We start from the raw sequence: 576,716 nt of genomic DNA on the forward strand, positions 1-576,716 counted from the left end.
CCTCAAGGCTAAAGCCGTCCCTGTAAGGGGCAACACCTGACAGTGCTTGTTCAATGTTATTAATTTTTCCAATACCTTTGTTTCATTGAGTTAATATTTGCCAACCAACATCTCAGAGCTACACACAATGAGACTCTGAAAGTTGTACATTCAAGCAAGTTTGGTAAAACCAATAATTCTTTTCAGCTTGTCTAACTTGCCCTGCTCTTAAATTTTGTTCTGTACCTTTTCCTTTCACCACTATGTAGATATTAGATTAAAATAATTGGATCAGAAGTTTCTGTGCGTATCTTTCTCTAATTGTATATGTAATTTGCAATGTCTAAAAACAAAATATTCCATACAGTTCTGTTTCTTTATAACACTTTAACCATTTTAAATTTCTTTCATTAGCTACTACTAGAACTTTTATTCAGGGGTATAATCTGGACAAAGTTTAACTTAGTGGGTTTTTTTCCTAAATTCAATGGAAGTCACATATTTGAATAGCAATAAAAGTATTATTTTACTTAAAGGAGGAGAGAGATACCTGTTTTTCTACAGTTAAAGGTAATACAACTAAGCCATAAAAGAGAATTTTTTTTTTCTGTTTGTGGCACTAAAACAATAAAACTTAAAAGTATCACGTATTTCTCTTCTCTCCAGGACTATGGAGATTTTCTTCCCCAGTAATACATTGTTTTCCTTCCTTTTATTGATACCTTTAATCTTCTATATACCCTAAACCCTACCTGACACTTTTTCTTCTTTCTAATCTTGCTTTTTTTGCACGTGGTCTTTGGACTTCATTAGCATTCTAAGTGCATGGGTATGTGCAAGATAGTCTGGGTCGGCTACCTGCAATAGATCACAAACTCTAGATATTTAAATACTATTAGTCTTTCTGGACAAAGCTGGTTGAAATATGGTACTGTGTCCAAGGAACTCCTGTGTTTTTGTTATCCCCTTGGTGACAGAGGTCTGGTCTTTATGTCTCTCAATAGCTTTTACTGATAACTATTTTATTGAAAAAATATTTTATTTTATTCTGCAGACAGTAAGTACTCAACAAATACTCAACTTAGTAACCTAAAAGTCTCAGAAATACCTCGTTAGTTTTTGAGGAAAGTGAAACCATATGTCTTGATTTAAATTGCTATGGGAGCAATCAATAGAATCTGGCTCCCCAGCAAGAAATTAGATGTATTAAAATTCAAGCACTTCTGTAACTGACTTCCTTGTCCATTGGAGAAAAAGCTGACAAGGATGTGTCTCTATTAATGCTAACAAATTTTGTTACTTTTATACTACTTACAAAGCACAAAGCAAGTAGGGTTTCTTTATGTTAAGCTTATTATGTATTTTGTCAGTTTCTAGATTTATTTATTTAAGAAAACGTTTTTTTCTGACAAAGTAAGTTTTTTTTTAATTCATTGTGTTCAGAACTATTCTTGATCCAGACTTATTATGAAGTGTAAGAAATGAGGCATTTTGATACGTGGTGTCATTTCTAACATGGTCACTGAGATTTTACAGGAGAGCATGTGCTTTCCCATTGTTATTTTTTTTTAATTTTATTTTAAAGTAAGATATTCTAAGGATTTTTGGTGAAGACTCCTCTCTGTAAAATCAGCACATAGCTGATGACGTTAGTTAACAATGAACAGAAGTCATTTAAGAATCAGTCCATCTAAGAAAGAAGACAAGGGAGATTTTTGATCAGTATTTTTGTTTCTAAGAGAGATGCTATCAGAGAGACTGTGCTTTGTAGAGCAAACTTGAATATTGTGGTGATTGAATTTAGAAATCTCTTCAATATCAATGAATGATTTGCTATTCTGTTTAATACAAGTTCTCTTGTGGGTTTCATTGGAGCTGGTCAATCCCCAAGAGACTGATAAACCCAAAGTATATGGACAACTGCCTACTTCTTATATTGCAAAGCTGGGAATTATAACTTGGTTACTCTACCAAGAAAACACAGCCTGTAAGGACCACCTGTGTAAGGTGACAAGCCTGCTGTTGCAAATGACATCTCTGTTTCATCTCTCCAACTATACAAACACCAGATAACAAGTAAATTAAATCATCCCAAATAATTTCTCCAAACCATATATGAGAAAAAGTAATTACAAATGGAAGAAGAATCAGTCCATCAGTTATTCAGAACTCTCTTTTAATTCCTTTTATTGGTAGCTCTCAGCTGTTTGATGTACTTCTGTTAAGAATTAGAAAAATTCATTAATATGAAACCTATGTCTTGATTATGGTAGCTACTATGTGACATTTTCAGGAGAATGTGGATCCTTGAGAAGAGGTTATGGTTGGAAAAATAAAAGAACCTACAACACTTGTGTTTTTAGAAATGATAAGTATTAAAACCTGTAATAAATTGTCATTCAAACAAGAAAATAATTAAACTTGATAGCAAGATGCAAGTAGGACCCTAATTAACAAATTTGCTCAAATATCATAATAATGATTCTTAAACTTAAGTGTGGATCAGTGTCATCTGAAGAGTTTGTCAAAACAGGTATTGGTGGGCCTCATCCCCAGAACTTCAGAAGGTTAGGATAGGGCCCGAGAATTTGCATTTCTATAGGATCCTGGAACCACACTTTGAGAACAACTATATTGGAACAGTGTGATATTAGTGTGTTTTTATCCTAAGATCATTAATTATGCTATTGAAAGAGGGATATACTTCGGCATCTCTACAATAAATACTTTTGAATAGAATCCAAGTGGAAATCCCTCTTGTGAGTTTCTGTTTTTAGTGAACAGCATTGTATCTTTAAAAATCTTAACCTAAGTTTATTCTTTAGTCATAACATATGTTACATATTATAAATAACGTTGCTAATTTATTGGGAGAAGAGATTTTTGGCAAAATCAGTAAGCTGGAATAAATCAAGAGGTGCACAACAAATGAAGATTCATCAGTCTGTGAGGAATGTGGAAAATAGGCAAACCATAATAATTCCCATTGTCTGATTTATAAGCCTAACCTGAAGGGAAGGAGCAGTGCTGAGTTCCATTCTAGTGAATGGCAAGAAGTGTAAGAGAGTAGAGCAAAAGTTTAGAAACGTTAAGAGAAAATTGGAAAGAGGGAGATTGAAAACAGAGAACCAATGATAGCAAAAAGAAATCTGGTTAGAAGAGGGAGGTAAGGAAAACGTAGCACTGGGCTACAGAATTGAATAAATAGTTCAATACACCTTGCCAGCCCTTGAGAGAAGCACCAAGTCAACACCAAAAGCACAGAGAAAATGAAATGCTGCTATGTCCTGTGGATCATTTAGTGAAAAGGCAAGCTAATATTCCCTAGAATATTTGATTATAGCACACTAATTGTTGACCTTGACAGATAAAGAAAATTTGAAATGTTTGGCATACACTGTTCACAAGATAGTGAAATATGTAGCATACTTTAGATTTTTCTATACATTCTATTTCAATAAAAATTATTTTAAACTCCCAAGTGTCATATTAAATTTCACATGTTTAAGTAGTTAAATGTTGTCTTGTATGCTAGACAAATAACTTCTAACCCACAAACATAGAGTAGGGCTATGAAATTTGCCAAAGTCATGGAGCTAGGAGTAATAAAGATAAAAATAATGAAGATGAAAAAAAAAATAATGAAGATGGAATAATAACTAACATTTGTACACAGCTTGGTACCAGTCATTATTTTAAGTACTTTACATATATTTTATTAATCTTCATTATATATTTTTTCAATTAATAATTATAATTAATCTTCAGAGTAGATAATGTTACTATCCCTATTTTATAGATGAGGACTCTGAGATACAAAGAGTAATAGCCCAATGTCACACAGCTACTAAGTGTCAGAAAGATGATAAAAGTCAACATCATCTGCTCCAGGGATCATGATCTCAAAAACTATGGTTTACTGTCTCTCTCAGCAGTGGAGCTGAGATTTCAGAGTCTGTACTTTGTTCCACTCTCTGGGATATTAAGTTTTGTGGATCACAGAGATCAAACAACTCACACATCATAGAAAAATAACGGTAAATAAATGTCAGTGTGTGTGACAGCTGATTGTTAGGCAAAAACTGCCTGGAGTGCTGTGTTGAGGAAGATCATGAGGCCATGTTTGGACTAGTAGAAAATAGTACTATGGTCAGTTAGTGACATCTGCTAGAGATATGGGAGAGAAAAAGGGTCAGAGGGGTGTCATGCATTGCCATTCCTATAGTAGAATGGAACGAAAGTTGGAAACTGTATAGATCATGGTGAATGAAATGAGGAACTTTTTTTTTTTAATTGAAAAGCTTTCCCAAATGAAAATTGTTTTGAGTTCCATGGTAGCAAGGCAGTGGTGGTGGAGTATTTTATTTTCTTACATAACAGGTAATCTACTTTACTGAATAGAAGAGTATCCTTTGCAAATTTGTTATACTTCAGTGAGTAAAATGTTAATTTCTACATGCTTTTGAGAAGTGGACACATGGAGATAGCTTTCTAATCTTCCAACCTGAAATGAGATTCCAGGTCCTACTGTTAAATTGAGCGGAGCATTTATGGCCTGTGCACAATGGGCTAGTGCTTACTTACCACTAAACCAGAGCATTCTCATTTTACAGATGAATTAAGTGAAGTGAAGAGAGGTTAATTAATTTGCCTATGCTAATTACTTGATTTGCTAATGATTCAGATGTTATTATGGATCCTATATATGTATGTATCAAGCTATTTTTATAGATAAATGCATATATAGCAGTCACTATTCCATAGCAATTCTGAAATACAGATGGACCCTGGTTGTCAGGCCCTTTATTAGCTCCCAGTACTACTTGGTAATGATTCTTTGATGCTCTTACCTATGCTCATTCTTACCTATGCTCTCGAAGCTCCATCCTCTTGAGTCATGCTTCCTTTTCCATAAGAACTGGTACATGTTTGCACTTAACTAGGGTAGCTCTTTCTTACCCTGTACGGTTGGGTTCTCCAAGATGTGTTTTAATTTTGAACTGTCTGTGTCCGTTTTAGCCCATGCCCACAGTGCTTCTAGTGACGTCATTTTTGTAAACATTGTGGGTTTCCTATGAATCTCATTGAGGTTAAATCCATAAGACAAAGGCATTCTTTGAAAGAAGCCTCTCTACCTTAGGCTGAGAATCAAGGTATCATGGGACAGCATCCTTAAGATTTTTAGAAGCTGTTCTGAGTAGTTGAGAAGGTCTATAAGGCACCTTAAGTATTTCTGTTGTCTCAACAGAGAGTCTCACAGTCACACGTTAGATATGAACTTTATCCTGAAGCCAGGTTTTACTGGTAGTGCTCTTGCTTTGATCCTTGCTCTGAGGCCATTTCTTTGAGTCTTTTGCTGTCTGGAGAGGAACAGTTTTTTATTAGCCCAGGAAGTACTGAATACTTCATATTTTCTCTATATTCTTTTTGAAAATTGGACAGTTGTGACTCTGACTTCCCTAAAACTGGATCCAGATTCAAAGGTGAAGTAACTATGGTTAAGGCTGATCAGGTGCTGGCACCATTGGGCTATAGGAAAGTAGAAGAAGGAAGAAACCTGGTGCCTGTTTTATAAAAAAAAAAATAATAATAATAAGTAAATAAAAGAGAAGTTTTACTTACTTCAGCTCTTGAAACATGAAATTTGTGAAAGAGCCTTTGCACTTAGTAGAACATCTAGGGTTTAGAGATATAAAGTTGAAAAGATATCATTAGAATTACAAGGAAAAATATTTTTTACTTCCCTGGAACACTGGGACTAAAAAATAATGATTATGAAGTGCTTTGAAGATGTAACTGCATCGTATAACGTCAGCCAGTGGTGCTAACCTCTAGTAGGATTCACAACAAATCAATTAGTCCTTGATCATCCTGGCAGCACTGCCAAGTATCATTAGTGCTGGAAGCAAAAAACAGCCACCAAGGACCTACCCATGATTACTTCCTGGAAGTCTTAGTTTTCAGTCTGTGGAATGGAGCTGGCCCTGACTGCACATTATAACAAAGTTATTATTCATCAAAACTTGTCTTGCTGCAAGCAATTTATTCCTCTCACCGCAGATGTCCCCCATCCTGACCCAGAGCAGCATGAATGTAGGCTAAAAATAGTAGCTACACAATGCAGCAGGCGGCCATGGTGAGACTTCATTTAAGTGGTTCTTATGACCTTGGTTTCAGAGCACTTTCCTCACATGAATTAACCCTTAAAGAAGTCCTGGAAGGTGAATACTATGTTATCCCCTCTTGTGCTTTAGTCCTCGGAGTTCTAAATCACATTTCTTTTTGTAAATAAATTCTGCTTTGCCTAATTGACAATTCTTCCTTTCTCTATGTTTTATGCATTTACCATTTCTTGTTTTCTCCTTTTTCCATAGCTGAAATTGGAAAATGGGAGTGTCCGTTCTACAACTGTCACTCCACTCTCATCACACCACATACTCAAAAGAGCATATTCATTAACACCTATTATGTGCAAGTATGTGCTAGGCACTGTGGAGGATAAACATAACCCTTATTCTCTTATCACATCAGCCTCAGGAAAATCAAATCATTAAAGTAACAACCAGAGAAGCATTTGATTCCAATCTTTAGTTTTGCTAATGCGATTTTAATGTCCCTGATCTCCTCACCCTGTTTAGTTTAACTGTCTTCTAATGTGGAGGTCTAGTGAAAGAATCCTGATTTAAGGATGCCATCAACATCATCCAAGTAAATCCTGTTAACAACAGTCTTCTACCATCTTTTGGTGACACATCTTTGTCCTGTTGATTCAGGGAGCTGACTCAAAATCCCCTTCACAATTACTCCGAAGTGCCTGGATTCCCTCATGCTAATACAACTGCTGGACATCCCAGAGTTTCTAAGATGCTTAGACTGGTTAAGCTCAACTCTAAACCCTCGAAAAGGAGGATGATGGGCAAATGTGGTCTTTGCTCTCAAGGAATTTGTAATCTTAACATGTATGCTGAACGTGGTTATAAATAAGAGCATCTCATGTAATTCGTTTGATTTTTAGATGTTTAAGACTAGACACTTTATTTATATTGTCATTCAGTCTCCTTGATGAGTGTATATGATAGTAATTGTTCTTTTTTTCCCCTGCTTTATTGAGATATAATTGACATATAACATCATGTAAGTTTAAGGTATACAGTGTGATGATTTGATACACACATATATTGAGAAATGATTGCCACAATAAGAGTACTTAACACATTCTTCACATATTATCCACTTTGTTGTTGTTGTTATGGTGAGAACGTGTGCATCTCATGTAATTCTATTGCCAGATTTTTGGTGGGTTGATGGACAGTAAGATGGCCCCTAAGTTCCAGTCAAGACCAATAATGGAACATGATCTCTACCTTGTGGTTCTTGCTTAGGCAACTTTTCTTAATATTAATAGTTAACACTTTTGAACACTTACTATGTAGCAGGGACTATCTTATGTATGGTTAGTCATTTTATACCCACAACAACCATATTTTTATCATCTCCTTTTGAAAGATACCCTTGGTGAGCGTGGGTAGTTATTGGAATCAGGAGAGGCTTCTGGGCTTCCCGTAATGCTCTGTGTTTTGATCTGGATGTTAATGGTACACATAGATTAATTTTTCTGAAATTAATTTAGCTGACAGAAATGACATGTATACTTCTCAGCATTCATATTCACACAGGAAAAAAAGTAGCAGAGTCAGGATTCAAGCCCAGATATTCTAATTTGACAACACATATTTTAACTCTAATAGTAAACAACCACAGTTGGTATTGCATTTCTAGAACTACTATGTATATTCATTGAAATATTAGTGCTTTAGAATGCTGTTTGAAAAAGGAGGTTCTTTGACTATGTTTGAGAAACATCGCATATGCCCTATATGGGATTCATGGCACATTTTTACATGGTGAAAGCTTACATATAAATACTGCATGGAGGAAAACAGTTTAACTTTGTATAACACAACTTTCCTAATCATTTTTGCCTACAAAACACCTTTCACTACATAGTACTTTAATATACTGCTGAAAAAGAATTTTGAAAAAACCACTTTGATAATTAATGTCTTGTGATAAGGAATATAAAAAAAAGTCTCTGAAAGATTCAGTGATAAAATGAGAAAGATTTTTACAAATCAGGAATTTGAGAGAAGTTTCTGTGTTATGTTTCAGTAAAGCATGATTTAAATATTAGCTGACTGGGCTTTTTATTTCTCTCTACCTGTGTTCCCATCTGTAATTCATCTTCTTTTTGAAAGGTGTGTTTCATGTTGGTCCTGTCTACACGGAGAAGGCAAAACTTTCTTTATATATTTATTTTAATGTAAAATGTTTAAAGAAGAAAAACATACATTTAGAAAAGTATACATTTCATATGTGTCAGCCAAATTAATTTCAGAAAGTGAACACGTGTGCCATCAGCATCCAGATCAAAACTCAAGAGCATTACTAGAAACCCAGAAGCCTCTTCTGCTTCCATTAACACCCACGCTCACCAAGGGTAACCACTACCTGGACTTCTCCTGCACAGGTTTGATATTTTTTGTTTGTTTTTTTGTTTACAGCTTCATTGAGGTATAATTGATATCTACTAAACTGCATATATTTTATGAATTTTAACATATGTGTCACACACAATCAAGATAATGAATATATCCACCATCCTCCCAATTTTCCTCCTGACCTTTGTAATTTTCCATCCTCAAGCAACCACTGGTGTGCTTTCTGTCACTCTAGATTAGTTTGCATCTTCTAGAATTTTATATAAATGGAATCATACATATGTACCCTATTTTTGAGGGGGTTTATTTCACTATGCATAACTATTTTGAGATTCTTTGATTTTGTTTTGTGCATTAGTTTGTTCCTTTTTATTGCTTAGTAGTATTTCATTGTATGGATATATCACAATTTGCTTACCTATGCACCTATTGATGACCATTTAGATCGTTTGGAGGCATTACAGATAAGACTTCTCTGAATGCTTGTATACAAGTTTTTGTGCATAGGTTTTCATATCCTCTTGTGAATACTTAGGAGTAATATGGCTGGGTCATACGGTGGGTGTTTGTCTAAATTTTTCAGAAACTGCCAAACTGTTTTCAACAGTGGGTGGACCAGTATGCATTCCCACCAGTAGTATATAGAATTCCAGATGTTCCATATCCTAACCAACACTTGGTATGGTTAGTGACATTGTATTGAGGTTTTAATTTGCATTTTCTTAACAATCCTTTCATGTGCTTATTTGCCATCTCTACATCTTCTTTGGTGAACTATCTGTTCAAATATTCTTCCTTTTTTAAATTGGGTTGTTCATTTTCTTATTATTGATACATGAAAGTTCATTCTCTATCTTGGATACAAGCTCTTAGTTAGAAATCCATTTTGGAAAAGTTTTCTTCCAATCTATGGCTTGCCCTTTCATTCCTGTAACAGTATCTTTTGAAGAGCAAGTGTTTTTAATTTCTAGTAAAAACTAGATTTAGGGTCTATGATAAAATTTTGATTGTTTTTTGCTTATGGTGAGGTAAAGTCAAGTTTGTTTGTTTGTTTTGTTTTGTTGGTATGAAGTTATCGAGTTGCACTACCAGACTTTTCTCCCATTAAATTGCCTTGGTCTCTTTGTCAAAAGGCAAATGACCATATGTGGTGTTGGTTTATTTCTGGACTTTCTATTCTGTTCCATTATCTATTTGTCTATCTTTACACTAAAAAAAACAGTATCTTAATTACTCTAGCTTTACAATAATTTTTGAAACCAGGTACTGTACTTCCTTGAGAGTGAAGTTCAACATTCAAGGCCACACAGGAAAGCAAGTAGCAGAGGCAGGATTCAAACCCAGGTGGTCTAATTTGTCAGTACACATATTAACTGTATTCTTTTACAAAGCTGTTTTAACTGTTTGAGGTCCTGTGCATTTTCTTTAAAATTTTAGCACCAGCTCGTCAATTTCTTTAAAAAACAAATGCTTTCTAGGATTGTACTGAATCTGTAGATCAATCTGGGGGAGAATATACATCTTAAAAATATTAGTCTTCTGATCCACATACTCAGTATGTTTCTCCATTTGTTGAAATCTTTAATCTATTGCAGCAAATTTTTGTAGTTTTTAGTGTTTAGGTCTTATACATCTTTTATAAAATGTATTCCTAAGTGTTTTATATTTTGATGCTACTGTAAATGGTATTTTTAAATTCGAGTTCTTATTATTCATTGCTAGTATAACATAAATTAGTGTTGCCTGCTTGACAAGGCATATTATTTTCTGAAACATGAGAGAACTCATTACCAGTATTTGGGCTATCATTTGTATTATATTTTAAAAATATATTTTGCAAGGGAAAATTACAAAAAAGCTCATTGTCTTTGAGACAATCTGTGAATCATTGTTATATTCACTCATTCATATTTTACCCATTTATTTATTCCCATTGAACTTTATGATGGAAAAGTTTTAAATATTTTTAAATGTTTTAAGGAAACTTAAGCTCAGAGGTGAAGAGAATTTCTGTGAAAAGAAAGATAGCTTCAAGAAAAAGACCATTTGGCTTTGGACCTAAGCTTGCTATTGACCACACACAGGTGGCTCAAACCGTACTATTTATACCATGAGTTATACCATTACATGAGTCTACTAATTGATCAAAAATCTTTCCAGTTGGCTTTGTAAATATTTTAGTAAAATTTGAACATTTTCACCTATTCTAGAAAGTCCTACTATAAACATTTTGGCAATATTAAATACTTTCTCAGATCTCCTTCCCCCAACACACACACACACACACACACACACACACACACACACACACACACACACACACACACACACACACACACACACACACACACACACACACACACACACACACACACACACACACACACACACACACACACACACACACACACACACACACTGCTACGGACTAAATTGTGTCCATATTCAAATACTGAAGCTTTAAGCCCCAATGTGACTGTATTTGAAGAGGTGGTCTTTTGGAGGTAATTAAGGTTAAATGAGGTCATAAGGGTAGGGCCCTAATCCAATAGGACTGATGGTCTTATAGGAAAAAGAAGAGAGAGATCTCTTACTCTCTCTCTCCAAGTGCATACACTGAGGAAAGGCCCTGTGTACACACAGATAGAAGGTGGATATCTACAAGCCAAGAGGAGAGCTCTCACCAAAATAGATCATGCTGGCATCCTGTTCTTGTACTTCCAGCCTCCAGAACTGTGAAAAAATAAATTTCTGTTTTTTAAGCCACCCAGTCTGTGGTATTTTGTCATGGCAGCTCCAGTAGACAAATATACAAGCCAAATCTAATCACATTTCCTATAGCTTTCCTTGTTATATGATTATTTAATCTGCTGCATGCAGTGAATGTGCTGATTACTCTGGCAGATTTAGGATTCGTTTACAGGTAGCCCATTCTGATGATCCTCGTGTTTTCTCATTGATTTACTGCTGAGTGATTGTTATTATTACCACAGGACCATCAAACTGCAATTCATTCAGCATTTTATTAAATGATATCTCTTCCCAGAGTGTGAAAATATGCAACCCTTCTTAAAACAAGACGTTAAAAAAATAAACTTTTATAATAGTTCTAGATTTGTAGAAAAGTTACCAAGATAATAGTGTTCTCAGGTGCTCAGTACTGTTTCCTCTGTTGTTAAGATCGTACATTAGTATGATAGATTTGTCAACACCTAGAAAACCAACATTGATACATATTATTACCTACACTCCATACGTCATCCTGATTTCTTTAATTTTTGCCTAACGTTCTTTTCCTGTCCCAGGATCCTATCCATAGTAACAGAATGTGACATTCAGTTGTCATGTCTCCTTAGGTTCCTCTTCTTGGCTGTGACAGTTTCTCAGACTTGCCTTGTTTGTGATGAACTTGACTGTTTGGAGGAGTATTAGAAATGTATTTTGTAGAATGTGCCTTAATTGGGATAGTTTGATGTTTTTCTCATGATGAGATTAAGATTATGGGTTTGGGGGAGGAAAGCCTCAGAGGTAAAGTACCATTCTCATTCCATCATATCAAAGGTGAATGTTATCAGCACCTATCACCTGGATGAGGTTGTGTCTGTCAGGTTTCTCCACTGTGAAGTTACTCTTTTTTCCTCTGTTTCAGACTGCACATGGAAGTTACTAAGACAAGCTACACTTATGGTTGTGGAGTTATGTTCCATCTCTTTGAGGGTGCAATATGTACATAAATTATTTGGAATTCTTCTATATGAGAAATTTGCCTATTTCCCTCTTTTACTTATTTAGTCAATCATTTATTTATATCAGTATGGACTCTTGTATATTTACTTTCTACATTGGATTATAATTCAATACCAGTCAACTGTTTCTTTCTTGTTTTACTGAGGTATAGTTGATATACAATATTATATAAGTTTCAGGTGTACATCATAGTAATTCACAATTTTTAAAGGTTGTACTCCTTTTATGGTTATTATAACATATTGGCTATAGTCCCTGTGTTGTAGCTTATTTATTTTATACATAGTAGTTAGTACTTGTTAATCTCATAACCTTATCTTGCCCTCCCCCTTTCCCTCTCCCCACGGGTAACCACTAGTTTGTTTTCTGTATCTGTAATTCTGTTCCTTTTTTGTTATATTCACTAGTTTGTTTTATTTTTTAGGTTCCACATACAAGTGATGTCTTTCTCTGTTTGACTTCTTTCACTTAGCATAATATCCTCCCAGTCCATCCGTGTTGTTGCAAATGGCAAAATTTCATTCTTTTTTATGATTGAGTAGTATTCCATTTTTTTTTTTTTTTCTTTTTGCGGTATGCGGGCCTCTCACTGTTGTGGCCTCTCCCGTTGCGGACCACAGGCTCCGGACGCGCAGGCCCAGCGGCCAGGGCTCACGGGCCCAGCCGCTCCGCGGCATATGGGATCCTCCCAGACCGGGGCACGAACCCGTATCCCCTGCATCGGCAGGCGGACTCTTAACCACTGCGCCACCAGGGAGGCCCGAGTAGTATTCCATTTTATATGTATATACACACACATACCACATCTCCTTTAACCATGCTACATCTTCTTTATCCATTCATCTGTTGATGGACATGTAGGTTACTTCCATATCTTGGCAATTGTAAACAATGCGGCTATGAGCATTGGGGTGCATGTATCTTTTAAAATTAGTATTTTCATTTTTTTAAATAAAAACCCAGGAGTGGAATTGCTGGGTTGTTTTGTAAATAGTTCTATTTCTAGTTTTTTGAGAAACTTTCCACAGTGCCCACATTTGTTATTTGTGTTCTTTTTGGTGATAGCCATTCTGACAGGTATGAGGTGATATCGCATTGTGGTTTTCATTTGCATTTCTCTGATTATAAACGATGTTGAGCATCTTTTCATGTGGCTGCTGGCCATCCGAATACATTTTGGATATTAACTCCTTATTGGATGTATCATTTGCAAATATTTTCTCCCATTTAATAGGTTATCTTTTCATTTTGTTGATGGTTTCCTTTGCTGTGCTTTTAAGTTTAGGTTCCATTTGTTTATTTTTGCTTTTATTTCCTTTGCTTTAGGAGACAGATCCAAAAAAATGATTGCTATGGTTTATGTCAAAAAATGTTCTGCCTATGATTTCTTCTAGGAATTTTATGATTTCTGGTCTTAGAGTGAGAAGTTAGAAGTTTTTAACAAAGTGTTAAAGTCTTTATTGGTAGATTGCTTATCTCCATTTCACTTAGTCCTTCTGGGGTTTTACCTTGTTGTTTCATTTGGAACCCATTTGTCTGTTGCCTCATTTTGATTAATTCACTGTATTTATTTCTATGTATTTGGTAGGTTGGTTACATTTCCTCATCTTGCAGAAGTGACCTTATGTAGGAAATGTCCTATGGGACCCAGCAGCAGACTCCGCTCTGGTCACCAGAGCTATATGTTTTAGGGGTGCCCTCTCTGTGGACTGTGTGGTTCCTTCTGTTGTGTCAGGCTGACTGCTGTGAACGTGCTTCTAGGCTTGCTTGGCTCCCAGCCCAGTTGGTTACCAGGTCTTGCCTTATGTGGAGGCTGCTGGCTGCTCGTGGGTGGGACTGTGTCCTGGCACGGCTGGCTGCAAGGACAGAGGAGTTCCAGTCCTGGTGCTGGCCTGCAGGTGGGTGGGGTTGGGTCATGAGGCAACTGTGTCATGAGATCTCTGGAGGGATCCCAGGGCTAGTGCTAGCCCAGTGGTGGGTGGCACTGAGTTCCAGGGTCTCTGACTACAGGGCCCTGGAGGTCCCAGAGTGTCATGCTCAAGTGGGCAGGGCCAGGGCCCAGGGGATCCCAAGGATAATTCCCATCTCCTGGTGGGTAAGGCCAGGTCCCAGGAGTAGTGCCATTCCAATGTGGGCAGGGCCATGTCTGATAGCTAGCTGATGGGTCCCTAGAAATCCTGGGGCTAGAGCCTTCTCAGTGGTGGGTGAGGCCTAGTCCTAAGCTCTCTGGTAGGTGGAGCCAGGTCAGGGGTGGCTGGGGGCTTAGGGGTCCTAAGGTAGCTGGCCTGCTGGTGGGTGGGGCCATGTCCCTGCCCAGTTAGCTGCCTAGCCTGCACATCCCAGGACTGGTGCTGACCAGCTAGGTGCTGGGGCTGTGTCCTGACAGTAAGAAATGAGAGCGAGGACTCCAAAATGGTGTTTACCAGCACTAGTGTCCTCATGGCAGCATGGCTGCTGCCAGCATCTGTGTCCCCAAGGTGGGTTTCATTTACCTCCTGCCTCTCTGGGATGCTCTCCAGGTTCATCAAGTGGGTCTGACCCAGGCTTCTTTCAAGCTACTGCTTCTGCCCTGGGTCTTGTAGTGTGTGAGATTTTGTGTGTGCCTTTAAGAGTGGAGTCTGTATTTCTCACATCTGTTTCTCCTGGAAGTAAGCCCCACTGGCCTTCAAAGCCAAATGTTCTGGGGGCTTGTCTTCCCAGTATAGAACCCCTAGGCTGGGGAGCCTGATGTGGGGCTCAGACCCCACAGTTTTAGGGGAGAACCTCTGCAGTTGTAATTATCCTCCCATTTGTGGGTCACACACCTGGGAGTATGGGGCTTGACCGTACCAGATATTTGCCCCTCCTACCCATCTTATTTTGGTTCCTTCTTTATATTTTTAGCTGTAGAAGATCTTTTCTGCTAGTCTTCAGGCTGCTGTCATGGATTGTTGCTCTGTAAATAGTTGCAGTTTTGGTGTGCCTGTGGAGGAGGTGGGCTGAGGGTCTTCCTACTCTGCCATCTTGGCCACTCCCCAAAACAAGGCATATTTTGCTAAGAAATTACTTATTATAGCGAATGGCTAATAGCTTTTGGCTTAAGAAGTACTGGATAAAACAAGATAGACAATTCTGTCAATAATGTTTGTAAATTTGATTTGACTGTTTAGGTATCTGATTTCTGGTAGGTCTTTTTCTGTTGTTTCTAATATTTTTGTTTCTTCCCAATACATTTTGAACCACAATTCATTTTTATGAGAGAGGTAGACAGTCAAGACTGGTCTTATGGAAATTCTTTTAAGTACCACAATCTAAGTGATTGTTCCACTGCAGCTACTCATGGCAAGTCTTTAATTTTCTTAAGAGTGTCTTCTAATATAAAATTCCTGAGTAATGAGTCCACGTAGTATTCTGAAAGTCTGGTGCTCCTGAAGATACCTATATCTGTTCATTAGTGAGCAAAACCGTATTGTGCTGTTTACCTGGTAAAATATCAGTCAATGCACTTTATTATTTTACTTATTTATTTTTTAAAAATAAATTTATTTATTTTTTAAAAATAAATTTATTTTTGGCTGTATTGGGTCTTTGCTGCATGTGGGCTTTCTCTCGTTGCGGGGAGCGGGGGCTACTCTTTGTTGTGATGCACGGGCTTCTCATTGCAGTGGCTTCTTTTGTTGAGCACAGGCTCTAGGTGCACAGGCTTCAGTAGTTGTGGCACATAGGCTCAGTAGTTGTGGCTCATGGGCTCTAGAGTGCAGGCTCAGTAGGTGTGGTGCACGGGCTTAATTGTTCCACGGCCTGTGGGATACTCCCGGACCAGGGCTCAAACCCGTGTCCCCTGCATTGGCAGGCGGATTCTTAACCACTGCACCACCAGGGAAGTCCCAGTCAATGCACTTTAAATACTAGCAGGCTCCCACTTGCTCACAATTCCAGAGGGATGGATACTCTTCATAGAAACCATGTTGATCAGGCATCCAAGCTGGAATATTATTTTGAAAAGATGAGGGCTTTTTCTGAAAATAAATAGAAAAGGAGAAAACAATCACAAATGCTAACTACTCTAATGAAACAGTTATGTTTAGTTTATTAACTCCCAGTATTTTTAATGTACATATTCTGCATACACTATTGTAATTAGATTAATGGTTAATTAATGCAAGTTTAACAAGATTAAAAGATTTATTACACAATTATAGATATTCGGTTCTCTTTGAACTATACTTCTCACTATATTAGAAGAAGGCCTTTGAGAAGACCAAAACTCTTCTTAAAATATTAAAAATAATATCGTAAATAGTTATTTGGGAAAAAACAACCTTTTCTTTAGAATCCAACACTCCCCTCACCCTGCCCTTACTTACTGATACTGCACCAAATTAGATTGCAGCTACATGAAAATAAATATCCAGATAAGAAATGAAGTATTTAGGTCATTGTGAAGTTCTCTCCAAACCTCCAGATGTTTGGCTTTCTGTAAAGAAACTGTCACATGACTGACTTTTCCTCTTTACATCTGGATGTTTTACTACCACAACATATTCTCTTATCTGTTTATGTGAAATGTTCATTTCTTGTCATGATTCTTTAAAATAGGGTCGATGTTAAAATGACAGCAGTGAAACAAATTATATATCTTCCATGTATCGTTCGAGCCACAGATAAAATAATGTTTGGCAATAAACATTTAAAGAGATTTATTGTAAGTGTACATTTAGTAGCTTTTGTTCTTTTACAGCTGTGTAAGATATGAATATCATTAAATTAAGAATTAATTTATGCTTTGACAACTAAAAACCATGATACAGCCATTAAAATATTTTTATATTTATTCCATGGGTAGCTCCTTGTGGACAGTATTCTTGGACTTGAAAAGGGATCCGATACCATGAATTCTAGCTTAGATGCCAAAAGATCACATGTTCCCCAAGGACCAGAGTAAAAAATAGTGAAGAGTTTAGTGGGCTGGATGAAGGACAATAGGAACTCTTTGGGACAGTCTGGGAATGAACTAAATTCCCAAATTCTCTACTAAAAAAGATATGAAAAAAAAGGTAAGGACCGAAGAAAATATACCTGAGAACTGAATTTTGTTCAAGTGCTGTTCAGTTTTAATGCTTTAATTTTAGTCTAATTTCCCTCCTTTGTGGAAAAGGAGGTTGAGGTCCAGTTTATAATACTGGGGAGCAGCCTACATAAAACTGGAACCCAGTACTTCTGATCCTTAATCTAGTACTCGCTCCATTCCTACTACCTTTCTTTATGCTGTTGACAGTGCATTCATGCATTCTTCTGCAGATTCTTTAGATTCTTTCACAGAATTATTGGGTTATCAGTACCTCCACTAATATAGACATGAGTTCAGATAGTCTATCTTTAAAAAAGTTACTGTGTTATTTTTGTATAATACAATTATTGCAAGCATGGGCTTTGGAGTACGAATCAATTAAAGACCCAAATCTATCATTTAAAAGTTGTGTGACTATGAGTCCCTTAAACTCTGTGAACTTCAGGGTATGCATTCATAATACAGGAAAACTAAGAGCACTCCTTCAGAGGGTTGTCTTGAGAAATAATGATGATATTCATGAAGTACTTAGCTCAGTGCCTGGAAGGATACTAAATACTCAATAAATATTGCTTGTTATGGTTACATTATAGTAGCTGTCAACATAGAACTGTTGTTTTAGGAATTAATTATCTACACATTTATTTCTCAACATCTCTAATTTTCTCTACTATTTCAGATTTGGAAAATAGATTTATTCATTATTTGATATGTGCTAGGCATTTTTCTAGGCACTGGGTTTATAACGTAAGAATATACACGGAGTCCATGCCGTCATGACATGTGCAGTTTAGTGGAAGAAATACAATATATTACATGTGAGAAGAGAAAAAGGGAGAGAAAGGGTGGAGGAAGAAAGAGAGAGGGAAAGAAGAAAGGAAGGAGGAAAGGAAAAAGGAATGATGAATGCAAATGTCGATGCTTCTTTTAATGAAAAGAAATGATTTGGGATGTTCACGGCAGGTCCAGGGTTCAAGAATCATAAAGTCTCAAGTAGGAACAAGTTAGAATATTCAAGAAATGAAATGAAGCTTAGTGAGGCTGGAGCTAAGGATTATCAGGAGATGAGAGGTCAAAGATGAGTCAAAGAGGAAATCAGGGGCTAAATTCTGTAGCGCTATAAGCCATGACAAAACATTTCTACATTTTTCAAAATGGGAAAAAGAAGGTATTTGAGGGTTTAAACAGGGAAATGTTTGGATCTGACATATTTTTAAAATGTTTACTCTGACAGCTAAGCAGCAGGTTGTAGAGGGACAAGAATGGAAGAAGCAAGTGGACCATTAGGGATCCATTGTAATAGTTGAGGCAAGAGATGATGGCAGCCTGGACTAGTAGCAGATATAGTGAGACACGCTAGAACTCAGGAGGCATTTTGGAGAAAGAGCCAATACAACTTGCTGATGTGTTAGAAGAATACAATCAAAAGCAAAGAATTGGATTCGTGCAGTGAATGGCAGCCACACATTGATTTGGGGAAGATTGGGGAGCTGGAAGGGAAAATGAAGAGTTCTGCCTTGGCCATGTTTTTTTTTTTTTGTTTGTTTGTTTGTTTTTGCGGTATGCGGGCCTCTCACTGTTGTGGCCTCCCCCGTTGCGGAGCACAGGCTCCGGACGCGCAGGCTCCGGACGCGCAGGCTCAGCGGCCATGGCTCACGGGCCCAGCCGCTCCGCGGCACATGGGATCCTCCCAGACCGGGGCACGAACCCGTATCCCCTGCATCGGCAGGCGGACTCTCAACCACTTGCGCCACCAGGGAGGCCCGGCCATGTTTGTTTGAAGTGCTTATGCACCCCCAGGGGAACATGGCATGGGCAGAGTTCAGGAGAGGAATGAGGCTGAGATTTCTTTTGGAAGCGTCAGCATGTAGGCCTGGATGAGGTTATCTAGGGAGTGAGTATAGGCACAGCAGAGTAAAGCTGAGAACTGAGCCCTGGCACGTTCCAAAACTGTTAGGTTCAGAAGAGAAGCTTAAGGAAGGGAGTCTGTATTTTTTTTTTTTTTTTCTTTTTGCGGTATGTGGGCCTCTCACTGTTGTGGCCTCTCCCGTTGCGGAGCACAGGCTCCGGATGCGCAGGCCCAGCGGCCATGGCTCACGGGCCCAGCTGCTCCGCGGCACATGGGATCCTCCCAGACCGGGGCACGAACCCGTATCCCCTGCATCGGCAGGCGGACTCTCAACCACTTGCGCCACCAGGGAGGCCCCAAGGGAGTCTGTATTTTTTAACTCTAGGAAAATGAAACAACATTGTGTGTTGCTTAATTTTTTACCCTCTACCCTCCCTTTACCAGTTAGTTCATACTAATTAGAACTTCTTATTGCATACTTTGCTCTTTTTTATGAGTCATTATTTACTTCTGGCCCTGTAATTGTGAAATAGGATTCAGTGAAATCGACTTTAAGCCATTATGTTCTCCGGTGTACAAGGAATTTACTGGTGAAAGTGGACAGGACAATAGTCATACTCTGGCCAGCCTATTTTATTCCCTGAGGCTGAATAGAAATCAAGGTAATTATTTTACAATTAATGAAAAACAATATAATCAGAATCTAATGGGGATAATTTAAGTAAAGGACCTTAGGTGACATCTTTTAGTGAAATGAAGATTTCCCATGAGAAGGAAAATATCTTCAGTAGCAGAGTGAATATAAATGTTAATATTAATAGCTGGAACAAATGGAAACATTCTCTCTTTAGGAAAATACCCAGATAAGTTACATGGAGTGGAATATGAGACCATGAGAAGGGGGTTAGGAGGAAGCCCAGGAAATAAAAGAGATAGTTAAGCCCCACTGCATTAGAAATGCACAGACACAGGGAGCAGAAAGTTATGAAAAAAGAGCCAATGCCTGGGCAACATTGTGAAGTTGCCCAAGTAGTAGCCATGTCTAATGATTATTGTTAAATTATTTTTGCTGCCACAATTTAAACACCTTTTAATTCAAAGTCTATGCCTTCTGTAAGTACTTTTGTATGTTGCGTCTCAGTGTCTGAATGTGTTTATGATTTTTTAAAATGCGCGAAACAAGGTAAAGTGCTGAGGTTAACTCCAAGACAGATGATAAAAAAATTCAAAACTTAGCATGGAGAATAAGATTCAGTAGGGTTATAAGTGGGAGCCAGAAATGGCTAAAAGGTGTAAATCTCTTCCTCCATCTTCTTGTACTTGGAAACTAGAGGCATGTTGGTGAGGATGTAACTAAGGTATAAATTGTGAATTGAAGGTTTGAACCAATCTTGAATAATCCTAAGAAGCAGGGTATATTATAGTAGTTGTTTTATGTTTTTTAAATTGTGCTGTCTTGACTCAGTTTTGAGGCTCTAGCTAGAGACAGGTCAGTTTCCCTTTCTGGGCAGCAGTTAAACCCACACCTCAACCACTTCCCTTATCTGTCTCTTACACTTGAGGTTACTAAGTGCTCTTCTTAATGCTCCATGGCCAAGTTCCACACAACCAGAGATGGCCCCTATGCTCCAGGGCCTACACAATTATCCAAATTAGCTAATCTACAGGGAGCCCTGGAAACTTAGCCATTCCATCCCATTTGCCATACATAAGCTGCCTCTACAGCTCCAGTTTGCTGTTACCCTTTCCCTACAACCCATTGTATGGCCTTGTCTTTGTTCTGGAACTATAAGTAACAACAAGTTCTGCCTTTCATCTCTTCATGTGTCAGCATGTTGTGTCCTACCATCAAAAGAATCTTTGAATCTTATAAAATTCAAAGAAGCATCAGCTTGACATCTGGAGTTTACTTCAAATTTTTAAAAATATATATTTATTCCCTACTATATGGAAGACATTGATTTGGTGACCCTAAAATTGGCTGTGTAAGAATCATGTCAAGGGATTTGTTAGAAATCTAGATTGATGTTCTATCCTAAACCAGCTGAATCAGAATCTCCAGAGGTCCAAAGTGGGAAACTATGTTTTTAAGTTTTTCAGGTGATTGCAGTACACATACTTATATAGGAACTTCAGATGTGGAAGATACTCAAAAGATACTACTGCCTTACCTTTAATGATTTAAATTCTGGATTAAAATCCCAGATCTGCTATTATTATCATGTTACATGGAGCAAGTTATTTAACCTTTTTTGAGATTCAGAGTTCTTGTCTGTAAAACGAGAATAGTAACTTGCTGAAATAGTGTGATGATTGAATGAGAAATTGTCTAAAGCTACCCAGCAAAATGCCTAGAGCTTGACATATAGTAGCTATTAATAGTATTATTTAGAGGGAGCAAACACTAGAAAAAAATAATAATGTGTAACAAGGGTCAGGAAAAGCAGACATTTACGAATTTTGAAAATAGAAGATAATATTGGTAAAATCCTTCGATACTTAAAGGTTTATAAGGCCCAGCTATATTCAACAGATTCTTCCCTACCAAAATGGTAAGATATTAATTCAGTACATAATCCTAAAAGTTTAGTTCATGAATATGATGCCTCTCTGATGTAAGTATTTATTTATTTATCAGTAAGTGTTCACTGAAGATCCACCAGTATGATTTAGTTCTGTTGCTTCAACAGCAGTTTGGATGGTCTTCTGCCTGCTGGCATACTTTTCTTTGCCTGTGTTATCTAGACAGTTGTGACGTATCTACAGCAACCCTTTTCTCTCACATGCTCTCACAAGTTTCTTCTTCTTTGAAGTCTTTATTTTCATCTTTTAAAAAGCACATCACACAATTAAGGCGTGCCAAATCTCAAAGATGAAGTAATTACTAAGCAAGTTTTCAATAAAACTTCTACCCTTGGGGCCCATCGGAGCAACTGGTAATGAAGATGCTTATAAATATGTACATACTGGGATGATCTAGCATCTGTCTGGAGTGGTATACATGACACTAAGTTTTCTATACTTTCTCATTTGACTATAAATGGTCCAAAGGATGGATTCTATTTTCTATTAGATTTTTTTAATGGTGACAACCAACCTGGCTTGATATTAAGCACAATTTCCTCTTACCCTTGAAAACATATTGAGGCTATATTATTTTGCTTGAAGTTACCCACATTGCTCTAAACCACAATTACTGCCAGTACTCCCTTATTTGCCCTTCCCCTTTGCAAAAAGAAAAGGAAAGATGCAAATTTAAGATCTTTATTAAGTCTGTTGCTCTTACTTTCTTCACTACTCTTGGCTAGACGTTCATGAGCAAGTTTTTAGCTTCTTTGAGTCCATTTATTCATTTATAGGATGAGAAATGGCAATACTTGCCACAAAGGAATGTTTTGACGATTAGATCAACTAATAGATGTACACAAAAACTAATTTGTGAACTTACAAGCATAATACACATTCATTACTTTTTTATTTTAAGTGCATGCAGTTAGTGTAAGACTCAGAGTATTTGGCTAGACTAGCCTTCCTGACATGTTCCATCACTTCCATTCAGACACAAATTCACCCAGTGTTCTCATCTTCTGCCCCTAGCCCCACACTACTAGGATCCTTATAGGTCACTGCCATTTGTTCACTGTATAGAAATAGAAATTATCCAAGGAAAAGTAGAGATTATACTCCAAGTCCTGTTCCTCTCAGGGAAGTACAGTGAAGGGCTGGGTTCTTTGTACACCTAGCAGTCAGAGGTACTGTGAAGTTGGCAAGAGCTATTTTCTGTCACTGCACTTGGATTCCTTCCAGGCCCAGTGGGGTTAGTCCAACCTTAAATTGAGAGACCTACATTCTAATTTTAGCCCCACCATGGGCAAAGCAATTTTAGTCATGTTATTTAAATTCTCTTGTTCTCAGTCCCAGCAGATTGCAAGTAAATCTCATCCTACTCTTGGCCTGCCTCAGAGACTCTGAGAAAATTTTCTCATGGATACAGACTGCTGTGAAATTGAGAGACAGATGTATTTTTGTCTTGTGAGCTCAACTACTGCAGTTTAAGGCTCAGGACTGTGTTTGAACCTCAGAGCATAATGTTGGTAATTAAGAAAGCAATTGTCTGTTTCCCTCAGAAGGACACTTCCCTGTGGTCCTTTTATTATGCTAGTAAAAATAGAAATGAAGTATCCAGCAATTGTGAACATTTTATTTTTCTACCTTTTTCTCAAGAAGAAGGATATATTTTGAAAGAGTCATCTTCTAAAGAAGTTTATCAGTGAATAAAACTTTTTCTTAGGACAGATACACTGGCTCAAACCTAAGTAAAATGCTGACACAACTACATTGCCTTTCAGGCGAGTTATCTCCTGTGTTTGCCTCTATTGCCAAGGTATAAAAACTTGGAGGGGATGAAGTAGAACAGCATCATTACCTCACCCTCAGTTAAAATGGCAAATGCATTTCTATTCAATGCAAGTACCAAAAACAGTCACTTTAAATTTCCATTCAAGCACAAACATTTATGGAGCCCTCCTTTGGTGCCAGAAATCCAAAAATGATTAAAACATGGCTCCTGTCCTCTATCAGTTAACAATCAAAATAATTTCAGGAAATTATTATTTTGTGTTCCCGGAATCTGGACTGATATCCTTAACGAAGAAGTAGCTGTTAATAAATTAATTAGCTTCCTGTCTTTAATGTTATTGTGAATAAAAATCAGAAGGAGAAAAGAAAGACTATGCAAATAGCACATTTTTTTGAATCTATGACAAATCTTTAACTACAGAAACTGTAACAAACAAGGAGACTTCAGTTTATACACCAGACTCATAAACAAAAACTCTAACAATTTTGTTAATGCGGTACAGGTTCCTATTTTATGGGCATTAATTCCCATTCAGTGTATAAATGTCACACATAGACACAGTGAATCAATACAACTCTGAAAAAATTTTCCTGTGAAAACATCAGATATATAGGATCAAATATGCAAAAGGGAAAGTGCATTTATCAAGATGAAGAATAAGGCATGTTTTTCAAGAAGATAGTACCATCTCCTATTTTGCTGTGAAGGATTTCTAAAGTGGATATGATTTCAACTAGGCATTTAAATGATGAACGGAGAGTGTTAAATAAGTACTCTGGGTAAAGTATGGCAGTTTGGTATAATCACTTATTTTGGATTCTTCTCCATTTTCTTTGAGATGGTTGTAAAGAAATCAAGTATTATAAACTCACAAGGACAAAGAGCAAAGGAAATGGATGATAACATTTTGTGAAATGGAAAACTCAAAAACAGAAAACTGGAAGCTGCAGACAGAAAAGCCCAGCAGAGGCAAGAAGATTAATTCTGCACAACTACAGTGAGGCCCTCCGATTAGAGGCTTTAGATAGCTCAGAAATTAGGGATAAAAGATAGGTCTGAGAACAAAGATTGAAGGATATGGTGAACATATAACTGAACATATTAGGATGCTCTTGAGAGTAAAAGAGTACATTATTAAACCATGATAAGTGACGTACATTAGGTCTGTCCTGGGCAATAACACATTAATTCTACATTGAAGTACCTGTTCAAATCTTGCTCTCATTTTTTAAATTGAATTATATTCCTTTTCAAATTGATTTGTAGGTGTTTTTACATGTAGTGTTTTTGATACTAACCCTTGTTTGATATGTGTTGTATATCTTCTCCTATTTTATGACTTACCATCTAATTCTTAGGGTATTTTTTTAAAGGCTAGAAATTCTTTTTCTTTTTTTCTCCTTTTTTTTAGGAATAGACATTCTTAATTTCAATATTGTCAAATGTGTTCATTTTCCCCTTTCATATTAACACTTTCTGTGCCCTCTTTAAGAAATCTTCCTCTAAGATAAGATCATGAAGATATTTGTTAATATTTCTGAAGCTGTAAAGCTTAATTTTCATATTAAAGTCTTTAGTCCGCCTAGAATTGAGGTTGTGCATGATGTGAGTTAGGGGCCAAACTAGATATAATTTTTTTTTAATATTCCTATGTCAATATCGTTTTTCAAAAAGCTTGTGTTTCCCAATTATTCTCATAAGTTGATTGCCCATGTATAAGCAGTGGCTTTGTTTCTAGCCTTTTTAAATTAAACTTTATTTTAATTAATTTTATTTTTTCCTAGGTCTTTCATCTACATGCAAGAATAGCATGATTAATTTATTTTTAAATAGCTTTAAAAAATTACCTACTAAAGCATGTCTTCTCACCCGATTCTTCAAGAGGGTCATGGATACAATTGACTCTTTGCATTTCATTATACTTTGTATACTTGGTTTGTTCCACAAAAATCCCTGTTGGAATTTTCATAAGGGTTGAATCTATAAATCAACCTTAAGAAAACAGCCATTTTTACAAAAATGTGTTCTCCAGTCCATCAATGTATGAATTTTCCATTTATTTAGATTTTCTTTAATTTCTTTAAAAGTTTTATTATTTTTGCCATATAGCTCTTGCCTATTTTCATAGGATATTTTTGATACTACTGCAAATGTAGTTTCTAAGTGTTTGTTCCTGGGGGATATTCGTATATTAATTTGTTTTTGTTTGTTTATTTTTGAATCCAGCAACATTGCTAAATTTTTATTAAGCCTAATCACATAACTATAGATTCCTTTGGATTTTCTTTGTGCACAATAATGTAACCTACAAATAATGGAAGTTTTATTTCATTGCTTGCTTAATTTACTGCTTCCTTTGTGTAGCACCTCCAGAACAGTATTTCACAGGAGATAGTGGGCATTCTTGTCTTGGTCCCTGTCTTGAAGGGCAGGCCTTCAGTGTTTGAAAAAGTATGAGCATTGCTCTAAATTATATTGCAGATATCCTTTATCAGATAAAGGAAACTTTCTTTCTTTTCCTCTAGTTTCTAAGCATAGTGAACATGAAAGTTAATCTTTTCAAAGCTTTTTCAACATCTGTTGAGACAACTCTATGATTTTTTTCTCCTTTAACCTGTTTATGTGGCAAAATACATTCAATTATTTTCTAATACCAATCTAATGTTTTTAATGTTAAATTTATGCTTCTCTGGGATAAACAAAATTTTTTCATGACATCTTATCCTTTCTGCATATTACTGGATTCTTGGTTTATGAGTTTTATCAGCCATAAAAAAAAGAATGAAATATTGCCATTTGCAGCAACATGAATAGACCCAAAGAATATTATATTTAGTGAAGTAAGTCAGACAAAAACAAATATTACATGATATCACTTATATGTGGAATCTAAAAAATAATACAAATGAATCTGTATACAAAGCAGAAACATGGGCTTCCCAGGTGGTGCAGTGGTTGAGAGTCCGCCTGCCGATGCAGGGGACACGGTTTCGTGCCCTGGTCCCGGAAGATCCCACATGCCGCGGAGCGGCTAGGTCCGTGAGCCATGGCCGCTGAGCCTGCGCGTCTGGAGCCTGTGCTCCGCAACGGGAGAGGCCACAACAGTGAGAGGCCCATGTACTGCAAAAAAACAAAAAAACAACAAAAAAACAGAAACAGACTCACAGACATAGAAAACAAACTTATAGTTACCAGAGGGGAAAAGAAGGTGGGGATGGACAAATTAAGAGTATGGGATTAAAGAGATACAAACTACTATACATAAAATAGATAAGCAACAAGGATTTACTATATAGCACAGGGAACTATATTCAATATCTTGTAATAATCTATAGTGGAAAATAATCTGAAATATATATACATATATATATAACTGAATCACTTTGCTGTAACCTGAAACTAACACAATATTGTATATCAACTATACTTAAAACAAACGGTGAAGTTGGCCTCTAATTTTTCTTTTTTCTCCCTGACTTCTGGCTTTCATTGTGCTTATAAGAGATCAGATATGGCATTATTTTGAAGGCAATGTGCCTGTTTCTAATCATCTTTAATATTTTCTCTTTCTCTTGGTGTTTTGAGTTTCATTATAATGTTTCTGTCTGTGGTTATCTTCCATGTCTTTTACCCACTCTTATCCCCTTCCTCCTGTTCTTTTGATTTATCATGTGTCATACTTTGTTGTATCTACCAGTTCATAAGTCTGTTTTCTTTTTGTGTTTAAACTGCTGCTAAATATCTCCACTACTGTCTTTACTTTGGTTATTGTATATTTATTTCTAGAAAATCTGCTTGATAGTTCTTTAAGTCTTCCAAGTCACTTTTTATAATTTTTTGTTCCCTGCAGATATTTTCAAGTCAACTGTGTTCACCACATTTAATGATACACTTTCTTTATGTGGTAAATGTAGTTTTTAAATATATGCTTATAAGTTTAATACATGACATCATTTGGATCTGATGTTTTGATGTCTATTTTTGCTGATGCACATGTTTAAGAAGGTATATTAACAAGGGATGGAATAACTGGTTTTATATCAAAGTTCTACTTAAATAGATGAATTAGGAGAACTTGACTATGCTCTGGTAAGCATCCTTGAAATCTCAGTCAATTAACACAACGAAGTGTATTTCTCATTCACATAGTCTTCTGTTGATTTAAGTGACTTTCCTGGGTAGCTACCCTCCAGCTAATCTGGGAACCAATGAGTATGTTTCTTTAACATGGCAGAAGGAAGTTTTCAGATTTGATTAGTTAAGCATCTTGATAAAAGAAGATTTTCCTGGATTATTTGGATGTGCTCAATATGATCACAGATTCTTATAAGTGAAAGAGGGAAGCAGGAGAATCAGATCAGAAAGAGAGCTGAAGATGCTATGCTGCTGGTTTTGAAGATGGACAGGGCCACCAGGCAAGGAATCCAGGCAGCCTCTAGAAGCTGAAAAAGGCAAGGAAATGAATTATCCCCTAGAGCCCTCAGGAGGAATATAGCCCTGCTGACACCTTGATTTTAGCCTTGGAAAATCATTCTGGACTTGAGAGCTTAAAAGTTATAAATTTGTGTTGTTTTATGCCACTAAATTTGTAATAATTGTTAAAGGAACAAGGGAAAACTAATGGCAGTATTAGTGTATTGACATATTATTAAAGTGTGTCTCTAGTAAATAGAATTAGATTTTATGCTTTTTTTAAATCCAGTCTACTAATTTTTGTCTTTTAATTAGACTATTTAGTCAATTTATATTTAATATTACCATTTATATAGTCAGTTTTAAATAAACCACTTTGCTATTTGTGCTTTAATAATCTAATCTATCATTTGTCCCCTTCTCCTTGCCTGCCTTCTTGTTATTAATCAAGCATGATTTATTATTTTATCTCCTTGCTTACCTTTTTAGTCATAAACACTGTTCTTCTTTTAGTGTTACCCTAGATATTATAATATGCATCTACAATTTACTACCAATGTAACCTTAAGTTAGCACTTTTAGGGCACATTTGAGGACCCTAGAAGTGTAACTCCACGTGCCCCTACTTCACCTTTTTTGCAATTTTTGTCCACATATTTTCTTTCTACATATCTTATAAACTCCACAAGGTACTATTATTACTACTATTGATGTTTTAAGCAGTCAGTATTTATTTATATTTACCTGTATTGTACCCTTTCTGGCTCTCTTCTTTCTTTCTTACAGTTCTCTACTTCTATGTGGGATCATTTTCCTTCAGTATAAAGACTTTATTTCAGTGCTTCTCATAGGTTATATGTGCTGGCAAAGAATTCTAGCCTTTTATTAGTCTGAAAATTTCTCTGTTTTTCCTCTGGTAGGCAAAACAAAAGCAGTAACTTATTAACTTCAAAAAAATAAAAAGCTCTTAAAGAATTAAATGGAATCCTTGTCCAGCATGTGGCTCACCTGTGAACATTATCTACAGAGTTACAATAGTATTAAAACTGAATATTGAGTTTTTACAAGTTGCTTATTTGGTGAATGCTGATGAGGGAAGTGTATTTATTTTCTGTAGTAGAGAGGAGGATAATATATTGCATTGTAGACAGTCAATAATATTTAAAACTGGATAATTAAAGCACAATATATGGGCATAAATTTGAAAATCACAAGATATCCCCCAAAACAGCTAAGACATTTGAATATTGCTGCCTCTGCAGAAAAGGATTTCATCAGAAGTTGGGAGGGGAAACTGCTATTTTTCAATATAAGCCCATTGGACTATTTAAATTTCCAAATTACCTTTATGTGCTATTTGATAATTTACCTTTTACTTTATTTTTTCTTCTGAAGACACATTTTTAGGTAAGATGTAAAACTTCTGACAAAAGATATACTGAACAGATTTGGAGTAGGACAAAAACTACCAGAGTAAAAATGAGGCAGTATGGGGCTTCCCTGGTGGCGCAGTGGTTGAGGGTCCGCCTGCCGATGCAGGGGACATGGGTTCGTGCCCCGGTCCGGGAAGATCCCACATGTCGCGGAGCGGCTGGGCCCGTGAGCCATGGCCGCTGAGCCTGCGCGTCCGGAGCCTGTGCTCCACAACGGGAGAGGCCACAGCAGTGAGAGGCCCGCGTACCACAAAAAAAAAAAAAAAAAAATGAGGCAGTATGATAAAAAAAAAGGGAAATATGGAAGTATCATTTCAGGCCTTCTGTTAACAAGCATTTTAGAAAGTAAGATCTTATTCCCAGTACACGTTTTAATGGGAGATTATTACCTGTACATGGTAAAAGTGTAAGTGTGCAGTCACTGTTTGAAAAGTGTCTCTAAAGTAGGGATGTCATAAAAGTGAGTAATTTGAAGACGAAGGCTGAGGGGGCACTCCCTATGATGTATGAACCAAATGATGGAAGATGACAGATATAAGGATAAAGCATCAGGAAATATTCTAGTGAACAAAAGGTGCTGGTTTGGAGTTTTTAAGAAAAAGTAGTAGTGAATTGATATGGGGCACTAAGCAGAAGGTACACTTCTATAGTGTAATTGCCAGATGTGACAAAAAAGTAGTTTCAATGGATGAGGAAAGAAAAACCAATTTGTCTTTTTCAGGCTTTTGGTATCAGTGCTGTCCCTGATTCAATATTAGATAAAATGTCAAAATAAAACTAAGCCTCATTATGTGGGCACCCTACTGGACACAAATTGTGGCACAGTTCCAACTGACCAAACTTTTGAATCCACTGTTAATTTTCTTTATATTTATCCATAAGCCTGGTTGAAAAAGGAAATGACATCACACATTAAAATTCTTAAGGGATAATTAAGGGCAATACATAAAGAAGATATTACAATAAGTACAAGTGCTGGGTCATATGGTAGTTCTATTTTTAGTTTTCTAAGGAACCTCCATAGTGTTCTCCATAGTATCAATTTACATTTCCACCAACAGTGCAAGAGGGTTCCCTTTTCTCCACACACTCTCCAGCATTTGTTGTTTGTAGATTTTCTGATAATGCCCATCCTGACTGGTGTGAGGTGATACCTCGTAGTTTTGATTTTCATTTCTCTAATAATTAGTTATGTTGTGCATCTTTTCATGTGTTTGGTCATCTGTATGTCTTCTTCGGAGAAATGTCTATTTAGGTCTTCCTCCCATTTTTGGATTGGGTTGTTTGTTTTTTTGATACTGAGCTGCATGAGCTGTTTGTATATTTTGGAGATTAATCCTTTGTCAATTGCTTCATTTGCAAATATTTTCTCCCATTCTGAGGGTTGTCTTTTCATCTTATTTATGGTTTCCTTTGCTGTGCAAAACTTTTATGTTTAATTAGGACCTAGAGACTGTCATATAGAGTAAGTCAGAAAGAAAAAAATAAATATTGTATATTAACACATATGTGGAGTCTAAAAAAATGGTATAGATGATCTTATTTGCAAAGCAGAAGTAGAGACACAGATGTAGAGAACAAATGTATGGATACCAAGGGGGGAAGGGGGTGGGAGGAATTGGGAGATTGGGATTGACATATATACACTACTGATAACTAATGAGAACCTACTGTATAGCATAGGGAACTCTACTTAATGCTCTGTGGTGACCTAAATGAGAAGGAAATCCAAAAAAAAGAGGGGATGTATGTATATGTATAGCTGATCCACTTTGCTGTACAGTAGAAACTAACACAACATTGTAAAACAACTATACTCCAATAAAAATTAATTAAAATTTTTTTAATTTAAAAAACAAAGGAAAAGGAACAACATTACATACCTCACAAACATTGAAAAAATAGTAAAAAAAAAAACAACAAAAGTAAAAGTGCACAGGACAGAGACATTTTGTTAGGTCTTTGACTAGATATGTACTTTAGATATTATTGGAGCATTAAAAGATCTGTTGCAGTGTAGAATTGTGGATAAAATACTTAGCCACATATTTGGGGGAACAATTTCTCTAAGCCTCAGTTTCTCATCTGTAGAAATAATGACACAATTTTAGGGTTTTAAAGAGTTTTGAGAGCATTTTTATCTGTAACAAATGTATCGTACTAATGTAAGAGGTTAATAATAGGGGAAACGGGGTGCAGAGTGTATGGAAGGTCTCTATACTTTTCAGTTTTTCTGAAAACCTTAAACTGTTCTAAAAAATAAAGTCTATTTTTAAAAAGCACATACATAGCATTCAAAAGAAGTGTTTCTCAAAAGAATGATTAAATAAAAACATATGTAAAATAGTTAATAGAATGCCTGGCACATAGAATAAGCTCAATAAATGTATTTCCTTTTCTTTTGTCCTTAAGGCCTCAGGAAATTGATCTGCCATCTGCACATTAATCTCCGTGCTTATTCAGCCTTCTTTCTTATTCTTGTCTATTTTTTACCATTTGATTCACATTAATTCAGCCCAACACACATCTTTTCTGGGTTTTCTCATTTTGGACAACCTTCAAATAGTGACTTCTCTAACAGGGCAGCTAGATCACTTTTCAAGTCTCTATTTGTTAGAATCTTTTAATAAAACACCCTGAGAAAACCCATTTTTCATCAAATCCCTTGAACATTTACTCTCATATTTCACTAAGGTACTAAAAAACAATGAATTATTAAAAATACTTTGAATATCCTGTACAACCCAGATCCTTACTCATTTACCTGAATGCTTGCTATAAGGCTAAAACTTACACAAACAAAAAATTTCTATTCAAAATAGAAAGGCAATGTCAAGAATGATGTCAGTTTTCCAATGTCAAGAATGATGATGATAATTTGCATGTCCTAAATGACAGTTTGTACAGGAACAGTTGTTGTTCCAGAACTTGACAGGAGGGCCCTAAGCAGTTGATAGAGTGGGACTTGCTTCATTTGGGGGCCCCTTATCAGTCTTACTATCCTCTGCTTGTAAGATGCCTTGTAGCAGCTCCACACCCTCCAGTTTGAGTAACTTTTCTTGAGTACTTAAGGATGTCTCTTAATACCTTTTTTATCCAGTCTGTTTGCAATGTTTCTTTCCTTAAATAGAATTTACCAGACTGCTTCCTTTTGAACCACTGCATTCATCTTCTTTCCGTGGATTTCTGTATGATGTTTCAGAATCCTCCCTGGAGTGATGCACTGGGGCTGGGGTTTACTTATCAGAGACTCCACCCCTGGGAGCGCCTAGGCCGTTCACCAGCTCTGCCTCCTCCAACTCCCATGGAAGTCTACGCTCTCCAGGCTTTTTCTTTGTTACTACAAGCTTTTTTTTTTTTTTTTTAAATTTATTCTCATAATTTTTTTCTGTTGTTTACAGCTATTTTTTAAAAAGTTTTATTGGAGTATAGTTTTGATTTATAATGTTGTGTTAGTTTCAGGTGTACAGCAAAGTGAATCAGTTACACATATACATATTTCCACTCCTTATTTTTTTAGATTTCATTCCCATATAGGTGATTACACAGTATTGAGTAGAGTTCCCTGTGCTATACAGCAGGTTCTTATTAGTTATGTATTTTATATATAGCAGTGTGTATATGTCAATCCCAGTCTCCCAATTTATCCCTCCCCCTCCTTATCCCCTGATGACCATAAGTTTGTTTTCTACATTCATGACTCTACTTCTGTTTTGTAAATCATTCATTTGTACCTTTTTTTAGATTCCACATATAAGTAATATCATATGATATTTGTCTTTCTGTTCCTGACTTCACTTGGAGAAAACCATAATTCGAAAAGATACATTCACCCCAATGTTCATTGCAGCACTGTTTACAATAGCCAGGACATGGAAGCAACCTAAATGTCCATCAACAGAGGAATAGATAAAGAAGATGTGGTACATATACATGGTGGAATATTACTCAGCCATAAAAAAGAAAAAAATTTATTCTCATAATTAAGATAATTTCAACAGTTCAGAGTGATATTAGCCTTTTAGAAATTTGGGACCACAAAAAGAATGTATTGAACAGACACTCATTCTTATTTTCTACCCAACTGTAATAATCATCTCTCTCCTGTAATTATTTTTCCCCAAAAATTTCTTTAGGAATCGAACTGCCTAAGCTTAGTTTGAGGTAAGAGGTTTTTTAATCTTAGACAAATGGATATGTGTATTTTTGAGTTATAAAGAGTAAAATAAATCACACGTTCCTAAATATTCTCACTTTATGAGCTATAGGGAAATGTTTTTTAAAAGGTTTAAAAAAAACTTTAAACTTGGCATGCATCTAATGCTCATTAGGGAAGCAGAGTTAAGGCAAGTCTAAGTGGAAACTGTTGACTGCTTTTAAAAAATAAGATTCATAATGATATGTTAGGTCACAAGCTCTTAGCCTGCCTCAGGGGAAAAAAATAAAAAACTATGTGAGGAAATTACATGAAAGTTGTCATATACCATTACCATTGCATCCTTTATTCACCAACACTCCCAATATAGCACTGAAGACACTCCTCTGCAATTGTAAATTTTGGGAACTATTCAGTTATTCACTTACATTTTTCAAAGGCTTTCCTATTTGGGAAAACAGTAAGTTAATTCATATTGATATATATTTTAACATATAACCAAAGTGCCTGACATATTGTATTCTAAAAACTTTGTGTTTAAACAGTATGAGTGTAATATAAGTGTTTATGCATATATAATAATTTAATATACATAATAAATTAACATATATAAATATATGTACATGCATGGAAATTGATATTATAACTCATAAAACATGACTAATTAGCAACCTTAATATTGCCCGTGTAAGAAAACTGTAATTAAGGAAAGATAAGTGAAATTTCCAGTGTAGCCCTTCTAATAAAATATAGAACATAAGTTTAAACACAGCCCTTTGAGGTGGGTACCATCTGAGGATGTTTGCAGGTATTCATTCCACTCATCACCCTCATTCCCCTCACCCCAAGCCTCAAAACTTGAGAAAGAAATGCCAAAATTTTCAGTGCCTTTAAACATGTATATATCTCTATGTTTTTACTCTAGGCAATGAAAAATGTTAAGAACATGTCTTCATTTATACTACTTGCAACTGATTGGAAGTAAAATGTGACAGTGTGAGAAATGCAATAAATGTACAATTCACAAAAGCCGATAGAAAAGAGAGGGAGAAAAAAAATAGGGGTTTTACAGATTTCGGATAAATTATTAAACACTGATATTCTCTCCTCTTACATCTAGATGTATACCTCCTGGTGGTTCTGTTTCTCTGGAGAACCCTGACTCACATGGTTGTTAAGCACCAATAGATATCTGATATAAGTTCACAGTCTAGGGATATGAAATATGAGTGTTTTTCTAGCATATCTGTTTTCCTTCATTATCACAAGTGTAATTCATGGGGAGAATATATAGCTGTACTCTCTTCTACAATTTGGAATTTTGTTTTAGAACACAGCTGATCTGTTCTTCTTTGTCATATGTGTGTGTGTGTATATATATATATATATATATATATATATATATATGATAAATATCTGTAAAATATATATCAGCTTCCAGAGTGTTGGAAAGAGGTCATAGGGAGATATATTGACAGTCCCTCCTGAATAATAATGATAATTTTATGTTTTTTAAAATCTTTCATATACATTATCTTCATTTATCCTCTTAATACTATAGTGAAACAGGTATAATTATCCCCCTTGAGGTACAGAAAGATTATGTGACCTGCTCAAGGTGACCCAGGTAGATAGACAGATCGTGTGCTACAAGAGAACACCAAAAATTTTTATTTCAGTTTAGGAGACTGGAGTTTCTAGTCTTGTCTTTATAATTTAGTGTTCTTAAACAAGTGACTTTATCACATGGATCCTCAGTTTACTTACTTTAGGAGGGAAAAAAGAATCCTCACATAACCTCATAGTGTTATTATGAGTCAAGTGAGAAAACAACTCTCTGTGAAAATACTTGTAAATTCTAAAACATTGCACACAGTGAGCTAGATGGGCTGTCCAGTTTTTAGTACAGTGTTTTAATGGTTAATTTAGAAATGAAAGTTTCTTGAAATCAAACTCACACATTATTTCTCATGATCCTCTCTTTATTTTAAACATTTGGTCAGAACTGTATCAAAATGTCAAAGTAAGAATAATAGTCTAAGCATCCTGTTATTTCCATCTACCAGAGCTGCACAATAGGAAAACTGAGAAGAAAACACAAGAGACAAAAACTATGCAGCACCATTAAAAATGATCAATGTTTTCAGAAATCTCCTGTCCCATAAGGAGCTCTTCTGAATATGAGCCACAATTTCTCAACAAAGGAGGAAGAGATGAGACCTAGTGTTTTTTTTAGTGCTTTATGTTTGTCAGATACCCTGCAAATGCATTGCATGCATTGCCTCATTTCATCTTTGCAGAAACCTCTTGAAGTGATATATTATCCCCATCTTGTCATAAAGACATTAAAGCCCAAAAATGTTAAGCAGAGAACTCCTTCAGTCACATATCAGGCAAGCAGACTTGAAACTCTGGTTTGTGCCCTAATCATGACTCAAAAGACAAAACAACAAAAATATTTACCAGTTCCCTGATATTTTTCAACATATTCCTTGGTTTCCAAAAGAGTTCTTTTTAATAACCATACTTTTGTTGTCCTTTGCCAAATAATTATCCCTGCTATATTTTAAGGGCAATCAGCTCCTGAATGATATAAGAAATGGAAATTTTAGTACAGTTGGGAAGATAACCTCATGTTGATTTGTAGCCTCGGCTCTATGATTCCAAAAATAGAGCTCAGTGAAGCAACACAGTCTTTGGCTGACACAGCAGAGAGTAAAACTCATTCCAGCCCAAGGCTTCTAGCTGGACCTCCCATTTGTTAGAGCTGCTTATGGATCTCCACGTTCCCTTAACAAGAGGGAGCCACCGTTGCCCCCTTTAGCACAGACATTGCCTTTGATTTAAAATGCCTGTAGACTGCTAAGGCCAAGGAAGGTATTTGGGAAAGCATTTTCCTCTCTGGAAAAATAAAATCCCTCCTGAGGGAAATATGCAGTAGAAGTGACATTTTCAACATCTGCAACTCAGTAGGATGATCTCTGTTGACTGCATTTTCTGTCTGAAAGAGCTTGATATAATGCAGGCGATGGATTTGTTTAGCTGTTTTCTCGAGAAGTGCTTATCTTTGAGTTTGGGTTCTAAAGAAATAATTGAATAGGCAAGTGAATGCACCAGACTTCAGCGGCGTCAGATTGATTTACAGAGGAAATAACCTGAAGTCTTTAGCTGTAGAGACAGCACAGCTCAAGAGGGTGGTAAGGGGAGCAGCTTTTGTCTCTCCTTCCCTCCCTTCCATGCTTTCTCCTTGAACATGGGCTCAAGTGCTGAATAGAAATAGCAAAATATATTAATGTTTTATACTCAGTTACTTCACTGGTATTTTACAGCTGAAAATAGCAGTGAATCATGCTTGGTTTCAAGGAAGTAAATATCTGTCCACTGGGAGGAAGATTTGGTTTGAGTTCTAGCTATTGAGTGGGTAGTGTTTTCCTTAACATCTACAGAGGCTCTTCCCTCCTCAATTTATTACACACAAATCAGATTAAAAGACTTCCACAAAATTTCCAACCTTAGCAAATTCCAATCTTTGGTAAAAGACATGAGATAGGGTAATGGGACTTCATTTTACGGGTCTAGTTTTAAGTTTTCAAATGCTTCAAAAGATTATCTATCTCTGGGAAATGGGGATGTGATACAAACTCTGCAACTCTTGGTGCCACTCTCATTACATAGTCTAACCAAATGGCATTTCAAAAGTAACTTTCCAAAGTATCATTATAAGGACATTTATGTCTGACCAGATGGATCAAGATGTCAGATTCTCATGGTCTTTGCATTAATTCAAACAAAAGTAAGCCCTTCTCTGAGATTTTGAAATGTTCAGCTTCTTTTCTACTACAATATTGACTTTCGGAGTGGAAAGTGATTGAAGTAAAGTTATGTCTTATTTACAGTGTTGTGCAAAATGAATAAGTAAAATGGAAAATCTCATTTGAAAGTATTTTGTGGTTTGCTAAATAAAAGCAATATATTGTGATAACAACAGCAAGGAAAAGAATACCATGCTTTAGGAATTATAAATGTTATCTATCAATCTATTCATGCTACAAATACCTTCAGATTGTTTGTTATGTGCTAGGCTCCAGGCAAGCCCAAGAGGTAAATGCCCTTCATGTTGTTAAGTAACTTGTAATCTAAGGGTATTTCCCCTGAGAACTGGAAGACCTAGCATGATAGGACCTCAGCCATTTCTCCTTACCCACAATCAAAACCTATACTTCAGTGATGCCATACACCTGATAAAATCAGGTACACATATTAAGATGACTTTTTGGTGATCTCCTGTGAAAACAGCCTTATCTAAGTTATGATTTAACAAAAGCAATCAAATACATAATCATATAGTAAAATTTTAGCAGAAATGTATAAGAAGTGTCAAGTGATGGGACAAATTGAGTTGGAAAATTCAGTTGGAGAAGAAAGCAAGAAAGGACCACTGTAAACTTGGTAGGCAGCCAGGCTAGATAGGGTTGACTTGTGCTTATCTGTTTAAATTGAGATGATATCCTGAAATCTCTGGAATCTTCAGAGTAGTTTTGAGTTTTGAAGGAGAGGAAACTTGCGTGAATATGAAGAGGATATATATTCAAAGCCTATATATGCCTCTCCCGCCCAAACAAAAAAAAAATTGTAATCTGAGTGAAAACTAGTAAGTACATCTTGGCATGGATAGAACAGTATTGCTATTATAGGTATATTAGGAGTATCTCTTTCCGCCTAACTTTGTTAGTTATGGCATATAAACAATTCTTTTAGTTATATTCACAGAAGACACTGATAATCAGTCATGATATTCTTTCTTCTGAATCTTTCTTAGGGTCCTGGCAGTGTGTACCTTCACACCATCTGGGAGGTCAGGATGGGTTTCACTGTACTAACATTCAGATTTCAATCTGAAAGAAGTTTGTTAGCTGAGAAATGGGTGTGGTAAGAGTATATTTCAGGCATTTCAAATAACTCTATCCTTGTTTCTGTAGTTCTCCAGGTGAAAGGATATATTCCAAATATGAGAGGCTTAGGAGACCCACTTTAAATTCCAGTTTTCCTTAATTAGAGTGTAGAGTTTCTTAACACATATTTGTCTACTGACATTTTGCTAACATGATCTGTAAAAGGAAGGAAAGAGTGAAATTTCCTAAATACGTAGTTGCAATTAAATGTTAGTTGTGACACCTTCCCAAATTAATTGCTTCATAAAAACATTTCTTAAAATGAATATGTTCTAATGACAATTCTCAGGACTCTTTACACAGTTGAGGTTGCTAATAGTATCTATTTTTAGTGGAGTTTTTAAAATTTACAATTTAAATTGTGTGACCACTATTGTATCCCAAATTAAATTTGCCGAGAGAATTTTAAAGACATATTTTCACTTAAAAATCTTAAGTTTAAACCTAGGATGCTAGAGCCAGAAAAAACTTCAAGAAACCATTTATTTTCTACTTGATCATTCCTGTTTTCTTCTTAAAAATTACCACTAAAGCCCACATTTAAGTCATTGGATTGAAAGTCATCATTTTCGTGAACAATGAAAAATAATTGCATAGTATATAAATTTTATGGTATTTTAATTAAACATTGCAACCACATTTACTTAAATGCAAACATTTAAGTATAATGTTTACTATAACTTAATTGATAGACTTGATTAAAAAAACGCAGATCAACAGATAAGCAACAGCAAGAAAGATAGCTGTGAGTTTGAGGAAGTGTTGAAGGGACTCTGTAGGTAATCTGTCCAAGATTTGAATTTTAACTTAACCTCTATCTACCTATGTGACATGTGGCAACTCATTTTCTTCCTGCAAAAAAAAGTGAGATAGTAACATCCATCTCAGTGTGCTGTTGTAAGGGTTCAGTTATTAGCAAAATACCTAGCCTAAAGGTCACAGTAAAAGGTCATGTGATTAAATAGTAAGATAAAGGTAAATTACTCTTGCCTTCTTTTCCATCATTGCCTCCAACCCAGTGAAGCAAATGATCGCCTTAATAAGAGCCTCACACAGAATCCTCTCCTACCCCATTCTGCAGTCATTTTTCATACAGTTCAACTAACCCACTCAACACTGCATCAAGAAATCTCGTATATTAAGAAAAATTTCCCTTCAGCATTTCTATTTTTTCCAAGCCATCTTTGCATCTTTTTCACCTCTTTGACAAAACTATCTCTCCAGTTTTTCTTTCTTTTCTCTTTTGATAACCAATAGAGCTCTTCTAACTCTTCTGACTCACAGGGAAAAGAACAGTGTCGTCTTTGCTGCCTGTGGCAATGTTTAGCTCACCGCTCTCTACCCTCTCTTTACAACAGGCCCTGGTATGAAACTGACAGGATTTGCTGCTCCTCTGACCTTCTTCCTTTATTTTAATACCGTGAAATTCAAAGACCTTGCCTATACTCTTTCATGTTTCTATCTCAGTGTTTCTATTCACTGTCATTCTGCTCTGTGATTTCAATAGCTCTATGACAATCAATTAATACACATGTACCTTATAAATAACGAGATCTTGTTGTATTTTGGTTTTTTGTTTGTTTATGAACATTAGAACATTTTCAGAACCACACAATAGTGGAGATGGGCTGTCTATTCAGCAGCCATTTCCTCTTCTTGGGCATGCAGGTAGACGATATTTTCCAGCCTCCCTTACTGTATGGCCACATGGCTGAGTTTTGCCCAATGCAATGTGTGTAATGTATGCCATGTAGAGGCCTAGATCATCAAAACCTCCTATATATTATTCTGCACGCTTTTACCCATCCACCCATTTAATGCTGATGAACACACTGTAATTAGAAGCCAAGAAGGCAGAAGTATAAAATAGAAGGTGCTTGGAACTCTAAATCACTACTGGAAGGGGGAGTTCTTACTAATCTGGTATTTGGGTTTTATGTAAGTGAACAAGAAACTTGTGCTGTGCTTGTGCTGTTGTACATTTGGGGGGTTGTTGATTACAGCACCTGGCATTACCTTAACTAATACATTCATCAGTTGTTTATATGATGAATATATATTATTCAAAATTTAATAAGAATGGACTGATATTTAGGGGTCATTTTATTCATTTTTAATTGTTTCCTGCTTTATTGACTTCTGGAGCTTGGTTTTGGAAATGAGTCATTAATTCCTTGCGAGGACAAGGTAGAGAAGTTCAAGAGGAAAGAACAGTATGTGCAACAAATAGAGAATTAAAGTGACGAGTGTTCAGAACATCACAAATTGTAAAGTGGAAGAAACTAACAGGACATAAAGTTGCAAGGGTAGTTTGTGGCAAGATCATGAAGAGTCTTTTATATTAGGCAAAAAATTAGTAATGTGACGATCAGAGTCAAGGAAAATGTCTCGTGTCCCCAAGTACTTCCTGCCCACCTCTATAACTACATTACTCACATTATATAATAATTTTATATGTCAAACATTACTTTCTAAGGCTGAGCTCTAATATGTCAGTGGTTCTAAACTGACCACAGAATGAATTCAAAATCTTTGTTTAAGTTGCCCTTGTTCCTGTTTCACCCTGCTTCACAGCTGTTAGCCTAGGACTGGGTTTCTTAACTTCCTTGGCACTCGATGGTTATTTGTTGTAGGTAGCTTCCTTGGCAGCTGGATGGTTATTTGTTGTAGGTAGCTGTCCTGTACACTGTAGAATGTTTAGCAGCATCTCTGGCCTCTATCCACTAGATGACAGTAGCACTCTCCCCACTTGTTATATTACATTGTCTCCAGACATTGTCAAATGTCCCCTGGGAGACAAAATCACTCTCAGTTGAGAAAAACTGTCCTAGATGTCCCATCACCATACTTGGGGGAATTCTTTTCATTTTTGTTTTGTAGAGAACCTTTTTTATGGATCTTTTGTTTTGTGGATCCCCTCCTTTCTTCTTTCTTAGTTAACCTCTTCATCTTAGTTGATTATATTCTCCTGCACCTTTCTGAGATAGAATGCATGGGTGGGTGGTAAGATTACTGCAAATTTGCATGTCTTTAACTTGGGATAGTCTACTTCATTTAATATCTTGACTGGATATACAATTCTTAGTTGAAAATTCTCTGAGAATTTTGAAGGCATTCCTCCACTGTGTTCTAGCTTCCAGCATTTCTATTGATAAACCTGATATTCTGATTCCTGAATGTAGGCTCTTTTTACTCCTCTTGGAAAGGTTCTAGAATCTTCTCTTTGTCCCCATGTGTTCTGAAATTTCACAGTGATATGCTTTTGTGTAGTTCTTATGTAACCTTGTGCTGAGCACTTGATGAGCCCTCTCAATGTGGAAATTCATATGGTTCAACTTGGAAAATTTTTTAAACACTTTCTCTGATAAATTTCCTTGCTTCATCTTGTTTCATTTTTCTTTTTGGAATTCTAAATGTACAATGTTTTAAGTCCTGGAATTATATTCTAGTCTTTTCCTTTTTTTTCGCCTGCTTTCTGAGAGGTTTCTTTAACTTTGTCTCTAACCTTTCTATTGGACTTTCTTATACTGTCATAATTTTACTTTGCAAGATTTTAGTTTTTCTGTGCCTGACATTAAAAAAAATTATCTCATGTTCTCATTTTATGAGTGCAATAACCCTAACCTATCTGAAGCTCTAAAGTGCCAGTTTAAAAAAAAAAGTCTTCTGCTCTTCTTCTTTGCTGAGATCCCTTTGTTTTTGTTTTATTTGTTTGTTTTTAACTTTTTATTTTATATTGGAGTATAGTTGATTAACAATGTTGTGTTAGTTTCAGGTGTGCAACAAAGTGAATCAGTTATACATATACATGTATCTATTCTTTTTCAAGTTATTTTCCCATTTAGGTTGTTACATAATATTGAGCAGAGTTCCCTATGCTATACAGTAGGTTCTTGTTGGTTATCCATTTTAAATATAGCAGTTGTTACTTTTTTTTTTTTTCTTGCATTCATGGACTCCCAAAGGACCTTTTTTTTTGGTTTTGTTTTTATATTTAAAATAGAGTAACAATATCAGTATGAGTTAACCAATAGGAGACTGGAGATTTTGTGTCATTATTATGAGTTTAAAATTGCATGCTCTTTTTCATGAATGTATAATCTGACATCTACACTGATATCTACAATTAAAGAATCTCAGAAATGTAAGGGATCTTATAGATATGTTAATGGAGTGTTTTCTATAAAAGTATATACATTAAAATCATCTGGGAATTTTTTTTTTTTTTTTAAATACACATGTCAGGCTTATCTCCTAGAACAGGAATTGGTAAAAAAAAAAAAAAAAAAAAAACTCTGTAAAGGGACAGATATAAAATATTATAGGTTTTGTAGTTCACTCAGTCTTTTTTTTTTTTATTTTAAAAACTTTATTAGTCCCACCCTTTATCCATACTGCATTTGCTCTCAGAAGGAAATGTACACCCGAAGGGTGAAAAGGAAAGACAGAGTTTTCTTAAGTGAAGGGACAGAAAGAGCAGAGCATGTAGCTGGCTCCCTGCCAGCGAGAGAACCCTGAAAAGCTAGAAGTTTCAAGGTAAGTCTCGACTAATCCACCTTTTATCAAAGTTCTCACTTAAAGTCCACTTTTTTTTTTAAATTTTTTGCTTTATAACAAATTTAATCAGTTATACATATACATATGTTTCCATATCCCCTCCCTTTTGCGTCTCCCTCCCACCCTCCCTATCCCACCCCTCCAGGTGGTCACAAAGCACCGAGCTGATCTCCCTGTGCTATGCGGCTGCTTCCCACTAGCTATCTACCTTACGTTTGGTAGTGTATATATGTCCATGCTGCTCTTTCACTTTGTCACAGCTTACCCTTCCCCCTCCCCATATCCTCAAGTCCATTCTCTAGTAGGTCTGTGTCTTTATTCCTGTCTTACCCCTATGTTCTTCATGACATTTTTTTTTCTTAAATTCCATATATATGTGTTAGCATACAGTATTTGTCTTTCTCTTTCTGACTTACTTCACTCTGTATGACAGACTCTAGGTCTATCCACCTCATTACAAATAGCTCAATTTCATTTCTTTTTATGGCTGAGTAATATTTCATTGTATATATGTGCCACATCTTCTTTATCCATTCATCCGATGATGGACACTTAGGTTGTTTCCATCTCCGGGCTATTGTAAATAGGGCTGCTATGAACATTTTGGTACATGTCTCTTTTTGAATTATGGTTTTCTCAGGGTATATGCTCAGTAGTGGGATTGCTGGGTCATATGGTAGTTCTATTTGTAGTTTTTTAAGGAACCTCCATACCGTTCTCCATAGTGGCTGTACCAATTCACATTCCCACCAGCAGTGCAAGAGTGTTCCCTTTTTTCCACACCCTCTCCAGCATTTATTGTTTCTAGATTTTTTGATGATGGCCATTCTGACTGGTGTGAGATGATATCTCATTGTAGTTTTGATTTGCATTTCTCTAATGAGTAAAGATGTTGAGCATCCTTTCATGTGTTTGTTGGCAGTCTGTATATCTTCTGTGGAGAAATGTCTATTTAGGTCTTCTGCCCATTTTTGGATTGGGTTGTTTTTTTGTTATTGAGCTGCATGAGCTGCTTATAAATTTTGGAGATTAATCCTTTGTCAGTTGCTTCATTTGCAAATATTTTCTCCCATTCTGAGGGTTGTCTTTTGGTCTTGTTTATGGTTTCCTTTGCTGTGCAAAAGCTTTTAAGTTTCATTAGGTCCCATTTGTTTATTTTTGTCTTTATTTCCATTTCTCTAGGAGGTGGGTCAAAAAGGATCTTGCTGTGATTTAGGTCATAGAGTGTTCTGCCTATGTTTTCCTCTAAGAGTTTGATAGTGTCTGGCCTTACATTTAGGTCTTTAATCCATTTTGAGCTTATTTTTGTGCATGGTGTTAGGGAGTGATCTAATCTCATACTTTTACATGTCCCTATCCAGTTTTCCCAGCACCACTTATTGAAGAGACTGTCCTTTCTCCACTGTACATTCCTGCCTCCTTTATCAAAGATAAGGTGACCATATGTCCGTGGGTTTAACTCTGGGCTTTCTATCCTGTTCCATTGATCTATCTTTCTGTTTTTGTGCCAGTACCATACTGTCTTGATTACTGTAGCTTTGTAGTATAGTCTGAAGTCAGGGAGCCTGATTCGTCCAGCTCCATTTTTCGTTCTCAAGATTGCTTTGGCTATTTGGGGTCTTTTGTGTTTCCATACAAATTGTGAAATTTTTTGTTCTAGTTCTGTGAAAAATGCCAGTGGTAGTTTGATAGGGATTGCATTGAATCTGTAGATTGCTTTGGGTAGTAGAGTCATTTTCACAATGTTGATTCTTCCAATCCAAGAACATGGTACATCTCTCCATCTATTTGTAACATCTTTAATTTCTTTCATCAGTGTCTTATAATTTTCTGCATACAGGTCTTTTGTCTCCTTAGGTAGGTTTATTCCTAGATATTTTATTCTTTTTGTTGCAATGGTAAATGGGAGTGTTTCCTTGATTTCACTTTCAGATTTTTCATCATTAGTATATAGGAATGCCAGAGATTTCTGTGCATTAATTTTGTATCCTGCAACTTTACCAAATTCATTGATTAGCTCTAGTAGTTTTCTGGTAGCATCTTTAGGATTCTCTATGTATAGTATCATGTCATCTAGCAGTTGTTACTTTTGTTTACTTCCATCTTTATTCTTTATGTTAGAGGCTTTCTTCAAATGCCTGGTTTTATATGACTTTACATTCAGATTTAAGAAATAGATATTAAAAATTGATTGAAGGTATGTATAAGTATGTGGGTCTTATCTACTGGTAGAATTGACTGTGTAGTACTTAATTTGGTTTTACTGGAAGATCCGCATTTGTCAATATCTGCTGTTCTATTCTTGTATATTTCTTCAGAGAATGTTCATTCATCCTCCTGTCTGGGATGTATCAGCCTATGAATAAGTGCTTTTACAGCCAACTGGGAAAAGTTTTCTGGGTTTCAATGATAATTAATGAATACTCTTTATTTTCCATGTAGTGTCATTTCCTTAGCAATGTTCAGTGTCCCTGAGTCCACCACATTAGAGGGGAGGGGCTGTGCCAATGTTTGGGAAGATGATCTGAGGAATCTCATGATTTCTCCCATGGCTAACCAATTCTCTTGATTTCCACCCCACCAAATAGCCCCACTGTCAACGTACCTGAGAATAAGTGTGTGTTGTTTTAAGCCATCAAGTTTGTTGTAATTGTTCAAAGCAGTCATAGGAAACAAACTAGCCACCCACCTGCTTCCTGGTTTCCAAAACCATGTTGTAGTCACTTCCTTCTCATATTGTCTTTATCCTTGTGCACTATGTCCTCTAAATCTTTTTTATCCTTTTTGTGGGAATTTGGATAAGAGAAATACTTAACACCTTTTTAATCCTGTATGTATTTTTCAGTAAGTTTTCTTTGTTTTTTTTAGAGGTGTCCAAATAATATCTTGTATATATAATACATTGAAAATGATTGTTGGATAATGTACATTTTTTGTTTGCATTTTGTGGGTTTTGAGTTTTTGACGAACTTTGGCTGTTTATGTACCCAGTTTCTTAGCATTCAGCATTTGTAATGGGGGAGGTAGACATAATCAAATAGAAAAACTATCAGAACTAAGACAGGAATGCTACAATTTTCAGTAACATTCAACATTGTTTTAGAACTATTAGTTAATGTAGTTAGGCAAGAAATATGAAAGACTGGTATAAATATTGGAAAAAATAAAAATTATCTCTATACACTAATATTATGACCATATACCTAGAATATTTAAGATTCCACTCTGGTAGATAATAATAACAAAATACTACAACTACAAACAAAAAGAACTGCAAAATCAGATGGACATAGACTGCCAATTTTGAATGATCAGATATACAGAATATAAAATAAATTAAGTACACCCAATAAGGTTGATGGAATCAGAGTGGGTATTATAAAAGTAATAAGAAAAAAACAAAAGTCTATCAAAATCAACTAGCTGATCTGAAAAAAAAGTCAAGTAACTCTACTAGAAACGAGTACGGGATTAAAACTAGAAACTTAGTTGAGGTGGTATTCTTGCTTAGGAGTAAGTGAAGAAGAAATTAGTGAACTGCTTATCTGAAGAGATTACACAGAAACATCACAGAGAGACCAATAAGACTGAAAATCGAAAGAGAGGTTAACTGATAGAAAGGATTGAGTGAAAAGCTCTGTCTCTAATAGCATTTTATTTTTAACATCTTTATTAGAGGATAATTGCTTTACAGTGATGTGTCAGTTGCTACTTTATAACAAAGTGAATCAGTTATACATATACATATGTCCCCATATCTCTTCCCTCTTGCATCCCCCTCCCTCCCACCCTCCCTGTCCCACCCCTCTAGGGCGTCACAGAGCACCGAGCTGATCTCCCTGTGCTATGTGGCTGCTTCCCACTAGCTATCTATTTTATGTTTGGTAGTGTATATATGTCCATGCCACTCTCTCACTTTGTTACAGCTTACCCTTCCCCCTCCCCATATCCTCAAGTCCATTCTCTAGTAGGTCTGTGTCTTTATTACCATCTTGCCCCTAGGTTCTTCATGACCTTTTTTTTTTCCCTTAGATTCCATATATATGTGTTAGCATACAGTATTTGTTTTTCTCTTTCTGACATACTTCACTCTGTATGACAGACTCTAGGTCCATCCACCTCACTACAAATAACTCAATTTCATTTCTTTTTATGGCTGAGTAATATTTCATTGTATATATGTACCACATCTTCTTTATCCATTCATCTGTTGATGGACACTTAGGTTGCTTCCATGTCCTGACTATTGTAAATAGAGCTGCAATGAACATTTTGGTACATGTCTCTTTTTGAATTATGGTTATCTCAGGGTATATGGGTATATGCCCAGTAGTGGGATTGCTGGGTCGTATGGTACTTCTATTTTTACTTTTTTAAGGAACCTCCATACTGTTCTCCATAGTGGCTGTATCAATTCACATTCCCACCAGCAGTGCAAGAGGGTACCCTTCTCTCCACACCTTTTCTCTCCAGCATTTACTGTTTGTAGATTTTTTGATGATGGCCATTCTGACCGGTGTGAGATGGTATCTCGTAGTTTTGATTTGCATTTCTCTAATGATTGATGATGTTGAGCATTCTTTCACGTGTTTGTTGGCAGTCTGACATTTGGAGAAATGTCTATTTAGGTCTTCTGCCCATTTTTGGATTGGGTTGTTTGTTTTTTTGCTATTGAGCTGCATGAGTTGCTTGTATGTTTTGGAGATTAATCCTTTGTCAGTTGCTTCATTTGCAAATATTTTCTCCATTTCTGAGGGTTGTCTTTTGGTCTTGTTTATGGTTTCCTATGCTGTGCAAAAGCTTTGGAGTTTCATTAGATCCCATTTGTTTATTTTTGTTTTTATTTCCATTTCTCTAGGAGGTGGATCAAAAAGGATCTTGCTGTGATTTATGTCATAGAGCGTTCTGCCTATGTTTTCCTCTAAGAGTTTGATGGTATATGGCCTTATATTTAGGTCTTTAATCCATTTAGAGTTTATTTTTGTATGTGGTGTTAGGGAGTGTTCTAATTTCATTCTTTTACATGTAGCTGTCCAGTTTTCCCAGCACCACTTATTGAAGAGGATGTCTTTCCTTCACTGTATATTCTTGCCTCCTTTGTCAAAGATAAGATGAGCATATGTGCGTGGGTTTACCTCTGGGCTTTCTATCCTGTTCCATTGATTTGTATTTCTATTTCTGTGCCAGTATCATACCATCTTGATTACTGTAGCTTTGTAGTATAGTCTGAAGTCAGGGAGCCTGATTCCTCTAGCTCCGTTTTGCTTTCTCAAGATTGCTTTGGCTATTTGGGGTCTTTTGTGTTTCCATACAAATTGTGAAATTTTTTGTTCTAGTTCTGTGAAAAATGCCACTGGTAGTTTGATAGGGATTGCATTGAATCTGTAGATTGCTTTGGGTAGTAGACTCATTTTCACAATGTTGATTCTTCCAATCCAAGAACATGGTATATCACTCCATCTATTTGTATCATCTTTAATTTCTTTCATCAGTGCCTCATAATTTTCTGCATACTGGTCTTTTGTCTCCTTAGGTAGGTTTATTCCTAGATATTTTATTCTTTTTGTTGCAATGGTAAATGGGAGTGTTTTCTTAATTTCACTTTCAGATTTTTCATCATTAGTGTATAGGAATGCAAGAGATTTCTGTATATTAATTTTGTATCCTTCTACTTTACCAAATTCATTGCTTAGCTCTTGTAGTTTTCTGGTAGCATCTTTAGGATTCTGTATGTATAGTATCATGTCATCTGCGAACAGTGACAGCTTTACTTCTTCTTTTCTGATTGGATTCATTTTATTTATTTTTCTTCTCTGATTGCTGTGGCTAAAACTTCCAAAAGTATGTTGAATAATAGTGGTGAGAGTGGGCAACCTTGTCTTGTTCCTGTTCTTAGTGGAAATGGTTTCAGTTTTTCACCATTGAGGACGATGTTGGCTGTGGATTTGTCATGTATGGCCTTTATTATGCTGAGGAAAGTTCCCTCTATGCCTAGTTTCTGGAGGGTTTTTATCATAAATGGGTGTTGAATTTTGTCAAAAGCTTTCTCTGCGTCTGTTGAGATGACCATATGGTTTTTCTCCTTAAATTTGTTAATATGGTGTATCACATTGATTGCTTTGCTTATATTGAAGAATCCTTGCATTCCTGGGATAAACCCTACTTGATCATAGTGTATGATCCTTTTAATGTGCTGTTGGATTCTGTTTGCTAGTATTTCGTTGAGGATTTTTGCATCTATGTTCATCAGTGATATTGGCCTGTAGTTTTCTTTCTTTGTGATATCTTTGTCTGGTTTTGGTATCAGTGATGGTGGCCTCATAGAATGAGTTTGGGAATGTTCCTCCCTCTGCTGTGTTTTGGAAGAGTTTGAGAAGGATAGGTGTTAGGTCTTCTCTAAATGTTTGATAGAATTCGCCTGTGAAGCCATGTGGTCCTGGGCTTTTGTTTGTTGGAAGATTTTTAATCACAGTTTCAATTTCAGTGCTTGTGATTGGTCTGTTCATATATTCTATGTCTTCCTGGTTCAGTCTCGGAAGTTGTGCATTTCTAAGAATTTGTCCATTTCTTCCAGGTTGTCCATTTTATTGGCATAGAGTTGCTTGTAGTAATCTCTCATGATCCTTTGTAGTTCTGCAGTGTCAGTTGTTACTTCTCCTTTTTCATTTCTAATTCTATTGATTCGAGTCTTCTCCCTTTTCTTCTTGATAAGTCTGGCTAATGGTTTATCATTTTTGTTTATCTTCTCAAAGAACAACCTTTTAGTTTTATTGATCTTTGCTATCGTTTTCTTCATTTCTTTTTCATTTATTTCTGATCTCATCTTTATGATTCCTTTCATTCTGCTAATTTTGGGGGTTTTTGTTCTTATTTCTCTCATTGCTTTAGATGTAAGGTTAGGTTGTTTATTTGAGATGTTTCTTGTTTCTTAAGGTAGGCTTGTATAGCTATATTTTTATTTTTTTTTATTTTTTATTTTTTTTGCTGTACGCGGGCCTCTCACTGCTGTGGCCTCTCCCGTTGCGGAGCACAGGCTCCGGACACACAGGCTCCGCGGCCATGGCTCGCGGGCCCAGCCGCTCCGCGGCATGTGGGATCTTCCGGGATCGGGGCACGAACCCGTGTCCCCTGCATCGGCAGGCGGACTCTCAACCACTGCGCCACCATGGAAGCCCTGGCTTGTATAGCTATAAACTTCCCTCTTAGAACTGCTTTTGCTGCATCCCATAGGTTTTGGGTTGTTGTGTTTTAATTGTCATTTGTTTCTAGGTATTTTTTTATTTCCTCTTTGATTTCTTCAGTGATCTCTTGATTATTAAGTGTTGTGTTGTTTAGCCTCCATGTGTTTGTATTTCTTACAGATTTTTTCCTGTAATTGATATCTAGTCTCATAGTGTTGTGGTCGGAAAAGATACTTGATATGATTTCAATTTTCTTAAATTTACCTCTAATAGTATTTTAAACAGAGAGAATAAGGAGAAAAAAGAGAACCAGCATTAGAAGAGAAACATAGTGAAACTTTATACAATTTATGAAAGACTAAAGCACTTATATTTAGAATGTCCAATTAATCCCTAAATATGTAAAGGCAATCCAGAGAAGAACAAATCAGGGAAAGGGAAATTTAAATTAAAATGAGATATTATTATACCTACCAAACTGTTACAAAATGTAAAAGCCTGAACATACCAAATGTTGGTAAGACAGGAGTGATGAGAACCCTTAAACTGCTGCTGGACTCTAAGTTGATATGACTCTTCTGGAAAGCAGTTGGGCAGTATCAGTGAAAATTAAAACTATATGGGCATGTTGGCTTCAAAATCCTACTTTTAGAATGTAACCTACAGAAATGAAAGCACCAGTATGCAATATTCATATGTAATGTTACTTCAACTTTGTTTATAGAGGCAAAAATTGAAGGAAGAAAAGAAGAGAGGGAGGAAGGAAATGTTGTGATGATGAAAACATCATTTATAATATGGTCCCATTAATGTAGATTCATATGAATGCATGAAGAGATTCATGTAAAGACTATCACAAAATATTAATGGTGGTTATCTCAGGGCACTGGATTTCCTTTATGTTTTACTTTATCATTTTATGTATTATTGAAAGCTTCAACAGACATGCATTGTAAAAACATACAATAAAAACAATAAAGCCATTTTTCCTTTTGGAAAAGTAAGGAAAAAAACAAAAGTGAATGTTTTATCAGGCCTATTTTTGCTATGTTGATGTGCAGTAAGTTTAATTCTGTTCAGCCCTTTATATAATTAAAACTGGATCTAATCTTATAAAATGAGTGAGCAACCTTTAACTTGATTAACAAATACAGTCATCAGTCACCTTTCAAGGTCAAAAAGAACAGAAACAAAATTTTTAAAGTAGTTGCATACCTAGTGATGGTTTTACTTATTTGACAAAGAAAAAGCTACTTCAGAAAGAAGGTTACAGTCCCATTCTTTGGCATCCACATAGCCAATGATAAATTCATTCATCAATTCAAATTTAACCTCCTTTACACTGTAAGTGCCGTAAAGACAAAGGCTTTATTTTTCTTATTCTCGGTGTTTTGCCCGGTATCTAGCACAGTGGCTGCTTCATCATAGAAGTTCAATCAGTATTTACTAAAGGAGTGAATATATTCACACATTCATACAAGACATAATTTTTTGCTTTTGTTATTCTTTTGTTATTTAATATTCATTCTGAATTCTTCCCACAAGTATTTGTTTAGTAATTACAATGTTCAGAGGAACTAAAAATAAATATTAGAGTTAGTAATAAGAACAAATGCTAATTTAATATTTCTGTGTGTCATGTTGTTCTAACGGGTTTATGTATATTCACTCATTTAATCCTCCCAGCCAGGCATTATTACTCCCATTTTACAGATGGTAACACTGAAGCACTTAATTTGTCTAAGGTTCCATAGCTACTGAGTTGCAGATGCTGGGTTTAAGTCCAGGTGGTCTAGCTCCAGAGTCCAGCTTTCCCTACAGTCATGTATCTCATCTCTGACAATACAGAAATGTCAACAATTCAAGATCAACTCATTGATAACTGATACACCTAATTTTCTCTGGTAAGATGTGTTTCATTTCCTACTTAGGTAGCACCAGAGCTGTGCAGTGCATGGAGGTGGTTGGTTTGGGCAGGGTACAGAACGGATGTGAACAATATGCCATGGAAACCAGATGTGTAAAGATAATTAACAGGAGGAAAGCCAAATGATGCCATGAATCTATGGAGGCAAAGGGCAAAGGCCAGAGCAGAAGGCCAGAGGACAGGTGTGAGGATAGATTTGTGAGGACGAAGATTGACTGTGGTCAGGAGGAGCAGGCAGACATGTAGGTCCATGTACACATAAATGCAAATCAGAATAACAAGAGAAAGAAAGAGCTCAGCCCAGGGAGATTGCTGGGACTTGAGTATCGGTTCAGGGTGATAGCAAGAACAAGAACAGCAGGAGACTGGTGATAGATGTACGGGTCCAGCAGCAGCAAAGAGACTGATGCAGAACCAAAGGTTTTCTGAGGTACAACATACTGTACCCATTTAGCCCGAAGTAAGAATTGGCTTTGGTGGGCAAGTGGTTTGAGAGAGAAGGTGGCACTGTCAACAACACTTGGATGGAGTACAGAATTGAGGAAACAACAACCAAAGCATGTTTTTCTGTAGATTTAATTTTTGTTCATTTTTATATTTTAAATATTTACTGAGTAATATGTGTTCACTGATAAGCAAAAAAGAGTGAAGAAATGTCACAATACCACCACTCAAAGATACTACCGTTAAAAAGTAGCATGAAATCTTGTGTGTTTGAAACAAAAATGCTCTGAAAATTTTTCCAACGCACAAAAGTAGAAGGGTGAGTGTGGTGCACTGTCGTGAACCCGTCGCTCAGCTTCAGCATGCCACCATTCTTGTTCTTCTGTCCCCTCCACATTTTAATACATTCACACACACAGAAACAGAAGAGACTGTCATGCCACTCAAATGTCATAAATGTCCTTTTTCTTAATACTATAATCATCAATAAATTGCCATGTTAATAAAAATAAATTTAGATGACTATTTTTTTCTAGCATCATAACACCGTAGTCTTTGGATATATCATGCATAACCACATTTATTTATGCTTAGTTTGTTCCCAGTCTTAAAAATAAAGTTCTGCCTTGATATATACACATATATATGTACACCCACACTATATATGTGATATACATATACACACATAATAAAGCACTTACCCTTCTGCATATATATATGCAAGATATATATGCATATGTGTATATATATGTGTGTGTGTGTATATATATATATATATATACACATATATATAAAAAACATTTGTATGCTATTCCAATTATGTCCTTAGAATAAACTATTAGACATGAAAATTTCTGGGTCAAAGAGTCTATTTTTAAGTGTTTTTATATTTATTATCAAATAACACTCCAGAAATTTCCTACTGCTTTATGCTCTTACCAACAGTGTATAGATATGCATATATTTCAATTGCCTCAGAAATACTGAGTAATTGAAATTGTTTGTAATTTTTTCAAGTTGATTATTTTAGGAGGTATCATTGTATAACTGTGTAATTCTTTGAATATTACTAATATTAGATATTTTAGTGTTTATAAGCCAAGACACACTTGAAAAGTAAAAGGCTGATTTCATAAACTACACATTTATTTTTTTCATATATTGATTAACCTTATAGGTGTATTTTTCTAGATATACTTCCCAAAGAAAAAAATCTGCATTCCAAAAATAATATGTGTAATAGCGTATTTAATTTTCTGAGAAGGTATAGATTGCTTTAAAGGAGATTGCTAGTAAATTAGATTAACTATATTTAACATTCAATTCCAAAACCATTGAGGTTTATATCCATTAAATATGAATTTGTACCAGAGTACATTTTGTTGCTCTGTATTGTTTTCACTTCATGATTGGCTGTTTTCCATTTTAGAAGGTTTAGTATTTGAGTAGGTCAGATAATGGTTTGATAGCTTACAAAACTTTAGAAACCAGCCAATGAAGCACCAAGTAAATTACATCTATATATAACCTCATTTCAAAATATAAAACTATGTGATAGTAGAATGAAGTATATAAAATATCATTTGGTCTAATGACTGTTTTTATTTTTCCAAAGATAATTTATCCGTGACTGTTAATGCTTTGAAAAGCTTTGCTGTCAAAGTCAATTGGTGGAGGGGGAGTCAGCATGTTCAAATATTTTTCTGAATAATAAAAATGCCCAAAATAGAATCTAGCGATGAAAGTCAACAGGGAGTGATGGAAAGAGGGGAATCTAGGCAAATTGTTTTATATTTTGCATAACTGAAGAGCCAGATGGTTTAACTGGATTTTTATTTTCAGAACCACCCACTGCAGCATTTTAACTAAGTCTCAAGTCAAATACAGTACAGTACAGTGCTGCCAAATTGAGTTTAACAGTGTCTAGACCAGAGCCCATTACCTTATCCAGGCATTCCCAGGTTCTTTTTCCTTGTGGTGCTGCCAGACCTATCTGCCCTCTTCATACTGGTTTAGAAACAATTTTACACTAACTCACTACGTCTTCCAGGTAGAGATGAGATAAAGCAATAGGTATGGCACATGCTCAGGAAATGTTTACGGTTCTGCTTTTGACTTTTCTTGTCTAATATCAATCTGGCAGTAATATTTAATCAGTCTTATCCAGTTGTCATTTTTATTCCATTTTGAAGAATCTTATAATGACCATCTTGCTCATCAAAGAGAAGCAAGAAAATTGATCTGACATGTCAAACATTCACTAGTGTCATATTTCACTGTTCAATTTCAGGGACTATTTGCTCTCATACTGTTTTTAATCGTCAATTTTAATCAATAACCTAAATTAAAGCATATAAATTTTGTAAAACATATTGCTTACAAAACTTATTTTCTTGCTGTTGTCTTTTTAAGGTCTTCACTTGATACACCAAAAGAATTCAATTGTCCCTTTCCTAGTTTTAAAAATTTCTGCTATTTCTTTTTTTCACTTTTTGCATCCCGTTTATCCCTATCTTTAACATGCTTAAATTCTGGCAAAGAATTGGAAGCTAAATGGCCAAATTCCTCAGGAAAGTCTGTACTTTTGGTATTTCCTGACCAACAAAAAACATGTTGGACCATGAGTCTAGCCAGAAAAAACAAATAGTCATTGAAAATGATCCAGTCCAATTTTGTAGGTCCAGTCTAGAAAGGGATTTTGAGCTTCAGGTTAATATCCAAACTTTGTATGTCAGAATGAAAGCAAATCTCCTAGGGTTTGATCATCATCAGTTAAACCCAAAGAGCTGACTGGTGAAATATATGCATACTTTCATTCCAAATGGCTAACACTAAATGTTTTTATGAGGTTGAGTCACTTTTCTAAAGAATGTTGCAGTAAACCAGTTTCATGTCAGAACGTCATGAAGGAATTGACTTTGGCATCTGCTCGTTTGGGCTTCTATCTCTTCTCATATCTACTTTAAGGAATCTAGATTAGATTTGTCCTACTAGCTTCTCTGCTTCAATCTTTTTATAGTTCATTGGCTGCTTGAGTCCCTGGCTCAACTGGGAGCATCAGACAACACTACCCTGCTCTAGCCTCCCCGTTTGGGTACCTTCCAGTGTAGCCAAATTCCCTCTGGAATATAACTATAGCAGCATTAAAAATGTCAGGCTTGGAATAATTTTACTGACTCAGTTCAGAATTGGATTGAATGAAACATAGCTGCTGTTAACAAAATATTTTATGTTATATTACACTTAAGGATGAGAACAATGCAAAAACCCAGGAGCTTAGACTAACCATGTGTATCATTTTACATACAGGAAGAAGAACCCTTTGAGCCTGAGATACTGGTGTGCCTAAATGATAAAGGAATTAGCTTTTGGCTTCTGAGTATCAGCCCGGGAACTGCACTGCATGATCCTGTTGAACAGAAGGTAAGTGTGACAATTTCATCTCCTGATAATTCAGCCCTGAATTACTTTAAGCACTTTTTTTAGTTCTGTATATTCAGAAAAAAAAAATTTTTTTCAAACTTATATTTGGCTATATCTAACTTTTAAAAGGAGCAATCATGAAAAATCAAGTGGGATAACCCTGGATTACAAACTTCCTGGTTAAGAAATTAGGCTGTGAAGTAAGAGAATTGAAATTAATATGCCATTTCCATCACGTGCTAGCTGTGTGATTTGGGCCAAATTACTTAATCTCTCTTAATTTCAATTTCTCTATTGACAAAATGAGTATAGCAGTAGAACTTAATTGTTGTATTAAAGAAAGTAATCCAACTGAAGACTCACGAGCATGGCATTATGTGCTATGTAAGGGATCACTATCAGTTTTAGTAGAGTTTATAGGGTGGGGGAATTGGAATGAATCACAATTATCTTACTCCACCATCTTGGCCTCCATGTGCCATCCCTGGTTTCATTAGACACACGTGAATTGTCAAGGGTGGGTCCTGAACTGTAGTTTTGTAAGTCTCTTAACTTGGATCTTTCATTCTAATTCAGTTTGTTGAGAATACTTTAAACTTTTATGTAACATCTCAGAATGCTGTCAAATGCTTCAAGTTCTCACTTTCTTTTGGAGCTTGCCAATATTTGGTGAGCATGCTCTTTGTTTCTTTCTTTTTCTTTTTCTTTCCAGAATGTGTCTTCTCCTTCTATGGTATCAATCTCTTATTGTTACATTCTTTTCTTTCTCCTTTTCCTGTCATCATTCTCTATCCTTTATTCTCTTGGTGAAAGTTTAAGTTCCCTTCCTCCTTCTCAGGGTCATATAACTTCACCCTTCCTTTCCAATACAATTCTATGCACTGTATTTAAAAATTTTCATTTTCTGCAATAAATCTTATTAAACATTTCTTAATTCTCTTCATCTTCTCCCTGACTATGGCTATTAGCTAGAAAGAAGTTCTTATTCTCAAAAGGAAAAAGACAGCGTATCTCACAAACTATAGACTAATAACTTTATCTAAGCAAGATTCTAGAGTACATTGTAAATGAATAGATTTTGAGCACCCAGGGAAAAAACAATCATGAAGTATCAGCATGTATTCATTTAGAACAAGTCATAATGGGTATAGTTTATTTCTTTCCTTGATAGGATTACTAAACAGATGGTCAGTAAATATATTAAGCATGACATATTTAGGCTTCAGCAAGTGATTTAGAAAGATTTCTTGAAGTGTTCTTTTTTTAAAAAAAAAACAGTACTTTTTAGAGAAGTTTAGGTTTACAATAAAATTGAGAGAAAGGTACAGGATTTCTCATTCCCTGCTTATAGACGTAAATATCCTCCCCCCTTATCAATATCACTCACCAGAATGGTACATTTTTTACCAAGGATGATCCCACATTGACAAAGCATAATCACTCACATAGTTTACCTTTAAGTTCACTTCCTACATTCTTTGGGCAAATGTACAATGACACATATCCATAATCATATATCATACAAAGCATTTTCACTGCCCCCAAAATTCTCTGTGCTCTGATTGTTTGGGCAAATGCACAATGGGCAAATGTACAATGACATATATCCATAATCATATATCATACAAAGCATTTTCACTGCCCCCAAAATTCTCTGTGTTCTGATTGTTCATCTCCACTGTGTCCCTCCCCCAATTCCCCAGTGGTAAACACTAATCTTTTTATTACTTCCACAATTCTTACTTTTCCAGAATCTTATATAATTGGAAACATACAGTATATAGCTTTTTAAGATTGGCCTCTTTCACTTAGTAATATATATTTAAGTTTCTTTCATGTCATTTCATAGCTTGATAGGTCATTCCTTTTTAGTGCTGAATAATATTCCATTGTTTAGATGTATCACAGTTTATTCATCCATTCAGGTACTGAAGGATTTGATTGCTTCCAAATTTAGACAATTATAAGTGAAACTTCTATAAACATCTGTGTGCAGGTTTTTGTGTGGACAAAACTTTTCAGTTCCTTTGAGTAAATACTAGAGCACAATTGCTGAATCATATGGTGAGAATATATTTACTTTTGTAAGCAACTTCCAAGTGTCTTCTGAAATGGCTGTACCATTTTGCATTCCCACCAGCATTATATGAGAGCTCCTGTTGCTCTACATCCTTGTTAGCATTTGGTGTTGTCAGTGTTCTGGATTTTGCCCATGCTAGTAGTTGTATCTCATTGTTATTTCATTGTTGTTTTAATTTTCATTTCTGTGGTGACTTATGATATGGAGCACCTGTTTATATGCTTATTTGCCATCTGTGTATTTTTTTTTTTTGGTGAAGAGTTTGTTAAGGTCTTTGGCTCATTTTTTTTTTCGTTTAGCATGGCTCATTTTTTAAGTGGGTTGTTTGTTTTCATATTGTTGAATTTTAAGATTTCTTTATATATGTTGGATAACAGTTTTTTAATCAGATGAATCTTTTTCAAGTATTTTCCCCAATCTGTGGCTTGTCTTTTCATTCTCTTGATATTCTCTCACAGAGCAGAAGTTTTACATTTTAATTAAGTCCAAATTATCAATTATTTCTTTCATGGGTTGTATATTTGGTGTTTTATCGAAAAAGGCATCACCATAGCCAAGGTCATCTAGGTTTCTATTATGTTGTCTTCTAGGAGTTTAACATTTTTGTGTTTTACAATTAGGTCTATGATCCACTTCAAGTTAATTTTTGTGAAGGGTTTAAGGTCTGTGTCTAGATTTATTTTTCTGCAGGTGGATTTCCAGTTGTTCCAACACCATTTGTTGAAGAGATTTTCTTTGCTCCATTGTGTTGCCTTTGCTGTTTTGTCAAGGACCAGTTGACTATATTTATGTAGGTCTATTTTGGGGCTCTGTATTCTGTTCCATTGATTTGTCTGTTCTTTCATCAATACCACACTGTCTTGAATACCATAGTTTTTAAGTAAGTCTTGAAATCAGGTCGTATCAGTCCTCCAATTTTGTTCTTCTCCTTCAGTATTGTGTTGGCTATTTTGGCCTCTCCATCTAAACTTTACAATTAGTTTATAGATAATAGAAAGTAATTCAGATTATTTATAGATAATTGGAAAATCCAACCAGAGAATTATGTAAATTTGACATCTTTAAAATAACTGGAAACAGATTCATGAAATCCTTTCTGAACCTTGAATCAATTTTGCAAGGTTGTAAAATATGCAGTCAACACACAACAGTCAGTTGTGTTTCTATGCATAAGAAATGAAAGAAAGGAAATAGAGTTGTAGAGAAAGAAGTAAACGTATACATCTATGCTTAACTGATTTTTGACAAGTGCCAAGATCATCAGCAGTTAAAAAAGTTTCTTTAACATGTGATGCTGGGACAACTGTATATCCACATACAAAACAATAAAGTTAGGTCCTTATCTCACACGGTATAAAAAATTAACTCAAGGGGCTTCCCTGGTGGCGCAGTGGTTGAGAATCTGCCTGCTAATGCAGGGGACACGGGTTCGAGCCCTGGGCTGGGAGGATCCCACGTGCCGCGGAGCAGCTAGGCCCGTGAGCCACAACTACTGAGCCTGCGCGTCTGGAGCCTGTGCTCCGCAACAAGAGAGGCCGCGATAGTGAGAGGCCCGTGCACCGCGATGAAGAGTGGCCCCCACTTGCCACAACTAGAGAAAGCCCTCGCACAGAAACGAAGACCCAACACAGCAAAAATAAATAAAAATAAATTAATAAACTCCTACCCCCAACATCTTAAAAAAAAAAAAAAGTTAGTGTGAGTTTGCAGGCAGTATCCAGAGAATTAATGCAAATATGGTTTGGACCTAGATTAACAGATAATTTAAAAAAAAATTAACTCAAAAAAGTTGAGTAAGTTAAATGTAAGTGATAAAATTATAAAAGTCTTATAAGAAAACATAGGGGTAAACCTCCATGGCCTTGCATCTGGTAATGAATTCTTAGCTATGACAACAAAAGCAAAAATATATTGGATTTTATCAAAATTAAAAACTTTTGTGCATCAAGGGCACTATCAAGAAAATGAGAACACAAGCTAACACAACATTGTGAATAAACTGTACTTGAATAAAATGTTGTTTCTTTTGGGAAAAAAAGAAAGTACAAACACAACCTACAGAATGAGATAAAATATTTGTGAGCCATATATCTGATAATGGTCAGGAATCCAAAATATATAAAGACTTCCTACAGCACAACAAAAAATTAAACCACCCAATTTAAAACTGGGAAAAGAACTTAAATAGACATCTATACAAAGAAGATATAGATGCCCAATAAGCACATGAAAAGATTCTCAGCATCATTAGTCATTAAAGAAATGCAAATCAAAACTATAATGAATACAACTTCACATCCACAAGGATGGCTACAGTAAGTATAAAAGAAAAATAAAAAGCGTTGACAAGGATGTGGAGAAATTGGAACCCTGTACGTTGGTGTTGGGAATGCAAAGTGGTTCATCCATGGAAAACAGTTTTGTGGTTCCTCAGCAAGTTAAATACAGAATAACCATATAATCCAGCATATTCCACTTCTTGATATATGTCCAAAAGAAAGAAAAACATATACGCAAACAGGTTTTTGAACATGAATGTTCGTGTACCATTCACAATAGCCAAAACGTTGGAAACAATCCAAATGTCCATCAATGGATAAATGGAAAAAAATGTGGTATATACCTATATATCAATACACAATGGAATATTATTCAGTTGTAAAAAAAATGAAGTACTGATGCATTGTAAAATGTGGATATACCTAGAAAACATTATGCTAAGTGGAAGAATTGAGACACAAAATGTCACGTATTGTAAGATTCCACTTATATGAAATGTCCAGAATAGATAAATCTGTATAAACAGTGAGCAGATTGGTGGTTGCCAAGGTCTGAAATGGGGGATAAGGGTCAAATGGGGAATAATTGCTTAATGTGTATAGGGTTTTATTTTGGAGTAATGGAAATATTTTGGCACTAGATAAAGGTAGTGGTTGCACAACATTGTGGATGTACTAAATGTCACTGAATTGTTCATTTTAAAACAATTTTATGTTACCTAATTTCACCTCAATAAGAACATAAAATTTAAACTAAATTTAAACAACTTGATGTTTGGCCAGGGTCAGTCAAAAGAAAGAGAATTTCCCAACTATAGCATGCCATGACTTTTTATTGTGATATTTGTTGCAAATGATAATAAAAAATACTTTATACATGTAAGAGTTCAAATAAAATGCAATTCAGTGATGACTATATCAATCACAGCACAGCCTGTAAATGTTAGGAACCTAATCATCTTTGCTTGAAATCTGAAGAAATATGGAGGGCTCTTGGGAGTATCCACAAAATAATAACAGGTATTTTGTTTCTCCTACATTTATTTTTATTTGTTTGAGTGAAGTTTTTGATAATGGCTATGAAGAGAGGAAATTTTCTGAATCAGAAAGGGGTCATATTCTATAGCCACAAGCATAGATTACAACCTCATTAATTTTACCTCTTACTCTTGAGGATAGTACTAATTGATGGAGGATGATGAGTGTCTCTGAAACTTGAAAATTTTAACTGCTAACAACCTTGAAATATCAGGGAAAGCTCTTGGGCTCGTACTAAATTTAAGAACTAAAATGACACTTGAAGAATTTTTGAAATCTTTTTTTTCATTGTTTATTTAATGAGGGATCTTTCACACTGAAAGCAGTCCAGAGGTCAGGACGAAGGGACGATATTGCTTGAGAAACAAGAACGTTTGTTAAACCTCGAACTGTTCTTATTCTATTCTGATCTTCATGTTACATAGCTTAATTTAGTGGACTAGGTAACTAGTCAAAATGGGAGACTTTGAGAGAATATTACACAAATCAGGTAAATTCAGTGAAAGCTGTATCACCAAGTAAGTAGAATATGAAGTATTTGTGGGAAAGGTAGAGACAAGGTTGTCACCACCAGCTACCTCTTGTTATTACCTTTATTTACTTGTGCAACATTGGGCATAGATGACCACTCCCTTCATTTTAAGAAGTTTTCCTCTTGTGGCTTCTGCAATACCACACTCCCCCAGTTTCCTCTAATATCATCAGTTGCCCAATTTCAGTTTTCTTCCCAGGCTCTTTCTCTGTACCCATACCATTTTCTGTTCTGGATTCATACACTGTACCTCATCATGTCCCATACTTTTCAGTTCTGTCTTTGTGCCCTGATATCAAAACCTCTATCTCCATCTCTGACTTTCTAAAAAAACACCAGCCTGTATTTTCTACATGAGTATGTAGTGATTGTAAAAAAAAAAAAAAGTAATTTTTTGTAATTGTTTGTAAGTTTTTTCAAGAACTCTTGATTTCTCAACCCTAAACCTGCTTTTCCCTCAGTATTCCATATCTCAGCCTATGTCATCACTAATGCTAACTTAGGTCCAAAATCTGAGAGTCATCTTTTATTTCTCTCTTTTCTTCATCTAATTCTTCAGTTTATTCTTTTGGCTCTACCTCCATACTATGTGAAAAACTTTTCAGTCCTCTCTGTTTACACTATATACTCCTGATATTGTACAAGTTATCATCCTTTCTATCTGTATTATAGCACTAACTTTTTAATTGGTCTTCCTGCTTCTGTTCTATCTTTGCTGTAATATACTATGCATAGAACAACCAGAGTGATATTTTTAAAACACAAATTGGATCTTGTCAATCTCTTGCTTAAAACTCTCCAATGTCTTACTGTTGTACCTATTTATTACCATACTTCTTCCTCTGGCTTACAAAGCCTTTCATATTTAGGTCTTTAACTACCTCCTTTAAATTTATCTCCTACCACTCTTCACAGAGCCCTTCTCTCTGCTACTTGAGCTCACAGGCTTGTCTCTGTAAGGTGGTGAAATTTATATGAAATATTCTTCTGCATGATGACTCAATGGCAACCTCCCTTTTATCCTTAAAATCTCAGTTTAAATGTTATGTCTTCAGTGAGGCCATCCCTTACCACCCAAACCAAGGTAATCATTCGATCTCATCCTATCATGTCCCCTGTTTTAGTTAGCTGCTTAGCTTTTTCACTATATGATATATAGTCTCATGAGAGCAGAGAATATGTCTATCTTATTCACTGCTGGTTGTTTAGCATACAGAATAGTCTCTAGTTATAGAAGTTGGTCAGTAAATCCTTGCTTGGGAATTCCCTGGTGGTCCAGTGGTTAGACCTCAGTGCTTTCACTGTTATGGCCTGGGTTCAATCCCTGGTGGGGAAATAAGATCCCACAAGCCACATAGTGCTACCAAAAATAAAAAATAAATCCTTGTTTAATAAGGCAGATAGGAGCAATATTAATTCATTGAACAACTTGTAAGGGCTGTCAAGATAAGGGGAGGACATTTGAGAAAGATGGAGAGGTTAGGGTAGAAGGTTGAAAATTTTGCTTACTTCTCAGTTTAGCTTAAACTTAACACTATGTACTGTTAGCATTTCTTTGTTATGTACAACATTCTGTTCTCATTCTAAACTCTTTCCATCCATACCCTCCGTTTTAATTCCCACCTCTATCAAGATAACTCACAGTTTTGTATTTCTAGCCAACATCTTTCATCTGTTCTCCAAGTCTCTATATGCAAATGCTTACTTGGTATTTCTTCTTGAATATCTCAAACTCACTTCAGATCCAGCATGTCCCATGTATACTCATGATCTTTTCTCCTCAAATCTGATTGTCTTTCTGTATTCCTGTGACTGATGCCTCTCTCTATCCCATTATATAAGGCACAATCCAGAAATCTTTCTTGAAAGTTTACTCTTAAGCCTAAAATCCAATCTAGCAAGTAGTCTTGCTTACTCATCCTAAATATACGCTGATTTTCCATTGCATCCCCTCCTCTACCTCCTTAAAAGAAATAGCTCAAATTAACAGAGCACTTACTGTGTGCCAGCACTCTTCTAAGAGCTTTTTATTTATTAACCCACTTAATCATCTCAAACACTCTGTGAAGGAGATTCTGTCATTATTTCCATTTTACAGATAAGGAATCTTGACATAAGGAGTTTATGTAAGCTGCTGGAAAGGAGTAAAGCCATGTGCAAACCTGAGCAGTTTGGAGCTAGAATCCATGTGTTTAAACATGGCACTCTCTGATTCCAAGAACCCAGTTACCTTTAGCCTTAAAATGCAATAATCTTTTATGGGACGTACCATCATTGGCTCCAGCTCCAGTTGGATTTCTAATTGGATTTCTAATATGCAGCCTGATTAATGTTTTCAAGATACATATCTCTTCATTTCACCTATTGTTGAAAACATTTTAACATTTTACATTGTTTTTGGTATAAAAATGAGTGTTCTCATTGTTGCTTTCAACGTTTCTCCCTTGGCAAATCCTTCCTTGGCCTTCCTGACTAGATCAAATTCCCTGTCCAATGTCTTGTTAACTCATGATCCCAGCCTCCTCCGAGTTCACCTGTACCTGCAATGTACAGTCTCTGTGCACACTGATCTTCTCCCATCTCAGGTGTTTGCATCTTTGTTTCTCTGCTCAAGGGCTTGCTTGGATGCCACTGGCAAAACCCTGAAGTAGCCTAGAATTTAATGTTCCTAGAGGCAAACCTCATCCAGTGAGGAACAATTGTTTGTTGATAAATACCCCATCTCTCCCATATATTAGTGGGGTACTTCTGACTTGTGTTCCAGAGTCTTTTAGCCCTTTAATGCATCTCTACCAGAAATGAGTCTCAGTTGTTCACAGAGGTAGCTCATTCATGAAAGCACTCTATTAATTTTTTTCCTTCCCTACGTCATTTTCTCTACTACCTCACTTGTGCTTCTGTGGTTAATTCCCAAATAAACCATGTGCATTGAGTTCTTATTTCAGGGTAAGCTTTTGGAGAAACCTAAAATATGGCATCCCCATAGTTTACCCTTTAACACTACCACGTACCTCTGCTTCATAGCACATGTAGAGTTTGTTCAGATGCATAGAAGGAGGCCTGGAATAGTGTTCACCAAATGGTCATTTTTTTAGAGGATGGAATTTTTTACTTTCAGTATTGCTTTTTTATTTTATAGGCATTATAAGTTTAATCAATGGCATAAAAATTTTCCAGAGCCATAAATATTAATAAAATGATATACTTTGCTTTTAGTAAGACTGTCTATAGAATACGAACTTCCAACTTAAATAAACTGGTTTCACATGACATACATGTTCACTTTATTATTCATATACTGACTGAAGGAAATAGCTTCAGCTTTAGTGGTGAGAATATTTAATTACCACAGCCTAGAGAGGGTCCCCTTATTATGCTTTGTATGAGGTTTTGCTGAAGTAAAAATTGAAAAATGCAGGTGGCTAAAGAGATAATATTTTGCCATACTTGAATTTTTCTTAAAATAGACTTAATATGTCATTTTGTCTCTATTATGTAGTCTAAATTAAAAAGAAACTATCTTAGTGTCTATATTTCATAGTTAAAGCATTAGCTTTGCTGCTATAAACAAACATTTTAAAGAGGAATGAATGCAGCTATATTTAGACAAAGTAGTATTGAAGTGTGGCCCTCAAGCTAATATGAGATTAATGGCTTTTCCTCCTTCTTTTTAACTGAAGGTAAAGTAAAAACAGAAAATGGAAAGAATTTAATCCCCTCAGTATGACCCCAACAGAAACTCAAAATACCATTAAGGCTAAATTATCTACCTGGAAATATGTTTTGTTCACCACCAATAAGGCCATCACACATAAATCCTGCTTTTTAAAATAAAATGTTTGAAGAAAATAGGGTCAATGTGAGCTTCAGAGAATAGGTATTTACAGATCACAGATTTTAAAAATGGCTTTGTAGTCAATAGAAAACACAAGCCTTCTTTGGTTAATAAAAATGTTTCACTGAAGCCATGGAAAACTTCTGTTTTTTGTGACCCTAAAAGATTCATTCATAATAAGTCACTGAAAATATTATATTATGGAAATACAAGGTCCTAGAGGAGCCTCTGGAGTCAGAAGATATGGGTCTAGTAATAAATCAAATGTGTTTTTCTTCTATTCAATTTTTAAAGATTAAAACTATTAATATTTTATGTTGGGAGAGGTTGGGACAGTGAAGACACTCATGAATTTCCAGGGGCCCTTATACAGTTGGAAAATCTTAATGTGCATCTCCTTCTACTTAAAAATATTTTCCTATGGAGGGGAAATGGAAAAATGCTCAAAGACCTAAAGAGAAGAATGTTTTCATAATATGGCTTATTACAACCAGCATTTTTTTTCTTAAAGAAAATCACTCAAATGTACAATCACAAAAGAGTTAAATAAATAATTAGACATCTGTGTAATGAAAGATATGCTAGCCTTTAGAAATAATAAACAAATAGTCATTGACAGGAAAAATGTTCACCATCTATTGTTAAGTGGAAAAAGTCTGTTTCCAAATATGTAAGCTATAAAGTCATGCTTAACAAGGACATATGTCTGCATATTTGAATATGTAGACAAAATCTGAATGAAACACAGTAGTCACCCCTTACCAGTGGGGGATACATTCCAAGATGTATCTGCCTGAAACGGCAGATAGTGCAGAACCCTATATGTACTATGTTATTTCCTATACTAATGAGGGTTAGCATATACAGTGTGGATACATGGGACAAAGGGATGATTCACGTTCCAAGTGGGAAAGAGTAGGATGGCGTGAGATTTCATAACACTATTCAGAATGGCCCACCATCTAGAACTTATGAATTTTTTATTTCTGGAATTTTCCATTTAATATTTCAGACTTGGTTGACCATGTGTAACTAAAACCAAGGAAAGCAAAACAGCAGATGAGGGGGGATGAATATATACAATATTATAAATCATGATCGATTTAGTATAAGATTGCAGCCTTTTTTTTTTTTTGCGGTACGCGGGCCTCTCACTGTTGTGGCCTCTCCCGTTGCAGAGCACAGGCTCCGGATGCGCAGGCTCAGCGGCCATGGCTCACGGGCCCAGCCACTCCGTGGCATGTGGGATCTTCCCACACCAGGGCACGAACCCATGTCCCCCGCATTGACAGGCAGACTCTCAACCACTGCGCCACCAGGGAAGCCCACAGCCTTCTTTTTTACTCTATTTTTAACTATATTTTCTAATTTTTCTGCAATGACTGTTACTTCTATAATAACAGGTAAATAAAAGTTACAAAAATAAGATGTAACTCGACTATTTATATCTGAGACATTGGGCAAGTCACTTAATTCTCTATTTTTGTATTATAGTGAAAATTAACTGAGAAACACGTGTGAAACCTTGGCAGAGACTGAGCACTTAATAAATTTGACTTTCATGGAATCTGAAAGTCATACCTCTGCCACAATTTAGGAATGTGACCTTGAGCAAATTTAACTTCTTCGAGTTTTATTTAACCTAATGAATAGTATTAAGGAGCTACACTGATTTTAAGGCTTCTCTTCCAATCATTTTATTTTATAGAGAATCTAGTATAACAAACTGGATGTAGCAATATTATTTTCAATATATTAAAGGTATATGTGTTTATACAACCAGAGGAGGGGAAAATGAAATATGAGGAGTGGGCTTTTGTCAATCTGTGGAAATGTTTATGCTAGAATCAACAACACATCCCACCTAAAGCTCACATGAATATAATTCAGAACGGAAAGTATGGGCAAGTTGAGAGGAGCAAGGGAGATGAAGTAATGAGTTTGCCAGGCTATCCTAGAAAAGAACTAGGCCAAGACAGCTCAACTATTGCAGCCCCTTAAAAGGTGGCTGCACTGCTGGCCACTTCCATGGGTCCAAAGGAATAACATTAAAGAGAGATATTTCAAAATTTAACCTTTATGATATTCAGAAATAGAAAAAGTCCAACATTCCATGGTAAGATCCCAAGCAAGAGCCACAAGGCAGCCACCCCAATTATTCTTCTCAAGGGATGAGCCAGGCAGGTTGACAATTAAAAATCTCCCAGTCTTGGGCTTCCCTGGTGGCGCAGTGGTTGAGAGTCCACCTGCCGATGCAGGGGACACGGGTTTGTGCCCCGGTCTGGGAGGATCCCACATGCCGCGGAGCGGCTGGGCCCATGAGCCATGGCCGCTGAGCCTGTGCGTCCGGAGCCTGTGCTCCGCAACGGGAGGCCACAACAGTGAGAGGCCTGCGTACCGTAAAAAAAAAAAAAAAAAAAAAATTTCTCCCAGTCTTGAGTAGCTTGGGTATGCCTTCTGTTCCTGGTTCCTAAATTGATTTTAAAAGGAAACAATGGGAAATATATTGGATCATTGGCTTCAAACATCCCCAGCTCTTTGGTAGGACCTAGATGAATACTACATCCTATTCAACATAAAACTATTTAAGTGAGAATAGATTGCTGGTGAAGGAGAATATTAGTTCTAGGAGTTTCAATGGAAAAGGTCATGGCTGCCTCTGTTTGTGCCCAAATGAAATGTGAAAAGGAAGTGATTATATAGTGAATTAAATATTCTTAAATTGCCAGTGCAGAAACTTGGTTTTTAGCCCTAGCTTTTCTACTAACTATGCAATTTTATGTGAGTTATATCACCTTCATGAACTTCGGTTTCCTTCTCTAGATAAACAGACTTCATACTATGTATTTGTTTCCTGTGGCTTCCATAACAAATACCACTGGTTTATAATTACAGAACTTCAGTCTCTCATAGTTCTGAAGGCTGCAAGTCTGTTGGACCCAGTTTTACTGGGTCAAAATTAAAGTAGAAACTAACACACCATTGTAAAGCAATTATACTCCAATAAAGATGTTAAAAAATAAACAAATAAATAAAATATTGGTAATGGCAAAAAAAATTAAGTTAGCAGAGCCACACTCCCTCTGCAGGCTATAGGGGAGAATCTATTCTTGTCTATTCAACTTCTGGTGGCTTTTAGCATTCCTTGGCTTATGACTGCAGGACTCCAATCTCTGCCTCTTTCTTCACATTGACTTCTTGTGTGTGTGTGTGTGTGTGGTAGGGAATCTTACCCTATGTCCTTTTTATAAAGGTATATAGGGAACTTAGGGCCCAACCAGATACCTGGATCCTCCAATCTGAAGATCCTTAACATAATCAGATCTGTGAAGACATTTCATAAAAGGTAACAGAGGTTCTTGGAATTAAGATGTGGATATTTTTTAGGAGGCCATTTTTTGACCTACTATCACCACTTGGTTGACAAGGTCCAGTTTTATAATTCAATAACTCTTTAGGGAGAAGCACTTTGTTCTTTAAAAATTCCGTGGAGTCCTAGCGACAGAATGAGAAGTAAAACAGAGCTTCTTGGCTCCATTCTACTTCTCTTTCCACCCCAAACTATCCATTTCTGAAAAAAGGTACAAATGTGGGGGGGGGGTAAAAATTAAATTACTCCTTTAGCTATATCACAGAATATTTTAAAGTAGCATTCTAAAACCCAGTCTTGCAGAGGAAGCTGTGTAGACAGCCAATCAAGTATCTAAGTCAAAAAAGTATTTAAAAAAAAATCCTAGGGCTTCCCTGGTGGCGCAGTGGTTGAGAGTCCACCTGCCGATGCAGGGAACACGGGTTCGTGCCCCGGTCCGGGAAGATCCCACATACCGCGGAGTGGCTAGGCCCGTGAGCCATGGCCGCTGAGCCTGTGCGTCCAGAGCCTGTGCTCCGCAATGGGAGAGGCCACAACAGTGAGAGGCCTGCATACCGCAAAAAAAAAAAAAAAAAAAAAAAAATCCTAAATGAGATTTTTTTGCCATCTTTTCTAGCAGATCTGAAACTCATGAGGGTACAAAAATTAGGAAAGGACCATAATATGTTTTAACAACAATAGAGAGCTCTCTAATAACTGTTAAAATAAAATACATTAGAATAAACTATGAAATTTAGGTCTTTGCTTCAATTTCAAAAAAAGGCAAATCCAGCAGATCAATGAAAATACTTCCTACTTAAAAATGATATATTTATAGGCAATTTTCACAGTAACTAAGAAAGAATAGTAAATGGAAACTTTGGTTGCAGAATATAACTTCAAGATCAGTTTCTCTCCAAGGTTAAATGGAAGGATCTAGAACTCCTGAAAGTGATTTCCTGTGACTTTTCCAGACAACATGACTGATGGACAAGGTTGGATTCAGTGCAGATTCAGTAAAGCATTCAAAAATATAGTGCAGGGCTTCCCTGGTGGCGCAGTCGTTGAGAATCCGCCTGCCGATGCAGGGGACATGGGTTCATGCCCCGGTCCGGGAAGATCCCACATGCCACGGAGCGGCTGGGCCCGTGAGCCATGGCCGCTGAGCCTGTGCATCCGGAGCCTGTGCTCTGCAACGGGAGAGGCCACAACAGTGAGAGGCCCGCGTACCGCAAAATAAATAAATAAATAAATAAATAAATAAATATATATATATATATAGTGCAAGTGGAGTAAGGATGCCATTAATCATCCAGCTGGGCTCTGAATTCAGGGTAAAGGAACTGAGGTCTAATACTTAGCAGCGTTCAGTCTTAGACTTTGGAATGTTTTAAAGTGACTGCTATGAAATATGAAATATATTAACTAAATAGCATACCATCACCGTCATCACAAATTTGAAATGATGGACCATTATTCTGATGATAATTCTGGAGTGTGGTGAGTGAAGAAAAACATCTAACATTCTATTCCCTTCCACCCCCACTACAGGCTCTTTTCAAAGCCTTAAACAATAAAGATTCATTCATTTATTCGTTCAATATTTATAAAATGACAGCTCTACAATAAGGAAAACACTGGGAATAGTTTGACTTCATCTTTGTCCTTAGAAATTTCCAGCTAATCAAGGTAGACAAACTAAAAAACTGAGATTCTGAGGATTGTAAACGGTTATGAACAGAGAGACAGGGTTGATTAAGTCTGCTGGGGAAATGTAATTTATATGTGTATGGGGAGAATGTCCCAAATAAGCTGTGATAGAATGTGAATAAGCATAGAGTTTAGAGATGTAGGGTAGCAAGGCAACAATATGCTTCTTCCTTGAATATTGGAGTTAAGGAAGAGATGAAGGGGGGGAGGTTTCAATGTTAAGGAGGAATTTTGAAAATTTCACATCAAATGATCATAATAAAATAAAATATGAAGTTGTCTACTGAACACAATGCAAAAGGAAATTGATGTTTATAGAAATGATTTTAAACAGAGCACAGTGGAATCCACAGACAGTGGAAACACGAACAACAAAATCCATGACATGTTTAAAAGAAAGAAAAAGGAATACTAAGTAGTAGTGAGGAGCCAACTTGAGAATTTTAATTATGTAGTGGAAAATTGTAGAATTACTAGAATAGAAAACATAACTGGCCAATAAATTAGAACAGATGAAATAAGTATTGGAGATTTCCTGGTGCTAGTGGTTGGAAAGGTTAGAAACCTAAAGGTCTGCTAAAGGATGAATAAACCAGGGGCAGTAATATGGGCAGTCATTATCAAAATGATTGTAGAACCCATTCTGTGAGAGAAGAGTCTGAATGGGAAAGAAGGGTAAGGAATGGAATAATAGCATGGGAGACCAGGTTGAGGTTAAGTAACCAGGAATCATAATCAAGATAGTGACAAGTGCAGTTGGTCAAAAGGATGGGAGCAAGTGAGAATGCAAGGAGTTGTATTCAGAAAAGGGAATTGCAGAGCTGGGAGGAGTTTTAAGTACAGCTTTTTCATTAAATAGTTGGAGACACTGAAGATAATGGAAACTGTGTGGCTAAGGTAAGCAGATGTATTGCTGTTTAAATCATCATAGGTAACAGAGGCCAGAGTTGAAAGGAAAATGAAGAGCCTGGCACTGAATTCATTGAAGATAGTGAAATGCTTTCATGGAGGTCAATGGCTATTTGTGAACACTGGGCTAGGGCAGGACATTCATTCATTTATTGCACAAATACTTATTGCCTACTCTGTGCCTGGCATGCTTCAGTAGTGAACAAAACTATATCAATACAAAGTCCCTGCTCTTATATAATACACATTCTAGTTGGAAAGACAGAAAATAAATAAATGAGCAAACAAAATAATGTCAGGTGGTGGTAAGGCATAAGAAGAAAAATGAAGCAGGGTTATTATACTGTGATATATAAGCTTAGGGAAGAACTCAAATAGGGGATAACATTTGACAGTAGAGGTGAGACCTGATGAAAGAAAGTCAGATGGATATCTTCAGGAAGGGTGGTTCAGACAAATAAGAAAGCAAATACAGAAACCCGGGGGCAGAAACATGATTGGAACCTATGACTAACAGCAAAGAGGCAAATGTGACTCATGTCCAGGATGCTTAGGTGTGGAGGCAGAGGCAGAAGTAAGGGAGAATCCAGAGGAAGAGTGTTGGGCTTTATAAGCCAAAATAGTGACTTCGAATTTTACTGTGGGTGAAATGGAAAGTTGGCAGTCTAATTAATAAACTGTAGGGAGGGGCAGGGTGAGACTAGGGGAAATTATTAGGAAAGCAATTTAATACCTGTTGGACAGTTTTGGTTGCTTGTGCTCTGGTGGCCTGGTGAAAATGATGAGAAGTGGTTGGAAACTGGATAAATATTACTGAAGAATTGGATGTAGGGGGCAGGGAGTGGTTAATGTTGACTCTAAGGTTTTTAGCCCAAATAAATTGCCACTGGACTGGAGAATACTGGGTGTTGGGCAGGTTAGAGGGTGAAGAAAAATCAGTGATTCACTTTTGGTCAGGTTAAGTATGAGATGTGACCAAGACAACCTTAAAATTCCCCTCAGATTGACTAAGCAGATTTCTTCCTGACTGTAGACCCCTGACATCCCTTTTTAAAGAGCATTTATTTTAGAAATATGCAAGAGAAAACTTCGTCTGCCCCTTTGAGATGCAAATCTTCTACAATCCCGAAGTCTTTCTCAAGGACCTGGGAGAAATCTCTTTGAAATAATCAAGGAAGCACCCTTATCTCACAGTTTCTGTGGGAGGTTTGAAGCCTAACTACAATAAGCATGAATTACCAAAACTGGTGGCCTAGTCACCTTGACCAACCTTACCCCAGTCCTTACCTACTCTTGCTTTTGTTTCAGCAGAATTGAATTCAGTCTCTCTCCCCTATGGCAGTAGTCTTGAATGAAGTCTTCCTTGTCTAACTGGTCTAATATGATTTTTCTTTTATATATGTTTATTAGATATCTAAATCAAGATATCAATATATGAAGGCATATAAGTCTGGAGTTCCAGGGAGCGGTTCAGGACAGAAATATAAATTTAGAAGCTTTCAGGGTAGCAATCATATTTAAATCTGTGAGACAGAGGCAGATCACTTGGGTTAGAGGATGGAGTTCTGCAATATTCCAGTATTTAGAGATATGGGATATGGAAAGGATTAACCAAAGGAAACTGAGAAGGGACAGCTAGTTTGGTACTCCAAAGGTCAAGTACAGAAATTGATCCAAGTAACAATGATCAACTGTATCAAACAATTCTGATTGACCCAATTGGATAACTTATAAATGACCACTTGATTGTATAATACAGAGGTCTTCTGTGCCCTTGGTAAGAGCAGCCTCAGTGGAGGGGCAAGTATACAAGTCTGAATGTAGTGGGAACAAGATGGCGTGGGAGGAGAGGAAGGAGAAACTGCCCTCAAAAACTCTTTTTGAGAAATGTTGCTTAAAAATAGCAGAGAAATGGGGCAGAAACTTTTAAGGGATATAGAATCAAGGAAGATTTCTTTAAGATGATTTGTATTTGTATACTAATAGAAATAAACCATGAAATAAATAAAATAGAAGAGAACAGTGACCTTGGGTATACTGAAGTGGATGGGTTCCACTACTTAAGTGAATGGGTTGGCCTTAGATAGAAAAAAAAAAAAGGGCAATTTGTTCCTTGACTTTCAGGCAGAGTATATGGGTCTTGATGTTGGTAGACATGGTGGTACGGGCATCTGGGAATCTTCTAATTGCTTCCACTTCCTCAGTGAAATCAGAAGCACACTCATTAGTTGAAAGTGTGGTAGGGGGAGAAGGTGGTGGAAGTTTTAGGAGAGAAAATTGTGTTAATGATGAGATTTAGGTATGACCATAGCTGAGGTGGGATAGAGGCAATAGCACTGGATAGTGAGGCCATGTATTGGAGTAAAAAATTTGTGGCTATTGAAATCAATAAGAAATATGAGAGGAATAGTCATGGAGAATAGAAAGCTGGGAACTAAAATCTCCAGGGAATTATGACAAGCAATTCAGAGGCCTGTAGATGGCTGAGTCAAAGAGAATTACTGGGTATTAAACGTGTTGGACAGCATCACATTCATAGAAATGGGGAGTTTTAGGAAGAAGGGAGGGGTCGTCAAATGAAAAAGAAATGAGTAGGAAGGAGGATACCCTATCTTCAGTGACAGTGAAGTAAGACATACAAAAAGATATTGGCAGATATCTCTTCAGATGGGCAATAGATGGCTTTCAGCAGGGGCTTGTTTTACAGTTCATTATGTGTATTTATACAGTGTTCTGTGAAATGTTAAAATTTGATATGTTACTTTGAAAATTAGTGGATATAAGAAACATCCAAGGAACTTGCTTTCAAACGCAGATAGATACTCAGTCAGGTGATCAACTTTAACACCATAAGTGATGTCTTGTTGATCATATGTACCATTGCTACCTATGATGTGATGAGCATGGCACTTCACTTCAGTGGTCTTCCTCCCCCAAACCCATAACCACGTTACAATTATAAGAAAAATGTCACACAAACTCCAACTGAGGAACATACTACAAAATACCTGATCAGCGTTCTTCAAAATTGTCAGGGTCATCACAAATAAGGAAAATCTGAGGAACTGTCACATCCAAGAGGAGCCAGAGGAGACCTGATGATTAAATACAATGTGGTATCCTGGATGGGGTCCTGAAACAGAAAATGACATTGGGTTGAGGGGGGACTAAAGAAATCTCAGTAAATTATGAGGTTCAGTTAATAATAATATGTTAATATTGGTTTACTAGTTATGACAAATGTACCATAGTAGTGTAATATGTTGACAATGGAGGAGATTAGGTACGGAGAATACAGGGACTCTGTATTACTTTAGAACTTTTCTATAAATCTAAAACAATTCTGAAATTAAAAGTTTATTTTGATAAATGCAGATGCTTGGGTGGTAAGACACAAGAACATACCTTTTAAAAAATTGAAGTATAGTTTACATGCAGTGAAATGCTAAGATCTTGTTCCATTTAGTCAGTTTTTATGAATGCATATCAAGATATAGAGCATCTATATCATCCAAGAAATCTTCCCATGCCCCTTCCCAGTCAGTATCTCCCTCCCAGAAGCAACCACTGATCTGGCATCTATAAACACAACTTAGCTTTTCCTAGTCTAGAAAGCCATATAAGTGTATCACATACTGTGTACTTTTTTGCATAAACTTCTTTCTCTCAGTACATTTGTGAAATTTATCTTTGTTGTTAAGTGTATCAGTTGTTTGTTCTTTTTATTGCTAAGTAGATTTCTATTGTGTGAATGTGCTCCAATTTATTTAAAAATCCTTCTGTTGATAAAGAATTATTTTTAATAACCACGGAAGTTATTTTGAGGCAGGTGGTCCACAGATATCATTTGCAGAAACATTACTGTAAAAAGTAGATGCTCACTCCATTGTCTCTTTGTTAATAAACTTTTCCAAGCATGAAAAGATAACTGAATATCTGAGAACCTTAATACACCTGCAAAATAAAGTGTCAAGCCTGTCTTACTAGCCAGATAAAGCTGAAAAATTAACAACAGTAGTCTCATAATGAAAAAGCAAGATATATTAGAATGTCTACATAGGCAACAGAAAGAATTTGCACTCTACGAGGTCTCATTTGTCTTTAATTAGTGGATGGTGTTGATTTGTTTATCAGTCTTCAGAGGCTGATGAGAACAAAGGATGAATTCAGGCAGTGTGCTTCTGATGAGGCAGTAAACATCACTGGCAAGAGTTGGGTGGTTGGGCCAACACCAATGACAAGGTAACCTTCTGAGTCTCTGCAACACCATGTATTAGACATAATATGCACACTGTGCTGAGTGTTTACATGAATGATGTGAGAAAGGAAACAGCTTGATAAACTGCAGGGAAGAAAAAAAGACAAACAGTTGGAAAGAATTTCTTTTTTTTTTTTGCGGTACGCGGGCCTTTCACTGTTACAGCCTTCCCCGTTGCGCAGCGCAGGCTTTGGACACACAAGCTCAGTGGCCATGGTGCACGGGCCCAGCTGCTCCGCGGCATGTGGGATCCTCCCAGACCGGGGCCCGAACCCACGTCCCCTGTATTGGCAGGCGGACTCTCAACCACTGCACCACCATGGAAGCCCTACACATCTTAATTCAAAAGACAGGAAGAAACAAGGAGTTAAGGGTGCAAACTTGTTACTTACAGCTCTCTGGGGTGCAATAATTGAGACTAAGAACACAAATAAATATTCTGAATAGGAAAAGAAAGCTGTTGCTGAAACTCTTGTTTAGAATGTATATTACCATGGCAGTAAGCTTCTTTGGTTCCCATAGACACCCAGATTCTCCAGCCTCAGACTAACTAAGCATTTGGGACTATCTTCATCAGCTTCATGAGAAATGCAAGAATGAATTGAAATCTGTTTGTACTCTTTCCATATCCAGTGGCTGCAATTTTTCCCTCGTGTATTTTCTCTTTTGCTCTTTCTCATTATCTCTTTTTTCCCTTTTGTTTGGATGTTTTATCTTGTGTATATCCTTTTAATTTTAAATTTTTACCTTCTCAATAATATTTCTAAAGCTTATGTTGGTATTTGAATGAAAATTAGTATTTTAAAGTGAATTTGGAGGAATTAGGAAGTCCAAAAACCAAAGCCATCAAAGAAATTATTTCTATGGCTTTAAAAGAACATTTGTTTCCTCCCGTAGTATAGCAGTATGAATCTGAAATGGTGATGCCTTGTAAATGACCTCAATCCCCAGGGAAAAACCTAAGGGCCTTCCCTAAATTTCACAAGGAAGTCAGTTGTTGAGATTCAGCCAGGATTAGCCAACCTTGCTTTCCAGAAGCAAGCATGATCTCATTTGATTGCTGTTTAGATAGGCTGCAAAATGCCCCCAAGATTATGTGATGGTTTAATGCTTGGCCTTGTTACACAGTAATAATTTGGTTTCCTAATGATTTGTGGCTATTTCATATACAGCCTGACTTTGGTACACTAGATTCAAGGGTAATTCTTACACAGCTGGAAGTAAAAATCTCCAAATCCTGGAGTTTGTGTGGACAACGGAGGTAATTTTATCGGCAGAATCAAGAATAATGTGCTGAAGGATTATGAACCATGTCTAGAGTCAAACTTTTCAGTGACTTCTCATTCAGCTTACCAAATTCTTACTTCTTGGATATAATGCTTCTTTACGTCTGCATGAACATCATTACTATGGTGATGGGTGTGTCAGGCTTAGGATTTCTTAAAATCTCTGACCATACCATGACTGCAAAGTAGACCACAAGACTATGCCTTACCTTGGGATTTTCTTGTTTTCTTTAGCCTCTGTGCTGCAGTTAGGGCATATTTCCTCCTTTGCTCCAGCTAGCTGGTCAGGGTTTAGTTAAGAGGCTGTATCTCATGCTTAAAAATGAATAGTCAGGAGCCAAACTTTGGTTGGGTTCAAATCTCTCTCTGCTATTATCTCTTCAAGTGCCCTGGACAAGTTGTTTAAGCTCTCTGTGTCTCATTTGCTCCATCTTTTAACCAGGAGATTAAAATAATATACACAAGTAGTGTACAATGTTCATTTGATGATTTGAATGAGTTATTACAAAGCACTTGGAACAGTCATAGAGTATAGGAGGGACTTACCACATGCTAGCCATTAGTGTTTTTGTTGCTTTAATGTTTTTTTCTTTCTATCACTTCTATCTTAGTTGGCAGGATGCCTTTGATTGGTGATTTTTATCCTACTCAGAATGCATTCCATTAAATAAACATGTGGGGCTTCCCTGGTGGTGCAGTGGTTGAGAGTCCGCCTTCTGATGCAGGGGACATGTGTTCGTGCCCCGGTCCGGGAAGATCCCACATGCCGCGGAACAGCTGGGCCCGTGAGCCATGGGTGCTAAGCCTGTGTGTCCAGAGCCTGTGTGCTCTGCAACAGGAGAGGCCACAACAGTGAGAGGCCCGCATAACGCAAAACAAACAAACAAACAAACAAAAAAAACCTGCAATAAACATGTGTACACATCTCAGGATTTACATAGAGCTTACTGCAGCATTCTTATGTTGCTCATGGTCATGGTGATGTTTACTAGATTGCTTACTACAACTCTCTGTGGTGTATCAACATTAGAGCCTCCATTTCAGAGACGTGTGACCTATAGCCAGAGAGGCAATATATACTGAGCAAGGTTGCCCAATTGGTTACAAGAACTCATCTCACAGCTAACATTTTCAGACCCCTTGGGGAAAGACTGTAGACTAATCCATGAAGAACCTAATTTGCTAAAGAACACTCTGAAAGAAAAGAGCTTGTTTGTCTGAATGGTGTACTTATGGCCAATTTTTATAATTTATTTCTGACACTGCAATGATGTCATTTGTACAGTATAATTTTTCAACAAGAAATAGTGCTATTTTCTAATATCTATAATGACAATAAAGTAAGTCAGTTAATTCTGTCTGTCTTTTTCTGTTTATTTGTTTGTATGTTAGTCAGCTCAGGGTTGCCATAACAAAATACCATTGACTGTGTGGCTTAAACAACATGAATTTATTTTCTACAGTTCTGGAAGCCAGGAAGTCCAAGATCAAGTTACAGGCTGATTTAGTTCTTCAGTGAAGGCTCTCTTCCTGGCTTGCAGATGGCTGTCTTCTTGCTGTGTCCTCACATGGCAGGTGGGGGTGGGGGGGGAGAGAGAGAGAGAGAGGAGAGAGAGAGGTAGTTAAGTTTATATGAGGTCATGAGGGTGGAGCCTTCATAAAGAGATCAGTGCCCTTATAAGAAGAGACACCAGAGAGTTAAAGGATCCTATGTTTTTAAGCCTAAAAATACAGCATAAATATGAGCATCAATTTTACTGAGAGAGGTTTAATAAAAGCTAAGCTGTTTGAATGTGAGAAGTCTCAAAATATTTGTATTAAGGGGCAGACACATAAGGTAGACACCTTCCACATCAGATACAATCATAGTAAAAGTTGGCAGGTGCCTAGATGATATTATAAATCATGAGTTTCTTAAATTCCCTCTGTCTTTCTCAAAGCCAGTCAATTGCTAGAGTCTGAAATTACCAATGTGTGAGGGTCAAGATTGCAGTGTGAATATGTTCCCTGGAGGGTAGGAGACAGTAACTCCTAAGCACAGGAAATTTCTCCTTCACAAGAGAGAATCAGAGAGAAGGGAACTAGGGAATGGGGTATAGTATTTCTAAGTTTGGAAATGGAGGGAGAAGAGAAGGGTAGGGGCATGACCCTGGGATGTCCCATTAGAATCCTGTGGCAGGCCAGGAATAGGACAGACAGAATGAGATCCTCTAGGTGCAGAATGGTGCCTAAAAGATAACAAGGGCCCTTATTGGTATGGTTGGTTTATTAATGTTTCACATATAAAAATAACCTGATGACCATCAGGAAACCATCATAATATCACATTTCATGACTATTGCTGTTTTTTTCAGATAAGCAAAAAGTTAGAGACGTGGAACTTCAGTTCCCTTTAGCAGGTAATTAAGTATGTGACAGTCAGATGAGGAAAGGCTTTAAAACTGAAAAGTATACACTTTGGTTTTCTTAGAAGGAACTCTTTGGGTTTATGTTCACTTGAAATGCTGAGCAGCTTAAATGGTATTTTATAATAACAATAATGAAAGACTGTAAATCTTTAGTTGTTTCCAACAAAAGAGAGGGCCTAATTTACTATCACTCAGTTAATTTTCAATTAATAATTCATATTTTAAAATAGGCTTAATATGGGACAGTACTAAAAGTGAAAAGCTCCATTCCAATTTTATTATTGTGAAGTTGCATCATAATTAGAATTTCACCAGAACTTATGTTGTAGCATTAGCAAACTGAGATGTGAAATAGTAAATAACAGTTGTAAGGATTTTGGTAACTTCCTAAACACTTAGTGATTAACCATTCATAAGAATTATTTATAATGTCATTTTTATTATGTCACCAAGTAGTTAATATTTCAACATGGTTATAACCCAACTAAAAATGTGAGTTTTCCAGTTAAAATCAGAGCAGCAAAAATACCTTTTCAGTTAGTAGCAATACCTAAGCAATTGCCCAATAGAGTTCCTGTATGTAAAGCAAGGTTTCTCTACCATGGAATTATTGACATTTAAGAGTGGGTCATTTTTTGTTGTGTGGGCTGTCCTATGATGGTAGGATTTTTAGCAGCATCTCCAGGCTCTACCCACTAGATGCCAGTAGCAGCATCTTTTCAGTGTGACAACCAAAAATGTATCCAGAGAATGCCATTTTTCCCCCAGCCTGGGCCAGGGGGAAAGGATATGGCCCCTGGTTAAGCACTGCTATAAGGGAATAAATATTCCTGGTTTCTACATGGTGAATGGCTTAGCCTTTGGTGGTTGGCCCAAGAATAGACTTAGATTTTATGGCCCTGAGTCACACTTCAAGTAGAATTATCTCATCTGACTCATTCTGAACCTAAGCTAGTAGAGAGCAATGTGTGCAGTTCTCAGGATTACTAATTTTGATGACTAAGTGCTTTAATGCTTCCATAATTCAGACTGTCTCTGTTGCTTGCTATGTATGCACCTTAAGGAAATTACGAAATTTGAAATGACATTTCTTCTAAGCAGAAGAGTGACAGAGATAGCATTATTACAACAAATATAGAAGGATTTTTAAAAATCTTTTTGTTCATACATCTTCTTGGCACGTTGGGCTAGTATCTTTCTGGACCTCTTTCATTGGCCCAGCTTCTTTCTTTAGTCTGATTCATTTTCTCAGGGATGTATCTATGAAAACAAAAACACATAGACGTTTCCAATTTTACTGAAGGTTCATTACATTGAAGATGGGGTCTATTGGATCAGGTGATAGATTTCTGTCTCTATCTCACACACACACACACATTCCTGTGGGTGATGGAAAGCAAACGTATATAAAATTTGAAAGAAAAATCTGAAAAACTATTTAAAGGTTTTGTTTTTTTTAAATGACAAAGGGAAAAGCAGTATGGAATTCTTTCTATAATAGCACTAACCAGATGTGAGTACACACAAAATGGCCGAATCTAGGAATAAAGTGCTCCCAAAGATAAACTCTACTGGAATAGCATTACTCTTTAGCAATCGCTATTTTTCTAAAATATTGCCCTTTATATTAAACTAAAACTTTTCACAGTAGGGTTTTAATATGTTGTGTTTTAATGTTAGCAATAAATGAATAATGCATGGGTGGTGTAGATTTGCTTAAAGACAATTACTTTAAAACTCTAGTCTGTCAACAGTGAAAGAGCATGTGAGATCCTTTAAGGTCTTTAGTGTACCTACTTATAGAGCACCAATGGTGGAGGAGTAGAAGGCAAGGCTGGGGAAGGAACCAGAATAATTTTTGAGAGCCTTCACCCAACATAGGAGCACCTCAATACATAAGGCAAATGCTAACAACCATGAAAGGAGAAATCGACAGTAGCACAATAATAGTAGTGGACTTTAACACCCCAGTTACACCAATGGACAGATCATCCAAACAGAAGATAAATAAGGAAACACAAGCTTTAAATGACACAATAGACCAGATAGATTTAATTGATATTTATAAAACCTTCCACTGGAAAGTGGCAGAATACACTTTCTTCTCAAGTGCACATGGAACATTCTCCAGGATAGATCACGTCTTGGGCCACAAATCAAGCCTTGGAAAATTTAAGAAAATTGAAATTGAGCTTCACTGGTGGTGCAGTGGTTGAGAGTCTGCCTGCCAATGCAGGGGACACGGGTTCGTGCCCTGGTCCGGGAAGATCCCACATGCTGCGGAGCGGCTGGGCCCGTGAGGCGTGGCCGCTGAGCCTGCGCATCCGGAGCCTGTGCTCCACAATGGGAGAGGCTGCAACACTGAGAGGCCTGTGTACCGCAAAAAAAAAAAAAAAAAAAATTGAAATCGTATCAAGCATCTTTTCTGACCATAATGCTATGAGATTGAAAATCAATGACAGGAAAAAAAGTGCAAAAAACAGAAATACATGGAGGCTAAACTGTGTGCTACTAAATAACCAAGAGATCACTGAAGAAATCAAAAAAGATATAAAAAAATACATAGAAACAAATGACAATGAAAACACAACAACTGAAAACCTATGGGACGCAGCAAAAGCAGTTCTAAGAGGGAAGTTTATAGCAATTCAATCTCACCTCAAGAAACAAGAAAAATCTCAATCTAACCCTACACTTAAAACAACTAGAGAAAGAAGAACAAGGAAAACCCAAAGTCAGTAGAAGGAAATAAATCATAAAGATCAGAGCAGAAATAAACTAGAACAAAAAAACAATAGCAAAGATCAATAAAACTAAAAGCTGGTTCTTTGAGAAGATAAACAAAATTGATAAGCCATTAGCCAGACTCGTCAAGAAAAAAGGAAGAGGATGCAAATCAGTAAAATTAGAAATGAAAAAGGAGAAATCGCAGCTGACACTGCAGAAATACAAATGATCATAAGAGACTACTACAAACAACAGTATGTCAATAAAATGGACAACCACGAAGAAACAGACAAATCTTGGAAAGGTACAATTTTCCAAGACTGAACCAGGAAGAATTAGAAAATATAAACAGACCTATCACAAGTAATGGAATTGAAACTGTAATTAAAAATCTTCCAACAAACAAAAGTCCAGGACCAGATGGCTTCACAGGTGAATTCTATCAAACATTTAGAGAAGAGCTAACACCGATCCTTCTCAAACTCTTCCAAAAAATTGCAGAAGGAGAAACATTCCCAAATTCAATCTACAAAGCCATCATCACCCTGATACCAAAACCAGAAAAAGATATCACAAAAAAAGAAAATTATAGACCAATATCACTGATGAACATAGATGCAAAAATCCTGAACAAAATACTAGGAAACAGAATCCAACAGCACGTTAAAAGGATACACCAAGATCAAGTGGGGTTTATCCCAGGGATGCAATGATCCTTCAATATATGCAAATCAATCAATGTGATACACCACATTAACACATTAAGGAATAAAAACCATATGATCATCTTAATAGATGCAGAAAAGCTTCTGACAAATTCAACACCCATTTATGATAAAAAACTCTCCAGAAAATGGGCATAGAGGGAACATGATAAAGGCCATATATGACAAACCCACAGCAAGCATCATACTCAATGGTGAAAAACCGAAAGCATTTCCTCTAAGATCAGGACAAGACAAGGATGTCCACTCTCACCACCCTTATTCAACAGAATTTTGGAAGTCCTAGCTACAGCAATCAAATAAGAAAAAGAAGTAAAAAGAATACAAATTGAAAAAGAAATAAAACTGTCACTGTTTGCTGATGATATGATACTATATATAGAAAATCCTAAAGACACCACTAGAAAACTACTAGAACTAATCAATGAATTTGGTAAGGTTGCAGGATACAAAATTAATGCACAGAAATCTCTGGCATTCCTATACACCAACAACGAAAAATCAGAAAGAGAAATTAAGGAAGCACTCCCATTGACCATGGCAACAAAAAGAATAAAATACCTAGGAATAAACCTCCCTAAGGAGGTAAAAGACCTGTACTCAGATATCTATAAAACACTGATGAAAGAAATCAAACATGACATAAACAGATGGAGAAATAAATATACCACGTTCTAGGATTGGAAGAATCAATATTGTGAAAATGACTCTACTACCCAAAGCAATCTACAGATTCCATGCAATCCCTGTCAAACTACCAATGGCATTCTTCACAGAATTAGAACAAAAAATTTTACAATTCGTATGGAAACCAAAAAGACCCTGAATAGCCAAAGCAATCTTGAGAAAGAAAAATGGAATTGGAGGAATCTGGCACCCTGACTTCAAACTATACCACAGAGCTACAGTATTCAAGACAGTATAATACTGGCACAAAAACAGAAATATAGATCAATGATACAGGATAAGCCCAGAGATAAACCCACGCACACACGGTCACCTAATTTATGACAAAGGAGGCAAGAACATACAGTGGAGAAAAGACAGCCTCTTCAATAAGTGATGTTGGGGGAACTGGATAGCTACATGTAAAAGAATGAAATTAGAACATTCCCTAACACCATACACAAAAATAAACTCCAAATGAATTAAAGACTTAAATGTAAGATGAGACACTATAAAACTCTTAGAGGAAAACATAGGAAAAACACTCTTTGACATAAACCACAGCAAGATCTTTTTAGACCCACCTACTAAAGGAAATAAAAACAAAAATAACCAAATGGAACTTAATTAAACTTAAAAGCTTTTGCACAGCAAAGGAAACCATAAATGAGACAAAAAGACAACTCTCACAATGGGAGAAAATATTTGCAAATGAAACAACAGGCAAAGGATTAATCTCCAAAATATACAAACAGCTCATGGAGCTCAATATCAAAAAAAAAAAAAGTCCAGTTAAAAAATGGGCAGAAGACCTAAACAGACATTTCACCAAGGAAGACATACAGATGGCCAAGAGGCACATGAAAAGATGCTCAACATCAGTAATTATTAGAGAAATGCAACGCAAAACTACAATGAGGTATCACCTCACGCTGGTCAGAATGGCCATTATCAAAAAATCTAGAAACAATAAAAGCTGGAAAGGGTGTGGTGAAAAGGGAGCCCTCCTGCACTGTTGGTGGGAATGTAAATTGATACAACCACTATGGAAAACAGTATGGAGGTTCCTTAAAAAACTAAAAAATAGAAAAGCTTCCTTAAAAAATTAAAAAAAGAACTACCGTATGATCCAGCAATCCCACTACTGGGCATATACCCTGAGAATACCATAATTCATAAAGAGACATGTACCACAATGTTTATTGCAGCACTATTTACAATAGCCAGGGCATGGAAACAACCTAAGTGTCCACTGACAGATGAATGGATAGAGAAGATGTGGCACATGTATACAATGGAATATTACTCAGCCATAAAGAGAAATGAAATTGAGTTGCTTGTAGTGAGGTGGATAGACCTAGAGTCTGTCATACAGAGTGAAGTAAGTCAGAAAGAGAAAGACAAATACTGTATGCTGACATATATATATGGAATTTAAGAAAAAAAATGTCATGAAGAACATAGGGGTAAGACAGGAATAAAGACACAGACCTACTAGAGAATGGAGTTGAGGATATGGGGAGGGGGAAGGGTAAGCTGTGACAAAGTGAAAGAGCAGCATGGACATATATACACTACCAAACGTAAGGTAGATAGCTAGTGGGAAGCAGCCGCATAGCACAGGGAGATCAGCTCGGTGCTTTGTGACCGCCTGGAGGGGTGGGATAGGGAGGGTGGGAGGGAGACGCAAAAGGGAGGGGATATGGGAACATATGTATATGTATAACTGATTTAATTTGTTATAAAGCAAAAAAAAAAAAGGGCAGAAGACCTAAACAGACATTTCACCAAGGAAGACATACAGATGGCCAAGAGGCACATGAAAAGATGCTCAACATCAGTAATTATTAGAGAAATGCAACTCAAAACTACAATGAGGTATCACCTCACGCTGGTCAGAATGGCCATTATCAAAAAATCTAGAAACAATAAAAGCTGGAAAGGGTGTGGTGAAAAGGGAGCCCTCCTGCACTGTTGGTGGGAATGTAAATTGATACAACCACTATGGAAAACAGTATGGAGGTTCCTTAAAAAACTAAAAAATAGAAAAGCTTCCTTAAAAAATTAAAAAAAGAACTACCGTATGATCCAGCAATCCCACTACTGGGCATATACCCTGAGAATACCATAATTCATAAAGAGACATGTACCACAATGTTTATTGCAGCACTATTTACAATAGCCAGGGCATGGAAACAACCTAAGTGTCCACTGACAGATGAATGGATAAAGAAGATGTGGCACATGTATACAATGGAATATTACTCAGCCATAAAGAGAAATGAAATTGAGTTACTTGTAGTGAGGTGGATAGACCTAGAGTCTGTCATACAGAGTGAAGTAAGTCAGAAAGAGAAAAGCAAATACCGTATGCCAACACATATGTATGGAATCTAAAAAAAAAATATATATGGTACCAATGAACCTATTGGCAGAACAGGAATAAAGAGGTAGACATAGAGAATGGACTTGAGGACACGGGGAGGGGGAAGGGTAAGCTGGGATGAAGTGAGAGTGGCATGGACATATATACACTACCAAATGAAAAATAGATAGCTAGTAGGAAGCAGCCACATAGCACAGGAAGATCAGCTCGGTGCTTTGCGACGACCTAGAGGGGTGAGGTAAGGAGGATGGGAGGGAGGCTCAAGAGGGAGGGGATATGGGGACATATGTATGCATATGGCTGATTTACTTTGTTGTACAACAGAAACTAACACAGTATTGTGAAGCAATTATACTCCAATAAAGGTCTATTAAAAAAATAATAACATGCCTTGTGAGGAGATGCCCTAACTATGTATTATGCACTGTATCTTTCTGACTAATTCCTTTTGGTCATTGCTCATAAAACTGACTTAAACGTACAGTGGTTTAGAAGTTAAAATTACCTCCACACTCCTCCTAACATTTGTTTCTCACTACAACCCTAATTTGTGTAAGAGTAAACTCCCTTAGAGGGATTAAGTTACTTAGTTTGCTGGTAACATGTAATGGTAGGATTTGAGGACAAGTCCTCTTGACACCAAACCCCACTACCCTTGTGTTCTCTTATCATTTATTTTGAAGAACTGTCACTCCTTTGGAGCCAGGAAAAGGAGATAGCTCATTATTTCTCAAAGCACGCGAGCGAGGAAGAGAGTGAGTCAGGCATGCATGTTTAGGAAGTTTTCTCTCAGAAGTTTATCATAACCAAACTTTTAGCCTTTGCTTAGGAAATAGACTGATTAATATTGTGCAGCTGAAATTCTAAATTTAATATGTTAAAAAAGAAAATAAAAGCCATACATAAAGAAAAGTAATGAGAGGACTATACATTATATACATAAAGATATGCATTTGTAATACACTATAAAATTCATTAATTGGTGTATAGTAATTAATTACACCAATTAAAACAGTTTATTATTTATAAATGAACAGATCAATGGAATCAAGTAGAAACTCCAGAGACAGTCCTAAAGATATCAGAATTTAGTATATGTTAAAGGAAATACTTTAGATCAGGGTGAAAAGATTAAATTTAATAAGTATTAGGAAAACTGGGCATTCATCAAGGAAAAAAGAAAGTGAAGGGCAAGATAAGGGAAGGATATTAAGAGGTACAAACTATTTGGTATGAAATAAATAAGATATAGGATGTATTATACAGCACAGGGAGTACAGTCAATATTTTATAATAACTTTAAATGGAATATAATCTATTAAAATATTGAATATGTTACACAGCTGAAACTAATATATTATAAATCTAATACTAATAGATATTACTATACTAGTAGTTACTAATATATTGTAACTATCCTTGACTAAAAAATAATAAAGAAACCATAAAAGTATTTGAAGAAACCATGAAAGAATTCTTTATAATTTTAAATGAGAAAAACTTTTCTAAATATGGCATGTAACCCAGATGCCATAAAAAAAAGAAATATTTTGACAAATTCAACTACCAACACAAACACTCACACTCATACACACACACACACACACACACACATCTTCATTCATTGAAAAATATACTATGAAGAAAGAAAAACAGGCAAAACTAGTAAAAAGTATTTACAACTAATACTAGAGAAAAGGCTAATTTCTTGATTAAAAATAAGAGTTCCAATAATTGATAAGAAAAAGACCAACAAACCCAATGGAGAAAAGAACACGTTTTATAGAAAATAAAATGGGAGTGGCTTATAAGCATGTAGAAACTTGCCCAACCTCACTCATAATAAGAGAATTACAATTTAAAACTATATTGAAGTACCATTTTACTCTTTGGAAAATATTTTAAAGCATGTTGGATCATGAATTGGTTTTTTCACAGGATGTGGGGAAATATGAATTCTCATGGAAATGTAACTTGTTACAACCTCCGTGGAAAGCCATTAGGCAATATATGAGAATTACAAACACATGCGTCCTTTGACCCAGAATTGTACTTCTGAAAAATATTAAGTATATAAACTTTGTGTATGCAAGGTGACTTGGGTACAAGGTTATTTATTGCAGTTTTGCATGTAAAATCCAAAAATGGGAAATAACCCAATGTGCATCAGGATGGGACTGGTTAAATATACTAGGTTGTATCTGCTGCCATAGGAAAGAATAAGGAAGTTCTTTATGTACTGACATAAATTAGTTTCCATGATTTAGTGATAAAAGTGTGTGTGTACACGTGCACGCTCACATGTACGTTTATTCACATACTGTACACACAAAATTACTCTAGAAGCAGATGTGGACAAGTGATTCATAGTTGTCGCCTCTGTGTAAAAACTGGGTACTCAGGGACTGGTGTGGGAGGGAGTTTTTTTTTTTTTTTTTACTATAAACACTTTTGTACCTTTGGAATTTTGTGCCATGTGAATGCATTGACTTTTAAAAAGTCAATTCTGAATTTTTAAAAACAGAATTTGAAGTTGGGCCTCAGAAGAGGGTCCCTTCAGAACCCACTGTTGTTGTGGTGACTGCAGTAGCTCTGAGTCTCCTGGCATAAGAGCATTTTGATGATCCTTCCAGTCACTGTGAGCAATTAAAGTCACTAAGTTACATTATCTGGCTCTGCTTGATTTGGTGTGTTCTTGAGCTTCTCTTCTTCTCAATTCCTTCGGATTCAATGTTTCTGATTCAAATCCTTCTAGAAAAACTACAGTGTTGGCCCAGTTATTTACCACTGTCTCTATAAGTCAGTGCTTTTTTTGCCAGATCATTATTTTCTATACTGGTAAGTCTATATATTGTCTAACCTTGGGTCAGTGGCTCGTTCTTTTTTTTTTTTTTTTAACATCTTTATTGGAGTATAATTGCTTTACAATGGTGTGTTAGTTTCTACTGTATAACAAAGTGAATTAGCTATACATATACATATATCCCCATATGTCCTCCCTCTTGCGTCTCCCTCCCACCCTCCCTATCCCACCCCTCTAGGTGGTCACAAAGCACCATCTCCCTGTGCTACGCAGCTGCTTCCCACTAGCTATCTATTTTACATTTCGTAGTGTATCTATGTCCATGCCACTCTCTCACTTCGTCCCAGTTTACCCTTCCCCCTCCCCTCAGTGTCCTCAAGTCCATTCTTGACATCTGCATCTTTATTCCTGAGTGACTCATTCTTGGGCAATCAACCATGGCCAGGTAGATAGTATAATTTCAGTCGTATGTGGTTGGAATCCTTTAGAGAATGATTGCTATCAACTCCATTTCTCCTGCCAACAATCACCCCATTTGTTTGCTTCCCTTGCAGCAAACCTCAGAAAACAAACAAATGAACAAACAAAACTACGTAATCTCTCTCAGTTTCTTTCTTCTCAACTGTTATTAAATCTTTTCTAATCAAGTTTTAGCCCATACTAGTATATTAATACTGCTTATCTCACAGTCACCACAGACCTTTGCTAAATTGCTAAATTCAAAGAAAACAGTCATTTTACTAGACTTCTCAGCTGTCTTCACTGACTGTTTGGCAGGCTAGGATTTGGAAAGAGGGACAGATAGGAATGTCTCTAGAAATTCTACTTTATCTGTATTACTTGAATATTTTAGGAGAATATATGTATATATTATTTGTAAAATTTTTTTAACTTTAAAAACAAAATACTTTTTTGTTAAGTCTTAGAATATTAATTTAGAGCATGGCTGCATTCAGGGATTTAATAAAAATCCTAATTACTAGTCTCTCATTCTCAGCTCTACTCTTCTTTGTTTTAATTCATTTTCATATTGTCCCTACTTTATTGCAGTATGTCTGCCATTTACCCCAAAATTACCCCTAATTTGCTGCTATTCTCAGCAGTTCTGCTTTCCTCAACTCAGAGGTTCAAAAGGGTCCTGGAAATGAGTCTCATTGAGTTATGACTGGGTAATAACCAAGCAGGAACTAATTACTTTAGTCAGGTTTGTTACTCTGATTGGTCAGGGCAGATCATATGCTTCAGTAACGCCACATGAATTAGGAGAAACTGAGAAATCGTTTTCATAAAAAAAAAATCAGGGTGCTGGCACTAGAAGAAGGGTAGGATGTTTTAACTACTACCAAACCTATCTATTTTCCTTTAACTTATTAATAACGTGTTTTTTTCTGAACTTGTAAAGCTCAGCTTAAATCAGTGTAAAAGGCATTCATCTACATTCCTACCAACTGTTTATAAATAAATGTTACACTCTAAGGCTGTACTCAGCCTTTAAGAAACATATCTATTTTTTTCTTATATGATTTTCAGGTATCTTTTGCCAATAAATTGACAGTGAAATGTCTGATTCCTAGGGCACCACTGGTCAATGGGAAGAAGCAGAGTAATTTATTCACCAGCATTACTTTCTGAATAAAAATGCAAGATACTAATTTGACTGATCTTAAAGAAAAAAGTGTAATTGTGTTTTTATTTTATAAAGAATTTTTACTTTCAGGTCAAATATGCCTAGATTTTAATCAGTGTGGATAAGAATGTTATTTGGGTAATTCCTCTTAATTGGTGGGAGGTATATTGAGTATAAATCCCCAGCCTGTCTCATCCCAATAAACTCTACATCTGTGTATCTTAATTGAAACTGGAATGAGTGCAAAGGGAAGAATGTGATGTGAAAGATTAACTGCTAGAAGCCATTAATATTTATTATGACCATCGCTACACATTGGCCAACAGATATTTTTAGAAAAACATAAATTAATGAATACAGAATCAGGCTGCCATGATTTAATGAAACATATCATTTTTCTTTCCCTGATGGTTTTATGTTAGTGTGGAGGGAATTGTTTGGCAGAGCCTCTGTTTATCTCATGGAGCCAGCCAAAGTAATCTCATGTGCACCTTTTATGCAATTTCTGCAGTAAGTCAGGTGAATAAGAAGGTTACTGAAAATTACACCAAAAACACCAATACCACCACAACAAATCTATGCTGAGCACCTTATGTTGCAGGCCTTGGGGATACAATAGCGGGACAAGGAAAAACAGTCATGACCACAAGAAGCTGACGATTTCGGGCTACTGAAGAAATGAAATTAGGGTAGAATGAGGCCAACTCAGAGGACTCTTCAGTCTTACTTTAGGAAATCATGGAATAAGTTCTTAGACAAATTGTGGATTTATCTTCTTCTCTGCCTTTTCATCCTCAGCAAGCATTGAGATGATTTTATATGAACAAAATTGCTGGTGATTTCCCAGTGCCAATATAAGTGCATAAATCAAACTTCCAAGTGCCACAGCATGTGGAGAAGGAGAAAGGATCCTTAGGCAGACCCAAGTTAACCCTAGAATCAGTCAGAAGGGATTCTTCTGCGTCTGTCCACTCACACACACCTATATAACTTGTCATAACCTCGGCCTGAAAAAGCCACAGGGTGCTGGTGAAAACAGAACAGAAAAATGCTTGCTCCCTGTAGATACAAAGCCTATGGAAATAAAATCCTTAAGATGATATTGGACTTCAGGTCTCATATCATACTATTGACATCCCCTACAACAAGCAAGCCTAGATCTCCGTTCTATGGTTGGAAGTTGGAACATTAGGAATTCACGCATGGAAGCACTATGTGGATGGAAGGAGTAAGGCATGCATTTGCAAAGGAACAATCCTTCCTTTTTACTATCTCACCTAAAACCTCTTAAAATTGAAACATATTGACTGGCAGTCTCCCCAAACAAACCAAAACAAAATTAAATTTTAAAACTTTGTGTAAAGTGTTGGGTGATGCACAGACTCCCTGAGACTTCTCCAAAAACCTGGTCTAAGAAACCCTGCTCTAGACCTAGGGTGCTTCTCCTTCCTGAAAAGCAGAAGAATAAGGACTGGTGGAATGGGGAGATGAGGAAAGTAAATGGGATCAACGTTTAAACTCATATTCGTTTGAAAAATAAGAATTGTAAAAAATTTTTTTCAATACTAAAATACTATTTTTTTAAAATAATAGCTTTATTGAAATGTAATCTATGCATTCATAAAAGTCACTCTTTTAATATATACCATTTAGTGTTCTTTTAGTATATTCAGAATTGTACAACCATCACTTCTATTTAATTTTGAACTATTTCCATCACCCTCAAAAGAAACCCTGTATGCCTTAGCAGTCACACTCCCCATTCCACCCACTCCTTAATCTCTGAAAGTAAATCTACTTATCTACTTTCTGCCTCTCCATATTTATTCCTCTATGTATTTCTTGACATTCCATATAATAGAATCACAGCATACATGCTCTCTTGTGTCTGGCTTCTTTAACATGTTTTCCAGGTTCATGCATACTATAGGATATAGCAGTACTTCATTCCATTTTATGGCAAAATAATATTCTAGCTTATCAGTTGATGGGTATTTGGGTGTTCTGACTTTTAGGTGATTATAAATAATACTGCTTTGAACATCTGTGTAGAAGTTTTAGTGTGAATGTATGTTTTTAATTCCCTTAGGTGTACAGCTAGGAGTGGAATTGCTTGGTCATATTGTATCCCTACATTTCAATTTTGAGGATATCAACCTGGGTCACCTTTGAGGTTGTCTCTATTAATTGTCTTTTCTCTTGAATGGATCACATTGTCCGCATTCTTTGTATGCCAAATACTTTTGAATTACAGTCTAAGGTATTTGCCACCCATATAATAAATAGGCAGAATACATACTGTGCGTTTGATTGCTGTGCTGTAGAACAACATGTTGGCAAATTGGGTCGAGGTCAGATTTTTTTATACTTCTTTGAAGAGTATTGGTTATTTTTCAAGCAGGATTTGGACTCAAGCAGGTTTCTTTTGATTGGACTCAAATAGCAAAATCTAGCTCTTAAATGGCAGCTCAAATCTCATTTCAGATCCCTTTCCTTTATTTGGATTTTCTGTTCCATATATGCATGGGTCAGGACTTAGCAAGGCATTTAGGGAGTGTTTATATGCAAAATTTGTTTTCAAATTTATCTTTGGTCTTCTTTTAAAAATTTTTATTGGAGTATAGTTGCTTTACAATGTTGTGTTAGTTTCAGGTGTATACAGCAAAGTGAATCAGTTATAGATATATAGCTTTTCAAATTCTTTTCCCATATAGGTTATTGCAGAATATTGAGCAGAGAGTAGACTTCCTTGTCTTGTTCCTGATCTTAGAGGAAATCCTTTCAGTTTTTCACTATTGAGAATGATGTTAGCTGTGGGTTTGTAAATATATGGCCTTTATTATGTTGATCTAATATTTTTAAAGACAGTGTCCCAAGAGTTCTATCAGATGAAGAGCTTTAAAGAGAAGTCATCTTGTCTTGAGTTTATCCATGTGCCTCTTCTCTCTCAAACATACATATATATATATATATATATATATATATATATATATGTATGTATATATGCTTGGGGTCTCTCTCACATATATTTATGTTATCTCTAATATATAGAAAGAGGTGGATATTCCAATTGCACTAGTGCTCTAGAGGTTTTCTCTAAAACACTAAAGCATTTGAAATATCTAATTTTCAAACACATTTGTAGAATTGAATTAGCTCACTTAATGTAACAGTCAGTAACAAATTCTGAAGTGGTTTTTGCATTGTGATTTTTTTCCTAATAGACTTAGAGCTATAGCTTCCTTCCTTGAATCTTCTATGGCCAATGTTCCTAGAGGCTCTGATTTGATCAAGCCACTACAAAGCAAACTTTCTCTTGAGTTTACCTTCCTCTTATGTATCTAAATGGTCTTATTCATCTTCCATTTTTATTTTTTAAGTTGGTTCTTTCTCAGCAATTTCCAACTCTTCCAGTGCTTCCAGGGTATTAGTATTATGAAAGGAAGCCTATGCAGTGACAGAAAAATTGTTTATCCTCATTAGGTTGAGGTTACAGTGGTGTATAAATTTGTTAAAAATCAACTGAATGTATACTTGAAGATTGGTAAATTTTATTGTGCGTAAATTAAACATTTGATTTAAGCAAAGATACCCAGAAATATTACACGTCTTAAAGAGATTAAACTATGCCAATAAGTAGTTTGAGAATAAAAATTAATGAAGCAACCGTGTCCACCTCAGCTCTAGAATAGTAGAAATTGACTTCTGGTGTAAGGACAGTGGTGTTGCCTGGATAAGACTACAGAGCTACTGAGACCTCTTAGAGCTGCTTGATATTTGCCTGCTCTGAGTCTTGTTCTCCAGTCTCTTTTGTTCTGTGAAGCTCCCCATATCCAGCCACATCCTTCTAATACTTTCCATTTCAGTCAGAGTCTGTGTCTGTTGCTCTCAGCAGAAGCACACTATAACAATTTACCTTAAAGAATACATGATTTAGAAGCGAAGCTTCAGTAGTTAATAATGAGTTGCCAAATTCTCTCAACTTGGACATTCATAGATACCAGCATTAATTAATTTTTGTAAGAATTTCATTTCTGTTTTGTGGGGTGGAAAAAGAATTATTAAGTACCAGTTCAGTTTTGTTTTTAGTGCTTAGTGAAGTGTCTGGCAAATAGTAGGTGCACAATGTGTATTTGTGGACTCTATGAACAAGCCAGAAATACTCCTGATACAGGGGTATCAATAATCAATTAACAAGGAAAGGACAATTTAAAACACTGGTGGAGAATTCTGGTGAATAACTTAATTTTTGAACAAAAGGAAGAATTGTCAAATGAAGCCATAAGGTTACAAAGCATTTGGACATTGTGTTTATGACTTGATTTCTTTGTTTAAATGTGGGAAGCAATGGCAATTGTCTTTGAATTCTTTTTCACCATCCCATTTTCTGCTTACAGAAATTTAAGTGACATTCCAAAATCATCAGTCCATTGTCACTGTCTTTTTGTACCTTGTAGGTGTGAGCAAAGCTAATTTAGGAAGAAAACCACTATCCTCCTGAGGGTTTGGTTTTAACCAATGATAGATATAATTTTTTTTAATCATTGTGTGTTGCCCAGACTCTTGGCTCCAGACCTATGTGGTTATTCACCTTCAAACCTCCATTGCAGCACTGCTGACTCTGCACTCAACTATGCTGAGAAATAAGCTTCTTTGACATTTAGAGGCCTAAGGCTTCTTTTCTCTTTGAAATAATTATGTAAATTAGCTACAAGCGGTTTTGTCTGCTCATAAGGTTTTAAAGCAGATGATAAATTCTCACCTCAGCTGAACGGTGAGGCCCTCAAAACATTTAGCAGTATTTATTGGTTGAATTTTAACTGCTTGTGCTTGGGGGGCCTTTGAGAACATATGATTAACAATCACAGATATCTAAATCTAGGTAGTGGACAATATCAACTTCAAAACTAAAGCAAACCAACAGCTTATGGTTCTGTTCCTGATTTAAATCAAAGCCACACAATTTATCCTAAGCAGATGTACCAAAAGCTCATTTAACTGAAATGTATCAAGCAGGAGATCCCTGGGACTCCATTTCCTTGCAATTGTTTTACTCCTGACCCTTTGCAAGCTGTGGTAATATGACTTCACTCTGGTTGTGTTCACCAAGGTTATCTCGCCTTTAGCTTTTTTATTGCTTATATTCTATTGGAAATTAGTTTAGTGTAGGAGTAGTAGCTGCTGTGGACTTCATGTCTTTTCACTTACAAGATTTGTATTTTTATCCATGTCCTGACGATACCATTGCATAACTCCTAGGAGATAGGGACAGCTTTTCTTTGCTGCATTGCAATCTAGAGGGTGTGGATATTTCTATAATAAATGTACACCTGATGTACACCATAGTCATTTGCACAATCACTATTCTTAGTGAGCAAAGAAAAAATACATTGTAACCCCTTTCACCTCTTCCTTCATTCTTAATTCTAACAGTCATATTATTCTTAATTAAAACTGGGGTGTATTATCAGTATAATCAGTCACCAGTAAAGATAGCAATGTGATTTCTGTTTAAGGTTTTATTTTGATACTTACTTGAAGTGAATCAGGACCATGTGGTGCCTGCAGTGGTCTGTAGTCACATTTGTGATTTTTTTTTTTTAAACAATGAGGACATGAATCAATCCTAAATGAGAGAATGTTTATGTCTGGAGTTAGTGAAGTCCCATAGTTTGTGTCTTTAGAATGTTTCTAACGAATTTATATATTTAAAGATTGTCTTCGAACAGCAACAGCAGAGTGGATATAGAAGGAATATGCCGAGAAGTTTAGGAAGTGCTGTTAGAAAACTGCCTCTACTGTCAAAGAACATCTGTCTTAATGTGCTGTAGGTCTTCCATACAAAGTTTTGTAGATGGCCTCTTGTAGAATGATTTTTTAAAAATAAGACAATATTAAAAATTTATCCCTATAAAAAGCAAAGATTAATGAGGAAAATTGTATTCATTTCACAAATGGCAAATTTTCAGTTCTCAGCTTATTATTACTTGATACAACTGACCATTCCCCTTTTTAACATGAATTCTTCCCTTGACCTCTGAGACACCATTATGCCAATTTTCTCCTCCTTTAACGGTTATTTCTTAGTCTTCTGCACTTGCTTCTCCTTCCCTTCCCAACTTCTACAAACTGAAATGTCCCAAGATTCAGTCCTTGGGTATCTCTTTCCTGTCTATACTTAACTCCCTTTGTGATCTCCATTAACTATTCAGTTGTGAATACCATATGTGTGTTGATAACATTCAGATTTCTACTATAAGCTCCAACCTCTTTTATGACCTTCAGGCTTTTTATATTACTTACTAAAAATTTCTTCTTAGATGTTCAACAAGTATCTCATATTAAATATTTCCCACAATGAACTCTTGATTACCACACTCACCTCATATCTGCTGATGTCTCAGACTCCCTCATCTCAAATAAATGTCACACTGCCATTTACTTAGTTATTGAAACAGAATCTTGAAATCACTCTTGACCCCTGCTTTTATTTTAGAGTATACATTCAAATAATCAGTTAATCCCTGTTAGTTCTTTGGCTCCAGCATATTTTTGGAATTGAATAACTTCTCATTTCCTTCGATATGAATACTCTAAACCACCATCATTTCCTACCCAGTTTACAATGGCTTGTTAACTGGTCACAGGGCTTCCATTCTTGCCCACTGATTCTCCATACAGCAGCCAGACGAAATTTTAAAAAATGTAAATTGGACCATGTCGTTTCATTACTCAAACCCTAAAAAGGCTTCCAATATTTCTTAGAACAAAATTCAAATTTACCATGCTTTTAATACACACACACTGGACATTGCCCATAACCAACCTCATTTCTTACTAATCTTCCTCTTTCTTATTCTATTGTAGCCATGGGGCCCTCCTTGGGCTTTCTTGAATCTGTCAGGAAGGTTCCCACCTGAGAGACTTTGCTTTTTTATTTCCTATGTCTAGAATGCATTGCCTCAGGTATTATCATGGGTCATTCCTCACTGCCTTTAGGTATGTACTCAAGTATCACCTCCTCAGAAGAGTCTTCCTTGAATCTATTTGAAATAACATCTACCACCCCATCGCTTTATCCCCTCACATTCACTTATATTTCTTCTTAACAATGGTCATTTCCTGGTATATTTAATGTATATTTGTATATGTATATATGCAGGTATGTTATTGGACTTCCATGCTAGAATTTAACCTCATTGAAGGCAAGGACATTATCAGTTTTTTTCATTTCTGTTCCCAATGCCAAGAATTGTACCTGACCTATAGTAGATACTGAATAAGTAATTGATGAATGACTTAAATGCAAAAAATGCAGTGAGAGCACTACAATTATTGTCTACTAGGTAGAGCCTTCAAGTGACCATGCAGAAGTGCTTTTCATGCTGAGGAAAGTGCCCTCTGGCCTTTAGCAGAGTCCTCAAATTGTGATCGACTGTTGAATCCACCTACCTAGAAGCGCATAGTCTAAAGAAACTTGCTGTGATAATGGAAATGTTCTATATTACCCATTTTAGTAGCCACCAGCAACTATTTTAGCACTTGAAATGTGGCTAGGGCAACTGAAGAATAGAATTTTTAATTAATTTAAATTTTTCAAATTTAAATTTAAATAGCCATATTTGACTACCAAATTGCACAGCACAGGTCCAGATCATAGAAAGCAAGTGATTGCCTGCCTCAAACAACCTTGAGCTGGGTCTTTTACAGTCAATGTTAAATGAACCTAAATTTCCTGGTTCCATTGTCTTATTCTTTGCAGCTTGTGTGTGCTTAGCTCATACTAGCAATACAAAAGGAGAAAATAAAACATAAGTCTTTTTAAATGTGCTCAGAGCCGACGGGCCAGTTCGCCAGCATGAGAAAGATGCTAATGGCAGAAGGCTCCCTTGCACATACGGATTAGGCAAGAAAACACAGGGCACAATTGCTTTCAGTAGAGCCAGTGATCAGAGCCATGGGTTTTTGTAGATTCCCACTTAATTATATATGGCTTTCTTCCTCTAAAGCCAGTGCTGGTTTGAATCTGTGGATATACATGCATTTACTGAGCATTCCTGGTTAGAAAAGGTATACAAAAATGAATATTTATTTAACATCTCCCTTACAGTAGTACATGGTTGCCAAAATTTGACACAATATAATTTAAAATACATGATCCTTACAGCTAAAGAGGCTAATAATTATAACACAAATAGTTCCACTCTTTCTCCTAATAAGAAATAAATTAAAAAACAGTATTAAAAACATGTACAATGGAAAAGGAGAAATGGATATCTATGTAACTTACTTTCATATAGAATGAACACAGGGTAGAGAAAAGACACATGCTTCTCTATAAGTCCTCTCCTCCATCCAGCCTCCTACAGCCTGATCTGACTTCTGAGGACACAAATCAGAGGCTGTCCCAGCTTGGTGGAATAAATGTCAAACATCCTAACTTTCTCCCTCTAAATCAAGCTGATCTACCATTTACCAGATGACTACCCTACATTAAGCAGGGTTTCTCAACCTCAGCACTCTTGACAGTTTGGGCGGGATAATTCTTTGTTGTGGGAGGCTGTCCTGTGCATGGTAGAATGTCTAGCAGTGTCACTAGCCTCTACCTAACAGATGCGAAGAGGAGCCACCCTCTAACGCCCAGTGTGATTACCAAAAATGTCTCCAGATATTGCCAAATGCCCCCCAGGGGTCAAAATCATCCCAAGTTGAGAACCAGTGAAGAAGAAGACAGTCTAGGGCATCCAAGCCTACTCTTTTCCTGTCTTTACCTGGGTCTTGACCTTTTAAGCTTCATCTGCTCTCAACCCCATGTTATTCTCTTGGACCTGAAAACATCTTTTCCTTTAATTGTTTGACCTTGGCATTCTCTTAGATGCAGTTTTGGACTTGCCTACAGATGTTGCTGCCCCAAACACCTTTATCTCAAGATTGAACCAACCCTTAAGTTTGCAGGACCTATTGTCAGGGTGGGCTTTCCTGATTTGTGTCTCTAACAGATTGGCTTGAGATATCAAAGGCAGATTATACAACCCTCTGGGAGGAAACTGATCTAATTGCTGGTGACCTCAGTTCTAGTTTCAGCTGGTTATCACCTTGTTTCTGTATCACTTTATATTAGTTATGTAAATTCCTTGGGCCTCAATTTATCAATACTTATCTTCAAAATGTAAGTACTGATTTTGATGCCAATTACTTCAAAGGTTTGAAAAGTCTAAATAAAATAACTAATATTAAAGTGGTTTGGGAAAATAAAAAACCTTTTTCTGCAAATATAACTGAGGGTAACGGCAGTAAGCTTCCTTACTCCATGGAAGCTGACAGCAAGGTAAAGATAGATGAAGACTGGTAGCTCTCAAACATACTGCGCTATCAGTGCACATTTTAAAGTGAACATGAGCTTGCTCCTGTCTTTTCTCACATTATAACAGTGTGCTGGAATTTTATGGAATGGTAATGGTGGGGGGTTTCTCTTTTACTGCCTTGGCAGCACCAAACTCGTCTGCCAAAGTTCAGCTTATCAAGTCAAGTACCAAAGTCAAGTGGGGTTTGTAGACCGCCTCAGGGAGAAAAATATTTTGGGTGTCCAGAGAACACCCAGAGAAATGTGAGCTCCATACTTGATGCTGGATTTTAAAGCATCCTGTCTTCTTAACTCCCTCAGCTCCTAAAAAATGGAGGAACACTACCATTTCCTCTCATAGTCATGGGATATAACATGAGGAATGCTTGGTAGAGGCATCATGGGGCCTATTCCAACATGTGGTTCTGTGGTGGCTTTCTAAGCAGACTAATATTGATACATTGGACTTGAGGGAGTCACCACATCCTTACCCCTAACCTTTAAAGCAGCTCCACTAGACCCCTGTGCACGATGTGTGTGTGTGCTTCTGTGTGCATTTATATACGCACACACTCAGAATCAAGATTCCTTTAGGCATTTGGGGAATGCAGAACTGGAAGATCAAGCATTCCTAGAACACATCCTTGATTTTATAAAAAAGGAAGAGGAGAAGGTGACTTGCATTTAAGGGTCTCTTTCCCTGTGCATGATGTTTGAGAAGTGCCTTCTAGAACCACTGCACATATGAAGCACAACTAGACTTCTCCAGTCAAGAGACACCACTAGCACAACAGGAAAAGTAAACTCCACAAGCCATGTCTGAGCTTGCCAAGAGGCTAAGCCTTTATTTCAGGGTTATTAGCCACCTTCTTCTACCCAACTTGGTAATGAAGAAAATATCTGCATAGTGTTCAGATGACTCATCCTGAGGAATGTGAACATTGAAGATAACCAAGCAAGGGGAAATAGATCAAAAGATATTGCACATAGTTAAAAATAGCCACCACAGAGAATGTGTTTGTGTTTGGCATCATGCCTCTTCACATTCACTTTAATTGGCCATTTGGCTCACTGTACAAAGCAGACAGCTTTTCACACCTCTGTGACATGGGGGTTATGGATCTCTTCTGGCTGCCCCAAACCACACAAATTAGAGACTATGGCAATTATTTCTACAATTGACACTAAAATTGCTTTCCTTTCATGTCAATAAATAGTCCATTTGCAATGCAAAAAAGATCACACCTTCTCTGCTGATCACTGTCTGCAGAAGAATCATTCTCTGTTAAAGGTTCCCCTCCCTACTCTCTAGACCCCTTCTTGCATGGTGTCAGATGATGTCACATGTCTAACCTTCTATTACACTCTGGCAGAGCCAACACAGCTGGATTCTCAGTCAACTATGAAGTTTAAATTGGTAACTTCAAATCTGTTCTATAAATTCCAGCAATAGCTGATTTGGCCAGAATTTCAATATCTTTTAATTGAAGTATTGAGTATTTAATTGAACATTGATTTACAATGTTGTTTCAACTTCTGCTGTACAGAAAAGTGATTCAGTTATACCAGTGTATACATGCTTTTTTTTATATATTCTTTTCCATTATGGTTTATCATACGAGATTGAATATAGTTCTCTGTGCTATACAGAAGGACCTTGTTGTTTATCCATTCTATATATAAAAGTGTAAATCTGCTAACTCCAAACTCCCACTCCATTCCTCCCCCAGCCCCCTCCCCCTTGGCAACCACCAGTTTGTTCTCTATGTCCATAATTCTGTTCCTGTTTCATAGATCGGTTCATTTGTGTCATAATTTAGATTCTGCATGTAAGTGATATCATATGGCATTTGTTTTTCTCTTTCTGACTTACTTGTCTTACTGTGATAATCTCTAAGTCCATCCATGTTGCTGCAAATGGCATTATTTCATCCTTTTTATGGCTGAGTAGTATTCCGTTATATGTATGTACCACATCTTCTTTATCCATTCATCTGTCAATGGACATTTAGGTTGTTTCCATGTCTTGACTATTGTGAATAGTGTTGCTCTGAACATAGGGGTGCATGTATCTTTTTGAATTACAGTTTTGTCCGGGTATATGTCCAGGAGTGGGATTGCTCGATCATATGGTAATTCTATTTTTCATTCATAATTTCAGTATTATCTTAATGTCTGAGTTAAGTCTCAATGATTTACCTAAGAGAATGTACAAACCAATACATTCAGCTCTTTTTGTTTCAAAAGAACTTTCCCATATATTTTTGGTCCCTCTTGCATATTCTGTAATTTATTATAAGTATAGAGCCAACAAACTTTGCCAATGGCTTAGGAAACTGTGTAACTGTGTATTTATAACTAGACAAGTGCATAATGTGACCATACCATTTTTTAAAAAAATAATTTTACATTAGAGTTTTGAACTCAAAAAATAAAGGATGTTATTTTGCTTGTAGCAGAGCCATAAATCAGCATATGCTTAAGTAATCTGCAGGGAACAGCACTGTTTGGGGGAAATGATCTATCTACGATAACTAGTGAACAGAGCTTTTTAGGAACTAGGAGTTTGGGGACTTTATAAAAAGCACTTCAGAGGACATTCTGGCATTTGCCCAAAAGGACATGACTGTTCTAAGGAGAGCTATAGGGTGTCAGTTGTTTTAAATTACTAAGCTCTCCCTCTGGACTCCTTCTCTACTTCTCCAAAGATAACATTAGGCTATAGCCCTATATGTTTGAAAACACATTTCATAGCATATCCATTCCTGGGTTGCTATAGACCCCTGCCTGGTTACTTGAGTATTAGTGGACCCTGTAGAATGAGGTGGTGGGACCCAGCTGCAAGCAATTACTAAAGGGTTTTGAAAAGCAATAACTCCAAATTATGTTGACTTGAGGATTATGTGAGGAGAACTATTGTAAAACTGGCAATGGAGTAACAAAAGAAACAAGCCATATGCTGGCCTGTTAATTTTCTTGTTTGGAAGTAGGGAATACCTTGAGGATTTCCTTAAAAATAGAACTTGTATATTTAAGGGACAAAAATAATGTATGAGTATAAATAATATTCTCTTCCTCGTGGTCAAAACAGATACCTTGTTACACCACTAGAGATCCTGAAAATGGATGACTTTTCTTGTTATGTTTGCTTCTCTTAGTCATTTCACACATTTTCTGGTAATATATGCTTAAATTTATCTAGTTGTTCTTGGGTATCCTAAAAACAATTTTGACCTATTTTTCATCATAGAGGCCTATTTTTCCAGCATTTAATAAAATTACATTTGATTCATATAGTAAGAAAAGGTGAAATAAGTGAGGAGAGATTAAGGAAATATGAAACATAGGGTACCCAGAGAGTTAAAGTATGCTAAACTTTCAAACATAATTTAATATGGCTAATTTCTCAAAGAGAAGCAATTGCAAAGTTTGCATAGATGTTGCATCTTTTTGTGAGTTTTGAGTCACAAACTAATTGTATAAAAGCACTCTTCTCAGGATAATCCATTAATCATTAGTGGTTTGGGAGGGAATAGTTTGTCAAAGATGCTGTTTTAAGACTGACTGTATCATATTGGCTTAGAATGTAACTAATATGACTAAGAATATGACTTGGTTGGTCACTGCTTAGGCTGAAGGGTTGAGAGCAAGGAGAGTGAATTGCACTGTATCAGAAAAACAAGATATTCAAGAGATGAAGTATGGGTTGGAATCAAGCAACTAGGAATAATAGTATTGACAACATTAATAATCATAATAGCTAATATTACTGACTGCTTTATCTATGCTAGGCGCTGTGCTAAGTTACTGAATTATCACCACACATCCTATGAATCAGGACCTTTTTACTATCCAAATTTTATGCATAAGTGAACTAAGGTGTAGCATGTACTTAGTTTTGGACTTTTAGGGCTTAAGTTTCTATAAGGCATCCAAATGGAGGCATCAAGTAGGCATTTGGAATATGAGCTAGAACCTCGGTAGAAAAATCTGGTTTGGAGATAGAGTAATAGGAGCTATTGAATTATACATGATAATTAAGGTCACAGAAGTAAATGAGAGAGAGTTTCATGCCACTGGACGATAAAATAAAATAGGATGGGAAATTATATTTGGTTATTAATGATTATAATAAAAACTATTTGGAAGAGTGGAAGGATCACAAGCCATATTATGCTGGACTAAAGAATGAAGTGTACTCTTCTGAGGTGTTTACCAACCAATAAAAGGAGAGAAATAAATTAATGACTCTTTGGTTTTAATAAAACGTCTGACTGTAGAAAGAGAGATTTCAAAGAGACACTTTGACTGATAGTATGTTTCAAGTGCCATCATCTCAATTTTTGTTAACCCGAGGCCTTAATTAACTTTTGAAAGTAGTAGAAATGCAGAATTAATGAACTGTTATTTAAAATTGAACTGATTCTTGTATGTCTCATGTTAGCTTAGGAAATACATACCACTGAACAACCCCATGATGAAGTATATTATTAGCAGACCTGGAGTCTTTTTACCTAGACCCTAGCCAGAACAGTTATGAATTCTCCAAATCAGATGTTAACAGTGAGTACTGACAGATGGAAGTCTGAAGAACTATGTTTATTAGATGGAGATCATCACTTGACAATCTCATTATTTATGAGAACTTACCCCTTTATTTGTTTACTTTGTTGAGTTTTATGACAGTTTCAATTTAGTAAATTTGAGATTCAAGTACTAAGCAATACTGTAATCATATTAGAAAATAATTCTTTCGAAAATGACTATACTACCCAAAGCAATCTACAAATTCTATGCAACCCCTATCAAACTACCAGTGGCATTTTTCAGAGAAGTAGAACAAAAAATTTCACAATTTGTATGGAAACACAAAAGACCCCGAATAGCCAAAGCAATCTTGAGAAAGCAAAACGGAACTGGAGGATTCAGGCTCCCTGACTTCAGACTACAAAGCTACAATAATCAAGACAGTGTGGTACTGGCACAAAAACAGAAATATAGATCAGTGGAACAGGATAGAAAGCCCAGAGATAAACCCACGCACATATGGTCACCTTATTTTTGATAAGAGAGGGAAGAATATACAATGGAGAAAAGACAGCCTCTTCAATAAGTGGTGCTGGGAAAATTGGACAGCTACATGTAAAAGAATGAAATTAGAACACTCCCTAGCACCATACACAAAAATAAACTCAAAATAGATTAAAGACCTAAATGTAAGGACAAACACTATAAAACTCTTAGAGGAAAACATAGGAAGAACACTCTATGACATAAATCATAGCAAGATCCTTTTTGACCCACATCCTAGAGAAATGGAAATAAAAACAAAAATAAACACATGGGACCTAATGAAACTTAAAAGCTTTTGCAGAGCAAAGGAAACCGTAAAGAAGTCGAAAAGACAACCCTCAGAATGGGAGAAAATATTTGCAAATGAAGCAACTGACAAAGGATTAATCTCCATAATTTACAAGCAGCTCATGCAGCTCAATATCAAAAAAAACCCAAACAACCCAATCCAAAAATGGGCAGAAGACCTAAATAGACATCTCTCCAAAGAAGATGTACAGATTGCCAACAAACACATGGAAGAATGCTCAACATCACTAATCATTAGAGAAATGCAAACCAAAACTACAATGAGGTATCACCTCACACCAGTCAGAATGGCCATCATCAAAAAATCTACAAACAGGGCTTCCCTGGTGGCGCAGTGGTTGAGAGTCCGCCTGCCGATGCAGGGGACACGGGTTCGTGCCCCAGTCCGGGAGGATACCACATGCCGCGGAGCGGCTGGGCCTGTGAGCCATGGCTGCTGAGCCTGCGCGTCCGGAGCCTGTGCTCTGCAATGGGAGAGGCCACAACAGTGAGAGGCCTGCGTAATGCAAAAAAAAAAAAAAAAAAAAAAAAAAAAAATCTACAAACAATAAATGCTGGAGAGGGTGTGGAGAAATGGGAACCCTCTTGCACTGTTGGTGGGAATGTGAATTGATACAGCCACTATGGAGAACAGTATGGAGGTTCCTTAAGAAACTAAAAATAGAACTACCATACCACCCAGCAATCCCACTACTGGGCATATACCCTGAGAAAACCATAATTCAAAAAGAGTCATGCACCACAATGTTCGTTGCAGCTCTGTTTACAAGAGCCAAGACCTGGAAGCAACCTAAGTGTCCATCAATAGATGAATGGATAAAGATGATGTGGCACATATATACAATGGAATATTACTCAGCCATTGAAAAGAAACAAAATTGAGTTATTTGTGGTGAGGTAGATGGACCTAGAGTCTGTCATACAGAGTGAAGTAAGTCAGAAAGAGAAAAATAAATACTGTATGCTAACACATATATATGGAATCTAACAGAAAAGAAAAGTTATGAAGAACATAGGGGCAAGACAGGAATAAAGGTGCAAACGTAGAGAATGGACTTGAGGACACGGGGAGGGGGAAGGGTAAGCTGGGAGGTAGTGAGAGAGTGGCATGGACATAGATACACTACCAAATGTAAAATAGATAGCTAGTGGGAAGCAGCTGCGTAGCACAGGGAGATGGTGCTTTGTGACCACCTAGAGGGGTGGGATAGGGAGGAAGTGAGGGAGATGCAAGAGGGAGGAGCTATGGGAATATATGCATATGTATAGCTGATTCACTTTGTTATACAGCAGAAACTAACACACCATTGTAAAGCAATTACACTCCAGTAAAGAGGTTAAAAAATATTTCTTTCTCTGCTATCTAATAGACAGTAGCAGAGCAAAAAATAAACAGCAATTCAAGAAAACAGCAAGAAATTTTGTATATTTCACAGAATAAAAGGAGAGACTTCTAAAATTACATTTCAGTCATCTCTGCTAATGTAACTCTAAAGATAAAAATTTCATGAAAGTGTTCTTGTTCTAGCTTATTTTGTAATGGGCACTGCCATCTGTTCAGCACAGTCAGTTCTTTCATGTCTCTCTGGTAAATGAAAGTAATGCAAATTGCCATTGAAAGTATATAACAGGGAAGAATAAGATCTGCTGAATAGAGAAGCAAAAAAATAATGAAGTAATATTAGATTTTAAAAACCCAAGATTATTTCTTGGGATATTAAAAATTCTTAGTCCTGTAACTTTTCTTAAGAAGAAAATTTAACACAGTTGATCAAAAATCCCATAAAAAATAGTTCCCATCATCCAATCTGTATCTTTTGCCCATCTAAAAACTGCAGAAATAGTGTTTTTTCATAATCCTTTGATGTTTTTATACCCACTGCTTCCATAATCAAGCCACTTGAAAGTAATAAAACTGAAAGTTGTTTCTACCATTAGCTGTCACCTTTTAAAAAAGCTTTTTCATTCTTATCTAGCAATGCCAAATCATTTGACACTCTGTGGCCAGAGCCTGTTAGTTAGAGCTGTTAGCTGTGTACATAGTGTGATATGTCAGCCAGGCTGAGTTTGATTCTAGAAATGAACCACAGGCCAGAGTTGAATGGCAATTTCTACCTTTCCTTCAGTGTCAACCACACTTTCAGTGATAGGTTTGTTTTTTAATCACCACGGACAGATTCTATTTTCCACCTTGGTTTTTAGTTCTAATAAAAACCCCAGACTCAACCCTATTGGATGAAGTCTTCTTTCCTGACCACCTAAAGTCATCTCTTTCCTTCTGGAAATGCCAGTGGCATTTAAAAATTCTTTTTACCCTTCTTCAAAAGTTTATGAAATATTATTCTTATTCACTTGGTCAACACATATTTATCAGTTTTCTTCTACATTTGGAAGCTATAGTAGTGAATCAAACAAACAAGCCCCCTGCCCTCACACTGCTTATAGGCTAGTGGAGAAGGCAGACAAAAAGCAGCTTATTGAAGTAAAGGGTGATGGTAAAAGGGAAAGAGCAGGATGCTGTTGACTGGCTGGTCAGGAGGTTCCAAGATAGTCTGTGGGATCAGAAGAAGAAATTAAAGTTTAAGGTAGAACCTGAAAGGAAAGGAGTCAGAGAGGAAGAGGCTGGTGGAAGGATAAGGAGAGCATCCCAGGCAGAAAAAGAAATAGCATGTAAAATTACCCATGGTTGAGTTTTCCCCCCAACTAAGGTATATGTGTCTCTCTTCTCTCTACTCTCAACTAAATTGAGGTCCTGTGGGCAGGAGGGCAAGAGCCATTTTATGCTTTTTTGTGTCTCCCACACATTTTGGAATAATACCTCACACTTAATAAACCTGTTAGTTTATAAAACTGGCGCACAATAAGAGCACACAGAATTGCAGAGGTGTGATAGCCATGACTTTATTTAAAGCTATACTACTAAGGTACAGTAATCAAAATAATATGGTACTGGCAGAAAAATAGACACATATATCAGTGGAACAGAATACAGAGCCCAGAAGTGAACCCACCCTTATACGGTCAATTAATCTATGACAAAGGAGGCAAGACTATAAAATGGGAAAAAGATAACCTCTTCAATAAATGGTGCTGGAAAAACTGGACAGCTACAAGCAAAAGAATCAAACCAGACTACTTTCTCATACCATATACAAAAATAAACTCAAAATGGATTAAAGACTTAAATGTTAAGACCTGAAACCATAAAACTTCAAGAAGAAAATATAAGTAGTACATTCTTTGACATCAGTCTTAGCAATATTTTTTGAATATGTCTCCTCAGGGAAGGGAAACAAAAGCAGAAATAAATATATGGGACCACATCAAACTAAAATGCTTTTGCACAGTGAAGAAAAGTATCAATAAATGAAAAGGCCACTTACTGAATGGGAGAAGATATTCTCAAATAATATACCTGTTAAGGGGTAGTATCTAAAATATACAAAGAACTAATACAACTGAACATCAAGAAAACCAACAACCAGATTTTAAAAATGGGCAGAAAATGTGAATAGATATTTTCCCAAAGAAGACCTACAGATGGCCAGCAGGCACATAAAAGATGCTCAACATCACTAATCATCAGAGAAACACAAATCAAAACCACAATGAAATATCACCTCTCACTTATCAGAATGGCTAATATCAAACAGACAACAAGTACAAAAGGTTGGTGAGGATGTAGAGAAACGGGAACCTTCAAGTGCTGCTAGTACTGCCACTATAGAAAACAGTATGGAAATTCCTAAAAAACTAAAAATAGAAGTACCGTATGATCCAGCAATTCCACTCATGGATATTTATCTGAAGAAAATGAAAACACCAATTCAAAAAGATATGCAAACTTATGTTTATTGTAGCATTACTTACAATAGCCAAGATATGGAAGCAACCTAAGTGTCCATCATAGATGAATGGATAAAGAAGATATTGTGGGTATACACACACACACACACACACAATGGACTATTACTCAACCATAAAAAAGAATAAAATAATGCCATTTGCAAAAACATTGATGGACTAGAGGATATCATGCTAAGTGAAATAATTCAGACAGAGAAAGATAAATACTGTATGATTTCACTTATATGTGGAATTTAAAAAACAAAATAAATGAACAAACAAAACAGAAACAGAATCATAAATATAGAGAACAAAGAGGTGGTTGCCAAGGGGAGAGGGGTAAAGGGAGGAGAGAAATAGGCAAGGGAGATTAAGAGGTACAGACTTCCAGCTACAAAATAAATGAGTCATTGGTATGAAATGTATAGTGTGGGGAATATAGTCAATAATTATGTAATATATTTGTATGGTGACATATGGTAACTAGACTTATTGTGGTGAGCATTTTGAAACACATAGAAATATTCAATCACTATGTTGTATAATAGGAACTAATGTAGGGTTGTAGGTCAGCTATACTTCAAAACCAACCAACCAACCAACCAAACTCATAGAAAAAAATATCAGATTCTGGTTGTCAGAGGCTGGGGGTGGGGGAGAGGGAACTGCATGAAGGCTGTCAAAGGTACAAACTTCCAGTTATAAGATACATAAGTACTAGGGGTGTAATATACAACATTATAAGATGATTAACACTGCTGTATGTTACATATGAAAGTTGTTGAGAGTAAATCCTAAGAGTACTTACTCTTCACAAAGAAAAAAACCTTTTTTTCCTTTGTCTTTAATTTTATATTTATATGAGATGATGGATGCTCACTAAACTTATTTGGTAATCGTTTCATGATGGATGTAAGTCACATCATTATGCTGTACACCTTAAACTTAAGCAGTGATGACATATACAGTATGTCACTTGTATCTCAAAACTGGAAGGAAAAAAAGAATCGGTTTGCAGATTGAGTTAAATGTGTCAACATTAGAGTTAGTGCTTGTTAGGGGAGCATAAAAAAGAGGATTATGAAAAGGAAGAACATTATTGTGTAAAAAAATGTAAGATTATTTGGAGGGTTGGAGCTTTTGGCCCAACCAAACGCTTATCTCTGAAATTACTGGTATCTGTGATTATGCTAGTTTGGGCAAAAGAATGGAGGGGAAGTGACAAAAGAGATCCGTATGAACTGGTAATCAGATACCCACTAATAAAAGCTAGAGGAGATTGTATGTGTATATTTATATAAATATTTAAAATAATATTTTAGCTATTGCCAATAAGTAGATGTTCTGATTGCAACTGTGTAAAGCTAACTTCACAGACATAACAATAACAAACTGTCTTTAACTCTTCAGGATCATGGTAGAAATACATTTATATTTTTAAAAGGGTCCAAGGAATGCTGAAAAAACAGTACCATAGAGAAAAATGTTAAGCAAACTGATAGAAAACAAAGATCATTATTTAACAGAGATAGTAGGACACATATGCTAACAATAGAGATTTATCTTGAGTTATAGTATATAGGAAGGTATTTAAGGTAATCAAAAAGAGCTTCCATGAATTGTTCCTGGCATCTCAGCACAGACTGTGTGACAAGAGCCTTCTGTGAATGTAGCTGCTCATAAGGGAACAACTTGTTGACAATGCCTAGCAACAAGTCTCCTGAAATACCTTCTGTTGACAATGCCGTCTTGTCCAAGATGTGTTGCCAGCAAGACCTATTAATCAGTGTTCATCAGTTCTCTCTCTCCTGTATATCAGAAATAGGTTTTTGTTAGATTATTTCATTTTTTCAGTACTAAATAAACCTTGGAGTTTTCTATATTTGATTTTTGTATTAATTGTTCAATAGCCTATACCATTTTATTTAATTTTTTTTTAATTTTTATATTTTATTTATTTATTTATTTTTGGCTGCACTGAGTCTTTGTTGCTGCGCACGGGTTCCCTCTAGTCCCTCTAGCGAGCGGGATCTACTCTTCGTTGTTGCGAGTGGGCTTCTCACTGCGGTGGCCCCTTGTTGCGGAGCACGGGCTCCAGGCATGCGGGCTTCAGTAGTTGTGACACACGGGCTCAGTAGTTGTGGCTCGCAGGCTCTAGAGCACAGGCTCAGTAGTTGTGGCGCACAGGGTTAGTTGCTCCGCGGCATGTGGGATCTTCCCAGACCAGGGCTCGAACCTGTGTCCCCTGCATTGGCAGGTGGATTCTTAACCACTGTGCCACCAGGGAAGTCCCGTGGCCTATGCATTTTAAAAACAGACATGCCTATGTAAAATATTTCATTTTAGTTTATTAACTCCATGAAAAACAGGGGCCCTTGAACTGGCATAGTCATGGACATATTCTGAATAAAAATAGTGGTAAATAGAATGTTGCAATGAATACTTATCATTAGTTACCTGACTTAATATATCCTCTCACTGAGCACCATCTGTAAGCCAGGAACCAAATTTAATCCACCTAAAACTCTATTGTATACTCATTGTTAGACATATCATATAGATAAGAAACAAGATCTCAGAGAAATTGTGAAACTTACTCAACTTATCAAGGACAGTAATAAAAGATTAGGACTCAATCCATGGCCTTCTAACCCTGCCCCCCAAATCCTAATAAAATAAAGTTTTATTTCTTGTTTATTTTACAGTCTAATGTGAGTTTTTGGTGGCAAGTGCTTTGTTCCACATAGACATTCAGGTAACCAGGCTTCTTTCATCTAGAAACTCCACTCAGATCTTCCTTGGGCGTGAAAGACTATTTAGAATGCAGCAAACAACAATAAACAATAAAGTATATACATATTTTATAAAAAATCTTTTTTATTGAAGTACAGTTGACATACAGTGTTGTGTTAGTTTTAGGTGTACAGCAAAGTGATTCAGTTATATATATATAATATATGTATAATATATATGTATTATATATATGTTCCTTTTCAGCTTCTTTTCAATTATAGGTTATTACAAAGTATTGAATAGAGTTCCTTGTGCTATATAGTAGGTTTGTGTTGTTTATTTATTTTATATATAATAGTTTGTATCTGCTAATCCCAAACTCCTAATTTATCCCTCCCCCACCCCCCTGCCGTTTCCCCTTTGGTAACCATACTTGTAAATCCCCCATCAAATTTTCACACACACAGGAAAAAACCTCAGTTTATTCTAGGGCTTGAAGAAAATTTCAACAACTTTAAAGGACTGATGTCCTAGAAAACATTTTCTCTACTATAATGAAATTAAGCTAGAAATTATTCTGAATTGAGAGATAATGCAAATAACATGTGCCAAAATTGTGAAAACAATAAAAACATTGATGAAATGTATAAGTGTAAATGTTTTCAATAAGATAATTTAATTATTAGTGAGCTCCGTATCTATCTTAAAATTTAAAAAGATGTAAACCTAAGAAAATAGAAGAAAATAATAGATCAAGGTGAGTTATCACAGAAATTCAAGGTTTTAACACTACAATAATTAATACAAAACATTAATAGATTAAAGAGAAAAATTATATGATTGTCTTGATAAAATGATGAAAAAGCATTTGCTGTAATTCAACATCAGTAAATGCCTTTAAAAAACTTTATAAAATGTATTTGCAAAAACTCTATGATAAACATTACAGTAAATGGTAAAATTACAAATCATTTTCTTTAAGGAACAATTTAAGATACTATTAATCATTATTTCTCTTCAACATTGGAGATTGTAGCTAACAAAGTAAGATTAAAAAAAAGAAGTAAAAAGTCTAAATGATGGAAAGAAAGAGACAAAACTATTATTCATAATGACATAATTATATTTTAAATATTATTAGATTTACTAAAAGGGTTTAGCAACTTTTCTAGATGAAAATCAGTATAAAAATTAATTCAATTTCTGTACTTCAACAAGTTATAAAATAATATTTTATTAAATATTAAAATATTTCAAAAGGTATAACTTTTACAAAAAAAGCATAAAAAATGTAAAGTGCAATTTTGTGAGTAGGACCTTAAGGGAGAAAAGTATAGGACTTTATTTAACACATTAAAGATAAAAACAAATACAGAGAAGTACAATGTTCATGTATTGACAGCTCAGTAGTTTAAAGTTGCCAGTTCTTTCAATAATTTTTGTGTCTGTGTGTGTGTGAGTGTGCAAATTGAAAAAATATACTATTTCCATTTTCTAAGGCTGTTCACTATACAAAAATCCTTGAAAAGATAGTGTGCACCAGGTCTTCCAGAATATGTGCAGAAACAGGCCTATGAACTGTCTCCAAACAAAGGGAAATAAATGATTCTTGGACAACTCACTAACCACATGCAGAGAAATACAACTGAACCCTTAACTCACAATATTAATATAATTACTTTAAAGAACTAAATATGAAGGGTAAAATTATTAAATTTTTAGAGAAAATATAATATCATTATAATGTCAGATATAAAGGATATCTTAAACAGGATTCAAAAATCTGTAAATTATTATGTTGAACTACATGAAGTTGTAGACATTCAATAGTTTTTGGACAAGAAAAATGAAAATCTGTGGTTCTTACAAACAGAAAATATAATTTGGGGTTTAAACTAATGTAAATGAAAAAGATTGATAAATTTGACTACAATAAAATGAATAATTTTTGTTCCTCAATATCCACCATATAGAGAATTAAAAATAAACTATAAACTAGGAGCAAATATTTGTTACACATATACAAACAAAGTTGGTAAGTATCCAGAATCTATGAAGAATTGCTACAAATCATTAAAGGGCCAATTTGCAATAAAAAATTGAGCAAAGACTTGAATGGGAAAGGGAAACACAGTGGTCAATATCCATATGAAAAGATGCTCAACCTCATTAATAACCAAGGGATTGCATGTTTAAACAACAGTGAGTTGTTTACATGCACTAGATTAGTAAAAATTTAAGTCTGTCTGTATAGTGGGTTGACCATAATGTCAAGTAATAGGAGTTCCCGTATATTGGCTAGTAGAAGTCTAAATCAATGCAACCACCCGAATTATCACTACTAGATAAATAACAGTATACTGATACAACAAAATACTATATAGTGGTGAAATAAACTTCAGTTTCCCACCTCAAAATGTATGGAACTAAAAAAGCTTAATATTTTGCCAAAGAAGTAACTCTCAGTGGAATAATAAAGTCTGATTCCATTTATAGAAAATGAACAAGCAATCAAAATAAAGCAATATCTTGCCTAAGGAAACATACATCAGTAGTGAAACTATGCATTTTTTCAGTAAAGCACGGAAAAGATTAGTAAAACTTCTGGAGAGTCACTGGTTGGTGGAGAGAGAGGAAGAGGTAAACGATGAAGGAAGAACCCAAGGGGACTTAGCTTATAGGAATACTCTATTTCTTCACTCAGCTGGTGAATACACAGATGTACACTTCTATTATTTCAGTTTTTTCATGTTTTTTATATTCTTCAAACCATATTTCATTGAAAAAACAAAGATTTTTAAGGTCAAAGGGCTTTGACCTACTAGTGAAATGGTCATCATCTTGAAGATCCCATGAAGGTGTAAGTAATCCCATCACTGACGTATAAACATTTCAGTGTGCAATGAGCTTGTAAAAATTTTTTAAACTCTTTAACTATGAAGCCCCTTGAAAATAAATTAAGAACCAAGAAGCAATACTATATCAGAAATTATGAAGTGCCTTAGTCACTATACAGATTAACCAAAGAGAAGATGCAGACACTACATATAGTGTCCAGTCACTCAGCTCTTACTGAGCTTAGGAGTCCCTGACTCAGGAGATCCTGACTTCCTCCTCTATATGTTTTCTTCGTTATTTCCACTCTTTATTCAAATAGTGTCTATGTTTTAGTGAACTAAGTGGGCAAGCTAGTGACTCAGGATATGATTGCCATGGCAGCCATATGTTTTGGGCCAAGGACTAGTGACAGGTCAGTACTCCAAACTAACCATCTACCCCCTCTTCCTCCTGTGGGACTCTTAAGGTAGCCTACTCCTACTTCTCAGAATTCCCAAGTCTGGAGAAGTCACCAGGAGCAAAGCAAAAAGAGCAAAGCTGAAAGTCAACAGTCTTGGTCTTTGTTCAAGAGTTGCTCATGACTTACTTTGAGAAGCCATTCATCTTCTCTGGGCTTCAGTTTCCTTATCAGTTAAAAAAAAAAAATGTCCGTTGGCTTAAATGATCTCTTTCTATGCCTCTAGGGATTCTGAAATAGTTTTCTGAAGTCCAATATCATATGGCCTATGGGGGCGTATGGCAGGATTAAAGACATTTAGATTTCTTCAAAATGATTCTAATCCAAAAATGTTCAGGCATCTTGCTTAATATAGTGTTAAAGCCACAGCTGGGTTTTGACCAAATCCTTCCTCATGTGTTTTATCCCACTGGAAAATTCAAAACCAGGTTTGTTTTTTGTTTGTTTGTTTTTTAATTGCTCTCCCCTTCTGGGAAAGGACACTTTAAGACAGAATAAGACCAGCTGTTCTGCTGTGTGACTAATCCTAACACTATTTGCTGTTTCTGAGTAAATCTTTTCTGTTCCAAAGAAGGGTATCTGAAGAAGGACAGTATAAATTGCTCACTGTAGCCTTACCTTTTATAGTTTCTACATGCCCCCAAGGATGTATTCAGACTCAAAGATTCAATTTACACCCCCTTGGCAGGAAACATAGCAAGGTCTGGATGATTTTTATTCTCTTGAGAGAAGAAGGTTTATTAGAACAAAATTAGAAGATGATTATAACAAAAGAGAGTTTTTAAAAGGTAAACTATAATGTCCCAAACTGGAATCCATGACCTACTTTAAAATGAAACTGAAAGATTTGTTAGTAGATTTGTTCCCTCTTTAAGACCATATCATTGAGTCAGAAATTTGTCAAATTTCCATCAAGCCATTCTTTTCTTGAGGGAGACTCAGAAAAACAAGGATTGGGAAAAAAACCAGCTGACAAACATTAACTACAAGCCTGCATTTTTGTAAGCCTCTGCAATCCTAAATTACAGAACAAAGTAGAGGTCATACAATGTGTCAGCACCAATTTCCACTTTGTCCCTGACTTGCTTTCCAAAAACATAGTTTGGCTTACATAAGCATTCTGTGATTTGTTATCAGACTCATGTAAGTTTGGAAAAAAAGCCAAACTTAATTATTGAGAGTCTGAAAATAAATAATCTGGTACCCAATTTTCCTCATGTCATTATAGTAAAGGCTGCATTTCCTAGCCAATAACCAATGATCTGTACCTCCTGGCCCCCTCAGTTAATAATTTCCCACTTTCCAGAACGCAGTAATGACCATAGCAAAAGGGGATACTCTTCATGTCCTTAAAACACTCTGCTACATAACTTTCAAAAAAGAAAAAGACCAACTTTTTCATACACATAATATGTGATAGAAGTCAAGATATTTTGGGTATAACCAATTAAGTTAGAACAGGTTGCAGGACTTAGAAGAAAATTCAAAAGATAGGAAGCCTAATGGTGATAGGGTCGGATCTTAAGTTCATTTAGTGGGATGTCTTAAGACAATAGAAAAGAAGACTTCACATTTTTCCCCTTTGTGGAAAATTTTTACGTAGAATTTATTTTAAACGTGCTTGAAGCATGAAAAGTCATACATACTGTATACACCTTAATATAAAATGTGTTTTATATACATTTTCAAAAATATGCCTCCTGGGTTAGACTTACCTTATATTTAAGTCATTTTGAAGTCCTGCCCTTTCACTGAATTTAGTTTGAACAGCAAAGTTCGATTTGGACACAATGCTAACTTGAATTCTGAGTCTGACTGGATTAATGCTAATTTTGCTATCACAGAGTTCACCAAACAAAACTTTCGTTTTTTTAATCTTAAAAAAAAAAAGGTGTGGAAGAGGGGGTTTTAACAAAGATTGAATAATTCTTCCTGAAAGATAACCTCACAATTGCATGTTTCAACGTTCCTGTAAACTAGCCTTCTACAGATCATTTTCAAAAGCAATAAAAGACATACTTTGATTATGGAGAGCATAGACAATCTAGCTACAGGCCCAGCTGACTTTTTACCTACATGCACCACTACAGATGAAGCAGTGGTCAAAATATGGCAAAAAATTCTGTGGTTCATAAATACCTATTGCTCAGAGTCCCAGTCCTGCCTTGGTTCCTCCTGTAGAACCCCACGGACCACCACATGACCCAGAAACAAAGGAAAGGATGGTGCCTGGCACGGGGTTGGCGGGGAGGGGGCAGGGTCCAGAACTCTGCTTCAGCACTGTGGTCATTTCTATCCTTACGGAGCATGAAAATACCAATATTCTGAATGCAACCTTTAGCTATAGACCATAAAGTAAACAAAGATGATGATGACGATGATGGTGGTAGTGTAGTTGGGTACTTGTAATATAAAATATCCAGTGAAAGTATCAAGTATGAACTTAAGAGCTTCTGAATTTCAAACAACTGAGAATGAGCATGATAGGCTCTTTAGAAATGTGTTAGATGTATTCAGAAATGGCTTCACTGATTATTAATATTCCAGAGTTGAAGACGTGTAAGAAAGTTTGAAATAAAATTGATTTATGAATGTAAAGGGTAGAAAATTGATATTTTACTTAATTAAATTAATTAATAAATGAATGTTTCCAACCCCTTATCTCAAATCTTTGAGATGAGTAATATTTTGAAATTCAGACTTTAGAAAGTGCATATACTTTATATTATGTTATAATATAATAATATAATATATAGTATAATTATAATACATATTATAATACATATGATATTATATATATTGCAGCAAGTCTGGGAAAAACACTCTATAGTCTAATAATCAATGCTTATGGAAATAAATTTATGAATATTCATATCAAATGAGTTCTAAAAATCTTCATTCTCGTATCCTTATAGAATTTGGTTAGACAGATAAGGAGTTATAGAGTCATATGTTATTTTATATAATTAATATGTTTTAAAATATGTATATGTATGAACTAATTAAATATTACAAATCAATGTTTGAGTATTTCATTTGAATTTCTAATGATATTTATATCTATATTAGCCAGTATTATTTTGCTAGGAGACTAGAACAGTTGCCTTACATTTTTGTATATATTTCTTGCATATATCATTGAATTAACTCTTATTTTGTATCTTCTATGTGCAAACAGTGTTAGAAACTGGGAAAATAGACATGAATAAGAAATGGTGATGTTTTTTAAGCTACTGAGGCATACAGCAAGCATAATGTCATGTGATAGGACTTTAAGAACAGATCCCCTGTCTATATTTGTGCATATATTTTCATTCACACGATAGGAACACAAATGTTTAATGATTTCATTTAAATACAAGAAATATGAGCAGAGTACTGGGAGGACTCAAAAAATAGCAATTAATCTACTTTGGAGGATGTAATACTTGATCTTCATCTTAGAAATTTAAGTAGGAGCCCTCTTCAGAAAAATAAGGAATGGCATTCTGGGGAGGGGAATATCATGTGCAAAGGCAGGATATTCATGATCAGCTGTACTTCGCCAAGACAAAGTAAAACAAATAGAATGCTAGTTATTTCCACAGAAAGAAAAAGAAAAAGTTTATTTGACATCAGCAAAGAATTGCACTCTGGGGTCTGCAACCATAGCAAGTCAGGTGCAAGTCCTCGCAGGCAAGGGAAGTCTCTTATAGAGGGGAAAAGGAAGTTGCGGGTGGCAGATACATTAAACAGAGTCTTGGCTGTTCATTGGTTGAGTTGTTGCCAGAAAAGTAGCCTCTCTTCTTCCTGTTGGACTCTGGTATCATCGCAGGGCATGAGAGCTCCCTCTTCTGGTTTCCCAATCCTATTTAATTAAGGTTTCTTATTCATAAATGTTTTACCTGTGCTTGGAATACCTGGGAATTCAGGGCGGGATGGATGTCAGTATGAGAAGGAGTTGGGAGGACAAAGAAGTACTTTTTTTCTAGATCCTCAGACCTTATTCATCTTACAGGTGAAAGTCTCTACACTTGTACCAATCTCTTACTATTTCTCCTACCCTCCAGCCCCTGCAAACACTTTTCTCCTCTGTTCTATGAGTTTGACTGTTTTTATTGTTTTGTTTCCTAGATTTCACATATAAGTGATACCATACAGCATTTGTCCTTCTCTGTCTGGCTTATGTCACTTAAGCATAATGCCTTAAGTTTCATCTGTGTTGTTGCAAATGGAAAGATTTCCTTCTTTCTCAATGGGCTGAATAATACCCCATTGTGTGTGTGTGTGTGTGTGTGTGTGTGTGTGTATGTGTATGTATACACCACATCTTCTTTATCCATTTATGTGTTCATAGACACGCTGATTTCACATCTTGACTATTGTGAATAATGCTGCAATAAGCATAGGAGTCCAGATATCTCTTCCATATCCTGTTTTCATTTCCTTTGGATATAAGTGTCAAAGTGGTATTGCTGAATCATATGGTAGTTCTATTTTTAATTTTTTGAGGAACCTCCATACTGTCTTACGTGGTGGCTGCATCAATTTACATTCCCACCATCAGTGCACAGGGGTTCCCCTTTCTCCAGATCCTTTTTTTTTTTTTTTTGCCACACTGCACGGCATGTGGGATCTTAGTTCCCTGACCAGGGACCAAACCCATACCTACTGCAGTGGAAGCTCCGAATCTTAACCACTGGATGGCCAGGGAAGTCCCTATCCCTTGCCTTTTTGATGATAGCCATTCTAACAGATGAGTGGTATCTCATTGTGGTTTGGATTTGCATTTCTCTGATGATTAGTGATTGTAAGCACCTTTTCATGTCCCTGTTGGTCATTTGTTTGTCTTCTTTGGAAAAATGTTTATTCAGTTTCTCTTCCCATTATTTAATTAGATAGTTTGATTTTGTTTGTTTGCTTTTTTGCTGTTGAGTTGTATGAGTTCTTTATATGTTTTGTATTTTAATCCCTTATCAGACATATAATTTGGAAATATTTTCTCCCATTCCATAGGTTGCCTTTTCATTTTGTTGGTGGTTCATTTTCTGTACCGAAGCTGTACTGTCCCACTTTTTTTTTTTTGCTCGTTGCCTTTGCTTTTGGTGTCAAATCCAAAAAAAGTCATTGCCAAGACCAATGTCAAGAAGCTTCTTCCCTATATTTTTTTTCTAGGCATTTTAAGGTTTCAGGTCTTACATTCAAGTCTTTAATCCACTTTGAAGTCATTTTTGTGTATGATATAAGATAGCGGTCTAGTTTCATTCTTTGCATGTGGCTGTCCAGTTTCCCCAGAACCATTTATTGAAGAGACTGTCGTTTCCTCATTGTATATACTTGGATCCTTTGTCACAAATTAATTGACTTTTGAGCCCCTTGGTTTTAAACTTTGCCCTTTAGGATCTCCACATACATAGGTTGGGGGAGTAATGACTTAACTTTCAACTCATGCTTTTGCCATGATGTATATATTTCAAAGAAAGAATTAATAGTATAGCAGATAAATCCAGTACAGTTTTATTTTATTTTTATCAGTTGAAAGCCTTATGGGCTATGTAAGGATGATTTCTCCAGATAACGCTCCAAGTGATTTTTACATCCTATTTTAGTCTCTGTCGTATATATATATAGTTCAGGTTTGGTAAGAGTCCCTACCAAAGTCACATATGTTAACTCAATTCCTAATTACCTAAAAGGTTTCAATGATGGAGAAACACATTTTAAAGGCAAAATATTATGGATAGGCAGACTGTTTATAGTTCCTAGTTTATGCTTGGCAAAAACAAAAAGTAAAATCACACACACATGCAACCCAAACAATTTTTGCAGTGCATTTAAATACTGAAACTGTTTTAAAAATGAAAATAACAAAATTACAATTTGGCTCACTTCTAGAAATTTATATACATTGTGATTTAAATGCATATACTCTATAAGTTACCCCCAAATAATTTAGAACTATCTTCATAGATATTTTTCTGGGTTCTGTATAACGTGAACACTAAACAAGAGGTTATTACTAAGAATCCACACACACATGAAACATCATATATTATCATTGTCAATAGCGGTTATATCTGTTACTGTGTTCTCTATAGTGCCTAGCTCTCTTATTGTTGTTAATTTCATTGTAGGTTTTGAAACCAAAATAATTACTGGAACTAAGTTTTAGGAAATCAAAATACCAAAAATCTAGCAAAATGATCAGTGCCATAAACAAAAAGGAAACATGTATCCTGCTTTGCTTAATATACTCTCAATGGAGAAGAGAATGTGTAAAAGGGCCTGATAACTACAAACTCATTCATATTTGTGAAAAAAAATGTGCTTTCATAGTATTTACTTTTTTCTCTAATTCAAAGATAACATTACAGAAAAGAAACATGGGATTGATTTGCGAAATATTACAAGTCACAAAAGAGTAGTCCTTTACTCTTTTCTTTTAAAAATAGAGTTGAAGACAGCTTAGCAGCAGTCATGCACTTGTTGATAATTAGAAAGAGAATAAGGAGGTTATTCTAAATTTTCATATAGCACAAAGAGAAAACACAAGAGATTATAATATCTAGTATTTTTTTAAAAGAGCCAGCTTCAATATAGAAATTAAAAGGGAGAAAATTATGGGTAGATTAGTATAAAAATAATAAATAATTATATTAACTGGATCCTTAAAGAAGATGATAAGGAAGCTTTGACTAAGATATTGGTATCCAAGATTATGTATTCACATCATATACCATTATATTTTTTAAAGTACACTGACCGTGAAAAATCTGTTCTTATAACTTAGAGAGAACATTCAAGAAAATAGCTATTAGACAGGAACCAGAAAATAATTCTGTGGTGGTAGTCTCCAATATTATACAAAAGATGTGTATCTAAGAAAATCCTATTGTTAATCAGATCTATAAATCAAACTCCTAGGTATCCATGTGCTTCTGTTTTTTTTTCTTTTTTTTTTTTTAATATAATGCCTCTGCTGAACTTTAACTTAATGGGACAAACAGTGTTGCCCAATTCCCTATGAGACTTTTGCTAGACCACTTTCTATAGCTCAGTGCCAAAATATTACAATGTGGAACCACTGAGAGTTTCCATGGTAACATTTGTATGTTCCCATCTGAATATGCCATGGCTACAGACCCTTAATCATCTGTCAGCTGATTCAGAAGACCCAGAGCTTCTAGGGAGTCCCACTGCCTTGGAAGAGGTACTAGATAAAGGTATGAAAAGGCAAGTTTTTCAATAGTACTTGAAGACATGGCCTTGCTTAAAATGGTGTACAGGTACACTCATAGGATCCATATATATAATCAAAATTTCCCTATTTTCCTTCTTATTATTGTTTTAAACCCAAGAGTGTCAGTTTTAAGTTTGTTAGAATAGCCAGCAAACCCTGCATTCAGTTTTGTAAAATTCTGTGGATTCAGCAGAGAGGCAAAAAGAGTATGGCCCATTGGGGCTTCCCTGGTGGTGCAGTGGTTGAGAGTCCGCCTGCCGATGCAGGGGATGCGGGTTCGTGCCCCGGTCCGGGAGGATCCCACGTGCCGTGGAGCGGCTAGGCCCGTGAGCCATGGCCGCTGAGCCTGCGCGTCCGGAGCCTGTGCTCTGCAATGGGAGAGGCCCCAACAGTGAGAGGCCCGTGTACCGCAAAAAAAAAAAAAAAAAAAAGAGTATGGCCCATTAAACACATTAATTACTTTTCTTCAATTGTATATTGAGTTCTGTCATAGGAAAACTGTGAAGAGGAAACCCTCCCTTTTCTCTTCTCACTTCTTGTGATGTTTTTAGAGCCCTTACCTTTGCCCTGAAAGGCTAATGTCTTAAGTGTTGCTTCATTCTCCTTTTCATAAAACCTATTTCCCCAAAACAATATGGACCTATTATGCCAAGAAGTGAATGACTGATAATGTTAGTTCTTACTTCTCCCTAGATTTCAAGAATTTCTGATTCAGTGGTCTTTGCCTAGTTTGCTGCCCTCCTGTTGGGTAATTGTGAAATAGTTAAAGGAGACATTCTAAGCTTCTGCACTTTGATAACTTTCAAGGGAAGTGACTTATACCTGCTTGTGGACAGAGGTGGCTCCTTTTGAGCTCAAACTTGGTTTAGAAGTTGCCAACATTTGAAGTAGTAAATTTACCTGCTATTTTGACGTGTGGCAGAAAAAAAGAAACAACGGAGGATATTAAAAGGGACACAGGATTGAGTGATAGAACCAGGAATGCTTCCGTAGAAATTCTTCCTTTCCAGTGAATAAAGGAGCAGCATTAGTGGACCATGGCCTCCTCAGCCATCATTTAATAATTTCTCTGTATTTGGGGTAGAGGTATAGGACCAGCCAAGAATGATGATACCCTGTAGTTTTTAACATGCAAACATTCCATTAAAGACCAGGACAGGTCAGAGCCTAAAGGGCACCAAGATGGAGAGCAAAAGAGATGAAAACTTTGGAGTGAGCCATCTATGAATGTCCTTATTCCACCTGACTAATTTTTTTTTTTTTTTTTTTTTTTTTTTTGCTGTACGTGGGCCTCTCACTGTTGTGGCCTCTCCCGTTGTGGAGCACAGGCTCCAGATGCGCAGGCTCAGCACCATGGCTTACGGGCCCAGCCGCTCCACGGCGTGTGGGTTCTTCCCGGACCAGGGCACGAACCCGTGCCCCCTGCATCGGCAGGCAGACTCTCAACCACTGCGCCACCAGGGAAGCCCTACCTGACTAATTTTTAACCAATTCGTGGACAAGAGAGTTAAACATTTGTATCAAACTCTTCTAAATGTCCATTTTATTGTTCTTGTATATAATGTTATATTTACTGTGTGATAATCTATGAAATTCTAAATCTATTAGATTTAGAGGGACAAGCCCACTAAATGAATCTTTTCATTATTTTACAAAATCCCAAGTTGTGGAAACCTTAGGTACTGTTATTGATAGTCTTATTTTGTTTTGTTTTTTGCTTTTGTCATTTTTTTCAGTTTAGTATGCCCCAGTTTACTATTGCTATCAAAGCTCTGGTATCCAGAATGGGCAGTCCAGGAAAACATCCCACTGGGCAAAATGTTCCTTAAGCTATTTACTTCTAAGTGGTTCCTCATTATAGACACACAAGCTGAAGGAACAAGCTTTAATTTTGGGATATCAGGGATCAGTGAGGAAGCAAGGAGATACAAGGGTTTCCTAGGAGAACAATTCCCTCCTTTGCCACAGAATAAAACTAATCAATTTGTATGCCCCAATTTTAATACTCTTAGCTAATTAAATAGAATACTTATTTCCCTGTATGAGAAACATAAAAAGCACATAAAAACAAATGAGCAAATCCAACTTTAGACTTACAGATATACTTTTAGTCAGGACTGTGGTTGCAATTGACAGAAAGTTAACTTAAATTAGATCAGAGAAATAGGAAAATGTATTGCTTCCTGCAAGCAAACTGCAGGAATTGCTGGCTACAGCTAACCTCAAGGTCAGTCAGTACCAGGGCCTAAAATCCAGGATGATTCTCTCTGTAGCCTTTAATTTCTGATTCTCTTTATGGGTTGCTTCTACTTTCTTCAGTTTTTCTCACATTGTTGGAACAGCCACCAACAACTCCAGGTTCATATATTCTCCACAGAGAATGACTAAACTCACTTAAATGTTCCCAAGTTTAAAAATACTGAGGAAAGGATCTGATTAATCCAACTTCAAACAGGTACCCATACCTGGATCAATCAATTGTGGCCATAGCTGCAGGGTCTGAAAATGGGACCACACACTCCTGAACCATATTGTTAGCAGGATCATTTCTCAGAAGAAGGAAGGTAGGAAAGCAATAATGTCCACTATAGGTTATGATGTTCCATACATGGATAATGCCCCATACATATCAATAAGTTTTTTGAAGATAAGCTATAACAAACTAACAAACAAAGAATTGGAAACTTGAGAAATTCTGTCTGTCCAGATGTAAGTATCTGTGCACATGTGAGTGTGTGTGTGTGTGTGAGAGACAGATGAATGACAGGAATAGGGTGAAAGAAAAGAAAGGGGGAGGGTAGATGAGAGGAGAGTAGATCAATAATGGCATTGGAGAAAGCCCATATTCAGCACAGCCTAGTAATGTATATGTTGAGGAATCATGTGTGAGTTATACTTACTGAGAGATAGATCATTAAGCAGCATGGAATTCAAGCAGATTCCTCTAGTAAATGGAATAAATTCCATTATGAGATGATGAAATATAAGAAGTACAGATTTCACTTCATCTCTTGTAGAAGTAAGGCACAGTCCAAAAATGAAAATAATCTAACATGAATCCATTCATCTGTAGGTGTTTGCATTTGAATTTTTATCTTTCGGATAGAAGTATAAAATGACAGACCATGGTTTATATGGCACCATAGACTATACCTTTGGAATTGTTTTATAGTTGTAGAAGAGAAATTGTTTCTAAATCTTGCTATCTCAATTTTTAAAATAGCACTTTTCTAAACATACTGTTGCTGCTTCTCTACCCCCTTACTCAAACACAAAATAATTAAAATATAGTTTTCTAGATTGGTTCAAGATGGCAGGGTAGAAGGAGGTACATTCACTCCCTCTTGCAGGAGCACCAGAATCACAACTAACTGCTGAACAATCATTGACAGGAAGACACTGGAACTCACCAGAAAAGATACCCCACATCCAAAGACAAACGAGAAGCTGCAGTGAGACGGTAAGAGGGGCGCAATCACAATAAAATCAAATCCCGTAACCACTGGGTGGGTGACTCACAAACTGGAGAACAATTATACCACAGACGTCCACCCACTGGAGTGAAGGTTCTGAGGCCCACATCAGGCTTCCCAACGTGGAGGTCTGGCAACGGGAGGAGGAATTCCCAGAGAATCTGACTTTGAAGGCTAGTGGGATTTGACTGCAGGACTTCAACAGGACTGGGGGAAACAGAGACTCCACTCTTGGAGGGCACACACAAAGTAGTGTGCACATCAGGACCTATGGGGAAGAAGCAGTGACCCCATAGGAGACTGAATCAGACCTACCTGCTAGTGTGGGAGGGTCTCCTGCAGACGTGGGGGGTGGCTGTGGTTCACTGTGGGGACAACCACACTGGCAGCAGAAGTTCTGGGAAGTACTCCTTGGCATGAGCCCTCCTGGAGTCTGCCATTATCCCAACCAAAGGGCCTGTAACCTCCAGTGTTAGGTTGCCTCAGGCCAAACAACCAACAGGGAGGGAACTCAGCCCCACCCATCAACAAACAAGTGGATTAAAGTTTTACTGAGCTCTGCCCACCAGAGCAACACCCAGTCTACCTACCACCAGTCCCTCCCATCAGGAAGCTTGCACAAGCCTCTTAGATAGCCTCATCCACCAGAGGGCAGACAACAGAAGCAAGAAGAACTACAGTACTGCAGCCTGTGGAACAAAAACCACATTCACAGAAAGATAGACAAAATGAAAAGGCAGAGGACTATGCACTAGATGAAGGAACAATATAAAACCCAAGAAAAACAACTAAGTGAAGTAGAGATAGGCAACCTTCCAGAAAAAAAAAAATCAGAATAATGATAATGAAGATGATCCAGGACCTCGGAAAAAGAATGGAGGCAAAGATTGAGAAGTTGTAAGAAATGTTTAACAAAGACCTAGAAGAACTAAAGAACAAACACCTAGAAGACTTAAAGAACAAACAAACAGAGATGAACAATACAGTAACTGAAATGAAAAATACACTAGAAGGAATCAATAGCAGAATAACTGAGGCAGAAGAACGGATAAGTGACCTGGAAGACAGAATGGTGGAATTCACTGCTGTGGAACAGAATAAAGAGAAAAGAATGAAAAGAAATGAACACAGCCTAAGAGACCTCTGGGACAACATTAAACACATCAACATTCACGTTATAGGGGTCCCAGAAGGAGAAGAGAGAGAGAAAGGACCTGAGAAAACATTTGAAGAGATTATGGTGGAAAACTTCCCTAACATGGGAAAGGAAATAGCCACCCAAGTCCAGGAAGCATGGAGAGTCCCAGGAAGGATAAACCCAAGGAGAAACACACCAAGACACATAGTAATCAAACTGACAAAAATCAAAGACAAAGAAAAATTATTAAAAGCAACAAGGGAAAAATGACAAATAACATACAAGGGAACTCCCATAAGGTTAGCAGCTGATTTCTTAGCAGAAACTGTACAAGTCAGAAGGGAGTGGCACGATATATTTAAAGTGGTGAAAGGGTAGAATCTACAACGAAGATTACCCACATGGATCTCATTCAGATTCGATGGAGAAATCAGAAGCTTTACAGACAAGCAAAAGGTAAGAGAATTCAGCACCACCAAACCAGCTCTACAGCAAATGCTAAAGGAACTTCTCTAAGTAGGAAACACAAGAGAAGAAAAGGACCTAAAAAAACAAACCCAAAACAATTAAGAAAATGGTCATAGGAACATACATATCGATAATTACCTTAAATGTGAATGGATTAAATGCTCCAACCAAAAGACACAGGCTCACTGAATGGATACAAAAACAAGACCCATATATATGCTGTCTACAAGAGACCCACCTCAGACCTAGGGATACATACAGACTGAAAGTGAGGCGATAGAAAAAGATATTCCACGCAAATGGAAGTAAAAAGAAAGCTGGAGTAGCAATACTAATATCAGATAAAATAGACTTTAAAATAAAGAATGTTACAAGTGACAAGGAGGACACTACATAATGATCAAGGGATCAATCCAAGAAGAAGATATAACAATTATAAATATATATGCGCCCAACATAGGAGCACCTCAATACATAAGGCAACTGCTAACAGCTATAAAAGAGGAAATCGACAATAACACAATAATAGTGGGGGACTTTAGCACCTCACTTACACCAATGGACAGATCAGACAGAAAATTAATAAGGAAACACAAACTTTAAATGACACAGTAGCCCAGATAGATTTAATTGATATATATAGAACATTCCATCCAAAAACAACAGATTACACTTTCTTCTCAAGTGCGGATAGAACATTCTCCAGGAGAGATCACATCTTGGGTCAAACATCAAGCCTCAGTAAATTTAAGAAAATTGAAATCATATCAAGCGTCTTTTCCGACCACAAAGCTATGAGGTTAAAAATAAATTACAGGAAAGAAAACATAAAAAACACAAACACATGGAGGCTAAACAGTACATTACTAACTTACCAGGGATCACTGAAGAAATCAAAGAAGAAATAAAAAAATACCTAGTGACAAATAACAATGAAAACATGATGATCCAAAACCTATGGGATTCAGTAAAAGCAGTTCTAAGAGGGAAGTTTATAGCAATACAATCCTACCCCAAGAAACAAGAAAAATCTCAAACAACCTAACCTTACACCTAAATGAACTAGAGAAAGAAGAACAAACAAAACGCAAAGCTAGTAGATGGAAAGAAATCATAAAGATCAGAGCAGAAATAAATGAAATAGAAACAAAGAAAACAATAGCACAGATCAATAAAACTAAAAGCAGGTTCTCTGAGAGCATAAACAAAATTGATAAACGTTTAGCCAGAATCATCAAGAAAAAGAGGGAGAGGACTCAAGTCAATAAAATTAGAAATGAAAAAGGAGAAGTTACAACGGACGCTGCAGAAATACAAAGCATCCAAAGAGACTACTACAAACAACTCTGTGCCAATAAATGGACAACCTGGATGGACAAATTCTTAGAAAGGTATAACCTTCCAAGACTGAACCAGGAAGAAATAGAAAATATGAACAGACCAATCACAAGTAATGAAACTGAAACTGTGATTAAAAATCTTCCAACAAACAAAAGTCCAGGACAAGATGGCTTCACAGGTGAATTCTATCAAACATTTAAAAAGAGCTAACACCCATCCTTCCCAAACTCTTACAAAAAATTGCAGAGGAAGGAACACTCCCGAACTCATTCTGTGAGGCCACCATCACCCTGATACGAAAACCAGACAAAGATACTACAAAAATGAAAATTACAGACCAGTATCACTGATGAATATAGATGCAAAAACCCTCAACAAAATACTAGCAAACAGAATCCAATGACACATTAAAAGGGTCATACACCATGATCAAGTGGGATTTATCTCAGGGATACAAGGATTTTTCAATACACACAAATCAATCAATGTGATACACCATATTAACAAATGGAAAAATAAAAACCATATGATCATCTTAGTAGATGCAGAAAAAGCTTTTAGCAAAATTCAGCACCCATTTATGATAAAAACTCTCCAGATAGTGGGCATAGAGGGAAGCTACCTCAGCATAATAAAGGCAGTATATGACAAAACCACAGTCAACATCGTTCTCAATAGTGAAAAACTGAAATCATTCCCTCTAAGATCAGGAACAAGACAAAGATGTCCACTCTCGCCACTCGTATTCAACATAGCTTTGGAAGACCTAGCCACAGCAATCAGAGAAGAAAAATAAAAGGAATACAAATTGGAAAAGAAGTAAAACTGTCACTGTTTGCAGAGGACGTGATACTATATGTAGATAATCCTAAAGATGCCACCACAAAACTACTAGCACTAATCAATGAATTTGGTAAAGTTGCAGGATACAAAATTAATGCCCAGAAATCTCTTGCATTCCTATACACTAACAGCAAAAGATCAGAAAGAGAAATTAAGGAAACACTCCCATTCACCACTGCAACAAAAATAATAAAATACCTAGGAATAAACCTACCCAAGCAGGTAAAAGACCTGTACTCAGAAAACTATAAGACACTGATGAAAGAAATCAAAGATGACACAAACAGATGGAGAGATATACCATGTTCTTGGACTGGAAGAATCAATATTGTGAAATGACTATACTACCCAAAGCAATCTACAGATTCAGTGCAATCCCGATCAAATTACCAATGGCATTTTTTACAGAACTAGGACAAAAATCTTAAAATTTGTATGGAGACAAAAAAGACTCCAAATAGCCAAAGCAATCTTGAGGGTAAGAACCGGAGCTGGAATAATCAGACTTCCTGACTTCAAACTATAGTATAAAGCTACAGTAATCAAGGCAATATGGTACTGGCACAAAAGACAGAAATATAGATTAATGGAACAGGATAGAAAGCCCAGAGATAAGCCCATGCATCTATGATCAACTAATCTATGACAAAGGAAGCAAGCGTATGCAGTGGAGAATAGACAGTCTTTTCAATATTGGTGCTGGGAAAACTGGACAGCTACATGTAAAAGAATGAAATTAGAACACTCCCTAATACCATACACAAAAATAAAGTCAAAATGGGTTAAAGACCTAAATGTAACACTGGACACTATAAAACTCGTAGAGGAAAACATAGGAAGAACACTCTTTGACATAAATCACAGCAAGATCTTTTCTGACCCACCTCCTAGAGTAATGGAAATAAAAACAAAAATAAATAAATGGGACTTAATGAAACTTAAAAACTTTTGCACAGTAAAGGAAACTATAAACAACACAAAAAGGCAACCCTCAGAATGGGATAAAATATTTGCAGACAAATCAATGGACAAATGACTAATCTCCAAAATATATAAACAGCTCATGCAGCTCAGTATTAAAAAAAAGAAACAACCCAGTGAAAAATGAGCAGAAGACCTAAATAGACATTTCTCCAAAGAAGACATACAGATGGCCAAGAAGCACATGAAAAGTTGCTCAACATCACTAATTATTAGAGAACTCCAAATCAAAACTGCAATGAGATATCACCTCACACTGGTTAGAATGGGCATCATCAGAAAATCTACAAACAGCAAATGCTGGAGGGCGTGTGGAGAAAAGAGAACCCTCTTGCACTCTTGGTGGGAATATAAATTGATACAGCCACTATGGAGAACAGTATGGAGGTTCCTTAAGAAACTAAAAATAGAATTACCATATGACCCAGCAATCCCACTACTGGGCTTATACCCAGAACAAACCATAATTCAAAAAGACACATGCACCCCAGTGTTCATTGCAGCATAATTTACAATAGCCAGGTCATGAAAGCAACCTAAATACCCGTCGACAGACAAATGGATAAAAAAGATGTGGTACCTATGTACAGTGTAATATTACTAAGCCATAAAAAGGAACGAAATTGGGTTATTTGCAGAGATGTGGATGGACCTAGAGTCTGTCATACAGAGTGAAGTAAGTCAGAAAGAGAAAAGCAAATATTGTATATTAATGCATATATATGGAATATAGAAAAATGGTACAGATGAACCGGTTTGCAGGGCAGAAATAGAGACACAGATGTAGAGAACAAATGTATGGACACCAAAGGGGGAAAGTGGCGGGGGGGGGGAAGGGTAGTGGGATGAATTGGGAGGTTGGGATTGACATATATACACTAATATGTATAAAATGGATAACTAATAAGAACCTGCTGTATAAAAAATAAATTAAAATTTAAAAAATAATAAATAAAATATACTTTTCTGCCAGTGTAATCATTGTCTAATTGGCCTCAGTATGCAAAGCATTGTGTCAAGAACTGTGTAGAGTTCCTGTACTGGAAATTTATAAAGCACCTGGGTAAAAATAACAAACATGATATTCTCCTTTATTTCCATTCCTGTTGTCAAGTCTGGAAATAGAAATTTGAGACCTGTGAGCATACTGATATCAATTGAAATGATGGGAGTAGATGAGATTTCAAGTGAGATTTTGTAGATTGAAAAGAAAGGAGCAAAACCCAGAAATATGGAAAGTTAACCCACCTAAGGTGCTCTCTTCAGAGACAGAGAAGGGGCAGCCAGAGAGGTGGAAGGAAATCCCTAGGAGAGAAGTGTCAGGAAAATACAGTGAAGGAAGTTTCTTATAACCGAGTGTGATGAATTGTATACAGTGCTACAGAGAAGGCTAATGAGAACTAAACTGTGTCCACTGAAATTAGCAACCAAGAGGTAAGTGGTGTGGTGTCTTGGAAAAGAAGGACAGTGACACAGTAGCTGAGTAAAGGGAGGTGGGATTGCAGCTCAATTTCAGAGGATTGAACAAGCTGAAGCAGTGAATATGAACTATGCTGTCTTTGGTGTCTTGGCTGTGACTAGAAGGGAAATAAGTGAGCAGACACTGGAAGGGAGTGTAAGCATGAGGAGTGAGCATCTTAAAACATGGGGTGAGGTATGGGAGAATTAAGAGGATAATGACAGTGCAAGGACCCTGTGGCAGAGGGAAGGATGGCATAGAGAGGACAGGGGAGGACCTAGGCTTGAAATGGAGAAGGGAGACTCCTTTCCCAAGAACGCAGAAAAGAAAGTAGGAATGAGGGCAGATGCATAAATTTGTGAGAATTTGAAAAGAAGTTAAGTAAATTCAAACACAAGCACCTCAAATTTTAGGGAAGAAAAATAAGGTCACCCGATAAACTAATGAGAGAGGAGAGGAATTGAGTATCAAATTGGAGTTTGTGTATGTTTCATACCCATTATAGACAATAAGAGAAGAATCTATTTATCCGCCTTCCCGTATGTCTGTCTATTGATCTATTAATTGCCACGAGTGCCCAGCTGACATTGTTTGGGAATGGAAGATTGAAAGTATTATTTATGGTTGAAGTGGTACCCATACCCCATAGACACTAAGTTCAAAATGGAAGTAAGTGTATAATAGTAACAAATGAAGGAAGAGAGAAGAAATTGAAGACATAGTTAATGTTGAAAAGCTATAAGACAGGTAGTAAATATTAGGCACTAAAGTAGAAAACATTAGAAGTAACTCAGTTCATAATGATATAAAGGATGAAGATGTTGCTATTATGAGAGTGGCTAAAATTCCATAAAGGTAAAAATAGTGGGAATCCAGGAGGTTAAGAAGCTTTGAGGATAAGGTTTCAGATGGGTCAAGTGCATGGATGTTCAAGTTGCTCAAGACAACTTATGGAAGAATGGGGAGAAAGAATGTAAGGCAGATACCCAAGTCCTTGGGGATTAGGGAGCGTGAGATATCTATAAATGACAATGGTAAGGATGAGTAGAGCAAGAGTGTGATATTGGTTAGGGGATCTCAAAGAGGAAGAGTTTTGTATGGGGGAGAAAGATTATTGAGCCGGAAGTGCTAACAAAAAGGAATGGGAGCCAGAAGACTTGATACAACGTCTGGGCTCTGTAGGAAATGAGTGGGCTCTGAGAGGGCCCTAGGGTGGAGGAAGAGCCAGGTTTGAACAAGGCAAGGAAATGGAAGGAGTAAAGAGGCTGAGAATAAAGTTTTTATTTTTAAATTGTTTTGCCAGTTTTTGTAATGGTATGAGCATACCTGAAGTATAAAGGATTGGAAGGGAAATCAGCACAAACATACATTCTCACTAATTCTTTTTTGGTGGGAGTAGATTTTTCCCACACCATTTTGCTTATTATCTCTACCAGTTGTCATCTTTCCTTACCTGGTAGTATCTCAACATTTTGTTGGGACTTCTTTTATTAATCAAATATTGTATTAGGATTCTTCAATCATATGTTATATTTTATAAAATTCTTAAATAGGTGTATGCTTCTTGATGTCAAAACTAGCTTATTCACCTTTATATCCCTCACAGTGCTTAACAGAGTTCCCTACACTGCAATAGGTACTCAATAATTCCTTACGAATTTTAGGTGAAAGCACACATATACACAATTTTAGGATATATGCAGAGTCAGTTATTAACAAGTATCAGTCCCTAATTAAACTTAAAAGCTTTGCACAGAAAAGGAAACCATTAACAAAACAAGAAGACTACCTACTGAATGGGAGACAATATTTGCAAGTGGTAAAACTGATAAGGAGTTAATATCCAACATATACAAAAAGCTCATACAATGCAATATCAAAAAAACAACCCAATTAAAAAATGGGCAGAAGAACTGAATAGACATTTTTCCAAAGAGGAAATGCATATGGCCAACAGGCACATGAAAAGATGCTCAACATCGCTAACCATCAGGGAAATGCCAATCAAATCGACAATGAGATATCACCTCACACCCATCAGAATGTCTATCATCAAAAAGAACATAAATAACAAACGTTGACACAGACCTGGAGAAAAGGGAACCTCATATACTGTTGGTGGGAATGTAAATTGGTACAGCCACTGTGGCAAAAAAACGAAAATAGAACTACCATATGACTCAGTAATTCCAATCCTGGGTATATTTCAAAAAAAAAAAAGCAAAACACTAATTTGAAAAGATACATGCACCCCAGTGTTCATAGCAGCATTATTTACAATTGCCAAGATACGAAAGTGTCAACCTAAGTGTCCATCAATAGATGAATGGATAAAGAAGATGTGATACAAAAATACACACACACGCAAAATGGAATACTACTCAGCCATGAAAAAGAATGAAATATTGCCATTTGTAGCAACATGGATGGATTTGGAGGGTAAGTAAAATGAGTCAAAGAAAGACAAATACTATGTGATACCACTTTTAGGTGGAATCTAAAAAATACAACAAACTAGTGAACATAACAAAAAGAAGCAGACTCACAGATATAGAGAACAAACTAGTGGTTACCAGTGGGGAGAGGGAAGGGGGGCAATAAATAGGGGTAGGGGATTAAGAGGTACAAACTTTTATGTACAGAATACGCTACAAGGATCTATTGTACAACACAGGGAATATAGCCAATATTTTATATCAACTATAAATGAATATAACCTTTTAAAATTGTGCACCACTACATTCTACATCAACTATAACTTAATTTTTAAAACAGTGTAGAAAAACAAATAGGAATAGTCATCCTTAGATAGTCTTCCTTTGAAATAGCCACCTCCATTTTTCCACTTAAAATGGAAATCTGACCATTCAGAATAGAGACTACTTTTCCCAACCTCGTGACCATGTGATTAAGTTCTGGCTGAAAGAAATTAAGCAAAAGTTTTCTTGTGAAAATTCTAGGAAGTTTTCTTAAAAGGAGGGGGCATGCCCTTCTCTGTCCCTTCCTTCTTCCTCTGGCCTGGAGTGTGGATGTGATGACTAGAGCTCAAGCAGGTTTTATCGATCATGGGGTAACACATGTAAACTGTGTGAGAAGCCAGATAGGAGTAACGCTTTGTGGAACTGCCACACTACTCCCTCTGTGCACCTCAGGAATTTTCTTAGGTAAGTTGCAGCCAAATATCCTAATTGATATTATGGATATCTTTGGGTTTATCTAGCTTAAGTGTAGTTTTATATAAAAATCAATTTTCAGGCTAATCTGTACAACTTTTCATCAAGATTATAATGTACGACTTTGTTTCTTTTGTAACATCTATGGCGAATTATTTCCCTCTTCCTGATGTGAAAAAGTGCTATGTGACTTATTGCTTCTATAGTTTTCACTCTTGTGTCTGAGACAAAAGTTAAACTCTCCTCTCGGAAGTTATTTGTAGCAAAGTTAAAATAATAGAATCAACTGCAGTCACATTCAAATTTAAGCTCTGGGAAGCTAATTAAAAAAAGAAAAAAGTAATAGAAAGGAATAAGTTTAAAAAAAGAAAAATTCCTCTGAGTATTCCACCTCTGATGTTCAGACTTACTCCTTTAACATTGAATTTGCTCCCTTTAAATATTTACCTTGATTTTACAAAACCTTTACGTATATCTGTTTAACATTTTTACAGCTTTTAGTATTCTCAAACACATTAGACAAGGGAATTTATTAACTCTCTTCCTATGCCTATGAAGTAGGCAAATACTCTCCTCTTACTTTCAGAAGATCTGGAGAGGTCAGACAGCTTCCTTGGAGGAGCTAGCAGAGTCAGGGCTGGGACTTGCCTGTCTTGGTCATCTATTGCTACATGACAGCTAATGCAAAACTTAGCACTTAAAACAGCAGTCTTTTTTTTATTTCTCATGATTCTGGGTCAAGAATCAAACAGGCCACTGCAGACTTGATAACTCTTTGCTCCACACAATGTCTACCGGGCCCTAAAAACCCAAAATGGCTTCTTAGCTCACATATCTGGTGCCTCCACTAAGATGGCTCAGATGCTTTAGGGTTGACTACAGCATTTCAACTGGGGTCATCTATCTAGGGGTCTCAGTTCTTGGTGTCAGCTGAGCTGACTTCTATGCAGACTCATCAGGGTGGGTGGAGTTCTTATGATGGCTTAGTACCCACAAACCACAAAAGCAGAAGCTTCCAGGTCTCTTCAAGGCTTAGGCCTGAAACTGGCAATTATCACTTCTACCGTACTCTTTTAGTTTTAGCAAGCCACAGGCCCAGCCCAGATGTAAGGGATGAGGGCTATACAAGTGCAGGAATTTGAGGAGATGCGTTTCGTTAGGGACCACTGTGGGCGTTACCAGGTAAAATACAAGACACTTAGTTAACTTTGGATTTCAGATAAACAACAGAAATTGTTTTAGTATAAGTACGTTCCATGCAATATGTAGAACACCTATTCCGAAACATTATTCCTTGTTAATGTGAAATTAAAATTTAACCACATACCCTGAATTTTTATTGTCTAAATCTCCAATTTTTATTGGCTAATCCTAGTATCTACCAGTGTAACAGACTATCAATGAGTATAGACTGATATCTCCTTAGACTCTCTAGGAGCACATCTGTAATGTGTAGTTTAATGAGACCATTTGCCAGCCCCACCTGTATCTCCTAGTTCATTCAGTGTGTATATAGGTACTTAGCTCCATCTCTGAGTTCAGTAAAAGTGATCATGGTAGTCAGATGAATTAATGAAATGGGGTTGAGCTACTGGGAGGAAAGGTGTTGCACTCATAAAACCATAAAGAAACAAGAAAGATAATTTAATATAGGTTTCATACCTGGAGTCTTCTGAAGTTTGCTTATGCCCACTATTTATTTTTCTGGTAGCTTTTGTGTAGGTATTAGGTAGCATTGCAAGAGAATGATAATTTTTGGTGTGGCTCTTTCATTTAAAGTGAATGAGATTATTTGAAAGTAGTAACATCATAACTGCATGAGGCTTATAGTTCTTATTAAAGAATCTCTTAAAACATTTATATAAATAATTTAATGCCTTTGTTGCTGTTAGGAAGAGCTCCTAATCCAAAGGGTTTATTTTTTTTATTATACTTCTAATAAATCCTGAGTTAGAAATGCTGCTTTCAGAGATTTCCAGAAGAGAATAACTAATCTGCCAGGAATGTGATCTAATCAACACTGTTTAAATCACCAGTGGTCATTAGAAATCTTCCCACCTCTGCCTGGAACCTCTTCTCCATGTGATGTCATAAGGTCAGATGCCTTAACAGTTATGTGGGAGATTGTATATAAATTTCTGGCACTTGTGTTAATTTCACCAGTTATTTGGCGTTTTTTTTTTTTTTTTTTTGCTGTACGCGGACCTCTCACTGCTGTGGCCTCTCCCATTGCGGAGCACAGGCTCCGGACACACAGGCTCCGCGGCCATGGCTCGCGGGCCCAGCCGCTCCGCGGCATGTGGGATCTTCCGGGATCAGGGCACGAACCCGTGTCCCCTGCATCGGCAGGCGGACTCTCAACCACTGCGCCACCATGGAAGCCCCTATTTGGCGTTTTTAAATTTAAAATATAATCGCCACCCATTGGATTAACACTTATTTATCTAATATTTATCAGTTACCCAGCACACTTGACTCAGTTTTATAACCACATTTTCAAAAGACAGACACAGTATTACATAAAAAGAATAAAGAAGGAGGTTGAGCGAGCCTAAAGTCTTTTCTTAGCCAAAAATCTTTTAAAAATCTATTGTTACTACATCTCCTGTCCTTCCTGTTATAAGTTGATATGTCTAGCTAAGCTTGATATTTAAGAATACTTAGGATTGGCTGTTGGGCCTATGCATGGGAATGACCCACTATGTGCAGTACAGTCTCCCTAATAAATATGGAACCTTCCCAACACTCAAAGGATTTGGGAGTAAGAACATACTGCTGTATAGTATTTGATTCTGAAGGAATTCTTTGTGAATCTTTCTCAGCTTGCTGAAGACATGATCTCCCAAAGATATTAATGAGAACAATTTAAGTGCAATGATACAAGAAGTTATACAATTTTTGATAGCAATAAGTTCTGAAAGATTACTGACCTAGCTGCATGATTTTTCCAATGAGGACCATGTCACTCACAGAAATTTGGGGACTTGTCCAAAATCATGGCAACACTGAGACCAGAAGGCAGGGCTTCTTCAAACAAGTGCTCTTGTAATTAAAGTATGTCCCACAATCGCTAAAACAGTACCTACTCACTGAAATCAATACTTCTAAAAGTTCTTTTGTTTTAATGTCTACATGTTTTGTGCCGTCATGGAAAATGTCTGAGAAACACTCCTGAAACCCTTGTATTGATAATTTTGCATTCCTCTAAGGTCTTTGGCACAAGGCTGAGGTTTGAAGCTTGTGGCTTCAGTTAAAATTTCTAATCAAGCATGAGCATACAGTGATCTGCTTCCACAATGGGATTTCATTGTAAACATATGCTAATTTTTATTTAAACAAGGTTCTATTGGTGATCATTTAGGTTTTTCCAATCTTTTGCTATTAAGTATATTGTTTAACATATGTGGAAATATATTAACAGATAAATTCTGAGAAAGGGAGCTTACTCTAAATTAATAATTAATTTAACCTGCTGAACATGATTTTTGGAATACTTAAGCAATTAGTAACTGGAAGTTGTGATGATGATGATTATTAGTTGCCAACTTTTCTACTTGAAAAGTGAAATGATCAATTGTCTTCATTTTTTTCCCCCTGGATAGATGACTAACATTTAAGCACATTTCTCTTTTGAATTACCATCTCCATTTGGTCCTAATTGTTCAAGCGGTAAACCAGCTTCACATGGAGGTAGAACTGTGAATTTTCATAGCTCATGAAATATGGAAAAGGGGCCACCAGTGACGGTACAAAGACACATTAGTTTCAGAACTGATTTTGGATAGGAACTCATTGAATTCTCAGCTCACATTAAGTGACATAGCAGTTAAAATCAATTTAAGAGCTTCCTGGAATACCATTTAGAGCAAGTATGCAGACATCTTCTTATTTAAAACCTGGAACACTGACAAACTCCAGCAGATTGGGTCTCATAGGCATTGAAACTGTGGGAACATGCACAGTAACAGTAAATCTGCTTTTCATTTTCTAGATTCCTAATGATTCAGCCATGAATATAATGCAGCCATATGCTTAGCTGAAGCTATTGGTTAAAATAAAGCTTTGGATTAACTGGGGATTTCAGTTAACTGTTCTATCCTTACTTCTTTAATTGAAAATCTAATTTGTCTTGATTATAGCCATATTTGCCAAGTATTTTACAAAATGAGGACTATAATAAAAGAGGACAAGTCAGCATATGTTGGCACATGTTAGAAATTTTAAATTATTTAACCACAAGATAAATTTTTTTGAAAAACTAGATTTCAACATTACTTACTTCAAAGAATTAATTCATCCATTTAATATAAATGTTTTTATTTATTTTTTAACATCTTTATTGGAGTATAATTGTTTTACAATGTTGTGTTAGTTTCTGCTGTATAACAAAGTGAATCAGCTATACGTATACATATATCCCCATATCCCCTCCCTCTTGCGTCTCCCTCCCACTCTCCCTATCCCACCCCTCTAGGTGGTCACAAAGCACCTAGCTGATCTCCCTGTGCTATGCGGGTGCTTCCCACTAGCTATCTATTTTACATTTGATAGTGTATATATGTCCATGCCACTCTCTCACTTCATCCCATCTTACCCTTCCCCCTCCCCATGTCCTCAAGTCCATTCTCTACATCTGTGTCTTTATTCCTGTCCTGCCCTTAGGTTCTTCAGAACCATGTTTTGTTTTGTTTTTTTAGATTGCATATATATGTGTTAGCATACGGTATTGGTTTTTCTCTTTCTGACTTACTTCACTCTGTATGATAAACTCTAGGTCCATCCACCTCACTACAAATAACTCAATTTCATTTCTTTATATGGCTGAGTAATATTCCATTGTATATATGTGTCACATTGTCTTTATCCATTCATCTGTCGATGGACACTTAGGTTGCTTCCATGTGCTGGCTATTGTAAATAAAGCTGCAGTGAACATTGAATGTATTTATTTTTAAAAGTAATGGCCTTATTTCTTCATGTGCTTTTCAATTGTACACCTCTTTGTTTGGCTAAAGGAAAGGAAATATCATTAGGTATAATTTTGAACTGCATCCCAGTTCAAACAGCATTCTCTAAAGCTCTCTTTTATTGAGAGTATTTCATAGACCATAAGCCTGAAGAGATGCCTGTGTAAAAAAGAAAAGTTTCTGTGGCTAAGTGTGTTTGGGGAACTGCACATAATACTAAAATCAAGGAAATTCTCAGTATGCATTAGATTTGAACTCCTAACAATTTCCCAGGTGATGCTTATGCAGCTGGTACAGGGTCTGTACTTTGAGGACCATTATCTACAGGCTTCCCTCTCAGAAAGGTACTAGACCCCTAGAAGCTCCATGGAAACAAGTACCAATTAAATAGGTAAGGTGAGCAATCCTGGTGAAGTGTGGAAGTGGTGGATCAGAAATAGAGCCTGCTCGTCCCCTGTGCCATACATTTGTTACCTGTAGAATCAGACCTCATTATTTCTATGATGCTGGAGGAAGGTCTGATGTTCTCCATTCATAAATCCTGAGTGCCAAAATAGGACTGGAAGCAAGATTTCCATTATGTCATGGCCAGAGCTTTAAGGCTTGCATCCCAGTCTCTCATAAACCAGGAGAGGGTTAAGTTGTTTTCCAACAATAAATTCTGAGGTGGAAAAATTGGGTTGGAGGCAAGGTTTTCTTTACTTCATGCTTTCATCTGTTGGCTGCCAGCTCCTGACCATGTCTCATAGCCATAGGCTGAAGTCTCTTGCTTAGTCTAATATCGAGTTCTACTAAATGATGTATCTCATAGTAGCTCAATCCTGTTTTATAAAAAATACTTGGACATGGGAATGTGCACCCCACAAACATCAAAGGGATGAATGTAATCCAACTGTACATAAAACAAGAATATTAAGGAGCATATCATCAAAAGCTGAAGGCAATTTCAAACCCACAATTTTATTTCTTCACTATGAAATTAGAATAGCAAAGAAGTTAATTAGATGGAGTTGCTCCCAGGGCAATCAGCAACCAACTGACCCTGTAATCTGAGAACTGTTTGATAATTCAGCTCATAAGTAAAAGATACTGTTTTTCCAAAGGCAGGTGTCTCCTACATAGATTAATCAGTAAATGCATTTCACTTACTATTGGCATTTAAGGTATTACCCAAATAGAATATGAAATTTTCTATGCAGTTTTGTTGATCATTCAAGCAGATGTGTTTCACATAACCAGTATATCCTATAGAATATGAATTAACCAAAAAGGTATAACAATTGTCTCCTGCATGCAGGATATGTAATATAATTTTCTGAGGCTTTCAGTGTCATTCTTGCCCTCCCTTGCCTATTTTTTATACTAATAATCCTTCAGCATTGTTGACAGTGATATTAGCAGCTATAATCTCAGATATTAAGTATTGAAATGATATAAGTTGATCAAAGAGTAGAGCATAGTGTCCAACCCTTGGGTCAGGAGAGTGGTATGAGAGGTAAGGGTTGATTTGATTGATTCATTGCAAGTAGGACTCAAAGTTGACTTTTGTGTTAATATTTATAGAACTATACACAAATGTGTCTATTTTACTGTATAATAATTTAATAAATTTGTTGAGCTTTAGTTTTTTTCTTCCTGATTTTTATGTGCTTTATTTCATTTTCTTGACTTAGTAACAATGGCTAAAACCTCCAATACAATATTGACTATAAGTTGTAGAGGTAGGAATTATTGTCTTTTTCTTGATCCTAGTGTGGGGAGGTGAATAATTCAGTCTTTCATGAGTAAGTTTAATATTGGCTTTAGGTTTTTTGTTAGAGGCAGTTTATCAGATTGAGAATACTCTCTACTATTCTTTATTTATCATGTATTGCTAAACATTTTTATGCATCCATTAAAATTATCATATGGGATTTATTCTTTTTCCTGTTAATTTTGTTAATTAAATTTTTGATTTTCAAATGGTAAGTCAACCTTGCATTCCTGGAATAAACACAATTTGGGTTTATAATCCCTTTCATGTATTGTTGAATTTGATATGGTAATATTTTGTCAAGTATATATTTAAGTAAATATTGTATTTGTTTATATTAAGGGGGGATATCTGTTCATATTTTTAAATGCCTTTTTGTGGTTTTATTGAAGTAAACTTTACATATGGTGAAGTGCACAGATTTAGACAACAATTAAAAGTTTTGATAAATGATTATACCCATGTAGCCTACACTCCAGTAAAGACATAGACCATTTCTTTAATTCCATAAAATTTACTCATGCCCCCTATACAACCAGTCCCTACCCCCATAGATTAGCCTGTCATAATCAATTTCTATTAAGCTAAATGTGTTTTGCCTTTTCTTGATCTTCATATAGATAATATAGCACTCTTATGTACCTGACTTCTTTTGCCCAACACATGGTTTTTGAGATTCATCTGTGTTGTTGCATACATCAGTGGTTCATTCATTTTTATTGCTGAGTATTTTATTGAATGAATATATTACAATGCTTTTTAAATCTTTTATCCTGATGGACATTTGTATTGTTTCCAGTTTGGCAATACTGGAAATAAAGGTGACAAGCATTTTTTGTAAGTCTTCCATGGATAAATTGCTTCCTTTTTTGGAGTAAATACCTAGGAGAGAATTACTGAATCATAGAGTAGGTATATGTTTAAATACATAAGGAAATATCAAGTGGGACTAATGGAGATGAAGGTCAAGAAGTTAAAAGATTCTAATGAAAGTCACCCCCTCACCTGATAAAGGTGTGCTAAAGAGGAAGGCTGGAAAATATAGCCCATGGACTAAATCTGATATTCTACCTATTTTTGTATGGCCTGTAAATGAATAATTTTTTTAACCTATTAAAATGTAAAATGTAAAAGGACTATTAGCTCTTTGGCAATAACAGTTGCTTAATTTTGCTTCTTGGGCCCCAAAGACATAAATATTTGCCATTTGGTTCTTAGAGAAAAATTTTCTGACCACTGGGCATAGCTACAGTAGTAATACAATAACTATTTTTTTTTAATTCTAAGAATGATAATATAGATTGTTTAAAATAAACATACAGTTTTGAAGCAAAGAAAAAAATGATCTTGGATCAGATATATTGATCCAGAAATAATAAATGACAAAATTGTATCCAAAGGTAAACTAGATGGTCTACCATCACCAACAATACCAGAATTATTAGTCATTTTGGAAAATTAAACATAGAAAATGATAAATAAAAATGATTAGAAAGAGGAGAGTGAAACAGAAAGACCACACCCAACTAAAAATACTGTATCCAGAGCAACACTGGGCAAAAAAATAAAGGAGGTTTTAGACAAATGATTATGATGATGATGATTAGGAGGAGGAGGAGGAAGATGAGTATTCCTCAGAATAAAAATAATTAGGGGGGCTTCCCTGGTGGCGCAGTGGTTGAGAGTCCACCTGCCGATGCAGGGGACATGGGTTTGTGACCCAGTCCGGGAAGGTCCCACATGCCGTGGAGCGGCTGGGCCCGTGAACCATGGCCGCTGAGCCTGCGTGTCCGGAGCCTGTGCTCCGCAACGGGAGAGGCCACAACAGTGAGAGGCCCGCGTACCTCAAAAAAAAAAAATAATAATAATAATAAGTAGGATTTCAAGATGGAAAACCACCTGGCAGTCGCCAGGTTATAGTCATGTCAGGGGCAATTGCAACTCTACTATAGTGATCATTTGTATATAAACACACTAACCATTTTAAATAAATCCCAAAATACATAGAATCAATAGATACAAGATGTCCACTAATCATAATCATAGGTGAATTTAGTCATCAGGAAAAACCTCATGAGCACAGCAGAGAAGGGTTGGAAGAATCTATAATAAAAAGGAACATTTAATATCTTTACTAGATTGAACTGCGGTTATTAATAATCAGTACGTAACTTATGTTGATAAAATGTTAGTAATGTTTACAAGTAAGTAATTTTCACTTACAATAATGTACTACATATAATTATCATGATCATGGGAAACATAATATTTGCAAAGTGGAGAATGGTCATTAGCATGAGAAAAAGTACAATAGGCAGGAATCTGAATACATTTCTTTTTTTTTTTTTTTTATCACTGGTGCCACCAGGGAAGCCCCTAAATATTGTTTTAAGATACCACAATGCTATATAAATTCAAACTATTATGGTTTTGAAGCACTGATTGTCATATTTTTTCCTATAGTAATCTTTCTTTTTGAAAGATTTTTTTCAGACTATAGATGATTAACCTCATTGTAGCTAATGGATATATTTTTTTTTATTTTACAAATTTAATCAGTTATACATATACATATGTTCCCATATCCCCTCCCTCTTGCGTCTCCCTCCCACCCTCCCTATCCCACCCCTCCAGGCAGTCACAAAGAACCGAGCTGATCTCCCTGTGCTATGCGGCTGCTTCCCACTAGCTATCTACCTTACGTTTGGTAGTGTATATATGTCCATGCCGCTCTTTCACTTTGTCACAGCTTACCCTTCCCCCTCCCCATATCCTCAAGTCCATTCTCTAGTAGGTCTGTGTCTTTATTCCTGTCTTACTCCTAGGTTCTTGATGACATTTTTTTTTCTTAAATTCCATATATATGTGTCAGCATACAGTATTTGTCTTTCTCTTTCTGACTTACTTCACTCTGTATGACAGACTCTAGGTCCATCCACCTCATTACAAATAGCTCAATTTCATTTCTTTTTATGGCTGAGTAATATTCCATTGTATATATGTGCCACATCTTCTTTACCCATTCATCCGATGATGGACACTTAGGTTGTTTCCATCTCCGGGCTATTGTAAATAGGGCTGCTATGAACATTTTGGTACATGTCTCTTTTTGAATTATGGTTTTCTCAGGGTATATGCCCAGTAGTGGGATTGCTGGGTCATATGGTAGTTCTATTTGTAGTTTTTTAAGGAACCTCAATACCGTTCTCCATAGTGGCTGTACCAATTCACATTCCCACCAGCAGTGCAAGAGTGTTCCCTTTTTTCCACACCCTCTCCAGCATTTATTGTTTCTAGATTTTTTGATGATGGCCATTCTGACTGGTGTGAGATGATATCTCATTGTAGTTTTGATTTGCATTTCTCTAATGAGTAAAGATGTTGAGCATCCTTTCATGTGTTTGTTGCCTGTCTGTATATCTTCTGTGGAGAAATGTCTATTTAGGTCTTCTGCCCATTTTTGGATTGGGTTGTTTGTTTTTTTGCTATTGAGCTGCATGAGCTGCTTATAAATTTTGGAGATTAATCCTTTGTCAGTTGCTTCATTTGCAAATATTTTCTCCCATTCTGAGGGTTGTCTTTTGGTCTTGTTTATGGTTTCCTTTGCTGTGCAAAAGCTTTTAAGTTTCATTAGGTCCCATGTGTTTATTTTTGTCTTTATTTCCATTTCTCTAGGAGGTGGGTCAAAAAGGATCTTGCTGTGATTTATGTCATAGAGTGTTCTGCCTATGTTTTCCTCTAGGAGTTTGATAGTGTCTGGCCTTACATTTAGGTCTTTAATCCATTTTGAGCTTATTTTTGTGCATGGTGTTAGGGAGTGATCTAATCTCATACTTTTACATGTCCCTGTCCAGTTTTCCCAGCACCACTTATTGAAGAGACTGTCCTTTCTCCACTGTACATTCCTGCCTCCTTTATCAAAGATAAGGTGACCATATGTCCGTGGGTTTATCTCTGGGCTTTCTATCCTGTTCCATTGATCTATCTTTCTGTCTTTGTGCCAGTACCATACTGTCTTGATTACTGTAGCTTTGTAGTATAGTCTGAAGTCAGGGAGCCTGATTCCTCCAGCTCCATTTTTCGTTCTCAAGATTGCTTTGGCTATTCGGGGTCTTTTGTGTTTCCATACAAATTGTGAAATTTTTTGTTCTAGTTCTGTGAAAAATGCCAGTGGTAGTTTGATAGGGATTGCATTGAATCTGTAGATTGCTTTGGGTAGTAGAGTCATTTTCACAATGTTGATTCTTCCAATCCAAGAACATGGTACATCTCTCCATCTATTTGTATCATCTTTAATTTCTTTCATCAGTGTCTTATAATTTTCTGCATACAGGTCTTTTGTCTCCTTAGGTAGGTTTATTCCTAGATATTTTATTCTTTTTGTTGCAATGGTAAATGGGAGTGTTTCCTTGATTTCACTTTCAGATTTTTCATCATTAGTATATAGGAATGCCAGAGATTTCTGTGCATTAATTTTGTATCCTGCAACTTTACCAAATTCATTGATTAGCTCTAGTAGTTTTCTGGTAGCATCTTTAGGATTCTCTATGTATAGTATCATGTCATCTGCAAACAGTGACAGCTTTACTTCTTCTTTTCCCATTTGGATTCCTTTTTTTTTTTTTTTTTTTTTTTGCGGTATGCGGGCCTCTCACTGTTGTGGCCTCCCCCGTTGCGGAGCACAGGCTCCGGACGCGCAGGCTCCGGATGCACAGGCTCAGCGGCCATGGCTCACGGGCCCAGCCGCTCCGCGGCACATGGGATCCTCCCAGACCGGGGCACGAACCCGTATCCCCTGCATCGGCAGGCGGACTCTCAACCACTTGCGCCACCAGGGAGGCCCTGGATTCCTTTTATTTCCTTTTCTTCTCTGATTGCTGTGGCTAAAACTTCCAAAACTATGTTGAATAAGAGTGGTGAGAGTGGGCAACCTTGTCTTGTTCCTGATCTTAGTGGAAATGGTTTCAATTTTTCACCATTGAGGACGATGCTGGCTGTGGGTTTGTCATATATGGCCTTTATTATGTTGAGGAAAGTTCACTCTATGCCTACTTTCTGCAGGGTTTTTATCATAAATGGGTGTTGAATTTTGTCAAAAGCTTTCTCTGCATCTATTGAGATGATCATATGGTTTTTCTCCTTCAGTTTGTTAATATGGTGTATCACGTTGATTGATTTGCGTATATTGAAGAATCCTTGCATTCCTGGAATAAACCCCACTTGATCATGGTGTATGATCCTTTTAATGTGCTGTTGGATTCTGTTTGCTAGTATTTTTTTTTTTTTTTTTTTTTTTTTTTTTTGCGGTACGCGGGCCTCTCACTGCTGTGGCCTCTCCCGTTGCGGAGCACAGGCTCCGGACACACAGGCCCCGCGGCCATGGCTCGCGGGCCCAGCCGCTCCGCGGCATGTGGGATCCTCCGGGATCGGGGCACGAACCCGTGTCCCCTGCATCGGCAGGCGGACGCTCAACCACTGCGCCACCAGGGAGGCCCTGTTTGCTAGTATTTTGTTGAGGATTTTTGCATCTATGTTCATCAGTGATATTGGCCTGTAGTTTTCTTTCTTTGTGACATCCTTGTCTGGTTTTGGTATCAAGGTGATGGTGGCCTCGTAGAATGAGTTTGGGAGTGTTCCTCCCTCTGCTATATTTTGGAAGAGTTTGAGAAGGATAGGTGTTAGCTCTTCTCTAAATGCTTGATAGAATTCGCCTGTGAAGCCATCGGGTCCTGGGCTTTTGTTTGTTGGAAGATTTTTGATCACAGTTTCAATTTCAGTGCTTGTGATTGGTCTATTCATATTTTCTATTTCTTCCTGATTCAGTCTTGGCAGGTTGTGCATTTCTAAGAATTTGTCCATTTCTTCCAGGTTGTCCATTTTATTGGCATAGAGTTGCTTATAGTAATCTCTCATGATCTTTTGTATTTCTGCAGTGTCAGTTGTTACTTCTCCTTTTTCATTTCTAATTCTATTGATTTGAGTCTTCTCCCTTTTTTTCTTGATGAGTCTGGCTAATGGTTTATCAATTTTGTTTATCTTCTCAAAGAACCAGCTTTTAGTTTTATTGATCTTTGCTATCGTTTCCTTCATTTCTTTTTCATTTATTTCTGATCTGATTTTTATGATTTCTTTCCTTCTGCTGACTTTGGGATGTTTTTGTTCTTCTTTCTCTAATTGCTTTAGGTGCAAGGTTAGGTTGTTTATTCGAGATGTTTCCTGTTTCTTAAGGTGGGATTGTATTGCCATAAACTTCCCTCTTAGAACTGCTTTTGCTGCATCCCATAGGTTTTGGGTCGTCGTGTCTCCATTGTCATTTGTTTCTAGGTATTTTTTAATTTCCTCTTTGATTTCTTCAGTGATCACTTCGTTATTAAGTAGTGTATTGTTTAGCCTCCATGTGTTTGTATGTTTTACAGCTCTTTTCCTGTAATTGATATCTAGTCTCATAGCATTGTGGTCGGAAAAGATACTTGATACAATTTCAATTTTCTTAAATTTACCAAGGCTTGATTTGTGACCCAAGATATGATCTATCCTGGAGAATGTTCCATGAGCACTTGAGAAAAATGTGTATTCTGTTGGTTTTGGATGGAATGTCCTATAAATATCAATTAAGTCCATCTTGTTTAATGTATCATTTAAAGCTTGTGTTTCCTTATTTATTTTCATTTTGGATGACCTGTCCATTGGTGAAAGTGGGGTGTTAAAGTCCCCTACTATGATTGTGTTACTGTCGATTTCTCCTTTTATGGCTGTTAATATTTCCCTTATGTATTGAGGTGCTCCTCTGTTTGGTGCATAAATATTTACAATTGTTATATCTTCTTCTTGGATTGATCCCTTGATCATTATGTAGTGTCCTTCTTTGTCTCTTCTAGTAGTCTTTATTTTAAAGTCTATTTTGTCTGATATGAGAATTGCTACTCCAGCTTTCTTTTGGTTTCCATTTGCATGGAATATCTTATTCCATCCCCTTACTTTCAGTCTGTATGTGTCTCTAGGTCTGAAGTGGGTCTCTTGTAGACAGCATATATATGGGTCTTGTTTTTGTATCCATTCAGCCAGTCTGTGTCTTTTGGTGGGAGCATTTAGTCCATTTACATTTAAGGTAATTATTGATATGTATGTTCCTATTCCCATTTTCTTAATTGTTTTGGGTTTGTTATTGTAGTTCTTTTCCTTCTGTTGTGTTTCGTGCCTAGAGAAGTTCCTTTAGCATTTGTTGTAAAGCTGGTTTGGTGGTGCTGAACTCTCTCAGCTTTTGCTTGTCTGTAAATGTTTTAATTTCTCCATCAAATCTGAATGAGATCCTTGCTGGGTAGAGTAATCTTGGTTGCAGGTTTTTCTCCTTCATCACTTTAATTATGTCCTGCCACTCCCTTCTGGCTTGTAGAGTTTCTGCTGAGAGATCAGCTGTTATCCTGATGGGGATTCCCTTGTGTGTTATTTGTTGTTTTTGCCTTGCTGCTTTTAATATGATTTCTTTGTGTTTAATTTTTGACAGTTTGATTAATATGTGTCTTGGTGTATTTCTCCTTGGATTTATTCTGTATGGGACTCTCTGTGCCTCCTGGACTTGATTAACTATTTCCTTTCCCATATTAGGGAAGTTTTCAACTATAATCTCTTCAAATATTTTCTCAGTCCCTTTCTTTTTCTCTTCTTCTTCTGGAACCCCTATAATTCGAATGTTGGTGCGTTTAATGTTGTCCCAGAGGTCTCTGAGACTGTCCTCTGTTCTTTTCATTCTTTTTTCTTTATTTTGCTATGCAGCAGTTATTTCCACTATTTTATCTTCCACCTCACTTATCCGTTCTTCTGCCTCCGTTATTCTGCTATTGATCCCATCTAGAGTATTTTTTATTTCATTTATTGTGTTTTTAATCGATGCTTGATTCATCTTTAGTTCTTCTGGGTCCTTATTAACTGTTTCTTGCATTTTGTCTCTTCTATTTCCAAGGTTTTGGATCATCTTTACCATCATTATTCTGAATTCTTTTTCAGGTAGACTGCCTATTTCCTCTTCATTTGTTAGGTCTGGTGGGTTTTTATCTTGCTCCTTCTCCTGCTGTGTGTTTTTCTGTCTTCTCATTTTGCTTATGTTACTGTGTTTGGGGTCTCCTTTTTGCAGGCTGCAGGTTCGTAGTTCCCGTTGTTTTTGGTGTCTGTCCCCAGTGGCTAAGGTTGGTTTAGTGCGTTGTGTAGGCTTCTTGGTGGAGGGGACTACTGCCTGTGTTCTGGTGGATGAGGCTGGATCTTGTCTTTCTGGTGGGCAGGTCCACGTCTGGTGGTGTGTTTTGGGGTGTCTGCGGACTTTTTATGATTTTAGGCCACCTCTATGCTAATGGGTGGCGTTGTGTTCCTGTCTTGCTAGTTGTTTGGCATAGGGTGTCCAGCACTATAGCTTGCTGGTCGTTGAGTGAAGCTGGGTGCTTCTGTTGAGTTTGATATTGTGTGGAGCTGGGAGGTCTCTTGTGGACCAGTGTCCTGAAGTTGGCTCTCCCACCTCAGAGGCACAGCACTGACTCCTGGCTCCTCAATTTGGGATGATTTGTTGTCTATTCATGTATTCCACAGATGCAGGGTACATCAAGTTGATTGTGGAGCTTTAATCCGCTGCTTCTGAGGCTGCTGGGAGAGGTTTCCCTTTCTCTTCTTTGTTCTCACAGCTCCTGGGTCTCAGCTTTGGATTTGGCCCCGCCTCTGCGTGTAGGTCGCCGGAGGGCGTCTGTTATTCGCTCAGACAGGACAGGGTTAAAGGAGCAGCCTCTTCGCGGACTCTGGCTCACTCAGGCCGGGCGGAAGGGAGGGGCACAGAGTGTGGGGCGAGCCTGCAGCAGCAGAGGTCGGCGTGACGTTGCAGCAGCCCGAGGCGCGCCGTGCGTTCTCCCAGGGAAGCCGCCCCTGGTTCCCGGTACCCCGGCAGTGGCAGGCTGCACAGGCTCCCGGAAGGGCGGTGTGGACAGTGACCTGCGCTCGCACACAGGCTTCTTGGCGGCGGCAGCAGCAGCCCCACCGTCCCACGCCCGTCTCTGGGCTCCGCGCTTTCAGCCGCGACTCGCGCCCGTCTCTGGAGCTCCTTTACGTGGCGCTCTTAATCCCCTCTCCTCGCGCACCAGGAAACCAAGAGGGAAGAAAAAGTCTCCTGCCTCTTCGGCAGCTCCAGAGTTTTCCCGGATTCCCTCCCGGCTAGCTGTGGCACATTAGCCCCCTTCAGGCTGAGTTCTCGCCACCAGCCCCAGTCCTCTCCCTGCGCTCTGACCGAAGCCCGAGTCTCAGCTCCAGCGCCGCCCTCCCCGGCGGGGGAGCAGACAATCCTCTCGGGCTGGTGAGTGCCGCTCGGCACCGCTCCTCTGTGCGGGAATCTCTCCGCTTTGCCCTACCCAGGTATGTGGGGAGTTTCTTGCCTTTTGGGAGGTCTGGGGTCTTCTGCCAGCGTTCAGTAGGTGTTCTGTAGGAGTTGTTCCACGTGTAGCTGTATTTCTGGTGTATCTGAATACATTTCTTAAGAATAATTTGATTATTCAAGAAAGGAAAAATATCCTCATCCATTAAGCAGAAAACAATGGAAATGGCTATTCTAAAAGATAAAAAGGAACTTGAAGTTGTGCCATCTATTTGTTGTTGTAAATATAAATTCTTACTTGGGAATCCTTATATAAGATAATAAGAAAATCCCAACATTTTAAATGCATAAAAAGAGATGAAAGAATATTGCAGAGAGTCAAGCATATGTTACAGTTTTTCTGTGCCTCTGATGCTTACACCAAAGTATAATGACTTTAAATTAAAGGGAGTAACCTTAAAAAAGAATGAATCCTGGTCTTCACAGCTGCAGCCATTAGGATTCAGGCTTGAACTATGTCGACCAGTTGGTTTTTTGAAGTAAAAAAAGTGATTCACATAATAGCTTGGTACTCTCTGTTAGAAAAATTGGCACCAGTCGTTCATAATGCCTAAATAACCACTGAGTTCTTAACTGGCTCTACCTCTGTTAATTTTAGAACTCAAGTGCCAGTCATACAGTAGGCCAAATAGCAAGATCACAAAAGAAGTGGCTCAGCAGAATACCCGTATTAAAATGTAAAGGGGACATCTTAGGATGAGGCAAATCAAACCCTTCAAGTGTCTAAGACTAGCATCATGAGATTGCTACTGTTGAGATTGCTTTGCTGAATTCGGATTAGATCTGAAGGCTTCACCCTGGTCTGAATTCACAAATGACCAAGACAAAGAATCTAGCTCTTGGATAGAGGAGCTGTGCTTACAGTGGAAGGCACAAAAGGCAAAGCGGATTCCTTCATCAATGGATAGAAATTCAGACTCAGATGATATATTCTATCTCTTCTACAGTTGACAGGAGCTAAGATATCTGCTCAGCTTTTTCACATTTCCAGCTGTTGTTTTCCACTAGACTTCTTGGAATTTTCCTTGTGCATTCATTCAAAGATCAACCAAGGATTTGAGGAAAGTGTGTATTCTGAGTTGGTAACTCTTTCCCTTTGGTGCTTTCCTTCTCAGGATTTCCCCCTTCTATTTATAGCTCCTCTGGTAGCCCAAACTCTATTCTCTGACACCTCAACCTGATAAAATAGTAGATTTCTGCTTGAATTATAGCTCCCCTATGCTATATGAAGTGGGAATTGCCTTCGGGGAAAAATCAAATAAGTGTGGATCTGACTCAGTGACCATTTATTCTTTCAGAGGCTGAAATATTCCATGATTGCTGCCTGCCTTTGGACATTCTAAAAGTGCCTTCAACTTGGTTTATAAATTATTTTTTAATAATTATTTGTAGGAGAGTTACCCTTATTTAAGCTACTTATCTTTACCACAGTCTGAACTCATTTTTCTTTCCAAAGGCATCTCTCCATTGCCTTCCAACATTGAAAGTTCCTTTGAATTTGAATCCAGGTTAATTTTATCCCCTATCGTAGTTAACTTTGTCTTTTTGCCTTGACTTTAAAAGGATTCTCTCTTGATACTCAAGGAGAGTGACTTGGTATCTCTTGCACATACTGCCACATACCAGTTCATTCATTCTGCCAATATTTATCACCTACTATGTGCCAGCTATTAAAAAAATTGTTGGGGATACAGCAGTGAACAAAACAACAAAATTATAATAGGAGACCTGTTTTATAGTGAGAAGAGAGAAAAATAAACAAAAAAATGTAAATGATCTTAGCAATAATAAAGTATAAGGATATAAATGCTGTGGAGAAAAACAAAGTAGAGAAGGATATTTTAGAATATGTTTTAATATTCTACTTTTTTCTTACTCTCACTATCACTTTATAAATACATCATAACTGATAACAATTCAAAGTAGAATGCCATTTCCTTCTTTATGTTTATCTAAAAGAATCCTAATTTACCAGTGACATTAAATATATCATTCGCTTCTGTGGTGTTTGGGTTTTTATAGGTTTTTTTTTAATTTTTGAGTAATATAATAGCCTTCCACAAAAATTTTTATCCCATGACTTTTAGGAAAGTTGATACTTCATAATTTATATTCTTCAATCCATGCATGAATATTCATCAGTATTTCTTGAATAAAATTCCCATGCTTGAATCTACATTTTTTACTGTGCTGAAAAAAAAGTCTGCCTTTTTAGAAAAACAAATAAGATGATTTTGTTCTGTGCTTACAATGGAATAAAGTGGAATTTAAAACCACATAGAGCCTGTCCTCTATACTCTACTTGGTTTTAAATTCCACTTTGTTCCATTGTAAGCACGGAACAAAATCATCTTATTTGTTTTTCTAAAGAAAAACAGGTAAATAGAAAAATAGACCATGCTCCTAACTAGTAAAACTAAGTAAAATAAAACACTTTCTAATTCAACATATAGGTTTCATATAAAGCCAATTTAAATCTTTATGGGGTAGTCTCAAAGTATCTCCCCCAAGATAGTTATTACTTAACAACAACAACAACAAAAAACTAAGTAGAAACAACTACTTCCAAAGTTACCAGGACTGACTGATGCATGATTATAAATGGTCAGATATCAGTGCTAAAAGAATGCTATAAAGAAATTTTCCTTGGCTTTGGAATAGACTGCATATTTACAGGTGTGTCTGTGTGTGTGTGGGTGTGTGTGATATTAGCACATTTTCCAACAATTCAGCTTGCTTTCTGCTTTATGTTAAAAGTTAGTACTGGGCTTCCCTGGTGGCGCAGTGGTTGAGAGTCCGCCTGCGGATGCAGGGGACACGGGTTTGTGCCCCAGTCTGGGAAGATCCCACATGCCTCGGAGCGGCTGGGCCCGTGAGCCATGGCCGCTGAGCCTGCGCATCCGGAGCCTGAGCTCTGCAATGGGAGAGGCCACAGCAGTGAGAGGCCCGCGTACCGCAAAAAAAAAAAAAAAAAAAAAAAAAAGTACCGATATATACATGAAACTTCACAGAATCAAAATTAATTTTACATAGTGACAGGTAAGATTATCTTACTGTTAGTGATGAATAATATATTAATTGCTGTAGTTTTCATTTTTAGTCTTAAATTAGCCCCTCCTTTTATCTGCCTCATATCATCTCTCTTCAACCAAAGATTGTGTATAATCATTTTAATGACATTTAAGATGTTAATTAAATTCAATATATGTACTGCTGATGGTGTCAATAATTATTCTAAAATTTCATCAATATGAATGGCTTTGACCACATTCATGTATGTGCAGGCCATGACAGCAATTTTTTAAATTAAAGTATAGTTGATTTATAATATCATGTTAGTTTCTGGTGTACAGCAAAGTGATTCAGTTATATGTGTATATTTTTTCATATTATTTTCCATTATAGATTATTACAAGATACTGTAGCTCCTTGTGCTATACATTAAATCCCTGTTGCCTATCCATTTTATGTATAGTAGTTTGTATCTGTTAATTCCATATGCCTAATTTATTTTATCCCTCCCCCCTTCCCTTTCCCCTTTGGTAGCCCTAAGTTTGTTTTCTGTGTTTGTGAATCTGTTTATGTTTGGTATGTAGATTCATTTGTATTATTTTTTAGATTTTTGCATTATAAGTGATGCCATATAATATTTGTCTTTCTCTGTCTTACTTCATTTAATATGACATTCTCTAGGTCCATTCACATTGCTGCAAATGGCAATATTTCATTTTTCTTTGTGGCTGAGTAATATTCCATTGTATTCAATATATAGATATGCCACATCTTCTTAAGCCAGTCTTCTGTTGACGGGCACTTGGGTTGTTTCCAGTCTTGGCTATTGTAAATAGTGTTGCTGTGAACATTGGGTGCATGTATCTTTTCAAACTAGAGTTTTCATCCTTTCCAGATATACGTCCAGGAGTGGGAGTGCTGGATCATATGGTACCTCTATTTTTAGCTTTTTTAAGGAACCTCCATACTGTTCTCCACAGTGGCTGCACCAGTTTACATTCCCACCAACAGTGTAGGAGGGCTCCCTTTTCTCCACACCGTCTCCAGCATTTACTATTTGTAGACTTTTGATGATAGCCATTCTGACCACTGTGAGGTGATACCTCATTGTACTTTTGATTTGCATTTCTCTAATAATTAGCTATGTTGAGCATCTTTTCATGGGCTGCTTGGCCATCTGTATGTCTTCTTTGGAGAAATGTCTATTAGGTCTTCTGCTCATTTTTTGACTGGGTTTTTTTGTTTGTTTTTTTGTTTTGATATTGAGTTGTATGAGCTGTTTGTATATTTTGGATATTAACCCCCTGTTGGTTGGCATCATTTGTAAATATTTTCTCCCATTCAGTAGGTTGTCTTTTTGTTTTGTTGATGGTTTTCTTTGTTGTGCAAAAGCCTTTATGTTGGGTTAGGTCCCATTTGTTTATTTTTGCTTTTATTTCTTTTGCCTTGGGAGAGTGATCTAAGAAAATATTCGTGCAATTTATGTCCAGGAATGTTTTGCCTCTGTTTTCTTCTAGGTATCATGTCTTATATTTAGGTCTTTAAACCATTTTGAGTTTATTTTTGTATATGGTATGAGGGAGTGTTCTAATTTCATTGCTTTACATGTAGCTGTCCAGCTTTTCACACCACTTGCTGAAGAGACTGTCTTTTCTCCATTGTATATTCTTGCCTCATTTGTTGTAGATTAATCGGCCATAGGTGTGTGGATTTATTTCTGGGCTCTCTATCCTGTTCCATTGATCTATATGTCTGTTTTTTTGTGCCTATACCACACTGTTTTGATGACTATAGCTTTGTAGTATTGTCTGAAGTCTGGAAGGGTTATGCCTCAAGCTTTGTTCTTTTTTTATTGCTTTGGCATTTCTGGGTCTTTTGTGGTTCCATACAAATTTTAGGATTATTTGTTCTAGTTCCGTGAAAAATGCATGACAGCAATTTTAAGATGCCATAAACTGTTTCATAGATAGATTTCAGAGATGCTAAAAAGGAGGGAGGGAGAATATATCCTAGAATCAATGAAACAAGATAATGGAACTTTATATTTTCAAGTAGACTATATCTGAATAAAAGATTTATATATGAAATAGAGTATTTATATAATCTCTGACAATGAGAAATAATTAATTTTTGATGCCCCTACAATAATTTCCAGAAACAAGTATAAAAATTCTTAGTCATAAACAAAGCACCCATAAAATTTTGTTCTTAGTAATACCAACTATCAAACAGGGTTCTCCTGATATTGCAGGATATCATGAAGCAAAGGTAATGGAAGGATCACAAACTTTGGGATCACAAATAGCCAGCGTAAAATATTGCTCTATACATGACAAAGAAAATATTAATTAACCTCTCTGACATTCACCATCTTCATTTTTAAAATAAGTGTGATAACACCTGTTTTTGCGAGTATTAGGGATCATGTGAGGCCTCTTGCACTGTGCCTGGTACATGGCAGGCACTTAATATATTTCTAATGCTAATATTAGGAGAAATAGGAATACTTTGCCAGTGAGTAGAAAAAGTTATGCAGGCTGGTTTGATTTTTGAGATTGTAGTCAATTGCAGCTTTACTTTTCTAAGTTTAGCCACTATACTTCCTCAAATTTATTTTAATTCTATTCCAAAAGGAGCACCCTATTCAAAGGAGAGGCAGAGACTTCAACCCTGCTTAACAGAGTCTAGTTTTGGCTGTTACCTCCAAGCACATAAAGCTGTGCGGAAGCCTGAGTGTAGTGCCTTTGGATCATGCCCATAGTGCATATGGGAAGCACATAGGATAAAACAGGCCTGTGGCATAAGTATCACAGTTTACAATGGAGAGATTCAGAAAAGCTTTTTTCCCAACTTCCCAAACAGGTACAGCTGGCCCTTCATATTCACATGTTATGCATCCATGGATTCAACCAACCATGGAACGAAAATAATAAAAAAAAATTCCAGAAAGTTCCAAAAAGCAAAATTTGAATTTGCTATGTGCTGGCAACTATTTACATAGCATTTCCATTGCATTATGTTTTGTAAGTAATCTAGAAATGATTTAAAATATACAGGAAAATGTATGTAGATTATATACAAATACTATCCATTTTATATAAGGGACTTGAGTACTCTCAGATTTCAGTATCTGAGGGGGGTCCTGGAACCAATCCCTCATAGATACCAAAGGATACTATATTTTGACATTTTTGTTTGGTTAAATTTTTCAGCATTTTATAAATTATTTTTTCAACACCTTAAACTTATACAGTGCTGTATATCAATTCTATCTCAATAAAACTGGAAGAAAAAATGTATGAAAAGTCAGGCTTTGGCAATTAAAAATAATTTTCATATCTTTAATTCCCTCCTTTTACTTATTTCTCACAACATTACCCTGTAGTCGTTTGGAGTCTGTTGTAGATTGGATTGAAAGATAGCCATGCAATTTCTTACAACTCCATTAGAGAATGAACAATTACAATATTAAGGGTGAAGATTTTGTGGCACAGGGTCTCACAAATTGGTGTCTGAGATAATCTGTTACCTCATACATAAATGCCTGAGGTAGAGTTGGTTTGTTGGACAACAAACCTATTTTCTGTTCTTCCTAAGCACACAGCTAGGTAATATCTTCTCATCCTGCTCCCAGGAAGACAGGGCCATAAGTCAGAATTGTAATCAGTCAAATGGGAATTGAGGTGATGGGTGCCTCTCTAAGCCATAAAATCTCCCTCACAGTTACCCTTGCTCTTTCCCTGTCCACTGGCTCACAGAAGATGATCAGGTTCAATGTGGAAACCACATGATGAAGATGGTAGGGCCCAAGATGGAAGGATCCTGGATCTCTGAATTATCACTTAGAGGAAAGTTGCTCTGAGATCAGGAATATCTCAGAACTTGTGTCAGTGAGCTGTAAACTTCTATTTTGAGACACTATACATTTTTTTGTATGTTTGTGCAGGGTTAAAAGTGGTATTTGTTGTGTCATTTTGGTAAATTGTCTACCTATAATTAAATATTTTACCTACTTGAACGCACTGGTAAGAGACATTATTTTACTTCAAGTGTCATTTTGCAGCTAAAAGATAGATGAAAAATCATAAACGGTGTGCTAGAGGCATTGTTTAATACGGCTATGTATGTAATAAAGTTCTAGGTTGTGGGACTTAGAGCATGCATCTCAAACCAAATCTGTGCATTTGAATAAATGAAGGATTTTGTTAAAATCACATTCTGATTTGGTAGGTCTGGGGTAAGGCCTGAGATTCTGTGTTTCTAATAAGTTCTCAGGTGTGCCTCATGCTGCTGGTCTGCAGACCACACTGTATATAAGGAGCAAGGCTGTAACTAGAGCATTCTCTTTCCCTCACTGGATATGAAACCTCTAGTCTTCTCTACAGGTTTAACTCTCCTGGTCAAGTCTTTTGTTATGGATTGAATTGTGTCGCTCCCCCCCTCGCTCCCCGCCACCAAAGAGTTGTTGCTGACCTAACTACCGGTACCTGTGAGTGCGACCATATGACCGTATATGGAAATAGGGTCTTTGCAGATGTAATCAAGTTACAATGAGGTTATTAGGGTGCACCGTAATCCACATGACTGGTGCCCTAATAAGAAGAGGGAAATTTGGACACAAAATCTTGCAGTGAGAACACCATGTGAAGACTGATGGGGAGATTGGAGTAATGCATCTATAAACCAGAGAATGCCAAGGATTTCTGGTTGTCCCCAGAAGCTGAGAGGCATGGGACAAATTCTCAGAGTTCTCAGATGGAAACAACCCTGCTGACACCTTGGTTTTGGACTTCTGGCTTTCAGAACTGTGTGACAAATTTCTGTAGTTTTAAGCCATTTAATTCTGAAATACTTTGTTACAAAAGACCTAGGAAACTAATACACTTTTGTATGCTGTAATGTCAGACTGCTGTGATGTTTAGCATAATACTTATCAATGAGAGGATGAAAGGAGATGGATGAATATCTTTTTTTCCTTATCTTTATAAATAGTAAAGGAATTTAAAATGATTCATATCTTCTCATTACCCACACCAAAAGTTTTTTGGTTTCTTTTGTCAGTGAATCACTGATTCACTGATTACCCAGGATTCATTAATCAGTGAATCACTGATTACCCAGGATGTCAGGAATGTTTAACTGCTTTGTGAAAGTTAAGCATGAGAAGTCTTTGTGGGTTGTTTTTTTTTCTTCCTGACATACAGTTTACTTAGTGCATTTTCTACCGGATTACCTCCTCTGCATGGAAGATAGCAAAATGACCTAAAACTGCCCTGGGGGCTACAGAACTGTTACGCTTCTGAGAAACTGAGCCCTCAAACTAATTTTTCTCAGAATTCCAAGTGATAAAAATGTTAAGTATATTTTCCCCTTTTTTGGTAATGAGTCAAATGGATGTCAGTTCATTAGCGCTCTTTATTCCTCATCTTCCTGCTCTTTCCTGGAGCTCTTCACACAGATATATGTAGGCAAAGAAGTATGGGGTAGTTTTTCCTCTGTCAGCTGTATGAAGGAAAGTTACTGTCTACTTCTCTGTAGAAAGGGGGACATTTGGTGGAATTAAATAAGGAATCCAAGGTAATATAGCATTAAGAATATTCTCCCTTTATTATCCAAATAACCATCCTGAAGGAAAGATGATAACACATTTTCATAATTTAAATACACATGAGTAATTGCAACAGTGAAAGTGATATTTGTTGTTCTTATTGTTTTGGGAAAGTGCCTATCATTAAATACTTTATCTAATTATACATATAAGCACTGGTAAGAGACATCATTTTATTTCAAGTGGCACTTTTGCAGCTTGAAAAGGAAAAAAGAAAAAAATAATAAACACTGTGCCTGTGGGGATAGATTATGCCAAGGCGGAACAAGAAACTACGCTAAACTTAATCTGTGGATGCTGGGTTCTCTTGCTCTTTGGTGAATATATTTAACTCAAAATATTTTCCCCTGGATTTTCCGATAATGAAGAATAATGACATAAAGCATGGCACAGTGTTCTGCTCCTGAATTGACTTAGTTTGTGTGGATGCTGTGCAGCACCCTGTCAGGATGGAGGCACTCATTCCCTCAGATGCTGGAAATTTACGTCACTCAGGGCCATCAAGGCCCAAGATTTCTTTCTCAAGGTGAGACAACTCTGGAGGACCTCCACAGCTCCCTGTGGGATTGTCCAAGAACTTGGCTGTAATTGTATCACAGTTCAACGCGTATCCTATGATCTTCACTCACTGACTGGTGTTGATCCTAGGAATGCTCCCAGCAAAATCTCAGAATCTCAGTCTGTTTTTCAGGTAACCAAGTTTCAACAGCTTATAAATTAAAGCAACGTGAGATAAATAGTCAAGAATACTGAATGGTGATAGTGAATACTGGTACTGGTAGTGATATTGAATATTGATAGTGAAGGACTCTGTTACTTGATCTAGTAGATATGTTAGATAAAATAATGATCTCCCAAAAGATATCCATGTTCTAATCCCTGGAACCTGTAAATATGTTACCTTACATGTCAAAAGGGACTTTGGAGATGTGATTATCATTAGGATCTCCAGATGGGTAAATTCTACTGGATTATCCAGACGGGCCCAATGTAATCTCAAGGGGCTTTAAAAGTGGGGAAAGGAGGCAGAAGAAATCAGAGAAAGATATGTGACAATGGAAACAAGGTCAGAATGATAAATATGAGAAGGTCTCAAACCACGGCTTCTGGCCTTTAAGATGGAGAAAGGGGATCACAAGCCAAGGAATGCAGGGCGGCCTCTAGAAACTGGAGAGTCAGCGCCTACAGCCTCCACAAAGAAATGGAGCTGACACTTTGATTTTAGGACTTCTAACCTAAAGAACTGTAAGGTAATAAATTTGTGTTGTTTTAAGCCACCAAGTTTGTGGTCCTTTGTTAGAACAGCAATAGAAAAGTGATACAGTATATTTCTTATGCATGTTCAATTATGTAAACTGTAAAATCAGTGTCATCATTTCATGATCACTAACATTGGATAAAACGGCCTGCCTGCGGTAGTGAACTTGCTCTGAGACCATTCTTCACTGCCTGCCCCATTTTGGTGATCACATTTTATTCTCAACCCTATATGCTTACAGTGCAATTTACATTATGAGTATTAAATTACATCATGATCTTACATTGTCTGGCATAGAACAGGCGCTTAATAAACATTAGTTATTTATGTTATTACATCATGGTTCAATGATTCATTCATTCAAGAAATATTGTATGAGCCCTTACTATGTGCTAATAATTGTTTTCCCAAGTTTCTTAATGACCACGTAGAGATAGAACTGAAATTGGTCTTCAGGATTTGAGAATCGTAGGTCACAGGTACAATACCCATTACTGTATCCACAGTTAACTAATTTAATGTTTAATTAATTAATTAACAAATGGCTTTGATCATTTTTATTCAGTGTGGACGGACTCACGTTATCCAGTGGAGGCCATATGAAAATACCTTTCATCAGCCCAAAACACGTAAACCACACACGGCATTTTCCCTACAGTTCTTGAAAAAATGTGATTGTAGTATACTTCATTGAAAATGGAGGAGAAAACTTCAGAGCATTTGAGGTTATGACATTGAAAATGGAGGAGAAAACTTCAGAGCATTTGAGGTTATGACCAAATACCTATTTTTACCCTTAGGTTATTTGACTAGAACAGCATATACATGTTCAGTATTTCATTAAAAAGCACATTCCTGCTCAGAGACATAACAGATATATTTGCAGTGAAAGAATTTTATTTTCCTATTACAGACTCTGCCAGAACCACATGGAAAAAGACCAAAGGATTTATTACCTTTAAAATCCATTCATTTAGTTTTGAAAGGCTTTCTCTAAATACGAGTTGAAATGATTGTATTACTTTCAGTTCTTACTGAAGTGTTTATAAAGTCATCAAAGAAACAGTTAACAAAATATAAGACAAAGAGGAGTATAACTATATAGGCTCAATAAATCAAATGCAACGAAATGCCTTTTATTAATCAAAATTGTTAAAAAATAAAAGGAAAATTGTAGAAACTATTTTGTGAAACCTAAAGAGTCATTATAGGGGTGAATTTTAGTTTAGTGTTTGATTATAAGTAAACCTTTAAACATCCATTTATTTCATTTACAAAGAAATGGCCCAGTGAAATCAAACACACAAGAGGAAAGAAATGGTAGGAAATGTTTTCCTTAGTGGGCTTGTATTATGATGGTTAAAGTCTCTATTCTCAGTGGAGAATAGTGCCATTAATAGATTTGAACATGGCAAACATAATTCCTTAGGTGTTTCAGCAGATTCCAAAACCAAATCCACAATCTTATACCATTAAGGCTAATGTGAAATTATTAACAAAATTACAAAGAGAACTGAAGGAGCCTTCAAAATATGCTAGTAGAAACTTCTCATTTTATAGAAAAGGGAATTGAAGCCTGAAGAGATATATACTACAATCCAATTAATGAGTCACCCAAAATTAGAAGATCCAATATTTAGTTGTGGAACCTTGTTTTTGACTGCTAGTGTGTTGTCCAATTTTATCTCCACCTCACTTAACAGACTTTGTTCAAAATGCCTTTTGACTGTTTTCCAAGATCCAGACCACAGTCAAGTGAGATTTGCTTCTAAAGTTTCCTAGGTATGTGCCCCAAGGTTTTGAAAGTAATTCTAAATAAAAGTAACAAATTGTTTCCAAGGTAAGTTAGTATTGTCTAGAGCAGCACAATCCAATAAAAATATTTTCTAATAGATACATTGAAAAAGTAAAAAGTAACAGATGAATACATTTTAGTAATACATTTTATTATTTAACTCAACATATCAAACAATTATTTCAACATGTAATAAATGTTTTAAAAATTAAGTAGGTATTTTATATTCTTGTTTTATACTCAGTCTTCAAAATCAGTGTGGATTTTACATTTACAGCACATATCAATTTAGACTAGACATATTTCAAGTGCTCAGTTGCTAATCATGGCATGTGGCTACCATATTGGACAATATGTATCTAGAGTGACAACCATTATTCAAATCCTGCATTAAAATTAAATTACTTTAGTCTAATTATAAGCATGAATAACTTGAATAAATAATGGAACTGGCAGTTTTGGATTCCCTAAATATTAGAAATTATATTTATATTCTGGACTTCATATTACATGTATATTGAATTTCTCATCTTTTCTCTTTTTTTCCTTTTGTTTCTCTCTTTCTTCTTTTCTGCTGTGTTCTGGGAGAATTCCTCTAACTGCCCTTCTAATTCATGGCCTTAATTTTCCATAGTATCTTCCATAGTATCTTATCAGTTCTTCAAGGTCTCCATTGCACATTTAAATTTGATAATTTGGTTTTTTGACAGGCTCTATTTCTGGATCTTGGATGATTCTCTTTGATAGATTTAATTTACCCTTCGATCTCCCTGATATTATAAAGTGTTTATTATTAATTTTCTCCCTTCTTTGCGTTTATTTCATTTGGTTACTCAGAATACATGTCTCCTCTTTTATACTGTGTAATCTTTGTATAATAAATATTATATTGGTCATTTATTACAATGTTCTGTGGCAAAACAGTGGAGTACATGTGTGGAGGCCCAGGTAGTTAGGGTTTGAAGCAACTAAGCACACAGCTTCACCAGCAAGAGGTTTCAAATGACGTTATTTAAATGTACCCCAGAGGGAACATCACAATAAAGATTGTAGGAAATTAGTTTGCTGAATTTTAGTGACACTCAAGATATGCAGGTCATCGGAATGGCAACACATCTCTGGCATGAACAATATGTAAATATCCTGTTTGTCCAGGTGCTGAACATCTTTGGAGTAAAACATGATACTAGACACACTGTGCAAGGTCTCTGTTACTGTGTAGAGGACTGCGTAGTCAAACTCAACTAAAGCTAGGCTGATTCTGCTGTCACATGTGTTTGCATTCTTGTCAGTGTGCCTGAGGACAGAAGATACATCCCCACGTTTTCAAGAACTTGTATGAAGTTTTGTATCTTCCTGTTAATAAATGTGGTTCATTGGCATATTTGGTCTAAACTTACTTTTATTTTAACAGGCCACCTGATAACCAGATGCCATGCAGTATACACTCAACCCTAATCTTCAAAGGCCACCGAATGTTGAGTAGCCAGCTGGATCAGGTCAGTTTAAAATGATTGGTTTGGTCTTTTTTTCCCATTGCTTTCTTAATCCTCATGAAGAAAAGTCTAAAATTTTGTTATTGTCATGTAAGTACCTGTTAGATGTTATGTGGATTTCTGTTAAAGAGTAGTTCTTATCAAAAGGGAAAGAGGAAAATTTCTCCTTTCTCTAGTTTTATTTGGTAGTTTGTATTACTTGCGTGGTGTGGAGAGGGAGTATATAGTTAGGACAGCTAAGAAGCAGACTGAGGGGGCTTCCCTGGTGGCACAGTGGTTGAGAGTCTGCCTGCTGATGCAGGGGACATGGGTTCGTGCCCCGGTCCGGGAAGATCCCACATGCCGCGGAGCGGCTGGGCCCGTGAGCCATGGCCACTGAGCCTGTGCATCCAGAGCCTGTGCTCCACAATGGGAGAGCCCACAACAGTGAGAGGCCCATGTACCGCAAAAAAAATAAATAAATAAATAAAAAAGCAGACTGAGGAGTCTTACCATCTCTGATTGGCTTGCATGACTATGCAGGTAGTATACCTGAGGCAGACAGGTATTCTTCTTCCAGGACTGGGGCAGTGCCCACAATCTTACATGCAGTCAAGATTGTCTCTGTCCCCCGAATCCTGCAAAAGTTGCTCACAGTTTCTGCCCCTCACTGTTTTCTCCTACCTGTCCGTGTAGCAATGACTGCTTGGTGTTCCACAATATTATGAACCAGATACAGACAAGTAAACTCTAAGGGTTTTTATTGATCACATAGTAATTTTCATTCCATGAGGGAAAGGCAAGAAAAGATTTTTAAAGCCTTGATATTACAAAATACTTTCCAGCATCATTTCAATGTTAGCTCTTCCTATCACTACAGTCCAACGAGATTCCATTAAATAAGGTCAGAGGTGTATAACTTTCCTTTTATGTGGTCCTTCTGTAGTCTCCATCCTTGGCCTACAAGCACAGCATTATATTTGAGATGACCTAGGATTATAATGATTCTACAGATCCCAGGGAATGGGTTCCTTCAGAAAGCCATAAATAAAACATCTATAACTCCACTCCTGTTACCTTCTGAGGCATAACTGAGATAGCAGAAATAATCTAAAATGTTTATTAGTTTCCAATAAGGGAAAGTCATTAAACAAATGTAGGGCCATTCACAGCAAATATTCATCTTAAAAACATGATGGCAAATTAGATCAGTACTTTGCAAAACAAAATAAAACAAAAAAAAACACACAAAGGATTTATATTTTGTACTTGCATTTACATGTTTGCTAATTCATTCCAGTTATGTTTTAATTGTAAACATCTTTATAATCAGTACTTTATCTTCATCATTTCAGACCTTCAAAGTTTTAATTGTTAGTCTTCTACACTTTCAAATATGATTGTTATTCTTTTATTTCACATTTATATGATAAATATAAGGGAATTTAGGAAGGAGGAAAGTTCAATGTCAAATGGAATTAAAATCCTAACTTGAAAAACATGTTAGAGAGCACTCACAATTCTTGGCTTTTTCATCAACTCCAATTTCAAATATTTGTTGTATGATGATTTTACTTTTTCCTTTCTCTGCCCTGGAAGAAAAGTCGGCAATATTTTAATATTATGACGCATTATATTTGCTCTTTCGGTTGATTCTCAGAAAATGCCTGCAGAGTCTCACTGTATGCCCAATGCACAGAATTTTTTAAAGGCGTTGTTGTTTTTCTTCAGGCATGCACTTAATAATATGAAAGCTGCTTGATTACTAAAAGACTCAACTCAAAGGAAACTGATTTCATCTTCTCATGTCTATGGTTTCATTTGTAAAAGGCTGAAAATGTGTACTCCCTATATACATGAAAAATAGCCCAACACATAATCTTTTATTTACTCAACACAGCGTTTCCTATTTTGAATCTGTGTATTCTAATAGGATCAAATTGTTTTCCCTTGTGATGATCTTGTAATGAGGATGCTGCATAATTGGAGGAGTAATTGATTCAAAGGAATTGGGAGTTGGGGAAAATAAGTAAAAGAAATTCCTGGAACTGTTTACCCTAAATGACTCCAAAAATGATACTTTACATTCTAAATGAAGATAAAAACAAAACACAATGCTGTTTTTTGCTCAGAATATTTTAAAGCATTGTATTTGAGGCCCAGTGAACGAAGAGCTGTTTGAAAGCTAATTGCAAGCATTGCAGCAACAGAAGCAGAAGCATATAGTTCAGGTAGAATGAACATAAATGTCAAAAAGGCTTCTGTCAGAAGGAAAATTCTGAACCCTGATAGTTCTCACTTCCAATTATAGTAGCAGATACAGTATCAAGAAAAGACTGCAATGAAATTCAAGTGCTGTACTCAGCTGATGGCTATTCTTGTGTTGCTTTCTCTTTTAGCAAATTAGTCCTTCCAGGACCTATCTATTGTGTAAAAGTCTTGCATTTATGTATATTGATTTTCCCTCTTCTACAGTATAATATGTTATTATATGTGATCAGCTAATTTCTCCTTGAGTCTTTTTTTGTATGACAAGGTAGGATTTCGGACATTCAAAATCAAATGTCTAGCTGTTACATTTCCAGTGACTTCAGAACAAGCTTGAAATACGAGAAATATTGGTAAAACTATCTGAAGGTTGATGAATCTCAATAGAGACAAAAATAATGCAGAAATAGATCAACAAATATCATTAATACTCCAACCTAGTAAACAAAAGGAAAAGTCATTAAGATAGAACTCAGCAGAAGATGAACAGACATTTTCCTTTCAATCTAAGTATGTAATTATTCTAGAATTGTAGGTATATAAACTATATGCTATTATTTTGTTTGCCATTACATATGCCAATGTACTCAAACTCAGTGACCAAGGAACTTTACTGAAGTGGTTTTTAGCTTTAATTTTAGGTCAAAGGGACAAATGTAAAAGAAACAAATGAATACAATAACTTATTTTTTTTAAATACAGGCAGTTATAGGTGTAATGAAAGCTTACCTGTGCCCTTTATGAGTTACATGAGAGTAACTACATAAAACTATAGCATAATGATACTAAGTCCTCAATTAGTTAATAAAAGTTAATTATGTTTAATATTTAATTTTTGTTACTATGACAAGAAAGCAGTAAAATAGCGATAGATCATTTTAATCACAAGGTTTGAAACCAAAGGGTAGTATGGAATTAATCAATAAAATTAAACTAAGCACTATACTCACCTGAAGTTTAAAATGTTGCTGAACTTTGAGACCTATTTTATTATCATTTAGGATTATTTTTGTTAAATTACATGAAGATAACTATGTATTTGAGAATATGAAAATTTTTTCAACCAAAATTATGTAAAGGATAAACACATGAGCTCATAGCTAATGAGTATAATAAAATATTTTTCCCTTGACCTTTTCTATTTTATCTGGTTTGATCATCTATTTGAGGAAAAGCTCTTGAAAAGCTATTTAATAAGTAATAAAGTATCCCTTTCCAAAAGGCATAGTCCTAAGGATTTAGAAATGTAGTCCTGAGGATTAGAAAGAATTTACTTAGGAGGGAAATTATATAGCGATTAAAGAACACTACTGCTACAAATTATATCAGGGATTTTACAGAGGGATTCTATTTAACTCCTTGAATACTGCAGCATTAAAGCTTAGAGTATGATGTTACCAAAGTGATTATATTATTAAAAAGATTGGTAAAACCCAGTTACCAGTATGCGAGAATGACACTGTTATTTTAAAGGATAGCCAGGTTGTTCAATATTATTAAAGTCAATAATAAACAGAGTAGAAAGTAAGCAAAGGAATTCATTTATCTTGTACAGCTGGAAAAATATCTTTATATTTTGAATTACAGAACTTACACACATATTTTAATTAACTCATTCACAGAGACTAATTAATATGTCAGAAAATTAGCACTAGTTATAGTGTCAATAACTCAGTTCTATTGAATTTTAATCCTAGCATAGAGAGGAATCATTTCCAGGGAAAAAATAATACTTTTAAATTAAAATTCCTTGCATTTTCAAAATTTAATAAGCCAGTAAGATGGAATTTGGATTCTTCAGTAATTCAGCTTATTCAGATAAATCCAAATGTCTTTAAAAGACTAAATGATTTCAATCTAGGAACCAGCCTAAACAAGTTTTGACCTTTGATATCTGAAATTTGTTATATCAGCCTTGTTTATAGAAAATAAGAAAGTACTTGAAAATTAGGACATTATAAAGAGAACAAAACTGTATTTAGTCTATTGAAGCAGCTTATCAAAAACTTAACATGAAAAGCATTTTTGTTATAAAATTTTTAAATAATACAAAGCTTCATGTTCCATAAGGAGCACACTCAACCAAACCTGTTTATAACTTCGTATCTTATAGTTTCCACTGGAAAATCATCTCTATAATTATAGGCTTGGTCTTTTGTAATATATAACTATAAGTATACAATATATATTCATCTATCTCCAATATGCAACTTGGAAAAAAAGAGTGCTTTGACTCTTTGAAATAGAGGGATATTAAATTAAAAAATCAGGAATTCCCACACCTGCCAGAGATGTAACTCTTCTTTGTTGTTACATGTCATATATTTGGAAAAGTTCCTGACAAGAGTGTGGATGTCAGGGGAATAGGCTACTAATTTCATTTCCATACTGATTGATAAAAGGTTATGAGTTGAGTCACATTTGTCAAGTAACATAGATCCTTTTTTGATTTTCCTTTTCTTCAGTGCCTGGAGCTTGGTAATAGGTGCTTTAAAAACATTTATTTAAATTTTTAAAAAAGGTAGAAAGACTGTTTAGGTTGTGAATAACACAACCTAAAAAAACAAAAACAAAAACAAAAGAGGAAGAAGCATCCTGTTTCACCCAAGGTCATGGTGATGATACCTTTGTGAGAGCAGAAGACATTACTGACCTCAGCCTGGTTTGTATTTGAGGATATTCTGTATATTCCTTGTGACAGTTCAAATTCAATAAAAACCACCCCTCTAGGGAGGTATAGAAATGTACTGAAATGTGGTTATTATACCTGGCTCCATTGTTGCAATTCATGCCTGTCTTCAGCTTTAGTACTATTGAGGAGATCAGGAATGCTGGGCTTATCTTTTGTATTTTCACACTATGAGATGACTCTCAAGTCAAGATAGCTAACTGTACTTTTACTTTTAAATCAAGAGTTGCCTTCTCCATTGGACATTGGTACACCTGACTGATATCGATGGTACATTCCCTAAGACCAACAGCATACCCTGTTCAGTTTATCCAAAAGTAAATACATTAACTACTCCCCAACTCTGTCCCACACCTAATAATATTCTTTCATTATATACTTTTTCTTGTTGGTTACAAGTCACTTGTAAAGAAAGTAATTGTCCTTCTAATACCCATTTCTCCTTCTTGTTTGGTAACCCAACATTAAATATATTCAGAGTGGCAAAGTGTTCAGATAAAGTACACTTCCCAGCCACCCTTGCCACTAGGTTTGACCATGTTACTAAGTTCTGGCCAAAGAAATAAATGTGGAAGTTGTTAGGTGAGTATTCTGTGAGCCTTTTAAAAGGGAGAGAAAAGGCTGTGCTGAGCTCATTTGGTCTCTTCCACTTTCTGCTCCCTGCATGGTATATGGAAATGGTACTTAAGCTGCAGCAACCACCCTGGACCATGCACAATCTAACGAAGAAGAAAAACAGATGGTGGAGCAGCAGGTTGAAGGAGCCCGAGTCTCTGTTAACACTGCATGGCTATCATCTAGGCTGAGAATGCTTCCCACATTCTGCTCATTGCAGAGGGAAATAAACTGCTACTTATTTTAACCACTGTTATTTCTGGTATCTGTTACTAGCAGTAGAAAGCGATTCCTTACTAACACAGTACACAGAGCTCCCAAGAGTCCTTCTAGAATTTCTCTCTCCTCTGTAATCCACCCCAACTGTCTGTTTAATTTCTTAAATTTATTTCAAATTTGCTGCTTTCTCTACATCTCCACTTTCATTGCTTTAGTTCAAACACTTGTCATCTGATACCACACCATTGCTGTGGACTCTTTAATTTACCTGCTTTCGGCCTTACTTCCCTAGGGCATAGCATCCCCACTGCTACCAGAGCGTTCTCTGAAATGATGATCTGATCATAATCCTCTCTACTCCCCCTCAGGTTCAGATACCTTCCATGACTAATTTCCAACCAGGTAATGTTTTTTTAGAGTGCCAAAAAAATATGAATCTTGAGTATTGGCCTTGTCTCTGGTCTTATGCTCTAGAAGTACCAAAACACAGGTAGTTCCCTGAATACCCCTCCAATTCCTTGTCAGTGCTGTTTATTCTCTGGAATGCCTATTCTCAGGCTGTTGGTTAGAGAACTCTTATCAATTTAAAACATGTTTAAGTTTCTCTTTGAAGATTTCATGACTCCTGACTTGTTAAACACAATCTTCACTCTAAAATTCATTGTACACATTCTATTGTTTTATATCACACTGTATCATTATTATTTTTTTACATGCCTGTTTCATTTACAAGACTATGGGCAATCTAAGGACAGATAGAATGTATTTCTCATTTTCATACCTGTACCTCCAGTTTCTGTCTCAGTGTCTGGGGAATAGTTGTAGAGGCCACTCAGGAAGTATTTGAGGAATCTGGATAGTACTATAGCTCCTTTCTGAGATACTGTTAGTTAACAAACTCCCAAGAGGTGATGGCATCATGGGTCATCCTAATGGAAGCCAAAATCATTCAGGATTATTATCTACATTAAATGACCATTGGGACTATCTTGCACTAAGCTACTGTTATGTTTGGGCTAGTCAAAGAGCAAAGGTCTTGGAAAATTAGAAGAAAAACAGTTGGTGGCATAAGGATGTAAAGACTGTTTTGCTACTGTAAATGACAGCAACATTAGCTCACCTTTGCAAGTAAATAGAACAGGTTAATTATGAATTAATATTTTACTAACATTCTTCTCTATCAAGCTTCATTAAAGAGAATTCATCACTCAGTCTGTTTTCATAGGTTTAATTCTTCTCCATATCATTTGGTTGTAGTTATCTTATCATTCAGGCTCAGCTAATAGATAACAATCAATTCTATTTTTTGAAATTCAGCAAATTTAGCTACTCTTAGTACTTAATATGTTTAAATGTCTTAGATGTTTGGAAAATACTTAAAACAAGCTTCACTGTTCTGAAATACAGTCTCTTTACCAGACACATTTAAAAAATTATTTTAAGAGGAATAAGTTAGTTTAAGTACATTAGATAAAATCTTTGGCATTCAGTCTTCAGAATTTAGTGGTTAGTAGAAAAGCAATCATTTTCTGCTAATGCTTTACTTATTAGAATTGGGCATTTGATTTCCCCCATTCTAATCTATGATAATCACTGTCAGAGGGGCCCAATTTGGAGAACAACCCATTATTTCCACAGTACTGTTGGTGTCCTCTCTGTATAGTAAATCAGAAAAACAAAAAAGTTTATTTGGAACCTTACTCAACAAATAACCTTGCTGACTGATCTACTCATTGCACTGCTCTTGCAGAAATACTGCTGTGTGAACTCTGATGTAGGTGAAGTCAGATAAAACATTATTCCTTGCACCCTCAAAGACTCCAGGCTGTCTATGTACTTTTCACTGTAAATAAAATAGATATTTTAAAGTCTATAGAGATGCATGTTTCACATTTGTGGTAGAATTTTTTTCCTCTGTGCTTCAATATTGGCTTTAATAGCACTAAAATTACTGGTAGAGAAAAAAAATTCTAGTCTTACTCCCCAAAGAAAATGAAATTTGAGTAAATAGGTATGAGGATTACTTGATATTTCGTGATATTTGAACCTGCTTTTTAACTGTATGCCATGGCAGTTTCCCTAGCTGAATTTTAAGTTACTTTCCTAGGGTCGTAGAGCAAGTAACTATTGGAGGTAGGATTCACTTCTGGGTGAGCTGGTTCTGGAGTTTCCACATTAACCATTTTTTTCTGTAGTGTCTCCAATGGACATTATGTTGATATTTAACAAAGCATGTTCTATTCAATTCAAAATGATTCAACAGAATTTATTGAGAACCTACTATGATCTAGGCCCAAGATGCCTAACTCTGTAGAGCTCAAGTCTGAATAAGGAAAAACGATGGACAATTAACCTAATAAATAAATGGGTAATCTACTCTTTTAGGAGATTGTAAGCACACTGTGGGGAAAAAAAAGACGAAAACAAAAACATAAAGAAGAGCAGGTGTAAGGGAGACTGAAATAGTTGGGAATGGATTATTTCTGAATTGTTTCTTATTTGTTAACACGTACCCTCTCTGAGTAACAGCTTTATCAACCAGAGAACAGTGCTTGTATACAGTTTATGTAGATATAATAAAATGAAGTCTTACAGCCTCCACTCATTTCCAAAGTTATTTAGGTTAGCATCTTTTCTCCTACCCCTTCAGTGAGGTTATGCCATATATTGTATATAATCAGATGTTTTAAATCGCAGTCTGCATTCCATCCTGGGATCTGATTTCCTAAGTGATTCTGGTTTAAAACAAAGTTTTTACACCAAGGTGCACTTTTTCTGCTATAAAGTTCTATGAGTTTTGACAAATGCACACTGTCATGTAGCCATCACTACAGTATCATACAAAATACATTTTCCCCACAGCTTATTGGGAAGGCTTCCTGCTGGAATCCAGAATGCAGTCAACAGGAACCACATCCTTTGACTGCATGGGCTCTTCTTGTATCTTAAGTCTGCCGGCTTTCAGACTGGAACCCATACCATTGGTTCTCCTAGTTTCAGGCCCTTGGACTCAGACTTGACCTAAACTTTGATTTTCTTGATCTTGTCAACTGCAAATCTAAGGACTTCTGAGCCTTCATAATTGTTTGAACCAATTCTACCTTCTGTTATATATTCTTCTGAATATACATATATATATACATACACACACACACATATATGTATACATCCTATTGATACCCTATTTTTATCTGGAAAACCCTAACTACTAATACAATAGCTTATTTCTTTTTGTATTTATATTATATTGTATGGATGTACTCATTTGTTTATCCATTCACCTATTGAAGAACATCTTGGTTGCTCCCAGCTTTTAGCAATTATGAATAAAGCTGCTGTAAACATTCATGTGTAGGTTTTTGTGTGGACATAAGTTTTCAGCTCGCTTGAGTAAATACCTAGGAGCACAATTGCTGGATTGCACGCTGAGACTTTGTTCAGCTTCCTAAGAGACTATCTTCTGAAGTGGCTATACAGTTTTGCATTCCCACCAGCAATGCATGAGCTCTCTGCAATCCTCACTTCACTTGGTATCGATTTTTTGCATTTAACCATTCCAGTAGGTGTGTGGTGGCATCTCATTGTTGTTTTAATTTACATTTCCTTAAAAACAAATTATTTTGAGCATTTTTTCATATAGTTATTTACCATCTATCTATCTTCTTTGGGGAGATCTTTGTTTATATCTTTAGTTGAGTTATTTCCTTATTGAATTGTAAGAGTTCCTTGTATATTTTGGATACAAGTCCTTTATCAGATATATGATATGCAAATATTTTGATATATTACACATTCAGTTCTCTGTCTTTGGTTTATTTTTTCATAACATATATTTTTTTAATGGTTAACCTCCTAGTTTCCAGGATTGTAATAGTTTGAAGCAGCCAGGAAGCAACAGCACTGAGATCTCAATGGACTTGTTGCCAGTAACTTTATGGAGGTAATTTTGTCCAAGGATGAGAGCTCTGGTCCAAGGCCCAAGTGATACAGCTGCTCAGCCCCCTGGTGGTTTGTTTAACATTTCTACAATGTTATTATCCCACCAAGTGCATGGGGAACAGTAATTCCAGGTCAAGCTAAGTCAGGTATCACAGTAGGGAAGGATGTTATGATCCATCGGTCCTGGAGGAGGAGAAAAGGCCCTTTTCTGCTGATTCAGAATTGTGGTCTTTTCAGGTGATAGATGATACAAAGAGAAGTCATTTCGATGTTATAATAGTGAAAATCATGATAATGAGTCAGAAATGCATCATCTTAAATACTTCAGTGGGAAAAACATACAGCCTCAGAGTCTCACTTTAAGCCTCAAATAAATTTCAGTCTTTTCCTATTCTCAAGAAGCAACTGAGGTAAGAATAATTTAGGGAGCCTCAAAACTAGTATGAAGAAATACATGTCCAATAAGACAGAGATCCTTCTTTACTATCTCCATTCCTTGCCTGTGTAAGGAATAAGAGCCATGACTCACCCTCACACACACTCACAGAGGCAAATCATTAGATATATAATAGTCTCAGGGTGTAGGGGTTAAGCGTTACCTCTGGAGGGGTGGAGCCTAGACCTCTTACCATCCTAAACAAAGACAGTCATTCTTCCTCCTCGATCCTCTTAAAATTTTACATTTAAAATATCAGAAACAAGATGGAATGCAAAGTGTCTTTGCTCAGTATCTGTTCAGACTTATCTTCTAGAACTCATGAGGTGATCATTTCCATACCCTCACTGCCCCATCTGAGAAAATAAGAACTTTGCTGCTAAGATGTTAGGGATGTTAAGGAATCTGCAATACAGCTAGAAAATAGGTAGCTCTTATTCATTTCCTATTCCCTGCTTTTTCCCTATGAAATACAAACCAAATCCATGACACTAGCCACTGCCATTATTTAGAAGCAGGTTTTCTGACTTACAGCTGAAGCCTCACGGACAGCTATGACGCCTTCATTTGTGGCTTACATTTCTCTCTTGCGGGGTGGGTAGAGGGGAGGCTCTCTATTTTGTTAAAACAACTACAAAAAAACTTCATTCATTATTTAGATGGTTTCTATCATAATATATAATCTAATTCTTAAGCTCACCAAGACAAACAAAAATTAATGTATGAGGAATTACTACCTTAACTAGAAACTGCTGCAAGGAACACAGTATTATGAAGTGTGTCTAAAGAAAATTGAAAATCAGGCAATATAAACAACTTGAATGCCAGAGACTAAACTGACATCCTAAAACCCTCATTAATGCGCCCCAAAATGCAGCTGAGCTAGCCAGATCTTGATGAGAAACACATGATTCCATAGCATGCTCATGGTGTGAGTTTTCCCCAAGTGTCCAAGTCCAAAGGAGCAAACTTGGAATCTTTGGCAAAAAGATTCCAAGGAGAATCTTGGAATCTTTTTGTCTGGAATCTGGCTGCTGTCCCATTAAGATTTCAATTTATCTTGTCCATTCTGTGAATGCCACTTACCAGCTCTTCTTAAAGTAGATGTTAACAAAGTTTCCTTAGCACAGTTTCCTTGTGCTGAACAGAAAGAAGAGAATACAAATACATGGAATTCAGAAACTGTTTCCAGACTTGGCAATCAGGTCTCCAACTCCCAGGAGAGTAGCAACCGTCTCCACACCTGGATGTCATTAAATTTTATATTGTTGTTTATGCCAATATGGAACCTGAGATGAACTTGGACACTCAAGATTTAGCAAGCACCCGGGACAACACTGCTGAAAAAGTAAATTTTGGAAATTTTGTTCTCTAAGTTTATACCACTATCTTTTCACATAAGGAGAAAAAGAACACTGCCTGTTGCCACTGCTTAAGTGACAACACTTTTAATTCAGAAAGAGGCGGTATGTTCTCCTATTGTCTTTGATAAATGAAGTATTTAATAAAGTGAAAATTAAATAATCATCTTATGAATTTGATCACAGTAGGCATGAAAAATTCTAGCTAAACAGTACCTCCAATGAGTTGGTCAGGAACATTGTCCTTGATGGGTATTTTAAGTTTACTGACAACATTTGCCGGGGGGGGTTGGGGGGGGAGCGCATGTACATAAATTAGTGTTTACTTTTCAGTTTCCCTCCCACATTGTCTGTATGACAGTGTTTCCAATCAGGAAAAATTACTCCCTCCAGGGGAAGTATCAGAATCTTGAAAGGAAGCAAGTGTAGCTTGTTCAATGAGGTACATTCAAATTAAACTATTATAAATTTGGAAGAAAATAACTCTTGCTCTTTTAAATGTGAACACATAGTATTACTCCACAAAACATGCCCTAGGCCCTACACAAGGGAATACATCAAAATCTCCTGGGGGAAAAAACATGATATTTTTATATTGTAATAATAATATACAGCCAAGGGCTTAAAAAGTTTTAAAATAATTTACTGCAAGGTATGACTCTTTAAATAACACTCTTTTTGAAATAGACATATCGCATTTTACATATTTTCAAGGACCTTCAAAGTTTCCAAAGGACTATGACCTAAATGTTACCATTACAATGTTGCTCAAAACAGTTGGAAATTTTCATCTGGAAAAGTCTAATGTAACTGATACACAAGACAGGAAAGTCCATCTCATTCCTTTATAGCCATATATACCTATTACCCATTTTTGTGTAACTTTGCAGAGCCATTGATTTGTCCCTGCCACATTCTCTGTTTACCAAATCATCTTGTATTTAATGTAGTAGTTTACTAAGATCTTGAAAAGCCTACAAAATGCAAATCACTGTGTCCTAACCTCAGAAATTCCTATTCATCTAGGTATTTTAGATAATTATGAGGTAGTTTATGGGGAACTTTGGTAAATATTACATTAATGGATAGTAATCTGCTTCCATTAAGGAAAGCTAGATGATCATGCCAAAGGTTCTGAAGACTTTTCCAAAAAAATTCCCAAGTGGTTTTGGGCAATGACACCATTCCAACAAGTGCATGGTCTCCCTTGTTAACAACCTTCAAAGGCAAAATTTGCCTGGATCTATGAATCGTTAGAAGTTTATTTTTCTAAGAAATCCACAGTGTAGTCACTTATAGTCTGTGGTATGCTATTTCTGGCTAGCTTGCTGGTTGCCTCTTTTCTCTCTGCCAGAAAACTTCTGGACCTAGCTTGTCATCCCTACATGAACTACTGTCTTCTGTGATTTTTGCTACCTGCCCTCTGCCTGGCCTTCTTCCACAGCTCCATAGGAATGATGGATTACCTCCACCCCAGCTCCCCCCACCCCTTATTTGGAGTTTCCAAGCTAGCATTAGAGTCAGACTACTATGAACAATGACCACCATCCACTGAATAACAAGCAGGGGAGCAACTAGATGATAATCACTAAGTACACAACATCTTCCTGAGTATAGCATGTTGCCTGGAGACAGAAAAAGAGGAAGTAGCTCTAATGATTTTTGTCAGTTAAGCACTTGCTTTAGATATAGAGAAACTTTTGGCACTAAGGATCATAAAACCCTGAATGTGTAATAGCTTTCTCCAGAAGTCTCTAAGGTGGTTAACATGAAATTCTACTGGAAGTCACAGAGATAAGTTAGAGTTATGAGAGTTATGTTTTCTTCTTCTTATTTCTCTTTACCAACTGAGAATGATTCCATTAACCTGGACTTCTCCTGCTTATCAAGAAAGGCTAAATATCTCTGGGTTCCTTAGCGTGAGAGTTAAGGATCCGGGAGAAGGAAGAGAGGAATGTGGTTTCTTAACTCCAAAATTTTTCAGACATCCCATTGATATTCAAGATTAAAAACAGTGTAGTGCACGCTGTAAAATATATACAGTGCTACCTTCAAATTGGAAAAAGTTTATGCTTCTTAATGTACATTTTGGGGACACATAATGTATCATTTAATTTATTTAAATTATAGCATCACTGAATTCAACAAAGTCATAATCTGAAATAGATTTTTAATTCATTGCTCTAAAGAATATCATCAATTACCTCTAAAAATATTTGTGCATTTTGTTTACACAGAGAATAAGAGTTTATTTCTAGATGTGTTTTAGAATATCAACTTTGGTATATTAAAAAAGGTAATATCAGCTTATTCTTTTCATTAATTTAGAAATAAAGCTTTTATATTTCATAGAGTTTTACAGCTAACAACACATTGAATTATTTCTAGCGTCTTTGATGCTAATTAACATACTCCTGATAAGTTTTGATAATCATCTTTATAGTGTTATAGAGCCACCTTCAGAGCATTGACTCTTAATTAGGAATTTAAGACTCTAAAAGCTACTCCCCAGGTTTAGATTAAAGTAAATTAGACACAGCATAGTGTTTATTCTGCAGCATTTTAAAATAAATCACTATACAAACAATATAACACATTCTAAGAACGTCAGCTAATTAAATATAAATTCTAGAATAACAGCTATTTGATATTTTAAAATTTAAGTGTCACCAGAGAAATCTTCAGATTATTATCAGATAATTACTGAATATTATTATTTGGATTTTGAAGTATATACAATTATTTTAGTTCAGTTACAAAGTGTTCATTCTACTTCAAGAGACAAAAATGTTTAAATGAATAAAAATGTTTATAAAATTGAAATTATAAAAATTAAAAATAAAATGATATCTCTAGTCAGAACTTAATAGTAACATAATGGTATTGATAATAAAAATAATAATGATAATAATTTACCATTATTATGATCACCTATGTTTTTACTGGTGGTAAATTTTAATAAATAAGATACCAAATATAACGTATCTTACAGATCATATTTTATTTAACCTCTCAATAATTAACTGATGCCCACTCCATCCTTCTTGAAGTGTATTTTAACTTGTATTGTAGAATCCCATGTTGTCCTGGTTTTCCTTTCCTTGGATTTCTGGTTACTACTACTCAGTCTTCATTGTAGTCAGTGCTTCTTCTGCCAATTCATTACATATCTGTGATTCTCTGGATTCTTTCTGTCCAGGGCCCTCTTCTCTCATTGGGTGTTTTATCCATTTCTATGTCTTCAACTGCTATCTCTATGACTCCCAGATCAAAATTCCTACCCCAAATGTAGGTCTGACTACCCATCTGTCCATCCGTCAACTTACTTGAGTGTTCTATAGCAGCTCCAACTCTACATGTCCCAAACCAGCCAACCCTGTACTCTAGTTTGCAGGGATCAAGGCACTGACATAGGCATTATATTTAATTCTTTCCTTCCCTTCACCTCACACATGAGCCATTTCCAAAATACATTGATTCTAACACCTAAACATAGGAATCCATTCCCCCTTTCCATTCTCAAAGATACTCTCCTAGTCTTTGGAAGCCAATATTTCTCCACAGGGTTTCCATAATATCCTGCTAAATAAGCTCACTGCATCTAACATAATCCCTCAGAATTACACTGCATTGCCAGAAAACTCTCTAAATAGAAATCTCATCCTGTCACTCATTCTTGAGCCACTTTAACCACCTTTGCATAGGTCCTGAGGTCTAAGGACCTCCATGACCTCACCTCTGCTTAATTCTCTGGCCTTGAGCATCATCACTTCCTAGTTCATTCTTTATTTATTTAAAAATTTTTCCAGATTTATTGAGATATAATTGACATATAACATTGTGTAAGTTTGTGTACAACATGATTTGATATATGTATATATAGCAAAATTATTACACATTATGGTTAGTTAACACATCTATCACCTCACATAACCATATTTTGTGTGTGTGGTGAGAATATTTAAGATCTACTCTTTTAGAAACTTCCAAGTATATAATACACTATTGTTAACTATAGTCACCATGCTGTACACTAGATCCCCAGAACCTCTTCATCTGTGACTGGAAGTTTGTGTGCTTTGATCAACATCTTCCCATTTCCTCCATCCCTAGTCCCTGGTAACCACCCTACTGTCTGTTTCTGTGAGTTTGGCTTTTTTTTTTTTTAAGATTCCACATATACATGAGTGAGAATAGACAGTATTTACCTTTCTCTGTCTGACTGATTTCTCTTAGAAAAATGCCTTCAAGGTCCATCCATGGCTTGATTGCTCATTTATTTTTAGTGATGAATAACATGCCATTGTCTGCATGTACTACAGTTTATGAATCCATTCACTCACTGGAGGACATCTTGGCTGGCTTCCAAATTTTGGCAATTATGAATAAAGCTGCTATAAACATTCATATGCAGGCTTTTCTGTGGACCTAAGTTTTCATCTCCTTTGGGTAAATATCAAGGAGCACAATTGCTGGGTCATTTGTATGGCAAGAATATAAATAGTTTTGTAAGCAGCTGCCAAAGTGCCTTCCAAAGTGGCTGTACCATTCTGCATTCCCACCAGCAGTAAATGAGACTTCCTATTGCTCCATGTTCTAGCCAACATTTGGTATGTCAGTGTTCTGGTTTTGGCCATTCTAATAGGTGTGTAGCTGAATAGTTCATTTTAAGAATCAGCTTATAGTTTATAAAACCTGCCTCTTCTCATTTGATAATAATACATGGGTTATACATTAAATGTATAAATAGCAACAAATGTAATTCTGTCTGAAATAAGACTTGAGATTACTAAATAAGTCAAAATATGTCATGCTCTTCAACATAAAGATAATATTCATATATTAATATGAATATTTTTATATTCCTCATAAATTTTCAGATTGAAACATCAAATGTAAAAGTGTAATTTGATTGCATTAGAGGGATAGTGAGCCACTAGTCCACTTGAAACACGTAAGGACTGTTTTTTAAATACATCTATAACATAGTCAAACATAGGATGTTTTTATCAAAAAATACTGAAATGTGTGAAGAAGAAAAAGCAATATAGGAAATATTAACATGTTTTAAAAGAAAAGTTTTTAAAGAAAACTTAGCATTTTCAAAACTGTAGGTTATTTCTTATAATACTGAGAGAGGTCTTACTCCCAATATTACAAAAGAGAAACCAAATTTCAGCCAAAGTAATCAAGGACTTGAAAATCCCTCAGTATCAGTTTAATTCAGGTGATAGTTGAAAAGTCAATATGCCTCGTTAAGATTCTATGACATAGAAATTAAATAACTCTCCAAAACGTGTCCACATTTATTACATGCCCTGAGGGAAGCAGGTGACCTCAAAGTCCAAGACAGCATACACAATGAAACCTAGATAAATTATTTCTTCCATTTATTTATTTATTTATTTACCGTATTGCATCCAGGCCCCATGTTAAACATTGTAGGAGTGCAAAAGTGAATCAGCTACAGTTGTGCCCCTCAAGGTGCTAATGCCTCACAGAGAAGCTAAAAGTACTTAAATACAATCTAATAAAGTGGCAAATATCATCAGAGGGATAAAGGCAAAATATTAGATTAATTTAGAGCAGGAGGATGACTTCCGCTGCCAGAAGTCTTTGTGGATCATGGCTCATATGCAGGAAAGGAAACAACTTGAGCAAAGGAAAAGGAATAAAACTGGGCAAGTGTGGGATGTAGATAAAAAAGAGCACACGCTTCAGTTGATTTAGAGCATAGAATGATTGAAATGCAATAGTAGATAACGTTTGGAAATACATACTGGGTCTAGTCTTTAGAGGACCTTGAATAGCATTGTAAGTGTAGTTCTGTAATTCAGGAACAGTGGCTAAAATATGAATCATATAATGTATTTCATTGAGAGATACCCTTAAGAGTAGATGAGAATATAATACTTCAGATCAGTATAAGGGCCAGTGCTCTTTTAAATATGTAGCAGTTCTCTTCAGAGGAGCACCAAAGATTAATGCTTCTCAAGCCAGCTTTAGAAAGGGCATGGAATATTTGCACGACCCTTAATCCTCATTTCCTATTTATCTTAGTTTACTAAAAGAAGAATGTATCACCTTCAATTATTTGACATTTCTTCTCTTGTAAGAGGAATTTGTTTATATGCCCATGCCAAACTTTCTGCCTTTCAAAAAAATAATTTCAACTATTAATAATATTGTAAAAAGTGTGATTCATTCTAATATCTCAGATGCTATGACTAGCCTATTACAATATATCATTTCATTTATTTCTCATAACAAGTCTACTACAAGTATGGTATTATTGTACTAATTTTACACATAATGAAACTGAGGATCTGAGAGTCAAAATCACTCTTTCACTGTCTTAGAACTAACATGTTAAGAAAGATAAGATTTGAACACAGTATACTTTGACTGCAAAATAAGCATAGTCTGTCCACTATGACAGTGATTGAAAATGCAGTAAATTCAACCTCTGGTTTTTCTTTCATAAAAAGTGTGTAAATTTTATTAGTCTGGATTGCCCCTTCCAATCAATTCCGTCATTTGAGTTTCCATAATAGAGATCTTAGACAAAATTCTCTTTATCTTTTTCTTCTCTACATATAACATGGATCTTTTATCAAGATCGATTGCTTAAGACTCAGTACCTTACATGATATTCATGATTCCCAGAGGAAGTGTTCAAAATACTTACTGATACGGCATGGCAGCAACCAGTCAGAGAAGACCACCAAACAAGTAGGCTCAGGCATAAACTAATAGAATGGCAGCGCTGATACAGACCAGCTGAAATATATCTCTTGTCAGTATTCCACTGGAATTGATAAACAGCATTGCCATCCAAACAAATTCCCAATTGAATGTATGCAAGTATATTGAATTGTCTTAACAAATTTTGACTCTTGAAAGATTCATTCAGGGAGTAGTGGAGGGACTTTGGAGAGAGCTACACTTCATGCTCCCTGCTTAGAGCTACAGGTCTTAAGGGTAATCCCTCAGCTGTCTTAGTCCGTTTTCACCAGTGGAAGCAGGGATCACAACACCTACTCTTCAGTTGTTTATAAGGATGAAATTAATGTATGTCTAGGGACTCATAGCTGCTGACACAGAGAGGCACAATCCTGGATGCTGTTCTTTATTCCATGTAGTCCCTGCACTGGTTCTCCTCTTTTTGTTTTCCAGCCTCTACCTCTTAAATGGACTGATCTAAAGACATGGTCCAAAGGGGAAAAAAGAATCTCTGCTCCAAAATAAACAGATGAGCAATATATTTTCTCTGTAATTCTTTTTTATTCACCTTATTCTAAATTCTGGTTTTTGCTCTTATCTAAACTTTGTAATTGTGGCTGATTTCATCATGCTTATATATCCAAAACCTTGAGGAAAAAATGGGCCAAAATGTCTTTAGACAGTGGCTCAGGAATCTTTGTCTTATAAAACTAAACTTGCAGTGGAATTCTCTTGAAAGACCTTTTCTTGTAATATCCAGCCCTTAAAGGATCGTTCCCAAGGGATCTGTTCTTAGCTATCTTTTCTCGCTTAATGATTTTTGTGAGGCTCAGACTAGAAAAATATGTAAAAATTGTGTAGCACTCTATTCTACCTTTTGTTGTAGTTTTTTTTGTGTATGTCTAGTTTTTTCCCTCCGGATTGTAAATGAAGGAACCATGTGTCATTCATCTTAGCAGAGTGTCTGTGACCTAGTCCATGATTAAGAAATGTTCATTGAATTAAAAGTGAGACAGAACAAATGCTAAAGGAAAAATAACCAGATATGCTAAATAATCTCCCTTGAGATACACATACACAAATTTTTCACTTCAGGTGTCTAAAAGTAAACTGTAAGCTATTAATAATCCATCCTGCTGTATTTTTAAGTATTCATGAATGGAGTAAAGCAAGGGTTTAATGACACAGTGTTTCACTGAGGAAGAGTCACGGACAGTGACCTAAAATATGCCTTGAATCCCACCTAGTTTGGGAAAGAGTGAAATACTCCCTCTCAATATTCCTACACTTCCCTAACTGGGTTATTTTTAATGGTCCCTCTCCCCTATGATGTATCCTGGATTTATTCCTAAAAGGCATCATAGTCATCAAGTAGCTGAGAGCAAGGCCATGACCTTTGTATATCCCACAATAATAGCTTCCTAGAAACGTGGCTTCCCAGACAACGGAAAGAAACTACTTCATGGTCACAACAGGGTAGGGCTGTTATTTGCCCAAGCATAAGCCTCACACCTGGTTCCGGGGAAGAATAGCTAATGAGATAAAAGAATTACTTCTCCATTCTTTGCACCTGACAGGATATATTATTATTGTTTTTTTAAACATGAGGTATCAGTATGGAGAAAGAGTTGAAATAATGCCACGGGAAAAAATAACATGTGTGTTCCATTTCAGATCACTGCTGATGTGTAAACTGTTCTGTAACCTTATTGCTTTCTAGTTTGTCACAAAAATAGCACGTTCAGTGTGTTCTCCCTCCTAAGGATACTGGAGTAGATCAGCGAGAGAGAAGGGGATAGAATGAGTAATGAAATGTTTACCGTGCAAATTTCAGCTCAAATAATGTGATATTTCATCTCTTGACTAATTCACATTTTATGACAGCTATTTTTAAACATGTGCCTCCTTCTCTGTTGACTTTGTCTATGTTCAAGGGAGTCTGCCACACACTGAAAACATTTGTCCTCATATTTCGAAAATGAACTTATTCATTTGATAGAGTATTTCTAGTTCATTTGTATCTGCTCCTGTGTAGTAACACTACTTTGATGAGATATTAGTTGCCTACTCTTTCCTCTACTACGCTTAGAAACTTTACTTATGATTGCTTATTAAGGAGGGAATATGCTCATCGTGCTTCCTCCAAAGAGGAATAGCTTAAGTAAGACTTGTTTTAAAAAACATGCACAGCAAAATGTGTCAGACATAGAAAGACAAATACTGTATGATCTCACATGTGGAATCTTAAACTCACAAACTCATAGATACAGAAAACAGATTGGTGGTTACTAGAGACAGAGGCTGTGGAAAGGGGGTAGGAAAAATGGGTGACAGTGGTCAAAAGGTAACAAAAATTCAGTTTTTAAGATAAATAAGTCCTGGGGTTGTAACGTACAGCATGGTGACTGAAGTTAACAATACTGTATTGTATATTTGAAAGTTGATAAGAGGGTAGATCTTAAAAGTTCTAATCACAAGAAAAAATAATGTGTAACAATGTGTAGTGAAGGATGTTAACTAAGTTTATTGTGGTAATCATTTTGCAGTGTGTATATATATATATATATATATATATATATAATATATATAAAATCAGTATGTCTCACATCTAAAACTAATATGCTGTTATATGTCAGTTATATATCAATTTAAAAAACCCTCATACCTCATCTACTCTCCTGGAATAATAATTATACATAATGAATGTAAATATGGATATTTACTACCAAATCCAAGTCTAAGCCATAACTTTAAAAATTCAAGAGCCCAAATTTTGTATAGTCTTTTAAAGTTGAATAAATTAGAGCCTCATTATATAAATTAACTCTGTTTCCTTCATCTGAGCTCCAGATTTTTCACATTAGCTAATACTCATTTGTTAAGCTTTTATTTCTCTTGGAAATTTTCTAAAGGCAAATTGTCGGAAAAGGCAGGGCTGTGAATAAGAAATTAATCATATGCAGGTAGAAATCTCAGATCATATTTTTAATAAGTGGATCAATTAAGAATAGAAATCTGACAAACCACTTGTTTATTGTCCTATAGATTAACCACCACAGTAACATTTTCCCTCTTTTCAACCACTTATTTATTCTTTGTATGGGTATAATACAAATCTTTTTACTATAAAAAATGAAACAAAACAAGACAGATATACATGTTTAGGTTTTGACTAGATGTCAGACTTCCCCACTCTGGTAGACTCTTGTCTGGCCAGCATCAATAATCCCCTACCCCATTTCTGGTAACTTCAATTTTCCTTTGGAGAACCAGTCTTCTCCATTCTCTGTCTATGTGGTCATAATGAGACTGACCTCATCCTCTAGCTTCATTGGCTGATCAGAGTAACTATGATTTGTCCATAATGGGCACAGGATACAGCTTGGGCTCAAGAGTCCCACCCTAAACTTTCACTGATTGGAAAAAGCATCTCCTTCTCCCGATGTTGCTAAACTTCTTGAAAATAAGTGGATATTCCAAGGTCATTCTTGGAGAGAGCCAATCTGAGAAAAGAGCCAGTGCAAAAGAACATAGAATTCAAAAGTGGATAAAGAGACGTTTTCCCAAGGTCATTGCTGAGTTCCAAGATCTACCTGTGACCAAAGCTGCTGAAAACTGTACAACTCTGATGAAAAAATCACAGATACTAATAAGTGAAAAGACATTCTGTGATCATGGGCTGAAAGATTCAACTGGTTTGAAGATTCAACTGATTCAAAATCCTTCCACACAAAAGCCTGCACATAAATGTTTATAACGGTGTCTTTATGATTGCTTGAAGATGGATGCAACCACTAACAGGTGAATGGATAAAAAAACCAGCACATCCATAAAATGGAATAATCATTGATAAGAGAAATGAGCTATCAAGACATGGTTGAATTTTGAATGCATGTTGCTAAATGAAAGAAGCCAGTCTGAAAGACTGTATAATTATATAATTACAATTATGTGACATTCTGAAAGAGGCAAAGCTATGTAAATAGATCAGTGGTAGCTACAAGTTTGGGGGAAGGGTAGAACAGGTGAAACATGGGGGGTATGTTGGGAGCAGTAAAGCTATTCTGTATGATATTCTGATGGTAGATACATGAATTTGTCAACCCATAGAATTGTACAGCAAAAAGAGCTAACAACATTTGTAAGCTTTAAAAAAATCATTTAGGAGGCTGGGGATCCCATGAAGGAATGCAAATTGCCACAAGAAATTGTAACTGTATTACAAATGTATGAAACAATCTCACTAAATGAAGTGGAGGGAAAGGTGCTGACCTAAATAACTTTGAAAATGAGTGGATTCTTTCTGTAAGACTAAAGGCAAAAGGAACTGCACATAAATACTGTACTTTAGTTGATAAAGTTCACTCCCACAAAAGTACTGGATTAACATTTTTGATACTGCTATACATACGTATATACTACAAGTGAATAATTAAGTAGATGGATGGAGCTTGGTGGGAGTCATATTTTTCCACAGTTGTAGGAATTTATGGATCAAGATGGGAAGGAGGCTATAATGGTCCATGTGGAAATGGATTAGAGTTAAATATCAGTATTAATTCATGTTTAAATTAATATAGGTATTGAAAGTCAGTTATAGACATATTTATAGATGTACATATGCACAGGTTAGTTGGTGTGCACACCACATAGTTATTTGTTCTGTCAGCTGAGAGGACTTACAAGCAATGATACCCCAGTAACAACTAGCGCACCAAGCATCTAGAACTTGGTTTCTAACACCATACTTACAAAGAAAGAACCAAGAATCCTTGGATAAATAGCTGATTCTAGGTCTAGGGCTGGAACCACTGAAGAAGATCCTAATAGCCAAAGCAAGAACAATTTGAGCATCAAAATAAATAGTAATTTATTATAATGCAAAGTATAAATATCCATAAGTTTATATTGATGTAAATGAATGATTGAATGAATAAATAGGGAGAAGAGACAAATCTCTTATGCAGAATAATTTCAAAGAATTTATGTAGATACTCTACCCTCAAGGATAAGTATCTGTTTCAACCTCAAGGAGTATTATAGTTGCTATGTATAATACAAATATATGTGTATGTATATATATGTATATACATATATAATATAGGGCTTATATATTATTTCTATTTTAACATAGTATGTACATATGTGTATGATATAGTACTTCTGTATAATATATTTATATGTACCATATATATTAACTATATGTTATAAATATCATATACTTACATGTAATATATTTATAATTTTTAATATATATAATGCTTAGCACAGTGCCTGGCTCATAATTGTTACTCAGAGAATGATAGTGGTGATGGTAGGAGTCATAATTGAACAAATAATCAGTGACAGTAATTATTTAATAATAACAATGGAAGATATGCCCTGTAGAACCATTTTGGAAACCTGTTGGGCAGTATCTATCAAAGCTGAATATTTGTAAAACCTATGCCTCAGTAATCCCATTCCTAGGAGGTGTGTGTATGGGTGTATTTCTGAAATGAGTACATATTTTACCAAATGGCATATACCAGAATGTTCATAATAGTGCTATTTGTAATAGTCCAAAACTAGAAATTCCCAAATACCCATCAACAGTGGAGTGGTTAAATAAATTGTGATATATTTAACTTTTATGGAGTGGCATATAGCAATTAGAATAATGATATAGAACTACATGCCACAATATGGATGAATCATGAATATAATGTTAAGTTAGAGAAGTCAAATATAAAAGAGTATAATATATGATTCCCCTGATGTAGACTACAATAGTAGGCAAAAATGTGTGTTGTTAGAAGTCAGGGTTCTGGTTACTTTTAGAGTTTGGTAGGGTGAATAGTTACTACAAATGGGCATAGGGGAGCTTCTAAGGCTCTTGATCTGGGTACTGGTTACATGTGTGTTCAATTTGCAAAACCCCATCAGACTATACACTTAAGTGCACTTTTCTCTTTGTATATTACACTACAAAAATGTTAAAAACATAGAGGACACTGTGATGTCATATAAAGGTCATTGCATTTATGGAAGCTGTCAGTAACTAGCTGTAAGAGCCTGAGCTACTTCTGAAACAGAATTTATCCATTTACAATATACCACAGGGTCATTGTGAAGATTAAATAAAATTAAAGTATGTGAAAGCATCACAAAAAACTCAATCAGTATTGACCATGCCTACCTATGTACTAGGTTTCAGACTGCTGAATTGTCAGTGTCAGTGATGTGGTGAAATGAGTGGTATATTATTCATTTTCAATTACTTTCCATATTCTTTATCCAGAGAATGATTATCTCAAACTCAGTCATCAAGGGAGTTCTGTTTTTATGAGCTTGTGTCATGTGGCATGACTGCCAAGTGTACATAAAATGAAATAAGATAAAATAAAATTTGCTTTCTCATGGTGTCAAAGGATGCCAATGCTGTTTTGGGCAGTGTGTCATGGTAAGAGGATTACTATCACTTTCACCATGACTGTATTAAGATTGCACCTGAAAACTATTTTTTTCTTTTGGTACCTCAGGAGCCTCCAGCAGTAGAGCAAGTGGTGGGAAGCTTAGGAACTTTACATGCCTGTAAGAAAAAGAAGAAAAGAAAGATGATGGGTTAAAATGCATATAGTTTTGCTTTGTCAGTGAGAATGAACATAAAAGCTCATAAATATGGGAAAGGTGTAATTCTAAAAAAAGATAAGGGTAAATGATTACAGTCAAGTATAAGAAGGTATATCTATGAGTGGTAGGATATAATTCTTTTTAAAGAACAATTTAGATTAAACATCAGAAAGAAAAGTCTCCTCAGAGTAACAACAATTCAACTATGGAACATTCATTTAAGAGAGGCAGTGTGAGCCCCATTTCTCAAGACAGCACAAACAGAAGGCTAAGCAGGCAGATGATAAGTTACAGGGAGTAACATTTTGCTGATGAGAGGTTAGTTTGGTCTAGCATCTTTTCCCCCCCATCAAAAGATTATTTATTAAAATATTTATGGATGAATTGGGAGATTGGGATTGACATATATACACTACTATGTATAAAATAGATAACTAATGAGAACCTACTGTATAGCACAGGGAACTCTACTGAGTACTCTGTGGTGACCTAAATGGGAAGGAAATCCAAAAAAGAGGGGATATATGTATAGGTATAACTGATTCACTTTGCTGTACAGCAGAAACTGACACAGCAGAGTAAAGCAACTATACTCCAATGAAAAAAAACATTTATGGAACTTAGATCTTTTTAATTTTTAAAAAAATTTTATTGGAGTATAGTTGACTTACAATGTTGTGTTAGTTTCAGGTGTACAGTGAAGTGAATCAGTTATACATACACATATATCCACTCTTTTTTTTTTTAATAAATAAATAAATTTATTTATTTATTTTTGCCTGTGTTGGGTCTTCATTTCTGTGCGAGGGCTTTTTCCAGTTGCAGCGAGCGGGGGCCACTCTTCATCGTGGTGCATGGGCCTCTCACTGTCGCAGCCTCTCCCATTGTGGAGCACAGGCTCCAGACGCACAGGCTCAGTAGTTGTGGCTCACGGGCCTAGTTGCTCTGCGGCATGTGGGATCTTCCCAGACCACGGCTCGAACCCGTGTCCCCTGCATTGGCAGGCAGATTCTTAACCACTGTGCCACCAGGGGAGCCCCTATCCACTCTTTTTTAGATTCGTTTCCCATATAGTCATTACAGAGTATTGAGAACAGTTCCCTGTACTCTACAGTAGGTCCTTGTTAGTTATCTGTTTTATATACAGTAGTGTGTATATGTCAATCCTCATCTCCCAGTTTATCCCTCCCAGCTCCCCTTACCCTCTGGTAATCATAATTTTGGGTCTAGCATATTAAATACTGAAATTGGTCTCATTTAAAAATACACTAAGAGAGAGAGGACCTTCAAGAAGGCAGAGGAGTAAGACGTGGAGATCACCTTCCTCCCCACAAATACATCAAAAATACATCTACATTTGGAATTGCTCCTACAGAACATCTACTGAACACTTGTAGAAGACCTCAGACTTCCCAAAAGGGAAGAAACTCCCCACGTACCTGGCTGTGTGGCTGACAGGGTCTTGATGCTCCAGCCAGCTGTAAGGCCTGAGCCTCTGAGGTGGAGCAGCCAAGTTCAGGACATTGGACCACCCCCACATAATATCAAATGGTGAAAGCTCTCCCAGAGATCTCTGTCTCAATGCTAAGACCCAGCTTTACTCAACGACCAGCAAGCTCCAGTGCTGGGCACCCCATGCCAAACAACTAGCAAGACAGGAACACAACCCCACCCATTAGCAGAGAGGCCTGCCTAAAATCATAATAAGTTCACAGACATCCTAAAACACACCACCAGACACGGTCCTACCCACTAGAAAGACAAGATGCAGCCTCATCCACCAGAACACAGGCACCAGTCCCCTCCACCAGGAAGCCTACACAACCTACTGAACCAGACTTACCCACTGGGGGGCAGACACCAAAAACAACAGGAACTACAAACTGGGAGCCTGCGAAAAGGAGACCCCAAACACAGTAAATTAAGCAAAATGAGAAGACAGAGAAATATGCAGCAGATGAAGGAGCAAAGTAAAAACCCACCAGACCAAACAAATGAAGAGGAAATAGGCAGTCTACCTGGAAAAGAATTCAGAGTACTGATAGTAAAAATGATCCAAAATCTTAGAAATAGATGGAGAAAACACAAGAAACGTTTAGCAAGGACCTAGAAGAATGAAAGACCAAACAAACAATGATGAACAACACAATAAATGAAATTAAAAATTCTCTAGAAGGAATCAATAACAGAATAACTGAGGTAGAAGAACGGATAAGTGACCTGGAAGATAAAATAGTGGAAATAACTACTGCAGAGCAGAATAAAGAAAAAAGAGTGATAAGAATGGAGGACAATCTAAGAGACTTCTGGGACAACATTAAATGCACAAATGCATTTGACTTATTGGGGCCCCAAAAGAAGAAGAGAAAAAGAAAGGGACTGAGAAAATATTTGAAGAGATTACAGTTGAAAACTTCCCTAACATAGGAAAGGAAATAGTCAATCAGGTCCAGGAAGCACAGAGAGTCCCATACAGGATAAATCCAAGGAAAAACACGCCAAGACATATAATAATGAAACTATCAAAAATTAAAAACAAAGAAAAAATATTAAAAGCAGAAAGGGGAAAGAAACAAATAACATACAAGGGAATCCCCATAAGGTTAACAGCTTACCTTTCAGCAGAAACTCTGAAAGCCAAAAGGGAGTGGCAGGACATATTTAGGTGATGAAAGGGAAAAACCTACAACCAAGATTATTCTACCCAGCAAAGATCTCATTCAGATTTGATGGAGAAATTAAAACATTCACATACAAGCAAAGGCTAAGAGAATTCACCACCACTAAACCAGCTTTACAACAAATGCTAAAGGAACTTCTCTAGGCAGGAAACACAAGAGAATGAAAAGACCTACAGTAACAAACCCAAAAGAACTAAGAAAATGGTAATTAAATGTAAATGGATTTAAAGCTCCCACCAAAAGACGTAGACTAGCTGAATGGATACAAAAACAAGACCTGTTTATATGCTGTTTATAAGAGACCCTCTTCAGACCTAGGGACACATACAGACTGAAAGTGAGGGGATGGAAAATGTTATTCCATGCAAATGGAAATCAAAAGAAAGCTGGAGTAGTAATACTCGTATCAAATAAAATAGACTTTAAAATAAAGACTATTACAAGAGACAAAGAAGGACGCTACATAATGATCAAGGGATCAATCCAAGAAGAAGATATAAGAATTGTAAATATTTATGCACCCAACATAGGAGCACCTCAATACATAAGGCAAATGCTAACAGCCATAAAAGGGGAAATTGACAGTAACACGATCATAGTAGGGGACTTTAACACCCCACTTTCACCAATGGACAGATCATCCAAAATGAAAATAAATAAGGAAACACAAGCTTTGAATGACACATTAACAAGATGGATTTGGTTGATATTTATAGGGCATTCCATCCCAAAACAACAGAATACAGTTTCTTTTCAAGTGCTTATGGAGCATTCTCCAGGATAGGTCATATCTTGGGTCACAAATCAGGCCTTGGTAAATTTAAGAAAATTGAAATCGTATCAAGTATCTTTTCGGACCAAATGCTATGAGACTAGATTTCAATTATAGAGAAAAAACTGTAAAAAATACAAACACATGGAGGCTAAACAATATGCTACTAAATAACCAAGAGATCACTGAAGAAATCAAAGAGGAAACCAAAAAATACCTAGAAACAGATGACAGTGAAAACATGACAAACAGAACCTATGGGATGCAGCAAAAGAGTTCTTAGAGGGAAGTGTATAGCAATACAATCCTACCTCAAGAAACAAGAAACATCTCAAATAAACAACCTAACCTTACACCTAAAGCAATTAGAGGAAAAAAAAAAAAAACCCCAAGGAAAGATCATAAAAATCAGATCAGAAATAAATGAAAGAGAAATGAAGAAATCAATAGCAAAGATCAATAGAATTAAAAGCTGTTTCTTTGAGAAGATAAACAAAATTGATAAACCATTAGCAGGACTCATGAAGAAAAAAAGGGAAAAGACTCAAATCAACAGAATTAGAAATGAAAAAGGAGAAGTAACAACTGACACTGAAGAAATGCAAAGGTTCATAGGAGATTATTACAAGCAACTATATGCCAATACAATGGACAACCTGGAAGAAATGGGCAAATTCTTAGAAAAGCACAACCTTCTGAGACTAAACCAGGAAGAAATGGAAAATATAAACAGACCAATCATGAGCACTGAAATTGAAACTGTGATTAGAAATCTTCCAACAAACAAAAGCCCAGGACCAGATGGCTTCACAGGCGAATTTCATCAAACAGTTAGAGAAAGCTAACACGCATCCTTCTCAAACTCTTCCAAAATATAGCAGAAGGAGGAACACTCCCAAACTCATTCTAAGAGGCCACAATCACCCTGATACCAAAACCAAAGATGTCACGAAAAAAGAAAACTACAGGCCAATATCACTGATGAACATAGATGCAAAAATCCTCAACAAAATACTAGCAAACAGAATCCAACAGCACATTAAAAGGAGCATACACCATGATCAAATGGGGTTTATCCCAGGAATACAAGGATTCTTCAATATACACAAATCAATGTGATACACCATATTAACAAATTGAAGGATAAAAACCATATGATCATCTCAATAGGTGCAGAAAAAGCTTTTGACAGAATTCAACACCCATTTATGATAAAAACCCTCCAAAAAGTAGGCATAGAGGGAACTTACCTCAACATAATAAAGGCCATATATGACAAACCCACAGCCAACATTGTTCTCAGTGGTGAAAAACTGAAACAATTTCCACTAAGATCAGGAACAAGACAAGGGTGCCCACTCTCACCGCTTTATTCTACATAGTTTTTGAAGTTTTAGCCCTGGCAATCAGAGAAGAAAAAGAAATAAAAGGAATCCAAGTTGGAAAAGAAGAAGTAAAGCTGTCACTGTTTGCAGATGCCATGATAATATACATAGAGAATCCTAAAGATGCCACCAGAAAACTACTAGAGCCAATCAATGAATTTGGTAAAGTAGCAGGATACAAAATTAATGCACAGAAATCTCTGGCATTCCTATATAGTAATGATGAAAAATTTGAAAGCAAAATTAAGGCAACACTCCCACTTACCACTGCAACAAAAAGAATAAAATATCTAGGAATAAACCTACCTAAGGAGACAAAAGACCTGTATGCAGGAAACTATAAGATGCTGATGAAAATAATTAAAGGTGATACACACAGATGGAGAGATATACCATGTTCTTGGATTGGAAGAATCAACATTGTGAAAATGACTCTAAAACTCAAAACGATCTACGGATTCAATGCAATCCTTATTAAACACCAATGGCAGTTTTCAGAGAACTAGAACAAAAAATTTCAAAATTTGTATGGAAACACAAAAGACCCCGAATAGCCACAGCACTCTTGAGAAAGAAAAACAGAGCTGGAGGAATCAGGCTTCTTGACTTCAGAGTATACTACAAAGCTACAGTAATCAAGACAGTATGGTACTGGCACAAAAACAGAAATATAGATCAGTGGAACAGGATAGAAAGCCCAGAGATAATCCCACGCTCATATGGTCACTTTGTCTTTGATAAAGGAGGCAAGACTATACAGTGGAGAAAGGACAGCCTCTTCAATAAGTGGTGCTGGGAAAACTGGACAGCTACATGTAAAAGAATGAAATTAGAATACTCCCTAACACCATACACAAAAATAAATTCAAAATGGCTTAAAGACCTAAATGTAAGGGAAGACACTATAAAACTCTTAGAGGAAAACATAGGCAGAACACTCTATGACATAAATCACAGCAAGATCCTTTTTGACCAACCTCCTAGAGAAATGGAAATAAAAGCAGAAATAAACACATGGGACCTAATGAAACTTAAAAGCTTTTGCACAGCAAAGGAAACCATAAATAAGACAAAAAGACAACCCTCAGAATGGGAGAAAATATTTGCAAATGTAGCAATGGACAAAGGCTTAATCTCCAAAGTATACAAGCAGCTCATGCAGCTCAATATCTTAAAAACAAACAGCCTAGTCCAAAAATGGGCAGAAGACCTAAATAGACATTTCTCCAAAGAAGATATACAGATTGCCAGCAAACACATGAAAAGATGCTCAACATCACTAATCATTAGCGAAATGCAAATCAAAGCTACAATGAGATATCATCTCACACCAGTCAGAATGGCCATCATCAAAAGATGTACAAACAGTAAATGCTGGAGAGGATGTGGAGAAAAGGGAACCCTCTTGCGCTGTTGGTGAGAATGTACATTGATATAGCCACTATGGAGAACAGTATGGAGGGTCCTTAAAAAACTAAAAATAGAATTACCAATTGACCCAGCAATCCCACTATTGGACATATACCCTGAGAAAAGCATAATTCAAAAAGAGTCATGTACCACAATGTTCATTGCAGCACGATTTACAGTAGCCAGGACGTGGAAGCAACCTAAGTGTCCATCAGCAGATGAATGGATAAAGAAGATGTGGCACATATATACAATATTGAGTTATTTGTAATGAGGTGGATGGACCTAGAGTCTATCATACAGAGTAAAGTAAGTCAGAAAGAGAAAACCAAATATCGTATGGTAACACATATATGTGGAATCTAAAAAAAAAAAAATGGTTCTGAAGAACCTAGGGGCAGAACAGGAATAAAGACGCAGAAGTAGAGAATGGACTTGAGGACATAGGGAAGGGGAAGAGCAAGCTGGGACGAAGTGAGAGAGTGGCATTGACACATATACACTTCAAAATGTAAAACAGATAGCTAGTGGGAAGCAGCTGCATAGTACAGGGAGATCAGCTCCGTCCTTTGTGACCACCTAGAGGGGTGGGATAGGGAGGGTAGGAGGGAGACACAAGAGGGAGGGAATATGGGGATATATGTATACGTATAGCTGATTCACTTTGTTATACAGCAGAAACTAACACAACATTGTAAAGCAATTATACTCCAGTAAAGATGTTAAAATATATCTACATATACATATATATATATACATATATATATATACACACACTAAGAGATGCCTAAGATTGGATATATTTATTTTTGTCTGTAATTTGTCTTGTTACCTATTGTTTGTCTCTGAGTGGATAAGAAAGATAAAAATCAGTATTATAGAATATGTTAATGTACCTCTGTTGTGTCATTAAAACTAATGATATTTTTAAAGTTTTGAACAAAGCAAAAAATTCAGGTCTTTCTGTTCTATTCTCAGCTCATAAAACAGTGCTTTGTAGGCAGGCATTAAATATTTTTTGGCTAAATGATGAAAGATTGAACATAGTGGAAAATATACATACCTAAATTAGGCTCAGTATTTAAATAGAAAATGGACAAATTATTAGGCCTTGCCAAATCCAATTTTCAGCACCATATTGAATCCTATATTCTGTTTGGGTATTTAAGTGCCATAGAATAAGTTTAATTCTTATATATTTGGAAATCAATTATTTAATCTTTTCTTATTCCTTAAATCTCTTTGAAGTTCAAAAAGTAGTACAGTATTAGATTTCCTATGTAGAAGTAAAAGTATAATAAGAATTTCTGATTCTACCAAGCTCTACTTACCAAATCTTTTTTTAAATATCATTGTTTATATAGAAAAATAAACAAAACCATACTAGGTGAAATGGACAAGTTACTATTTTGCTGGGATACCTCACGGAGGAAACATGTTTTGCCAGGTTTTTTCTAAATCTCCTTCTGTAAACAGATGTCATACATATAACATAGAGTATCATGGTAAGACTCTAAGACCAATTAATACCTTATGGGACAATTATATTCTCATAAAAGAAGGATTAGTTCATCTTTCTTCTGTCTTCTGGTTTATAAATTGTCTATTCATAAGATAGGTATAATCATTCTCCTCAAAACTTATATATGAGAAATATCACACTGTGTTTTAATTTACATACTTTGACTTAAATCACCATTTCCAAAGTTTCTAATAAAAGTCATTATGATGGAGGCCCAGAGAGACGTTTTTGTTTTGCCCAAGAATTGTTGTATAAGAGTTCAAGAGATCATAAACAATTCAGAAAGTTGAAAAATGATTTTGTCCTTGATTTATTGCGGTCCACCCTGAAAAGGTCATTATCCAAATCAACCCCTCCCCAACCAACAGTTCCATAAAAGTTAAGTCCAAAGCCGTAAATATTTAATTATATATAATGATTAACTTTTTTCTTTTGCTCCAAGAATGGGACTACCTATAATTCATCCCTGGGAGAACTGACAAAACATTCATTTCCTGTTAAGGAAATATTCATTTCCCATTAACTTTCTTGTAGAACCTTGGTTGGGAAAGGGTGGTCTGAATCCATGTGATCCGTTTTAAGCCTATTCGTTGACTGCTTACAACATGCATTCATCTCCTCTCAACCACTGGGACTTTTTAACATTTCCAAGGCCCCTGTACCAGCAATCACGTGTACCAGTTCCATCAGATCTCTTTCCACCTCCCAGGCCCCTTAATGAGCATGAGGACCAGATTTCATAACCCAGAGAGAAATTACCTCCTTCACTATTCTTGTTATTTATTTATTTATTTTTGCGGTACGTGGGCCTCTCACTGTTGTGGCCTCTCCCGTTGCGGAGCACAGTCTCCGGACACGCAGGCTCAGCGGCCATGGCTCAGGTGCCCAGCCGCTCCGCAGCATGTGGGATCTTCCTGGACCGGGGCACGAACCTGTGTCCCCTGCATAGGCAGGCGGACTCTCAACCACTGCCCCACCAGGGAAGCCCTCCTTCACTATTCTTAATCCTCATAAATCCAGTCTTCCCCAACCTCTCTTCAACCCTTCCAAGAGTTCTCCACTTCTTCTTCCCTATCAAAACAAAGCCTCCTGGCTCTCTATTGGAGCAAAGGAAGTCTTAAGATCAACTTGCTCTTTTGAAAGAGGAAATAGAAATTACCTCTTATTCTTTCTTGAAGAGCCTAAGAAGCAATAGAGCAAGATAATTTCTCAGTTAGTCTGTTTAGACATGAATATCTGAACTGGCTTCATGCTTTTAACTTTCCTCCCTGAGGTGCAGTATTTCTTAAGCTTCACGACCTTGTTCAAGTCATGGCACATAGAGGAAATCATGGGAGATGTATGGCCCATTGGAGAAAGATGGAGAGAATTTGGGGACATCTCTATGGGATTTTATTTTTTAAAAATCATTTCATTTCTTTTATACAGCATAATTTTGATTGAAAACCATTTAAAGTATTAGGGAAAATATTACATTTTGAATTTGTGTAAAATTTCTAGATATACTCTAACAAAAATTTTATGGAAAATAATATTATATCAAGGTTTTTTTCCATGAAATGGATACATAATCCCTGATCAAAATTTTGCTAAAATTCAAATTCTTGACAAGAAAGTTTATTTGGTTCAGTAGTTGGTAATAATTTTTTTATTTTGTTTTTATTTTTTATGTACTTCTAATACATTTTTTATTGAAGTATAGTTGACTTACAATATTATATTAGTTTCAGGTGTACAACCTGGTGATTTGCTAGTTTTACAGATTATACGCCATGTAAAGTTACCATAAAATATTGGCTATATTCCCTATGCTATACATTACATCCCTGTATCTTATATATTGAAAAGATATATGCACCCCAATGTTTATAGCAGCATTATTTACAGTAGCCAAGATATGGAAGCAACCTAAGTGTTCATTGGTAGATGAATGGTTAAAGAAGATGTGATATATATATGCAATGCAATATTAGCCATAAAAAAAAGAATGAAATTTTGCCATTTGCAACAGCATGGATGGAACTAGAGGGTATTATGCTTATTGAAATACGTCAGACAGTCAAAGACAAATACTGTGTTTTCACTTATGTGTGAAATCCAAAAACTAAAACAAATTAATATAACAAAACAGAAACAGACTCACAGATACAGAGAACATACTAGCAGTTACCAGAGGGGAAAAAAGTAGGGGAAGGGAATTAAGAGGTACAAGCTACTAGATATAAAATAAAGCAGATAATAATTTTAAATCATCAGTATAAATTATCATAAATGATAACATTTGAAATGTAAAAATTCTAGCAGCAATTTTTTTCTGTAATTTACAAATGTACTTTTGAAATTTTTTATGGTAACGTGAATGCTCTTCAAATTCAAGTAGATTTTTTTATATCGTGTTTCCTAATAAACATCTGTAATTGTAAAACTGTTTGCACCTGGCTTACATAGAACTAAAAGGACAAGAGCCACAAAAGGAATTTTCCAATAAACATGAAGACACTACCACCTAAAGCTGCACCCTTCAGAAGCTTCTCCTTGGCCACCATTCCTTTTCACTGACTCTTATCACCTTATACTACTCCATTGATCCTTAGGTACCTGGAGTAGGGTTCCTCCATGAGCCACTTTATCCAGAGAATATGTTTACACCTGGCTAATTAAGTAGATGTCCAAAAGATAGAGCACCTCCTTGGCAATGTTCACTATCACATACCATACCAGCAAGTACTAGATGGTACTGAATAGTCTACTGCCTGCAATGATTGCAGATTCACCCAGCACTAAGAAGTATCCAGCAGTGGGTATGGGGAGTGTTGAGGGTAAGGAGGAAGGGTTCCATCCACCCCACACCCCACCCTAGCAAGCACTCTAAAGCCTGAGAAGACAGATATTTCTTGGCACATATGTAATACATTTTACCATGCTGCCAAGTGGTGAAATACTAGTACCAACCTCTGACTTAGGCAATTTTACAGGATTCACTCTTCCTGATTGTCTCCTTTTTGATTCCTTGGCCTGGTTTCATTTTCTCAGTTCAGCACTATAAAATAAGATTGCAGTTGAATGTTCTACTTTTTAACGAAATTCAGATTTTTCCCTTGTATGATATTATCAAAATGTACATCTCACCACCTCTAACACTACCTTTCTAGTTCAAGCTTTTATTTACAATTGCAATAGACTCCAACTGCTTCCATCCCTACCCATCCCTCAGTGGATTGTATCTGGAGTCAGCAGATTAGGAAATTGATTTTATTAAAATGTAAATCATATCATGTCACTTCTTTTCTCAAAAACCCTCAGTCTATCTGCTTAGAATTAAATACAAAATATTACCACAGTCAAGCAGGCTTAAATAATCTAGTCCCTGGCTACCTCTTCAACTTCATTTCCAACCACTTTCCCCCTAACTCCCTAGGTGTTAGCCATTCTAAAAACACTTAATACTCACTTCTTCCCTTTGTCTGCTATGCTTTTTCTCCAGTTCTTCTTTGAGTTCACATGCTCACTTTATTCAGGTATCTCTGATCATGTGTCACGTACTGGACACTATCTAAACTACCCTTTTATCACTTCATTCCCATAACTTGACTTAATTTACTTCACTTTTTGAAATTATGTCATATAATTATTTGTTGACTTGTTTGTTGTTTGAATCCCCCACGGAATGTAAGCTGTTTTAGGGCAGATATTCTATCTTATTTATGGGATATCTTCAGTAGCTAAACTAGTGTCTGGTATATAGTAAGCACTCCATAAATATTAGCCATTATTCATCTTCAGTATTATCTCATGAATCAATAGTACTTTGTCCTTTTGCCCAGAAAATGTTTCCAGAGTCTGAGTCTACACCTAGAACCCCAAGTCAAGATCTGGTGTGAGGGTGAGGTTAAACTAATTAGAATAATTCAGAATGAAAATTAATTTAATCAAACTTTAAAAACTATTATGTAATATCTCTCTTCCTAACTCAAGGCCCTCATAATAAAGTTTGGTCTACTTTAAATCCTCTTCTGTTATAGACAATGCCATTGTGACTGTCCAGCTAATCAGTAAACCTATAATTTTTAGTTACTGTTGGGTATGTACAGAGTTCTGAACTAAGAACCATTCATAAGTTATCAAGGAAATGTAAAAGCTACTTTTATTACTCAAGTTTTTTCTGATTGAAGATAACAGGAAGTGAAATTAAATAGTAATTTTATTGGTGTCTAAGTGGCCTGAAAATTGAACAGAACTTCTAATCTTTCTTGTTTATTCCCAATAATTGGCATATTTGCTGAGAGAATATAGTGTTGACTGAGTAGAAAGGGTTTCCTTTGAAATCTCAGAAACTTTATGCTTATTCAGCACCTGTGGCATAATGATAAACTACAGTTATGGCCTATCAACCCTTTCATATTATTGGATTTTTCATATTCCCTTATCATTCCTTAAGGGCAGAGGAATATGCTTTTTTTTTCTTCTTTTTTTTTTTTTTTTGCGGTACGTGGGCCTCTCACTGTTGTGGCCCCTCCTGTTGAGGAGCACAAGCTCCGGACGCACAGGCTCAGCGGCCATGGCTCACGGGCCCAGCCGCTCCGCGGCATGTAGGATCTTCCCAGACCGGGGCACGAACCTGTGTCCCCTGCATCGGCAGGCGGACTCTCAACCACTGCGCCACCAGGGAAGCCCGGAATATGCTTTTTTACAGCTTAAAGATTTCTGCTAAAAAAAAGACCTGTTTAAAACTTGTAATTTATTCCCCTGGCTTCTTAAGCTGGCAATATTTAACATAACTTCAATTTCCCAACATTGTCATTGTTAACTTTAATTTCTAAATTAAAGTATCATAAAATGATATTCTCTGGAGGTTTTGAGATTCATATGCATTTTCCCACCCATGTTAAGTAACTCCAGACTGCTGTGCTTTTTGGTTCCTGTTTCTTATTGTATGACTTTTTCTGATTAAAAATTAATACAAGTTTTTGTTCCCAAATTGAAAAGTACAAAAAGCATAAAGGAGAAAATAATAAACATCTAATAAACATTAGAGTACTAATAAAATGATTGTGTAATTCCTTACAGTGTTCTTTATATTCATACTTTTAAAGAAAACTAGGATTGTTTTGTTTACTTATATGATTTTTAAAGTATAGTTTCAAATCGTATTTATAGCTAGAAAATATATGAATTTAATATAATTTTAACACTATGAATTATTCTATCTTATAACTTTACAATTCTTTATTTCACTGTTAGACTTTATGTGGAAAATTGAGCTGATTTTAACTTTTTTCCTACAATAATACTGTTGTTAACATTCTTATATGTAAATCCTTTTGATCATCAATGAGTATTTAAAGAGTAAAATGCAAAGGTTATTACTGAGTGAAAGTGTATAAGTGTTTTCAATACTCGATATGTATTGCTAAATATCTTTTTAAAATATTGTACCCATTTATATTTCCACAGTATTTATGAGAATAACCATTTAACTTTACCTCAGTAACAATAATTATTATTTTAAAATAATTTTTTGCCAGTCCCATAGGAGAATTAACAACCAGCTGCACGTTTTGTTTGCTCCTGAGTCTGAACGTTTTTTAACGTGTTAACTAGCCATTTGTAATATTTTGTTTGGGTGTGAAAATTGCCTATGCAAACACTGTGACCTTTAAATCAGGTTGTTTTCTTTTTGTTTGAAATAGTTATTTATATGTGAAGACTAAAACTTTATCATAAATGTTTCACATTTTTTCCTAGTATTTATTTTAATTTTATCTAAATGAATCAGTGAAGGAAGCAAGGAGAGGCAGTCACCATGCTGATCTGATTTTTTGTAATTAAATATAGCTAGCTGAAGAAGTTGAAGTGGATAGTCTTGGAAAAATAACATCATTATCTCTCAGTTTTTCATCAGTTCTTTAATCTTTCACATATTTGTTAAACAGGTATTTATTAAGTATTTGTTCAGTAAGTTTACAAGTTAGTGTCAACTCAAAAAGCAGGAAACAAGCACTGACATAGTAAAATATACACCCAAATCTCTAGAATACATAAGATGAGGCACTGACCAGACACGCTAGTTGTAAGATAGCTGAACTGGACAGGATTCTCTTAAAACCAAAATTGTAATTATAACTACAAATTCCTCATTTGGGGGAAAATAAAAAGATAAAAACTATTAAGTCTTGTGCCTGCCCAGGAACTACTCAGCCATGTATTTTGAGGGAAATACGGAAAGCTAAAAGGGGGGGTATATACATGATAATAAACCTTTGAGTGACAGGAATTTGGAAATATAGAGGCAGAAAAAGCAAGAGGCATAACTGAGCAGAGGCTTGTTAAAAATGCCAAAGACAGTAAAAATGACATTTTTAGAAATGTTCAGAACAAGAAGAATGAGGCCAGAATAGGCCCACTGCTTGGGGGGAATATGACATACATAATTCTGGAAGGAACAGCTAAAGCATGGGATGACAAAAAGAAGATTCAAAAAGATCTCTACAGGAAAGCATGAAGGGCCAAAGCTAACAAGATGAAATTAGATAGTGATAAAGAAATCAACCTGTCCTTAGGTTTTAAAAAAATCAACTGAACAAGTGCAAGATTGGGGAAACAGGATGGTCTACGGGAAAAATACTCTGGGCTTTTCATTGATTGAAACCTCAATATGAATATGCCATTCAGAGTGCAGCCAAAACTGGCCACAATCTTTATAGAGCACATTTACAAAAAATACAGAATTACAGAGATAATTATGCTGCAGTACTTGGCCCTTATCAGAACACACCTGTTACACTTTACACAACTATAAATGTTTTTACTTTAGAGAAACAGGAGCAAGTTAAGACTCACTACTATCAATGACCTGGACCATTTTGAATGATCTTTGAGAGACTCAGAAATTTCTCCTGTAAATGTTGAACATGACACAGGGCATGAAAATTGTAAACTATTCGAACGACTGTGATAACGAAAATAGGCTTTACTTGTTCTCTGTTGCTCCAGAAGATAGAACTGAGTGCAGTGGATGGAATTCACAAAAAATCTAGATGTTGGTCTAATATTCAGACTTTTTTTAATGCATTGTGTTCCTAGTCACTGGAAGAGTTGAAGGAGAGGTCAGGAATATGGTAGAAAGGATTTAAATATAGGATGAAATCTAACAAGAGGGATTTTCATGACCCTATCAACCCCACCATTCTATGCTAACCTACTTTTCATATTTGTTAATGTAACCTAATAGCTTTTTCTCATCAGTTAATCTGTTTCTGAAATAATTATATAAATAGTTGCTCAGTTAATAAATGCATAACAAAATGATTATTAAATATCTTAGCACTCATTTTTTAAAGTGTTTAAGAGAGTATCAGAAATCAGAAATAGGTGTGAAAACTGTCTCTTTCTGGCAGCAAAAATTTGAGCAGAACACTGCATTTCACTGAACCTCAGTAGTCAATTAGCTGGTTCTTTTTACGGTAAAAAGCAAGTCTCAGCAGAAATTATTATCCCTGGTTTATTGATTAGGACAGTTGTTGGATAATTTTGTTTATTTCTTCTACATACTTGCTGATTTTTTTCTCTAGTTGTTCTAGCAGTTGGGTATTTAAAATCTCCAAATACTGTGGAATTTTCCATTTCTTTTAAATTCTATCAATTTGCCTCATATGTTTTGACATTTTCTTTTTGGGATTTTTTACATTTATGATTGTTATGCCTTTGTATTAGTTAGTTTATTGCTCTGTAAAAAAAAATTATGCCAGAATTTAGTGGCTTGAAACAACATTTATTATCTCACAGTTCTGGAAATTGGAAATCTGAGTGCATCTTAGGTGGGTCCTCTCTTGCAGTCATGGTGTTGGCTAGGTATGCAGTCATCTCAAGGCTTCCATGGTCAAGGATCTGCTTCCAAACTCACTCATGGTGTTGGCAGGATTCAGTCCCTCCTCCTGTTGTTGGACCAAGAGTGTTAATTCCTCATTGACCATTGCTCTGAGGCTGCCCTCAATTCCTTGTCTGTGGGCCTCCTAACATATTAGCATATTACCATCAGAGAAGGCAATAGAGATGACCATAAGATGGTAGTCAGAGTCTTTTGTAACCTAGCTATAGAGGTGACATCCATCACTTTTATCAAATTCTGTTAGTTAGAAGTAGGTCACTAGGTCTAGTCCACATTCAAGGGGAGGGAATTATACAAGGATTTGAGTACCAGTAGGCAGAAATCATTGTGAGATGTGGTCAGAAGATAATTACCACACTCTATTTGTTAACTTAAATTTTTATCCTTTTATTATGTCCATTCCTATCTGTGGTAATAATTTTGTTTTGAAGTATATTTTATCTTTTATTAATATTGCCACTGTTTGCATGGAATATCTTTTTCCTTCCATTCACTTTCTATCTTTTTTTGTTTAAAGTGTATATCTTGTGTACAACATGATTGTTTTGTTTTCCTTCTATTGTTTCTGATAATCTCTGCCTTTTAGTTGTAATTTGTATTTCATTAATGTTTAATACAGTTTTTTAATATCATTGAATACTGTTGTGCCATTTTATTTTTTGATTTCTACTTGTCTCCTCTATGTTTGTTCCTGTGTTTCTCCTTTCCTGCCTTTTATTTGGATTCTGAAATATTTTTTAGAATTGAATTTAAGTTTCCTATTTTACTTCTTGGCTGTATTTCTGTGCTTAGTTATATATTTTGCATTTCCTTTTGGTTGCATCAGGAATTACAATACATCCTTAACTTGTCATAATGCACTCAGAGTCAATTATATACTACTTCACTTAAATATGAAAATCTTGTAAACATAAAGAATCATGGTTCCCACGCTTTTCATTATAATGTATTATATATAACAATCTACATACATTATAAACCCCACAAGACAATGTTATGATTTTGCTTTAAACAGTTAAATGGTTTGTGAAGATATAAAGAGGAAAAAGTCAAAAAAAAAGTAACCTTTGTATTAAACCAGATATTGACTATTTCTGATGTTCTTTATTCCTTTCTTAGGATCTGAGTATCATTTTCCTCACTTTGAAGAACTTGTGATTTCTTACATTTCAGGGCTGAAGGACATGGATTTTTAGTCTTCTTTTATCTGAAAATATTTTTATTTTGCCTTTATTTTTAAAGGACATTTTAGCTGTATATAGAATTCTGGCTGTTTTTTTTTTCTTCTTATTTAATCACGTAAAATAAGTTATTCCACTGTCTTTTGGTTTCCATGGTTTCTGATGAGAAGTCCTTTTTGCCTTTAAGAGATGCTCTTTATCTTTAGATTTCAACAATTTGACTTGGCCTTGTGCTTTGTTGTTAGCCTCTTTATATTTTCTCTGCTTGGTGTTGATTTAGAAGCTCAAATATGTGAATTTCTTCCTTTCATAGATTTGTGAAATTTTAGCCGTTATATTCTGAAATATTTTTCTGTCCAGTCCTCTTTCCCCTTCTTCTTCTATTCCAGTTGTACCTATCTTTGACCATTTGATATCATTTAAGATGTTCCTGCCACTCATTTTAAAAACATTTATATTGTTTACTATAATTATTATTTATATTTAAATTAACCTACGCTGTCATGTTCATTGAGCTAAGTCCTTCCAATTTTATTTATTTCAAAATTGTATTTTTTACTTCTAGAATTTCGATTTTAAACTTATTTTATCTTTGTTAAAATTTCCCATTTCTCTACTAAAATATTCATTGGTTGAAAAAATGTTCTCTTTTAGATCATTGGGGATAATTGTAAGTACTGTCTTAAAATCCTAATCTTTTAGTTCCAACATCTGATTTATTTTCTGGTCACACTTGCTTGATTTTTTTCTCTCATGAGAGAAAATGTATTTTATTTTTTGGTTCTTCATATGTTGGATAATTTTTTATTACATCTAGGATATTAGGAATATTAAGTTGTAAAGATTCTGGATTCTGTTAATTTTCTTTAGTAAGCATTATATCCTTTGTTTCAGCTGTTAATTTTTTTGGCTGTGCTGGAACTGTCAACTCTGTTTCTTGCACAGCAGCTCTGGTTTCTGTGCATATTTTTAGTCTGTTTGAGATGAAAACTGAAAAAAAATTATTGTTCACAGTTACCTATCTATGTACCATTATGATGCTCAGAATTTCTTTGTGTAGATCCAAGTTTCCTTCTGATATATTTTAATTCTGTTTGAAGAATACTTTTTTTAATATTTCTTAAAGTGAAGATCTCATGTCTTCACTGAGTAAATTTACTAAGTAAATTGTCTCAGCTTTTGTTGGTCTGACAGATCTGTTTCCTTTACATTTTTCAAGGTATTTTTGCTGGGAATATAATTCTAGATTAATAGGTTTTTCTGATTCTTTTTAAGTTTCAGTAATTTAAATTGTCATTCACTTGTCCTCTGGATTGAATTACTTTAGGCGAGAAGTCTATAAGTCTTTCCTCTTTTCCTCTATATGTAATGCATCCTTTTTCCTCTGGCTGCTCTTAATTTTTAATCCTTATCACTGTTTTCCAGCAATTTGATTGTGGTATGCCTTGTTGTGTTTATTCTATTTGTATTTTACTGAACCTCTTGGATATGTGGGTTTGTAATTTTCACCAAACCTGGGAAATAATTGGTCATTTTTACTTAAAATATTTTCACATACCTATTCTTCTAGAATTTATATTATGTCCATATATCATTTCTTAATTGTTCTACAGGTAATTGAGTCTGTTCATTTTTTTTCAGTCTTCTTTTTTCTCTGTGATTTAATTTGTATTGAGATTTTTCTCTGTGTAATTTAATTTCTGTTGTGTCAATGTTCACTAATTTTTTCTTCTTCGGTGTCTAATCTAATAAATCAGTGTACTATTTTTCATTTCAGATATATAATTTTTCATCTAGAGGAATTATATTCTGTTTTTTGCTACAAATTCAGTTTGTCTTTATTACATTAATGTTTTTTCTCTTCATCTTTGAATGTATTTCTAATACTTATAATAGAAGTCTTCATGTGTTAACAAATTCCATCATCTCTGAAATCCTGGTTATGGATCACATTTTCCTGGTTCTTCATATTTCAGGTATTAATTAGTATAGATTGTGGGTGTTACATTGTTGAATGATAGTTTTTGTCAATTTATTTAAGATGTGTTAGAGTTTGTTAAGTTACTTACCAAACAGATTGACACTTTAGAAGCCTTTTTTAAAGCACTTTTATGTCAGATATAGGGTTGCCTTTATGCATAGTTTAGCCCCACTGCTTATGTGTGCTCTACCTGTTTTCTCCACCAAAGGCTGAGTATTCAACAAGAACTCTCACTGGCTATTGTGAACCTGAAAAATTTCCCAGACATCTTGTAAGCTTCAGATGTTATTCTCTGGTCATTCCATTTCTAGCCTTGTGTAGTTGCACCCCCTGATTTTGTGGCTTAGATTTAACAAGAGACTCAAGGGAGCCCTATGGAGATTTATGGATCTCTTTCTCTATTAAACACCCTCCCCTCTAGTACTCTGTCCTGAAAATACTGGGTACCTCAGCCTCCAAGAATTCTGTAGTTTGTCCCTGAATTCTGTAAGACTACTGTGCTCTGCTTGGTACCCCTCTTCTTGTAACACAGCTTGTTAGATGCCTATAGTCAAGAGGCCAAGAGAGAAAACATTGCTTGTTTCTCTTCTCGCAGATATCAAAATTCTGCTCTGCCTGTCGTATGGTATCCTAACACTGTTTATTTGAATATATTATATATAGTAGGAGAGTGAATCCAGTCCCAATTACTCCATAAAGGCTAGGACTGTAAATAATCACACTCTTTATTAAAAAGTAGATATCAGTATAAAATACATAAGTTGGGTTTTTTACACGCTTAAGTCATTAATAATCAAAAGATATTTCAGACATAAATGGAAAATTATGATAAACACAATACTGAGTACTATACTTACTCTAATTAATTTTCATAAGCACTGATGTTACTATTAGATAATGACTTCTAAGCTATATTATCACTAGAAGACAAAAAAGGCAAAAGATAAATTCAGGATTAATTATCTCTTCTTCTTAAGCTTTAAATAAGGAAAAAAAGGTCCTCACAATGCTATTTCCTTTCTTCTTTTTTTAGCAGAATTACTTTATAAAGTCCTAGCTAAGTCTTAGGTATCATCATTTCTAGCCACACTGACAAGAGTATTGAAATATTAAATAGACTTGTAGCACTTAAAAACAGCTATATGATTTGTAATAATTTTGTGATTTTTATTTTTCTTCATCTTCTATACTACACTGGTCATTCAGTGCAGTTCCTAAGATCACCATACAAATTTAGTTTATAATAGCTTGAACAATTTAAATCAATTCTCAAAATTAATCAGTTAAAATTTTTGACCTTTTCATTTACTAACCTTATATTAGTGACTGAATTGATTATTTCACCAACTTACTTGACTATATTAAGGCAGGTGGTATTTGTTTACCAGCTCCTGGATTTTCCTTTTTCCATGTATTAAAATTTCTATATACGGCATAGGGAATATAGTCAATAATATTTTAATAACTTTGTATGGTGAAAGATGATTACTAGACTTATTGTGGTGATCAATTCATAATGTAGATAAATGTCAAATCACTATGTTGTATACCTGAAACAAATATAATATTGTATGTTGACTATACTTTAATTAAAAAATTCTATAAATCTTATTTGGGTAAATGGATATATGAAGATCTCAGAACTCTTAGATACTTATTGGCAGAACTTAGGTCCATAAAGAAAGCAATTACAGAGGATTTTCTTCTGATTAGCTAGTAAGTTTAATAAAAAGTATTTTGCGATTACCTATACATTCATATTCACTGTATCCTACATAAGCCAGCAGGTGGCAAACTTGAGATTTTTTATACTATTGCTCCTATTGAGGAAGTACAAGTATTGAACCATGTATCTATCAATGGATCTCATGAATAGCTTTTTTATTGTACTATAACATAAGAAAAATTAAACCCTCTAATTGTAGAGCCACTGGTGTTTAGATACCAATGTATCAATACTTTATTTGCGTTTCTCTTGATTTATTGTTTTATCCTGTAATTCTTTCTCTAACAAATAATTTTGAGAGGTAGAGGATGCCAATTGAGTCCCCCGCCTTTTTTTTGCCATGATTTCCACGATTAAGAGTAAAATTTAGTGTTGCTGTATTTAATTGGGAGTGGGGATCTTACCATCATTTAAAAGGGCATGGAAAATATACTTTGTCTCCCAGAACAAGTAATGTAAGATATTTTTGAAAGTCCTAACAACATTGATCTTCATGTTGTTAAATACAAACAGTAACTTGTTCATGGTAACGATTGTTTTTATTTTATTCCTATAAATATTTCTGTGTTGGTGTGACTCATTGGTAGTCATTTATAAGTGAGGATGGATTTAATTTCTTATTATTTTAAATTTTTATTGGAATATAGTTGATTTACAACATTTTGTCAGTTTCAGGTGTACAGCAAAGTGAATCAGTTATACATATACTTATATTCACTCATTTTTAGATTCTTTTAGTATCGAGTAGAGTTCCCTGTGCTATACATTAGGTCCTTATTAGTTATCTATTTTATATATAGTAGTGTGTATATGTCAATCCCAATCTTCCAATTTATCCCTCCCTCTCCCCACCCGCTCCCTGGTAACCATAAGTTTGTTTTCTACATCTGTAAATCTATTTCTGTTTTGGAGATAAGTTCATTTGTACCCTTTTTTTAGATTCCACATATGTGATATCATACATGTATATTTGTTTTTCAAAAAATGAAGGTTGGTTATAGTCAAGCATATGATTAGGCTTTGGGTTTATAAGAAAATACATTTCTAGCCATTGCATTCAGAGATGAAAATTCAATCATAATAATTTACTCGTTTCTTTCTCTCTGGGAAATTCATCCATTGTTAACACTACCTCTAAAAATTAATTTTGCGTCCTGTAAGTTGCACTCCTTTTTATATGGCTGCATTAACCAATCTATTTTAACACTTACTATAACTTTCTCTTCCAATGGGGAAGAATATATATATATAAAAAAAAGGAAAGCAGTGACTAAAGGCAAACAAAAAGGCAACATAGTTACTCCATTATTTCTACATATAAATTGGATCATTTAAATGACTTTTACAAGATTTAAATAAAATAAACTATCCTTCATTAAAGCCAAAAACTATATGAAGGATTCTAATGATTGGCTGTTTGGTAGACTTAAGTTTTCAAGAAGTGGAAGGTGAATTCACTAATTATTGAAAATAAATGTTTGAGGTTTTCTCCAAACATCACAGTAGCTGAAGACTCTTTAAGACTTATTAAGACTCTAATAATTCATAATTCTTCCTTCCTTGCTTTTTTTTAAGAGAAGAAGACTCAATTTTTCTAAAATGTGGAATATAAATACATCAAAAGGAAAATAAATTATACTGTACATTTGAATTTAAACTCTGAAAGAAGCTCTGAAACTTAAGAAAACTAAAATGGGCACTTATGATATAGATTGTATATCATTCCACTTTAGTGTTCTCAGCACTGGGGCCTTAAAAGAAAAAAAAAGAAGCTTCTAATCAGAGGAAACTGCCCTGCTCTAGTCAGCATGCATTCAGAGGTCAAGATGCCCTGGTCTTGTGCAGTGTGTTCTAACTCAGTCCTCCTTTCTTCTATTTTTCTTCAATCCATCTACAAGTTGCCCAGAAACCAGTTTTTGAGAAAGATGACCCATAAACATCTTCTCATCCTCCCCACTCCCTAGATCTTCCTGATGGAATACCTTGGGATTTTTCATGAAGTAAAATCAGGGACATGAAACTGGGCCCAGACTCAGTGATACCCAGATTTCTAGAGTCCCACATGCATCAGATTACAACACAGAAATACCTGAGCCATAGTTGGCCCTCGCTCTAAGGATTCTGACGAGGTCAAACTGTCATAAACAGTTGTGCAGTGAGCCAGATTTTTGTTTTTAATAATGCCCTTTCCAGTGTAGTACTTAAATATACACATGTCTTGAATATGAGTGAGAACACGCAGTCCCAGGCATGTGGTCTGGTGATGCTACCCAGAACGCACGTAGCTGCGCTGCTAGGGGAGAGCTGGGGAGGAACCGCCGCCACTTCCCTCGCAGGGGTGAGGCCCCAGCCAACTGCATCTTCCCAACCTTCGGACATGGAAGGTGACAGGTTGTGACAGCAGGGAGTGGCCAACTCCTTAAAGCAGGCTTGAGTGTAACTCTTCTTGAGAGAGGAGTTCCTTGGTGAGTGTCCTTTGGAGTCCTAGTGAATTTAGGAGTCTGTATTTTCTCCATCCCCTGTGCTCTCTCTGCCTTTCTTTACACACTGTGCTCCCACCCTGTGTACACGCAGAAGAAAGTTTTATACAGAATGAGCCCCCGTGTTGACGTAGGCATCGCCTCCACTCCCATCTGGACAGAAGCCCAGAAGGCAGCGAGAGGGGGGTTGGGGGAATGCGAAGGTAGGGATCGCTTGGATCCCTGTGGTAAGCGTCTCGAGGCGGGGCCGATCAAGGGCCAGACAAGAGTATTGGTTCTGGACCCACAGATAGATCAAGCTTTTCCCTCCTCCATCACCCTCTTAAATCCCAATGAGGTCATTGCAATGAGAGAGAATCAGATCAAGAGAGAAGGGGAGGAAGAGGACGACGACGACGAGGGAGAAGAAACCCAGACGGGAAAAGGCCATCAGACAAGGTCGCTTTTTCTGGCGACACAGAAACTGTGCGGAGTGTGGTGCTGAATCTCATCTGCCCGCTCAGCCTGGGGATCAAGGGACTCGTAGAAGCACTTTGTGTTACCACGAAAACAAAGGAAAGGAGACGAGAGGGAGAGAGAAGCTCTGAGCAGTTCCGCCTTGGATCTGGGGAAGCCAAACTCATCGACTTGGCAAGGAAAGAAAGGGGAGCCTGAAAGGGTTTGGGAGACTGAGGAGGGAGCGGGATTTCCCTGCGGAGACTTGGGACGCGGCAGAACTCTGGACAGCGCCTCCCGAGCCGGATTCCAGGCTCGGGGCTCCGGAGCTCCGTGGCTCCTCCAGGGTTCCAGCTCCTTATTGAAAGCCCTCTCTACCGGTGTGCTCTCCTCTCCTGGACTCCGACCACCGAACCCAACCGGGAAAATCCTACAATCCCTGTACGAACGTGCCAGGGGGTGGAGCGACTCTGCCTCTGACCCGGTCAGGGAAGAGGGTCTCCAGTTCTGGAAATCCAGTCCTTGTGGATAATGCTTCGCTGGTGAAGAAAGAAAAGTTTTGGGGTCTGGTAGGGGGCAGAAGGGGTAAGGAGGATAGTGGAAGAAAGAAGGTGGATGGTTGGCTTCCCTCTCTGATCTGGAAGGAACGATGACCGAGGAAGGATGTGCACCAGCGGCCAGATTATTGGGAGCCTCTTGGTTCTCTCTGTGCTGGAGATAGGGCTGGGGGTGTCCAGCGTGGCCGTAGGAGCGGTCAGCTTCAGCCTGGCCCTCCGAGAGCACAAGCCGCAGCTTGGAGACTCGTCCCCGGTATGGAGCGGGGTGTGTGTACGTTGAGCCATTTCACTCTCTCTTTACCTCTTTACGGTGATGGTCAGTGTGTGTGCGTTAGTCACTCCCTCCCTGGGGAGGAAAATTATAAATCTCCTCTGGCTTGCTTGTAGGTTCATGTTGGTAGGCTATACTTCTTTATGTTGTCCTTTATTTATTAGTGCGTTTCCTTTTTTCTTACCTTGACTTGATACCAAATTAAATGGCTTTGTTTAAAGTTGGGGGGAGGGCAGTTTCCACTGGCTGAATCTGCAAAAGCCTGCGGAGTGGTGCTGATTAGGGGCATCACACCTGTCAAGGGCAGACTCACTTAGTTTCTTTTACAAGGAAAATCAAAATGAAAGTGTCATATCATTTTCTTATACCAGGAACAAGCAAGGGTAGAATTGTGCATTTATTTCTGGGTAACAGTGCCCAAAGTACACTAAAGCCAACACCAATATCACAAAAGGAGAAATGGGGTGTGAGTGTGAAAGGAGCATTTTATCCCAGAAAATACTGCTCTTAATTTTCCCTTGTTAGCATCTATAGAACTCTTTTGTAAGTCCTAGGCAATAAGTTAAACAACAGATTATGATATGTAACATTCTAATTGAAGAATAACTCAGCTTAAAGAGTACCTAATGCTCAGAGAAAATGTTATAATTTTCTCTAGGTCAGAGGGCAGACCCAGTGAGCTTCTTGTTTATTTACTTTGGGTGAATCTCCAGGAAAGCTTTAGAGACCCATTCCTTCCACCAAGGATCAATAAAATAACTCAGCACTATTCCTAGTGTGAGCCTAATTGTGAAAATCAGCTTTTCTTCTCCTTTAAGTTATATAGCTGCTATATCCACATCCTTCTGGGTCTCTGGCTCGATTCTATTTTCTCAGATAATTTAATAGGAGGTTATTCTGTCACAGATAATCAGTGAGTATAATTAACAGTCATGGCTTAGTCATGCTCTAGGTCACTGTGGAAAAAATTATTTGTGAGTTAAAGAATAATTCTGAAGCAATTTATTTTTGAGAGAAGTTCTAGCATTCTTAAAACTGGCATACTTGTGCTTTAGAAAATTAGTTTTTATATTTTAACTTTTCAGAGTGAAGTGTTTTTAAATTGCAGAAGTTATAAGAAAAAAGGAAAATGGTGTTCAACTCTAACATTGAATTTTTCTAGGAATCCTTGTTCTGAATTCAATAAGTTACCACCAACCTCAAGTAATTACCTTTTTCTTTATTATGTAATTTTATCAATGTATATTTTAAATTTAAGTATGAAAGACTAAAAGGCAAATCTTCAACCTAGTAATTTTACATCTTATATGTAGTAGTGATTATTTTGAGATTTGTAGTATTATTTATTATTATTATTATTTAAATAGAAATTTTTAGACTTTAAAACTTCTATCAGACAATTGTCAAAATTAACTGTAATGTCAATATTTAAATCACGGGAAGAAAATGTGATCTTCTGGTGGCTTATGAGGAAGAAGCCTCAAATACTCTTCAAATCAATTCCCCTGTGAAATTCAAGAAACTGAGTAAATAAATGTAGGTTGTCTCTAAATAGCATTAAAGTATCCAGTTTACCTTCAAGAATAAAAAAAGTGGTTACATTTGCTTAGTGTCAAGTAAGAAAAATAATTAAATGATTTTTTCCTCTCTTTCCCAACTATTTACTATTATGTAGGTGAGTCAACATATGTGTATGTACAGAAAATGAAAATTCTGAAGCAGCTCAGTGAAAAACAAATAAAATAATAATACAGTCATTATCATAAAGAATTATTTCCAGTTTTAACATTTTGTTTCCTTAGAGTAACCAAAATTCACCTAGGATTCTCAAATAATAGTTTCAAATTCTATTGTCTGATTCAGTTAAAAAAAAACATATGATTGAATGAATGGATTTAAAACTTGAGTGCCCAAAGAGTTGGTCACTTTTATAAACTCAGCATAAAAAATCAAATTTGTGAAGATATAAATATCCAAATTTGATCTTTGTTTATCACATTATAGGCATGCTAATTTGATTTTTAAAATAATTTTTCAGAGGTCATTTGTGAGACAGTCTGAATTATCTCTTAATTCTGGCAATGATGAATTCATATAACCAATAGTTATAGAGGGCTTACCATATGCAAGGTGTTTTACTATTTAACACAAAGCCTATTAAGGTGAATCAGAATGCCTAGCAGAGGAAACAAGATGGGTATGTCACAAACTTTATCAGTAGTGAGAAATTAGTTTGACTTCAGGGAGTTACAGGAGTAGATAAAGGGGAGAGAGGAAATACCCATGGGAGAACTATTATTTTTCTCTTGATCTTTAAAGTGTATTGAAACTTGGAATTAATGTATCACAGTGTTAAGTAATGTATCACAGTATGAAATCTGGAGTTTGCCTGGGTACAAATCGCAGCTCAGCCATTAGCCATTTACTATCTTGATGACTAGCCAAAGTTTCCTCATACTCTGTAAAACAGGGTTGCTAGAAGTCGCAAATGAAATAATGCTCTTAGTAAAATGCATGATGTGTAGTAAGCACTGAATAAATGCAAACAGCTAGTACTGGGTGCATAGACTAACAGTGCAGGGCATGAGAAAGAGAAACTTTTAGGCAGCAAAGATGAAGACAAAAAACTGGGACAGGATGGGTTGTGTTTCGGGTAGAATAGGCTCTTCTGTTTTTCTGGGGCTTAGGTGTGTGAGGGAGAGATAAGGATGGAAAGAGTGGAAGGGACCAGACCATGGGAGGCTGCGTGCCAGTCTAAGGCAATAGATTTATTTCCTCACAGTTTTAATATAATAATAATAATACCAATTCTTAGTTCTCAAAGAGACTACAGGAATATGCAGCAGAAAACTAGATTGAAAACTACTAATCTCTTTGGTATTTGGTGAATTAAAAATCTGTGTTATTTATAAACACTGGATGGGATTTTATATTAATTAACCTTTCAGGCCATAGTGTATAATCAGAGTGTGTTTCGATTGGTGCCATGAAGCTTTTTTCAACACATAAATATCATTATTGCCAGATTTTGAATTAAATTTTAGAAGCCAATGGAAATAAAAACTGTACTACGAAGGGATTACTTATCATAATGGACCTCAACATCATAAGCTTTTTTCTAGGTCAAATGCACTAAGACTTCAGGCAACTATTTGATTATTTGGACTTAAGTTATTATTGGATATTTTTGGATTATTGGAAAAATTATTGTACCAAATTTTTTTAAGTGGCTTAAAAAAAGAAAAAGGGGGCTTCCTTGGTGGCACAGTGGTTGTGAGTCCGCCTGCCGATGCAGGGGACACGGGTTCGTGCCCCGGCCCCAGAGGATCCCACATGCCGCGGAGCGCCTGGGCCCGTGAGCCATGGCCGCTGAGCCTGCGCGTCGGGAGCCTGTGCTCCGCAACGGGAGAGGCCACAGCAGTGAGAGGCCCGCGTACCGAAAAAAAAAAAGAAAAAGGGCTTAAAATCCACAAGGTGGATGCTTATACAGACTATCTCCAGTCACTATTTCACAATCAGGCAAAGGTTACGTCCTGGGACCAGTCTAAAAGATGTGGGCAATTAGAAGGAACAATTACTTAACTATAATTTCATAGTGAAAGAAAGCTATAAATGCCTTATAGGATTTTGGCTGCCTCCTGATTCTTTGTTACAGTTTATATAGACACCTCCTTGAGAGCATGAAAGAATACATTATTACTAGATAACAATAAATGAACCATTGAGTAGACTGCTTTGGAAAAGACATAGGCATGGTGAAATGTAATTGATGTGTAAGGTATATTGACAGGGAGTTAAATAGACAGGGCTATGTTTCCAAGCTGCTGTGGGATAGTCATTTTTCTCAGTCTCCAGTGAATCATGTATAAATGGAAGTGGATTACATTTAGTGGTACACAGATCCAAGAGAATTTTATTTTGTTGCTCTAAGTTGGTACTTGAAAAATCTAAAGATTCAAATGGTGGTGTCCAGAGAAGCATCTGATACTGAGTTTTTTTTTTGTTTTTTTGTTTTTTTTTTTTTTTGCGGTACGCGGGCCTCTCACTGTTGTGGCCTCTCCCGTTGCGGAGCACAGGCTCCAGACGCGCAGGCTCAGCGGCCATGGCTCACGGGCCCAGCCGCTCCGCTGCACGTGGGATCCTCCCGGACCAGGGCACGAACCCGTGTCCCCTGCATCGGCAGGCGGACTCTCAACCACTGCGCCACCAGGGAAGCCCTGATACTGAGTTTTATTTGATACATACCATGCTGAATTCCATCCTTCTATATCTGGTATTCATTCTATAAATTAAATATATTAAAATAACTTTTCTTAGGCTCCTTACCCCACATGTAAAATAGTCTTTTAAAGTATTCAAAGTTTTTCTGATCAAAATCATATAAAGTTTGAGTGACTTTTATTGCTTATTTTTCTGAAGCATACTTGATTTGTACATCATAACTTCATCTGCTTAAAAAATCCTATACTTTAGGTGAGTGAAATTCATAGCATAATCAAGTCACGTACTTAGTATGTAGACTCCTGATTCACCATGGCAACAACTCAGCCAGTGGTAAGATTGTGTTGAAATTCACCTACTGTACAATCTGACCCATACCATAGCACCACAAATGAGATGCTGTATATAAATGAGAGTTGCTCAAAAATGTTATTTCTAATATTTAAGTCTGTTCAGTTCATTTAAGGAAAAACAAAATAAAGTGAAAGAAACCCCTCAAACAGTTACTTCGATTGTACAAAATTTGAAGCTAGTGTGTCTCTGGCCAGATAATACATCATTTTTCTCCAAAGTTAAACTATATAATATAAAGGACGCATATAATTTGTCATGAGATGAAAACACTGCCCCTATCCCCAGAAAAAATTACAAATGTGCATTTATATCCAATTTTTAAATTAATTTGAATTATATAAGTAATTCACAAATATTGTTTCAAAGGGTTAAAAACAGATCAAAACTGAAGTTCTCTTCCCTACCACCTCATCAAGATTAGCTGCCATTGTAAATTTAGTGTGTAATCTCAAGATATTTCTTTATGCATAAATAGTATTGTTTGGACATATAGACTAATTTTAATATCAAGTTTCTGGATATAATAAAGCCCCTTCATGGACTCTCTCTAGAGCCCAGGTAAAGAATATCTTCCTTATCTGAGTCACACTCTTATACTCAAGTGCTACTTGTTATCTACTCAAGTCAGGGCAATTAGATAACTGGCAATTAGATAAGTTAGACAAGCTAAACAGTTGGAAAATGTAGTTATTATTCAAGGAATCATACTCTGTGTCAAAAAAAATAAATTGCCATTTCTGGTGTTGATTGATAATGGTAAGATGGAAGAAAAATGGTGAGTGTTGACATTATCCGATGATATTTTTTTGTTTTAGTCTGTATTTCACCCACATGTAAGTGACATGTGTTGAAATTTCTATCCAGAGGCCATGAAAAATTCTGCTTCAGGATTTTGGCCCTCATTCAAGGGTATAACTGGTCTTGAAGAATTTGCCATAGAAACATGAGGGAATAAGTGATAATAATAGCATCAGTCACCTATTTGTTGAAAGTTTGCTCCATACAACATGATCTAGACAAAGTCACATCTTTTCATTTGGATGTTTTTGCTTAAAATGTTCAAGTTGGCTCTCTATATTGACTTAATTATTAGCCAGATCATCCAATATGTGCTTTGAATATGGCTAAGCAATTTAACTTTCCTGTATATTCACTTAGCCCTCAGATAATACTTAATTTTATTAGTAGATGGGAGGCATAACCCAGCCATCCAAACTTCATCCAAACCTATCTTTAAAATTCAGTAAAAATTAGAATAGATTTTGGTGTGTGTGTGTTTACACACTCACCAAAGGGGAAAAACCCCAACAATTTTCTGTTCAAATGATGTTGGCTCATTCACTTACGAAGTGGACAAAACTTCATCCTACTACTGCATTTTATATATATATATTGATACATAATTCTATTCATTCAAATGGCATTTCTATACCTAAATAACTAAGCCCAGAGTTGTTCAAAATATTTAACTTTATTGTCCTAATAATTTAGTCAAATTACAAGGTGGTTACTCTGCAGATAGGTGTCCATGTTGAAATACATGGACAATGACAGATTAATTAGATGATAGTATATAAAGACTCTCACTGAGCATCATTCTAGGAGAAAAAGAGAGAAAGAAAAGACACTATGTGACTACTTTCCTGTGATGTATAAAGCCATGCAATCCTTGTCATGAATGCAGATCTAATCTATATATACTTTACTCATATGGAATGACAGATGGGATTCATACATCTCACTCAATATTACTGTAGCTCTGGATAACTTATGTGTCTTCACTGAGTCAAGGAGTACCTGTTTTACGGGTTGCTGTGAAGCTAAGACAATGCTTATAAAGCTGTCAGTAACGAGCCTGGCACAAAGTAAGTGCTCAGTGAGCATTAGCTGCTCCTTTCTTCTACTGCCCTGTTCGGCTCCATGACTGCCTGGGACCATTAACCCACTAGTGGTGCACTGGTTCTCAACATTTCTCCAACACCCTTAATCAACTCTAGTTTGACTCATCATTTTTGTTTTTGATTTTTTTTTGTTTTTTCTTTTCATGTATAGTATCTAGTTAGCTTTTGATTTAATCCAGGTATAGACATTAACAACTACAAAAATGTACCGAAATATCTACATTAGAGAAGTCATGTAAATATTCAGCTTAAAACCGAATGGGGAAACAGCTGCTGCTGTAAGACACCTCTCTCTTTGTTTTTCTGTTGGAGGTGGAGAGGGTGGTAGAAACCCTGTGATAAAAATATTTGAAAATCAGATAAGTTAGACAATTAAGTTAGGCAAGTCAAACAGGGGATATGGTAACTACTTTTTATACCATAAAACAAAGTCCTCGAAACACATATAAAACCATATGTTACTGTCATAAAGTCAAAATAAAAGTACAACTTAATACTTCTGACAAAGATACTCAATATCTTGGAAATTCGTATGGTTTTGCCCTAACTACCCAAATAGTTTTTGAAGCAATATTGATTTCATGTTGTACTATTAACAGATTCATCAATGAAATACCTAGATTTCAACAGTGACTCTTACAATGTTAATTAGTGATCATGATTTTTAGTGCCAATATTATAACTCAAGAAGCAATTGAAAGTTCCATTAGTTCATGATCTGTTATTAAATATAGGAAAAAATTAAGGCAAAAATAAAATTTTAGTGGTTAAGTATATCACCTTGGCGGACAGGGTGCCTTGAGCTATTTATTCTATAGAAATAATACTAGACATGATTTATTCATGGTTAACTATGGTCCATATGCTTTCTTATACATTTTATTTCTAATTTTAACAACTTTGTGAACAATGTAGTGTTTTATAAAATTTATGTAGGAAAAAGAACTTACCTAGGGTCCACCATTATTTAATCAGCTGAGTTAGTATTTAAAGCCAGAGCAGTCTTATTTCAAAATCTGTACTTCTTTGACTGCGTTGTGTGGAACATGGGATATTTTCATGAGAAAGTCATTCACTGAGGCCTGACCTCATTATTTGCTCCCATCCCTGAATCTACGAGTCAGGCAGGATGGCATAAAAGCCAGGTCCCGATCACTGTTTGTATCTATTTTCCGGAAGAGACTGATACAGTCAACTGATGAACAACACAACCCCGATGTTCTCAAAAGAGTGTGAGATAATAGATTAAATTGTTCCTATCCATAAAGCTTAAGCTTTAGCCTTGAAAAATAAAGCTAAATTATGCATCTCAAATAATCATTAAATATTATGAGGACAAATCAAGAAGACACAAAATAACATATTTGTTTAAATGTTCAGAATGAGAGGTATCAATGAAGGATCAAGGGTATTCTTCCTCATGGTGGGAGAACTGTACCCAGGCCTTGGAGATCGGTCAGATTTCCAGTGGGCAGAGGAAAGAAGATGATGTGCTAAGCAGTTATTAGTATGTGTAAAGTCATGGAAGGGATAATAAAATGGAGAGTTTGTGGAGGATTGAGGAGACTGAACTTGTTAGAGCAAAGACATGTTCACAGAAAAACTGGTAAGTGAATATCTACCTCATCTGAATAGGATGGGTCCAGCTTCAAAAGGGTCCTGAAAGAATGGTAAGACTAGTTTGCTCTTGATTCCCAGCTAAGCTTGGTGAGTTCTACTCGGTAGAACTTGGCGGTCATGAGGCCAAAGCAGTGGGGCCAGGCATTGCTGCTCAATTTCAAGGCAAAACACCAGCCCTTGGTTCCAAGATGTGTATGCAGGATCAAGAGAAAGACTTGAAGGAAATCTTGAGACTTGAGGGAAGTGAAAATCTTTCATCACAAACCTAACTCCAACTTCAAATGGCTTTCCTATTATTGACGGTGGATTTGTAAGATCATAAGTTCCTTTTGTTCAGTTATTCTTACAGCTGCCTGTCATACAAAAGTAAGAGTTCATTTGTGTAACTGGAAGTATTGGCATGACACACAGAAATGACAACAGGTTTTGGAGGTATTAAGACTTGGGTTCACATTCTAGCTCTAGTATTTTCTAGTTGTTTAAGTTTGAATAATTTGAATCATCTCACTGAGCAGTCAGCTAACTCATTGGTAAAATAGCAATCCTACTACCTATCTCATGGAGTTTTCTAAAAATTAAATGTAGTACTTCCATAAAGGGCTTGATAAATGTTAGGTATTCAGTAACTGTGACTGGCCCACAACAATGACTGCATGCTTTTGCCATATTTCTGGAAAAATCCATTTTCTGTGTGTGGTTTCTATTGTGCATTATAGACATTTTATTTCTATACATTTCTGAAGGGGAGCTTATTGTAAGACCATTGATGAAATTGACCTTGGACTCAAGACTTAGTAACATTTAGGTCATATATCCTCTCTTAGAAAATATGTACTAGTCATAACTGATTTTTAGCATTAGTTGTAGTGGTGATTTAGTGTGCTTGTCCCAGGGTCCCAGGAATATTTTCTATGTCAGTATTGAGATAAAGAGGTATAATTTTTGTTTGTTCTATCAAATACAGATGTGTTCTTGATTTTCTCATTAATTTTGCTGGGTTGTTGGAATTTTTAGTTCTTTCTCTATCTGTTTTCTGCCAATTAATCTCCTACATGGATTACTCTGAAGAATTAAAATAATAGTGATAATAATAATGACATAAGTAATAACGGCAATGGCAGCTTATGTTTATAATATACTACATTGCCTAAGAATTCCACCTACTTTTGTTATACCACTTAGCAGGTGAGTTTCTTCACTTAAGGGATGAGAACCTAAAGGGTTTAGGATTCAGTGATTTAAGATCAAAAAGCGAAATCAGTTACAGGTGTAGGGTAGAAACCTAAATCACCTGAAGAAAGAATGTATATGTATGTGTGTGTCTGTGTGTGTGTGCATGTGCCCATGCAGGTGCTCATACATGTACAGTGGAGATCGAGAGACAAGTAATTCCTAGGAGGAAGTTGATAATTATCACTGATACGCAGTATAAGCTGCATTTAGGCTGCTAGTGCCCTGATTTGGGGGCAAGTTCACAACGTCATGACCCTCTATCAGCTGCCTCTTATCTCCATAACTGGCATGCTTTCAGAAACTGCCAGGCATGTTGGATGGATGTTCATTCGTGGTGCTGACAATTCTTAGGAAGAGTATAACTTCTACCCTCCAGTCCCCTGTAACCCCTGGATATTTTCAACTCTGAGAGAACAGGCCACAAATCATAGACTCAGAGCTGGCATATACCCAAGGAAGTATCTTTTTTCCTTTTCTCTTCACCAAAGCCATCTTCTACATTTTTAACTTTATTAGATCTTCCACATGTATCAAGTTGTGAGCTTGATATTTGAATGTTGCCCAAATATATTATAATATTTAAGTTAATATTATTTATATGACACGAAGGAATCTTAAACATAAAAATACAAGTGAAAACATTGCAAATTGGGATAGCCCACATTAATGTAAAACTACCTTAATTTACATAAAAATACTTATTAAGTTGTTATTATGACATATATAGAGCTCCTGTAAAATGTATATAAGTTTATGCTACTTTAATAAGTAGAATGTCATGCACAGCATTATCTATATCTGGATGTTGAATATTGATTGCATCTTCCTTTACTTGCCTCCAGAACTAATCATTTTTTAAAATTTTAAGTAAGTTTGAATTTTAAAATTCATTTATATGTTATATTTGGCTAAAATAACAAAACTTTGGACTCAGGAGATAAACTCTTCTGATTTTTCCCTGAGATCTATGAAATAGTTTTGTTTTGTTTTAATAACTAACATGAATAATGACTATACCTAAGATTTACTTGGACAATTGCCACTTAAATATACTGCAAATTCAAAGTCCCTCTTGCTGAAAATTTACAAGTTTAGTTAAAATTTTCCTTGCTACTTCTGGAGCAGAAATAGCTTGAACATCAAAAAGCCTTATTCACATAGCATACTCAAAATATTGAACAGATTATTTTTTAAAAAGAAAAACTATCACAAAGAGTAGTTGTAACAGAATACAATGCATAATTCATTAAATACAAGAAAGATTGCATTACCTGAACCCTGAGTGGGGGTGTGAAGGAATGAATGGCATTCTGAGCATCAAGGCTGATTCTTTCTGAAGAAAGAAAGAATTCCACACTGAGGATTTGGGTCCCAGGAAGAAGTTTCTGAGATTTTTAGACTTGGGTTCATTTAGAAGAGCTTGGCCTGCCGATCAGCCTCATGCTATGTTTGATGCTTTCTTCTGAAATTCATTCTTGCGTGTTGATAGTTTCATTCAGTTACTTTACAGTCTCTGCAAAGGTTTCTTTCACTACTTGCTGTGCATTCCCATTTACTACTGTGGGGTTTTTCTTTCCATTTCTCCCTTGAGTGCTTTTGGTTTAATTTCTTTATTTGCTCTGGTTGCCTCTTACCCCATGCTGTCTGCTAGGCTACCAAGATGGTCTGGTGCTAATGGAGGACTGCTTTCTTATCACATCAGCATAGCTCTTGTACACTTTATCCTCTTGGTATTTTATTTTCCTGTGAAGGTGATTATATTTGTGAGAGATAATGGCTCTATTGATAAAAAGTGTACATTTACCCTTTCCCAGTTGAACTTTTAAATTTTTTTAAGTTTCAAATTTTCCTGGAGTGGAAGAAACATAGTATATGGATCAATGTATATAAAATGCCTTACTTTATTTCAGTGTTCTGTTTTGGGATGGAAAACAAGAAATTAGATCTAGCTTAAGGGAAAAAAAGAACACTGCATATTAGCAGGATCTTCCATAGACTAAGAAAAGAAAGGAATATAAATAGGAAAGTAGAAAAGTGACTTATTTTAAAAATGAACGCTTTGCTAAAAATGCAGAATAATTGGGAGAGGGGAAAGCAGAGGGCATTGAGGAGATCTATAAATCTAATAAAGGCAGAAAAAGCCCAGGAAACTGGGTTGCTAGATAGCATGGTCAGGGCCTGGGAACCCCCCAGGGGTTAGGCTTATGAAAATGGAGCCAAATCAACGTTGAAGTCAGTGACAAAGACACTTGATCAGCCTGAGCTACCTGGTCTACACTGGGTTGGGCTGAGTCAAGAAGAGGAATGACAGCATGGCATGGAGGAAAAGCTATGGAAAATGAGGAGAGTCAAGTTCCTGTTCCCATTCTCATCAGCCAGATGCTATTCTCCTTAATTCATTTTCTTATATAAGATTTCGTTAACAAGTATTGATTCCACAGCTACGACATTCTATGCTCTGAGGATTTAGCAGTGAATAAAGTTATCATGATCCCTGGTCTTCTGAAGCTTAATTTAAAAAGAAATATAGGGCTTCCCTGGTGGCGCAGTGGTTGAGAGTCCGCCTGCCAATGCAGGGGACACGGGTTCGTGCCCCGGTCCAGTAAGATCCCACATGCCGCGGAGCGGCTGGGCCCGTGAGCCATGGCCGCTGAGCCTGCACATCTGGAGCCTGTGCTCCACAACGGGAGAGGCCACAGCAGTGAGAGGCCCATGTACCGCAAATAAATAAATAAATAAAATAAAAAGGAATATAGACTATGAACAAATAATGCACAACTTAACAATTAAAGGTTGTACCTGTTAAATAGGAGAAGTACAGGCTTATGAAGACTATAACAGTTGTCAATAATGGGAGAATAAGAAAATGCATCTCTAAGGAAGTAATATTTTCTGAAGGATGATGAGGCATTACCCAGATAAAGAGGGAAAAAAGTGTTGTTCCAACCAGAGGGAATGCCGTGTATGAAGACTCTGAGATAGAAAAAAATCCATGTGTTTGAGAAACTGAAAGAAGGCCAGGGTAACTGGAGCATGACTAGTGAGTAGGAGGAGATGTAAGGCACTGGGTGAGGTGAAGAGACACACGGGGGGATGAAAATCACTTCAGGCTTTATACGTACGGTACAATGTTTTTATTTTCTCCTAATTATAATAGGAGCCACCAAAAGATTTTAAGCAGGAAAGTAACAAGATTATACCTGCGTTTGAAGAAGCTCATTTGGGGCTGCATTGAAAAAAATTTTTTTTGGAGTGAGACAAGTTCTTAACTTGTCATAAATTAAGTCACAAGTCTAGTTAGGAGGCTGCTGCGGTCTATGAAGCAATAGTTACATGGATGGAAGTTAAAGAATAAAATAAAAATAGAAGAACAGATATTTGAGATACACAGTTGACAAGACTTTGTGTTTCATTAGATGCCATTGTAAAGTATTAAGAATGAGTCTCAGATTTCAGGACTGAGCAACTGATAGGGTCCTATTTACTCTTGAGATTAGGGGATTAGAGAAGGAAAAACTGTGTGTGTGTGTGTGTGTGTGTGTGTGTGTGTGTGTGTGTGTGTGTGTGTAGGGGATAATTGTGTATGGTGGGAAGAGATCAAGGATTTATTTGTGATCTGTTAAGTTGGAGGTGCCTGTGAGACATCCAAATGGAGAGATGCTGTGGGCTATTAGATGGGTCTAGAGTTCAGGGCTGGAAATCTAAAAAGGGGAGTAGACTGTAAATACATTAAATACATTTAAAGGTATTTAAAGCCACATGACTTGTAGAAACCACCCAAAACAATGCCTTCAGTTACTGTTATATTCAGAAGCTGGACATTCAGAATTTACTATAATACTCAGAAGTAGAAAAAAGAGACTGAGAAGTTGTGACCAGAAAAATATGCTAAAGACCAGGAGAGTGTGGTATCACAGAAGCCCAAAGGAGAGAGGTTCCTTGTAAGATGAGTGAAATGTGGAAGTCATTACTTACTTTAGCAAGAGAAGATGAAATAAAACAGGGTGTAGAAGGCAGTCTGAAGTCTGAGAGAGAACGGGAAGTAAAAATGCAGAAATAGTAAGTGTAGAAGCTTGGCAGTAAAGGGAAGATGGAGTAGAGAGAAAGAACAATCAGTATAAAAAGACTTGGAGTCAAGGAAGGCTTTCATTTTTAAGGGAGATTTTGGAACACTTTGGCATGCTGATGTGAATAATGGAGTAGAATGGGAGAGTTATAAAGGGGGAGAAAGAAAGTCTTTGAGTAAGTGAAGGGTGATTGAATTTAGAGCTAAAATGGAGGTTTTGTGTTGATAAGTTTTATCTTTGTTTCATGTAATAAAGCAAGATAATATGAGTTAAGATGCAGAGCTTGTCACACCTAATGGCGAATAGAGAGAGGATTCTCTGATGGCTTTTGTGTTTTCTATCTAATTTGATATCTGTCAATAGCTAAGGGTAAAGAAGAAACAAATGTCTGGTTTGACTCTGAGAACACGGTTAAAATGTCTTCTGTCCCTCTTGATTGAGAATTATAATTAAGTCACACGATATGAAGAGGATAGAGACATAAAAATAATTTATTCCAAATTCATCATTTTACAGATAACTAAACTGAAACCCAGAGAATTAGCACTGGTGGCTAACTACAGAACCAGGACAGGAGTCCAAGTCATCTAATTCTTGGTCCAACACTATTTGCACAGATGCCTCAAAACATTAAATATCCTTAAAATAAGTGTTCAACCAAAAGGATAATGAAATTATGTGGCTATGCCCCAAACTGAACAGGAATGATCTCAGATTATTGGCACTGCTAACTATCATGGAGATGTAATAATTATTTTAACAGATTTCAGGGGTTTCCTCCCAGTTGGGGGTTTCAAGGAAACAGCTTTCCAAAGAAATTGTGACGTGTTCTCCATGGTGCTTTTCCAAACTGACTGAGATAAGCTAATTTTCTTTTTTTCCCCACATTGGGTCTTCGTTGCTGCATGTGGGCTTTCTCTAGTTGTGGCGAGCTGGGGCTACTCTTCGTTGCGGTGCGTGAGGTTCTCATTGTGGTGGCTTCTCTTGTTGAGGAGCACTGGCTCTAGGTGCGTGGGCTTCAGTTGTTGCAGTGCACAGACTCAGTAGTTGTGGCTAGCAGGTTCTAGAGGGCAGGCTCAGTAGTTGTGGCTCATGGGCTTAGTTGCTCCACGGCATGTGAGATATTCCTGGACTGGGGATTGAACCTGTGTCCCCTGCATTGGCCAGCAGATTCTTAACCACTGCGCCACCAGGGAAGTCCCAAAGCTAATTTTTAAAAGTTACTAATGTTTCCAAACCCACAAAAGCTAGTGATCAATTTAGGTAAGTAAGCAGGTTGCCTTCAAGAAGGCTCTAAAAACAAATTCCAAAGCTCATTTATCAAGCTTTATGCATTTGTAGAGCTTGGACAGGGAATATCAAAGTCCTGTAGTTCTGAATATTTTCTGTCTGAGGCTATTCTTTTTAATTCAAACATCTAGAAATCAAAATTAAGTCAGATTTAGTACAGTTTGCCTAAAGTGGCTAGAAACAAATATGCGTGTGTTTATATATATTATATATATGTATGTATGTAAAATGCCCTTATCCAACACTGTTGCAAAAATTGTCAAAATATTTTATAATGATAAATTTATTTAAAGGGCCACACTAAAAAAAAAAGGTGCTCTTTTCCATAAATGTATCTTTGGCCATGAATATAGCACAGTGTACTTACTGTTGATGGGATGAGCTGAGTTTTGTAGTATGACATTATGAAATTAAAATATCATTATGAAAGGTTAGCAATTTTCACCACCTTTGTACCCCAGTTACTTGTAGTTGAAGGAAAGGATTTTCTCAAAGGAACTGTTCATTTGACGAAAGAGGTGTAACCTTAACTTGTAATTTTTGCTAATGTCTTTTCAGCTCTAGCCAAGGGGTATCATCAAACATCTTTGACTCTCAGACCTTCAGAATAGTCTCTTAGAGGGATACTTGGGGAGTTAATGAAATATCGAGTTGAAAGTATCTACTGTGTTAAAAGATGCAAGTTTGGCAGACATCATGCAATGGGTTATCAGGAAACTTAGGCCTATAGAGAACAAGTTGCCTCTAGAGCTGGCACATAACTGAAATTAACTAATTTAGGAAATCATTGTATCTCTTGGGTGATATTTGGTGGTTGGGGGGGCACTTGTTTTTCTTTGACTTGTGACCATAACTAGGATTAGGTATTCTCTAGATTTGCACAAATAGAGTAGCCACTAGCCACGTGTGGCTCCTGAGCACTTTAAATGTGGCTAGTCTGAGTTTAAGATATAAGTATAAAATGCACACTGGATTTCAAGGACTGAGTAGGAAAAAAGGACATATAGGACCTCAAGTTTTTTAATGTTGATTTCATGGAAAAATGATAATAGTGTGAATATATTGAGTTAAATAAAATATATTGTTGAAATTTTCACCTTTTTCTTTTTAATGTGACTACCAGAAAATGCAAAGTTATACATGTGGCTCACATCTGTGGCTTAGGTTAAATTTCTATTAGACAGCTCTCACCTAGATACTTTTTTCTCATCAAAAACAAGTAGTCAGCTGGTCAAGAAAATTGTCAAGCTTTGTTTACCTAAGACGTGAACTGTAGATGAGGAAAGCCTTTTAGACAATTTGAGTTCTTTGTGAACTGGGAAGGCTGTGTTGGCTTAGTCAGCTGGTAGAGACACTAGAAGCAGCTAAGTGTTACAGTACAGCATTTTCTAAAATGGATACCTAAGGAGCCTGTTCCCATGACACAAGCCTTTCAACCTCTGTTTTTTAAATGGTGAAATCAAAGACTCTGTGTGACTTTTTGTTAAAGGGATTTCAAATATTATTTGGCAAGTATCAAAAGTGTTTTGGGAGAGGAGAAGCTTTTTCCCACTTCTTTCACTAACCTGAAATTAATTAATTCATTTATCCATTCATCAACATATATTCATTGAACTTTTTATATGTGTGAGGCCCTGTGTTAGTGCTAGTTTTTTTTTTTTTTTTTTTTTTTTTTTTTTTTTCTTTTTGCGGTATGCGGGCCTCTCACTGTTGTGGCCACTCCCGTTGCGGAGCACAGGCTCCGGATGCGCAGGCCCAGCGGCCATGGCTCACGGGCCCAGCCGCTCCGCAGCATGTGGGATCCTCCCAGACCGGGGCACGAACCCGTATCCCCTGCATCGGCAGGCGGACTCTTAACCACTGCGCCACCAGGGAGGCCCAGTGCTAGTTTTAAAGATTAAAATACATAACACCTGACAAGAAGGAGTTCAAGAACTTTTAGAATGACAGCTATATAGTGAATAATTACCATAAAAAATGCTCAGTGCATCAGTGTTATAATAGACATGAATATAATATATTTTGTTAGGTTCTGACTAGGAGTACATAGAGAGGTTGAAAAGGCTTCACAAATAGTGGATCTTGATATTTAAAAAATAAATTTCCAAATAGAGGGAGAAAATAAACATTTATTGGCACCTGCCATGTCCCACAGTCAAGGCTAAGCACTATCACATGGGTTGTTTCTTTTAATTCCATAATCATGTAATATTAGTATTAGTCTCCTCATTCTTATAAAAGGAATGGAGAATATCATTTTATTATAAATGATAGAACGTGTCAGAGAGCTGTGATAAATGTCATGGTACATACTGGAGAAATATTTGGTACATATGGTCAGTACTGGAGAAGTTGTCTGCTGAAAATGAGTGGAGAAGAAATAGGGTTGCTTGGTTTACAGATCAGAGAATGTCAGAGCAGGGAGAACATCACAAATCCCATCCAGTTCAAATCCCTCCTTTTAAAGATGACGCCCAGAGAATTCAATTGACTCACCTAATATAATTAAATGACAAAGGAAGACTGAATGAGAGCCTTTTTGCTTTTTTCTCAGCAGTGCATGGCCACAACTTGTTAAGCCCATGACTACAGAAAGTAATTCTATCACAAGCTGCACTTTGATAACAACACATTATTTACTGCTCATCATTTACTGCAAGCTTTCAGCTTATTTGTACAAGATTCCTTTCTGTATTCTACTATTTAGAGTTGCAATTACAGTATTATTGCTAATTTTTCACATAATTTCTCCTGTTTTGAAATTCTGATGATTTTCCCTCCTCTTTCCTTGCTTTCCTAAATATGTGTTCCTTTAACAAGACCCATCTTGTTGAGATAGTTATGGTAATCTAAAGCTTCAGGATATACACAGGACCCTAGAGCTTCCCAATAAATCAATTTGACAGATAATTACTGGTCTTTAAATGAAGTGCTTTGCTGAGAATTTGAAGATAGATAATTATCTGGACTCTGGATTTAAGGGTTTTATAGCTGGTGGGGGAAATACATGTAAACAATAACAGATATTGAACATGAATTCCTCTAAGTGCTTTACACCTATTATTTTATCTAATATTTATAGCAATTCTATGAAGTATGTTCTCTTATGTATTTAATTAAAAGGAAAACTGTAGCAAATTATTTAATTAAGTTTCTCAAAGTCACACAGCTGGAAAATGATGGAGCCATGATTCAAACTCAGCGAATTTGATTCTAGAGCAGTCATTCTTAATCACTAAACTATTGATATATTGACTCCTACTAATCCAAATAAGTAGAGTTAAATACAGAATGCAATGTATGAAAATCCTGCAAAAGGAAAGGGAAGAGGGAGACAGATGGCGCAAAGGGAAGTGAAGAGGGAGACAGATGACTTCCTGGAAGATGTGTTTTAGTGGCAAGTCTGGAAAAATTAAAGTAAGGAGGGCTTGATGGGAGGTGAGGAAAGAAAGGCATTTCAGGTTGGTGGAGACATGATCCGTGGAGAGCTTGAGAATGGTAGAGGATATTGGTTTCAGAGCACAGAATATGAAGAAAGAAGAGAATCTGAAGAGGTAGGGTTGAGCTAACTGTTAGAAATGTGAGTACTATACTATGGGATTTGAACTTACACTTTTTAAGAAATGGACAGGTACTAAAAACGTTTTAAAGGTTTTGAGGATATAAGTAACCAGAGTCAGTGTATTTTAGGAATAATCACTTAGGAATCAGTGTGAAGAACTAGAGCCAGGGGCACTATGAATATCTTTCATATTAAAATTTAGAATCAGAATGAAGGTAACTCCAGTAGGAATGGACATTAAAAGGGCATATGTGTCGTGGAGCGGCTGGGCCCATGAGCCATGGCCGCTGAGCCTGTGCGTCTGGAGCCTGTGCTCCGCAACGGGAGAGGCCACAACAGTGAGAGGCCCGCGTACCGCAAAAAAAAAAAAAAAAAAAAAAAAAAAGGCATATGTGAGCAACTTTATGGAGATAGATTCAACAAGACTTGGTGGGAAACAGGTTATGAAAAATGAGGGTAGAAGAGATTGGAAATTAAGGCTGCCTTTCTGCCTGGGTTAAAGAGAATGAGAGAGTTTCACTGAGATCAGGAAAACAAAAATGGAGGCATTGTGGAGGGCAAGAAAACAAATTAAGTTTAGAGAAGTTGTGCTTTGTTAAGTCATTTATTCATAAAATATTCATGCGTCAATTTATAACAGACCTTGTGTTATATACTGGGAATACAATAAAGAACAAGACGATGAGGTCCCGACCTCCAGACAACTACAGTCTATGGTAGGGAGGTGAACATTAAACAGATAAGTATAGAGATAAGTATTTAATTACAGTGCTACAAAGGAAAAAGTCAGGATGCCATCAGAGCTTAAAATGGGAACTCAATCCAGAAAGTTAAGGAATTCTTCCATGAAGAAGTAGTATTTAGGCAGTCATTTTTAGGTCCTATTTAGATCAGGGAGAGTACTTAGCTGACTCAAAGAAGAATAGGACTATTTCAGGCTAAGGAAACAGCATTTTCCACGTCCTTTCCTTGAGTGGGATGAATTCCAAGAAGTTAAGAGAGAGCTCAGTGAATGTTGAGGTTGTAGAAGAAGACAGATCATGAAACAGTTTATAAACCATGTAAAGATTTTGGATTTTTTTCTTCAAGACAATGGGATAACATTAAAAGATGTAAAATGTGGAAGTAACAAGTTCAGACAAGAGTGGATTTGATGAAGGCAAGGGTGGTAAGAACAATTTGAAAGCTTTTGCTGTAATGCTGATGAGAGATGTTAGCAGTTTGGAATAGAGTGGAAACAGTGGGAGTGAAGAGAAGCAGGTAAATTTCAGCTATGTTCTGGAGACAAAAAGAAGAACACTGTGTGGTTCACTGACTGTGGTAGATGAGGGTAGGAAGGAGGTGTCAGTAAGCCGTTCCGGATGTCAAGAATGAGAACCGGCTGCATGACTGTGCTATTTCTGGAAGTGAGAAATACTGGAGGAGCAAAATATTTTCAGGGGGAAGATGACAGTATTTTCAGGCGAATATGCTCACAATATTTTCAAGGGTAGAAGATGAGGACATTCTGAGTGTAAAGTATTTTTGTGAGGCACCTCAGTGCCTGGTTCCTCTAGTTGGCTTCATTCTTAGTTTTCACACTGTGGTCCCCAGCAGTTCTCAGGTCATATCGTCACTGGACCAAGGCCAGTAGAAAAGATAGTCTGCTTCCTGGCTGATGAAACAAAATTTCTAAAATATATTCTCTTTCCCTAGCTTGACCTTAACTGTATCTTGTGGTCACATCTGAAGCCATCACTGTGACAAGGGGACAGAACATCCTAATTTATTATACCTGGATCACAGGTCTGTGGGGGATGAGAAACACATGCCTGAGAGTGAGGGATGGGTGAATTTCTAGCAGAAAAATGAGGTACAAATTGCCAGATAAATACATTCGGAAGAGCAAAAACAGCTTTCTACCACCACACGTAATCAGTGATGCCATAGAAGTGAATAAAAGAAAGAGAAAAATGTATAGTTTGAAATTTGGGGAGGACATCGTTGTGAAAAAGACAGTTGGCATTCCGTTTCAGAGTTTAGATAACGGTCAGTACTTGATGTACAAGATGTGAGAAGTTGTTGGCAGAGAATAATAGTTCTTCTACCAAGAACACAGAGTGAGAGGAGAACTGAAACTATAGCATAAGACGGAAAAAGAATCCAACAGTGGAGACCGAGGAGGCCTAGGCAGAAAAGTAAGAGGGCAGCTGGGGGAGTTCAGTGCCATGGAATCCAGTGAAGAGACTATTTCAAAAATAAAGGAATGGCCAATACAGTGTCACTGATAATCTTTGAACGGGCAATTTTAGTGAAGTGTGGGAGTAAAAACTGTATGTATCACTGTATTTACTCAACAAATAATTACTAAGAACTTACTGACTGTGAAGTCCTGTAACCAAGAACCTTACTCTTCCATTCCAAAAATTTAGTAAGTGTGCCCTATAAACCAGGCATCATGCTAAGTTTTCTAGATGGGGATAAAAACTGGAGTAAAAAAGAGTCTTTTTCTAAAGAGCTTACTGTCTAATGATATAGATAATAAACACATGAATAACTGTAATACAAGGGAAATATAATAAGGACCATAAAAACAGGCACCTAAGATACTATGAGAATTCAGAAAAAAAGATGGGATCACACCTGGTGTGATTTGAGATGGACCCTGGAGAATAGGTAAGAAAAAGAATAACATTTTGTAAGCAGAGAATTGAATATAGGCAAAGATGATAAACTGAGCGTGTACAGGGATTATTAAGTCCACTTTGGCTGTAGGATATCAGCAAGAGACCAGTTCACAAATTAGTTTGGAACTACCCATCTGGGCCCTGATGACAAGCCAAGAAGTTTGCTGAGCCATTGGGAAAAAAATTGTGCGAGGCACTAAAAATCATGCTTAGAAAGAACTTAGGATGACACTGGAGAAACGGAAGGCAGAGAGATGCTCTAGAAAGCTCTTAGGTAATCCAGGGGAGGACTGGTGAGAGCCTGAATGAAATAAGAGGTTCATTGTGGATGTAGAATTAATAGCACATAGTCATTGATTTGATGAAAATGATATGGAAAGGGGGAAAAATCTAAAGTGCCTCTGAGTTTTGAAAGAACAGTAGTAAAAAGTGATAGAAATAGTAAAGTTATGAGTGAAAGTAGATCCGAGACTCATTTTGTGAGTGTCCCTAGTGGGCCTCTTTCTTTGACTTCCATGCCTCTGGCTGTGAGCACACTGAATTGCAGAATGATTGTAAGCTGAGTTAAAAATAGATGAAGCTTTCGTGGTGACCAACATCCTTTGTTATTCTCTGGTCCCTTGGAACATGGGCCCACTTAAGACATAACATTTTGCTTCGAAACATCACGTTCAGAATCAAATATTATTGGCAACATTTAGAAGACTTCCCTTGCATCAAATAGAAATTAATACATTTGATAATTACTTTCTAGAAGGTAGTCCACCTATAAACCTTGAAGTGTTGTTCATTGCAGCTCAGCATATCAGGGCTAGAAGTTTGAGAGAATAATAGTGCCCAAATCCCTGAGTACATATTGTTTTGATGTGGGACAACCCACATCCACGAAGGAGCAAATATATATACAGTTTTGGTATAAGACAAGATTTTGTGAATGAGAACAAAATAACAAAGAATGCATGCACAAAATATTTTTATAATACCTGTCATGAATTCAGACACTGGTCTATACTCATCAGATACTCAAAAATATTATATAGTTTTAAAAATTAATATGAATAGCTCCATTTGCTTAAGATTCATTGGGTATTAGAAACTATACCGAGCACATCATAGCATTATCTCATTAATCATTTTAATAGCACTGTAAGGTAAGTGTTAGGATACCTGTAGTAGTGTATCTATTTCACAGATGAGGAAATTGAGATTCAGAGAGTTTAAGTAGCTGCTGTAAGTCCTGCTACTATGTGGCATAGCCACATTTAAAGCCCAGGTTTTCCTGACTCCAAAGTCTGTACTCTTAACCATTACACTGTACTCCATCCATTTTTTCAAGCCCTGGCTGTAAAGAGTAGCACTGGGTCTATAACCCAGACCTTAGTCAGCAGCGCCCATTGATTCATCTTTTCCCAGAGTGCGAAATGTCCTAGAGCATAAATACGGCTTCTCTGATTCTTCAGAGTACCCAGCAGCCCAGTGTGAAAAGAAATTGCAGATACCTTTCTCCCACTTGTAATTCCATTCTTCTAGCTGATGCACAGCCATCACGCTGTCTCTCTTGTCAGGGGAAAGAGGTTATTTTCTCTTCCAATATTTGTTTCTTCTTCATGTCAATTAACAGAAAAACGATGCCAACCTGCTTCTTCCTAGTTCTGTACTTAAACAAAATAACCACGATATCCTTTTCCTGTAATTAGATGCTCTTGTTATTTTTTCCTCCAGAAATCAGGGTCAAACTTAAAATTGCATTCCATTTTTCACCATCCCCCTCAATTTGTCCCAAGTATTACAGTTACTTCTCACAGACACCTTTGGAAACAAAACACTGTTCAAGGAAATGAGCATTGGGAAATTATAACCTCTATAAAAAATATTTAAAAAGAGCATAATGCACAATTTCTTCTCCTTCAGAGATTCTGAAACTGTATTTTGGTTATAAGTTGTGCAGGCCTCACTTTATTTCCGAGGGAATGTTGTTACTTTTATTGAGTTCTGTAAAGTATAGAACTATCCGTAAAGGAAAAGAACTGGATAATGGATCGTGTTTGTTTATAGACTTCCAAACATTGTAGACCCCATATATTTTAATCTCTCTTGTCCTGTTTGAAAGTAGAGAATGGCCTGGAATAGACAAAGAATACCAGAGGGACACTGTTTGAAAGTATCTATCACCCAACAGCAAATTTCCACCAGTTTAAGACTGATATGTGTTAATTCTTCTGAGATAGAAATATCTATAGGGAGAGTGGACCAGACATAATGATGATTAGAGACATCAATGATCTGGAAATCTGCTAGAAAGAAACCTCCTCCTGGCTCAAAGAAGGTCTGCGAATGTATTGATTTGCTTTTCAGGCAGTTCCATTGCTGACAGAGGACACCAGAGCATTCAGGAGACAGTGATCATGAAGATGGCTGAGAAACCAGGGCATGTTTGCCCTAGAGAAAACACAGGGTTAACAGTGTCCTTGTCCTAAATTGTGGATGATGGGTAGATACCACAGATTAAGGCTTCAGGCTTAATGAAAGAAAGAACTCTCTGACAATCAGAGTTACTGAAAGATGAAGAAGGCTGACTCTTTCGATGGAGCAGATTGATCTAAAACTGTAAACACTCTTGTCAAGCAAGGAAAGCAAGTAGTAGAGTGATATTGGTTGGGCACATTATGACTATATGATTCACTAACATCCAAATTTTCAGTGCAACAGACTGAGCTTAGCCCCATTAAGTTGGAGAATTGTTTGTAAGTGTTGTTTACTTGGAAGCAGGAGGATAAATGAAAGAAGAATTTGGAGGAGTTGTTAAGGAACACAAGGCTAACTCAGAAAAAGCCGTGACCTTCCCTTTCACCAAAAACAGAACTCTCTGTTTTATTACCAAGGGTCTGACATATACATAAAACAAGAAAATGGTGTTAAGTTCTTCTCTTAAAAACAGAGAAGTTTCTACTTATAAAGTATAATATGGAAAGAGCTAATCAAAATATTTCTCTCCTTGGCTTCAAGTTCCCACCATGTGAATGACACTGCTCTGGATTATTATCAAGGGTTCTGACATATACATAAAACAAGAAAATGGTGTTTTCCCCATATGGATACTAATTTTTGCATGTAAAACCCACCCAAGTTGTAAGTTAGAATTTAAATGGATGCCCTTTGGGATTTTGTAACTTAATTCAAATATGTCATTCACATGGTGGGAATTTAAAGTCAAGGAGGGAAGTATTTTGATTAGCTCTTTCCATATTGTACTTTATAAGTAGATCCTTCTCTGTTTTAAAGGAGGGTTGCCTCTGCTGTCTTACTTTCCATCTTTTTCATATTCATTAACTCCTCTAAATGCTAAAGCCATAGGCTAAGCCTTATGTGGTGTGATCAGAACAAAGTTCTGGAAATACTAAGTGAAATATCCTATCATTTTGCATAAGTTTACTGTAGAGAATCGGGAAAATACAAAAGAACAAAAATGCCATTGAAATCACCAATGATTCTACCACTCAGAGATAATTAGTGTCTATATTGCAGTATATTACCTTAACTTTGTATGAAAATACTAATTTTTGCAATATAAACAGTGTGCATAAAGTTTTGCATTCCACTCTTTTGTTAAAATAGTGTTATAAGCATTTCATCGTGACCTAACATATTCAAAGTAAACACAATTTTAAAGACTAAATTTTAGCTCTTTGGTCCAGTCCTCTGCTTTTTTTTTTTTTTTTTTTTTTTTTTTTTGCTGTACGCGGGCCTCTCACTGCTGTGGCCTCTCCCGTTGCGGAGCACAGGCTCCGGACACACAGGCCCCGCGGCCATGGCTCGCGGGCCCAGCCGCTCCGCGGCATGTGGGATCCTCCGGGACCGGGGCACGAACCCGCGTCCCCTGCATCGGCAGGCGGACTCCCAACCACTGCGCCACCAGGGAGGCCCAGTCCTCTGCTTTTAGATAGTTTCATACAGTTACTAAAGATTAATATTATCTACACCTCATAAAATAGATTTGCCTTTAGTAGACCGCTCCAACTTTCTACCTGACTTCAAATTGTCTTCTTTATCCTATAAACTGATTTCTTCTTATCTCTACATCAGAGAGTTGAGTGTCCTTAGAATTTTGATATTCCCTTTTGAGCTTGAAAATTAGAAGTCTTTCATAACTGCTTCTTTCCTTAGATATGATAATACCATTATCAGAGTCAGCATGACACAGTAGAGAGTATGCATGCTGCAGAGGCAGCCAGTTCTGAATTTGAATCCTGATGCTGCCATTCATTAACTTTATATACCATCCAAGCATATCTTGGACAAGATCACTTATATTTTTCTCAACCTCAGTTTCTTCTTCTGTAAAATGGACTGGTTTTGTGGATCAAAACAACATGCTTGAAGTTCCTTGATTAGTTTAAATGTGGATAAGTTAATACTCAATAAGTCAATGATTGTAAGTTTCCTTCCACTTATGTTTTGTTAAGCCCTCCTATGCATTCTTACCCAGCTCTGTCATCACCCTGTTTTGGCCAGCTACACGATAAATACCTTGAAAACCATAAGGCTGAATGGACGAAACTTCTCTATAGTAATTACGTACAGTCTTTATTCTAAAGGGAATCAAAGGACTTTAACTTAGGAGAAGCAGGAGGGCATCCAAATAACATCCAAGACATCATCATCATTATCATAAAGCTACATGGGAGAAGAACTGGTAGAAGTAAATGCATTACATGAAAAGGTTAATTACTTGAAGGGAGAAATTTTTAAGAAATCACTCCCAGCTAAAGACCAGTATTTCTGTTGTAAATTGAAAAACAAGCCTGTAAATTAATTGGTAGCTACTGCCATCAAGTGGTAGAAAAATATTTCTTCAGCTACAAGAATCCAATAGCCTTTAGGGGGGAAAGCTCCGTTATCACAATTTAGTAATTCCCTGTGGACCTGAATTTATTTCATCCCTTCCTGTTGCATCATAACCACCCAAAATCTGATCTTCATTAAATTCCCAGCTGTCTTTGATTTCTATTACCACACTACCAAAATATCTTCCTGCCCAAAGAGAAAACTTAAGGCTTATTTTGATGGCTGTCCCAGGGGCTTTTTCCAATACAGAAAGAAAAAAGAAATATAACTGCGATGAATGCTGACAGAGTTGGGGTAAAATCATGATTGGAAAATCCTAGTGTAGTTCAGTCTCTAGAGTTAGAAAGATAGATGTTTGAGTTCTGCCACATACCAGCTGTGTGATGTGGGAGAAAAAATGTTGGTCATAGGATCAGTTTTCTTAGGTGACCGTGAGGACTCAATTAGATGATTGTATGTAAAATGTTAGCCCAGAGGCTGGTATCCAGCAAGTGCTCCATAAATGTTAGCCTGTTCTTTTATTACTATGACTATTATACTACATTTCCCTTCCCTAATCTTTTTTTTTTTTTTTTTTTTTTTTCGGTATGCGGGCCTCTCACTGTTGTGGTTTCTGCCGTTGCGGAGCACAGGCTCCAGACGCGCAGGCTCAGCAGCCATGGCTCACGCGCCCAGCCGCTCCGCAGCATGTGGGATCTTCCCGGACTGGGGCACGAACCCGCGTCCCCTGCATCGGCAGGCGGACTCCCAACCACTGTGCCACCAGGGAAGCCCTCCCTTCCCTAATCTTAAATAAATATTTATTTTCCTAGCAATTAGTACTAATATCATTCAACCCAACCCTAAAGAGGTTCAAGCTAAGAAGGTAAAATCCCTACAACAACAAACTTTGCCAACCATGCATGATAGGGACGTTCTATGATTTGTCTAGCTCCAAAGAGAACTAGGCTGAGAACACAGGAATGAAGAAACCCTCTAAATTCTAAATCTAGATCTGGCAGTCATTCTCTCCTGCTGAGGTAATTAATGGTCATGATAATAAATAGCTCAGGGGCCTCCCTGGTGGTGCAGTGGTTAAGAGTCCGCCTGCCGATGCAGGGGATACGGGTTCGTGCCCCGGTCTGGGAGGATCCCATATGCCGCGGAGCGGCTGGGCCCGTGAGCCATGGCCGATGGGCCTGCGCATCCGGAGCCTGTGCTCCGCAACGGGAGAGGCCACAACAGTGAGAGGCCCGCATACCGCAAAAAAGAAAAAAAAATAAAAATAAAAAAATAAATAGCTCAGGACACTGAGGACCCTAAAATGTCTTCTGTTTCATCAGAGAGAGATAGCGTGGTGCCCCATGTTTGTCACTGAACTCCAATTCTTTGAAAATTGATCATCTAGCCATGTGGTATATTACTCTCAACTAAAATGTCAGTATATTTCATAGGATCCTACTTCAACCCCTTGTCAAAACTGTACCAACCGGTCCTCTGCATCCCAAGAGGTGGTCATTCAGTCACTCCCAAACATTTCCAAAGGGACCTCATTAATTTTATGAGGAAGCCTAAGCTACTTTGTGGACAGGTCTGTTCATCAGAAAAATTTTTCTGGTAATGAGTGGAAATCTCCATTCATGTAACTCCTATCCGTTATTCTTGGTTCTAGAATTTAAATCTAAAAATAATAGGCAATATTTTAGGCTATGCCCATTTCCCAGATAGGTAAAGACTAGAATTTTGGATAATACTAGCTTCACCCTATGAATATGTGTATACTGCAGCACAAAATGTACCTGTTCATTTAAGTTCAAATAAGCTTAAAAACATAGCTTATTTTTCAGCAATCATGCAATGTCGTGAACAGATATTTTAGTGGTCTCAGCACTTTAAAAGAAATAAAAATAAAGATCCTCTGAGTTATTTGATTTTTTAAAATCTGAATAGAAATCGGAATGAAATGCAAAAGAGTCGCCATTTTTATTAAATCAATTCACAGAATACTCCAAAGAATGATTTCAATTGGGAGCAGATGACCACAGAAGTGGCCTCTGGCCCCTTGTCTCCTAAGACTTGATATCCTTTTGGAATCATCAGTATGGGGTCCTTCAAACAGGATGTGGGATGGAACACAGCCTGCATATTAAATGAGTAATGCACCAGGAAGGGGACCATTTCCATGCATCTTACAATTGCTTTGTTAATTTTGCTTTTGTATCCCTTTGTGTTTTTTTTATCAAGTTCCTTTGAAAGCATCAGCTTATTTTAGTTGTGTTGAGGGGATAATAGAAAGGGATTTATTTTATGCTAGGTTTTATTTACAACTGAGCTGCAGATGTAGCTGGGAACCTCAAGCTAAGTATGATAGTGGCTTTGAGGAAAAAGATAAAAAATTTCCAGGGGAAGGTTAAAGCTAAGGTGATAGTCATACTTATATAGCTGTCCTTCCTACCAGGGAGATTTTCCTAAAAAAGCTTTCCACTGGGGGACATTTTATGACTTGTCTATTAAAAAGAATCTCTTTGACAAGGTGCTTCTAATATACTTAGAGCTAACATGAAGCAGGGTGGAGTGCACAAAAAGCAATGATATGAGAACCCCAATTTTCAGTTTTCATTGAACTTCTGCCACTGACTTGCTATGTGATTTTTTTTTAACATCTTAATTCCTCCATCTGCAAAATGGAAATATTAAGGAGTTTTTTCAGCCTTCCCAGAAATACTGGGAGAGAGAACCCAAACAGTAAATGTTGCAAATTTCTGAAAAAGTAAACTATGGAAACTTGAGAATTTATACCAACAGAATACTTGAGAAACTGTTTCCATTTGGGGTTCTTTAACAGGAATCAAAATAAAGAGACTGGATGATGAGGATAAAGGTTCATCTGCTAAGACATATTGTAAACGTTCTTCCAGTAAGGCAAATAGTCTTTGAGCTGAAGAAGATTGATGGGGAGTGCAGCATTTAATATTTTCTCCAAAGCCTATAACCCAAGTGTTTTTTTATGCTCCACAATTATTTCTTTTTGCCACATTATTATTTCTTCCTGTAATCTTTGTGGGGTTTTCAGTAAAAGCACACCTTAACTCCAGGAAATAGAAAATCTGTCAGGCTGAATTTTTCTGCTTCTTTAAGAGCCAACACTTATTGTCTGGCTGTGTTGAGAGTTTAAGTTATTTTTTATTCACAGTCATATCATCTTATAATACTACAAAGATGTGTAAATGTCTGTGCCACTACTGGCGTAATAAAGTTGCTGAGTAATAAAGAAATGAATCAATGGAAAGCTGGAACGAGGGTTCAAAGTTATTTTATGATGGTCTTCGTTATCCAGAGAAAGCTGAAAGCCATCCCATTTATAGCAGAAATCAATGAAGCTCAGAAACCATCATTCAGAGCTCTTCTGAAACAATTCAGAAACTCAGCATCTTCCCTGGGTTTTTTATTAGCTTAAGTTTATAAATCTTCTTCACCACTATTGCACTTCAATTACAATGATTCCTTCCAAAATCTGGTCTTCAAAAACCTCACTCTCCAGATTCATTTCCTAGAATCTACTAGTTTTAACAGCCTGATTCATGTTCTTGTAAGATCGTACTTAAAATATTTTAGGCAATGAGAAATTTATAATCGATTTTCAATTTTATGTTTTCTAATGACCTCTTTTGAGAATTGATGTACAAATCTCCCTGTTTACCTTGTCAAGGTTTTAGGGCTCTCTGCGAATCAAATTGAACCAGGTACAGGAAAGATGGTTGCCGGCATTTAAAACCAGTTTAAAGTTAATTAAATAGGTATTTGGAGAGAAGGGACACTTCACCCTTAGAAATGTCAGGCGAGCTATAAACAGTGCTCTGCAACTCATTGGTCACCCATGGTTTACAGAAACACCTTATTCTAGTTCACCCTTTCCAGTCTTTTGGTTTTCATAGTCCTATTATGTATACTGACAAGCTCTGGCATAAATATATTCAGGAAGAAAACTGTAATTTCCTTCCTGATCCAAAATATTCATTATCAGAACTGTAGCAAACAGAGAAAGCCTGGCTAAGTAATATAAATTATAATACTGAACCACAGAGTGAAAATAAAATTTTCTATGTTTATTTCACAAGACTAATCAACTGTTCCAGACTCTATTAAAAGAGATAGGGAGACAGAGAAAGTTGGGCAAGAAAACTTCCCTTTTGTTAATGCCCTGTAAAAAAGCAATTCTCTCATTTCTGAGAGGCTGTATGTGGAATACTGATAGCCCCACCTTTGCTTCAGTTTGGTGTTCTGATCACCAGAAATGATTCATCATCATGGGAAACAGAGAGAAAAAAAAAGCTTAAAAGACCTTAAAAGCCCCAATATACCACCATTTCTTTCTTTCTTTCTTTTTTTTTTTTGCCGTACGCAGGCCTCTCACTGCTGTGGCCTCTCCCATTGCGGAGCACAGGCTCCGGATGTGCAGGCCCAGCAGCCATGGCTCACGGGCCCAGCCGCTCCGCGGCATGTGGGATCTTCCCGGACCGGGGCACGAACCCGTGTCTTCTGCATTGGCAGGCGGACTCTCAACCACTGCGCCACCAGGGAAGCCCACCACCATTTCTTGATGGGAGTAGTGAATCTGCCAAAGATAGGCAAAGGCATAAAGTATCTACAATAGGATCCAGAGGAAGCAACATCAACTTCTTTTCCTCTGTGGCTGATGATATGTATGAACAAAACACTCTTACTTCTGCTAGAGTTTTTCTGACAACTGAGTTAACACCTGGGAATGGAAACAGACATGTTTTCTATGAGAGTTTAAACCCTTCAGGAAAGAGAAGAAGATTGGTTGACCATATAAGCCTAGGGAGTCTTCAGAGTCTTATATTAGACATCCATTCCTGCTCCCTTCGGGACTACTACTCCTATGCTAGGCTCCATAGGTGGCCAGTTCCTGGTAGGGCCAGCTCATCTAAGCCAAACTAGAGAGTTAAATCATTCCTTTGATTCTACAGCTAAGGTTCTCAAATTATATGAAGCATTAACCGTTACCTTGGAATTTATCCAAGATGCAGATTCTTGAACCCTACACCACCAACATTTGATTCAAGAGGGGCTCATGACTGCACTTATAACAATTATCTCCATGTCGTTATGATAAAAATGGTTTGTGGTTGTTATTCTTGGAAAAATTCTAGTCAGTGCTTTGTAACTCAGTCATTTCGGCTAAAGGGGGTCCAATTGTTAAGACCACCAAAAGCGTATTCTCAAAGACTGTTCTTGGAGAAGAAAAAGGGATGTAGCGTGAGCAGCTTTTACACACTGCCTAAATCGGAAGAGTGTTGGGGGAAATCTTGTTACTTGAAACTGGCTGGATACATATTCAGATGGGACTATTATGTGAAACACATGTCCTCAGATGGGGAGAGCTCCCTTTATTTTGAGAGAGATCTTAACAAAGAATTTTAAGTAGAGGACATAAAGTCAGGATTATTTTAATTGTGGCATAAGCCCTAAGGTTTGATGGAGCTGTTTTTATGGATGCTACTCTGCCTGCCATAGTAGTCTCTTTTTCCCCAGAAGGAGCACATAAAGATAGTAATTACCTCTATTTAGTCATAGCCATTTCAGGACATCCCACTGCTTATAATTAGAAAATGAGGTACTCTCCTTGCTTTAGAATGTCTGCTTTCAGACGTGCTCGGCTTGCCAGGTGTAGTACAAGAAGACTTAACCACAGAGTAACAAAAAGGTTGACCTATGTTTTAAAAAAAAATATTGTCCTCTCATAATTTGATGTCCTGAAGCTTTTTGTGATGTCCTTTGATTGTGTTTACATTATTTGATCTTGACTGAATGAAAAGCGTCTGGATTTCTTCCAGGAGCAAATTTCTCAATGGGATTGGAATAGTGTGCATCAAGGTTGAAGGGTGATTAAAGGGGAGATTATATTATCACTCAGAACAGTTTACTATAGATCAGACCAGCGGATAATAGGTAATAGCATTCAGATGAGAGTACTAAGACACTGCCCAACTTCTAATTTCACCAAAGGGGAAAAAACTATTCTGGGTCTATTCTGAAGCCAAGCTCGGGGTTCTGAGAGAAAATGAATCAACACCTGGGTTATATACTCATTGGTTACTTTCCCAGATCATTTTCTCTCTCACAGAACTAAGAACACAAACTCATGTAATGTTATACGTCAATTATACCACAGTAAAAAAAAGTTAAATATTTTTTTTTAAAAAGAACACAACGTTTTCTAGTTTGGGGAGCTACTTCTCATCTTTTTTTTTTTTTTACTCCTTATCTTTAAAAAGAAACTTCTGGCAATTATCACTTAGTGCCAAGGTACTATCTTTTTCAGTGTTTTTGTTTGTTTTGTTTTGTTTTGTTGTTGAAATGTCTACTTACGCTGACTTCTCAAGAGCATCTGAGGTTTGAGAAGGAAATTTTTGAAACCCACAAAGCTACAGTTGTGACACTTAAAAGGTCAACACATCCAAATTATTTTCAAATGCTACCATTGATAAGAGAATTAACCTAATCTTATCAATCATGAGTGTTTCATAAAAACAAAAATTAATTCGATTTTATTCAGTGAAAAGACTAATTGCACCCAGTTATATGTCTTGGAATTGGCTAAATTTCATTAATTTCTGCCCTTCCCCATGCATACTGTGAATACATTAATGCATCCATCTACTAATTCATTCATTCAGTTCGAAATTCCATTATGTCATCTAGAAACTTTATTTCAACAGCACAGCTTTGTCTGAGGAGATATGGCAAAGTTGGATATAAAAATAGATGATCTCTCACCCTAAGAGTACCAGTAATGGCAAATGAAATAACACATTCAATTCCATTTTTGTAGTAATATGAGGTTCAAAACTGTTCTTTTGCTCCATTATTTCTTTTCTTCATTTACTTGTCCAACATGGAGCAAAATTCCCTTTTTTCAATCCATTTTTCTTCTGGAGGGTTGAGAGACTATCAAAATGCTTTGCAAAATAAAAGGTTTATTTCTGCTACTATTATGAATGTGTAGAACTACAAAACCTTTTCTAAATAAAGATGAAATATGATGGTCGTTGAAGGTGAAGCTGCATCTACTTTAATATGTAGTGGTTTATGATTCGTTATACTTAACTGAGAATAAAACCACATTCAGCCTTCAATCACAATTATCCATGATCGGCTCCATTAATTTCAAAAGGACTGAACCCAATTCTTGTAAATTATTCTGTGGCACTTTTGGATTTGTGCCTGAAAGCTCTGACCATAGCAGGTGCCAAACTCAGTTCACCAGGCAAAACCAGCCTTGCGTAAAAGCAAGCAAATCATCATTTGATTGAAGAGAGACTAGCACAGCTCCTTGACTCCAGAATATGGGCTGCCATCCTCCTTTGCAAATATGCATTCTGAAAACATATAGATCGGGGAGTTTTTGCTAGTTTATTATTATTTTTTTTAATACTCACAAGAGGCATGGAACTTTGAGTCATTCACCAATCTATCTATTTATCTTGCCTGCTTAAGCCACAAGACGGAAGTCATTCTCTAGTAAGGATGAATCTTCATGGGCTATTCTTTCCTAATACCTCACTAATAATTTGGCCTTGAGCAAATAGGGGACTACTCATTTAACTTTTTGAATAGGTAACACCTGTACATGGCTTAAAAATAAATAACCAAAAGTATTCAACGAAAAGTCTAGTCTCCTTTATCCAGCTGGCCTCAGTTCTCCAGCCCACATAATCACAGCTACTCTACTATATGTTTCTTACATGTTTTTCCAGAATTACCTTATGTGTGTAAGGGCAAATATGTACATAGATTATTAATATTTCTTGTCTTTTTATACAAAAAGTAGTTTATTACATACACCATGTTGCATCTTGCTTTTTTCGTTTAACTATATATGGTAGAGAACTTTCCATATCAGTGTATAGAGAACATTCTCACATGTTTTTAATAGATGCAGAGAAGTCCATTGAATTTAATCAACTCTCTACTGACAATTGAGATTGCTCCTCTTGTATTGTTACTAACAATGCTAAAATAAATAATTTGACACATAGATTGTTTTGCACACTTGCCGCTCTATCTGATAAATTCTCAAATGCAGGATTACTGAGGCAAATGAGATGTACAGATATGATTGTATATGTATATGTGTGTGTATGTGTGTAATATATATGCGTATATATATAAAATTTTGATAATTGTTGACAAGTTCCTCTCAGTAGAGTCTGTATCAATTTATCTTTCCACAAGCAATGTATGACAATCTGGTTTCCCATATCTTTGCCAAGATTATCAAACTTTAGGGTTCTCACCAATCTGATAGATTGAAAACAATGTATCTGAGTTCATTTGAAATTACATTTATCTCACTATAGATGAAGTTGAGCATTTTCACCTTTAGCAGCCCTTTGTATTTTAGGGAAGTATCTTTTCATATGCTTTGCCTGTTTGTCTGTCAGATTGTTAAATCTTTTTCTTACTGATTTCCAGGAGTTCACTTTAATTTAGGGAGATTAGTCTTTTGCTTATAAACTGCAAATATTTTTCCCAGTTTGTCACTTTAAACTTGTTTATAATTTTCTGCCATGTAGCAATTTTTTGATTTTTTTCTTGTTTTAATTTTTGAACAAATCAGTCTTTTATTTCATGGACTTTAATCATAATTAAAAGGTCTTTGTAACTTCAAAGTAATAAAAGAATTCCTCTTCTAGTATTTTTATGATTTAGTTTTAAATTTAAATCATTAGTACTTTAGGCTATTACCCTGTCATATAGTGTAAAGTGTATATATCTAGTTTCATTTCTTTTTCCAGGTGGATACACAGATGTCCAAACACCACTTACAAAATAGTCTGTTTTTTCATAAATGTTTAGAGATGACATTTTATTATATACTAAATTTCATATTACATCCTGTCTATTTCTAGGTTTTATAATTCTATTCTTCTGTTCAGTTTTTCTGTTCATGTGTCAATGTCATTCTGTTTTAATTATTGAGGGTTTATAATATGTTTTGATATCTGGTGCTAACATTCACCCTCATTGCTCATCTTTGCCAGAGTTTTACTGACAAAGTTTAGGTATTCTTTTTTTTTTTTTTTTTTTTTTTGCGGTACACGGGCTTCTCACTGTTGTGGCCTCTCCCGTTGCGGAGCACAGGCTCCGGACGCGCAGGCTCAGTGGCCATGGCTCACAGGCCCAGCTGCTCTGCAGCATGTGGGATCTTCCCGGACCGGGACACGAACCCGCGTCCGCTGCATCAGGAGGCGGACTCTCAACCACTGCGCCACCAGGGAAGCCCTAGGTATTCTTTTACATTAATTTTGGGATCATGTTTCCAGTTAAAAAATTGATCCTTTTGTTGTTTTTATTGAATTATGTTAAATTAACAAAGTAGATTAGAAAGTACTAGCATAATTTTCATGTTAAAGCTTTTTATCCAAGATCATGTATTTTTCCATTTGTAAAAATATTCTATTACCTTATTTATTAATGTTTTTAGGGTTTATTTTATTCATTAAAACTTGTATTATAAATGTATTTTTAAGAATTTTATTATTTCTTATTGAAAATGGGATTTCTTCCCTTACAGCCTCCAGTAGGATATTGTTTGTCTACCTTAATTTATTAGTTTCCATATATTTATTAGTTTCCATTTGTGCCTTGCTACCTTACTGAATCATCTTATTTTTTGTAGTGAACGTTAGAGTTGATTCTCTTGGAAATTTCATGAGTTAATCATACTGTCTGCAAACAATGATAGTTTTATCTCCTCTTTTCCAATTTTAATACCTTTAATTTCGTTCTACTATCCAATTGCATTGTCTAGTTGTGTAGTAGCTCCATTCCAATATTCAACAAAATTAGTGATACTGGGCATACTGATTATGTATGTGACTTATTGCTGCTGGTGTTGACCATGGTCACCTGGCTGAGGTAGTGTTTGTTAGGTCTCCTCTAAGTTACTCTTTTTTTCCCCCTTTTCATATGATACTCTTTGGAAGGAAGTCTTTATGTGTGGACCACACTTAGGGAGTGGACCACACCTCTCTGAGAGTGAGGTATCTACATAAAATATATGGAATTTTTCTGCATAGATTTGTCTCTTCTCCATAGTTATTTATGTATTTATTTATCAAATCATTTATTTATATCAGTATGGCCCCATGAATATTTACAGTACTCATTGGTCACAATCTAATACTATTTTATTTATTTTGTTGCTCAAATTTTTCCAGCTTTAATCATTGGGAGCTCTTTCAATTGGCCTCTGTATCCCTCTGAGAAACCTCAATCAGTGTGGGGTTTTTGTTTGTTTTTTGAGCATCTACATACTTTCTGACACTATAGTATGCTCCTAGCCCATATCATATATTTTCTGCTGCATTCCAAGGAACAGACATTTCTTTAAGGATTTGTGATTCCTTTTACTGGAGGACAGTTTTAGAAACCAGGAGCCGAGTGATAGGTGTGTTCTTTGCTACTAGTATCATTACATCTAGGCCCTCTCAGCTGACAGCAAGAAAACGTGTGTATACTAATGTGTATATGCACAGACCTGTAAATAGTTCTATATGTAGCTATATTTATAAATATTAAGTTAAAAATTACCTCACACTGCTATCTACAATGCTAATCTGTTACCATATGGATCATTCTAGGCTGTTCCCCATGCTTATCTATAAACTCGCACTCCAATACTAAGAAACCTGTCTCCCACTGTCCATCATCCATTTAATTTAATTGTTCAATTTTAGTATACATATATAGTAGGATCAGAATTGTTCATCAGTAACCCTGTAGGAAACAACTTTGTCCGACAGAGTATGGTGCTTATGTACAGTTTCTTTTGCCTTTACTTACTCAGGTCAGTATCTTTTCCCTCACCTCCTTCAGGGAAACCATTTCGTACATTCGTTGTTATACTGTAGATTGCTTTGTCATATTCTGCATTCCATCCTGTGATTCCATGACCCTCGAAATGATTTTTTAAATTTGCGTGCATTAAGGTTTGTTCTTTGAGCTGTGAAGTTCTGTGAGTTTTGACAAATGTGTAGTGTCATGTAACCATAATTACAATGTAATACAGAAGAGTTTCACTGCCTTAAAAGTATCCCCTAGTCACCTATTCAACTTCCTCTTCCTTCCCCCAAACGCTGGAAACAACTGAGCTTTTCACTGTCTCTTTTGTTTACTTTTTTCAGGATGTCATATAATTGGAATCATATGGTATGCAGACTTTTTTAGACTGGCTTTTTTCATTTAGCAATATACATTTAAATTTCATGCATGCCTTTGAGTATCTTGATACCTCATTTCTTTTTTAATCACTGAATAGTATTTCATTGTATGGATATACCTGGTTTATCCGTTCACCTATTGAAGGACACCTTGGGTGCTTCCAGTTTTTGTCAGTGATGAACAAAACTGCTATAACGTGGCAAATTAGATGAGTAAATACCTAAAGGCACAATTGTTAGATCATATGGAAAGATTATGTTTAGCTTTGTAAGGACTGCCATGCGGTCTTCCAAAGTAGCTGTACCATTTTCCACTCCTATAAGGAATGAATGAAAATTTCCGTTGTTCCGCACTACCAGCAACTGGTATTTCCAGTTTATTTTAAATTTTAGCTATTCTAATAGCTGTGTAGTGGTATTTCATTGTTGTTTAAATTCATGATTTTTTAACAATAAATGATGTTGAATATCTTTCCATACGTGCCATCCTTAGATCTTCTTTGGACAGCTGTCTGTTAAGATCTTTTCCCCAAGTGTTAATTCAGTTGTTTGGTTTTTATTGTTGGTCATGTTTTTCTTTCAACCTATTTCCTTCCAATATTTTTCCAATGATGATTATTTGCATCAGTGTCTTTATTATGCCTATTTTCTTAATTCCCAACACAAAATTAGTCAGATTCTTCCGGATAATAGTGTATCATGCTCAATTCTAGATCTAGTTAACTAAAACAAAACACAGAAAATTTAGGGAAGATTAGGATTTCTCTTAAGAGAAAAATCTATTAGCAATGACGAAAGACACTGGGTAGAATCAGCTTAAAAATTATGAAATAGTGATCTCTATTTCTGTGCACCATTAGAGACCAAACAGCCCTGACACTTTGAACTTATGTTACGAACAAGGACTTTGTGTTTCTCCCTTGAAGAGCACTTTATTTGGCTTCATATTTGTTGGTATCTCACTGAGAGTAATTAAGGGGAATATCACTGCTTCAATGAAGAGCTCTAAAATGAGTAGGCCTGCTGGCAAAGCACAGGTGAACATACTGAGTGCAATTCCAGACCATGAGAGCACATTGGAGTCACCTGCGAAGATTAAAATATTGATGCCTGAGTCCCAGCCTGGAGATCCTGATTCTTAATTGGCCACGGAATCAGGAATTTTAAAAGCCAGTAAGCAGACAAGTTTGAGAATCACTGCTTTCGGACAGGCTTTCCAACTTGATAAACTTTCCTCATTTTACACGTATAATTGATACTGATACTGGAGTCACTAGAGAAATGGGATCCCAAAAGAAAAGAAGCCCATGACAGAGAGGACATCCTTAGGAGTCTAGCCAGGTGTCATATAAGAAAGTCACAATCATATCAGCACAGTATCAGGAAGACTATGAACTACTTTGGCATACTAGCATTTTGTGAGCTAAACTACAAAATAATCCTGTTAGAGACTTCAGTTATTATTCTTTAACAGGTGATTGAAGTAGAGTAAGAATATTCAAGAACTGATGGTAACAAAACAAATCATCAAACTTTTAATCCAGGTACAAGGAGAAATATATCATTTTAATCAGAGAGATTTCTTTTGAATCAATTTCTCAACACTTATTATTTTTTGTGTTTTCCTAATAGTTTTTCTATACATTTTAAAGAAACTGATTAATTTTGATGAAACTGTATAAATCAGTAAATGTTACCAAAGCATTAAGTTCAATCTGTGGTTCATCTCATTATCTTGAGGGGGGAAAAAGGTACCATTTCTATTTTCGAACGTGTATATCTTCTGTAATGGCTAGTGAATTTCAGTGAAAATTAATTCCCCTGAGGTGGTTAAGTGTTACATGAGAAAAATTTTAATAAGCTGTCCTAAAATAAGATTAGCCCACTGTCTTTCATAATCCCATCTGCCCAGCACTTGCTTGTTCTCCTAGCCAGCTGATAGAACCATTGCTTTTATCTGCTTCCATTACAACCATGGTTCCCAAATTTTCCATTACATAATTTAAATAGAAATTCTACAATAGCCTTTTTTCTCTTAGTCCTTTCGCAAAATAAGCTTCTTGGACAGAAAGAAATAGTAATAAGGAAGACATTAACTAGCATCTAGGTCAGGGCTGAAGGAGAAAGAGAGAGAGAGAGACATTGAGAGAAAGGGAAAACCAGTGAGAGAGAGAGAGAAAGAGAAAACCAGTAAGGAAAGAGGTTTTCATTCATTTTAGGAAAGTTTTAACAAACCTTTTCCTCTTTACCTAGCAGAGTGTCTCTCCCTCTCTCTATTCTCCCTATTATTAGAGAAATTGAATACATTCACATATGTTCTGATTGCTTTATATTACTGAAATTATTTACACCAACTTATTTTATAGTTTCACTTTATTTCCGTTCATTTTTCAAACTTTCCTGACATCTGTTGGTTCAGTCTTTATTGTCGTTGTTGTATTTTTTTCTCCTTACTTTTATTTTTCTGGTCTTTGATATTTTAATGCACAAAGTTAAACTTTACTTTTCCATCAATATCTGGCACATTAGTGCCTCTAGTACTCTGCCAAATGATACAAGAATCTTAGAACATTTTACTTACATCGTCTTTACCTCTAACCCACCAACTCTCATGCCAACATCACCTGGGATATTCATTCTAAACTGATATTATTTTTTCTAATCAATACATTTCTATTTAAAATATTTCCTGTTTTGCTTTATTTTGTGCTCTTGTTACTATATTTCTTTCTTAACTCATGTCTTCCCCTGTTTGTTTTCCTGAAGAACAACTTCTAGTTCTTTTAACAGCTTCTAATTCTTTTAGACACTGTCATGTGAAATAATGTTTTGGAGCCTGTATTAGTTTCCTATTGCTGCTAGAACAAATTACCATAAACTTAGTGGCTTAAAATAACAGAAATTTATTCTGTCACAGTGCTGGGAGGCAGAAGTCTAAAATGGGTCTGCAGGGCTGCATTCTTTCTGGAGGCTCCAGGGGAGAATCCCATTTCCTTACCTTTCCAGTTTACAGAGGCCACCTACATCGTTTGCCTCATGGCTCTCTTCCCCCGTCTTCAAAGTCAGCAGTGTAGCCTCTTCAAATATCTTTGTCTCTGTGTCTTCATATAACTTTCTTTTGACCTTCTTGTGTTCCTCTTAAGGGACCTGTGATTACATTCAGCACCTACCTGATACTACATTTAGCACAATGATCTCCTCATCTTGAGCTTCTTAATTTAATCACATCTGCCCAAGGCTTTTTTGCCACTTAAGGTAACATTCATGGATTCTGGGGATTAGGATGTGTGTATATTGGGAGCCATTATTCAGCCTACCACAGTTCTTTTGCCCAAATGAGCACATCTCTTTGTAATCTCTTGTGTAAATAAGAGATTGGCTGAATGTACAGCACAAATTCAAGTTATTCTTTCAAAATCTTGTATTTTATGTTAATATCTTCTTTTAGGCTGTTAGTGTGAAGGGTGGAGTCATCCTGGTGAGGAATTGATTTTACTGTTACAGTGATCATCTTTGGGGCATCAAGTCTTCAAATCCCATTAATGGAGGGCTGTGGTTACCTGAACTTTTTCAGTGTCAGTGCCTCACCCTCAGCTTCCCATTGTCCCTGCTCACTTCTAGAAAAGTTATCAGTCTGTAGTGTATTCACTTTTTCTTACTGTTAAGGTGGTATTGCTTTAGCCTTTCTACACCCTAAGCAACAGCAGAAGGCTCCATGGACCTTTCATTAAGAAAATCCACTCAAAATTTAAAATGCTATTTCCATAACAGCTCCATTTCATTCTACAATGAGTCACAGCCTTAGTTATCTATTGACTTTGGTCTAAATTGAAATCAAACAAATTCCACTTGGAGGACTTAACTCGTTTCATTACATAGTTGCCCTTGATGCCCTATCATTAGATTGCTTCATTTATATAACTTCCTAGTAAGAACAAAGCAAATAATTCTCCCTGGATTAAAATTAAAATTAAGCAAATAATTCTCCCTACCTTCTCAGAAATAAAATTATATTTTCTCATGTAAAATTGTATATGTAATTCAGGATAGAGACAGAGATATAGATATCCAGCTATCAGTTTTACTTTTTTTTTTTTAAACTAATTTGTTTTTCACTTGTTTCATAATTTCTGTAATGTGGGTCAGTGTTCTGCATCCTGGATAAAGTTATGTTGAATAAAAATAGTGTCTTGAAATACTATAACAGACTCCTTATATAGTAAGGTATACTTAATTTTAGACTGTGATACGATCAACTAATCTTATAATTACTTTTATTACAACAAAAATTAACAAATGGCAAGGGTAAAGAGTGCAATTATAGATGATGAGGTGTCATTGAATGCTTATGGTCGGATCTGCTAGCATAAAGCAGTCTGCACTAACACTGAAAAATCCTTTTGAAAAGCATTCCCATTACGTTATTAGAAATAAATGAACTTAGACACTTAATCAAGCCTGAGATTTTATGTGTGATTTGTGACCTTGATGTGTGACCTTGAGTAAGTCACTAAACCTGTCTGGACCGCTCGTTTCCCATGTGCAAACTGCAAGGGCTGAATTAAGTCATCTTTTAAGATCCCTTGTGGTGCTATGACTTGGGGTAAAGTTAGCCAATAAAATAAAAGATTATTTACTGCTTTTTTGTGCTTCTTTTACTCTTTTCTATAAATTGTGATGACTAAACTCAAGCCAGGATCCCTTAAAGCCTCCTCAGAATTGCATAATTTTGTATACTTCCCATTACATGGGTCTATTTTTTCTCAGGTTACAGTTTTCCCTAAGGAGTGTGGATTTTGGATACCCAACAGAAGTATTTACACTGCAAGCCTGCTTGAGAGTGGAAAAACATTGTTGGATTCCCTTCCTACTCTACCTTCCCCCTCCCCAGATTTCTTAGAGGTACAATGGGAAGAAGCAATTTTATTGCACTTAGTTGTTCCAAGCAAGTGAATGGAGAGTTAGGTTGGAGAGCTCTGCTTATGGTCCTGAGGTTCCCTTGGGCTTTGTTGTGAATAAATAATGGCAATGTTTATAGATTTCAAAAAGATCCAAGGAACACAAAACTGCACTGCTTTCAAACTATTACAAGAATGAGTTCTGGGTGAATGGACTTTCAGGATGAATAATGGGTTAGTCAGGGAAGCAGGAGTAAGACGTGCTGAAGCTTTGATTTGGAGCTTGGAAGCACTGAGAGGCATGGAACTGGTCCAAACTGGAATGACTTGAGATAACCTTGTAAGGTCTGAGATGGGATCAGTAAGAAAGAGTCCATATGAGGACAAGATCATCTAGACTTAGAACAGAGAGAGGGGTGAGAAGTAGTCACTCAGAAGTTGTTTTTTAAGGCTTCTGAAAATTCTGCATGAGTTCACATTTTAAAAGGTTCTGAGTTTCTATCTGCTCATGGTTTTATGGTATGAAAATTATTCTGTTAGATCTATTTATATAGTATGTCAACACTTTGTTATATACTTTCTGAATATAATCCCAATTTAATTTTTTGTCTTTGAGAGTTATGATATTTTTTACTAACAAAATTATAATTGTATGTGTTAGTATTTTTAAGTATTTTCCGTTTTGGTCTGTGACTTTGCTGCTATGTTTAGAAAATCCTTCCCACTTCTCTAAAATCATATAAATCTTTTACTTTATCATCTCCTACCACATTTTTTTTTATACATTTAACTGTTCAAACTGCTTTGTAGGAATTTGGTGTGTGATGTTAGGGAAGATTAACAAATTGTCCCAATTACGTTTATTAAATAAATAGTTCTGATCTTTTCCCCATGAATTTGAAAGGTCATCTATATTATATACCAAATTCTTATATATCTTTGTGGTCCCTTATCTGTCTTGCTGCATCATTGCTTGCTTTATAATCATTTTGTTCCCCTGTATGGAAAGTTCCCTGCAAAGGTAAATTTTTCTTACCTATTATTTTTGATCAAATTTTGTTGGTGCTTCCCACAAGCATATTACTTATTTCAGATAACCCTTAGAGTATTTTGATGTGTATATTTTAAAATCTATTCATGTGTAAAATACTCAGTTAAAACCACTTATATTATTAGTTCTGACTTGAGATAGCAACATTTAAAAGAAAAATCAAATGAAAACAAGCTTAACCATATTCAGTTTTCTTTGCTAATCTGAAAGCCCTTATTAATGAGTTTATTATTTTACTTATATGGTTTACTTCCAGCAAAAGTATGCACAAATGGCCCTAAACGTTTCTCTCCAAATTAAACAATTTACCCCTTTCTGATAGCCAAAATGTGTAATAGTGTGGAACTGGTAGATGATTTCATGCAGCTGCTTTTGCAAAGCAATTATGTCACCAATGTACTTATTTACAAGCAATTACATACCACTGATAGCTTCATCCTGTTGTGTTCTTCTGACATTTCTGGTAGAATGAGGAGGCAGCTATTTTACCTGACACAGTTTGAGAGTTACAAAGAACACCTCTATGGAAAAAACATCTCCCTGTCTGATTCCTTCTCTTTTTATGTGTGTTATATTCCCTTCCTCTAGCAGAGCCCATTGATTTCTAATTACTTAGTATGAAGGAATGTACCATACAGCCATACCAATGGATGTATCATACCACTTTTCTCTCGAGAAAATAGGAAGGGATAAGAAGACAGTGAAAGTAGACAGGAGGAACAAAACTCTAAATTCATCTACTTCATCATTTTGCCTGGCGGTAAAACAGATTCAAGCTTTGCTTAAATTCCACGGTAAAACAGATTCAAGTTTTGCTTAAATTCCACAATCACCTGTATCAACTTTATACAAAACTTTCATTAGAGTTTGCATTTTTATCCCTTACTATTCTAGAATCAGGTATTTTCCTTTTCAGCTTTTGATGGGAATGTAAAATTTTCAAGCTTCCCTGGAGAAAGTGTCATGAGTGAACTATAAACTAAAAAGTAGGAGTTCTCTTATCTTTGGATATGAAATAATTGTTATTCTTTTCCTTTTCAGTTTCTTCTTTGTGGCATATGTGGAATATTGTGCGCCAAAAAAAAATCTGGACTTGTCGTAAGTTTTTGCCTTGTTTGTATTGTGCATTGAAGTGTTTGAAATGTAAGAACTCAAAAAGGGAAATGATGACTAGCCAACTTTCATATCCTGAATGTTACTCATTTAGGATAAAAAGAAGACTGAAAAATAAATCCTGGCTTTTTTCTTTTTAAAGAAAACCATCAAGATTATTATAGACTATGACAAAAGAAAGGAGAAGCTTTGATATACTCTTTAAATACATGAATCTGCAACCCTTAATGACTACTGTGGATGGCAGTCTCCACTTTTCGTTTATAGATTCCCAGACACTCACAGGAATCCTTCATTGAGCTGAAAAAGACAGAGCTTGAGTTCATGGGAAATTTAACTGTTTAGATATGGAACTGGGCCTAAAGATTACTAGCCTTGACTGTGAAGTCAATTTTGCAAAGCAGCAAAACAGCTGTGTTGTTATAGTTGTAGTTAATTCCCAAAGTTTTTAAATTTTATTTTATGACTGTGAATGCAAATATAAGCATTCTCAGAAGTTTTATGGTACTGCTGTGGGTTTTGGGGGTTGTGGAATACACTCCCAGTTCACTCTGATATTGGCTGAAGGAGGATTTCTGTGTGCTGCAGTGTGGATTCCCTACTGTCTTTCGTGACATTTTTTGAGAGTTAGAAAGTAGGAAAAAACATGTTTATTTTTTTGAGGACAATAGGAAATATCACAGACCTTTATAAGTTGGCAAAATTAATATTGTACATGGACCCTAGAAAGTGGTCTTTGAGACTGAAAAAAGGAGAAGGGGACCAGGATACCAGGGAAGGGGAAGTATTGAAGTCATTTGTTCAACTCCTTTTTCTAATCACAATTTTCTTTGTGAGAATACCTATTGCGACAAAAAGGATGAAGCCCCCATTGCTTTAGATATGTGAGATGAAATTTTTAAAAATTACATTAAGGGAAACCTTTGGATAAAAATTTTTTTGGAGGCTTGTAATTTGCATTTGTGATTCTCCCATCACTCTTTACTACGGTTTTCTTTCTTTCTTTCTCCGCTTTTCCTCTATCAAGACTCTTCATGGCTATATAGTAACAATTTCTTGGAACATGGATGAAAGAAAAGGAAAGGAATAAAGGAGAGAAGGAACAAACGAAGGAAGGAAGGAAAGAAAGGGGGAGGGAGGGAGGGGAAGTAATGAAAAGGGAGGGAGAGGAGAGGGAGAAAGGGAGAAAGGAGGAAGGGGGAGGGGAGGGCCGGGGAGGGGAGACATCTAAGTCAGTCTGGGCTGCTGTAACAAAGTACCATAGACTGGGTGGCTTACAAACAACAGAAATTTATTTCTCACAGTTCTGGAGGCTGGAAGTCCCAGATCAGGGTGCCAGCATAGTTGGATTCTAATATGACTCTCTTCTGGGTTGCAAATTTCTGGCTGTGTTCTCACGTGGCAGAAGAGGTAAGCGGGCTCTCTAGAATCTCTTATAAAAACAGGGACCCCATTCATGAGGGCTCCACTCTCATGACCTAATTATCTCCCAAAGGTTCTGCCTCCAAATACTGTAATATTGGGGATTAGGCTTCAAATATGAACTTTGGAGGGACACAAACATTCAGTTCATAGAAGAAGGGAAGGGAAGGGATTTTTTAAAGGCCACTAGTGTCTTTTCTGTTTTCCTAATTCTCTTATAAGTTATAAAAAAAATTATAAGATCTAAGCTTTTTAGAAACTACCATCCAGTTTATCCTCCTGTACCATCTCAGGTTCCCATAGATGACATTAACTGTCTAAGATTCTCTACCCTTTAATCAAATTGTGTGAAAATTTCTCCACTCCAAATATCTCTAAAGTCTAGAATCTCTAGTCTGGTAAGATTTAAAAATAGTATATGGTTATAAACTTGGTACAGATTTTAACGTTTTAATTCCTGGGCGAGAATGTTCTGTCTGCACATGTTAATGAAGTATCATGCCTTTAAGGAATTAATGGCAATTACATCATCAGGAGAGGTAGTGTTTTCCTGTAATAGTCTATTAAATTTGTTATTTATTTTATTAATTAACAGTAATTCATTATTTGAAGGCTAGAATGTAATATCTTTCCATATTTTCTGGGAATGCGTAAACACCAAGCTATATTCCCAAGAAACAGCATGTCATTTGAATATACTTTAAAAGAAAATATAACTGATTGATTCTATTTGAAATTGGGAGCTACAATTTCCCACTTGGGATGATTCGTTGATTTGGTAATTGACATTCAATGCTATATTTCATCAACCATTAGAAGATTATACTCATCCATCACTGCGTTTTCAGTTTTGGTGATAAGTACAGAAAGACGGACACAATCAGGAATGCTGAATTAAGTTAGAGAAACAAAAAAACTACCTGTAGTTCTTTCTGCCCATTGTTCTAGTTCATACATCCATGGCCTTACCCTTTGCTGGGAACTACATGCACTTAGCCTAGATGAACTGTTGTCAAGGAGGCCTTGTCTGAAACCCCTGGTTGGGCCACATTCCCCTGCTCTGTACTCCAAGGGCCACCTTTCATCCTTCTGTCTTAATATTTGCCATAATATGTTGGGACGTTGGATCTTCTCTCACACAAGGCTGCGGTGTTCTCAAGGGGAATAACTATGAGCTGTTCTTTGTTTGTAATGACAACTGCTGCCTCACTCATGGCCTAACAGATGCCAGGTGCTCATTAAGTGTTTGCTAAAGTCAGCTAACTGTCAACAGAAAATAATACCTAATAAAGTAAAAGTAAATGCTAAAGTAAGTTATACAGCTGTTTGCCCTGTGGACTTATGCCAAAGGAGATCAGTCAAGTCCAGGAATGCTTTCTGAGGAAGTTAGGACTAGATTTGTGTCAGTCTTCCATCTAGGGAGCCAAGAAAGAAGCAAAATAATTTCCAGGAAATGAAAATATCATTGAAATGGGAATGAACAAGCTATACTGAGGGACAAAGGAGGTGATTAGAGACGAGACAGTGTTCCAGAGAAAAATGGAAATAGGGTTGGGTAATTAAATTAGTATCACACTATAAAGTATCATCAAAGCTCATGGGAGAATTTAGACTAGATACAAATACAGAATAAAATTATTAAAGCTATTGGAATATTCAATTAAATTTATTAAACATGCATAGAACATTTACTGCACAAAAGGCATTGTGCTTGGTTCTGCCAGAGATCCTAGGATATTTAAGTTGAATAAAAACCCCTAGCTCTATTAACAGAGACCCAGATCAAGCGAAGAGTAGGATCAAAAGCAAAGCTACATCCTGCGTTTCTCCATAACAGTCAACCAAACAGTGGTTTTGGACTATCTATTATGTGGTGTCACAGAGTAACAAAAGATTTGTAACATAAAGCACCAGTTCATAGAGTGTCCCTAAACTATCTCTTGGGAAAATAGATACTAAAACAATAAAATTCTTATAAATGAAAAAAAAAATGAGTTAACTAAATTCCCTAAGCTCACAGCTAGAGAAGTACAGAGTTTTGAAGCTCATTGGAACTAATGACATTTTAGGGAGAAGACATTTAAATATTGGGGGGCGGGGGTGGGAATTAACAGTGAAACTGTAATTTGAGTCAAAAAATCTGGATTCAGTTCCTAAATTTGAGTGTTAACTGCTCATCATTCGTTTTCCAAATGTATATCACCTCTCAGAGGATAGCTTGGTGGGTTAATTGAAATTCATAGTAGCACACAATAGATATTCAATATTATTTAAATCTGAATCTACCTAGAAGATAAATTTTGCTTATTTCAGAGTTTTCATAAGATGTATCCCTGGCCTTTATATAGTCAACTATTAATTCCTGAAACACTGTGGTCTATGCCCTCTCCATTGAGTCAGAGTGCAGGGAATCTTGGTTAAAAGAGAGCTCCTGTCCTCTAAGAAGCACCAAAAAGACCTTCTCTTTATTGTAACTCAGCCATCCTTGACGTGCAGCAGGACGGTGCAGTGTGTTCCGGTCAGCTTTAACTCCCCCTCTCTTTTTCGTATCAGATGATCCTCTTTTCTGCCTGCTGCATCTGTGGACTCATTGGGGGCATCTTGAATTTTCAGTTCCTTCGGGCAGTGACAAAGAAGACCTCTTCCCTCTATCCCCTGCATCTTGCGTCCATGTCTCTTGCGTGCATTGGGATCGGGGGCTGCACCCTCTCTTCATGGCTCACTTGTCGACTAGCCAGCTATGAACAGCGGAGGATGTTCTCAGAGAGGGAGCATTCTCTGCATCACTCTCATGAAATGGCTGAGAAAGTGAGTTTTGTACCTCTACCATTGCTATCACATGAAGACTGCAGTCAAATCTAGGTGTATCAACTTGCAGCTTTAGATGAGAATTTGAGGAATTGGATTTTATAAAAATTTGGCCCTATTGGACTAAGAATAGGAATTTAAAATTATTTTTTCCCTGTAATTCTGGGCACACCTATTTTTGACATAATTTTCTCTATCTATATAAAAACACAGCTCCTAAAATAGAACTAATAAAATATTGAATGTCTTATAAATATGGATTTTTTTATGTATTGTACTGAGGAAAAACATAAACTAAAAACACCCTCAACTCAATAATATCAGTTTTAGAAATCCGATGGATTCTCCTCTCTAGCTCACCCCTTGTGCTTGTAAGTAGATGCATTTGATTATGTAAATTAGATTTTCACGCATAAAGGGGCCTTTTAATAAGGCAACAAAAAGCCCTGCCTATCAGTGCAGATATTACAATACACATAAAGCTTCATTTAATTCTCATCTAAGCTTCATGCATATTTGGGTAGCTTTGCCTGTATTTTAAATAATGTTCCTTGCATAATTGTTTCATGATACCCATTCAAACAAGAAGTTACATTTATTGCATCAAAAGACAAATGATATAGTGAGCTGTCTGTGTTTCTTCTACATTTTGCCCATATTTCTTAATTCAGCTCCTGCTACTGGATCTGTTAAGGAAAAGATAAAACATTTGTGAAATCAACTCACTAAGATAATGGCCACATCACATTTTACTTGATATCATGGAAATAAAATTGCATAACAACAGAATAGAAGAAAGAGTAGCAAGAGTTACAACTGCATACTTCTTTATAATGTGATTTTGAGAAAAAATATTCTGTAGTTTATGTGTTTCCCTTTCATAAACAATTTATACACTCAAATAAGGAGAGTAGATGCTCTTAAATTGTTCCAAGAAAGCAATTTTAAACAGATCTACATGTATCCTTCAAAAAAGAATTAATAGTACAAATAGCAGGACTGGTAATTTAAAGAAATGGATTGTTAAAAATAGGTTATCATTATATATTTGGATAATGGCTCTTTTGTGCTCTATTTTTATACTAGTGTGATTTAGGTTTCTGTATATATGCTTGTGCAATATTTATTGTATGATTGTTATATTTATATTAGAGATTGAGGGCTATTGAAATAACCGACTTGCCCAGCTGCCCGGTGGTGCCCCCGACACCAGAGTTACCTACAAGGTACGCTGATTTCTAGGGAGTTACCATGTTGTAATGTCACTGCAGGAAGCACTGCCTCTTCTAGGAAGCCATGATGTCAGCAGATCAGTCTTGACTGATGCTGTGATATTGTTCCTCAAAGTATTGCTTTTGTGAGAACTACTTTGAGGACCTGACATAAACCAACATGGCAAAGTCTTGCAGCTTGAAAGTTGGTTGAGTATTTAAAATATTCAGCCTGCCTGTAAGCATCCAAACACATTTCTGCTTGGATGATTTGTGACTCCTTTATTCTATGCTACATCATGATTCTGACTCAATATCATCATTCACAGACCAGAGTTTTGTTTTTAATAATACATGTGTCTGATAAAGGCAAACTTTGTGTCGCTCTCATGCTAAAGCTGCATGAGTAGATAACTTAAGTTTGACACTAATACAGTAAAAATTCTTTATAAAAGCTTTCTTCTTATAAACCTATCTGATATGATACATTTCAAATTTATTTCCCATATTTTATATCTCTGAAAATAGTCACCATTCTTGCTTTGGTTAAAAAATATAATAAGAAATACAGGGAGTCACACAGATATTATGGCCCAATTGCAGAAAGTATATCCATTTGCAAACAGTCACAGTTGGTCCTGCCCAAATTTAAAGTATAATCTTTTGCTAACTTGGACATGCCTATCTGCAAAGAAACTGAAGATACTTGACCACTTAAAAACTAATTTTCACTGTTTTTTCCTACCAGTGATTTTTCTGTGTCCATATTAGGGTGACTTTAGTTAAGAAAATTCTTTCTTTTTGTAAGGTTTTTAAAAACTGGATTTTTTTCTTAATCCCACAATAAAAGTTTATACCTTAATTTTTTATGATTATTTTTAAGCTACTTTTTGAATGCAAAGTTATTTTAGGAGAAGAAAAGGCATCTATGAATCTTACTTCTATAAATTCCTTAGAAAATTGTTTTTGTCGTACTAGAAGGAATAGAAATAGATGGATGAGTAAATTTTATTAAAGATCATTTTGGAGAGATCATTTCTATTTTTCTTGCCACCAGTAGTGAGTTTTTAAATAAACCTCAAATCAGGTATCTTATCAATAAACTTACCCTCAGCCCAATAACCCCAATGTATTATCGGACCTACTTTCGCAGTATATATCTAGCAGAGGCAGCCTCTCAGTTATAGTGAACCATTGCCAGACTGTAGAGGCAGGCTATTGGCGCCCAGAGAACTTCTCCACTTTTTGTCAGAGCTTTTACCCTAAACTGGTATGAGTTTTTAGGCCTTAGGTAATTCCTCAGCACCTCATTAGGGTAGATATAGTAGATACCCACATACAACACTACCCTTATGGCCTGGAAGGAGCAAGGCACTTTGCATGGAGAGATGGGTCTTGACGTGAGAAGAGGAAGAGTCTTCTCTGCATATTGTCTTCTTCCTCAGCATTTTCTTGACTGTAGCTCTACCCCGTGTTCTAAAAGACACCAACGTTTTCCAAAGCAAAGTTCCAAAATCAGACCAATTCCTACCTTCCAGTCCCTCACTGATTCTCCTAAGCAACTTTCAAAACCACCAAATCCAAGAAGTAAGCATCTGTATTTTACTCCATCTCCTATACTGAGTTTTCAAAGAGAAGATACTAAAAATGAGGCATGTGATATCTTTTCATTTCTGAAATAAAGATTTGGAAGAATTTCTAAAGTTTACAGAAGCAAACACATTACTTTTTACTTTTAGTTCACCCAAACAGAAATTAGATATACCTGATAGGCTGAAGATCATTGAGAAAATAATTTATTTCAATTGGAGTCCTCTTTACAGCTCTTTTGCAAATAGGCTTGTTCAAGTGTGGAAAGATGTTTTCATCTATTTTTAGATAGTTTTGCCTAAATATTATTTATAATATGGTGCACTAACCATTATAAATGTGAATGGGCCTCACATGTCCTCATTACCTTTTATTGTGTAGGGAAGAGTTTAACGTTTAACAAAACATGATTTCAAAGCATCTGAATTTTTCTTAAATTAACGTATTTTCTAAAATTGCAAGTGAAACTTTTTATGTAAGTTCATTCTTGATATCGAAATTTCTGTTGCCTTCCCATGTAGTTTTCCTTATTAACTACTTAGTAATTGATCTCTTAAAAAACATGTTAAGAGCTTTTTTTTAATTTTTATTTTTTAAATTTATTTTTTTTGTGTGTGGTTTTTTTTAACATCTTTATTGGAGTATAATTTCTTTACAATGGTGTGTTAGTTTCAGCTTTTACAGTTTGTTTTTTACTGTATGAGTGAAGTGTCATGAAAAGCAATCTATCCTACTATGAATTATTAGTGATCTTCAGTTACAGATAGGCAGTCCCCTGGTGGAATTTTTCAGTTCTTCATGAAAAGCCCACACATTTTTCTATAGAGCAAAGGTAACCCCCAGAATCTGTTGGCATTTTGTTGACATGCTCAACAGAGGAACCTATACATTGAAAAAACTTGAGTATTTAACCATCTTCTTTCTAGGTGAGGTCTTTCCAAAACAGAGTTGAGGGCCAAGAGGGGAGACTAAGGGGGCTGGGGAGAGATTGAACTGTTGCTGTGGGTAGAAGACTTTGGTCCAACAGACTGTCACTTCAGTGTTTCATGGGTTCCAAGATGCCATGAAATTTCATTTCCTCAAATTTAGCAACAACACTAATCCTTGTCCTCCCCCAAAAGTCAGCAAGTTTTTCAATGGCTTGAAATTTCTGTTCTGTAAACCCATTAATCAAATTAATGTCTTACTCTGAAAGTGAATTTTAATTAATTCATGTTATTTTCCTAACAGGAAATGACAGACAACATGAGCAATGGAGGACCACAGCTGATATTTAATGGAAGAGTATAATCAATATTTTAAAGAACTGAACATTTTTTAAGATTTTCGTGAGACAAAGAAATACCAAAGGACTAGGAGATAAGTTAAAACAGTTCTTGCATTTGCTGTTATCTCTCCTGAGTACTTACTAAAATTATTCTTCCTCAATTTTGCCTCACTTTACTTCTTCAGCTTTTTTTTTTTTTTACTGGTGAAAAACCTTCCAGAAATGTTCTAGTACAGTAATTTCAACCAACTTTCCAGATTGTTCTAAAAAAGACTTTTCAGGAAAAAAAAAAGGAATAGATAAAATAGAAAGATTCATATTCTACACAAACACTATTTGACTAGCATGAGTGTTAGATTTGTAATGACATTTCATATAAGTAATTAAAAAGTGCAAATATCAAGAAATAACAATAATTTATTGATGTCTTTGTTCTGAAAGACGATGGCTTCAAAGAATGCCACAATTTAAAACCTCAGCAATGCCTTGTTATAAAAACATTGTAATTATTTTCAATTTGTGAATGAACTATATTTCATAATTTATTTGTAAATTACAAAACACAACCTAAAACATAAAAAAGAGGTTTTTTAGAGAGACAATATTAATCTGTATGATATTTTTGCATTTTTCCACAGAGCGAAAAGTTATAAATGAATATGTTTTGATTATACTGTGTAGATTGATGGGCATGTTCATGAATGAGCCTAAGAATAAAATAAAGTATGTGTGTGTGTGTGTATGTGTGTGTATATATACTGTAAATATAGAAAATATATATAGGACATATTTATAGCATTCATGAATGTAAATAAGTAGTAGAAAGGAAATTGTGGTGTTGTGGGGATATTGTCAAGATTCTGTTCCCACAGAAATGGGAAAGCAGTTGTCCAAGGCTTTTCTATGCCCACAAAGTCACATTTAATTTCTACTAAATTTTTTCAGTTTTATTTCTTTATTATGTCTGCTGTGTGTAAATATTATTGTGGCTGATATTATGGAGTTAAGTGATCTGAATAGTGTAGTATCAAGATAGATTGCTTAATTATTTGGCCATTTTACTATTATTATGATATTTATGTAAGAACAATGATTAATATTGATTTATAAGCATAACAACTTTAATTCAAATACTTTCACATTTATAAATATAGACAGAATGACTTGCAATTATTCATGTTATTTATATTTCAAACACTTTACAGCCCAATTAAATTATATAAAAGGACAGATGATGTAAGCCCAAAAGATGCAGGTACAATTAGCTTTGTTAGAATTTAATTTAGGTTTTTTGGTTTTGTTTTACAATTCACATGGAAAAATACAGACCATTTTTTAAGAATGCCTATATCCAAAGAACCTGAAAGAGTTCTCTGTAGAAGAAATTAAAAGATAGGCTTATATTTACACAGCTAAATTCAACCCTCTCTTCCATAACGGAATGTTAAAATAGTAACCTATGACACTACATATAGGCGAGAAAATAGCTTGGTCTTTGAAAATATTTATGAGGATATAACTTGTGGCAACAGATAAAGAAAGTATATATTTTAAAATATATAACTCTCATTGTATTGTACACTTCTATTATTCCCCAAAGCTAATCAGTTTTCAAGTCATTTTTTATGAGTTACTTACTGAACGATAGGTAAATTAACACCTTTAACATCCAGTATGAAAACATGTTATAATTTAGAAGCAAAATATAGGTTTTAGTTGTGCTAACAAAATAAAAATAATGCCAGTTAATGGAAATCTGAAGGTCTTTTAATTTTATAACAACTTGATCATCACCTACCCTATTTAAATCAGCTTATTAAAAATCTGGTTGTGTATGTTCAAAAGAAATGACGGGACTGTTGTTGGCTGGTGTAGTTTTTTAAGTCTCCTAACTCGTATGAATTACTTCACTAGCCAGCAAATTTACAGAAGTGGCCCACAAATGCAGCCTCAAATAATGAATCAACTTCATTTCTGTTTATTTGATGCCATAAATAGGCATGATCTTTGTCACTGAAAATCTATACTATATAATGCAGGTATTTTGTGTGTATATGGTTCTACTGATTTTATGCAAGGATGTAGTTTTGTACTGAAAGAATAACCACTGACTCTAATTTTAGGTGGCATTTCTTTGTAGACATGTTTGTACAATACAGGGTTATAATACATCAGTAAGATGTTTTAATTTCTTTTGAAATGATACATGAAATCACCCATTAAAGGACAAAAGTAGGCATATCACTGCTTAGACATAGAGTTAAGAAGAGATGCCATCATCACAATTATTCCAGTAGTCTACAGTGTATTTAACCAAGTATAGATATGTCTTTAATATAATTATTTTAACTCAGTAGTTTCAGGACTCAGTTATTTAGAGTGATTTATTTGGGATGTGTAGTGATTCTTTTTGAGATAAGTAGGGGAAGTTAGGAAGACATTGTTCAAGTACTTAAAAATTTAATTTTCATAAAACATTGAACTATGAACTAGAATATTTTAAGTGACCACATTACAGATTTAGCATGAGCCCACACTTGGGAAAAAGTGTGATACTAAATTAGAAAAAAATATGTGAAACTAATGTGGTGATGTGCTGTAGAGACTAGCTACAGAAAGGTACAGTAATTATAAGCATAAAACAATAAAAGTGGACTCTGCCTGAAAAATTTTCAACGTGTGTGTGTCTCTACACATACATATATATGAGTTGCTTAGAAGTGGGACATAGTATGATGACTCTATTGATATGTCTATATAATAAATGGTGTGTTTTGAAACTACATATGGTGTGAGCTTTCTTTCCATCACGATACAAAAACTAATTTCCCCGATAACTTGATGAATAGATGTGCAGTTCTGAGATTGGCAGGGGACAGGATGCTGTGAATGAGGAGAGGACATGGGATTAAGAAAGGGCATTTAATCTTTCCTGTTTGAGCAAATGAGAAAGATTAAAGTACACTTTAATGTAGACAGGAAGTGGTTAAAGATACAGGATAAAATGAGCATGATAAAAGAAGGTGAGGTCCCTAAGGAGGCAGGAGGAAATAGGATAGAGATCATAGGAGACAGAATTAACTAGAGATAGGAGATCTCACAAATGAAATCTTTACTTGAAATATTTAGAGAACTCCGCTGACCTATTTGGATTTGTCAGATTGGTTGCTACTGGCATTTAGGGTGGACAGTAATTCATTGTGCAGACTGTACTATGCATTTCAGGCCATTAAGCATCTCTGGCCCCCACCCACTAAATGCCAGGAGGACATTTCAGTTGTGACAATAAAATCTATCCAACAAATTTGCACTTATATCTTTGGTAGGGAAGTTTTGCCCCCTAATTTAGAACCACTGAGGAAAACCCTTGAACATGATCCAGAGCAACCAATGTTAGGGCTACCCACAAGTGTAAATGTGAATTGCTCAGGGTCATAAATTCACTGTTCTAAGATCTATTATATAATCTGATACAGTAGTCACAATCCTATCCACATGTGATTATTTAAATTTAAATATAAATTAATTAAAACAAAATCAAATATTCAGTTTCTCAGTTGAGCTAGTCACGGTCAAAGTGCTGAACAGCCACATGTGGACAACAGTTATAGAATATTTTTCATCATCTCAGAAAGTCCTATTGGACAATGCTAGTCAAAAGCACATCGAAGAGAATGGTTCCTCACCCTCAGTACTTATAAAACTTCTTCCACAGTCAGCCAATTATCATTATAACAATGTGTGAAAAGAGTTGGTAGACACTCCATGGAATTTGAAGTTGATGAACCAGTTAAATCCAAGGACTGAACAAAACTAGCAAAAATACAGTGTAGGTCAGACACATAGTAAAGTTAAGTTGCTTTAGAGATTTCATGTTTAAAAACAAAATCTGTTCATGCAAAAATTCCACTAAATTATTAAATATTTTATGTTTGACAGGTAAAGTGAGATGTATAACTCCTACTTTCGAAGAAATCTATTCAGCTTATCACCATGTGTCAATGGAAAATTCTGCATTTCTTGGGCTTGAGAAGGTGAGAACGGTATGCTGCCCTCTACTTTTTTCATTGACTTAGCTTGAAAGTGGCATGTTTAGAACTACATTTTCAAAAATTATTTAACAAATACATTTCAGAAACTTAGAGAGAGCATCTTAAGTACCATTTGGTTATAACACCATTTCTAAATAAAGTTTCAGAACTTGGCATCACTTCACTCTTTTCTCCCTTAAATCATTTTTCTGGAAACATATGTAATATTTCTTACTCAAAGTGTATGACAGCCAAGAAATGCAATTATTCCAAGTCCATAAATCACACGTCATCAGTTACTCACAGCAGAGGAAACCAATTCAGAAATTGCTGGGATGTGGATGCCTAGTAAAGTTATACAAAAGTATTTTTTAAAACTCTTTTTGTCAGGAAAATGACCTACTGAATACAAAATATTTTACTAGGAATGTATTTCCCAAGAAATATATTGTGAAAAGTCAAATTCTAGATCTAAAAAAATTTATTTCACTAATTTAACAGTTCAGTATTATCTACATCAATTAACTATAGGCAGATCTAGGAACATCTTCACTTTCCTTCACATTAGCTAAAGACTGCTGATTTCAAAGCTTTTCCTGCCTTAACATCCAAAGGCTGTGTTTCTTTAGCCACACAAGGCATCGCAAGCCTAACCCCCAAAGCCAAAATGTACTGTGTTACTGAAAATTGCTAGAGAGACTCTAGGAGCTTCACAGAAAAACCTAAAATCTTGTCAAATTTGCATTGTCTTTTATTGACTACAGTGATCGCTCCTTGTTATTAATCAATCAGGATATTGGTCCCCACCTACTCATTAAGGCAGGGGACCTCAAACGTCATTCCACAACCTCTGGGGGCTCTCCAAGTTTACTGCCCAGGCAAGAAAGCCACAGCCCTTTGCGGGTGGCTATACAAGCCAACACTGTCCTTCTCTCTGTCCCTTACTGTGAATCAGCAAGGAAAGAGGTAACACTCAGCCTTATTCACATAAATGGACTTGAAGGGCCCTATGCTGCTAGATGTCCACTGCCCCATTACTATCCCCAAAGTCTTTCAAGATTTGGACATATCTGTCTTTTCTGTCTTCTAAGTGTATTAATACTTTTACATCAATATCTAAGCAAAATACAATAAAGGCTCTGTGTCCTTTATAATAAAACAAATTGCAGGAAAGAATATCAAGTTTTCAAGTCATGATAGAGAAGCAATATCAGCCTATTGCCATCTGTCAGCAAAACCTGTGGTGGTGCAGCAGGTAAAAGACAACCATTTATTAAGTGCTATTATAATGTACGTTGTCTATAAATGTGACTATTCCTCTATCATATTAATAGCATTTATTTTATTTGAAAGAAAGAAAAGGTGGCAAGACATCGGTATTTCACCCGAAAGGTGAGGTCATTTCTGACTGTAACCGTGACTCTTAAAGTCATTCAACCAAATCATGCAACTTATATACACTTAGGTCTAAAACACAAACCACAACTCCACTGTCGATGAAGCACTCCCCTTGACTTGTTCTGCTTCTGATTTCAGATCCAAAATCTGCTCTGTGGTGCTACCTTAATTTTGGTTTCTGGCCCCTGAACTTGAACCTGCGACTTTATCTCTCTGGTTGTCAGTCTTTGACTGCCACAGCCACATGCTTCACTCTAAGCAAACAGGACTTCAGCAACATTAGTTACCTGGCAAACAGGCATGTGCTCAAATTGAAAACAGGAATTCAAAGGAAGGATCTCAGGTGACTAAAGGGAAAGCTTGAGCTCTCTATACCTTGAATATAAAAAGGCTGAAAAATCTAGGTGGTCATTGGAGACAGCCAGGGAGCTGTAAGTCAGAAACCAAGGCAAGATCATTTTTCCTTTTTTGCTTTCTTTCTTAAAATTGGGGTATAATTGCTTTACAATGTTGTGTTAGTTTCTGCTGTACAGCAGAGTGAGTCAGCTACAGGTATACATATATCCCCTCCCTCTTGGACCTCCCTCCCACCCCACCCCCATCCCATCCATCGAGGTCACCACAGAGCACCAAGCTGAGCTCCCTGCACTATACAGCAGGTTCCCACCAGCTGTCTGTTTTACACATGGCGGTGCACATATGTCAGTCCCAATCTCCCAATTCGTCCTTTCCCCCGTCCACCGCCCCCCCACCGTGTCCACATGTCCGTTCTCTGCATTTGTGTCTCTGTTCCTGCCCTGCAAATAGGTTCATCTGTACTATTTTTCTAGATTCCACATATATGTGTTAATATAGAATCTTTATTTTGCTCTTTCTGACCTCACTCTGTATGACAGACTCTAGGTCCATCCACGTCTCTACAAATGACCCAATTTCATTCCTTTTATGCTTGAGTAATATTCCACTGTACCTATGTACTACAGCTTCTCTGTCCATTCATCTGTCGATGGACATTTAGGTTGCTTCCATGTCCTGGCTATTGTAAATAGTGCTTCAGTGAACATTAGGGTGCATGTGTCTTTGGGCTTCATAAGGGCATTGGACCAGTAAGCTATAAAGAAAACTAATTTTATAATGAACAAAATTCTGCTTTTATATGTTAGATCTGTTCATTTCTTGTAGTATCTGTCTTTTTCTTCTTTTAAATCTCTAGTTTAGCCTACTCACCTGCACCAAAAAACATCAGATGAAGAGGTGTTATTCAAGCAGAGATAACACTGTCAGTAAGTATCATTCTAAAGCTGATACGGTGCATGACAACAGGAATCACACCAAGAAATGTCACGGGAAAGTGAGATACAAGGGGATAGAGTTGCTTTCATTTAGTCATTGGTCCTCCTTACCCAGAAATACCCATTTCAGTGTGAATTTCGGAGTTCCAGAGTTTTATTTGACTGACAAATGTGCCTTTTATGTAGTGTCTTCCCTTGTAAATTCTGCACACTGTTGCATTCTTTCACAAGTGAGAAAGTCCATTTTGCCACTGGATAAAGATAAATTCATTATTGCAATCATTTCCGAAGCATAAAAGTATTAAGAGCATCTTGTAGCCATAAGAGGAAGTGGAGAATATGATCCATTAGTATGCATTCTGTGTAATTACTTGAGAGTAAATTCTAGGTCAAAATGCACCATGTCTAAACTCCATGTTTATCTGCTTTCCACTCTCAAACTTTCCATACCACATTCTTTGGAATATATTTAATGTCAAAGATCACACCTACACGAACTCTGCAGCCAGCAAGTGGTTTATTAAACTACAGCTTTAAAGTAATATTCAAAAAATAGAAAAGGAAACAGTGTTCTCTTTTTGTTCTGCAGTGAGCTGAAGACAGATGGAAGTAGATGAGAATTTCCATAGACACCCCTGCAAGCACCATGTTTAATTTTATTGGCCAGATTCCTCGGATTTGAAAACCTTGTAAGAGGGGCGTTGAAACTCTGTTGCAGGGACATCTAGTTGAGAAGAATATAGGGCCTTAGGAAAAATACTGGCCCTAGTTTTCATCAAAGGACAGGAAGTTATATAAAGATGGCTCCAAATCCTCAGAAAGTAACCCAACCCTTCTGATACCTTCTTAACCTCTTTCCAACCATCACCAGTGCATACAGCTACACGTGTACAGCCACATACACGAACACACACCCCAAATGAAATTTATTATTTAAGCCAATCCTTTTCACCTAGAATCTTGCATCCAAAAGGGCTATGAAGTTGCCTTCCTGGTAATGACTGATAGATACCTAGGTAGATACTTACAACCTCAGGTGGGTGAAGCTAAACCATTGATATGATTTTATGATTTTATCTAAGTCCATATTTTAAAGTTCAGGTTTAAACAAATACACACACACATGTATATATACATGTAGAGAGAGAGAGAATTCTAACACACACATTCCTAGATAATAGAACACCTGAACTATGGCCAGGAGATAAAATCTAAGCATAAAGATCACGATGTTTCAACACTATTATATCTGGTTACCACGGAAGTTAGACACAAATAATTACCTATCTAGGGAGTGAAAATACAATGAATACTTAAGATTTTTGCCCTTGTTATTTACCCTCATAAGCACCTAATGTGATTTACCAATAGTCTATTTATTAAAACTGTGTGAAAACTGTATTTATATATTAAAGATGAGAAAAAAGTTTGCCTCTATACTGAAGAAGTTGAGTAAACACTGAATCTTCATGGGAACTGTCAATTTATATATCCTTTGAGAAATTTTGAATTAATAAAAATATTCAAATAGTAAGATAATTGAAGCATAGTAGTGTTTCAGATAAAATTATCACATTAGATAAACAATTTTTGTACACCTTCTCTTTTTTACAAATGAAAGTGTGTCTGGGTGTATTTGTTGTTAATTTAAAATGGCTGTGCCTCTTATTTCAGTGACAGAAGAATTGCAGGAGGATTTGGCTATGCCTTAGAGAAAACAGAACATATATGTGTGTTAATACAATAAGAATAACACATGTTTTGTAAAGGACTGTTTTCTTTCATGAAGATTGTTCTCTACTCCTTGGAAATAATCCTATTTTGACTTAGTTTGAATTTGTTTCAATCGATAGGTTGTAATGCAAAATTTACCATAATGTTTTCCCTTTCAATATAATGCAAAGGGGAAAGTAAACTGAAATTCTTCTTTCAGTATAAGAAATGCATGGAAATTATGTAATGGCTTCTACCCTTCTGAGTCAATGTAAATTGGGTACTATTTTACGTTCCTTATTTTACAGACTTTATTGTGTTTGAACACTAAACCATATGAAAGAAGTAATTAACTACATTGTTGATTATCACTTTTTACATCAGCTATACCTGAACAGAAATCATAAATTCAGAACCTCTCTTCTGTATTTCAAGCCTCTTTACAGCCCCTGGTTCTCAAACTTCAGTGGGTATTTTAATCACCTAGAGCACTTGGTAAAATGTATTGCTGGGCTCCATCCCAGAGGTGTAATTTAGTAAGCCTGGGTGGGGCCTAAGAATCTGCATTTCTAACTACTTCCCAGGTGATGCAGCTGTTGCTGGTCCAGGGACCTGACTTTGAGGACCACCAATAAAATATAACCTCATTAAAGCAGTCAGGTCTTAACTTATAGACAGATACATTTGAATAATTTCATTTTTATGTATTTTCAGCAATAGCTATAGCTTGCAAAATATAAAATCTATTACATCCAATAAAATGTAATATAGTGTGCTTTATTATTTCTTTTTCTTCAGTGCAAGCACAGTGTACATCTGTTAGTTCAACAATCTAAGAAGCCAGTAGAAAGGGCTTTCAGAGTCAAAACTTGATCCTATGTCCTTTATTGAAGGATTATAGGTAAAAAAAAAAATACAGCTGTCAATAAATAGTTGCCTTGGTTTTTGCCATTCCTACAGTACTTTGGGCTAAAGCAAAACTTTATAAATTTAAAGCTCATGTTTGCCATCTGCTGACACATTTGTGAATTACAAGTAGTCTGCATGGTTGGTATATATTGTGTTCAGATTTTTGTGTTGTTTCTTCATTTCCAAAACCCATTAGGTAAATTTTATACATGTATTTTCCCCAAAAGCACTGTATTTCACAATTTATTGAACAACTAAGATACAACTGTTTCCCAAACTGAACACATTTATTTCAAACAGCTAGTTTGTATTGAAGCTATTTTAATTTTTCCTACTGACAATCCTACTGAAATTGCAAATTTGTCAGTAGGAAATTGTAAAATCTTCAATAACGGGAATCCTTTTGCTGATTTTCTGATTTTTTTATTTTTAGTATAAAACAATGCACACTCAATATAATAATATATGAAAATTCGCTCAAAGGGAAAAAAGCCATAAAACAACCCACCCTCAAGAGATAACTAATATTAACACATGGTATTTATATATCCATATTCTTTTCTAATCACATAAGTGTGCATATTTCCTGGAAAAATCAAAGCATACAGCTCAAATTACTTTGTAATTTATTTTGGCCAAACCACCAATTATCGCATATTTATATTGCTCCAGGGATTCTTTGATTGAAAGAAATAGAAACAGACTAACATAATACAGTGTATGTGTGTGCATGTTGGGGAGGGAAGGATCAGTGGTTAAAAAAAAAGTATAGCAAGTTAAAGGAACACTTTTCTCTCTTTCTTTGGGGTCAGTGGACATGAGGTCAAAGTCATTTCTAACCTCTCTTCTTGAAAAAAGGGGGATTTTCCTAGCACAGACTTGCCTTTGGCTTGACAGGGCTTTTCATGAGACAGGGACCATCATTGCCTGACTTCCTATTACACTTTGATCAACTTTTAGAGAAAAAGAAAATGGTGCAGACTGAATATAGGTCACAATGAAATAAACTTTGTGTATGTGTGTGGGATGGGAGATAGGTAGGAAGGATCTCATTGTACTTCTGTTTTCTTCTTCCCTGGAGTGGTAGGTGGAATAGGTTAATTTGGGAAAGTCACTCCATAATGTTGAACATTTACACACAGGCTGAATCACCCTTTCACTCTTTGAAATCATGCAGAGTGTGAAGAGTGGCTAACAGTCAGACCAGGTTTAAAAGATTAAAAAGTAGAAAACAATTCTCAAAATCAAACAAGCAAATTGCCTTTGAACATCCAAAGAGTTACGTCACAAAACTACTTCATATTTTAAATTTGTGTATAATCATTACTGGAGTAATTGATTTCAGGTAAGTTTTGTTTTGACTGAATTGTCCTGATGTCCAGCTTGTTTTTTACTAAATTGTGTTTGGACAAATTGTTTTCATTCATGTTTTATCATCTGCAGACAGCCTAGATGCATCTTGACTCCAAGGAGAGGTTTCGATTTAATTGGTGTGGAGTGCCCTCTAGGCATCAGGAGAAGTTAAAGCTCCTCAGGGGATTTTGATGTTCAGCCAAGGTTGAGAACACTGAACAAAGGGGTCCAGCACAGGACGGCTGCAGGGCTTTGCAACAAAATCAAGGTAAAGTCTGTTACATTTCCCATTTATGGACTTAACGTGTTCACCATTGGGCTTTGGGAGCGGTTTCTTCCAATTCTCATCTCTTGCTAAATTTGACGGCAATTAAAGAATACTAAAGAAGATGCTTTTTACTTACCTTATTTGAACCTTTTATCATCTCTATAGTAGGCAGGGCAAGTACTATTATCCCTGTTTTACAAGTGGAAAACAGGTATAGAGAGAGTTTTTTCACAGTACCTAGGGGACGTGGGAGGGTGTCAGTACTCATACCACTAATTGATATACATTTCTCTTGGCAGTTATACAGTCTAATACATGTTACATGTTTATGTCTAGATCCTACTTCCTAACTTAGACTGTAAGCTCTTTATCACCTGTTATTTTATTCATTCATTTAAGATGCATTGTTGACAAAAAAATTAATTGTCCATCTAAGAAAGAAATGGAGATTTTTATTCGAGCCAACCTGAGGTTTATAACCTGGGAGATGGCCTTTCAGAAAGCTTTGAGAACTGTTCTGCCCGTTACATGGCAAAGCACACTTGTACACGTTTTTGAGACAAAGGATTATACATCAAATGAGGCATCAACAGATTATACAATCCAGATATGCACTTAACGAAGTGAGTAGTGGTCATCATGACCCCTTACAGGATGAAAAAGGAAGGTTATCTCCTAAGGAGGTCTTGTTACTGCAGATGCACAATACACACTAACGGGGAGGGAGGAGGCCCAAATCGGCAGACAAAATGCTTACATTTAAATTTTTCTTGTCTTGCCATAAAATGTGAATTTTATTTCATCTTTATTTTATTTTTGAGTAATATGGGGGTTGCAGTGGTGAACTAGACTGATATCATTGTCCCAGCCTTAGTGACCTTGGAGTTTAGGTAAGGAAGGGGGGGGAGGGGAGACAAACAGGCAATTAACATAAAATTAATATAAAACCAGTGTTTGATGGTGGTAATTTACAAAGATGGGGGAACTACCTTATCATTAGGTGGGGAAGAGAAGTAGGGTGGTAGTAAACTACTCAGAGGAAAAGCGTATAAATCTGAGCTAAAATTTGACACAGGAGTAGAATTTTCCCATGTGAGAGAAGCTGCCTTATTCCCAGATAGAAGGAATAGCATAAGACTGAAGAGAAAGGGAGAGGAAGATTGGGGGGGGGAAGGGAGGGGAGGGGAGAGGGAGTGGGGAGGAGCAGAAGGTGGGCTGCGTGGCTCACTGAGCATGCTGGGGTTAGCAGCTAGTGTAAAGTGAGAAGTGGTAAATGAAAATACTGGGCGCAAATTATAAACTGGCTTGGTAATTTAAGAGCCGGATTAAGGAGTCTGTGTCGTCCTGAGGGAAATGGGGTGCCGGTGTGAGGCTTTAAACAGGGCAAGCTCATGGAGATCTGGCTGCTCCAGAGTATGCTCTTCACCATAAAACTAAGCTTCCACAGGCAATTCTGAAGTTTCGGATACAAGGACGGAAAGAAATGTCCGAACAGAGTGATGTTTTGGCTTTGGGTCCCACAGGCCTTGGGGCTGATGTGATGTTTGGGAGTACAAGAGAGGCCCTTGGGATGACAGACTGAGCCATTTGGAAAGTGGTGGTACGATTTCCTGAATTAGTGGTACAGAATGAGAAGAGAAGCCGGGCTGGAGAGGGATGATGGTTTCGTTTTCAGAAGTGTTGCATCTGAGGCATCTGGGCTGTTTTTTACGATTGGGTTCTCTGCACAAAATATATTCCATAAATATTTTAAAATTTATTTATTGTACCGTCCAAGCTTGTAAACCTACCAAACCACCTTACTACTGGATATGATCAAAGTGTGAACCCCGAATAAATCTACATTCTAAATCCAGTGAGGACGTAGCGAAAATACAGGTTTGCGCTCTCTTAAGCGACGGGGTGATGGTTGGCCTTTGAGCATGCTCAATGCTTAACCACAGGCTCCTAGCTCCACAGGCGTCCAAGTGCGAAAAAGCGGTTGCCCCCTGCTGGTCAGAACTGAGTACTTCAGCGCCAGGAGAGGAAATTTCCTAGGGGCGTGGTAGCTGGTGGATGACGTAGAAACCCGGCGTCCGGAGAGAGGCGGTTATTGACTGCGTAAGCAGTGCGCGCCGTGAGGAACCTGACCAGCCGCATGGCTGCGGGTTGCTCAGCGTCTCCGCGGCCGAAGGCGGCCTCAGAAGGGCCGGTGGTGGGACCGGCCGGCGTCTTGCCTTGCCTAGAATTGCCTACCTACGCGACCGCTTGTGCGCTCGTGAATAGCCGCTACTCCTGCCTGGTGGCGGGGCCGCACCGAAGACACATCGCACTGTCGCCGCGCTACCTTAACAGGAAACGCACCGGTATCCGAGAACAGCTCGATGCCGAGCTCCTGCGCTATTCCGAGAGGTACCAGTCTCTTACACTTTTCTTTCCCAGAGCGGACAACATCATAACGTTGCTTACTGCTCCTTCTTTGGGGCACGGGAGGGGGCAGCGGGTGGACGTCTTAATGGCGCAGCAGAAAAGGGGCGAATGGGAGGTCTCACCGGCCTCGGCGAGCTTATCCCGAGGCATTCTGGAATGGCAGTCCACCTCGAGAGGCTAGTGCCTCCCTGGTCAAGATCTGTACAGAGTCCCTTTCATAGGCAAGAAAGAAAACGTTAAGGTGACATGAATTGTGTCGGCGGAAGGGGTGAAGAAGCTCGCTCCACGAGAGGTAGAGGTAAGAATAGACCAGAGGTTTGGAGACCGGTTAGTTCTGTATGTTTTCTCATTTGACAAAGTTTGGAATGCAGTACTTAAAAAGATTCTCTCTCACTATATAGAAAATTATACATGAAGCATTAATACTTCGATTAATCGTTTATTTATAAACCACGAAGGGCGGTTTTTATTGTTTTGGCCCTGGTACTCTCCCTGGGTTCTTTTCTCTTGGACCTGATCAGGGATGAGAGAAATACTATTACTTTGTTTCCTTTTTAAGAGTAGGAAAAGGAAAGCCTATTGCTCTTGAAGGTGAAAAAAAACCTTTTGATGCATTTAAAGTAAGATATTCGAAAATAACTTGAAAACTCTTAGAATTACAAGGGTGGAGGGTCAGGGGGAGGGGGCAGATATACCTTAATATTCCTCTAGACCACTTGGCTGGAAAGTAAGGGTTATAAAACTAGAGTGAGTGGATTCCCTGGGGATTCGTCATTACCCTTCAGGAATTTAATGAACCCATGGAAATTGCACTTTTCCTATGTCAGTTTTCTTGGGTAAAGCATCCAGGGTTTTCGCTACTTTCTCAAGGGATCCTGAACACTACGCAGGTTAAGCATCTAGAATTTGCAGCTTCCTCCAAGCACCAGCACACACTTGTGTGTCTATTTTGTATACTAGAGACTTGGGATATATATATTAAAAAAAACAAGATCCCTGTTTCAAAGAGCTTTAAGCACTAGTAAAGATATAGATGTAAGCCAGATAAATCAATGAAATGTTAAAATTTGACAGAAATCTAAATTAAGTTATAGTAAGAAGTGGTGAATTGGATCTTAGGACCTTTGAGAACAACTTGGTAGGAGGAGGGTACTTTTGAGATATCAGCATTCTGGGCAAAAAGAGTGGCATAAACAAATGGATAGTAGTTGTGAAGTAGAATACTTTGCCCAGATAATTGTAAGTACTTTATAACTGAAGTAAAGTTTATATCAGGGGAAAGACATTGGGTACAGCTGGAGAGGAGGGCAGTGGCTCAAGGATGGGGTGGAGGATAATTCAGAAAGGATGGCCATTTTGCTCTTCCCCTCCTGCCTTTGCCAGGTGTTTTTTGTTTGTTTGTTCTGTTTGCTTAAGCAGGAAGCTGGGTTACCACTTTGTCCTCTCAATCACCTCCAACTCTGAAACTTGGCACGCTCTTGAGACAGTGGTACCTGTGATGTCTGGGACATAAGCAGATTTGCAGTTTAAGAAACCACTTGATAGCATTATGTGATGGTTTAAGGAGAATGAGACAGTAAATATGAAGAAAAATTAAGAGCTTGTTATACTTGTCCAAGAGAAAATTGATTAGAGAGGATGCATTTGCGAGATTTAAGGATATCTAAGGTGGTCATAAAATCTGGAAACATAGATGTTTGATCTGTAACTAATTAATGCCTCCACTTTGACAGGCTAGAGGAATAGGAACCATTACACCAGAGAGATGAGGAACTGACTAGATAATGATAATTTCTGTAACTGAATTGGACAGTGTGACCATGTGGTCTAAGTTGCACTCTGAACAGATCTGAACTCCCCACCCTACCCCCCATTATTTTTGGGGTGTGCTAAAAACTCCAGTTTATTCTGTGCAAAAGGGGCACCATACATTAAACTGTGCATTAATAATGAGGGACAAAACATTGAATATATCAAGAATTGTAATATTGATCCACCATTTATCATATATAGTTTATGTTTCCAGACTTTGGGGCCATCCTATACAATCAGGAGGACATGCTTCTCTTTGTTTAAGAAATAAGGAAAAGGAGAGAATTGAGAATGGCTCTCATGTTAGTTATCTCAACAGCATCCCCTACGTGACACACTGTCCACCTTTTTTTTTTTTCCCATTGACAGAATTTTTTAAAGATAATACCATTTCAACTTTGAAAAGTCTGCCTAGAGAAAATGAGTAGGTTTCCAAAATCACATTATAATTTCTAAGTTATATCTTTGAGAGGTCATTAAGAAAAAAAAATTCTTATCCCTTTTGTATATGACAGCTCTTGAGTTATTTGAAGGTGGCAAATATGTTTCCCTCCCTGTAGTTCCAGAAAAGGCTTAAGTGTGCATGCAGTCTAATCATCCCTTAAACTTGATTTAATTGTTTTCTAAATATCTCAGGTGAGGCTACCACTCTGCCCTGAAACCTACTTAGGATGGTTTCAGAAAAACAAAGGTAAAAGAGGGAAACATATAATGTTGAGGTATCTGTCTGTGTCTGATGATTTCTAGTAAATTTTATGCAGTGAGTTGCTTCCCAAAAGGTTTGCTGGATTTATACAAATTCTCTTGGGCTTAGGCTGTATGGTCACATTCCCTAGTCAGCAGTTCTGAACCCTGCAGAACTCAGTATGCCCGCTTATAAGAAATATTTTGCAGTACTACCTTTACTGTCATTGGAAACACACTTTAGTGTACTGAAATGAAACTTAAAGTTAGTATAATCTACCTACATAATTGAAAAAACATTCATATAGTGCTCTAATACAATACAATAAAATGTATTTCAGTGTGATAATGCTCAAGCATGACTGCCTGGAAAGAATAAAGCCTCCTTAAACTATACCTTGAATCATTATGAATGTATCAGTTGCAAATGTAGATTGGTGCAGGGATCTTGAGTTGACAACTCATAACATACAGTGTCTATAGTGGTAAAATGCTATTCTGATATAATGTGTATATTCTCAGTAAAGTTCCATGCAAAACAAGCTACTCTTGAATTTATATATTAGTTATATTCCTGGAAATTTTAACTTATATTGAAACCATGCAAAGATTTTATGTTCATACACACACATGCATATATGTATATATTTTTAGGTACTATGACCGACTATTTATAAATGTTTATAAAATGAGGTTTGTCCACTCGTTTAACTCATGTAGAGCTAGGGACAGTTTTCATTGTGTAGGACTGTTTTGTACATGGCAGAATGAAGTTTCCCATCCCTGGCCTTTGCAGTGTGACAACTATCCATAAAATGTGAATTTTATTTCATCTTTATTTTATTTTTGAGTCATATGGGGGTTGCAGTGGTGAACTAGACTGATACCATTTTTTTTTTTCTCAGTGTCTTGGGACTGGCTACACCAACATACACATTTATTACATTTAGAAACACTGATTAGTACCACAAGCTCCCAAATGCCACTTAGGGGACAACAGTTTTCCCCCACTTGAAACTCTTTAATTGCTGATTAGGGGAAACAAAGTGTTAATTTTGTTTTTCTTTCTCAAGTGGCAGTTACTTTTTTTTTTAAACCCCTCCTTTCTCTCTGTTTTCTGGGCCCCTAATATTCTCTTTGTGATGGTATAGTTCCTGCTTAGGAAAGCCACATGCAGAAATTAGTAATTTAAAAGGGTGCTTTCTGGAATAAGTCTCTGAGTTTATGGATTTCCTAATTTGGTATTTAATTAAGTTCTGTTCCAGTGACTCCTGGCTGTTTTAAACAACTGCTACTAGGTATAAATTCTTACTTTTATTCTCTGTGAACCATTCTAGAAGTTTGAGTTCACCAAAAATGTTCTTTGCTCTCAAAGGCCTTAGACTCCTGTCTAGAATCCAGACATGTAAACAAAGAGATTAGGTAAATAAGAACAGTGCTCAGAGTCCTATAGGAGTAGAGGCAGCATGATTTCAGCCTTGCCTGGGGGAGTCAGGAAAGTTTTCAGAAACATGTAGGCAGTTGCTGTGGCAGTGAAGCCACCAGCTCAGACTCCTTAGTAGCTGTAATTTTTTTTTTGCGGTACGCGGGCCTCTCACTGTTGTGGCCTCTCCCGTTGCGGAGCACAGGCTCCGGACGCGCAGGCTCAGCGGCCATGGCTCACGGGCCCAGCCGGCCCGCGGCATGTGGGATCTTCCCGGACCGGGGCACAAACCCGTGTCCCCTGCATCGGCAGGCGGACTCTCAACCACTGCGATACCAGGGAAGCCCCAGTAGCTGTAAGTTTTTAAGAACTTGGAAATGTCATTTGGAAATAGTAGTTGTCCCCTAATCCTGTATGTTTAATCAACATACAGATGATTGATTGATTGATTGATTGATTGTGTGTGTTGGGTCTTCGTTTCTGTGCATGGGCTTTCTCTAGTTGCAGCGAGCGGGGGCCACTCTTCGTCGCGGTGCGCGGGCCTCTCACTGTCGCGGTCTCTCTTGTTGCAGAGCACAGGCTTCAGACGCACAGGCTCCAGACGCGCAGGCTCAGCAGTTGTGGCTCACGGGCCTAGTTGCTCCGCGGCATGTGGGATCTTCCCAGACCAGGGCTCGAACCCGTGTCCCCTGTATTGGCAGGCAGATTCTCAATCACTGCGCCACCAGGGAAGCCCCGAACATACAGATGAAAGTGTCAGAGTCAGTTCTCAAAAAATGAAATAGTTGTATTTGTTAACATTTTGTTTTACTAGCAACAGTTGTAGTTTGGGGATTTTTCTCCATTAAGTCATTGGCTTTAATTAATATTCAGGGGCTTCAGCTTTGACCCTAATACTTCTCTTGCTATATGCCATCTAGTACAGAAATTCGGTAATGGTGGATAATACCAAAATTGCCTTGATTCAGTAATATTCACAGAAATAGACATTTTTCTTGCTAAGTCCCATTTTTTCTTATTCTAGCATGACTAGAATTCAGATGAATAGGAAATAGGGAAGAAGTGTCAACTTATTGCTCTTGCATACTTGGACATTTTGTTTCTGGCTACCTATCTTGAATAATTATTTTTAACTTAGCCATTATTTTTGAACCCTTTGGCGAAATTGAACTTCTAAAGTTGTTGCAGACTAATCATATACTATTGTGCTTTTGCCATGGGCGATTATATTAGGAGATGTATACTCCTTGGACTCAGAATATCTAATCAATTAAAAGGGGATAAACAAATATCGTTTTTCTTTTCTTTTCTTTTCTTTTTTTTTTTTACAGTCTGTTAGGTGTACCCATTGCTTATGATAACATCAAAGTAGTGGGTGAATTGGGAGATATTTATGATGATCAAGGACACATTCATCTTAACATTGAAGCAGATTTTGTTATTTTCTGCCCTGAACCGGGGCAAAAACTTATGGTATGTATCTCTTTTTTTTTTTTATCTTTCTTTGTATAGTTATTTAATTATGTAATTAGGAAAATTTTAAGAGACTGTACACCTTGGAATTCACAAGGGTTGCTTTTGTAGGTAACAAAATCATTTTTAAGGAAACAATAAAAATTATTTTCCATCAGTTTAATCTAGGTAAGTTTTTAAAATTATTTTTATTGAAGTATAGTTGATTTGCAATGTTCTGTTAGTTTCAAGTGTACAGCAAAGTGATTCAGGTGATATATATTCATATATACATATATATATATATATTCTTTTTCAGACTCTTTTCCATTATAGGTTATTACAAGACATTGAATATAGTTCCCTGTGCTATACAGTAGGTTCTTGTTGTTTATTTTATATATAATAGTGTGTATCTGTTAACCCAACCTCCTAATTTATCCTCCTTCCCCTTTGGTAACCATGTTTGTCCTTTATGTTTGTGAATCTACTTCTGTTCTGTAAATAAGTTTATTTTTATCATTTTTTAAAATTCCACGTATAAGTGGTATCATATGATACTTGTCCTTCTCTGACTTATTTCACTTAGTATGATAATCTCTAGGTCCATCCATGTTGCTGCAAATGGCATTATTTCATCCTTTTATGGCTGAGTAATATTCTAGTGTGTGTGTGTGTGTGTGTGTGTATGTGTTTGTGTGTATATGTGTACCACATCTTCTTTATCCATTCCTCTGTCCATGGACACTTAGGTTGCTTCCATGTCTTGGCTATTGTAAATAGTGCAGCTGTGAACATCGGAAGCATGTATCTTTTAGAATTAGTTTTTGTCTTTTCTGGATATATGCCCAGGAGTGCAATTTCTGGATCATATGGTGACTCTATTTTTAATTTTTTAAGGAACCTCCGTACTGTTCTCCATAGTGGCTGCATCAGTTTACATTCCCACTAACAGTGTGGGAGGGTTCCATTTTCTCCACACCCTCTCCAGTATTTATTGTCTGTAGACTTTTTGATGATGGCTTTTCTGAAAGGTGAGGTGATACCTCATTGTGGTTCTGATGTGCATTTCTCTGGTAATTAGTGATGTTGAGCATCTTTTCATCTGTATGTCTTCTTTGGAGAAATGTCTCTTTAGGTCTTCTGCCCATTTTTTGATTGGGTTGTTTGGTTTTTTTGATGCTGAGCTCTATGAGTTCTTTGTATATATTGGAAATTATTCCCTTGTCAGTCACATTGTTTGCAAATATTTACTCCCGGTCCATAGGTTGTCTTTTCATTTTGTTTATGGTTTCTTTTGTGCAAAATCTTTTAAATTTAATTAGATCCCATTTGTTTATTTTTGCTTTTATTTCCATTACTCTAGGAGATGGATTCAAAAAAATATTGCTGTGATTTATGTCAGAGTGTTCTGCCTATGTTTTACTCCAGCAGTTTGAGTATCTGGTCTTACATTTAGGTTTTCAATCCATTTTTAGTTTATTTTTGTATGTGGCATTAGAAAATGTTCTAATTTCATTCTTTTACATGTAGCTGTCCAGTTTTCCCAGCACTTCTTATTGTAGAGATTGTCGTTTCTCCATTGAATATTCTTGCCTCCTTTGTCATAGATTAATTGGCCATTAAGCGCATGGGTTTATTTCTGGGCTTTCTATCCTGTTCCACTCATCTATGTGTCCATTTTTGTGCCAGTACCATGCTGTTTTGATGACTGTAGCTTTGTAGTATAGTCTGAAGTCAGGGAGCTTAATTACTCCAGCTCCCTTATTCTTGCTGAAGATTGTTTTGGCTATTTGGGTTTTTTTGTGTTTCCATACAAATTTTAAAATTATTTGTTTTAGTTCTCTGATACTGCCATTGGTAATTTGATAGCGATAGCATTGAATCTGTAGCTTGCCTTGGGTCGTATGGTTATTTTAATAATACTGATTTTTCCAATCCAAGAACATGGTATATCTTTTCATCTGTTTATGTTGTCTTCAATTTCTTTTCAGTTTTTGGAGTACAGGTCTTTTGCCCCCTTTGGTAGGTTTATTTGCAGGTGTTTAATTATTTTTGACATGATGGTTAATGGGATTGTTTCCTTAATTTCTCTTTCTGATAGTTTGTTTTTAGCTTGTAGAAATACAACCAATTTCTATATACAGTAAGACCCCTACACATGAACCTTCAAGTTGCAAACTTTCAAAGATGGAAACGTGCCTTCCATCAATGTCAGGCATGAGTGAAATCACAATTTGCCTTCTGTCTCCTATTGCTCATGATCCTTCAGCTCTGCCATCTCCCACCTCCTCTCCCTCCTCCAGTCAGTAACTCTTCTTGCCTCTTCACTTGATGCCAGCCCTGGTATGCCAGCTGTTGTACTGTACTACTGTACTTTTTAAGGTATTGTACTGTAAGATTAAAAGTGTTTTATTTTTTTGTGTTTTTTATGTATTATTTGTGTGAAAAGTATCATATACCTATTACAGTACAGTACTGTACAGCTGATTATGTTAGTTGGGTACCTAGGCTAACTTTGTTGGACTTACAAACAAATTGGACTTATAAATGTGCTCTCAGAATGGAACTCGTTCATATGTAGGGGACTAACTGTATTAATTTTGAATCCTGCAACTTTACCAAATTCATTGATGAGCTCTACTTGGTTTTTGGTGGCATCTTTAGGATTTTCTATGTATAGTATATCATGATCCGCAAACAGTGACAGATTTACTTCTTCCTTTCCAATTTGGATTCAGTTTATTTCTTTTTCTTCTATGATTGCTGTGCTAAGACTTCCAAAACTGTGTTGAATAAAAGTGCTGAAAGTGCTCATCTTTGCCTTGTTCCTGAACTTAGATGGAATACTTTCAGCTTTTCACCACTGAACTTGACATTAGCTGTCGGTTTGTCATATATGGCCTTTACTATGTTGACGTATGTTTCGTCTATGCCCACTTTCTGGAGCGTTTTTACTGTAAATAGATGTTAAATTTTATCAAAAGCTTTTTCTGCTTCTATTGAGATGATCATATGGTTTTTACTCTTCACTTTGTTAATGTGTTGTATCACATTGATTGATTTGCGTATTTTGAAGAATCCTTACGTCCCTGGGATAAATCCCACTTGATCATGGTGTATGATCATTTTAATGTATTTTTGGATTTTGTTTGCTAGTATTTTGTTGAGTATTTTTGCATCTATGTTCATCAGTGATATTGGCCTGTAATTTTTCTTTTTTGGTATCTTTGTCTGGCTTTGGTATCAGGATGATGGTGGCCTTATAGAATGAGCTTGGGGGAGTGTTCCTTCCTCTGCAATTTTTTAGAATAGTTTCAGAAGGATAGGTGTTAACTGTTCTTTAAATGTTTCATAGAATTCACCTGTGAAGCCATCTGGTCCTGGACTTTTGTCTGGGGGAAGTTTTTAAATCACTGTTTCAATTTCAGTACTTCTGATTAGTCTGTTCATATTTTCTTTTCTTCCTGGTTCAGTTGTATCTTTCTAAGAATTTCTCCATTTCTTCAAGGTTGTCCATTTTATTGGTGTATAGTTGTTTTGTTGTAGTCTCTTATTATCCTTTGTATTTCTGTGGTGTCAGTTGCAACTTCTCCTCTTTCATTTCTAACTTTATTGATTTGAGTGCTCTCCTTTTTTTTTCTTGATGAGTCTGGCTAAACTTTTATCAATTTTCTTTATCTTTTCAAAGAAATAACTTTTAGTTTCATTGATCTTTTCAATTGTTTTTTTTTTGTTTGTTTATTTCATTTATTTCTGCTCTGATCTTTTGATTTCTTTCCTTCTACTAACTTTGGGTTTTGTTTGTTCTTCTGTCTTTCATTGTTTTAGGTGTAAGGTTAGGTTGTTTATTTGGGATTGTTCCTGTTTCCTGAGGTAAGATTGTATTGCTGTAAACTTCCCTCTTAGAACTGCTTTTGCTGCATCCCAAAGGTTTTGGACCATCATGTTTTTGTTGTCATTTGTCTTTAGGTGTTTTTTGATTTCCTCAGTGTTCCATTGGTTTAGTAATATATTGTTTAGCATCCACGTGTTTGTGTTTTTTACAGTTTATTTCCTGTGGTTGATTTTTAATCACATAGCCTTGTGGTCAGAGAAGATGCTTGATATGATTTCAGTTTTCTTAAATTGACTGAGGCGTGTATTGTGGCCCCAGATGTGATCTATCCTGGAGAATGTTCCATGTGCACTTGAGAAGAAAGTGTATTTTGGTGCTTTCAGATGGAATGTTCTAAAAATAGTAATTAAGTCCATCTTTGTGTCATTTAAGGCCTGTGTTTCCGTATAGATTTTTGTCTGGATGATCTGCCCATTGATGAAAATAGGGTGTTAAAGTCCCCCACTATTATTGTGTTAATGTTGGTTTCTCCTTTTATGTCTGTTAGCATTTGCCTTATATATTGAGATGCTCCTATGTTGGGTGCATATATATTTACAATTGTTATATATTCTTTGATTGTTCCCTCGATCATTATGTAGTTTCTTTCTTTGTCTCTTGTAATGTTCTTTATTTTTAAGTCTATTTTGTTTGATATAAGTATTGCTACTCCAGCTTTCTTTTGATTTCCATTTGCATGGAATACCTTTCTCCATCCCCTCACATTCAGTCTGTATGTGTCCCTAGATGTGAAGTGGATCTCTTGTAGATAGCATGTATACGGGTCTTGTTTTTGTATCCATTGAGCAAGTCTGTGTCTTTTGTCGGGAGCGTTTATTTACATTTAAGGGAATTATTGATATGAATGTTTTTATTGCCATTTTGTTAATTGTTTTGGATTTGTTTTTTAAGGTCTTTTTTCTTCCCTTCCTCTTTTGTTCTCTACTCTGGTGATTTGATGTCTATCTTTAATGATGTGTTTGGATTGCTTTTTTTGTGTATCTATTACAGATTATTGGTTTGTGGTTCCCAGGGGGTTTTGATATAGAAGTCTATATATGTACAAGATTGTTTGAAGTTGCTGATCTTTTAATTTCAAAAGCAGTTCCAATATCCTGCATTTGTACTTTTCTCATGATTGTTGGTTTGTGTGTGGATGATTTCCTGCCTTTATGTTTGCCTTTACTGGTGAGCTTCCCCATTCGTAATTTTCTTGATTCTAATTGAGGCCTTTTCTTTTCCACCTAGAGAAGTTCCTTCAGGATTTGTTGTAATGCTGGTTTGGTGGTGCTGAAATCTTAGTTTTTGCTTGTCTATAATACTTGATTTCTCTGTCAAATGTGAACAAGAGCCTTGCTGGGTAGAGTATTCCTTGTTTTAAATTTTTCCCTTTCGTTAGTTTAAATGTATTGTGCCTCTCTCTTCTGGTCTGCAGAGTTTCTGTTGAAAAATCAGCTGATAAACTTATGGGGGTTCCCTTATATGTTATTTGTTGCTTTTCCCTTGTTTTAATATTTTTTCTTTAATTTTTGTCTGTCTGGTTAATATGTGTCTTGGTGTGTTCCTCCTTGGGTTTATCTTGTATGGGACTCTGTGCTTCCTGGACCTGAGTGAGTGTTTCCTTTCTCACGTTAGAGAAGTTTTCAGCTATAATCTCTTCAAATATTTTCTCAGGCCCTTTCTCTTTGCCTTCTGGGACCCATATAATGCGAATGGTGGTGCATTTAATGTTGCCTCAGAGGTCTCTGAGACTGTCCTCATTTCTTTTCATTCTTTTTTCTTTAGTCTGTTCCATGACAGTGATTTCCACCATTCTGTCTTTGAGCTAACTTATTTGTTTTTCTGCCTCAGTTATTCTGCTATTGATTCTTCTACTGTATTTTTCATTCCAGTTATTGTATTCATCTGTTTGTTCTTTAAAAACACCTCATGCAACTTCTTCGTTTGTGCTGCCAATTTTTTTCCCCCAAGATCTTAGATTATTTTTACTATCATTACTTTAAATTCTTTTTCAGTGAGTTGCCTGTCTCCACTTCATTTAGTTGTTCTTGTAGGTTTTTATCTTGTTCCTTCATCTGGAACGTATCTCTTTGCCATCTCATTTTGTCTAACTTTGTGTTTGTGGTCTCCATAGCTCCTCTTGCTTCAGGTGTCTGCCCTCTTGTTGGTGACGCTGATCCTGAGGCTTATGCGGGCTTCTTGGTGGAAGGTACCAGTCCTTGCCCACTGGTGGGTGGAGCTGGGTCTTGTCCCTCTGGTGGGCAGGGCCATGTCAAGGGGTGTGTTTATAGGTGGCTGTGAGCTCAGTGTGGCTTTAAGGACCCTGTCTGCTGATGGGTGGGGCTGTTTTCCTATCCTGCTGGTTGTTTGGCCTGAGGCTTTTCATCACTGGAGCCTGCAGGCTGTTGGGTAGGGCCAGGTCTTGATGCCAAAATGGCAACCTTTAGGAGAGCTCACACTGATCAGTATTCTCTGGGGCCTCTGCCACCAGTGTTCTTGCCCCCACCATAAGCCACAGCTGACCCCCACCTCCCCCCCACCAGAAATCCTCCAAGACCCATAGGTAGTCCGGCCCCAGCTCCTATGGAGTTACTGCCTTATGCTGGGTCCCAGTGTATATGAAGCCTTGTGTGCGCCCTCCATGAGTGGAGTCTATTTCCCCCAGTCCTGTGGAGCTCCTACACTCAAGCCCCGCTGGCTTTCAAAGCCAAGTGCTTTTAGGGATTCCTCCTCCTGATGCCAGACCCTCTGGCTGGGAAGCCTGACATGGGGCTCACTGTTGTGGGAGAACCTCTGCAATATACTTAATTTTCCAGTTTGTGGGTTGCCCATCTGGTGGGTATGGGATTTGATTATGTCGCGAAAAGGCCCCTCCTGCCGTCTCACTTTGTTTTTTGTCTTTGAATGTAAAATATCTCTCTTGGTGGGTTCCAGTCTTCTTTATCGCTGATTGTTCAGCAGTTAGTTCTGGTTTTGGTGCTTCTGCAAGAGGAGGTTAGCTCAAGTCCTTCTACTCTGCCGTGTTTTCTGGAATTGAGAGGCTGCTTTTAGTTTGGATGCTTGCTGTCTCTTTCCTCACTGTGTGCTTGCCATTATCCCCTTGATATGGGTGTGTAGGTACAGCCTTCCTTACATGCTCCCCGGATAGTAGGGGCAGCACATGGCACCTGGTGAAAGGTCTTGTGTGGGTGGCCACTCTCCACTCCTGGGACACCGGGGGCAGAGCGTGTTGCCTGGTCATGGGTCTCGTATGGATGGCTGTTCTCATGCCCTCCTGAGACAGTAGGGGCAGGGCCTGCTCGTGGGTGTTCTATGGGCGACTACTCTCCACACCCTCTTGGGACAGTGGGGGCTGTGCTTGATGCCTGTTCATGAGTCTCGTATGGGCTGGTGCTATCTGTGCACTCCTGGGACAGCAGGGGTAGAGCTTCACGCCCGCTTCAGGGGTCTTGTATGGGTGGCTGCTCTCCATGCACTCCTGGGACTGGGACAGGGCAAGGCCTGGCACCTGCTTGCAGGTCTTTTAGCAGCGGTCCATGCCAGCCTCAGGAGCCTGCCATGGTGGCAGTGACTCAGCACACTGCTGGAGCTACTGTAGTGGTGTCCTGTTGTCTGGGAGCACTCACAGGGGAAAGAAACTCGTGGTGGGCCTAGTCCTTTCCCTGGGTCTGACCTCTGAAGCCTGAGCTTCAGCACTCAGCCCCCCTCCCACACCAACAGAGGAGTGTCTCAGGCTGGGGAATGCAGTGTGGCAGTGCCGATCTTCCGTGCATGTTATTCTCCATTTTGCCTTCTGCACACCAGTTGCTGCTCTCTCCTCTTAGGCTATGAAGCTACCCCTCCATACATTCTGATCTCCCTGTTGGTGAAGAGACTTCCCAGGGTGTGGGAACCTTTCCTCCTTCACAGCTCCTTCTTTGGCGTGCAGGACCCATTGCGATTCCTTCTTTTTCATTTTCCTTATATCCTACTTGGCTATGGGGAGGTTTTCTTGTGATCGGAAGTCTGAGGTCTTTTGGCATTTAGTAGACGTTCTATGTGAATTGTTCCACTAGTAGATGTATTTTTTTTTTTTTTTTTTTTTTTTTGCGGTATGCGGGCCTCTCACTGCTGTGGCCTCCCCCGTTGCGGAGCACAGGCTCCGGACGCGCAGGCTCAGCGGCCATAGCTCACGGGCCCAGCCGCTCCGCGGCATATGGGATCCTCCCAGACCGGGGCACGAACCCGTATCCCCTGCATCGGCAGGCGGACTCTCAACCACTTGCGCCACCAGGGAGGCCCCTAGTAGATGTATTTTTAATATTTTTGTGGGAGGTGAGCTCTCCATGTCATACTCCTCTGCCATCTTGATCCCCTCCAGCCAGTCTGTGAACTTTGGTTGGAGCATTTAGTCCGTTTACATTTAAGGTAATTACCAATATGTATGTTGTTATGGCTGTTTTTTAAAGTTGTTTCAGACTTGTTTTTGTAGGTCTTTCTTTTTTTCCCCTTTTTAAATTTTATTCTCTTGTGAGTGGGTGATTATCTTTAGTGTTATGTTTGGATTCCTTTTGTCTTTTGTGTGTGTATATCTATTACAGATTTTTGGTTTGTGGTTACCATGAGGTTTTTGTAGAGCAGTCTCTCTCTCTCTCTATATATATATAACACACATATATATAACATATATATATATATAACACACATATATATATATGTATGTGATTGCTTTTAAGGTGTTAATCTCTTAATTTCAAATGCATTTTAAATGCCCTGCACTTGTACTCTTCTCCCCTCATGATTACTATTTTTGATACCATATTTTACATCTAATTGTTTTGTGTTTCCCTTAATTGCTTATTGTGGATGTAGGTGATTTTTACCACTTTAGTGTTTTCCCCTTCCTACTAGCTTTGCATATGGGTGATTTCCTACCTTTACTATGTTTGCTTTTACTGGTGAGTTTTTGCATTTTGTAATTTCCTTGTTTCTAGTTGTGGCATTTTCTTTTTTGCCTAGAGAAGTTCCTTTAACATTTGTTGTAAATCTCGTGTTGTGGTGCTTAATTCTTTTAGTTGTTGCTTATCTGTGAAGGTTTTAATTTCTCCATCAAATCTTATGAGACCCTTGCTGGGTATTTATTCTTGGTTGTAGGTTTTTCCCTTTCATCACTTTAAATATATATATCTTGCTACTCTCTTCTGGCTTGTGGAGTTTCTGCTGAAATATTAGCAGATAGCCTTATGGGAGTTACCTTGTAGGTTATCTGTTGCTTTTCAGTGTGTCTTGGCATGTTCTTTGAGTTCATCCTGTATGGGACTCTACATTTCCTGGACTTGAGTGCCTCTTTCCTTTCCCAGGTTAGGGAAGTTTTCAGCTATTATCTCTTCAGATATTTTCTCAGGCCCTTTCTCTCTTAACCTTCTGTGTCCCCTATCATGTGAATCTTACTGCAGTTGATACTGTCCTAGAGGTGTCTTAAACAATGTCATTTTTCATTCTTTTTTCTTTTTTCTGTTCAGTGGGAGTCTAGGCAAGTTTTTAAACTCCATGCTACTAAAACTGACATGCATGTACAGAGTATATGCCCCATCCAATTTATTCTCTGTATACCATCAGAATGATTTTAAAGGGTTAAAATTTTTTTTATTATTTTATAACTTCTCAAATATATACAAGTATAGTTTGTTTATATAGGATTCAGATGGTATAGCAATATATAGAACTGGAGTTGCAAATCCAAATAGCTGTGGGACCAGACAGGTAATGGAAATGAATGATAGGGGTCAGGGCATCCATACTGTGCTGTGGAAATGAAGCCCCTGTGGGGAAGGTCTTTCAGTTTTTTGTTTTTTGTTTTTTAAGAGAAGGTGAAAATGCAGAAATTGATGTGAAATCTACTAAAATGTATACATTTATCCACATCACTTGCTCCTTTCCCACCAGCAGTTTTCTGTGTTCATATGTACTTGTTATATATGTATTTTTTCCTTTAACTAAAATACTTGTCTATAGGAATTGTTTAGTCTATGAGAACTATTAACTAGCCCTTGATACTGTTAATTAAAATGTAGGTCAGATTTCACTATAACAAAATTACAAGGCCTTTCTAATTTAAAATTTTTTTTTTTTTTTTTTTTTTCGGTATGCGGGCCTCTCACTGTTGTGGCCTCCCCCGTTGCGGAGCACAGGCTCCGGACGCGCAGGCTCCGGACGCACAGGCTCAGTGGCCATGGCTCACGGGTCCAGCCGCTCCGCGGCATATGGGATCCTCCCAGACCGGGGCACGAACCCGTATCCCCTGCATCGGCAGGCAGACTCTCAACCACTTGCGCCACCAGGGAGGCCCTAAAAATGTTTTTGAATGTCATTTGAACTGCTAGAAATACTACCCTTGCCCTCCAAACTGGGATCCTATAAGCTCCATACTATTAAAGTTGGTGGTAGATTTGTACTTTAAAATTCCCAAATTAAACTGTCATCTGCTTTTTGTAAATTATCATAAATGTAAATATGTGCATGGAAATAACATTCTAATTGTACAGAAAGTGAAATGAAGTTAAATTATCCCTTTTACTCTATCCCCTACAATAAGATCTAGTCCTCAAATACATTTGACCATTTTTTTCCATTTAATAATATGAGATATAGTTTACATACAATATAATGTATCATTTAATTTACATACAGTAAAATGCAATAGATCATCCTGTGCAGCCCAGTGAATTTTGACAAGTGCATATACCCTTCTCTCTCCTTAGAAGTGACTCTCGTGCCCTGTCCTGGTCAATCCCCTTTATCCTAGATACAAACACTATTCTGATTTCATTATCATAAATTAATTTCACTTGTTCTGTAATTCCTTATTAGTGGAATTTTTCGTTATACACTCACAGTCTGGTCTCTTTTGGTTATGTTTTTGAGTAATATCCATGCTATCGGGTATACTGGTGGATTTTGTCATCTAATCATTCATGGTATTCAGTTATATGAGTATATATGTACTTTGGTTATCAATTTGATTATCCAGCCTCATTGATGGACATTTGGGTTGTTTCCAGTCTGGACCTGTTACGAACAGAGCTATTGTAAACATGTATTTTCATTTCTCCTAAGTAGAAACTTGAAGCAGTATTGCTAGGTCACAGGGTAAACGTGTGTTTAACTTCATGGAGAACTAATATCCCCTTCAGTACTTCCAGTTGCTCTGCATTCTTGCCAACAATTGGTGTTGTCTTTTGATTTTACTGATGGGCATATGGTAGTTTTTCCTTACGGTTTTAATTTGTATTTCCCTCATGAGCTCTTTTTCATATGTTTCGGTAAGAAGGGCCTGTTCAAGTAATTTACCCCTTTTTAACTGGGGTTTTATATTCTTTTCATAGTTTTGGTACAAATTCTTTTCAGGTAACTGTATTGTGAGTATTCTTTCCCAGTCTGTCTTATTTATTAACTTTTAATGGTACCATTCGACAAGCAGAAGCTTTTAATTTTGATGCAGTCTAATTTATCATATTGTACTTTCTAGATCCTATCTAAGAAACTTGGCTACCCCTCAGTTGCAAGGATATTCTTTAAGATTCTAGAATTTTTGTAGTTTTAGCTTTTCTGTGTAGGTCTGTGATCAATCTTGTTTTTTTGTATGTAGTACTTTGTAGGTCCTTGAGCTCCATTCTCTTGCCCATATTCAGTGTTCTCAACCCATACATTGAAAAGACTTTCCTTTGCTCATTGAGTATTTTTTAATTGAAAACTTTGTCTTTTGTAACAGTTTTAGAAAAACTGAATGGAAAGTATAGCATTCTCATATACATCACCTCCTTCCCACACCCCTCCCCCCAAAAAAACACCTCACATAAACATACTATTTCAGTTATTATTGACATACATACAGATGTGGTACATTTGTTACAATTGTTGAGCCAATATTGATACATTATTAAAGTCTATAGTTTACAGTAGAGTTCACTCTTTGTAGTGTACATTCTTTGAGTTTTGACAAAGGTATAATGACATGTATCCAACATTACACTATCCTATGGAATAATTGGTCACTCCTCTAAACATCCTCTGTGCTCTACCTATTCATTGCTCCCTCCCTTGGAAACTATGGCAACTACTTTTTTTTATCTTTAACTGTCTCCATAGTTTTGCCTTTTCCAGAATGTCCTATAGTGGAATCACAGAGTATGTAACCTTTTCAGATTGGCTTCTTTCACGTACAAATATGTGTTTAAGGTTCCTCCATGTCTTTTTCTTGGCTTGATAGCTTCTTTCTTTTTATTGCTGAATAATATTCTAATGTGTAGATGTAGCACAGATTCTTCAGACCATCCAGAAAGTACCATTCTGGAATCCAGACTCCTTATAAGGAGACAAGTAAGTTTTATTCTGTCACATGTGGAAGGAGGTACTGCCATTAAACAACACTGTATATGTGTTATTATTTCTTACAGTTTTATAATTCAAAATATGTGATTTAAAAAAAATGCTTCAGGTTTTCATTCATATACTTTATATATGTTGATTCCAAGGGGAATAGAAAACTAAGTTTCTTGGAAATTTAACCTTAAAATCATATTTTTTGATTACAAAAATCTATGATAAAATATATAAAATACATAAAATCATATATAAAATCATGTTTTATTGTTATAAAATCATATATTGTTATTTAGTTTTAAAGCTTCTAGTAATGTTATGGTTTAGTTAAAATAGCCATGCTCAAGGTGAGCTTTCTAAAAACTCTACAGTGTTCCTAAAGTGGTATTTTAGTGTAATATGTGGTAAGCTTTAAATGAGGATCAACTTTTTCAATATTGAATTATACCATTATTTTGATATTTTCTATTTGAAGACTGTAAAGTTTGTTTCACCTTTTAACTCTTTGGCTCTCTTCTTGATGTAATACTCTTTTTTCCTTCTTCTCAGGGTACAGTTAATAAAGTGTCTTCCAGCCACATTGGCTGTTTAGTACACGGGTGCTTCAATGCCTCCATTCCTAAACCTGAGCAGATGCCAGCCGAACAGTGGCAGACTCTGGAGATAAACATGGGTGATGAACTAGAATTTGAAGTATTTCGTTTAGACTCAGATGCTGCTGGAGTATTCTGCATTCGGGGAAAACTAAATATCACTAGGTCAGTTCCAAATCACATTATTGTCATTTTGATACTTAATCGTTTCTATTAATTCTGAATTTAGGGAACATAAATCCTGCTTTTAAAAAGTTAATTTTTTTACTGGAATATTTGTACTTTCAAACCATAAAGTCAACATAAATATGAATCATAAGTGCTCTGACAGTGCATTGAATATTCTAAAGCTCTAACTGGTCTGCATTTTATTAATTCAATTTTTTATTGTCTAGTTTGTTGGTAATCTTTTTACAAGTTGATCCCTGAACTTGAGACTACTAGAAGCTTAATCATATTGCATAACAACTATTACCGTTTTGTTTTTACAGAGTTGAAACAAAAATAATTATTTTATTATTGTCATTATACCACATAGATCATTTAATTTCTGTATTTTTCTTGTTTGGAATTCTTGTAAGAATTACTTTGATCCTGAGCCTGGGTTCATGGGAGCCAAGTTTAATGGCGGGCAGGGGGGGTGAAACTTTCCCATCCTGTGTTAGCATCTTTTTCTAGATTCTGCCTTGATAAGGCCTTGATAAATAACAAGAGTATGGGTTAAAGTTCTAGAGCAGCTGTCCAAAAGAACTTTCTGTGATGGTAGAAATGTGCTATATTTGTGCAATATAGCTTGTTGCTCAAGCCTCACTCTTGGGCAACTGAAATGTGACTAGTGTGACTGAGGAAGTGAATTTTTTAAGTTATCTTATTGAAATTTCTTAAATTTAAATAGTTATAATAGTTATAGGTGGCTAGTGCTACTGTATGGGACAGCAGTTCTATAGAGAGGGGGCTACTTCATTGATCCTTGTTTTCATAAAATATTCACAACTTTGAAGTCATACTGCTTCAGCATAGGTTAAGAACAATGAACTATTACTTGAAACAAGGATTGAGGTAGTAGATAGGGAACTCCAGAAGTTTTTTTTTCCTATCAAATGTCACTGGTTTGGCTGGTAAGGCTGGGTATGGTGATGTTTAGTGTTCAGTTTGTTTTTCTGAACCAAGCTAAAATTTAGAAGCCATGTTTTTGACAAAAGTTTATGTCATTTTTATGTGTGAAATAGTCTAGGAAAAGTACTTGGGAAACAAAAAATTTAACATTTCCGAGACATGTCAATGTGCTGGGAGATAACAGGATAGAATATTTGAAATTTGTGTCCTAGGTATGTTATCTTGTACTACTGTCATTATTTAGAAAAATCTTTGCATGTGGGGAATATTCTTGATCTTATTTTGTTCTTTCATTTTTGCTTAATGTTCTGTAAATGTTTTAAACTGTTAATTTATAGTTTACAAACCAAGTGCTCTGCAGTTTCTGAAGAAGTAACAGAAACTGGCACTGAAGAAGCTACTGAAAAACCTCGAAAGAAGAAAAAGAAAAAGAAGAAAGACCCAGAGCCATATGAAGTGGAAAGTGGTACCACAGAGCTAGCGGATTTTGCAGATGTTACCATGAAGGAAGAGACAGATCTGCAGATTAATAACAATGTGAATGACCTCTGGGAGGAAGAGCCGAAGAAGAAGAAGAAGAAAAAGCACCAGGACCTTGTTTTCCAAGGCAGTGACTCCAGTGGTTACCAAAGTGACCATAAAAAGAAAAAAAAGAAAAGAAAGCACAGTGAGGAGGCTGAATTTACACCACTTTTGGAACATGCACCTAAAAAGAAAAGGGAAAAGTAATTTTCTTTAGTGCATTTTAAATATGATTTGGTTTTTTAAAAATTGATTTACACAAAACAGATGACTGAAGTTTGAACTATGAAATGTTTTGTATTCCAATACTTTGCAAAACAGGGAACGTTTGATTAGGAGTTGAGTTTTTGGTGCTAAAACAAAACAGATAAATATGGGAAATGCCAGTATTATTAAAGCGCCATTTTACTGTAAACAGAATAGAAAGGTAAGAGCTGCCCGCAATCTCAACTCCAATTCTTCCAGTGATACATTCTAAATAAAATGATTTCTACAGTCTGCAAAGGGACTTTTAGGGACTTTTAAAATACAATGTTATTTCATATCATATAGAATGAGTTTTGAGCTTGGGTTTTGTTGTTGTTACAGGTTTCACATTTAGTCATGATGTTACATGACATGCTATTTTGCTTTAATTTCTCTTATCATGGCTACTACAGTATTTCTACTGTTTAACTTACAATGGTTTGCCAAAGGAGTTTCTGAAGTTTCCAGAGCTCTTAAGAACTTTGCCACTACTGACTGTGTGGTAGGAAACAATATTCACTATTCTTTTCTTCTAGGTGCATGTATGTTGTTTTCCTTTTTCTCTCAGTCTAAGAGGTTGATGGAGAGGCTGTTTTCTGACACTTGTTCGTTTGTGCCTCAACCGTTCTGCTTTTGTTATGTGTTGGAGAGGAGGAGAGTCTGCTGAAGACAGGAAAATGTGATTATGACTAGTGGGGAATTTCTGGGGAATTTCCCTACTTTTAACATTTGAGTTAAGCTACTAGAAATTATTATGAAGAGAAAACAGCTATTCACTGCTTTCACTGCGAAAATGTGGACTATGTCTTAACTATTGGAAAACAGTGAAGAATGAAATGACAAGCTGGTTCAGCCTGATAATCAATGCAAGGTCGTATTCATTCATTTAACAGGTATTTGATGATCTGTGTGGAAAACACATTCTGCTAAGGTCCAGGGGTATAATGGCAAACAAGGTAGAAATAATTCCTTCCCTCATGGAATGTCATAGGAAAAACAGATGCACATACACAATATAAGTAAGAAAACACAGAAAAATACTAATTGTGGTAAGTGCTACAGAGAAAAAGAAGATTGTCTGTCTACTCACTGTTAGTTGTGATCCATGGAAGCCATTTTCATTGCCATTTATCTAGTATCAGATATAGTACTTACTGGTCTTACATTGTTTAATGTTTGTTAATGTATGGGTTCCCATAGTAGTAGGTCCAAATCTGTAATGATAGAATATAGTATTTGGAGAGTGGCAGTCATTCACAATGTTTGTCTACAAGCACATGTGCCAGACAGTGGAAATGTGCAGGCCAGTATCTTTCCTTATCATTAGGTTCCTGTGGGTAATTTAGCCCTCAGAATGTAGCTAGTCCAAATAGAGATGAGGTATCAGTATAAAATACACATCAGATTTTGAAGAGGTACAAAGAAATAATGTAAAATATCTCAATTTTGTATATTGGTGAGATTATAATATTTTGGTACAGTGGGGTAAATAAAATGCTACAATTAAATCAGCTTTTTTCATTTTTTTTTTTTTTTTTTTTTTGCGGTACATGGGCCTCTCACTGCTGTGGCCTCCCCCGTTGCGGAGCGCAGGCTCAGCGGCCATGGCTCACAGGCCCAGCCACTCCACAGCATGTGGGATCTTCCCAGACCAGGGCACGAACCCGTGTCCCCTGCATCCGCAGGCAGACTCTCAACCACTGCGCCACCAGGGAAGCCCCTCATTTTTTTTTTTTTAAAGATTAAAAATGGCATCTGAGGGGCCCACATTATCTTTGTTTTGGACAGCACTGGTTTAAAGGAAGGATGATTTGAAAAAGATTTAAAACAAGCTATACCATATTCTCAAGAGTTTAATGTACTACCATACCCAGAAAATGTCTTATAAATACTTCCTTTAAATTTAAATACATAAATTTATTATGTCTGACTTAATGTGAAAAATTAATGTTTAGTGAAACAATTCTAAATCCCTTCTGGTAAATACTAAGGAAGCTGTTAAATTGATGCTATTCATGGAAAAATACTTTATGGCTTAGCAAAATAAATTCCCACATATTTATTGTATTTTGCTTCAGTTGCTGCTTCTGTTAATGTTGTATTTTAAAATAATTTGCATCTTTGAAGAAAAACATGCTGAACTTGAAACTAGATTTATTCATGTTTTTCACAATGTCAGTAGCTTTGAAAAGGCAGATCTGGTCATTTGCCTTGCCTACAATAAAGTGACAATGACAGTTGTTTTTATCTGATACAGAAACCTCTGATGATGGTATCTTCCATATATCCTTCAAAACACTTCTCACATGCTACACTAATCTAGGTTTTTCCTTTTTATCTTGGAATTTGCTCATTAAAATTCTCTAGCCTAGGCTAGACCCCTTATCCTCTCTTCAGTTCCTATTAATCATTAATCACTGGGAATAAACAGAAGTTTGAAATGTTTTCAAGGCTCTGGTCACCACAACACCAATCACACCCTCTATCAAGGGGATAATGGCCAGCACATACTGAGGAAAAATGTGGCAGGCATCCATACTGAAAACAGCCCTCCAAAAATATTAGATTCATACAGGCTACAGAGGGATGCTCCCACATAAAAACAGCCCTTCACAGTAGATAAGTTTCTCCTAAATTCACAGAGGAATATAAGTAAAATGAAGAAGCAGAGGAGCCAGTCCCAATAAAAGAACAAGAGAAAAGCCCCTGAAAGAAAGAATAATGAAACAGACCTCTCCAGTCTACCAGATCCTGAATTTAAAAAGGAGGTAATAAAAATACTGAAGAAATCAAAGGCTGTCAATAGAAATGCACTAGAACTAGAAACTATAAAGAGGAGCCCATTAAAATTAGAAAACTCATTTGCCAAGATGAAAGCTGAGCTAAAGGCAATGAATAGCAAACTAATGCAGAATTAATACGTGATCTAGAAGATATAATAATGGAAATCTATTAGAACAGCAGACAAATGAAAAAAAATGAAAGCAATATATGAGGCCTATGAGATAATATCAAGTCGGCCAATCTACACATAATTGGGATGCCAGAAGGAGAAGGAAGAGAAACAGGAATGGAAAATGTATTTGAAGAAATTATGGCTGAAAACTTCTCACAATTAAAGAGAGATCCAGGTACAGGAAGCACGGAGGGTCTCAGACAAGATGAACCCAAACAGACCTACACCAAGACATATATTAAAATGGCAAAAGTTAAAGAGGATTCTAAAGGCAGCAAGAGAAAAAGAGTTAGTTAAAAGGGAACCACCTTAAGGCTATCAGCTAGTTTCTCTACAGAAACATTGCAAGTCAGAAGGGAGTCTCAAGATACATTCAAAATCCTGAAAAGGAAAAACCTGCAACCTAGGATACTCTACCCAGCAAGATTATAATTTAGAATAGGAGAGAGAAAGAATTTCTCAGAGAAGCAAATTTTAAAAACTAAAGTAATACTAAACTTAACCTGAAAGAAATATTGAAAGGTCTTCTCTAAATAGAAAAGAAGCAAAAATCTACAGAAAAGAAATCACAATTGTAAATTACTTAAATAAGACAGTACATAGATTTTTTTTAATCAAAAAAATTTGTGAAAGTGAAAATAACTACAATGAATAGCAAAAGGATAAACATAAAAATGTAAAAGAGGACAGAAAAATCATAAAATGGGAAGGGGAGTAAGAAAATGTAGTTTTTTGTTTATTTTTTTTACAATGTGTTTGATCCTGTATGATTGCAAGTAGATATAGTAATGGGTTAACATATGTGAGAAGCTGGGTAACCACAAATCAAAAACATACAATAGATTCACAAAAACCAAAAAGGAGAGAACTCAGGCATAATATAAAAGAAAGCCATCAAACCACAAAAGGAAAAACAAAAAGGAAGAAAGAAGAAATACAAAATCAACTGGAAAACTAGGTTTAAAATGGCAATAAATACATGTCTATAAATAACTACCTTAAATGTTAATAGAGTAAATGCTCCAAGCAAAAGACAGAGTGGCAGATTAGATGATAAAACAAGAGCATACAATATGCTGCTTACAAGAGACCCACATTAGGGCAAAGGACACACACAAACTGAAAGGGGATGGAAAAAGATATTTCATGCAAATGGAAATGAAAGCAGTGGTAGCAATAATTATATCAGACAAAATAGACTTTAAAACAAAGGCTACAAAGAAAGATAAAAGATATTTCATGCAAATGGAAATGAAAGCAGTGGTAGCAATAATTATATCAGACAAAATAGACTTTAAAACAAAGGCTACAAAGAAAGATAAAGAAATGACACTATATAATGATAAAATGATCAATACAAGAAGAGGATATTACACTTGTTAGCACATATAAGAGCACCTAAATACATAAAACAAATACTAACAGGCATAAAGAGAGAAATTGATGTGAATACAATAGTAGAAGACTTTAATACCCCACTGACATCAGTAGATCATCCAGACAGAAAATCAATAAGGCAACAGAGATCCTAAATGACGGAAGAGTCAGACTTGATATTTTCAGTACATTATATCCATAAAAACTAGAATATACATTCTTTTCAAGTGCACATGGAACCTTCTCTAGGAGAGACCACATACTAGGAAAGAAAACAAGCCTCAACAAATTTAAGAGGATAGAAATTATTTCAAGTATCTCTTCTAACCAAAATGGCATGAAACTAGAAATCAACCACAGAAAGAGAAATGAGAAAAAATGATTATATGGAGACTAAGCAACATGCTACTAAATAAACCAATGGGTCAACAATGAAATCAAAGGGAAATTTTTAAAATACCTTGAGACAAATGACATCGGAAACACAACCATACAAAATCTATGGGATGCAGTAGAAAGCAATCCTAAGAGGGCTGTTCATAGTAAGACAAGCCTTCCTCAAAAAAAATAGAAACATTTCAAATAAACAACCTAACCTAACCTACCACCTAAAAGAGTTAGATAAAGAAGAGTAAACAGGGCCTCCCTGGTGGCGCAGTGGTTGAGAGTCCGCCTGCCGATGCAGGGGATACGGGTTCGTGCCCCGGTCTGGGAGGATCCCATATGCCGCGGAGCGGCTGGGCCCGTGAGCCATGGCCGCTGGGCCTGCGCATCCGGAGCCTGTGCTCCGCAACGGGAGAGGCCACAACAGTGAGAGGCCCGCATACCGCAAAAAAAAAAAAAAAAAAAAAAAAGTAAACAAAACCTAAAGTTAGCAAAAGGATGGAAATAAAGATTAGAGAGGAAATACAGTTTTTTGGGTTTTTTGTTTGTTTGTTTTATTTTTTTGAGGTACACAGGCCTCTCACTGTTGTGGCCTCTCCCATTGTGGAGCACAGGCTCCAGATGTGCAGACCCAGCAGCCATGGCTCACGGGCCCAGCTGCTCCGTGGCATGTGGGATCTTCCCGGACCGGGGCACGAACCCATGTCCCCTGCATCAGCAGGCGGACTCTAAACCACTGCGCCACCAGGGAAGCCCGAAATAAGTATTTTTAAAAAAAACAATAGAAAAAGTCAATAAAACCAAGAGCTGATTTTTTGAAAGGGTAAACAAAATCAACAAACCTCTGGTCAGGCTCACCAGGAAGAAAAAGAGAGGACCCAAATAAAATAAGAAATGAAAGAGGAGAAATAACCACCAATACTGCAGAAATACAAAAAAAAATAATAATACTATGAACATATATAAAATTATATGCTAACAAAATTGGACAACTGGAAGAAATGGACAAGTTTCTAGAAACATTCAGCCCACAAAAAGCTGAATCAAGAAGATACAGATAATTTGAAAAAACCGATATGTGAAGTAGAATCTAATTTAAAAAACAAAGCAAACAAACAAAACCTCCCGACAAAAGTCTAGGACTGGATGGCTTCACTGGGGAGATCTACCAAACATTCAAAGAAGAACTTACACTGATCCTTCTCAAACTCTTCCAAGAGATTAAAGAGGAAGGAACATTCCCAAAAGCATTCTAGGAAGACACCATCACCCTGATACCAAAACCAGGAAAAGCCATTACCAGAAAAGAAAATTAAAAGCCAATATCTTTGATGAGTATAGATGTAAAATTCTTCAACAATATATTAGCGGACCAAATCCAACAACACATAAAAAATATAAACCACAGTCAAGTTGGATTCATCCCAGGGTCATAAGGAATGGTTCAACATACACAAGTCAATCAATGTGATACAAAAGAAAACATCAACAAAAGATAAAAACCATGTGATATCAATAGATGTAAGAAAAACGTTTGATAAAATTCAACATCCATTCGTGATAAAAACTCTCATCAAAGTCGTTAGAGAGGGAACATATCTCAACATCATAAAACCTATTTATGACAAACCCACAGCCAGCGTAATACACAACAGTGAAAAGCTGAAAGCCATCCCACTAAAATCTGGAACAAGACAAGGATGCCCAGTCTCATCACTTTTCAGCATAGTATTGGCAGTCCTAGCTACAGCAATCAGACAAGGAAAAGAAATGAAAGGTATCCAAATAGGAAGGGAAGAGGTAAAATTGTCATTATATGCAGATGAAATGATACACTATGTAGAAAATTCTAAAGACTCCACACAAAAACTACTAGAACTGATAAATTCAGCGAAGTAGCAGGATACAAGAATAATACAGAAATCTGTTGCATTTTTTTACACTAATGATGAACTGTCAGAAAGGGAAAATTTTTTTTTAAATCTCAAAATTGCATCAAGAAAAAAAACTTTAGAACAAACCTGATCAAGGAGGTGAAAGACATATATGCTGAGAACTATAAAACACTGATAAAGGAAATTTTAGGTCATTTAAAGAAATGGCAAGAATATCTCATACTCTTGGTTTGGAAGAATTAATGTTAAAACGGCCACGCTACCCAAAGCAATCTACAGACTTAATGCTATCCTTATCAAATTACCCATGACATTTTTCACAAAACTAGAACAAATAATCCTAAAATTTGTATGGACCCATAAAAGACCCAGAATTGCCAAAGCAATCCTGAGGGAAAAGAACAAAGCTGGACGCATTACCCTCCAAACTTCAGACATACTACAAAGCTACAGTAATCAAAACAGCATGATGCTGGCACAGAAACAGACATATGGATCAATGGAAAGATTAGAGAGCCCAGAAATAAAATCACACACCTATGGTTACCTAATCTAAGACAAAGGGGTCAAGAATATATAATGGAGAAAAGACTGTCTCTTCAGCAAGCAGTGTTTGGGAAAGCTGGACAGCTGTATGTCAATTAATGAAGTTAAAATACTCCCTCACTCCTACACAAAACTAAAGTCAAAATGGTTTAAAGACTCAAATATAAGACTTGACAGTAGATGACAACATTGGAAAAACATTCTCTGATATAAATTGTAGCAATGTTTTCTTAGGTCAGTATCCGAAGGCAAGAGAAATAAAAGCAAAAATAAACAAATGAGACCTAATCAAACTTACAAGTTTTTGCACATCAAAGGAAAATGTAAAGAAAATGAAAAGACAACTGACAGACTGGGGGGAAATATTTGCAAATGATGTGACCAACAAGGGACTAATTTCCAATCTGTACAAAGAGCTCATACAACTCAACATAAAAAAAAAAAAACCAAATAGGGACTTCCCCGGTGGCACAGTGGTTAAGAATCTGCCTGCCAATGCAGGGGACACAGGTTCGATCCTGGTCCAGGAAGATCCTACATGCCGCGGAGCAACTAAGCCTGTGCGCCACAACTACTGAAGCCCACACACCACAACGACTGAGCACACATGCCGCAACTACTGAAGCCCATGTGCTCTAGGGCCCATGTGCCGTAACTGCTGAGCCCATGTGCTGCAACTACCAAAGCCTGAAGCATAACGAAGCTCTAGTACCTAGAGCCTGTGCTCTGCAACAAGAGAAACCACTGCAATGAGAAGCCCACACGCCATAACTAAAGAAAGCCCGCGAGCAGCCACAAAGACCCAATGCAGCTGTAAATAAATAAATAAATAAAATAAATTTAATCACTAAAACAAACAACCCAATCAAAAAATGGGAAGAAGACCTAAAAGACATTTCTCCAAAGAAGACAGACAGATGACCGACAGGCCCATGAAAAGATGCTCAACATCACTATTAGAGAAATGCAAATGAAAACCACAGTGAAGTATCACCTCACATAGGTCAGAATGGCCATCGTTAAAAAGTCTACAAACAATAAATGCTGGAGAGGGTGTGGAGAGAAGGGAACCCTCCTACACTGTTGGTGGGAATGTAAATTGATACAGCCACTATGGAGAAAAGTATGGAGGTTCCGTAAAAAACTAAAAATAGACCTACCATATGATCCAGCAATCCCATTCTTGGACATATATCTGGAGAAAACCATAATTCAAAAAGATACATGCACCCCAGTGTTCACTGCAGCACTATTTACAGTAGCCAAGGCATGGAAGCAACCTAAGTGTCCACTGATAGATGAATGGATAAAGAAGATGTGGTACATATACATAATGGAATACTACTCAGCAATATAAAGAATGCAATAATGCCATTTGCAGCAACATGGAAGGACTTAGAGATTATCATAAGTGAAGTAAGTCAGAGGAAAACACATATAAGATATCACTTATATGTGGAATCTAAAATACGATACAAATTAAGTTATTTACAAAGCAGAAACAGACTTACAGACATAGAAAACAAACATGGTTACCAAAGGGGAAGGCGGGGAGGGATAAATTAGGAGTTTGGGATTAGCAGATACAAACTACTATATTAAATAAACAACAAGGTCCTACTGTACAGCACAGGGAACTATATTCAATATCTTATAATAAACTATAATGGGAAAGAATATGTAAAAGAATATATCTATCTGAATATATATATATATATATCTGAATCACTTTGCTGTACACCAGAAGCTAACCCAACATTGTAAATCAACTATACTTCAGTTAAAAATTTTTTTAGCAAAAGTGTTGGTGAGAATGTGGAGAAATTTTACTGATGGGAATTTTACATGGTATAGCCACAGTTCCTCAAAAAGTTAAACATAGTTACCATAAGTCCCAGCAATTCCACTCTTAGATATTGAATATATACCCAAGAAAAGTGAAAACGTATGTCCATACAAAAAAATGTATGTGAATGCTAATAGCAATATTCACAATAGCCAAAAAGTGGAGACCACCCAAACGTCTATGGACTGATGAGTTGTGTGTGCATACGATGAAATATTACTCAGCCATGGAAAGGAATGATGTACTGACTCATGCTACAACATGGATGAACCTTAAAAAATGGTAAGAGAAAGAAGCCAGACACAAAAGACTATATGTTGTATGATTCCATTTACACAAAATGTTCCCAATAGGCAAATCCATAGAGACAGAAAGCAACTTAGTGGTTGCCAGGGAGTGGGAAGAGGAGAGAATTGGGACTGACAGCTAATGGGTGCAAAATTTCCTTTTGGGGTGATAGAATGTTCTAGACCAGGTCATGGTTACACAAAATCTAAACACACAAAAAAACTATTATTTTTTAAGTGATGAATTTAGTTATGTGAATTTTATCTCTAAAATGTTTTTAAATAAAATAAAAATAACAAACACTAAAAAAAAAAGCTCAGATATTTGGTCTAAACTGTTTTCTCTCTCAGACCTTTGCCTTGGCAACAGTAAATAACTTCTTGGTATTGTTTTGTCTTCTTCTTTCAAATAAATATTTAGTACACTGTATCATCTTAAAGCCCAGTTGCCTTTCCTCAGACATTAGACTGATAAACTTGTTCCTACTTATGTTAATTTGGTAACTTGCCCTGAACTTATATGCAAGTTTTTGTAAGGCAAAAATTTAGTAAATTATAAAATGCAGTAATTAAGAATAGAAGCAAAATCAGCAAATATATATATGTGCAACCAGGATTTCAAGAGCAAATAAGCTGCAGTCTCAGCAGTTTTAAGTAATTAGTTCCACATTTATTGGACATAATTAGAAAATGCTCTGGTACTTGTTGACTCAAGGAGAAATCAGGACAAATGAAATGCCAATGCTTGCCTTAGTAAACAGATACAAGGTAATACATCCATTAAAAAGGACCATGGCTTAGAATTTAAAATTAGAATGTATTAGTAAATATAATGATCTACAAATTTATGAGATTATGATCAGGAAAGGAAAGAAATTTAAACACCATGTGTCTAATACATGAAAGAAGTCCCTGTTAATCCTACGTCCCACCATATTTTGTTACAGTCTAATGTCTTTCAGATTTGGTTGTCTGTAGCCCAGATCACCAGTTAAGGAAGATTCTTATATCAAAAAACATATTTTGTGTGGGTATTCAAGCATATGTGCAAGGAAGCCTGAAAGAATACTAATCCTCCAAAATGAATGATTATATAAAAATATTTCAATACCTCATGTTCTAAGATATTCATACCCACATTTTATTCATTGCTTTTAAATAACCTTTGCATATTAAATGACAGTGTTTTAACCTCATGAGGGTTGAGTAAAGCAAACTTGACCCTGAATCAGTTCCTGATTCTTATCTAGAACAATTTCACTTACTTCCCTAGGGTGTGGTCCTTTACCTGTAAAATGAGAACACTGAATTGGGAGCTAGATGACCTATAGGTTCCTCTCAGTTATAAAGTCCTGAATGACACTGATAATGCTGTCTTTGTAAATAGTTTATTATGTACTTGAAATTTCATTTACCTACTTGGATCTGTTAAGAACTATAAAGAGTCTGAGATTTTAACCTATTTGCCAGCTAACAAGTTAGTCTGCCACAGTTTCATGGATGCTGACATAAGACGTCAGAGACACAGGGATTTTATTACTCATGGCACATCAAGAAGCATGATATTATATATGGAATGGATAAATGACAAGGTCCTACTGTACAGCACAGAGAACTATATTCAGTATCCTATGATAAACCATAATAGAAAAGGATATATAAAAAAGGAATATGTATATATGTATAACTGAATCACTTTGCTGTACAGCAGAAATTGACACAACATTGTAAATCAACTATACTTCAATAAAAAGAATAAAAATTTTTTAAAAAGCCGCATGAGCTTCTTGTTTGTTTGTTTTTTTTTTGCGGTACGCGGGCCTCTCACTGTTGTGGCCTCTCCCGTTGCGGAGCACAGGCTCCGGACGTGGGCCATGGCTCACGGGCCTAGCCGCTCCGCGTCATGTGGGATCTTCCCGGACCGGGGCACAAACCCGTGTCTCCTGCATCGGCAGGCAGACTCTCAACCACTGCGCCACCAGGGAAGCCCTGAGCTTCTTGTTTGTGTCAGTTCCCCTTGCCCAGCAAGTCCACTGGGGACAGTGCTGAGGGCCCTATTTGGATGCTGTATGTGAAGAAAGCTTGTGTCACAGCTAAGAAATGCTATGCTTAGTGACTAGTCATTTATAAGGGTTGCAAGCAAACCTGCCCAACTTTTGCTGCAGTGGGAGACGTTATCTTTATTACACTGGACGATAAACAAACCTGGCCTCTGCTGTTGAGGGAGACACTGTTTTTATTTTCTAAGGCTTTAGCTATTTAAACATCCTTGAAAAGCTAGTCTGGAGCAAAAGCTGTGAGTGCCACTTGTTCACAAGATGCGCAGAAATGCAAGAGACTTGTGGAAAACTGTCTTCTGCTACCAGCTCATCCCAAAAGATAAGGTCAATTATTATCTTCTAATTTAATGTATACTATATATCATTACAGATTGATACAATTTATGCAAATATATATTATATACTCAATAATAGAATCCATGGTTTCAACTTTAATATGAAACTAATCACTGATTCTTTTTATTTAATGGATTTATCTTTAGAAAACAAAGTGCTTACTCTTATTTTTTTCTTATTTTAAAACTAATGCATGTCAAAATGCTAACATCTTGGTGCATTACACACATTTATACATATATGCACTCACACATACTAGTGGATATATGCTAATTTTTCTAGCAGTCCCATTAAATTAGCATTTTCCACCTTTTTAGAAACCACCTCACCTCTACATGGATTCACAGAGGGTGGTGAAATCATGGGACCCAGTACTGGGGCCCCATCTGACCCCATCCATGAATCATGGGCTCTGAAATAACGATGTGATTATGCAAACAGCAGGGTAGATTTGGGAGTACTAATTTTGATCCTGTAGGAGAGAACGTTGCATTCTTATCTCCGGGATCATTCAACCTCCATGGGAATATACCTTACAGACCTCCTAAACAGGGAGCTTAATTAGCTACGTGCTCTCACTGCTTCACTGTGAAATCCAAATCCATCACACATGCATCAAGACTGTGCTCTCTACTGCTGCTCTCGGCCAAAGGTAGCTTGTGACGTGCATATGAAGGCAGACTCATTCCCTGGAGACACTGACTTCTCCTACAACCAACTCTGACTTGAAAACAACCCGGTGGCCCTTCCCTGAACCCTCTTTAGATTACACAGCAACCTAGAACCCTTCTGCCTAACCATCCGTCCCTCTCTCTTTCCTTTTGGCTCAGAGTTACATTGTGGTCTGACAGCTTACCCTGTCTTCCCCAGTTCCCTCCTCATTTTCTCTCACAGGCATTTTTCCTAACAAAATCCTTGCATATTTAATTATGTTTAGGTGTCTTTTTCTTGGAAGACCTAACTAGATCACTAGCTGTTAGTAGAATCTAGAGGTGATGGTGACTATTTTGACTGTCATGTGGAATAAGCCTATTGAGAATCAGGAAAACACAGAGCCAGAGAGATGGAGAGAAGTGATAATGTTCTTTCAGTTCCTACGACCAGTCAATCTGAAGCCAGAACTGTCTTCTTGGACTTATGTAGTCTATAAACCAGAAAGTCCCCTCCCTCTCCTTTCTCTCCCTCTCCTTTTCCATGAGAGCAGGAACGTTACCTATCTCCCTCCAAGAGAGCAAAAACGTCGTTGTTCCAGAATGCCTCTGAATTCTCAGTACTAGTATTTTGCTGGTCACCTGGTAGGAATCCAATACATATTTGTTGAATGAATGAAAAAATTACACTCTAATTTCTCTCTTTGTAATCTCTAGCCACTTTAAGGCTGGATTATTATGGAAATACAGTGGAAGCCATGGAACCAAGTGTACTTTAGTTCAGGAGATCCACTGAGCAGAATCTTTGTTCTATTCCACTTTGAATGCAGAAAAGGGTCTGAGTAATCCACCCTCAGGAAAGAAGAGCACTTATTAAGTCTACTTTAATATTATATATTTCAGGCTTGACTCTCTAGAGCTACATGCCCATAATAACAACTTTTTTGTTTTGCTTTGTTTTTTAGAGCCACACTGTCTTGTCCCATTAAATTATCATTGTCCACCTTGACAGGCTCTATTGGCGCAAACGAGAATTTCACAAACAATATGTTGACTGCTCTCCCCATAATCCTATATTATAATTATTTTTTCCCAAGTAAATTAAAACTACTAGAATTTACATAAGCTTAAAGAAAAGTGGGAATGAACAAGAGCTGCTATAATAATTCAGGGGTGCCACTGAAATTCCAGGATAAGAATGCCACAAGACTTCAAGAAAGATTAGATGAAGTTACTGGAAAGTACCAAGAGTTTCTCTTGATCTTTCGCAGGCAATCCCTACATTTTGCAGTCCCAACCAAATGGAGAGTGATTCCTTGGCTGTCAGTCCCAATGGCAAATTCTTAGAAGAAAGAATCTGGCCCACTTTGGAGATGATGTCCTACTACTCCTGGTAATACTAACACGGTTGCCTGGCTCCCAAACTTGTGAGAATTTGTAGGGATTTATGAGGGCTTTTAAGAACAAGCCCTCCCAAAAGGGGGATCATCATTATCTGGCAGTTACTGCAAAGGGTGACTTCCTCACATGGTATCCAATAAACATTTTCATCTTAATAAGCATTTTGAAATGGTGAAATTTTCTTTTTGCATTTTTTCTTTTCCCATGAAGTTCTTAACAGAGTTGCATCTTCTTTTCAGTGAAAAAGACATGAGATAGAAGTAGCAACATTATAGAGTCATGGACAATCATTCTAATCCATATATTATTAGCATCTGAGTCTACCAGAAAATTGCAGGCTCAGGCTCTTGCTAACTGAATCAGTCAAGTTGGGAACATACAGCTTTGAGAAGATGTATGCTCTGTTTTTATAACCCAGAGGTAATACGCCTGTGTCATCACAAGGGGTCATAAGTGGTGGGAGGATTGAGAGAGGCATTTATAAATTTATTAAGCTATAGTACTGGAAGTTTGTATTTTATTATATAAAATACACAGCTCATCCATTTCCTTTCAAAAATAACATTTTTTAAATGGGAAAGAAGCTATTTATTTTTAAAATCACTCATTAGTTACAGCCAGTTCTGGGGCAGAACAGTTTGTTCATCCTCCCATTCAACTGTTTGAATCTGCCTTCATTGCCCTGGAGGCTGTGGTTTGCAATGCTGGCACACTGTTTATTGCTCTGTGCAAGGAAAAAAAATGAAAACGTAAAGAGGGCTGCCAAAGTGCCTTTGTATGTGTATCAGCAGATTTAAGAAAAGCCAAGAGAGGTATTGTTTTCATCCAGCCAAATGTTGGAGACTGTGTATTTTACGAATCCACATGTGACAGGGAGAGAGAAGTAATATGTGCACAACAGCCTAGATCTGTGTTCCTTTGTTAACTGTCTCTACAAGTTTGATTTATTTCAAAATATGGAAAACCTGTACTGCCAACACATTTAAAAAGCAAATGATGAAAACGTCTCCTTGGTCGCCAAAATGTCCAAAGAACACTTCAGAGGCAGACGTGGACTAGATATGACTAAAGCTCAAAAAAAAAAAAAAAAAAAGAAAAGAAAAGAAAGACTACGACCAACTTTATTTTTGGAATTCCTTTTTTTTTTTAATGTAGCAAGATAAATTTTTTAAATGTATTTTCTATGCATATATTTCTTTCTCAATCTATTCCACTGGCTATAAGAATATCACTTATGATTTAAAAAGAAGAAAGAAGACTGGAGTAATAAGTAAGACTCCTCCACCTACATTCTAAAGTAGACTTCGAGTTTTTTCCAAATAGAGTTTATAGACCAAAAAAGTTCAAATCATAAAAGTGACAGCTCTAATCTCCAATAGAGATCAGTATGGTTCTACAAATCACAACAGAGGAGTTTCCGTCAGTTTTTCTTAGAAGTATATTTATAATCCCAATAAAGTTGGAGAGTTTTACATTTAACTTATCATGTAAATACATATTATTTAAAATAACATTTTTATTTTGTTAATTTCAGTCTGCATATCCTATTTACCACATGATGTTGTACCTCAAGGCCTAGAGTTAGTAGTCTCTGGGGGCCCCAAGTTATTTGATGAGGGTGAATGTGAATATATTCTCACCTTAAAAGGCCATTTGCTTTGTTATATTCAGATCATTTTTGCTTTTTTGTTTTTTTCCTCTGAGCCATTTGTTCATGCAACCAATATTTAGTGTATGCCTACTATGTGATAGACTCTGATTTAGGCACTGGAATTATATCAGAGAACAAAACAGACAGAATTACCTGTCAATGGAGGGCATATTTTAGTTGTCCTCCATTGACAGGTAAATAGGTAGTATTTCAGATAATGATAAATACTATGGAGAAAAATAAGGCAGAAAGACATGTCAGTGTGGTGAGGATTACAATGACAATTTTAAAGAGCATAGTGAATACAGGCCTCATTCGAAGGTGAAATTAGAGCAAATACTGATGGAGATGGATTCTGGAGGTAGAGAATTTCAGAGTTAGGGCACAGTCAGTGAAGAGGCCCAAAGATGCGATGAGTGTCTTGAGTTTCAGATTTATGAAAGATATCCAAATCGAGGATGCCTGTGTGGCTATCACAAAGTGAACAAGGCAGAGAATGAGATGTGATGAGTTCAGAGAAAGATAATTTTTCATTTTAAGTCTTTGTATTTATGACATCATTTTACCTTGGCCAATAATTTAAAGAAACTACTTTGAAGGAATTAATGGTGTTTGCTTAATAATTAGTCTAATATCCATTATATCAAAGATAACTAAAAACCTGTAATTGGAAAAAAATATTTTAACTGTTGTTACATGAAATATACCTTATATGTTTTGATTTCAAATTACAAAATAATATATTCATGGGTTTTCAATTTATCTTAATTAGATCAAATAGCATTACTCCTATGTAACAAATGATTCAGTAGCTTCCAGATGTCAAATTTTGGCTATTTTATCTTTCACTAAGTTTAAATTATTGATTCAGGTATGCTTTCTTCATATGTTTAGACATATATAACACCTAAAAATATGTAAAAATACCTAGTCTGATAGAGAGTATTACAATGTACCCATATGACTTAATAGCCTAAAGAAGTAAGTAATTTAATATTGTTATCACAAGTAAGTGTTGCGAGAAATATACTTCCAGGTATAACTGGAAATGAAGTTCCTCTCTTTCCATGTACACCCTCTTTAACCCCAATAAGTGCAGCCTTTGTATCATACAGCTAGTTTTCTAGCCTTGTTAATTTCATTAACAATGGATGAACAGTGATCCAAGCTGAAATAATCGTGTTCTCTTTCTGACGAATTTTGGATAGAGAAACAGAGACTGAATCAACATATTATATGGAGACTGGAGTTGTAAATTCATGGAGAGTAGAGATAAGGTCAGGAAAATAACCAGCTAGATTCTGGTGCAAGCTAAAATTACTGACAAGCAAAAATCAGGACCTTGCAAAGAGAGCTGGGTTTCTGTGAGAAGATAGTATGTTCCCAAAAGGATAGTGTTTAAGAGACTGGCTGCCAGCCAAATTTCTACTTCAGGTAAGGCCTGGCTGTATTTCCTAATGTTGGCTTTCCATGAGAATATTCTCTTTATGATAAACATCCTTTTAATTTGAACTCTTTTGAGGGGGTTCTGTTTCTTGCAACCAAAGAACCTTTACTATTGTTAGGGTCTGCTTATTGTAAGGACTGAATTTAAGTTAATTAAGTAAGCTTGTTGCATTGCTTAACCAGACCTTTAAAATATTAAGTATGATAGTGAGACAGGCTGGGACCTGGGACCCTTTGCTGCAGTGCTTGCACCTGGACAAATGTCTCATCAAGCAACAAAATACAAAGAAACTATAAGGGACTAAAAATAGCTACATGCATGTGCAGCTGCAGCAAATTATGGACAAGATAAAAAAAGACCAAAAACAAAAAAAACAAAAAAAACAACCCACTGCCACTTCTGAAGAGCCAAGAGCAAAAACAGCGTGTTGGGAGCAAAAGCAGGGTACTGCACATGCCCTCTACACACAACACCATCAAAGGGGTGGGCAGACCACCTAAGTCACCCCTCCAGCCCAACCCCTGGACACACCCCTAGCCTCACCCCATATACGGAACCAGCTTGCACCCTCCCCCGCCCCCCAGGGAGCCAGCAAGGGAACCTATTGCTTATTTTCACGCTTGCTTATTTTCGTGCCCACTCCCGCTGCAGCAGGGGCCCCAGTAAAGCCTTGCCTGAACTTCTTGTCTGGCCTCTTATAAATTTTCGTTGATTAAGGAAGGCCAAGAACCCTGGCTGGTAACAGATTTATGGCACCCAACATAGGGCAGGTGTCCCCTTCTCAGGAGAGGATCTGGGCACCTCCAGGACCACCGAATGCAGCTTCCCCATGGGTGACAAGTGGCCACCTGAACCTCTGTTTCGGCGTCACCACGTTTGGTAAGTCTGCCTTCCTGGCCACTGAGGGCTCAGGACCCTCATTCAGGCAACGCTTTCCCCCTCCCCTTCGTCCCTTTCCCGCTCCTGAAATCCCTCTGCTTCTCCTCTCTCTGTCCTCTCCTACTTCTGTCCTATCCTTCCAAGAGAGTGGACGTCGGGCAGCTATAGCATCACTCCTCTCAGCTTGTGAGACCTGCTCCCTCTGGCCAGCAACGGCTCACCTGGACAGGTGACAAGCAGAGATGGGAGAGGCTCGCCTCACACCACACAGATCTTGGTCCAGCGGGCTCTCCCTGATGGGAGATGTATGCGAGTGATAGAGGCTCACACCTCGTATCATGTAGTGGCTGGAAGTCCTATCATCCCAGTATTCTCACCTTTATTTTCCTGCTGTCTCTCTTTGTCAGGCTTTTCTGTCCCTCCTCCCTCCACTTCTCCCTCAGTCCTTATACCTGTACTCCCGTCCCCTTTAGCCTGAAAACTTCTTGTTCGTGTCTTTAAGTTTTTGTCACTGCTAATCTTTGTTTTATGTAGTTTTGTCTATCCAACTTCTCCTGCAAGTCTCTGCCGAAACTGTGGGGACGGTGGATGCTTAAGACTTGAAATACACAAACACAGCCCACATTGCCTGAGATTCCAGCCTTGAGTTACTTATTGGGATCCTAAAGGAAAAAAAAAAGAGGAGCTTACACTGCCCTCCTCCGCCTTTGCAATATAACTACTCTGCCTGTGCTCTCAGAAACTACTTGATCCATCTGTAGTTCCCCAGACTGAGGGAAAAAAAAGAGGTCTTTTTAAATTCAAGTGGGGAAACTATGAGATCTCTAGTTCTGTCTGTCTTTAAGTAAAAATTAACTTGTAAATGAGCTGTCTTTAATTTGCTTAAAGGAAACTGAGCATTTATATACATTCTCAGAAATATAAAAGAAAATTTGCCAGAAAACATTTCAGGTTCATGTGATCTGGGAAATACTCAATATTGAATTAATACTCAATATTGAATTAATATTATTTGCCAGAAAACATTTCAGGTTCATGTGATCTGGGAAATACTCAATATTGAATTAATATCTCAATATTGAATTAATATTGAATTAATATCAATATTGAATTAATTAATTAATTAATTACTCAATATTGAATTAATATCTGGGAAATACTCAATATTGAATTAATTGAAATACTCAATATTGAATTAATACTCAATATTGAATTAATACTCAATATTGAAATACTCAATATTGAATTAATTAGTATTAGAACTAACTTGAGCTTGTGGGTTTAATTAATACAGACCTGTCTTTACAGTTATCAACATTAAGTATAATACTTTCATTATACCTAGGGTTACTGGAAGTCAATAAATGCATATTGTTTCTGTTATAAAATCTGTCAACAGGGAAAAACACCTGATATGTTTACATTTTTAAGTAAATATAACTGAGATAAAAGCTTTTTGGTAAACTCTATAGGAATAATTATGTTTTGAAAATGGCCATCTAAAATACTCTCTCCAGATTTTGGTGACTTGAAACTAAATTAAGTCAAATGACAGGAATCCACTGAGTATCTAGGCCATTTCAAATAAGATAAAATATTGGAACATTAATTGCTAAACGGGACTAAGTGTACTTACTTTTGTCTTCTTAGGAGAGGGAAACTAAAGATGTTTGGGTTTATTAGACACATGTCTTGCTCCATATTAATGAAACAGATTGTGCTTTGGGAAGACACATGTTTCTAGAGGTTACAGTATATTCCAATCAGAGAATACTAATGTAAAAGATAGTTCATGGTTGCATAAGGAAAGTAGGATGTGTGTTTTCAGAAAAGAAGGTGTGAGAAATGGAAGTCTAGAGGTTACAGTATATTCCAATCAGAGAATACTAATGTAAAAGATAGTTCATGGTTGCATAAGGAAAGTAGGATGTGTGTTTTCAGAAAAGAAGGTGTGAGAAATGGAAGTATATTTTGTTAAAGAAAAAAGGGAAATTTTGCCCTAAAGCTGGTTGTTTCTGAATGTGAAAAGAATCTGGGGCAAAATAATATGGCTACAGAAAGCTGCAGAAGGTCTGTGGAAAAGGAACACTGGGAAAAGAGTTTTGTATGTGGTCAGGACTTTCTAAGGTCAGATTAAATTTAATTAGGTAAGTGGATTTTATCAATAGTAGGCTGATGAAAGACTGGATTTGATTTCTCTCTCTCATAAGAGAAAACAAAGTTTTCCTGGCATGCTGCTTTTGATAACAGATTGTGTGAGTTTCTGTGCCTTTAAGTGATCTGTATTTACTTCTGAAATCTTTTTTTCACTTTAGCTTGAGGAATAAGTATGGTTTCACAGCAACCTACTATCCCATCTGATCAGGTGTTTTAAAACTTTTTGAAATTTTTGACAGACTTCCCAAATATCAAATTCTGATTAAAATTCTTTTGACCTCCAGCTAACTTTGAGATGCTTCAGAGGGCCCCTGGAGCATCCCGAAAAGAGATCCTAAACTAATTGGGTTCACTTGGCATGTTAAGTTACATGGGAAACGTTCAGACTTGCTGTTGCCTGTGTCAGATGGAATCATTAGGCTCTCCCCAGTTTTATCATAGCCGCCAAACAGATGTGGGGAAAGGGTTTTGGGTTCTTCTACTGTCTAGTCTCTCACCTCACTCTATGTCCAAAAATCCCCCGTGGAAATACTCCCACCTCTAGGCCCTCAGGTCCTGAACCCGTGGCATTATGCTTTGTGCCCAACTCCAATTCCTCCAGGAGTTCCTTTTTGCACTTCTAGGACCTCCTTCACTCCAGGCCTTGGCAGCTTATATATTGTTACAGACTACCTATTGGGCTGGTCACTTCCAAGCAGCCCACATCCTAGGCTTTAAAGATGCTCAATCTTGAGGAATACACCCCAGTATAGGGAATCTTATTACAGGACATAAACTTTATAGACAACAGATCCCCCTCAAGGAGAGTCCTGCCAATGCACTGGCATAAAGGGGTCCCATCTGGGGACCCCTTGCACAAAGGACTGGGTTGGTCACAGTCGTCTGGTTAGGTGATGGGAAAGCAGAGGATGCTCAAAATCCCATTAGGTAAGAAGGGACCTTGAGAGGACACTCCGACCTCCTCCCGATGAAACCCTCCTGGTAACTGTCCCCAGAAGGCCGGGCTTCATGTCTAGGAGCACTCTGTCTCGGTTGCAGGTTACTCAACTTAGAAGGGAGGATCCCCTTCTAAGCCAAAAGAAACACTTCTGGAGTGTATCCTTAACGATTGGAAAAGTTTAAAAATAGAGGCGCTGAAAAGGGAAAAACTTAAACTCTACTGTAACACCGCCTGGCCTTGATATAAGTTGGGGAATGGAGAAAGATGGCCTGAAAATGGGTCTCTAAATTAAATACCCTCTTGCAATTGGATCTTTACAGTCACAGGATTGGAAAAGGGACTGAGGTTCCCTATATTCAAGCTTTCACAGTCCTTTACCAAAATCCTGCTCTATGCAGCTCCTGTAATCAAAAGCCTGGGGAATCAGAAAACACTCCCAACATTTTAGATGACCCCCTTTTAACCTTCCCTAACTCTCAGCAGGGAAAACAAGCCTCCCCTGCTCCTCTGGAGCCACCAATCTCTCCAGAGCCACCTCCTTCCCTGGAGGCACCTGTTTCTCCAGATGACTCTGACAGATCCCAAACTCTGCCTCCCATGTCCCTTTCTATCCTCCGTTGCCCCAGAGGGAAAGACTAGTCCCTCCAGGGTAACTTGCAGTGAACTCCCTATCGCCCAGGATCAGGGAAAATATGCCCTCTTAGGGAAGTGGCAAACGGTGAAGGGACAATCAGAGTACATGTGCCCTTCTCTTTAACTGGTTTAGCCCAATGCAAACAGAGACTGGGCTGATTTTCTGAAGACCCTAGTAAGTCTGCTGAAGGGTTTCAGGCCCTAACTCTGGCCTTTGATTTAACTTGGAAGGATGTCCAAATAGTCCTAGCTACATGCTGTACCCCTGAGAAAACCAGAGAATTTGGGCAGCAACCCGGGGGCATGGCGACCAGCTTGCCAGGGATGAAACCCAATGTTCTGTTACGGGTGGAGACAGTCCCAGATCAGAGGCTCCTTGGAATTATAATTCCCAGGAGGGAACAGAAGCCAGGAACCACATGATCAAATATGTATTAGAAAGGATGAGAAAGTGTAACAAAAAGCCAGTTAACTATGAAAAGGTTAAAGGAGAGACCCAAGAAGAAAAAGAAAACCCAGCCCTCTTTCAGGGATGGCTTGTGGAGGCTTTGAGAAAATTTACTAACACTGATCCCTCTCCCCATGAGGGTCAACCCCTGCTGGGACAACATACTATCAGGCAGTCCACCCTGATATTAGGCGGAAACTCCAAAAGTTACAATTAGGCCCACAAACCCCTATGCCCCACCCAACTCCTAGAGGTGGCCTTTGGGGTATTTAATAATCAAGATCAAGCTGAGGGGGAAGAGAGACCCCGACATGAAAGCGGGCCAGCCAGGGCTCATGCAAAACTGATGGCCCTTACTGTCAGCCATGCCTTGCAACCTCAGGACAACCCAAGGGAGCCAAGAAGCTTCACCATTTACTGGAGGTAAAACCAACAAGGGGGAAAGCTTCAAATGTAAGTCAACCAGCCACTGGGCCCAAAGTGCCAGAAAGAGCCCCCTCGTCCATGCCCAGTCTGCAAACAAACAGAGCATTGTAAGTAGAACTGTCCCCAGTCCCAAAGGGGATGGGGGACTCCCGCTCCTGAGACGGCCATGCTAGATGACTGAGGCGGCCTGGGGATTCTGGCAGCTCCCCGCCACGACATGTCTATCTCCATCAAGGAACTCCAGGTGGTCCTTGACGTGGCAGGTAAGAAAATCAATTTTTTAACTGATATGGGAGCCACTTACTCAGTCGTGATCTTTCACGCTGGGCCTCTTTCCTCCAAAAGCTGTACAGTGACTGGTGTCGACAGAAAGCTTCACGCCCGTTACTTCACTGGGCCTCTCACTTGCCTATCCGAACAGTGTTGGATCTCACGTGTCTCTTTAGTTGTGCCTGAGTGTCCTACCTACTAGTGGGGAGAGACCTTCTGGGCTCCCTTGAAGCCATATTACCATTAGAAGGCCCTGAGCAACCCCTTTTCTTGACTGTAAGACAAATCAGCTGGAAGAACAGGGCTTATTCCCAGTCGTAGTCTACACGCAGTTAACTCTGCAATTTGGGACAAAGGAATCCCTGGGAAGGCTATAAATGCCCAACCTGTAAAAATTAGCCTTAAGCCAGAAGCTGCTTGCTCTAACAAGAGATAGTACCCCATAAAGTTGGAAGCAAAAAAGGATTTGCAACCCCTCATAGATAAATTCGTAAAACGTGGCCTCTTAGTGACCTGTCAGTCTCTGTGCAATACCCCTAATTCTGCCAGTTGTTAAGCCAAATGGGGAATATTGAATGGTACAAGGCCTTAGAGCAGTAAATGATGCAGTGGTCCCTATATATCCCCTTGTGGTCAATCCTTATAATATATTAGTTCAGGTGCCAGGCGATGCTGAATTGTTTACTGTGCTTGACCTCAAGGATGCCTTCTTTTGCATCCCAGTTCACCCCTCATCACAGGATCTGTTTGCCTTCAACTGGACTAACGCCCACTTGAGCCAAATGCAACAATATACCTGGATAGTATCACCTCAGGGGTTTTGGGAAAGCCCATACTTGTTCGCCCAGGCCCTAGGAAAAGAACTAAGGGAAATACACCTAAAATAAGGGGCTATTCTACAGTATGTGGATGATATATTAATATGAAGCCCCACCACGGAGGTCTCAGATCAAAATACCATTGAAGTCCTTAATTTCTTTGGGCCCAGGGCTACAAGGTCTCCCAGAAAAAGGCACAAATCTCAAAACAAGAAGTTAAATATCAGGGATATACTGTAAAATCTGGAAGTAGACAGTTATCTCCAGATAGAAAACAAGCTATTTTAGGCCTAAGTGCCCCAAAGACAAAGAAACATCTTCGTACCTTCTTAGGCATAGCAGGATTTTGCAGAATTTAGTTTCTAGGATTCAGACTAATGGCTAAGCCTCTATATGAAGCCCAGATATAGGACCATTACTTTGGACTGGGAGACAAGAAAAGGCTTTTAATAATATCAAACAGGCCCTCACCAGAGCTCCTTGCTCTGGGTCTCCCCAATTTAAAAAAGCCATTCATCTTGTATGTCGCTGAAAAGCAGAGGACAGCTCTGTCGGTCCTTGTACAAAAGCTAGGAGAAGTTCCTCAGCCTATAGGCTGTTTTTCCAAACAACTACATTCTGTGGCCCGAGGTTGGCCTGGCTGCCTCCGGGCAGTGGCTGCCACCGGGCAGTGGCTGCCGCCATGTTATTAGTGGAAGAAGCTAACAAGCTTACCTTTGGATAGCTATTGGAAGTCCAGACCCCCTATCAAGTGCAAGGGATTCTAGAGATTAAAGGCCACCGTTGGCTAAGTGGAGGCCACCTTACTAAATGCCAGGCTTTACTCCGTGACTCCCCAGAGGTAACCTCAAAACTTGCCACACCCTTGGGCCTCCCTGGTGGCGCAAGTGGTTGAGAGTCCGCCTGCCGATGCAGGGGATACGGGTTCGTGCCCCGGTCTGGGAGGATCCCATATGCCGCGGAGCGGCTGGGCCCGTGAGCCATGGCCGCTGAGCCTGCGCGTCCGGAGCCTGCGCGTCCGGAGCCTGTGCTCCGCAACGGGGGAGGCCACAATAGTGAGAGGCCCGCATACCGCAAAAAAAAAAAAAAAAAAAAAAAAAAACTTGCCACACCCTTAATGCAGCTACACTGATGCCCGCTGAGAGCCCAGAACTAGTACATTCCTGCCTCAAAACTCTTGACCAGGTTTATGCCTGTAGGCCTGATCTAACAGACCAGGCCATAGAAAACCCTGAGGAGCAGTGGTTTACTGATGGCAGTAGTTTCGTTAAAGATGGAGTCAGGAGGGCAGGGTATGCTATTGTGAGTGCTCATAGTGTCACAGAAGCAAAACCTTTGCCACCCAACCCTTCAGCCCAGAGGGCTGAACAGAGAGCCCTAACCCGAGCTTTAACCTTAAGGGAAGGAAAAATTATAAATATATACACAGACTCAAAATATTCTTTCCTTGTTTTAGATGCCTATGCAGCTATTTGGAAAGAAACAGGACTTTTAAATGCAAAAATATTCCCCTGTAAAATATGGGGCTGAGATTTTACACCTCATAGGAGCAGCTGAAAAATCAAAACAAGTCTAGATTCCCTGGCCAAAGTGGTACTTGACAACTGATTGGCCCTTGATCATCTGCTGACAAAATAGGGAGGGCTATGTGCAATTACCAATGCTTCTTGTTGCACATACGTCAAACCTCTTCCCAGGGAGAAACCAACATGGAGAAAATTCGACCACAAGCCACCTGGTTTCAGCAGACAATTAACCACCAATCCTTGTTATTCAATATGGGCGGGGAAATTGAAAACTGCTTCTCTAGTTTATTCTCTTGGATTCCCAAAAGGTATAAAAACTTTCTGGCAGGAAGTTTTCACTTTCTTATAGCCCTTCTCTTTTCTGTCATACTGATATATGTTATATTTCATCTAGTGCTCCATTGTCTTCCCTGCTGTTATAAATCTGTGACGAGGACTTTTCCACTCAAAAAGGAGACCTGGGACCAACAGGTCCAAACCTTCCATTCTAAAAATAGAGAAACATGTTAAACTTTAACCCTGAGACTAACAAAAATATATACCCAAGCAGAATGGCTTTTTGGCAAGGGCGACATCACCTCCCCTGTCTGGTCAACAGTTAAGGAAGCCCTTCCGAAGTTAACCTGGTTCCTTCCCTTTCTAGGCCCTTTAATGGCTACTGTTGTTCTTCTGCTTTAGCTCTTGTTTGTTTAACCCTCTGGTCAAGTGTGTGTCTTCTATGCCCCAACAGTTTGAAGTAAGGTTCAGGATGGTTCAAGGAATTCAGTCCATTCCAATGGAGGATGGCTCAGGTCCCTACAGGTCCTTGGAAGAGTCAGTGAGGGGCTTCTACACCTCTGGGGTAGGCTAGAGTCTGCGGCCCCTATCCAGCAGGAAGAAGTTTCAGAAGAAGAAACCTTCGGCTCCTTACCCCTTAAGGATAAGGGGTATAGAATCTCTTGGGGGGCAATAAGACAGGCTGGGACCTGGGACCCTTTGCTGCAATGCTTGCACCTGGACAAACACCTCCTCCAGATTTCTCCTCAGATTTCTGATAGATATCAATAACTTAAATAAGTAAGGCATCTCTCTTCCCCTTCCTCATTTGAACAAAGTTGAGTTTAATGACTACCTTACTACATTTGGGCGCTGCAAAGTTACATTTGTGAGTGTGTAGTACATTCACTATTTAGGGGAAATACCTAGACTTGTAACTACCCTCATCTGGATGTGCATGGGTTTCATTTCTTCAGTAATTTGAAAATATAAGAACTTGCCTTCTAACTACCTCCTTTTTCCACTTTCCTCCCATTTTATGATAACAGAGAGACCAAAGTTTATGGAGAACATTGATGAGAGAAGAAGCTTTGTACTACATTTTATTTTTTAAACTTTAAAAATAGTGTATTAAAAGCTTACTATTTGCAGGTTTATGTTAAGTACAAAGAGGGCTACAAATGTGATTAACTGGTGGTATCCACATTGTTTCCTCACTTATCGAGTACTTCTAAACTAAAGAAAATCTTTTGAAAGGGAATGGTCCATGTTCTGGTTTGTGTGACTATAATTCAGACTTTGTTCACTATGATGGCCAAATAATGCAGATCAGTTAACATTCTCTTTTGGTGGCGACCCACGTTTAGAAAGCTAGTTATGCCACTTTTCTCATAAAATGGACAGAATGTATGTATGGGGTAAATTTGAAAGTCATAATATTATTTTTATAAAACATTTAATAAATTTCTCAAAGAACTTGAGAAACTCTTCACCCAACAGCAAGATTTAGGTTAGTCTTTTAGAGAACAAAACCAAAAAGACAGATAAAACATGTGCGTGGGTTGGGGGGGGAGATTAACAATGTTCTTAATCATCAATCAACTACTGGATTAGTAAATGATACTGCAGAAATACTGTTTTCCGAAGTGCAGGATAAATGAGTTACTTTGTAAGATGAAACAATGTTTACAGTCCTATTTACCCTCACTTTTTACTACCTGTAACATTATTAAATTTCAGTCCTAAATTTTTGTTGCTCAGGTTGCAAATCTATGATAAGATGAACATGCAAGGGGAAGATATTTTGACCCACATTTTGGCAACTGCAGTGCCCCTGGAATACACAGGGGATTAGCTCCAGGCTTCCCTGCAGATACAAAAATCTGGGAACGTTCAAGTCCCTTATATAAAATGGCATGGAAGAGTCTGCCCTCCAGATCCACAGGTTCTGCCTGGATCACAGAATGACAGGTTCTGGGGATTAATTTACAGTTGTATGGAGCCAGTGGGCCATACTGTATATTTCTATGACTGTTTTCTTCCATTATAAACTATGTCCAACCTTAAAAGTCAATATGAAAAGGATCTTAAATCCCAACAAACTAAAGTCCAGGACCAGATGGCTTCAGAGGTGAATTCTACCAAACATTTAGAGAAAACTTAACACCGATCCTTCTGAAACTATTCCAAAAAATTGCAGAGGAAGGAACACTTCTGACCTCATCCTAAGAAGCCACCAGCATGTATACCTGATGCCAAAACCAAAGATATCACAAAAAACAAAAGTACAGGCTAATATCACTGATGAACATAGACGCAAAACTCCTTAACAAAATACTAGCAAACCAAATCCAACAATATATTAAAAAGGATCATACACCATGATCAAGTAGAATTTATCCCAGGGATGCAAGGATTTTTCAAGATCCACAAATCAATCAATGTGATACACCATATTAACAAACTGAAGAATAAAAACCATTTGATCATCTCAATAGATGTAAAAAAGCTTTTCATAACATTCAACATCCATTTATGGTAAAAAAAAAAAAAAAAAAGGCTCCAGAAACTGGGAATAGACGGAACATAACCCAACATAACAAAGGCCCTATATGACAAACCCACAGTTAACATCATACTCAATGGTGAAAAGCTGACAGCATTCCCTCTAAGATCAGGAACAAGGCAAGGATGCCCACTCTCACCAGTTTTATTCAACGTAGTTTTGGAAGTCCTAACCACAGCAATCAGAAAGAAAAAGAAATAAAAGAAATCCAAGTTACAAAGGAAGAAGTTAAATGGTCACTGTTTGCAGATGACACAATACTATACATAGAAAGTCCTAAATATGCCATCAGAAAACTATTAGTGCTCATCAATGAATTTGGTAAAGTTGCAGGATTCAAAATTAATATACAGAAATTGGTTGCATTTCTATACACTAACAACAAAATATCAGAAAGAAAAAGTAAGGAAACAATCCATTAACCATCACATCTAAAGGAATAAAGTACCTAGGAATAAACCTGCTTAAGGAGGCAAAACTTTTTGTATACCCAAAACTGTAAGATTCTGATGAAAGAAATTAAAGATGAAACAAACAGATGGAAGGATATACCATGTTCTTGGATTGGAAGAGTCAATATCGTTAACATGACTGTATTACCCAAGGCAATCTACAGATACAATGCAATCCCTATAGAATTACCAATGGCATTTTTCACAGAACTAGAACAAATATTTTTAAAATTTGTATGGAAACACAAAAAAAACCCCAAAGAGCCAAAACAATCTTGAGAAAGAAGAATGGAGCTGGAGGAATCAAGCTCCCTGACTTCAGACTATACTACAAAGCTACAGTCATCAAAACAGTGTGACACTGGCACAAAAACAGACACATTGATCAATGGAACAGGGCAGAAAGCCCAGAAATAAACCCATGCACTTATGGTCAACTAATCTACAACAAAGCAGGCAAGATATACAATGGAGAAAAGATAGTTTCTTCAATAAGTTGTGCTGGGAAAACTGGGCAGCTACATATAAAAGAATGAAAATATAAATTCTCTAACACCATATACAAAAATAAACTCAAAATGGATTAAAGACCTAACTTTAAGAAAAGAGACTATAAAAGTCCAAGAGGAAAACATAGGCAGAACACTCTTTGACATAAATTGCAGCAATATCTTTTTGGATCCATCTCCTACAGTAATAGAAATAAAAACAAAAATAAACAAATGGATCTAACTAAACTGAAAAGCTTTTGCATAGCTAAGGAAACCATAAACAAAATGAAAAGACAACCTATGGAATGCAAGAAAATATTTGCAAACCATGTGATCAACAAAGGCTTAATTTCCAAAAGACACAAATAGCTCATACAACTCAATATCAAAATAACAAACAACCCAATCAAAAAATGGGAAGACCTAAATAGACATTTCTCCAAAGAAGATATACAGATGGCCAAAAAGCCTGTGAAAAGATGCTCAACACTGCTAATTATTAGAGAAATGCAAGTCAAAACTACAATCAGGTATCACCTCATACTGGCCAAAATGGCCATCATTTAACATAAATGTTAGAGAGGGTGAAGAGAAAAGGGAACCCTCCTACACTGTTGGTGGGAATGTAAACTGGTGCAGCCACTGTGGAGAACAGTATGCAGATCGCTTAAAAAATTAAAAACAGTCACCATATGATCCAGTAATCCCACTCCTGGGCATATATCTGGAAAAGACAAAAACTGTATTTTGAAAATATACATGCGCCCCAATGTTCAAAGCGCCACTATTTACAACAGCCAAGACATGGAAGCAATTCAACACCCATTTATGATAAAAACCCTCCAAAAAGTAGGCATAGAGGGAACTTACGTCAACATAATAAAGGCCATATATGACAAACCCACAGCCAACATCGTTCTCAATGGAGAAAAACTGAAACCATTTCCTCTAAGATCAGGAACAAGACAAGGTTGTCCACTCTCACCACTATTATTCAACATAGTTTTGGAAGTTTTAGCCATGGCAATCAGAGAAGAAAAAGAAATAAAAGGAATCCAAATCAGAAAAGAAGAAGTAAAGCTGTCACTGTTTGCAGATGACATGATACTATACATAGAGAATCCTAAAGATGCTACCAGAAAACTACTAGAGCTAATCAATGAATTTGGTAAAGTAGCAGGATCCAAAATTAATGCACAGAAATCTCTTGCATTCCTATACACTAATGATGAAAAATCTGAAAGAGAAATTAAGGAAACACTCTCATTTACCACTGCAACAAAAAGAATAAAGTAGCTAGGAATAAACCTATCAAAGGAGACAAAGACCTGTAGGCAGAAAACTATAAGACACTGATGAAAGAAATTAAAGATGATACAAACAGATGGAGAAATATACCATGTTTTTGGACTGGAAGAATCAACACTGTGAAAATGACTATACTACCCAAAGCAAAACCTATCAAACTACCAATGGCATTTTTCACAGAACTAGAACAAAAAATTTCACAACTTATATGGAACACAAAAAGTCCCGAATAGCCAAAGCAATCTTGAGAAAGAAAAACGGAGCTGGAGGAATCAGGCTCCCAGACATCAGACTATACTACAAAGCTACAGTAATCAAGACAGTATGGTACTGGCACAAAAACAGAAATATAGATCAATGGAATAGGACAGAAATCCCAGAGATAAACCCACACACATATAGTCACTATTTTTTTTTATTATTATTTTTTTTTTGCGGTATGTGGGCCTCTCACTGTTGCGGCCTCTCCCGTTGCGGAGCACAGGCTCCGGACATGCAGGCTCAGCAGCCATGGCTCACGGGTCTAGCCACTCCGTGGCATGTGGGATCTTCCTGGACCGGGGCACGAACCCACGTCCCCTGCATCGGCAGGCGGACTCTCAACCACTGCGCCACCAGGGAAGCCCAGTCACTTTATTTTTCATAAAGGAGGCAAGAATATACAATGGAGAAAAGACAGCCAAAGTGGTGCTAGGAAAACTGGACAGCTACATGTAAAAGAATGAAATTAGAACACTCCCTAACACCATACACAAAAAGAAACTCAAAATGGATTAAAGACCTAAATGTAAGGCCTGACACTCTAAAACTCTTAGAGGAAAACATAGGCAGAACACTCTATGACATAATTCACAAAAGATCCTTTTGGACCCACCTCCCAGAGAAAGGGAAATAATAACAAAAATAAAAAAATAGGACCTAATGAAACTTAAAAACTTTTGCACAGCAAAGGAAACCATAAAAAAGACAACCCTCAGAATGGGAGAAAATATTTGCAAATGTAGCAACGGACAAAGGATCAATCTCCAAAATTTACAAGCAGCTCATGCAGCCCAATATAAAAAAAACAAATAACCCGATCCATAAATGGGCAGAAGACCTAAATAGACATTTCTCCAAAGAAGATATACAGATTGCCAACAAACGCATGAAAGGATGCTCAACATCACTAATCATTAGAGAAATGCAAGTCAAAACTACAATGAGGTTTCACCTCATACCAGTCAGAATGGCCATCATCAAAAAATCTACAAACAATAATGCTGGAGAGGGTGCGGAGAAAAGGGAACCCTCTTGCACTGTTGGTGGGAATGTAAATTGATACAGCCACTATGGAGAACAGAATGGAGGTTCCTTAAAAAACTAAAAATAAAACTATCATACGACCCAGCAATCCCACTACTGGGCATATACCCTGAGAAATCCATAATTGAAAAAGAGTCATGTACCACAATGTTCACTGCAGCACTATTTACAATAGCCAGGACATGGAAGCAACCTAAGTGTTCATCAACGGATGAATGGATAAAGAAGATGTGGCATGTATATACAATGGAATATTACTCAGCCATAAAAAGAAATGAAATTGAGTTATTTGTAGTGAGATGGATGGAACTAGAGACTGTCACTCTGTCATACAGAGTAAAGTTAAGTCAGAAAGAGAAAAATAAATACCGTATGCTAACACATATATATGGAATGTAAAAAAAAATGGTTCTGAAGAACCTAGGGGCAGGACAGGAATAAAGACGCAGATGTAGAGAACAGAACTGAGGATACAGGGAGGGGGAAGGGTAAGCTGGGACAAATGAGAGAGTGGCATGGACTTATATATACTACCAAATGTAAAATAATAGCTAATGGGAAGCAGCTGCACAGCACAGGGAGATCAGCTCGGTGCTTGTGACCACCTACAGGGGTGGGATAGGGAGGGTGGGAGGGAGACACAAGAGGGAGGAAATATGGGGGTATATGTACATGTATAGCTGATTCACTTTGTTATAAAGCAGAAACTAACACATCATTGTAAAGCTATTATACTCTAATAAAGGTGTTAAAAAAAAGATATAGAAGCAACCTAAATATCCACTGACAGAGGGACGGATATAGAAGATGTGGTACATATACACAATGGAATATTACTCAACCATAAAAAAGAATGAAATAATGCCACTTGCACACATGATGGGCCTAGAGATTATCATACTAAGTAAGCCAGGCAAAGACAACTATATATCAACTCTATGTGGAATCTTAAAAAAAGATACAAATGAACTTATTTACAAAATAGAAATAGACTCACAGACATAGAAAACAAACTTCCAGTTACCAAAGGGGAAAGGGAGAGGGGTAAATTAGGAATTGGGGATTAACAGATACACACTACTGTGTATAAAACAGGTAAACACTATACTGTATAGCACACGGAACTATATGCAATGTGTTGTAATAACCTATAATGGAAAATAATCTGAAAAAGTATATATTCTTTTATATATATATATGAGAAATATGTATATATACACACACACACACACATATATATAAATGAATCACTTTGCTAAACATTAGCACACGCCTAAAACATTGTAAATCAACTATATTTCAATAAAAAAAAATGATTCCTCAGGATGGGGTCCAAAAAAAGCCATACATATTATGATAGGCTACATATCAAAGATTTGGACACAGCTAACTAACAATGTTATTTTGAGAAGAACAAAAGTAATTAAGGATAAGAGAGATTGATACAAGATTAAGATAATAACTCAAAAATAGTAATTAATTACAGTTAAGTGATGGCAAAATAATCACTAAAATAACTTGAACATAAAAAAATTAAGGCAGAAGTAAACTGACTATAATAGTATAAATTTGCACAAGAAGCTTAAATGAAACATTAGGTAAAAACATAATGATAAATTTAACTAGACTGATAATCATCTTTCAGAAGAAGTGATTTTATTCATGTGAAGTCTATTGCATTTTTATCATTTTTAAGATCTGAAATAAACTTAATAAACATCATTTAATTTTTCTTGATGGTAACCAGGAAACAAATCCTAATAAGCTCAGGTTTTCTGCAAACAGAATGAGCCCAAGGAAAGAGAAAGCCCTCCCAACAATATCAGAAAGTGAAGATGAGAGAACATTAATCAAGATCTTTAGTTTCTCATATTTGCACTTGAGAGAATGCATCCCGTTGTTTTTGCTTTAATTTTTTGCTTAGGTAGAAAATTTATATAAACACTCCAATTTCACAGTTCCCAGAATAAAATAATAACACCTTTCTCATTGTTCTTGTCTCTTAACTCTTCTTTCTCATATCCTTCCACTGATACTCTCTTTTATCAGATCAACATCTTCTTCACCTCTCCCCATATTTTCCTTCATTTTTCCTCACTTGAATCTTTGTATATTGGAAGTAATTATTGCTACAGCAGATTATCCCTTGAAATCCCCTCCACTTACTAAATCTACAATATAATTATTTTTTTCATATTACCCTCCCATTAATTTACTCCTTCTCATAAAGGTACCAAAATTATGAGAAACTTAAATAATCAAAAGAATCTTAAAAATCAGTAAACACATGGAGGACTTCCAGTTTCTGGTTCCACATATGAGGAGCTTGGAAGTCACCACTCCATGCTCACAATAATTAAAAAGCTGAAAACACTGAGAAATCAATGACTTTTCTTAGATTCATAAGGGAGGGTAGAACACCAGGCAAACTGTTGCCCCCAACACTGGAGAGACAGACAGTGGAATACAGAGTTTCCTAGAGATTAAACTCACAAATGGAAACTACCGGAGTTGGGAGGGGAACTAGTGCCAGAGTAAGAAAACCTAAACTGTAATTTACAAATCACTGGAAGTTTAGTGTGTACAAGTCTGAAAGTTAAAATCTCCAGGGGGACCCAGGCATGGGGAGGGGTGCCCCATAAAACTGTAAGACTTACCTTCAGGAGTTTGACCACGTTCCCATAGAAAATATTGGAGAAAAATCTCCTTATGCTTCTGACGAGGAAGGAAGCAGGAGCCATTTTGAAACAGGCCAGAGCACCTTTGTTCTTCTTAACAAGGCCTGACCTCAGGGGAAACTAATTAACCTGCTGGGGTATAATCAGAGCCCAATTGACTCAGGAAAAGGAAAATAACCAACAGTAGTCAGCTTTAGACTTCCATGTGTGAAAAGGGAAATACCCAACTCCAGTCCATTCTAGCCATCCTGTCCCATGTAAAGGGGGGGAGGGAGGGAGAGACAGAGAGAGAGAGAAACTTGTAAGGTTCACAGAGGCATAGACTGAACAAAACTGAGTCCTAATCATAAAACTATATAATAGTTCCCCTCCTCCCATATCAGCACACAACTAAAGGCCTATTTACTTAGTTCTTTTCACCTGGTACATAATGTTTAGCTACCAAGAAAAAGTTTCAAGGCATACTAAAAGGCAAAATACAATTTAGAGAGACACAGCAAGCATCAGAACCAGACAAAGCAGGGATGTTAGAATTATCTGATTGGGATTTAAAACAACTATATGAATATGCTGAGTTTCAATGGATAAGGCAGATAGCATGCAAGAACCTATGGGCAATGTGAGCAGAGAGATAGAAATCCAAAGAACCAAAAAAAAAAAAATGCTGCAGATGAAAAACACTGTAACAAAAATGAAGAATGCCTTTTGCTTATTAGAGACTAGGCATGGAAGAAAAAAGAATCTCTGAACTTGAGGATCTCACAACAGAAACTTCCAAAACTGAAAAGCAAAAGGAACAAAGACTGAAAAAAGAGAACACAGTATCTAAGGACTTGTGGGACAGCTACCAAAGGTGTACCATACACATAATGGTAACACCAGAAGAAGAAGAAAAGAAAGGAAGACAAGAAATATTTGAAACAATAATGACTGAGAATTTGCCCAAATTAATACCAGATACCAACCCACAGATCCAGGAAGGTCAGAGAACACAAAGCAGGATAAGTGCCAAAAAACAACACCTATGCCTATCATTATAAAATTACAGAAAATAAAAAAAAGAAAGAATCCTGAGGAAAAAAACACCTTATCTGTAGAGGAACAAATGTAAGAATTACATTCAATTTCTCCTCAGAAACCATGCAAGTAAGAAGAGAATGGAGTTAAATATCTGAAGTGTTAAGAGAAAAATACCACCAACCTAGAACCTGTACCCTGTTGAATTATCTTTCAAAAGTAAAGGAGACATAATGACTTTCTCAGACAAAAATTTGGAAAATTTATTGTCAGTAGATCTGCCTTATAAGAAATGTGAAAAGAAGTTCTTCAGAGAAAAGGAAAATAATATATATCAGACACTCAGCTATCCATGAATAAATGAAGAGCACTGAAGAAGGAATAAGTGAGAGTAAAATGAAACTTTTATTTTACATATTTGATCTAACAGATAACAGTTTGTTCAAAATAATAATAGCAACAATGTATCTGATTAGGTATTCTTATTGAATTTTATATATTTATATTTATATACATTACAAGCATATATGTTTAAGTAATATATATAATATATAATACATAAGAATACCTAATCAAATACATTGTTGCTATTATTTTATTATTTTATATATAAATATAGATACACACATATGCTTATATACAAGTAAAATGAATGAAAACAATGATACAAGAGATAGGAAGTAGAAATTAGAATTATTTTGTGATTATAAGGTACTCACCTATCCATATGACTGTCCAGTGTTATTTGAAAGTGGACTTCAATTAGCTGTAAGTGTATATTGCAAACTCTGGAGTAGCCACTAAAAAAAAGGAAAAAAAGAAGTTTATCTGATATCTAAGAAAGAAGAGAAAGTGAAATCATATAAATGTTCAGTTACAAGCCCAAAAGGCATAAAAACAGTAGAAGACAAAAATATAAACAAAGAACAAGGGCAATAAATAGAAAACAGTAACAAATATTGTAGATATTAATCCAACTACATCACCAATCACTCTGAATGCCAATGGTTTAAAAGTACCATTTAAGGGGCTTCCTTGGTCGTGCAGTGGTTAAGAATCCACCTGCCAATGCAGGGGACACAGGTTCGAGCCCTGGTCCAGGAAGATCCCACATGCCGCGGAGCAACTAAGCTCATGCGCCACAACTACTGAAGCCCGCACGCTTAGAGCCCGTGCTCTGCAACAAGAGGGGCCACTGTGATGAGAAACCCCTGCACCACAACAAAGAGTAGCCCCTGCTCGCCGCAACTAGAGAAAGCTGCATGCAGCAACAAAGACCCAATGCAGCCAAAAATAAATAAATAAAACTTTTTAAGAGTACCAATTTTGTTATAAAGCAGAAACTAACACACCATTGTAAAGCAATTATACTCCAATAAAGATATTTTTAAAAAAGTACCAATTAAAAGACAGAGATTGTTAGGGTGTATCAAAAACAAGACCTAACTATATGTTGTTTATAACAAACCCGCTTAAATATAAAGACACATAACAATTAAAAGTAGATGGATGGAGAAAAATACGCCATGCTATTAACACTAATAAAAAAAGTAGAATTTGCTAAATTAATTTCAGACAGAGCTGACTTCAAAGCAAGTAAAGTTATCAGAAATAAAGAAGGGAATTATATTATGATAAAGGGATGAATCCTCCAAGAAGATATAACTTAATGTGTATGTGCCTAACAGAGCATCAAAATACATGAGGCAAAAACTGACAGAACTCCAAAGAGAAATAGATGACTCCACTATCGTAGTTGGGGACTTCAACATGCCTCTATTTGAAATGGACAAACCAGCAGGCAGAAAATTAGTAAGGACATTGTTGAACTCAACAATGCCTTTAATCAACTGGATATAACAGGCATCCATAGACTACTTCATCCAACAACAGCAAAATACCCATTTTTGTCAGGCTCACATAGAATATTCACCAAGATAGACCACATTCTGGGCCATAGAACACACGTTAACAAATTTAAAAGAATGCAAATCATACAATGTCTGCTCTCAGACCACAATGGAATTAAACTAGAAATCAGTAACAGAAAAGATAACTGGAAGATCCCCCAAAATGCAGAAATTAAACAACACCCTTCTAAATAACACATGGGTCAAAGAAGAAATATCAAGAGAAATTTTTAAATATTTTGAACTAAATGAAAACAAAAACACAACTTAGCAACATGTGTGCGATACAGTAAAAGGCATTCTTAAAGGGAAATTTAAAGCATGGAATGAACAAACTAGAAAAGAAGATTTCTTGTTAAACTAAACATGCTCTTACAATATGGTATAGCACTCATGCTCCATGGTACTTTACCCAAAGGAGCTGAAAGTTATACCCACACAAAAACCTGCACATGGATATTTATAGTAGCTTTATTCATAACTGTCAAAACATGGAGGAAACCAAGATGTCTTTATTATTCAGTACTAAAAAGAAATGAACTATTAAACCATGAAAAGACACAGAGGAACCTTAAATGCATATTACTAAGTTAAAGAATCCAATATGAAAAGTCCACATTTTCTGTGATTCCAGCTACATGACATTTCGAAAAAGGAAACACTATGGAGACAGTAATAAGATCCGTGGTTGACAGGGTTTTAGATGGGAGCAGAGGAGGAGGGATGACCAGGCAGAGCAGAGAGAATATCCAGGGCAGTGAAAATACTTTGTATGACACTATGATGATGGATACATGTTCTCATACGTTTGTCCAAAACCACAGAATGTACAATACCAAAAGTGAACTCGAAGGTAAGCTATGGACTCTGGGTGATGATGTGTTAGTGTACGTTCATCAGTTTTAACAAATGTCCCATCTCAGTAGGAGGTGTAGATAATGGGGGAGGCTATGCGCAGGGGGGGCAATATATGGGAAATCTCTGTACCTTCCCCTAAATTTTGCCGTGAACCTAAAACTTCTCTAGGAAAATAAAATCTTTAAAAAAATTAAAAATTAAAATAAATATTTATAAAGGAAGAAAGTCAATAAAGACAAATGATAACGTGTTTGATGAGCGTGCTCTACCTTCCTCTCCTGGTGTCACGTGGAGAATTGAAAGACAAATCAGTTATTCATTTCTTCATGTTTTGATATTATTTTGTTTGGATGAGTCTCTCCACCTACAAATCATCGCTGAATGAACTTATCATTGCTTTATTCATGTTTCAGACGAGATGGGGGGGGTTAAGGGTGGTATGGCCGTAGACTATTAATGTTTCATTACTAAGTCCTTAATACATGTGGAAGTTTAATATAATTTTGCTGAGAAATTATCACTTCTACTTTGTCTGTTTCATTCTTTTCTCTCCTTAGAATTATTAGACAGAAAAAAAAAAAAAACCTAGGTCTTGAAGCACAGTCTAGATGTTCACGAATATACCTTAACCAAAAGCTGCCACATTAAAAAATAATTTTATTTAAAAAAATTTTAGAGGTGCTTCTGGTTACTGTCAAGATTGAATAAGCAATATTCACCCTGTCTGAATGCAATTAAACACCTTGGAAAGAATGCATAGAGCAACTATCTGAGGACTTTGGAGAGTTAATGGCAGTTGGTGGATTGAGGAAGGAAAGCAGAAAGTAATGTCTCATGGAACTGGTAGTGAGTTTCTCATTTCTTTTCCCCCGACTGCTCCTGATCTTCACTGAAACCAAGAACTCTGCACTAGATGCTGAGAGTTCCAGGAGAAAGTTTCTCTTTCTAGTCCATCCAAAGAGTAGGAAAGGAGGGCCCTGTGAGATAGTAAAGTAAAACCTTTTTTAACAAATTCCCTCTGGTTCTGACTTCTAAGCAAGCCTGTGGTACCAGTAGCAGCAACAGCATCAATGGCTGGATGAGGGCCTAAAACTCAAAGGGAGGAATTTTTCCCTTTGACCAGAGGAAGTGTGGTCTCAACAGCATGGGGAGAATGCCCATCGCTTTATTTTCTCTCTACACCATCTCACCACTTAGCTCTGGAGGCAGACACACTTTCAGGAATGCATGGCACTGCAGGGAAATTAAACCACAGCTTTTTATAAAGAGGACCAGAAAAGGGGGTGGGGGGCTCTGAGAGTCAGAAACAGTTGGGAGCATACAGACAGAAGGGAGACGAAAAAAGCAATACCCTAAAGTTTTGTATTAGCTCTTTCACTTACCCTTGAACTACTAATGCATGGATCCAACCCTAAACAGCATACGAAAGCGCTGGAGAACTGAACTATGCATTTAGACAACCACCCTGGTCTCATACTGGCTATTGGGTAGCACTTTGAAACTGAAGTGACATTGAAATTACAGCCCACGGAAGGCATGTAGGGACTTTCTGCTTGAATCTAACAAATGCTACCAAACACTTAAAGAAGAAATAATACTATTTTATTTTACACAGTTTCTTCCAGAAAATAGGAGGCAACACGTTCCAATTCATCTTATGAAGCTAACTTTAATACCAAAACTAGAGAAAGTACAAGAAAGTGAAACTATGGATTAATGTTTCTCATGAAAATAGATACAAAATCCTCAACAAAATATAAACAAATTGACTCAAGCAATATATAAAAAGTCTTGGGCTTCCCTGGTGGCACAGTGGTTGCGAGTCCACCTGCCGATGCAGGGGACACGGGTTCATGCCCCGGTCCGGGAAGATCCCACATGCCACGGAGCGGCTGGGCCCGTGAGCCATGGCCGCTGAGCCTGCACGTCCGAAGCCTGTGCTCCGCAACGGGAGAGGACACAGCAGTGAGAGGCCCTCATACCGCAAAAAAAAAAAAAAGTCTTAATCCATGATCAAGTGGGGTTAATACCAGGAACGTAAGGTGATTTAAATATTCAAAAAGTAAACAATGTAATTCGTCGTAATAACTAAGAAAAGCCACATGATCCTATCAGTTGATGCAGAAAAATCATTTGACAAAAATTCAACATCCATTCATGATTAAAAACAAACAAAAAAATCGCTCAGCTAACTAGGAAGAGGGAGTTTCCTTTTCCTGATAAACGGAACCTACAAAATACCCATAGCTAACATCTTATATAACGATGAAAGACAGAATGCTTCTCTCTGAATCTTGGGAAAAAAAGAAAAGATGTCTACTCAGACCACTCCTAATCAATACAGTACTGTAAGTCCAAGTCAGTGCAATAACAATGCAAGGAAGAGAAATATACCCACATCCAGTTTCTCCTATTATTAACACCTTATGGTATATTTGTCACAATTAATGAACCAATATTAATACATTATTGTTAACTAAAGTCCACACTTTCTTCAGATTTTCTTAGTTTTTATGTAACATCCTTTTTCTGTTCCAGGATTCCATTCAGGATAGTGATCATGTCCCTTTATGCTCCTCTTGGTTGTGAGTTTTTCACACTTTCCTTATTTTTGATGACCTTGACAGTTTTGAGTACTGGCTAGAGAGTTTATGGAATTACCCTCAGTTGGGATTTTTTTCACAGTTGGACCAGGGTTTATGGGTTTTTCTAAGAAGATTAAAAAGTAAAGTGCCAGGGCCTCCCTGGTGGCGCAAGTGGTTGAGAGTCCGCCTGCCGATGCAGGGGATACGGGTTCGTGCCCCGGTCTGGGAGGATCCCATATGCCGCGGAGCGGCTGGGCCCGTGAGCCATGGCCGCTGGGCCTGCGCGTCCGGAGCCTGCGCGTCCGGAGCCTGTGCTCCGCAACGGGGGAGGCCACAACAGTGAGAGGCCCGCATACCGCAAAAAAAAAAAAAAAAAAAAAAAAAAAAAGTAAAGTGCCATTCTCATCATCATATCAAGGGTACATACTGTCAACATGACTTATCACTGTTGAACTATGATTACTCCATTATAATTTCAATTTGTCATAAATTACATATGTGTTTTGCAAACATTTTCTCCCAATTTGTAGCTTACATTTTCATTGTCTTAAGTGCTTATCACAGAGCAGAAATTTTTAGCTTTAATAAAGTCCAACTTCTTCTTTTTCACAATCATTCTTTTGGTAATACATCTAAAATCTCATCACAAATTGAAGCTCAAATGTTTTCTTCTGTGTTTTTTTTTTCTATAGGTTTTATACTTTTGTGTTTTATCTTTCTGTCAATGACCCATTTTGAGTTAGTTTTGTGTAAGGTATAATCTAGGTATATTTTTTTGCTTATGGACATTCAATTTTTTCAGCACCATTTGTTGAAAAAATTTACCTTTTCCCTTTTGGATTGCTTTGCACATTTGCCAAAAATTAGTTGACTCTATAGGTGTGCATCTATTTCTGAACACTTCAGCACTATGCTTGGGGGCCGTTTTAAACAGTGAAATTACCAAAAAAATAGGCAAAAATGAAAAAATGTGGCACTTAATAGACTGAGAAAAGGACAATTTTTATAGTATGAGAGCTGACATAAGAAGGCAGAGTACTGCCTTGTTTGACCTCAGCTCAGAATGTGCATGTCAGGCAATTCAAATTTTTCACCATTGTGCATGTCTGTAAATGACCATAGGAAGATGGCTTGTATTGACTTGGGAGTTACAAATTAAGTTTTATCAAGAAGGCAAATGTGCAAATAATGAGGACTGATTGTATTTTTAAATCATATATCCACAGAAAGACTTATATCCCAAATATAGAAGGAACTCTCAAACTCAATAGCAAAAAATCAAAATTTTAATTAAAAGGGCGGGGGAAGGGCAAAAGTTTTGAACAGACATTTTGTCAAAGGAGACACAGGAATGGCAAATAAGCACATGAAAAGACACTCAACATTATATTAGTACTAGAGAAATGCCAATTAAAAGCACAATGAGCTACCAGAACACACCTATTAGAACAACTAAAACAAACAATACAAAATAAAAGACAATACCAAATGCTCTGAAGAATGTAGATGACTAAATATCTCATATTGCTGGTGGAAATGAAGAACATGCAGCTACTCCGGAAAACAGGTTGTCAGTTTCCTATAAACTTAAAAATGTACTTACAATATGTCTCAGTAATACCATTCCTAGTTATTTATCCTAGAGATATTAAAACTTAGGTAAAAAATAAGTATAGCAGCTCTACCATAATCACCAGAAACTGAATAGTCCAAAGGTACCTCAATGAATAAGTGAATCAAACAAAATGCAGTACATTCATACAATGGAACACTACTCGGGCATAAAAAGAAATGAATCATTAGAATGTGCAACAATATGGATGAATGTCAAAGGCAGTTGACAAAGGTGTGCTGAGTGAAAAAAGGCAGTCTCAACAGTTACATACTGTGTGATTTCATTTATATGACACTCTCAAAAGGTAAAACGATAGAGACAAAAACAGATCAGTGGTTGCCAGGGCTGAGCCATGAGGAGACAGTTTGACTACAAATAGACAGCAAGAAAAAATTTGGGGGGAGGGGTGGTTATAGAATGGTTCTGTATTCTGATAGTGGAATTACTTATGCAAATCTCTGTATGTATTAAAATTAAAAACTGTGCATCAAAAAAGTCAATTTACTGGTATTTAATTTAAAGATATTAGGATCATAAAAATTCTATGGTTAGAAACATTACAATTCAATATATCATTCTTGTAAGTTTTATTCTCTTTCTCTTTTTGCATGAACTATTTTAAATAAGGAAAATACACAGTGTTTTAACACATCCAAATTCTCTATCAGTGACAGAATTAACTAACATATTGTTTGTGTATAAAATATATAAAATTTGGTAACTTCTCCCAATTCTTGTGACCTCTTCTGCACCACTGTGCACTCAAAGAAATGTGGTTAAAATCTACCGCCTAATTTTATGGGTCCAAGCCCTGAAATCACTTCTTAAATAGTACAATCTAGTATTAAATTTATCCAGATTTAGGAGAACTGTCACTCTTGAGTTAAAAAAATTTTTTTAGGGCCTCCCTGGTGGCGCAGTGGTTGAGAGTCCGCCTGCCGATGCAGGGGATACGGGTTCGTGCCCCGGTCTGGGAGGATCCCATATGCCGCGGAGCGGCTGGGCCCGTGAGCCATGGCCGCTGGGCCTGCGCATCCGGAGCCTGTGCTCCGCAACGGGAGAGGCCACAACAGTGAGAGGCCCGCATACCGCAAAAAAAAAAAAAAAAAAAAAATTTTTTTAAACAGACTTTCAAAACAATCAATATTTCTTTCCTTATGTTTAATTTGAACTCTTAACAAAATGACATTTACATTTTCTTTCATTTTGAATTTTAAAGGTTGACTTTTATGCTATTAATCCAAGTGGCTTGTGGGTATGGATGATTTTCCTAATAAAATGCCACTCCTACTATATTCTACACAAATGCATTGTTAATTAAAAGAGGGGTTAGGACACCATTTCTTTGAGGGAGAACCAAGAAGACCCCAAGATTGCTGACTGTAACCTTCTTCATTTATAAGAGGATTCTTTCTATCAGGAAAAGCTCCTTTAAAGCTGAGATGGCACATAAATTTGGATGGCTTTTTACAAACTGTTTACAACATCTCCAAAGCACTTTTCTTTAGGTTTTCCTAAAAGTAACCACTTTGGGGAAATCAAAGAATCCTGATGCCTTCCCCAAAGGAGATATTCCTTACTCCATGTAATACTTTAGATATGTTTCACAATTTTGATAAAAATGTTATTAGCCTCTTCCCTAATATTATCATTTCTAATGTTATGTCTCCACCCTTCAGCTTTTCCTAGTAAGTGCTTTCAAGAAGCACCTGTCAGTTAACTCAGGATGTAATAACAAAGTATTTTCAGTCCATGAATAAATCCTATTAGATCTCCTACAATTTGTTCACCTTGGTTGTCATGATACTTAAAAAAAGACCTTATATTTTAATAAAAGGCTAATTTATCCTGACCAAAGGTGAAATCTGTCTTCTAACCCTTGTACTGTTAACTTATATGTACATTCAGGTTAGACTCATTCATCCTCTAACATATCATTATATACATATGAATATAGCCCAAGTTTTTTTAAAACTTCTTTGACAATAGCAATATATTCATAACCATTTATATTATATAAATTTAATACTATTTTTCATTTGTTTGTAAAAAAAGTTAGCTTTTCTCACATAATTTGTGAAATTTTCTTTGTTTCATAAATGAACACTTTGCCCTTGCCATGCAACAGAAAGGCTATTCGGGGCAGTGTAAGGGCTTGAATGCTGGCAGAATTAGATCCAAATCTTTGGATAGATTACTTAACTCAAGTTCTGTTTCCTCATCTCTCAAATGGGGAATATAAGATTTGTCTTGCAGGGATGTTATAGGAAAAGGACTCGGTCCATTGGTTGGCGATGGTTGGCCACAATTAATGGCAACTATTTGAAACATCAATTACTTCTGCTGCCTACATTTTTTCCCCCCAAAAGAGAACTTGGATCTCGTAATATATGTTCTTTGGTCTATTATCAAAGAAAACTTTGCTCTTGCAATAAGTATTTACATACTTTAGAGATTTTCTTCCTTAAAAAGCAAAAACAACAAAGAAATTGCCATATTGAAAAAAATACACCCTTAAAAATCTCAAGATAAAATACTTCTGCTAAATGTCAAAATGATTACAATCAGATTTTAAATTAAAAACTGTATTGACTTTAAAGATTTGAAGCTAATTTTTTTTTTGCAGTGTTCTTTAAACATTGGGTTTCTTTTCACCATAAACGATGCTTGTTATTGAGTATGCTTTTCCTTATGGTGTAACCATGATTTATAAAATCATTTATGTTATAAATGAATAGAATATGTACAGGTATTAATTTTAGTTTTTAATTTTGACTCTTCTAAGATTTTAAAAATCCTCTGCCTTGTTTCACCATTAGAGAAAACTAACCTAGCACTTCTATTTTAAATTTAAATGTATTTTTATCAATATATGTGTATTAAAATTAGTCAATAATATCACTTAGTGTTTTCTTCTCTAAGGTCTGTTTTCTCAAAGTTAAATGGAAATTCTGCTTTTGAGTGACATTTTTTGAGAAATCATTTTTAAAAAATCCTATACATCTTCTGGCATTTTCTCAAAGAGAAAAAGCCAAGGAAAAAAAATGGCTTATTTCAGAGTCGGTGAATTTATAATCATTTCTTTATTGTTGAAACACTGTCTATGCATTTTTCATACTCCACCACAGGGTGGAGTATTGCTTTAAACATAGGACCTTTCTTATACGATGCATTCCTAACCAGATTCATTCTGTTATGTAAACTGTGAAATAAGGTTTTAGTGAATGGTGACAAAATTGGGGTTCCAGAATTTTGAACACTATCAGACTCATTTGAATTACTACTCAGGTATAATTATGAAGAAATATTAAACATTCAGTGGCCCCCAACAGAAGAAAGCAATCTATTCTAATTCTGGGTAGATTTTATGACATAGGGTCTTGAAATGGTATTTAATTTTCATGTAATTTTGTATGTTTTTCTTCAAAGGCAGGAGTCATGGCATAGTGTACTCTTTTGATGATTGATTAATTTATGTTTTTTATTTATGTATTAATTGTGATAATGTACATTTTGTGTTGAAAGTATTTACTGAATTACATTGTACTATTTTGAAAGTATGGCTGTCCTATTAAATTGCTTTAGAATCATTATGCTAGAGTCTTAACTTTCTAAAACAAAGTTAATTTATTGACATTAAATAACTCCTAGCTGAGGTACAGCCAAAGTAGTCTCCTTTCAATTACTCAATGCTGCTTTTAACTCAGAGCAAGCACAAAGGCTCTAATGGAAGCACAAAGGCTACTCAGGCAATCTTTATGTATTTGGCAGTCACGAAATTACATCTCTAGGACATCTCTCTTCCTGACCCCCCTTGTTTCTTTCTCAATCGACTAATAGCAGGAGCTATGACTGGGCAGCAACATAGATACAATACAAACACAAATGACACTTGTGCGTGAAAATGAAGAAAGCATGCTTAAATAATATTCAGTGGCTCACATCTCAGACCTCCAGGAGACAACTTGAAATGATGAGCGCTGCTTGTGACTTACACTTGTGAAATACTTCAGAACCCCCCACTGAGACATATCCATATTTTTAAAATATTTCAACTTTTGAGCATTGGATAAAGCAAATAAAAAAGAAAAACACTTTCCTTAGCTCCCCACCTCATCCTCAGCGTGTATACGGAGCCAAGATTAAGACAGTAATGGACGACAAATTCAAATTTGGAAAGAGAAAGACGATACTAAAAGCAATTATTTCAGTACTGAAGAGTTGTTTTTCTTTTTATAATTGCAGAGTGGTAAGAAACCAAACATTTTTATGTTTAGTCCAACAGATTTACATAGAGTTGTGATTCATGTAACATAAATTACCCATTTTAAATTCAGTGGCACTTTACAATGTTGTGCAACTACCATCTCTCTCAGTTTCAAAAATTTTATCACAGAACACCCTGTACCTATTAAGTAATCACTCTCCATTCTCTGCTCCCACTGTCCCTTAAAAATCACTGATCTACTTTCTATGTCTATGGATTTACCTATTATGCATATTTCATATGCATCATACAGTATGTGACCTTTTGTGTCTGGCTTCTTTTACTCAGCATAATGTTTTCAAGGTTCATGCATTGCAGCATGTATCAGAATATCATTTTTTATGGCTGAATAATATTCCATTGTATTTATATACCACCTTTATTTATTACAACCATTGATATACACTTGAATTGTTTCTACCTTTTAGCTACTGCAAACAATGTTGCAATGGAAATTAGCATACAAGAATCTAAGCCCTTGTTTTCAATTCTTTTAGGTATAAACCTAAAAATGGAATTACTGGGTTGCATGTAATGCTATATTTGGCTTTTTGAGGAACTGCCAAAATGTTCTGTGTAGCATTTTTCATTTCCCCCAGCAATGTAGGATGGTCCCAATCTCTCTACATCCTTGTCAATACATATTATCTTTTTTTTTTTAAATTATAGCCATCTTAGTAGTTGTGAAGTGGTATCACTGTGGCTTTGATTTGCATTTTCCTAATTTCTAGTGATGTTGAAAATCTTTCATATGCTAGTGGCCATTTGTATATCTTCACTGGATAAATGTCTATTTACGTCATTTGTTCATTTATTAATTAGACTGTCTTTATGTTGTGAAGTTTTAGGGGTTCTTTATATATTCTGGATATTAAAACCTTAGCAGATACATAATTTGCAAATATTTTCTCCCATCCTGTAGGTTGTCTTTTCACTTTCCTGATTAATATCCTTTAATGCACAAAGGTTTTTAATGTTTATGAAGTCCAGTAAATCTACTCAGTTGTTGTTGTTCCTTGCACTTTTGGTGACAAATCTAAGAATCCATTGCCAATTATGAGAGAACACTTAATATAAGATATACCTGGGCTTCCCTGGTGCCACAGTGGTTGAGAGTCCGCCTGCCAATGCAGGGGACATGGGTTCGTGTCCCGGTCCAGGAAGATCCCACATGCCGCGGAGCGGCTGGGCCCATGAGCCATGGCCACTGAGCCTGCATGTCCAGAGCCTGTGCTCCACAATGGGAGAGGCCACAACAGTGAGAGGCCTACGTACCACAAAAAAAAAAAAAAAAAAAGATATACCTGCTTGGCAAAATTTTAAGTATATAATACAGGCAATATGCTGTACAGCAGAACTCTAGGACTTCTTCATTTTGCATAACTGAAACCCTGTACCCTTTGACTAGTAGCTCCCTGTTTCCCCCTCTCCCCAGCCCCTGGTATCCATCATGCAACTCTGCTTCTATTTTAGATTTCTCATATGAGTGGTATAATGTAGTGTTTGTCTTTCTGTGTCTGGCTTATTTCACTTAGCATAGTGTCCTCAAGGTTCACCCATGTTGTCACAAATGGCAGAATTTCCTTCCTTTTTTAAGGCTGAATAATATTCCATTATAAGTATATACTGGATTTTCTTTGTCCATTCTTTTGTTGATGGACATTTATGTTGCCTTCATGTCTTGGCTATTATGAATAATGCTGCAATAAACATGGAAGTACAGGTATTACTTTGAGATCCTGATTTCAATTCTTTTGGACATACACCTAGAAGAAGAATTGCTAGATCTTATGGTAGTTCTACTTTTAATTTTTTGAGGAACCTCCATAGTGTTTTATATAGTGGCTGCAGCAATTTACATGCCCACCAACAGTGTTCAAGGGTTCACTTTTCTCTACATCCTCACCGGCATTTATCTTTTTGGGGGTGGGTGGGGGAGGTAACAGCCATCGTAACTGATTTGAGGTAATTTCACACTGTGGTTTTGATTTACATTTCCTTGTTGATTAGTGACATTGAGCACTTTTTCATATATATGCTGACCATTTGTATGTCTTCTTTGGAAAAATGTCTATTCAGGTCGTTTGTCCATTTAAAAATTTTTTTTCTTTTGCTATTGACTTGTATGAGTTCATTATATATTTTGAATACTTACCTCACCAGATATATGATTTGCAATTATTTTCTCCCTTTCCATAGGTTTCCTTTTCATTTTCTTCGTTTCATTTGCTGTAAAGGGAAGCTTTTTAGTTTGATACCGTCCAACTTTTCTATTTTTGCTTTTGTTTCCTGTGCTTTTAGTCTCATATCTAAGAAATTATTACCAAGGCCAATATCAAGAAGATGTTTCCCTGTTTTTTTTCTAGCAGTTTTATGGTTTTAGGTTTTATATTTAAGTCCTTAATCTAGTTTGAGGTTTTTCTGTGTATTTAGTGTCAGATAAGGGTCCAGTTTCATTCTTTTGCATATGGATATCCAGTTTTCTCAACACTTGAACAGTCAGACAGAAAACTAATAAGGAACGTCAAACGTGAATAACAACGTAGACTAAATGGATGTAACAGACACATATAGAACATGCTGTCCAACCACAGCAGAATACACATTCTTCTCAAGTGTCCACAGAACATTCTCCAGAATAGATCATATGTTAGGCCACAAAGCAAGTCTTAACAAGTTTCAGAAGACTGAAATCATACTAAGCACGTTTTCGGATCACAATGATATGAAACTGGAAATCAATAACAGGAGGAAAACTGAAAAAAATCACAAAAATGTGGAAATCAAACACACTACTAAACAACCAGTGAGTCAAAGAAGATATCAAAAGGGAAGTCAGAAAGCATCTCGAGACAAACAAAAATAAAGACACAACATACCAAGCCCTATGGGATGCAGAAAACACAGTTTTAAAAGGAGAGTATATAGCAATTAATACCTATGTAAGAAAAATGAAAGATCTCGACAACCTAACTTTACACCTTAAGGAATAAGAAAAAGAACAAATTAAACCCAAAATTAGCAGAAGGGAGGACATAATAAAGATTGGAGCTGAAATAAATGAACTAGAGACTAAAAAGACAACAGGAAAATATCAATGAAACTAGTGTGGGTTTTTTTTTTTTTTGGAAAAGATAAGCAAAATTGACACACCTTTAGCTATACTAAACAAGAAAAAAAGAGTACTCAAACAAAATTATAAATGAAAATGAAACATTACAGCTGATATCAATACAAAGAGATCATAATAGGCTACTAAGAATAACAATACTCCAACAAATTTGATAATGTAGGAGAAAGGGATAAATTCCTAGGAATATACAGTCAACCAAGGCTGAATAATGAAGAAATAGAAAATCTGAACAGACCAATTATTATTAAGAGATCTAATCAGTAATCAAAAAATCTCCTAACAGGGCTTCCCTGGTGGCGCAGTGGTTGAGAGTCCGCCTGCCGATGCAGGGGACACGGGTTCGTGCCCCGGTCCGGGAAGATCCCACATGCCGCGGAGCGGCTGGGCCCGTGAGCCATGGCTGCTGAGCCTGCACGTCCAGAGCCTGTGCTCCGCAACGGGAGAGGCCACAGTAGTGAGAGGCCCACGTACTGCAAAAAAAAAAAAAAAAAAAAATCTCCTAACAAAGAAAATTCCAGAACCAGATGGCTTTACTGACAAATTCTATAAAACATTTAAAGAATAATTAATACCAATCTTTCTCGAACTATTCCAAAAAATCAAAGTGGAGGGAACACTTCCAAACTCACTTTATGAGAGTAGCGTTACTCCAACACCAAAGCCAGACAAGAACACTATGAGAAAAGAAAACTGTAGGCAAATATTCTTGATGAACATAGATGCAACAATCCTCAACAAAATATTAGCAAACAAAATTCTACATCAAATTAAAAGGATCATATATAACAATCAAGTGGGACTTATTTTGGGGCTTAGAAAATGGTTCAACATAAATCAAATCAATAAATGTAATACACAACATTAATAAAATGAAGCATATAAACCATATGATCACCTAAATTGGTACAGAAAAAGCATCTGACAAAATTCAACATCCTTTGACAATAAAAACTCTCAACAAACTGGGTATGGAAGAAATTTACCATATATTATGCCACATATGGCATAATAAAGGCCATTTGTGACAAGCCCACAGCTAACAACATACTCAGTGGTTAAATTCTGAAAGCTTTTCCTCTATCATCAGTTACAAGACAACAGTGACCACTCTCACCACTTTTATTCAAGACAGTACTGAAAGTTCTTGCTAGAACAATTAGGCAAGAAAATAAATAAAAGGCATCCAAATCAGAAAGGAAAAAGTAAATCTCTGTTTGCATATGATATGATATATTGTATACAGAAAATTCTAAACGCTTCACCAAAAAATATTAGAGCTAATAAACAAATTCATTTATGTTGCAGGATACAAAATCAATATGCAAAACTCAGTTGCATTTCTATATATTAATACTACCACTGAACTATCTGTAAAGGAAATTAAGAAAACAATCCCAGAGGAGATTCAAGATGGCATAAGAGTAATACATGGAGATCACCTTACTCCCCACAAATACATCAGAAATACATCTACGTGTGGAACAACTCCTACAGAACACCTACTGAATGCTGGCAGAAGACCTCAGACTTCCCAAAAGGCAAGAAACTCCCCACGTACCTGGGTAGGGCAAAAGAAAATAGAAAAAACAGAGACAAAAGGATAGGGACGGGACCTGCACCTCTGGGAGGGAGCTGTGAAGGAGGAAAGGTTTCCACATACTAGGAAGCCCCTTTGTGGGCGGAGACTGCGGGTGGCGGAGGGGGGAAGCTTCGGAGCCACGGAGGAGAGTGCATCAACAGGGGTGCGGAGGGCAAAGCGGAGAGATTCCAGCACAGAGGATCGGAGCCGACCAGCCCTCACCAGCCCGAGAGTCTTCTCTGCTCACCCTCCGGGGCAGGTGGGGGCTGGGAGCTGAGGCTCGGGCTTCGGTCGGATCCCAGGGAAAGGACTGGGGTTGGCTGCATGAACACAGCCTGAAGGGGGCTAGTGCACCACAGCTAGCCGGGAGGGAGTCCGGGAAAAAGTCTGGAGCTGTCGAAGAGACAAGAGACTTTTTCTTGCCTCTTTGTTTCCTGGTGCGTGACGGACGAGAGGGGATTAAGAGCACCGCTTAAAGGAGCTCCAGAGACGGGCACGAGCTGCAGCTATCAGCGTGGGCCCCAGAGACGGACATGAGACGCTAAGGCTGCTCCTGCAGCCACCAAGAAGCCTGTGTGCAAGCACAGGTCACTCTCGACACATCCCCTCCTGGGAGCCTGCACAGCCCGCCACTGCCAGGGTCCTGTGATCCAGGGACAACTTCCCTAGGAGAACGCACGGCGCGCCTCAGGCTGATGCAACGTCATGCCGGCCTCTGCCGCCGCAGGCTAGCCCCGAACTCCGTACCGCTCCCTACCCCCGGCCTGAGTGAGCCAGAGCCCCCGAAGCAGCTGCTCTTTTAACCCCGTCCTGTCTGGGCAGGGAAGAGTCGCCCCCAGGTGACCTACACGCAGAGGCGGGGCCAAATCCAAAGCTGAACCTCAGGAGCTGTGTGAACAAAGAAGAGAAAGGGAAATCTCTCCCAGCAGCCACAGGAGCAGCGGATTAAATCTCCACAGTCAACTTGATGTATCCTGCATCTGTGGAATACCTGAAGAGAAAATGAATCATCCTAAAGAGGAGGTGGACTTTGGGAGCAACGATATATATATATATATTTTTCCTTTTTCTTTTTTTGTGATTGTGTATGTGTATGCTTCTGTGTGTGATTTTGTCTGTATAGCTTTGCTTTTACCATTTGTCCTAGGGTTCTCTCTGTCTGTTTTGGGGGTTTTTTTTGTTGTTTTGTTTTGTTTTTTTGGTATAGTTTTTAAGCACATGTTATCATTGGTGGATTTGTTTTTTGGTTTGGTTGCTCTCTTCTTTCTTTCTTTCTTTTTTATTTTAATACTTTAAAACAATTTTGTTAATAATTATTTTTTAATAACTTTATTTTATTTTATCTTCTTCTTTCTTTTTTTTTGTCTCCCTTTTCTTCTGAGCCATGTTGCTGACAGAGACTTGGTGCTCCAGCCGGATGTCAGGCCTGAGCCTCTGAGGTGGTAGAGCCGAGTTCAGGACACTGGTCCACCAGAGACCTCCAGGCCCCACATAATATCAAATGGCAAAAGCTCTCCCAGCGATCTCCATGTCAACACTAAGACCCAGCTCCACTCAACGACCAGCAAGCTACACTGCTGGATACCCTATGCCAAACAACTAGCAAGACAGGAACACAAACACACCCATTACCAGAGAGGGTGCATAAAATCATAATAAGTTCACAGACACCCCAAAACACACCACCAGACGTGGTCCTGCCTACCAGAAAGACAAGATCCAGCCTCATCCACCAGAACACAGTCACAAGTCCCCACCACCAGGAACCCTACACAACCCACTGAACCAACCTTACCCACTGGGAGCAGACACGAAAAACAACGGGAACTACGAACCTGCAGCCTGCAAAACGGAGACCACAAACACAGTAAGTTAAGCAAAATGAGAAGACAGAGAAATATGCAGCAGATGAAGGAGCAAGGTAAAAACCCACCAGACCAAACAAATGAAGAGGAAACAGGCAAGCTACCTGAAAAAGAACTCACAGTAATGATAATAAAGATGATCCAAAATTTTGGAAATAGAATGGAGAAAATACAAGAAATATTTAACAAGGACCTAGAAGATCTAAAGAGCAAACAATGATGAACAACACAATAAATGAAATTGAAAATTCTCTAGAAGGAATCAATAGCAGAATAACTGAGGCAGAAGAACCGATAAGAGACCTGAAAGATAAAATAGTGGAAATAACTACTGCAGAGCAGCATAAAGAAAAAAAAATGAGAAGAATTGAGGATAGTCTCAGAGACCTCTGGGACAACATTAATGCACCAACATTCAAATTCTAGGGGTCCCAGGAGAACAAGAGAAAAAGAAAGGGACTGAGAAAACATCTAAAGACATTACAGTTGAAAACTTCCCTAATATGGGAAAGGAAATAGTTAATCAAGTCCAGGAGGCACAGAGAGTCCCATACAGAATGAATCCAAGGAGAAATACGCCAAGACACATATTAATCAAACTGTCAAAAATTAAATACAAAGAAAAAATATTAAAAGCTGCAAGGGAAAAACAAAAAATAACATACAAGGGAATCCCCATAAGGTTAACAGCTGATCTTTCAGCAGAAACTCTGCAAGCCAGAAGGGAGTGGCAAGACATATTTAAAGTGATGAAGGGGAAAATCCTACAATCAAGATTATTCTACCCAGCAAGGATGTCATTCAGATTTCACAGAGAAATTAAAACCTTTACAGACAAGCAAAAGCTAAAATAATTCAGCACCACCAAACCAGCTCTACAACAAATGCTAAAGGAACTTCTCTAGGCAGGAAACACAAGAGAAGGAAATGACCTACAGCAACAAACCCAAAACAATTATGAAAATGGTAATAGGAGCATACATATCGATAATTACCTGAAATGTAAATGGATTAAATGCTCCCACCAAAAGACACAGACTGGCTGAATGGATACAAAAACAAGACCCGTATATATGTTCTCTACAAGAGACCCACTTCAGACCTAGGGACACATACAGACTGAAAGTGAGGGGATGGAAAAAGATATTCCATGCAAATGGAAATCAAAAGAAAGCTGGAGTAGCAATTCTCATATCAGACAAAATAGACTTTAAAACAAAGAGTATTACAACACACAAAGAAGGACATTACATAATGATCAAGGGATCAATCCAAGAAGAAGATATAACAATTGTAAATACTTATGCACCCAAGAGAGGAGCACCTCAGTACATAAAGGAAATACTAACAGCCATAAAAGGGGAAATTGACAGTAATACAATCATAGTAGGGGACTTTAACACCCCACTTTCACCAATGCACAGATAATCCAAAATGAAAATAAATACGGAAACACAAGCTTTAAATGATACATTAAACAAGGTGGACTTCATTGATATTTATAGGACATCCCATCCAAAAACAACAGAATACACTTTGTTCTCATGTGCTCACGGAACATTCTCCAGGATAGATCATATCTTGGTAAATTTAAGAAAATTGAAATTGTATCAAGTATCTTTCCAACCACAACACTATGAGACTAGATATCAATTACAGGAAAAAATGTGTAAAAAATACAAACACATGGAGGCTAAACAATACACTACTTAATAACCAACAGATCACTGAAGAAATCACAGAGGAAATTAAAAAATACCTAGAAACAAATGACAATGAAAACACAATGACCCAAAACCTATGGGATGCAGCAAAAGCAGTTCTAAGAGGGAAGTTTATAGCAATACAATCTTACCTTAAGAAACAAGAAACATCTCAAATAAACAACCTAACCTTACACCTAAAGCAATTACAGAAAGAACAAAAAGCCCCCAAAGTTAGCAGAAGGAAAGAAATCATAAAGATCAGATCAGAAATAAATGATGTCTCACAGAAAGAAAACTACAGACCAATATCACTGATGCACACAGATGCAAAAATCCTCAAAAAAATAATGGCAAACAGAATCCAACAGCACATTAAAAGGATCCAACACCATAATCAAGTGCGGTTTATCCCAGGAATGCAAGGATTCTTCAATATACGGAAATCGATGTGATACACCATATTAACAAATTGAAGGAGAAAAGCCATATGATCATCTCAATAGATGCAGAGAAAGCTTTTGACAAAATTCAATACCCATTTATGATAAAAACCTTCCAGAAAGTAGGCGTAGAGGGAAACTACCTCAACATAATACAGGCCATATATGACAAACCCACAGCCAACATTGTCCTCAATGGTGAAAAACTGAAACCATTTCCACTAAGATCAGGAACAAGACAAGGTTGCCCACTCTCACCACTATTATTCAACATAGTTTTGGAAGTTTTAGCCACAGCAATCAGAGAATAAAAGGAAATAAAAGGAATCCAAATCACAAAAGAAAAAGTAAAGCTGTCACTGTTTGCAGATGACATGATACTATACATAGAGAATCCTAAAAATGCTACCAGAAAACTACTAGAGCTAATCAATGAATTTGGTAAAGTAGCAGGATACAAAATTAATGCACAGAAATCTCTTGCATTCCTATAAACTAATGATGAAAAATCTGAAAGTGAAATTAAGAAAACACTCCCATTTACCACTGCAACAAAAAGAATAAAATATCTAGGAATAAACCTACCGAAGGAGACAAAAGACCTGTATGCAGAAAATTATAAGACACTGATGAAAGAAATTAAAGATGATACAAATAGATGGAGAGATGTACCATGTTCTTGGATTGGAAGAATCAACATCGTGAAAATGACTCTACTACCCAAAGCAATCTACAGATTCAATGCAATCCCTATCAAACTACCACTGGCATTTTTCACAGAACTAGAACAAAAAATCTCACAATTTGTCTGGCAACACAAAAGACCCCGAATAGCCAAAGCAATCTTGAGAAAGAAAAACGAAGCTGGAGGAATCAGGCTGACTTCAGACTATACTACAAAGTTACAGTAATCAAGACAGTATGGTACTGGCACAAAAACAGAAAGATAGATCAATGGAACAGGATTCAAAGCCCAGAGATAAACCTACACACATATGGTCACCTTGTCTCTGATAAAGGAGGCAAGAATATACAGTGGAGAAAAGACAGCCTCTTCAAAAAGTAGTGCTGGGAAAACTGGACAGCTACATGTAAAAGAATGAAATTAGAACACTCCCTAACACCATACACAAAAAGAAACTCAAAATGGATTAAAGACCTAAATGTAAGGCCAGACACTATCAAACTCTTAGAGGAAAACATAGGCAAAACACTCCATGACATAAATCACAGCAAGATCCTTTCTGACCCACCTCCTAGAGAAATGGAAATAAAAACAAAAATAAACAAATGGGACCTAATGAAACTTAAAAGCTTTTGCACAGCAAAGGAAACCATAAACAAGACAAAAAGACAACCCTCAGAATGGGAGAAAATATTTGCAAATGTAGCAACGGACAAAGGATCAATCTCCAAAATTTGCAAGCAGCTCATGCAGCTCAATATCAAAAAAACAAAGTACCCAATCCAAAAATGGGCAGAAGACCTAAACAGACATTTCCCCAAAGAAGATATACAGATTGCCAACAAACACATGAAAGAATGCTCAACATCTTTAATCATTAGAGAAATGCAAATCAAAACTACAATGAGGTATCATCTCACACCGGTCAGAATGGCCATCATCAAAAAATCTACAAACAATAAATGCTGGAGAGGGTGTGGAGAAAAGGGAACTCTTTTGCACTGCTGATGTGAATGTAAATTGATACAGCCACTATGGAGAACAGTATGGAAGTTCCTTAAAAAACTAAAAATAGAACTATCATATGACCCAGCAATCCCATTACTGGGCATATACCCTGAAAACCATAATTCAAAAAGAGTCATGTACCACAATGTCCATTGCAGCTGTATTTACAATAGTCAGGACATGGAAGCAACCTAAGTGTCCATTGACAGATGAATGGATAAAGAAGATGTGGCACATATATATAATGGAATATTATTCAGCCATATAAAGAAAGGAAATTGAGTTATTTGTAGTGAGGTGGATGGACCTAGAATCTGTCATACAGAGTGAAGTAAGTCAGAAAGAGAAAAACAAATACCGTTTGCTAACACATATATATGGAATCTATGAAAAAAAAATGGTCATGAAGAACCTAGGGGCAATACAGGAGTAAAGATGCAGACCTACTAGAGAATGGACTTGAGGATATGGGGAGGGGAAGGGTAAGCTGGGACAAAGTGAGAGAGCGGCATGGACATATATACACTATCAAATGTAAAATAGATAGCTAGTGGGAAGCAGCTGCATAGCACAGGGAGATCAGCTCAGTGCTTTGTGACCACCTAGAGGGGTGGGATAGGGAGGGTGGGAGGGAGGGAGACGCAAGAGAGAAGAGATATGGGGATATATGTATATGTATAACTGATTCATTTTGTTATAAATCAGAAAGCAACACACCATTGTAAAGCAGTTATACTCCAATAAAGATGTTAAAAAAATAAACAATCCCATTTACAAAAGCATGAAAAATAATAAAACACTTGGAAATAAATTTAACTAAAGAGGTGAAAGTTCTGTACAGTAAAAACTATAAGACACTGATGAAAGAATTTGAAGACACAATAAATGGAAAGATATCCCACGTTCCTGCCTCATTCAAGGCACAGAAGATTTTCAGAAAGATCATAGCAGTCCTTCTATGCTCAACTTGCAGACAATTTTCTGTTTATGTCAATCATTAGGTCTTGTGTTCACTGATATTTCTGTGAGTATTAGCTGCAAGTGTTGTAAGACAAAGATGACTAATTTCTGGAATCAATTTTAATTTGAAATCATACATCTGTCTTCTTAGCCAGGGTATAAATGCACTAAGATACTGATTTTCATCCTATACTCCCCACCCCCTCCTTCTGAAAACTATATCTAACAGGTACCCAATATTTGATGGCTTCACTGATTTTCTTCTAAACACTTTTCAGTAAGTTTTCCTGTAGAAAATGGAAGGATTTTGTCAATGTTCCAACTGCAGGTGGCAGTGACTAACTTAATTAGTCAATTCTCTTCTTGGTTATTCTTTTGTAACTTGAAAGTAAACAGAATAGTACACATCATGAATCATGGTGAAGGAAAAGCCTGAAGAATAGTTCCTTTGAGGGAGCAGTTGCCTGTGGGAAACCATTTTCTCATTTTATCTACTGTGCCCCTAGGAGTCCAGCCAGGACTGCATCTGTTTAGTTTATTTGATGTATTTTAGTGTCTAGCATGGTGATGTGAGCATGTAGACATTTGATAAACGCTATATCACGACAGTTGTGGCTATCATTATTACAGCAATTATGAGGCCTATTCAAAAATGATTTGATGCTGTAACTTCATGGTAAGATACATTTTGTCTCTAGATTTCTCTTTAAATAAAGCCTGGAATAAACTAAATTTGCTTTTGACATTCAGCAAATCATAGGAAAGAATCATAGAATCCATCTAGTCCATACACCTTGTTTTACACTGGAAGAATCTGAAAAACAGGGAGGTTTGACTTATTCAATATAAAAGGTATAGTTAGTTCCTGATCTAGGGGGAAAAAATAAACAGGTCTTCTGATCCTAGACACAATGATACTTCTACTATACTAAAACAAGAAGTTACTATTGCTATTACAAAATGGTAATATTTAGCTCTTATTACAAAGTGGTAATTTCTAGCTCTTATTCAAAATTGTTTTAGAATTATGCTTTGTAATTCACAATGGAATACAAAGAATACTGAAAATAACTTATTATATTCCTTCCCAATTGGGAGATTTTGATAGAGTAGGTGGGCCCATCCCATTTTACCAGGCATTTATTGAACAGCACAAAATCCAGAGCTAAGAGAACATAACCTAATTAGGTCTAGTTGGGTAGCCAATTTCAACCTCAGCTGACAAAGGAAACTGACAGAATTTAAGTGAACAGAACTTCAGTGTGTGTGTTAGTACTGGCTTTGGGGAATTAAAAAAAAAAAATTAGAGACTTATCTCCCTGGTGAGATGGCCAGTGTTGAGAGCAGATCTCCTTAACAGTGATCCAGGTATCAATTTCTGTTGGGTTTCAGGGAAAGAAGACTGGGGATTTCATAATATACAATATCATATGTATTCTGACATCAATGATGTTCATTGGCTGAGGCAAGTTGATGTAGTATAAGATGAAAATGCTATATATCCCAAAGTAGGCTTGATACAAAATACAGCTACCATAACAAACCTCAAAAGACATTTGTTCATTTGGTTAATTTTGTGACCAAATGTTTTATTTCATAACTCTGGAAGTCGACCAATTTTCTGTTCTCTCATTACATCTCAGTGCTGAATAAATACAGTGCTGGACTTGGCCGACTGAAAACCTGCTATCACTCATGCAGGCAAAGCCACAGATTCTGGGATTCTGACTTGATTTGGTCCTCCTTCTGGATTGTGGTAGCAAAAATAAACGTACACAGTGACTTATGTCTGTTTCTTCAGGTGACTTTCACCTTGGCTGACTTGATTTGTGCTGAGGGGACCACAGAGAGACCCTCTTCGGCTTCCCAGCAACCAAAGGTCAAGCTATTTTCATGCTTCTCTGCCTCATTTTCCTTCCTTCTGGGATTGATCCTGTTCTTTCAGGCCTTTTATTACTGTCACACCTCCTTTTATTTTTTTCTTTAAACCATTTTCACTATGTGATTAATTGCAGGTCCCTTTGAAGTATAAGTCTATTTAATTATTTTACAAAAGAAAAATTCTTATGTAGAGTCTTCTTGTTGTCCCTGGTCCTGGCCAACCTGACCATTTGCTACTGTCCAAAGGTATGAGTCCTTTTCATCTCTTTGCTTTTGCGTATGAAGTTTCACTTGCCTAAAATGGTCATTCCTTCATTCTGTGCATGGCTGATTTCTATTACTCTTTCAGATTCTGCTTAGCTATCACTACCTCCAGAGAAACCTTTCCTGTCCATTGGATCTGAATCAGGTCCCCTACATTGTATTGCCCACACTGTATCTTGGCTCATCATTCTACTTCTCCCATTATATCGTTAGTGCCATTTAGTTTTTCCATACACTCCATCACCACCTCATAAGCCATCACTGGATTCTTTTTTTTTTTCTATTGCCTTTGGCAAGCATGGAGCCTGATACTTAGTAGGTACAAAACACATGACAGATGAATAAATTGGATGGGCACTTAGAAGAAAAATCAGTTTGCTCGACTGTTAATTTCAAACATACATTTTTTGAAAACAGTGACGTTATATCAAAGAAATATAGATTTAAAATCAGAAAACATGAGGTATGACCTAGACAAAGATTTACACTTTCCCTTATTTCAATTTACTCCTCTGTAAAATAAAACTGTACTAATTTCTAAGGATAAGACAATTCTGAGAGGTAGATTACTTTCATTTTTCATTATGAGAGACAGTGAAGTGGTTTGGCAGTTTCTAATCAATTAAATAATTATGTATTGAGCCTTTAATATGTATCTGTCGCAGTATACAATGTTCACAGCACTTAAAAAATAATTCAGAGCCGAGTTGACATATTGACGTTCAAATAAAAAAATATTCTAACCATGACCAAACCTATTTGGCAGAGACCACGAGTTCAAATGCCAATGTGTATAGGAAAAGGAAGCACCAACTCAGGATGATTTGGAAGACGAGTGCCTTACGAAAGGGATTTTACAATCTAAGGGATGAGGACCAGCAAAGAGTAATATAATTTTAGAACTGAATGGGTTCTTGGAGTCCTATCTCCTTTGATTTAGAACAAATTCAATTGTGGTTTCACGAACTGTAGCCAAATCAAAGAATATTTAGTCTTGCCTGAAATTCAGGATTCCTAATCTGGTACTCCTTCCATCCTAACAACTGATCTCCTATATAAAATACTGAGGTTAAAGCCAGTAGTGACAAAGCACACATAAAGCCCAAGGTAGAAAGAAAAAAATAGTGGAGGCAAGGTCCCAAGGAGTACCTGTAGACTCAAAACTCCAGCTAAATATTCTGGACAAAATTAAGATATATATTTCAAATGCTACATGAAATAAACATCTACTTGTATTTTGTCCTTTCCAGCATCACTTTCTTTGATAGGAAAACTCCAATCTTCCTCAATAAAATGTATCTTCCAGACTCTCAGTCCTTATAGCTTAAATGGAGCAACCTTGTTGCTAAACTGTATATTTCTAAATTTATTGCCCCAGAGTCTTAGATATTTGTAGAGTACCCATTTCAAAGCGGATGAAAGAATATTCTCCTATTTACTTTGGAAGTTCTCAGAGCAGACCTGTTGAAGATTATCATCCATTCTATAGTAGCATATTTATTCTGTTTGAAGCCTTTTTCAGATTCTTTTCCATATTTATTCTATTGAAGCCTTTTTTCTACCTCTGACACTGTGAATCTTTGTCTTTAGCTTTACCAGGTATAGATCATATCTAATATATTTAAACTTCATTTGCAACTCTCTTAAATGCATAGCTTCCATCCCTAGGCTTCTGGTAGACGCTTATGGTCCACACTCTATGGTTAACAGTATGATTTTTCCATCCATGCTTCCATCAGTGATAACTGTATGATTTTCCTCTTTGTCAAGTGTGGTTTTTGAACACTGCTTCTCTATTTTATGGAAGAATGCTGGCTCTGCAGATAGACACCTTTGGGTTTGAATGTTGGCTGCACCACGTTAGCTACAGGACCTTGGGAAACTACTTAACACCTTTACGCATACTTTTCTTCACCTTCAAAATACGTAATAATTTATATCTACCTCATATGACTGTTGTAGGTATAGACTAGTATAGCCATCACATGTAATTAGCAGAGCTCGTGGCACTTGGTAAGCACTATAAATATTAGACATTATTATTATCACTAATATTCTTATTGCAAAGCAGTCACTCTGAGTACTCTTTTCAATATATTTGCTCCACTTTTAAGTTGTTTAATTTTTATAGCATCTTTCAATATTTTGAGGACTGAAACTTAGTCAATTTTTACTCTAAGACACAAACTCACTATTGCTACTCAATCTTTTTTCTTAATGTAATAGGCAAAACTTTATTTTTATTTTATTTTATTTTATTTTGCGGTACGCGGGCCTCTCACTGTTGTGGCCTCTCCCGTTGCGGAGCACAGGCTCTGGATGCGCAGGCTCAGCGGCCATGGCTCACGGGCCTAGCCGCTCTGCGGCATGTGGGATCTTCCTGGACCTGGGCACGAACCTGCGCCCCCTGCATCGGCAGGCAGACTCTCAACCACTGCGCCACCAGGGAAGCCCTATTTTTTATTTTTAACCATTTTTAATTGAAGTATAGTTATTTGACAATATTGTGTTAGCTTCAGGTGTACAGCAAGGTGATTCAGTTATATATATGTATGTATATATATTCATACACATATTCTTTTTCAGATTCTTTTCCATTATAGGTTATTACAAGACACTGAATATAGTTCCCTGTGCTATACAGTAAGTCCTTGTTGTTTATCTATTTTATACACAGTAGTGTGTACATGTTAATCCTAAATTCCTGATTTATCTCCTTCCACCCCCCTCTACCCGCTCTAGTAACCATAAGTTTGTTTTCTATGTCTGTGAGTCTATTTCTGTTTTGTAAATAAGTTCATTGGATCTTTTACTGGTAATTTGGTAATAAAATAATATTTATCTCTAATAATCTAAGCATGGTAGATAGATATATAGATGTCAGTGTGCCTATCTCTACCACTAGATTTTATCAACAGTCTTAAGAACTGAGAGCTTGTACATCTTACTATCTCCAGACTAGCATATGACCTAGTACTCAGAAAGAAGAAAGGGAGGGAAACAGGGAAGAGATACCAAAGAATTACCTCACACACACACACACACACACACACACACACACACACACCCCATACACATATGCATAAATATATATTTCCCTCATATAATCAAAATGTCAAGAAACTGTCCAAATTCCTTATTTCTTTAAACTATAATGTGTCCAATATTTCTTTAAATGAGTGTGCCGCTTGATGCTTTTTTTAAAAGTATGTCAAAACAGAGATATTGCTTTGTTATATATATACTTTGTGTGAACACATTTCATTCATTCAACATAAAATTATTAATCACCTACTGTGGGGTAAGCTATATGTTAGATCTTGTGCATGTGAAGATGGATAAAATACAATCTCTGCTTTTATGCAGATTACAGATTAACAAAGCAGAATGACTAGAAGGTAGATAAACTGAGATATAACAAGTTGTAAGTTAGAATAGATCATGAGGATAAGGTAACCAACACAAAGGGAAACTGAATGGTTGTCCTAACACTACACCTTGGTTCATTTACCCAGAAAAGGATTCATTCATTTAAAAACTTTTTAATAATTAATATTAATTTTGCTCTCTCACATCTAAGCCTTTGAAGACCATGCAGGAGCACTCTTCCTGCCTTCCCTGTATAGGTGCCCATATTTTCTTTTCTAACTCAACTCTTTAACTTTTGCCTCTATCAGTTCTCTCCTCCTGAAAGTGGATGGTAAGGGCACAACCAATGGTGAAGGCAGGAATGGGGGCATGATAATCTACTGGGATACAAGCAAATATATCAGACATTACTCTTTTGGTGTAATGAGGGAAACTCAACTCAAACTTGATTATTTAGGCAAGAAAAGTGAATGTACTGTCCTTCAACCAAAGTGTAAGGGTGAGGAATATGCCACTCATTGGAGACTACTGCAGCAGGGTTCTCTCACCGTCTCACAGGCCTACTATTTCCACAATGTTCATCTCATTCTTTCAGACAGATTTCCTCCACTCCGTTGAAACAATGGCTACAGCGAGCTTCCGGGCTATTATAATACAGCAAGAGGCCCTTCTATTTTCTTTCATTTGAAAAACTCTTTAGAAAGATTTTGATTAGCCAGATGACACTGGGAACAATGAAATGTGATCAGAAGAGTCAGGTCTAAGATGACTGTGGCTCTTGTTCAACCACACAGAGGTGGGAAACGAAGAAAGAACACATCTGAGAAGAAGGGTGATGAGTGATGGGGCAAACAGAAGCAGCCATACATGCATGCTGGTTTTCAGTGAATGTCTACTGAGTTCCTGCAATGTGCCCAGCACTGCACTGGTGCACAGTCTAGTGGGGGAGAATAATATTATTCAAATAATCTACAAATAAGCCCTCCCAAAGGAGGACAGAAGCAGCTGCCCTGTTCCAGGTGAGTTCCACTATCAAGCAGCTCTCTGAACATGACCACAGCCAGTTCTATCAGCCTGGTATCAGTCAGGAAAACTAAGCCACTGTGTCCCCAAAATAGTCTCTAAATTTCATTTAGAAATTAGGCTTTACACAGATGTTGGAGAGCTGGGATGGGAAGATCAGAGAGTCGCCATGGAAAACCAAGGACACTAAAGCTGGAAAGTTAGGGAAGTTTTTGAAGACCTATACCGTCTGCAGCAATGATGCTGGTGGTTCTCACATGCTTGCTTGAAAAGCTGCTATGACTCTTCATGCTTACCTCAAGTCTGGCTGTCACCACATCCAGAAAATAATAGCTTTAACTTCTCTTCTGCTTTCCAAACCTCATGCAACTTCCTCTCAAAGGGAAACTCTACCCAGAATGAAATAGGGAAGGGGAGTCTGGGGAATGTAATTTCCCAGACCTTAGAAGGGTGTGATTAGGATGCTGAGTTGGCAGCAGACAACCATCACAGCATCCTTACCTTGTTTCAGATGTTAGCATGTTGGCCAGTGTTCACTGATGACCCATTCCTGCCAGTCACTGTGCTTAGTATTTCATATGTGTTTTCTCACTGAAGCCCTAAAACAACCCCAGTGTTGGTGTGAGATAGAGAGAGTAGGAGGGAGAGAGTGTTTTATTTTCTACATTTTATAGATAAGAAAACCAAAGCCAAGAGAGGGAACTGGCCAATGGTTCTACAGCTGAAGTAACAGTGGAGCTGTGGTTCAAATCCTAATCTCTGACAAGAAAACCCGATTTTTGAACTGCACACACCATTGCCCCACTAATCTATTCCTTCTTTGATGTAATCGTCGGTTATGGCCAAGGGAGACAAAGCTAGTTTATTTTCCCACGTAGTTTCACTGCAGATGGCACTTCTGATTTCAATGACTGTTGTCATTTGGGGTAATATGTTTAGGGGATGCAGAAGGCTTAAAGTCTAAAAGATAGATGGATTCCCCTCACCAATTGTGAGGGAAACTATATAGACCGTGTACACCATGGATGGATGGGATTCCTTCTCCAAAATTATTCAAGGCAAAAAAAAAAGTATTTGCAAATGGCTTAGTGATAGGACTAATCCTTTTTAAAATGGGGAATAGTAACTCTGCTGGGAAATTTTAAGAAAAATTTATGTCCTTGTGAATTGTAACATAGTATGAAAGTATGTTAAGATGAATTGAAAGGTGCTACTGCAATGAAAATGAAAGGCAGTTATAATGGAATATGAGGCAAAGAGAGCTTGCCAGAAAAAAATGTACTAGTGGTGAATCAGAACAATTTTTGAAAGGAAGAGAGAAAAAAAAGAGAGAGAGAGAACAAGAGAGGCTGTAACAGAGGTTGATGATATATAAAAGATTCAAGTAACATATTCTGGTCCTCAGAAAGAAGCAATCAGTAGAGCAAGAGTGTTCAAAGGGCTTAGTGAAGAAGCCTTCAATCCCACTCCAGTCCTTCTGTAGGATCTCACACTCCCCACACAATCTCTGCTTGCTAATTTCATTTCTAGGTACTTTGATATTGGGAGTGGGGTATCTTGTATAATAGAAATGATCTTTTTGGTTACTGCAAAGATGTGTTCTAAAATAAATACATATATCTGAAATTTGCTTTATAAATGCATTTCGGATACATATACAATCAAACTCACAAATTTCCCAAGACCTCACTACAGAAATGATATATTGAAGTCTTGGACACAGAAAGCTGAGAGTCAAATACTAGGCCACTATGACAACTCCATCAAGACTCAGAAGCCCATGGGTGTCATCATGAAATGGCCGTCAGCCTTACCTTCCTGTGTTCACAGAGAAAAATGCAGATGTATTTCAGTCCATGTGAGGATGGAAAAAACTGTGTCAAATTTGTGCCACTGGGAGTTAGTGTGCTGTAATTCTGATTTCTCAGCTTGTATGCCAAGGATGTTACAAGGCTGTCCCCATTTGATATCTGTGATGATTTAAACACCTGATATTAAGAATGGCAGTAAAACTACCCTCTAGGTGCAAGAGAACATAGTTTTATTAATAATTAATAATCAATCTTCCATATTAGGGGGATGGATTCAAGAAATGAAATAATATTTTTTAAAAAATTCATGAGGCACAAGCAACAAATTGTCTATGATAAAATGATATTTTAACCCTTTTGTCTGGTATCTGCATATCCTAACAATAAGCATCATCAAATGTGAGGTAATTAAACATAGTAATTTGCTAATTCCAAAGACTTTTCATGTCAAATTTTGAGAAGAAATAAGAATGATGTCATTTGTGAAAAGCAAACAGGCTACCTGTAGCGGTTTACAGTCACTCAATTGAACTACTCAGAGTTTTCAATGCTTATGATCTCTAGCTATTCCTAGATATTTTCTCCAAAGTCTTTAAGCTTCTTCCTATTCAACTGGTACAAGCTGCATCATGCCAACCTGTCGTCATTCTATCATCCCTCACCACTGAAATTCAAAAGAAAATTCTTGCTGAGGTGGCTTGGAAGGAAACACAAAATAGTAAAATTATTAGTAAATAAGGCCCCTGGCCAGCAGTCAGGTAGCATGCATTCATTGTGAAACTCAATGCACCCTCAAGGGTCTCTGCTATCTCCTCTTAGGGTGGCTTCTAAACTGTAGCTGGAAAAATGCAAAATATAAATAAGTGGATGGAGTCAAGTGGCATGGGGATTTGGTAAAGCCACTTTTAATTTCTGGACGTCTGTATGAAAAATAAAGCCAAAATCAAAATTCAAAAGTGTTGGGTAGAGTGAACCCAGTCTCTAGATATTTGGCTGTACAGACTCAAAAGCCCCAAGCCTTCTGGCCAAGTGCAGTATGATTGGCAGCTCGCAGAGATGTCTGGGATGGAAATAGCAGGCGTGTGGATCACGGCTGAGGTGAGTAAAACAGAAATGTGTAAATCCCTGGAGAAAGAGTGTGGAGAGAGGGAAACGGTATTTTGGCATTCAAGGAACTTTCTGGATTCAGTATATCATATCAAATAAAAGATAATGTGCACTTGGCAATAGAAATAAAACTGAAGGAAGGACCCATTAGGTGAGATCAATCTGATTCCTTTGAAAGAAATTCTGCCTCAGGTTGTAGAGTTGAGTAATTATGCATGTCAAGAAGAAACATTATAAATCAGAATGGGGATGAAACTGAATAGTAGCAAAAGGAAAAATAGGAGCAGCAGTGATTAAATGGTTTCAGAATACTGTAATAGTACTTAGGCAAGGGTAATGAATTGTTGAAGTGTGAACATAGTTTACAAACTTGTGATATATGGTCCTGCTGGGTTGATTTCTATTTTATCTAAGTTGGTGTTTTCAACCTGTTCTCTAATAGCCATGTCTCACTGTGTGTGTATTTGCTCTTCTTCTTGTCTTGACATCACATGCTGTACATTAAAGTGCTTTCATAGTGAAAAAAAAAATTCTCACTGGTAAATCATGTACCAGCCAATTCCAAAATGAAAAGAAAAACACATGCAAACACACACCCTTATTCCCATAAACATTCAGGTTTTAACACTGAACCTATGACATGTGGTGACAAAGAATGTAGATGCGTAGGAGAGTCAAACAGAATCAGTAGCACCTTATTATCAAGTTCTATGGACCTCTGTTAATTCTTCAATCTGCAACATGGAGCCTTCCTACCTATGCTGAATCATCTTTGAAATGAGGAAGTTATGATGGGGTAAGGCTTTATATAGAACAAACTTGAGTCTAGGACATGAGTCCATAACATATTGTGGAGAAGGAAGGAAGGAAGGGAGGGAGGGAGGGAGGGAAGGAGGAAGGATCCAGATAATTATGAGTTAGAATAACAGGTTGACAGTAATAAAGATTCCCAAGGTATATATATTCCACAAACTGGGAAAATGAGAGAGAGAAGCTCTGAGGAATGATATGGAAGTAAAGCAAGACAAGCGGTTCCATAATGAGGTACCATAGAAAGTTTCTGCGGTGCCAGTGTTCTAGACCAATTGTGGGACCGTTTTTTGTTTGTTTTTTGCAGTACGTGGGCCTCTCACTGTTGTGGCCTCTCCTGTTGCAGCGCACAGGCTCCGGACGCGCAGGCTCAGCGGCCATGTCTCACGGGCCCAGTTGCTCCGCGGCATGTGGGATCTTCCCGGACCGGGGCACGAACCCGTGTCCCCTGCATCGGCAGGCGGACTCTCAACCACTGCGCCACCAGGGAAGCCTTGTGGGACCATTTTGACAAGGATTTTATACACCAAATAAGGGATGGACATATTTTAAAATTCCATATGGATTATTTTGAACCTAACTGGTCAACTGTATGTTTGCTTCTCATCATACAAGAAAGATGATAGTCAAAGCCAGTATGCTTACCTAGGATTAGGTGCAATTTTCTGATGGCTGGTAAGCTCCTGTTTTTTTCACCTCTTCACAACATGCTAGATTGGAAAGCAATTAATAGAGAGTATTATTATTATTACAGTGATGATCTTATATTTATTTACTTTTCTTTTTTAAAAGAAGGAAATCACCTGGAAATTTCAGTTGTTAATTTTCAATATAATGCTGCTTGGGCATTTTTTACAATATACCAGTGTGTAGAACCACTATCAGTGGTAAAGAACTAGTAAAAAATCAAAAGATACAAAGACCAAAATCCATTAGAAAAATGTGCAGAGAACCTGAATAGACAATTTACAGGGTATGATATGCAAATGACCCTTAAACATGAAAAGATGCTCATATTAAATTTTTGTCCACCAATCCCAATTTTAGTAATCTAACCTAAACATACATTCCTCAAAGTACAAAAATGTATGCTCAAGGGTATTCACTGCAGCATTATTTGTAAAATCAAAATAGTGGAAATGACCTAAATGCCCAAACATGAGAGTGGCTGAATAAACTAGAGTACTTTCATACAATGGAGGACTATCAAGCTATAAAAGGAATGAATATCTCTATTAACTGATATTGAGGGATTTCAAAGATATATGCATTAGGTGAAAAAAAGCAAGGGGCCCAAATTTTTTATTACACCCTACCTACTGTGTGAGAAAAAAGGCCATACATGTGTATGCATATTTCTTTCTTTCTACGTATCTGTTCTATAGACTGAACGTTTGTGTCCCTCCAAAATTCATGTTAAATCCTAACCCCAAATGTGATGATATTAGGAGATAGACACGTCACATAAAATATACACATACCTGTAAAATAGCAGATAGTGCAGTTATGAACACATTTATCAACTATTCCTCACTAATTTTAAACTCTGTCAATATTTATATTGATCTCTAGGCATTCTCCCATCTCCCATAATTCTGAAATGTTTACTACAACTTCTCCTTTTTCATTTACCAAAAAAATTCTTCATTTCCTCATGACTTTTTTCTTCTCTTACCCCCCTTCTAAATGCCTACAGCTTCATTCACCAGAACTATTTCTGACTGCTCACTGTAAACTTAGTTCACTGTGGAATTATTTCAAACCCCAAATTCTTTAAATAGGTTAAAGATTCCCTTTAAAATTTTAGACATGGATTGTCTGTAGTTTTTGCAGTTATAGCACGTTACTTGGGAATTCCCATCTGTATCCAATGTGAAACTGGCACCATGCCACAGTTATTTTCTTAAGTTTCTTTCCTAACAGAAAAAAATAAGTAGAGGAGAATTAACCCTAAAAATAGCAATCATATTTCCATACACATCAATGTGAGTGTATTCTTTCTCAATACCTTATCTAGTATTTTTTTCTTTGCACTTATTTATCTAGAGCCCAGCTTGCTAGACAGCTTCATTGGAAACTCATCTAACATGTGGCTACAGCTGCAGATCTGCAAAGGGATCAGCATGTTTCAATATCATACAAAAAGTGCAATGTAGAAAAATATAAACCAAGAGACAGTTTTGAACGGTATGAATTTCAGGTCTATTTACATAGAAGACATTTATTCTAGGAGACCTAACATTATCCATGAACAGACAAATTCATCCATACAAACATAATCAACCAACGTTGTTGATTATCCTCATGGAAAAGACCAGAGGGCTTACTGTGATTCTTTTAAACCTCCCAATTCCAACTGAACTCTAAAACAGTAGGTCTTCTTACAGATCCTGGAGGTTGATATAAAATTATATGAGTAAGTAAGTTTTCAATTACCTATTTTCTAATTTTAGGATTTTTCGTATTCTTCCTTTGTTATGGACTTAATGTTGTGTCACCCTCAAGATTCACATGTTGGAGTCCTAACCCCCAATGTGAGGGTATTTGGAGATGGGGCCCTTGGGAGGTAATTGGGATTAGATGAGGTTATGAGGCCATGAGGGTGGAGTCAACATGATGGGATTAGTGCCCTTACAAGAGGACGAAGATCCCTCTCTCTCTCTCCCTCCTTCTTTCTCTCTCAATGTGTGCACACGTGCGCGCGCGCACGATGTGAGGACACAGTGAGAAGGCAGCTGTCTGCAAGCCAGGAATAAAGCCTTCACCAGAAAATGACCATGCTGGCTCCTTGATCTTGGACTTACAGCCTGTAGCTTGTCTTTTCATGTTTCAAACAAGGTCTTTCACAGAAGAAATATTTTTAATTTTGATGAAGTCCAATTTATCAGTGTTTCCTTTTATGAATTGTGCTTTTTGTGTCAAGTCTAAGAATTTGCTGGAAAGCCCTATAACTTTGGATTTGTCTTTTTCTCCTTTCAGCTTTGTGAGTTATTCCTACCATATTTTCCAACTCTGTTGTCTAGTACATACATATTTAAGATTGCTGTGTCTTTGTGGATTGGTCCTTTTATAATTATATAATATCCCTCTCTGTCTCTGGAAATTTCTTTGCTCTGAAGTGTACTGATATTAGTATAGCCACTCCTACTTTTCTTTTTTTTAAATATTTCCATGATATATCTTTTCCCATCCTTTTATTTTCTACCTGCTTATCTCATTATATTCAAAGTGATTTTATTGTTATCAGCATATAGTTAGGTCATATTTTTCTTTTTTTTTCTTTTTTTTTTTGCGGTACACTGACCTCTCACTACTGTGGCCTCTCCCGTTGCAGAGCACAGGCTCCAGATGCACAGGCTCAGTGGCCATGGCTCATGGGCCCAGCCACTCCGCAGCATGTGGGATCCTCCCGGACCGGGGCACGAACCTGTGTTCCCTGCATTGGCAGGCGGACTCCCAACCATTGTGCCACCAGGGAAGTTGGGTCATATTTTTAATCCAATATGTCAATCTCCATTGTTTAACTGGCATATTTACATTTCTACATTACTATTTACATTTCATGTTATTATTGATATGTTAGGGCTTTAGTTTGCCGTTTTTGGGGTTTTTTTTTTTGCTCCTTCTGTTTTTTATTTCTCTGTTTTTTCATGCCCTCCTGTGGGTTACTTGAACATATTTTATAATTCTCTTTTGATCTATCTATAGTATTTTGAATATGCCTCTTTGTATAGATTCCCTGGTATATACATAGGTAGGTATATATAACATCACAGTTTACTGATGTTCTCATTTTACCAGCTCAAGTGAAGGATAGAAACATTAGTTCCCTTTACTTCTCATTACCCTTACCCACTTATAATTTACTTCTCATTACCCTTACCCACTTATAATTTACTTCTCATTACCCTTACCCACTTATAATTATCTTAAATATTTTCTTTACATATATTTAGAACTGCAACAGTTTTATAATTTTTGCTTTAACCATCAAACATAATTTTCAAAACTCAAGAGAAGAATATAGGCCTACTGTATTTACTGATATTTTTGCTTATTATGTCCTTCCTTCCTGATATAATAAGGTTCCTTCTTATATTGTTTCCTTTCTGTTCAGAGAATTCCTTTAGCCATTCTTTTAGGGTAGGTCCCCTGGGACAACTTCTTTTCATTTTCCTTCCTCTTGATGTCTCCTTCACTTCTGAAACACATATTCACTAGCTGTAGGATTGAACTGAAAATTCTTTTCCTATAGCACCTGAAAAATACTGTGCCACTTCCTTCTAGTCTCCATGGATTCTGATAAGAAATCTTGTCATTCTAATTATTTTTCTCCTACACATGAGATGTTGTATCTCTATGACTGTCTTCAAGATTTGTCTTTAATTTTCAGTTTACTTTGATGTGCTTTGGCATGATTTCTTTGGGGCTCATTCAGTGTCCTAATTCAGTAGGTTTACATCTCTTGCCAAATTTGGGAAGTTTTCAGCCATTATTTCTTTGAGTATTTTTTCAGACCTGCCTTCCTTCTCTCCTTCTAGGACTCCAATGACATGAATATTAGCTCTTTTGTTATAATCTCCCTGGTCCCTGAGGCTCTGTTCATTTATGTTTAGTTTATTTAATCTCAGATTGAGTAATTTCAATTGCAGCTATTTGTTTCTTTGTCCACTCCATTCTACCATTGAGCCCATCCACAGGCCTTTGATTTTGCCTACTGTATTTTTCAGTTCTAAAATTTCCATTTGGTTCTTATTTATATCATCTATTTCTTTGCTGAGACTTTCTAATTTTTTATTTGTTTCACCTACATTCTTAGTTGCTCACTGAAGTATTTTTATGATGACTTTTTAAAGATATTTGTCAGATAATTCTAACATCTACGTCATCTTGGTGATTGTCTCTTTTCACTGAGTAGGAGATCTTCCTGGTTCTCAGTGTAAGTGACTTTCTGTTGCAACCGGGACATTTTTGTTTTATGTTCTGAGACTCTGGATCTTAAACTTCTGCTTTAGCTAGCTTTCTCTCAAACTGCTCTGGCAGGGGAAGGGGGAAGCACTATATCATTATTATTAGGTTGTGGTAGAAGCTTATATTACCCACTTATCCTCCACTGACACAAGGAGGGAAGCTCCTCATTATTGCTGGTGGTGGGGGGCGGTGGTGGCTTAGCTATTTTGAAAGTCTTGACTTTTCACCTAGGGATCCTCTGATTCCACCCGAGGCAGGGGAAGGGATGCTTTACTACTTCTGGGTGGGAGACGAAATCCAGTCTCCCTAGTTAGTCTCCACTAACCTGGAGGCTTAGAATGAGGCTTATTGGCCAGCAGGGATAAAAGTCCCCATTCCCTACTTGGCTTTCCCTGACATCACCACAGTGGGGGTGTTGGGGTGCCTCATTAGAACATCACGAAGGCAAATTCTAGGCTTCCCACTCAGCTTGTACAGGTTGAAGTTTAGGGTGATACTACAGAGTTTTATGTGGGGCTTGGTTTGAATAAAATGTCTATTATCTAGATGTTTTCTGTCTTGGATCACAGAATTTTAGTGTTTAAGGGAACTTTAAAAATCTTACAGTCCAATCCTCTAATTTTATATATGAGGCCCAGAGAAATTAAATATATTGCCTATGATCATAATTTCTAGTTAGCATTAGATACTGGATTAAAACATAAGTCTTTGGAGTCCTACTTCAAGGTTTTTTCTCCTTTACTAGGTACTTTGTACAGCCACAATTAATTCAGGCAATGAAAGAATACCATATTAAATATTTAAAAATCATTTTGTATTTTTAGACAACTATGCATTTGTAAATTTAATTGTCCAAACATAAATGTTTCGCTTTATCAATGTATGATATTATAGCAAAGTCCTGAAGTTTCTAGAGCTATAATTTCAATAAAAGTTGGTGTGTTCATGTGACCTTATGGTTAGATATTTCTTCTCCTTTCTCCTACAAATTTTTCCAACACTTGCCTGGACATTTGCTCCTAAAATACTTCACTGTTTGAAGATTAACAGGGTATATGCCATTGTAAGAAATGCTATCTTTTCAAAGCTGTGCCTTAAAAGCAGCTCATTTTTCATAGTTCCCAATGGCATATATCATAATAGAAGAAGATGAGGTATATTTAGAATTTTTGGTATGCTCCTTGGAAGAGGTCTTTGCCTTGGAATAAGAGGAACACGACTGAGGTGTTATCCTTAACACCAGGATTAGAGAATTGGTAACTATCCAAAATGGAGACAAAGACTAAGTCTACCAAATTCCAAAACATTTGTTTGCAGGAGGCTCTCCTCAGTTAAAAGTGTCTCTTCAGTCCATGTCTGCTTTTCCGTGTTCGAAATTAGAGAGAATGTGAATTTATTTTATTAAGGATAATAAATGAGAATTCTGTCTATGCTTTCAAGAGAGACTCACTGACAGCTGATCGGAAACTTGAGATTAAAAACCCTAATATCTGTCTATAGAAAAGACATTTACAACACAAACATTTTAAGGTCTAACATATACTTTTACCTCTTATAAGTAATGAACTGTCTATATTAAAGACGCAAATTGTGTGCATGATAGAAAAAGTGGGGTGAATAGAAGCAATAAGTTACTGCACTGTGTTTGAGAGAAAAGAGTACACTGGATGTGCAATAGTAGGAAAATATAAAATGTCATAGGAATATAGTATGAAAATAGGAGCTTATGAGTTATAACCACTAGAGTGATACATTCATTTGTGCGAATTACATTATTACCTAATATTTCTGTATATATGTGCAATAATTTTGCCTTCTATTACTTAAGGCTCTGCCACATTTAGCTGATACACAATTTTCATTTTAACACAAAAATCTTCCTTTTAACATTTAACATAATACTTATTGAGTACATAATCACATAAAAATTTGTTGTGATATTAATATAATAATTTGTTAAGTATCTGCTATGAACTGGGCCAAGTACTAAAAATTGTTTAAACCTAATTATGTCTTTATATGTTTGTAGTTCTGTGACATGACATATATTTGCAAATGTGCAAAATTATAATCAAGATTGTGTGGTATATGTTGTAAGAGCAATAAACATCATTCTAGTACAGAAGATGAATGATAACTGATTTCTTTTGAACTTCTAAATCCAAGCCCAGGCAACATGTAAAAATACTCCACAGTTAGAAAAGCCCAGGAATCTTGTTTCTAAATTTAAAATCTACCATAGAAGAGGGGATGATTTTCTTAAATTTGTACTTAAGAAAGAAATACAGGCATACAGAACCAAAAAAAAAAAGGTTACTTAATGTGAATCTACTTTGATAAAGACTTATATTCCTCTATAAAACCAGATGGTAAAGATTATATATTTTGATATAAGATGGGTAAATATGCCATGATGGAAAGAAAGTATTATGGAGAGAACTTTGATCTATGGAGGTGCTAGAAACAATTAAAGATATGAAAGAAGTAAGTATCACCAGTCCCAGATGGAGTTCCTGTGAATTCGACTAAGTGTTCCAAGACTGACAATTCCTCTAGCAGATGTTTTTAATCTTGGATTGAGAGCCCAAGCATTACCTGGATGCATGAAGAAGGCTACTTTGGAAGTGATGGCAGGAAAGTAATCAGGATTTTCACTCTGGCTCTTCATTTTAATTGGTCTTGGTGACATTGGTATCTGTCAGCCAACACCCACTCTTTGGTGATTATCTCTGTAGGATGCATAAGAAAGAATGTGGGTCAAAGGGACCATTTGTAGACTATGGTAAGAAGGAAATCAAACATGGGTTATATAGTCCCTAAAGGTATCCAACAGTAAAGTTTTACATACAACAAGGGAATTAAAAGAAGCATGGATTAGCTTCTTTTTTTTTGGTACGCAGGCCTCTCACCGCCATGGCCTCTCCCACCGCGGAGCACAGGCTCCGGACGTGCAGGCCCAGCGGCCACGGCCCACAGGCCCAGCCGCTCTGCAGCACGTGGGATCCTCCCGGACCGGGGCACGAACCCGTATCCCCTGCACTGGCAGGCGGACTCTCAACCACTGCGCCACCAGGGAAGCCCTAGCTTCTTTTAATAAGGGTAGACTTGGAAGTAGTATGCCATCCTTCTAGATGACAGAGCAGAGGACATCTCATCCTGACATGGCCCAAATATTACAGACAACTTAGGGTTTGAGGGACTACTGGGAAATTATTATCAGAAAAAAAATCTTGGCATAACTGCAAATAGTGAGTTGTCTATTACTGCAGCCTGGAGTTTAGATGCAATGTAAAAGTTCAAGAAAAAAGATGATTTTAGGTTCAATGATGTTTGTTTTGTAGGCAACAAACAGCAAATAAATAGTCATTTACCTCTTTACTATTGGGTAATTTGAAAAGAAGTGTATTTCCAAAGACAGAGGAAATGATCAGTAGACTTTTCATTCATACCATGGAAGTTTTTTGTTGGCACCTTCCAAATTACATTTGGCAAAAGTCAAATATATTCTCAGCAGAATGCAAATGTGCAAAAATCCAAAAAGGATTTGCTTCCCATGGGCACATGGAAATTTCACAAGGCAAGTGTGAAATTTAAGTGGCAAATTTCAAAACTGTCAAAATTGCTTTCCTTTACTTTTATAGGTAATTAGAGTCATTAAAACCAATTATAAGCTAAGAATTATTTACCAAGAATCTCTCTCTCTCTCCCCTCCTTCTCTGTTCCCCCTCCCTCCCCAGGCTCTCTCACTGTCTCCTTCTCATTCTCTTTTTTATTCCAGACACTTTCCATTTACAGCCCTAGAGAAATAAATATTTCAGAGAGGAATTCCATGCTTTTTTTGGAGGAAAAATTCCCCAAGAGTTCAGTAACGCTCTATAGAAACAGTTAGTGCTGGGAGGCCTTCCCTGCTATATTTAAAACAATATTATCAGGCACGCCAATTAAAACCTTGTGGGACTGGGTGTGGTGGTGGAAGCAACTTCAGGTCACTACAGAATACAGAGAAAATGTTCAAAGCAAATCTCTAAATGAAAAAAATGAAATTGGGTCTCTTTTCCTCCCATTTTAATAGAAAGGATGGTTCATTCTTATATCCACTTTGCTGTTGATATAACCTTAAAATTTTGGCAACTTGTCTCAGAAAAACTGACCACATCCCCGCCTTTTATTCCATGAAAGATGGGGAAATGCTGATTGCTGATCTGGATACATTTCTGAGGAGATGGAGAGAAGGTTCATGAACCTTAGCATTATTATAGTTCTCAAGGCAAGATTATTCCAAGAACAAGTTTGGATAGGGGAAAGCACAGTGATTTTCCATTTTAGAACTCTATTCTCTAAGTTTCTGTATGACTGACCACCCAGAATAGTAAAGTATTGTTATAGTATAAATGGTGGCATTCAAATATTTATGAATCAGTGTAATTTAATAACAGGGCTAGTAAAGTAATTTGATATTAAAGAGAAAGAGAAAAACTATTATATTTCCATAATTATAAGCCACACTTGTTTTCACATTTCTACAATTAGTATTTTTTTTATTAATTGATGTGTACCTTTGTAGTGAGTTTTTTTTGAAAAGGTGTTAGTAAATCAGTGATGCTTTTTCATGTTATCCTCGATTTGAAAAAGCACATTATTTGCTCTAAAAATGGTATTGTTTAATTTTCTGTGGATTTTTATTACTCTGTCTCTCATATCTATAACCAAAAAGACCAAGTGAGAATCAAATGATAGCTATTACATGATTATATTTGGAAGACTCTCAACTAAAACACACACACACACAATTATGAAGAAGTATGTCATCTTCTTCAAACATCAAAGAGAGCTACCACCCAACACTTCACATTATGAAAGTAGGCCTTGGGCCAGTGCGATAGTTCGTTTGGGCTGTTATAAAAGAATACCATAGACTGGATGGCTCATAAACAAGAAAAATTTATTTCTCACACTTCTGGAGGCTAGAAAGTCTGAGATCAAAGCACTGGCAGATTTGGTGTCTGGTGAGGGCCGGCTTCCTGGTTTACAGACGGCTGCCTTCTCTCTGTAACCTCACGTGGTGAAAGAGGGTCAGAGAGCTCTCTGAGGCCTCTTTTTTTTAAGGGCACTAATCTCATTCATGAGGCCTCTGCCCTCATGATCTAATCACCTCCCAGAGACCCCACCACCAAATACCATTACATTAGGTATCTGAATTTAACATATGAATCTTGGAGACATGAAAACATTTGGTCTATAGCAGTCAGTGAGAAGCCAAATTACTGTTTGGAACCACATATAGTCTAAGTCTAAGGAGTTAAATATCTTCAAACTATGCTGTGTTGTTCCATCCCAAATGTTTCCCTTCTACCCTGATATAAAGGTAGTTGTAGAGAATATTTAAGATAGTATGAGATAGTCACTTATATAGCCCACTAGACAGCTTCTCCATTGAAGCAACATTGAAATCAGAAAGGACAGGTGGGAAGGCGGGAGGGTATGGGATTCATATCTTACTTTTTATAGGATGAAGTTCATCATTATGTATGTGAATTTTCAGCCTTTATAATTTCCTCTCTGAGGGGCTCATATACACAAAATGAGTCAGTAGTAAGTAGCTGCTTAAAGCTGAGTTATCTTCCTATCTGGAGTTCTCTCACTACCCAGTGTAATCCCATGGAATAACATTGTTGGAGTAACCAAGTCTACACTTAAGAGATACATCATTTTCCATTTGACCCAACCTTGCCCAGGTGCAGTACCTAATTTGGACTAAGTGTAAAAAATATATTTATATTTTTTATTAAAGTCTTAAGTTGGATTTTGATATGCATGGGAGAAAATGGACAAATAAAGCATACTCATTTCTAAAGAGTGTGAGATGATACATTGGACTCTTGAACAAAAGTTCTATGGGTAAGGGGTTGGCCGGGGGGTAGGAAGTAGACATTTGATCTCCCAAGCAGCCTTGGAAAATTATTCATAAAGTCACTCTTCACTGTAAAAAATCTAGTCAATATTTGTTGCTACTCAAAAAGAATTTCAGTTCCTGAAAGCACTGAACTCCTTCTTTTACTTCCTGAACCCTTCTTTTTTTTTAGAGAGAGAGATCTATAACACTATCCTTATAAATTAGGTAAATCTCAAAAAGTTGGGGTGAAATCTTCTTAATATAGTGGTGAATTTGGATCAGACTTTAAGTGTTTCAAGGAAGTGTGGAATAAACCACCCTTAAAGATCTTTAGAGTAGGGGAAAAAAAGCCTATTGTTCAAACGACTACACGTGGAAAAGGAGAAACATCATAAACACAATTGCTTGAAATAGCTGAATTGCATCCTCAACCATCTTAAATGTAGAAAGAAACCAAGAAGTATTTCAAGTAAATATCTTCACCAAGGATGCCAGCATTCTCCCTCTCACATGTGGGTTTTCGAATCAGTTGTGCATAGAAAATACTCAAGCTGAAAGATCGCACTTGGGAGTGGGGAAGAAAGTCGTTGGAAAGAATAGTTTTGGAGGACAGAAAAGATGCTTTCAGTTGGTCCTTCCTTTCAAAAGTTCTGTATCTATTTCTTTAATTAAATTACGTACATATAACATTCACCCACATGCACATACAAATAGAAAACTCAAATAAAAGACTTTAGGAGAGTCTATTTGCCATAGACTCATTGTATCTTTATATACCTTAGATGACCTTTTAATATCTAGCTCTTCTCCCTATACTTTTAAGGACAGATTCAGATATAGTTCAGGTCTCTGAGCTTTCCCATGGAGATGCAATTCCTCTGCCAGCTAAGTCTGAGGCACTTGACAATGGAACACTCCTGACTAAATATTAGTACTCTCATTCTCCTCAATATGACAACAGATATTTAGTGAGGTAATAACCAGCTCCCAAACATGTACTTAAGCTAGTTGTTTGACCTCCACAAAGATAAAATTTTAAAAATATAAACAGATCTTTAGAACCTGGCCCAGTCTCAAATGAGAAAAGTGTACCTGGCTCTTAATGTTTTTTCTAGCATCTGACAGAAGGGACACATAAGTCCCGCCATGTCTAAATTATCTTGTCAGGATTTCACACAGACAGTGGAAACTTTTCAACATTGTACCTCATAAAATTGTAACCAGGCTGATAAATCTGTTTATTTTCCCCCAAGTGTGTCCTGGTTTTCATAACACAGACACTTTGTAAGTGTGCTAAGGAATGGCAGCACCCCCCATCTGAATCACAGTCTTCATGTCTTCTCTGCCAAGAAACTTGTTTTGTGAATTTTCAACTTCTGTTTTTCCACCACTGAAAGCTAACCATGAGACCTGGTTTGAAGGCAGTTTTGGCAATTTTTTCAAATGGACTTATGCTGATAGCTGAAAGTGACCTCAGGGAATGATTAATACCTTGTCGGGGTTAATGACATAAATCTGCTCCAGTGTGCCCGATGCAAGTTCTCTCAGAAGGAATGTTACAGCTATATTGCTGTGGAAACTTGGTGATACTGAGCAGACTACACCAGATATAAAATCTTCAAAAAGCATAACTACTTAACCTGACTTGAATTTATGTTTACTCGACTTATTACCAATAAAACGCAGTGAACTATTTTCCCTAGAAGTTGCATAACATGTTGCAATACTATCAAGGAGAAAATCCTTCTCCTTAGAGTTGCAAATGTGCTAACAAAAAGAGAATGAGTGACTTTCTGATGATTTTCATTTCTTGGGTCCCTTAAGCAAGTTTTTCTCTTCGGAGGGAAGGGTGGTACAGTGAGGGTAAGGGGTGGTGGGGCAAAGCAGGTATCAAAAAATCTGTCCTTAGATGTGTGTCTACAAAGGACACTGAAACAAAATAATAGGTTCTGGTCAAAATGCTTGTGGGGGCAGTCTTTAACACGGTTGAAAGAATGATTTTATGGGAGCCTCGTATACATAAATCAACTAATAAAAAGTCAATTCAGGGATCCCACCTCACAGACTAAATAAATTATGAGTTAGGAAACATTTATGTTTATGCTGAAACTACTTGCTTATCATAGTGGTTAAGAATGTGACCTCCAGAGCCAAGTCATGGGGTCAAAACCCTAAGTGACCACAGGCATGTTAACCTCCCTGTGCCTTACTTTCCTCAACTTTAAAGTGAAGATACCAATAGTACTTACTTTCACAGGGTTATAATGAAGATTAAATGACTTAGTTTTTTAAATAAAATTTGTAAGAGTAGCTAGCAAATGTTCAATAATAATTATTTTAGATTTATATGAGTGGTTTTATCAACATCAAATGTGAACTGAGTGTGAATATACTCATGTGGTGAGTGTTGAATTTACATAGCTGATTTCACACTTGACTGTTCAAAGACTAGTCTCACTATTCTGCCATGGTATATGCATACATGTGGTTAAACTTTCAGCCAATGAGTTGCAAGAGCCCTAATAGGGTGGGGATTAGAAACTTTGAGATGGAAGAGATTTTAGTTGTAATCCAATCTGATTTTCCAGGGTAGGAAGCCAAGGTCCACAGGAATTAAGTGTCTTTCCCAAGGAAACATAAATTATTGTCAGAGCTAAGCCTTGAATTCAGGTCTCTGACTTTGTGTACATGTAGAAAACTGAAATAGGCAGTTCACAATTTTTTTGATAGTGTGTTTCAGTCATTGTTATGTAAAGATAACTTAGATACTAATTAGTATGGGAACAATTATATAATTAAGTCTTTTGATTCCTGTCAAAGACTCACCATTAAATGACTGATATTTAGTAATCGCAATGAAATGATTAACATTTTGAATACTTATTTAAAATAGAAAAAAACTGACATATTCATACTGTAAATACTGCTAGTGTAAAGTATAATATACAGTACAAGGTATAGACAGCATATAAAAATACAACTATGTATGCTGAAGAAGAGAAAAAAATACTTTCACTTTTCATCATGCTGATGACATGTTTTCTCATTTAGTGCTTATAACGATCTCACAAGTAGTTGTTACTGAACTTATTTTATGAATAAGCAAACTGAGGATCAAGGTTATTTAGGTAGTTTTGCCCAGAATTAGACAATTAGTGAGTGGCCCAAATGAATTCAAAGCCAGATCTCTGGCACCAAACCCCAACTATTCCCAACATACTGGATGAGTTTATTCCATATGTATCTACTCAGTCTTTGCTTTGCCTTCTGAAAATATAAAAGTGTCTTGGAGAAGATTTCCTTGCATAGCCCAAACCATTTCTAAACAGTAAGTGAAGTTCAACTGAATGATTTCCTTTTTTGCTCAAATTTCTTTACAAAAGCAAAGGCTTCAAAATCCTTGCTACTCAAGGATTGAGTAGTAGTAGTTTGAGGCCCCACAGGGTGGGCATGACCCAGGAGCTTAGAGATACAGATTCTCAGCTCTCAGTCCAGACCTACTGAATTAGAATCTGCATTGTAACAAGCTCCCAGATGTTTACAGGCACACTGAACTTTAAAAGCACCAGTCTCAATCACTATACACTTAAAAAAAAGCTGCTCAAATACCCATTATTGGTGTTCATAATGGTGGCTACAGAACTGGTGTTTTACAAACTAAAGAGCACTTATTTTTTAACTCAAAGGTTAAATCAGTATGTATCCCCTTTACAATTTCTTTCCTCCTCAGTTTACCTCAAGCTCTGCACAGCAATTAGAAAGTGTCAATTAAGGAAGTCAGAGGACTTAATATATCTTTGAAAACAATTAAAGGAATTATCAGATCACTGGGGCTTTTACAAGGATTCCAAAACGTCTTCCAGGGAACTGAGGAGATAGGAACAATGGAGCACTGAAACACCATCAATCACCTTAATCGCTAAAATTTACCAAAATTGAGAGGAAATTTCACACACATCATTGTCTTAATGTTTCAGACAGTGGGGAGAAATGTTAATATAATTGAATATCCAGAAATTGAGGTATATGACAGACCTTAAAAGCAATGTATTTCAATTAGGAAAATGTCTTTTTAAAATTGCTGCTTGAATCAAGTGTTTTGCAGGTCATATAGTTTGTTTTTCACAGTATTTCTATGAGTTAAACTTGTTTTTCTCATATTTCAATAGAAAAATGAAGGCCAAAGAAGTTGAGAAAATTAATAATACTCTGAGTAGCTATTACAACATTTTAATCTGGCTGTCTGCAAGCTCATGCTTTTTCTGTTTTAATGAATTTAGTTCAGAGGGGTTTTTTATAAAGCATTTAATTACAACACTTTTTTACACTCAATATATTTGAAGCCTGCCACATTACCCAATAGAAATGATTTTAGCTATTATTCTGATCACTCAGTTTACAATCTGATAGTGCATTTGAGTATTCCATACCCTGATGACTAAATATACTGCAGAAAGGTAGTGTTGAATTACAAGTATATGGATATACCATATTCTATGATAGGTACCCTTCCAAACTATTTTCTGTGATAAACTTGTCTTTCCTTCCTGGTTTTAGGTGTTATCTATCTTTTACAATTAGTGACTTTCATTTATGCTTCTGTTGACCTTAAATAAGTAGACTGCCAGATATTGCTTCAGCAAAGACGGGTTTATTAGATATCAGAAGAGAATTGCAATTTGGGGTCTTGCAACACATGGTAAGTCACGTGCAAGTCCCCCTACAGCAAGGGAAGGAGAACACTTTTATAGAGGGAAAAAGGAAGTTGGGAGGGCTACAGTAAACACAGAGTCCATGGCTTTTCATTGGCTGAGTCCTTGCCAGGAAAAAAGATGAGTCTCTTTTTCCTACTGGGCTCTGCTATCATGGCATGGCATGAGAGTTCCCCTTTCTGGTCTCCCAACTCTATTTAATTGAAGTTTCTGTTTATTAATTTTTTACACTTCTTTCCCTTTTATATTTTGCATGATTTCATCATGGAATTTATCTGATTTAAAAGAAAATGGAGATAGAGTGATAGTTCCTCAAATCACCCCGGTCGTTCCTATGTCTCTCTGTAATTCACATAGACTAAATGTTATTGGAACCAAACTTACACTGTTAACTATGGATCAGCCATTTTCTGTTCAAACTGGGCATAAACTACCAATGCAGCTGGGAATCCCACAGGACTTTTGGAGGCAGATTATTTTTCTCTATTCTGTGGCTCTAAAGGTCTCATGCTGATGCTGTGTGGAATTAATGGGGAAATGCATAAGAGAAGGCAAGCCTGTCATGCACTTTCCATAAAAATGTAGAACAATGAGTTACTATGTATGTTGTATTTAATTTGTGGCATAAAAATAAAATAGTAGTGGTTGGTAACTACAATATATATGTTTATACTTACGTTGGTTGAGATTTCTATGAATAAATATTTTTAAATTCCTTGGTAAGATATAATTTGGGGAACAAGTGGGAAATAATAAAAACATACACTTTAAAAAATGACAGTTCTGGGCTTCCCTGGTGGTGCAGTGGTTGAGAGTCCGCCTGCCAATGCAGGAGACATGGGTTTGTGCCCTGGTCTGGGAAGATCCCACATGCCACGGAGCGGCTGGGCCCCTGAGCCATGGCCGCTGAGCCTGTGTGTCCGGAGCCTGTGCTCTGCAATGGGAGAGGCCACAACAGTGAGAGGCCCGCGTACCACAAAGAAAATAAATAAATAAAATAACATTTCTTTTCCTCTGTCATTGGCAACTTACACACCATATGCCGAAGGGAAAAAGAATATTGTCCAAGCTTTCAGAGAGAAGTTCCTATTAATTATGGCTGTGTTCTATCATACTATAGCAATTTTCAATAAATTTTTATGAGAAAATTTAAGAGATTATACAAATGTGTGATTTAATCTTCAAAACTGATTCCAAGTGTAATCTGAAAGAAGCTTAAGAATGGTGAAATGAATAAGATAACTTATAGGTAGATAAGCAGAAGAATCAGAAAATGGAAGGAGAAGAGGAAGAATTAGGGTCACCAGGAGAAGCCCTCTTTGAATGACATTTACATAAATACTTGAGGGATGAGGAGTCTGCCATGAGGAACAGGGGTTGGGGTATTGGATGGAAGGATGAGAGAGTATAGAAAGAGAAAGCAAGGGGCCTGGTCCTGAGTCTAGAGGATCTCTGACACTTAAAGTCTGGTTCAAGAGATAACTTGAAAAGTAGAAAAGTAATGAGAACACAGAGTGGAATGAGGAAAATACGGAGACACGTTGACAAAGAAAATAAGATTGTAAAATCCCACCAAGAGATCATTTAAGGTAAGGTTGTGTCTCTTAGAATTTGAACATGGAGTAGTGGGGGATATGAACGCAGAATCCAGAGGAAGATGATGGACAAGTGTCAAGTGAGACGGTAGACACTATAGGGATAGGCGACACTTTTGCGACTTATAAAAAGCGCATTTCGTGGGTGCGAGAATTGGGGAAAGTAGTACTGGTAGAAAACAGAACATTAACTGGAAGAGGGTACAGAATAAGAGGGTTTATGAGTTATTTTTAATTTGAGTTTACTTTTCCAACTTTATTCTTTTTCAGAACAAAACTGTTTTGATTATTTGGGGGTCCCTTGGGATTCCATAGGAATTTTAGGATGGGGTTTTCTATTTTTGCCAAAAATATCATTGGGATTTTGATACAGATTGCACTGAATCCATAGATTGCTTTGGGTAATACTGTCATCTTAACAATATTAAGTCCTAGCACCATTTGTTGAAAAGAGTGAGTTTATTTTTAGTAAGAATTTTAAACTATGTTTGAATGCTAATTCATTCATTCAATCAAACTTTCCTAATTTATCAAGTATTTATTAAGTAACTACTAAGTGGCAGGCATTATTTTAAGTGATGGCAATTAGAACCAAGACAATTCAGCCAAGGTTGGTGACCTGTTAGGAGGGTATTGCAATAATCAAGATTGTAGGTCAGATCACACTGGCAGCAGTGGAAGAGGTGAGAAGTGATTAGATTCTGAAACTCTTGAATGTAAAGAAGACTTGCTGATAGATCAGAGGTGGAGTGTGAAAGAATGAGGGGAGCCAAGGTTGACCCCAAATCTTTTAGCCTGTTAAACTGGTAAGAAGGAGTTCCCTCAAGTAAGATGAGGATGCCCTCAGTGGACATGATTTTTGAGGAAAGATCATCAGTATGGGGAAAAGATACCAGTTACATATGAGAAACACAGGAGATGGAGAATTGAAGGAAAGGTAGGATAGTAAGAGATAGTAAGAGAGTGAGCTTGCTCTAAAACATTGTGATTGTGTACCCATTTGAGGCTGTGGTTATGAATCAATAAGTGATACCGACTTGCCCATGTGGGATCATTTCCATCATTGTCCAGCTATGCACATTCAGTAAAGCAGAATATGGATGTTTGGGCTCATCTAGGACTGGATTGTGAATAGTCAAGTGTGACAGAGGGAGAAAAAGGCAGTGAGCTGAGGAAATTTTCCAGTGAGGGTCTATAATGATGAGCTATAACAGGGAAGTGAGGAGAACCAAAATATAAACAACACATTCATTTGATAATCATTAATGCATGTGAGCCTATTACCAAAGATTAGCTTTGACAAATGTGCATACAAATAAGCATATTTATAAAGTTTCTGGTAATATGTGTCTAAATTGGTGAGCCTAGATATTATTATGGAAGACAACTGTAAAATCAAATATACTTGCAAAGTTCAAGCTCATTTTCATTTATTCTTTGTGATGAGTGGACTTAATAGGAACTTCCTACAGAAATAAATTGTCATCAAGTATAAATATAGTTTTTGAATTTGTGAGTGGTTCTTTGCTAATATTATTAGTCCTTTCATTCTCATATGTAGACTTAATTTAGTGATTAATTGAAATGTGTGAGAAAAATAAAGTGTATCATAAAGGAAAAAAAAATGTATGAGGACAGCATGTGTTGCCTTGGCTGCTCTGTAGGATTTACATGCTACTTCTAGACAGCTGTATCAAATGTGGATTTAATCAGAACTCCTTATCCTCTGCTTCCAAGAATATGCTATAGGAAATTAGGCTTTCCTAGTTTCAGGGTTTGTTTGGCAGAAAGAATTAGGCTTTTTATTTTGTTGAAGAATTAGGCTTCAACATTTCATTGTATGAGGCCTTTCCCTAAGTTGGTTACCTAAGTGACACAGCTAAATCTAATGAGTTATATTCATCAGACAGAGAGCAAACAGGTCTTATAACTTCCTCAAGACTAGATAGAGAGCATGATGGGTAAGTTTGGATAAAGACACATTTCCCATAATCATTAAAACTTTACCAGAAGCAGATTATGAAGATCTAGATACTAGTTCACTTCTCTCCTAGGATTGTTAGTACTAATTCATTAAATCAAGGAAAAGATTACCATCATATAATTGGTAATTCTATGGAATAGATTAGGTTTGTGTCAAATTTCCCAACATCTTAACTGGTTCCAAGTCTGTAATGCCATGAGTTCTCCTCTGTTCATACAAGAAATATCATTGAGTATAAGTATGATAAGAAACATATTTTCTTTAAATATTTTTGCTTAATATGGAGGTATTAGACTGTTTCTTTATTTTGGAAGCAGTCAACTAACACCATTCTTGGGCATCAAGCACATTTAAGGAAGGGGGATATTTGGGTTTAAATAATTAAATTCAGGTTGTGGACTTTCAATAATATCTGTGTGTGGAGATCAAGCCATTCTCCATCACAGAAAGCAAGTATAAAATTGGATAAAATAGCAAAAGAAAAAAAATTATTTCAAGTATCTCAGGATATTTCAAAGTGACCAAAGACATACAACAAAATGAGATGTGTACACTCTTGAAAAACTGCTACTACACTGGGGAAAACCAATGGCAATTCTCTGGCCTTTTGCCTGGGTATGCTTCCAATCTCACCCCACTCCAATACTCCAGCTCAAGTGGTAATATCTGCAGCTTTAGAAGTGATGAGTGATGGTTGATTCAGTTCAAGGTTGACAGCAAAAATCATCAGTTTTACTGGAAAAACTGGTGGACTCACTCAAGAGCAGGGATAAAAGGTTAGTAAACAAAACTGTGCTCCCCTAGTATGGGCAATGAACAACTAGAATTTGAAATAAAAACACAATTCCATTTACATTAGTACCAAAAAAACGTATGTATGTATCTAAAAACTTATATACAGGATCTGTATGAGAAAAACTAGAAAACCTGATGAAATAAATCAAAGAAAATCCAAATAAATGGAGAAATATTCTATACAGTGAGTCCCCTACATATGAACGAGTTCCATTCTGAAAGCACATTTGTAAGTCCAGTTTGTTCGTAAGTCCAACAAAGTTAGCCTACGTACCCAACTAACACAATCGGCTATATAGTACTATACTGTAATAGGTGTATAATAGTTTTCACACAAATAATACATAAAAAACAAACACAAAAAAATAAAGAAAACATTTTAAATCTTAGAGTACAGAACCTTGAAAAGTATAGTAGTATCAGCTACATCACTGCTGCTTTTACATTTGCTTCCGGATATTCGGGGCTTGAAATAAAGATACTGTACTATTGTACTCTATACAGTACTGTACAGTAAAGTACACAAAAGCACAACCACTTGTAGAGAATGCATACACATGACAATGCATGCCAGACACATGAACTAACTTAGGTGATTCAACATGTGAACGCATGTTCACATCTTTGAGAGGTCACACCTTGAAGGTTTGTACATAGGGGACTTAATGTATTTATGAATAGACTCACTGTTAAGATGCCAATTCTTCCCAGATTGATCTATAGATTCAAAGCAAGCAATCCCAATCAAAATCCCAACCAGTTACTTTGTGGTTATCAGCAAACTCATTTTAAAGTTTATATGGAAAGACAACAGACCCAGAATAGCTAACACAATACTGCAGGACAAAGTCAGAGGACTGACATTACCCACTTCAAGAACTATTATATAAAAAACCCAAAACAGAGCTACCATATGATTCTGCAATCCCACCCCTGGGCATATATCCAGAGAAAACCATATTCAAAAAGATACATGAGGGCTTCCCTGGTGGCGCAGTAGCTGAGGGTCCGCCTGCCGATGCAGGGGACACGGGTTCATGCCCTGGTCCCGGAGGATCCCACATGCCACGGAGTGGCTGGGCCCGTGAGCCATGGCCGCTGAGCCTGTGTGTCCAGAGCCTGTGGTCTGCAACGGGAGAGGCCACAGCAGTGAGAGGCCCACATACCGCAAAAAAAAAAAAAAAAAAAAAAGATACATGCACCCTCATGTTCACTGCAGCAATATTTACAACAGCCAAGACATGGAAGCAACCTAAATGTCCACCAACAGAGGAATGGATAAAGAAGATGTGACACATATATTCAGTGGAATATTACTCAGCCATAAAAAGAATGAAATATGCCATTTGCAGCAACATGGGTGGACCTAGAGATTATCATCCTAAGTAAGCCAGACAAAGACAAATTTCATATAATACCACTTATATGTGGAATCTAAAAAAATGATATAAATTAATTTATATACAAAACAGAAATAGACCCACAGATAGAAAACAAACTTATGGTTACCAAAGAGGAAAGTGGGGAGAGATAAATTAGGTGTATGGGATTAACATAAACACACTACTGTATATAAAATAGATAACCAGCAAGGACCTATAATGTATAGCACAGGGAACTACGCTCAGTATTTTGTAATAACCTATAAGGGAAAAGAATCTAAAAAGATACATACATACATATACATATATACATAATGTGTGTGGGTATGTATGCATGTGTGTTTGTGTGTATATATGTAACTGAATCACTTTGCTGTACACCTGAAACACAATATTATAAATCAACTATAGTTCAATAAAAATATCAATCAATCAATCAATACTATTATAAAGCTACAATAGACAAGGCAATATCATATTTGGGAAAGACTAGATAAATAGATCAATGGGAAGGGTAGAAAGCATAGAAATAGACACACACAAATATAGTCAGCTAATCTTTGACAAAGGAGCAAAGGTAATTCCAAGAAAAGATAGTCTTTTTAACAAATGGTGCTGGAAAAGTTGGACAACCATATAAAAAAATCTAGAAACATACATCTTTTGAAAAAATTGACTCAAATGGATCTTAAACTGAAATATAAAATGCAAAGTATAAAACTTCTGGAAGATAAGACAAGACAAAAATCTAGGTGACCATGGGTTTGGTGATGAGTTTTAGATAGAACACAAGAAGTACTATCTATGGAAGAAAAATTTTATAACTTGATTTTCTTAAAGTTAAAAACTTTTGCTCGCTGTTAAGTGAAGAGATGAGTCACAGACTGAGAGAAATCATTTGCAAAATATATGTTAGATACAGGACTTGTGTCCAAAATATAAAGAACTCTTAAAACCCAACTATATATATATAAAAAACCAACCCAGTTAAAGGTGGGCAAAATATCAAAGACACTTCAGCAAAGAAGGCATATAAGTATATGAAAAGATGTTGCACAGCATGTGTCATTAAAAACCTACAAATTTAAATAACAATGAGATACTACTACACATCTATTGGGATGGTAAAAATCCAAAACACTTATAATACCAAATTCTAGTGAGGATGCTGAGCAACAGGAACACTCATTCACTGCTGGTGGAAATGCAAAATGGTACAACTACTTTGGAAGACACTTTGGCAGTTTCTTACAAAGCTAAACATAGTCTTTCCATATGATCCAACAATTGTGCTCTTACATATTTAGCCAGTTGAGTTGAAAATTTATGTCCACACAAACACCTGTACATGAATGTTTATAGCAATTTTATTCATAGTTACCCCAAACTGAAAGCAACCAAGATGTTCTACAATAGGTGAATGGATAAACAGACTGTAGTGCATTCATAAATAGAATATTACTTAGCAATAAAAAGAAATGAGAAATAAGCAATGAAAAGATACATAGTAATTTCAGATGCATACTGCTGAGTGAAAGAAGCCAATCTAAAAATGCTACATACTGTATGATTTCAATTAAATGATATTTTGGAAAAGACTAAGTTATATAGACAGTTTTTACTGTCTTTTTTAAAAAACATCACCAGTTTTACAGATTATTTTAAATCAGTGGCAGTCAACAGTCCCCAGGGAGGGAGGACAGGGATGAACAGGTAAAGCACAAGTGATTTTTAGAGTGGTTAAATTAACCTGTATAAAACTCTAATGGCAAATATATGTTATTATGAATTTGTCAAACTCCACAGAACTTTACAATACAAAGAGAGATCTTAAAGTAAACTATGGACTTTAGCTAATAATAATATGTCAGTATTTGATCTTAATTATAACCAATGGACCACACTAATGCAAGATGTTGATAATCAGGGAAACTGTGAGTGGGAATTGTTTTGAGGAATTGGGGTTGGGTGTATGGAATTCTCTGTACTATCTACTCAATTTTTCTGTAAATCCAAAACAGTACTTAAAAATGAAATCTATTTATTATTTATAAAAGCCCAATAACTATCATAAAAATAAAACAGAATCCAGTAACTACCACATATAATTTATCATGCCAATTTGCAAGCAAAATTACCAGACATGTAAATAACAGTATACTGTGACTCACACTTGGAGAAAAAATAAAAAGCCATCAATAGAAGTTGACTTTGAGTGGGCACAATATTGGATTTAATAGACAAAAAAACCTTCAAAAAAGGAATTATAAATATGTTCATAGAATTAAGAACATATATCCAAAGTATTAAAGGAACAATGAATCAACAAATAGAGAATCTTCATTAAGAAATGGGAAGTATTAAAAAGAGCCCAATGGAAAATTTAGAGCTGAAAAGTACAATAAATTAATGGAAAATTCATTCAATGGGCTCAATAGAAGATTTGAAATATCAGAAGGAAGAATCAGTGAATCTGAAAGTAGACTAAAAGACATTATTCAATGCAATAGGATAGAAAAAGGTTTAAAAAATGAGTAATGCTTCAGAGATCTGTGGGACAATATCAGTCTTTCTAAAACATGTGTAACTGGTTTACAGGAAGAGAGGCTGAGAGAGAAAGGGGAATAAAAACTATGTGGAAAAAGGAATGACCCCCAAATTCCCAAATCTGGTGAAAAACATTAACTTGTTGCTTTTAATAATTTTTCTTTGTCTTTAACTTCTGTCAATTTGATTACTATGTGTCTCAGCGTGTTTCTCCTTGGGTTTATCCTGCCTGGGACTCTCTGAACTCCCTGGACTTGGGTGGTTATTTCCTTTCCCATGTTAGGGAAGTTTACAACTATAATCTCTTCAAATATTTTCTCGGGTCCTTTCTTTCTCTCTTGTCCTTCTGGGACCCCTATAATGCAAATGTTGGTGCGTTTAATGTTGTCCCAGAGGTCTCTTAGGCTGTCTTCATTTCTTTTCATTCGTTTTTCTGTATTCTGTTCTGTGGCAGTGAATTCCACCATTCTGTCTTCCAGGTCACTTATCCGTTCTTCTGCCTCAGTTAACCTGCTATTGATTCCTTCTAGTGTATTTTTCATTACAGTTATTGTATTGTTCATCTCTGTTTGTTTGTTCTTTAATTCTTCTAGGTCTTTGTTAAACAGTTCTTGCATCTTCTCGATCTTTGCCTCCATTCTTTTTCCAAGGTCCCGGGTCATCTTCACTATCATTATTCTGAATTCTTTTTCTGGAAGGTTGCCTATCTCCACTTCATTTAGTTGTTTTTCTGGGGTTTTATCTTGTTCCTTCATCTGGTACATAGCCCTCTGCCTTTTCATCTTGTCTATCTTTCTGTGAATGTGGTTTTTGTTCCACAGGCTGCAGGACTGTAGTTCTTCTTGCTTCTGTTGTCTGCCCTCTGGTGGATGAGGCTATCTAAGAGGCTTGTGCAAGCTTTCTGATGGGAGGGACTGGTGGTGGGTAGAGCTAGGTATTGCTCTGGTGGGCAGAGCTCAGTAAAACTTTGATCGGTTTGTCTGCTGATGGGTGGGGCTGAGTTCCCTCCCTGTTGGTTGTTTGGCCTGAGGCAACCCAGCACTGGATCCTACAGGCCCTTTGGTGGGGCTAATGGAGGACCCCAGGAGGGCTCACACCAAGGACTGCTTCCCAGAACTTCTGCTGCCTGTGTCCTTGTCCCCACGGTGAGCCAGAGATGCCCCCTGCCTCTGCAGGAGATCCTCCAACACTAGCAGGCAGGTCTGATTCGGTCTCCTATGGGGTCACTTCCCCCTGGATCCTGGTGCACACACTACTTTGTGTGTGCCCTCCAAGAGTGGAGTCTCTGTTTCTTCCAGACCTGTTGAAGTCCTGCAATCAAATCCCGCTGGCATTCAAAGTCTGATTCTCTGGGAATTCCTCCTTCTGTTGCCGGATCCCAGGTTGGGAAGCCTGACGTGGGACTCAGGACCTTCACTCAAGTGGGTGGACGTCTGTGGTATAATTGTTTTCCAGTTTGTGAGTCACCCACCCAGTGGTTATGGGATTTGATTTTATTGTGATTGTGCCCCTCCTACCATCTCATTGCAGCTTCTCATTTGTGTTTGGATGTGGGGTGTCCTTTTTCGGTGAGTTCCAGTATCTTCCTGTCAATGATTGTTCAGCAGTTAGTGATGATTCCAGTGCTCTCACAAGAAGGAGTGAGCACATGTCCTTCTACTCTGCCATCTTGAACCAATCTCTCTCTCCCGGAAATCTTAAACTTAGACAATCTTTTCGTCATCTTTAGACCAGCACCGTGCCTCCTAAGTGAATGGCCCCCTTCCTTGTGTCTTTCACACAGTTGAATACAAATCCAGTCACCAATTCTATTAGCATGACAGCATCAGCGTTTCAACATTTATTTGTACGATCAAAGGCTCAAATTGGAAGAACTGCAGGTTCCATATGAAACTAATATCCCCTTGAAGGAGCTGCTGGAAAGATCTGATCCAATTATAACAGAAGTCAAATTCCCAGGATTTTCACAGTAGCTAGATTGTCCTTCAAGTCAGGAGCCAAATACAACCCTCTTGCTTTGGCAACACCATCACTTGGACTGTCTGGCTTTTGCTTTGAGACAGCATGGACTATTGAACTGCCTGAAGATCTGGGGACTGCACGTGTGAAATAGTTTTAGTAGCACTTATGGGTATTGGGACTGTGAAAAACATTCAGTATTTAAAACTGGAAAGCAATGTAGTTTAACCCCGAACAATTCATATTCCAGCTGCTTTCTGTAATGTTGAGTAAGTCATGCAAACAAAAAGATAGTCTATATATTCAGCATTATTATTCTGAATGCAATGGGGCAATGAAAAGTGACTACCCACCACAGACCAACTGATCTTTTGCATCTCTGGTGGGGGGAACGAGAGAATGCCTTTCTGGGGAACAAATTGTGTGTCATCAAAAAATATATATATTTGATAGATGTATTATTTTCACAAAACAAGAATTTCAAATTCTGTCAAAATAGGGTGAGAAAGAACTATATATTTAAACCATTGAGAAACATTCTTGAAAGATTCAGATATTGAATTTAGACAGAGAAACAATGATTTCCAGTTTCATTTCTTCCACTGCCTCTGCAAGAATCTTTACTTTGTAGAAATACAGCCTCTTCCCTTTAGGTTCTCCTCTGTGACCAAAGATAACTGAGACTTTTCTGACTTAGGGTATAAATCATATGCCTTGCTTTGTCTACTTTAAAGTGCATGAACCATATTACACCTATGAAATGTTTTCTTAGCTTAATTTGAGAGAAATAGGAAGAAGAAATTAGAGAATTAAACTTACATTCACAGTCAGAGAACTTAAGAGTCACCTGGGTCCCAGAAGTCCCAGAAAGGGGTTGACTAGGATATGTAGGGGATAATTTTGTCCTTTGAAAAATATTCATTTTTCATAATTAGAAGCCATAGAGATAAACTAAAGGAAGCTAGCACCCTGAGAAATATAGGAGGCATCTTGGTATGTGTGTGTTATTTTTGTACCAAGTCCTCACTGGTCAAATCACACTGCTCAGAAAAAGTGAGATTTTTGAAGTTATATGGTCCCAGAATGTAAACTTAGGTTATTATATTCCTGCCATGTTTAATTTTGACCAAGACATATTTTCCTTACTTCCTTTCTCCACTCATCTTCCATTTTCTACCAATAGGATCTAGTTTCCTAGTTTTTATATTACAACAGCCCTCTTCCCCAGCCAAAATTAAAGAAAGGAAGGAGAGATTAGGTGGAGGAGGTCAACATAGGAAAGGAAAAAATACAGGCACAGGAGATGGAGGTTCCTTTTGACAAATGTGGTCTAATTGTTGGCTTCCATTGTAGCATAAAGAGGCTGGGACATGAATCAAAAGGCTGGAAGACTTATTCCAGGATGCCACCAGCATTCTAGAATTTATAATTTTTAGGAATGTCTTCAGCTGGAAAATTCCATTATCTTATTATTCAGTCTCTTTATATTACTCACTTTTTTCTCATCCTTCGTTTTTTATTGAGGGTCTGAAATATGGTTACTTTAAGCAAACATCTCTGATTTACATTACTTTCAGGCCACTAACTTAACTTATTATTCCTTGGATTCAGAAATGATTACAGAAAAGGTTTTTATTTTTCCATGGACACAACATTCACTCATTTAGTTTCTCATTAATTCAGAAAGCATGCTTTGCTTACTATACATAAGGCACTATAGGATACAAAGATGAATAAAATCCAGACTCAGTCTTTAAGCAGCTCTGATCCTGGTGACAGAGTCAGGGGGGAAGAAAAAAAAAGAAACAAAGAAACAAACAAAAAAACCAAGCAAGCAAAACCATTGTGATAGTCAGTGGTGTGCTAGTAAAGTTAAATGTCCTGCTCTTTAGGGGGCAGGGGGAAGAGGCGATCACCAGTTTGTGCAGTTTGCCGATTTCCATGGTGTAAATACTCCCACCATGATCAATTTCAAGATACCAGCGTGATATCACTGAATATAGAACTGGGAAGAGATGCATACAACTGGTTCTTACCAGCTGGCTCCAGCACATCCCTGAATCAGAGAAGAGGTGTTCCATAATACTACAGGTTCCCAGTATAAGTAGTTAGAAGACAGATATCTGACTCTGTGATAGGTCAGGGAAAGACTGCAAAACAGGGAATCCTGGAGTTGAGACTTAAAGGATAAGTAGGTATCAGTCAAGTGGACAAACTAGAGAAAAGTGTTTTAGGCAGAGAGAATGGCATGTGCAAAGTAAGGAAGAGTTAACTTCTAGAAAAGAGGAGAGATTTTCTTAAAAGGGTATATATAGTAGGCTTTGAGGGCCCAGAGAAAAAACTGAGGATGTTATGTAGGGACTCATATAACTATAAAATCCAGCCATTTGAGAATGTAACAAATAGCTTGTGGGCTGTAAGAAATTAGGCAACTGACTCGATTTGGTCCATGGGCCCTAGTTTACTGACCTCTGTTCTAGAAGAAGGTAGAGACTACAGGCAAATTACTCTAAAGCCTCTTTTCTACAGAGTGGGTGTGTTTTTCCCATTCTCTGAAAATATATAACAGAGCCAACAAGTCCGCTTAACAGATTTCTGGAAATAGCATTTTGTTTGGCTTGACCCAACACTCTCTGATCCAGCAGAACTAAGGAGTACTGGTGAGTAACATCAAGTGCATACAATTCCCCTCATTCATTTTATAACCGAAATACACATCACTACACACTGGGTGATGTGATACTCTCACTAAGTTAGGGAGGAGAATGTAGTTCAGGAATTATTTAAATCAATATTTAAGTACATTGGTGTACTTAAATAATCACCTTTATGTAAAGTGGGGAATATAGGAAAACTCAGATTCTTTAATATGACTAGTTCAGTTTAAGAACAGTGAAGTGCTTGGTACAATGTGGAACAAAGACACCCATTGACGTTAATCCTTCCTGAACAAAATCTTGAAGGATAATATTTTCCTGGTTTTAGCATTTAAAAAATTATATAAAAGCTATACTCTCAAAGTACCTGACAGCAGCCTCCCTTTATAAGTAAACAGAGGCATGTTGTGCCAGAAAGTAAGGAATTATTCAGATCTAGTTGGGCACATATCAAAAGGGCACAGGATTTAAGCCAAAAAGGTTCTTAATGGTCAAAAATGGAACAATTTGAGTAAAAAAAAATATTAGATTATAACCACAGTATAAAACAAAAATCTGTAAGTTTATAAAAATTGAACAAATAAACAAATGAAAGAGAAGAGGCAGCTCTTCCTTACAGAAGAATAGCAATGATAAACATACAAGAGATGAAGCAGATAAAATAATCACCATTGGAACACTATAATAATTACTGCAAGCAAAATCTACCAATGGATGGTAAAATTAGTGGGTAAAACTTGGGGAGAAAGAAGGTTTTTGCATAGTCTCAAAGTATCTCCACCAAGATATTATTAATTACAAAGACAAAACCTGGCAGACAACCCCTTAACCAAGTGGTCAAGGTTAACATTACCAGAAGTAAGACATGTCAACATATTGTGCCCCTCATACGGTACACTTAGGTTACATCACTTCTGTGCTATTCTTGCCTCAATCTAATTATGAGAAAAAACATCAAACAAAACCAAACTGAGGGACATTCCACCCGACAAGTATTCTTCAAATATGCCAAGGGCATGAGAGACGAGGAAAGACCGATGAACTGACAGACTTAGGAAACATGGCAACTAAATGCAATGTGGTATTTTGGATTGGATCCTGGAACAAAAGAAGGATATTAGTTGAAAAAAAAAAAAAAAAAACCAAAAACTGGTCTATACTATAGTCTATAGTTTTATTAGTGTACATTACCAGTGTTAATTTCTTGGTTTTGTTAATTATATTACAGTTATTCAAGATATTAACATTATGGAATCTGGGTGAAGGGTATACTAAACTTTCTATACTACTTTTTAAACTTTTCTAAGGTCTAAAATAATTTCAAAATAAAAAGGTTAAAAAATAATAAAAAAGGTTAAAAAAAGAGTTGCTGAATTAACATTTTTTATTTATGAGATAGTTCCTTTTGCTGGGTCCTATTTGGGTTTTTCCCATTGATTTTCATTTCCAGGAAAGATCATGGCTTAATTATACAGGAGGGAATATTGAAATTGAAATTTCTACTCATTAAACCCATTCTTCAGCCTGCTTAAGGCAGAGATTACAGCATCTAACGTGCACAAGTGTACTTCTAGGCCACAGCTAATTTTATAAGATCCCAGGAATTATCCAATGGAGAAATGTAATTATCCTCATTTAATATTCAGTGCTATTGAGTCATTAAAATGGAAGCCCCGTGAAGACAGGAATTTTTGTCTTGTTTACTGCTATATCTCTAGCCTCTAACATATTTCATGGCATATGTTATGGAGTCAATAAATATTTTGAAATAAATAAATGAATCAATGAGGCTTAAAGAGATTAAGCAATTTATCTACATTGCTGGAAAATGGAAAGCAGGATTTTTACCCTAGAAATGTCTGATTTTGAGAATAAACTCTTACCCACTACACTAGACCACATAGGTCTTCAGATCTTAAAAGTCAGAATAATTGCAATACATTTTTGTGTTCACTGCTCATTTACACCAATCAATCCATAAAAGACATGAGAATCAGGAAATCCAAGTAGTCTGTTAGTCTGACTGCCACAACACTTGTTTTTTACCCATTTGCTCAAGCAATTAGAAAGTGGAAATATCTAGAAAGAACCTAACAATTTCTCCACAAACCAGCACTGCATGTCAGGGTGATAACAAGAATATATTCTGAGAAATGGCATAGAGAGCACTACCACAGTTGTATGGCTTCTACTTTAAACAGTAGTAGGACACTGCTGATGGTTTTGGCTAAATTTGATTCACCTTCTCTGGAGCAGTTTTGTGGAATTTTCTCCAAGCATTTGGCTGAGTTTATTTGAATTTGTCTCAAAGGTTAAACTTGAATAATATTTTCATTTCTTTACCACAGAACGTGACAATTAATTTAAATCACATCTCATATTTTAGCAATGTAGCACCTTTGGGACTAGACATTTTACTTCTGTGTTACTGTGGAAAAGCTACTACTGCAAATTGAGGGCCTGGGTAATGCAGTGGAAAGAGCTCAAGACTGAAAGTCAAAAAAAAGCGTTCTACGGTTTGGTTCCACTGCTAACTAGCTGTGTGATCTCCAGCAAGTGATTCAAACATATAGGAAACTCAGTGTTTGCACCTCTAAATTGGAAACAAGAATTTCTTGGCCTTTTGACACAAGGTTATTTTAAAAATAAAATGATGATATATATTTGGATATGTCTTACAAATTTTAAAGCACTATGCCCATTTTTTTTTTTTTTTTTTTTTTTTGCCGTACGCGGGCCTCTCACTGTTGTGGCCTCTCCCGTTGCGGAGCACAGGCTCCGGATGCGCAGGCTCAGCGGCCATGGCTCACGGGCCCAGCCGCTCCGCGTATGCCCATTTTTTTAAAGTGAGAACTCAGAAAAATAGCGTATTTGTAAAAGGAAGTAATTGCAAATCCTTTTCTAAAGTATCTTCTATGTTTTTAACTTGTGAATGATTTGCTTGATATAGCTTTTCTTTTTTTCCAGTTGAACTATTTAATTTTCTTCTTTCTGCACTAAATTTTTATCATCAGTATTTATAATTTTTTGGAAAACTTATATAATCCTCTAGCCCATGAACTGTTTCTGAATGATTATTACTTAAGGATAGCAGGACAATGTCTTTAATTAGAACCTTTTTGCTTTTTTATTAAAGGACATAGCCTTTTAAGATTGCATGAAAGGTTTTATCTTTTTTAAAAAGGCATCTAATTAAAGATTAATCTCTAGATAATAATTAGGCTATTTTAACCATCCCGCAAACTAATTGAAGAGTAAGGACACAGTTGATCACCAGTATGCATTAACTACTACCAAAAAAAAAAAGAGAGAGTTAGAGAAAGAATGAAACAAGAGCAAAAATCCTATTATTCAAACTAGACATTCATCTGAGTTGATTAGTTGATTCAACTCCTTAAAAATATTCCATTGGTGAGTATCATTAAGATAAGTGTAAGTCAGATAAGTGTAAGTCAGATGTCTCAGATTCAAATGCCATCACAGGATAGGCAATATGAATGAGTAAAGCAGATGTGAATAAAGTAAACTGGGTCAGGGAGACTATAGTGAAGGCTGGGGAATCCTTGCTGCCACCGAGGAATGCACTCAAACTGAGCCTTTAAAGTTCTTTGATCCTTCAAAAGAAGTTGAGAATTGGATTTTCAGTGAAATCTTAAATCAGTTACAACTGATTTGAATCTTTATAACACCAAAGAAATGCCAAAGAAATGGTCCACAGAGTCACTGGTTTGGGACCTCTGTTATTTTTTTCATCACTACTGAACCACTGCCTGGGATCATGAATATGTTATTTAGATAGTCATTTTAGACTTTAGAGTTATTTAAAGTCATAGATTAGAGAGTCATTTCAAGAACCTAAAAAAGCCATAATATTGGAATCCAGCATCACTGGCATTAGAAAAGGGGTCTCTGCTTTACAAAAAGACTCGCCTTAGGAAAATAAACACATAGGGAGTTATTCTGCCACATTTAAAATAAAACTAAACCTATGAAATGCAACAATAATGCATAATCCTTACAGTTTACAGACGCTGCATACCTCCATTTCTCCACACTCAGAGGCTCTTAGAATTTAATTACCTAACACTAAACAATAAATTAAAGGTAAATGAATAAACCTCACATTGGTAAATCCATATGACATTCCTCTACCAACTACCAACTACCAAAGTCCCTCAACTCTCACTGACTCAAATAATTAGCTTTGACTGAAAATAAAAAGTGAACAGCTGTATCTTCTGATTCTGGAGTGTCTGGCACACCTTGACAGTGTCTGTCCATCAAATAGATAGAAACAGATAGAAATCTAATGGCAATTTTCCAAGTCAAGTGACTGCCACTTCCCACTTCTCATATCTCATCTCGTTCCTGAAAGAGCTACCAAGACTTCCAGTGTTGAAGGTATGGTGCCTCTTCCAAACTTCTCCTTTTAAATCTTTACCCATCCCTACTTTCCACCATCTCAGAGACTCCACTATTACAGTTTTCCTTCACCAGCTCCTCTTCCACTCACCAACCCAGGCTCCCACCAAATGCTTTTGTTATCCAAGCCCTCTGAGAAATGAAAAGTGAAAACTAGATGGCCCTCATCTTTTTCTGCTCCTTTCAAAACCAGTTGGAAATTCCTGTCTTAATATTTGTTTGGAGCTTTGCTTTTATTTTCCAAATGATCTGGGTTTGGCAAAACCCTTTTGGTTAAGTAATAGACAACAGCATAGCACTCCAAAAGACAGATGGAAAACCCAGGCAATCTAGGATTATGCGAAGACTAAACACTGGACCCTTACTGTCCAGCCCAAACAACCCTCCTCCAAACAGAGAACAGCTTCACTTCCTAAATAACTGGTATAGTAGGATACACATTGCTGCCACTTAAGTTGGTATTTTATTTTATTCCCTCTCCCTTTACATATCGTTGTTGATGAAGAGTGGGAGTCTACAGTCGTATCTCGGCTCTTAGAGTACGACTCAAACTCAGAGTGAAAAAGTCAAAATTTTTTTCAACCTTGTGGGTAGATGTTACTATTATCCTCATTTTACAGAGAAAGCAACTGAGCCACAGCATGGCTAACTAACTTGAAGGAAATCCCATGATTTAAATCTTGCATCTGCTTTTAGACACCCTGCCCCTAATTAACCCCTGTGCTAAGCTGCCTCTCCACTGCTGGGTTTTATTTATTTGTTTGTTTGTTTATTCATTCATTCATTTATTTACAAAATTCCAAATTCTGGCAATGTGTTTCCACTTTGAATTTGAAACAAGCCATGAGTACTGGTCTAAGACTGAATCCTTGATTACTTTGCAGCACATAGATATTTCTCCAGTTCTGTTCTTAAGGTGGAGAATCAGATTTTTATTTTCAATACAGTGGTGAGCTAAACTGTTAATCCTTTCACAGGCAAGTGCTTAAGAGGTAAGCTCTTACTAAAAGACCCCTTGTTTTCAAATAATATTGGAAGTGAAAATTCAGACAAAAGTTACTAGAACTCTTCATAAGTAAAAGAAAAAAAGAAGACACCAAGGGAAAAGAGGGCACTCAGTTAACAACACCCTCTGGGTCATTTTACTGTGGTCTTTAAACTTACTCTCCCAACCTCAGTCATTCTCTCCAGCCCAAGGCTGGGGCAGCTCCTGGGGATGGTGGGGTCTGTCCCATTATTCCTGTGAGCTCGCTGTCTCTGCCAAGGTGGGCCTCGTGACCTAATGGACACCAAATACCTTCACTGGGGGTGGGTTTCATGCCCCTGAATCATCAGAGGAAGTCTTCCAGGGCACTACCTATCCCCTCAAAGCCTGTTTTCCTGCTCTGTTGGAACCTAAACAACATTCAGGCCTACTGGGGCTTCCCAACCTAAACCCCAACTAATTATGACATTAAATTTTAGAAAGAGGCTGCATCTTTGCTCTTCTAGGTTGAGACTTCATCACCTCACATCTTTGTCATATTGCTCAACAAAAAGCAGATCCCTGAGAAACACTCAAAGACAAAGCTCCAAACCTTACAAGGGGCATTAACATTTCTCTGTCCCTTGCAGGCCAGTTCCTTTATCCTTGGATGACCAGGAAATCCACAATTTAAAAAAAAAAAAACAGAATTTCTTAAAGTGAGGTTCATCTTGATGTGAAAAAGGTAAATTATGTACCATCAAAAGCAACTATCAAAGGTTTCATGAATAAAGAAGAGCAGGTGCCAATAACTACAGATGTTGATGAGCTTACAGCATCCCCAGCAGACTGCTCATGAGACTAACCAGAGTCCAAAGAGTGACACCTTGCCTGTCCTCACTGAGAGGCTCTTACCAGGTCCTCATCCATAAACAAGAGTACCATGTCCTCTTAGGTACATATGTTCCATGTTCCACTACTTGGTCTTTAAGTGAGCAGCTCCAACAAGCCCAGTTCATAACACTGGCCTGAGTAGGATAGAGAATTATGGACCATCTCTTGCCCATAGATTCCCCCCTGCACAACAACAGGAAAAAAATGATTGCTTTCAGCTGCTCTCTTCTAGTGAAGGGTGCAACTTCCCCGGGATTTTTACCCTATCTGTGTCACATTAAATTTACTGAGGCAAATGACCCTGCAGGCCTTTGCCCCTGGCCTCCTTCAGAATGGACATGGCTCCTGGGCCAAGATGAGATCAAAGGTACAGGTTCAGGCCTAGGGTCTGTGGTGGCCTCTCCCAACTCCGAGTGTGCCTTGTTCACTCTGCTCTTCTCTTTGCAAACACTGAATCACCCTCTTTCCAAGAACCAGCTCCAAGCCCATTCCTACTCTTCCTCAGGGGCTGCTCCGCCCACCCCACTGTCCTGCCTATGCCCATGATATACATCAAGGACCCCTGATACCTGACTGGGTTCCTTGGACCCTGAGCCCTCCATATTCACCCCCATAGCTGCGTCCTTTGTCTCTGCCACCAGACGCTTACTTCCAGTAGCCATGGTCAGCTCTTTCCCAGATGTATATTCCACATACAACTGGTCTTAAATACATTTGAGAGACCATAGAATGACACAGTTCCATACCCTTACGACTCCTTCTCATCTCTCCTTTCCTTAATGGCATATCATTATATTCTGGGCTTGTTGTAATAGAAAAAAATATTACTATACCAGGTAGATGGCCCTCATCTTTTTCTGCTTTGTGTCTGGAGTCATTGCTGGGATCTATAAATAGAGGAAGGGAGGGTGTGGCAGACACAAGATGCAAACTTCTGGTACAAATAATTAATTATACAATATTTTGAAAGAAAAAAACCCCAATGGTTTCTGTTACTTTTGTTTAATTTCAAATTCTAATTATACAATGAAACCTTATCTAATAAATTCCTTTTAGGAATATTTGGCTTTTACATATTATTAGCTCTTAAGAAAACAGCACTTCTAACACATTTAAGAGATATTATAGTCACTTCTTCCTCTTAAGTCACATAAATACCCTCTGTAAATGTCTTTACCTGATGAGTTCGTTGATTTAGAAATTCTTTCTTTATAAATCACTCTAAGCTAAACTTAAGTCAAACCCTTCTCAAAAGTATCACAAACTCTCAGTCTATAAGATTTAACTATATTCCTAAATCCTATTTTCCATCTCTAAGTACTGCCCCTTATGCAACTGAACAGTTTGATGATCTCCTTGATATCAGCCTGTGACATTTTCAGAAAAAGATAAATCTTATTCCATTTTTGCTGCTTTAAGGAGATACAATCCAATTGTTCTTTTTGCCTTCCTTACAATGCACAGAGAAATCTTAAAAGTTCTATCAAGAAAACATTTACTGCATATTTCCAATTCAAATGGAAATAGCTTTCACTTTTGATCTTGTAGAAAAACCAAGGCAAGTGATGAAGTACAATACTTTCTTTGTGTTGGACTAGGCTGCATGACTGTTACAGAATATGTTGGAGCATTTGAGCTAAGAGACCAGAAGAGGCTTTCCAGCCACATGTTTAAAAGAACAGGCAGCAAAAAATGGCTTAAGTCAATTATAACCCTCCTTTCAGAACCATCTTGTGGGACAAATACTACTATTATCCAGATACTTCTATCTAACAGTCAGCCAACTCTCCTCTTAACTGGCTATGTTTTTGAAATCTACTTACTCTTGAGACCGACCATAAAATCAACACACTGACAAAGCAACAGTTTTAAATTCCAAACATGCACAAAACCCAGAACCATAATTACCTCAACTCTAAGCCCACTGGGAAAGTGAAGCATGTGGCCTCCTATGTTTTATTCAGTGCAGGGGACCCTGTCAGTACTTCACAAATGCCAAATAAACTCTCAGAACAACAATCCTCAGATTTGAGGGCCAATGCCCACCTGGGCAGAATTCAAGACAAGGAGAAATCGGTTCCCAAACGGAGCGCACATCCTAGACCTGATGTTCACTTTGTGATAAGTTTTCCATTTTAGCCAGGAGCCGCTCAGAGAGGAATGTAAAAACCACTACTCTGTGTGAGCATGGTGCTTCACCGAGTTGCTGGGTCATGCAAGCTGCAGGCGTGGGGTGCTGGCTCTGAGTATAAACTGAGACAGAGCTGACTGAAGTCACGACTGGTTAGGTGATCGAAAACTTGTAGATCTGAAGCCCAGGACTAAGGAGGCTACTGAAGAGAAGTCAGTCCTTAATTGCCCCCAGTGATCTCAGAAAGAAGAAATGCTTTAATGCTTTAACCCTGAGTCAAATAGAGAAGTCGATTTTTTAAATAGGTCTTCATACCAAAGACATTATTTTGAAAGTTCTAAAAACAAGGTGGGAGTTGTTGAAACTAAAAACACCATCAAATCTATACAGCAGTGATTAGGCTCTTTTTTACATGGGTGGACTTCAAGAATCATAACAAGCCAGTGAGTTTATAAATGGATATCAGTTAAGTAACTATTCACACAAATGTGTTTTATAATTTTTTAAAATATTTCAACAAATAAGTATCAATTTCCTACCATGCACTAAGCACTATGCTAAAGGTGCTGTGTATACTGTAGCAAACAAAAAGAAAAATGTGGACTTTATCTTCATGGAGTTTCCAGCGTCATGGGGAAGAGACATTATCAAACAAGATTTTAGGGAATTATTCAGTAGGATGATTTAACAAATGATTCCTCCAGGCCCTGAAAAGGCAACGTGTTGAAAAGTTGACTTCTGGGCCCAATGTGCTTTCCTTGGTGTACTTTAGTCCAGTGGGGATTGAAAGGAGGAATGGATGTCTATAGTGCTAGGGTGCCTCTGCCATAAGAAAGCCCTGTTTAGGCATGTGGTGACTTGAGTCATGGAAGTAGTGGCCCAGTCTCCTTATCAACCTCTTAAATGAAAAGACAGCACCTAGTGGAAACTCTGCTGATAGAAATTGCCAGGGCGAAAAACACATGGCAAGTCCTCTGTGGCTCTGGTGGCCCAACTACACACATTTGGCTTCCTGGGCAGGCTTTGATTGCAAATAAGAGGCTGGATCTTGGTTTTAGGAACTCTACCTCTACCACAGGATCAAAGGTACAGAAAGCAACTATCAGCTGTTTCCTAGCAGCCTGTCCAGATTGTATGTTAATGAGCTGAGCACTGAGCTTCCAATTACGGAACTATTTCCAGAACTAAAGTTTCAAGTGGAGTCCTTGTGATAGGTGCACTTATTGGTGATCTCAGTTGAGAGACTAGAAGTTTGACTACCTTTAAATCACAGGACACTAAATAATGATGATACTGGAATTTTCTCTACCATGCCACACATTAAAGGAAAAGATGCATTATTTCTTACTACAATGCTATGGCCACATATGATTCTGAATCACAATTTTTTCACAAGATATCCATTTTAAAATAATGGAACAATGAAAAACAATTCAAAAGTAGTGGCTCTTATTTTAAACATAATACTGAAATTTTAATCAATTATCTTTACAACTACAATTGCCATTTATAATATGCAACCTTTTGGTGTGTTAATGTATATTCACGTTTGTATGTGGGTGCTGAGATATATGTATGTGAGTGTCCATCAGTGGATTTAAAGTTGTTATATAGTGAGAAAAATTCTGGGGTAACTGCTCCCAACGTTAAACAACTGGAATAAGAATGTGCTACATAATAAACTAAGTGTTGCCATTTTCTACAATCACTTACACAGAGGTTTTTGATTCACTGCAGTTTCTGAATTACTGAGAAAAATGGCAGTTAATTATCTCTAACACCTATGCCGGAACAGCTGGGGGAAAGAACGGGACTATGAAATTAGCACTCTGTGACTGAGTTAAATATATCATTTACTTCAATAGAATTGACTATCATAAGTCAAACTCAGGTTATAAAGAATTAATTTCTTTTTTATGCCAAAATGCCTTTGTTTGATCCATAAATTCCTAATGCACTCTGACTTTTATTGACTCTATTCCTGAAAAGGGTCCACTGCCAAAAGCTGAATGGCAAGTAGGCCTTTCCAACACAGTTTTATGAATAAACCAGAACACGCCATAACCACTTATTTCTATGATTGTAGAAATGGTTTTTCATTGTATTCTAGTAACTTGATGGAACAATGTGCTTATTTTTAACCCCCTCCCATGGGGGAATATTCAGTTTTTGAGAGGTTAAGAAAATAATGCTTCAAAATAGTAGTGTACAAATAAACTGATGTTTGGTTGAAAATATTTGTGTTGTGTGTTAAACAACTGTAAAGTACCAAAACAAATAGCAGGTTATAAATTACTTAATACAACTTCCTACCATTTATAGGAAATTCTGCTATAGAATCAGCAACTTTACTGTGGAGCTACACAGTCATGCGCTTCTCCATGTATTCATTCAACAGATATTTATGGAGTATATACCACGTACATGACACCATGATAGGTTCTGGGGATGCACAGCTGTGATAAAGACAGACATGATTCATGTGCATGTATAAATTTTACATTTCCTTCCAGAGAATATTTCCAGTCACTGTCATCATCTGAGTTTTCTAGTAAAGTGGTTAAAATTGGAGGATAGGGCAAGCACACCCATCCCTAAATGTGGGAAGCACAGCAAATATCCAAAATTACTTCTATTGTCCTCTATGTGTAACAAAATGATAGATTGTATAAGAAGCTTACACTGAGTACATTATACTAAACAATCAATGAAATAACATAATATTTGAAAACATTTTAATCAAGCCATTCTGGTGTGCGTGTGTGCGTGTGTGTGTGTGTGTGTGTGTATGTGAAAAACCTTAGTAAACTTGCCAAGTTATGTAACCATCATCACGATTCTGTTTAGAACATTTCCACTGCCCCATTAAGATCCCTGTGCCATTTACAGTTAATTCCTGTCCCTACCCACAGCCCCAGGCAACTACTAATCTGCCTTCTGTCTCTCCGGCTTTTCTAGACATTTTGTATAAATGGAATAGTACAATATGTGGTCTTTTTGTGTCTGGTCAACCCAATCTTTTAAAACATAGCTATTTTAAGTCCTTACTAAATTAGATTATTTAACAATTCACTCATGTACCTTATAACTCTGGGAACTCTCATTAGGCGTAATTGGAAGGCTCAAGACTTCAAGTTTACATGTTAAGAAACAAAATGGTCCAGGCAGATCTTTTGTTTGGATGACCAATTCATAGAAACTGGAGATAAACACAGTTGTTGCTGCATATATTTATAAAGTGATTGAGTGTCTCAGCAATCTGCTTAGTGATGACCAGTGAATTATATATTTCACCACCAAATTCACTGTTGAATGTAGTCCCAGAATCTCATTAGATCATGTCTGAGTATAATTTGAGAAGGAAAATCTGAAAATCTTGAATTATCTTTCATGAAATTTAGTACATGCTTTTACCTATCAGTAATACGATAACAGATTCATTTCATTCCAATTCAATATAGGTTTATTGAGCACCTATCATGTGTTAAGCAAAATATTTTGTGCTAAAGATATAGATGAATAAGATGGTCAGAGAAAAAATAAAGGTGAATAGGTAAAAAGATTCAATTGCATATAGTTTTAAACTAGTTCCTTTATATTTTTCTATTTTTTGAGCACATACTAATGAAAGCAAGAAGAAATGAAGACTTTTTCCCTTATAATTTTTCTTGCACAAAAGCAATCAAAGCTCCACAGGAGGTTTTTATTGGTAAAATCCTGATATTAGGGATATTTTTAATCCTCCAGTCTCAATAGACAAGTTAGTAACCAGAAATCCAAGGTGAAAAGTGGCCTGATTAATAAAGGTATAGAAGGTTTCAGGCAGGTCCAGCAAAGTGTAATAAAGACAGCCTGAAGAGTAGCAAGTGAGACTAATGTAACTAGATGATCTTTAACCATGTAAAGCACTGGACAGGGAAACTCAGAATAAATAAGGAATTAAGTGCCATTAAAATGAGAATTCCAACTTTAAAAGACTATAAGAGAAAACAAAACAGACCCCACACACTTCACACTATAAGACAAGTGAAGAGAAGTTTCTTTCAGTACAAATACTGCTTTTGAAGTAGTTAGGAGATATATTAAATTTATGAGTTGCACAAATTAATGATTCTAAAGATATCCATAGCAGTGACTGAAGATAGGAGGAAAAGGGAATTAAAAAATCATAGTATCATATGATTGTTCCCAAACAACCAGAAAAGCAGTTTATGGCAAAAACTATAGGCGAGGGTAGGCAAAAACTCTACTACAGTACTCAACAGAGGCAGCTTTTGTAATAGGCCAGACTGAAGTTCTCAGAGTCTTTTTCTTTAAAAATTCAAATAACGTCGTTAGGCCTAATCCAGTTCTTATATGTAACTTCTAATTCAGAGACAGAGTCCGTAGGTCCTCCCAGCGTGAGAAATTGTCCTTATCACTAGTTGCCACTGGTAAGCCAAGCTGGGGGCGGGGCTGCTGACCACTGTACTTCCCCAGTTCTTATGGATCTTCGTACCTTGCCTCCAAACCCTCAGATTCAAGAAGTACTTTTCTAAGTTGAGAAACTAAAGAGCTATCTGGTTTATCTGTTGTTCTGATTTAGAAGGCCAGATTCACTCTCTGTAAATATAAATTCGTTCATAGAAGCATATGCCCTCCAGTTTGGGGGAGAGTTCTCTTTGTAGGACACCATTTTAGTTGACCTCTTGTTTGGTAAAGAAATGAAATACCTTGCACTTTGAAGAACCAGGTCTTCACATTCGTCAGATCATACATCTTGCCCTTGAATGTGGGATGAAAAAATGTATTTCAGCCTCCTCACTCTCATCTAGAGAAACTGTAAGAAAAAATAGTAGAGAGCCCATGAGAAGAAGAAGAATGTGATTCAATCATATATTCAATCTGTTCACTTATGTAGTCATGTATGAATGCATATAACAAATATTCACCAAATGTGGATTCCATAAATAAAGTCAAGCTTAATCCTTTATCCCCTAGGAATGGCTAAATTCTCCAAGTTGCTCCTCCAAATAGTGATATGATGCAGCTGAGGATGCAGAGCACATCCCAGGCTTCTCCTGAAACTGCAGGTATCTGGTAACCTTAAATGTAGAAATAACACTACATCAAAACTTAACAAGAGAGCCGGAGGAAGATGGCGGAAGAGTAAGACGCGGAGATCACCTTCCTCCCCACAGATACATCAGAAATTCATCTACACGTGGAACAACTCCTACAGAACACCTACTGAACGCCGACAGAAGACCTCAGACCCCCTAAAAGGCAAGAAACTCCCCACATACCTGGGTAGGGCAAAAGAAAAAAAGAATAAACAGAGACAATAGGATAGGGACGGGACCTGCACCAGTGGGAGGGAGCCGTGAAGGAGGGAAGGTTTCTACACACTGCAAGCCCCTTCGCGGGCGGAGACTGCAGGTGGCGGAGGGGGAAAGCTTCGGAGTAGCGGAGGAGAGCACAGCAACAGGGGTGTGGAGGGCAAAGCGGAGAGATTCCGGCACAGAGGATCGGTGCCCTCAGGCACACACCAGCCCGAGAGGCTTCTCTGCTCGGCCGCCGTGGCGGGCGGGGCTGGGAGCTGAGGCTTGGGTATCGGCTTTCAGTCGGAGCGCAGGGAGAGGACTGGGGCTGGCGGCAGGAAGAGAGCCTGAAGGGGTTAGAGCACCACGGCTAACCCGGAGGGAGTCCGGGGAAAGGGTCTGGAGTTGCTGAAGAGGCAAGAGTCTTTTTTCACTTTCACTTTCGTTTCCTGGTGTGCGAGGAGAGGGCATTAAAAGGGCTGCTTAGGGAAGCGCCGGAGACAGGCGCGAGCCGCGGGTAAGGCGTGGACCTCGGAGACGGGCGTGGGCCGCCGCCGCCGCCCGCCGCCGCCGCGGCCCGCCGCCGCCCACCGCCCGACGCCGCCCGCCGCCGCGGAGGCCCGCCCGCCGCCGCCCGCCGCGGCCCGCCGCCGCCGCCGCCGCCGCCGCCGCCGCCGCCGCCCGCCGCCGCCGCCGCGGCCCGCCGCCGCCGCCGCCGCCGCCCCCGCGGCCCGCCGCCGCCGCCGCCGCCCCCGCGGCCCGCCACCGCCGCTGCCTGCCGCCGCCCGCCGCCGCCGCAGCCGCGGGGCCTGTGTGCGAGCGCGGGTCACTGTCCGCCCCGCCTTCCGGGGGACCTGTGCACCCCGCCACTGCCGGGGTCCCGAGACCCGTGGACGGCTTTCCCGGGAAAGCGCACGGAGCGCCACGGGCTGCTGCAACGTCACGCCGGCCTCTGCCGCCGCAGGCCCGCCCCACACTGCGCGCCCCTCCCTCCCCTCTGCATGAGTGAGCCAGAGCCCCCGAATCAGCGGCTCCTTTAAACCCGTCCTGTCTGAGCGAAGAACGGACGCCCTCCGGCGACCTACGCACAGAGGCGGGGCCAGGTCCAAGGCTGATACCCGGGAGCTGTGAGAGCAGAGTCAGGGAAATCTCTCTGTGCAGCCTCGGAGGCAGCGGATTAAAGCTCCACGGTCCATTTGATGTGCCCTGCGTCTGTGGAGTGCATGAATGGACAGCGAATCATCCCAAATCGAGGAAGTGGACTTTGAGGACAAGATTTAAGACTTTCCCCCCTTTTCCTCTTTTTACAACGAATTATTCCAAAGTAAGGAGGTGGACTTAGAGAGCAAGATTTCAGACTTCTTGCCCTTTTCCTCTTTTTACAACGAATTATCCCAAATTGAGGAGGTGGGCTTGGAGAGCAAGATTTTTGATTTTTCCCCCTGCTCTCTTTTTGTGAATGTGTATGTGTAATCTTCTGTGTAAGATTCTCTCTGTATAGCTTTGCTTCCACCATATGTCCCAGGGTTCTATCGGTCCGTTTTTTTTTTTTTTTTTTTTTTTCAATAATTACTTTCTAATTTTAATAACGCTACTATATTTCATACTTTACTCTATTTTACTTTACCTGCTCTTTCTTTTGTTCCTACCTTCCCTTCCTCCCTCCCTCCCTCCGCTCTTCCTTTCCTTCTTTCTTTTTCTTTCCTCCCTCCCTCCCACCCTTCTTCTTTCCACTTTCTTTTTCTTTCCTTCCTCCCTCCCTCCCTCCTGTCTTTCTTTCTTTCTTTCCTTCCTCCCTCCCTCCTCCCTTCTTCCATTCACTCTTCCTTTTGCTTTCATTGCCCCCTCCCTCCCTCCTTTCTTTCCTTCTTTCTTTCCATCCTTCCTCACTCCCTCCCTCCTTTCTTTCTTTCTTCCTTCCTTCCTTCCTTTCTTCCCTTCTTCCTTTCTTTCCCTCTCTCTTTCTTTCTTCTACTAATTCTTTCTTTCTGCTTTTTCTCCCTGTTATTCTGAGCTGGGTGGATGAAAGGCTCTTGGTGCTGCAGCCAGGAGCCAGTGCTGTGCCTCTGAAGTGGGAGAGCCAACTTCAGGACACGGGTCCACAAGAGACCTCCCAGCTCCACATAATATCAAGCAGCGAAAATCTCCCAGAGATCTCCATCCCAACACCAGCACCCAGCTTCAGTCAACGACCAGCAAGCTACAGTGCTGGTCACCCTATGCCAAGCAACTAGCAAGGCAGGAACACAACCCCACCCATTAGCAGAGAAGCTACCTAAAAACATAATAAGGCCATAGGCACCCCAAAACACACCACCAGACGTGGACCTGTCCACCAGAAAGACAAGATCGAGCCTCAACCACCAGAACACAGGCATTACTCCCCCCCACCAGGAAGCCTATACAACCTACTGAAACAACCTTAGCCACTGGGGTCAGACACGAAAAACAACGGGAACTACGAATCTGCAGCCTGCAAAAAGGAGACCCCAAACACAGTAACATAAGCAAAATGAGAAGACAGAAAAACACACAGCAGGTGAAGGAGCAAGATAAAAACCTACCAGACCTAACAAATGAAGAGGTAATAGGCAGTCTACCTGAAAAAGAATTCAGAATAATGATGGTAAAGATGATCCAAAATCTTGGAAATAGAATAGACAAAATGCAAGAAACAGTTAACAAGGACCTAGAAGAACTAAAGATGAATCAAGCATCGATTAAAAACACAATACATGAAATAAAAAATACTCTAGATGGGATCAATAGCAGAATAACTGAGGCAGAAGAACGGATAAGTGAGGTGGAAGATAAAATAGTGGAAATAACTGATGCAGAGCAAAATAAAGAAAAAAGAATGAAAAGAACAGAGGACAGTCTCAGAGACCTCTGGGACAACATTAAACGCACCAACATTCGAATTATAGGGGTTCCAGAAGAAGAAGAGAAAAAGAAAGGGACTGAGAAAATATTTGAAGAGATTATAGTTGAAAACTTCCCCAATATGGGAAAGGAAATAGTTAATCAAGTCCAGGAGGCACAGAGAGTCCCATACAGAATAAATCCAAGGAGAAATACACCAAGACACATATTAATCAAACTGTCAAAAATTAAACACAAAGAAATCATATTAAAAGCAGCAAGGGAAAAACAACAAATAACACACAAGGGAATCCCCATCAGGTTAACAGCTGATCTCTCAGCAGAAACTCTACAAGCCAGAAGGGAGTGGCAGGACATAATTAAAGTGATGAAGGAGAGAAACCTGCAGCCAAGATTACTCTACCCAGCAAGGATCTCATTCAGATTTGATGGAGAAATTAAAACCTTTACAGACAAGCAAAAGCTGAGAGAGTTCAGCACCACCAAACCAGCTTTACAACAAATGCTAAAGGAACTTCTCTAGGCAAGAAACACAACAGAAGGAATATACCTACAATAACGAACCCAAAGCAATTAAGGAAATGGGAATAGGAACATACATATCAATAATTACCTTAAATGTAAATGGACTAAATGCTCCCACCAAAAGACACAGAGTGGCTGAATGGATACAAAAACAAGACCCATATATATGCTGTCTACAAGAGACCCACTTCAGACCTAGAGACACATACAGATTGAAAGTAAGGGGATGGAAAAAGATATTCCATGCAAATGGAAATCAAAAGAAAGCTGGAGTAGCAATTCTTATATCAGACAAAATAGACTTTAAAATAAAGACTATTAGAAGAGACAAAGAAGGACACTACATAATGATCAAGGGATCGATCCAAGAAGAAGATATAACAATTGTAAATATTTATGCACCCAACATAGGAGCACCTCAATACATAAGGCAAATACTAACAGCCATAAAAGGGGAAATCGACAGTAACACAATCATAGTAGGGGACTTTAACACCCCACTTTCACCAATGGACAGATCGTCCAAAATGAAAATAAATAAGGAAACACAAGCTTTAAATGATACATTAAACAAGATGGACTTAGTTGATATTTATAGGACATTTCATCCAAAAACAACAGAATACACATTTTTCTCAAGTGCTCATGGAACATTCTCCAGGATAGATCATATCTTGGGTCACAAATCAAGCCTTGGTAAATTTAAGAAAATTGAAATTGTATCAAGTATCTTTTCCGACCACAATGCTATGAGACTAGACATCAATTACAGGAAAAGATCTGTAAAAAATACAAACACATGGAGGCTAAACAATACACTACTCAATAACGAAGTGATCACTGAAGAAATCAGAGAGGAAATTAAAAAATACCTAGAAACAAATGACAATGGAGACACGACAACCCAAAACCTATGGGATGCAGCAAAAGCAGTTCTAAGGGGGAAGTTTATAGCAATACAATCCCACCTTAAGAAACAGGAAACATTTCGAGTAAACAACCTGACCCTGCACCTAAAGCAATTAGAGAAAGAAGAACAAAAAACCCCCAAAGCTAGCAGAAGGAAAGAAATCATAAAGATCAGATCAGAAATAAATGAAAAAGAAATGAAGGAAACGATAGCAAAGATCAACCAAACTAAAAGCTGGTTCTTTGAGAAGATAAACAAAATTGACAAACCATTAGCCAGACTCATCAAGAAAAGAAGGGAGAAGACTCAAATCAATAGAATTAGAAATGAAAAAGGAGAAGTAACAACTGACACTGCAGAAATACAAAAGATCATGAGAGATTACTACAAGCAACTCTATGCCAATAAAATGGACAACCTGGAAGAAATGGACACATTCTTAGAAATGCACAACCTGCCAAGACTGACTCAGGAAGAAATAGAAAATATGAATAGACCAATCACAAGCACTGAAATTGAAACTGTGATTAAAAATCTTCCATCAAACAAAAGCCCAGGACCAGATGGCTTCACAGGCGAATTCTATCAAACATTTAGAGAAGAGCTAACACCCATCCTTCTCAAACTCTTCCAAACAATTTCAGAGGAAGGAACACTCCCAAACTCATTATACGAGGCCACCATCACCTTGATACCAAAACCAGGCAAGGATGTCACAAAGAAAGAAAACTACAGGCCAATATCACTGATGAACATAGATGCAAAAATCCTCAACAAAATACTAGCAAACAGAATCCAACAGCACATTAAAAGGATCATACACCATGATCAAGTGGGGTTTATCCCAGGAATGCAAGGATTCTTCAATATACGCAAATCAATCAATGTGATACACCATATTAACAAGTTGAAGGAGAAAAACCATATGATCATCTCAATAGATGCAGAGAAAGCTTTCGACAAAATTCAACACCCATTTATGATAAAAACCCTGCAGAAAGTAGGCATAGAGGGAACTTTCCTCAACATAATAAAGGCCATATATGACAAACCCACAGCCAACATTGTCCTCAATGGTGAAAAACTGAAACCATTTCCACTAAGATCAGGAACAAGACAAGGTTGCCCACTCTCACCACTCTTATTCAACCTAGTTTTGGAAGTTTTAGCCACAGCAATCAGAGAAGAAAAGGAAATAAAAGGAATCCAAATCGGAAAAGAAGAAGTAAAGCTGTCATTGTTTGCAGATGACATGATACTATACATAGAGAATCCTAAAGATGCTACCGAAAAACTACTAGAGCTAATCAATGAATTTGGTAAAGTAGCAGGTTACAAAATTAATGTACAGAAATCTCTGGCATTCCTGTACACTAATGATGAAAAATCTGAAAATGAAATCAAGAAAACACTCCCATTTACCATTGCAACAAAAAGAATAAAATATCTAGGAATAAACCTACCTAAGGAGACAAAAGACCTGTATGCAGAAAATTATAAGACACTGATGAAAGAAATTAAAGATGATACAAACAGATGGAGAGATATACCATGCTCCTGGATTGGAAGAATCAATATTGTGAAAATGACTCTACTACCCAAAGCAATCTACAGATTCAATGCAATCCCTATCAAACTACCACTGGCATTTTTCACAGAACTAGAACAAAAAATTTCAAAATTTGTTTGGAAAAACAAAAGACCCCGAATAGCCAAAGCAATCTTGAGAACGAAAAAAGGAGCTGGAGGAATCAGGCTCCCTGACTTCAGACTATACTACAAAGCTACAGTAATTAAGACAGTGTGGTACTGGCATAAAAACAGAAAGATAGATCAGTGGATCAGGATAGAAAGCCCAGAGATAAACCCACGCACATATGGCCAACTTATCTTTGATAAAGGAGGCAGGAATGTACAGTGGAGAAAGGACAGCCTCTTCAATAAGTGGTGCTGGGAAAACTGGACAGGGACATGTAAAAGTATGAGATTAGATCATTCCCTAACACCATACACAAAAATAAGCTCAAAATGGATTAAAGACTTAAATGTAAGGCCAGAAACTATCAAACTCTTAGAGGAAAACATAGGTAGAACACTCTATGACATAAATCACAGCAAGATCCTTTTGGACCCACCTCCTAGAGAAATGGAAATAAAAACAAAGATAAACACATGGGACCTAATGAAACTTCAAAGCTTTTGCACAGCAAAGGAAACCATAAACAAGACCAAAAGACAACCCTCAGAATGGGAGAAAATATTTGCAAATGAAGCAACTGACAAAGGATTAATCTCCAAAATTTATAAACAGCTCATGCAGCTCAATAACAAAAAAACAAACAACCCAATCCAAAAATGGGCAGAAGACTTAAATAGGCATTTCTCCAAAGAAGATATACAGACTGCCAACAAACACATGAAAGAATGCTCAACATCATTAATCATTAGAGAAATGCAAATCAAAACTACAATGAGATATCATCTCACACCAGTCAGAATGGCCATCATCAAGAAATCTAGAAACAATAAATGCTGGAGAGGGTGTGGAGAAAAGGGAACACTCTTGCACTGCTGGTGGGAATGTGAATTGGTACAGCCACTATGGAGAACAGTATGGAGGTTCCTTAAAAAACTAAAAATAGAACTACCATATGATCCAGCAATCCCACTACTAGGCATATACCCAGAGAAAACCATAATTCAAAAAGAGACATGTACCAAAATGTTCATTGCAGCTCTATTCACAATAGCCCGGAGCTGGAAACAACCTAAGTGTCCATCATCGGATGAATGGATAAAGAAGATGTGGCACATATATACAATGGAATATTACTCAGCCATAAAAAGAAACGAAACTGAGCTTTTTGTAATGAGGTGGATAGACCTAGAGTCTGTCATACAGAGTGAAGTAAGTAAGAAAGAGAAAGACAAATACCGTATGCTAACACATATATATGGAATATAAGAAAAAAAATGTCATGAAGAACCTAGGGGTAAAACGGGAATAAAGACACAGACCTACTTGAGAATGGACTTGAGGATATGGGGAGGGGGAAGGGTAAGCTGTGACAAAGCGAAAGAGAGGCATGGACATATATACACTACCAAACGTAGGCTAGATAGATAGTGGGAAGCAGCCGCAGAGCACAGGGAGATCAGCTCGGTGCTTTGTGACTGCCTGGAGGGGAGGGATAGGGAGGGTGGGAGGGAGGGAGATGCATGAGGGAGGGGATGTGGGAACAGATGTATATGTATGACTGATTCACTTTGTTATAAAGCAGAAACTAATAAAAAAATAAAAATAAAAAAAATAAAAAAAAATAAAAAAAAAAAAAAAAAAAAAAAAAAAACTTAACAAGAAACAAGAAGCTCATCTGGGTAATACAGACAGTGAAGGTTCCATTTCTCAAGTCTAACCTCAAAGGGTAAATGCTTATTTGGAAGGTTTGTGATATCACCCTGAGAAAGAAAAAACCCAAAATGGTCTTTCACAGCCTGCCTTTTGGCTAACTTACCCATCATTTTAATCATCAGACTTCCCATAAGCTTTAATCCATATACAATATACTTTATGAAAATGTATTTTTGCAAAATGTTTTCTAGCCTCCATCCTGAAGATGTGGAAATAGACAATTGAATCGATCTGTAAAATCTTCTGCAGTTACTCACAACTCATTCGTGACACATTAGTCATTTCTAAAGTGCAGCTAGGCTTGGCCTCATTTATCTTTGATATTTTCTCATTTTTCTCACAATAATTCAGAAATAAATACATACTTATGGAATATTAGAAAACTGGGTGGAGGTCATTTCCCAAATAGTTATTTGTGTTGAGTCTTTGTTTATAATCTACAAATAGTGGGTTAAAAATTACCATGCTTGTTTTTTAATAAATATTATAAAAATAATATTAACATAGCCATATTACTAAAATGTTTGAAAAGCAGAAAAGGAAAAACATTCACAAAACATTACCCCCAAACAGCAGCTACCATTATTTTGGAGTATTATTCCCCATCTATTTATCTGCATATTTCTGAGTATCTGTAGTGTACACACAATTTTCATCCTGCTTTTTTTCTCCCCTAACATTAGTTCATAAGCTTTTTTCCATGTTGGTGTATGAAATTTATAACCATCACTTTAATTGTTGAGTAATATGCAAGTAGTTGATGTGTCTTTAATTAACCATTTGATTATCATCAGATACTTTCGTGTTATCAATTTTTGGCAATTATAAATAATGTTTTTCTAACCATCTCTGTTATTTCTCTTTGACAGATAACCACAGATGGGATTGCCGGGTATCAGTACTGGTTGTATAGATATATTGTGAAATTGGTTTCTGAAAAGTTATGCCCCTTGTTAATACCATGAACAGTATGTAAAAGTACCAACTTTATTGGCATTGGTTATTATTTATATACTTTTGAAATAAATAGGTATAAAATGGTTGTTCAAGGATATCATTATTCATATTTCCCTAATAACTAGTGAGATAGGATATGTTTCTTAATTTTTTCTGTATTATTTTTCCGATTTTATGAACAGGCCAGAAACCCTTTCCTTATTTTGTCAACACAATACGATACAACTGACAATTTTTTTAAAAATTTCAGCTAACTTACTTGATGGTTGAATACTGTGTGACAATAATTAAACTTTTTGAATTAGACTTCAAAATAAAATAATTAGTCTTCTTTTGTTTCATACCATGGCATGATCTTTGCGGGACACTTTTTTTGAGGTTCATAAAAGACATCGCTTAAAAAAAAGGCATTGGTTAAAATCCCAGGGTGATGGCCATGTAATATATATCGTGGCCCTTGTGGTTGCTCTACAAGTGACCTGGACTAGCGGTAAAGAGCTCATTCAGCCCAGCCCACAACAATACTCATGTATCTGGAAGATGGAATGTGTCCAGATGGACTAAATTTACTTCAAATGATTAACCAACACTTGCCTTTCCATCTGCATCTCAGTTGGGTAAAGGTTCAGTTTGAAATAAAACACTGACTTATCTTAATATAAATGATAACCCAGTGCTAACACAACCACAGAGCAAATTGAGTTCCCTAACAATATCTCATAGAAATTCACGATAAAAAGGAAGTTATAAAATTTCAATAGCATGCTGTCATTTCTGATCAAATATTGAAGGGTTACATACCCCCTTTTTCATGTTTTAATTTGTCCATTATTCTCTTTGAAAAACGTGCATAATCTGTAATAAGCTAAGTAACCAAGTTATTAGATTTTGGCCTAAGGAACTGGAGCCAACATGTAATCCTGTGAATTTTGAGGGGACTCTTTTCCAAACCTGAAATGCTAAACACGTCTAAAAATGTATCCAGTCTAAATGAGCAGTTGGTAAAGCAATCAGCCTTTCACACTGGAACAAGCAACAAACATGTGCAACGACCCTAGCATTTCTCCTTTGATTTATAACAGTCTTGGAAAGAAGCTTAACAAGATGGCATAGAGCTTCAAGGGCACTTGCAGTCAATTTATTGTCTGAGTTGTTAAAGATGTTAATTAGATTAGGAATTTGCTGAGGCCCTTTTATTCCTTGCAGAAAGAAGAGTGTTTCTCGTGTTTCTCTTTGAAACTCAGTTTTGTGGCATAAAAACACAGGAAAGAAGAAATCCTACACTCAAGGAAATTGCAGGGTCCCATTGAATTCCATAAAATTGTAAAAATTCCAATAATAACAGTTACAAAATAGCCAAGAAAGTACCAGGCCTGTTTTAAAAATAATATACTCCAACGATGCCTGCATTGTTTGATGTATATAAGACAAGAAGTGGGCAGATAATGGATGGTATGTCTAAGAAGTCTGGGCTCAAGGAATAAAAGTCATATCAGGAAGCAAGTCCAAGTATGCATTGAGACGAAGCAAAGAGTTTTTTCTGGAAAAACAACAGGCAGGGCTTTTTACTCCAGAGCAATAAACATCACTCTGTATGTCACTTTAATGCCCTGGACAAATGTTTTAATAGGGAGCTCTTGCATAGGCAGTGATGAGGGTATTAGATACTTTGCTTTTGACACAATTCCTCTGCAATAGCCCATTCCAGAAATATGTTTTGTCTTAAACAAAAGAAAACATGAAACGGTCCAGTAAGTTACTTCCTCGCCTCAAAAAAAACTACATATATAGAAAAATCTCTCAGAAATGTAACTGGGAAGGTTAAAAAACAAGAGTGCTAGGTTTAGGAGGAATATTAGGATAATTAATTAATTAATTAATTAATATCAGTAAAGATTAAGTTATAAAATTTGTCAAGATCCACGGTTCAAGGCAATTTTCATAAAATTATTCTAGGTAAAGTGTGAAACAGAAATATGCATATATAAAGTTCACAATGGCGCTCAGAAAACAACTACATAAGGCAATAGCAAAGTTAAATATTTTAAGCATGTAAAATCCAGGCAAGCTCATCCTTAGGAAAACGAGGTTGGATACTTATTCAAAGGTGAGAGTACTTCAAACAAGATACTTATATTCTAACTACAATTGTAACTGATATTTTTGGGAAGAGGGACTTAGATTTTGCAAAACAGCTTTTTGGCCTGTCCATGGGATAATTCTTGGTCATTTAAAAGGATTTGATGGACAGAAATAGAGACACAGATGTAGAGAACAAACGTATGGGCACCAAGAGGGGAAACTGGCAGGGGGGTGGTGGTGGTGTGATGAACTGGGAGACTGGGACTGACATGTATCCACTAATATGTATAAAATGGATAACTAATAAGAACCTGCTGTATAAAAAAATAAATGAAATAAAATTCAAAAAATAAAATAAAATAAATAAAGGGATTTGAGTGAGCCACTTGTACGGTATAGTCTTGGATTTTCTACCCTCCACCTCTATTTCTGCCACCTCCCTGGCAGATCATGGAAAGAGGGTAGGGTGAAGCTGAGACTCAAGTCGGCTTCAAAGAGGTCCTAAGCACTGGGAAGATGCTAAAGCTGATTTAAACTGTGGCTCTCATTAAGTACTTAGAATTTATTTAAATAGCTCCAAAATGGCGCATTTGGAGGGGATTACTTTTAAATAAAGCTAAAATGTTTTCCAGCAATTCCATTACATGGATGGTGTATGGACTGAATGAATGTCTGTGTCCCCCTTAAATTCATATGTTGAAGCCCTAAACTCCAAGATGACTGTATTTGAAGATGGGGCCTTTAAAGAAGTAATTAAAGTTAAATGAGGTCATTAGCATGGGGCCTTGATCCTATAGCATTAGTGTTCTTACAAGAAGTGACAGAAGACTCTGTGTGTATGTATACATGCACAACACCCCCCCCCAAGGAAAAGCCAGTGAGGACACAGCATAAAAGGCAGCCCTCTATAAGGCAGGAAGAGAGGGCTCACCAAAAATTGAATTTGCTGGCATCTTGATCATGTACTTCCAACCTCTAGAACTATAAGAAAATTAATTTCTAGTGTTTAAGCCACTCAGTCTGTGGCACTTTGTTATAGTAGCCCAAGCAGACGAATACAGATGGTCTGTATGCAGGACACTACCAAAATATAGCTAAGGATTTTTCTCTATTTTCTTTAAAGATTGTGATACCTGTTTGGGGGAAGTTCTAGTGAAAATCATAATTTCTACATGTCTAGTTATTACCTGGCACACTGGTATACCCCAGAACAGCTACAATTTTAGATCTAAATTTATGATATCCTTCCATCTTGTCATTATTTCTCTATGTTCATGGCATTCCTTTCTGCTTCTTTATTCCCCAGATTTTTGACCTACAGAACTCAGTAAATCTGTAAGTTCTTTAGTTTTGCCTTGAGTTAGTGTGCAATAAGGCAAGATAGTGCATAGATCTTTTCACGCTTTCTAGTAATCTTAAAAAATACCTGAAAGGGCCTCCCTGGTGGCGCAGTGGTTGAGAGTCCGCCTGCCGATGCAGGGGATACGGGTTCGTGCCCCGGTCTGGGAGGATCCCATATGCCGCGGAGCGGCTGGGCCCGTGAGCCATGGCCGCTGAGCCTGCGCGTCCGGAGCCTGCGCATCCGGAGCCTGTGCTCCGCAACGGGAGAGGCCACAACAGTGAGAGGCCCGCATACCGAAAAAAAAAAAAAAAAAAAAAAAATACCTGAAAGGCATGAAGAGGTTATCATTACATCATTACATATCATTACATTATTTTCTATGACTACCATAAAATTTACTATATATACACATACATATATATGTATGTGTGTGTGTGTATAAGTTTGGTTAATTTTATGGAGCAGCTTTTGGTTATGTTTTTTAAGTATAAATAATATAATCCATAACTTAAGAGCCATATGTATAGTTACTGTAACTGTCTTTGAAACATTTTTCTAGATATAAACCAAAAAGCTCAGATTAAATAGTAATTTTACCCTCAGATATATGCAGTGTTATTTGGAAACAACTGCCAATTTAGGAAGTCATTTTCTTCTCATTTATTTATGCTTAAATTTGAAAATTAGAAGCTAAAGGTATTCAGGATGCAGGAACAAAATTTGTTCATAGTCTACATTTTAAAATATATAAAAAATTAAGTAAATTTAGATATATCTGATCTGAATATGAGTGGTAAGTTTATAAGAAAACTTGTCAGCAAGTAGATGGGCTGGTAGAAAGATGTGATCATGCTTGTTATTTTTTACAAATTCTTGATGGAAGAAGAAAATCCTTCTCCTTGTATATTTGGGAAGGTCTAATTAGCATTTTAAAAGTCTGAGTAATATACGTATCTGTACTGCTTATTCACAATTATGCACCATTGTACATTGTTTGGGTTGTAATGCTTTGAGTACTATTCATTTTCCTAACTGGATTCTATGTTCTCTGAGGGCAGAAGCCACAAATTTATGGTTCTCAGTTTCAGCCAAATATTCTATCTTGCTCAGCTCTTCTTATTCTTGTCTTAGTTAATTTCCTTTCCATTCGCCTCTAGAACTATGTCATTACTTCTCTAATCTTCTCAAATCCTCTATTCATGCTTGCCTACCTTAACCATCAACAGGTATCTTGTCTCCTACTTCACAGAAAAACTTAGAGGCTATTAGGCAAAATGCCATAAACTTTCTATTCTTCACTGTAAAAAAAATTAAAAAGTAGTGGACAAAATTAAATAAAGTTTGGAAATACTGATAATCACACAATATTTCAGAATAAGTGTCAATAAAGAAGACAAATTCTGGAAAAGACTGCCAAAAGGAGAAGAAATTACATAAAGAAATAGAATATAACAGAAGATAAACTAATAGAAGGCAAGTCATAAAATTCCAGGTTACAAAATATGGATGATTCTGAAAAACAATGCAAATAGGTTAGAAACATCAATCCACTGTATGGGGAAAGAGAACTTTCCAGATCACAAAAAGATCTAATTTGGGAGCCTACAAATGGCAAAACTGTTCAAGGAAAACCAATGTACTGAGTTCAATAGCTCATGCATACACACATACACATTGTAAAAATGTTAAATTTCAAGATTAAAGAATTCTGCTAGCGTCCAGAAAGAAGAAAAGAGGTAACTTTCTAAGAAGCAAAACCAAACCAGTCTCATATTTTTGCTTTTCCACAATAAAAAGTCCATAAGGCAATGAAAAAATATCTTTAAAGATTTGACAGTGGAGAGGATTATAACCCAATGATTTTATTGTAATATAAAGACATCCTCAGATTTACAAGGTTTGGGGAAATGCTCTAATATAGTCCTTTTTCCTTCCAAAGCTTTCTATGTGGTCATATGACTCAATCAAGAGCAGAACCCAAGAACTGGGGAGTTACAGTAGAAATGGACTGACAGTGAAGCCCAAAACAAGCTAAAGATCAGAAATAAAGTGAAAGAGAGAAAATAAACACTGTTTGAACACTAACTTGTGCCAGAAACCTTCCATTTTTTAAAAAGCCCACATAGATTTTATCTGGTTGCTTAAGCTTATACTATCAATATAAGCTTGAGCTAGTATATATATCCAGATTTGTTAGTTTCCAGAAGGCAGAAGGAAGTGAAATAACTATTTGTGAAAAAGAATTTATCTGATGTCTAAATAATTGTCATCATACCATCAAAATAGAATGCAGGGAGAACACAGACATATTGATAGTAGAGAGTTTAGTAGGCATATGTATAGGATTTGCAATTCCAGTTTAAATAAATGAAAAAAAAGCAAGAAGAAAAAAGAAACAGAAGTCCCAAAACACTTATAATGTTTGCTCACAAAATAGAGTTAAAATTATTGCTTCCTTTTTACTTCAGTTATATAACTGGGGATTCTGTATGTTTGCATATAATGCTTGTATTATCATTAATAGAATCAAAATCATAGTAAATTTCTGACAAATCAATGCAAAACAAAACAAGCAGTTCATATATAGTCTATATAGCAAAATATAGCAAAAGAAAACAAAAAAAGGAAGAGATAAAACATATGGCAACCTGAATGACCTATTTGTGATTGAATTCACTGTAGAATTATCCTTATTTTACTTGATATCTCATCCAGAAATTTGTGCTCTCCTATCTCTTTGGTTGCTTTTTCTCAGCCTTCTTTGCCAACCTTTCTTTTTATACCCAACTATTAAATGATGGAGAACATCAAGACTTGGTCCAAGGTCTTTTCATCACCTTTACCCTCTCTTCTCAAAAAATGTCGTTCTTTTACCTTATTAGCTCTGTCAATGACCCCTGCTTTTATATCTCTTGTCATACAAACCTGTCTACTGAACAGTTTTGAACTGAAAACTTTCCAGCCCCTCAAACTCAATGTGACACAAACATCACCTTCTATTGCCACCTCCTCAAATCGGGATTCTCCTCCAGTGTTCCTAATTTCATAAAAGTCATTACTATACACTAGTTGCTTAAACAATAACTTGGAAGTGATCCTGGACTTCTACCTCTTCTCCAACCCACTCTCTGAACCCCCTCAATTCCACCTACTCTGGTCTATTATACTTCCTCTAAATGAAGGTGCATCTATTCTACTCCACATGGCCAAAACTATCCTAGCTCAGGTCATGATCATCAGTCATCCAAGTTAATCTAGAACCTTCCTAGCTGGTCTCCCTATGCCCAACTCTTATATCTCCCCAAACCATTTTCTATTAAATGGAATTTTTAAAAATGCATATGTCAACATGCCATCTTTCTGTTTAAAATTCTTTCTACATCTTTTCAATAGAATCACTATATGTCTCCACTTATGCCTATGTTCTGGTATAATTATTAGCAGTGCCTCCTCTCATTCTAGAAAGTATCCCAGTTTACATCACTCTCATAAGGGCTTTCCTGACCTGACCAGCTTCTCTGCCTTCCTCTCAAGACTCACCTCAGACTACTCCCTGCCTTGCCAGCTGTACTCTAAGTATGATAAACTGTCTTTTGCATTTTCTCCCCCATCCATCCTTTCCCCCTTCTTCTTGCCTCTGGACAGTCACCTTTTAACAATTAAAAACAAAAACAAAACACTTGGCCCCATTTTTCACTGGGCAACTCCTACTCATCCTCCTTCTCTTAGTAAAAATGTCACATGTTTTAATTTTCCTATTACCCTTAGACTGAGCCAGGCATTCCTGCAACACCTTTCACAACACTTATTACCTCCCCATCATAACATTTATAACAGTTTATTGTGATTGGGTTTTTTTGCCTATATTCCTCAGTGGACTATGAGAGACATCAGGCCTGAGTCATTTTGCTTGTCATTTTATCCTCAGTTCTCAGTCACCAACAGTTAATAAACATTCCTAAAAGTCATAAAGATGTAAGTACACCCTTGAAAGTCATAAAAGAATTAAAAGAATACCAGTCATAACAACGTAGATCATCTTTCAAAGTTCTCTCTAGTTCATAAGTGATTTTCTTTTCTCATTAGTCTAGAAGGTTTCAAGTAAAAAGTTATGTCTAAATCCTTTGAAGAAAAAGAATATTTCTTTAAGGAAAGAGCGACATATTCTACGCTTTGAGTGCACCAAAAACGTTGCTTCTCTCCTACAGGTTTTATTCCTATAGCTAAATGTCTTCTAAGGTAAATCTGCTTTTGTAATAGAACTCTAAATCTTGAAAGGCTTGAAGGGAAGCATTCCTCCTTTCCTTCTCATCAAACTGAGCTGCCTGGTGTTACCTGCCAGGCCTGCTCTACATTTTTCGTCTCGTCCTTTTTTGCCTCAAGCAGCTCTAGGTGTTCTTTCAATGACTTCCTCTCACCCCTTCTCCTTTCACACCCACCCATTCCACACTCTGTTTCTGCTAACAATCACAGGCTGAAAGTACTTTGTGGAGATGTACTGGATTGGGAGTACATAGATTGGGAGGCTAATTGTGGCCACTGAGTAGTTATAAAGCCCTTTCCCCCTCTGTGTCTCAATTCCTTCTCTGCTTTCGTTCATATGTCAAGGTGATATTCCACTCTCCTGCTTCTTCATCTGTGGCTGGGGTGTTAATTGATGAGATAATTCTTGGATCAAATCCAAGGAGTGCTTTAAAAATTTAACGTTATGTGGGTACCAAACAATGATCTCACACTGTGTATGACCCGGAGTACTCATATGTGTCATGTTACTGAATTACCCTTAGGTAACCATTCCTACGTCTGGGTGGTCATGGGTAGGGAAGGAAGGTGAAAGATGTCTCTGAGTGTGTGGGGGGTGGAGGGAGATGAGGGAAGAAAGGGAGGTGGTCTGCTGCATTGCTCCCAACACATTTGTAATTGTAACTGAACTATCACTTACATAATTTTATATATCTATGTGGAAGCTTTTTAAAATTTTTATATGTATATATTTCACTACTCCTCAAATTGCTAGAATTTCTACTAAAAAGTCTAATATAGTTTTACTACCTGTGTGGCTTTTGAAACAAAAAGGATTGTAAAATTTCCAATATTTTTCAAGCTTAACCAAATTCCTGCAATGTTCATTTAGAAAGGAATTTCATTAATAATTCATTATTACTTTGAATGGAATGTATGTATAAGATGAACTCTTTACGGGAAAACACTGATACTGAAAAGTAGTTAATATGATTGAAAGGCTTCTAACAATAATTGAAGATTTCTCCACTTACTAAATGGTTCTGCACGTCCAAGGGATTAGGGGAGATCTGAAGAAGGAATGAAAAATAAAATTGTGTTTAGTTTAAAAGTGTATACACGGGCTTCCCTGGTGGCGCAGTGGTTGAGAGTCCGCCTGCCGATGCAGGGGATACGGGTTCGTGCCCCGGTCTGGGAGGATCCCATATGCCGCGGAGCGGCTGGGCCCGTGAGCCATGGCCGCTGAGCCTGCGCGTCCGGAGCCTGTGCTCCGCAACGGGAGAGGCCACAACAGTGAGAGGCCCGCATACGGAAAAAAAAAAAAAGTGTATACAGAATGCTCGAAATGTAGAGCCTTAAAATTTTATTGACATGAAAATAGACTAGAAATTACTGAGGCCAATCCTTTGCTTTTGCATTTGAGTATACTCCTGAACAGAAAACTAAATGTGCAAGTCTACGCAAGGAACTATTTATGTCTACTACAGAGCTGCAGCTCAAACCCGAGAATCTTCACTCTTGCCTAATATACATTAATTATTCCTTAATTTAACAATCTAGTACTGAATGCTGACTCTGAGAAATAGGGGCTTAATAATGAGAAATAGGACATAGTGGCTGTCTGAAAAAGCTCACCTTCCCATGAGGGAGACAGACACATATACAGTGATGTTCCGATAGGGTATATGTAATAATAAGCATATACACTGAGAATTGTAGGAGAGAGGATATACAATAAGACCAGTCTGGGTGTCCAGGGAAGGTTTTATACTGGAGGAGACACACGTTTGAGCAAAAACTTAAAAAGTGTAAACAGCACATGGCCTGCCATGGCACACAAGCAATTTAGCATTTCTGTTGCTTACAGTATGTTTAAGAGAGTGATGAATGGATAGACTGGAGAAAGGAAAAAATAATGGAGGATCCTGCACAGCAAGACAAGAGGCTAGGGCATTATTTTCTAGTGACTGGGAGTCACTGATAGAGTTGTTTGAGCAGAAGAGGAAGACAGAGCAGTTGGGTCAGTTATTTTCAAACCATTTTTGTTGGACAAGTTTTTGTTTATTCCTTTTGTTTTGCTTTAATTCCCAACTGGCCACAGATCAATATGTAGTCATACTGGTCATCACTGGTACCCAGCTTATGCCACAAGCCACTCACTGGAAGACTTAACAACACCCTAAATGGTCCACAACCTAGTCAGTGGGACAAATCCAATCTTTACATGCTTGGAATTCCCAAACATGTCAAGATGCTATAATAGCTTCTAAATGTTTAACCTCAATTTCTATAGTACTTACCTCATTACAGTCCATCAGCCATTTGAATAGCACTGAGTTAGGGAGACTACTGCAGTGATCTAGTCTGATGAATATAAAGGCCTGAACTAGGATAGTGAGGATGTAGAAGATAAAGAAGGCTGGCGAAAGATTTGGAAGAAAAAATGAAATGGTCAGGACTGAGAAAAAGAGAAACAAGCTGAGACTAAACATAAAAGCAAAACCATGCTGCCACTTTTCTGGGACTATTTCATAAAAACATGGATCCACATGAGGTCAATTACCCAAATTTAGACTTTACTTAAAATATGCTTAATCAGTGTGTCTCAGTTCTAAAATATCATGTAATATAATTAGCAAGTTGCTGACTTTGTGAAAGGATTTTGTGCTAATGTGGATGTCTGAAATGAAGATGCTTTTGATAGAGATGCTTGCTGATCTCTTTTAAGAGACTCATACTTCACGTATCACAGCCAAGGATGCATTCATCTAATACTTCACTTCCTGACTGTAAAAAGAGTTCTCTATATGTGTAAAGATCTAAGAACTTAGCAAAAGCTAAGAGAATTCAGCACCACCAAACGAGCTTTACAACAAATGCTAAAGAAACTTCTCTAAGCAAGAAACACAAGAGAAGAAAAAGACCCACAAAGACAAACCAAAAACAATTAAGAAAATGGTAATAGGAACATACATATTGATAATAACCTTGAATGTAAATGGATTAAATGCCCCAACCAAAAGACAGAGACTGGCTGAATGGATACAAAAATAAGACCCATATATATGCCATCTACAAGAGACCCACTTCAGACCTACAGACACATACAGACTGAAAGTGAAGGGATGGAAAAAGATATTCCATGCAAATGGAAATCAAAAGAAAGCTGGAGTAGCAATACTCATATCAAATAAAATACTTTAAAATAAAGACTGTTACAACAGATAAGGAAGGACACTACATAATGATCAATGATCAATCCAAGCAGAAGATTTAACAATTACAAATGTTTATGTACCCAACAGAGGAGCACCTCAATACATAAGGCAAATGCTAACAACCATGAAAGGGGGAATCGACAGTAACATAATAACAGTAGGGGACTTTAACACCCCACTTACACGAATGGACAGATCATCCAAACAGAAAACAAATAAGGAAACACAAGCTTTAAATGATACAACAGACCAGATAGATCTAATTGATATTTACAGAACATTCCACCCAAAAGTAGCAGAACACACTTTCTTCTCAAGTGCACATGGAACATTCTCCAGGATAGAACATATCTTGGGTCACAAATCAAGCCTCGGAAAATTTAAGAAAAGTAAAATCATATCAAGCATCTTTTCTGACCACAACACTATGAGACTGGAAATAAGTTATAGGAAAAAAACTGTAAAAAACACAAACATATGGAGGCTAAACAGTGAACTACTAAATAACCAAGAGATCACTGAAGAAATCAAAGAAGACATAAAAAAAAAAAAACATAGAAACAAATGACAATGAAAACATTGATGACCCAAAACCTATCAGATGCAGCAAAAGCACTTCTAAGAGGGAAGTTTATAGCAATACAATCTCACCTGAAGAAACAAGAAAAATCTCAAATAAACAATCTAACCCTACACTTAAAATAACCAGAGAAAGAAGAACAAAGAAAACCCAAAGTCAGTAGAAGGAAAGAAATCATAAAGATCAGAGCAGAAGTAAATGAAATAGAAACGAAGAAAACAATAGCAAAGATCAATAAAACTAAAAGCTGATTCTTTGAGAAGATAGACAAAATTGAAAAACAATTAGCCAGACTCATCAAGAAAAAAAGGGACAGGAGGCAAATTAATAAAATTAGAAATGAAAAAGGGGAAATCACAACTGGTACTGCAGAAATACAAAGGATTATAAAAGCTATTACAAACAACTATATGCCAATAAAATGGACAAGCACAAAGAACTGGACAAATTCTTGAGAAGGTAAAATTTTCTAAGACTGAACCAGGAAGAATTAGAAAATATAAACAGACCTATCACAAGTAATGAAATTAAAACCATAATTAAAAGTCTTCCAACAAACAAAAGTCCAGGACCAGATGGCTTCACAGGGGAATTCTATCATTTAGAGAAGCACTAACACTGATCCTTCTCAAACTCTTCCAAAATGTTGCAGAGTGAGAAATACTCCCAAATTCATTCTACGAAGCCACCATCACCCTGATACCAAAACCAGAAAAAAGGTTATCAGAAAAAAAGAAAATTATAGACCAATATCATGGATGAACATAGATGCAAAAATCCTGAACAAAATCCTAGCAAACAGAATCCAACAATACATTAAAAGGATCAGACACCATGATCAGGTGGGATTTATCGCAGGGATACAAGGATTCTTCAAAATATGCAAATCATTCAATGTGATACACCACATTAACAAATTAACGAATAAAACCCATATGATCATCTCAACAGATGCAGAAAAAGCTTTTGACAAAATTCAACACCCATTTATGATTAAAAAAAACTCTCCAGAAAGTGGGCATAGAGGGAATCTACCTCAACATAATAAAGGCCATACACGACAAACCCACAGCATGCATCATACTCAATGGTGAAAAACTGAAAGCATTTCCACTAAGACCAGGAACAAGATAAGGATATCCACTCTTGCCACTCTTATTCAACATAATTTTGGAAGTCCTGACCACAGCAATCAGAGAAGAAAAAGAAATAAAAGGAATACAAATTGGAAAAGAAGTAAAACTGTCACTGTTTGCCGATGACATGATACTATACATAGAAAATCCTAAAGATGCCTCAGAAAACTACTAGAACTAATCAATGAATTTGATAAGGCTGCAGGATACAAAATTAATGCACAGAAATCGCTGGCATTCCTATATAACAACAATAAAAAATCAGAAAGAGAAAGTCAGGAAACACTCCCATTTACCGTGGCAACAGAAAGAATAAAATACCTAGGAATAAACCTGCCTGAGGAGGCAAATGACTTGCACTCAGAAAACTATAAAACACTGATGAAAGAAATCAAAGATGACATAAACAGATGTAGAAATATACCATGTTCTTGGATTGGAAGAATCAATATTGTCAAAATGACTATACTACCCAAAGCAATCTACACATTCCATGCAATCCCTATCAAACTACCAATGACATTCTTCACAGAATTAGAACAAAAAGTCTTACCATTCGTATGGAAACACAAAAGACCCCGAATAGCCAAAGCAGTCTTGAGAAGGAAAAAAGGTGCTGGAGGAATCAGGCTCCCTGACTTCAAACTATACCACAAAGCTACAGTAATAAAAAGAGTATGGTATTGGCACAAAAACAGAAATATGGATCAATGATACAAGACAGAATGCCCAGAGATACACCCACGCACATATGGGCACCTAATTTACAACAATGGAGGAAAGAACATACAATGGAGAAAAAACAGCCTCTTCAATAAGTGGTGCTGGGAAAACTGGACAGCTACATGTAAAAGAATGAAATTAGAACACTACCTAACACCATACACAAAAATAAACTCCAAATGGATTAAAGACTTAAATGTAATACCAGACACTATAAATCTCTTAGAGGAAACATAGGAAAAACACTCTTTGACATAAACCACAGCAAAATCTTTTTTGACCCACCTCCTAGAGTAACAGAAATAAAAACAAAAATAAACAAATGGGACTTAATTAAACTTAAAAGCTTTTGCACAGCAAAGGAAACCATAAACAAGACGAAAAAACAACCCTCAGAATGGGACAACATATTTGCAAATGAAACAACAAAGGATTAATCTCCAAAATACACAAACATCTCATGGAGCTCAATATTAAAAAAAACAAACAATCCAATTAAGGAATGGGTGGAAGACCTAAATAGACATTTCACCAAGGAAGACATACAGATAGGCAAGAGGCACATGAAAAGATGCTCAACATCATTAATTATTAGAGAAATGAAAATCAAAACTACAATTAGGTATCACCACACACCAGTTAGAATGGTCATTATCAAAAAATCTAGAAACAATAAATGCTTGAAAGGGTGTGGTGAAAAGGGTACCATCCTGCATTGTTGGTGGGAATGTAAATTGATACAAGCCCTATGGAAAACAGTATGGAGGTTCCTTAAAAATCTAAAAATAGAACTACCGTATGACCCAGCAATCCCACTACTGGGCATATACCCTGAGGAAACCGTAATTCAAAAAGCGACACGTACTACAATGTTTACTGTAGCACTGTTTACAATAGCCAGGACATGGAACCAACCTAAACATCCATCGACAGATGAATGGATAAAGAAGATGTGGCACATATACACAATGGAATATTACTCAGCCATGAAAAGAAATGAAGTTGAGTTATTTGTAGTGAGGTGGATGGACCTAAAGTCTGTCATACAGAGTGAAGTTAAGTCAGAAAGAGAAAAACAAATACCATATGCTAACACATATATGGAAACTAAAAAAAAAAAAATGGTACTGATGAACCTAGTTGCAGGGCAGGAATAAGGAGATAGACATAGAAAATGGACTTGAGGACATGGGGTGGGAGGGTGAAGCTGGGGAGAAGTGAGAGTAGCATCGACGTACATACACTACCTTATGTAAAATACTTGGCTGGAGGGAAGCAGCAGCATAGCACAGGGAGGTCGGCTCTGTGCTTTGTGATGACCTAGAGGGGGGGGATAGGGAGGATGGGAGGGAGGCTCAAGAGGGAGGGGATATGGGGACGCACAGGGCTGATTTTCTTTGTTGTGCAACAGAAACTAACACAGTATTATGAAGTAATTATACTCCAATAAAGATCTATTAAAAAAAAAAGAGACTCCATGCTTCCAATGCAGAGGGCCTGGTCAGGGAACTAAGATCCCATATGCCATGCCGTGCAGCCAAAAAAAAAAAAAAAAAAAAAAAGCCAAGATATCACTTAAACAGATGGAGAGGAAGAATTAAACAATGCTACTATAGCTGAATGTTTAATCCCATAGAGAGATGATGGTTCTGGTTAGAAAGATGTATGGTTCAGAACGTATGGGTAGGGAATTGGAATTTCCAAGAAATACTGTTTCCTGAGAATAGGAAAACTGTAAACTTTGTGAGAAACAAAATGTTTTAAGTGTTTTCTAATAAGGTATTTCTTAAAATGAGATAGAAATGAAATACTCCCTCCTAGAGATATCACTTGAAACTTGAAAGGCAGGTATGTTAGATTTGAGCATGCTGGGCAGAACAAAGACCAGCAAGCTGTAAGGAAGATACCTCACAGATGTCCACAGGTTACCACTAGTGTCTGAGCTAGAATCTGAGGGTAGGAATTTTGCCTGTTTTGTTTTCTGTTCTGTCCCAAGCACTTAGAACAATATGATACATGGCAGGCACTCAATAAATCTTTGTTGTCTGAATGGTCAATTTAACAAAGTCCAGAATCTTGATTTTATCACCACCTCTAAAGTATATCTGCCTCTTAGGAGTGTACTCAACTTCTTGAGTTGCTAAAGCAGCTCAAGGTAGAGCTGTATCAAACAAGAATGACCATTTATTAATTTAAGAGAAAAACTATCACATGAACAAGAATAATCAAGTTTACAACATCAGAATAGATTTCTTTGTTGTCAAGCTAAATGCTAAGCTCCATCTTACCCAGAAAGAAATTTTTTAACCTGCAATGAGAAACATAACTTTCCTGGGAATTTGAATGTTAATACATGTTTGATTAGTATGCCATTTCTATAAAAGTCTAATAGGAAAGTATAATATAGAAGTTTCCTCAATATAAATGGAACCAAATTAAAAGAAACTTAAAGTAAAATTTTAGTGGAACCTGATAAGACAGGCTGGTGCACCCATCTCATAACAGGATAGAATACCAAAGTTCATCGTCTACAGTCTCCACCATTCTGCACGTGTTGACTTTGCAAAGGAGTGTAGAATACATAAAGTCCATTTGCAAAGACTCCCTTCTCCCTTGGACTTTCTGACTTGAAGAGCTGACATTTGTCTGTATGCCTCTCCTTTTTTAACTCGTAGATGAAAAAACTATACCCATTGCACCCTCCTCCAATGAACCTCTTCTTTCTTTAGATAAGTTTATTAAAGTTATGTAACAGCAAAGTTTAGAAGGCAAAGATTTACTCTATTTCTAAATTGATTTGGCACATAATACTCTGATCAATTATGTGTTGGTCTTAAACATTAACTCTCAAAACCAATCCCAATTACTCTCAATACTAAGGTTAGGGTGGATACTTCACTAGCAAAAGGAATTTCTTATCTCTGTGTATGTGTGTGTATATATATATATATATATATATATATATATATATATATATATATATATATATATAAAATATATTTTCATATTTTAGTCAGTTCTTGGATACCCATACAATGTCGGTATTGCAGAGCCTAATGTGTAAAATCCCAAAGAGTTGAAGTAACAGAGGTATTTGATAGCCACATGGAGTCAAAAACCTCTGAACAATGGAGGGACCTTTTTAAAAGTCAGTATTCAACATGCAAGTTATCCTTTTTTTGCAACAACAAAATATCAGGATGGTCCATTTATGAGTAGCAATGAAACTACTCACATTCCTTCTCAGTGCAGATTTCAGAGAGGAAAGGCTTTTGCACAGCATATGCACTTGAGAGCATCATCGTTCTTGCATGCATGCACATTTGAGAGCAACACCAACAGTGAAAGCAATGGAATTACAAAGATTTTAGTTGACATATGCTTTACCTTGACTAACTGTATAAAAAAGTAATTGACTGTTCTGCAGTTAATAAAAAATTAAAACAATGATTTCAACAAAGACTGCAGTGCAAAACACAATCACTGAATTGTGTAAAATGAGGATGATGAAAAGAAAAAGAGGATCTAAGGAAGCAGGGTAGAAAAATTTCTCTTGGCCAAACCAAACTAAGGGATTCATCAAGGGAGAAAGATGATTGAATATACTGTGTTTTTTGTAAAACTGTGTTTACATTTATTGTAATAAACTTTATAAGGTTTATTCCACACTACAGACTTTCAACTCTAAAAACTGTAATGTCTCTCAAAATATTCAGAAATCCTATTCATAAAGAGATAAAGACAAAAAACTTTGGTTAGTACATTTCCTTTCAAGAATTCAAAATACCAGGGCTTCCCTGGTGGCACAGTGGTTAAGAATCCTCCTGCCAATGCAGAGGACACGGGTTTGAGCCCTGGCCGGAAAGATCCTACATGCCACAGAGCAACTAAGCCCATGCTCCACAACTACTGAGCCTGCGCTCCAGAGCTCATGAACCACAACTATTGAAGCCTGCGTGCCTAGAGCCTGTGCTCCACAAGAGAAACTACTGCAATGAGAAGCCCATGCACCCCAACGAAGAGTAGCCCCCGCTCGCCACAACTAGAGAAAGCCTGCATGCAGCAACAAAGACCCAACGCAGCCAAAAATAAAGGATAATAAAAAAATATATTATAAAAAAGAATTCAAAGTATCAGCTATGAGTGAGATAAAATGATGAGATAAGGATTGTGTAACTGACTGTGGGGCTGTTTCCTCTAATTTCTAGTCCTTGATCTGGGCAGGGTAGACACAAGGCAAAATAGTTAAGCAGAATGGATCACCAAGAAGTCCATGCTATACTTTTAATCATGCTTCATTTGTAGATAAAGCTTTTAGAAGCTTTTGTAGTGCTGCTGATTTAGAAAAATAGGTCATTAAATTAATTTTTTATAAAAATGTACAGAAGCTATTGTAATAGAGTTTTAAAAGTTGAAAATGCATAATAAAAGACTATACGAGAGCTATGTTACTGCCTTTGAAGATGAAGGAGGGAACCATGAACCAAGGAATGCAGGCATCTCCTATGATCAGGAAAAGGCAAGAGGATGGCTTCTCTTCTAGAGCATCCTGAAGGAATGAAGCCATCAAGTGAAGCCCATTTTAGATTTCTGACCTCCAGAACTGTAAGATAATAAACTTATGTTGTTTTAACTCACTAATTTTGTGATGCTTTGTCACAGCAGCAATAGGAAAATAATACAGACTGTAATTTTATTTGCAAATATTTGCAACCATTTGACACTTGTCTTTTATTATAATGTTTTTCTTCCATGACATATTTAAAATTTTTTATGTAATCCAATATATCACTTTTAACCTTTATATTCATGAATTTTTAGTGCTAGTTAGTAAAGTTTTCCCCCTACCCAGAATATAGGGGAATTCACCCATGATTTTATTTTTCAAGTACTTAGATGGGTCTATTTCTTAAATTTGAATTTCTGATCCATGTCAAATTTATCTTGACATATGCTATACAGAATAAATCCAGTTTTGCCTTTCTCTATAAGGCTGTTCATTTATTCCAGCAAAACTTATTTTGAAAGTTTTGTTTTTCTTTTCCCTGGTGATTTGTTTTGCTACCTATAGCATATTCTAACTTTACATATGTAAAACTAGTAAGACACAGATAAAAGAAAAGACTGAAAAAGACACAAACAAATGGAAAACTATCTTATGTTCATGAATTAGAAGAATTAATATTGTTAAAATGTGCATACTACTTAAAGTGACCTACAGATTCAATGTAATCCCTGTAAAAACTCCTATGGCACTTTTCATGGAAAGAAAAAACTTCGTAAAATTCACAGCAGCCCACAAAAGATCTCAAACAGCCAAAGCAATCTTGAGAAAGAAGAACAAAGCTGGAAAGGATCACACTTACTGATTTCAAACTATCTTACAAAGCTATAATGGTACTGTAATGGTATGGTACTGTGATAAAAGAAGACCCACAGATCAGTGAAACAGAATAGAGAGCCCACAATTAAACCTGTGCATATACTGTCAACTAATATTTGACAAGAACACTAAGAATATACAATGGGAAAAAGATAACCTCTTCAATAAACGATGTTGGGAAAACTGGATATCCACATGCAAAAAAATTTATTTGTACCTTTAACTTACACTATACACTCAAATGGACTCAGTAAGGAATAAAGAGTCCTAGACGAAAATGCATGGGGGAAAAAAAAACCCAACTCCTTGACATTGGCCTTGGTAATGATTTTTTTGGATATGACAACAAAAGTAAAGGCAACAAAAGCAAAAATAAACAAATGGGACAACATCAAACTGGAAAAAGCTTCTGTATAGCTAAGGAATTAATCAAAAAAATGAAAAGACAACCTATGGAGTGGGAGAAAATATTTGCAAACCATATATCTGATCAAGGGTTAATGTCCAAAATATATAAGGAACTCATATAATATATAAGGAACTCAACAGCAAAAAAAGAAGGAAGAAAGGAAGGGAGGGAGGGAGGGAAGAGAAAGAAAGAGGAAGAGAGAGAGAGAAAGAAAGAGAAGAGAAGAGAAAAATAAACCCCCAATAACCTGATTTTAAAAATGGGCAAAGGACCTGAAAAGATATTTTTCCAAAGAAGACATACAAATGGCCAACAGGTATATTAAAGGTGTTCAACACCACTAATCATCTGGAAAATGCAAACCAAAATCACACGAGATATCTTTACATGAAGTATCTCTTCACACCTCTTAGGATGGCTATTATCAAAAGGCAACAAATCACAAGTGTTGGTGAGGGTGTGGAAAAAATGGAACTCTTGTACACTACTGGTCGAAATGTAAATTGGTACAACCACTGTGGGAAACAGTACAAAAGTTCTCAACCAAATTAAAAATAGAACTACCAAATGATGCAGGAATTCTACTTCTGGGTATATATTCAAAGGAAATGATATCACTATCTTAAAGAGATATCTGCACTCCCATGTTCATTGTATCATCATTCACAATAGCCAAGCATTGGAAACTACCTGCTACTTTGTAAAAAATTTCAAAATCTAGATAAATCAATATTTTTCAGAAATAGAAAAAATAGAGAATGTATTTAAAGAGTCTGCCCACAGGGCTTCCTGGTGGTCCAGTGGCTAAGGCTCCATGCTCCCAATGCAGGGTGCCTGGGTTCGATCCCTGGTTGGGGACCTAGATCCCACATGCATGCCGCAACTAAGAGTCCGCATGCTGCAACTTAAAGATCCCACATCCCACAACTGAAGATCCCACATGCCACAATGAAGATCCTGTGTGCTGCAGCTAAGACCCAGCACAGCCTGAATAAATAAATATTAAAAAAAAAGAGTCTGCCCACATAAAAACACCAGAGTCATGTGGTTTCACCAGAGAATTCAATAAAATATTAAAAGATCAGATAATCTTAATGCTCCTGAACAATTTCAGAGCACAGGAAAAGAAGAAATACTTTCAAATTAATTTCATCAATCATTATATCAATCAAAACCTGATGATGAAGTAAAAAAACTATATGCCAATGTCACTTATCAGTGCAAAAAAATCTTAAATGTTAACCTATAGAGTCTAACAGCACATCCAAAAGTAGTACATCATGGCCAAACAGGATTTATTTTAAAGTTCAAAGGTGACTCAGTATTAGGAAATCCATTAATATAATTAAAAATATGATCATCTCCATACATGAAGCAATATATATATACACATATATATACACACATATATATGCACACATATATACACACACACATATATATATATACACACATATATATAAAGTTTTCTTTCTCCATTCATCTGTTGCCAGACACGGGTATATCCGAAAAATATTAATTTATCTAGATTTTCAAATTGAGTTGTTCAAAGCAGTCTCTTTGAATTAACTCTCTTTTGATAATTATGTCTCCCGTGTGATTGCTAATTTTGTGTATTTGGTTTTTTTTCTTTTTCTTTTTCTTTGGTTTTGTTAATGGTTTTTATATTGTGTTTTTCTGCTTCTATTGGCTTTTCATTTACCAACTTGCTCATTTCTTTTTTTCACCTTTATTAAATACTTCTACTTTCCTTCGGTTTAATCATTGTTTTTCTAGATTTTGAGGTGAGAGTTTAATTTATTCATTTTCTTTCATTTTTACTGATATAGTTATCTCAAGTAATAAAATTTTCACTGATAATTGTTTTAGCTGTATCCCCAAAATTCTAATGTCATATTTTTATCATCTTTATTTTTCATTTTGACTTTGAAATTGCTCTTTAAGAATTCACAATGTGTTTTTCTTTCTATATCTAGGTGGAGAAAATTTTTATATCTTCTATTATTAATTTCTAGATTTATTGTTGTTGACTGAAATAAAAACATACAACATGAGAGCTGTGAGTTTCAGTTTTATTCGAGGGACTCGCTGAGGACTACAGCCCAGAAGACAGCCTCTCAGATAGTTCTGAGAAACTGCTGTGAAGAGGCCAGTGTGTATGTTATTTTGGCTGGGATATATTCAGTCAAGCATACATCTTGGTAAAAGATTACTGCTAGTCATCAGGATCACATATCTCAGCTAATGTTAATGATTTTAATGCTTTTCTATGCATGGGAAGATGCAAGAATCTAGGTTCATTAAAATTTCTCCTGTAGTATAACTATCTAAAGGGCCTGTTTTGTCTGTTTTCCCAAAGCACAGAGTGCCTCATTCTGTCCTTCAACCTGAATTCCTTTCAGGGTGTACTGTGTGTCAGAGACTGCAGTGGCCAATGAGTTAATCTTTGTAGAACTGGATGGCAAGTGACATTCCTTACTTTACATTGTGCTATCGTCAGAAAAACTCTTTGTGTTATTTCTATTTTTCCAAATTTGTGAGATTCTTGTGAGAATAAGACGCATTCTCACTAATGGGTTTAGTATGTATATTTATCTATCAGAATCATCTTACTGATTTTGTGATTTAGGTCTTCAATAACTTTTTTTATGTCCATTTCATCTGCCTTTGAAGGAGTGACTTAGGTTAAAATCTTCCTTTATTATTGTATATGTTTGTTTCTCCAGATACCTTCTGTTGTTTCTGCTTTACTTTATTATTGTATATGTCTGTTTCTCCAGATATCTTCTGTTGTTTCTGCTTTATGAAATTTGCTAGGTTATATTTATTTACTTATGTATGTATGTATGTATTTGGTTTTTTCTTCATTTTGAATTGTGGCCAAGCATTAAAATAAATGTCCTTTGTGTCTTTTAACTCTATTTGTCTTCTACACAATCATTTATCAATTTTGTGAGCCCTACTGTATTTCACTTAAATTTGCCTAGTGTATTATTGTCCTCTCAGTTCCTTTCTAGTTTCTTTGTTTTATATGTCTCTCATGTAAGCATAGTGTTAAATGCTGATTTTCAGACAATCTAAGACTCCTTGTCTTTTCATAGATGTGTTAATCTGTATACGTTTATTGATGTGATTGATATTCTACACTAAATTCTGTCATATTTTACATTATATTTGAATGTACACGTCTTGATACATATAGTCTTTTACTGTGTGGTCTATTTTATTTACTCTTGTTTCTTCTCTTTATCTTACTCCCTCTTCTCCTCCTCCTTTTCTTCTCCCTTCTCCTTCTTTTCTTTTCCTTTCTCCTTCCCTTCTTCTTCTTCTTCTTCTTTCTAATATCCTTCTCTACAAAGCAGAAGAGAGAACTCTTCATGAATTCAGGTGTCAAAATAGGATTTCTAATCAGGAAAAGTCAACAATTCTGTATCGTAATAGAGCATATCTATAGATGGCTGCATAGAACACCAGATATGGCTGCTCCTACCTTGGTCATTGAAATCTTGCTACTGAGTAAGACTGTGTTCCTTGGTGTTACACTGGTCTTAGATGTGGTCAGTTAAAGGATTGCTTATTTAATTCCCTGAACATACTCCTGCAGTATCATGAAGGCACCACACTCAGAATTTAGGAAGTGTGGTTGATGCGTGGCTCACCTCTCCAGGCTCGTTAAAACATTTCAAATTACCAGTACTTTGTACTCGCAACAGTCTCTTTCAGCCTGAGGAAGAGCAATGTGCAAGGAAGTAGAATGATTTTACTCCAGTGCTGTTGTGGAGAGGGGAGGGAAGTGAACATTAAAGAAACAAAACCAAAACAGTCATTTGTTACCATTTCAAAATGCGGCTGGATTTGCCATCAGTGTGGCAGTGCAGCTTCATATGCAAACACAAGCTTCTTTAAGAACAATCTTTGTATCTGAACAGAAAACATTTTGTCTTTTCAGGCAGGAAACCTAATGCAGGGCTTACCCAGAGATATATTTTCCACCATGTGGCCGGGACAATAAACATGGGGCTTTTGATCTGGGTGGTAATAGTGGCAGAGCCAGAGTTCTAAAAGGAGAAAAATGGGAAACAAATCTGCCAGAGGTGAGTGTGTGCCCTCAGGGTATTTTTGTATGTCTAGAGTTCACCAAGCAAAGCCAGAGAGATTTCAAATAAACATGTCTAAAGGAGTCATAAAAATCCTGACCAGTGTGATAGCTTAAATCCCAATGTCAAAACACAGAAATGCATGGCCTACATCACATGAAACTTCTTTGGCCCCGGGTTTATAAATTAAACTTCTTTCAAACTCCTATTTTTACAAGCATAAATTTATAAATATCCCTCCTCCCTACTACCATCTTCATATTCTAAATAACAGCAATATTATCCTCTGGTGCTACAGGTGGAATAACTTTGTAACTAAAATGGAGGCAAAAAGTATGCTAACAGTGAACCTTTTCTAATTTTCATTAGGACACAGTTGCATACCATTGTCATAGTATAAGCGTCCTTTTTATTTGTTGCTTTAAAACTTTATCCTAGAAATCACTGCAATTCATTATTTTACATGCTCCCTTCATTTACAAATCCAAATGCCAAAGAGAAGCTCAGTTTATTTCAGCACTGTTGGAAGAGAGTGCTGTTATTAGGAAATGTGAGTGGGTTGAAGCGGGACTCCCTGTGGAGTTAACTTGGCAGAGTTTGAGTTCCTGGCTCAACCTGATATTAAAAGTGAGTCATCAGTTTACCCACACAGCAGGGTCTTCACTTTGTACTTCTCAATCTGAGCAACTCAGCAGCGGGTCCAAAGATTGAAGGTTAGTTTCTATAATTAATAATCAAGTGAAAGAAATTAATCTCATTTATTTTGAGAATAATTTTATTATCCATAAATTCCTAATGTTAATGTCTGAAAAATAATAAGAACACAAATAAAATCTATATCAAGAAATTCAGTTCACATGTTCAGTGTGATTTATTTCCACCCAAGGCCAAAGGCATCTCCATTCACATGAAAGTGATTTTTCCCCCCTTTACATACACTGAGACATTTGAAGGGCAAAAGTTTCACGCACCTCTATCCTGTGTTAGCTCATAGTTTTACAAGAAAAATCCAGTAATTGCTGTGCACTCATACAGAAATACATATTAGAGCTATTATGATTATAATTAATACTTCCACCTTTAATAAAGGACACAAACAAAATGATTTAAGGATAATTCCTCACTTTAAGAATTAATAGATGAATGCAATTTAATTTTTCTCTCATTTCATGTACTACATCTAAAAAGTGTAAGTATTGTTCTTAAAACTCAGTAAACCCCTGGTATACTTTTCAATGCAGCCTCAAAGTCTTTTGGTGAAATGACATGAACATATTCTGCTCCTCATTTGAGAGTGTCTGCTCAAGATGAAATGAAGTATATTATTTAAAAAATAATAACAGTGGGCTTCCCTGGTGGCGCAGTGGTTGAGAATCTGCCTGCCAATGCAGGGGACACAGGTTCGAGCCCTGGTCTGGGAAGATCCCACATGCCATGGAGCAACTAGGCCCATGAGCCACAACTACTGAGCCTGCGCGTCTGGAGCCTGTGCTCCATAACAAGAGAGGGCGCGATAGTGAGAGGCCCGCGCACCGCGATGAAGAGTGGCCCCCGCTTGCCACAACTAGAGAAAGCCCTCGCACAGAAACGAAGACCCAACACAGCAAAAATAAATAAATAAATACATAAATAAAATTTTTAAAAAATAAATAATAACAGTGACAATTCTCTTAAAGGTTGGTGCAAGATAAGTTGCTGGTAGAATAAGCAAAACTGAGCACTTTAAGTTCTGTTCATACATCATGTACACATACAACCCCCCCCATCCACACAGGTATCTGTTTAAGACATGCTTTCTTAGAATTAGCAAAATCTTTCATAAATGAGATCTCATTCGCATTTCCAGCCTTGGCTCTCACTATCTGTATGATGAACTCCAGCTACAGAAAGCTAATCTTGAGCAAGCATTCTCATGATCTGCTTGTTTGCATACACTGATTTACCTTCCAGAAATACTTTTTCCCTCTTTTCTAATTGCAGCACTGAAAAGTATCTACTTTTCAAACGTTAAGTACCCACTCATTTGTTATTGTAGTCCTTTCTGTGCCAAAAACACACATCTATTATAATAGTCATTACAATTACAATCGTATTTTAATTAGTTGTTAAACATTTGTCTCCAGCATAATACAGAGAGCTCCTAAAGGCAGAAATGGCTTCATATTTATCTTTGTCTTGCTTCATTCTACTTCCTGGCCTTCACCATTAAGAAGCACTGCACATCCTGTAAGAGATGTTCTATTCATGTCAAAAGCCTACTGGTATATGGTGACAGCGACCTTATATGTCACTCAATTTCCTTTGGGACATCTCTTAATGCTTGGTTTGTACTCAGCCTACCTAGCAATCTATTTAATTTAACCTTTTATATGATTTCTTTCTAGCTTTACAAATTCTCATCCTTAAAAAAAAAAAAAATCTTACTGGCACTTCTACTGGGATTGAATTAAACATGTAGAATAGTTTCAAGAGGAGACTGACATCTTGGTAAAACTTGTCAATCAGTAAATCTTGTTTACATTCATTCTAGTCTTCCTAAAGTTCCCTCCTATAGATCCTACATATTTCTTGTTAAAATTATTCCCAATTATTTCATACTTTTATTGTAATTCTGAATTGTACCTTGTTAGCTTTGTATTTTCTATCAGGACAACTAATGTCCAGAATTTTGTTTAAATTAAAACTCTGTTTCAAAAACAAAAGGAATTAGGAAACAGATTCTGAATATTTTGATTTTTAGTTTTTACATCTTATATAGATATTTCACGAGCATCAAAAAGTAAGAATTTTTATTAAAAATTTTTTCTAGTTTAATTAAGTCACACCAGAACCTATGGGTAAAAGTCAAATTTCCGACTGAATTTCTAGTCCCATGTGATAGTGTCTTTCAGGAAACAACACAGTATTCTGTAGAGTTCCTGGCACACCTTCAGTAAAGGTCATAGAAGTTAAGTGTTCCAGCAGTGAGCCCAACTTTTAGTAGCCTTCAAAGGACTTCACTAGTGTTTATCCTGTACATTACAACAGAGAATATCAAAGGCATCCCTTGAAAACGTTTGTGCAGTGAATTTTGACTACCTTTCCATGATAGTAAAGGCATTCAAATACTAAACTTTAGGCTACTATACCCTGTATGGAGTAAAAACAGATAAAAGCATAAATGCTAACAAACTGTAACTCTCTCTTCCCTCTGCAACTACACACTCTCTTTTAACTTTAGTCCAAAAAAGAACAAGAAGCTTATTTAATTCATTCTAATTTTCTTATTTTTTCTAAGTTTATGTGTCTTAAAATTTATTGAAGTATAGCAGACTTACAGATAAATGCACTTATCACAAGTGTATGGCTTGATACATTTTTAATGAACTGTACACACCCATATAACATTTTCAGGACACAAAGCCCTTATATGCCCCATTCCCGTCATGACCCACCCCTCAAAGAATATCCACTTTCTACAGTTCTGTCTGAACCAAACAGTTCTGCCTTATAATTTTTTTTTACTGTATGCAAATAGAATCATATGGTATGTAGTCTTTTGTGCCTCACTTCTTTTGTTTCTCGTTTGTGAGAGTCAACATACTTTCCATGTACTTTTAGACTATTCATTCTCATTGCTATATATCATTCCATTGTGTGACCATAATCAATTATTTAGCTGTTTTCCAAAATCAAGTGTTCATGTATATGGAGTCTGTATGCAGAATCCGTATTCTGGTCCAATTATCTATTTGTATATATTTTTTCCAATTCTATATTGCCATGACTAATGTAGACTTATAATAAAGTTTGCTATAAATATTAATTTAAGTTTCCCTCTTGCTTTTCTTGTACACAATTGTCTTAGATGTCCTAGTTTTTACATTTCTATGTATATTTCAGAAAATATCCCTGTCCCTGCCATCAAAAGAAAACCATACTGAAATTATCTGGGATACCTTTGAATTTATGGATGGCTTTGGAGATGAATTGGTAAAAATCTTTGCAATAGCAAGTCTTCTAATCCATGATTATGTTATATCTCTCTTTATTTTTATATTCTTTAATTTCTTTCAATAACATTTCATAGTTTACAGTATAGAGAGCTTGCACATATTTCTTTAGATACATTCCTGGGTAATTCATGTTTCTTAACTCATTTTTACATTGTATTATTTTTAAATTTTGCATTTTTTATATAGAACTAACATTGGTTTTGGACTATTATAATTATATACCTTAAACTTGATAAACTAATGTATTAATACTTACATCTTTTCTGTAGGTTCATTTAGAATTTGATGTAAAAATATCAAATGGTCTATGAATAATGTCAGTTTTATTATTTTCCTCAAATATTATGCATTTACTAATTTATTTTTTTAAAACATATCTTTGTATTTGAAACATAACTAAAAATTATAAGAATAAGAAAGTCTAGTAGGCCCTTTACACAATTGAGTGTTTACATTTTACCACAATTGCTTTATTATTCTTCTCCTATCCTCCCTCTCCTTTCCTCTCCTCTACTTTCTCTATCTTTTGTATATGTGTGTGCACATACATATGCATGTATACACGTACAGGGACACACATTCATGGATACATACATGTATACATATATACTAACATATATGTATTAATATGTTTGGAGAAACCATGTCTCTTTAACAACAAATACTTTAGTAGACATTTCCTGAGAGCAAGGATATTTTCTTACATGGTCACAGTAAAACAATCAACATCAGGAGCTTTAATATAATTACAATATTATTATTTATTTGTATATATATGTATGTATATTTGTCTACATATCTAACTAGTTAATAGCTCCTATTCCAATCTGACAGCATAGGGTGTATTCTAGTTTCTCTCATTTTGATATATTTAACTTCCTTCTTCAAGAGCAAGAAAACTGCCTCCCATTATCATCAATATATTTTACACATTTTCTTTAAGCCTAGAATATACAATAATTAATTTCAAAATTGCTAACCCACATCACTCTTAAAAGCAAATCAACTAAATTCACTTTTGTTAATATTTTTGAGGTTTAATTTACATACAGTGAAGTACACAAATGCTATATAATATTAGCCACAAAGTAAAAAAATTTCCAACCTCTTTACTTCCTATTTATTGCATATTATTATTATCTATGATTTTGAGGTTACTTATGTCTATTATATCTGTATGGTGGAAATACTATATAATGAAGTGTTATTGAGTATCTCTTCCCAACTTTGTATTCAGGGATGGCATATTGATCATGGTGGGAGTATTTACATCACAAAAGTGGGCAAATGGTAAAATCATCACTTTATGTTTTGCTGATTGTCTTAGAGGATGATGGAAAAAATGTTAATTAAAACGAACCAAATTTAAAATTATGTTGCGCCTGTGGCCTTTACATTATAAATAGCACAAAAAATGAGGAAATGCTATTCTAGTATTCAAAAATTAGTATCTGATTTAGCAAAGAAGATGCTCATGTCACTGATGAACAAATCAGATATCAAGTACGAACAAATTCAAGGATGGGGATGGTGAAAGACAGATGCACATTACAGATAGTCCCTACTCTCCACAACATGCTGGTTTCCTTCCCGACTGTCATTCTGGCTGACTTAGAGAGACTTCAGGATCAACACTAGATACAGAGGCAATTCCCAAAACTGTGTAAGTTCTAACCCTTAGGAGAAATCCTTTGTTCTGTATTATACACAGTAGTTCTGATTCTCTGATTAAATTCCAAGTGGAATGCTAGGTTTTGTATGTTTTAAGGCAACATATTTCTGATGAGTTTTGATCACCTATAGGAAATTTATGTTGATTATTTTCACCTTTTCTTATATAGTATCTTAATAGGATGCTAAATGTATCCCTTTGCCTTACTTTTTTTTTAAATTAGATTTTCCAGAACTATTGTCAAATGGCTCCTATAGGGATGAAGGATGGACTAAGATTTATTTTTTAATTAATTAATTTTATTTATTTATTTTTGGCTGCGTTGGGTCTTCGTTGGTGCACGTGGGCTTCTTCTAGTTGTGGCAAGCAGGGGCTACTCTTCATTGCAGTGTGCAGGCCTCTCCTTGCAGTGACTTCTCTTTTCGCAGAGCACGGGCTCTAGGCATGCAGGCTTCAGTAGGTGTGGCACATGGTCTCAGTAGTTGTGGCTCACAGGCTCTAAAGTGCAGGCTCAGTAGTTGTGGCACATGGGCTTAGTTGCTCTGTGGCATGTGGGATCTTCCTTGACCAGGGATCAAACCTGTGTCCCCTGCATTGGCAGGCAGATTCTTAACCACTGCTCCACCAGGGAAGTCCCATGGACTAAGATATTTTGTCCAAACTTCACAGTTGAAGAGATCTCGTTTTTGTTTCTACAAGATGACCCATTTTCTTAAAACAGGGTTCAGACACAACTTAACCTGCTTGAAGACGATTGTTACCACCAGTTTTAAACTTCTCTATTTTCTTTATAAACTATGTCACAGGCTGCTGTCATCAAAGGACACAACCTTTGCCTTCCAAGTTGATAGGACCACTGTTAAATGCTTATTTGGTTGGTGCTTTTGAGATTTGCAACTTCTTTCTCCCACCAGGTACTTTCTATGCCTTCTTCCTCCATCTCTCAATACCATGGTCTTGTTAGGTATCAGCCCTGCTGACAGCATATCTCCTCTACTGTGGACCCTTTTCTATAAATAAATATTTGTCAGAGCTTTCTGAGATGTGGCACCAATTGATCTGATAACTGACCAAGACAGAGAGAACTGGCATCTGATGACAAGGGAGACTGAGACATTAAACCAGTCAGCCCTAAGCTGGGGAAATATTATTCTCTCTCTCATAAAGAATCCTTCATAGTCTTAAGAAATCGAAGATGGTACAAACAGATGGAAAGATATACCATGTTCTTGGACTGGAAGAATCAATATTGTCAAAATGACTATACTACCCAAGTCAATCTACAGATTCAATGCAATCCCTATCAAATTACCAATGGTATTTTTCACAGAACCAGAACAAAAAATTTTTAATTTGTATGGAAACACAAAAGATCCCAAATAGCCAAAACAATCTTGAGAAAGAACAGAGCTGGAGGAATCATACTCCCTGAGATCAGACTATAATACAAAGTTACAGTAATCAAAGAAGCATGACACTAGCACAAAAACAGACACATATATCAATGGAACAGGATAGAGAGCCCAGAAATAAACCCATGCACTTATGGTCAATTAGTCTATGACAAAGGAGGCAAGAACATACAATGGAGAAAAGGCAGTTTCTTTAATAAGTCGGAAAACTGGACAGCTACACGTAAAAGAATGAAATTAGAACATTCTAACACCATACACAAAAATAAACTCAAAATGGATCTAAATGTAAGTCTGGACACTATAAAATTCTTAGAGGAAAACATAGGCAGAATACTCTTTGACATAAATCACAGCAAGATCTTTTTTGACCCACCTCCTAGAGTAATGAAAATAAAAACAAAAATAAACAAATGGGTTATAATTAAACTTAAAATCTTTTTCACAGCAAAGGAAACCATAAACAAAATGAAATGAAAAAACAACCCACAGAATGGGAAAAAATATTTGCAAATGAAGTGACGGATAAGGGATTAATCTCCAAAATATACAAATAGCTCATGGAGCTCTATGTCAAAAAAACAAAAAACCCAATCAAAAAATGGGCAGAAGATCTAAACAGACATTTATCCAAAGAAGACATACAGATGGCCATAAAGTACATGAAAAGATGCTCTACATCACTACTTATCAGAGAAATGTAAATCAAAGCTACAATGAGGTATCACCTCACACCAGTCAGAATAGCCATCATCAAAAAGTCTACAAACAATAAATGCTGGAAAGGGTGTGGAGAAAAGGGAACCCTCCTACACTGTTGGTGGGAATGTAAATTGGTACAACCACTATGGAGGACAGTATGGAGGCTCCTTAAAAAACTAAAAATAGAACTATCACATGGATCCAGCAATCCCACTCCTGGGCATATACCCTGAGAACACCATAATTAGAAAAGATGCGTGCACCCTGATGTTCACTGCAGCACTATTTACAATAGCCAAGACATGGAAGCAACTTAAATGTCCGTCAACAGAGGAATGGATGAAGAAGCTGTGGTACATATATACAATGGGATATTACTCAGCCATAAAAAAGAACAAATTAATGCCATTGGCAGCAACATGGATGAACCTAGAGATTATCATACTAAGTGAAGTAAGTCAGACAGAGAAAGTCAAATATCATATATCATTTATATGTGGAATATAATTTTTAAAAAACGATATAAATGAATTCATTTACAAAACAGAAACAGACTCACAGATTTCAAAAACAAACTTATGGTTACCAAAGGGGAAACATGGAGGGGAGGAATAAATTAGGAGCTTGGGATTAACATACACACACTACTATATGTAAAATAGATAACCAACAAAGAACTGCGTAGCACAGGGAACTCTACTCAGTATTCTGTAATAACCTATATGGGAAAAGAATCTGAAAAAGAATGAATACGTGTATACGTATAACTGAATCACTATGCTGTACACCTGAAACTAACACAACATTGTAAACCAACTATACTCCAATAACATTAAAAAAAAAAAAAGAATCCTTCATAGTCTTAAGTAAATGCCTGCTAGAATTTGTTGCAATTAATTTTAAACTCTACTTTAATCCCTAAATTCAATCCCTTAAAATGTGTTGGGGAGTGGCCTGATTGTATGTCTTGCATTCTGGGTTTCTATTCCCATTCCAGTGCTCCCATTTCAAAGTAGCCACTTACAAGGAGCTCTGTCTCTATGCTCAACACCACATATACATTTTTCGTGTTCGTTCAGACATCTTAGCTGCTTGCTGCCTGTTCTAGCTATGAAAGAAAACATGTACAACTGCCACCCTACTGGTTTTGTCTGCAGTGCCCTGAGACCCTGTCTCCCTACCCATCAGCAACCCCACACACCCTCATTTATAAAACTATTATCACCCCTGCATTACCTCCTCCACGCATCAAAGCAGAAGGCATGGCGTTTTTCTACTTTAGCAAAATGGTATGGTTCCTGTGTTCGAGCTGGGAAATTTCACAGTTGGCCAAATTTTACATATCAGCAGACCCTGATGCTAAATTAACTAACAATGATAATGATAATACTATTACTAATGATAAATTAGCTTTGGATTGAGTTTGCAAACTTTCCTGAAAATAGCTATGGAAATATACAATTTGAATTTAATGATAGCTTTCTGGTCACGCTGTGGTGGAATTTGTTCAAGCTTATTTTTTGGAACTATCTAGACACATAGGTAGAAAATAATCTGTAAATCATATGAAAAATAATCCTTGTATTATCAAAAATATTGACCAATAAAGTACAAAATAAATTCAATTTTAAAAAAGAAAAAAGTAATTTTCAAACATTTTAAGTCTAGTTTTCCTTGCTACAGGCCAACATTTTAACATTTCTTTAATTGCTCATAAGTTCCAAAGATACACCTGATATTCAGTTTACTTTGGTATGTATGTTCAAAATATATTTGATCGATTAATAATAAATTAAAGGGCAAAACTCCAATCCATTTAAATTATTCCTGCCATATTTAAAAAGTTATTATGTTAGACTGGGCTATATGAACAGTAACAGAATTCCAAATTGAGTGTCTTCCGTGTCAAATATACTATTATTTTAAAGTGATTTCAAATTCATATATCAAATTAGCACATATGACATTTATTTTGAGAAGCTGACAATTCCAAATTAGCTAACTGGAAAAAAGAGATGTTCTCATGTATTTGAGAATAATTAGAAGATACTGAAGATTTCTGGTGTTTCCTGATCTAAACATACCCTTACCTCTAAAAGAGAGCTGTGTGAGCTTGGGTGTGATTTTCTATTGTTTTGAGTCAGGAATGTGCAGCTTCCCAGAATCCCCAAGGGGTCACCCCAAAAGATTAAGAATTACAGTTTTTCTTCTCCAAAAATGGTATAAATTCACAGATTAAGATATTAAACACTGTGATGGTTTATGAATAACCGTCCTGGCTCTAGACAGGAAGAAGGACCTTTTAGTTCTATCTAAGTCAGTTTCCGTCAGTCCGCAAGGGCTACAAATTTAGAGTTAGAATTATCTTGTTTTTCAGATGCAGAAAAATAAATACACATAGCTGAAGTCTTTTTCACACTAGAACAGAAAATTCTGTATAACTGTATATTCCTACTATTGGTATCCAATCAAAATAAAAATAATTTCCCCACTCATCTACAGAACTCAGAGAGTGAGGGCAAATCAAATATAAGACAACTGAATGTTTGATCAAAAATTGGCATTGACGTTCCACACAGAAGTCATTTTCTCTAAGAACCTTTCCCTAAACCTCCTGATTGAATTAAGCCTTGTTTCTTATCCTTCGAAGCACGCTTTGAATCTCTCCACTATTGGAATCTATCACTACTGAAAATATTATTTCTGTAGTTTTAATAACCTCAAACATTAGAATTAAAACTTCACCAAGCAAAACAGTGCTGTATCTCAGACCCTAAAACAGTTTCTAGTACACAGTAAGTACTTAATAGTTATTAGTTAAGTAAACAATCCAAATTTCAATAAGCAATAGAGCAACTAGTAAGCAATCATGCTAGAAGAAGACTATAGGCCAAGTTATATTGTAAAAATGAAAAAATTTCTTTACCCTATTAAGACTTCCAAATTGCAGCCAGAAACTATGGGGCTACTAGCCACTTCTGTCACAGTTAAATTTCAGTTTGGTCTCTAGCATAGGAACTATTGATGCCGATAATTCCATGGAAGAGGCAAGCAAAGAGAGGAGACTTCAGAATGTTACCAGAGCTATATATAAGTAAATGCTCTGCAGGAGAAAACTGGAAATATATTCTTTGAGAGGAGCTCCCCAAACTTAGCCGCCCACCAGAGTATCTCCCTGGCAGTTTTTTCTTTTGAAAAACAAATGTTTTTCTTAAAAGAGATATCAAAAATAAAATTAAAAATTTTCTCCTGATAGTTAACTGATTCCCTATTTTTTTTTATATCAAACAGTAAAAAATAGAACTAGGATCTACAGATATTGATGCATGATGCACACTGACTGGTCAGTATGTGGGGTCAGCATCCAATTTATAGGATTCAATAACAGAGGACCAAAAGGAAGCAGCAGTATTCCTTGCTTTTCACCTTAAAGTTAATGAGAAGTTAGAAAACCTCTGGAATTTTTGCTACATTATTTTAGTGTATATTTATTATCAAAGTAAAGGCTTGAAATGCAGAATGTTCTAATGAAACCACAAACAACTAGTTTCATGAGAGTGCACAGATAATGTCTTATTGGTCTTTGGAATCTAAAGTATCCACAAAATGCTGGACATCATGCCAAGAAGTGGTATATTGCCATTCATAAAGACACTGATGCAGACAGAAATCTTTGCTTAGGGAGGTAAGAAGGGGAAATGTATATCATCTCAAAACCCACTCTGCTTCAGGGATTGCCATAATCATTCCCACATGCAAGGTATGTGCATGCAAAATAAAAATGGTAAAGCACTAGACAAGGGCTAGGTGGTTCCAGCAGGAGAGCTGAGAACCTGGGGATTCTGGGTGCTCTTTGAATTCTCTCAGAACAATTAAAAGTTTGAGTATCTACCTTCCCCTCACCCTCCCCAAACAAAACAAGTTTTACTACCAACGTTCCAGTTGCTATCAGATGCTAGTAATTGTTATGATAAATTTATTTAAAGGTAAATCCTTTTATTCATTTTAAGAACTTTAAAAATTAACTTTTATCCCATCATAAATTTTATTTATATCACTATATCATATTTTATCATAATTTTAGTTTATTCCACATGCCATGCCACTCAAGTTTCCTGTTTTAGTCCTACTTTCTCTACCTTGACAGGGAATTTTTAAAAACCCACTGTTTTAACACAGTTAAAACACACTTTGAAATAATTTAGACTTGGATTATTTATATGCTTCAGTTTTCTTTTAACACTTACAGGTGGGCATATTAAAAGTATAAACATACACACACAGCTATACAAGGGAATGAAGTGTAACTCCCGGTAAAATAGCAACACAAGTAGGTTCAAAATAGAAGCAGGATGTCTAAATATTTTCTAACTTTGCCTTTTTAGATGAATCACACAAACATAAACTTCACACTCTACAGCAAGCTTTATGGTTAATTTTGACGTGATTTGTAGTTAAAACACAACTATTTTTGGATCTTGGCTTCCCTCTAAATATTTTTATGAAGACTATAAAGAGAAGCATTACCTTAAATACTGTAACACATTTCCAATTTGTTGCTTTGAAAGATAATTCCTACCACCACTGGCTATGCCTCATTATTTGTCTTTTTCAGAAATATTTTCCTGACCATAATAAAAAAAATAAAACAAAAAGCAAAGTAAAGAATCCAATTCAATACGATAGAAGTTTAATAGCCCTGCGAAGTCTTGTCACTGATATTCAGAATACAGTTTTACTGCTACGTAAACATAAGCCCACATTTAAGGAAAAGTTTCCTGGTTAGCAGTATGTGTGTTATTTTAGCCGGTGGCTAGAGGGAGCCCTTTTGTCTCAGAGCAATTATCTAAAGGAGAAATAAACCCTACGCTTAAAAAAATTAAACAGATTTAAAGAAAACAAAAAATAAAGGCAACAATATTAAAGTATGGATAGCTGGCATGTGATTTAAAATATGTGTTCTTGTTTTTGTTTTCCTTTTGCATAAAAAGAACGGATAAAGACAAATCAAGCCCAAGTTTAATGCTGGGCAAGGAGCCAAGTTCTGAGGCAGCCGACACCTCAGATTTACTGTTTAGAAGTTGCTAGTCAGTTTATGTGAGCTTAAAGAGTAGCTATCAAGAGCGCAAAGTTTCATTTTAGAAAAACGGGAAAGTGGGAGGAGATGAGCTTTCACATGCAGAAGGACAAGGGTTCTCCTTATGTGGCTGCAGAACACGTGGGAACTTTGAGACTTGTGCCGGACAGATTCTGCCTCCGGCAGGAGCAGCAACACCTCAGAGCTGCGCGACACCTGCGGTCCTCTCCCTTCCTTCCCTTCCTTCCACCGCTGTGTGGGAAAGTCAGAGGCATATGTGAAAGAGACAGTCACAAGGAGGGATGAGGAGGGGAAAAAGCTTATCCTCTTACCAATTAGTTTGTTTACTTCTGCCTTTTCTGTCTCAGACCACTGTGTGCCTGGAATTAATATACTGAGGGCCAAAACCACTCCAACTCAGCCACAGTTTGGCAAACTGAGCTTTTGCTGGGTGGTTTGGTGTGCCTTTGGCCTTCTTTGTCTGCTGGTCAGGTAGTTAGTTCTCTCTAACCATGAAATTTGTGGGCTAGATTCCTAAGCCTTCTCCTTACTCTTTCCATAGCATAGAACTTGGGGCATTAATATTTATTTAAAAATCAGAATCCTTGAGTGTTGGGGAAAAATTGATGGAGCTTAGATGCCCTTCCTCTGGAGGTATATGCTGGAGAGACTGATTTCCTGGGACCTTTGCCATTGGACGGTTCAACTTAATCATAAAAAGCCACTGGTGTCATTGAGCCCATCCCTGGTATGAACTTTTAGCTGTGAGCCTAGAGGTCCTGATCACACGCTAGGCCTTCTATAAACCTGAGGTAGGCTCTGAGGGTGTGTGGTCTGTACACTGCAGACTCCAGTGTCCGGGTTAGAAAAATAGGCGGCAGCTTTCTTAGAACGTTACAGTCATTTTTTAATTTACTCTTGCCTAACGTTAAAGGCCAATATTTTATTTTTTATGTTGCACATTTCAAATATTAACTAAGACACTAACATGTAGAAAAGGTACACTTTGTAGCAAAAGGAGAATAAGTTAAAAACAAAACAAAACAAAACCCAGCTTCTGATTTTTTATTCAGGGATCTCAAAGTACCGCCAATAGTAACCTAATGAAGCATCCTGCTGACTTTCACGATGTGGCTCTTGGATAACTAGAACCCATGAAGGTGTTCCAGGTGGTCTGGGACAAGGCCAAAATGCAAGTTACATACACGCAACAACATATTCTTATAAATGTATTTTCCACTGCGGATCTGAGTCTGTGCTGGAAAGCATGAAAATGAATGTTTAAAAAAAAAATCTAACCACAATAATGATTACAGAGCCAAGCAGAAACACCACAAAATGGTACTGAGGGCTTTGTGATAGCAAAGAAAGTAATACACTTGACTAGGTGGTCCTCAGGGCCTTATGCCCTGCCTAAGTGGTCTGTGGAAACTGCTGCAGAGCAGGGGAACCACCATAATTTTCCCAAAGTCTCTTACAGGTGAATATTTGTCTCGGAGAAAGAGCCACATTTTCCATTTTGGGGAGTTTTTCTACACTCTTACTACAAGCTTTTATGGTGAATTACAAATTCTGAGCACATGATATGCAAAATTTACTCTTGAAACCCTTCTAAACTTAAAAGAATGTAGAAGTGAAGTGTTTTGAGTTAGGGGGGTCCACAGATATATGCAGACATCAATATAATTTGGACTCCTACATTCATTTATCATATATAGTCATGCTAAATTTGAAGCTAATTTTGAGAGGTATCTTGGTGCACAGTGGTAGTGTTCAACAGATGGTACCTATTGTTTTTTTGTTTGTTTTTTTTTTTTTTTTTTTTTTTCTTTTTGCGGTATGCGGGCCTCTCACTGTTGTGGCCTCTCCCGTTGCGGAGCACAGGCTCCGGACGCGCAGGCCCAGCGGCCGTGGCTCACGGGCCCAGCCGCTCCGCGGCACATGGGATCCTCCCAGACCGGGGCACGAACCCGTATCCCCTGCATTGGCAGGCGGACTCTCAACCACTGCGCCACCAGGGAGGCCCTACCTATTGTTTTTTAGTGAATATTTTTGGAGGATTGAAGCTGTGGTGTTCTATCAGATCAAAGGCAGGTGTCTGTCAAATACTTCATATTTGGATATGTGTAGAGTTGGAGAGGGGACCGGTGGAGAAACATCTGTGGGACATGTACTATAAACACAAATTATAAACACAATGCTACTAGCTTTACAACAATTATCTCATTCATATCTCTCAATAAATCTTTAGAATAGGTACTATTATTTTCATCAAATAGATTGAGAAACAGAAGTTCAGAGAGTTTCTGAATCATCTGTCAAAAATCACACATCTGTAGAGGTACACGGCAAACTTGGGCACCCTACTATAATGTAATGCAAGGTATTTCCATTATATCTCTTTTTAACCTGCCGTCCTGAGCTTTATCAGAGATTTTGACTTGACTCTTGTTTGTCAATATTATTATATAAATGGTAGAGACTATGCTCCAACCACCAATATTGTATAGAATTTGATCATCAGACTTATTTCTACTCCCCTCCCTCTTTACTGAAATTCAGGGAGCACACTTTTCACTGTAACTGAAAGTCTGATCCAGAAGACATCTGGCCTGTGTATTCATAGATTCAGGGTTAATTTGTCATTTGGGGTTCCTGAACAACTTTGGGAGTTAGTTAGAAGAGGGAGTCCTCTCTGGGTCTCCTGCTTCCTACAGTCCTTGCTAACTGTGCCAGGAATGGAATGTTCTGGCCAGTCTTTACATGAGTAGTTTCTCAGGGTTGTGTTATGCAACTGAGAGATATAACATTGAAAGATGAGGTAGTGTCTCTCCACTAAACAAAGAACAGTCTTTCTTACTGCCACCTATAAAAGTGGATTCCTCAAACTCGGAATTTCTCACCCAAGATGTAAACCCACTGCATATGAGCACCCATCTGAACCGTATCTTACTGTCTCAAAGGATCTGGGGCAAGAGCACCTGTGGCAGGAAGAACTATGTTGCCAAGAAGATTCCACTCCTAATCCCTGGGACTGGGACTATGATGAGATATGCTCAATATGTTGCCTTACAAACACACACTGAGGTAATTAAGGTTACTAAATAGATGGCTTTAAATTAGGAAGATTATACAGGATGATCAGTGTGAGCCCAATGTATTCATATCAGTCCTTACAAGCAGAGGCAAAAGAGGTGATCAGAAAGAAACAAATGAAGAGAAAGTCAAAGAGGTTCAAAGAGAGAAATATCGGCTGTGTCATTACTCACCTTGAAAATGGAGGGTCCCACAAGCCAATGAATACAGGTGACCTCAAGAAACTGGGAGCAGCCCCTGGGCAACTGCCAGCAAAGAAACGAAGGCCTCAGTCCTATAATCCCATGGATTTGAATTGAATTCTGACAACAAATATCTAAATGTGCCTGGGAGCAGATTCTCCCACACAGCTTCCACAGACACCTTGATTTTGGTCTTGTGAGACCTTAAGGAGACTACCTGCCAACAGTACTGAACTCTGCCCTACAGAACTGTGAGATAATACATGAGTATTGTTTTTTTTTGTTTTTTTTTTTTGCGGTATGCGGGCCTCTCACTGTTGTGGCCTCCCCCGTTGCGGAGCACAGGCTCCGGACGCGCAGGCTCCGGACGCGCAGGCTCAGCGGCCATGGCTCACGGGCCCAGCCGCTCCGCGGCATATGGGATCCTCCCAGACCGGGGCACGAACCCGTATCCCCTGCATCGGCAGGCGGACTCTCAACCACTTGCGCCACCAGGGAGGCCCATGAGTATTGTTTTAAGCTGCTGAGTTTTTGGTGATTTAAATCAAATCCAAGACTCACCAGTGCCTAGAATTAGTAGATCTTAGTAATAATACCCCTGTCGTGCTGATACAGGCTGCATGGCATAATGAAGAGTATTAGAGCAAAGAAGACCTGGATTCCAACCCATTCTCCAACACTCAATAGCTATGTGATCTTAAAGTACTTAATTGATCTTTCTGAGCTCCCTTTTTTTTTTTTTTTTTTTTTGCGGTACGCAGGCCTCTCACTGTTGTGGCCTCTCCCGTTGCGGAGCACAGGCTCCGGATGTGCAGGCTCAGCAGCCATGGCTCACGGGCCCAGCCTCTCCGCGGCATGTGGGATCTTCCCGGACCGGGGCACAAACCTGTGTCCCCTGCATCGGCAGGCAGACTCTCAACCACTGCGCCACCAGGGAAGCCCCTAAGCTCCCTTTTTTTAAAAATAAATAATTGGTATTATAAGACAGCTGTGAGCACTAAATGAAATTATAAATATATAATGCTTGCACAGTATCTAACAGATTATAAGGTATCCCCTCCATCACTTCTTGTACCTTGTCCATATGCCTGCCAAGATGACACTTTAGCGGCCAAAGCATAAACAATCAGTAAACTTTCTGAACTAAAAATAAGAGATCCCTCAAGAACACACACACAGAGTTTGCTCTGATAGCTCATCTGATAAAACCACAGATATAGACTGTTAGTCTATTCTTAGATAATTTTCAAGTGAAAACTTTTTAGTGCCACAGTTGCACTGATGACTTTCAGGCATTCTTATTCTTCTCACTTCCTTTTCATCCTCTCAGTGTCCTCCCGCCTACTCTTGCTGCCCATGGGAGCCCCAGCAGGCAGAGGCAGCCTTTCCTCCTGTTCCTTTCCAAACTCTTATGTTAACTGCAAATATTCACTCAAAGTTGCCAGGCAAAACCCATAACCGCTAGTTGGAGCAGCTTTGGGCTCATTGAGGACTAAGTGAGATCAATGAGGAGACATCTAGAATAGCACTCATTAGAAGACACTGACCAGATAATGTCTGGGATTCATGGGCTTCTGGCTTTGTCACACCTTCAGCCAACAAAGATTTGTAAAATAAGAAAGAAGCTTAGAGTCAAGCTCCATTTTCCATGCTGTAAAATGACAGCATCCATTTTACAGTTGAGGAAACCACAATGCAGCAAGACTACAGATACAGTATTAGTGCCCACACTGAGACGAGAATCCAGTTTTCTAGGTTCCCAAAGCAGTGGAGTTTTCATTCTACCTCATCTCTAAACACATGGACAGACAGTGGATGTCCTTTTTGATAAATGCTACAGGGAGACACTGGGGGATACAGAAATTAGTATTTTCTTTCTACTTTCCTATTGCTCTTTTATTTATTCCTTTGTTCCTTACCTATCCAAAAGAGAAGCCACAACATATACAAATATATTCACAGCAACAGATTCTAAAGGATTGTCTTCTCTGCCAGAATCTTGGAATTATTGACCTAGCAAGTGGTTGAGGGGGCAATAAAGGAAAGAAAGGGACAAAATAAACTTGAAAATTGAGGTCCTTGACAGGTCACAGTTTGTAGAATGTTGCCCAGAGGCCATCTTGCTTTCCTTTTGTACCTAGACTAAGTAAGGAAAACATTCAGGCTTCTATTGATGAGATTTTTCTCCATTTGCCCAACCATCCCTAGTGGCAAAGAAACTCTTAAAGAAAAAGTCTTATTACAGGGACTTCCCTGGTGGTCCAGTGGCTAAGGCTCTGCACTCCCTGTGCAGGAGGCCCGGGTTTGATCCCTGGTCAGGGAACTAGATCCCACATGCATGTCACAACTAAGAGTTCTCATGCCACAACCAAAAATCCCTCATGTCGCAACTAAAGATCCCGAATGCCTCAAGGAAGATCAAAGAGCCTGTGTGCTGCAACTAAGCCCCGGAGCAGCCTAATTAATTAATTAATTAATTAATTAGAAGAAAAAAAAAAGATCATGGCTGTGTATTTAAAAAAAACAGAAAGAAAGTTTTATTACTTAACCAACATATAATTGAACTTGAATTATTTGGTGGAACTAAATTAAAGTGTCATGAAAGGAGTAAAAGAAATGTATTAGGAATTCTGCTGGTGGAGAAACTTTCTGAATGATGTTAAAATAGCCCAGGATGCAATACATATTTCTCACATCATTAACTTACATAAAAACATGCCATTGTCAAATTACTTTTCAAATTAAGTAGGCTGGATGACTCTAAAAAATGTTTAGCTTGACCCACTCCATGAAACAGTCAGGTTCACCTCTGAAGTTGTAAATATAAATCATGCTTGATTTGGTGATCTCTACTGACTGAAAACATTTTTGTATAAATGGGGAATGGGTAGTAAAAAAAAATAATAAAGGAAAATAAAAATGAAGAAACCCAAGAAACCCAAAGCATGGAAAGCTGGCTCCCTGCAGTAGTTTTGCAGATTTGGGAAATCAAGACCTATCAACATCCTTTATTCATTTCTTCTACAAAGTTCTTAGTATCTTCATTGACCTCACCTATATTTGTACCTCATATTCATTCTTATTCATATGTATTTTGCCTGAATCTTTCAGAGACTAGCAGATTAATAACAACAAAAGAATAGCCTAAAAATTAGTTTGCTCAATACCACTTCCCAGAGATCTTAGACATACGCATAGTCAAGAGCAGAACAATGAAGTCTCTATTTTTAAAAATCTGCCAATTTTCTTTGAACCTCACTGAAAAATAACGCCTCTCAGTCTTCTTTGGTAAAACATTATAGCTTTAAGATGCTAACATTTTTGCTTATTCTAATTCAAATCCACATTTTTTAACCAGACTGTTCTGGATGTGCAATGGAATTCTTTTAAATATATAAAACTTTTCCATATGATCTTTAAATAATCATTTGTTTTCTAAGCTTTTATGTGTTACATTTTCCCTCGTAGGACACAATTTCCTGTGTTTTTGCCACCTTTGTTTCTGTCCTTTGCACACCTTTATGGACACTAATATGTAACTGCATTCATCAGTTAAAATAAAAGGACTTCAAAAGTTCTCACATTTGGGCTTCCCTGGTGGCGCATTGGTTGAGAGTCCGCCTGCCGATGCAGGGGACACGGGTTCATGCCCCGGTCCGGGAAGATCCCGCATGCCGCGGAGCGGCTGGGCCCGTGAGCCATGGCCGCTGAGCCTGCGCGTCCGGAGCCTGTGCTCTGCAACGGGAGAGGCCACAACAGTGAGAGGCCCACGTACCGCAAAAAAAAAAAAGTTCTCACATTTGATACCTTTCAAAAAGTTAAGGGAGGGTAGGGGAGATACATCCTATGCTTTAGCATACTGTGTATGTTGTTGGTTAGAGGTGAAAGTGGTATGGGTGTTGATAAAGAAAAATGCACAGACTCAGCTTGATGTTTTCTGAGACAGTAGATAAGCTTATCACACATACTTCATCAACGTTAATTTACCAAATGAATATTGCTCATAGAAATAGCTAATGATTTAATAAACAGTGGGCAGTATATTCCTTCATGACAGTAATGAATAACTGATTCATAACTTTCTTTCTTTCAAAGTATATATTCAGAGCCCTATCATATGCCTGATGATAGAAGAATATGTATTATTGTCTTTTCTTTGATTTTTCACTAACCTCCCCTTAACCCATTCTCATAATTTTACATAAACAGAGAATGAATGATTTAACTAAACTGAATTCCATAATTATGTTGGCACTTATTGCCAAATCTCGATTACTCACATATATACAGGTCTCTTATTTTTCTATCACATCTTATTATCCATCATCATCCATTGTTACTTCATATCATTAGCTAAGGACAGGACAATGAGAGAAAAGAAAATAACATTTATTGGCTGGTTAATATGGATCAAGTATTTGATACTTTACCATAGAATTTAATTAATCCTCACAACAAACATATGAGCTAAGTCATTTTACATTTATTTAACAAATAAGAAAACTAAGCCTGGAAGAACATAACTAAATTATTTAAAGTCACGTAACTACTAAGCAAAGAAGTGAAAGAAGTAAGATTCAAGCATAGATTTATCTGACTACTAATTAAGTTAGTAATTTTAAAATAAGTAATTCTTAATGGCTTAAGTGAGAGATGTAGAAAGTCTGAAGTAAAATTTCTTAGCCAACATGCTCCATCAGTTTATCAAATAAAAATAATATCAGAAACAATTTGATAGAACTGTGGCTTAAATATAATTTAAGAATTAAAGTACATATTTCAATTTCTCCTTCTGTCTATTTTATCATTTTTGGTATAAAGCAAACAACCCTTAGGAAAGCCAAATAACACCCCTCCTCCTGACACACACCCACAAAGTTGGGTATATAGGAGAAGTGATGGAGTGGTCAGAATTGGAAGGGCCAAGGTCTGGGAGAGAAGGGGATTTCAGAGAGATGAGCAGACTTTCTACCCACTTTTATCCTTGGATGATCTACTGACTCTTGGTGGTGGGAGAGGTTGAAAATTCTGGCAGAGAATCACTACTAAAATAAAGAGAAACCATTAGGTTTTAGAAATCCTACAAACTGGGAGGAAAAATAGATTTTGAGTCTCTCAAGGCAGTCAGTAGTTATGGGATCAAGATTTCAGAAATTAAAACAGTCAAAGTATGAGCAGAATACTCAATGGATTTCCCCTTAACACACTAGTGTTAGTCAATCCCCTCAGCTGCACAGGATGAAACACTGAAAAGACTAAAAGAAATTTAATAAATATGTAATGAAGTTTTAAGCACTCCCAAAGGGCTCAGGAGATTAAATATAGGAGCTCAATACCCAATAATGAGATGGACCACTAGACATCCCAAACTCTTAGGATGCTTAAAAGGTGGGGGCTAGAACAGAGATAGATCAAGCCTTAAAAAGTCTACAAATAAACCCTATTATAATTGGTTATCAGAGAAAATATTGAACTTTCTTTGAAGATGGGAATACTAATCCTCATCTTCTGTAATGTTTCATACAAAATATATGGCATTCAATTGATAATTACTGAGGAGACAAATAAAAGAATAAGACAACAGGTACATAAGTCACTAAATTATTGGAGTTATGAGACAGACTTTAGACCTAAAATAGGTAACAATAAGAAAAATTTCTCTCGATAATGAGAATATATAGAAAATAAAACAAATAGGAATTATAGAATTGACAAATACAATATTGATATTCAGTACTAAATACACAAATTTCATAGCAGAATGCAAACAGCAAAAGAGATATCAGTGGAAAATATCCAGGCTGAAGTGAGGAGAGAAAAGAAACTGGAAGATATAGAAAAACTCTTAAGAAAACATGTGACACAATTAAAATAACTAATGTATGTGTGATTAGTTACTCTTTAGAAAAATAGGATAAAAAATAAGGAGACAATGGCTCAAATTTTTCCTAAACAGAAATACAGCAAGCCAGTGATTCAGTAGGCACTACAAACATCAAGCAAGATACATACAAAGACAAGAGCACCTAGGTACACTGCCTTATAATTGATGAAAAACAAATCTTAAAAGAGAAAATCTTGAATGTACCCAGATTATAAAGACTCATTACTTGCAAAGAAGCAACAATTAGATTTACAGCCAACTATTCTACAGATGTGGTGAAAGCCAAAAGTCAATGGAGCAGCATCTTAAAAACATAGAAAGAAATTAATTTCCAATGCAGAATACTATATCCAGTGATAACATCCTTTAAAATAAAGGATACATTTCCAAAAGAATAAAGTGAGAGAATTTTCTATTTGGCAGAACTATACTACAAGAAATACTAAAGGGAGTTCTTCAGGCAGAAGGAAATGATCAGTCAGAAACTAGGTAACACACGAAGGAATAAAGAGCAATTAAAGTAAATGTGTGGGCAAAATAATAATAAAGTCTTCTTGTGTTGTTGGGGGTAAATACCTGACAATGATAACATAAAAGATAAAAAGGGGTGAATGGAATTAAAGGACTAAGGCGCCAGCATTGTCAGAAGGGTTATAAAAGTACCAACTATATTACACCATGAGAAATCAAGTGTTTCATTTTTTAATCTCTATGGTAACCACTAAAGAGTAGAAAATGAATGTGTGCCTAATAAGTTAACATATGGGAGAAATAAAAAATAGTAAGATACTAGATATAAACTCAAATATATCTGAAGTTGCATTAAATGTAATTTCTTAAATTATTTTTCTTAAAAGACAGAGATTCTTAGATTGAAATAAAAAAAACTTCATGCTATTTATAGAGACCCACCTTGAATATAAGAATATAAAAAGTTTAAAGGTAAAAATATCATTAAAAATACATGCAGAAGCTCAATATCAAAAAAACAAACAACCCAATCCAAAAATGGGCAGAAGACCTAAATAGACATTTCCCCAAAGAAGATATACAGATTGCCAACAAACACATGAAAGAATGCTCAACATCATTAATCATTACAGAATGCAAATTAAAACTACAACGTGATATCATCATACACTGGTCAGAATGGCCATCATCAAAAAATCTACAAACAATAAATGCTGGAGAGGGTGTGGAGAAAAGGGAACCCTCTTGCACTGTTGGTGGGAATGTAAATTGATACAGCCACTACAGAGAACAGTATGGAGGTTCCTTAAAAAACTAAAAATAGATCTACCATATGACCCAGCAATCCCACTACTGGGCATATACCTTGAGAAGACCATAATTCAAAAAGAGTCATGTACCACAGTGTTCACTGTACCTCTATTTACAGTAGCCAGGACATGGAAGCAACCTAAGTGTCCATCGACAGATGAATGGATAAAGAGGTTGTGGCACATATATACAATGGAATATTACTCAGCCATAAAAATAAATGAAATTGAGTTATTTGTAGTGAGGTGGATGGACCTAGAGTCTGTCATACAGAGTGAAGTAAGTCAGAAAGAGAAAAACAAATACCATATGCTAACACATATATATGGAATCTAAAAAAAAAAAAAAAAAAGGTCATGAAGAACCTAGGGGCAAGACGGGAATAAAGACGCAGACCTACTAGAGAATGGACTTGAGGACATGGGAGAGGGAACGGTAAGCTGGGACAAAGTGAGAGAGTGGTAGTGTATATATGGACATATATATATGTGACCAGCTAGAAGCGTGGGATAGGGAGGATGGGAGGGAGGGAGACACAAGAGGGAAGAAATATGGGGATATATGTATATGTATAACTGATTCACTTTGTTATAAAGCAGAAACTAACACACCACTGTAAAGCAATTATACTCCAATAAAAATATTAAAAAAAGTACATGCTGATACTAACTAAAGTAAAGCTGGTGCCCTATACTATCATCAGCCATGTAGACTTTAAATTATGAAGTCCTATATATAAAAGAAATTTGTAAATATTAAAGTGGCAATATACTACTAACAAGTAATAATTGTAAAGGTACATTATCTTAAAAACTCCAAAATGCATAAATTAAAAATCGGTAAAACTAAAATGAGACATTAACAAACCCACAATTTAAATGGAAAAAAAAATGCATCCTACTATGTAACTGAACAGCATGATTAATAATCTTGGCCTGGGCTTCCCTGGTGGCGCAGTGGTTGAGAGTCCGCCTGCCAATGCAGGGAACATGGGTTCATGCCCCGGTCCGGGAGGGTCCCGCGTGCCGCGGAGCGGCTGGGCCCGTGGGCCGTGGCCGCTGGGCCTGCGCGTCCAGAGCCTGTGCTCCGCGGCGGGAGAGGCCGCAGCGGTGGGAGGCCTGCGTACCGAAAAAAAAAAAAAAAAAAAAAAAAAACTTGGCCTGATTGACATATATAAAACAGTATACCCAGAAAGTATTTTTAAAACTTAGTTTTTAAAGTAAACATGTTATCACATATTGAACTTCTAGCAAGTGTCAACAAAGGATTGAAAAAATTCAACATATTTAGATAGACTCAAACTAAAACAAATAATTCTAAAAAAATTATTGCCAAAATATCTGGAAAGTAAAGACTATATTTTCTAATTTACATTGGGATGAAGAATACTTTTAGTAAAAATCATACAAATCAAAATATACAAATTTTAGTACAAATCATACAAATCAAAGCTTAATGAAAAATTATTTTTCAAAATGAATACAGGTGTAACTAGTACCTAAATCAAGCAAAAGAATGTTACTAGAAGCTTCACTGTGCCTTAGACACACACTTTAGCAATTCAATAGTCAAAAAGAAATTATCATGGATGTTAGACTAAAATTTGAACTAAATGTTAAAAACATGACCTACCAAAATTTGTGGGATGTACCTAAAGGTAAAGTTAGAGAAAATTTATATCTTAAATTTACATTAGTGAAAAAATGGCAGAAAATCAACGATCCATCTCCATCTTATCCCAATTATCTATTTCAAGAAGTTACAAAAGAATACAACAAATAAAACAATAAAAATAGTAGAAAAGATTTATAAAAATGAGAAGAGATATTAATGAAGTTGAATAAAATATACAATAAAGAAAAATAAGCCAAACATTAGTTCTTTAATGGATATATAAAATTGACAGTCTTCTAGCAAAAGGAATAAAACATGAAAAAAATTATTTTGAATATAAAAAATGAGGATGAGGGTATCACTACAGATCTTAAATGCATGAAAAAATTATGGGAGGATTTATGAACACCTTTCTCATAATGAATATGAAACTTGTTATTGATTTTAAAAATATTCAACTCATTTTTTCTACTTTTAAAGTAATTTTTCCCAGCTTTATTGAGGTAGGATTGACAAATTAAAATTGTATATATTTAAGTCTACAGTGTGATGTTTTGATGTATGTGTACATTTGTGAAATGCTTAACACAATCAAGCTAATTAACATATGTATCATCTCAGATAGTTACTCCTTTTCTTTTTTTAATGGTTAGAACTGAGAGCTATTCTGTTAAAAAATTTCAAGTATATAATACATTATCATTAACTATAGATTATGCTGTACATTAGTTCTCCAGAACTCATTCATCTTATAACTGTAAGTTTGTACCCTCTGACCAATGCCTCCCCTTTTCTCCCATCCCATAGCCCTTGGTAATCCCCATTCTATTCTGTATTAATATGAGTTTGATTTTTTACTTTTAGAATCATGTATAAATGAGACCATGCAGTATTTGTCTTTCTGCACTGGTTTATTTCACTTAGCATAATTGTCCTACAAGTTTCATCCATGTTGTTGCAAATGGCAGAACTTCCTTCTTTTTTAAGGCTGCATAATATTTCAACATATACACATAAGTATTTCAACATACATATATATATATATATGACACAAGAGGACATAGAAAATCTGAAGAGTCCCTAAATGCATTAAAAATTAAATTTGTAATGTGAAACTTTCCCATAAAACAATGACCTTTGGTGAATTCTTCCAAACATTAGAGAAGGGTCAATCATAGAAAAATAGAAATAGAGGAAACACTTTTATGAAGCCAACTTAAACCTAAACAAAAAAACTGACAAGAATACTACAAGAAAGGTACATTAATGGCCAAGTTCTTTAATGATTATAGATAATAAGTCGTAAACAAATATTAGCAAAGAGATCCCAGGAAATATAAGAACAGGAAAAGAAATCATGAAGTTAGGTTTGATTCATGAATGCAAAGTGATTTTAACATATGAAAAATTATTAATAAAATTCACCAGCTTAACTATGAAATGGAGAAAAATATTATTTTATTAGTTGTAGAATAAACATCTGATAAAATTAAATACTCTTTCATGATAAAAATCATAGCAAGCAAGGAATTAAAAGGACTTTTTAAACTGTGATGTAATATTTACCAAAATCCTATAGCAAATATTATGCTTAATGATCAAATATTAAAAGCTCCCCTATGAATTTAGGCATAAGGCTTTTACTAAACCCTGTCTTCAGTGCAATTAGATTAAAAAATATTAAAATGTTCAAAAAGAAGAAAGAAAACTGCAGTTATTCATGGATAACACATTTTTAAATGTAGAAAATCCAAATGAAAATAGAGTGTTAGAATTTACAAGTTAAATTTAACAAATCACCAGTGTAGGGATCAATATAAAAAATCAACTGCATTCCTGTACACTAGCAATAAATACACAATTAGAAAAGAAAATTAAACAAAATAAAACCATTTTGTTTCTAGTACTGAACAAATTTAAGTAGATATATTTCACCCTATTTCATCCTGCTTATTATACCTAAATCAAGGATAAAATACAAACAGAGGACTCGAAAGTTGGTAAAAAAGAAGGTAAGCTCTCTTGAGACGTCAGGACTCAGAGCTGAGTTTCCTATTTTGTATTGGTTTGTTTGTTGTTTGTTTGTTGCAGTTTATTGATTTGTTAGATTTTCCCTTCTACATATCCCAGTCTAGGTGATGAAGAAGCTTTTGCAGCCAAGATATGTCAGTGGGCACAAGCCAAAAAACAAAAAACAAACAAACAATCACTCACACACACACACACACACACAAGCAAGTTATGCATAAAGTTCTAGCTATAGGCCTGGGAAAGGAGCCGTTCTGGAGGACAAAAATAGTTTGACTACACCAGCTCTACTCTAGCCAAAGTGAGCACAGCTCTGACTTCCATTCCATATTACAGCGAGGAAGGAGGTCTGCTCCTGGTTGGTGGGGAATCTGTAGAGACTCTGTGTGTAAGCACAGACTCACTACTATCCTAAGATGGCAGTAAGGAGACAAGTTTCCTTTTCAGTGAGTGTGCATCCACAGAGGTGTACAGGCAGAGCCTAACTATCATCACGCACAAGAAGTAAGGATACAGTTCCCCTTCTGACCAGGGGGTATCTTTAGAGATTATTTGTGTGAACACAACTCAGATTACCATCCTGGTTTGGCAGTAATGAAATTTAAATAGGAACCTGAGTCACATATAATACTGCCCAAAATATCCAGGATACAATAAAAAACAACTCATCATACCAAAAACCATCAACTCAAATAAGGAAGAACAAGAAGAACAATCAACAGACATCAATAGTGAGATGGCACAGATATCTGAATCATCTGAAAAAGATTTTAAACAGCTGTCATAAAAACAATTTAATGAATATTTATGAACACTCTTGAAACAAGTGAAAAAGTAGAAATTCTCACAAAAGAAAGTAAAGATATAAAGAGTAAGCAAATGAAAATTTAAGAACTAAAAATACTATAACCACAAATTTTTCAAAAACTCATGTGGAGGATTCAAGAGTAAAGGAAAAACTAAAAAACTTGAAGATATAACAATAAAAATTATTCAATCTAAACAACAGAGAGACAATAGATTTTTTTTAAAAAATGAATGATACCTCAGGGATGTGCAGCACAATGGAAAAAAATCTTACCTCTATGTCATCAGAATCCCTAAAATAGGAGGCGTACGGAGCTGAAAAAAGTGTTTAACAAAATAAAAGCTAAAAAGTTTACTAGTGTGATCAGAAAGATGTCAACTAAAAACATGAGATACCACCACGCATCTATTAAAATGGCCAAAATTAAAGATGGCAATACTAAGTGTTGACGAGTTTGTTCATAAATTTAAACTCTCATACGTTGTGGGTGCTAGTATTCATTGGTACAAACAGTATGAACACTCTTTGACAGTACCTACCAAAGCTATACTTACTTCAAGACCATGCAATTCTACCCCTCTGTATATATCTAACAGATAGGTACCTATTTGTCACCAAAGAACATACAAAAGAAAGTTCACAACAGCACTGCTCTTAATACCACTAAACTGCAAACAACCCATATCTTTATCAAATGAGTAAGTGTGGTGTATTAATTTAACACAGTACTATACAGAAATAAGAAAAAAAAACTGTTGCTGCATGCAACAATTACATATCCCACAAACATAATCTCATCTAAAAGAAGCCAGCCAGACATAAGAGTATAAACTACGTTACTTCATTTCTATAAAGTTAAAAAACAGGTAAAAGTAATCTATTGTGAGTGTGGGCTTCTAGAATGTAGTAATAGTCTCTTTCTTCATCGGAGTGCTGGTAAAGTGGCTGTGTCCACTACACAAAGATTCATTTTGCTGAGCACTTATGAGTCATGTTCTTTTCTATAATGATGTTATACTTCTATAAAAAGTTTATAGTTTATGTATACTTTACTTTTCAAGTTATCTTTACATTCCCACAAATTTATCAATCAACCTCTAACAGTAATTTTAAAGTTTCAGAATTTAAGTACTGACAAATCAGTATGTTAGGTTATGAAAAGGAGAATATTTCAACTTTAATCATTTTTCAAGAAAAATATCAAGGAAGATATTAATATAACCTGAGTTAAATAACATTAAACAGTGGGCTAGTTAAGTAAGTTTTGTCACTTAATATTGATTCTTAAAATTCTCTTTTGGAGAAACTCTAATATCATTCAATTTTGTGTCAAAACAGTTGAAAGTAAAGCTTGGCTCTTTCTTTAATTTTATGACAAGTCATTTGTTGACCGTATGAAGACTCAGGTTCATCAGTATTTTTTGATGATCAAACAAGAAATGAATTTGACATCTTATTTGTGAACTGAAGTTCGTCATTACTATAATTTTTAAATTAATTTTTAAGATTTCAATATATTTTGGAAATAATCCACAGGTAGAAATTTTCATCAAAATAAATTCAGTGTTTTTTAAGGAAAGAAGAGAGTACTACAATTTTCGGAACACATACTGGAGCCAAAATTGCTCGGGGTGAAGGCAGCATGGGTTGTTTTCTCTGGATGGAATTGGGATTTAACTGAAATTCTCCTTAATGTTTTTCTATATTAACATTAAAATGCACTCAAATGTTAGCCTCAAAGGTTTATATTCAATTTTCACTTAGATCACTGAAATAGCGTTTTCAAATTTCTTGCCAATACTATTAACATCAACATTAAAATTTTTTTCTCCAAGTTACATATATACATAGTTCAGAAAATCAAATAGTACTATAGAGACTATAAGAAAAATAACACCCTTCTTTCCCATAGTGTATCAACGGGATCCTGCTTTCAACTTTTTATGCTAGCATTTATTCCCATATTTCTAAAGACCATAATACTGTTAGGTATTTTTTCATTTTAGCCATAACTTGACTTCCTGGTATGGAAAACCAACTTCCACACACTTTTCCTCCAATATGATATCACAATTTGTAATCAGATTCAAGCTCATCAAGAAACCCAAGAGTTTGGCTATTGTGCGGTTCTCTTTGCAGCATTATCGCATGCCCTGTTTCTTCTTTCTGCTTCCTCCCGTATAGATGCTGATATCATTAAGGTCTTGTGGCTTTGGGTGGGTTATCCCCACCTGCTTGTATGTGAGGGTTTTGGAGTTTGTAGGGAAACCCTGTCACCTCGTTTTGTGGTAAATATACATAGATTTGGCAGTTTGTAATTTAGTTGCTCTGTTTTTATGTGGGGATTTAGAGAGATACAAAATCTCTTCTTCCATCTCCACTGCCATGCCATCTGCCCAGTATCCCTAGATTTACATCTAAAGCTGAAATAATGACACATGTTCCTACTTAATAAGTATATTAAAATTAACGTACATCACAAATAAAAATAAATACTGCTATTGAGGGAAACAAAGAATAAAACATTGAAATTAGGCTTTACATAACAAAAACGGATCTCTTCCCAATGAAGACTTATATAATCATTACAGCCAGGGTAAAATGTTTTTCAACATAATTTATTTCTCCTCTCGACTGTATGTTCATGTAGGGCAGTGGCTGTCAACTGCTCTTCACTATCGTACTGACCCTCTAGCACTATCCAAAAGTGGTACTAATGGTGATCAGTAAATGTTTGCTGAATGAGTAAACAAATAAATGAACACACAGGTTCATTAAAATGATATTCCTCTGATTAAAAGCAAACTCTTATACATCAATGGGCAAGTTATATATAAATCTTGGAATTATCTTGTGTAACAGTCCAAAAGCACTTCACTGAAATATCTGTTTTATTGATATATAACCTCTTATTTTCTCTGAGCACAGAGATTCCCAAACAACTGGGTAGATATTATGTTACAGATAAGAATTAAAAGAGGATAGAACTCGAAGGACTCTATTTTCTTCCTGGAGGCACTTACAGAACAAGATTGAGTCTGGAATTGGATTGTGGAAGTGGGCTCCTTTCCAGTTACTCCTGTGTCTGTGGCTTTATTATTCTGTTCAAAGTGAATTCTCACCCTACCAAATAATACACATAACAACATACATATCTAAAATGTTATGCCTACTGACTGAGATAAATTAATTTTGTATTGTTTTAGATTAATCATTTCCATGATTAATAGAAAGGTCACTGTCCGTGGCACCATTAATTGAAAAAAACTGATTAGCTTATTATTCTGTCATACTCACTGGACAGATAAAAAAAATAAATAAAGGAAGCACCTGGACTCCTAGGGAAAGGAAGAAGATGCCTGCTGTAAGAGGAATATGGTATCTAAATGAACTCATATGTCATGATTGAAGAATTTCAAGGAATTTGGAATCAAAGAATATGGAAACTAGTAAGGGCCTTAGAACTCATTTGTTGAAAAACATTATTTACAGATCATATTTTGATTAACCTTCTTCTGGTCAGATTATTAATGCCTGAAAACCAGACAGGAAATATACCAGAAAAAAAATTCTACAGGGGTCACATAACAAAAAGTGCAATAAAAAGTCCACTGAGTTTGAGAAGAGTGCTCAGTAATTGAGAGGTGGCATGATCTAGACCTGTGCCACTTATGATCTAGACCTGTGCCACTTATGCTTTCCACTTTGCACTGAGCTATAAAACTCAGCATCTCCCTGAATGTTCCTGTGCTGCATAAAAAATTCTATTGATTTTAATTCTCAAAATGCATCATTTACAATTACCTTTATCATGCTTACTCTCAAAATATAATATATAATTCTATCATCCCTAAGTCCAACATGAATCTAGATAGCAGTAGGAGGTTACCATTCATATGCATTTTCCCTTGATTTTATCACTTCACTTTAATAGATGTTTTATACACACACACACACACACACACGTATATATAGCACAAAGCTGATGGATTTTGAAATCTAAAATCTAAAAAGACATATTCTTTCAGCTTTAAAAAGATTTATCATTCCACTCGTAAAGATAATGTTTACTTGGCCTACTTGTGACCACTAAAAGAAAATCTATTTTAAAGGAGAATACTTATTTTTTTTTAATCTTGACTAAAGTTTAGAATTTACAACACAGCTATAATATTCTCTATTTTAAGGTAAGTTACTAAGCTGGATAATTTACGTTATTAAAATATTACACAAATGAAATGATCTATGGCTCATCATGGTTTTATTTGTTTTTATTAACACAATCTTAAAATGTTTCTTTAACTCACTTTTATTTTAGAATTAACCATACTATTTTTAAAGGTCAGAATGAAAAAAATATACCTTTCTTGATAAAGATTAATATTAAAAGAGTTCACATCATTTTTCCTTCATCTGTTTTTTGTTTTTATTTTTTCTTCCAGACAAAGAAAAAAACACCTGATTCTCCTTCTAAAATTCAAATAGTACAAAAAACATAAAGTAAACGTTATAACTTACACTATTCTCACTCTCCATGTTTCCAGCCTATAAATAACCACAATTAGTACTTCAGTAGGTATCCTTAAATACTGCAAACATATGTATGTCATTTCCCTACAAATGGGATCCTACTATATACATGAATCTATAACTTGACAATCCACTTATCTCTATTTTGAGAATACCATTTTTGGAATGACCTTATTTTTTATTGCAAGAGCAGGCATACATTAAAGTCTAACTGAAGCTAAATTTAAGATGCTGAAGACACATCAGAAGAACATAGTACTGAGGGTAGTAGGTGAGCAATTTGAAGTTTCTATTTAGTTAACCATACTTTTTCACACTGGAAAATTGTGACTGGATTTGGAATAATGATGTTAAATCAGATCACTCTGAATCATCAAAAACACTAATCCCAAACTCTCTTGCCCAAATCTAAATTGGTGTACTTTATGTTGTACCTGTGGTCTTTTTTTGAAAATTTTCCTATGTTTCTTCAGATGATATTACTATCACTATATCTATCACTAAAATCGAGACCCAGTTAATGGTTTAATATAAAAATCAGAAACGGAGCTCACCAGAAAACAGGAGATAGTACAATTGATGAAAGAAGATCCAGTGAAGAACATTTTCAACTTTTAGAGTTGTGGAATAACATTTGAGATCCTATTACTATATTTGTCACACAAAAAAGGAGGTAAAAGAAAATCAGATTAGTACCTTTAAGCTTTAGTCTATGGACCAATTGGTGTGCTTAAGCACTCTTTTTCACTTTTATTGTGAAAAGAATTTGCTACTGGCCAGAAACTCTGGCAACTACTTAGTAGCTGGCATAATGGAAATGCTGGGATTATGAAAAGCAATGGAGGAAAGGAACTGTGAGAAGTTTCATGGCCAGAAACTCACCACTCTCATTTGAGAATCTACTCCATATTTTTTATATTTTTTTAAACATACTAACCTTATAATATCCCTTTTGCAAATACTTGTTTTCATGTCACTCAGCTAAATGAAAAGTCACCAGGTTAAATTGAAAAATTAAGGAAAAACGTATTTTCTCATCATATAGATGTCCTCAGATTGCCCAATTTCATTTAGAATATTTTTATTTTATGTAAAAATGTACTCTGGGCCATTGTTTTAAAAGATAGAACATTCCAAAAATCCCCTGGTAGAGATCATGTTATTAACCAATTGGTGCAATGTATACAAGAGACATGGGATTATTTGTATAAAAACTTACAGCCAAGGAATTTATGGCAGTAATATAAACTCATGAATGTCCTGTTCTGCCAGGGGGAATTCTCCGCAGTAGCTAGATGACTGATGATGTGGCAGAGTGTGATAACAAGTACAGCTGCTTCTATAAAAATGAAATCATAACAAGCTAAAAAATAAATCCTCCATAAGAAATCTCTTAAAGTGACAATCTAGTTTACTTGTTTTCCTCTAATGGGATTCTATCATCTACTTTTTCTACTCAAAGTACAAATCAAGTTTACAGTATTTCTGGTCCTGGGTCTTCAAATGCTGTAAACAAAGTAATTTTACAAATGTGATATTTTAAAGTAAAACATTTTGCAAAGTAATAATATAAATTAAAGACAGGTGTACAAAATGGGGGTCTGTGACGAGCACATTCAAGGAAACTATTTTCAGGTACAACTAGAAAAATGTATCACTAATGACGGAAGCATCCATGTTTCCTGAGTTTACTGTAAAGTTTGATGATTCCACATCCCTTTGGGGGATCACTGGATATGAAATGTTTTGAACCTTTAAAGTTATGGGTGAAAATTCTCTTCATGGACTCAAACATCCTATGAACAGAAAATTAGGGAATGTTTACACATATAGGGGAGAATTCTAACTTCTGCTGATATACTGAAGATCTTTGGTTGGCTATGAAGAAAGAATACTTAAGTATGCCCTAGAAAATTTGAGTTCTAGCATTTGACTTCACACAATTAACAGTACAAAACCCATCTCTTCAAGTATACTCAACTTAAGGTTGATTTACAGTTTAATCCTGAAAGAGACTTCAACAAATATTTTCTTTATAGCTGTCAAAATATGCTTGTCTAGGGTGAGAAAGTGTTACTATTAATTTTATCTGACCACTTGGCTAGGGTGGATGAGAATTAAAATGTTACTATTAATTTTATCTGACAACAATTATGATGCAGTAATTACTGAGACTTGAACAACAACAATAAAAAAACGTGATCTGCCTAAGCCAAGGGAAGAAATAGCAAGGTGTCTGGCAGTAGAAGCTGGAGTGTTTAGTAATGGTGCCAACTTCCAAATAGAGGGTAGAGGTGATCTTTGAAACCTCTATCAGCAACAGATGCTCCAGTGGAAGCAGTATGAGAATGGCTGCATCCATTAATTTATCCAGTTAAAAAAATTTCCATCACTTGCATATACTGTATTAGTTGTTATAACTGATCTTATATTGTGCAAAACTTACTCCTTAATTCTCAAAGGTGTTAAAGCACATGCATCACTATATGTTAATGGTAACCTTTAATTTTAGATCATTTTTCAGCATATCCTCACTAAACTGAAATGCTATCCTATTCAAAATAATTGGATTTTACTACACCATAAATTAGCTTGACACCTTCATGTATGTGAGGATTTCTTAAAAACTTGGTGCCTATGTAATAAGTAGGGTAACAATATATTCTAGTTTGTCAAGGTCCAACTATTTAATTGTTACCCTGACATATTTATTAAGAGTATCCCTTTCACTCTCAAACACCTTTGAATAATTAAATAATGTGGTTCCTGATATGAATACATACTTGGATATTTTTGGTTCCTTTATATTTACCTGGCTTCTCATTTCAGAATTCAAGCAACTTATTTTTTTTTTGAAATTTAGAAACAAATTTTATTTAAGATCTGAAATACAATTCCTAAAATATCAACTTCTCCAGAAAACCGTGGCTACACAATAATGCATTGCCTCTATCATGTTAGACCGTGCATTAGACTCAAATACAAAAACCATGAAACAAACCACCATCCTTCAACAATCTGGGCAAAGATAGAATGCCTAAGGAACAACATAGATGGACTTGCAGAGGATGGGCTGTTTTACTTCAAGCACCATAAAAAAAGAGCACAAATGCATGGGTTTTCGGGTATATACATTAAGTTGAACCTTTGGCACTAGGAATCAGGGCATATTTTTCAAGTAGCATTAACACATATTAGAAAACTGTGTAGTGTCAAAGGAATAGAACCACCAGTATTCAAGCAATGTTGTCAACTAGGCAATAAAATGTTCTACTGAATGTTTCTTCTTTGTCTAATTACTGCGTACACTGGTAGCAACTTTGAAATGAGAAAAGGAGCTTGCACTCCTTTTATTTTCTGTTTAGAACAAAACAGAAAACAAACTGAAACATAAGCCCTGTTATACATTAACAATTTTAAAGAACATCAATTATACAAGAAAAAGACTAAGAACAAAAAGAGTGTTTACAGATACCAGACATGACAGTGGTCACATGTCGGCTGCTGGAGAGAGCTGGATTCTCGTTTCAGGCTACCATCAGAAAAGCTAAGTTTGCTGAATAGTGAGGATCAGAAGATCTGATCCTGATTGCAGAACATCCCTGATTACAGAATCTTGGGTTGTGTCTCCCACCTCATCTCTCAAGCAACTTACTTTTAAGGCTGAAGTCTTTGTTATATACTGAAAACACTCTCTGAAAACAAGAGTCCTTTAAGCCATGATACCATGTGTTAGCTATTCCATGTTAAATATCACAGGATTACTGCTAGTAAAACATCTAACTAAAACAAAGATGTTAAATCAGATAGGGGTGTCAGAAAATCTTACATACAGATGTACAAAGTGCCAGGTTACAAAACACACACACACACACACACACACACACAGAGTTATGAGAATAGAAATTGCTCCCTTCTCCAAGCAACTCCAACAAGGTTAATTTAGGTAAAAAGAGATGTCTAAGGAAGTATTTCATTGAGATGAATCATATAGGTTCAAAGTCTAAGACCAATGGACCTTAGAAAATCATCTGTTCCCATATTACTTATAAGAAAAGAGAATCGGGGGATTTTTCTTAGGCACTGGTGAAAGTTTCTGAATACAGAATATTTGTGGTACATTGCCCATGTACAGAAAGTACTCAATATGTGATGAATGAATGAATGAATGAATGAACTGAGTAGGGATAACATTTTCAATCTGTATCTCCACCTGAAACTTATAATTTTTCCCAACAGAAAAAAATACTATCAAAGGTGCATCAGTTCCACATTTCTTTGTTATAATGTGAATTAAATAAACTTTCCCTTTAGACTTATTGTATATTAATCTTAAAATGACTATACTTGACAGAACTCTTGAGAAGAAGTTACAAAACACAGGAGGGATATATGGAACTAGATTACAATAACTGAATGCTTAGAGCCAAATAATCATCTTAAATACAAAAATAATTAAAATTAAAGAAAATACATACATATTCTATTTTTGCAGATGTTTTGTTTTTCCACTTAATTTAATAAAGTATTGTCTTCTATCCTCAAAATTTGGTTGTAACTAGTCCTTTAGAATCAGTTAAAAAGCTAACCTATTTCAGAAGAGGTTGTGTTAATATCAGTGACAAGTCAATGCATTTAATCTGCCCTCAAGGGCTATAAAGGAACAACTTATTTTATTATGAGAATCCAAACAAAATAGCTAGTACTGTATATTTTTTTCTTTTACTGGCAAGTAATAAATATAAATTATAAGCATGCTGATGCAAACCTGAAATTGAATCTCTAATTTCCCTATAGTGCACAACCTAATATAGCATCATCTCTTACAGTCAAGTTTTACAAATATGTTAACCTGAAGTATTAGGGTATGAATTACCTAGTAAGTATTTCTTATATTTGAGTGGGAGGAAAAGTAATTGTACCCATTCTCTACGGCCTTTCTTTTTATCTGTCAGGGATATTATGTGTTTTAGAAAAAGGATCATGTTCGAATTAAACCTAGGCCATCTCTTTCCAATAACCTGGGCTTTATTTATTATGGGAGAGGGGATGTAGAGTCATATTTGGTTTGTGAAGTCTGCTTCAAGATTTTTCACTTTTTCTTTAGTTATTTTTTTGGTTTGGAGTATTGGTTTATTTTCATGCTTAATTTTTCTATGTTTACCAGCTGAAAGGCCCAATTCATAATGAAATATTTGTAAGCAGTATGCATAGTACCAAAGGTTTTACTAAGTGGCTGCCAAGGACTGCATGCAAAATGGTCCAAGATAAAATGAGCCTTTTGGAGGATATTTGGTGCCATGAAAATGGAGGTTAATAAGGAAATGTGTTTCCATAAATGATAACATGAATACTCTGCATTTATATAGCTCCTTTTCTTCAAATAATCAGAACATTTAACCTCAGCCTCCATTTCCTGATATTTGTCATATATTTTGAGTGGTTTTTACATGATTAACAGATAAAAGAGAAATGCTCCAAATTTACTATTTCTCAGATATCAACAAGAGCAACCAGCCTCAGGGTCCAGGAAGCTAAGAGGTATGGCACAAAAATTTGTATGTGGATTCAGACTTTTTCCACTTATGGACATAACTCTTGGAGCTATGATCAAATAAGAAATGCTAGTCTAAGTATGGTTGTGTTGGGTCAGTAAGGATGAGAGGCCTCCTAAAAATGCCTGGATGCCTGAAGAAAGGAAAGATACAGGCTGGTTATATAATTCAGATCTCACCAGTGGGAGTCCCAGTTTCCTCATCTACTTTCCTGGCAATTTTTCTTTGTTTCCAACTCCAAAAGGAGAAGTTTTCTTATAATGCTTCACACACGTGTGCATCAAGACTGTATGAACAAAACTCATACCGCAGTCAAATTCCCTAGAAACCATGAACCCATAAAGAGCAATCGTTTGCAGCCAAAAGAAAATCCACCTAGTCTCGAAATTAACTATTGTTCAGTTGTCGATCTTCTCAGTGTGCCACAGAATATTTCATGAAATGAATACTATATACATATATATTTTTTCATTAGTACTTACAAAGGCCAATCAAAACCTTGTGAGGGAAGAGAAATCATTTAAAAAGATATATTTTTTAAAAGATGCTTTGGAAGATCACAAAGAACACCTTTTAAAAAAACAGTTAATAATGCCTCTTGAGGGCCTCCCTGGTGGCGCAAGTGGTTGAGAGTCCGCCTGCCGATGCAGGGGATACGGGTTCGTGCCCCGGTCTGGGAGGATCCCATATGCCGCGGAGCGGCTGGGCCCGTGGGCCATGGCCGCTGAGCCTGCGCGTCCGGAGCCTGTGCTCCGCAACGGGGGAGGCCACAGCAGTGAGAGGCCTGCATACCGCAAAAAAAAAATAAAAAATAAAAAATAATGCCTCTTGAAACCTCTGGGTAAAAGGCAATGTTCTTGCAAACTCATCACCTGAGATTAAAAAGGTTAAAGTAATTTCACAGGAGCGCACTAAGAAGTCATGGTAAGATGAAGAAGAAACAGGCATTTCAACCTCCAAGCGTTGCTTTCCAACAGAGTTGCACTCTCTCCTGAGAGTATAGGAAAAAGCACCTGACCCTTGTTTTTCCAAACAGCTTTATTACACTATTATGTACTTTTTTCATAATTGGAACGAAAGATATTTTCTACCAAGGACAACTCTGCTTATAATTAACCTTTGGGATTTATATTTTTCAACTCTAGGGATAAAGTTAATACAATGTTAAAAATCTGGTGCCAAAGGAACACAGGAATATAAAAGCTGGAGTGAATTCCCACCTAGCCAATCTGGATATTAGAATTCATTGCTTGCCTTCTCTTGGGGCAAGAAGTACACTACTGCCATGACCCAAAGGTCTCCTATTTTATTTGAATTTCTCTAGGTAATTCTGTAGTTGATGCATGTTCACAATACAGACAGAAGGGCTGGGAATACTGGGCTTATGTTTATTAGGAGTAGGTCTGTAAAAGGTGAAATGCACACTTTTTTTGGTACTGTAGACCACATTTCCAACAATTAAGTAGAAAATGTTGATTCTCTTTGATGTGACAATAGATTTCTTTTAAAATTACTTAATCTTCTTATGCTAATATAGTTGCTTATATTCTGTTTTTATGACACAAGACTACAACCAGTTGAAATTTAAAATAGAGTAATAAAATGGAACCTTAAATCTAAGGAATGTCTGAACTACCACTGGGGCAAGCCAATGTTTATAAAAGAGCAGAAAGGCTTGGACAGACTGATCTGCAAGCAGAAACAACGACTGAAAAGTTACATGTACTTATCTTCTTTTATCAACTGCACGGGTCAGAGCACTGGGGTCAGGTGGTACAAATATGGCCCGCCTGCCTCATATATTTTTAAATAAAGATTCCATATATATACGTTAGCATACGGTATTTGTTTTTCTCTTTCTGCCTTACTTCAGTCTGAATGACAGTCTCTAGGTCCATCCATCTCACTACAAATAACTCATTTTTGTTCCTTTTAATGGCTGAGTAATATTCCACTGTATATATGTGACACATCTTCTTTATCCATTCATCTGTCGATGGACACTTAGGTTGCTTCCATGTCCTGGCTATTGTAAACAGAGCTGCAATGAACATTTTGTCACATGACTCTTTTTGAATATGGTTTTCTCAGGGTATATGCCCAGTAGTGGGATTTGCTGGCTCATATGGTAATTCTATTTTTAGTTTTTTAAGGAACTTCCATACTGTTCTCCATAGTGGCTGTATCAATTTACATTCCCACCAACAGTGCAAGAGAGCTCCCTTTTCTCCACACCCTCTCCAGCATTTACTGTTTGTAGATTTTTTGATGATGGCCATTCTGACCGGTGTGAGATGATATCTCATTGTAGTTTTGATTTGCATTTCTCTAATGATTAATGACGTTCAGCATTCTTTCATGTGTTTGTTGGCAATCTGTATATCTTCTTTGGGTAAATGTCTATTTAGGTCTTCTGCCCATTTTTGGACTGCGTTTTTTTTTTTTTTTTTTTTGATATTGAGCTGCTTGTAAATTTTGGAGATTAATCCTTTGTCAGTTGCTTCATTTGTAAATATTTTCTCCCATTTTGAGGGCTTTTTGTCTTGTTTATGGTTTCCTTTGCTGTGCAAAAGCTTTTAAGTTTCATTAGGTCCCATTTGTTTATTTTTGTTTTTATTTCCATTTCTCTAGGAGGTGGGTCAAAAAGGATCTTGCTGTGATTAATGTCATAGAGTGTTCTGCCTATGTTTTCCTCTAAGAGTTTGATGGTGTCTGGTCTTACATTTAGGTCTTTAATCCATTTTGAGTTTATATTTGTATATGGTGTTAGGGAGTGTTCTAATTTCATTCTTTTACGTGTAGGTGTCCTGTTTTCCCAGCACCACTTATTGAAGAGGCTGTCTTTTCTCCACTGTATATTCTTGCCTCCTTTATCAAAGATAAGGTGACCATAAGTGTGTGGGTTTATCTCTGGGCTTTCTATCCTGTTCAATTGATCTAAATTTCTGTTTCTGTGCCAGCATAATACTGTGTTGATTACTGTAGCTTTGCAGTATAGTCTGATGTCAGGGAGCCTGATTTCTCCAGCTCCGTTGCTCTTTCTCATGATTGCTTTGGCTATTCAGGGTCTTTTGTGTTTCCATACAAATTGTGAAATTTTTTGTTCTAGTTCTATGAAAAGTGACAGTGGTAGTTTGATAGGGATTGCATTGAATCTGTAGATTGCTTTGAGTGGTAGAGTCATTTACACAATGTTGATTCTTCCAATCCAAGAACATGGTATATCTCTCCATCTATTTATATCATCTTTAATTTCTTTCATCAGTGTCTTATAATTTTCTGCATACAGGTCTTTTGTCTCCTTAGGTAGGTTTATTCCTAGATACTTTATTCGTTTTGTTGCAATGGTAAATGGGAGTGTTTTCTTGATTTCACTTTTAGATTTTTCATCATTAGTGTATAGGAATGCAAGAGATTTCTGTGCATTAGTTTTGTATCCTGCTACTTTACCAAATTAATTGACTAGCTCTAGCAATCTTCTGGTACCACCTTTAGGATTCTCTACATATAGTATCATGTAATCTGCAGACAGTAACAGCTTTACTTCTTCTTTTCCAATTTGGATTCCTTTTAATTCTTTTTCTTCTCTGATTGCTGTGGCTAAAACTTCCAAAACTATGTTGAATAATAGTGGTGAGAGTGGGCAACCTTGTCTTTTTCCTGATCTTAGTGGAAATGGTTTCAGTTTTTCACTATTGAGGATGATGTTGGCTGTGGGTTTTTCGTATATGGCCTTTATTTTATTATTATTATTTTTTTCATTACGTGGGCTTCTCACTGCCGTGGCCTCTCCCGTTGCGGAGCACAGGCTCCGGACATGCAGGCCCAGCAGCCATGGCTCACAGGCCCAGCTGCTCCGCGGCATGTGGGATCCTCCCAGACCGGGCACGAACCCGTGTCCCCTGCATCGGCAGGCGGACTCTCAACCACTGCGCCACCAGGGAAGCCCTGGCCTTTATTATGTTGAGGTAAGTTCCCTCTGTGCCTACTTTCTGGAGGTTTTTTATCATAAATGGGTGTTGAATTTTGTCGAAAGCTTTCTATGCATCTATTGAGATGATCATATGGTTTTTCTCCTTCAATTTGTTAATATGGTCTATCACGTTGATTGATCTGCATATACTGAAGAAGCCTTGCATTCCTGGGATAAACCCCATTAATCATGGTGTATGATCCTTTTAATGTGCTGTTGGATTCTGTTTGCTAGTATTTTGTTGAGGACTTTTGCATCTATATTCATCAGTGATATTGGCCTTTAGTTTTCTTTCTTCATGACATCTTTGTCTGGTTTTGGTATCAGGGTGATGGTGGCCCCGTAGAATGAGTTTGCGAGCGTCCCTACCTCTGCTATATTTTGGAAGAGTTTGAGAAGGATAAGTGTTAGCTCTTCTTTAAATGTTTGATAGATGTTGCCTGTGAAGCTGTCTAGTCCTGGACTTCTGTTTGTTGGAAGATTTTTAATCACAGTTTCAATTTCAGTGCTTGTGATTGGTCTGTTCATATTTTCTATTTCTTCCAGGTTCAGTCTCGGAAGGTTGTCCATTCCTAAGAATTTGTCCATTTCTTCCAGGTTGTCCATTTTATTGGCATAGAGTTGCTTGTAATAATCTCTCATGATACTCTGTATTTATGCAGTGTCAGCTGTTACTTCTCCTCTTTAATTTCTAATTCTAGTGATTTGAGTCTTCTCCCTTTTTTTCTTGATGAGCCTGTATAACGGATTATCAATTTTGTTTATCTTCTCAAAGAACCAGCTTTTAGTTTTATTGATATTTGCTATTGTTTCCTTCATTTCTTTTTCACTGATTTCTGATCTGATCTTTAAGATTTCTTTTCTTCTGCTACTTTGGGGTTGTTTTGATCTTCTTTCTCTAAATGCTTTAAGTGCAAGGTTAGGTTGTTTATTTGAGATGTTTCTTGTTTCTTAAGGTAGGTTTGTATTGCTATAAACTTCCCTCTTAGAACTGCTTTCGCTGCATCCCATAGGTTTTGGGTCATCGTGTTTTCATTGTCATTTGTTTCTAGGGATTTTTTGATTTCCCCTTTGATTTCTTCAGTTATCTCTTGGTTATTAAGTAGTGTGTTGTTTAGCCTCCATGTGTTTTTATTTCTTACAGATTTTTTCCTGTAACTGATATCTAGTCTCATAGTGTTGTGGTTGGAAAAGATAGTTGATATGATTCCAATTTTCTTAAATTTACCAAGGCTTGATTTGTGACCCAAGATATGATCTATCCTGGAGAATGTCACATGAACACTTGAGAAGAATGTGTATTCTGTTGTTTTTGGATGGAATGTCCTATAAATATCAATTAAGTCCATCTTGTTTAATGTATCATTTAAAGCTTCTGTTTCCTTATTTATTTTCATTTTGGATGATCTGTCCATTGGTGAAGGTGGGGTGTTAAAGTACCTGACTATGATTGTGTTACTGTCGATTTCCCCTTTTATGGCTGTTAGTATTTGCCTTATATACTGAGGTGCTCCTATGTTGGGTGCATAAATATTTACAATTGTTATATCTTCTTCTTGGATTGATCCCTTGATCATTATGCAGTGTCCTTCTTTGTCTCTTGTAACAGTCTTTGTTTTAAGTCTATTTCGTCTGATATGAGAATTGCTACTCCAGCTTTGATTTCCATTTGCATGGAATATCTTTTTCCATCCCCTCACTTTCAGTCTGAATGTGTCCCTAGGTCTGCAGTGGGTCTCTTGTAGACAGCATGTATACGGGTCTTGTTTTTGTATCCATTCAGCCAGTCTATGTCTTTTGGTGGGAGCATTTAATCCATTTACATTTAAGATAATTGTCGATATGTATGTTCCTATTACCATTTTCTTAATTGTTTGGTGTTTTTTATTTTAGGTTTTTTCCTTCTCTTGTGTTTCCTGACCACAGAAGTTCCTTTAGCATGTGTTGTAAAGCTTGTTTGGTGGTGCTGAATTCTCTTAGGTTTTGCTTGTCTGTAAAGGTTTTAAATTCTCCATCATATCTGAATGAGATCCTAGCTGGGTAGAGTAATCTCGGTTGTAGGTATTTCTCCTTCATCACTTTAAATATGTCCTCCCACTCTCTTCTGGCTTGCAGAGTTTCTGCTGAAAGACCAGCTGTTAACCTTATGGGGATTCCCTTATGTGTTATTTGTTGTTTTTCCCTTGCTGCTTTTAATATTTGTTCCTTGTATTTAATTTTTGATAGTTTGATTAATATGTGTCTTGGCGTGTTTCTCTTTGGATTTATCCTGTATGGGACTCTGTGCTTCCTGGACTTGATTAACTATTTTCTTTCACACATTAGGGAAGTTTTCAACTATAAATTCTTCAAATATTTTCTCAGTCCCTTTCTTTTTCTCTTCTTCTTCTGGGACCCTTATAATTCAAATGTTGGTGTGTTTAGTGTTGTCCTAGAAGTCTCCGAGACTGTCCTCAATTCTTTTCATTGTTTTTTCTTTATTCTGCTCAGCAGTAGTTATTTCCACTATTTTACCTTCCAGGTCACTTATCCGTTCTTCTGCCTCAGTTATTCTACTATTGATTCCTTCTAGAGAATTTTAAATTTCATTTATTGTGTTTTTCATCACTGTTTGTTTGCTCTTTAGTTCTTCTGGTCCTTGTTAAACATTTCTTGTATTTTCTCCATTCTATTTCCAAGATTTTGGATCATCTTTACTATCATTATTCTGAATTCTTTTTCAGGTAGACTGCCTATCCTCTTCATTTGTAAGGTCTGGTGGGTTTTTGCCTTGCTCCTTCACCTGCTGTGTGTTTTTCTGTCTTCTCATCTTGCTTAACTTACTGTGTTTGGGGTCTCCTTTTCGTAGGCTGCTGGTTCGTAGTTTCCATTGTTTTGGTGTCTGTCCCCAGTGGCTAAGGTTCATTCAGTGGGTTGTGTAGGCTTCCTGGTGGAGGGGACTAGTGCCTGTGTTCTGGTGGATGAGGCTGGATCTTGTCTTTCTGGTGGGCAGGTCCACGTCTGGTGGTGTGTTTTGAGGTGTCTGTGGCTTTATTATGATTTTAGGCAGCCACTCTGCTAATGGGTGGGGTTGTGTTCCTGTGTTGCTTGTTGTTTGGCATAGGGTGTCCCGCACTGTAGCTTTCTGGTCGTTGAGTGGAGCTGTGTCTTGGTATTGAGATGGAGATCTGTGGAAGATTTTCGCTGTTTGATATTATGTGGAGCTGGGAGGTCTCTTGTGGACCAATGTCCTGAACTTGGCTCTTCCACCTCAATGACACAGCCCTAACGCCTAGCTGGTGCACCAAGAGCCTGTCCTCCACACGGCTCAGAATAAAAGGGTGGAAGGAACAAATGAAGGAAGGAAGGAAGGAAGGAAGAAAAGAAAGAAGATAAAATACAATAAAATAAAATAAAGTAAAATTAAATTAAATTAAAAAATTATTTAAAAAATAATTAAGAAAAATAAATTTTTAATTAAAAAAAAGACAGAATCCTGGGACAAATGGTAAAAGCAAAACTCTACAGAGAAAAATCACACACCAAAGCATACACATACACACTCACAAAAAGAGAAAAAGGGAAAAAAATATGTATATCTTTGCTCCCAAAGTCCACCTCCTCAATTTGGGATGATTTGTTGTCTATGCAGGTATTCCACAGATGTAGGGTACATCAAGTTGATTGTGGAGATTTAATCTGCTGCTCCTGAGGTTGCTGGGAGACATTGCTCTTTCTCTTCTTTGTTCGCTCAGCTCCCAGGGTTCAGCTTTGGATTTGAACCTGCCTCTGTGGCCAAATTTTATTTTATTTTATTTTATTTTTTGCACTGTGAGCTTTATTTGAAAACATTAAATCAGCCTGACGACTCATAATGAATTATAAAACTTTGATAGTTAAATTGTACTATCATTTATGAAGCTTTTATTCTTCATTATTTTGTAGACCTGAAAGAAACTTTGCATACTTGTGTTTTCTGTTCTCCATTTAAGAGGAAGATTGTGAAGAGAAGGTCTAAAATATTTATAAATCAAAACCCAACAGAGAAGTGAAATATAGAGAGACCAAAATCTATACACAGCTGAGCATAGGTGTTTTTAGCTCATGTTTTGGATATGAAAACAATTTAGCTCATGTCACACAAAACAAAAGCAGGTGCAGTAGTAAAGCTGAATCATGAAAACCCCAATCAATTATTTTTAGCATGCCTCTTAATTTTTCTTTTCCCTGGTTTCTTCTGAGGGCATCTGTTTTTTGTGCAGACAGGACGGGGTTAAAGCAGCAGCTGATTCGGCGGCTCTGGCTCACTCAGGCTGGGGTGAGGGAGGGGTACGGATGCAGGGCGAGCCCTCAGCGGCAGAGGCCGGCATGACGTTGCACCAGCCTGAGGCGCGCCGTGCATTCTCCCAGGGAAGTTGTCCCTGGATCACGGGACCCTGGCAGTGGCGGGCTGCACAGGCTCCTGGGAGGGGAGGTGTGGATGGTGACCTGTGCTTGCACACTGGCTTCTTGGTGGCTGCAGCAGCAGCCTTAGCTTCTCATGCCCGTCTCTGGGGTCTGCACTGATAGCCGTGGCTCATGCCTGTCTCTGGAGCTCATTTAAATGGTGCTCTGAATCCCCGCTCCTCACACACCAGGAAACAAAGAGGCAAGAAAAAGTCTCTTGTCTCTTCGGCAGCTCCAGACTTTTTCCCGGACTCTCTCCCAGCTAGCTGTGGCGCACTAGCCCCTTTCAGGCTGTGTTCATGCCGCCAACCCCAGTCCTCTCCCTGTGATCTGACCTCTGAAGCCCAAGCCTCAGCTCCCAATCTCCACCCGTCCCGGTGGGTGAGCAAACAAGCCTCTCAGGCTGGTGAGTGCCCGTCGGCATTGATCTTCCGTGTAGGGATCTCTCTGCTTTGCCCTCTGCACCCATGTGGCTGCGCTCTCCTCTGTGGCCCCGAAGCTTCCCCCCTCCACCACCCACAGTCTCTGGCCATGAAGGGGCTTCCTAATGTGTGGAAACCTTTCCTCCTTCACAGCTCCCTCCCACTGGTGCAGGTCACATCCCTATTCTTTTGTCTCTGTTTTTTCTTTTTTTTTGCCCTACCCAGTACGTGGGGAGTTTCTTGCCTTTTGGGAGGTCTGAGTTCTTCTGCCAGTGTTCAGTAGGTGTTCTGTAGGAGTTGTTCAATATATAGATGTATCTCTGATGTATTTGTGGGGAGGAAGGTGATATCCATGTCTTACTCTTCCGCCATCTTGAAGCTCCTCCTCTGAAAGTATTTGTTTTAATTGAAGTTTTTAGCCCATTTATATTTAATGTAATTACTGATGTATATGAGCTTAAACACACATTTCAGTATTTGCTTTCTATTTGCCTCACTCTTTTTTTTCCGTTTATATCCTTGTCTACCCTCTTTTAGAATAAGCTATATTTTCATTCTTCCAATCCCTCCTTTATTAGCTTTTTTTTAAAATACATCTTTATTGGAGTATAATTGCTTCACAATGCTGAGAACATTGTTTCTGTGGTACAACACACTGAATCAGCCATATGCATACATATATTCCCATATCCCCTCACTCTTCAGTCTCCCTCCCACCCTCTCTATCCCACCCCTCTAGGTCAGCACAAAGCACTGAGCTGATCTCCCTGTGCTATGCTGCTGCTTCCCACTAGCTAGCTATTTTACATTTGGTAGTGTATATATGTCAGTGCTACTCTCACTTTGCCCCAGCTTCCCCTTCCCACGCCCCGCGTCCTCAAGTCCATTCTCTATGTCTTCGTCTTTATTCTTGCCCTGCCACTAGGTTCATCAGTACCGATTTTTTAGATTCCATATACATGCATTAGCATATGGTATTTGTCTTTCTCTTTCTGACTTACTTCACTCTGTATGACAGACACTAGGTCCATCCACCTCACTACAAGTAACTCAATTTCGTTTCTTTTTATGGCTGAGTATTATTCCATTGTATATATGTGCCACATCTTCTTTATTCATTCATTTGTTGATGGATATTTAGGTTGTTTCCATGTCCTGGCTATTGTACATAGTGCTGCAAAGAACATTGTGGTACACGTCTCTTTTTGAATTATGGTTTCCTCAGGGTATATGCCCAGTAGTGGGATTGCTGCGTCTTATGGTAGTTCTAATTTTAGTTTTGTAAGGAACCTCCACACTGTTCTTCATAGTGGCTGTATCAATTTACATTCCCACCAACAGTGCAAGAGGGTTCCCTTTTCTCCACACCCTCTCCAGCATTTGTTGTTTGTAGATTTTCTGATGGTGCCCATTCTAACTGGTCTGATGTGATACCTCATTGTAGTTTTGATTTGCATTTCTCTAATAATTAGTGATGTTGAGCATCTTTTCATGTGCCTCTTGGCCATCTGTATGTCTTCTCTGGTGAAAGGTCTATTTAGGTCTTCCATTCATTTTTTAATTGGGTTTTTTTTTTGATATTGAGCTCCATGAGCTGTCTGTATATTTTAGAGATTAATCTTTTGTCCATTGCTTCATGTGCAAATATTTTCTCCCTTTCTGAGGTCTGTCCTTTATTAGGTTTTTAATGGTACATTATTTTATTTTTTATTTATAGTTACTTTAGATATTTCAACACACATCTTAGAATTGTTTCAGTTTTTCTTAATTTGTACTTTAAATATTTCTGCAGCAAAATAAGGAACTTATCAAATTTCAATGCCTTCCTTCTTTTGTGCTATTATTGTCATGTATTTTAATTCCACATATTCCTAAACCTCAGAAGATTTTATTTTGTTTTAAACCAAAAAAATCTATTATTAGTTATTCATGTATTTAACATGTCCAGAGATCTTTACTGCCTTCTGCACTACTAAACTTCCATCTGGAATCAGCCTGTGTCATCACTAAAAATAATACTAGTCATTGTCATAATAGTCATTTTATCTATCATGCCCCAACATTCAATGATTTCCCACTTCCTATATAATAAAATCCAGATGCCTTAGCCTGACATTCATAGTGCTCTACTAAACTAATTTCCAATTTTATCAACTTTCCTATCCAACTCTTCCTTCTGAGCTCACTGAAGGAAACTTAGTGAGCTTCAGTATTTTTATCCCGATCATAAAAATATATATACCTGATATACTGACCAAGAAGGACTCATAACATGCAAGCAAAAAGCATCTTTATTTTTGTTTCCCATTGATCTTTGAAATTTTCTTCCAGGGTGGTCACCTTGGATGAAAACCTAGGTAGGTTCTATAGTCCTATAGTCACTTTTACACATCTATAGAGCATAAATTCAATAATGTGAATATCAGGATAATATATTAATCCACACTCAATCTTGATGCAAAGCTACGACTTCTTTGCCTCTTCCCAGTTATGGCCCACTAGCTAGTTGTATGCAACATAAAGACGGGGTGGGGATGGGAACTGTAATTGGCTTCTTTTCCCTTTTTTGTACACTCATTCCCCCATTCCTAGCTGCTATTTCAGACCTATTCCTGGCTGGGATTGAGGAGTGGCATAAAGGATATTTAAAGCAGACCTCTTCTCTCATGGGGCACTTTCAGACCTCTGTTGCTGGTGATCTCACCTGCAAGCTTCTTGACCATTTTATCTATCACAACTCACTCTCCGCCTTCAGCTTCCCCTCTAGATGGCCCTATTGGACAAGCTCTAAGATGGACTCTAATTATGCTCTGCATCTGGTCCTCAAGAAGCACTTGGGCATTCTTCACCTGCACAAACTCTGAAAGCACAGCCCAATCACAACACAGTAAGCACATTCCTCACACTGCCATCAGGTGACTGGGTGGCCTTCTCTGCCTTAGAGTTTCTTGACAGGCATCAGCAAGTAATGCAGTTCACTTCAGGAGACCCAGGAAGCTCTCTGAGTGGTACCACTAACAGTCTGCACTTTTGTCTTGACCAGAAGGGAAAATTACCTTCCTTCCACCTTACAAACTTAGAGAGTAGCACTCAAAACTCAGTTATATTTAAAGAAATTCTTTTTGCCAACCTCCCTACTTTTCATCTGTCTTAATGTGTATGAGATTTTTAAGGTGTATAACAGTTTTTGATTTGGTGTTTGTAAGCTGTCTTTGGAATCAGCCTTGATTGTATCTAGTGCTTAACTTAAAACTTCTGAGTTAGTATCTGGTTATATACATTTGGCACTTGCTCATTATCAGTGCTCTTTCCAACCCTGTCCTTTCTCAGTCTGCATTGTATTCATACTTCTATGTTGTAATTACAGTCTTGTTTGACTACAGCAACAACATTTAGGAAAGAATCTTCCAAAATGCAAAACACCTGAAGTTTATGAATTTCTAACTGCAAAAGAATGTATTCTATTTTGCTAGAAACACCACAGCATGGGAGCAATTTTCATTCCAAAATGTAAATGGTGTAAGTTAGATGGATGCAATCCTTGCTTGAACAAAATTCAGAATAGTCATCGCTAACTCACTCCAAATACATATTTTTCACTAGCCTAAGCTCTGAAGATAGATTTAGAAATCTGTTTATCGTGTTTCTTTTTCTGAAGAAAATATGAATCAAGCATCTTAGCTGGGCTGCAATTAAAATAAAGTATAGCAGCAACTGTTTTTCTTTTTAGGTCTATCTGCATACTTTACATGTTTTCAATGTAGTATAAACGGGGAAAATAAAAACATTTACAGTCAGAATGAATTGGATTAGAGTCTCAGTTCACTATTGAATAGTTTTGTGACCCTAAGTAAACTACTGAACCTCCCTGATCCTCAGCTGCCTTACTATAAAATGGTAATCAGCAAAACTCACCTTATAGGGAGTTAGTGACTAAATGATTAGCCTATATAAAATGCTTTACAGGATCACTAGCAATAGAAAGTGCTAAATAAATGTTACTTCCCTTCTATTCTCTAACCTCTTTTTATCCTCTCTCCTAAATTTAACCATACCCATAGTAATTTTATGTAAGACTTTTAAATCATTTGGGAGAAAGTAATTTGGGAAAAAGTGACATTTCATTTACATGCACTTTCATTATTCCTCTCCTAGATCATCTTATGGTACACTGTTAACTACCTATGCAGTTTCCTCATCATCCATTGGGCAATTCCTATTTGTTAGGAGGAATTAGTTTTCATTTCTCATCTCTATATCTGAGTTTTAAACTCGTATGGAATGCAAATTTGATCTCGTATTTGCTTCTTGTTTCCCCAATGTTCCACACAGCTCATTTTGAAAGAATGAATTTGAAGATTTATTTATTGTCTCTTCTGGGGGAGATTTAGGACTTTCAAGATTGGTAAGGCAATCTTTTAGTGCCCCTAGACACCAGTATAAACAGATGGTGCTTGCTCTAGAAATTGTGAGAATTGTGGGAACCACGAAGCGATATAAATGGTAAGCAACTAGTATGGTTATTGAAGATCAACTGTAATAGATAAGCCTTATCGAGTTGGAAAGACAAAAGGAATCCACATGGACTTCTAATAAGAGGACTAACATTCGAAATCATACTTCATAAGGTTAGCCTGTGTATCAGGTTAGTTAAAGGCAGGTAAAACTTGAACAGATAATCATTAACATGGACAAACTATAGCCTGGAGACAAATCTGGCAACATGTTTTTATAAATAAGGTTTTATAGGAACATTGTCATGCCCATTTATTTATGTAATGTCTATGGCTGCTTTTGTTCTACAAGGCAGAGTTACATAGAGACCATAGGACTTACAAAGTCTATAATATTTATTATCTGGTCCTTCACAGAAAATGTTCACTGGCCTCCATTCTAATACACTCTGAGATTTACAGGGGTACGTTATTAAGACTGATCTTCAATATACAAGTTATAGTGATCTGGGCTTCTCTAATTTTACTTTTTTGTGAAACACGCCCACACACTGGAGACTGTGTTACCCTTGATTCTAAATCACATACCACCTCCTAATTCTATAATGCTCACATTACAAAGAATTTTTCTTTTAAATACCTTTCAACTACTCCATTTCATCATTATCATCATCATGATGTAAGCTAAAGAATTAACATGTGTTTAATATAACTCTAGATAAATTAGGTTTGGTTAATATGGTGTAACATATTAATTAATGGTTAGATGCCATCCTAGATGAAAATATTCTGTGGTGTTCCATAACGCTTTATACTCTTTTCAACATTTTATCAGATATTTGAATGAAAACAAAAAGCATGTTTATCCAATCTGTGTACGACACAAAACTGTGGAGTTACTATAGTGAATGACAGAAACTGTATTCAAAAGGATTGCAGAAGGTTGGAAATATGGGCCAAAACTAACAAAGTGAAATTTAACAGGACTCAATATAAAGTTCTGTATTTGGATTAAAAAAATTGAAACACAATTGTACAAATACAGGATGGAGAACACATGGCTAAACAGCAATAAAAGGTGAATGTTTTAGGGTTATAGTTAACTGCAAGCTTAATTATGAACCAGCCCTTTGATGTGGATCTGAAAAATGTTCATATAATCTTAGTATGTGCTTTAATATAATTATGTATTCTGTCCAGATGAAGAGGGTTAATTGTGCTGCATACTGAATACTGCATAAGTCATCTGGAATGATGCATTCAATTTAGGGAGTCACTTTGTAATAGGGATCTTGACAAATGCAATGGCTGTTTGACATTTTTTCCCCACCATAGACATTAGATACCTGCTTGCTCAGACCTTTGAAGCTAGGATGCAGGCATAAAGCTAAGCTCTAATCAGAAGCACCTGCAGTGGAGTTAGGTTTGGGAGCCAGAAATGTAAAGCAGCAGGGAATACTTAGAATTCATTCTAGCAAGGATAAAATCAGGGGCTGTAGATCCAATTTCTTGAGGCATCACAGTAAAGTCATGCACTAGGTGTTGTCAGCAATGAAAGTCCTGGTACCTGCTGAGAAGTTATGTTTTCCCAAGGTCAGTTCTATGTGCAATTTCAAACCTTGTTCCTGGCTATATATCTCTCAGGCATTATGAGGGATGGTGATCCAGATCACCTCTAGGGGCTGCCTCAATTCTAAATTTCTCTCTGCTCTATTTTCTACCAGTTACTCTTTACAGCCTGACAAATGCGTGGGGGTATATACGGAAAGGTTATAGGGTCAGGGATAAAGCAAAATTAATGGAAGTAGAATAAGGAAGGGAAGTGGGTAGAATCTACCTACTGTTAAATGACTAACACTGAGTCCTTATTTTATAAAGAGACATTCAGGTTTTTAATTACCTTGCTAATAAAATCTCTCACAGAAAAAAAACTTTGTGACACATGCCATAAAGAGACAGCATGATTGGGAATTTTAAAAAGCGAGAATATAGTGTAGAAGCAGGGGTGGTTATGCTATTTGTAGCCTGGAATGTGATATGCCTGATGAAAATGCCTATAGTGAGAAAGAGGGAAAGATGTCAGTTTTTAAATTATTTCCATTTTATTTAGGCATATATGTTTTGTTTATTAATCTGGTCTATTACCTGCAGTCCTTTACTTAGTATTCTTTCCATTTGCATTTACTGGTTTCTGAGTGGCAAAGTGGTCTTATGAAAACAGCATGGGCTTCAGAGTCAGGCTAGACCTGCATTCAAGCCCCAACTGTTAACCATTAAGCCTGACTGTCACCTTGAGAAATTTACTCTAGCATTCTGGGCTATGTTTTTTGATCTGTTAAATAACAAAGAATGTGTCTTTGTTATTTTACAGATGTCATCAACAACGATGCTGTCATGAAGTATACATAAGTCAGCATGGGAAGGTACACAGCTAATGTTAGCTCTCATGCCCACCTTCATATTTTTGCCACTGTCTTCATTTTTTTAATTTGTTTGCCCAAAGAAGATGGAAAATCAATAAGCTTTGGATAAAGTAAGTTTATCTTTTTAAAATTTATGTTCCCTGTACTCCAAAAACTATAAGATACTGATGAAAGAAACTGAAGACAACACAGACGGAAAGATATACCATGTTCTTATATTAGAGGAATCAGTATCATTAAAGTGACCATACTACCCAAGGCAATCTACAGATTCAATGCCATCCCTATCAAAATACCCATGGTATTTTTCACAGAACTAGAAAAAATAATTTTAAAATTTGTACGGAAACACAGAAGATCCCCAATAGCGAAAATGATCTTGAGAAAGAACAGAGCTGGAGGAATCACACTCCCTGAGTTCAGACTATAATACAAAGTTACAGTAATCAAAGTATGATACAAGCACAAAAACAGACACATATATCAATGGAACAGGATAGAGACTTCAGAAATAAACCTTATGGTCAATTAGTCTATGACAAAGGAGGCAAGAATATACAGTGGAGAAAAGACAGCCTCTTCAATAAGTGGTGCTGGGAAAACTGGACAGCTACATGTAAAAAAATGAAATTAGAACATTCTCTAACACAGTATACAAAAAGAAATTCAAAATAAAGACATAAATGTAAGACCAGACACTATAAATTCCTTGAGGAAAACATAGGCAGAACACTCTTTGACATAAACCGCAGCAATACGTTTTTGGATCTGTCTCCTCAAGTAAAGGAAATAAAAGCAAAAATAAACAAATGGGAATTAATTAAACTTAAAAGCTTTTGCACAGCAAAGGAAACCATCAATAAAATGAAAAGACAACCTACTGAATGGGAGAAATTATTTGCAAATGATATGATTGATAAGGGGTTAATATCCAACATATATAAACAGCACATACAACTCAATATCAAAAAAACAAACAGTCCGATTAAAAAATGGGCAGAAGAACTGAATAGACATTTTTCCAAAGAGGAAATGCAGATGGCCAACAGGCACATGAAAAGATGCTCAACATCGCTAATCATCAGGGAAATGAAAATCAAAACCACAAGGAGATATCACCTCACACACATAAGAATGGCTATCATCAAAAAGAACACAAATAACAAATTCTGGCAAGGATGTGGAGAAAAGGGAACCACTGTGCACTGTTGGTGGGAATGTAAATTTGTGCAGTCACTGTGGATAACAGTATGGAGGCTTCTCAAAAAACTAAAAATAAAACTACCATGTGGGGCTTCCCTGGTGGCGCAGTGGTTGAGAGTCCACCTGCCGATGCAGGGGACATGGGTCGTGCCCCAGTCTGGGAAGATCCCACATGCCGTGGAGCAGCTGGGCCCGTGAGCCATGGCTGCTGAGCCTGCGTGTCTGGAGCCTGTGCTCCGCAACAGGAGAGGCCACAACAGTGAGAGGCCAGCGTAATGCAAACAAAACAAAACAAAACAAAACAAAACAAAACAACAAAACAAAAAAAACTACCATGTGACCCAGCAATCCCACTCCTGGGCATATATCCAGAAAAGATAAAAACACTAATTCGAAAAGTTACATGCACCCCAATGTCCACAGCAGCACTATTTACATTTCCTAAGATATGGAAACAACTTAAGTGTCCATCAACAGATGAATGAATAAAGAAGATGTGGTATACATATATAAACACACACACAAACAAACATAATGGAATACTACCCAGCCATGAAAAAGAATGAAATTCTGCTATTTGCTGCAATGTGAATGGACTTGTAGGGCATGGTGCTAAGAGAAATATGTTGGAGAAAAACAAATGCTGAGTGCTATCACTTATATGTGGAATCTAAAAATCACAACAAACTAGTGAATATAACAAACAAGAAGTAGTCTCACAGATTTAGAGAACAAACTAGTGGTTACCAGTGGAAGGGAGAGGCAATATGGGGGTGGGGAAATGGGAGGTACAAACTACTGGCTGTAAGATAGGCTCAAGGATGTATTGTACAACACAGGGAATATAGCCAATATTTTGGAATAACTAAATGAAAAGTAACCTTCCAAAGTTGTATAAAAATTTTTTAAATCAATGAAATAAAATTTATGTTCCTATTCTACTACCTCATCTCCAAACCCTACCCTACTCCACCCCCATCCCATCCAGAAAATTACTTCCCTATTTTGTGCCATTTTTATGCTAATATTCAAACCTGGCATTGTGAAGAAGACAGTTACTTATTTATATAAACATAACTTCATAAACCTTATCTCATAAAGAAAGGCTCAAAAGTTAAACATTTTTGGACATAGTAGGGGTGTGACGAAAGAAAAGAATAGTGGTAAATCCTTGCAGCATATCAACAGCTTTAGGCTAACTCAACCACAAGTGTTTCTTTCTAAGACTGGCACCAACATACACAATCTTTTTTTGAACAATTCCTATGTGAACAATTACTGAGAAGAGATGAAAAAATTCATTTAACTTTTACGAATGCAGTGTGTTTCTTAGATTATTTCATGGCATATTTCCACAGAATGGAATTGCTTCTATTTAAAAACAATGGGAAATAATATTTCTAGAAATAAGATTTATATGTATATACATGCATTATGCATATGAATTAAGAAAAAATTGAAACTCTTCTGAAAACAGAATGAGGTGAGAATTCAAACTATATTTATTAATAGAAAAACAGTATTTTAAGGAGATCATTGTTTTTTCACAGATGTAGTTTATTAGTTCTCCGTAAGTTCACATGTTAAATGGTGGAATTAAACATATAAGACAGTTTAAAAAAAAGATATCGTTTTCTAAATTACTTTAGAAATTTGTAAATATGATACTAATATTCTTTTTCTTTAAATTTTTTTAATGAAGTATAGTTGATTCACAACGTTGTGCCAATATCTACTGTACAGCACAGTGCCTCAGTTATACACATACATACACATTCTTTTTTATATTCTTTTCCATTATGGTTTATCACAGGTTACTGAATATAGTTCCCTGTGCTATACATTAGGACCTTATTTTTTATCCATTCTAAATGTAATAGTTTGCATCTACCAACCCCAAACTCCCAGTCCATCCTTCTCCCTCCCCCCGCTTGGCAACCACAAATCTGTTCTCTATGTCTATGAGTCTGTTTCTGTTTTGTAGATAGGCGCATTTGTGCCTTATTTTAGGTTCCACACATAAGTGATATCATATGATATTTGTCTTTCTCTTTCTGACTTACTTCACTTAGTATGATAATGTCATGTTGCATCCATGTTGCTGCAAATGGCCTTATTTTGTTCTTTTTTATGACTGAGTAGTATTCCATTGTATGTATGTACCACATCTTTATCCATTCATCTGTCGATGGACATTCAGGTTGTTTCCATTTTTTGGCTATTGTGAACAGTGCTGCTATCAACATAGGGGTACATGTATCTTTTTGTTTTTAACATCTTTATTGGAGTATAATTGCTTTACAATGGTGTGTTAGTTTCTTGAGATATGAGGATATATGTTTATGCATAGCTGACTCACTTTGTGATACTAATATTCTAATTGTTCATCAATTGTAACAAATATTCCACATAGTGAAAAGTGTTAATAATAGGAGAAACTGTTTTAATATAACTGTTACTGTCAAGTTCATGTGAAAAAAAATATGCTAAAAGAGTCAGGAAAATATTAAAAAGTAATGAAAGAGTCTAGCTCTACGAGTATTTACAATAAAATATAAAATAATTCTTTACAAAAAATGAAGTAGAAAAATTTAATGAACATAAAGGAATATTCAATCTAACTCCTGATATAAACATAAATTTGAAATGAAACAGATGCCATTTTTCACCTAATGGATTGGTAAAAATGGATGTGGGAAAACTGATGTCTTAAATTTGGAGAGTAATTTAGCAATGCATATTGAAATTTAAAATACACAAGCCCTTTGTCCTAACAGTCCCACAGCCTGGAATCTATGCTGTACATATACTTATAGAAGTATGCCAAGATATTTATAAAAGAACTCTTATGGAAAACTGCTTGTAATGGGGGCAGAAAAGACAACAATGACAAGAACAACAAAAACTTAAATAATCATCAGTGTTGGACAAATGTGACTTTTTTTTTTAATGATGAGATATCCTACATGTGCTGATAGAAGGTATCTTCAAGTTATATCCTCAATAAAATCACTGTTAAATTATATAAATAAAAGAGGTATAGATATCCACATACATAAACGTACACATGAACATGGACATATACTCAAGTTAGTGAGTAGACAATAATGTTCTGAAAGGAAATAGAAGAACATTTCAACAATGGGAAGTAGGACTGTAGGTCTAAGAGGAACATATTTCCATTTTGTTTTTATAGTGAGTGCACCTTTTACATGTGCATATATTACAGTTTTTATTAGTAGATTTTATTTTTAGAGTAGTGTAAGGCTTACAGAGAGGTTGAACAGGAAGTGCAGAGTTGTCATATCCTACTACCTATTCCCACCCCCCAAAGAGTTTCTCCTATTTTTAACATTTTTGCATTAATGGTGTTCATTTATTACAACTGATAAACCAATACTGATACATTATTATTAAGTAAAGTCCATAGTTTGCAATAGGGTTCACTTTTTGTGTTGTACAGGTCTATGGGTTTGACAAATGCATAATGTCATGTATCTGCCATTATAGTATCATACAGAATAGTTTCATTTCCCTAAAAATGCTCTGAGCTCCACCTATTCAACCCCTCTTTCCTCCTCCTGAATCCCTAACCACCACTGATCTTTTTACTGTCTGTATAGTTTTGCCTTTTCCAAAATGTCATGTGGTTGGAATCATACAGTATACAGCTTTTTCAGATTCGTTTCCTTTACTTAACAATATGCGTTTAAGTTTCCTTCATGTCTGTTTTGTGGCTTGATAGCCCATTTATTTTTATTACTGAATAATACTCCATTGTATGGATGTTTGTTTGTTTATTCATTCATCTTTTGAAGACATTTTGTTTGCTTTTTCATCATTTATAAATAAAGCTGCTATAACGAATCATGTGCAATTTTTTATGTGGTCGTAAATTTTCATCTCATTTGGCTGTACAGTACAGTAAGCCTATGTTTAACTTTATAAGAAACTGCCAGACTGTCTTCCAAAGTAGCTATACAATTTCACATTCCCATGAGCAACAAATCAGAATTCCAGTTCTTCCATATCCTTGCCAGAGCTGACGCTGAATGCGTTTTGGATTTTAGCCATTCTAAAAAACACGTACTGGTATCTCGTTGTTTTAATATGCAACTCCCTAATGATATATGATGCTGAACATCTTTTCATATGCTCATTTACCATTTCTTGCAATAAGGGTGACAGTGATGACTTCCAAACCTTTTATGTATTGGACCAGAAAGCTGAAATCCATATATTACATGTTATTCATTAATTAAAGACTGTGGATATATAATATCTATAAAGTTAAAGAAAATTGCTCTCTCCCTCTCTTCCTTGCCTTGTCTTCCTTTTAGGTTTCTAAAACTTTCTTGCCTTTCTAAAACTTCAGTTCTAAAACCATTAGTGAGACAGAACAAGTCAGGCTGAAGAAGACATCCACATTGAAGGGTGGTCCAATGTGGGGTGTCGCTAGAGTGGGATAAGAGTATATACACACTGTGGAAATGGCACAAAGGCTAGTATGGGGAGTCAGCTTGAGTAGGATGATCAAAGTCAGCATCAGCAATATTGGAATAAATAGAAATCATGAGTCACCTGACAGTATGTAACATGAAGACTCCAATATCAATACTTTTGACACTGATGCATAACTGGAATCTAATCATGAGGTCACATCAGAAAGACTCAAATTGAGGAACATTCTACAAAATACGTAGCCTCTAGTCTTCAAAAGTATCAAGGTCATGAAAATCAAGGAAAGAAGCTGCAACTATTCCAGACTGAAGAAGATTAGAGGCATAACACCTAAATGCAACTTATACTGCTGACCTGAATCCTTTGCTATAAAAGACATTATTGGAGCAATTGGTGAAACTTCAGTGGGGTCTGTGGATGAGTTAGCAGTAATATATTGATGTTAATTTTTTTTTATTTTGGTGGTTGTGGTTATATAAGGGGTCAGACCTGGTATTTAGTAAATAACAAAGCAAAGCATTTGATTTGTATATCATGTTGACAGCTTACTCTCAAAAAAACGGGAGAAAAAAGAAACAGTACTATGTACTGGGTTTGCAAGCTTTATGTGATTATTTCAAAACTTAAAAATTAAAGAAAAAAGATGATTCCAGCAAGGGATGAAAAATACAAAATTAAATGTTTAAGGCCTTCTAAATCAATTCTTTCTTCACAACTGACATCTAATAACCCTGCATCTGTTTTATTGGTTTTGGTGAGCTTGTTTTTATTCTTTCCTCACCTTCCTTAGAGATATGGGATCTAATTAGATATATGCAATTTAAGACCACTGAAGACATGATGCATGAATTGCGGTTTATCATATATTTGTAGTTTAGAACTCCTTATCTCTTATTTATAGCTAGGTATATAATAACATAGCTATGTAAGATATATTACAATATTATCTGGCAACTATAATAAGAGTAAGAAAAATAACCAAATTAACCTTAATGTAGAAAACATATTTTAAGACAAAATCTATTTTTTCTTTCATGAGTTAGCAGTATTGTCTGCAATGTTAGTAGTCATATTTCAGAACACTGTTGTGCAATAAAAGGCTAATATTTAGGTATATTTTAAAAGGAAGGGAGCAAATTTGGCCTTCCAGGTCTAGAAACTCTGTTTCTTGGCCAAACCTTATCAAAATGTGACCAGCCAACAAGCATATTTATAGTATATTTATCTTGAATAAATCCATCAAATTAATATTTTGAAATAAAATATGTACATTTTAAAATTTATCAAATGTATTATCACTTCTCCGTACTGTAAACAGGAGTCTGAGGCCAATTTTGGAGGTGTAAAAACTGAGGTCCAAAGGCACATAGTGAGTGGAAGATGCCAGTGGGAACTTGTAAATTATACTAAATAACTAGCATTATTTAGTACAACTGTTATAGGGCCAAATGGTAGCATAATTTCATGCATACATATATTCATTTTTTTCACTCATTGTGTCAATATGTATTTCTTGAGCACATAATTTAGGTACTAAACTATACCATAAAATAGTTTGCTTACTTGTTTGTTTGTTTGAAATGTTGTCCTGACCCAGCTTTGAGGCACTGGCTAAAGGCCAGTCAGATACTCATCTTGAGCATTTAAGTCCAAACCCTGAACACTTCCCTTGTTGGGTTCTTATACCCCTAATTGCCCAAGGGCCAGATACCAGACAATTTGGGGGCAACCCAAATTGTTCAAATTGGCCAATTCACAGGGAGTCTGGGAAATCTAGCTAACCTCACCCCACTTTCCATACATAAGCTGCCCCCCTACAGCTCCAGCTTGCTGTTAACCTGTCCCAGGTGCAGAGGCCTACTGATGTGACCCTGACTGGCAGTCTTCTCACTTTTGGTGCTATAAGTAACAAACGGTTCTGCCTTCCATCTATCCGAGTGTCACTGTGTTGTATCCTGCCATCAAAAGAGTCTTTAAATCTGATAAAACAGGGAGAGATAACGCTGCACAAGACCCAGTCCCTGATCTAAGGGACCTTTCACACTTATTCGGAAGACAGACACACAAGCTATCCCCATAACCCAGGAGATTCTTCCATTCCGAGACATGACCAGAACCATAATTAGAAGTTAGATGACTGGTATGAGTGGCAGAGGGAAAATATTCCAGGAAGAGTTTAAAAACATTGCAAAGACTAGGAGATGAGAGAAAGTTCAATACATTCATAGAGCATAAGGTGGGTAAGTGGAAGAGGTAGGAAGGAGAGGGTTGTGAGGGATGACATTAACTGAGCAGGGGTAGACCCTACACTTCATTTTACACCAAGGTACAGGACCTGGATCCCATCTTGAGGCCAATGGAGAGGTATTAGGCAGAGAACTGGCCATGATCAGAATGGTATTTTAGAAAGATCATTTTGATTTTAGTCTAAAAAACCAATCAGGAATTTTAAGGCAGAGTGCAAACTGTACACAGGGGATACTAGTCAGGAAACCAGTCATTTTGGCTACGGTGGATGGTGGCATGACTCAGAGTAAAGGAAGCAGGGTAAGAGAAAGGTATGGCAGATGTGGGTAGGCTTCACAATACACACAGTTTGTTTCCTGATTAAAGGTTTTTAAGGACTTTATTTTTAAACTTCTAACATGGCTTTAATATCCTGTTATCTTTTAGCAGGTACTGGCTCCAGTTAAGAGTTTTATAAAAATTATCTTATTGAAACTCTTCAGCCTAAACCAAACCTTAATCAAAAACATAGTTCCTTCTGACTTTTCCAATGCTAATTTATACAGTAGTAAAAAATGCTGCCTTAAATTAGCTTTAAGCTTCATTTATATCATATCATTTAAAATTGAGTTAACTTGTTAAATATAATTGATCACAGATTAAGCTTTCCAGGGAATAAATATATCCTCTCATATAAAATGAACACAGAGAAAATCAAAGCCCTTGATACAAGCAAATCCTGAACAGTCTACTAGAACAGAAGGAAGGAAAGTTTTTCTTATCTTATGTTTTATCTATTTTTGGGTTACATCTTTATTTGTGCTCAAATGACCAAAAATGACTGCATTCCACCTCCAACAACTGGTAGGTAGATATGCAACTCAAAGACCAAGAGCTTACCCAAATAATGTGTTTTTTCCCTAAATCTTTGGAAATTTAGTGGTTGCAATTAAACTTTTAGCAGCATGTTTTGCTTATTTCTTTTAAGTAAACATTAGGTTGAGAAATTATGGAGGGGCAAGATACACTACTGGGAATATGACACAACTTTCAGAGGCTAAGAGTTCCTTTTTTTGGTAAAGTTGAACTTCACCCTGATTTCTTCATCTAACAAACCACATTCCCAAACATTACATAGAAAGGAGCAATCATACTGTTCCTCACTATATCCTGCCATTCCGAGGTCCTCAGATGGCCTTAGAGATAATACCATAATCCAGCGGACATAAACTATTCGAGCAAATGCAGGCCATGTCATTAATCAGAATGCAGAGTCCATAAATAGAATTATCTTAATCTGATCCAGTACCCCTAGAGATATTGAAGATATAAAGTAAGTCACACATAATTATAACAATCATATTGCATTTTGGGAGGAAGGTAAAGGTCTCTCAACGATAGAGCTAAATGTTAAAAGAAGAAATCTATGTAGAGCAAGTTTAGCAGTGAAAGTGTACTCAGTCATCTCAAAGCCCTGCCATGTGCCTATGTTTTTGTATAAGACATCGAACAGCAGCCTAGGACTATTGTTTGATTTATCTAAGTTACTGCCCCAAACTCCAAAAAATCAAAGAACTAGAATAATTAATTGAAGAAAACTATCTTTAAAGTTAGCTATAATACTCTATGCATGCAACTACCATATGGTGAAAATAGAATTTATGTTTAAAAGAGTACTTGGTCTGCATTTCTATACCTGAATCAAGAAACACATTTTTACATGGGTACATTTAACTGGGTACATTTTACTCAGTTTCACTCAATAAAAACACCTTGCAAAACCATAGTACAATAGCATATTCAGGATACTGACATCGATATAATCCACTGATCTTGTTAGAGCCACATTTTTAACTAAATGGTGAACATACCCCAAACTGCACTAAGAATCTCCCTCTGCCCTCATATTGTTCCCCACACTGTACTCTGTGTTTATGTGCTGGATTCCTGGGTAAATCATTTGCCATTTGCTGAGATGAAGAATGAAGGAGAGATATCACGTACATGGGGGGCTGGTTGGAGGCAAGAGTTTGAACATGTAGAGCAGGGCTCCTGCAGGACACCCAGTTCAAGATGCCTAGCAGGTATTTGGCTTGACAACTCTGCGACTCAAATCTCAACACTGCCATGCCTAGCTGGAAAGCGAGCATTATAATGGGTCAAAGAAGCCAAGAAAAACTTGGCCACCTTTAGAAAAAACACCATCAACAACAGTCGGCATATCTCCTTGAGAATGCCCCTCTAGGAAAACTACTTCCTCTATTCCTTAGGGCTTCTATTTACACCTCTCATTGGCCTCTACAGTGAAATATCAAGAATACAAAGATTTATTTGGTTTTGTCTGGGGATAGAGTTTATTTCAAAGATGCTAACAAATTCAAGTGGTGGCAGAGTATAGTTTCTATAATATAAAATTTCAAACAGCCAGTTACTGTTCTTCCATCCCTTTGATGGGGCCCAAACTAAACAGCTCCACATTCATTACAAAAGACCTCTGTAGAGTACCTTATTATGCATCATTTAAAGAGAGTAGAAGAACACAAATCCAGGAATCCTGTGGAATTTCAGACTGTATAAATAGCCCTTTGGTGAATGACAGCTTAAGCTGTGCTATGCAAAAAGCATGGCAGAGACAATAAATTATTTGAACTGAGTTGGTTTTTCCATATTATTCTAACCCTTGAGCATCATAGGGACAATTTCCCTTTGCTATATTTCTATACTAAAGTCCAAGGGTAATATTTAGAGTGATTTCCCACGAGCTCTTGTGATGATCTGCATTATTAAAAACGATTATTTCCAACCAGTGGCCATATCTGCCAGCAGCAAGGCAGGCAGGAAGCATTGTGTGAGCTTCTGGCTCCAGAAACACTGCTGTAGATCCCTGGACAAAGTGCCAGCGATTTTTTTTCACCTCACTGGAGGGTTTGGAAATAGTTTTTCTTTGTATCTGCAATCCATTTTAACTAAATAGTTTCTGTGTTTAGCTAAAACTAGGATAACGCAAAAGATGAGGCCTTTGAGAATGGTTGCTTCATCAACTAAGGTTTCTTGGAAAATCTTAAACAATGTAGGATTTCATTCCTTCCTGATTTTTCTGGCTAAACTAATATTACTGGTAATACAACTGCAGGTAGACTCATAGTTTAGATATGGCATAATGACACGGAACTGAGATTTATACAGATATTAGGGAAATTAATATACTTGTCTAAACATCTGTTAATATCAATCACTGCCTACATCTTTGTTGTACCTCTGACACTCTTACACTCTTTGTACTTATTGAAGACTTTTTCTAAGAACATTTCTTACCTGAACCTGGTGCCTGTGCTGTGAGTATAGATAGTAGGAAACCTCTAAAGTTGAGAGAAGTGCAGAGGAAGTTTCCTCCAGAAAGCCATGGAAAACCTTAGCCTCTGAATAATAAGAACACCCTGATGTCAACCGCTCCCTCCCATTTTTTGCCTATGTTTCAGGCAATGCCAATCTTGACCTGAAACACAACCCCCTTCACTCTCTTTCATAAGAAATCCAAGCATATGTAGTATATTATTTTTGAATTTTTATGGGATTGTGGCTTGGGTTGGGTAGGTAACATCCCACAGCCCATTGTCATTTCATTTAAAAAAACAGATGTTTCAGGGCACCTTCAAGATGGAGGAGAATTATGGCATGTAGATCACCTCCCTCCCCACAAATACGTCAAAACTACATCTACATGTGGAACGACTCCTACAGAATACCTACTGAATGCTGGCAGAAGACCTCAGACCTCCCAAAAGGCAAGAAACTCCCCACGTACCTTAGGTAGGGCAAAAGAAAAAAGAAAAAAAAGAGACAAAAGAATAGGGACGGGACCTGCACCAGTGGGAAGGAGCTGTGAAGGAGGAAAGGTCTCCACACACTACGAAGTCCCTTTGCGGGCGGAGACTGCAGGTGGCGGAGGGGAGAAGCTTCGGAGCCACAGAGGAGAGCGCAGCAACAGGGGTGCGGAGGGCAAAGCGGAGAGATTCCCGCACAGAGGAGGGGTCTCGACCAGCACTCACCAGCCTGAGAGGCTTCTCTGCTCACCCGCTGGGGCAGGCGGGGCTGGGAACTGAGGCTCGGGCTTCAGAGGTCAGATCCCAGGGAGAGGACTGGGGTTGGCTGTGTGAACACAGCCTGGAGGGGGCTACTGTGCCACAGCTAGCTGGGAGGGAGTCCGGGAAAAAGTCTGGACCTAAGAGGCAAGAGACCATTGTTTTGGGGTGCGGGAGGAGAGGGGATTCAGAGCACCGCCTAAACAAGCTCCAGAGATGGGCATGAGCTGTGGCTATCAGCGCGGAACCCAGAGACGGGCATGGGACACTAAGGCTACTGCTACAGCCACCAAGAAGCCTGTGTGCGAGCACAGGTCACTATCCACACCTCCCTTCCGGGGAGCCTGTGCAGCCCGCCACTGCCAGGGTCCAGTGATCTAGGGACAACTTCCCCGGGAGAACACACGGCGTGTCTCAGGCTGTTGCAACATCACGCCAGACTCTGCCGCCACAGACTCACCCCGCATTCCGTACCCCTCCCTCCCCCCGACCTGAGTGAGCCAGAGCCCCGGAATCAGCTGCTCCTTTAACCTCATCCTGTATGAGCTGGAAAAGATGCCCTGAAGTGACCTACATGCAGAGGCGGGGCCAAATCCAAAGCTGAACCCCAGGAGCTGTGCGAACAAAGGAGAGAAAGGGAAATCTCTCCCAGCAGCCTCATGAGCAGTGGATTAAATCTCCACAATCAACTTGATGTACCCTGTATCTGTGGAATACCTGAAGAGACAATGAATCATCCCAAAATTGAGGCAGTGGACTTTGGGAGCAACTGTAGACTTGGGGTTTGCTTTCTGCATCTGATTTGTTTCTGCATTTACGTTAATCTTAGTTTAGTATTTACAGCTTATTAGCATTGGTAGATTTGTTTATTGATTCCGTTGCTCTCTTCCTTTTGAAATTTTATATATATATATTTTTTCCTTTTTCTCTTTTTGTGAGTGTGTATGTGTATGCTTCCTTGTGTGATTTTGTCTATATAGCTTTGTTTTTGCTATTTGTCCCAGGGTTCTGTCTGTTTTGTTTGTTTGTTTGTTTGTTTTAGTACAGTTTTCAGCGCTTTTATCATTGGTGGATTTGTTTTTTGGTTTGGTTGCTCTCTTCCTTCTTTCTCTTGTTTTAACTTTTTTAATTTTTAATATTTTTTTTCTATTTTAATAAATTTACTTTCTTCCTTCCTTCTCTTTCTTTTTCTCCCTTTTCTTCTGAGCCACGTTGCTGACAGGGACTTGGTGCTCCGGCCACATGTCAGGCCTGAGCCTCTGAGGTGGGAGAGCTGAGTTCAGGACACTGGTCCACCAGAGACCTCCTGGCCCCACATAATATCAAATGGCAAAAGCTCTCCCAGCAATCTCCAAAATGTACAAGCAGCTCATGCAGCTCAGTATCAAAACAACAAACAACCCAATCCAAAAATGGGCAGAAGACCTAAATAGACATTTCTTCAAAGAAGATATACAGACTGCCAACAAACACATGAAAGGATGCTCAACATCACTAATCATTAGAGAAATGCAAATCAAAACTACAATAAGGTATTACCTCACACCGGTCAGAATGGCCATGAACAAAAAATCTACAAACAACAAATGCTGGAGATGGTGTGGAGAGAAAGGAACCCTCCTGCACTGTTGGTGGGAATGTAAACTGATACAGCCACTATGGAGAAGAGTATGGAGGTTCCTCAAAAATTAAAAACAGAACTACTATAAAACCCAGCAATCCCATTCCTGGGCATATACCCTGAGAAAACCATAATTCAAAAAGAGGCCTAGGGCTTCCCTGGTGGCGCAGTGGTTGAGAGTCTGCCTGCCGATGCAGGGGACACGGGTTCATGCCCTGGTCGGGGAAGATCCCACATGCCGCAGAGCGGCTGGGCCCGTGAGCCATGGCCGCTGAGCCTGTGCGTCCGGAGCCTGTGCTCCGCAACGGGAGAGGCCACAACAGTGAGAGGCCAGCGTATCGCAAAAAAAAAAAAAAAAAAGAGTCCTGTACTGCAATGTTCATTGCAGCTCCATTTACAATAGCCAGAACATGGAAGCAATCTAAGTGTCCATAGACAGATGAATGAATAGAGAAGATGTGGCACATATATACAGTGGAATATTACTCAGCCATAAAAAGGAACAAAACTGAGTTATTTGTAGTGAGGTGGATGCACCTAGAGTCTGTCATACAGAGTGAAGTAAGTCAGAAAGAGAAAAACAAATACCGTATGCTAACACATATATATGCAGTCTTTAAAAAAAAGTGCTGAAGAACCTAGGGGCAGGACAGGAATAAAGATGCAGACACAGAGAATGGACTCGAGCACACGGGGAGGAGAAAGGGTAAGCTGGGACGAAGTGAGAGAGTGGCATGGACATATATACACTACCAAATGTAAAAGAGATAGCTTGTGTGAAGCAGATGCATAGCATGGGGAGATCAGCTTGGTGCTTTGTGTCCACCTAGAGGGATGGGATAGGGAGGGTGGGAGGGAGACGCAAGAGGGAGGAGATATGGGGATGTATGTATATGTATAGCTGATTCACTTTGTTATGCAGCAGAAACTCATTGTAAAGCAATTATACTCCAATAAAGATGTTTTTAAAATAAATAAAGGATCTAAATCTACTACTCACAAAAAAAAAGTTATTTACTTTTATTAAAAAAAAATGTTTCCCTTTGCCAAGCCTTTCCTTCCTGCTGCCAACCACAAGGTCACGCAGCTCTAAGCATTCCCCCAACACAGTCTTCAGCACCATTTTCTTTTTCTTCCCTTCTTTGAAGGCTACCTTCTTCCTTTCACCAACACTGGATACCAGTCCTAATCTAGCTTCTCCTCCACCATAGGCTTTTCAATATGTTTTGTTGGCGAAGCTCAGCTTGCCCTACAAAGAAATTTTCCCATCAGCTGTTCAGAAAACTCAGTTTTCTCCATATCATTTTATTAATGACAACAATAATGATCCCAGAAGAAAAGGAAGGAAGAGAGAGCATGTCTCTCATTCTCATCTCAGAAATCTTCAAAGCAGAAAGTAACACCACAAACAGAGAGAGGGTAACATACTGTGGAATGGGGAAAGAGGCAAGCGTCAGGAGCAACCCAAGTCAAAACAGTTACTGATTCCACAAATTTGAGAGCAGACCCGGCCCTCTGGCTTGTCACTTTCTGCAGCATGTTATCAGGATATGTATAAGAAGGCCAGGGAGAGCGGTTCTTTAGCGGAATTATGCAGGAGGTATCTTTATGTTTTCCAATCACCAACATTTCAGAATGTGCATTTCCCTTCCCTGAATTACTACCTCTTCACTCCACATTGATATATCCATTCCAATAAGGATTTATACCGTTTCAGTTCTTATAGGAAACCCTCTTCATGTTCAGAAAGGAAATATATGGAATCTTTAGAAAATGCAAATTTCATGACTACTGAATAGTTCCTACGATTATCTGAGAAAAAAGTTAGAGACTAAACTTCAATATGTAAGGCCATATATATTTATATATATATATATATAATATTCATAATGTTATATGTAGGAATATATATTATGCTATTTTATATAATATATATTATAGCTGCAAACTATTACTCTATATAAGTATTTCAATGTACAGTATGCTCATAATATTTTTCTCCTTCCTTCTTTTTCATTATCTCCCTCCTTCTGAATCTCTCCCCTCCCTTCCACCTACATCATGAATAACATTAACTTCTATCATCCATGGCAATCAGTATTTTTTTGTGAGAATTTCATCTCCAATTTCTAAATATTTATGATTCATCCAGAAACTACTGATAAAGTTCACAGCATATTCATCTCTCACATTTCTCATCTCCAGTGGGGCTTAAAAGTGCCCTTCAGTTAGAATGATGGCTGCTAAAAGTGTGGCCACGCCAGGGCTTGTGAATGGACAGCAGATATGGGCTACCGGGGGCCCTTAGCATTTTCTTTCAAGATCTACATGGAGGGTGGGATGGGAGTGAAGAGGCACAGATATTAGACGTTTTGGATTTGGATAATAAAGGAGCGGAAAGTGCATTCGGCCTGACTTGCTTAGTTACTACAGGGAGCAAAAGAGGAAAGAATGAGAGAAAGCTGGACAGCCATCAAAGGATGATTGTTTAAAAGTTCCTCCCTCCTCTGTCTTGACACTTCTACCAACCAGGGGGAAACTGCCAGCTTCTCCTTGAAATTAACTCTTTTACACTGCCAACAGCATATAAGTTCTGTTTAAAGAAGTCTTTCTGTACAGAGACGCTGTGATTTCAGAGAAACAAAGTGGCGAAGGGTAGAGGAGCTAAACGGAGTCAAACGGGAGGAAACAGATGGCAAGAAACAAATAAGCAAAGAGCTACACACCAGATTTCAAAGCTGTAGTTTTATTTGGGCATGCAACTAATAGTTTGGAAAATTTAAATTCAAGTTTTCATAGAATTTTGGAGTTCTAAGTTACTTCAGAGATAGCAAAATGCAAGCATTCCCTTTCACTCTTACATAAAGAAATTGGAGTCCACAGAGATGGAGAGATTTGTCCAGGGTCATACATGTAATAATGGTGATTAATTTTAGGACCTTGAACCCAGGTCAGCTGAAAGACAGAATGGTGGAGTTTTGGGAAGAGCTTAGTACCAGATATAAATATGAATACTGTCATATGCTACAGTCAGAGTCATAGGTAATTGTGTACAAGGCATTTATCATTCAACTGACAATACTAATTAGGATCACTAATTAATCAAAAATTATCATTAGAATTGCAATATAAAAATAAGAATAGAGTAAGATATAAATCACTTTACTCTGACACATTTTCATCTGTTTCATATTTGCAAAGAGAAGAAAAGAAAGGACTCCAAAATCATACAACTCAGTAGTCTGACCTCTAAATGACAGATATTTATGATTTTAAAAAGTCAAATAATTGTCATCTCTGATATCTTCATAATTTTAATATTTCTTTTAAAATCTCAATTTCTAGCAAGCTGAAGTGCCACATTTTCCTTTTAATCTAATTAACAGCTGAGAGACCCTGGGCAAATTACTTAACTTCTTGTGAAGATCAAATGAGGTATTTTATGCAGAAGTGCTTAGCCTGGCATCTGGTATATAATCACTACAGTATTAGCTGTTTTTATTAGTAGTAAACATTTTTTTTAATGAAAAGAATAAAAAGGGAAAGATCACCTATTTCAGAGAAAATGTAGGATTTGGCTATAAGCATCAGTTCACTGTCAGTAACAGCTGGTCTCTTTATAGGCCTTTAGGATACAGATTACACAAAATATATATTATAGGAAGAGGAAAAGGGTAAAACTTTCAAAGTTCACCAGTTGTAGCCTACAGCATTTCACTCAAGCTCATTAGGAAGTTTACATTTATAATGTAATCTCTTTGAAACAGATTTGATTTTTTTTTTTAGTAAGGATCTTGTAAATTAGAACTCTCCCAGGGGGCTAACCTAATACAAGTTGTTCCAGAGGTAGAATTCCTTCTGATCAAATATCTGAGAGCAGAAGAATAATGGTTCACTAAGACTGTAGCATACTGGTTTATGTAATTAGCAATGAATATCGGAATACCAGGGGCAGCATTAGCAATTAATAAGACCCTTGCCTTCGGAACTGCATTTAGCAAAAGAAATACATTTAACCTACATAAAAGAACCGTGCAAATTAGCAGTACAGTGTCTCAGCCCAGCTGTTGGAAAGTATTTCCATATGGCTTTACAGTACACCTTTATTTTACCTTGGAGATTAAGAAGTCTTTTTAAAAAAATACTATTTCCTAAGGTTCTGTGCTACACAAAAAAGTACCAGTACCTCTATACATTTTGGGGAAACTGGCTAATGTATGAAGGTTACAGTTTACATGCTTACCTTTTCCTACTACCTCACCTACCAAGATTCCTATGAATGAAGTCGTACTTCCATCAAGCTAAGTAATTCAGAAGTAAATTAAATTCTTCCATACAATGCATGCAGGGACACTAGCTGTGGAAAGGACTGATGCAGGAATGAAAGAAAAAAGCAGATGCAGGGTTTTTCCTTAGTTCAACTTGATACAAAATAAGGCCCTTAGGATAGAATGACGTTCCAATGAAACAGTGACCAGCGCATTGCCTGGCACCAAGGTGACACCCAATCGATGATGGATAAATCAATGAATACATTTTTAAAAGTCATTGGGGTAGTATGAGTTTGCTATTATTTGTAAGGAATATCTGAATCCACAAGACTAGATTCTATTCAGAAAGACTGATGATGAAAATGCTGGATCAGGAATATAGCCTTGGAAGAATCCTGCCACTAAAGGGAGGTGAACAGATTTGAAGTCAATAAGGTAAGTGAACAATGAGAGAGCAAGTTTTCTGAGCAACTCATCGAGTGGAAAACTTTTTCTCCAACGTGATCAAGACAGTTTAAGTAACAGAAAAACAATCCATTAAACATGACCCTCATTTTTTTATTGTAATTTAAAGTGTAAATAAACGTACATTATAGAGAAAAACTGCTAAAATGCGACGAAGTCCTTTTTACTGTGTAATATGAGTCCTCTAACGTTTTCTATAAAGGACTAGCTAGTAAATATTTTTCATTTTTAGGGCCAAATTTGGCCTCTGACACTGCTGCTCTGGTTCGTCCTCCCCCTTGGCCACCATCACCTGTTCCTCCTCCTTCTCTTCTTCCTCCCTCTTCTGTTTCTCTTTCTTTTTCTCCTTCTCCTTCTTTTTACAGCCCTTTAAAACTTTAACAAACCATTCTTTGCTCATGGTCTGCACAAATACAGACTATGGGCCAGTGTTTTGACCTAAGCCATAGTTCATTGTTAGTGTTCTGTTTCCTTTGCACAAATCACATCCATGATGGATTGAGTGAAATTTCCCAGTTCTGCTTCTTTCAACTTTGAACTTAACCTTTACATAAATCATCTAAAAATGCAAAGCAGTATAAATGCAGAATTTGTAAACATTTTTGTTATTTTTTTTGCATTATTTTACAACTTCCTCACTCATACCTTATATTTTAGTATCTTATTACAGCTACTCACCTTGTACAGTCTTTCCAAAGCATTCCAGTTTTCATAGAAATGTCTGTTACTTTTTGAATTCATATTTCATAGGTTTGCCTAATGTTCAATAAAATTACAATAATAACCAAAGCAGGAATAAACAGGTTGGAAACAAACATAATGTCTCCTGGAAAACACCAAATTCAATTGGTAGAAGTAGTGTGGTTGTACACTAGCCTTCTAGCTGTAAGCCTTCAGCACACTCTGTGATATGCTTTAGGAAGGGAAAGAAGAGTATTGCTAACCTTGTGATTCAGTTTAAAGGTAGGTCCATACAGAAAGCTTTTGTGGAATTGCTTGGGCACTATGCCCAAAACTTTACAAATGGTCAGAGAGATAATGTCCCACAGTAGAATAAGAAAACCTAACATACATTGAACACTTAATTCAAACCAAGCAACTTTACATGTATTATCTTATTTAATCCTCATTACAATACTATAATGTAGGTACAAGAATTAATATCCTAGCTCTAATATTTAGTAGATATGTGACCTTAGCCAAATTGCTTAGTTTCCTCATCACTTAATAGAGTAAAAGCATTTACCTAATACAGCTTCTGTCTATTCTTTTAGCAAATACGTGGTAAATACCTACTATCTATTAGGCACTAAGGATACAGCAGTGTTTAGACTAATGGATCATTCTAAGTGTGGTCACTGGCCCAGTGGCATCAGCAACACCTGTAACTTGTTAGAAATGCAAAGTTGGGGGCCACATCCCAGATCTACCCAATGAGAAACTCTGGAGTTGGCACTTGGCAACCTGTTTTAACAAGCCCTCAGATGGCTCTGATGCATGCTAAAGTCTGAGAACCACTGGTTTAGAATGTAAGGTCCTGTCCTCTTGGAACTTACATTATAATAGATTGTTGTGAGCATTTTTACTGCTCCTAAAAGTAACAGTAATATATAGTATATAGTAAATAGAGTATATATAGTAAATATAGTATAGTAATAGTACTGTAACTATGTAGTGGGGCAATACTGTAGAACTGCTTTCATTAGACATAAATAACTTCTATCTGTACTTATGTTATAAATATGGCATAAAATTAATCATAAAAAGATGACTCTGAAGGCAAATTTTAAAAAGTTGTTTTACAAACTTCAGAGAAGAAAACAGTCATTTAAGGGTAGGACAGGTACATAAATTATCCCTATAAGACTGCCCTCTCCAGAGGAGGTTGCGTGTTCTACATAAGAGGCCACAGCTACTTAGCTGCAGCCAATTGCTACTACGTAGAAACTCAAGCCTAGCAGTGCCAGATTTTATGATTCTTTCAAGTGAAGCTAGAAATCTGGAGTTTTATATAAAACATCCTGGCTTTTAAGTATTTAAACCTAATTCAAATTGTGGATTCAACCAAAGAGGTATGCAGCCACATCTGGCTGTAGGATCACTCATTTGCAACTTCTGATTTTACTCATTCCTCTTCATTTTACATGCACACAGATGAGGGCCCAGTGGAGCTCAGAAAGTTATTTAAGTTCACAATTCAACAAGGAATAGGAACTACCATTTCTGACTTTTTTCACTATCCCAGTGCTTTGCATAGTATTCTTCCTATTCTAAAACATTTTGACCTAAATTGTTAGCTTGGCGAAGGGTAGGGGCAGAGATGAAAGTTATATATGAAATGAGAAATTGCTGCACACAGTAGGATTTAATAAATGCTTATTGAATTTAAATTCCAGCATGAGTCAGAGACTTTCAAAACTCTCATACTTCAAATACTCAGGTTCACGGAGAAGTGTAGTGTTTTGGTTTTTTGTTTGCTTCTTCTTTTAATACACCAGCTTGATCTGATTTTTGGAAGGGGGTTGCAGTTTTGTTGAGAAAAATGCAGACTGTTTCTTACTGTCTCTGAATATTTTCACCCATCTTTATTCCTTTTCTTTGTCCCTGTTTGCTCAGGTCTTAAATTATAAGACTGTAAGAATTTTGATTTGTAAATGCTATGTTTGCATGCAAACAAGAGGAGGCCACTCCATTTGTACAAAGAGTTGAAAGCCCAGCAGATCTCCACAAGGCCAGATTCCATATGAGGCACCTCACGTTGCACCCAATATGGCATTTCCAGGCCCCAAGTGAAGTTAAAGTTAGCCATACTATACACCATCATTCAAACTTGTTTAGATTTTTTCTTTTGATTCATGCCTTTGCTGCATTTTGTACATCCTCCTGACCATTCTTAACAGCTGTAACAACACTTGTGGTATTACCAGTAATTTGCAACTTATCAAACATGATTGAACCTTGTTCTTTTGTGTAAACGAAACAGAACTCTTTGGTTGGCTTTCTTTATACTTTGGACATAGTGTAAAGGAAATGGAGACTATATTTGCATGCCAGACAATGAAACATAACTCACAGTGTATACATGCCTTTGACATTGTAATTACTAGCTGTTGTTTAGATTCCATGTATGGTCACTGGCTTTGGCTGTGTTGAAATCAGCTGTATCAACATTTAATCAAAGTCTTATAGATTTTGGTTGTATATTTTTCTAATGTCAAAATAGAAATGCTGAGACTAAAAAATAGGTTGGAAGGGATAGAAATGTGTGTGCAATACATTGCAAAAATAATGAACACTCACAGCATAATAAATGAAGTCCATTCTGAATTTGTCAGTAATGAAATCAAACATCACATGGAGCCCATTTAAAATTAGGATTATTTCTCTAGCATTTCAGCAACTTCTAATTAATTTTGCTTCAGTTTACATTCAAAATAGCTCCTTCACAACATATTCTGTTGAAGCATTTTCTGATTTAACATGAAATATTAAAAAGAAAATAACTGTAGAATTTTTTCTCCTAAAAAATGTAATATATAAACCTTGGAAATCACATATAGAATATACACCCAACACCATATCATTTAACACTAGGATGATATTCAGTAACATGATGACTAGTATTATCTTGTTTCTGAAGAGTGAGATAAATTTCGTAGATTTATACACGGGACTTCTAAAGTTTCATGTACAAGATTTTTTTGGTGGTGGTGGTGGTGGTAGTGGTTGTGGGGAGGATGGAAGTAATGATTTGTGATGCCAAATCCTGGCCTTTTGCTCTATGCCTTTGCAGAAGACTTCCAGGATAACAGTCCTCTCTATCCTTTACTTGTGTCCTTTCTTGATTACGTATCCCCATAAAATTTAAGGCTATAGAACCATATGCCCAGAACAAAATTATGTACATATCAGTTGATCCATACACTACATGACGATATGTTCAGCAGTCTTTTTCATATTTACAGAATCAAAGGACTCTTACAATGCCATATAAAACAACTGTGGTGTAAATGCAATGCACGTGGGATCTTTCTTTATTCATTCAACAATGATCATGTACCTGTGATGTGTAAAGCACTGGAGTAGTTACTATAGGATTCACAAAGATAACTAAGCATGAGATCTATCTTTCGTGAGTTTTTAATCCCACAACAAATAGTAATTATACAACAAAGAAAGCAAGCCATGCTGGAACATAATTATATCATGTGGGAGCTCAGAAGGGAGAGGAATCACTTCCAGCCATCATGATCAGAGAAGTCTTCATAGATAATGATATTGAGGAATAGATAGAGTTGAAACACACAGGGTTAAAGAGACTAACACTCATATTCTCTCAAGAAGCCAGGCTTCAAAGGTGAGTTTCAGAAGACTGAGTCCATGAGTTTAGATATATGATCTGAAACCAGAAACATTATTTAAGACTAGATGAGTATATGGGAAATTAGAAGATGAAATTCGAGGCACAAAAGAAAAAATTAGAGGCTGTTGCAATGATTTTAGATAGAAAATAACGAGAACAGGCAGGGCAGTTGATGTGTCAATCAAGAATAAGTCTGGGAGACTAAGTGTCCATCAACAGATGAATGGATAAAGAAGATGTGGCACATATATACGATGGAATATTACTCAGCAAACGAAAATGAGTTATTTGTAGTGAGGTGGATGGACCTGGAGTCTGTCATACAGGGTGAAGTAGTTCAGAAAGAGAAAAACAAATACCGTATGCTAACACATATATACGGAATCTAAAAAGAAAAAAAAAAGGTTCTGAAGAACCTAGGGGCTGGACAGGAATAAAGACGCAGACGTAGAGAATGGACTTGAGGACACAGGGAAGGGGAAGGGTAAAATGGAACAAAGTGAGAGAGTGGCACTGACATATATACACTACCAAATGTAAAATAGATAGCTAGTGGGAAACAGCTGCATAGCACAGGGAGATCAGCTCAGTGCTTTGTGACCACCTAGAGGGGTGGGATAGGGAGGGTGGGAGGGAGACACAAGAGGGAGGGGATATGGGGATATATGTATACATACAGCTGATTCACTTTGTTATACAGCAGAAACTAACACAACACTGTAAAGCAATTATACTCCAATAAGATGTTAAAAAAAAAGAGGCTAGGAAAATTTAGATGATTAAAATTTCAAATTTGAATGACTTGAGGATTATAAAGAAGCTAACTGTTAGGACAGATTAACAAGTTCAAATGGGGGCATGTAATTTTTTTTTTTTTAAAGCAAGTTGTCATTATCAACTAGAACCTAGAAAAAAGAACAGAGCCAGAGATGCAGATTCACAAAGTGGTTGCCCATTGGTTGAGGACATTACCAAGGAGTTACAAGGACGAAAGGATAAAATCTAGTTTAAAAGGTGAAAGGTCCACAACCATGTATTGTTGAATCAGCCAGACCCAGAGAAAGAAACAGACTATTGTGTAGAAGTCAAGAGAAGAGATTTTCAAGGGAAGCTTGCCTTCAACAATATTAAAATTTTTAAAGAATATGGGAAGAATGTGGACTAAACTTGAATTTGGTAATTAAGGAATTATTGGAAGATTTGTGTAAGATTGCTTATAATTTTTTTTTCTTGGATTCCTAGACAGATATCAATGCAAGAATAGTTATGGAAAGACAGAAATAGTAAATACACGATTATAAACATTTTAAAGAGAATTATATTGTGGAAACCCAAGGAAGAGTCTTTTTCCACTCCTATTCATATGCCTAAAACACCCCTTTTAAGAATCAACAACAATTATAAAATCTGCTTGCTGCAGAACTATGTAGTAGTCTCCGATAATGAATGGGCCAATGTTTCTACAAGTGATTATAAAATACAAAGCAGAATTAAAATCTATTACTTACTACTACTATTACCATCCACACAGTAAACTGACCCATAAGGCAACTTTTCCACTTAGGCTGTTCTCTAATCTCAAAGTCAGGTAAATGGATTTTAAAAGTAGCCCTTAAGACTGGTTGAAGGTCAGCAGATTAAACTCATGGATGAGTCGAATATACTTTAATTGTAAAAACATTAAGAGAGGTATGTCTGTGTCATAAAGGACTTGTAGGAAACAGGAAATGTTGATTTTTGCTTTTTAATTGACAGAAGCATAGTTAGAGTTTAAGTTGAAAAGAGGGATTCTTTAGAGACAGATGGTATAGAGGAACACTTGATGGAATAAAATCAGGACAGAAGAAAAAAAAAAGCAACCAAGGGGCATTATTAGAAGTCTCACATTTGGAGAAATGGTCTATTTCTTCCCCTGATGAAATATGGAGGACAAGCATGATGGCATAGAGAATATGGAAATGGATAGAGAAGTCTCATAATTATATGTGTGTACAGAAAGGTGGGATTTAGGGTTAAGACAAATAAAATTCTGTGTAAAACCAAGGAACCCATTGCACATCAACTCAAAAAAATCAAATCCCTTGGTAACATTTAAAAATATTAAATAGCACAATTCTATATTCAGTATGAAGTGCAGCCAGCTTTTGTATTTTGGAATACATATGAATAATGTTAATCATTTGATGCTTAGCCAAAAGCCACTATCTGGGGCTACTGTGGACTGATTCTTTGTGCTGGAAAAGCTCCTCAAAGCAAGGGAGCAATTTAACAGGAAGTCTGACTTATTATTCAGTCTTAATTTTTAGATGGACTGTTTTTCTTAACAAAGTTTACTAGTAGTCTCTAAATACAGAGACAAATCCAAATGTAATAAACATAAACATATATTTAATCTTACTAACAAGATGTTAAATGCCTAGATTTTATAAAGACAGAGTTAGCAACAAATTTACAACTGCTCCATGGAATTTGAATGGAACTTCATCTGTCAATAGGTAGAGATGAAAGAGTCAGCATATAAGGCAAAATGGAATGACTATAAGCCCCTTTGGGAGAAGATCTGAAACATGACTTTTTAACTTTCAAGGATATTTAAAAAGCTATCCTTGTTTTCTGAAAACGGAAAACGATTTTTCAAATCTACAATGCTCCCCTTGTAGTAGCTAACCTCTTTCTAAAGAGAACTTCTTTATGGGATAAAAGCTTCTTTTCCTGTTTGTTTTAATCAGAACACATGGGGTGTTTTGAGATAATGACAGGAGTTTCTCTGGTTAAAGAAACTCAAAGGCAGACACAGAGCTGCACTGGTGACTGTTACTCGAAGACATAAGAAGACATTTCATGGGGAAAGTACTGTAACAGCCCTTGAAGTGTTTTTGAATGATGGCAAAAGTCAGCACTATGTCTTTTTATCTAGGAGAGAAAAGGAGGAAAAAAAGATGATGAAGAAGAATGACAAGTGACAAGTAACATCGCCCAGATCACCCTTTGAGGAGAGATAACATTGAGTTGAAATGGCTTTTGCCAGAAAACCCCTCCCACCTAGAAGTCAAGGGTTTGGGGTCTTTAACTGTATCCTCACATGAACAAAACCAATGTTCACTTAGCTTGAAAATCATAAACTCAACACATAGTATTGATACTTACTATATGCCAGGCACACAGAGGGATATAACAATAAGCAAAACACAAAAATCCCTGATCTCACTGAGCTTACATTTTAATGGAAAGACAGAGACAATAACCAAAATAACTAGGTGGAAATTGTTTGTTTGGGAGTCATAAATACAATGTAGAATTAAATCAGAAAAGAAGGATAAGGGAGGAAGTCTTCATAGGGAGAGAATTAATATCTGAGGGAAATGAAGGAAGGAGCCATATGAATATCTGGGGCGTACTCTAGGCAAACTGGACTGAAAGTACAAAGGCTCCACGGCACATGAATATGACTGGCAGGTTCATGAACAAGCACAGTGGCCAAGGTTGTTGAGTGAGCAAGAGGAGAGGAGCAGAGGATAAAGTCAAGATAGTGTGTAGTTACTTATGGTCCATTAGAAACACATTGGCTTTAACGCTGAGCAAAATGGGAAGAAATGGGAAGTTATTGAAGGAGGTATAGAGTGCCATGGTATTCTACTCCAATCACTGGCTGCTGTAGTGAAAATGGCAAAGAGTGGCAAGAACAGGGATACCCATTATGAGATTATTACAATAATCCAGGTGAGAGATGATGGTGAGTTGGATGAGGATGGTGGCTGTAGAAATGAAGAAATATGGTTGGATTCCAGATGTATTTTAAAGCGAGTGTTGACAAGATGTTTTGATGGACTGGATATGGGGTGTGAAAGAAAGAACAGGGAATGACTCCAAGCTTTTTGGTCTGAGCAACTGTAAAAATGAAATTACCATTCACTGAGATGAGTAAGACAGAAGGATAAATTCGGGGTGAGGGAGAAAGTCAGCAATTTAGTTGTAGGCACAGTAAGTTTGAGACACCTACTGTATATCGAAATGGAGACAGTACATGAACAGTTGGATTTAAGACTCCAGAGTTCACAGGGGAGGGCTGTGCTGCAGATACAAATCTTGAAGCCATCGTCATACTTGTGGTTATTATAAACCATGATTCACTAAGGGACTGAGTGTAGATAAAGAACGGAGGGGAGGGGCTTCCCTGGTGGCGCAGTGGTTGAGAGTCCGCCTGCCGATGCAGGACACACGGGTTCGAGCCCTGGTCTGGGAAGATCCCACATGCCACGGAGCAGCTGGCCCTGTGAGCCAAAGTTACTGAGCCTGCGCGTCTGGAGCCTATGCTCCACAACAAGAGAGGCCGCGATAGTGAGAGGCCCGAGCACTGCGATGAGGAGTGGCCCCCACTTGCCACAACTAGAGAAAGCCCTCGCACAGAAACGAAGACCCAACGCAGCCATAAATTAAAAAAAATTTTTTTAAAATTTTAAAAAAAGAAAATATACGTCTCTTTAAAAAAAAAAAAAAAGAAAGAAAAAAGAAAGGAGGGGACCCATGTTTAGAGGCCAAGTAGATGAGAAGGAAATAGTAAAAGGGAGTGGGAGAAAATGGCTATAGTAATGGAAGACAGATAAGAAGAGGGTGGATCTTAGATAACAAGGGATGAATGTGTTACAAAAGAAAGGAGTGCGCATCTGTGTAAATGTCCACTGACAAGTGCAGTAATGACAACAGCCATAGGAATTTGTACTGGGGAGGTCATCGGTGGCCTTAATCAGAGTAATTTCAGGGGAAGGGTGGGAATGAAAGCATAGTTAGGGCAGGCTCAACAGAGGATGGAAGGAGGATTCTGGAGAAAAATGTAGACAGGTCTTGCAAGGACATTTGTTGTCAAGGGAAGGAAAAAAATGGGTGCTCATGGAGGGGCAAGTAGAGTCAAGAAAGCTTTGTTTTTTTATATGAAGATGAAAGAAATAACATGTTTGTATACTGATGGGAAAAACCCAGTGGAGTGGCCAAATTTGATGACGCATAAGTGAGAAAGAAGTGTTGCCTTGATGTTTTGAAGTAGGTGACAGAGGTAGGAATATGGGGCACAAGTGATGAGCTTGGCCTTTGTCTAGAACACAAACTATTCATCTGGTGACACAAGAACAAAAGCACTGAAGCTGAGACACAGGTAGGAGATGATGCAGTGATAGAAGAAATGGATCTTCTATTCTGATAGATTTGATTGTCTTAGTAGAAAGAAAGTGGCTCTCAGTTAAGACTGAGAATGGGAGAGAAGATATTAGAAGTTTGAGCAGAGAGGAAAGGGCAGGGGTAGTCATCTGACAGTGTGGAAAAGCAAATACTTAGGGAAATAATCGCTGTGATTCATTGAGGATTGAGTTGGGTTCAGTGATCATAAAATTATTGTGTGACTACCTTTCGTCTTTTTTCCAACCATACTCAGCTGTTTGGGTGCATTCATACAACTGAGAGAGTTAAGTTAAACTGAACTTCAAATGTTCACGAGATTGAAAATATCGACTGTACTTTTATTTTTCAGTTGCACCATCATTAAAGTGTGGTACATATATGAAACGTTCTTGATGAACATTAATTTCATCTTGATGAAATGTACTTGGTGAAATATTGCAGTTCTATACCTTAAGTTCTTTCAGCTATACATGGATTTGCCTAAGTAAACTGATTTAAATTGTTTCATAATGTAGTATGTCTTAAAACCAGGGGCTGGCAATTTTTTTCTGTAAAGAGCTAGATAATAAATAGTTTAGGCTTTGTAGGCCACATGGTATTTGTCACAATTAGCAAGCCATAAGGTTTTCTATAACAGTTACTCAACTCTGCTGTTGCAGTCTAAAGCTGCCACAGACAACATGCACATGAATGGGTGTGGCTAGGTTCTAATAAAGCTTCATTTACCAGAACAGGTGGCAGGCAAAAATTACAGGCCTTAGGTTGCCAGCCTCTCTTTTAAACTATTGTAATATACCTTTCTTAAATCCTATGTGAAAGTAGCTGACATGTATTCAATAGCTATTAATAAAATATTTAGATAAAATTTGTGAAACACCTTCAAGTGTGCCCGGCACGAATTAACCTACTTAGAACAATCCCTTTCAATGGAACATATGGTTGGAATCTTTGGTACTCAAGAAGTAGCCTACATTTCAGCAGCATCATCATCACCTAGGAACTTCTGAGAAATGCAGAATCATGGGCTCACCTCTGACCTATTGAACCAGAGTCTGTGTTTTAAAAAAGAGCCTTATGTGCTTTATATACACATTAAAGTTTGAGAAGCATTAGTTTAGAAGGTAATACTAGGATTTTCCACTTGTGAAATCAAATAACCTATAACAATATCATAAGGATAACAAAATCCAGAATAATATGAGGCAAAAGTGGGGAGGGAGGGGGAGAAAAAAGGAAAATCATTTCCCCATAAAATGATGAAGGGATAAATAAAATGTGGAATATCCATACCATGGAGTATTATTCAGCTATAGATGAACACTGAAAATATTATGCCTAGCGAAAGAAGCCAGTCACAAAAAGGCCACATATGTTAGATTCTACTTATATGAAATGTTCAGAATAGAGACAGAAAGTACAACAGATTAATGGTTTCCAGAGGGGAGAAAGATGAGTGACTGCTAACGGGTACAGGGTTTCTTTACTGGATGATGTACATGTTCTGGAATTAGTGGTAAAGTTTGCACAACTCTGAATATTAAAAAGCACTGAATTGTACACTTTATTTATTTATTTATTTATTTTGAAATTTACATAATAACATTTATTTATGATTTGGTCAATGATTTTGCACAGCACATTCCATAGGTTGTCCCTTAGTAGCAATGCATAGACCTACATGCTGTGTGAAACTGCAACAAAGCTAGAGCTTTTACACAGCATTTCCAACCTTAAGTTGACAGTCAGGCACTCTGCAATGCACTGCAGTTCAGATTTATTCTGAACACATCTGTACGTTTAGCATACCCCAGAAAAAGTACTCAAGGGAGTTAAAATCTGGTGAGTGTGTAACCCATTCCACATGGCCACATGGGCCAATGCAGATTTGGAAATTATCATCCAGTTAGTCCCTCACCACTGGCATAATGGGGTGGTACACCATCCTATGGGAACCCTTCTAAGTGCCCTTCCCTTAGCTTGTAAAGCGTAGCATTAATTCATTAATTGATCACTTAATGTGTTGGTTTTGTATGGTAAACATTTATTTATGTTTCCAAACTTTATGACCAAACTGTAGCTGGCATTTATTACTAATATACATAATATATGCTTTGTTCATTAAACTTATGACAATCCCGTAAGATATCACTATTATCTCCATTTTACAGATGAGAAAATAGAAGCAGAGAGGTTATATAACCTGACCAAGATCGCACAGTTAATAATTGATGGAGCCAGCATTTCAACTCAGGCAAACTGAATTTAGAGCCCATATTCTTAACTCCTAGGTAATGATGCTGGGTAATGTTAGAGTAATACATGGTAGTAATGAAACCATTTCCTGGTGCAAGTATCACTTCCTTGCAATGAAGTCATTATAGACAGAGTTGCATCTTTATTTGTAATGGGATCTAAGCCAGAGAATTTCATTTTGAGAGACACTATTCATCACCTCAGGCTAAGAGAACTGTACACTTTAAATGGTGAGTTTTATGGTATGTGAACTACATTTCAAATTTTAAAAGTCGAAAAAATTGGAGAACAAAGGCAATGATTTTAAAAAGTGATGAAACGTTTTCATCTTAACAATTCTGTGGCAATGGGGTTTAAAGAGTTCACGGCTTTTGATGAGAAGAGAGGATGAGATATTCCAGCTCCTACAAAACTGAATAAAATAAATATCTGTAGTCAGAATGACTTTTTAATTAGACTTCAGGTGTGTTTGATTGAAAGGATGAAAAACTTTAGAGAAACTGATTTTCTGGTTTACCTAAGGTAATGTACTTCAAGTTACACTGGCAGGAAGGTTACCTGGTGACTATTACTGAGAGAGAGAGAGAAAGTGTGAGAGTGAGAGAAATTGAGGCGGGGATTGGGTAGGGGGAGGATTTTGTTTTGGTATGTTACACTGGCTGTAACTTGAGTATCTTCCTGTATTAACTAACATCCTAGATTTGTACCACCGACCCCATAACACCACACCCTGGAGCCACAGACAGACTTCAGGTTTTCCCTCCCTGTCTTCTTAACAGTCTTAGGCCCAACCACATAATATGAATTAGAAGATCTGGATTGTTTGTCTGCATTCCAAAAGGAATCCCAACTGTTTGAGTGTTTCATAGAGTTGGGAGTCAGGAATAACACATACAGAGGGATGACTGAGTGAGTCACACCAGGGAAATCACAGGCTCAAGTTGAATCTAGGCTACAATTGCAGATATACTCTCAAACCCACTCACAAGGAGAATTTCATTTACAGCCTCTTATCTGTAACTTAAAACCTGTTCACTTACAGTCACAACATACAAAGCCCACAGGTTTTCCGAGTTGCAAACTGATTCTCAAATAATGTTGAAATTTAGGTAGCAAAGTGCTTATATTTTGAAAACTATAGGCAGAATATTAATACATTAGATACTAATTTCCAGCAAGATGTGATTTTAAGGCTTTCGAGCATTATTTTCTTCCTTAAATCAACAGCATCAAACTCATTGATTTACATGCAAATCTTATTTCTTCTTTTCCTGCACCCAGAGTAAAATGTATCAGTAGTATAAACTACAATCATTTTCACAAATAAAACCTAATATCCTATAGAATTCCATTTTAAATTAACTCAAAACCTGATTTTAACTCTTTTTATTACAGTGAACATAGGATGAGCAACAGTAAGTCAGAAATAAAATAGATTATAACATGCTAGGGTAAATTTGATAAAGCATCTTTTCATCATAATGGGTTTATCATGGGTAGTTCTACAGCTTTAGAAGGAGAAGGTGAACTATGTCTCTATGTATCCTTCCTTAGGACCTGTTCTTAAGCCAGTGAAGCAGAAAGTGATGTTACCATCTCCATGGAAGAGAGGAAGAGTAGGTACTAAAGCTTAGACTATCAATCTGTGCAGGATGGTAAATAGATTTCACCATTTGTGTCAATTTAAGAGCTTAATTGCGGCTGCCTGGAGCTCAGACTCAAGGAAGACTCTGAGGCTATATCCAAGTTCCCTAATCCATTAGTTATGTCTACTATGGGCTTCAGAAGTGGGGAATAGGTCAAATTCCTATATGGTATGGATTGTTCTGGTTATAATTTCAGTTCTCAAAATCTAATCCCTCTCTATCTCAGTTAGCCCTTGGGAAATTATCTTCTTAGAAAGCCATACTCATGGTGAGAACTCAGCTCTCAACTTAAAACCATTTTATGAGAGAGAATTTTCAGGAAACCTAGCAGTCATCAAAATGAAAATCTCTTCATCAAATGCATGTTTTAAAAACTTACACATCAGAAAGGTGGGAGTCATCCCTGGAGAATACCTCCCAGGGAAATGATTTGCTTAGTCCAGGTATGCATGGTAATGCATCAGAATGCAAGTCCTTAGAAAAATAATCAGCCATACTGTCCATCTTTATTTACATGTATTCACTTCGATTCATTCATCCTTTGACTTTAAGACCAAGACCCCTAACATCACCAAGTTTTTTCTCAATGTTTTTGTTGCACAGCCGTTTTCTCATATAATTGCCCTTTTCTGTTAAGGATTTTTGTCATCTCTTCCAGCAATCAAAATATTTGACATGGAAAAATAATCAATCAAAACTACGTTTTGGAATACATAATATATAGACATACATTCTTGGTTGTCTGAATAGTGTTATATAGCTGTGGTCACTAAATAGCTTAAAATATACATATTTTTGTTTTACTTGTGCAGCATTTGCAATTTTAGTTATTAAATGAGCTTTGCAGGTGTGCAAATACCCTGTTACTCCTGGTGTTTCCTGAAAGACTGCTAGCCACATCAACCAATACTTTGGAAGACTGGCAAAATGGAGAGGCTTTTTCAAAGCCCAACAATAAATTAGTAAGATGAGTTATATAACAAGTGGAACTTTGTTGCGTTAAAAAGTAAGACCAACTGAAGTTTTATTTTTTTAAGCCATCAAAGATTGGATTTTTAAATACAAAACCAGCTATGACCATTCTTGCCTGGCCTTTTTCCTTTTCATGTAAACATTATTTTCTTGATATGGGGAGGTAGGGGGGAAGAGTTCCTAACCTGTACTTCTCATTACAAATAATAACACTAAGTGCTCTGGTGAGATTTAGTCAGGCTTATTTCTTTTAAGGAACACTTGTGTGCAGGAGAGAGAAACCATCTTTACATCTATACAGTGATGTGTGGTGTTTAGGAAATGCCAAGAAAACTGTTTAGATGATAAGCGGTAACTAGTCAAAAACACACCTACCATCTCAGTGTTTTTTTTTTTTTTTTTTTTGCGGTATGCGGGCCTCTCACTGTTGTGGCCTCCCCCGTTGCGGAGCACAGGCTCCGGACGCGCAGGCTCCGGATGCGCAGGCTCAGCGGCCATGGCTCACGGGCCCAGCCGCTCCGCGGCACATGGGATCCTCCCAGACCGGGGCACGAACCCGTATCCCCTGCATCGGCAGGCGGACGGACTCTCAACCACTTGCGCCACCAGGGAGGCCCCTCAGTGTGTTTTTAATGGACTTTCCACACTATGTTCTGGGTGATCAGAGAGCTTGTACAGTAACTTTTCTCTATACCATTTCTACAAGAGAAAAGTAATCTGATATGTAATTCCCATTGTAGAGTCAGCCTGAGCTATGAACTTCCAACAGAAGTCAGGCTTTATGTTACTTTGTAGCAGCCAAGAATACAGGTTATATTTTGGACCCAAATTCTGTAAATCATGTAAGGGAATAATTCACTGGGGTCTACATAAGGTCACTAAGAATGCCTCTTATATTTGGATGTCATGAAAATGACTTGAAAAAAATAGCAAGTTCTTAAGTATTATTGCCACTGCAGTGGTGCTGGGACTTCAATTGTTTTAAAATGATCCCGTACATATTAGTTCTTATGAATTTACAATAACTGACTCACTATGAATTTGGTAACCCTTTGTATAACCAATTCTCAAAAGAGAGTATGAACTTAGCACTAAGAAGCATATAGGCATCTTAAACATCCTTTGATGATCAGCCTAAGAGAATAGTGTTTATTTTTTTGCTACATGTGAAAGTTCATTCTCAGTATCAAGTTTATTTTGTCCGCTAACTTTGTTAACCTTTCCAATTTCTTCAGTATTTGGTGTCCTTTTCACAAAGAGCTGTTAGGATAGAACAGTTGCATCAGGGTTAAAGGTCAGAGACATTACTGTGTTAACCTGAAGCATATATGCTGTTCCCTGAGCTCGCAATGTGTTTTTGATTACTTTTTAAAACTAAAAAATGCCAACAAAAGTGTATAGCAATATATGAGGCATCTATGAAACCTATATCTGCCATATTTTTGATAAAACACTTAAAATATTTCCATTTGTAAAGTCACTAAGAAGGCCAGGAAAACACTGTTTCATTCAAAGAATCCTTTTTGATGATTTAATTTTAACTAAAGTAGCTAAGCTTGTGATAAAACTTCAGAAATTTGAACTTTTTCAATAAATGGTATATTCTTTCTGATCTTTTAAAATAATATTTATATACCAGCATGGTTAATGAGTGAAACAATATCCATTTTTATTGAAATCACACTGTCATAAAGAATAACTAACTGAGCGATATTTTCCTGTAAAGATTTACTGCTAATCCCTTGGTTGAAATTCATTTTACTCAGGAGACATTCAACCCATCACCTAGAAACAGTACTTGCAGACTTCACCAGGGTAACAGCACTAATCCTTAAGGTAATCATCTTTCACCGTCCTCTCCAGTTCTTTCTCCTTTTAAGTCCTTACTGGTCTTTTAGAAAAATAGAAACTAGAAGACAGCTATTATTTTCCTCCATGGGACAGTCTACTTCATTCAGGCAAGTAATATCGTTTTCTGTTTACCCTCATCTGAAACAAGTGCACAGGGTCACCGTCTTCATGCTGATGTTTTCCCAGAGCGCAAAGAAAGACTATGTCAGGAGACAGCCAAATCACCAACTATAAGAACCTGAGAAAAAGTAAACTCCATTTGCCTTTTTAAATTTTTTGTATCTGATACCCATGGAGGAAGAGAAAGAGAAGATGAAGAGGAGGAGGAGGAAAAGAAGTAGAAGGAGAAAGAGGGAAAAGGCCATGTTTCTATGTCAGAATTCATATCCCACGTCAGTCTGAATATCTTCTTTTAAGTCTGTTAATATTTATTAAAAATATTTCAAGGTGTACCATGATTGGCAATACGGCAAAAAACAAAAAAAAACACACACCCACCACTTCACTGTTACTTTCATTCAATTCCAGCATTTTACAATAGGTCAGGACAAAAATGTACTAGTACATAAAGAGTGGATTACATTCTTTCATACACTGTAGCACAGAACAGGGCTACTTACAGATTGTGTATGTTTACTGTGCCAAAGAAACATTTACTGAATGAATGAAGGGGATTTCAGAATGCTATAGCACAAGTGAGTTCTTTAGAATTCTGAAACTATTTGGTTCCACATTTATCATTGGCACTGGCTAGGGAAATTCAAATTATTCATAGGCATGACTAATATTACACAACTGACTAAAATTGTAATGTTTCCAATTTGGTAATGGGCTTTTCTCCAAATCATTAGACAACATCTGCCATCAAAGAGCCTTCTAGATAATATAAGGTAAAATTTGGATTCTGATCTCAAGAACCTAACATTGTGTTAGGTGCTGGAAGTTATTTGAATTGCCACAATCAATAACATAAACTTGGTCCATACAAATTTAGAGAAAAAAAAAAACCTCTCCTATCACCAGCGAACTTATTTCCAAACCACTTCTATATGATGCAATAAGAATTAATCTACATTTCAGATTTATCATATGCTTCCAAATGTTTGCTTTCTACTATATGCTTTTATTTCAATCTACCCATGGTTCTAAGCTAGAAACATCCAAATCCCTGACCCTTTCTTTTGCCAGTTCATCACAAACTTCTTTCAACTCTACCTTTTAAAATTTTCCGCTGTCCGCACATCCCCACTGCTACTGCTTTAGTTCAAATCTTCATGGAACACTAGATTACCCAGTTGCAATAAAATCATGTTCTTAGGGTGCCAGTAAAACAAAAAACAATATAAAATATGAGCAAACCTTAGGTTCAACGAATTTATCCAGATTTTAAAAATTAGAATCTCTGGAAAGAAGTTATAATTATGACATTTACATTTTTAAATGTTCTTTTAATTTCAACATTTGTGTATGCTTTGTATGTTAGTTTGAATTGCATAAAGGGTGCCCTCGAAATCTTTTCAACATTCAGATCTTTTTAAGGTTCTGATCAAGCCTTCATCTGTACTTCTTACTACCACCCGGGCAACTTTTCCAGAAACTCACCAATTCTGTCACTCTGCTGCTTAATGATCTCGATGGGTCCTTAACACCCATAAGAGAAGGTTCACATTCCCTGGCTTCACAAGCAAGGCCCTCAATGATATAGCCAGAGCTGTCTTTTCAGTCTCCTCTGCATACATTCACCCTTTGCCCTTTAACCATGCCAAAATACAAGTTCTTTAAGTAAAGGGATAAAGGGATTTTTTTAATTCGCTTGAAACTTCCAGTAGGGTCTCATATGTAACTCTTCTCCTTAAAGGCAATCATAAAAAAAATGACTATATAGTCTTTAGTGTTCATTAAATTTAGATCATTTTTCTTTGGACCAATACTGAAACCTCTTTTGCATCTTCTCCTTTGACATTTCATACATTCAGGTTCCAAACAATCTCACCTTTAATATACTCCAAAGATGACATTTTAACTCAGATACTTTGTTTTTCTAAAGGCAGGATGTGGCTTCTTCAACCTGCCCTTTGGACATTCCTATTATTATGCAAATGAACAAGTGAAATATAAAAATCCACTTATTGACTCACATGTCGGTTCACCATAACAAATCAGCAAAAATGTCACCACAGCTTCTATGTACCACACCCAAAAGGAGAAACTTCATGCACTACCATACTATTAAGTAGCCTCAGAGATCCCTACCCACTGTTTTAATGCTGAGTTCCACAATGAGGTCATGTGAACGAAGACTTCAGATTCCCACAGAGTGTCGTTCTCTCTTGAAGGAAAAGGAACTTTCATTCTCTTGAGTTACTGAGGGCCACATGCACAAACCTTAGGAACAGGGCCAGACCAAGATCCATGGGTACTCAAGACTAATAATTTGGCATCTCTTGTAACCTATATTCTTCAAAGTTTGGCTGCCTCGCTATTTGGAAAAGAGGTTGAGAATGCACTGAGAAAAGGACAAAAAGGAGTACTCAGCTTCTCTTTTCTTGTCATGAAAAATCAACACAGAAACAAACCCCAAAAACCAGGCTTGTGACAACGAACTTTACGTATCCATTTGACTGGGCAACAGATATTTGGTCAAACATTATTCTGGATGTTTCTCTGAGGGTGTTTTTGAATGAGATTAACATTTAAATTGTAGACTGAGTAAAGGAGACTGCTCTCCCTAATGTGAGTGAGCTTCATCCAATCAGTTGAAGGCCTGAATAGGAAAAAAAAAAGGCTGACACTCCCTGAGTAAGAAAGAATTCTTCCTGCCTGATGCCCTTAAAACTAGGACACTGGCTTTTTTTCCTGCCTTCAAACTTGAACTGAAACATTGGATCTTCCTGGGTCTGGACCCTGCCAGCCTTCAAAATGAAACTACACCATCAGCTCTTCTGGGTTTCCAGCTTGCCTAATTCACTTTGCCGATCTCGGAACTTGCCAGCCTCCATAATCATAAATCATATCTATCTGTATCTATATCTATCATCTATCTATACCTATATATATCTCTCACACACACGTACACACATCCCACTGGTTTGGTTTTTCTGGAGAAGGCTGACTAACACCAGACCTAATCTATAAACTTTGCTCAGCAAAACAATCATCCTGTAGCTCCTAATCTTGATTTAGAAATGATTTTGTATACATCTGTTGTTAATGGGGATAACTGAATCTTTGTTTCCAATTCTTCACACCCTTCTGTATTAGAATGATGTATTCACACCTTTAGCCCTGAGACTCTCCAATTCCTGCCTTTTAGACGTACAGGATGTTTCCTTACACCACAGACATGGGGTTGGTTATGTGACTTGCTTCAGTCAGTGAGATATGGAAGAAAGTGACAATGTGAAACTTCCAGGCCAAGACCCAAAAAGGCTTCACATGTTTCCACTTGCTCTCTGTGAAGCAGTGATCACGGCCCTGGTAGCTGATGTCCCTTTAGCCTGGGTCCAGAAGGCACACAAGATGTGCAGAACTGAATCCTCAGCATAGAGCCAGGCACAGCTGGAACCCCTCTTATACAAGCTGAACCTCAACCAGAAGACCCCTGAATGTAGGAATAAATGCTTATTGCTGCTAGCCACTAAGGCGTGGGTAGTTTATTATACCCCATTTGCAATAAATGATAATTATACTCGAGCCTTCCCATGGGTTGAGGCTTCATTTTCAAGCCTGAGGTGCTTTTTAAAATGGTTCTTTCAACAACACACAATACTTCATAAAATACGATTTTTAAAATCATCTTAGATTTCTAATATGGTTTCAAGACTTTAGCAATGTTTTAGTACTTCTGATAGAATGATGTCTTGAGCACCACTGTGGACAACCTAACCTTAATTTTGACAATGCTTAGAAGACAGGTAGCAAATTTCTCCAAGGTAGGACAAGAACATGTCAGATCCCCACTTAGACTGGATCTTTCTTTTCCTCACTGACTCAGAGAACTCGATAGAGTTGCCACAACAAGTATCCCTTGACTGCAACTGACTTTCTCCTGCAAAAGGAGAAGAGGAAGGACAATTATCTGAAGATTCTAAATAAAAACAAATTAAATTTAAAACATTTTAAACATGTCTCCAACATTTGAATGAAAGTGAAGTAAGCATTTGTAAGTTGTAATTATTAAGCACAGAAATAAATATGATTGTGAGGGGAAATGGCCATAAAATGTACAACCAGTATTTATGGAACACCTAGGTACTTTATATAGTATTTCATATTTTTTCTTTTGTCTTACTGTTTAATCACTTCCCTCTCCACTCTCAGACTATCTGGTCCTGGCAACTCCTTCCTGACTTCAATGGCCGGGCATGAGCTTAGTGCTCAGACAAACAGAGGACTCCTGGACATGGCTATACTGATTGGCTGATGGATGGAATAATCAGAGCCTAATAAGTCCTAGTACCAGGATGTTATGGCTTGGGTGAGGCTGAAGCTACTGGAGAACTGGACCTGATCCTTCTCTCAAGATTTAAAAACTGGGAGAATATAGGTCTAAGAGCTGCTGTTCATTCAACCCGACAGCAACACAATGGAAGCAGAGCCAGATTCCTGATTCAAATTGCTTGAATTCTACCTTAAGCTATTTCAGACAGGTTAGTGACATGGTCCATTTTTGGCTAAGTCTTTTACTCACAAATTAAAGAGTTTGATATACTGGAAATATATAGTTTCTGCTCTCAAAAAGCTTATTTACTGCATTGAATCAAAGTTATTGTAATAATTTAAAAGTTGATTTGCACTGCTGACTGTAGAGGTGATTAACCAGCTACTGACTAAGTGGGACACACAATAATTTTATTCAAGCAACAAACATTTTACTGAGCATTTCCTATATTCCAGGAACTGAGATAGGAACCCAGGATACGGCAGTGAATAAAACAGAAAAAAAGTCCTTCTCCCATGAGGCTTATATTTTATTTTAATGGGGGAAAACAGGTGATAGACAAAATAAATAAGTGATAAACTATGTTAGAAAGTTAAATAGAGCTGTAGAGAGAAATAATGAAGGGAACTAGGGAGACCAATAGGTGGTAGTAGAGGTTGGGGAGATTAATGTTGCTTTTTGAATAATCAGAGAAAATCTCACTGAAGGGTGACATTTGGGCAGAGAATTGAAGGTGAAGAAGTGAGCCATGTGGACATGAGGAAAGGAATTCTAGCTACAGGAAGCAGCAAATGCAAAGGAAGTTCTGAGTCTAAAATATGCTTGTCATGCTTAAAGAATAGCAAGGAAGCCAGTGTGGCTGGAGCAGAATGAGTGAGGGCAAGAGAAATAGGAGACAGGACCACAAAGGTAATAGGGGTGCAGTCCATGTTGGGTCTCGTCGGCTATATTAAGGACAATATCAAAGTCAGTGTGTTTAGATCTAATGTAATTTTTCATTTTAAAATTCAGAAGAGTATCCATGAGTATGTTCTGGAAAAGAAATGAGTTGTTCACAATATTCTTTGCCTAAATAAACATCTCATGCTTCTGAACAACTGAATCAATAAAATAATTACTGGCATCAATAATTGATGGAAAATATCCTTTAAAATGTCACTCTTTCCCAGTTGGTATGCTATAACTACCTAGGATTGTGATCCGCTTGGTAGTAGACTCTGGAATTTTGAAAAATAAGTTAAATATATTTTGGCTAAAGCTGAGCAAACAATCAGTTGTTGTGAGGTATGTTAAAGTGACTACTGAGCTAATTAAGTCACATGACCTACTGTAGAGTTAAAATACAGCCTGCTGCAAGTAAGAAGTGAGAAGCACATTCTAATACAAGATCACAATTTTATCTTGATATTTATTGCTTATTATCTCCAAATGTACTACCAAAATCCTATTAATAGAAAATCTGACCCCCATGAAAACTTCTGGTTCAAAAATGGAGAAGAAAAGTCAACATTCCCTTCTCCTTCACAGAAAATAACCCCAAATCAACAAAGACAAAATGAAACACAAACAAACTCTTTAATAAAACAAGGAGACAGAAGAAATTATGAATCAAAAATAAGTGCAAAAGCAGTGAAATTAAAACAGTGCATAAAAGTAAGTGCAGAAATATTACTAATGGCTGTAGATCTCAGAAAAGGCTGGCAGAATGTACTTCTGCCTGGAGAGGAGAGGCATCCTGAGTTGCATGGCCAAATCCCTTGTTTGGAAAAACAGGAATGGAACACGTGGGCTAGTGGCTGCAGAGCCCCTGGACCGTTGTTTGGTTTTAAGAATCAGAGGAGGCAAGACCTGATTTAGCAATCACACTGATGTATAGGCATGGGTCAGTCTGTCAGTGAACAGCTAGAAGAAGTGAATCTCACCATTGTGAGCAGCCCAACAGCTGCCAGGCTCTATTAACTGGGGTGAAGAAAAGACAAAAAGAACTCTCAAAAAAACTGAGTTATATTAAAATTTCTGCAAGTCTGCAGCATGGGCATGGCCCACTCATCACATTAAACACCTGCAAATGTCTAATTCAGGAGGCGGGGGGGACCCTCATTTCATTCAGAACTGAAAAATTAAAAGAAACAAGTACTGGGTCTATATACATTTACTGGAAAAAAAAATGAGAAAAGGAAAAGTAAAAACAAATAGCAGTCAAACAAAATTCACCAGACTATGTCACCAGAAATCAGAGGAAAATGTTGAACAAACATTGCACTATACATTTACAAACTGTCAAAGAGATTATTGGCTTTACAGAGCAAAAAATCAAAGGACAGAGATAAGAGTTCAGGAGGAAGATATCAGACAAAAGAGGATGAAACAGGAGCTGAAAGAGTTTAGAAAAAAATTGGAAGATTTTAAAAATCAACGAAATGAACATGATAGTGTACAAATTAGTATTGACAATACTGAAAACACAGTAAAGAATGCAGAGTACCAGAATCAGAAAAAAACATAGCAACTGAAAATGAAAATAGAGTTAAAAAAATCTGAAAGAAACTGACAGACACTGAATGTAAGCAAAAGATGCCCAACATGCACATAATTGGCATTCCTGCATTAAATTCTGGTATGGAAATAGATGTTTAAATAATTGTTAAATTTTTCAAATATAAAAATTGACTTGAATTTGCAGATTATACCAGCAAACTATGTCCCAGAAAAACTGATGCAAAACAGATCACACCAAGAAATAAAATTTCTGGATCTCAAAGGTAAATAAAGAAATCCAATGAGAATTGGAGAAATTCAATGGCACTCTAGCAAAGAATATGAAGTCACTTAAAAGGAGAAAAATCATCAAGATGGCCTCATGAATTTCAAAAGGAATATTTAACCCCGTAAGAAATTGAAGCAATGCCTGAAAAAAATCCTTCAAGAAAGAAGCTATGATCCAAGAAATGTTTACCAATCCCAAACTGCCCAACTATAAAGCCACCTATCAAATATTTCTAAACATGAAGGAACTCAGACTGTTATGCCCAATAGCCCTTTTTGTAAAATCTACTGGAAGCTGGTTTAACCAATAAAAGATTGAATTAATAAAATACAGCAAACATCTTAGTATCAGTGAAAGAGTAATAAAATAACCCTAAGGGTATCAAAAAGAAAGAATTATATTTGAAAACAAAAAGGAGTAAAACCAATAAATAAATCCAATTGCTGTCTCCCTGGGAAAAATGATAATAATGACAACAATAACAATAATAATAGCTAACACTGTACTAAGAACACATTGTTTATCAACTCAAGAAATCCTATAAAGTAAGTAGTACATTATTCTATTTTATCAATGAGGAAACTGAGGAATATTGAAGCTAAGGAGATTTCTCCAAGGTCTCAGAGATAGTAAGTACATCTTGAACCATGCTTTTAACCACTGTTTTTTTGATGTATAATTGACATACAACATTATATTAGTTTCAGGTGTACAACACAATGTTTCAATATTTGTATATATTCTGAAATGATCACCAAAAAAATAAGTCTCGTTAACATTCATCACCATACACAGTTACAGAATCTTTTTCTTGTGATGAGAACTTTGAAGATCTACCCTCTTAGAACTCTCAAATATGCAACAGTATTATTAACTACAGTCACCATGCTGTACATTACATTGTACATGCAGTACATTAACAACTATTTATACTACCTCACAAACAATAATGCTTTATTGTTTAATGCTTTTTTAAAGGGGCCATGAGAGTGGAGGGAGAGAAAGTACAATTTTATAAACTAAGAAATTCCGAGGAACAAATAGCAATAGTTACAGGAGAAATTAAAGAATTCTAAGAGTGCTTTGCTTACCCAAATTTATGCAAAAACTTTGGAGAATTTGAATTAAGTAGTCACATTTTTAGGGATATACAATTTATTTAAATTTGCTCCAAAAGGGAAAGAAACTATGAGTGGGCTAATTTTATTATTAAAAGAAATAGGAAAATTTGCCAAGCAGCTACCTCCAAAGACGCCACCCAAGCCAAGACTATTCAGTCAAACTCAACCGAACAATTACGGCAAAGAAAATTCCAATGACGTTATATATTTTCACAAAGCATGGCAGACAAAAAAGCTTCTAGTTATTTTAAATTAAGCTGGAATTACACTGATACCAAAATCTGACAGAGTAGAAAGATAAAACAAAATCACAATCTCACTTATGAATACTGCTACAAAAATTTTAAAAATTATAGCAAAAAAATTATAGCAAAAAATGCAATACAATATTAAAAGAATGTTACACGATATCAAAGATGTTTATATCAGGAAATCTCCTAATCAGTTGACTTTAAGTAAAAGAGATTATCCTGGATAATCTTCATGACTTGACTGAATCTATCAGAAGGCCAAAAACAAGCAGGGCTGAGATTTCTCTGAGAGGAAAAAGAAATTCCACCTGTGGAAAACAGTTTCTGCCTGTGCCTGCAGAGCTCCGGTCTGCTCATGATACTCCTTTCTTGACTGCTTACAGGCGGTAGCCCCAGGCCACGCCAGCGGGTTTGAGTCTGACCATGATCTTCCCTTCCTGACTGGCTGCCATACAAATTCAGTGCTTGCTTAGCCAGACCCCATAATCACATAAGAGAATACCTTGTGATAAATCTCTTTATATTACATATATTATATATATATATATATATATATATATACACACACACACACAAATATATAGATAATATATATCTAGAGAGAGAGGGAGATTTGAGATAGATCATCTATCTCTCTATCTCTCTATCTATCTTTCTTTCTACCACTAGTGGTTCTGCCACTTAAGTTGAACCCTGGCTGATACAGGAGGGTGAGTGCATATTTAGGATGATTGACCTGGGAGGGAAACTTTTTGCTGTATCCTCTCTTGATCTTTAAAATTGGAAAAATGTTAATATATTATTAATATATGCCAACAAATAACCAAGTCAATTTAGAAAATGTGCCGTAAAAACAAAGTATTAGGACCTCTGCATTAATAATAGAAAATAAGCGTTCCAGCCTTTTAAAAAGACTTACAAATGTACTATTTTGCTATTTTCTACCAAAATTAATTCTAGTTTTTTCTCAAGACCTTGATAATTGTTTGTATACACACGGTTTCATTCCCAATTCTATCTCAAGTGCCTGCATTTCTAAAACTACTTGTGTTGAAAATCTGTCATCTATCTTGACACATAAAATTAGCACTGTCTTATCCTCTACCCTTACCTCCTAGCATGAATTTGCCCTTCAACTTTCGACTTGTCTTGCTCTCCCTAAGTCCACCCCTCTGCCAATGGCAGTAGAGAATGGTAGAGAGCCCTGTCCTTAGTGTGGGGACCTCTGGGTTTCAATTTAACCGTAACATTTATTGATTTTTGTGATCACCAATATTTCTTGAAACTGTTCTGAGTTTCAGGATAATCTTCTGTGTAATGGCATTAGTAATAGTTGCTCTGTCCATACCAAGTGACATAACAAACCTGGACGCTTTTGTAAACTGTTGAATGCTAAGTAAACGCAAATGATTGTTTTTATTATTGTTATTTTACGTTTGACTCTATTTGTACTTGAACCTAGGTTGTAAATAAAAATAAAGAGGAGAAAGGAAAGAAAAGAATCTGCAGTTACCTGATGAGGATATGCTCTGTGTAGGCTGCTTTCCATATGTAACCTCATTTAAGGCAGCAGCCCTGAAGGGTAGGTTAAGTCTGCCAGAGTCCCAGAACTGGTCAGGAGAGAAGATGAATTGCAAAAATAGAACTGTCTGACTTTAAAGTTGGTACTCCAAGGGAATGACCACACAAAAATCTTCCCTTGCTTATTTATATGTTATAAACAAATATATATTCAAAAGTACCCAAATCCTTAAAGCCAAAGTACTATAAGATTAAAGCTAGTTAAAACAATGTTCCACATCAGAACCATTCAATTCATGTTTTTTAAATCCTGTTGTTCTTTTTGTTTTACATACTCGACTGTAAAAACAACAAAAAAAGACTGGTACTTCCTTGGTTGGATTTGATAAGGAAAGATAAATCAAACTGGTATCCTGAGATTGCAATAAACCTTCCACTGGACTGGCTAGACAGAAACATTGAACACTTTGTTCAAAATGATTCTGCTCACAGCCTTGAGGATTTTCTCAGTAATAAGATTACTTTAAAAACTACTTTTCAAAAATCCCTCAGATTTACTATAGATTTATTCTAATTTGACAAAAATGGGATAATATAAGAAAGGTATACTTTTTTTATCTGAGTGTGAGATGATAGTATAGATGTATAGCTTTTGCTGAATGTAAATCTTCTCTGGATAATGTTACTGTAAAATGAAAATATCTATTCATTAAAAAACTAACTTTATTTTTGAGCCTATATATTAATCTATTATAATTTTTATCATTGGATTTATATTTTAGATTCAGATTAAACTATGTAATTTGAGTGCCTACTATGTGTCATATGTTCTTATATTATTTCATCAATCTTCATAACAATCTTTTGTCATAATTCTAATTTTCTTGGTGAGTTAACAGGCACAGAGTGAGATTATCTAAAGCTGAATCTACTTCTTCTGACCTGTCCAGAACTTTCCAATATGATTAGAAAGATCAGCCTTCCTCTTCATACCTTCAAGCTGGGAGACTACGCTGCCTCTAGTTTCTTAATCATTTGTCCTACAAATAGTAGACAAAAGAGACCTCTTTAAGTGACTTTTTGTTTACATCACTCCCCTGGCTAAAGACCTTCTAAGTAACTGTTCCCAATCCATTTTAAAGTCAAGCTAATACTTTGAATTGGAAAGCTAACAGCTAATTATTTGATTACAACGATTTGACACAGTATTTATTTTTCAAAGTCACATCATTCAGAATTCTGTCCCCTAACTACGAAGCCTCCTTCTTGTTTCCTACCATTCCTTCAGAAATCTGTTTCAAGTTCAAATCTTCCCTAAAGCTATTCCAGACTAAAGACAAATGTCCCCTCATGCATGTTATATACTCACTCATATGTATACATAAATACCTACAACTGATCATGTATGTATATCGTGGGGATTTTTATTGAAGGTGGTGTTGCATATAGTTATTGTGCTTCAATCATCCTTTGTAAATGTATATGAAATATTGTAAATGTACATGAAATATTGTAAACTAGAAGTCCTTTGTAAATTTTAGCTGCCATCCTCTTTATTTTCTTCTACTATAAGCACCTTGAGGGCAGTGTTGCCATTTTAGTTCACCACCTGGCTTGTTATGGTTCTTCTAATATGCAGGTGTTCAATAAATCGCATTGAATAAAGACCTGTGGTTGACTTATCAACTTCTTGTCAAGTGAAATATATTTAATATTCGCCTTGAGTTTACAAATGGTTATGGTCCTTCACAAAGGACCATACTCAGAATCATTCTAGGCTTGCAAGAATCTGACCAACAACTTTTAAATACTAAAGCATTAAGTGCCCTAAAATGAAGACTGTCTCCTATCTACATGGAGTGTTTTCATTTTTATAACCCTATTGTTGCACACATATCACACTGGAATATGATTTACATACTGGAACCTTCCAACCTCCAACCCAGCAGTCTTGCACTGGCCTTTGTGTGCTCTGTTTTCTTTGTGAATCACAGATTAGAACTGCAGCCTTTCTGACCTGCAATAAAACTCACACGTTCCCTTAAACATAAGCTACTATACAATGAATGTCATTGAAGGAAAAAATGAATGTGAATTCTACCTCACTGATTCTTTTCAGCTTTGGGGTGCTGTGGTTAGAAAGATCAAATAATGCCACTTATGTCAGGTAGTGCCAGGAACTTCAGGTCTCCATAAATTTTGATCCTGGAGATCACATGACAGAATTAGAAAGAATATTTTTCTTTGTCAAGACTTTAGACTTTTTTTCTTAAACTTCAGGCCCTCCTACTCAACTTGCTGATACTTCTCAGACAAAGCAAAATCAGAAGTCATATTTAAAAAGAGGAAGTGACACAAGATAAATGGCTGGAAATTAAGCTCACAACTGGAAAATACCCTTTAATAGTTTCCACTAGAATATCACACTGTGGTGTGTTTGTTTTCTTTCCTTTTCTCTCTCTTCTTTTTTATAAGACTAGATTTTGGAATATAAATATTATCTACAACCACATGAACACCCAATAAGGGCTTATGTGAAAATACTAATAGTTATTAAGATTACTAAATAGGAGGGTTCTAAGATCAACTTCTGTAGATACACTTTTATCATTTTCAAAGCTTTTTAAGAAAAAGGATCTTATTTATTTACCACTGAGAAATACTGCTATAGGACTATTTCCTCACCACACAGAAAAGAGATATATACATACAATTACAAACTATTATTAATTCTGTTTGTCTTTTTCTACATAAAAACCCAGGGAGGGTAGATTCTCAACTTTAAAATATATGTATTTTATATACACCTTAGTCTCATCCATTTTCTTAAGAAGTATTTCTATAATTACATAATACTCATTTGCTTCTAACCTAAACACATTCAAAGCACTTCTAATTTTCTTGATTTTATGATAGTAGACAGTGATGGGGGAAAATAATTTTATCCCATCATGAATTATGGTACTGGTTTTAATATTCTTTTTAAATTATTTTTAAAATCAATATACTTTGCCTTTTTAGAACAGTTTTAAGTTTACAGAAAAACAGAGTTCCCATATTTTATTCCCCTCCCCAGATGCAATTATTAACATCTCGCACTGGTGTGGCACATTTCCAATATACTTTTAAAATATGTTTTTGGTAAAGTAAATATTAAGGACCAGGCTATGCTTAATAGATACTGAAACTGCATTATTATTTTCTTCTTTAACTTTTTATTTTTTTAAACATCTTTATTGGAGTATAATTGCTTTACAATGGTGTGTTAGTTTCTGCTTTATAACAAAGTGAATCAGTTATACATATACATATGTCCCCATATCTCTTCCTTCCTGCGTCTCTCTCCCTCCCACACTCCCTTACCCACCCCTCTAGGTGGTCACATATAAACGCTACCAAATGTAAAATAGATAGCTAGTGGGAAGCAGCCACATAGCACAGGAAGATCAGCTCAGTGCTTAGTGCATTATTTTTAAATGAACTTTTTACCTTTATATTAAAGGTACACAAAGAAGACCTATATACAGTTATGACTATATTTTTCTGCAAAAGATATAAAGAGAACATATATAATCCTTCCCATTTTCATGATCTTCTATAAAATTTTAAGTCTGCTTTGAAGCTTTCTTTTAAAAACACATGCACACAACAGTTTGTTTATTTTCTGAGGCCCACATGGGCACTCTGCTTCACAAGGTACTAACTGCTCTGACTTTGGCCCAGGCTCTATGCTGTGCTGCTTGTCTCTGCCTGCTGCATCTGTGTCTATATATCTTGTGGGATCACTCAGAGCCCTGTTGCAGGTCCTTTCAGCTTCTTTCAAGACTAGGCCTCAAGGAGTCTAACCAAAGTCCAAGTCACCCAGATCAGTTACTCCAAAAAAACTTACCCTGGTTGGAATCTGCCTTCCACTGACATTCTGATGCAAAATCGCAGGCAACATATTCCCTCAACTGAGGATACATGGTTTGTAAAGGTGTGAATTCAAAAGGTTGTTGACAAATAACTGTATAAGACCTTCACTATTAATTTTTGTCAGGAGACAGTAAAATAGTAAAGACCATTTAACATTGTTCCAAAAACAACACTTTCTGCTACAGGGTAGAACTCTCTGTAGTGCCATATTGAAACTAATCTTCCTTAGCTGGTTACTGAGTACCGTCCCAAGTTATTCAGCTAGGGTTAAACAGAAGTATTGTTCTTATCTAAGAGTATAAAACCCAAATTTGTATACCAGTATGTAATGTCAGCAACACAGGTCTGAGATAGGGGGAAGGAAAAAATGGTAGAGATTGGGAGTCAGATCCACAAAAAATAATAGATTAAAAAAAAAAGAAAACCATGTTTCAAAAAGACACATGCACCCCAATGTTCACTGCAGCACTATCTACAATAGTCAGGTCATGGAAGCAACCTAAATGTCCATCGACAGACGAATGGATAAAGAAGATGTGGTACATATATACAATGGAATATGCTCACCCATAAAAAGGAATGAAATTGGGTCATTTGTAGAGACGTGGACAGACGCAGAGTCTGTCATACAGAGCGAAGTAAGTCAGAAAGAGAAAAACAAATATCATATATTAACACATATATGTGGAATCTAGAAAAATGGTACAGATGAACCAGTTTGCAAGGCAGAAATAGAGACACAGATGTAGAGAACAAACATATAGAACCAAGGGGGACAAGGAGGGGTTTGGGAGAATTGGGAGATTGGGATTGACATATCCACACTAATATATATAAAACAGATAATTAATGAGAACCTGCTGTATAGCACAGGGACCTCTACTTCATCGTACAGTAGAAACTAACACAACATTGTAAAACAACTATACCCAAATTAAAAAAAAAATGTTGTTGGTGTCTTATGCCTATACTAGTATATCAAAGATATCATTTATTCCAATGTGGGATTCTTTAAAAAGTGATTTGTCAATAAAATATATTTAGAAGTAACACTTTTAATTCAAAGAGCTAACTAAAGCACATATAAATTTATAAAATGCATTTCAGGTAACAAGGGAAAGAATCACATCTGAGAAAAGATACACATGTTATGTTACATTTTTAATCCTTTAATAGTTTTTATAAAGATCAACAGGCTTCAAAACTGATTTTGTTAATATTATGCTAATGTAGATTGGTCAATTTGTTTCCTGCCTGTCCTTATACAGCAGTGAGATGAAATATGTCTTTTGGTAACTGTCTTTTGTTCGGGAATCACTTCATTTACTGTGGTTCTCTATCACTGCCAGTAAGTCAACATCTATATCATATATTTCCTCTTCAAAATATTGCTCAATAAGCTTACCTCACCTACACAGAATATGTGAGGATTAAAGAAACATTTGTAGTCTTGAAAGTCACTTACGGCTCATTAGCAAGTAATTCCACCAAAATTCAGTGTCATATGGTGGAAACAGCCTACAGTATGTCTACGTGGTAAAATTGGATCCTGTTGAATGTTGGTGCTACTTTTTCAATGGCTTTCACAATGTTAGGGGCTAGAACACAGACTATTAGGGTATCAGAAGGCCCATTTACCTTTAGGATGGCCCAGTGAGGGCTGATCCAAGGCAAGAAGAAAAGATTTCCCTGTTGTGTGCCATGGTGGTACCACATTTATTCTACTGACCAGAAGGCTAGAGCCGAGCATGTGCACTTTACAACCCATTGCTCCTCTTATCTGCTGTGAGATGCATCTGGTTTCTTGGCAGGGCCACTTCTATCATAGCTTCTGACACCACCCAGCTCCTGGAACAGTCCCCAACCGCCTGTCTTCTCCTGGTTTTCCTGAAGCTGCATAGCTGCTTTCTCTCACATTAGGGTTCCCCTACCCTCACTCTCACTAGAATCCCACCTGTTCCAGCATTAAGTCCAGGCTTCTGCTGAACTAGCTCAACTGAAAGCATTTATTTTGTATCTGAAAGTGTAATAGGTGTTAGGAAGCCAAGAATCATTACCTGTTGATTTTCACTAAAGAATGCTTTTTATGGTGAGAAAGAATGATAATAGAGGAAAAGTAATAAATGCTTCATATCATATGAGACTTAACAAGTATCTGAGAAGTTTTTTATTTGTTTTGTTTTTACTCAAAGGAAATTGAAAATCTTTAGCTTTATCAGTCACCCTACCCTCTTAGGAGATTTCTAAAAATAAGGCTTAGAAATTGGTTTCCAAAAAAAAGAAGTTAAACACCTATATTCATATTTTTAAAATCAAATGACAAATCCTACTGCATATTTCACAAACAGCTTAGGATGAGAATAAAATGAAATAACTAATCTGATTTTCTTGAAAACCTAGATAGATGTATGATATGCATGCAAATTTAAAAAAAAACCATTGGTTACCTCATGCGGCATTTCATTTTTTTTAAATTTATGTATTTATTTATTTATTTTTGGCTGTGTTGGGTCTTCATTGCTGCACACAGACTTTCTCTAGCTGCGGCAAGTGGGGGCTACTCTGTTGCAGTGCGCGGGCTTTTCACTGTGGTGTCTTGTTGCAGAGCACGGGCTCTAGGAGTGTGGGCTTCAGTAGTTGCAGCACATGGGCTCAGCAGTTGTGGCTCATGGGCTCTAGAGCACAGGCTCAGTAGTTGTGGCGCACAGGCTTAGTTGTTCCACGGCATGTGGGATCTTCCCGGACCAGGGCTTAAACCCGTGTCCCCTGCATTGGCAGGCGAATTCTTAACTGCTGCATCTGGAAGTCCCTGCATTTCATTTTGATAGTTTTTCTTTTGAGTTCAAATTTAATCTACTTGAACAAATGAATTAAATTTGCAGTTTTGTTTTCATTGTAAAACTTATAAATGTATATTCATTTTTCCATGCATAAGATTCAAATTCTCTTGCCCAAAATAATGATCAACTGTTTTATTAGAGCTTAGTAGCTTTCTAAAGAGAAAGAAAAGCATCAAAGGGAAAATTTACGGATATCACGTATGGGGAGGACTCTGAACGAATTCATATTCGAATTCAAACCAGGTGGTTTTTTTTTTTTTTTTTTGCAAGTCCTGTCGTCTGTTAAAATAGGGTCATATTGATACTTCCAAAACACAACTGCTTAAAAGAGGGAAGTTTATTTGTGGGATGAAGTTGTATTTTAACCTAATTTTTTTTTTCTTGGTTACTCACATAACCTCTAACTATAATTCCTACTAATGTTTAAGACAGATGAAAATTTTCTCTGCCAATAGAAAATTAAACTGATCAATGGAACAATGTACAAATGAAGCATTCAGTTTATTTTCTCCTTAATTTTCTCATCCAGAGCTCCTTTTCTGAGTAAATCCCTCTGGCCATAAAATTCACTGAATCTACTATACAACAGATAGGTTACAAGGATCCCAAATAACTGATTTAGAAGGTTGTTTGTTATATTTTGAAAAATTACTCCTTGCTAAAGTCATTAACTTGTTTCAGTTAATAAGGAGACTATAAGAGGAATTAAAAGTAATCCTTAGTCATACAGCTGATTTTACATTTTTCTCCATTTTACATTAATTAATTTACTTCCCGCTTATTTTTATATTGTGGCCACATTATTCACCTTTTCTTAGCTCTGGTAAAAGATAACAAAATACTTTTTCCTAAAAGTGATACATGTGTTTGGCAGAATATAAATAGTAGAAATGATAAAGATATTTTTACTCCCAAGATATTTCCCTACTCTTCTTTTTCTTATATCTGAAGGGAGAAAAGGTATATCTACCCTAGTTAAAAAAATTCCCTGAAGCCTGAAAATCTTCCAGCTGTCTTGAAAGAAGGAAACTTTGTTTTTTGACTCTTTTTCCTGTCTTATGGATAAGAGCCCGGCTGTTTTCATAAACAGTGGCCAGCTGTTCAACTTTTAATACTACTCTTCAACAGTCTCCTACTTTTCACAGGGGAAACAGATCTTCACTGCATCTTTTTCTCCTGCCTAAGTTAAGAAACTCATTGAGAATTTTGAATATAAAAGCTTCCTAAACCAAGACACTCAAAAACTGTACTCAGCTGCTGGTCTGAACATAGACGTTGCCTGTAAGTTTCAACTTCCTCTTCATATTTATTAAGTAGATTGTTCCAGATGTTTTGGAATTTTCAGAGTAAGAAACTGTTAAAGTAAGAGAACAGCTGAAGGACAAGTATATGCTGGGCACTTAGGAGAACTAGCCAAACCACATACATTTATCACGTGCAGTTGGCAAAGTTGGCTATGTGGAAATGTTATGGGAACAACCGATGCTTCTAGACTTCACTACCTGTTCCACCAAGAAAAGCAGTACAGTTGTACAGGGTGGGAAAGCTTATTGTCAAAAAAAAGTCTGCCTCAAAGAATGGTTGGAACACAAGGAATACAAAGCCCTAAGTTGATCCATCACATAGGAATCTAAATGCTTTATCTTTTTAAATGAAGAGTTACTGCAAAGGTCGAAAGATAGAATAGAAAAGAATGGAAAGAAAAAGAAAAAATAAAAATACAGACAAATTTTTTAAAGCAGATTAAAATAGACTTCATTTTTTCCTTAGATGTTTCAAATAGAGGAACAATATAAATTATGTTAAAATAAAATATTTACTTTTGTGCAAAAACTTTTGGGTGAAGAAAAGATCACTATTATAATAGAATCCACATGATGAGAGTAAACATCCTGAAAAGATCTCCTATTCTTATCAAAGGATGATTACGGATATGGACATAGACATAAGCAGTGATCTAGAGATATCTCCTTCTTAAATGTAGACTATCATAGACAGGGATTATATGAGGATGAAAGGGGAAAGGAAATGAAAGGGGAAAACTGAAAAATATTTTCTACATGGTATTTCAAGTATTTAATGAAGAAAAATTCCCAAATGAAAAACTGTTTAACAATTATTCCCTCATAATATTATGTATTACTTTTCAGTGCAATACATATATGTTAAAAAAATCTTTCTAATCGTAAAGGTGTTACATGAAGTCCAATGTAACTCAGAGCCTGTTTCTTGTGATGCTATGTGTGTATTTTCTTTACTAAATCAGTGCCGGTAAGTTTGCAATTCCATAGAGGGCTTTGAACTAAGGAACTATAGCAAACGGAAGGATAAATATCAGAAGGTTTCCTGTTAAGTAATTTAAAATGTCAACAGAGTGTGAAGTTTAAGCATCCTGGAGTGTTCTGAAATAAGATTATGGGCACTTTTTCTGAATATTCATAATTAGGTCAATCGGATCAACCACTAAAATAATCTGATTTTTTAAAAATTATAATTCAGGTACCCCTATAATTTGTTAAAAGACAAAGTGCAAACACTAATTTTACAAAAAGAAACTTCTGTGTCTGATTTAAGTTGTCATTAAAATTTAGAATGTGTGGCTTCCATCAACTATGGATTTGCCGTGGATGTATCCTCTCAAGAAAGAAAGGAAAAGTTCAAATATCAAGAATAATTTAAAACTTTTGAAAAAGAATACTATTTTAGATTTACATAAAATTTCTCCATGTATAAAACACTTTGACAGCCATCATATTACTTGATTCTCTCAACAACTCTGTGAGATTGACAAGGAAGTATAATTTTTTCCATTTCCCAGATGAAGAAGCTGAGTCTCCAAATGATTTCATGTCTTGTCTCAGAATAAAATGCTAATTAAACTGTGATACTTAAATACCACCCAGTTTCATCTAACTCCAATAATCCTTCATTCCTACATCATCTGCCAAAACAGCTACGCAGGACATGAAGGGTGACCAATTATTAAAAATATCAGAAATTAATGGACTGTTTTTTTTTTTTTTTTTTTTTTTTTTTTGCGGTATGCGGGCCTCTCACTGTTGTGGCCTCCCCCGTTGCGGAGCACAGGCTCCGGACGCGCAGGCTCCGGACGCGCAGGCTCAGCGGCCATGGCTCACGGGCCCAGCCGCTCCGCGGCATATGGGATCCTCCCAGACCGGGGCACGAACCCGTATCCCCTGCATCGGCAGGCGGACTCTCAACCACTTGCGCCACCAGGGAGGCCCTGGACTGTTTTTGCTTTCTAATTAAAACTTTTCTTTTGGTACGAAGAAACAAGATAATTTAAGAATACTGAACATATAAAAAACATTTCTTCATTACTTTGATTCTTTTCCAATTCAAGGATTTTAATGAAATGGCTGTTGGAGATGATATTCATATCAAACCTATGAGTATGGTGGTAGCCACTGCAGTTTAGAATAGCAGTTTCTTTTCTGGTTAATTACTAAGATTTTAAATATTTCATATGGGAGAATTTTTTTGGGAAAAAGAATGAAGTGAACCTAAGATTGACTGGAATTTACAAGCTCATTTAAAGAAAAGTCTCAACTATTTTTTCTTACAAATGTAATACCTCCCCAGATGGCAGTCTTTGTAGTTTGTGGCACTGATTCAAAAGGCATATTAACTGCCACTCTCCTTAGCTGCATCAAGTATTTACAGGCTTCCCCTCAGAATGGGTTCAACAGTAATTAAAATAACACCCTTCCTCTGGGTGAAATTACACTTGAAGAGTTTGGGGATGTTTTTTTTTCCTTCCTTTGGGTAAATAAGTCCTTCTGCCAAAAAATATGAGAAAAAGTTGAGAATGGAAAGACCCTGAGAGAAAGGAGACAGAGGTGTGTGGCAGGGATGGGGATGGGGGCTGTGGGTGTGTGTGTTGGTGAGGGGGAGAGGAGGAGAAAGAGAGAGATTCAAAATAGTACACCAAAGCAAGAGTCCTATAAACTATGTTAAAATGTGAGTGCTTCTTTCATTCTCTACCAGACACTGATAGACAAACAGGTTTAAAAAAAAAAAAAAAAAAAGCAAGGGGGAAAAATACCATTTACTCTCTTCAGCAGCAGGAAATCAAGGAAAGAAAATAAACAGGGTTTGAATTGTGGGCCTTTAACCTGCTAGTCAGACAGTTTCATTCTGCATGTATTTGTGTGCTGGTAGATGGCGAAGGGGAGGTAAAAGGACAAGGGCCTTATGGGATTCTTGGGACTCCCACAGCTACCAGTCCAGCTGTACAAACACGCACAAGCTTTGTTAAGGTACAGTGGGCAGCAGGCTGAAACTGCTGAGCTATCTGACCTATAAATCCCTTGCAAAAGCTCCACTTGAGGGGAAGCCAGAAGTTATGTGTAAATGTTTTATCCAGCCAGAAGCTAGCTATTGGTCATTTCCGTCTCCTGTCTCTCTCTTTCTTTCTCTCAATGGATACTCTGGCTACATTTAAAGTAGTATGTTAAGATACATAAATGACCACATCTTAAATTCTACTTTCCTCTAGGCCAAACAAGGAAGGGAATAATAACTCAGAAGCTCTGTGTTCCTGACTTTACAGCTTGAGGCATATGTTCCAAAATTATGAGCAATCAATTTAGGCAGAGCAATGGAAATTTCTGTTATTGTTCTTTTCTTTAAATTTCTTTTTCAAACTCAGTAAGTGCATCACTTTAAAATTACCATCAATCTACATATACATTTTACTTGACACAGGCTGGAGGCATTTGAGATATTCCCTTAAATATGATACCACTTACACTACCCCAGTTTTTCATTTTGCTTTTAGCCTCATTCACAACAGATACTCTTAGCATGGCCTATTATATCTTGAGTGTAAACAATGCGGAGTTTCTAAATGACTAACCCCAAGGAGAATCTTCCTGAGATTTTTTTCTCTTTTCTAAACATTTCTGAACTCTAAGTGACCTCCTTTTATGAAGCTTCCAAATGGCATCTAAACACCTTAAACACTATGCACTTAGTAAGCTATCTAGACTATTAAAAAACTGTAGAAAATGACATAAAACAATGACAAATGAAGGAGGCTAAATTTAAGCAGAAAATGGCTTTTATAAATATTCATAAAGCTAGAGAAGCCTCTGTTGAAAATACCTGGAAGCCACTTTGGGCTTTCCAAAATCCTAGAGAGACAGAAAAATACAATCCATACTAAAAACAAAAAACACACACCAACATAGAGGTGTTTACTCTATGTAAATGCTGCTGTGAGTTTAATAATTTTGGTAGCACTCAAACAATAGTAAATATTCAAAGATACTAAGCAAAAGTGGCATTTTTCTGAAATGTCACTCTGTGATAGTCTAAAGATTTTCTTCACTGACTCCTTTCATTACACTAAGCAAGAGACTAATGGTGTGGATAGCAAGACGTAAACGATGGCTCCTGCTATCTTACCAGAATACGCACTCAGGTAAAGATGACAAAACAAGCACACTCACACAAGTAACACATAGGACCAAAAAAAAGAGAAATACATCAGGATAGTAAAAATGCCTAACAGTGGAAATTCAGAGGTGGCAGAAAGTACTCACAGACAGGGGAAGTCAATATAAATTATGCCTTGAACATCGTCATCTTCTTGAAAACGTCATATGAAGGACCGTGAATAATTAACATCACATTAAAATGAAACAGACAACTAATAAGAACCTACTATATAGTACAGGGAACTCTACTCAATACTCTGTAATGATCTATATGGGAAAAAAATCTAAAAAAGAGAGGATATATGTATATTTATAACTGATTCAATTTGTTGTACACCTGAAACTAACAACACTGTAAATCAACTATACTCCAATAAAAATTAATTAACCCCCCCAAAAAGGATAATAACGCAAAAGAATAAGGATGACTTGTGGCAAAAGAGATAAAGACTAGATGGAGTAAGTAACTTCCTATTTAAAAAGGTTGTAGCTCACCAAAGGCAACCTAAGGAGAGGCAGAATCCTGCTTCCTGGCAGGATCTGCTTATCTGATACAGATTCACTTTGTTGTGTTTTTTTAAAAGTTTTTTTTTTTTTTTTTTTGATGTGGACCATTTTCAAAGTCCCCACTGAATTTCCTACAACACTGCTTCTGTTTTATGTTTTGTTTTGTTTTTTTGGGCCGTGAGACATGTAGGATCCTAGCTCCCCAACCAGGGATCGAACCTGCACCCCCTGCATTGGAAGGCAAATTCTTAACCACTGGACCACCAAGGAAGTCCCCAGATTCAGTTTTACACGACCTCTAGGAAGCGAGAAAAGTCCAGTATTGTCAACATTATCCATAAGTTTTCTCTAATTAAATTGATACAAAATTAATACAATTTGTCTTGCCATCATTTCTTTCTAGTTAGTTCCACAGGTGAATTATCTGTGATCTCTATATACCACCAGTAGTCTTGAGAAACAGCAAATGAATTCCCCATATATTCAGACTTCAGTAATAAAGTGTATAGCAATTCCGACATTCATAAATGAAGATGATGTTAGTGATCATTATTTGTGGTGGTTGTGGCTTGACTATAGCTTACCTATTGTCTCTTGTCTTGTCTCTGTGAAATAAGAATGACATAGACAATATACTGGCCAGGACACAGGGTAAATTCAGCAGAAACATGAGAGCACAAAGTCACCAAGGATAAAGCTCTGATCAATATGACAGTGACCCTGAACTTCAACTAAACACATGGTAGGACATCACCACACTCTGTCATTCTTTTGCTTCTTTTCTACACTTAAAAATTCGCTGCTTCAATACCACAGGTATCAGATATAGAATTTTATCTGATTTAAACCACTTTGAAGATTCAAATAAAGAAAAGAGAACACTCTTAGCTAAACACAAAAAAGGAGGAACCAAATTTAAAATTATAAATAGAACAGATATAGCAAAACTAACCATAATCTTCAGTGGAACAATTACTGACCTGAGACTTAAGATATCAGTTGCTCCAGTGAATGCTTCTGTGATTCCCAGAAGTTCCCCAACTGATCTTTGCTTTTCTTTGTTCATCTGTAAAACCAGAAAAACAATTGATTTCACTCCCTACCTCATATGGATGTCAGAAGATTTTAAAATAAATTGCAATATTATTGTTAACATAATGCCTTGTAAATCTGCAACCAATTACTAAAAAATAATATAAAATAATGCAGCACATTAATAAAGTTATTAGTGATCCACCCACAAGCAAACGTGATTAAGACCTTTTAAATTGCACAAAATTTATCATTTAGATTCACTAAAGATGCCAAATACCAAAGACAAATTATTATTACTTTTTATTATTTCAAAATTGATGATGTTATTGTTGTTGTACTTGTTGTTCTCCTCCTCCTTCTTCTTCCTCTTTTTATTACAAAATTTTTGTCAGACACCAACACAGCAGAGTATATTAGAATTCTGATTCAGTGGCTTCAACTTTTTTACTTTGTTCATTTTTCTCAACTAAGACTAGTAAAAATTTTCCATTGAATTCTAAGCTCTATTACTCCTAACATCTTCCTGGAATACAAACTTGGTAAGTGATATCATCTTGGTTTTTTTTAATATTAGAAAATACAGATTAATACTTGATTAGAATAACTGACAAGATACTCCATAATGCCCCATAATATCAATATTTCCAATGCAACATGATATACAGAAACAGTAGTTTTTAAAACCTCTGACCAACAGAATATTCATCTTAAGAAAGCATTTTATTCTCAAACTCTTCCAAAAAACTGAAGAGGGGGGAACACTCCCTAAGTCATTCTATGAAGCCATCATCACCCTGATACCAAAACCAGACAAAGACAAAACCAACAAAGGAAATTACAGGCCAACAGCTTTGACAAATATAGATGCAAAAATTCTCAACAAAATATTAGCAAACCGAATCCAACAACACATAAAAAAGATCATACACCACAACCAAGTTGGATTTATCCACAGCAAGGATGCTCCAACTTATGTAACTCAATGTGATACACCACATCAACAAAAGACAAAAAACACATGACCGTCTCAAAAGATGCAGAAAAAGCATTTGATAAAACTCAACATCCATTCATGATTAAAAAACTCCTTACAAAAGTGGTAATAGAGGGAACGTATCTCAACATAAGAAAAGCTATTTCTGGCAAAACCACAGCCAGTACAACACTCAACAATGAAAAGCTGAAAGCCCTCCCACTAAAATCTGGAAGAAAACAAGGATGCCCACTCTCACCACTTCTCTTCAACATAGTATCGAAAGTCTTAGCCACAGCAATCAGAGAAAAAAAGAAAAGGTATTAAAATTGGTAGGGAAGAAGGAAAATTGTCATTATATGCAGATGACATGATACTGTATACAGAAAACCCTAAGCACTCTACACAAAAACTACTAGAACTGATAAACGAATTCAGCAAGGCAGCATGATACAAGATTAACATACAGAAATTGGTTGCCCTTCTTTACCCTAACAATGAAATATCAGAAAGTGAATGTAAACAAACAATCCCTTTTAAAATCTCATCAGAAAAACAAAAACAAAACAAAACAAAAAACCTTAGGAGTAAACCTCACCAAAGAGGTGAAAGACATATGATGAGAACTACAAAACATTAATAATGGAAACTGAAGATGATTCAAAGAAATGGAAAGATATCCCATGCTCTTGGATTGGAAGAATTAATAGTGTTAAAATAGCCATACTACCCAAAGCAATCTACAGACTTAATGCAATACCTATCAAAATACCCATGACATTTTTCACAGAACTAGAAAAACTAATCCTAAAATTTATATGAAACCATAAAAATACCCAGAACTACCAAAGCAATCCTGAGGTAAATGAACAAAGCAGGAGGCATAACCCTCCCAGACTTCAGACAATACTACAAAGCTACAGGAATCAAAACAGTGTGGTACTGGTGCAAAAACAGATACAGGGCTCAATGTAACAGAATAGAGAGCCCAGAAATAAGTGCACACACCTAGGCACAATTAATCTTCAACAAAGAAGGCTACAATATACAATGGGGAAAAGACAGTCTCTTCAGCGAGTGGTGTCGGGTAAGTTGGACAGCCGCATGTAAATTAGCATATCAGTGAAGCTACAACACACCCTCACACCATACTCAAAAATAAACTCAAAATGGCTTAAAGACTTAAAAATAAGACAAGACACCATAAAACTCCAAGAAGAGAACATAGGCAAAACATTCTCTGACATAAATTGTAGCAATGTTTTCTTAGGTCAGTTTCTCAAAGCAATAAAAATAAAAGCAAAAATAAACACATGGGACCTAATGAAACTTATAAGATTTTGCACGGCAAAGGAAACCATAAATAAAACGAAAAGACAATGTATGGACTGGGAGAAAATATTTGCAAATGATGAGACCAAGAAGGGCTTAATTTCCAAAATATACAAACAGCTCCTACAATTCAATAACAAAAATAAAAACAACCTAATTGAAAAATGGGCAGAAGACCTAAACAGAATTTCTCCAAAGAAGATATACAGATGGCCAATAGGCACATGAAAAGATGTTTACGATCACTAATTATTAGAGAAATGCAAATCAAAACAACAGTGAGGTACCACCTCACATCAGTCAGAATGGCCATCATTGAAAAGTCTACAAATAACCTAAATGGGAAAAGAATTTGAAAAAGAATAGATACTTGTATGGGTATAACTGAATCTAATGTGCTGTACACCTGTAACTAACACATCACTGTTAATCAATTATACTCCAATATAAAATAAAATAAACATTGTAAGCATACAAATAATAAATGCCAGAGAGAGTGTGGAGAAAAGGGAACCCTCTTACACTGCTGGTAGGAATGGAAATTGGTGCAGCTACTATGGAAAAGGAGGTTCCTCAAAAAACTAAAAATAGAACTACCATATAACCCAGCAATCCCACTCCTGGGCATATATCCAGAGAAAACCATAATCCAAAAAGATACATGCACCCCAATGTTCATTGCAGCACTGTTTACAACAGCCAAGACATGGAAGCAACATAAGGGTCCATTGAAAGATGAATGGATAAAGAAGATGTGCTACACACACACACACACACACACACACACACACACACACACACATACACTGGAATATTACTCAGCCATAAAAAAGAATGAAATAATGCCATGTGCAGCAACATTATCATACTAAGTGAAGTAAGTCAGACAAAGAAGGACAAATATCATATAATATCACTTATATGTGAAATAAGGATATGTGGATATTACTCTCTGTATCCAAAACTCCCTCTCCTTTCTCTTATAAAGAAATAGCTGTTGAATGACAAAGGCTGGAAAGAATGTGAAGAATAGAAAACACTCCTACACTATTGGTGGGAATGTAAATTGGTGCAGCCACTATGGAAAACAGTATGGAGGTTCCTCAAAAAACTAGAAACAGAGTTGCCATATGATCCAGCAATCCCACTCCTGGGCATATACCCAAACAAAACTATAAGTTGAAAAAGTAGGCGTATTCCCACAACTACGGCACCTGCTGGATGCTGCTGGGGGACCGTGACACCCAAGGAGACGGGAGGAACACCCGAGTAACCTGGTAGGACATGGAGGGACTGAGGAGGGAGAAAAAGTGGAGGCCGGACAGGACAGACGCCCCTGAGGAGTGGCTAAGGGGAAGAGAGGTTCCCACACCTGGAGGGGCCCTCGGGGGCTGGGATCGGGGGGAGTGAGCCCAGTGTTTCCCCTGACCAATAGACCGGGGAAGTCTGCCCGGATCTTGGGCCAGGTTCTATGCCCTCAGAGGCCCCCTCCAGGCCACGTTGCTCCAGGGGGCGTAGGAGTGAGGCTGGGGCAGAACAGGAGAGGCAGGCAGGAGGGGCCCTCCAGGACCGGAGGAGCTGGAGAGGAGCACAGGGCATTTTCCCCACCCACTCAAGTCCAGGAAGCCTGCGGGGCTCCCAGGTGGAGTCCCCCACCCTCTGAGACCAGAGGCAGGAGGCACACCTGGGCCCTTTCTGTTCTGTTAAGCCTAAGCCCCATCCCCCAAAACCTCCAAGGCCTTTTCCAGCCCTATGGATCCTAAGCATAGGCCCCATCCACCACATAAACCCCACCCCTGCTTAGGCCCTGCCCTCCACAGCCAAGGCCTTTTCCACTTTTTTTTTTCCTCCTCCTCTTTTTTTTACTATTGTGGTTCTGTTCTACCTTCCAGTTGTTTCATCTATATTTTTATTTTTATATTCTTTCTAACATATCTGTTAGTCTCCTAGTCTACTTTTATTTTTTACTTTGTTATTGTTCTTTTTTTTTTTTTTTTTTTGCCACCCCGCATGGCTTCTGGGATCTTGGTTCACGAGCCAGGGGTCGGGCCGAAGTTCCTACACTGGGAGCTACGAGTCTGAACCACTGTACTAACAGAGAACCTCAGACCCAGGGAATACTCATCAGAGGGAGGTCTCTGGGAGGTCCTCATCGCAGCACCAAGACCCAGCTCTACCCAACAGCTTACAAACTCCAGTTTTGGAAGCCTCAGGTCAAACAACCAGTAAGACAGGAACACAATCTCACTCACCAAAAAAAAAAAAAAAAGAGACAACAACAAAATATGTTACAGATGAAGGAGCAAGGTAAAAACCTAAAAGGCCAAATAAATGAAGAAGAAATAGGCAATCTACCTGAAAAAGAATTCAGAGTAATGATAGTACAGATGATCCAGAATCTTGAAAATAGAATGGAGACACAGACTGAGAAAATACAAGAAATATTTAACAAACATCTAGAAGAACTAAAGAACAAACAAATAGATGAACAACATACTAACTGAAATGAAAAATATACTAGAAAGAATCAATAACAGAATCACTGTGGCAGAAGAACAAATAAGTGGGCTGGAAGACAAAATGGTGGAAATAACTGCCGAGGAGCAAAATAAAGAAAAAAGAATGAAAAGGAATGAAGACAGCCTAAGAGACCTCAGGGACAACATTAAACACATCAACATTCGAATTATAAGGGTCCCAGAAGAAGAAGAAAAAAAGAAAAGGTCTGGGAAAATATTTGAAGAGATTATAGTCGAAAACTTTCCTAACATGGGAAAGGAAAGAGTCACCCAAGTCCAGGAAGCACAGACAGTCCCATACAGGATAAACCCTAGGAAAAACACACCAAGACATATATTAATCAAACTAACAAAAATTAAATTCAAAGAAAAAATATTAAAAGCAGCAAGGGAAAAACAAACAAACAAAAAACATACCAACATACCAAGGAATCCCCATAAGGTTACCAGCTGATTTTTCAGCAGAAACTCTGCAGGCCAAAAGTGAGTGGCAGGATATACTTAAAATGATGAAAGAGAAAAACCTACAACCAAAATTACTCTACCCAGCAAGGAGCTCATTCAGATTCGATGGAGAAATCAAAAGCTTTTCAGAAAAGCAAAAGCTAAGAGAATTCAGCACCACCAAACCAGCTTTACAACAAATGTTAAAGAAACTTGTCCAGGCAGGAAACACAAGAGCAGAAAAATCCAAAACAAACCCCCAAAACAAACCAAAAACAATTAAGAAAATGGTAATAGGAACATATATATCAATAATAACCTTGAATGTAAATGAATTAAATGCCCCAAGGAAAACACACAGACTGGCTGAATGGATACAAAAACAAGACCCATATATATGCTATCTACAAGAGACCCACTTCAGACCTAGGGACACATACAGACTGAAAGTGAAGGGATGGAAAAAGATATTCCCTGCAAATGGAAATCAAAAGAAAGCTGGAGTAGCAATACTCGTATCAAATAAAATAGACTTTAAAATAAAGACTGTTACAAGAAATAAGAAAGGACACTACATAATGATCAAGAGATCAATCCAAGAAGAAGATATAACAATTATAAATATATATGCACCCAACAGAGGAGCATCTCAATACATAAGGCAACTGCTAACAACCATGAAAGGAGAAATCGACAATAACACAATAGTAGTATGGGACTTTAACACCACACTTACACCAATGGAAAAATCATCCAAAGTGAAAATAAATAAGGGAACACCAGTTTTAAATGACACAATAGACCAGATAGATCTAATTGATATTTATAGAACATTCCACCCAAAAGTTGCAGAATACATTTTCTTCTCAAGTGCACATGCAACATTCTCCAGGATAGATTGCAACTTGGGTGACAAATCAAGCCTCAGAAAATTTAAGAAAATTGAAGTCGTATCAAGCATCTTTTCTGACCACAACGTGATGAGGTTGGAAATCAATTACAGTAAAAAAACAAAACAAAAAAAAAACTGTAAAAAACACAAACACACGGAAGCTAAACAATACGCTACTAAATAACCATGAGATCACTGAAGAAATCAAAGAGGAAATCAAAAAATACCTAGAGAAAAATGACAACAGAAACACGATGAGCCAAAGCCTACTGGATGCAGCAAAAGTAGTTTTAAGAGGGAAGTGTATAGCAATACAATCCTGCCTCAAAAAACAAGAAAAATCTCAAACAATCTAAACTTACACCTAAAGGAACTAGAGAAAGAAGAACAAACAAAACCCAATGTCAGTAGAAGGAAAGAAATCATAAAGATCAGAGCAGAAATAAATGAACTAGAAATGAAGAAAACAACAGCAAACATCAATAAAACTAAAAGCTGGTTCTTTGAGAAGATAAACAAAAATGATAAACCCTTAGCCAGACTCATCAAGAAAAAAAGGGAAAGGACACAAATCAATAAAATTAGAAATGAAAAACGAGAAATCACAACTGACACTGCAGAAATACAAAGGACTATAAGAGACTACTACAAACAACTATATGCCAATAAAATGGACAACCAAGAAGAAATGGATAAGTTCTTGGGAAGGTACAATTTTCCAAGACTGAACCAGGAAGAATTAGAAAATATAAACAGACCTATCACAAGAAATGAAATTGAAACTGTAATTAAAAATCTTCCACCAAACAGAAGTCCAGGACCACATGGCTTCACAGGCGAATTCTATCAAACATTTAGAGAAGAGCTAACACCAATCCTTCTCAAACTCTTCCAAAAAATTGCAGAGGGAGGAACACTCCCAAATTCATTCTATGAAGCCATAATCACCCTGATACCAAAACCAGAAAAAGACATCAGAAAAAAAGAAAATTATACACCAATATCACTGATAAACATAGATGCAAAAATCCTGAACAAAATACTATCAAACAGACTCCAACAAGATATTAAAAGGATCATACAGCATGATCAAGTGGGATTTAGCCCAAGGATGCAAGGATACTTCAATATACACAAATCAATCAATGTGATACACCACATTAACAAATTAAGGAATAAGAAACCATATGATCACCTCAATAGATGCAGAAAAAGCTTCTGACAAAATTCTACACCCATTTTTGATAAAAACTCTCCAAAAAATGTGCATAGAGGGAAACTACCTCAACATAATAAAGGCCATATATGACAAACCCACAGCAAACATCATACTCAATGGTGAAAAACTGAAACCATTTCCCCTAAGATCAGAAACAAGATAAGGATGTCCACTCTCACCACTCTTATTCAACACAGTTTTGGAAGTCATAGCCATGGCAAACAGAGAAGAAAAAGAAATAAAAGGAATACAAATTGAAAAAGAAAAGTAAAACTGTCACTGTTTGCACATGACATGATACTATACATAGAAAATCCTAAAGATGTCTCCAGAAAACTACTAGAACTAATCAGTAAATTTGGTAAGGTTGCAGGATACAAAATTAATGCACAGAAATCTCTGGCATTCCTATACACTAACAACAAAATATCAGAAAGAGAAATTAAGGAAACTATCCACTTTACCATAGCAACTAAAAGAATAAAATTCCTAGGAATAAACCTACCTAAGGAAGCAAAAAGACTTGTACTCAGAAAACTATAAAACACTGATGAAAGATTTCAAAGATGCCATAAACAGATGGAGAAATACACCATGTTCCCGGATTGGAAGAATCAATATTGTGAAAAAGACCATACTACCCTAAGCAATCTACAGATTCAATGCAATCCCTAAGAAACTACCAATGGCATTCTTCACAGAATTAGAATAAAACGTTTTACAATTCATATGGAAACACAAAAGACCTTGCATAGCCAAAGCAATCTTGAGAAAAAAAAACAGAGCTGGAGGAATCAGGCTCCCAACTTCAAACTATACTACAAAGCTACAGTAATCAGCACAGTATGGTACTGGCACAAGGACAGAAATATTGATCAATGGTACAGAATAGAAAGCCCAGAGATAAACACACACATACAGTCACCTAATTTATGACAACGGAGGCAAGAACATACAATGGAGAAAAGACAGCCTCTTCAATAAGTGGTACTGGGAAAACTTGACAGCTACATGTAAAAGAATGAAATTACAACACTATCTAACACCATAAACAAAAATAAGCTCAAAATGGATTAAAGACCTAAATTTAAGACCAGACACTATAAAACTCTTAGAGGAAAACACAGAAAAAACACTCTGACATAAATCATGGCAAGATATTTTTCAACCCACCTCCTAGAGTAATGAAAATAAAAACAAAAATAAACAAATGGAACCTAATGAAACTTAAAAGCTTTTGCACCCCAAAGGAAACCATAAACAAGATGAAAATACAACCCTCAGAATGGGAGAAAATATTTGCAAACCAAACAACAGACAAAGGATTAATTTCCAAAATATACAAACAGCTCATGGAGCTCAATATCAAAAAAAACCAAACAATCCAGTTAAAAACATGGGCAGAAGACCTAAATAGACACTTTACCAAAGAAGACATAAAGATGGCCAAGAGGCATATGAAAAGATGCTCAACATCACTGATTATTAGAGAAATGCAAATCAAAACTACAATGAGGTATCACCTCACACCAGTCAGAATGGCCATTATCAAAAAATCTAGAAACAATAAATGTTAAAAAGGGTGTGGGGAAAAGGGAACCCTCCTGCACTGTTGGTAGGAACATAAATTGATACAACCACTATGGAAAACAGTATGGAGATTCCTTAAAAATCTAAAAATAGAACTACCATATGCCCCAGTGATCCCACTACTGGGCATATAACCTGAGGAAACCATAATTCAAAAAAGAGACATGTATCACAATGTTTATTGCAGCACTGTTTACAATAGCCAGGACATGAAAGCAACCTAAGTATCCATCAACACATGAATGGATAAAGACGATGTGGCACATATATTCAATGGAATAATACTCAGCCACAAAAAGAAACGAAATTGAGTTATTTGTAGTGAGGTGGATGGACCTAGAGTCTGTCATACAGAGTGAAGTAAGTCAGAAAGAGAAACCACTGATGAACCTAGTGGCAGGGCAGGAATAAAGATGTAGACATAGAGAATGGACTTGAAGACACGGGTGGTGAAGGGGAAGCTGGGACGAAGTGAGAGTAGCATCGACATATATACACTACCAAATGTAAAATAGTTAGCTAGTGGGAAGCAGCAGCATAGCACAAGGAGGTCAGCTCAGTGCTCTGCGATGACCTAGAGGGGAGGGATAGGGAGGGTGGGAGGGAGACTCAAGAGGGAGGGGATATGGGTATATATGTATGCATATAGCTGATTCACTTTGCTGTACAACAGAAACTAACACAGTATTGTGAAGTAATTATACTCCAATAAATATCTATTAAAAATAAAATTAAAAAATAAAAACCAGGGCTTCCCTGGTGGTGCAGTGGTTGAGAGTCTGCCTGCCGATTCAGGGGACACGGGTTCGTGTCCCGGTCCGGGAAGATCCCACATGCCGCGGAACGGCTGGGCCCGTGAGCCATGGCCGCTGAACCTGGGTGTCCGGAGCCTGTGCTCCGCAACGGGAGAGGCCACAACAGTAGGAGGCCCGTGTACCGCACACACACAAAAAAAATAAAAAAATAAAAAAATAAAAAAAATAATAAAAACCAAAAATAATATCAAAAATCAAAAAAGAAAGGAAGAAAAAATACATGCACCCTTATGTTCACAGCAGCACTACTTACAATAGTCAAGACATGGAAACAACCTAAGTGTCCACTGACAGAGGGATAAAGAAGATATGGTATACATAATACATATAATGGAATATTACTCTGCCATCAAAAAGAATGAAATAATGCGATTTGCAGCAACATAAATGCAACTAGAGATTATCATACTAAGTGAAGTAAATCAGAAAGAGAAAGACAAATACCATATGATATCACTAATATGTGGAATTTAAAATAGGACACAAATGAACATTATCTATGAAACAAAAACAGACTCACAAATATAGAGAATAGACTTGTGGTTGCCAAGGAGATGGGGGAGTGGGAGAGGGAAGGACTGAGAGTGTGGGATTAGCAAACTATTATATATAGGATGGATAAACAACAAGGTCCTACTGTATAGCACAGGGAACTATATTCAATATCCTGTGATAAACCATAATGGAAAGATTAGAAAGAATACATATATATGTATAACTGAGTTTGCTATACAGCAGAAATTAAACACAACATTGTGAATCAATGATACTTCAATAAATTTTTTAAAAATCTATTTAAAATGCAGTATATTTTAGATGTTAGGAAATATTTTATATAATTTTGTTGGATTATTCCAAGTTTAGATATTAACTTACAATAATTCTCTCAATTTCACAACATAAAATTAATTATTAAATGCAACCATCTCATCTTCTCACCATTATATGTATTTTCTTTGGGCTATACACCTACACACACACACACACACACACACACACACATATATATATTTGTGTGTATATATTCAAATGGCGTATATATATTCAAATGGCAGAGTAAAGATTCACTTACTAAATAATAGTTTGAGAAGAAGGGATCTGGTATTTCTTGAATGACTAAGTGCCATGAATTTGCAGCAGTAGACACTTCACTTATCACTGAAGCGTCATACAAATCATGCAAAGTAGGTATATTTGTTCCCTGTTCGTTCTACCAATGAACCAAACTGGTGGGCTGTTATACTCTAAGCACATCCCTCTGGGGTCCTGCTTCAATCACACCAATTCTGCTTTTATTTATTTATTTATGTGGCCATGCAAGATTTCATTTGAACAGAGATTTTCATGGCTAATGAGTTGGAAAACTACTATTTTATACTACAGAGCCTCCTGAGCATATGGGATTGGTCTTTTCTAATCCTGTGTATTTACGGTTGAAAAATCAGGAAATCACCACAGGAAATTCATAGTATCCACCCTACTCTTTCCAGAGGGAAGCAAAATTTTGCTGAAATTATGAATTTCCTTGCTTTCGAAAATTTAACTTTGTTATATGATCTACTTACAACTTTATGGTAAATAATGCAGTTAATAACCATATTTCCAGGAGACCTTTAACCTGTACTTTCACTAACATAAACAGTATCCATAATGTGAAAATGGGAAGACAGAATAAAACCCTTGCATGCAAAAATGCATTTGGCTTTTTCCCCAAAACCTGTAATACCTGTGTAATCATGAGAAAACCATCAGATAAAGCCAAACTGAGGACTACCAAATATCTGACCAGAAAGCCTCAAAGATGATGAGGTCACCAAAAACAAGGAAAGTCTGAGAAACTGTCATAGCCAAGAGAAGCCTAAGGAATCATGACTACTAAATGTAATGTGATATCCTGGATGGGACCCCTGGAACAGAAAAAGTACATTGGGTCAAACTGAGGAAATCTCAATAGAGTATAGACTTCAGTTAATAACAATACATCAATACTGATTCAGTAATTGTGTTAACTATACTGTACTAATGTAAGAAGCTATTAATAATAAGGGAAATTATAGGGAGATATATGGGAATTCTCTGTACTATCTCTTTAACTTTTCTTTAAAACTTTTCTGGAATAAAAATTTAATTTTTAAAATGTAAAATATGCATTTAGTAAAAAGACACATTTTTAAAAAAACTGTGACTAATCAAGAATCTGTCATTGGGACTTTGCTGGTGGTCCAGTGGTTAAGAATCCGCCTTCCAATGCAAGGGACATGGGTTCGATCCCACATGCTGCAGGGCAACTAAGCCTGCGTGCCTCAACTACTGAGCCCGTGTGCCACAACTACAGAGCCCATGCACTCTGCAGCCCTCAGGCCACAACTAGACAGAAGCCTGCGAGATGCAATGAACAGCCCGCGCACTGCAACGAAAGATCCCATGTGCAGCAACTAGGACCTGACACAGCCAAAAAAAAAAAAAAAGAATCTGTGGTAACCACATGAAGTTCCTATAAAAGAGAAGGAAAAATGTATGTAGATGCATAAAAGAAATCAATTGTAAATTACATTTTGTTTCAGAGTTAATTTGCTGATTCTATGTTACCACAGGAGCAAATAAGATTGCAAATTTAAATTTTTTAATTATCCTAAAAACGCGGTGATAAATTATCTATATTTTATTAAAACATATTGTGGTAGTGAGGAGCACTGACTTAGAAAACTTTCTCAAAATTGATATTACTTTATAGAAAAGTAGTGAAACAAGAACCTAAATATAATAGCCCTAGGTTTTAGAGGTAGAAATAAACAGCTATTACATATACATGAAATATTTCAAAAATCTATGCCTTCTGAAGGTGGAATCAGAAAATAATGACATTTTTATTTGAATTATAAAGACTAGATTATTTTCTTATCACATGTCCATGGAATGTTCAAGCAAATGGTCCAAGAAAATGACGTCTTTCAAACTGACTATCTGGCATCAGATGCAGGGGGAGGGGTGGGTAACATCTTAATATTCATAAAGTGCTCCTGATGAAGGAACCACTTATTTTCTTGGACCCCAGGGATAAATAATCTATACAGTATCTAAAATTGTAAATTTGCTTTGGAGCAGAAACAATTTATATCATTGAACAAATTCAAACCTGGAAGGATACACCAGATCTCTGGACTCTGGACAAAGCATTGCTAAAATGCTGAGGGCAAAAAAAATCTCTATTCTTTTCTAAATTTTTCCAACATTGACAATTCATCCCTTTTTGGAGGGGTTATCAACCTCGAAGTGTTGCTTCCTTGTATCTTCCCAATATCTCTTCTTTTTGAATCTAAGTCTGCTTGAGTAGTTTTCTATCAATAGAGAGCAAAGTAATTATCATTCTTCCTCCAAAATAAGAAAGAAACAAACCTACTTTTTAAGCCTCAGCAAATATATAGCAAATATTAATGTTGCATTACTAATAGCATAGTACTATTAGAATAGACACTACAGAACAACACCAATGTTCTAGTCATATAACAACATAACTAACTCATATGGCAACAGATAGCTCATTACCATTACAGCAACATTATTAACAGTTCTTCCTGTGTTAGATCATGCATTGCCTCATCTTCGGGAATTAACAATTGTAAAGGTATCCTAAATCTTGGCCTGATATTCCAGAGCCTAGAAGTAGCAGGGATATTAACCCCTCATCACAATGGGCACAAGATTTTGAACTGCTTGTATCACCTCTACATTGTCAATAAGTAAAATATTAGTTAGCAATGGCAGATGAAGCAAAAAAGATACCTAAAATCCAGCTTCTGTTTAAAGAAGGAAAAAAATGTACATTCAGAGATAAGGTGGTATGTGTGTGTTTGTGGGTAAAGAACTGAGAAAGGAGAAGCATGAAGTTTGAATGACAGAAATGAACATTTTTGTTTTTTTTTTTTCGGTACGCGGGCCTCTCACTGTTGTGGCCTCCCCCGTTGCGGAGCACAGGCTCCGGACGCGCAGGCCCAGCGGCCATGGCTCACGGGCCCAGCCGCTCCGCGGCATATGGGATCCTCCCAGACCGGGGCACGGACCCGTATCCCCTGCATCGGCAGGCGGACTCTCAACCACTGCGCCACCAGGGAGGCCCAGAAATGAACATTTTTAATGTCTTTTTTTTTTTTTTTGGTGGCACTGTGCGGCATGCAGGATCTTAGTTCCTGGACCAGGGATCGAACCTGTGCCCCCTGCAGTGGAAGTGTGGAGTCTCAACCACTCGACCATCAGGGAAGTCCCCCAAGAAGTCTCAACCACTGGACTGCCAAGGAAGTCCCTCAAGAAATGAACATTTTTAAAAAGGAGCTGACACTTTCTTAGAAAAATACAAAAAAAACCCCCCAAAAACTAGAAAATGGCATAATGGAAAGAAAGACATGAATTACTATCCTTTAATCAAGAGGAACAAGCATGCTTCATTTCTTTGACCTCAAGCAAACACAGTATTTGTTTTTGTCTGCCCAGGTCCTTCCCAAACTATCCCTAGCTACTGTCCTGAACTCAGCTATGCACATCTCTGTGGGGAAGGCTTCATTCCTTCAAATGAAAAGGAAACAGCTCAACTGCTAGAAATGATGAGCATGCTTTAGAAAGGTGCTGTGGAACAGCAGATATTAAGTGTTCAAATTCAAAAATATATTAACATTGTTCAGGATCATGTTTCATGTAAGAGATGATGTTTTTCTTGGGGAATTTTAGCTGTTCTCAACCGTTCACACTGTTTGAAGTGCTCTCTGAGAGCCGTCGAGCCAACTCAGCTCGTAATCTCCTTCCACTTTGATGTTTCACTATGACTAGACTCCAGGAGTTGCCCAAACAAAAAGATGACACATCCAAATGATGTGTGTGTGTTTTTATGGTAGACTCATAAAAAGACGCTTGAAGTAGAATAAAAAATACATATGCTTACATTTCTATACTCCTTTTCATGTGTACTTGTGCTTAAGAATATAGTTACGTCTGGTTTTGTCTCTTTGGCAGACACCATTATTTGCCCACCCACCAGGCATTCTCATCCCCTTCCTAGTTGCTGGACTGCTCCAATATTTTGCAGGTATTTACTATGCTGTAAGTTTAAAGAAGGTTTAAAGAATATTTATCAACAGCATTTTCATTTCATTTGAAACTTTAAATTGAAAGGGGTAGAATTTAGTGAGAACGAGATAAAACTGCTTCCAGGAGTGAATGAGGATTAGTCTTCTCGAGCAATCATGGTCAATCATGGTCGTGGTAATAAGTTTAGGGATAGGCGTTAGATGCAACCCAGACCAATGAGACATAAGGGAATTTAAGGGTTTCTGAGAAAACTTTTCCTTTCGAAAAAAAAAAAAAAAAAAAAATTCTTCCTGACTTTGGATGGTATCTGATGGTATGCTGGAGGCACAAATAGTGTTTCATGATTGTAATTATCTCTTCCCAACACTGCATTCAATGACATCACATTGGAGCTTGGAATCAGCCAGTACTGGCAAATTTACAACATGAAAATCATCAAATGCTGCAGATTAGTATGTTTCTTGTTTGTCCACAGAGTGGGTCATTAAACATTGACCAGAACACCACCAATAGTATCCTTTAAAGATATGATGTTTGTTTGGCTCTAGTGACACCATCTTGTCACCATAAGCGTGTAGAGACCCCTGACATACTGAGACAGTGAGGATAGTGGAGGTGGGAGTGTGATTGTGATGCAAAACACCTGGGTCCTTCATAACATTCTTCAGCTACTGAACCAACCCTGGAAGCACTTTGTTTCCAGACTTCTTATGTTACCTAATAATAGGTCCTCATCGTTTAAGTCACTACTACTATCTTGTTACTTTACTTGAAGCTGAAAATAACATTTACAGTCTGTTAAATTAGAAATAGGATAGACTCACTTCTCTACTAGAGAAATTCTGAAATTATATATATAGTTATATATATATATATATATATGAATAGTATTTCATTTAACCAAAGGAAAGAAGAATATTGACAGCATTTTCATTTTATTCGAAGCTTTAAATTTAAAGGAGTAGCATTTAGTGAGAATGAGATAAAACGGTACCCCCTATTTCACTTCCAAGTTAGGAATATGATCACCAATATTTTCCTTAACTGTATGATTAGGGACACATTTAGTGTTCGTAAAGCAAGTTGTTCTAAAGGAAATAGAAGAGTCATAGCCAGAGCGGCAGGGTGAGCACAACTAACCACTGAAATAACATTATAATAATCATTCTCACCACACGGGGACTACCAAGACACAATCAGATCCAATTCAGACTAGAATTTAGGTGATGGGATTTCCATGAAGCTGGGATTTTGCCTTGAATACGTTATATTACGTCCTCCAATTCCTTGGGCAGTGGGATGAGGACAGTGTAAAATGAATTTTCTGGTTTCATCTGAAACCAATTACCATGAGTGGACCCAAATTGCTAAGTCTGCTGCTGAGCAGCCGCATCCCAAGTGCAGCTGGGAATCAACTGGTGAGGGCCGTCAAGAACTCTCCAATTGTATCAATTGATTCCAGGCCAGATTGTGATTGCCTTTCACCTCTCAAGCATCACTTTGCCACTGCTTCAAAATTGTTCCAAATGGCAAGAATTTGCAAATATAATTAAGTAGAGAGGGAAGGAGTCTAATTAAGTAGACTGGGAGAGACAAGACCTTGGAAAGATCAGGAAAAAAAAGAACTTGGCATAGGATTATAATAAATTTACTTTGCTGGTGAATTCTTATTTTGCTGGTGAATTCTTATTTATCTGGGCTCCATTTACAATGAATGAAATTCCTCTTCCCCCTGCCAAAACAACCCTTCCTTCAGAAGGAGAACTCAACTGCCATTTAAATAAATTCTCTAAAAGCAATAATTATCGGTTTATTAATTATAAATTTGGATTTCTAATTTTTCCTCCCTTACTCTGGTCACTTCTTAGTTTAAACTAAGGTTCCTTAGTTTCATAAATATATAACCTGCTTCTACAGTACTTATTGCTTTCATTTCACAAGTATGGATGAAATGCACAAGTTTTGAGTTTCTCAAAGATCATCATCAGGCAATATTTTTTAGGAACAGAACATTTTAGCATACATTACAAGGAATAATATTTAAGAAAGACAAAACAAAAATTAGTAATTAGTAATTAGTGTATTTAGCAAGGAACAGGATGGTGAGTAACCTAACAAATGACTGTCATTTCCCAGTGGTTCCCAAATTTTGCTGCACACAGGAATTACCTGGGGATCTTTACAAACTACTGAGCCTGGTTTCACCTGTATATATTCTGATTTAATGAAGAATACTGATGTTCAATATAATCAACACAAAATAAACTAAAAAAATAAAGTTTAAAACAGAAATCAGTGCAATAGAAAACAAACAACCACTCCCCCCCAAAAATACTTGATCAAAACCCAAATCTGTTTGAGAATATTTCCTTAAAGGCCAAACCAAGACTGTTCAAGAAATAGAGGTAAAATAAAGATTTTTTCAAAAAACATAAAAGATTCCTGCAAAATAAACACAACTTTGCCAATAAATTTGAAAATTTAGCTATAAAAGTGAGTAAGTTTCCTGGGAAGAACTTAAACTACAAAAACAGACTCAAAAATATAAAATACCTCAATGCCGAAATCTTGTTTTCTTTTTTTTTTCTTTTCAGCAACAAAGACATCAACGGTTTAATGGATGGGGGAGCTTAGACATCTGAAGCAAGGTTCTGGAGCAACACCCCACTGTGTGCAGCAGAGAGCAGGCAGGATATGGCAGTCTTTGCTCCAGGTGGGGGAAGGAGAGATTACCAGTTATAAGGAAACTGACTTCAAGTGGGCTCATTAGCTACCATGGAAACCAGTAGAGGGGCACTCCCCTCACCGCCCCTTTGATAAGAACAATCAACAGCTGCGGCCTGGGTCAAGCAGTAGGCAGCTCAGTCATGTGAGTAGGGTATAGGTGAAGCAGGCACTGGTTGGGCCGGGGACTTATGGAGAGCAAGAGAACAGCTATCTTGAGTGGCCTGACCATACATTCCACCCCTACATACCCTACATGACCTTTACAATCTTGGTCCGTCCATCTTCTGCAATATTCCTAAGGTCAGGTCCCCTAGGGGGACACTGCAACCAGATACCACAAATAGAGTACAGACAACAGCAGCCAAAGAGTCTGAAGAGTAAGATACCTGTTATGCTCAGAACACTCATTTTCCAGGATATGGGCAAATTTGGGGGCCAAAATTTTGGAGCTTACTGAGTTAACGGGAAGGGAGTCAACAGCAGCAGTACCCTGTCCAGTTATAAGGAAGGTAAGGCCATCCCTGATTTTCACAATCCCAGATCCACCCCCATGGGGAGGTGAAGGCCCAGCTTTAAAGGAAACATTCTGTTGGCCTAGCCAGGAGTCAGCAGTCACAGTACAGATCTGTCATCCCATGTTATGTTGAGTGCCATTAGGGCTGGACCCATTAGGCCTTTCCAAACAAATAACTGTTAATCCCACTAGTTGGACATGTGTGTCCAGAAGCCAGCCCATTCCATTCCACACATCATAGTCCAGGGGGGCTCACAGGCAGTCAGTTGTACAGTAATGTTTACCAGTGGGGGTCCTTCAGATCTACGCATTGGCACGTGGGACAGGAAGATGGTGAGAGTCTTTCTCCCCCATGGTCAGTAGTCCCCACATAGTCACAGTAGCTGGGCCAATTTTTCATGGAAGTCCAGAGGAGGATGACAATGGCATCTCACTGTAGACTCAGCAATTAGACTCATTTCACGGTGAGGCCAGTGTTGCTACTCAGTCCTCAAAATCTTGTTTTCTAAGTACCATTTTTGATGAATAAGAATTAGGGTTTCTTAGAGAAATTGCTGCTTCCAGGACTGTGGTTAGGAGGGAATAAAATAAGTCTAGAACATGTTAAAGTACCAGAGAGTAGGGACTTCCCTGTGGTCCAGTGGTTAAGAATCTGCCTTCCAATGCAGGGGACATGGGTTTGATCCCTGGTCAGGGAACTAAGATCCCACATGCTGTGGGGCAACTAAGCCCATGTGCCACAACTACTGAGCCCAGTGCCACAACTAGAGAGGCCACGTGCCACAACTACAGAGCCAATGTGCTCTAGAGCCCACGTGCTCTAGAGCCCACGCACCACAACCACTGAGCCTGCACACTCTGGAGCCCATGCATCACAACTAGAGAGAAGCCCGCACGCTGCAACAAAAGCCCGCGTGCTGCAAGGAAAGAGCCTGCGTGCTGCAACAAAGACCCAACACAGCCAAAAATAAATAAATAAAATTTTTTTTTTTAAAAAAAAAGGTCCCAGAGAGTAAAAGGTACCAGAGAGTAAAGTGCTCAAAGATGGTGAGGACATGTCAAAAGGACATAGGATTCAGCTTAAAGGGGCTCCTACTCACCAAATCTGGGATAATTTGTTTAACCATGAGACTAAAACTAGTAAAGGACAACACTAGAAAACAATATTAAGCTAATCTTATTTATAAGAGTGGATGGTAAAAATAGTATATAAATTATGAGCAAAAGATTTCAGCAGTATTAAAAATATATCTCAGTGATCATCTTTCTACTCCTACTCCTCCATTCCTAAAGTTTATTCGTAACACAGCAGAGTAAGCCTTTTAAAATATAATATCACTTTTCCTCCTCAAAATACTCCAAAGGCATGCCATGTCACTTAGAATAAAAGCCAAAATTTTTACAGTGGCCTATAAGACTCTTCATGATCTGCTCCCTTCCCTTTTACCCTTTACTTCTCTATCTTTTCTCCTACTTCTTTTCCCTCTCACTCAACCACTCCACGCACCTGGCTATTTCTTGAACATTCTAGGCCTTTGCTCTGTTAACAGCATGATAAACTTCGAAACATTTTCTTCTATTGAGCCATCTTTAAATTTCTGAGATAAATCTTATTTGGCAGACATTAAAAACTGCTCTCTCACATCACAGCATCCCTAATTCTGTCAGTAAGCCTGCCCTAGTGTTAAAATATTTTTATTTTTGTTTTATTGATATCTCTCTGTCCCCTAGTAGACTGTAGCCTCACTATTGTATCCACAGCAGAAAATACAGTGCCTAGCAAGTAATAAGGGTTCCTGATTGTGGATTTTATTAATCCTCATTAATGTAAAATATTTGACCTTCATAAGACTTCAGACAATTTAAGAAAATATTTTTGTATTGAAAATAAACAAAACTTGGGTGCATAGATAGAAAAATTTTGCTGCCTTCCAAACAAATATATAAAGAAATCCATGCATAGACACGTCCTAGCAATTTTTTAATATCAAGGATAACAGGGCATTCTACAAGTATTCTGGGACAAGATGAAATAAGGTGAGAAAGGAAAAATGCCACAATGACTCCAACTTCTCCTTTGTATTATTATACTCCAGAAGACAGGGGAGACAGAATACTTTAAAAATGTATGTTAACATATTAATATCTTTAATCAGGGGGAAAACCTGGCTAGAAGGGAGACACTTCTTTTGGCATATCTCTGCTTTAACGTAACCATTTATGTTGACTCTATTTCTAAGTCTACCCAAAATTATTTTCTTGCCTTACCTCCAAATACTCTAGAACAAATGGATTGGGGTAGACAGGAGGAGAAGTGCATACTGTCATAACCATTCCTGTGCTATGTCATTTTAAATTGTCTTCAATTTAAAGAATTGAGAATTTTTGTTTATATAAATTAATGAAAGGTCATCACCTCAAGCAGAAAGCTAGTCTCTTGGGTCTGAGGAACCTGAAAAGAAGTTTGGCACTACAAGAATGGCTACAATTTGGAGAGAGAACCTCTTTGAAAGGAAAAGCCACATAGAAAGCAATATGAAAATATGCACCTAAACTTTCCTCAAATCCTTGGTAGACTTTTGAGTTGTGCAAAACTTGGAGGCAAGACCCCATGGAGCCAGGGGAACAACAGCAGCTTGAAAATTGGCGGGCGGGGAAGCAGAAATTTTAGCTTCTGTTCATTGCAAGGGAGACAGAGTTTGAGTTCAAATCTTATGAGTTAAAAAGGCCTGGTAAACAGTTCAGGCTTTCTACTGAAACTCCAAAAGAGCCATGCCATAAGAGTAAAAACTCTTATCTTATACATGTATTAGTATAAGGTAGACTGCAGTGAGTTAAGAATGTATTTTATAACTATTGGAAGAACCATTAAAAAACAACATAAAGAAGGATTGCTAAAAAGGCAATAGAAGAGATAAAACAGAAAATAAAAGTTACATAATAAATCCAAAAGAAGACAGAAATGGAAGCAAAAAGGAAAAAAAATGGACGTGCAGCAACTACAATTTTCATACACTACTGGTAGAGATGGAAAATTACACAATGACTTTGGAAAATAATTTGGTAGTTTCTAACATGAAGTTGAATGTACATTTACCATAAAACACAGCAATTCATCTATCACAAGACACATGCTTAGATATTTACCCAAGAAAAATGAAAACATGTCCACAAAAAGGCTTTTACAAGAATGTTCACGGCAGTTTTAATCATAATATAGAAAAAATGGAAATGACCCAAATGTCTATTAATAGGAAACTGGATAAACAAATTGATGTATTCTTAAAATTGTGTACTATTAAGCAATAAAAAAGTCAAACTGCTGATATATGCAACAATAGGGATGACTATCAATGACTCTTGTTGATCCAAAGCAGCCAGACACAAAAGAAGACATGTTGTATGATTCCATTTATATGAATTTTGGGGTCAATAGACTATATAAACTACAGTGATGGAAATCAGATTGCAGGTTGCCTCCAGGGAAATGGAGGTAGATTGGAAAGGGAACTCATGGGAATTTACTTGTGTGACAGTAAGGTCTTACATCTTAATTGGTCACAGAGATGTATTCATTTATAAAAATTCTTCAAACTTTTCATTTAAAGTCTGCTCATTTATTTTGTACAAATAATACTCAACAAAATAGCAACAAAAATATTGTACCTCATTGTTTTATTTTACTTTTTCTATTTGAACATTTCATGTTATTTATATACTCACTATCTATAATTGTTTCATCATGAATCATCCTTAAAGAAGACCTTTAATCGTTTGATACCTCCTCGTAAGTAATGCACTCTCTTACTCCCAGAAACTCTTTTCAGAAAGGGTCTTGATAAATGTTTGTATACAGTATTCACATTTAATACAGACCAAAACTTTTATAACATTTTAGTCTTTAATTTGGATAATTTTTAGTGAATACTGTTTCACTGAAATGTTAGATATGTTACTATATATCTGATTCAAATAAAACGTTGGGGCAGGGAGGGGTAACTCTAGATTTATTTAGATATAATTAACACTAATATTTAATGGTTCTACAACATATATTTATCATTCAATGTTCTGAAAGTAACAAAAACCAACTCAGGTTTATTTAAGCAGAGAAGGAATGTACTGAATAAATAACATGTTAGCCCACAGAATAACTATGTTAGTTCCAGTCTTCCAAGAAGCAGACATCATGACACAATTAAAAGTACAGAAGTTTCATTTGGGGAAACACACCTTGAAAGAAAACTGGAAAGAATCTGGGTCAGTTTGGAGAGCCATCAGACCTTGCAGCAATCTGATGCCTGGTGAAGGAAAGAAGTAGGGAAAGATGGATGGAAGCTTCTGGGTACAGCCTAATTCAAGATCACCAAGGCCATCAGTCACCCAACAGAGCACCTGTCTTAAGAGTTCTTGCTGAGTTCAGTTACTGGTGCAGCTTGTGCAAAGCATGGCCTGGGTGCAAACTCAGTGACAGATTTCAGACTATAGCAGCTGGACGCTTATTTGATTAAGGTTTCTATAGTTGGTGGAGGTATATGAGACACGTTCTTCTGGCCATCACAAGTAACAAAAGAACTAATGAACAAGTCTCAGGGCTATGCAGCCAAGAACAACTCTAGAAATCACACTGCAGACCTGACCAGTGAAGACACAACTGAGTCACCTCTGAGTACTGGATAAAGCAACTTACACTGCTAATACTGAAACTACCAAATTCAGGATGCCACCATTAGCAAGACAGCCATTGCTGCTTCTAAGAATTCAATCTTCCTGTGACCTCCAACAGAGGAGTTTCTGGTAGTACTTGCATCACTAACACTTGATTCAAAGCCTGGGGCTGGTGAATATGATTAGTGAAATCTAGTCATTGGTCTGTTTCCTATCTATCAAAGAATCTGGGAAAGCAAGTATCAGACATTTCCTACTTCTAAATAGGCAGGGAGTGTTACCTCTGACCAATACTCAAAGGTAGAAATATATGAAACATACTTGCTGGGCAGCCAAAAGAATGACAAATTTCTACAACAATATGTCTATCTATCTATCTACAACAATACTAAGAAAGATGGAAATATTACTTCCAAAATTGTCCACTGTACATATATATTGTTCAACATTTTTTTCTTTATGCAAAA

The 576,716-nt window shown here is 36.7% G+C and overlaps 2 protein-coding genes across 4 annotated transcripts; both read left to right on the forward strand.

Annotated features, from left to right (window-relative positions):
• The first annotated feature begins 55,619 nt into the window (after positions 1-55,619).
• TMEM196 (transmembrane protein 196) lies at positions 55,620-266,130 on the forward strand. Of its 3 annotated transcripts, XM_060108597.1 has the most exons (7): positions 55,620-55,640; positions 55,856-55,969; positions 164,495-164,579; positions 257,684-257,740; positions 261,731-261,985; positions 263,138-263,211; positions 266,017-266,088. In XM_060108597.1, exons 2-7 carry the CDS (start codon positions 55,950-55,952, stop codon positions 266,021-266,023), a joined length of 498 nt encoding a protein of 165 aa, XP_059964580.1. In that variant the 5' UTR covers positions 55,620-55,640; positions 55,856-55,949; the 3' UTR covers positions 266,024-266,088. The 3 variants fall into 3 exon arrangements, with proteins under 3 accessions (XP_059964580.1, XP_059964578.1, XP_059964579.1); XM_060108595.1 differs by lacking the exons at positions 55,620-55,640; positions 55,856-55,969; positions 164,495-164,579; positions 263,138-263,211 and adding an exon at positions 213,542-213,706 and having other exon boundaries at positions 266,017-266,130; XM_060108596.1 differs by lacking the exons at positions 55,620-55,640; positions 55,856-55,969; positions 164,495-164,579; positions 263,138-263,211 and adding an exon at positions 213,542-213,688 and having other exon boundaries at positions 266,017-266,130.
• Positions 266,131-279,127: 12,997 nt separating this feature from the next.
• POLR1F (RNA polymerase I subunit F) lies at positions 279,128-304,478 on the forward strand. The gene is made up of 4 exons (XM_060108574.1): positions 279,128-279,408; positions 284,677-284,818; positions 297,585-297,793; positions 299,083-304,478. The coding sequence occupies exons 1-4, from the start codon at positions 279,155-279,157 to the stop codon at positions 299,471-299,473; spliced, it is 996 nt and encodes a 331-aa protein (XP_059964557.1). The 5' UTR covers positions 279,128-279,154; the 3' UTR covers positions 299,474-304,478.
• Positions 304,479-576,716: the final 272,238 nt, after the last annotated feature.

This window comes from Mesoplodon densirostris, chromosome 9 (genome assembly GCF_025265405.1).
Source record: "Mesoplodon densirostris isolate mMesDen1 chromosome 9, mMesDen1 primary haplotype, whole genome shotgun sequence".
NCBI lineage: Eukaryota > Metazoa > Chordata > Mammalia > Artiodactyla > Ziphiidae > Mesoplodon > Mesoplodon densirostris.

What these genes read in the sequence shown, in the direction of transcription:
- POLR1F (XM_060108574.1), top strand. Translation starts at nt 279,155, where the DNA reads ATGGCTGCGGGTTGCTCAGCGTCTCCGCGGCCGAAGGCGGCCTCAGAA. An exon ending in CTCCTGCGCTATTCCGAGAG is followed by an intron (nt 279,409 to 284,676) that starts GTACCAGTCTCT and finishes TTTTTTTTACAG; the next exon opens with TCTGTTAGGTGTACCCATTG. An exon ending in GGAAAACTAAATATCACTAG is followed by an intron (nt 297,794 to 299,082) that starts GTCAGTTCCAAA and finishes GTTAATTTATAG; the next exon opens with TTTACAAACCAAGTGCTCTG.
- TMEM196 (XM_060108595.1), top strand. Translation starts at nt 213,542, where the DNA reads ATGTGCACCAGCGGCCAGATTATTGGGAGCCTCTTGGTTCTCTCTGTG. An exon ending in AAAAAAAATCTGGACTTGTC is followed by an intron (nt 257,741 to 261,730) that starts GTAAGTTTTTGC and finishes TTTTCGTATCAG; the next exon opens with ATGATCCTCTTTTCTGCCTG. An exon ending in CTCATGAAATGGCTGAGAAA is followed by an intron (nt 261,986 to 266,016) that starts GTGAGTTTTGTA and finishes TTTTCCTAACAG; the next exon opens with GAAATGACAGACAACATGAG.